We start from the raw sequence: 576,716 nt of genomic DNA, 5'->3' as shown, positions 1-576,716 counted from the left end.
AAAAATAATAACAAAATTCATCTGGAAAAACAAAAAGTCAAGAATATCAAGGGAAATAATGAAAAAAAAATGCACAGGAAGGTGAGTTAGCTGTCCCAAATCTGAAGCTCTCCTATAAAGTGGCAGTCATCAAAACTATCTGGTACTGGCTAAGAAATAGAGGGGAGGATTAATGGAATAGGCTAGGCACAGGAGACACAGTAGTAAATGATATTAGTAATGTACTGTTTGATAAACCCAAAGACTCCAGCTTCTAGGATAGGAATTCAGTATTTGACAAAAACTGCTGGGAAAACTGGAAGACAGTATGGCAGATATGAGGCATAGACCAACATCTTACACCTTATACTAAAATAAGGTCAAAATGGGTACATGATTTAGACATAAGAGGTGATACCATAGGTAAATTAGGAGAAGAAGGAATAGTTTACCTTTCAGATCTTTGGAAAGGAGAGCAGTTTATGACCAAACAAGAGATAGAGAATATTATGAAATGCAAAATGGATGATTTTGATTACATTAAATTAAAATGTTTTTGTACAAACAGAAGCAATGAATCCAAAATTAGAAGGGATGAAGAAAGCTGGGAAACAATTTTTATGGCCAGTACATCTGATATAGGCTTCATTTCTAAAATATATAGGGAACTAAATCAAATGTATAAGAATCCAAGTCATTCCCCAATTGAGAAATGGTCAAAGGATATGAACAGGCAGTTTTCTGATGAAGAAATCAAAGCTATCTATTGCCATATGAAAAAATGCTCTAAATTTCTCATGATTAGAGAGATGCAAATTAAAACAACTCTGAGGTACCACCTGACACCTATCAGATTGGCTAAAATGACAAAGAAGGAAAATAATACATGTTGGAGAAGCTGTGGAAAAATTGGAACACCAATGCATTGTTGGTGGAGCTGTGAACAGATCCAACCATTCTGGAGAGCAATTTGGAACTATGCCCAAAGGGCTATAAAGCTGTGCATACCCTTTGACCCAGCAATACCACTTTTGGGTCTTTTTCCCAAAGAGATCACGGAAAAGGGAAAAGGACCCACATGTACAAAAATATTTATAGCTGCTCTTTTGTGGTGGCAAGGAATTGGAAATTGAGATGATGCCCATCAATTGGGGAATGGCTGAACTATTGCGATGTAAGAAATGATGAGCAGGCAGATTTCAGAGAAACCTGGAAGGACTTGCATGAATTGATGATGAGTGAGATAAGCAGAATTAGGAGAACATTGTACACAGTATCAACAACATTGTGTGTTGATCAACTGTGATAGACTAGATTCTTCTCACCAATCCAATGGAACAAGAAAGTTCTGAAGGACTCATGATGGAAAAGGCTCGCCAAATCCAGAAAAAAAAAAAGGAACTGTGGAATATGGATGCTGATTGGACCATACTATTTCTTTTGTTTTTGGTGCTGTTGTTTTTCTTTTTTGAGGTTTTTCCTTTTTGCTCTGATTCTTCTTGTATAATTCTTCTTGACTAATGCAGAAATATGTTTAATGTTATTATATATGTATGTATATGTGTGTGTGTGTGTGTATATATATATATACACACACACACACCCTATATCAGATTACCTGCTGTCTAAGGGGGGGACGGAGGGGAGGGAGAAAAATTTGAAATTGGAAATCTTATCTATACAAATGTTGAAAACTAAAATTAATTAATTAATTAATTAAAATTTTAAAAAAAGAATGAGTATTGAGAAAAGACTATTAGATTTGTCAATTTAGAGATCATTAGTAACTTGGGAGGAGACAGATTTAGTTGAGTGGTGAGGTCTGAAGTCAGATTACGGAGAATTAAGAATGAAGTAAGGGGGAAAGAAAGAAGTATTTATTACAGACTTCCTTCTCTAGGATTTTAACAAAGAAAGGGAGAAGCAGTATACAGTGATAGCTAGCAGGGATGGATGGATCACATTAGGATTTTTGAAAATGAGGGAAGCAAGAGGATATTCATAGGCAGGAAGGAAGTAGCCAGCATACAGGGAGAGATTGAAGATTAGTATATATAGAGCTATAAAGGGAGAAAGATACCAGATAAGATGAGATTGAATACGACCATGTGTGCATGTAGAAAGATTAACCTTGGCAAGGAGAAAGACCACCTTTTCATGTGAAACAGGGATGAAGGAGGAGAAAGTGACTTAGGGCATCTTAATGATGTGTGATGAACATGGGAGAAGAGGGAATTCATATCTTTTCTTTTTTTTTTAGTGAGGCAATTGGGGTTAAGTGACTTGCCAAGGGTCACACAGTTAGTAAGTGTTAAGTGTCTGAGGCTGGATTTGAACTCAGGTACTCCTGACTCCAGAGCCAGTGCTCTATCCACTGCGCCACCTAGCTGCCCCGAATTCATATGGTTTCACACAATGTAGGGGTGATTACCTGGAAAAGAAATAAAGGTCGGTAGCATTGGAGTTCATAGGGAGGTTGAAGTCCTAGGGAAGTTTTGGGATTTTAAAGCAGAGGGAGAGGTAGAAAGAGAGCAAATGAACATAGAATTGGTGCATTTCGGTGGTGATGACAAGATCAAGGAAGCTGAGGTGGAGCACAAGAGTAGGTCATGGTAACTGATATCGCTGAGGACCTAGGATGTTAGGATGTTTGAGGGAGTATCAGTTACTTAGTATGAGAACAAGAGTTGGAGTTGATGATAGGAGAAAGATTGTGAGCCTCGCACTAAATTCATGGAGAAGAAAGAAGAGTATTCTGGGGGTAGGTCAGTAACTAAAGACAAACTCTTCTCTCAAGAAGCTCACAGTCTAGTGGGTAGACAACATACAAACAATAATCTACATATAAGCTATATATAGGAAAAATAGTGAATAATCGTCAGAGGGAAGGCCCTAGAATTAAGAGAGGTTTGAGAAAGCTTCCTATAGAAGCTAGGATTTTATCTGAAATTTAAAGGATGCCAGGGAGGCCAGGGAAGCCAGGAGGTGAGCATTCTAGGCATGGATGCCAGATAGTGAAAATGTTGGAGCTGAGAGATGTGTTGTATTGTTTAATAGCAAGGAGGCCAATGTTACTAGATTGGAGTACATGGTTCAGTCACTTTTCAATCACTTCCAACTTTTTGTGACCCCATTTTGGGGTTTTCTTGGCAAAGATACTGAAGTGGTTTACCATTTCTTTCTCTAGCTCATTTTACAGATGAAGAACTGAGATAAACAGGGTTAAGTGACTTCCTCAGAGTCAAATAGCTATTAAGTGTCTGAAGCTGGAATTGAACTCATGAATATGAGTCTTTCTGTTTCCAAGTACAGTGCTCTATGCACAGTGCCACCTAGCTGCTCAGTAGTACACGGAGGGATGGTATGAAGTATAAGAAAGCTGAAAAAGGTTGTTTTTTTGTTTTGTTTTGTTTTGTTTTTGCGGGGGGGAAAGGTTATAAAGGACTTTGAATGACAGAGGATTTTATATTTGATCCTATAGGTGACAGGGAGCCACTGGAGTTTATTGAGTGGGTGTGGGTGACATCATTTCATGTGTGTTTTAGGAAAATCACTGGTGGCTAAGTCAAAGGTAGAATGACATAGGGAAAGACTTGGGGCAGACACACCAATTAACAAACTATTGCAATAATCTAGGTGGCAGTGGAGAGAAGGGGGCATATACAAGAGATATTGCAAAGATGAAGTCAACTGCTTTTGGCAACAAATTGGATATGATGGGTTGACAGAAAGTGAGGAATCAGGGATGAGACCTAGGTTTTGAGCCTGAGGGATTGAGAGAATGGTGGTTCATCCTACAATAATAGAGAAGGAGAGAGAGAGAGAGAGAGAGAGAGAGAGAGAGAGAGAGAGAGAGAGAGAGAGAGAGAGAGAGAGAGAAAATAAGTTTAGTTCTGGAAATGTTGAATTTAAGATCTTTAAAGGACAGCCAGTTCAAGATATACTGGTTGGTTAGTTGTTGTCCTTTGTTCTAGAAGAGGACCAAAATAACATCACTATGTTGGGGACAAGGTACAGTGTGATTGACTGTGACTTGATCAGGCAATCAGAGTTGCACTCTTTGCAATAAAGTTTGAATGCTTGGCAGTTCAGTCTGAGAAAGAACCTTAGTCTTGCCAGGTGATCCTTAGAATCTTCCTAACACAATTCAAATAGAAGCAATTCAGTTTCTTGGCATGGCTCTGGTATACTATTCAGGTTCCACAGGCATACAACAAAGAGGTCAGTACAGTGGTTCTGTAGAACTTCAGTTTGGTAGGCAGTCTAATACCTTTTCTTTCCCACACTTTCTTTCAGAGCCTCCCAAACACTGAGCCAGCTCTGGCAATGTGTGCATCAACCTCATCATCTATGTGTACATATCTGGAGAGTATACTGTGAAGGTAAGTGGACTTATCCATAGCACTCAATATTTCTCCATTTGCTGAAAACAGTGGTTCCCAGTATGGATGATGTGGTGCTGATTGGTGTAGAACCTATATTTTCTCGGTGTTAATTGTTAGGCTAAAATTAATACAAGCAGCAGACAAAAGAATAGGCAGTTGGACATAGGGCATCAGAGAGGTTAGGGTTGTATAAGTAAACAGAAGAATCATCAGCATAGAGATGATAATTGAATCCATGGGAGATAATGAGATTACCAAGTAAAATAATATAAAGGGAGAAAGGAAGAGAATGAGTATAGAGCTTTGGGGGACACCCAGGGTTAGAGGGCATGACCTGGATAAAGAACCAGTAAAGGAGATTGAGGAACAATCAGATAAATAGAAGAACTAGGAGGGAATAGTGTACTGAAAACTTAGAGAGATAATAATATTAATGTTTGGGACAAACTGCCTCAGTTTACCTAAATAACTCGAGGAGACCACCAAGTCAAGCAGAGACAGATTTATTACATCCTCACAAGGACAGGCAAAACTCAATTACAGATTGAAGTCTTGCAAAGATAGGCCCAATCTTTTAGGTTTTTATAGTAATCTTGAGGAGGAAGGGACCTACATGTACTAGGCTGAGCTCACAATCTAACATCCAATCCTGTCTCACCCAATGTGCATGCTTAGCTCGTGATCCATGTATGGAGACATGTCCAGGAACAAAGAGGAAAAGGGGAGAGGGTGACAAGTCTGAGGAATGTCAAAGAAAGAGGGAAGCAGAAATCACTCCCTTATCTGACTGCAATTAATTCATGACAGGGACTGGGGTTCTGACACATGATGGATTCCAGATAGGCTGAAGACACAACTTTTATTAAAGGCCATAAAACTAATATGTAGCTGACAAGTGGGGAGACTGAGCAGAAGTAAAGTAAATAGTGCTAATTGGTAGAACTGACAAGTAATAAAATTACTGGGGGACTGGATATCTTCCAGATCCCATCCCCAAAGTTTACAGAACTGACCCAAGTCCATTATCTCATCAATAAAACCTAAAGGAGACAGTGAGAATTTAACAAGCAATTAACTTTTAGGCAAAGCAAGAGACTAGCTATGCTGGGGGCGGGGGGTGGGGGGGCTAGATATCTTTCAGATTCCAGTCTCAGAGTTTAATCTGACTCAAATCCATAATTATCCCACACCATTAAGAAGAGGGAGAATAAAGTTGTCATCCATCAATAAAAATCACCAAGTTGGTTTTTAAAAGAAAGAAGAGGGAGAACAAATATCTCTGATAAAGGTCTCACTTCTAAATTATATAGAGAACTGAGTCAAATTTATAAAAATCCAATTCATTCTCCAACTGATAAATGGTCAAAGGATATGAACAGGCAGTTTTCAGACAAAGAAATCAAAGCTATCTACAATCAAATGAAAAAATGCTCTAGATCACTATTCATCAGAGAAATGCAAATTAAAACAACTCTGAGGTATCACCTCACACCTATCAGAGTGGCTAATATGACAGAAAAGAAAAATGTTAGATGTTGAAGGGAATGTGGGAAAGCTGAGATGCTAATCCAATATTTGTGGAATTGTGAACTGATCCAATCATTCTGGAGAGCAATTTGGAAACATGCCCAAAGGGCTATAGAACTGTGCATACCCTTTGATCCAGCAATGCCACTGCTAGGTTTATACCCCAAAGACATCCCCCAAAAAGAGAAAGAGACCTATTTGTATGAAAATATTTCTAGCAGCTCTTTTTGTGGTAGCTAAGAATTGGACATCAAGGGAATGCCTATCAACGGGGGAATGGCTAAACAAGCTGTGGTATATGATGGTGATTGAATATTAATGACAAGCAGGATGATTTCAGAAAGTCCTGGAAAGACTTGTATGAGTTGATGTATAGTGAAGTGAGCAGACCAAGAGAACATTGTGCACAGAAACAGCAATATTATTTATAGGGTATTTTCTTTTTGGTGGGGCTATGGGGGTTAAGTGACTTGCCCAGGGTCATACAGCTAGTAAGTGTCAAGTGTCTGAGACCGGATTTGAGCTCAGGTCCTCCTGAATCCAGGGCCAGTGCTTTATCCTCTGCGCCACCTAGCTGCCCGACAGCAATATTATTTGATGAAGAGCTGTGAATGACAACTATTCTCAGCAATACAATGATCTAAGACAATCCCAAAGGACTATTGATGAAAACTACTATCCACCTCCAAAGAAAGAACTGACATTGATTGAAAACAGACTGAAGCATTTTTCACTTTCATTTTTTCCTTTTATTCAAGTTTTTTTGTATAAAATAACTAATATGGTAGTGTTTTACATAATTGCACATGTATAACCCATATCTGATTGCTTACTGCCTCCAGGAGCAGGATAGGAGGGAGGGAAGGAGGGATAAAAATTAGAACTCAAAACTATAAACAAAAATGTTTATTTATTTATTTATTTTTTTAAATAAGAGGGAGCAGCGGAGCCAAGATGGCGGAGAGGAAGCAGTAAGCTGCCTGAGCTCTCCTTCTGTTCCCTCAAAACGAACATTAAATCAAGCCTCTGGACGGATTCTGAAACTACAGAACCTGCAAAGAGACAGAGAGACACAGTCCTCCAACCAGAGATAATTTAGAAGACTTCAGGAAAAGGTCGGTCTGACTCGGGCAAAAGGGAGGCCCAGCGCAGAGCAGCAACCCAGCGCCGAGGGGGTGGGGGCAAATCAGCAGGAGCTGCGGGCCACAGCCGAACAACTGAGGCTCCCGGAACCTGGTTCAAAAATCTGGTGGCCAAGAAGGACAGTGGAAAAACTTACCTGCACCGGCCGAGAGGGCCACGAACGGCGGGATCAGACGCCGGGGTCTGGCGCCTGGCTGGCCGAGCACAATCATACAGGAAGTGCAGGGCGGGGCATCTCCACACACCATAAAGGCCTCAGAGTAAAAGCCCGGTCACACAGCACCTATACACCTGCACAAGAAGCCCAAAACAGGGACCCTGGTGTCCCCAGAGCAGACCTCAACTTAAAGAATAAATAAATAAGCTGCAATAATGAGTAAGAAGCAAAAAAGAGCCCTCTCCATTGAGAGCTTCTGTATCAATAGGGAAGAAGCCAACACAAACTCAGATGAGGACAATAGCCTCAAATTGTCTACATCTGAAGCCTCACAAGGGAAGGTGAATTGGTCGCAAGAACAAAAAGTCTTCCTGGAAGAGCTCAAAAAGGATTTTAAAAATCAATTGCAAGAGGTAGAAGAAAAAATGGGGAGAGAAATGAAAGCAAAACAAAAAAACTATGAAAAAAGAATCAGCAGCTTGGAAAAGGAAGCTGAAGAAAACAAAGCCTTAAAAAATTCATTTGGCCAAATGGAAAAAAAGCTGCATAATCTCACTGAAGAAAACAATACCTTAAAAAATTCACTTAGCCAAATGGAAAAAAAGGTGCATAATCTCACTGAAGAAAACAATGCCTTAAAAATTAAAGTGGGACAGTTGGAAGAAAAGGAATCCATGAGACACCAAGAATCAGTCAAGCAGAATAAAAAAAATGAAAAAATAGAAGAAAATGTGAAATACCTCATTGGAAAGACAACTGATCTGGAAAACAGATCGAGGAGAGACAATTTGAGAATCATTGGACTGCCTGAAAGCCATGACCAGAAAAAGAATCTAGACACCATATTCCAGGAAATTATTAAGGAGAACTGCCCTGATATCATAGAATCAGAGGATAAAATCATCATTGAAAGAATCCACCGATCACCTCCTGAAAGAGACCCCAAAAGGAAAACTCCAAGGAATATTGTAGCCAAATTCCAGAATTATCAGGTGAAGGAGAAAATACTCCAAGCAGCCAGAAAGAAGCAATTTCAATATCATGGAGCCACAGTCAGGATTGCTCAGGACCTGGCAGCTTCAACATTAAAGGACTGCAAGGCTTGGAATATGATATTCCGGAAGGCAAAGGAGATTGGATTGCAGCCGAGAATCTATTACCCAGCAAAAATGTGCATTTTCTTTCAGGGGAAAAGATGGACATTTAATGACATTGGGGACTTTCAATCTTTCCTGGTGAAAAGACCAGAACTGAATAGAAAATTTGATCTCAACATACAAGACTCAAGAGAAGTTTAAAAAGGTAAACAGAGGGGGAAAAAAAGTTACCCTATTAGGTTAAACTGTTTATATCCCTACACAGGAAGATAATACTCATAACTCTTAAGAACTGTAAATGTATTTGGGCAGAGAGAAGGACTTTATATAGAGGGTATAAATATAAATTGTCTTTGATGTGATGATACAAAAGAATTAAGGGGATAAAAAGGGAGTCTATGGGGAGGAGAGGAAAGGGGAGGTGGAATGGGATGAATTATATCATATGAAGAGGTGGAAAAAAACCTATTATAATAGAGGGAAAGAAAGGAGGGGGGAACATGGTTTCAACCCTATTCTCATTAGATTTGACTCAAAGAGGGAATAACATATACGTTCATTGGGATAAAGAAACTTAACTCATTCTTTAGGGAAACAAAAGGGGAAGGGAAAGGGGGGGACTGAGAAGGGAGGACAAAAGCAAGGGAGAAAAGGGTAAAGAAAAGAGAGGGGGGTGATAAAAAGGGAGGGCAGATTGGGGGAGGCAGGGGTAAGAAGTAAAACGTCGGTGAGGAGGAATAGGGTGAAAGAAGGGGGGAAAAGTACAAAGGGGGTAAATAGAATGGAGGGGAATAGACAGTCAGTAATAATAACTGTGAATGTGAATGGGATGAACTCTGCTATAAAACAGAAGCGAATTGCAGAGTGGATTAAAAACCAGAACCCTACAATATGCTGTTTACAAGAAACATATTTGAAGCAGAGAGATACACACAGAGTAAAGGTAAAAGGCTGGAGCAGAATATATTATGCCTCAGCTAAAGTAAAAAAGGCAGGGGTAGCAATCCTTATCTCAGACAAAGTGCAGGCAAAAATAGATCTCATTAAAAGAGATAAGGAAGGAAATTACATCTTACTTAAAGGTACTATAGATAATGAAGTAATATCAATATTGAATATGTATGCGCCAAGTGGTATAGCATCCAAGTTCTTAGAGGAGAAGTTAAATGAGTTACAAGAGGAATTAGATAGTAATACTATACTAGTGGGGGATCTGAATCTCCCCCTCTCAGAATTAGATAAATCTAGCCAAAAAATAAATAAGAAAGAAGTGAAAGAGGTGAATAGATTACTAGAAAAGTTAGACATGATAGATGTCTGGAGAAAATTGAATGGGGATAGAAAGGAATATACCTTTTTCTCAGCAGTACATGGCACATTTTCAAAAATTGACCATGTATTAGGGCACAAAAACATCATAGTCAAATGTAGAAAGGCAGAAATAGTAAATGCATCCTTCTCAGATCATGATGCAATAAAAATTACATGTAAGAAAGAGCCAGGGAAAAGTAGAATGAAAATCAATTGGAAACTAAATAATTTCATTCTAAAGAATGAATGGGCCAAACAAGAAATCATAGAAACAATCAATAACTTTATCCAAGAGAATGACAATAATGAGACAACATACCAAAATCTATGGGATGCAGCCAAAGCAGTGCTTAGGGGAAAATTTATAGCTCTAAATGCTTACATGAATAAGAAAGAGAAAGAGGAGATTAATGAATTGGGCATGCAACTTAAAAAGCTAGAAAAAGAACAAATTAGAAATCCCCAATTAGACACTAAATTAGAGATCCTGAAAATTAAAGGAGAAATCAATAAGATTGAAAGCAAAAAAACTATAGAATTAATCAATAAAACTAAGAGCTGGTTTTATGAAAAAACCAATAAAATAGATAAAATACTGGTTAATTTGATTTAAAAAAAGAAAGAAGAAAACCAAATTACCAGTATCAAAAATGAAAAGGGTGATGTTACCACCAATGAAGTGGAAATTAAAGCAATAATTAGGAAATATTTTGCCCAACTGTATGCCAATAAATTTGACAATCTAAATGAAATGGATGAATATTTACAAAAATACAAACTGCCCAGGTTAACTGAAGAGGAAATAAAATCCTTAAATAAACCCATATTAGAAAAAGAAATTGAACAAGCTATTAATGAACTCCCTAAGAAAAAATCCCCAGGGCCAGATGGGTTTACGGGTGAATTTTACCAAACATTTAAAGAACAATTAATTCCAATATTATACAAATTATTTGGAAAAATAGGTGAAGAAGGAGTTCTACCAAATTCGTTTTATGACACAAATATGGTGGTGATACCAAAACCAGGCAAAGCAAAAACAGAGAAAGAAAATTATAGACCAATTTCCCTAATGAATATTGATGCTAAAATCTTAAATAAGATATTAGCAAGGAGATTATAGCAAGTGATCACCAGGATAATACACTATGACCAGGTGGGATTTATACCAGGAATGCAGGGCTGGTTCAACATTAGGAAAACTATTAACATAATCAACCACATCAATAAGAAAACCAACCAAAATCATATGATTATCTCAATAGATGCAGAGAAAGCTTTTGACAAAGTACAACACCCATTCCTAATAAAAACACTAGAGAGTTTAGGAATAGGGGGAGCTTTCCTTAGAATAATAAACAGTATCTACCTAAAGCCATCAGCAAGTATTATATGCAATGGAGATAAATTAGAGGCCTTCCCAATAAGATCAGGGGTGAAACAGGGATGTCCATTATCACCCCTATTATTTAATATTGTCCTAGAAATGTTAGCTTTAGCAATCAGAGAAGAGAAAGGAATTAAAGGAATTAGAATAGGCAAGGAGGAAACAAAACTATCACTCTTTGCAGATGATATGATGGTATACTTAAGGAATCCTCGAGAATCAAGTCAAAAATTACTTGAAACAATTAACAACTTTAGCAAAGTAGCAGGATATAAAATAAATCCACATAAATCATCAGCATTTCTATACATGACCAACAAAGTCCAGCAGCAAGAGATAGAAAGAGAAATTCCATTTAAAGTAACGGTAGGTAATATAAAATACTTGGGAGTCTACTTGCCAAGACAAACCCAGGAACTCTATGAACACAACTACCAAACACTCTTCACACAAATCAAATCAGATCTAAATAATTGGAAAGATATCAATTGCTCATGGATAGGCAGAGCTAATATAGTAAAAATGACAATACTGCCTAAATTAATTTACTTATTCAGTGCCATACCAATCAGGCTACCTAAAAATTATTTTATACAGCTAGAAAAAATAATAACAAAATTCATCTGGAAAAACAAAAAATCAAGAATATCCAGGGAAATAATGAAAAAAAATTCACAGGAAGGTGGGTTAGCGGTACCAAACCTGGTGCTTTACTATAAAGCGGCAGTCATCAAAACTATCTGGTACTGGCTAAAAAATAGAGTGGTAGATCAATGGAATAGGCTAGGCTCAGGAAATGCAGTAGTAAATGACACTAGTAATGTAGTGTTTGATAAACCCAAAGACTCCAGCTTCTGGGATAGGAACTCAGTATTTGACAAAAACTGCTGGGAAAACTGGAAGATAGTATGGCAGAAATTAGGCTTAGACCAACATCTTACACCTTATACTAAAATAAGGTCAAAATGGATACATGATTTAGACATAAGAGGTGATACCATAGGTAAATTAGGAGAGAAAGGAATAGTGTACCTATCAGATCTTTGGAAAGGAGAACAGTTTTTGACTAAACATGAGATAGAGTATATTATAAAATGCAAAGTGGATGATTTTGATTATATTAAATTAAAAAATTTTTGTACAAACAGAAGCAATGCATCCAAAATTAGAAGGGAGGCAGAAAGCTGGGAAACAATTTTTGAGGCCAGTGCTTCTGATAAAGGCCTCATCTCTAAAATATATAGGGAATTAAATCAAATTTATAAGAATCCAAGTCATTCCCCAATTGAGAAATGGTCAAAGGATATGAACAGGCAGTTTTCTGATGAAGAAACCAAAGCTATCTATTCCCATATGAAAAAATGCTCTAAATCTCTAATGATTAGAGAGATGCAAATTAAAACAACTCTGAGGTACCACCTGAAACCTATCAGATTGGCTAAAATGACAAAAAAGGAAGATAATAAATGTTGGAGAGGCTGTGGGAAAATTGGAACACTAATGCATTGTTGGTGGAGCTGTGAGCTGATCCAACCATTCTGGAGAGCAATTTGGAATTATGCCCAAAGGGCGATAAAGCTGGGCATACCCTTTGACCCAGCAATCCCACTTTTAGGTCTTTTGCCCAAAGAAATCATGGAAGGGGGAAAGGGACCCACGTGTACAAAAATATTTATAGCTGCTCTTTATGTGGTAGCAAGGAATTGGAAGTTGAGGGGGTGCCCATCAATTGGGGAATGGCTGGACAAGTTGTGGTATATGAATACAATGGAATACTATTGTGCTGTAAGAAATGATGAGCAGGAGGAGTTCAGAGAAACCTGGAGGGTCTTGCGTGAGCTGATGATGAGTGAGATGAGCAGAACCAGAAGAACATTGTACACAGTATCATCAACATTGAGTGTTGATCTACTGTGATGGACTAGATTCTTCTCACCAATGCAATGGTACAGAAGAGTTCCAGGGAACTCATGATAGAAGAGGATCTCCAAATCCAAGAAAAAAAAAGAAAGAAAGAACTGTGGAGTATAGATGCTGATTGAACCATATTATTTCTTTTGTTTTGGGTGCTGTTGTTTTTTTTTTCTATTTTGAGGTTTTGCATCACTGCTCTGATTCTTTCTCTTGTAACAGGATTAATGCAGAAATAGGATTAATGTTATTATGTGTATATATATGTGTGTGTATATATATATATGTATATGTATAGAGATATATAGATATAACCTATATCAGATTACCTGCTGTCTAGGGGAGGGGGGAGGGAGGGGAGGGAGGGAGAAAAATCTGAAATTGTAAAGCATGTATAAACAAAAGTTGAGAACTATCTTTACATGTAACGGAAAAAATAAAATATCTCATAAAACCCAAAAAAAAAAAAAAAGAGGGAGCAAAAGTGTTGCAGCATGGCTGGGGGCCCTAACCATGGCTTAGGGGTGGAGAAGAGTGTGCAAGGCTGGGCCTGGGTGAGAGCTCAGAAAATAACAGTAAGAAGGACCTGAAGCTTGGGGCATCATTCCCCACACCTTGAGGTATGGATTATAATAATTGATTCTTTTTTTTTTTTTGCAGGGCAATGAGGGTTAAGTGACTTGCCCAAGGTCACACAGCTAGTAAGTGTCAAGTGTCTGAGTTCGGATTTGAACTCTGGTCCTCCTGAATCCAAAGCCGGTGCTTTATCCACTGCGCCACCTAGCTGCCCATAATTGATTCTTAATAATAGCTTCTAAAAACAAAAATAAATATCTATTTTAAAAAAGGAGAAAGAACCCAATCTACTATGGAAATAGAGAAGGGCTGGATTCATATTCAGAGAAAGATAGTGAAGTTAAAAAGCCACTCCTTTGTCAATGAGAAATATTAAGTGGTTACAAATCCAAAAAGAGTTCTTGGAAGAATTTTAAAAGGACATTAATAATCAAATAAGAGAGACTGAGGAAAAATTAGGGGGAGAATGAAAGCAATTCAAGAAAATCAAGAAAATTATGAAAAGAAAATCAACCAACTGGAAATAGAAAATCAAAAATTTAAGAAAGAAAATAATTCCTTGAAAACTAGAATTGGGCAAGGAAAAGCTAATGACATTATAAGACACCAAGAAATAATAAAACAAAACCAAAAGAATGAAAAAAATAGAAAAGAATGTGAAACATTCCATCAGAAAAACAAATGATATGGAGACAATGTAAAAATAGTTGGACTACCTGAAAGTTATGATCAAAAAAAGAATCTTGATACACCATTACAAGAAATTATTAAGAAAAAATGTCCTGAAGTTCTGGAACAAGAAGGTCAAGTAGAAATAGAAAAATCCACTGATCACCCCTGGGAAGAGATCTCAGGAGGAAAATTTATAGGAATAAGATAGCCAAGTTTCAAAGCTCCTGGGTCAAGGAGAAAATGTCGCAAGCAATAACAACAAAAACAAAAACAACAACAAAAACAATTTAAATATTACACAGCTACAATAAGGATTACACAAGACCTAGTAGCTACAGTGTTGAAATACCATAAGTCTTAGAACACTGTATTTTGCAGAGCAAAAGACCTGGGGTAATGACCAAGAATAACTTACCCAGAAGTATAATCCTGAATGAAAAAAAAGGACATGTAATGGATATTTAATGACTCAAAAGAATTTCAGGTATTTGTGACAGAGTAGAACTTAATGGAAAATTCAACATAGAAGATCCAGGAGAAACCTAAGGTAAACATCAGCAGATGAGACCCCTTAGTACTGGCTCAACAGTGAGAACAGCCAGCCCCAGCTAAGAGGGAAAACTGACAGCTAGAGAACCACCCACAGGACAGTGGCAACTAAGCTAAGCCATCCCAGTGCAGGGAGCAAGTCCAGAGCCATGAGGAGTCCCCAAGCCACAGAGGCCTTAGAGCAGAAAGCCAATGACCAGGCCCCTTTCCCCCAGCACAAGAAGCTTACAACAGTGGTCCCTGTGGCCCAGGAGCAGACCTCAACTTTAAAAGTAAAAAATGCTCTAAAATATGAGTAAGAAACAGGGAAGATCAAAACACAATACTGGACAATACTGTCAAAATGCCTACATGTGAAGACTCAAGGTGGAAGATGAATTGGTCTCAAGACAAAAAAGCTCTTTTTGAAGAGCTCAAAAAGGCTTTAAAAAATCAAATGGGTGTGGGGCAGCTAGGTGGCACAGTGGATAAAGCACTGGCTTGGATTCAGGAGGACCTAAGTTCAAATTCAGCCTCAGACACTTGATACTTAACTAGCTGTGTGACCCTGGGCAAGTCACTTAACCCTCATTGCCCTGCAAAAAAAAAAAAATCAAATGAGGGTGGGTAGGTGGCGCAGTGGATAAAGCACCAGCCCTGGATTCAGGAGGACCTGAGTTCAAATCTGGCCTCGCACACTTGACACTTACTAGCTATGAGACCCTAGGCAAGTCACTTAACTCTCATTGCCCTGCAAAAACAAAAACAAAACCAAACCAAAAAAATCAAATGAGAGAGGTAGAAGAAAAAAATGGGAAAAGAAATGAGAGAAATGAGAGTCACACAAGAAAATTATGAAAAAAGAGTCGACAGCTTGGAAAAGGAAGCACAAAAATTGACTGAATAAAACAATTCCTTAAAAAATACAATTGGCCAAGTGGGAAAAAAATACACTGAAAAAAATCAACTCCTTCAAAAGTAAGTTTTGTGCCCCCACCACAATTATCTTTAATCAGAGAGAGATGGCCAATTACCATCCTTTTATCAATAACCTGCTGGCCTTATTAATAAAATTATTAAATTACCCAGAAACTATGTCTCTCAGATTTGTAACTGCCATAGTAAGGAACACAATTCCATTAGAGAGCATGGGATGGTACCCCAAGTCTGCCCAGGAGATCCTATCCCCACAGGTAGATTTAGGAATAAGGAGAAAGCAGAAAGGAAACTTACCCTGTAGCTGCTGCTTTTCTGAGTTAAAACTAAATTCCTTTCTGTACTCAGCTTCAGTTAGCATGTTAAGTTTCTCCTAGAAACCTTATCAATAGAAAGAGTAGTTATTCAGCTTCTAAGATTGGTGAAGGGAACAAGGGGGTGATAAGTCAGGGCTAGGATCTTGGGGTCTAGAAAAAAAAATCTATCTTTGAGGTCCACAGACCTTCTCCTTCCCACCTTGTGCATTATTGCTCCTTAGGGAACTTTTACTACCACTCCTCTTTTGACTTTTAAGATTCCTTTGTCTCTTAAAACATTCTTGAGCAATGTGATGTCTTTTTCCACAGTAGAAACACTTTTGAAATGACTAAGGTTAGATATAACCTCCAACACAGCCTGTACAACAATTTCTTTAAGTAACTCCTGAAAGGATGGTTTGGGAGTCTATTCCTTTTCTATAATTCCTTCTTCTTCTTGGTTTTCCTTTTCCTCTATTTGTTTCCCTTCATAGATATAGAAGGCAATGCCTCTGATCTGCTCTATGGTCATTCCATGCCAACCTGGGCATCTCTTATGGAAATACATTTGTGTGTCAGGCAAAAGTTGATTAACAAAAGAGTTGAAATGATACAAGCATCTCTTGGACTAAAGGGTGTAGCATCACATACAGTTTCACACGTTTGCATAGCCTATTGTAAAAATGATTAGGATTCTCGCCCTCTTCTTTTATCATTTCCTGGAACTTATTGCAGTTTGATGAGCATGCTACACTACAAATAGTAATATCCTCATACAAAGATTGTCTGGCCTTCTGTAATCATCAGGCTTATTGGGATTCCATTGTGGATCCTGTAAAGGCCAATGGTAGATTCTTCATTCTATTGGTTTTTTTGGTTTTGGTTTTGGTTTTTTAGTGAGGCAATTGAGGTTAAATGACTTGCCCAGGGTCACACAACTAGTAAGTGTTAAGTGTCTGAGGCCGGATTTGAACTCAGGTACTCCTGACTCCAGGGCCAGTGCTCTATCCACTGCGCCATCTAGCTGCCCCCTCCTCATTCTATTGTTAGCTGCCTCTATGACTACTTGTCTTTCACGTGGGGAGAGCAAATTCACTATTTTTTTTTTTTAGTGAGGCAATTGGGGTTAAGTGACTTGCCCAGGGTCACACAGCTAGTAAGTGTTAAGTGTCTGAGACTGGATTTGAACTCAGGTACTCCTGACTCCAGGGCCCGTGTTCTATCCAATGCGCCACCTAGCTGCCCCGAGCAAATTCACTATTAAATTGGTTACATATTTCCAAGTGAGACTGTAACCCTTAAATATAGCATTAAAATGATCTATTACTTCTCCTGGATTCTCCCTCAAACCTAGGGACACTACTTCTCCAAGTGGAGAGATCAGAGGAAGAGAGAGATTTGTATCATCTAATAGAAATCATATTAGTGGAGGAGGTTTTAGATGACCCAATTGCCTTTTCTTTCTTTCTTTTTTTTTTTTTTTTTGCCCAGGGTCACACAGCTAGTAAGTGGTAAGTGTCTGAGGCCGGATTTGAACTCAGGTACTCCTGACTCCAGGGCCAGTGCTCTATCCCCTGCACCACCTAGCTGCCCCCTCAATTGCCTTTTCTTTCACTGTTTTCTCTGACTTACAGTCTCTTCAGCTATGCTGTTCTTGGTATTTATAGTTCCCATTATGTATAAAAACTCTTAAGCTGACAGGCTTAAATCTTATAGTTTAATTTCTAACTCAGTCTTTTGGAGTAGCCAAAAGTCCCCATGGAGGAGCCATGTGACATATGGGTGGGAGACCATCAATTAATCCCAGTTGAGAGAGTTGTCTGCTTTCTAAGAATTAAAGGTATGGGACATATAAGAAACAAAGAATTTCTCTCAACAGCTTTCTATGGTGGTTTCACAAAGTCATACTTGCCTATTCTATTCTATGGGAGGAAAGCCCAGGGACTTTACCTCCTTTCCTAAGGAAATTAAAGGGCATTGTCTTGCTAGCACTACTGAAAAGCTACAGCCAGAGACAAGTGGCTGCTGTTACCACCCTCTCCCCTCCTCCACTGATCTGCCACTGTAGGGGGGCAGGGGAGGTAGCGGCTTGGTTTTTACTCACAGAAGAGCACCAAAAAGAAAATCCCTTTATTGATACTACTTTCAAATCTGCCAATAAGTTTTTAACTTTCTTAAACAAATTTCAAAAGAATGCTATTTCAAGACACGTTATGAGAATTTTAGCATATAATCACAACTAACTAGCATGTGCCTTGAGAGTAAGGAGCAAATCTCATCACTCAGCCAAACCCTTCAAAGGCTGATTGACGTTTTCAGGAGGAGTTTTACAGAAATAAGAGGAAAAGGGTGGATCACAAATTAATAATTACTTATTAACATAATATTATAATATGAATTTTTCTCATATAAAAATTTATACATCTACTACTGTACTTACCTCTTGTGTACCTTATAAAGCATACACCAGAAATCAACATTTTAAAAGAATGAGATAAAGATGAAATAAGCAATATTTTACATTTAACTAGAAAGGTTGGGATCAGGTTGTGAAAAGCTTTACATGATAGAAGAATTTATATTTTAATTCTAGAGTAAATAGGGAACTACTGGAGTTTATTGAGGAGGGTGATACGGTTGGAACCATGTGAAGGATGGATTGGAGTAAAAAGAGACTTGAGGCAGGGAGATCAATGAGGAGTTCTTTCAATAGACTATGTGATAAAGGCCTGAACTAGGATAATGGTTGTTGAACCTGAAAGGAAGGAATGCTAGTGTTAAACTGTGAACTGTGAACTGTTAAACAGAAGAAACCTCAGGTCCAAAAAGGGGAGCCTGGAATGAACCAAAGTCTGATCACAGTTTATACAGATTATAAATGCATTTATTGCCTGAGATGAAAAAAGCCTGCAAGCTGAAACAGTGTCAGTATTATGACATGTTCAAAGCCCAAATGGAAAGAGTAAGATATTTATACTTTTTGAACAAAGAAAGGAAAAAAGGCAGGAATTTTGACAGATCCTAGGCAGGAAGTCAAGGGAAATGAGCGATTCTAGGTGTTGGAGCTGTGGCCCTTTGATACACAAATCAGAAGGCATTCTTGGTGATAAGCAGTCCACAGTTCAAGGCTTGAGTATAGACAAAAAGATTACGAGATGTTTCCCCAAACCATGAAACAAGATTTTTGTCTGAAAGCTCCATAACCAACAGTTAGGTGAATCTTTGAAGATAAAGGTGTCTCCTGCAGGTTCATAAAATCACCAAATGGTTCAGGGTCTGTTTCAAAACTGGTATGAGCTTAATTAGCTTTAGAGTTGCTGATTTTCTGCACATTCAGCTAAGTTTGCTCTTGGTCACCACAAAAGATTGTTGGTATTGTCAAGCCACTCTGTATCCTAGTCAGTGGGACAGCTGGGTGATACAGTGGATAGAGCACTGGCCCTGAAGCTGGGGGACATGAGTTCAAGTTTCACCTAAGAAACTTACTAGCTGAATGACCCTGGGGAAGTCACTTTTTCTCCCAGTTACATGTAAAGATAGTTCTCAACATTTCTTTATACAAGATTTCCAATTTCAGATTTTTTTCCCTCCCTACCTCCTCCCCTAGACAGCAGGTAATCTGATATAGGTTATATATATATATATATATAAAATAACATTAAACATATTTCTGCATCAGTCGTGTTATAAGAGAAAAATCAGAGCAATGAGGAAAAACCTCAAAATAGAAAAACAACAGCACCAAAACCAAAAGAAATAGTATGGTTCAATCAGCATCTATACTCCACAGTTCTTTTTTTCCCCTGGATTTGGAGATCCTCTTCCATCATGAGTCCCCTGGAACTCTTCTGTACCATTGCATTGGTGAGAAGAATCTAGTCCATCACAGTAGATCAACACACAATGTTGATGATACTGTGTACAATGTTCTTCTGGTTCTGCTCATCTCACTCATCATCATCCCATGCAAGACCCTCCAGGTTTCTCTGAACTCCTCCTGCTCATCGTTTCTTACAGCACAATAGTATTCCATTACATTCATATACCACAACTTGTCCAGCCATTCCCCAGTTGATGGGCATCCCCATAACTTCCAATTCCTTGCCACCACATAAAGAGCAGTTATAAATATTTTTGTACATGTTGGTCCTTTCCCTTTTTCATGATCTCTTTGGGGAAAAGACTGGGGAAGTCACTTAACCTCAATTTGCTTCAACATCTGGAGCCATCTCCAGTCATCCTGATGATCTTGACATTGGATCCAGATGGCTCTGGAGGAGAGAGGTTGGTGACCTTGCACAGCTCTCCCTCACTTAAATCCAATTTACTGCAATCATGACATTGGCCCAATGTCATAGTCCTCTTTGAGAATGAAGGAACACCAACACCAATCCTAGCCAGTACATTCAGTTCTCATACAGTTCTTCTGGTTAACTGAATAATTTGGGGAAAAGAAAAGGATGGGGGTAGGTGGGGCTCAAGCAAATAAAGGTATCCATTTTCTTTTTTTCCTTCCTTCCTTTTTTTTTGTTTGTGGGGCAATAAGGGTTAAGTTACTTGCCCAGGGTCACATAGCTAGAACGTGTCAAATGTCTGAGGCTGGATTTGAACTCAGGTCCTCCTGAATCCAGGGCCGTTGCCTTATCCACTGCACTACCTAGCTGCCCACAAGGTATCCATTTTCAAAATAAATCTTATACCTGCATCTCACTATAGTAACTCAGATGTAATTCAACATTAACCCAAGAAATAAAGATCTAATGTGTTCATACTGATCACATGAAAGGATTATAGACATTTGCCATAAAAGAAGAGGGACAAAGCTACACAGTAAGGGAATAATGCTTCCCTAGCTTCTTATCAATTCCAGGCAAAAGTTATATAGATGGTCAAATACATTGAGCCTTGTTTAAAGTCAGTCAGGTGGGATAGTTTCCATGCAAGAATACTGGGACAATTGAGTCAGAAGAATCCTATATCAGCTCATTCCAAGAATCATTCTCTCAACCTTTCCTTTGAGAGCTCCACCTGCAGTGCATGGATATAAAACTCCATAGGATTGCTGGCATCATCAATAATGGCTTAACAGCATTCCTCAAGGATGATACCTGGAGTTAAACTCAGAATAATAACAGTTAACAGTCCTATCAGGTCTTAAATAGCAAGTTCCAATAATCAGAGCTTCAAGTAGATTCAACTCTCAAGGACCACATATTCTAGATAACAAGTATTGACTATAATCTCACATTGGTAACTAAGAGATTCATCATGAAAAATCACATCTTGATACAACTAGTACTCATGGTAAGTGGATGCTTTTTCATCCCTAAATTCAACATTATACGAATGATTTTGCTTTAATATGTTTATTAGTAAACAATAAAAGACTTGGGATGTGAAATATAATAAACCCAAAATACGTACAGAGAACAGAGTATGTGAAACATTGCTTATAGTAAAACATGTTCAATTATTAACCCTATTCAAATGGACATAAACATAGACTACTGTTCTCAAAATCTCTTTAAACAAGGGGAACATTTTAAGGTGACTCAAGTACTTTGCATGTATTTCAAGACATACTTTACACACAGGTTCTAATCCAGATTAAATACCAAATCTAAGTAAATCAGATTGCCCATACACAAGACAGTTCATAAATTACTGCTCTTCACTAACATAACTGACTATAAAACTATGAATAAAAGAGGTTCTTGACTTTAACCTCACAACTTAATAGAATTATATCTTTTTTCACAAGTTTCTCTTATCTTTGTCCAATTATTCACATATCATTCAGAAAGAATGAGCTACTTCAGTGTTTTTATCTTACACATGACTATGTAATCATTAGGTGGCAGATGACAATTCCAAGTATTAATTTACCTAGTTGTTTGGGATATGGAATAACTATACATTTAGACTGAAAATAGTAAGATCTTAATACTTGCATTGTGCTCATATCTTCTGTGGTTCACTTGCTCTGATTATAAAAATTTTCTATAAAAGAAAAAGCAGGGACATGATTATAACAGGAACAAACTGGTTCTTTAGGCCTAGGGTACAGAATGACAACACATGCATGCAGGATGAAGCATCCTTGGCTCAGTTTGATTTCAGGTAAGAGTCACAGAATTCAAAACTCAAAACAATGTCGGTTATAGTCCCAAGAACTTTTACCTCAAATGGCAAGTTTCACTAAACACAGTTTAGGGCTAGATAACAGTTATTTTTCCTTGCATGATGTTGGGGTTTTTTTTGTTTTTTTGTTTTTTTTGTTTTTGTTTTTTGTGGGGCAACGGGGTTAAGTGACTTGCCCAGGGTCACATAACTAGTAAGTGTTAAGTGTCCGAGGCCGGATTTGAACTCAGGTACTCCTGACTCTATCCACTGCGCCACCTAGCTCCCCCACGTGATGTTGTAATTAGCAATAAAAGTTTACCAGGACTCATATACAAAAGAGATTTCACAACATTCTTCACTGGTTTTTCTTTTCTTCTCAAGTTTAAAATCATCCTAGTGTAAAGATCAATCATTAGAAATCACTCCTATATTATACACAAATTTATAAATTCTCATTAACCCAATTTCATTGTTTAGGAACTCTATAATCCAAACAAGTTCTTTTCCCAGGGCTGATGATCTTGCCCACACAGATGGTTTCCAATAACCTGGCAAGTATACAAAACAAGGGAATCTACAGGGCTCAGCCAGGTGCCCCTGCCTTGTGCATCCCATCCACCCTCAGAGCTGCTGTGTTTGACACCCCACCTCATGCAAAGTGGAATAGACTGACCCTGTTGCACCCCTTCTTACCCCAAGGTGGACTGCTCTGAATGAAGAGAACCAGTCTGCATAAGACTTTAACCTCATTATTCCTTCCTTTTAATATAACAATAAAATATGTGATAATTTATTTAATGTAACAATAAAATATATAATATTTAATATAACGATGAATATGTGAAACCATTCTATTCATATTTCTATTTGTCAGTTCTTTCTCTGGAGGTAAATAGCATCTTCCTTTATATGTCCAAGTCTTTCCATATTTTTCTAAATCAAAAAACTCATCATTTCTTATATCACAGCAGTATTTCATCACAGTCATATCCTATCTGGGAAATTGTCTATGAAAGTTTTTTCCCCCAATTTTATGCTTTCCTTGTATTGTTCAAATTCAGAATTATTTAACTAACTACTTCTATGAAAACTCTTAAAGGTTTCTGCCTAGAGAATATAGGCCATGCCCTGCCAACATCAGATCAAATTCCTTGGGACTCTTCTGCCTGGGCCAAAAATCAGGTAATTACAATTTTTTTTTTTGTGGGGCAGTGACTTGCCCAGGTTCACACAGCTAGTATAAGTCAAGTGTCTGAGGCTGGATTTGAACTCAGGTCCTCCTGAATCCAGAGCCAGTGCTTTATCTACCGTGCCACCTAGCTGCCCCTGGTAATTACAATTTAATAATATTTAGCCCAGTACACTTTAACCTAATGATAACAGGTGCGAATTCAAATGGATAAAACTTTATATGTATTTCCTAGTTTTGTTAATATAAAATTAAATATATGTCTATAGTGTGAAACTTGGTAATGTCGTTAGAAAAATAGATTCAATTTGAATATTGTCAGATTGTAAATTTGGTGTCAAGAGTATTTTATTTTATTTGGATTACAATGATGGAGAACTTTTTGTTGTTGTTTTTCTAAGATATTTGATATGGTATTAGTTCTTTTTTTTTTTTTTTTTTGTGGAGCAGTGAGGGTTAAGTGACTTGGCCAGGGTCACACAGCTAGTAAGTGTCAAGTGTCTGAGGCCAGATTTGAACTCAGATACTCCTGAATCCAGGACCAGTGCTTTATCCACTGCATCACCTAGCTGCCCCCCTGGTATTAGTTCTATAATGCGTAATCTATCAGGTTAGATTTTAAGCTGTATCTTTGCTTCTTCCTCTCATAGCAAATCTTTCTAATCAAGGCAAATTAAGCTGTGATTTTTAAAAATGATGAATCTCTTATTGTTTTCAATAAGACTAGAGTCAATATTCATTCTCAACAATATGTGAACCTTAATAATTGAATCCACTCAAAGCTACAATTGTTGGAACTTGCTATTTAAAGTTAGACCTTATGGGACTGTAATTGTTAGTATTCTGAATCTGATTCCAGGCACAATCATCAAGAAATGCCAATGCCAAATTGAGCCAATGATCCAGAATGCCAGCAACCCTATGGGACTGACATTTATGAACTATGGGTGGAGTTCTCATGAGTAGGACTGGGAGAATGGGTCTTGGCAGAAGTTGAGGTTGGATCCTCCTGACTTGATTTTTCCAGTATGACGTTTCCCCTTGAATGTAAAGTGCTCCACCTGGCTGACTCTAAGCCTGCCTATGACATTTTCTCAATAGAACTGGCTGCCTATATCACTCTAGCCTAGAATTGACATCATTAGGGGAACATTTTCCCCATACTATAGCCATCCCTATTTTCCTTTTATGCAAATAAGGCATGTGATCAGTACAAACACAATATTAAATCTTCATCTCATAGGATAATATTAGAGCACATCTGCACTACTATGAGCTATTCAGCCTAGAATTATCATTCTTTCTATGTTCTAAACAACTAAGTAGATGAGTATTTGGCCCCGTCATCTGCCTGTTACTAGTTATATATTCCTATTTAAGATAAGGTCCTTTATTATCTTACAATGGTATGGAAATAATTAGACAATGACGTAAGGATTTGTGAGACCAGGATATAATTCTATTATTTAGTGAGGTTAATATCATAAATGGTTTTTTTTCTGTGTCAAGGAAAAGAATTTCCTTGTGATTAGTTATCTTAAAAGAAGGGTAACTTGTGGTCTATCTTGTGTTGCCTTAAAGAGATATACCATTTTAGGGGCAGCTAGGTGGCACAGTGGATAAAGCACCGGCCCTGGAGTTAGGAGTACCTGAGTTCAAATCCGGCCTCAGACACTTAACTTAACACTAGTTGTGTGACCCTGGGCAAGTCACTTAACCCCAATTGCCTCACTAAAAAACAAAAACAAACAAAAAAAGAGATATACCATTTTACTCAGGATTATTCATTTGAACATGATTAGTAACTGAGCATGTTTTATTATAAATAACTTATGTACTTATATATCCCATCCCAGAACCTTTTGCTATAATTGAAGTTAATTGGCAACTTCTAAATAAATCCATTTTTGTATTAGAGGTCTTCTTACACAGAGTATTCTGTTATTAGTTCCTTAGCAGAATCTCATCCTCCTAAGGGGGGACCGGGGGGAATGATTAGCTAGAAGTAAATAACTAGAGTAAATAACAAAATAAATAGCGTGAAAATTTTGTTATGTGTGTATAACACAAGATCAGATAATTATATATGTTAAATATTAAAACCGGGTTCAGAATTTAAAAAATTTTTAGGTATTACTTGAATTTCTTAAACACTTCAACATAACAATTTGCTAACTTACATCACAAGACAATTATAGATAATAAACTGAAGGTCCTTCCCTTTCTAGGACTTGAATCCAAGGTGAAGAAGGAAACAGATGAACACCAGAAGTTAAATGATGGTAGTCAATGTCAATTTAAAAGGTACTTTTTAGCCTACATAGCTACATTGGCATTCATAACCAGAAGGGCTTATTTTACAAGTTAGTTAGGTCCTCATAGATTCTCCCTTCAGCCTTTTGCTGGCTGGTTGAAATAAGGATAGGAGCAACAAGGAGTATGAAAAATGTAAATTCTCTGGTCTAGAGGTTTCTAATTTGATGTTCTTATTAAAGCTATGAGGTTTTCACTGGCTCTCACTACCTGACCTGGCAAAGTAAACTTGAATTGTATTAAGATCTATTTTTGCAAGAGATTTTAATAGAAAAGAGGGTCTCTGTAAGTGACCTGAACTGGAGAAGCTAATCCACTAGAAGCTGCTTTGAAACCTCATCTCTTCCAGCATGCTTAAGAGGAGAGCTCTCCCGAGGACTGTATCAGGAGATGTTTCAGAAACTGGACAGCTAGCTATGTGAGATGAGATTCTGAGCTCTAAGATATGATTGACTGATAAAACAGGCAGTGGGAATAGGTTACTGAGAAAGAGACTGCCATTGTGTTTTGTAAGGCATGCTTGCCAAAAGAAATTGCCCTCAATGGCTCTTGTCAATGCTTCAGGTCAATTTCTCTCCCTTTTCCCCTCATGTTATTTTCTAACCTCATGGTTAGAAACCTTTGATGAAATGTTTGTCATATCAGTTAGTGATTCACTGAGGAGATTATGTCTCTCAAGTGAATCAAAGGGGGGAATGAGAGAAATTAATATTATGCTATTATATTAGTGTCTATTTATTAATTTGTAATCCACCCTTTTCCCTCTTAATTCCCTCTTAAACAGGTCATTCGGGGAAAAAAGAAAAAAAAAGGGGCAGCTAGGTGAGTCAGGAGGACCTGAGTTCAAATCCGGCCTCAGACACTTAACACTTACTAGCTATGTGACCCTGGGCAAGTCACTTAACCCCAATTGCCTTACCAAAAAAAAAAAAAAAAAAAAGGTCAGTTGGCCTCAGAAGGCTATGGCTCAATGATGAGATTTGCTCCTAACCCTCAAGGCACATACCCATTAATTGGGTGGGGAAACTGTCTCTCAGGGTTTTCATTCATCACATAAATATATACATATAAATAAAATTCACTGAGAAGGTTATTCAAAAAACTTTGGAGACCCCTGAGACAGAGGAGTAGAAAAGTAGAAGGGAGATTAAAGAGTGGAAGTGTGTCAAAAGGAAAATTCTTTATTTGGGCTTTCACCCTGATTAAGCAAAACTCAGGACAAAGAGAATTAAAAGGAATTTATTATAAGTATGTCATGTGTTGTTTGTTGTTGGGCTGATCACTGGAGATCATCAATGGCTTCAGGATGGGGTCAGCTTTTATTTATAACTTTCCTAGTGAAATAAAGACAATTCATATAGGTTAATGCCAGCAAAATAGATTGGGCCCTTGCATTTCAGTTCCTTCAGAATGCAGCAAGTACAGACAATTTACAGGTAGGGGTGTAAACATCACAGGTAATGTGATTGTAATGCAAAAAAGCTACAGACTTGGTTTCCCCTTTTCCAACAGAGTCTCCCCCAACAAGCATGAGTGGGAATAATGGGTCACTGAATCCACATAACCTTCACACATACACACACAGAATAATTTCCCCCCAATTACATGTTAAAACAATTTTTAAAATTTGTTTTTTAAAAAAAGTTTTGAGTTCCAAAAGCTATCCTTCCCTTCCTCCCCTCTTCCACCCTCCTTCTTCCTTCCCTCCCCCTCCCTCCGTCCTTCTCGTCCTTCCCTCTCCTCTCTCTGAGACAGTAAACAATCAGATATAGGTTATACGTGTACAATCAATCAACATAACTTTCAATAAAAGAAAGAAGAACGGATAGGTTACAAGAAAAGATTTCAGCCAACCTGGTATAATGCAAAGTATGCTGGACCCTGCAGTCACAGAGATCTGACGTGTAAACCCAGATGTGACCTGCATGACTAAGAGCAAACTTAAAAAAAAAAATCTGTAAACGAGGGATTCCTATAACAAGTACCTTACTGGGTGGTTGTAAGGAGCAAATGAGATCATGTGTGTAAAAGTGCTTGGCAAACACATAAATGTCAGCTTATGTAAGGGTGGAAGGAGAGAAGAGTGGAAGAGAGAAGTGTGAAAGCCGACTGAAAGGCAGAATAGCGATATTGCCCGAAGGCGGTCATGTGTGGTAAATATAGTTTAATTAGAGTGCTGGGGCAGGTGCATTTCTGCACGCACACATGGTGGCTGGAGGGTTTGGGAGTCAGAGGGTTTGTTGTTGGCTCTTGAAGACTAGTGAATGCTCTGTCAGCAGGGCAAGAGAAGGCACGTGGAGGTGCCAGGTAGGACTGCTTTTTCTTAGAGTAAAAGAGCGGGCTGCAGAAGTGTCAAGCTTTTTCCTGTGCCGGAGTCATTGAGTGAGGGAGCTGCAGCACCCTTATTTCACTCTCTTGCAGTCCCTTCTTAGGTTGTGGACATCTGTACAAAATCCCGAATACCCCTCCTGCCTACTACATAGGGCCAGTATCTCCCCTTCTCCTCCTCTTCCTCCTCGTTCCCCTTTCTTATCCCTTTCCTTTCTCCTCCCCGTTCTTCTCAGTCTTGTCCCCTGATTTCCCCTCCTCCCCCCGTACCCCGCGCCGCCGTCGGCCCCCCTCCCTCCAACCCTGGCTTCTTGTCTCCTCCCACCTGCCTCTGCCAGTAGCCCTAGAGCGGCCGCCTGCGGGCTCTTCAGGGAGACGAGTCTCCCTTTAGCCCCCTTCCTCACTCCCTCCCCCCTCCCTCTCTGCCTTTCTCCCATTTGTTTCCTTCCGGAAGAGAGGTGGAAGGGAGGGGGCCTGGACTGCATCATTCTGCTCTGCTGCTGCAGGGCCAGAGGAGCAGGTGGAGAGGAAAGAGGGGACGTTCGCGGACGAGTGCTGAGACCGCAGTGACGCTGCCGGGGAGAGATGGCGGCCCAGCGCCTCTGAATAAGCAGAATCCCAGCCTACCGCCCCCGCGGCCGCCGCAGCAGCCATGGTGCACCGCTGCTGACCAGCGAAGGAGGGACCAGTCCCCGAGACCAATGAACTGTGCGGCCGCTGCAACCTCTTCGCGAATTTTCTTCCTTTTATTCTCAATGTTAAATTTCCCTTCAAATATTCAGCAGCTGTAGTTGCTGCTGACAGAAAAGCTTCTAGAGACGCATTCATCCTTTAACTCTCCTTCCCCCGTTATTTTCCTTCTCCCCTCACCCTAATTCCTCTCCCCAGCCCCACCCCACCCCTTGCATCTTTTCTTCCCTCCCGCCTCCACTCACCCCCTCCCGTTTCCATCCATCACCAGAGCTATGGCTGCAGAGGAGGTATTGCAGAGCGTGGATCATTATAAGACTGAGATCGAAAGGTTGACTAAAGAGCTCACTGAAACAACCCACGAAAAGATCCAGGCTGCTGAATATGGCCTGGTGGTCCTGGAAGAGAAGCTCACCCTGAAGCAGCAGTATGATGAGCTGGAGGCTGAATACGATGGCCTTAAGCAAGAGCTAGAACAGCTGAAAGAGGTGAGTTGCCTTTTTCCTCCTCTCACCGTCTTCAAACCTGTCATTAAAGGAAATGAATAAGGGGATACACACAATGCATCGGTGGAAAGAACCTTGGCTTTGAAGTTGGGGGACCTGGGTTCAAGTTCTACCTCTGAAACTTATCTACTTGTGTGACCTTGGGCAAGGCACTTAACTTTCTGGGCCTCAGTTTCCTTATTTGCAAAATGAGGGGGTTGGATTAGTTGACCTCTGAGGTTTCTGTAAACCCTCGATCCTATAAGCTAACTCTTCATCTTAATGTGGGCACAGTTGGCCAGGTGCTATTGAAAGAATTCATTGTTTCCATGTAACAAAAAAATGTCTAAGGAAATAAGTGTATATCTGTATATTGGAAGCATGGAGGTAGGATTTGTGCGGGGAGGAGAAATTCATATTTGTATTCAAGCAGTGGAATTATATGAGAAGATTAAGGATGCTTTGTGGGTGATTAAATAAAAATTTAAAAAGCTAATGTTTCTAGCCTAGATGGCAGTAAGAATCCTCTAGGTAATTAAAAAATTTCAGTCAGGGGAAGTCACGGTTTTAATTATAAAATTAAAAATACCCTAGTAATATATCTAAATTTCCTGCTCTTTAGTCATAAGGAGAAAACACAATGATAGGACTTGGCAAAGGCTTAACATCTCTTTTGCTTCTGTCATTCCTGTTACACTGTACAAAAGGAAAACAACTCTTACTGGTGATGATGCACATGCCTTGTTTTCACCAGTGAGTGAGGCAGCACTCTTCAGTGTGGGCAAAGCTTCAAGGTAGAGATGAGGTCATTCTGCCCGGTAAAAATGGTTAAACTTCAGGACAAATGACCTGAAGAAAAGATAAATCATGAACTGGGCTGTAGCTGCGAAATGTGAAATGAGGTTATCAACTAGAAATAAGGAATTGGTAGGGATAGAGATTGGACCTACGATTTCATTTGCATAGGGAATTCCCAGATGAGGAAACTCCCTCTTAGAGCACTTGTTCAGGGTCACTTAACTTGCCCACTTGCCATACAATCATTGCTCTAGAGGGTGGGACTTGGCTCTCTCACCCACCCCACCCCCTAATCCTTTCCTTTGCCAGCTCTAGCCACACTGCCTCTCCTAAGCTATCTATAAGACCATAATATTAAATTTGGAGTATGTCTTGTTCCACTTAATATTTGGATGATTTTTGGTTTTGTTTTCAGTCCAGACCCATGGTTTCCTTGCATATGGACAACAGTCCTGCAATTTATAGGCTTAGAAAGTTGCCTGGGGACAGTGAGTGTTTCAGTCACTTGCCTAGCTTTAAGAAGTCAGCATGTGTCTGAATCGGGGCTTGAACCCAGGCGCAGCTCCAGCCATTTCTCTATCCATTTCTTTTTTGCATATTATTCTGGATTAGTTCAATAAAATGTAGCATGCTGGAGGATAACAATAAAATATCAGTCAATTTTTGATCAAGTCTTTTAAGCAGTCTTATGGTAAAATTTTTGTAGTTTAGGTTAGTCCATGCCAAAAAAAAATTTCCTGGGACTCTGGATACAGTTTTGCTACACACATATTTTGACCTAGGAAATGTCCATGTCAAATATTAATTCTTACATGTAATATATTTACATATATATTACTTATTATGCATTATACAAATATTATCTTATTTTATCCACAGCTCTGGAAGGTAGTAGCTATTATTATCCCCATTTTACAGTTAAGGAAAATGAAGCATATAGAGGTTGTGAGTGTCCAAGGTTGGATTTGAACTCAGGTCTTCCTTACACCAGACCCAGCACCCTATCCACTGTTCCACATAATTGTCACTTGGTAAATGTTTGTTGAGTTGTATTAGGAAATAAAATTTTAAACCACGAAGGCAGAACTATGAAAAACTAAGCAAATCAGTTTTTTCATTTTTAACACTGACAGAAATGAGAAAAAAGGATCACTTTAAGGGTCATTGTAAAGAGAAGCTAAACTTTAATATTTAAAAAAATGATGAATGGCTATTGTGAAAACATACTAACCCTCCTTCCCATATTCACTCTTTTAGAAATATGAAGTGATGTTATGTCAATGTTTTAACTTGAAGTCCCTATAGACTTACATGAATGGAAACCCTAAAAGTCCTTGATGTTCTATGCTAAGCAGACAATATCCTGGTCTAAAATCTTTTATAAATCCTTATCAAACTCTTCCCCTCTTTCCAACTCTTCTGTTAGTGTTGAAGGTGGAACCCTTCTCCTCATTACCCAGGCTTTTAGCTTTTGTGTTATTGTTGACTCTTCACTCACATTCACCCTACATATTCAAGTCTTGTAAGCTCTACTTTCATAAGATCTTTTGTATACATCCCCTTCTCTCTACCCAGATGCAGGTCTTCATCACCTCACTGCCTCATCTCTTCCTTACTTTGACTCATCCTTCACTCAACTGTAAAACTGGTCTTCCTAAAACACAGATCTGACCATATTACTCTCTCCTAGACCCTCATTCAGTAAACTTCATTGGGAAGGGAAGGGAAGGGAAGGGAAGGGAAGGGAAGGGAAGGGAAGGGAAGGGAAGGGAAGGGAAGGGAAGGGAAGGGAAGGGAAGGGAAGGGAAGGGAAACAAGCACCTGTATGTGCCAGGTACTGTGCTGAGTGCTTTACAAATTTTATCTCATTGGCTCCCTATAACCTCCAGGATCAAATAAAAAAATCTTTTGGGCATTTATAACCTGGCCTCTTCCTACCTTTCCAGTTTCTTCTTCATGTATCCTTTGATCCAGCGACATGGACTCCTTACTGTTTCTCGCACATAACACTACGTCTCCCAACTGTGGAGAAACTCTCTGAAACTCCTTTTCAGTGGCCATCACCTATATTTGGAATACCCTCCTTGTTCTCCCCCACCTCTTCACTTCTCTGGCTTCCCTCAAGACAACTCAGAATCTACTTTCTGCAAGAGGCCTTTCCTGGTTCCCTTCACTGTGAGTGCCTTCCCTCTGAGATTACCTTCCATTTACACTTTTGTATATCTTGCTTGCCCAGTTATTTTCAGGTTGTTTGCCCTGTTAGGATGGGAGTTCCTTGAGCGCAGAGGCTATTTTTGTCCTTTGTATCTACAGTGCCTAGCACTGTGCCTGACACATAGTAATTCTTAAATTCTTATTGATTGCCTGACTGATCAAAGGCTTAACCACTTTCTAATGGGAGATGCCTGATCAGCTCTGGAAATAATCTTCTATGTAATAATCAGTTTAAGATTTATGGTATCTTTTGATTCATTCAGTTAGTAGATATCCCTTTTGAGTTCACCTTTGGCCAGGTTAAAATAAATTTTAAAAAATCTTAGAGGGACTGGTTAAAGAGGAGATCGAACAGTTTTTGGAAAGTGATTCTTCAGGGTATTCCAAAAGTTAAATTACTAGCTTCGTTTGATGAATCAAAAACTTACCTAAAATTTGTTCCCTTGTTTAATCTTGATTATGGAATTTTGTCTTTGTTCACGAGCCCTATAAACCATGAGCAGAAAATGACTTAGGTCAGATAGATTTTCAAAAGCAGACTGGATCTCTCTTCCTTTGAATTTCTTTCTAACCAGAGATGCTTTGAATAGAATTAATAATTTTTTCTGATAGACTTCTGCCTCAAAAAGCAGAGTACTGGGGCAGCATTTATTAAATATCAGCTATGTGCTAGGCACTGTACTAAGTGCTTTAGAATTGTTGCCTCATTTGCTCTTGTGATCATATAACCATAAATTTACAATAATCATGAGGTAAACAACTGTACTAGTTCAATATTAGTTTATTTCTGTGATGTTCTTCATATCATCTTTCCTGAAAAGGATACCATTTGGATAAAGTGTGTTACTTGGGCAATTTTCATAGTTTTGCAAATAGGAGATCTGTTATTGATCGCAATATTATTTCAAAGAAAATATGGCTTTCTTCAAGTGATGTCATTTTATCACAGCTCTTAGGTTTAAGAGCACCTTGATTGATTTCTTAGTTCTTTCCAAGTACTACTCTTAAGATCGAATCAGTTATTAGGAATTTGCAAAAGAAAACATTTATTCTACCTTGCATAGCTATAGTTTATCAATGCTAATATGTAGTTTAGTCTTGGCAGGCAATTTTATTTCTGATATCAGCACACAAATATTTTCGCTGTTCTTATTGCCTTGTGTGGTAGTCTGTGTTTGACTCAGCCCAATTCCTTTAGACTTTAGTTCTGATATTGGAATAAAACAAAACAGTCAGCTCATTCACCAACCCTGTAAATTGTAAGTAGAAAATGTAGTAGGTCAGGGAGATTTCCAAAATCAAGATAGCTCTCTTTCCCTTTGGATTTATATCTCTTTAAGGAGAGATGTTTCAAATAGATTTAATAAATTTGTTTCCAAATCCTATTGATTCTACCTTTGCAGCACCTCTCCTCTGACACTGCTACTACCTTGATAAAGGCCCTCTTTACCTCATACTTGACTTCCTTGTCCCTTCTTGCTCTAGCCCATCATCCATTCTGCTATCAAAGCAATCTTCCCAAAGCACAGTTCTGACCACATCAATCTCTACTTCATAAACTCCTTTGCCTCCCTGTTACTTGAAATATCAATTATAAAATCCTATGTTTGAGTTTTAAAACCTTTCATAATCTGACCCCTTTTTACCTTTCCAGGCTCACCTCCCTTACTTCCCTTTATGTAGATTCTTGCTGTTCCTGGCATTAGGTACTTCATCTCCCCACTCCTTCCTACCTCTCCAGTCTTTTTACACTTTACTCCCATCCACATACTATATGATCAGTGACATTAATGTCTTTAATGTTCTTGACACAAGAACATTCTTGTGACATATCTCCATGTCTTGACTCTGCATTTTTTTTTAATGGCTATTCCCCATGCATAGAACTCTCTCTGTACTCATTTCTGTCTCAGCTTTTAGATTTTATCCTACCTGCTTCAAGAAGCCTTTTCTGGTTTCCCTTAATATAATTCCTTCCCTCTGTGATTATTTCTGATTTATCATATCTATCTATTTATCTACTTATTTATCTTGTTTGTATGTAGTTGTTTACATATTGTCTCTCCCATTAGATTGTGAGCTCTTTGAGGGCAGGGACTGTTTCTGCTTTTCTTTGTGACCCCAGCACTTAACACGGTGCTTGGCATGTAGTAGGCACTTAATAAAAGCTTGTTAGCACTACTCCCTTGGCCCAGGAATGCTTCTTCCAGGCCCAGTGCTTCTCTTCTCCATAAAGAAATGCATCTGGTCAACAGGTCTGGGAATGATGACTTGTCGAGGAGTCTTGGGATATCAACCAAGTATGAAGGGCACATGGGTGGTCCTTTTTTGCTGTTAGATGAACAGGAAAACATATGGCCTGAAGCCACCATGAAACTGTTTTAATCAGACTTTGGAGAGAGTTTCCTTGGCTTTTAGGAAAATCATGCCCTAACCTACGAGGTTGGGGGGGTGGTGGGGAGACCTGGCCTGAAAAGACTTGCTTACCAGTGATATCTAAATAATGTATCTGATGCATGTCAGTAATAATAGCCTGAAGAAGTAAAGAAATAGTGCAGTAGGTTAATTAAATTAAAAAAAAAAATTTTTTTCAACTTGATTTCTTTTTGGTTTGATCTAATTTCATTAATCTGTAGTCCATTGCTGTTGTTCTAGCTTAGAGAGAAAGTTTGATAGAGAACTCTTTGGACATGAAAAAAATGGATGACCTTGACATGCTCACAGTTTCTTCCTTTTATTAATTTGGATATTGTTCAAGGTCATTAATTCATAGATATGTTATTAGTGACACCTTTGATGACTAGAAAAGGGTGTGAAACCAGTTTGTCTCAATGGAGAGAGTACTGATTTAGGAATTAGATTCATTTTGACATGAACAGGTAATGTAGCATGCCTTGACCTCTTAAGATACAGAAATATGAGATGTGTGGACCTTTTTGAATTGTCTTTATAAGTTGGAATTTCCATAAAGCATCTGAAAATCAAAATCAGAAATTAGATCTAGGGTCAGCTGTGAGAAAAGTGTTTTGGAAATCATAAAGTGCTATATAAATATCAGCTCTAATAATAATCAGGAAGGTATAGGACACTGATATGTCATTGTGTTTTTTTCCTGTTCCACAAATGATATATGTATGTATGTATGCATATATGTATATGTGTATATATGTATATGCACACACAATAAGTCTTGCAATTTTGGAATGGCCTTGTTCAAATATGTAGAAAAAAGTATTTTTACATTAAGATATGATCATTTACATTAAGATACAATTAATATGTAAGTAAAAAGTTTAGGAAGTTCTTAACTCATAAATTTGCCAGAACTAAACTGGTGCTGTGGAGTTGGTGTTTATTCTGAGGAGCTCTGAGGGAAGCACATGCCCAGGACTGAGTGGGCTGTCCAGTTATACTTATGGGCCATTTATAAACTGTGGTATTCATAAGATGTCATGACTAAACTGCTGATGATCAAAGAAGAGCCATAGTTTCCATATCATTTAGTGTGTCACTGACAGCTAGAAACCTATGTAAGTGCAATTGAGTTCTACAGTTCACAGACCACTATCCTAGGTGAAAGATCTTCAATAAAAGTGATTATGTGATCTTCCTTGATTACCTAGTATAGTGTGGAATATCTCAGTCAAAATCTAGGGTTTTTTTTTTTGTTCTATGCTTCATGTAAATAGGGAACAATGGATCACTATCCTCTATATAAGAACTATATTTATAACTGAATATTTTTATTAAATATTTTATAAATTAATATTTACATTAGATTTTGCTCAACTAATAGTAACTCCCTAATAGTGGAAACATTCATCTAACAGTTGGATGCCTTTCAGGAATGTTTTAGAAAAGAATGCTGATTTGGATTCTTGGTTGAGCTGGATGACTTTTAAGGTTCTTACATTTCATGATTCAGTAAACTATATTCATTAGGAATTATTGGAAAGTGAGAATTGGTGACAACAATAATAATAGTTAACATACAACCTTCTTAATTATATATTAAAATTTTTTGTATATAGATGAAATTAATACTTTCTAGACAATCCAACATTGTTAAACAACTCCATTAGGCTAAGATATGCAATAAGATATTGAATTTAGCTTTATATTCTAGGAAGTTGTTTAATATATTTTTACAAGTCTTCTATTTCTCATTTTGATTGTTTCACTACATGCATATTTATTTATTTTGCCAACTTTTAAAAGTTTATAAAGTTTTTTTCCCCACAATTATAAATTTTTATTTTTCAGCCTTTAAAAGTTATTTTAGACAGATCCTTGAACTGGTGGTTCATAGCCATCAGCCCTTTCTACTTTTGTGCCTGTTGCATCTCCTGAAGGTTTTCCAGAGCCACCACCTTCACCATGTAGTTCCATTAGCTTTCCCAATTCAAATTTGGGCTTCTTGAGCATCTTGACTTTTCAAACAAATACATCATGGAAAGGGTAAATGGACTGGCAAGCCCTTTCTATGTCTTTTCCAATGCTGTCTGGAATTATTGACAACTTCTTTCAAGTTATTTGTCTGCACCTGCCGGGTCATGATTTCCATAATTTTCTTATGAATTTGACGGACCTTTTGGTGATGGGCATAAGAAGTCTTATGGTTGTTGTGCTTTTTGGTAAAGTATTTTTTAAAAACCTGTAGATTAGTCTAAATTTAGCAAGCGTGTTATTTTTAATTGCTCTTCTGGATATACATTCTAGCTATTTAAACATTTGGTCAAAGAAATAAATTTAGAGCTTGAGGGGATCTTTTTTCTGTTTAATTTTAATATTTTATTTTTCCCAATTACATATAAGAACAATTTTTAACCTTCATTTTTTTTACAGTTTTGAGTTCCATGTTTGAATTTCAGTTTTGAGTTCACATTCATCTTCCCCCTATCTTTGAGAAGGCAAGCAATTTGATAAAGGTTATACATGTGTTGTCATGCAAAACATATTTCCATATTAGTCATGTTGTAAAAGGAAATACAACCCCCCCCCAAGAAAAATAAAGCAAAAAAAAAGTATGCTTAGATCTGTATCCTGATTCTTTTAGTTCTTTCTCTGGAGATGGATAGCATTTTTCATCATGAGTCCTTCAGAACTGTCTTGAATTTTTGTATTGCCGAGAAAGCTAAGTCATCCACAACTGATCATCATACAGTATTTCTATTACTGTGTACAGTGTTCTGGTTTTGTTCACTTTGTATCAGTTCATTTAAGTCTTTTCAGGTTTTTCTGAAAGAATCTTGTTCATCTTTTCTTATAGCACAATAGTATTCCATGATGGACAGCTTCTCAATTTCCAGTTTGCCACCACAAAAAGTTGCTATAAATATTTTTTATACATATATGTATTTTTCCTTTCTTTTGGATCTCTTTGGGTTACAGACTATAGTGGTATTGCTGGGTCAAAGGATATGCATGGTTTTATAGCTTTTTGGACATAGTTCCAAATTGTTTCAGAATTGTTGGATCAGTTCAGTTAGAAGGGATCTTTGCTTTTCAAGGAGCATAGTCACAGCCTCTAATCTGAACTACAGGATTTAGTGACTGAATGTAAACAGTTGATGAAACACCAAATGATAGGAGGAGTCATGTGCTTCTGCTTCACTATACTGGGTCTCAGTCTAGCTCTGGTTCTGGAAAATGAAGCTGTTTATGTAATGGTGTCATAGGAAATCAGTGTTTTCCATATTATCTCTCTTTAGAATAGCCTGAGAAGCCCTAGATCTTGTGCATTTTTTTTTTATTAAGTGAAAAAAAGGTTTTAGAGCCGTGTACAACTGTAGGAATTAAAGGAAGGAAATCCCAGGCACCTTTGAATACACTAATATAAATGAACCAAACGAAGATAAACATAGGGATTTGTAGAATTCATTGGTGTTAAGGGATATACTTATGGATCCTATAGTTTTTCTATTTCTGCCTACTGACTCCTTTCCTTTCTTTAAAGGAAAGAGTATTATTTAACCAGCCTATATCAAGGTCTTTAGAAGGCAGGGGAAAAATCCCCACACTGAAATGTCATGTTTGACTGGTCTGCTTGCATCTCTAAATCTTAGAACTCTAAATAAGCCCATTTACGTTTTTGGAGAATACATAGTAGCTGGAGGAATTTCCTTAAGTAGCTTTGTTACATGGCTTTGTGTGGGTTGGCAATACAGGACTCAGAATGCTGGCTCTTATTTTTTCTTCTTAAAAACTGCAGACTAAAGTGAAATGAAATGTCACCCATTAGCAAGGCTCTCAGAATTTATTTTAAAAATACTTTTTAGCCTTTTGTCTTATAAAATATATGTACTTTATACTAAGGAGCTCTGGTTTTCATTTTTGGCAACAGTTCTAACAAATTATTGAAGCTGACCTCAGTGTGAGGTGATTGGATGGGGAAAGGATGTTAAGTTGGAGATAGTTAACTAAATGTTATCATCACAAATTATCTGCTTTGGATTTTGTGCCCAGTTTTGTTTTATTGTAGTCCAGTTTGATTTTCTCCTACTGATGTCCATTCTGTGCTCATTTAATAAAAACTAAAAGAAAAAGATGATAAGTCTGTTGGGAAAAGAGAAGCATAATATATTATCTGAAATAAAGCATAGGTAACTTTTTAATCATCTGCTATTTATGTTTTCATATCACTGACTGATCTTCATTTAGTCTGTCAATTTTAGTACAGAGATCCCTTATCTCATTGATTTGGGAACTCCCTCCAAAGTTGTAGATTGAAACACATCCATGTCTTCTCACACTGTGTAATTTTTATCCATACAAGACCTATGTAACAAACTAGGTAGGGGCCCTCCTCTAGGACTTCTGTCATCCCATGAGTACTAGTGTGTCATTTGCACTGACTGTCCACTTATACCTATCATCTCCTTTTTTTTTTTTTAGTGAGGCAGTTGGGGTTAAGTGACTTGCCCAGGGTCACACAGCTAGTAAGTGTTAAATGTCTGAGGCCGGATTTGAACTCAGGTACTCCTGACTCCAGGGCCAGTGCTCTATCCACTGTGCCACCTAGCTGTCCCTTATCATCTCCTTTTATAAGCATAGATTTTCTGGATGATTGTGTCAAGATGCCATGGTATGGTAGATAGGGGCCTGATCTTCAGGAAGATCTGGGTTCAAGACCTGCCTTTCACACATTCTAGCTATGTAACCATCACCTAACCTCTCAGTGCCTGCAAGCAATTCTCTAAGACTTAAAATTATAGGTGAATTGCTGTTTTTCTTAAGTGGAGGAAGTATTTATGCTGGGGGTTCTCCAAAGTGACTTAATCACAGTTATATACCTAAAATAAAAATTATGCTATTTCTTGTAGACAAGTTATCATTGTTAACACATATGCCACAGCTACATATGTCCATCCTATGTCTCCATTGTCCTTTGAATCTAAAATTTTGATTCTCTGGAAGTTGTGATATTCTCTACTGTATAGTATAGCATCAACAAAAGAGTACTGAGATAAAAAGATGGATTTTTGCATCAGGGAGTAAAGAGGGATCATTGAGAGCGACAAGCAGTTTCCAAAATGCAGCCTAGTATATTTTCTTTCTCCTGTTTAAGTCTGGGTTTAGACCATTGTTCCTCCGTAGTGCTTGTTCATGATAGATATAGAGATGGACTAATTTCATTGAATGGGCACTAGGCATTCTTTAATCATTCAGTATTGCTTGTTTGGACTGCTGAGCACTGTCTTTTGAAAAATTTGATATTTTATTTTCCACCAAGTACATGTAAAAACAATTGTTAACATTTAAAAAAGTTTTTGAGTTCCAAACTTTCTTCTCCTTTCTTTCCCCACCCCTCATTGAGAAGACAAGCAATTTAATATAGCTTAAACATGTGCAGTCATGCAAAACATATTTCCATATGTCATGTTGTGAAAGAAAACAACCCTTTCCCCCAGAAAAAAATAAAAGTATGCTTCAATCTGCATTCAGACTTCATCAATTCTTTCTCTGGAGGTAGATAACTTTTTTTCATCATAAGTCCTTCAGAATTATCTTAGATCATTGCATTGCTGAGAATCGCTAAGTTATTCACAGTTGATAAAGTATTGCTGTTACTATGTACTGGTTCAACCCACTTCAGTTTGCATCAGTTCATATTAAGCTTTTCCAGGCTATTCTGAGAGCATCCTGCTCATCATTTCTTATAGCATAATAGTATTTCATCACAATCATATACCACAGCTTGTTCAGCCATTCCCCAATTGATAGGCATCCCCTCAATTTCTAATTCTTTGCCACCACAAAAAGAGCAGCAATAAAAAATTTTGTTCATATAGGTCCTTTTCCTTTTTGTTTTTAACTTTTTGGAATACAGACCTAGTAGTGGTATTGCTGGGAGAAATGTTTTATAAGATCATATTATATTCCTTCGGGCATAGTTCCAAATTGTTCTCCAGAATTGTTGGAGCAGTTCACAACTCTGCTAACAGTGCATTAGCATCCCAGTTTTTCCACATCCCCTTCAATGCATGTCATTTTCCTTTTCTGTCAATCTGATAGGTGTCAGGTAATACCTCAGAGTTGTTTTCATTGACATTTCTCTAATCAATAGTGATTTAGAACCTTTTTTCATATGACTATAGATTTCTTTGTCTAAAAACTGCCTGTTCATATCCTTTTGTCATTTATTAATTGGGGAATGACCTGTATTCTTATAAATCTGACTCAGTTCTCCATGTATTTGAGAAATGAGGCCTTTATCAGAGAAACTTGCTTTAATTTTTTTACAGTTATGATTACTGTGTATTTCCCAATATCCTACTTTTTCTCATTTGTCCTACTCTCTCCTTTCACTCTGTCCATCCTCAAAAGTGTTTTGCTTCTTACTACTGAGTCTCCCAATCTGCCTTTTCTTTTATCACCTCCACCCCCTTCTCATTTTCTTCTCCTCCTACTTCCCTATGGGGTAAGCTAGATTTCTATATTCAACTGAGTGTGTGTGTTATTCCCTCTTTCAACCAAGTCTGATGAAAGTAAGGTTCAAGCACTACCTTCCACCTCCTCCATCTTCCCCTCTATTGTGAAAGCTCTTTTGTGCCTCTTTTATGTGTTATAACTTACCCTAGTCTACCCCTCCCTTCCCTCTTTTCCCAATGCTTTCCTCTTTCTCATCCCTTAATTTTATTTTTTGGAGATATCATCTTATCATATTCAACTCACACCCATGCTCTGTGTCTATGTGTACTCCTTCTAATTGCCCTAATAATGATAAAGTTCTTTGGAGTTACAAGTATCATCTCTCTATGTAATGTAAACAGTTTAACCTGATTGAATCCTTTATGATTTTTCTTTCTTGTTTACATTTTTATGTGTCTCTTGAGACTTATATTTGAAAGTCAGATTTTTGATTTAATGCTGGTCTTTTCATCAGAAATGCTTGAAAGTCCACTATTTCATTGAGTATTCATTTTAAACCCTGAAGGATCATATGCTCAGTTTTGCTGGGTAGATGATTCTCCATTGTAATCCTAGCTCCTTTGCCCCCTAGAATATCATATTCCAAGCCCTCTGATCCTTTAAAGTAAAAGTTGCTACATCTTGTATTATACTAACTATGACTCCACAGTATTTGAGTTGTTATTTCTGGATGTTTACAATATTTTCTCCTTGACCTGGGAACTCTGGAATTTGGCCAAAATATTCCTACTAAGTTTTATTTTGGCATCTCTTTCAGGAGATGATTGGTGGATTCTTTCAATTTCTATTTTACCCTCTGGCTTTAGGACATATGGGTAGTTTTCCTTGATAATTTCTTGAAAGATGTTTTCTAGACTCTCTTTTGATCATGGCTTTTGGGTTGTACAATAATTCTTTTTTTTTTTTTACGGGGCAATGGGGATTAAGTGACTTGCCCAGGGTCACACAGCTAGTAAGTGTCAAGTGTCTGAGGCCAGATTTAAACTCAGGTACTCCTGAATCCAGGGCCGGTCCTTTATCCACTGTGCCACCTAGCTGCCCTGTTTTGTTGTTTCTTGAAGTCTCATGGAGTCATTAGCTTCCACTTGTCCAATTCTAATTTTTAAGTAATTATTTTCTTCAGTGAACTTTTGTACCCTTTTTTCTTTTGGCCAATTCTACTTTTTAAGGAATTCTTTTCTTCAGTGAATTTTTGTACCTTTTTTCCCCCTGTAGCCAACTCTCCTTTTTTTTTTTTTTTGGTGGGGCAATGAGGGTTAAGTGACTTGCCCAAGGTCACACAGCTAGTAAGTGTCAAGTGTCTGAGGCTGGATTTGAATTCAGGTCCTCCTGACTCCAGGGTCAGTGCTTTATCCACTGTAGCACCTAGCTGCCCTCAATTCTACTTTTTAAAAGTAGTTCTTCTCTTCAGTGAATTTTTGGACATCTTTTTCCATTTGGCCAATTCTGTTTTGTTTTGTTTTTGGCGGGGGTGGTGGTGGGGAAGAATTAGGGTTAAGTGACTTGCCCAGGGTCACATAGCCAGTAAGTATCATGTTTCTGAGTCCAGATTTGAACTCAGGTCCTCTTGAATCCAGGGCTGGTGCTTTATCCACTGTGCCACCTAGCTACCCCCCAATTCTGTTTTTAAGCTGTCATTTTCTTTAGTATTTTTATGCCTTCTTTACTATAATTTTTTTTACCTAGCTATTACTTCTTTTCCCAATTTTTCCTTTATCTCTCTTATTTGATTTTAAAGATTTTAAAGATCCTTTTTGAGCTCTTCCAGGAATTCTGTTTGGGCCTGAGGCCAATTCACATTTTTCTTTGAGTTTGTTGTCTTTTTCTGTCACTAGAGTAACTTTCTGTGGTCAAGTTCTTTTTTGTTGTTGTTTGCTCATCTTTAACCTATTTCTTGATTTTTAGCTATATTTTAAAGTTGGATTCTGCTCCTATGTTGGAAGGGGTATTTTCAAAAGTAATTCTGCACTAATCCATTGTTGGTGGAGCTGTGAACTGATCCAACCATTCTGGAGAGCAATTTAGAATTATGCCCAAAGGGCGATAAAGCTGTGCATACCCTTTGACCCAGCAATACCACTTTTGGGCCTTTTCCCCAAAGAAATCATGGAAAGGGGAAAGGGACCCACATGTACAAAAATATTTTTAGCTGCTCTTTTTGTGGTGGCAAGGAATTGGAAGTTGAGGGGGTGCCCATCAATTGGGGAATGGCTGGACAAGTTGTGGTATATGAATACAATGGAATACTATTGTGCTGTAAGAAACGATGAGCAGGAGGAGTTCAGAGAAACCTGGAGGGTCTTGCGTGAGCTGATGATGAGTAAGATGAGCAGAACCAGAAGAACATTGTACACAGTATCATCAACATTTATCTCCCTCCCCTCCATCAGGGCAAAAAATATATTACTATACCTACTTGAGTATGTATGTTAGTCCTTCTTTGAGCCAATTCTGATGATATTAAGGTTCACTCAGTCCCCCTCCCCTCCATAAGCTTTTTTCTCGTTTCCTTCATGTGAACTACCTCTCCCCAGACCATCTCTCCCCTTCCCCCTCCCCCAGTCTATTTCTCCTACACCTCAACCTTATTTTAAGGATGTCATCATGGGTTAGTTATATGGTACAGTGGACAAAGCACCAGCCCTGGACGCAGGAGGTCCCAAGCCCAAATCTGGCCCCAGACATAAGACACACTACCCTGTCTGCCCCACAAGGAAAAAACCATAAATGCTTTACAGATATCATCCCTTCATATTCAGTTCAGACCTCTGTCCCCTATGAATTCTTTACTGACATAGTTCTTATGAATTTGAAGTATTATCTTCCCATGTAGGAATATAAACAGTTTGATCTTTTAATATCCCTCATAAAGTCTTTTTCCTGTTTACCTTTTTATGCTTCTCCAGGGTCTTGTATTTGAAAGTCAAATTTTCTATTCAGTTCAGGTCTTTTCATAACAAATGCCTGAAAGCCATCTCTCTCATTGAAATTCCATTTTTTCCTCTGAAAGATTATGCTTAGTTTTACTGGGTACATGATTTTTGGCTGTAGTCCCAGTTCCCTTGTCCTCTGGAATATCATATTCAATGCCCTCTGGTCCTTTAATGTAGAAGCTGCTAGATCTTGCTTTATCCTTATTGGAGCTCTATAGTATTTGAATTCCATTTTTCTAGCTGTTTGCAATATTTTCTCCTTGACCTGGGAGTTCTGGAATTTGGCTATAATATTCCTGGAGGTTTTCCTTTTGGGATGTCTTTCAGGAGGTGATCGGTGGATTCTTTCAATTTCTCTTTTAGCTTCTGCTTCTAGAATATCAGGGCAATTTTCCCTCACAATCTTTTGGAGGATGGTGTCTAAGCTCTTGTTTTGGTCATGGTTTTCAGGTAGTCCAATGATTTTCAAATTATCTCTCCTAGATTTATTTTCCAGGTCAGCTGCTTTTCCAAGGAGCTATTTCACATTGCCCTCTATTTTTTCATTCAATTGGATTTGCTTTACTATGCCTTGGTTTCTCACAAGGTCACTAGCTTCCATTTGTTCATTCCTAATTCTTAGGCAATTATTTTCATCAGACAGTTTTTTAATCTCCTTTTCCATTTGGCTTTTCAAACTGTTGACTTTTTTCTCATGACTCTCCTGCATCACTCTCATTTCTCTTTCCATTCTTTCCTCTTTTTCTCTTCATCTTCCTTCTCTCTCTCTCCTACTTTTTCTTCAAAGTCCCTTTTGAGAACTTCCATGGCCTGAGACCAGTTCATATTTTTCTTGGAAGCTTTGGATGTTGGAGCTTTGACCCTGTTATTATCTTCTTCTTCTGAGGTTGTATTGTGGTCTACCTTTCCTCCAAAGAAGTTTTCGATGGTCTTCTGTTTTCTCTGCCTGCTCATCCTGGCTTACTATTTCTTGGCTTTTAACTCCTTCTTAAAGTGTATCGCTGCTTCCAGGACACACTGTTCGTGCTACAGCATGGCCCAGGGGATGATTGGGCTTCTTCTCAGCCTGCTTGGCTTGTGAGTAATCACGGCCACTTTCTCTTTGACCCAGAAACAGAAGTCTGATTGAACTCTGATTCTCTATGGTAGGAAGCTTGGTGTGCTTTTGCCCCTCTCCCACTGGGCCACCACCACTCGATTTAGCCCACTGGTTCAGACCCAGGGCGCTTTGCCCCAATTTCAGCAGATACTGCTTCCACTTCACCCTGGTCTACCACCGAACCCCCTCACCAGTCTGTGATCTGAGCCTCACAAGCTGCTGGTAAGGGACTCTGACAGTCGCTTGAAGCACTGTCCCTGGCTGGGTCCGGACTGTGCGCTGAGCTGTTCAGTCTGATGAGTAGGTGATCAGAATTGCCCTCTTTTGCAGAGAAATAGTCTCACTCTGTTCTTATGTGCATTAGGCTGTTCTGGGTTTTGGGTTTTTTTGCCGCATTATTTGGGTGTGAATGGATGGGTTTATTTGGAGCTTGTGGGAGTCACAGTCTCTCCTCCGCCATTTTGGTTCTAGTCATTGTTTCTTTCTTTCTTTCTTTTTTTTTTTAGTGAGGCAATTGGGGTTAAGTCACACAGCTAGTAAGTGTTAAGTGTCTGAGGCCGGATTTGAACTCAGGTACTCCTGACTCTAGGGCCAGTGCCCTATCCACTGCACCATCTAGCTGCCCTATTCATTGTTTCTTAATAGCAGTCATGGTCCATTATATTCATGTATTACAGTTTGTTTAGCCATTCCCCAATCAATGGACATCAACTTTGTTTCCAATTTTTCTGCTACTTCAAAAAGTGCTGCTTTTAAATACTTTGCCTTATATATGTAGATTTTTGCATTATCATTGATCTCCTTTGAATTTATGCCTATTAGTGGAGCTTTTGGATCAAAGGGCATGAAGAACAGTTAGTCACTTTCTTCCCATAATTCCATATTGCTTTCTAGAATGGTTGAACTAATTTGCAACTCCACCATTAATAGGCCCATCTTCCCATAATCCCATCAACATTGACTATTCTCATCTTTTGTCATTTTTCGCCATTTGTTGGCTACTAATATCTCTTATTATTAATGATTCAGGGCATTCTTTTATATGGTTGTTAATAGTTTGTAGTTCTTTTGAGAACTGTTTATTTCTGTTGGTTATTTATCTATTGGGGAATATCTTTTTTTTTTTTTTTGATGAGGCAATTGGGGTTAAATGACTTGCCCAGGGTCACACAGGTAGTAAGTGTTAAATGTCTGAGGCCAGATTTGAACTTAGATCTTCCTGAATTCAGGGCCATTGCTTTATCCACTGCGCCACCTAGCTACCCCTTGGGGAATATCTTTTGGTCCTAACCTTTGTTAGTTGTTTATATACCAAATTCTTATCAGAGAAATTTGATGAAAAGATTTTTTCCCATTTGACTTACTTCACTTTGTATCCTAGGAATTTTAATTTCATTTGTGCAGAAGCTTTTCAGTTTCATGTAATCAAATTCATCTATTTTTATCCTTTGTAATTGTTTCTACCCCTGTTTGATTATGAATACATTTCCTACCCTCTGAAAAGATATGATCTGCTTCTCTTCTAATTTTTTTTATGGTATGATGTTTAATATTAAGATCACTTTTTTATTATTTGTGGGGCAATGAGGGTTAACTGACTTGCCCAAGGTCACACATCTAGTAAGTGTCAAATGTCTGAGGCCATATTTGAACTTAGATGCTCCTGAATCCAGGGCCAGTGCTTTATCTACTGTGCCACCTAGCTGCCTAAGATCTCATATTTTGTTTTAAATCATGTATTCACATAGAATGTATGGTGAAAAACATTGTAAGACATTGAACTAACCCTAATTTCTGCCAGATTGCTTTTCAGTTTTCACAGCAGTATTTTTTTTAACCAAATAGGAACTTCTTTCCTAAGTAATTTATTTTTTATGTTTTGCTGGATTATTGAATTCTATTCTTTCTGATTCTACCTTATCCAATCTGGTACATCAATCTACTTCTCTCTTTTTTTAAACACCAGATAATTTTGGTGACTGCTACATTATAACATAGGTTGAGGTCTTGAAGTGTTATTCTTCCTTTTTCGCTACTTCTGTTCTTATTCCCCTTGATATTCTAGATTTTTTATTTTTGCAAATAAAATTTATTTTGTTGAATTTATAAAGGAACTCTTTGATAATTTGATTATTGTAGTATAAAAATGTAAACTAACTTTTGTAGTATTGCTATTTTTATTATATTATTGTGGCTGAACTAAGAGCACTGATTATTTTTCTAGCTGTTTGTTTTTCTGTATTTAAGGAGCAATTTTTAGTTGAATCTATGCAAGTATTTTGTGTGACCCTCTGATATTTTATGCATTTTGTACTAATTTGAAATGAGATTTTCTGCTTTAGTATTGCATCTTGTATTTTGTCATTATCATGTAGATGTGTTGTTGATTTTTACAAGGTTTTTATAGCCCACAACTCTGAGCTGGTAATTGTTCCAGTTAATTTATTTGCTGATCTGCTAGGATTTATTTAGGTAAACCATCATGTTATCATCAATCAAGTATAGTTTTATTTTCTCTTTGCCTGTCTTTGCCTTTTAAATTTATTTTTCCTTATTGCTATTGCTAGCATTTCTAGAACTATATAAAATATTAGTGGGGAGAATCGGCATTCTTGCTTTTCTCCTATATTCATTATGAAAGTTTTTTTCAATTTAATTCTAAAAACCATTTCTAGAGTAACTTCTATGTGTAAGACATCATACTACGTTGTTGAGGGTGATTCAGGATTGTCATGGCCCTGCTCTCAAGTAGTTAACTGTATAGTAGAGGAAATAAGAGAATTTCACAATAGGATAATACTAGGATAATAGATTTACCTGCAAGGGACTTTTCAAAATCAACTAATCCAATTGCCTCATTTTCTAAATGAGAAAATTTAGGTAACTTGACCAGGGTCACATAGGTAGACAGCAGCAGAGCCAAGATTTGAATACAAAACTTACATGAAATCTTCAGTCAAACATGATGAAATTATAGGGCTCTTTCACTGTTGCTTCATATAAAGTAGATTGTGAAACTGTACAAGGAGACAAAGTATGAGAATTCAAAGGAGATTTCTAGACAGAAAATAACAACAAACCATAATGAAGACAATTCTTTGTCATAGTTAATTGTTCATCTGCTGTGATGTTGAGTCACTGATATAGCAGTATAGCAAAATCTCTGTTAATTCAAGGATAGATTGATTATCTTTGCCTCACTAAGTACTAAATAAATTCAGGCCATTGGATTCTGTATATGTACATTGAAGGCAAAGGAAAATGTCTGAGAAATAAAGGGGAAATAAGAATAGGGATTATAATTTCTTACATTTGCTGTGATAAACAAGTTTGGTTTAACAAATTCCCTGTAGATTCCTCATCAAGACTTATGATAATTACTTTACAGAGCCTTTGTTATCTGATATACTCTTAGAGACTATGAGGTGTTGATGAAATTAAAGAATATAATGAACAGGGGATAGTAATAAGAAGTAGAAAGGTCTTAAATGAAATGTAATGGCATGTTTATGATTCTTTTGCCTTAGGAGGAATGAAGTAGTTCTTCAGTCAAACATGATGAAATTATAGCGTAGCTGGCCAGAGGATAAATCATGCCCCTGGTGGCTTTTAAAAGACAGGATACATAGGATACTAGGGAGCTAATAAGGAGATGGTTCTGAGGAATGTGAGCTTTGACAATTGCAAGTAGAACCAGCAATGAAAGAAAAATACCCCTCACGTTTTAGGAAATGGGGATTTCTCTCTCCTCATTTCACCCATGTACCATGTTTTCTTGCTACAGAACTACTTGTTTTATCCACTGTGCCACCCAGCTGCCCCTCCACACACTGTCTTGAACTTGAATTAGCTGTTCTTCAATGGACCATACCTATATCATAGGCATCAGCCCCATTTTAGAGTTGAAGGAACTCAGAGAGGTTTTGATTTGACCATTGTCACACAGTTAGAATCATTGTCTTTAAGCCTTTACTGTGTCCATAACTGTGCTAAGACCTCAGCAAAGAAAGGCAAAGGACAATTCCTACTTTCAAGGAGCTCACAGTTGAATGAGAGAAATACCATGTAAATAATTATGTACAAAAATGATATATACAGGAAAAATTAGAGATATCAATAGCCACTAGCATGAAAGGGAATAAGGAAAGACTTTTCATATAAGATGTACTGAAGTAATCCAGGAAAGTCAGGAGGTGGAGATTGTAAAGAATTAATTGTTATTTGAGGTTTTTATGACCCCATCTTTTGGTTAGAATAAAAAAAAAATCCTTGGCGCAAGCACTGGCCTGGGGCTCCCCAAACTGCATGGTGCTCCACCCACTGGTTATAGCTGTTGCCATGGCACTGGAACCTCATGTCATCACCACTCGCTGATGCCTACATGGGCCTGGCAAAATTATAATGATTAGAAGCCTAGTGAGGGCAGTCATGTGACTGTCAGAGCGGCCAGCCAATTGGCTGGGGGATGTGTGTGGTCAGCTGGGAAGGAGGGAGGTTTTCCATTCTCAGCTGATTCCTGGGCGGTGGTGTTCAGGTTGTATAATTTCCCTTTTCCCCATTTTATTTCCTCTCCCTTGATCCTACTAATCCTGTTTGTGTTGTTTTTTTTTTTTAATCTTTTTTTTTTTTAGTAAGGCAATTGGGGTTAAGTGACTTGCCCAGGGTAACACAGCTGGTAAGTGTTAAGTGTCTGAGGCCAGATTTGAACTCAGGTACTCCTGACTCCAGGGCCGGTGCTCTATCCACTGAACCACCCAGCTGCCCCTGTTTGTGTTTTTTTAAGTTCGTTCTTGTTAAATAAATCCTGCTGTGTTTTGAGGGAAGCTGCCGCTCTCCTTCCTTGCCCCAATATTGCGGTGAACCACCTAGCTAACACTCCCCAATTAAAAATTGGTCCCTACAAGATGAAGAGGAAAGAGTATTTTAGGCATGAGAAACAGTCAATGAAAATGTCTGAAGATAGATTGTCTTGTTTTAGGAATAGTAAAAAGACCAATGTCATTGGATAGTAGAGTCATTATGCAGGGATTAATTGTAAGAAGACTGGGAAGGTAGAAAAGGCTAGGTTGTGGTGGGTTGTTTTTTTTTTTCCGTTTTGTTTTATTTATTTATTTTTTTTGCGGGGGCAATGGGGGTTAAGTGACTTGCCCAGGGTCACACAGCTAGTAAGTGTCAAGTGTCTGAGGCTGGATTTGAACTCAGGTACTCCTGAATCCAGGGCTGGTGCTTTATCCACTGTGCTATCTAGCCGCCCCCTTGTGGTGGGTTTTGAATACCAAACAGAGGATTATGTATTTGATCCTGGAGATGATAGGGAATTACATAGTGGTTACATAAATGTTTATTGTGGTTGTGTGGTCAAAACTAAACTATAGGTAGATTAATTTGACAGCTAAGTCAGAGGATGAACTGGAATGGGCAGTGACTTGTGGCAAGATCAACCAGCAGGCTGTTGCAGTATTCCAGGGTGATGTAATGAGGGCCTGTACCAGGGTGGTGGCAGTGTCTGAGGAGAGGAGTTATAAGAGAAGAGATATATGAGAATATATAAGAGATGTTATGAAGGGGAGAGAGAGAAAATAGGGTGTTGAAGATGACACCTATGCCTGGGTCATATTTGGCACCTAGCATACCTTTCTATGGGGTAGATACGTGGTGCAGTGGATAGAGCACTGGTCCTGAAGTTGGGAGAACCTGAGTTCAAATGTGACCTCTGACATTAGCTGTGTGACCCTGGGCAAGTCACTTAACCCCAATTGCTTAAAAAACCCCCACAACCCCCCCCCCCCCGGGCCATCTCCAGTCTTCCTTATGTATATCTTGCCACTGGATCCAGATGGCTCTGGAGGAGAGAGTGAGGTTGGTGACCTTGTACAGCCCTCCCTCACTTAAATCCAATTCACTGCAAGTCATGACATCACCTCCTGATGTTATGGTCTTCTTTGAGAACAGAGGACATGGGGCAGCTAGGTGGTGCAGTGGATAGAGTACCAGCCCTGGATTCAGGAGGACTTGAATTCAAATCCAGCATCAGACACTTGACACTTACTAGCTGTGTGACCCTGGGCAAGTCACTTAATCCCAATTGCTTCACCAGAAAGAAAGAGAGAAAGAGAGAAAGAAAGAAAGAAAGAAAGAGAACAGAGGAAAAACAACAACAACAATCTCTCTATAAACCTTTAGATTAACAGATAATTCTATTTTGATGAATAATTTTATACTGTTTTTTAAGTAATGGGTGTTGCATAGCTCTTTGCACCTAGTATAAGGCTTGGAGGGAGTAATAATGCAAAATAATATAATTTAAATTAAGTATATACTAACAACTTATTCCTTAATAAATAAATCTGTGATTATGTTTGTTTATTTTAGACAGTATTAATATAATCATTGTGCTTTTAATGTATTTTTGAAGGCTTCATAATTTTGATTATCTTCTTTTGTCTATTACAGATTATACAAGTAAGGACATTGAGGCAGAGTTGGTTAAGTTTTAATTTTTTCCTGAAACGTTAAGTTATTTTATCAAATGAGATAATATTTGTAAAGTGTTTAGTACAAGTGACATGTCAGTCCTCTGCTCAAAAGCTTTAAATGGCTTCATATTGTTTAATGAGTGAATCAAATCCCATATACTGGCATTCAAAACCCTTCACAATTTGGTGAAGCCAAAATTTGGTGAAGTCACTGTTTATCTAGCCTTATTTCATACTTCTTTTATCTCATATTCTGGCTCCAGTCAAGCTGAACCACTCCTGGGGGCAGCTAGGTGGCACAGTGGATAAAGCACCAGCCCTGGATTCAGGAAGACCTGAGTTCAACTATGACCTCAGACACTTGACACTTACTAGCTTTGTGACCCTGGGCAAGTCAGTTAACCCTCATTGCCTTGCAAAACAACCACCACCACCACCACCACCACCACCACAACAACCTGAACCACTCCTTATCCTTTGCATATGCCTCACTCATTTGTTCCAGTCATTCTTTTTTTAAGGTAATAAACATCTTTATTTATAGTTTTGGGTTCCAATTTTTATCCCTCCTTCCCTCCCTCCCCTACCCCCTCCTTGAGGTGGTAAGCAATCAGATAGGTTACACATGTACGATTATGTAAAACATTACCATATTAGTCATTTTGTATAAGAAACCTTGAATAAAACAAAAAAATGAAAGAAAGTGAAAAATAGCATGAAAAATAGTCTGTGTTCAGTCAATATTAGTTCTTTCTTTGAAGGTGTCTTGGATCATTGTATTGTTGAAAATAGCTAAGTCTTTCACAGTGTTCTCTTGGTTCTGCTCTCTTCACTGTACATAAATTCATAAAGTCTTTCCAGGCCTTTCTGAATTCATCCTTCTTGTCATTCCTTATAGCACAATAATATTCCATCACCATCATATACCACAGCTTGTTTAGCCATTCCCCAATTGATGGGCATTCCTTTGATTTCCAATTCTTTGCCATGGGGGCTAAGCACCAGCCCTGGACTCAGGAGGACCCGAGTTCAAATCTAGCCTTAGACACTTGACACTTACTAGCTGTGTGACCCTGGGTAAGTCACTTAACCTCCATTGCCCCGCAAAAAAAATTAAAAAATAATAAAATAAAATAAAGCTTTACATTCTACCAATTCTTAGCCACCACAAAAAGAGCTGCTATGAACATTTTTGTACAAATAGGTCTTTTTCTCTTTTTGGGGATGTCTTTGGGATATAAACCTAGCAGTGGTATTATTGGATCAAAGGGTATGCTACAGTTCTATAGCCCTTTGGGCATAGTTTCTTGTCATTATTTATATCTGAAATGTGCTCCCAAGTCATAGTTGAAATCTTACCCATCCTTCAAAATCCTGTTCAAATGATACCTTCTTCATGAAATTATTCTTTGTCCTCCCTTACAGTCAGAAATTATCCTTTTCCCCTTACATTTTTGTAGCATTTTGTACTTTTATAGCACTTTATATATTTATTTGTATATACTTATGATAATAATAATAATAAGAAGAATAAGAATAGCCATTATGGTATAATGGGTAGAAGACAAGACTTGGTATCAGGAAAACCTGAGCCCAAGTATGGCTTCTGACACACAAAAACTTTGTGACCATGGACAAATCACTTATCCTCTCAGTTCCTCTCTAAGTCTTTAAGGTTATAAGTTACAGATGATTTGCTGACCTATGTTAGTGGTGGGAATTTCTACAGAAAGGAATGTTCTACCCAAATGACACATGTCCAGGCCAGTAAGAATACCATATTATTCTGGCACTCTGTTTAGGTCTCTTTTGTATTATGATTATCTGTGTATGTGTTGTATCCCTCTAACACATTTTAACTTTCATAACAGCAGCAACTGTCCTTTTCACTTTTGTATCTCCCCCCATTGTTTAGCATGGTGCACATAGTAGGCACTTCATGTTTGTTGACTCAGATTGACTTGATCTCACAGACAATATTTAATGCAATGATCAGTTTTTTATATTGTGGGGAACATAATTACAAATATGGGGGTAAAATAATTTCAGTTTTGATTTATATTTAAATCATCCTTGTAGCTAGAACTTTATATTGTAAAGCTTTTCTTGAACAGTGATTGTCTTATATATCTTTTGTGCTCTGTGATGCTGAGGATAGAGTTAGAGATGTGTTAGGTGCTCAATATATATTTAATGATTTATCAACTTTGTAACTAGATTTTCCCCAGTGAAAGCATTCAAAGAATGTATGGCAAAATTTGCAAAGGCTTTTTGAAAATGATGGTAATAGAGAATTTGGCCTGAGTCTACTTCTAGATCTTTCTCAGATGCTTCATTTTATACTTAAGCAGCAGGACCATCTGTTCTCATGCCTAAAATGTATCACAACAGCCATCCCTTTCCATATTACTTTCTTTGGAGTATATTATTTCCTTGCCATGCTGTAATTAAGTCAGTTGGTAGGAGTTCCACACTGAAGCCAAACCTCTCTCTGCAGGATAGTGTAACTACCTTTGTGTTACATGCTGTATTATTTTGCAACAAATGATTGTTTTTCTATCAGGGTCCTGATTTATCAAGGACTATGCTTCTTTCCAAAGAGCATTATCACCTTCCTCTGAAAATAAATGGTGACTGAATCCTATCTTGAGATTTTGAAAAGCTAGAGAAATATTTCTCTTTTCCATATTTAAACAATTCTAAATGATTATAGTTCCATACAATTAATTTCTTGATTCACCAGATTCCTTTTCTTTTGCAGGAAGAAGTTTTATCCAACACAGAGAAAATTTTCAAAAATGCTAATTGGAAAAATATAATAGACATAAAATTATATGGAATTATGAGTTTTTCCCTGGGGCTTTAGAAAAGGTGTCCTTTTCTAGAATCTATATCTGTAATTAATGTCCATAAAATATAGCAGTTTGATTATCTTTCCCAATGCTAGCAATGGTAGAATGAACAATTTGAGAAGAAGAGTTTTTTCAGATCTTGGTATGTGACCAGTCCTTTTCTATGGCTTTTCTATTGTATATGCTGTATAATTAGTAACTGAATTAACTTTGAAGCCAGTAGTAAGTAACTCATTATAGGAAAACAATGCCATTGTTTAGAAAAAAGTATCCATTATTAACAAAAAGACATCTAGAGAACCTGGATAGTCTAAATTTGATTGTGTGTGTGTGTGTGTGTGTCTGTGTATGTTGGTATTTTTTTGGAAAGTGTTTATAGGAAATTATTTACAGAAACTTGTAGAAACCCAAAGACTGAAAGATGTTTTACTTCTTATTGTGCAGCTGTGGATACAACACGGTTCCTTGTATCTAGTGGGCATTTAAAAATGCTAAATTGGATTGAAGCCAAAGTCAACTGTTTTTGCCAGTAAAATGCAGACAAACAAATGAGATCATCCTGTCTATAAAGATCATCAGTTTAATTTAAAGTTTGCTGGTATGAGTCAAATCAAAATAAGTCCAAAACTAAAGAAAGTGCTCCCTTCAAAGGACCTTTTATCATTTTCTCCTTCCTTGCCCTGAAATTTTTCTCTGGCTGATTGCTTTATTCTGTCCTTACTGTAATAACAGGAAGTTTTAAAAGAAGCATCACAGGAGTAGTGGATAAAGCACTGACCCTGGATTCAGGAGGACCTGACTTCAAATCCAGCCTCAGACACTTGACACTTACTAGCAGTGTGACCCTGGGCAAGTCACTTAACCCTCATTGCCCTGCAAAAAAACAAAACCCCAAAACAAATAAAAGAAGCATCATGTTGTAGGAAATAGAAACGTGTGTGCGTGTGTGCGTGTGTGCGTGTGTGCATGTGTGTGTGTGTGTGTGTGTGTGTGTGTATAAACTAGGTTGTGGGAAATTGTTAACCTCTTGTCACAATGATAACTTTGGATTTCCATTCTTCTTGTAAAAGTGGAAGGACTTCACACATATCCCAGTTAGGTATACTGAATACAGTTTTGTGGTGTTTATTTCTTTGTGGGGGTGGAGGTAGTGAATTATTTGAAGAAACAGTTACAGAGAGATTAAATACTAGTTTTAAAAATGACAACTAAATATATTCAACACTAAGTCAGCTGGTAGGAATTCCATGTTGAAACCAAACATCTCTTTGAAGAAAAAAGAAATGAATGTAGGTTTCCTTTCCTCAAGTATTTACTGAATATTCTATTCTTGGTTCTTGGTTTCTTTACAGAAACAAAAAGCCTTGATAATTAGTGAATGCTTTATAATTAGTGAATGGCAAGAGGCTTACCTAAGGAAGTATACACAGCACTCTCTTCTTTGTTTTATAAAATCTCTTCATTTGAAGGTCTCCTCTTTCTTTCTATACCTAAAGATGTTTGAAATAAAGATTTCTTTTAGTTCTTCCCCCCTTTTTGGATGAATGGTTTTTTAGTCTCAGCCTTCTTGCTAGGAACATAAAACTTATTGATCTGCCATTGTAATTGCAATAATTTAGTTTATGATATAAGTCTTTATGAACAAAACTAGGTCTTATTTTATATATATTTTAAAAACTCCTAATTCACCCGACAAGTTGTAACCATTCAGTAATTCTTACTGATAATGTTATGGGGTTAGGACATAGGTCTAAGGTAACTTTCTTTGAGAAGACAGACGCCTTGAAGCAAGAGAGATAAGCTCATTGGGCATGGCTGTTGCCCGAGTGACGCCAGGAGGACAGAGATGGTTCAAGAGATTGGAGACACCTTTTGTCCAACTTCTCCCAGTCTACCACCAGTGGGGGACATTCCACCCTCGGGTGATCACCCCCAATAAGGGAACTTTCCACAGTCAGATGATTACCTCATCTGTCCCTCTACCATCTGTCCTGTATAGAAGCCATGACCTTTCCCCTGTTTGGGGAGATAGGTATCTCAGAAAACCAAGTCTCTGACCCATCTCCCCTTGAGAAAAGCCTAAGGACTTGTCTCTGGGTTTCCTTTCTCTCATGCCTAAATAAAACATTATTTTATTCTAATTGGATTTGTGTGCAAGAGGGTGCAATTTTTTGGGGGGCAGAGCTATGAAGGTTAAGTGACTTGCCCAGGGTCACACAGCCAATAAGTGCCAAGTGTCTGAGGCCGGATTTGGACTCAGGTCCTCCTGAATCCTGGGCCAGTGTTTTATCCACTGTGCCACCTAGCTTTCCCAACTATAATTCTTTTTTTTTTTTTTTTTTTTTTTGCAGGCAACGGGGGTAAAGTGACTTGCCCACGGTCACACAGCTAGTAAGTGTAACCACTGCGCCATCTAGCTGCCCCCAGCAACTATAATTCTTTAAAGAGGAATTCCTAAGGACTCCCCATACCAACCATTTCCCCGTGACAATTTACATGGAGAGAGTGGAATTATTTTATTTGGGACATAATTATCTGGTTAGATTATACAGGCCTACTCCTCTTCCTCCATTTCCTTCCTGTTCCCTCTCTCTCTCTCTGCCTTTTAAGCATTTGGTGGTTTTAATTTTCCAAAGTAGCTAAAATAGTATGAGAAATTCAAATGAATTCTACTTTGTAACTGACTCTATATTGTATTGATTTCATATTGTAACTGATTCTATATCTACTTAAGTCCCTTTCTATATCCTTCAGCTTTCTAAAACCATTGAACTAATAATAGTCAATAAAACTAGGAACTTGTTTTTATGAAAAAAAAGAATGAAATAGAGATAAAATAGATGAATGTGATTTTGGCCTCTGTTTTCTTTTGCAACATGACTTATATGGAAATATGGTTTGCATAGCCACACATGAATAATCTATACCAAATTGCTTGCCTTCTCAATGAGAGGGAAGGGGTGGATGGTAGGATAGAATTCAGCTTTCCCTTCTGAGTTAATTTGAAGGTGTTATCTTTAAATCCTGAAGCTAGTTTTAAGAGAATATATTGTCCTTGAACTGTCTTTGCACTATTACAGAAAATCATTATCTCCCTAACAAACTTTCTAGGTACCAGGGAGTCTACTAAGTCTGATCCTGTAGCAAAGATTACAGGTTGCAAATAGATCTCATAAATCAATCTCCATTCCTCAATGACAGAGGGAAGTAGTCACTAGCTTCACATGGGTACTAGCCCATATTCCTCAGAAAATCTAGTCATAAGGTTCTTGCTCCCATGATGGTGCTAATCCTACTACCAATCATGTTGTTCTCCTTGATCCTCTTTGTTAAGAAAAGGGGCTGCTTCTGTTCATTTTTGTCTCTGGCATATTAAAGCAACTATTGACCCACTTCGTTACTAGATTAATGTTTTGTTTTTTTTTTCCCCAAGTGAGGCAATTGGGGTTAAGTGACTTGCCCAGGGTCACACAGCTAGTAAGTGTTAAGTGTCTGAGGCCGAATTTGAACTCAGGTACTCCTGACTCCAGGGCCAGTGCTCTATCTACTGTGCCACCTAGCTGCCCCTAGATTAATGTTTTACTAGTAAAATGATAATGCTCACAATTTTGTTCTTCTGTTTACTATAATTTCAGTTGCAGTAAGTGGGTGTCAGGAGAAGAAGTGAAACAATAGTAATAGTACTAGTAAGTACTTTTGTTACTTATATAATTCAAAATGATTGAGAATACAAATTTCTAGATATAGTTAAAACAAAAGTTTACATGATAAAATTTAAATTAATTCATGCTATGATAGTTTATAAAAGACATAATAATAAGCAGCTTGATATAGTGGATGTGGAACAAATCTCATAGTCAGGAAGACCTGCCGTCATGCACAGCTTCCATCATATATCTGTGTGACTCAGGACAAGTCACTAAGGTTTTTTTTTAATTTTAAATTTTATTTATTTAAAGTTTTGAGTTACAAATTCTATCCCTCTATCATTCCCTCCCTCTCTGCCCTCCTCAAGGTTGCAAGCAATCAGTAGAGGTTATACATGTGTAATTATGTAAAACATTACCATATTAGTAATTTTACATAAAAAGACTCAAGTAAAAAAATGAGAGAAAGCAAACAGTCTGTTTTCAATCAAAATCAGTTCTTTCTCTGGAGGTGGATAGTATGCTTTGTCATTAGTCTTTTGAGGTTGTCTTGGATCATTGTATTGCTGAGGGTAGTTAAGTCATTCACAATTGCTCATAGAACAATAATGCTGTCACTGTGCACAATGTTCTCCTGGTTCTGCTCACTTCATTAAACATCAGTTCATATGAGTCTTTCCAGGTTTTTCTGGGATCATCCTGCTTGTCATTTCTTATAGCACAATAATATTCCATTACAATCATATACCACAGCTTGTTCAGTCATTCCCTAATTGATGGACATTCCTTCAATTTCCAATTCTTAGCCACCATAAAGAGTTTCTATAAATATTTTTGTACAATTTTTTCCTTTTCTCTTTTGCATAGTTACTGTTATTAACTGTTTCCCTCCATCCTATTCCCTTCCCCATGCTATTTGCTCTATTATCTATCTTCTTTCACCCTATCCCTCCTCAAAAGGGATTTGCTTCTGACTGCCCCCTCCCCCAATCTGCCCTCCCTTCTTTTATCCCTCTCTCCTTACCCCTTTACCTCCTATTTTCCTGCAGGGTTGGATAGATTAGTCTTTGAGACTATTCTGATGAGTGTAAGGTTCATTTACTGCCCTGCACCTCCCCCATATCTCCCTCCACTCCATAAACTCTTTCCTGTTTCTTTCATGTGGGATTTCACCCCATGCTACCTCTGCCCTTCCCCCTCCCCCAGTGCATTCCTCTCACCCCTCAATTTTACCCTAAAGATGTCATTGTGGGGCAGCTAGGTAACATAGTGGACAAAGAACCCACCCTGGACCCAGGAGGACCCAACCCCAAATCCAAGCTCATACACAAGACACTCACCCACTGCACATCCCAGGCATGTCACCCAACTCCAACCACCCCACAAAAAAAGATAAATAAAAAATAAATATTTTACAGATATAATCCCTTCATAATCAATTCCCACCTGTGCCTTCTGTCTAAATTTATTTCTATCATCTGCCTTAATACTGAGAAAATTCTTATGAGTTTGACATATTATTTTCCCATGTAGGAATATCAATAGTTTAACCTTTTAACATCCCTCATAATTTCCTTTTCCTATTTACCTTTTTATTCTTCCCTAGGGCCTTGTATTTGAAAGTCAAATTTTCTATTCAGTTCAGGTCTTTTCATCATGAATACCTGAAAGTCCTCTTTTTCATTAAAGTCCCATTTTTTCCTCTTGAAAGATTATACTCAGTTTTGCTGGGTAGGTGATTCTTGGTTGTAATCCTAATTCCTTTGCTCTCTGGAATATCATATTCCATGTCCTTCAGTCCTTTAATGTAGAAGTTGCTAGATCTTGTGCTATCCTGACTGGGCCTCCACAGTACTTGAATTCTTTCTTTTTGGCAACTTTCAATATTTTCTCCTTGACCTGTGAGCTCTGGAATTTGGCTATAATATTCCTAGGAGTTTTCCTTTTGGGATCTCTTTTAGGAGGTGATCGGTGAATTCTTTCAATTTCTATTTTACCTTCTGCTTCTAGAATATCAGGGCAATTTTCCCTGACAATTCCTTGGGAGATGATGTCCAAGCTCTTTCCTTGATCATGGTTTTCAGGTATTCCAATAATTTTCAAATTTTCTCTCCTGGATCTATTTTACAGGTCAGCTGTTTTTCCAAGGAGATATTTCACATTGTCCTCTTATTTTTTTACTCATTTGGATTTGCTTTATTGTGTCTTGATTTTTCATAAAGTCATTAGCTTCTCAGCAATACCACTATTGGGTATTTTCCCCAGAGAAATCATAAAAAAGGGAAAAGGACCCACGTGTACAAAAATATTTATAGTTGTTCTTTTTGTGGTGGCAAGGAATTGGAAATTGAGGGGCTGCCCATCGATTGGGGAATGGCTGAACAAGTTGTGGTATATGAACATAATGGAATTCTATAGTACTGTAAGAAACGATGAGCAGGTGGATTTCAGAGAAACCTGGAAGGACTTGCATGAACTGATGATGAGTGAGATGAGCAGAACCAGAAGAACATTGCACACAGTATCATCAACATTATGTGTTGATCAACTGTGATAGACTTGATTCTTCTCAGCAATACAGTGGTCCAAGATAGTTCCAAAGGACTCATGATGGAAAATGCTGTCCAAATCCAGAAAAAAAAAGAAAAGAACCGTGGAAAATGGATGCAGATTGAACCATACTATTTCTTTCGTTTTGGGTGCTGCTGTTTTTTTTTTTTTTTTGAGGTTTTTTCCTTTTTGTTCTGATTCTTCTCTTATAACATGACTAATGCAGAAATATGTTTAATGTTATTGTACATATATAACCTATATCAGATTACTTGCTGTCTTGGGGAGGGGGGGAGGGAGGGGAGGGAAGGAGAAAAATTTGAAACTTTTATAAAAAATTTGAAATTTTTATAAAACAAATGTTGAAAACTATCTCTACACGTAACTGGAAAATAGTAAAATACTTTTATAATTAAAAAAATAAATAAAGTCATTAGCAGTGATTTTCTTCAGAGAGCTTTTGCATTTGGCCAATTTGCTTTTTCAAGCTGTTGAATTTTTTTCATGGCCCTCCTGCATCACCCTCATTTCTCTTTCCATTTTTTCCTCTACCTCTCTAACTTTATCTTCAAAGTCCTTTTTGAGTGCCTCTATGGACTGAGACCAATTCATATTTTTCTTGGAAGCTTTGGATGTAGGAACCTTGACATTGTTATCCTCTTCTGAGGGTGCACCTTGATCTTCCTTGTCACTAAAGAAACTTTTTATGGTCCTCACCTTTCTGTGTCTGCTCATCTTGCCTGTCTTTTACTTGACTTTTAGCTCCTTCAAGTGGGGCACTGTTTCCAGGCCGCTATATCCCAAGCTTCAGAAGTCCCAGGTGGTATGATTTAAGGAGGGGCAGGTTCTTCCCTCACCTGGCCTGTTCCCTGGTCCATACATAACCTCAGGCCAACTTGCTAATTAAACAGACAGCAATACTTTGCTTTGGTTGTTAGCTCTTGATGAGCCTATGCCCCTCATACCTGGGCCATTGCTATTCAAGCCTACTTCCTGGTTCCCAGCAGAGGTAAAAAACCCAAGTTCCACCTCAGCACCAGCAGAGACCCTTGTAATGTTCCCCCCTGCCAACTGCTTAGCCCTCTTACCAGACTGTGAGCTTAGTTCCAGATGACACTGGCACTGCAGCTGATTTAGAGGCTCTGGGGAATCTCTTTCCCTGGCTTGGCCTGCCTGGGACTGGATGTGTGTCAGTGTGACTGTGGCCTTGGGCTCCACTCCTGTCTAGACACAGCAGCCCCTCTCTTGCTGACCTTCTAAGCCATCTTTGACTGGAAAATGATCTTAGCATGTTCTTTTGTGGGTTTTGCTGCTCCAGGAATTGTCTTATTGCATTATTTGGAGGTTTTTTGGAGCGACTGTATTGTGAGTTCTGAGAGCTTACTGCCTGTCCTCCACCATCTTAGTTCTGCCCTGAAAATCCTCATCACTAAGTCTTTAAATTGAAGAATAATTGTTATCCTTATTGGTAGAAGGGGACTCCTGTCTAAGAATGAGTTACATCATTGAAATCATAGGACTGGACATCACCTTCTCTGCCCACATGTGTATGTGTGTATACTTTTTTTATAATAAACAATTGATTATTCTATGGTAATGGTTAAATAATTATGGAATTATTATTAAAACACTTTTTATACATTGGGTAAGCCTACCCATGAGCTTTTTCGTTTTGTTTTTGTTTTTGTTTTTGTGGGGCAATGAAGGTTAAGTGACTTGCTGAGGGTCACACAGCTAGTAAGTGTTAGGTGTCTGAGTCCGGATTTGAACTCAGGTCCGCCTGAATTCAGGGCCTGTGCTTTATCTACTGTGCCACCTACCTGCCACCTGTGAGCTTTTGATATTTTTCCAGTTGTTGAGATCTGTCTTTATTTGTTTGAAACGTGCTTTGTAATTGTGTTCATATGATTACAGGGATTATCTTGCCAGGTAGACTCCCAAGTATTTTATATTGTCTACGGTTATTTTAAGTGGAATTTTTCTATCTCTTGCTGCTGGACTTTGTTAGTAATATATAGAATGCTAATGATTTATGTGGATTTATTTTGTATCCTGCAACTTTGCTAAAGTTGTTAAACATTTCAAGTAGTTTTAAAATTGATTCTCTAGGATTTTGTAAGTATAACATGATATCATCTGCAAAGAGTTCTAGTTTTGTTTCCTCATTGCCTATTCTAATTCCTTTAATTTCTTTCCCCTCTCTTTGCTATAGCTAACATTTCTAGTACAATATTAAATAATAGAAGCTATAATGGGCATCCTTGCTTCACCCTTGATTGTGTTGAAAAGGCTTCTAGCTTATTCCCATTATAGATAATGCTTATTAATGATTTTAGATAAATATTACTTATCATTTTAAGGTAGGCTCCATTGATTACTATGCTATAGAAATGGATGGTGTATTTTTTCAAAGGCTTCTTTTGCATCTATTGAGGAAATCATATGATTTCTGTTGGTTTTGTTATTGATATGCTCAATTCTGCTGATAGTTTTCCTAATATTAAGCCACCCCTGCCTTTCTGATATAAATCCCACCTGTTCATAGTGTATGATCCTTGTGATACATTGTTGTAATCTCTTTCCTAGTATTTTATATAAAATTTTTTGCATCAATATTAAGGAAATTGGTGTATAATTTTCTTTCTCTGTTTTGGCTCTTCCTGGTTTAGGTATCAGCACTATGTTTGTGTCATGGAAGGAATTTGATAGAACTCCATCTTCACCTATTTTTCCAAATAGTTTATATAATATTGGGATTAATTATTCTTTAAATGTATGGTAGAATTCCGTTGTGAATCCATATGATCTTGGGGATTTTCTCTTAGGGAGTTAATTGATGGCTTGTTTAATTTCTTTTTCTAAGACTGGCTAATTAAATAATTTTATTTTTTCTGTTAATCTGGGTAATTTATATTTTTGTAGATAGTCATACATTTCATTTAGATTGTCAAATTTATATGCATATTGGCATATTAATTGGGCAAAATATTTCCTACTAATTGTCTTAATTTCTGCTTCATAGGTATTGAATTGACCCCTTTCATTTTTGATACCAGTAATTTTTCTTTCCTTTTTAAATCAAATTACTAATGGTTTGTCTATTTTATTGTTTTTCTTGTAAAACCAGCTTCTAGTTTTCTTTATTTGTTCAATGGTTTTCTTACTTTCAGCTTTATTAATTTCTCCTTTGATTTTCAGGATTTCCAATTTGGTGTTTAATTGGGGTTTTTGAATTTGTTCATTTTCTAGTTTTTTTAGTTGTATGTCCAATTCATTGACCTGTTTTTTCTCTTTTTTATTGATATAAGAAGCTAGGGATATAAATTTTCCTCTAAGTACTACTTTGGCTATGAATTTTGATATAATGTTTTACTGTTGTAATTTTCTCTAGGATTTGTTCTTTGACCCACATATTTTTTTAAGGATTAGATTATTTAATTTTCAAATAATTTTTAATCTTTCCTTTATGCTGATGATTTTAGATAGGTGATACTTATTTTAATGAAAACTACTTATTCCTATGCTTTCCATGGAACAAATGCTATATTTTGTCAAAAAAATTTTTCTGAATCTATTGAGATAATCATATGATTTTTGTTGTTTTTTTATTAATATGGTTAATTATGCTGATATTTTTCCTAATATTGATCTAGTTCTTCATTCTTGCTATAAATCCCATGTGGTCATAGTGTATGTTCTCTTTATACATTGCTGTAGTCTATTTGCTCCCAGTTTATTTATTTTTTTGGAATCAATATTGATTGGGGAAATTGGTCTATAGGTTTCTTTCTCTGTTTTTGCTTCACCTGGTATAGGTATAAGCACCATATTTGTGTCATAAAAGGAATTTAGTAGGACTCCTTCTTTGCCTGTTTTTCCAAATAGTATTAGGATTAGTTTGAAAATGTTTAGTAGAATTCACTTGTGAATCCATCTGGTTCTGAGTATTTTTGCTTAGGGAATTCATTTGTGACTTGTCCAATTTCTTTTTTGGGGGGGGGGCAGGGCAATGAGAGTTAAGTGACTTGCCCAGGGTTACACAGCTAGTAAGTGTCAAGTATTTGAGGCACTGCACCACCTAGCTGCCCCCATCCAATGTCTTTTTCTAAGATGGGTAATTTAAGTATTCTGCTTCCTCTTCAATTAGTTTGGGCAATTTTTATTTTTATAAATATTCATCTATTTCATTTAGAGTATCAGATTTATTGGCATATAGTTGGGCAAAACAGTTGCTAATAATTACTTTAATTTTCTCTTCATTGGTGAATTTACCCTTTTGTTTATGGTACTGGTAATTTTGTTTTCTTTTTCTTTTTAATCAAATCAACCAATGATTTATCTATTTTATTGTGTGTGGGTTTTTTCCATAAAGCTGCCTCCTATGTTTATTTATTAGTTCAGTGGTTTTACTTTCAATTTTATTAATCTCTCTTTAGATTTTCTGGATTTCCAATTTGGTATTTAATTGAGGGTTATTATTTTTTTTCTCATTTTTAATTGCATGTCCAATTCATTGATCTGCTATTTCTCTATTTTATCAATATATTGATATATAAGATCTAGCTTATATATTTTATATCCTTGTAGAGATCTCTCTATATCCTTATATCTGTATATATATGTACATGAGAAAGATTGAGAGAGAGATGTGTTTGTGTGTGTGTGTGTGTGTGTGTGTGTGTGTGTGTGTGTGTGAGGGGGGGGGGGAGGGAGAGAGAGAGAGAGATTGAGAGATTGGTTGGTCCATTGATTCCCTCTAAATATTGCTTTGTTTGCAGCACACAACTTTTGGCATGTTGTTTCATTGTTGTTATTTTCTTTAATAAAACTATTGGTTGTTTCTATAATTTGTTCTTTGACTCACTCATTCTTTAGGATTAGATTATTTCATTTCCAATTAATTTTTCTTTGCAACAAACATTTATTTTGTTTTTTCCAGTTACATGTAAGGGTAGTTTTCAACATTTATTTTCATAAGATTTAGAGTTCCAAATTTTTCTCCCTCCCTCCCTCCCTTTCTTCCCCCCTCCACAAGACCACAACCAGGCTATATATGTACAATCCACAAGTGCTCTTTTTATCAGTTCTTTCTATGGGAGTGGATAGTACGCTTCATCATCAATCCCTTGGGATTGTCTTGGATCATTGCATTGCTGAGAGTAGTTAAGTCATTCACAATTGCTCATTGGACAGTACTGCTGTCACTATGCACAATGTTCTCCCAGTTCTGCTCACTTTGCTATACATCACTTCATGAGTCTTTCCAGGTTTTTCTGGGATCATCCTGTTTGTCATTTCCTATAGCACAATACCATTCCACTACAATCATATACCAAAGCTTCTTCAGTCATTCCTCAGGTGATGGACATTCCCTTGACTCTCAATTCTTAGCCACTACAAAGAGTTGCTATAAATATTTTTTGTACGATTTCCCCCCTTTTCTCTTTTCATGATTACTATTGTTAACAGTTTCCCTTCCATCCTATTCCCTTCCCCATGATATTTATTCTATTTTCCATCTTCTTTCATCCTATCCTTCTTCAAAAGGGATTTGCTTCTGTCTGCCCCCTCCCTCAATCTACCCTTCTTTCTTTTGCCCCTCTCTCTTTATCCCCTCCCCCTCCTATTTTCCTGCAGGGTTAGAGAGATTACTCCACCCAATTGAGTGTGCACATTATTCCTTCCTTGAGCCAATTCTGATGAGATTGAGGTCTTTGAGCCAATTCTTATGAGTGTTAGGCTCATTTACTGCCCAGATTAAATAGATTACTCTACCCAGTTGGGTGTGTGTTAATTCCTTCTTGAGGCAACTCTGATGAGTTTAAGGTCTTTGAGCCTTTTCTGATGAGTGTAAAATTCATTTACTGCCCTGCTCCTCCCCTATCTATTCCTGCACTCCATAAGTCCTTTCCTGTTTCTTTCATGTGGGATTTCATCCCATGCTACCTCTGCCCTTCCCCCTCCCCCAGTGCATTCCCCTCACCCCTCAATTTAACCCTAAAGATGTCATCATGGGGCAGCTAGGTGACACAGTGGACAAAGCATCACCCCTGGACCCAGGGGGATCCCAGCCAAAACCCAGCCTCAGACACAAGACAGTTACCCACTGCACAACCCCAAGTATGTCCCCCAACTCCAGTTTTTTATGGTTCTCTAGGGGCTTGTATTTGAAAGTCAAATTTGCCATTCAGTTCAGGTCTTTTCATCATGGATACCTGAAAGTCCTCTTTTTCATTAAAGTCCCATTTTTTCCTCTGAAAGATTATGATCAGTTTTGCTGGGTAGGTGATTTTTGGTTGTAATCCCAATTCCTTTGCCCTCTGGAATATCATATTCCATGCCCTCCAGTCCTTTAATGTAGAAGTTGCTAGATCTTGTGCTATCCTGACTGGGGCTCCATAGTACTTGAATTCTTTTTGGCAGCTTGCAATATTTTCTCCTTGACCTGTGAGCTCTGGAATTTGGCTATAATATTCCTAGGAGTTTTCCTTTGGGGATCTCTTTTACCTTCTGCTTCTAGAATATCAGGGTAATTTCCCCTGACAATTCTTGGAAGATGATGTCTAAAGTCTTTCCTTGATCATGGTTTTCAGGTGGACCAATAATTTTCTTTTCTTCTTCTTTTTTTTTTTTTTTTGCCAGGCAATGGGGGTTAAGTGACTTGCCCAGGGTCACACAGCTAGTAAGTGTCAAGTGTCTGAGGCCAGATTTGAACTCAGGTACTCCTGAATCCAGGGCTGGTGCTTTATCCACTGTGCCACCTAGCTGCCCCATGACCAATAATTTTCAAATGATCTCTCCTGGGCCTATTTTCCAGGTCAGCAGTTTTTCCCAGAAGATATTTCTCATTGCCCTCTATTTCTTATTCATTTGGATTTGCTTTATTGTGTCTTGGTTTCTCATAAAGTCATGAGTTTCCATTTGTTCAATCCTAATTCTTAGGCAATTATTTTTGTCAGAGAGCTTTTGTACCTCCTTTTCCATTTGGCCAATTTGACTTTTCAAGCTGTTGATGTTTTTCTCATGTCTTTCCTGCATCACCCTGCTTTCTCTTTCCAGTTTTTCCTCTACCTCTCTAACTTTATCTTCAAAGTCCTTTTTGAGTGCCTCTATGGCCTGAGACCAATTAATATTTTTCTTGGAAGCTTTAGATATAGGGGCTCTGACACAGACATCTTCCTCTGAGGGTGCACTTTGATGTTCCTTGTCAATGAAGAAACTTTCTATGGTCCTCACCTTTCTCTGTCTGCTCATCTTGCCTTTCTTTTACTTGACTTTTAGCTCCTTAAAGTGGGGCACTGTTTCCAGGCTACAGAATCCCAAGCTTCAGAAGTCCCAGGTGGTATGATTTAAGGAGGATCAGGTTCTTCACTCACCTGGCCTGTTCCCTGGTCTGTAGATTACCCCAGACCAACTTTCTAATCAACCAGCTTTGTGTGTTGTGGTTGTCAGCTCCGAGGAGCCTGTGCCCCTCCTCCACCTGGGCCACTGCTACTCAGGCCTACTTCCTGGTTCCCAGCAGGGGTGAAAAACCCAAGTTCTGCCTCAGCACCAGCATAGACCCCTGTAGTCTCTCCCCTGTCAAGGGCTCAGCCCTCTCACCAGACTGTGAGCTTGGTTCCAGATGACACTGACACTTCAGCTGATTCAGAGGCTCTGGGGGTCTCCTTCTCTGGTGAGGCCTTCCTGGGACTGGATCTGTGTCAGGGTGACTGTGGGGTTGGGCTCCACTCCTGTCTCAGCACAGCAGCTCCTTCCTTCTGACCTTTCAAGCCATTATTGGTTAGAAGATGATTTCAGCACATTCTTCCAATTAAATTTTAATCCTTATTTCCGTAGCCCTTTGTTGAATATATTTTTATTGCATTATGATAGGAAAAGAATGCAGTTAATATTACTGTTTTTCTGCATTTGGTTATGAGGTTTTTATATCCTAATACATGGTCAGTTTTTGTGTAGGTGCTATGTAGTACTGAAAAAAGGGTATATTCCTTTGTAATCCTACTCAGTTTTTTGCTGAGGTCTATCATATCTAACTTTTCTAAAATTCTCTTCATCTCCTTAGCTTCTTTCTTTTTCATTTTTTAAAATTGGATTTATCTTGTTCTGAGAGGGGAAAGTTAAGATCCTCCAGTAGTTGAGTTTTATTGTCTATTTCCTCCTGTAACTCATTTAACTTATCCTTTAAGAATCTGGATGCCGGGGCAGCTTGGTGGCGCAGTGGATAAGGCACCAGCCTTGGATTCAGGAGGACCTGAGTTCAAACCCAGCCTCAGACACTTACTAGCTGTGTGACCCTGGGCAAGTCACTTAACTCCCATTGCCCTGCCAAAAAAAAACACCAAAAAAACCAAAACCAAAAAAAAAAAAAAAGAATCTGGATGCTATACCATTTGGTGCATCTATGTTTAGTCATTGTGTCTGGTACATTTTAGCAAAATGTCATTTCCCTGCTTATCTCTACTTTTAAAGCAAAAGCTGCTTTGTCTGAGAACCTTTGCTTTTTTTTTCGTCAGTTGAAGCATAATAGATTCTCCTTCAATCTTTTGCCTTTACTCTGTATGTATCTTTCTGCTTTAGGTGTGTTTCTTACAAATGATTTTTGTAGGGTATTGGTTTTTAATGCACTCTGGTTAGCATTCTATTTAAAAATTTTGCATCAATATCCATCATATTTGTATTATAAAAGGAATTTGTTAGGACTCCTTTTGTTATTTTTTCCTTCAGTTTATTTAGTATTAGAATTCATTTTTCTTTAAATATTTGGTAGAATTCACTTGTAAATTCTTCTGGTGCTGGGGATTTCTTTTTTTTTTTTTTAATTTTTCTTTCTTTCTTTCTTTCTTTCTTTCTTTCTTTCTTTCTTTCTTTCTTTCTTTCTTTCTTTCTTTCTTTCTTTCTTTCTTTCTTTCTTTCTTTATGGGGCAACAGGGTTAAGTAACTTGCCCAGGGTCACACAGCTAGTAAGTGTTAAGTGTCTGAGGCCAGATTTGAACTCAGGAACTCCTGAATCCAGTGCCGGTGCTTTATCCACTGTGGCACCTAGCCGCCCCATGGGGATTTCTTAAAAAGAAAGTTCACTTATGACTTGTTAACTTTCTTTTTTCTAAGATGAGTTTTTTAAAGTATTCTGTTTCCCATTTGGTTAATCTGGGCAACTTGTATTTTTAAAAATTTTCATCCGTTTAATTTATGTTGTCAGAGTTGTGAATTCACCTTTTAAATTTTTGATAATGACAATTTGGTTTTCTTCTTTCTTTTTTAAAAATCAAAGTATTCGGGGCAGCCAGGTGGTGCAGTGGATAAGGCACTGGCCCTGGATTCAGGAGTACCTGAGTTCAAATTCGGCCTCAGACACTTACTTAGCTGTGTGACCCTGGGCAAGTCACTTAACCCCCATTGCCCTGCAAAAATTAAAAAAAAAATCAAAGTATCCAATGGCATATCTATTTCATCATTTTTTTCAAACATTAGCTCCTAGTTTTATCAGTTTATTTTCAGTTCTGTACAGGAGGAAGGCACTGTAGTTTACTATAGGATTTGTGGATTTGATCTGATGTGAACTTCAGGGTTTTGCTATAGTAGCTATGAGGGATTTGGGTGATCTTCCTATCCATGTAACCATATTAGAGAAAAGTGAATTGCCACTACTTTGTTTCAGGTCCTCATCATTTCACACCTTCATTATTGTAAGAACTTTCTTATAGGGGTTGATTCCTTCAGTTGTTTTTCCCTTCAAAGCATTTTATATTGGCTTGTCAGTTGAATCTGAAAGATATTGTGAAAAACACCTTTTAGATCATGAGTGGTATTGGAGATAGCATGTGAGCAGGTTACCAGAGAGATGCTACTTTTTTTTTTTTTTTGGTAACCACCTTGATAGTACCTCCCATAGTGCTGGGGACATTATATAGTGGGGAAAGCACTTGAATGGAAGTCAAGATCTTATACATTTAGTAATTACTTGCTTTGTTTGCTTGGGCAAGCTGACCACCTCTCTGAGCCCCAGAGTTAACCTAGGTTACTTCTCTTTAGAGTTTCTGATGGTAAATTTATTTGATCCACATGTTTTAAAAAAGACTTACTCATTAAACCATCTCCTTCCTGACAGATTATGGATATGATTTCATATCATTATTTCTTCAGTTGAGGTGATATTCACACAATCCAGTTTTTTCCAGCATTTTAATGGTTTTTCTCTTTCTAGAGCCCATTGTTATTCAGTAGCCAAGTATATGTCAAGTCTTCTGTCTTTTCTGCTTCTCAGTAATTTTCACTTAACATATACATTTTATATTTCATCTAATGTGCTTAATGACAACTATTCTTTAATCACCATAGTGTCCTAACAGCATATTTGTACGCTATTGGTAACAGCTATATACTGTAGACCATCTGGATTAATTCAAAAGCAGAACGAACAATTATTTACAAACTTCATTACCCAAGGGCATTTCAGACTGTTACTGAAAGGCAGCCATCCTTGGAGTAGCCATCTGTGAGTGGGAGCAACATCAGGCAAAATTGGCACGTAGAAAACAGTCAGCTATTATGATTTTAGATAAGAGTTTGACAAGACTGGATTTATGTAAAATCTTTTACCACTTTATCTTTCTCAAGGAGTTGTTTGAGGATTCCGAGGGACAGAGTAATACAGCCAACAGAATGCCATATGGTAGCACAGTCAGAAAACCAAGGTTCAAATGCTAACCTCTACTATTTAGCAGTGACCTTTGAAACATCATTTCACCTCCGTTGGTTTCATTGCCATTACCTATAAAATGAAGTACCTTTTAAAATGACCTCTTGAAGTCCTTCAAGCTCCATTTGTTTTTGTTTTTGTTTTTGTTTTGTTTTGTTTTGTTTTTGCAGGGCAATAAGGGTCAAGTGACTTGCCCAGGGTCACACAGCTAGCAAGTGTCAAGTGTCTGAGGCTGGATTTGAACTCAGGTCCTCCTGAATCCAAGGCCAGTGCGTTATCCACTGTGCCCCCTAGCTGCCCCCTCCATTTATTTTTAAAGAAACAATTGCTCTTAGCCCTATAGAATATAGAAATAGAAGTGTTATGCTTTTATTGCTATCAACCCCAACTACTCTGATGAAAAAAGGGAAAACACTGCTATATTTAAACTAGCTAGAAACCCTAGAAATTGATAAAGGGTCATTTGTTAGCAAGGATGTTTATCTTAGCCAAAAACACTTGACTTATTGTGACTGTTAGAAAATTCTATACAATAAAATTTTCCCTACTGCCTCATAATACTACCCTGATAGTGTCACTTAGAACAGTTATATGCCAAAATGTGATACATTTTGATAAATACTCTGAAGTACAATGTTACCCCAATAGGAAATATCCAAAAATGGTGAGCACTTGTCTTAGAATAGAAGATCTATGATTTACTAAGATGTGTGTCACCAGATGAGCATCCTTTAAAATGTATAAGATTTTGAAATGGCATTGTACTGTTTCAGCTGCTTTTAAATGGGAGTTAACTAAATTGCCTAACCTGGAATCCTGTCTTGTTTTTTAAAAATAATCAATAACAAGACTGTAATTTATCTATCAGTGACTAGACTGGTCAGTCAGATAGATACCTTATGCATTGCCAAAAGTGGCAATACCATGTCTTTCTCTGTTTAAATTTTCATTTAACAGAATTATTATTCCAGTGTCTATGTAGACTTCTATCATGATGTGCAAACAGAAGGCAAATAGCCAGGTTTTGAATGGCAGGATGAGCTCATTGCTATCAAATAGGTTCCAATTGAGATACTGAAGTACTGATGCTGATTTTGCCAGAATAAGACAGAAACAAAATTTCCCCTCTCTTTATCTGGGTACATTCATAAGTGAGTTATCCATTTCTCTGGGATGAGTTACTATTTGGAACGTAGCCATGGAAAAATATAAAAATATAATATAATTTGGGCCCAATTTCCACAATCGAGCTAATATGTTCTAGGCAACTGAAATAAATCAAAGAAGAATTGGTTCAGATAGAGATGGGACTTCTTGGGAGGTAGTATTGTTGTTTATTTTGGGAGCTTTTTGGCAAAGAAAAATCTAGTTCATGTACTTTCCTCATTATTCTAAAACAAATATTTCCTATACAATATTTGAATTCAGACTTCATATTTCCATTGGACTGGAATAAGTTACCATTATTTTATATAATTATACCTTGAATAGTTCAAATGTGAATATATGGCATTGTTTCATATGATTTATTATTCACAATAATTGGGAACCAATTGTATTTTTCTTGCAGGTATTGAGCTTGATTTAAATGAAAATAATACTTAGTACATTTCACGTTTCTTTCCAAAAAGTTTTTTGCTGGCTGTTATTTAGAGAGGCAGCTTTATATTCTTAAATAAACCAAATGGGGAATGACAAGTTGTGCCTGGGTATTGTTTATAATAACCAGGATACATTTGTATTTCATGATATCATATTTATTTTGACCAATAAGCAAAACTGCTCATAAAGCTTTCCACCAGAAAAATCCAAATATCTCGCCTAATAATTTAAATTAAACAATAAAAATCATGGTACCAGATAGAGATGTTTATTATTCACAATAAATTACTTTTAAATGGTTTGTCCTCTAGTCCTGTATCTTCAACTACCTATTAGATATTTCACATGGGATATTCCAGAAGTATCTAAACAGAACTTAACATCTTTTCCCCCAACACCCCTTCTGAACTTCCCCAGTTCTGTTATATAAGATTTTTTTTTTTTTGCAGGGCAATGGGGGTTAAGTGACTTGCCCAGGGTCACACAGCTAGTAAGTGTCAAGTGTCTGAGGCCGGATTTGAACTCAAGTATGTCTGAATCCAGGGCCGGTGCTTTATCCACTGTGCCACCTAGCTGCCCCTCCCCAGTTCTGTTGATGGCACCAAGATCTTCCCAGTCATCTAGGTTCCTGACCTCAGTGTCATACTTGACACCTCACTTTCATTCATTCCACATATCCAATGAGTTGCCAAACCTTATTATTTCTGTATGTATAATATCTCTTAATTGAATTTTTTTGGGTGGGCTGGGCAATGAGAGTTAAGTGACTTGCCCAGGGTCACACAGCTAGTAAGTGTCGAGTGTCTGAGGCGGAACCTGAATTTAGGTCCTCTTGAATCCAGGGCCCGTGCTTTATCCTCTGCGCCACCTAGCTGCCCCTAATTGAATTTCTTTATTTTCTCTCTAAGCTCACACAATTACTACTCTAGTTCAAGTTTTTACCACTTCCTACCTAGACTTTTACACTAGCCTCCTCTTTGGTCTTCCTACCTATCTTTTTTCTTCCTATCTTTTCTGGTTGCAATTCATACTCCACTCAGTTACTTAAGTGATTTTCCTAAAATAAGCCTCTCCTTCCATTGCCCAATAAACTCCAGTGACTCCTTATCACCTCCAGCATCAAATATTAGTTTCCTCTGTTTGGCATTTAAAGTCCTTTACAATCTAGCTCCTTCCTAGCTTTTCAATTTTCTTATTTTTGTTCTTTCCATATACTCTACAATCCATTGATATTAGTCTCCTTGCTGTTCCTCTCATATAATATCCCATCTCTTTTTCACTGGCCATCCCCCATGCCTGAAATCCCCTTCACTTCTGACTGTTAGCTTCCTTGGCTTCCGTCTAGATTCACTTCAAATCCCACCTTCTGCAAGAGATCTTTAGTGCTCCTCCCTCACTTCTCTGAGATTACCTTTACACTGCACATCTTGCATGAACAGAGTTATTTGCATGTTGTTTCCCCTAGTAAAATGTTTACTCTTTGAAAGCAAGGACCAGTGTTTTTGCTTTTCTTTTTTCTTCAGCCCTTAGCACAGTTCCTAAATGATTAAGTAATCACTTAATTAGACATTTATTGACTGAACAATTGGTGGTCCTATTCTGGAAACCTGAACCTGCCAGTGTGAGAGCAGATTGGAGCAAGGAAGCCGTCCCAGAGTGTTCACAAGCTCATGTAAAAGGTATGAAGCACTATAGTGTGGATAGACACCTTCCACACAAGGAAAAACTCCAAATATTGGTACTTTCTACTCAAAAATGTGTTTGTATTACTGAAAAGTAGTATAAATGTGTATCTTAGAATATATATATATTTTTGGTGAGGCAATCGGGGTTAAGTGACTAGCCCAGGGTCACACAGCTAGTAAGTGTCAAGTGTCTGAAGCTGGATTTGAACTCAGGTCCTCCTGAATCCAGGGCCAGTGCTCTATTCACTGCACCACCTAGCTGCCCCTATATCTTAGAATATTAAAGATTTATATTCATTGTTCTTGTTTAGTCATTTCAATCATGTCTGACTCTTCATTTTTGGCAGAGATACCAGAGTGGTTTGCCATTTCCTCTCCAGCTCATTTGACAGTTGAGGAAACTGAGATAAACATGGTTAAGTGACTTGCCCAGGGTCACTTGCAGCTAGTAGGTAGACACTTGTCTGAGACAAGATTTGAACTCAGAAAGATGAGTCTTCCTGACTGTAAGCCTGGTACTCTATCCATTGTGTTACCTAGCTGCCCCTTATGTCCATTAGACATACTTAAATATTAAACACTGAACTGAAAAAAAGTTTTGATAAATATTTAAACATTTTTACATTGCATCCAATATCATAAATTATAGCATCATCTTGTATATTATAAAATGTTTCATTTCTTTGTGGAAACTGGAGAATTTTAATAATATACATTAAATTTTATTTAAACCAGTAGTTCTCAGACATGATTCATATAAATATTCTTGTCATAAGCTCATTGGGGAATAGCCTTTGACAAGGATTAGAAAAATGGCCTTCAGTTTTCTAACTCACTACTGTAATAGTAGAACCTAGATTTTTTTCTTTTACTTTGTACCTTGTAAACAGTAAAATGGAGAAAGTGAGGTGATCATATATTGATTTTTAGACGCATGGTTTTTGAAAAGTTGATGTTCTGTAGGACACATAACTGATGTTTATTTGGGAACTGATATATTTAAGTCCATATCTTTGCAAATGTAGATAAAGAAATTTGAGGTCAAATATGTTTCAATATTGAGAACAATGTTGGTTTTATTTTTATTTCATACAGAGTGGTTTTTAAGAAAATGATCACCCAAACAAATTATAATATTTTATTTTTTATTTATCAAGCATTCATTTTTTTCTCTCTCATTTCCCCCCAACCACTGTAAGAAAGAAAGAAACATAGAACCCCTTGATTATATAAGCACAATTAAAGAAAATATATTTACGTATTGTCATTTAGAAACATTAATTTCTTATTCTCATATTAGTTCATTATTTCTCTTGTCATTAGATAGATAATTGGAATCATGGTTGTCCATTTAGTGAATTAGAGTTCACAGATCTTTCAAATTTGTTCATTTTTATAATACTGATGATATAGTATAAATTGTTCTGGTTATATTCACTTTATTGCATCAGTTGATACTTGTCTTTCCATGTCCTTTTGAAATAATCTTTCTTTATTTCATATAGCACAATAGCATTACATTATGGGTTAGAATATTATTGATAATGGCAATAAATTGAATTTCAGTAAAATCAGGGCTGATGCAAGCACATTCATTGTTATGTTGGTAATAATGGAAAGACAAGAAAAGGGAAATTAAGGAAATAAACATAGGTAAAGAAGAAACACAATTGTCATTTTTTTGTTTTACTTAAAGAACAATAGATGCAACTAAAAATTAACTAAAACAATAACTTTAGCAAGATTAACCTATACAGGGGCAACTAGGTGGTGCAGTGGATAAAGCACAGGTCCTGGATTCAGGAGGACCTGAGTTCAAATCTGGTCTCAGACACTTGATACTTCCTAGCTGTGTGACTCTGGGCAAATCACTTAACCCTCATTGCCCTGCAAAAAAAAAAAAGATTAAACTATACAAATCATCAGAATTTCTGTATAACACCAATAAAACCCAGCAAGAAGAGATAGAAAGGGAAATTCCATGTAAAATTCTTTAGAATGTAGAAAATACTTAGGAGGCTACCTTCTAAGGTATAAGAACTATAAAAATACAACTGCAAAACACTCTTTACAATAAAAGAGATAGAACTAAATAATTGTAGAAATATTACTTGCTAATTGATAGTTTGAGACAATATTGATAAAAATGACAATACTACCTAAATTTACTTCTTCGATGCCATACTAACCAAAATACCAAAAGATTACTTTTATAGAACTAGAAAAAAGAACAAAATTCATCTGGAGGCACAAAAGATCAAGGAAATTTTAAAAAATAAATAAAATCAATGGAAAAAATGAGAAGGAAGGGGCCTAGCATACAATATCTCAGAGTATAGTACAAAGCAATAATTCTCAAAGCAATATAGTACTGGCTAAAAAGTTAAAAAATAGAGATTGACCCAATAAACTTTGTATTCGTTCATTCAGTTAGTCAGCCACTTGTTTATTTTGTGGGTTACTTAATACTTTTATTTTGTATCTAAAAAACACTTAGGATCTGGCTAGTGGGCTCATCAGGGACTGCACCACAAGTATATGGTGCCTCACATTGACACATGGGAATAGGTGAGAACAGATCATTTTAGTCCAGTCACAAGGTTACAAAGGGTCATCTTTCAACAAAGTGCCAAGCAATCAGTTACAGACTCTGATGTTCTAACAAAGCAGTGAGAACATCATAGAGGGGTGGAAGTAATGAGGGAATTAAGCAGTATAGGCTTCTCCTAACAAAAGAAACTTACCTGGTACTTGAAATTGCCCAGTTCTTAGGACAGGAGATGATATCTACTCAGGTGACTAATGCTTACTAACTCTGGGGCTCTGCTGGCCACCAGACTTACTTGACCCAAGGGTTTCTAAAGTCCCATTCAGCAAATTTAGCCTTGCATCTGGTATAATAACAATCTTCAATGAAGAGAAACATGAAACCAAAAAGTTTTTGCACATGATCAATTAATCATTTATAATTTATAATAATTACAATATTTTATAAGCAAGGCTAGGAGTTGCCAATAACTTGAGAGTTGCCAGGGATGCATTAGGGCAGACAGAATCATCTATTATATAGTTGGTAAAGGTGTACGGTGGCATTATATTTAGCCAGACTTACAGGAGGGGATTTCCAACAATCACAATAACAGAGTTAATCAACATTCTCTGGTAAGTCCAATGTTGAGCAACCTATGACTTATGACTGACCAGGCAGAACATCTTATGACTTCAGGGATTCATTTGACCCCCTCCTCCCATCTAGGGCAAGAATTCAAGCTGTAGCCCAGAAAAATAGGGAAGTTAAACTATTAAGAAGTCAAATTACCTTATAGCCTGTAATCTTCTTTTTTATTTTTACCAGACCTTTATTTTTTTCAAATTACATGTAAAGATAGTTTTCAACATTCACTTTTGAAAGATTTTGAATTCTAATTTTTCCCCCACCCTTCCTTCTCTCCCCCATCCTGAGGCCAGCTAGCAATAGGTCATACATTACAATCATGTTAAACATATTTCCACATTAGTCATGTCGTAAGAGAAGAGTCAGAACAAAAGGAAAAACTCTACAAGAAAAAAGAAACAACAACAACAACAAAATGCAACAACAAAAATGAAAATAGTATGTTTCAATCTGCATTCAGACTCCATAGTTCTTTTTTCTTTATGAGGAGAGCATTTTCCTTCATGGTCTTTTGGCATTGTCTTGGATCATTGACTTGCTGAGAAGAGTCAAGTCTATCATACAATGTTGTTGATACTGTGTACAATGTTCTCTTGACTTTGCTCATTTCACTCAGCATCAATTCATGTCAGTCTTTCCAGGTTGTTCTGAAATCTGCCTACTTTTCATTTCTCACAGCACAATAATATTTCATTATATTCTTTACCACAACTTGTTTAGCCAATTGATGGGTACCCCTCAATTTCCATTTCTTTGCCATATAGACCGTAATCTTAAGTAGTCAAACTGTCCTTTAAATCAAACTAATTCCTAAGTACTAATTCTAGTGATTAGATAAAATTCTCAATCAATAGTTAATACAGAATAAAGTAGGGTATCAATTTTCATTTTCACACTTCCTGGTTCTTCAGTTCTGAGAATCTGATTATATTTGCTTAGGTGCTCAGATTGGCAGGGGGTATCAGTCTTCATTTACCCAGTGCAGAGACCTACCACCAGGTCTGTAATGAAAGCATCTTCAGTCTCCCCAGAATGATGATAAACCATTGACTTGGCTAGCTTGCAAACCTAGAGAGACTCAGTCATTGAGCAATTCTAGTTCACTCTGAGCAGAAGACATTTGCAGGCTTTTTCATTCACAGTCTTTTCACTGTGCTTGTGATTGGTCATTATGAGATGATTCTCTACCACCTGGATGCCTGCAAGTAGCAGTGAACTCTTTCTAAACTTTCTAATCATCCTTGTCAAAGGAATCTTCAATAGATACCACAGGATGGTCTTTGATAAAGATCTTTTATAGATCTCCAAGTGCATCAGGTGAGATGTATCTGCTGGGGTCTTCAGGAGAGCTGAAGTCCAAGTCATATTTCCAGATCAGAATAATTCTGAGGCAGCAACATCCATGTAGATCTACCTTATTGGTAGAGTTAGCCTCACCTTACCAGCATTACACCACTGGACACAGCAACTCAGAAGAAACCTTTTGAGTGCAAAGAGCAACATCAGTGATGGGGTTTCCACAGGAGTTGAAGATCTTCCTTGCCTGGATCTTAAGAATAGAAATGTTGAATTTATGGTTGGATCTTTCACCACTGGGTTGATAGAACAGAGGCTGAGTAGGCTGCAACCAAGAGAATGTTAAATCAGCTTCAATCACCTTTTTAAACAAGGAATGAGTTGTTTAAATGTATATTTAAAATGCATCTCCATGTAAATAAAATGTTAAAACATCATATGCATGGGGAGCTATTAAGGATATTACAGCAGTGTTTCACTGTATTTTTATTATTATTATTATTTTAGTGAGGCAATTGGGGTTAAGTGACTTGCCCAGGGTCACACAGCTAGTAAGTGTTAAGTGTCTGAGGCCGGATTTGAACTCAGGTACTCCTGACTCCAGGGCCTGTGCTCTATCCACTGCGCCACCTAGCTGCCCCCACTGTATTTTTTAAAATTAAAATTTTGTTTTCAGATTAGCTTTCTCTTTCTACCATGTCTCTCACCCTGCCTTCCTTCGAGAAAGCAAGAAAAACAAAACTCATTACAAATATATATAATCAAGCAAAACAAAATTCTCATTGACCATGTCTAAAAAATATATCTCAATAAGTGCTCTGAGGCACCTTTTTATCAGGAGATGGGCATCATGTTTCAAAAGTCCTAAGGACTTATAGTTGGTCATTGTATTGATCAGCTTGCCTAAGATTTAATATACATACATACACATACACATATACAAGGAAATATATGTAGGTATTTATGTGTGTGTGTATGTGTGTGTATATATATATGTATATATATATATATATATATATATGACCAGCTAAGAACCACCTTCTTACCCTTCCACCCCAATTCTCCTAGAAAAATAAAAGATATGACCAACATGCATAGCCAATTGTAACAAATTTTCACTTTGGCTATGACCTAAAAACATTTGTTTTATTCTGCATTCTGAGTCCTTCCCCTGTATCAGGAGGGGGATGGGGGGGGCTGTAGCATGTTTTATAATTACTTCTCTGAAATCCCGGTTGGTCATTATGCTAATAAGAGTTCAGCACAATAGGATTCCCTTATCCATTCCCCAATGTATGGGCACCCCTTCACATTCCCATTCTTTGTCACCTCAAAAAGAGCTATAAATATTTTTGTAGATCCTTAGAATTTGTTTTGCTTAGAACTAATCCTTCTCTTATTCTACCCTCCCTCTAATTCACCTTCCCCCTTCTTCCCTTTCCCTCATACTTCTCTGTTGAATGAGACATATTTCTATACTAGTGTATTGTGTATTTATATGTGTGTGCATTCCTTCTTTTGACCAGTTCAGATGAGAGGAAGGTTCAAGTTGGGTTGAAATTATATCTTGTTTTGGTCCCACTGACTGCCCCCTAGCCCTCACCCCACCAGCTACTAAAGTAAGTTAAAAGTAGCTAGTATAATGTAACCATAGTAGGAAGTAAAATTGCAAAAGGGAAACTAGAATTTACTTACAAACTGTCCCATACATTAAGGGAGCAAAACAGTTGCAACCGTCTCATAAATTAGAGGAGCATAGGAGCCACATAAATTAACTAAGACCACATCCTGAGACTATGTGCTAAATTAGGAGAAGCCAGCCGGGCCTTACTGTAATGGCCTTTGGTCCTGCTAACTGCCCTTGGTCTTCAGTTATCTGACATGCACAGTAAGATCAGTAGGACTAATGAAATAATCAAGCATGCTGAAAAACTAAAACCTGCACTTCAATCATTTATATCATAACTAGGTAATAGACATTTGTCCCATAGTCATGGAAAGCTCTAAGGCCCAGGTATTACCTTAGAAGCCCTATACAAATTAAATGATGAGAAATAGGACACAGGGCATCTTTATCCTGAGTAAATATATTTTCTCTATGAGGCTGCTTTTTTCAACTTCTCTCTTAAAACTATTTCTGTTTCTTCCCTAGTCCACATCCAAAAGGGGCATGCCCTTACCTGTATGACCTTTGATGTAAAGTCAAAGGTCATCACTAGAAGAATTACAATATTTAATGATTGTCTCATATCAGATTTTATTATATGAGTCAACACAATGATAATGTCTTAATTTTAAAAATTTCTCATATGAATTAGTCTTTTCAAGTACATGGAGGAGGAGGGAGAGAGGTTACATTTTTATGAATATGTCTACATTTTAAATAAGCATTAAATAAAATAAATGTATTGGACCAATTGTGCATTGTTTCTAAACCAGCACTTTGTATGTTAGCTTACACTGTGTTCAAGGGATGACCAAATTAAATATGAGCCTAGCAAAAATATTAGTTCCTTCTGAAAATAATTGAAGGTATTTGATGTAAACTTTTTGTCTATCTGTATATTTTACCCAACAATTAAATAGTCATATTCTTTGTATTTCATGATATTTTCTTTATTTAAGAGAACTTTATTTCTATGTTTCAAATTATGACATTTGTACTGCTTGTATCTAGAATATTGTCTTTCTAGATGTGTAATTTAAGATTCTAAATGTGGATTCTAATCTGTTCCCCCAGTTTTGGGGGAAACTGACTAAAATCACTGATAAAATGAGTTTAGGTTTTTAAGGGTTTATTGGAAAATAGAAAGAAAAAGATTGAGAAACAGAATTCCAACAGCCTGGCATTCCTATCTTTCCTCAAATTTCCTGTGAAGTCCTCTGCTGCCACCACCACCAAGTGAGGAACCCAAAAGCCCAAGAGCTCTCTGCACAGGCTCCCTCTCCTCCTTCCTGTCTCCTCCCAGAAAATAGGAGGCTCCTCAAGTTGATTGGCTGGTAGTCTTGATAGACAGCACCCATGAGCAAACGTCATTTCCTGACGCCAAGGAAAAGCCACAATGCCTCTGAGGCATTTTCCTCATGGTGGAGCTTTCCCACAGCAAGTCTCCAGTAGGTGGCATCATTCCAATCATTACATAGATATACCTTAGAACAATAAAAATTTGACTAACACCTGTCTTTCTTCCTTTCACAACCAAACTCCTAGAAATATCTCTCTAATTTGTTGTTTTTATTTTCTCACCTCCCACTTCTCAACCCCTTGCAATCTAGCTGTTTGCAATATCACCAATAATCTTTTTATTACTTAATGTAGTGGTCTTTTCTCAGTCCTCATGTTCCTTGCTAGTGTTTGATGTGATTGAAAACATCTTCTTCCTGGATACCCTCTCCTGCCGGAGTTGTTTTTTTTTGGGGGGGGGGCATGAGGAAAATGCCTCAGAGGCATTGTGGCTTTTCCTTGGCGTCAGGAAATGACGTTTACTCATGGGTGCTGTCTATCAAGGCTACCAGCCAATCAACTTGAGGAGCCTCCTATTTTCTGGGAGGAGACAGGAAGGAGGAAAGGGAGCCTGTGTGGAGAGCTTTGGTGCTTTTGGGTTCCTGACTTGATGGTGGTGGCGGCAGCAGAGGACTTCACAGGAAATTTGAAGAAAGATAGGAATGCCAGGCTGTTGGAATTCTGTTCTCAATCTTTTTCTTTCTATTTTTCAATAAACCCTTAAAAACCTAAACTTGTTTTATCAGTGATTTTAGTCAGTTTCCCCCAAAACTGGGGGAACAGATTAGAATCCACATTTAGAATCTTAAATTACACACCTCCAACATTTATCATTTTCCTTTTCTGTCACATTAGCCAATCTGATAGGAGTGAGGTGGTACCTCAGAGGTGTTTTAATTTGTATTTCTCTAATCAATAGTGATTTAGAGCATTTTTTCATATGACTACAAATAGCTTTGATTTCTTCATCTGAAAACTGTCTATTCATATCCTTCAAAGGATAGTCAACTATTGTGGTAAAATAATGAAATTTGGCAGAACTTAGTAGTGTTTGAATTGGGTGTGAATGAGAAACTACTAAGTACCCACTTAAGACAACTAGATTTTTAGCCACCTAGTTTAAACTTGGCCAACCCTGAGGAGTGTCCTCAGAGGCTGTGGACTGTGTCATCAACAGGGAACCAGTCTCAGCCACACTACTTGAAGGACCTCCCCTTTGGGGGAGGGAGAAAAAGGGACCCCAACAGGAAGTAACAACACACTCTCTCAGTCTCTCTCTGGCCTTGGAGGAGCATTTGGAGTGGAATAGAGACTGGCTGCTGACTCCCATAGAAATTATGGACCCCTGGTGGTGAGTTAAATCCAGCCCTTTGAATTAGCTGAGCTGAAAGTGAGTTTGGGTTTGAGACAGCCCTTGCTAGAGCCAGGGAGATTATCCATTTCCCTTTTTCCCTATTCCCTTGTCCTTGACTTTATTAATTTCACCTTTGCTGTGTATTTTATTCCCATTAAATAAAACCTGATTTGTTTGTGGAAAAGAGGCTGTTACTCTCCTTTGTTATTGGCCTGGGAAAATTACTAAAAAAGGCAGTTTGGAGGGGAGGAAACTTTGGACCTAGAGGTCCCTCATTATTTTCTGAACCCCAATATTACAGCGAGCCACCCAATTAACTCTCCCCATTTTAAATTTGACCCCTACACTATCAGTTAGGGAATGATTCATATTCTTATAAATTTGACTAATTTCTCTATTTTCCTTCCAATCTTGGTTGTGTTGGTTTTGTTTGTACAAGCCTTTTTTTATTTTGATATAATCAAAATTATCAATTTTACTTATAATGCTCTCTATCTCTTATTGGTCATAAATTTTTTCATATATCTTACAGGTAGACTCTTCCATTCTAATTTGCTTATGCTATCATGTACCCATTTTGGCCTTCTCTTTGTATATGGTGTGAGATGTTGGCCTATACTTATTTCTTGCCAAACAGCTTTCCAGTTTTCCCAGCAGTTTTTGTCAAATAATGAGTTCTTGTCCCAAAAGTTTGGATCTTTGGGTTTATCAAACACTAGATTACTATGGTCATTTCCTACTGTGTTTTGTGTACTAATTCATTTCACTGATCTACCACTCTATTTCTTAGCCAGTTACAGATTGTTTTTGATGATTACCTCTTTGTAACCCAGTTTGAGATATGATACTGGTACTGCTAGGTGCTCAGCCTTCACAAATATAAGAATTAATTAATTTGATAGTCTTCCAGTTGAATTTTGATACTATTTTTTCTAGCTTTACAAAACATTTTTGTTGTTTGATTATTATGGAACTGAACAAGTATATTAATTTAGGTAGAATTATTGATTGTATTATATTGGCTTGGCAATTAATATTTTTCCAATTGTTGATATCTGACTTTATTCCTGTGAAATGTGTTTTGTAATTGTGTTCATATAGTTCCTTATCTTGGCAGGTATATTCTTAAGTATTTTATGTTGTCTACAGTTACTTTAAATGGAATTTCTCTTTTTGTCTCTTGCTGCTGGACTTTGTTGAAATATAGAAATATAGAAATGCTGATTATTTAACTGGATTTATTTTGTATCCTGCAACTTTGTCAAAGATGTTAATTATTTCACTTAATTTTTTAGTTTATCCTCTGGGATTCTCCAAGTATACTGTCATGTCATCTGCAAAGAATGAGTTTTGTTTTCTCATTGCATATTCTAATTCCTTCAACTTCTTTTTCTTCTCTTATTGCTATAGTTAGCATTTCATTAGCTATTATTATTGTTATTATTCATTTAATTTTGAGATGATATTTTTTTTGTGGGGCAATGAGGGTTATGTGACTTGCCCAGGGTCACACAGCTAGTAAGCGTCAAGTGTCTGAGGCTGGATTTGAACTCAGGTTCTCCTGAATCCAGGGCTGGTCCTTTATCCACTGCACCACCTAGCTTCCCCTTCATTTAATTTTAATGTGTTATTTTTGTACCATATTTATATTATTAACCCATGTTCTGTTTTATGAAGCATCATTTCAGCATCAAGTGGAACTTTTCTTTATCATGAACTTGACTACTAGTGTCTTGTCATAAGGCAGTGAAGTGGTGCAGCTGGCTTTGAAATCGGAAAGGCCTGAGTTCAAACCAACTTCAGGCTCTTATTAGCTTTCTGACCTTGGGCAAGTCACTTCTGCCTCAGTTTCCTCATCTATAAAATGGGGATGATAATAGCACCTACTGCCCTCATAACTTGGGGAGTTCCAAAACTTTAAGTGCTGCATAAATGCAAGTTATTATTATTGTTCAGTGATAGAAGACATGATAACTCTACAAAAGGAAAACAGTTTTCCCTTGTAACTGGTAATTTCTTTATTTTACATTATAAATTCATATTCTTTTTTTTGCGGGGCAGTGGTGGTTTATGACTTGACAAGGATCACACAGCTAGTAAGTGTCAAGTGTCTAAGGCTGGATTTGAACCAATGTCTTCTTGAATCCAGGGCTGGTGCTTTTTCTACTAAGCCACCTAGCTGCCCCCAATAAATCCATATTCTTTATTTTTTATTTTATTTTATTTATTTATTTTTTTAGTGAGGCAATTGGGGTTAAGTGACTTGCCCAGGGTCACACAGCTAGTATGTGTTAAGTGTCTGAGGCCGGATTTGAACTCAGGTACTCCTGACTCCAGGGCCGGTGCTCTATCCACTGCGCCATCTAGCTGCCCCAAATCCATATTCTTAAGGGTGAACCTGAGACTATCAAAAGCCTTTAATTTTGTTATGACTAGACAGATTTAGAAGAGTGAGTTTTTATATCATGTATAGGAATGTTTTGCTGTTGTATAAAGTTTTTTTCCTCTCATATTTAGCCAACCTAATTCATTACCTGGAAATGATCATTATTCACGGAGTGACTCCTGAACCCAAATAAGTTTTTCTAAGTAACTGCTGCTCATAACTGGAATTTACTCATTTTGCTTTTTACTTAGGTAAGCATATAGCTTACATTTCTCTATGTAAGCTAGTGACCCATATCAAGAAATGTACTATCCTAAGGTAACATTATTATAATTCATTTTTCCTTGTTATATCTGATATGAAACTCACCATTTCAGCAGGAATAAAAAGTAATCTTTAAAATTCAACACAACAGATTCTCTGGCCAAGAAGATAATATGTCAATCCTCTTGCATTTTGTCAACATTTTTATTCCTTATGACTCACTGACCTCAGTGGGAAAGTCTGAATACTCTTTGGTTCTCATTGCTACTTTCAGATTTTCTCTCTACCACCTTAACTAAGCAGCCTCTCTTTTGAACTCAATGCAGACCCTGGTGGCTATTGACTTCCAAAATATTATCCTTCCTTCCTCTATGACTTAATTGACTAGATCATATTATTTCTCTTCTTCCTATCTCTTGCCCTCATTTTAGGGGGCTTCAAAATACATATTGATGTTTCTTCAAATATACAAACTTTCCAGGTACTCAGCCTACTCAGTTCTTATAACCTATTTCTATAGTTCAGTTCAGCCACATGCTGTTGTTGTTCAGCCATTCAGTCATGTCCAACTCTTTGTGAACCCATGGACCATAGCATTCCAAACCTTTCTGTTTTCCACTATCTTTTTTTTGGGGGGGGGTGGGCAATGAGGGTTAAGTGACTTGCTCAGGGTCACACAGCTAGTAAGTGTCAAGTGTCTGAGGCCAGGTTTGAACTCAGGTCCTCCTGAATCCAAGGTCAGTTCTTTATCCACAGCACCACCTAGCTGCCCCCTCTCCACTATCTTTTGAAGACTGTTTAAGTTCATGTTCATTGTTTCCATCATACTATCTCATCTTCTGCCATCTCCCTTTCCTTTTGCCCTTAATCTTTCCCAAAATCAAGGTATTTTCCAATAAGCCCTGTCTTTTCATTATATGGCCTAAGTATTTAAGCTTCAGCTTCAATATTTGACCTTCCAGTGAATAGTCTGAATGATTTTCTTTAAGTCTTGACTGATTTGACCTCTTTGCTGTCTAAGGGACTCTCAAAAGTCTTCTCCACCACCACAATTTCAAGGTATTGGAGTAGTTTCCCATTTATTTCTCCAAAATTACCACTATGACCTGTTTTATTGAGTTATACAAGCCCTTCCATCATAACAAGGCAGTGATCTGGGGGTGCAGGTAGGAATCAGCCACATATAGAGATAATCATATTCTTGGTTTAGCCACTATCTGTATCATCATGGTTCACAAACTCCAAAATTCCTGTAAATCCTTTATCTGATCATGATCTTTTATAATTCCATCTCTATCTGCCTTACAATGCCTAACCCTATTCCTTGTCCTCATCATGACCTCCATTCCCTCTCCACTTCTCTTATTTTCCAAACCCTACATTCTACATACCCTTCCTCATCTTAACCCTTCGTTGAAACAACTAGACTCTTCCACTATCTTTTATTCTCAAATGCCTTGCTTTCTCATTTTATTGTAGATCCTACCTTGCCAAATCCCAATCCTACATTACTCCTACCAGCTACCTCCTTTCCTCTTATTCACATGTTCTCGAACAGAACTGGAAGAAATCTTGTTCTGGGTCCATTTCAAATTTATGTTATCTAATCTCAGCTGGGCCCTTACTGCAGCAATACTAGCATTCTATTCTTTCCTAATTAATTCATGATCACTATTAGCACAGTGCCTGGCATGTAGTGGGTACTTAATAAATTCTTATTTCTATGAGAATAGTATCCCACTCTTCACAGTGGCTATTTTGAGCCTTTATACTTCACCAAAAATAATTAAGGCCACTCATCTCATCTCATTCAAACTTCTTTATCTCACCCTTCTGATGAAGAGGTAGGCTGTATGTGGGAATCAGAGTGTGAGAATATGACCTATGACTCCACAGTTGATGTAATGTACATTGAATAAATGTAAAAAGCAAAGGAAGCTCCAACTACCCCATGGGAAAATTTGTACATGACCTTGGGTATCTGTGGCACTATGCTTTTTTTTTTTTCTGTTCCTATATGATATCTGACCTGGCCTAAAGGGAGTTCAGGGATCCATTACTTTGTCCTTTTGCTGCCAAGAACCAGTCTCATGAATGAACTCCCTAAATTCCCCCTATTAACCCAATAAACCCTTGTAAATCTACATATATTTACTTTCATGCTGGTATGGCATACCCTCCTTTCTTTGGAGGGTCTGCTTCCCTACAGTTGGCATAGTATTGGAAAAATTGATGAGCAAGTCACATGGGTGGATTGTGTGATAGGAGCTGGAGTGTGAGAACATGATCTTTGACTCGATAGTCAATGTAAATTACCCTGAGGAAATGTAAACAGCAAAATATACTCCAGATATCTCATGGGAAAATTTGTACATGACCCTGGGCCATCCCTGGTCCTGTACCTTTCTTGTTCTGTTTCTATATAATAGCTGACCTGGCCTAAAGGGAATATGAAGAACCATTAGTTTGTCTTCCTGCTGCCAAGGACTGGGTAACCTGCATAAACCCCTCCAATTAACCCAAATAACCCTAATAAATCTACATATTTACTTCCATGCTGGTGTGGAATACTCTTCTTGCTTTGGTATCTCAGTATTTCCCTTGGAGGGTCTATGTGAGGAAATGGGGGTTGGGCTCCTCTCAATCTGGAAAAGGTCTGCCTCTTCTCCTTCCCTGGTTTCATACACCCCCCCCCCCCCAGTAAACAAAATCACATGATTCAGGAAAACCCTGGGCTGGTCACAATTAGATCTACTCCTGAGCTGTGTCCATGTGGGGGAGGAGTTGAAGAGTAGTCCCTGTATTACCACCCTTCCAGCCATTGCCTAAGGAATACTGTGTTCCGATTAGCTAGTTTTTGGTGCGTGGATTATAATTCATGAGTAATTGGTGAAGAAAGGGAGGGGCCAGTCAAATTAGGAGATAAAAGGGTCTTTGAGCCTCCATTTTGTTGTTCACTCCATGAGGGGTAACCCATTCTCACGAGAATGACAATAAATGAGCCTTTGACACATTACTAAGGCTGAGTTCCAGAAGTTATTGGAGTGATATTTCTCACAATTGGAGGCCCCAGTGAGATTTTATGAAGTTATGATTTGAAAGGAGTCTTTGGGCCTCCGAGTTTCAGCACTCTTTCCACAAGACTCCTTGCTAAACTATTTTTTTTTAATTAATTATTTTTTTTTCCATTACATGTAAAGATAGTTCTCAACCTTTGTTTATACAAGCTTTACAATTTCAGATTTTTCTCCCTCCCTCCCCTCCCTCCCCCCTCCCCTAGACAGCAGGTAATCTGATATAGGTTATATATATATATATATATATATATATATATATATATATATATATATATATATATATATATATATATATATATATATACACACATAATAACATTAATCCTATTTCTGCATTAGTCATGTTATAAGAGAAAAAAAATCAGAGCAATGATGGAAAACCTCAAAATAGAAAAAAAAATAACAGCATCAAAAACAAAAGAAATAGTATGGTTCATTTAGCATCTATACTCCGCAGTTCTTTTTTTTTTTTTTCCTGGATTTGGAGATCTTCTTCCATCACGAGTTCCCTGGAACTCTTCTGTGCCATTGCATTGGTGGTCCATCACAGTAGATCAACACTCAATGTTGATGTTACTGTGTACAATGTTCTTCTAGTTCTGCTCATCTCACTCATCATCAGCCCACGCAAGACCCTCCAGGTTTCTCTGAACTCCTCCTGCTCATCGTTTCTTATAGCACAATAGTATTCCATTGTATTCATATACCACAGCTTGTCCAGCCATTCTCCATTTGATGGGCACCCCCTCAACTTCCAATTCTTTGCCACCACGTAAAGAGCAGTTATAAATATTTTTGTACATGTGGGTCCCTTTCCCCCTTCCATGATCTCTTTGGGAAAAAGACCCAAAAGTGGTATTGCTGGGTCAAAAGGTATGCACAGCTTTATCGCCCTTTGGGCATAATTCCAAATTGCTCTCCAGAATGGTTGGATCAGTTCACAGCTCCACCAACAATAGATTAGTGTTCCAATTTTCCCACAGCTTCTCCAACATTTATTATTTTCCTTTTTTGTCATTTTAGCCAATCTGATAGGTGTCAGGTGGTACCTCAGAGTTGTTTTAATTTGCATCTCTCTAATCATTAGAGATTTAGAGAATTTTTTCATATGGGAATAGATAGCTTTGGTTTCTTCATCAGAAAACTGTCTATTCATATCCTTTGACCATTTCTCAATTGGGGAATGACTTGGGTTCTTATAAATTTGATTTAGTTCCCTATATATTTTAGAGATGAGGCCTTTATCAGAAGTACTGGCCTCAAAAATTGTTTCCCAGCTTTCTGCCTCCCTTCTAATTTTGGATGCATTGCTTCTGTTTGTATAAAAATTTTTTAATTTAATGTAATCAAAATCATCCACTTTTCCTTGCTAAACTATTATCAGTGGTCGAATGGAGGGCTGGAGCTCCGAGGCTGGGTGGTTCCAGAGAAGGAACTCCAGTGGTTGAATACAGATAGATTAGGTGAGCTCACAAAGGGGGTAAGGATCATCAGAGCACAGAGCCAAGCAATTAAAGTCTGTAGGTTAATTGGTTTTGTTTTGGGGGGATTATAGGAGATCCCCAAACCCTGAATTAGAAAAGTCACCAAGGACGGTGCTGAAGGAGCTGAGTGGCCTCATGAAAAGTGATCAGGAAAGAAATTGAACCCTGTTTGTACTGACAGTGAAACGGGATAGAAGAAACGGGATAAAATATTTTGGGATGAGTTTTGAATTTGAGTGGGGGGGCGTTGTGTGTTCTAAAGCCCCCTTCACCCCCCTCTTTTTGTGTGGCAGTTTCTGCTAAGGCGGAGGAGAAGGACTGAAAAAGGAAGTTTCAAGGGGATAGAAATTGTCTGAGAGTGTGTGTGAATGTGTGAAATTGTCTTATATATTCAAGTCTCTTTAAAAAATTGTAAGTTGATATAACCTATATCAGATTACCTGCTGTCTAGGGGAGGGGGGAGGGAGGGGAGGGAAGGAGAAAAATCTGAAATTGTAAAGCATGTATAAACAAAAGTTGAGAACTATCTTTACATGTAACGGAAAAAATAAAATACCTCATACATTTAAAAAAAAATTGTAAGTTTGTGTTTGGAATATTAGAAACCCATGCTGCAGCTGGATTAAGGAAGTTAGGGAAGGACAGAAAGAAATTCGCAGTTCTAACATTGTTTTGCAAACTAATTAAAACAACTATGGATAGCATGAGTTATTAAGTTAAGGAAAGGAGTGGGGGAGATTCATACAAACTAAAGTCAAGTGTCAAACTTTAAATGGGTAAGAAGCCCAGCTTGATGGCTTGGAGCCGGGCATGGAATGTGAGTGCCTAGTGGGTCACTTTTGGTATATGTACTTTGTGGTAGAATAGCTTAGGAACAGAAGGGGAAAATGTGGAATGCTTGGGGTGGATGGTTCTTGGGTGAATTGGTACTAGAATGAAATTGTCAATTGAGGTTGTATGGGATGTCAGGGGTAGTTGACATTTATTATTGCGATGCTCTATATATGTAGAGGAGAGGTGCCCAGCAGTTTTCATTGTGTTGGACATACTGTCAGAATGTGGATGAATTTAATTGATTGTGGTAGTGGTTTTCTGTAAGAAAGATAGAGAGGGGGGCAGCTAGATGGCGCAGCAGATAGAGCACCGGCCCTGGATTCAGGAGTACCTGAGTTCAAATCCGGCCTCAGACACTTAACACTTACTAGCTTTGTGACCCTGGGCAAGTCACTTAACCCCAGTTGCCTTACTAAAAAAAAAAAAAGAAAGATAGAGAGGGACAGAGAGGGCAGGAGACACATCCATAGTGGAGATGCAGGGAGAATAGTAAATGTCATGGGGTGCAGAGCACCTCAGAAGTTCTCTGGGGCACATCAAGGAACCTTCTTGAGAAGCTAAACCAGAGGACAGATAATGCCTAGAGAGATAAGTGGAACCAAATCGGACTGAGCTAGCTTCAGATTCCCACCCTTCATTCTGGTCTCCCTTGGGTATGGCTGCGGCCTTTGTGCCACCCCTCACCGAATTCCTCTAGTCACTAGCAGTGGGGGATGGTCCTCCACTCCTCACCCAATTCCCCCAGCTACCCCCAGTGGGGGATGGTCCTCCCTCACTAAAGGAACTTTTCACAGGCAGATGGTCCACCCCCATCAGTCCTCTATAAAAGTACCTTCCAGTCTCCTGTTCGAGGAGATTTGGTACCTCTGAGCCATGTGCTTTGTGCCTATCTCCCCATGAGAAGTCCAAGGATTTCTTTCATGGTTTCCCTCCCCCCACCCTTCCCTTCCCTTGCTCCTAAATAAACTATCACCTTATTCTAACTACTTTTGTGTGCAAGAGGGTGTAATTCTTTAAAGAGGAATTCCTAAGAACCCCAATTCCTAGCAAACCTGTACCCCATTTCCCCCATTACAGTAAAGATTGAGCGAGATGGATTGTAGGGAAAGGAAATTTGTGTATGGAACAATGTAGTTAAAAAGGAAGGGTCTGGGAAAGAAAAGTCTTGTTTGACTGCTTGATGAATGGAGAGCATGAATCTGGGTGAACAGGCTGAGTGGGGAGACCTGAAGAAGTTGGACCCAAAGAGGGGGTGGATAGCCAGCATCTCACAGGGAAGAAGTGAATTTGAAGAGAGGCATGCATATTGAGGTAGAGGCATGGCAAAATCAAGTGTCGTGCAATAATGATTTGTGTCTGGAGACCTAGAGTTAGCCTGAGGTGGATATATGGAGAGGTAAAGTTTGTGAAAATGTCATGACAGAATGGGACCATAGGCTGAGAGTCTTCAAGGAAGACAGTTGAAGCAAAAAGCAGGAATGATGGAAGGGAGAGGTGGATTGAGATGGAAATCAAGAGACATAATCCAAATGTGTAGGAAGGTTTACCTCTCCAGAGCGTTAATGAGAAGGTAGAAGGCAGAGATGAAGGCTGAGCATAGGTCGTGATTGAGAAATGGCTAGCTGACTGGAGAGAGTGTGGATAGGTCCAAGGCAGGGAGAAGTGATTGACTGGAGTCAGCTGAGAAGCAGGAAGGGAAAATCCAGTTGTTTGCCATTTGGCGCTGTCAGTGGAAGAAGAGAGTGGGAGACATGTTGGAGCAGAGTGCCAGGAAAATAGACAGGGCATGGAGTCAGAGATATATGAATGGACAGAATGTCATGGTGGGAGGTATGTGAATGAAGAAGCAGAAGTGCTGTTTTCTAGAAGGTGGATAGAATGAAATGAGGCTGAAGTGAGGGTAGAGGGAGTCCTTCCCATTTAGGTGAAGTTGAATGCAGGGAGTGCCTGTGGAGGGAGAGATGACCCATGGGGGGGAAGCCTAATCATAGAGAGATGACTAAATAGAGAACATGTACTTAGTGGGAGAGATGTGGGGATGCAGAGTGCATTTGCTAGTGAGATTGAGGATTGGAGAGATGGGTGATATTGAGTGAGACACAGCTGTGTAGAGGTCAGTGGTCACTGAGAGAGGAAATGCCAACATTGTATTTATCATGACACCTGAGATAATTATGGGGGTTACCATAAAAGAACAGAGAAGAAACTGAGTCGGGCTTAATCAGATGAATAGGATTGAGATGTCCATGATATCAGGCATATAGGATGGGGAATTGAAGTCAGGTGTTGAATGAGATGGCGTAACCCAGCCACCCGGTACCATGTGGAGGAAAATTAAACCAAGAAAATCCAACCTCAATGCTTGCCAATAGCCATTTTCTCGGCCTTTCCCAAAGCAGTGCAATACCTGGACTTCAAGCATGTCTCCTCTCATGTGACAGTTCAATGTCTGCTCTTGTATGTATTTCTCTTGTGATTGGATGGCATCCTGGCTAGCAGGCATCTGATAACTCAGAATGAAGGCAATTAATGTCTTAAATGATAAATCCCCATAATCCAAGTCTCATATGGATTTAAAAGTTGAGGATAATAATGATCGCAAAAAATGTGAATGTACCTTGACTCAGGATATGATATACAATTATGCAATAATTTCAAGTAATAACTTTTTTTACTAAGTATACAATTACTTTTGTGAAAAATCAGAACATATTTTAATACAAGTTAAAACACAATCTTAAAAGAATAAGAATCTCTACAAAAATAAGCCCATAGTATTGAGTTAAAAATGTAGCTGCAATAGCATAAAAAAGAAACCCTTATGTAACATTTAAACTGACTTTTTAAAATTAAATTTTTTAAAAGTCTAAGAACATTTTTTTAATATATAAAATACACAAATTACATATTATTATTTTACAAAATATGTCCCTATTTATGACAATAATAAATTTGATTACATGGATATGAAAAATTTTTTGCAAATGTTCCCCTCTTTTTTATATGCTTATCAAAAATAATACTTCTAGAATTAATTTATACTTGCCATGGCAACCAGTTTGCCAGGGAAATGCTTTATAGAATTTGATCAAATAGTTGGAAAAAACAAACAATTTAGAATATGGGAGCACAAAACTCCCAGAATTAACACTGTATTACAAAATCAAAACCATCTTTCAAAATTGGGGAGAGAGATGAATAGAACAAAATACACATGGAAGAATAAGAGACAATGAAATTCAATGGTCCACGTGTGCTGGTACTGGCTTTATGTGGGAGCAATGTATCCAAGAGTACTTCTCTCTGATTTTGATGACAGTTGTAGTTGTTAGCAATACTTGGAAAGGACCTTCCCAAGTTTTTCCGTGTTCCACTAGTCCACTGAAAATTTTTGATATATACACTGTCTCCTGGTTTCAAATCATGTAAGGAGAAGTCCAAGGGGTCAGCCTGTACTACTGCTCCTGCCTTGTGGAGTTCATGTAGTCTGGCTTGTAATTCCTGTATATAGGAAGCAACAGAGGAATCCCCCCCCACCCCCCAATGATGTATATACTGGGGAAAAAGGTTTTGCTTGGATAGGGGGATGGCCAATAAGGGAATATATGTAGTTCTCCTCTTGGCCTGCTGCGCAAACAGAATAGTGCCAAGGGTAGAATATCAGGCCACTTCAAATGAGTTTCAGTGCACAATTTGCCAGTCATGCTCTTAAGCTATTTATTCATATGTTCCACCTGGCCTGAGCTTTGTGGGTGGTCGGGTGTATGGAATTTTGGAGTAACTCCCAAGAAAGAGTAAATTTGGGATAAAACAGAATCAGTAAAATGTGTGCCTTTGTCAGAATCAATGCGGGCTGGTAGGTAAAAGTGAGGGACTATTTCTTTAAGGAGGATTTTGGCAACAAAGGCAGCTGTGGCTCGGGAACATGGAAAAGCTTCTACCCACCAAGTGAGTTGATCAACTATAACAAGACAAAACTTATAACGTCCTGCCTTAGGCATTGTAATATAATCAATTTGTAGATGCTCAAAAGGTATATATGCTAAAGGACATCCTCCATAATCTTTAGCCCTTAAAGCATGTTGATTATAAGTCTGACAGACTGAACAAGAAGCACAAACCCTAGAGGCTACATTAGTAACTCCAGGGGCAATCCAAACCCTTTGTACTGAGTCCACAATTCCTTGTGTGCCAAAATGGCCTTTTCTGTGAATAGACATACCTGATGATAGAAGCTCCAGGGGAGAATTGGCTTCCTCTCTGGAGTCACCCAGACCCTATTGACTTCTTTAGCCTTGAATTTCTTTTTCCACTTCTCTACTTCAGACTTATCATAAGTAAGAGAAATTGAAACATCATCATCAGAAGAAAGGTTAAATACATGTTCAGGGGCTTCCAAAGCAGCAAGCTTAACAGCAGCAGCAGCTCATTCATTCCCTTTTAGTTTCATTTTTTAAAATTCTGAATAGAATTTTATTTTCCAAAATATATGTAAAAACAAAATTTTAACATCAATTTTAAAAAAACTTTGTGTTCCAACTTCTCTTCCCCCCTCCATTCTCACCCCCCACCCACAAGAACTCAATCAATTCAAAATAAGTTATACATGAGTGGTGAGGAAAAATTCCCATATTAGCTAGTTGTGAGAGAAAACAGTCAAAAAACCCAAAACTTCAGATTAAGGAATTGTCGAAGAGGAAATGAAAAAAAATTTTTTTTAATGTGTTTCCATCTGTTTTCAGATACTATCAGTTTTTTTCTCTGCAGATGGGCTGCAATCTTCATAAGTCCCTCAGGGTTACATTGGATCATTGCTTTGCTGAAAACAACCACATGCTTCCCAGCAGATCACCCCCCACTATTGCTGTTATTTTGTATACAGTACATTTCACTCTGCTTCAGGTCATGTAGGTCTCTCCAGGTTTTCCCAATAGCATCCTATTCATCACAACCTCTATATAGTACCTTAAGCTTAACAGAGAATCTTCTTCACAAAAGCCCAGCAAAGTAGGTACCATACATTTTGCCATTATAATCAATCATCATAACTATTTCCCTCCATCCCACTCCCTTCACATGACATTTACTCTATCTTCTTTTTACCTATTCCTCCTCAGAGGTGCCTTACTTCTGACTATCCTCTCTCTCACTCTGCGCTCCCTTTTATCACCCTTCCTTCCTTGTCCACTTCTCTTATTTTCCTGCAGGGTTAAATAGATTGCTCCTCCCAATTGGGTATGAAAGCTATTCCCTCCATGAGCCCACTCCAATGAGATCAGGGCTAATTCTGTGTTCTAAATTTTTCTTCCTCCCTCCCTCCTCAACCCTCTCTATGAGATCAAGCAATTCCATATGTCATACTGGTGCAGTAATGCAGAACATCTTCATCTTCCTTGAAAGTGTTTTGCTTTTTACTGCTCTCTCCCCCAATCTGTCCTTTCCTCCTTCCCTTCTCCCTCCCCTTTTCTCCCTCCCCCCTCCCCCCCCCACAAAAGTATGTTACTATACCTACTTGAGTATGTATGTTAGTCCTTCTTTGAGCCAATTCTGATGATATTAAGGTTCACTCACTCCCCAACTCCTTCCCTCTCTTCTACTCTCCTCCATAAGCTTTCTTCTTGTTTCCTTCCTGTGAAATACCTCTCCCCAGACCATCTCTCCCCTTTTCCCTCCCCCAGTTTATTCCTCCTACACCTCAAACCTATTTTAATGATGTCATCATGGATTAGCTAGGTGGCACAGTGGACAAAGCACCAGCCCTGGACCCAGGAGGCCCCCCAAGCTCAAATCCAGACCCAGACATAAGACACCACCCCTCCCTGTCTGCCCTACAAAGAACAAAACATAAATGCTTTACAGATATCATCCCTTCATATTCAGTTCAGCCCTGTCTTCTGTGAATTTCTCGTGAAGAATTTTTGTTTTGTTTTGTTTTGTTTTTTGGTGAGGCAACTGGGACCAAGCAACTTGCCCAGGGTCACACAGCTATTAATTGTCAAGTATCTGAGGTCACACCTGAACTCAGGTTCTCCTGAGTCCAGGGCTGGTGCTCCATCCACTGCACCATCCAGCAGCCCCTGAATTTCTTATTGAGATAGTTCTTATGATTTCAAAGTATTATCTTCCCATGTAGGAATGTAAACCATTTGATCTTTTAATATCCCTCATGAAGTCTTTTTCCTGTTTACCTTTTTATGCTTCTCCAGGATCTTGTATTTGAAAGTCAAATTTTCTATTCAGTTCAGGTCTTTTCATCACAAATGCTTGAAAGACCTCTTTCTCATTGAAATCCCATTTTTGCCTCTGAAAAATTATACTCAGTTTTGCTGGGTATGTGATTTTTGGCTGAAGTCCCAGTTCCTTTGCCCTCTGGAATATCATATTTCATGCCCTTTGGTCCTTTAATGTAGAAGCTGCTAGATCTTGCTTTATCCTTATTGGAGCTCCACAGTATTTGTATTCCTTTTTTCTAGCTGCTTGCAGTATTTTCTCCTTGACCTGGGAGTTCTGGAATTTGGCTATAATATTCCTGGAGGTTTTCCTTTTGGGATCCCTTTCAGGAGGTAATCGGTGGATTCTTTCAATTTCTAGTTTAGCTTCTGCTTCTATAATATCAGGACAATTTTCCCTCACAATCTCTTGGAGGATGGTGTCTAAGCTTTTGTTTTGGTCATGGTTTTCAGGTAGTCCAATGATTTTCAAATTATCTCTCCTACATTTATTTTCTAGGTCAGCTGTTTTTCCAAGAAGATATTTCACACTGCCCTCTATTTTTTCATTCAATTGGATTTGCTTTACTGCGTCTTGGTTTCTCATAAGGTCACTAGCTTCCATTTGTTCAATCCTAATTCTTAGGCAGTTATTTTCATCAGACAGTTTTTTAATCTCCTTTTCCATTTGGCTTTTCAAACTGTTGATTTTTTTTCTCATGACTCTCCTGCATCACTCTCATTTCCCTTTCCATTCTTTCCTCCTTTTCTCTACATCTTCTTTCTATTTTTCCTACTTTCTCTTCAAAGTCCCTTTTGAGAGCTTCCATGGCCTGAGACCAGTTCATATTTTTCTTGGAAGCTTTGGATGTTGGAGCTTTGACCCTGTTATTATCTTCTTCTTCTGAGGTCATATTGTGGTCTACCTTACCCCCAAAGAAGTTTTCTATGGTCTTCTGCTTTCTCTGCCTACTCATCCTGGTTTACTAATTCTGGGCTTTTAACTCCTTCTTTAAGTGTGGTGCTGCTTCCAGGACACACTGTTCAAGCTACAGCGTGGCCTGGGGGATGATTGGGCTTCTTCTCAGCCTGCCTGGCCTCGCTTTCACTTGATTTAAACTCTCCTGGGGTGGGGGGGTGCTGCTTCTTGGCTCCACTCCTGTTCTCAGCTTCAGAGGGTCCCAAGTGTTTTGGGTTGGGGGGGGCAGGCTTTAATCTCACCTGGCCTGTTCTCAGGTCCGGAGATAACCTCAGGCCTATTTACTAAGAAACCAACCAGCAAAGCTTTCTGTGGTGTGGTTCTCAGCTTCCAGTGAGACTGCTCCCCTGCTCCCCTCCCCCACCTGGGTCTCCCATCGCTCAGGATTTCTTCCTGGTTGCCCACTGGGGTGGGACAGTCAAATCCTTTCCCCCAAATCCACTGGTACCCCTGCACTTACCGCCCCCAGGCCAGACATACAGTCCAACCACCCACTGGGTTCCAGAAGACGCCGGTGCTGCAGCCGATTCAGAGGCACTGGGGTAAATTCCTCTGCTGGGTGTCTGGTGTGTTGGCCCAATTGCGGGGATGGGCTTTATTCGTGGCCCAGCACAGCCCCCTGAAATCTATCTATAGCTGGAGAAAACTCTCAGCCCGTATTTTTGTGTGTTTTTCTGCCCCAAAGGTTCTTTTATTGCTATTTTTGGGGTGATTGTATCAGGAGCCCTGTGAGCTTAATGTCTTTCCTCTGTCATCTTCCATTCATTCCCTTTTGAAACAGGGTCACTTTTTCCAGTATGAGCAGGATAATGAACAGTAGCTAAGGCAGATGGGAGTTTTAAGGCAGATAGGAGATCTTTAATAAATTCTCCATTAGCAATAGCTTTGCCAGCAGAGGTTAAAAATTCCCTTTGCATCCAAAGCATGCCTATAGCATGGCACAAGCTAAACACATAGCACTTTTTCCTCTGGCTGGAGAACAGGATTGTGAGAGAAGCTGCCCAGATAGTATCATAATCAGAAACTAGAGCAGCCCCAATATAATGGGTACCCTCATGCATAAAAGAGGATCCGTCAGTATAGAAAATAAAATCAGAGTTCTCTAAGGGTGTGTCAAAAAGATCATCACGTGGTTTCTCAGCTATGTCAACTAGGGAGGTGCAGTCATGCACCTGAGAGTGGTAGGTCAGGGAGCAGTGTTGCTGGGTTAAGGACTGTACAATGCTATAAAGTGATTCTTTCATTTCCTAGTAGGGTTACTTCATATCTAGTGAGCCTTTGATCTGAAAATGCCTGTGTCCTATGACAGAGTAAGACAGCCTCAACTTCATGAGGGCATTGCACAACTAGAGGGTTACCTAATCTAGAGGGCTACCAAATCAGTGGCTTTTTCTACTAAAAGGGCTGTAGCTGCCACTGTCCTAAGGCAAGGTGATGCCCCAGCGGCTACCGAATTAAGTTGGGTGGAATAATAAGCTATTGAATGCTGGACAGATCCTAATTTTTGAGTCAGGACCTCAGAAGTCACTCCCTTCTGTTCATGTACAAAAAGAGTAAAAGACTTAAGGTAGTCTGGGAGTCCTAGTGCAAGTGCTGATAGCAATGCCCATTTTAATTCTATTATAGCTGAAAGATGTTGGGAATCCAGCTGTAAAGGTTCTGGGACAGAATTTTTGGTTAGAGATGTAAGAGGCTTAGTAATTTCACCAAAAGAGGGTATCCATTGTCTACAATATCCAGCTGCTCCCAGAATAACCCTTAGCTGCTTCTTAGTAGAGGGAGAAGAGGGTTGTTGAATAGTCTGGACATGCTTAGGAGAGATGGATCGAGTGCCAGCAGCCAAAATAAAACCCAAATGTTCCACCTGAGGTAGACTTTAGACTTATAGACCTTGTGGCCTCCCTGGTGCAGCTCTAGAAACAAATGGCAGCTGTCTTCCTGGCAAATCTCAGAATTAGGTGCAGCCAGGAGTAAGTCATATTGGACTAAGGTAGAACCTTTAAGGGTAATGGAGGTAAATCCTGATGCAAAATTTGAGAGAATAGTGTGGAATTGTCAACAAACCCCTGTGGAAGTCTGGTCCAAATCCACTGTCTATTCTTCCAGGTAAAGGCAAACAAATATTGGGAGTCCTGATGTACTGGTATTGAAAAGAAAGCAGAGCAGAGATCTACCACTGTGAAGCATGTTGCTTCACATAGGATTGAGGAAACAATAACAGCAGGGTTTGGTACTAGCGGATGTCTAGGTATAACATAGGAATTAATTGCTCACAGATCTTGTACAAAACAGTAAACAGGCTTGCCATCTGGCCCAGGCTTGGGTTTTCTAACAGACAGAATAGGGCTATTACATGGGGAATGAGGGCATGGGACAATTATACCTTGGTTTGTCAAAGCCTCAATTATAGGAGAAATTCCCTCAATGGCTTCTCTAGAAAGGGGGTATTGTGGAATGGATGGTGCTCGGCCACCTTTGGTCTTAATAATAACAGGCACAGCAGATTTAAGGAGACCTACGTCAGTAGAGGAGGAAGCCCATAGGCACTCAAGAATATCAGAAGGGATTTCAAATGTATTTTCTACTGTTTCTTGAGTGTTTGACATCAAAATTGGCAGTAAGTGAGGAGTATTCTCTGGCACTTCCAGGGAAATGCCACCATCTGGAGAACAAGATATGTTTGCTCTAAGTTTACAAAGGAGATCATGACCTAATAGGTTTGCAGGAGAGGTAGGCATAAGTAGGAATGAATGTTCTACTGTTAATTGGCCCAGATTCACTATTGCAAGGGGTTAATTTTGCAACAGATTGGGCTTTTCCTGGGCCCACTACATTTAGAGATCCAATAGGTATACATTCAGGGTCAGGTTTGCTCACTAGGACTGATCTTGAGGCTCCTGTATCTAATAAACAATCATAATAAGTATCTCCAACCCTAAGGGTTACATGGGATTCATTACTTTGGGGAGGGGAATGGACTGGCACAAGAGGGCTAAAAATTTCAGGGTCTAGAAAGGTAAAATCTTCAGATTCTACTGTCCTTTCCCCCCCAATACACCATCTATATCTCTATATCTCTCTGATCTGTACCCCTTTCAGAGAGCCTGTAACATTTCATTCTGTTCACCTATATCTCTCTGAAAAGGTCTGTTTTGCCTCCGTCTGTCTGTACCCCCCTGAAAAGATCTGTCTCTATTTTGGTTCCGCCTCTCTGTACTCCTCTGAGAGAAATTAAATCTATTTTGGTTCTGCCTCTCTGTATTCCTCTCACTGAAACTATATCTGTTTTGGTTCTGTTCTCTTTTCATAATCCTACAAAATCACATAAAGTGTCCTTGTTTATTGCAGTAATGGCAAAATTTAGGGGGTTGATAATGATTTCTACCTGCCCAACTTTGCTGCCTTGGTATTTCCTGTACTGGAGCTAAAATGCCTTGTCTGTTCCTTTCTTCCCTCTCATTTCCTTCATAAATATATGTTGCTATTTCTTTAAGACTGTCAGGACTCAAACTACTCCAGCCTGGACACTGCCTTTCAAAATATTTCCTTATTTCTGTTAAGGACTGGTGTATAAAATGGAACAGATAATATGGGCATCTCTAGCATCTAATGGGTCTAGTCTAGCATATTGTCTGACCTAGCATATTGTCTGTTATGTATAACCTGTCATAGAATCTATTAGGTCTCTCATCAGGTCTCTGTATCTATAAATTTTTGCCAGTTATCAGTGTTTCTAGCACAAGATTCCATTACCTTCAACAATGTTTCCCTTGCATTCTTCAACATATCAAAATGCCCAGGGATATTGGGGTCCCAGTCAGGGTCTTGTACAGGCCATCCAATGTCAACTTTTCCTGTTTCTTCCAAGGTGTTCGCTGAAGCTATTATATCAGCTCTTTCCCCTGAAGATATCATTTCCGTGAGATCATTAACATCATTCCAAGTGGGCTGATATCCTTTGAAAATTGCCCTTAACTGGCTGATAACTGCTGTGGGATCCTCATCAAATTTAGGAATTTCTCATTTCCATAAACTTAAATCTTTGGGGCCAAAAGGTATATAGCACCTGAGCTTCACTACAATATCCCTTTTATCTTGAATGGGAATCTTTTGAAGAAGGAGGATTTTTATCCTCTGTCTTCTCTACACATGAATTTTCTCTTTTTTCCTTTTTTCTTTCCTTGGTTGATGTTTCAGCCTGAAAGACAGGCTTACATTCAAGTTCAGACTCAGATTCCTCCTCTTTTTCTCCCTTTTTGGTCAATTCCTTACTTGCTACATTCCAGAGGTTCTAATAAGTTAAATCTTTGGGGGACTCAAAGTACAGGATCATTTTTAGAGTTTTCAGTGTTAAGTGATCAAAAGATCCATTCTTTAACCATTTGTTTTCCAGTAAGCTAAAATATTTTTTATGCCACATAAAACACAGTTTGCCTTGCTTTTGTCATGCCTGGCTGAATTGGTAGCTTATAAGAGTCCCATGCTGTGATTATTTTCTCAAGGAGGGAGCCCAGAATTGTGTGGTATGTACTATTGTCAATCCCCTTCTTGTAATTCAAAAATTTCCTCACAAAGAAAAGTAAGAATAAAAATAAAAATAGGAATAGAACATTCAAATTCATAAGGACCAAGCATAAACATGAGGTCAGGCCTGGCCTGTGTGAATAACCAGGAAAGGAAGCTTAAAGCTAAAACTCCAGAGGATGTTAAGACTCCAAAGGCCCCAATCCATTGTGAAACATAAAAGGGAGAGACAGTTGGAAATAGGAGGCTAAAATGAGAAAAAGAGTACTTAAGAGCTGAAGTATAAGTATATACTTAGCAGCTAATTTAAAACTTTAAGGGACAACACATGGGAAATAGGGGGAAAATCCTTACCCAATGGAAGATGAGAAGATTTCAGGGTTCAGCTTTCTTCTTGTGTTCGCCAAACTGTAAGGTCCAAAATTCTAGCTGTGATGTCTAAAATCTAATGAGTGTTCACCTTAAATCAGAAGCTTTAGCAAGAGGTTAGCCCTTTAAGTATTTATTAAAGTGTATTAGAAGTTAGTGGAGAGAGAGAGAGAGAGAGAGAGAGAGAGAGAGAGAGAGAGAGAGAGAGAGAGAGAGAGGTAAAATAGCCTTCATCTAGCTACCACAGGTGGCAGACTTCATTTCTTGATGCCAATCTGACCTTTGAAACCTCCAGAGGTCACCTCATGCTTTCTCCACATGGTAGAGCTTCCTTGCAATATCTTTCTTACCAGGATGGTAGCGCTTTCATTCTTACATCTGTCTGTAGAGCATGTCCTATAATACAAACATGGTTTATTATGGACAACTTATTTGACATGTACTGTTTTGAAATTAATTGCTTAAGTGTACTACAACTGAAATTAACTTCTATGTAAGTGCATTTGTGATCATTTTTTTATAAAGGTATTCTGTAACCTAAGTTTAATGTGAGGATTAGATCTTAAACAATTGAGTAAGAGTTTTTGAAGAATTGTTGGTCAAATTGATATTGATCACACACACACACACACACACACACACACACACACATATATATACACATACATACATATATATATACACACACACACACACACACACAAAATTTAGAAAGATTTAAGAGTTCTGCTTTCTGTGGTATTTTGAAACATTTAAATTATAGCCTGCAGGTATCAAGGTAACGGTAACCTTTGGGTCTGTTGTTAATAATGTTTGTTAAAGATAGAATTGGATAAAGCTATAAACAATATGGGAGGGGCACTCATGTTATAATTTTATTGAGATTTTAATAGGACCTGAGGAGTAAATCTACTGGAGACAAGATGTCTTCCAGACTGCCCCAAGGAAAGTGGTTCCAGAGACTGGACACCTATTTGGGACATCTGAGATCCATGATGACCTTGCTAACTGAATGGATACTGGTGGCAGGGGGTGTTACAGAAATTACAAAGAGACTTGATACTAGTTAATTCTGTTGGTCATGCTGTACATGGTATTTCTGAATAACTGACTATAACTAGCAAAATGGCTTGGGAAAACAGGATGGCCCTTCATATGATGTTAGCAGAGAAAGGGTGTGTGTGTCATGCTAGGCAGCCAATGAGCCAGTAATCAAAAATAAAGAGGAAGGACTGTGAGGAAATGGGGGTTGGGTTTCTCTCAATCTGGAAAAGGTCTGCCTCTCCTCCCCACCCCCAGCAAACAAAGTCACATGATTCAGGGAAACCCTAGGCTGGTCACAGTTAGATCTGTTCCTGAACTGTGTCCATGTGTGTGTGTGTGTGGGGGGGGGAGTTGAAGAGTTGTCCCTGAATTGCCCCCACCCCCACCCCGTCCCCCAATTAGCTAAGGAATACTGCATTCCGATTAGGTAGATTTTGGTGAGTGGATTGTAATCCATGAGTAATTGGTGAAGAAGGGGAGGGGCCCATTGCATTAGGAGATAAAAAGGCTTGCGAACTTCCATGTTGTTGTTCACTCCATGAGGGGTAACCCATTCTTGTGAGAATGACAATAAATGAGCCTTTGACACATCACCAACACTGAGTTCCAAAAGTTATTGGAGGGGCAGCTAGATGGCGCAGTGGATAGAGCACTGGCCCTGGAGTCAGGAGGACCTGAGTTCAAATCTGGCCTCAGACACTTAACTAGCTGTGTGACCCTGGGCAAGTCACTTAACCCCAATTGCCTCCCTAAAAAAAATACAAAAAAACAGAAGTTATTGGAGTGATATTTCTCACAGTCTACTACTCTATAATCAGTTTAATTAAGATAGAATTGATCTTATGTCCTTAGAGAGCCCTTTCTCCTTCCCAAGGCCAACTCCTTTACATGCATCTTTGATGCTATCTCCTCCTATCTTCTAAAGAAGATTACTCTCTTTTTCATCCCTACTTTCTCATCAATTTCCCTCTTTCTACTGGCATCTTTCCTACTGCCTACAAACATGCCTGTGTCTGCCCTATCCTTAAATAAATGAATTAAATTAAATTAAATTAATTCACTCCTCAAGTTCTTTTTTGATCCTTTTACTGGTTCCTATTTTTAACTCTCTGTGGTACAGTGGAAAGAACATTGGCCCTGGAGTTAGAGGATCTTAGGTTCAAGTCCTACCTCTGGTGCTTACCTGTGTGACTGTAGGCAAATCACTTAACTCCCTAGGCCTGAATTTTCTTATTTGTTAAATCAGAGATCTGAATTAGATGGCCTCTGAGATTCCATGATCATAGAAACACACACACAGTCATGCACATGATGGATGATCTTCATGACACATCTAGTGCCTCCTTGAATGAGAACTCTCTGTCTTCACTTTTTTCTTTCTTCCCAACCTAGAAGACTTCAGCCCATGATAGTTCCTATCCCTGTTTATACAGCTCTTGCTGAACTGTGATAATGGTCTGAATAAAGGCTATACTTCTCTAGTCATTCTTGTAGAAAAACAGGGTGTGGCCTACAACTTTTCTTAACAGGATTGTGAGGAAAGCACTTTAAGAATCATAAAGCTCGGGGCAGCTAGATGGCGCAGTGGTTAAAGCACCGGCCCTGGATTCAGGGGTACCTGAGTTCAAATCCAGCCTCAGACACTTGACACTTACTAGCTGTGTGACCATGGGCAAATCACTTAACCCCCATTGCCTAAAAAAAAAAAAAAAAAAAGAATCATAAAGCTCTCTAAATAAAAGAAGTGAGGATAAAAAATAAAGATCTTTATATGATTTGAAACAAATTGAACACCAGTATGAGCACATTTCAGACTGTGATGTTAGAGTTCAAAAAAATGGTGGCCTTAAAAAAAAGTTTTTAAAAAATGGTGGCCTTATTGTCCTTGGTGATAAAAACAGTTTATTATAAAAATTTTTGTATATCCTTTCCACTTTTCTTGTTTGTTGGCCTAGTTCCATTTTCATTCATAAGTTTAAAAAATTGTTTTGATGACAAACATTTTTAATATGATAATTTTCTATAATGATTTTTTACTTATTATTTATTACTTTACTTTTTATGTCATTATTTTGGGCTCTATTATTGTTTTCCTTTCAAAGAGATCTCATTTTAAGGGTGTGACCATGGGCGTAATAGAGGCAGTTCATACCAGCTATATTGTTAAATTTTGTGTGTTAACACAAATCAGCAGAGGCTACAAATAAGGCTTTGATTTATTGTTTTATTGATTGTCTAGACTTGAAGTAATGGAGGAAATGTTATTGATGAAGATTACACTTAAAAGTACATCTGATGCAGGTTTGTTTTTTCTGGAGAGCTGGTTGTTAAACATTTACCAGTATACTTCAGATGTGACCTATATGCCAGGGCACAGTAAGACCAATATATATCATGTTTCTCTTTTAATCAAGATTTCCCCAAAATAAATTTCCTCATTAAAAACTAGTGAATGCCCAAAGGGCTATCAAACTGTGTATACCCTTTGATCCAGCAATACCACTGCTAATTTTATATCTCAGATATCCCCCAAAAGAGAAAAAGATCTATTTGTACAAAAATATTTATAACACCTCTTTTTGTGGTGTCTAAGAATTGGAAAACAAAGGAATGTCCATCAATTGGGGAATGACTAAACAAGCTGTGGTATATGATGGTGATGGAATATTATTGTGCTATAAGAAATGACAAGAAGGATGATTTCAGAAAGGCCTGGAAAGACTTGTATGAACTGATGTATAGTGAAGTGAGCAGAACCAAAAGAACATTGTGCACAGAGACAGCAATATTGTTTGATAAATAACTGTGAATGACTTAACTATTCTCAGCAATACAATGATCCAAGACAATCCCAAAGGACTAATGATGAAACATACTATCTACCTCCACAGAAAGAACTTATATTGATTGAACACAGACTGAAGCATGCTATTTTTCACTTTCTTTCACTTTTTTCTTTTATTCAAGTTTTCTTATACAAAATTACTAATATGGTAATGTTTTACATAATTGCATATGTATAACCTATATCTGATTGCTTACCACCTCAGGATGGGGAGAGGTGGGATGGGGTGGAGGGATAAAATTTGGAATTCAAAACTTTAAATAAAAGTATTTATTATTTTAAAAAAAACAACCCAAAACCTAGTGGTGTACAAGAGCATTTCTTCAATGTTTGTTAATGCTATAGGATTCTGCTAATTAGATCTGTGCAATATTCCTTCTCTCTACCTCCTACCTAACACTACCACTGTGTCCACTCTGATAATTACCTTTATCTTGGATTAATATAATAATCCCTTAACAAGTCTTCCTAGAGTCATTCTCTCCCTCCTACAGATCATCCTAAAAATCAGAGCCAAAATAGTCTTATTAACATACAGAGTATGTTACTCCACTACTCAAAACCCAAGCTCATTGCCTACTGAGTAGAGACTGAAACTCCTTAACTGTGTTTTATGGCATCCTACCTCTGCAGGTTCATCTCATATGCCTGTAGGGCACATGCATATAATTCAAACTAGACTTTGCTGCTGCCTAAACATGCCCAACATTTTCTCTCCTCTAAACCCCTTTTCACACTGGTATCTATGACCCTTTGATTGGGAGAAGACGACCTGGGTTTCAATCCTAGTTTTATCTTTGTGATCTTGGGCAAATCTTTATTCCTCTCTGAGCCTTCATCTTTTTTTTTTTTTTAAGTGAGGCAATTGGGGTTAAGTGACTTGCCCAGGGTCACATAGCTAGTAAGTGTTAAGTGTCTGAGGATGGATTTGAACTCAGGTACTCCTGACTCCAGGGCCGGTGCTCTATCCACTGCGCCATCTAGCTGCCCCCTTCATCTTTTTTTATGATGGAAATTGACTTCCAAGATCTAGTCTGGTGATTCATGAAACCATCCCCCAGAGAACATATATTCAGATCCTGTTTCAGATGTTAGCAACCTAAGTAATTATGGGTAAGTTTCTTTCAAATCTTGTTTTTAATGCCTGTCTCCTATAGAAAAAACAGATCAGAGAAATTATTTTCATAATGTCTCCTACAGGAAAAACCAGATCAGAGACCGTCAGGAAAAACATAGTACCAATTTATTTGTCCCAAGAACAAACCAAAAAATCAAAACAAAACAAACAAAAAAGAACAAACAAGCATGAATCATGTGGAGACCCCTTCCAAAGGAGCTCAAAGACTCCCTCTTTCTGAGGGTATATAAGGTTTCTTTGCTCACTGGTTACAGGGTGTTATCAGTTTCATTAGCATGACACAAATCAACCTAAAAGCAAATACTATGGGATGTAATGCAAATCAGTTTAACAATTTATAACATGTATGTAGGAAATATCAATCAGTTTGATAGTTCAACTTAACAGAAACACTATGATAAGATTATATGATTCCCCAAAAGGGGTTTGGCAAGAAGGATGCCCAGATGTTTTTACAAGATAAGGACTTACTATCTTGAGAAAAAAGTCAGCAGATAGGGAATTATCAGCTAGCTATCTGGGTTCAGTTTGAAGTTCAAAGGGCATTTTGCTCCTATTAATTCAGGGTTTCATAAAATCCTTTTGGATAATAAGACAACTCCATCAAATCCAGGTGGTCTATACATTCATCATAACATTACTTAACCTCACTGGTGTGAGTTTTAAAATTGGATATAAGATCATTAAACTTCCCCTTTAACTTTTTCCCTTATATATCTCCCAGACCAGTAAGAAAAGAAGCCTCTGAGCTTTAATCAGAGAGGCATTAGCTTTTATTGTTTGGGCAACAAACAAGTGATACTGATTAGGGAAATAGGAAAGTAGAAATACAAATGAATAGTCTTAGATCTAAGCTTAGTCTATATTCTTTATAAAACTCACCGAATCCCAAAACTGCCTCTCAGACTGAGAACCAGAGTCAAACGCATGCCACCACTGAGAACCAGAGCTGATCACCAGAATGTGCCATCACCGCTAAACTCAGAAGCCAGAGTGTGCGAGTCAAGCCCGAACTTCCATTTTACTACTCAGTTTTAAGCTGGCATCCCGGAAGTATGGTGTGCTCGGCCACGCTCTCCCGGGCAGCAGCAGGCGCACGGCTGTTCATCACGGTCTCCTCCCCAAAAGGGCGGTCCTTCAAAAACTGGCAGTCCTTCAAAAACCATTTCAGTAGTATGCATTCAACTCTTAAATTTCAGTTAAAACTTCCATTTTTTTTTTACCACATTCCTCCCTTTGTTTCATTTGAAAAACGAATGAGTTTGCTCAATGAAACACTGGACTTCAGTGTTCTCATCCATAAAACAAGGGGATTAAACTATTTGCCACTAAGGGCTTTTCTAGTTCTAGATCCTATCATGTGATAACTGAAAAGTATCCCCTTAAGTCTATATATGATCCTACAAAATTTTTTCTCAAATCATATCCCATCTGTGAAACCCTCCCTTGTGATCTCAAAGGGAAGTTATCTTTCCCTCACCTTACCTCACTGCAGGACTTAGCTCTTAATCACTTGTCTTATTATGTTTTGCTGTTTATACATTTATTACATTTTTACCATGTCTTCTTGTGAATTTTTCATAAAAAAGACGAGAGACCAAAATAACTAGAAGCCTTCCTTTTGTTATTTTAATATTTTGTAGATGCCAGGTACAACACCAGGTCTATAGAAATGCTGTAGATCTTTGTATTACATTTTTTTTTTTTTCGGGGCAATGGGGGTTAAGTGACTTGCCCAGGGTCACACAGCTAGTAAGTGTCTGAGGCCGGATTTGAACTCAGGTACTCCTGAATCCAGGGCTGGTGCTTTATCCACTGCGCCACCTAGCTGCCTCCTTTGTATTACATTTATCTTGGTACATGTTCTATCACTTGTATTAGATTGGAAGCTCTTTGAGGATAGAGATTTTACTTTCTTTATCTTTGTATCTCTCCCATCATTCATCACAGTGAATTATATATAGTAGATATTGAATAATAAATGAATGAATGGCATATTTTATTGTTTATATATATATTTTGTTTCTTCAGGCATTTGGACAGTCATTTTCCATCCATCGCAAAGTCGCTGAGGATGGAGAGACTCGTGAAGAAACTCTCCTGCAGGAGTCTGCTTCCAAGGAGGCCTACTACTTGGGGAAGATTCTGGAAATGCAGAATGAATTGAAGCAGAGCAGGACTGTGGTCACCAACATTCAAGCAGAGAATGAGAGACTCACAGCTATTGTTCAGGATCTGAAAGAGGTAAACAAAAGAAATGAACCCTCAGAAATTAATTTGGAGATATGAAAGAAAAATTGAAGTTGCTTTAAGCAAGGCAGCTGTATGCATTGCTAATGATTTTCCCAACTTTTAGTGCTATAACTATGGATGTGGTTAAACTGAGGAGACTTGGATCAGATACTACAAGTTGTTATAAATCAAGGAGGGGAGCAACAATATTCATAATGTGTGGTGATTAGGTTAAGTCATAAATGGAGGATTAAGTGCAGCAAAATGAAGGATTAGGAAACTAGGGGTCTTCATCACTTAACTGGGAGAGGATATTCACATCACCTGCTATCTGATAATGAAGAAGCTCCTGTACAATCAGGAAGGGAACTGGGACATGGAAAACAGATCAGGAGAAGAAAGAGGGTTTGGGCCAGGGGAGACCTAATTAGGAGTTTGAGGTAAGAAAAAGAAGGTTGCTTATATGCTGATGGGGTTCTAAAAAAAATAAATCTTTGCATCTGCTTCTACAAGATATAGACCATTAAGCTATAATATTTATCTGTAAGTGTTCAAAGAGCTTTCACATGAGAGATTAGCCTTCTTTCTTTTTCTTTTCTTTTTTTTTGCAAGATCCTAGAGCACAGATTTACAATGAAAGGATGGAAATTACTGAGTGAGAGAGATTCAGGTTTGATGAAAGGAAGTATTTCCTAACAATTAAAGCTATGCAAAAGTGAATTTGGGTGGTCAGTCAGTGAACTAGAATTTATTAATCACCCACTATGTGTTACACTGTGTTAAGTTCTGGTTTATAAAGAAAAGCAAAAAAACAGTTCCTGCTTTCAAAGGATTCACAGTTTAATGGAGAAAACAATATGCAAATAGCTACATACAACAAGATAGATACAGGATAAATTGGAAACAAACAACAGAAGGAAGGCATTAAGATTAAGGAGGATTGGAAAAAGCTTCTTGCCTTTTCTCTAGAGGTCTTAAAAAAAACCTGTATGACAACTTTTTGGTGAACTAGATGGATGCTAAGGTCCCTTTCGATTCCTGAGATTGAAAGGTCAAATATACTATACTTTTTTTGGTTAACATTCTTTGTTTAATGATGTTTGTCATGTTTAGTTGAATAATGCATATCTTACTGCATTTGAATATGAAAATATTTTGGCTTCAAAGAGAGACCCTGTCTTTGCCAGTCTGCCTGTTACCATGTGGAAGATGCTCAGAATCTAAGTAGAACTTTGTTCCATCATGTTCATGGAAGTTTAATTAATTGATAAGCTATATAATTTGCATACATTGAAAAGTTAATGATTTTATTCAGAGGTGTGTTGGTAAATGTTTAACAATAGGCTTGTCAAGAAAAAATATATACATGTGAAACTTTTAAGTTTAATTTGCATCATTAACATTTTCTTCATAACTTTCTTAAATCTAGACAAATCAATAAAGCATTAAACTAAGCTATGATTTGTAGTATTTGTTAATTTTTGAGGTATAAATGTGCTCACACTGAAAATTTAACAGTTGGCTCTTACAGACTGGTTAGGAAAGCTCCAATCCCACCCCGATTTCGTGGTTTTGCTGTATGAATCACACTGTAATTTGTTTTGTTTTGTTTTTTTAACTTGGAAGCTTGAAGGAAATGTAATTTTCCAAGGTAAGAAGACCAGTGATATTTCTTAAGAGAATCAAAGTTCTGTTTGCTTTGTATATCTGTTAAGCTGTGGGATCCATTTAAACTACTTACTGTATTATGACAGTTGAAAAAGGAGAAATTGTGAAGCATTGATTTTTCTTTGTTTTGTTTGTTTGTTTTTGTTGTTGTTGTTGTTTGGTTTTGGTTTTTTTGGGTTTTTTGCGGGGCAATTGGGGTTAAGTGACTTGCCCAGGGTCACAAAGCTAGGTAAGTGTCAAGTGTCCGAGGCCGGATTTGAAATCAGGTCCTCCTGAATCCAGGGCTGATGCTCTATCCACTGTACCACCTAGCTGCCTCAAAGCAGTGATTTTTCTTAAAGGAGTAGAGTTGCTTTCTTATGAGTTCAAGTAAACAGACAATTGGTAAAAAGCTACTATACAGAAGGCATTATGTTAGAGATGGAAAATCCCACCCTCCACTCCCAAAAATGAGTGGATCTTACTGGCCAAGAGCTTGCAATCTAATAGAAATGTGCAGCAAATAATTCCTTTTTTTTTTTTTTTTGGTGGGGCAATGAGGGTGAAGTGAATTGCCCAGGTTCACTCAGCTAGTTAGTGTCAAGTGTCTGAGGTTGGATTAGAACTCGGGTCCTCCTGAATCCAGGGCCAGTGCTTTACCCACTGTACCACCTAGCTGCCACCCCCAAATAATAATTTTTTTAAAGTTTTTATTAATTATTTTACATCTTCATAGTTCCCCCAGTAACTCTCTCCTTTCCCAAGAGTCATCCCATGGAACAATTAATAATTTTTAAATACTTAAAACAAAGAAAGAAAAAGAAGCAGAACATATCAGCACAATCAATGAATAGAAAAAGTCCCCAATCCTGTGAAATGTGCAACAACTATAAATTTCCCACCTCCATGAAGAGGTAGGCTGGGAATATCCTCTCATACCCCTTCTTTTGAGTCATGCTTGATCTTTATAATTTTATTGCATTTACTATAATTTTTTGTATGTTCATTCTATTTACATGATAGTCATGTGTTTATTGTTTTCTTGGCTGATTATTTCACTCTGTGAAATAATTCATGTAGCTCTTTCCATAGTTCTCTATCATATATGTCATTTCTTCTCATAGTATCTCATCATATATGTCATTTCTTTTTTTAAAAAATTTAAAATATATTCTTTATTTTTAAGATCCCTTAAAAACTTTTTTTGAGTTCCAAATTCTTCCCCCCATAATCTCCCCCATCCATTGAGAAGGCAAGAAATATGATAAAAATTGTATCTGTGTGTCATACAAAACATATTTCCATATTAGGTGTGATGCAAAAAAGAAAAAAGAAAAATTCTATTTCAATTTGTACTTAAAGTTCATAATTTCTCTGTCCAGAGATGGATAACATTTTTCTTCTTGGCGCAATTGCCTTCAATCATTGTGTTGCTCAGAATAGCTAAGTCTCATATTACAGGTGATCATCATTATAATATTGTTGTTACTATGTACAATGATCTCCTGGTTCTGCTCACTTCACTCTGCGTCAATTTATATAGGTTTTCCTAGGTTTTTTTTTTTTTTAAACCAAACACCTCATCATTTCTTATAGCACAATAATCTTCTATCACAATCATATACCACAACTTGTTCAGCCACTACTCAATTAATAGGTACTCCTTCAATTTCCAAGTTTTTGCTACTACACAAAAAGAACTGTAATAGGGGGATTTTTTTGGGGGGGGGGGTCAGCCCCAGGGTCACACAGCTAGTAAGTGTTAAGTGTCTGAGGCCGGATTTTGAACTCAGGTCCTCCTGAATCCAAAGCCAGTGCTCTATCCACTGCACCACCTAGCTGCCCCCAAAAAGAACTATAATAAATATATTTGTACATATGGGTTCTTTTCCTTTTCCTTTGATCTCTCTAAGATACAAATTTAGTAATGGTATTGCTGGGCCAAAGGGTATACAGAGTTTGATAGCCCTTTAGGCAAATATGCCAAGTTACTCTCCAGAATGTTTGGATACAATGTGGAAAATGTTCCTATTTTTCCACATCCCCTCCAACATTTGTAGTTTTCCTTTTCTGTCATGTTAGCCAAGTTGATAGGTGTGAGGTCATATCTCTGGGTTGTTTTAATTTTAATTTCTCTAATAAATATTAATTTAGAACATTTTTCATATAATTATAGGTAGCTTTGATTTTTTTCTTTCAAAAACTCCCTGGTCATATCTTTTGACCTTTTATCAATTAGGGAATGATGCTTATTGTTATAACTTTGACTCAGTTTCCTACATGTTTGAGAAATGTCAGAGAAACTTACTAGGAATATTTTTTATCAGAGAACCTTGCTGTAAAAATTATTTCTCAGTTTTCTGCTTTTCTTCTAATCTTGGCTGCTTTGGATTTGTTTGTGCAAAAGCTTTTATTTTAATGTAATCAAAATTATCCATGTTACATCCTGTAATTCTCTCTATCTCTTGTTTGGTCATAAGTTTTTCCTTCATCAATAGATATAACAGGTAAACTATCCACATTCCCCTAATTTGCTTATGGCATCTCCCTTTATGTCTAAATCATGTACCCCTTTTGACCTTATCTTAGTAATTGTTTCCGATTTATCCTTTATGTAGCTTTCATTGAATATATTTGTTTGCATTTTGTCTCTCCATTAGATTGTAAGCTCCTTGAGGGCTTGAGTTATCTTTTGCCTCTTTTTGTATCCTAAATGCTTAGCACAATGCCTGGCACATAGTAGGCATTTAGTAAATATTTATTGATTAACTGATTGAGTTCTGTGTGTTGTTCTTAGGGCATATCCCACGTTGAAGTTCACAGTAAGCAGGTCTTTATCCTCATACTATGATCCTATATTCCTTATGCATCCTCAAAGCAGAGAAATGGTCTATAGTATGACTTCCATATCCATTACCATCACTTTATTAATATTTTTAAATACCATAGTGGACTTTTTATATCACTAAATAGATTTCTTTGGAAATTATAGGACTTTTGAGCATCTTTAAAAATTGAGGTTATTTTAAATAAAACCCATGGTGGTTGTACTTGGCCTGTGTACTGTAAAGGTTTTGAGGTTTGCAAGGCATAATAAACACACTCACACTTCTAAAGTTACAAGAACTTTATTAATTATAGGATAGCGAGTTAGACAAGGACAATAAGTTTCAGAAGCATAGAAACAGAGAAACAAAGACACAATAACAATTCCGATTACAACTACAATAATGAAAGACATACATCACCAAATCAGGAAAGCACCAACATTGGATTTCTATCTGGGGAATCCCGGTTCACAGCTTCCAGAGTCCTGACTGGGAAAAGTCCCAGGCAGAGCATTCTCTCCATGGGTGAGATTCCAAAGACCACTTTCCCAATGAAGACTTATGTACAGTTTTAAACAAAGAAGACATTAAGTCAACTGCTTGCTTGACCAGCAGAGATGTTATCTTCCTTCCTCGAGGGCTGGCGAAGCCCATGAGATAGGAAGAACATCCTGCTTTGACCAGAACACATTTATGTGTTTTCCAACTTCTGCAAAAGTTCTCTTTTGTTCCAAGGAAGTAGGCCAGACTTTTGAGGAAATAAACAAACTTATCAATCATCCTGATTGATTCAAAAAACAAAAGGGTTCCAGCAAGTCTATCTATAGTCTCATGAACAGGGAAGACCTTCCTGATTTCATAATTAGCCCTTCAGCCTGTTAGAATACTGATTTTTTCCCCAAGTGTGGTTTCTGTAAAAGAGAGAGCCTAGGGCCAGTTTTCACCAACGAACAACACCTCTAGTAGTCTGACCAGCAAATCCTCCCACTACCTATATACTAGTACAGACTAATACTCCCCTTAACTGGATGAGTTCTTGTTTTTCTGAGAATATAAAGACAGGGCATGTTCCCTTATGCCCATACCTAAGAGGTAGACTCAGAAGCAGACACATGTGTACAGACACATACACTCAACAATAGAATTTTGGGGGGTACCTCAGGAACTGAAGGAGGAGAATTTTTACCTCACAGTTCCATGATATCCTAGCTCTGAACTATCTTATCTCAGCTGATCATTAATGCAATAGGCATTTCTGCTTCTGGTTCTCATATATGAATGAGAACGCATGTGTTAAGCACTAAATATGTGCTAGATACTGTGTTAGGTGCTGGGGATATAAAGCACGCAAATAAGAAAGTTCCTGCTTTCAAGGAGCTTATATTCTAGTAGGGAAAGTCAATACATCAAAGGGTTCTAGAGTTGGAAATCCAGAATGTTTGTGTTTGGGGGCAGCTAGGTGGCACAGTGGATAAAGCACTGGCCCTGGATTCAGGAGTACCTGAGTTCAAATCCAGCCTCAGACACTTGACACTTATTGGTTGTGTGACCCTGGGCAAGTCACTTAACCCCCATTGCCCCACAAAAAATCAAACAAACAAACAGAATGTTTGTGTTTGTGTGTGTGTGTATGTGTGTGTGTGTGCGTGCATTTTGAGTTCCTTGAGAAAAGGGACTGTTTTTTGTATCTCCAGTGATACCATAGTGCCTGATACATGGTAGGCACTTAATAAATATTTGTTGACTGACTTTATGTATATATAAACATATTTACTCACATGTATATATGTATATACATCCGCATAAAATTGCAGTTGCACATGATATTTACATGTAACCTTGCCTCCTGTTGTCGCTAAAAATCCTAAGAATCACTGCATGATTAACAACATACATGATTAAATACAGATAATTAAACATGGTCTGAGGTAAAAGTATAAAGCACAGAACAATAAAGGGACAGCAACTGCTGAAATGTGGTACTAGCTTTATTTCCTAAGTGGAGATTATGCCTCCTCAGGCTCTTTATACTTAATAGCTGACTCTGATCATTTTAATTACATGGTAGGTCTGGCTTTTGCTGAGCACATAGATATATTAGTTCCTGTTAGACCTCTGTATCCAGGAGCTTAAGGAGAGTTCTGTGTTAGCCATGACATGCTTATGTTTTTCCTATGAACTAAGTGAAAGATCAAACTTAGTTTCTTACATATTCTGACACATACAATTTATTAGCTCTTCAGAAATAAAGCCACATTTATCAAATAATTCACAGGTTTAATATCCTCGGTTTTTATTTTCGTATACAGGCTCAGGTTGAATCTCATCTAACAGTGTCAAAAGAAGCTGTCATTAATCAATGTATGAGTTAGGTCGTGCCAGACAGAATAATTAATTACAATGAAACTGAGTTTTAAGATAGTCTGAAGTGCCTGTATTATTGTGAAAACTAGTGTGGTATTAGTGGTTTTATTAAACTTCCCTTGAGTTTTCCACGTTTTCCTTTTTCAGAGGGTGGTACGAGGGTGGGAAGTCGAGACATGTACTTTTAGTCTAGGGAACTCCCAGGGAAATAACTCCCTCCATCAAGTCAGATTAGCAACTTGTTTGTAATTTGTAGTCTTAGAGTAGTGGTTCCTAATACTTTATGTTGTGTGACCCCCTTTCAATAAAAATAGTTTAAACTTCTGGGGTAATTTAATATACTACTCATGATATTCTTTTAGATATATTCATTAAGTGCTTTCTGTAACTTTTGTTATCAGAGAAATGTCTCCTCTCTGAGTTCATGTCGGGGTAACTGCTGCCAAATAAATACCACAATTTAGAAATTATAGAGGTAAAAACCTAGGTATTATTATTATGCTCAAGATAGGTTCAGGCCTCAGAGAAATCCTGAACAACTATGAGAATTATGATAAGCCTGTTTACAGGCAAAATTACATCAGGGAAATGCAATCTTTACATTTCTCTCAAACCATAAAAGTTAAAGAGAATATAGATCCATAATATTATACTTTCTTCAGTGTCATAAAAACTGAACAAACCAGGCAGCTAGGTGGCACAGTGAATAGAGCTCTGGCCCTGGAGCCAGGAGGACCTGAGTTCAAATCCGGCCTCAGACACTTAACACTTACTAGCTGTGTGACCCTGGGCAAGTCACTTAACCCCAATTGCCTCACCAAAAAACAAAAAACAAAAAAACTGAACAAACCTAAACAGACTTATAATCTCATACATCCCCTAAGGAAACAAATTTCATCAAACAAACTCTATAGGTAAACTAAGTCAGATTTATAGATTAAACTATATTTAAAGGATTCACAATAGGCTGATTGAGGAGGATAATTTATATGTAGCCAAGGAGTCTAGGAAAGTTGAGATTCTTCTGTTGTTTTTTTATCTGAGGAATGTTTAAGGTCTTATGTAAATGTTTACATCCCCTGGGACACCTTTTAGTCAGGTGAGGTTAATATTAAGACAGACTTTAACTAAAGATTGAAAGAGGAATGTAGCTGTCTTGATAAAAATTCCCATGACACTACTCTTGCCCCCCAAAGCTTCAGATAAAAATATGCATTACATAATTATAGTGATAAAATATTAACTTTTATTCTATCTGTAATTTTGAAAACTCAATATAAAATTATAAAAATAATGAAAATATTTAGAAATATTTTATGCAGGATATTCTATAAGAATTAAAATAAACAATAATATAAGATCTCAAATGCTTAATATTACCTGAGAAACTTCATATTAAATTTTTTTTATTTTACAAATTTTTTTGAATACAAATTACATTTTTGATGAAAAAAGTAACAGCTTGGAATATGTTTAACATAATATAATAATCACATAGAAATTTCATTTTTATGTTGTTAATGTCCTTTTTTTATTTGAACAAAGGTTGATAATATTTAGCTCAACACCAAACAGTCTTAAATCTGGTTCCACATTGAATTTATTTTAGGATTTTGATTTAAAACAATAATAAAGTAAAAATATTCCCTCACACAAATATGTCTTAGAAAAGGGTAAGAGAATTTTGTAGAATCTCTTGCTGAGAGATGCAAATTGATTTTTTTGTTTTGAGCCACCTAACCAACTGACAAAAATTAATAGCTTATTGCAAAATTAAAATATTTACTTTCTACACGCTAATGAACAGAGATGTATTAAATAATTAATGCCTAATTGCATGTACTGCTTCATTTTAAATAATTTTATATGTAAACTAACTTTTGTAAGGAGAGACTCCCTTTAGACATGACTTTGTTCTCTTCTCTCAGGGACCACACACTCACACAAACTCAATTGAATGACTTACCAGTGCTGCCAACCAGTGTATTTGTAAATACACCAGATTGAAGAATAGTAATATTATCAGAAGATATATTTAAATGGGAAAATAGTCTTAATATTAAATTTAGGGTCAAAGAATAATTTCTTTCCACAGAGTATTTGTGATGGCTTGAAATGCACATTTCCAGGGATCATGGTTTTCTATCAACCTGATATTTGCATTGCAACATCTGTAAAATCTGGATCATGTGATTACATAGCTAAGGAGGTACACATACAGAGTAACAGAGGGGAAATGAGGATATGTGCATGAGTATGACCATCCATTGGGGATTGGTTTGTGTATGGATGTTGAACCATTGTGGCACTTTGGAAGTAATTTAATAGGTTGAGACACTACAAGGACACATTGTCAGATGTGGTCAGAGTTTGATATAATCACTGCATAAACACTAAAATCATCATATGCATGATCAAGACTATTTGGGATTCACTGCAGAAACAAAACTTATAATGCTTCAAACATGTACAAGCTTGCTTTCACTGATGAAAAATATTTCAAACATAATTGGCCAATTATTTACTTCTTAGGGCACTATAAAAATTTACCATCATGGCAAGACTCCCAAGTTGTTGTCGTTTATCCTTCATTCTCAAAGAAGACCATGAAATTGGGGTAATATCATGACTTGCAGTGAATTGGATTTAAGTGAGGCAGAGCTGTGCAAGGTCACCAACCACACTCTCCCCTCCAGAGCCATCTGGGTCCAGTAGCAAAGATATACATCAGGATGACTGGAAATGGCCCAGGATGATTAAAGCAATTGGGATTAAGTGCCTTGCCCAGGGTCACACAGCTATTAAGTGTCTGAGATGAGATTTTAATTCAGGTCCTTCCAACTTTTGGGCCAGTGCTGTATCTACTGTGCCACCTAGTTGCCCCAGCAGATTCCCAAGGAATCTGAAAAAAAAACACTAAATGGAAGGAAGCCACGGTCTTAAAGATTGTGATGGTCTGTGAAAGTTTCAAGATTGCTTTTAACATGAATGCTCAGCTATTAACCTAACTTTTGTGAAGAAAAATGCAAATGTTCATTCCCCAGGGTACTGAGGTTAAGTATTTTCCCACTGAACCTGGTTATACATATAGTATTTGTCAGAGGTAGGATGTGAACTTTGATTTTCCTGATTTCAAGGCCAGACCTTTATCCACTTGATCATGCTTACTTTGAACCTTCCTAACTCTTTCCCAAAGGAAAACAAAGCTTCATTATTACTATAGAACTAAGATCTATGAATATATTGCCAACAATTAGATCTTATGTTTTGATCATCATGGCCTTTTACAAATTAAAATAGAGGTTTCACTTACTCAATAGGGTTCACTAAGTTCTAGGATCACTAATACCCACCTTTCTATGGTATACTCACCAATATACCACTCTTCCTGTTTGGTGATTGTCAGCAGTGCTGAGGAAGAGGGCACTGAGCCACTCCAAGGTCAGACAGTGTTATCACCCTCTTATTGTGATGAGTAAATCCACTATTAAGCTTCGGACTAAGAGAAATGCCAATGAGTTGACTAATGCTCTAAATGTGTACGTGCAGATTCTCATATGTTACTACAAAATTTCAGCCTCTATAGCATTATAAGAAAAGAACAAAATAAAGATCTAGGAGTTTTTATATTTCTTATATTTTATTTCATTTCTAGTTTTCTCTTTTGGGGGTTAGAAAATACCTTTTTACAAATAGATTCTAGTAAATCAATTGGTTTGTGTCTGAATGTGTTTGGGTAAATATTTAAGCCCCTTTTCCCTCCCTGTTCATCTCCTCATAGAAAAAGGATTTGTAGATCTATAGAACCTGAGGTGTATTGGGCCTGGAACTGACTTCTAAAATATCTCTGGCTCCATTACCCTATGGTCTGCTACATGTTAATGAAGCTTTAAAAAAAGAGGTTTTTTATTGATGTGTTTTGTTTTACCATTACCAGCATTTTTAGGTTACCCACATTCCCTGAGAGGTTTGTTGTAACAAAGTGAGATAATTAAGTAAAACTAATAATTTAGTACCTCATCTGAAAGTATATGCAACAGTTGAATGCTAGAGTACCACAACCCCAAAACACCTCTTTTAAAAAAATATTAACAGAATTGTTTTCATTCCCTGCCATCCTTCACCATATTAAAAAAAAATCATGCAATGAATATTCATAGTCAAGCAAAACAAATTCCCCCAGTGGCTGTATACAAAAATAGTTTCCCCCCTAAATCCATTACTTCTCTGTTATTGATAGCATATTTCATTCTAGGCCCTTTGGAATCATAGATGGTCATTGTATTGATCATAGTTCCTATAGTTTTCAAAGTTGTCTTTAAAATTTTGTTGTTATTGTATAAATTATTCTTCTCTTCATTTCATTTTTGGTTTTAGTTTTTGGTTTTTTGGTGAGGCAGTTGGGGTTAAGTGACTTGCCCAGGGTCACACAGCTAGTAAGTGTTAAGTGTCTGAGGACGGATTTGAACTCAGGTCCTTCTGAATCCAGGGCTGGTGCTCTATCCACTGTGCCACCTAGCTGCCCTTCTTCATTTCATTCTTTATCAACTTATAAAAGTCTTTAAAATTGTTCATTTTTATAATATTGATGTAATGATATAAATTGCTTGTATGGTTCTATTTACTTTATTCCATATCAGTATATTTTATGTCTATTTTCATTCATCTATTGCCTCATTTCTTACAGATCAATAATATTTCATTATATTTATATCCCACACTTTGTCTAGCTATTCCCCAACTGATAGACATCCCTGTAGTTTCCAGGTTGTTGTTTACTAAAAGAACTGCTATAAGTATTTTTGTATTTATAGGACCATTTCCTCTTTCTTTTATATCTTTTGGGTATAGGCATAATGAAGCTATCTATACCTGAGTCAAAATGGGCATAACTTTTTAATAACTTTTATAACTTTTTTGTGTATAATTCCAAACTGCTTTCCAGAATGGTTGTGCCAGTTCATGGATCCACTAAGAGTTCATCAGTATGCCTATTTTCCCACAGCTTCTTCAACATTTATCAGTTTCCTTTTTGTCATCTTTGTCAATTTCATGGGTGTGAGGTAGAATCTCAGAATCATTTTAATTTGCATTTATAAAATTAGTAGCAATTTTATTCATATAGCTCTGGATAGTCTGTTCCTTTGAAAACTTCCATTAATATCCGTAGACCAGTTATCAGTTGAACAGTGGCTCTTATTCTTATAAATGTGAACCAGTTTCTTATATATATTTCAGAAATTAGACCTTTATCAGAGAAGCTTGATGCAAATTTTCCCCCCAGTAAATTATTTACCTATAATCTTAGCTATTAGATTTATATGGGCAAAACCTTTATTTAGTCGCGTGCTCAATTAATTGATCTGTTTTTTCTCCCTTTTATCGTTTTAAATATTTAAAGATAGAAATTTGCCCCTAAGTACTTTGGCTACATCCATAAATTTTAGTATGTTGTCTCATTGTCATTATCTTTAATGAAATTACTGATTGTTTCTATGATTTATTCTTTGATCCATTCATTTTTTTTTTTTTAGTGAGGCAATTGGGGTTAAGTGATTTGCCCAGGGTCACACAGCTAGTAAGTGTTAAGTGTCTGAGGCCAGATTTGAACCCAGGTACTCCTGACTCCAGGGCTGGTGCTTTATCCACTGCACCACCTAGCTGCCCCGATCCATTAATTTTTAAGATTATATTATTTAGTTTCCAATTAATTTGTAATCTATGCTTCAAAGGCCCTTTATTGAATATAATTTGGTTGCCTTATGATCAGAAAAAGATGCTGTCAATATTTTTGTTTTTCCATATTTGTATGTAAGGTTTTTATGATGTAATACATAGTAAATATTTATGAGGGTATTATGTACAGTTGAAAAATAAAGATACTCTTTCTATTCCCATTCAATATTTCCCAGATGTCTATCATATCTAACTTTACAAAAATTCTCTTCATTCCCTTAACATATTTCTTGTTTATTCTTAGATTTATCCAGGACTGAGAAGGGATAGATTGAGGTATATTGAATTATTATAGTTTTACTATTCCCCCTGTAACTCATTTAACTTTTCCTTTAAGAATTTGGATCCTATGCCATTTGGTGCAGATATGTTCAATATTAATATAAATTTATTGTCTGTGGTACCTTTTAGCAAAATGTAATTTTCCATGAATATCTCTTTTAATTAGACCTCTTTTTGCTTTTTCTCTGAGATTATAATTGTTACCCTCCCCCCCCTTATTGGCCAGTTCTCACCTTCCCCAACTCAATTATATTTGCCAAAAAAATGTTAATAACAACAAATGAAACAAAAGAAATTGTAATTCCTGCTGAGTTTAGGTTAGATGAAGAGATAAAGAGCAAGAGTAGGATCTGCTTGTAGAGTACTAGTGCTACCATTCTCTCTCTGTCTTTGTAATGTGGGGGTAAAAGGCAGTTAAAAGGAATATGATTGAGATAGAAATACTAGGGTTTGATGAAGGGAAAAACACACCTAACATTTATAACCATGAATGTGAACTGGATGAACTGATCCATTAGATGAAAGATAATGGATTAGAAAGCAGAATCAAGCAATGTGTTTATAAAAACACATGAAATATAAAATATACACACAAAACTAAATTGAAGGGATGGAGTAAAATATACTCTGATGCAAAAAGTAATAAAATATCCAAAGCATTATTGTTTTTAACTACAGTTAAACTAAATTATCATAACCAAAAAAAGAAAACTGAGTATTCATAGCAGATAGAAAGAAAATAAAGGAAACTTTAAAATAACCAACTCTACTAAAAATAAATGATAAAATGCTCTGCCAACTTAACCAAGTGAATACAATTAATCGATCTCAGCCATAGGCTTCAGTCTAATTTAATCCACCAGAAATAGGCTTTACATTAACAATGAAAAGCTAGTAGAATCAGAGTAACATTGTACAAGAAGAAGGTTTGGATAGACTAAGGAAACTTGATTACTCTCTAGGAGTCATCTACAAATTATTAAATGAGTTAAGAAAAGACTCATATCAAGAGGTTGGAGCATGATGTTCAAGTAAAACCCCTGAAGAGGAATTCCCTTGGCCTCAGTCTTCTTATTTCACCTTGCCCACTTCTTACATCCCAACTTTTATCTGGAGGAAGACCTTGTGAGTTGCAAAGAGTCCAGAGAAGGTTGTACCTTTCATATTCTGATCAGTGACTTAACAGGATCACATGACAGCTGTGTCTGTAATAGGAATGTGAAATTTAAAATTCTAAATGTGGGTTCTAATCTGTCCCCCCAGTTAGGGGGACAGTGTCACTGATAAATGAGTTTAGGTTTTTTTAAGGGTTTATTGAAAGATTGTAAAAGAAAGAGAAAGATTGAGAACAGATTTCCTATAACCTGGCAATCCTAACCTTCCTAAACTCCCACTTCTGAAGTCATCTGCCACCACGCCAGTCCCTCGCACCAAAAAGAGGCAGAGCTCTCTCGCCAGCATCTGCTTCCTCCTTCCTTTTCCCCTCCCAGACATGGGAGGTTCTTCAAGCTGATTGGCTAGTGTCATTCAAATTCATTGGTTCACTGGACCCAAAGGTGGTCTTGATGCAAAGTTCAAAGTTTTTAGCTTCTGAGAACAATTACTTTCTTAAGTACCCTTAAGTACCAGCCAGATCTGTTTACACTCTAGTTAACTGGAAGTAAGCCAGTAATCCAGTCAGCAGTCAGTCGCCTTATCCAATTCAATCAGTTTAAATCAGTCTCCAGGCAGGCCCCTGAGTATCTGCTAAATTTCATCTATGACATTCCATTATCTTGACACAGGAACTATGAATAGATTAGATGTAGATTTCCAACTCCACAAATAGCTCAGAAAAAATACTATATCATGCCCGTGAAGAATGTCTTGAGCATTCTACTAATGGGAGAAAAGTACTTTCAGCAGCTAAGAACTATGAGTTACTCTTTGCCACATGTGTTCTCAAAGCTTGAGACTACTTTCCCCTGAACTCTTTATGTATTTAAGGGAGAATTTGTGAGTTGCAGACTTTTATGGGGATTTTAAAAAACCAACTATTCTGATTAGACCACCTTTGTAAAATACCCTTTTAAAAAACTACTTAAGGCTAACTGACCAAAATCATTCTCAATTTTTATATAATCTTGGGGGAGAGGCACAATGATGCCTAAGCTACAGCATTAGAGAATCACCTGTTGACTTATCTGTGAGAGTGGGAATTAAGATAAGGATTCTTAGAGCTTATGTAAGATATATTAGGAACTATTCTGTCCAATTATATGGCCACAAAACTGATAACTTAAGTGAAATGGATGGATAGTTTTAAAATATAAGGTACTCAGGATAATATTATAAGATATTAGCAAAAATAAAATATTAGCAGATTTGATGACGTAAGAGGCAAATTAACTGAGTGGGAGGGATTTTTAGTTTGTTTTATTTTGGGCAGAGTTAGATTTAAATTTCATTTTTTTCTTTCTTTCTTTTTTTTTTAGTGAGGCAATTGGGGTTAAGTGACTTGCCCAGGGTCACAGAGCTAGTAAGTGTTAAGTGTCTGAGACTGGATTTGAACTCAGGTACTCCTGACTCCAGGGCCAGTGCTCTATCCACTGCGCCACCTAGTTGCCCCTAGATTTAAATTTCTAATTATAAACTTCAAAAATGAAACGATATTCTAATAGTTTAGCCTCATCTAAAATAATGGTGCAATAATTATAACAATGAAAGCAAGTAGAGCAGAGTGAATATAGAACTAGACTTGAAATCAGGAGACTTAGGTGCAACTTCACCTGAAACTCTAATAGCTGTGTAATCATAGACCAATCCTGTAATTTTCAGATTCTCATTTTTGTAGTGGATAAAAGATGAAATGACTGAGGAAACAAAGATTCAAGCTTTGAAGCATTTTGATTTATTAGGCGATGTATGCCAATTGCTCAACAAACTGGGACCAGGTCTCCTCCAATTAGGCCTGGACCCTGAATACAGGGAGAAATAGACTTTTATACATTAAAAACAATTAATTAAAAGAAAACCACCAGGATACAAATTAGGTAATGTGATTTCTAATTTAGAGGAAACATTAGGGACTTTCCTAGTTGAGAGGGGAAGAGCAAACAGATACAATTCCCTAAAATCAGGAAAGGATGTGTCCCACTCCCCCTTTTCCAAGTGTCTATTCAGTTTAAGGAATATGGGGAAAATAACTGATTGATCAGTATGGGGCCAGTTTTCATGTAAGTCTTCCCTGGTTTTTCTGAAATCCACCTCGTCATTTTTTTTTTTTTTTTAGTGAGGCAATTGGGGTTAAGTGACTTGCCCAGGGTCACACAGCTAGTAAGTGTTAAGTGTCTGAGGCCAGATTTGAACCCAGATACTCCTGACTCCAGGGCTGGTGCTCTATCCACTGCGCCACCTAGCTGCCCCCACCTCGTCATTTTTTTATAGGACAATAGTATTCCATTACATTCATATATCACAACTGGTTCAGCTATCAAACACAAGGCTCAGGATTAACCAGGTGGATAAATTTCCTATTCAGAAAAGAAATAGCGCAATAAGGAAACTGAGGCAAGAGGATCCTATTTTAGGCTATGCCAAAGCTGTCCTCTCAACTTTTTCTCCAGGGATAGACATTCACCTATTGCAATTCTCTGACTGCAGCATGTCACTTTCTAATATTGGCTTCATGACAAGTCAGACAACCATGCCTGTAATCAAAACTCAAAACAATAGTAAATTATAGTCTTGAGTTTTTTATTTCAAATAGAAAAATTTCACTTACCATAGCCTAGAGCTTGAATATTATTAATCTCATGTTTCCCTAACGGTTACATGAGAAATAAGACAATTTGTATTTATGACCAATGCTTAGCTCTTTGTAAGAATAATTTCATTCATTGTAGTTGTATCCCTAGAGTCAACACGGTGCCTGACTTGTAGTAGTAAGTGTAAGCATTTAAATACTTGTTAGTTTATCATTAAGGATACTATTACATTTATTGGAGGTGGAGAATTCAAGTGCTGGATATATAATATTCTATTTTATTATTTTATTTTTTGATATATAATATTTTAAAACAAAAATAATCTATAAATGATATAATACTGACTTTGGGGAATGATTGATGATGCATTTTTTGTAGATTATTCAAAGACAATAATTTCTGACTTTTAATGAGCTAATTCATTAAAAACAGTCTTTGATAGGTAAACGTAGACTTTCCTACATATATGCCTTCTTTGAAAATAAGTAGAAAAGCTGTATATTAAACTATGTAAATTAGATGTCACCAAAGAATCAAGGATAGCCTACTTGTCATTGACTTATCATTCAATATTTATTAAGTACCTACTATGTGCAAGGCATTATGCTAGTCCTTTTACAAGGAAGACAGTCCCTGCCTTCAAAGTTTACAATCTAGTGGGGAAGATGCTATGTACACAAATATATACAAAGCAGGTTATTTACAAAATAAATTGGAAATAATTAAGAAAAGGAAGGCACTAAACTTCCAGCAAAAGATGGGATTTTATTTGGGACTTAAAGGAAGCCAGGAAAGTTAGTAGGCAAAGTTGAGGAGGGGAAACAATATAGGCATGGTAGATAACCAGAGAAAATGCTGAGAACCAAGACATAGAGTGTGTTATTTTGGAACAGCCAGAGAGCCATTGTCTTTGGATATAAAGAATGGGAACATGATTTTACTTAGGCATTAATTCAATAGAAATATAAAATATAATACTAATATCTAACAAACAGCTATAGAGGATTTGGCAGTTTAAAAAATCACTTGACATATATTATCTTATTTGAGTCACATGTCAACCCATGGGATAAAGATCATACTTTTTGCAGGAGAGTTAGGGTGCCTGAAGCCTAACAAGGTTATGTGACTTGGGATCCAGGAATTAAACCCAGATCTTGACTCTTTACCTAATGCATTTTCTACTCTGGCACCGGCTACTAGTCAAGGCTTTGAAGTTATCCTGCATATGTTATTACCAGATACAGAGACATAAAACTTCTTCAGCAGAATATTTGTGAATCGTATTAAACACACCTGAGATTTCCTTTTTACTGCTGTTGGTGCTTAATATATAATAGAGTCTATAATAAAATATATTTTCTTAAGTTTTAACCCCCAAACTTCATGTAAACATCTCTCATTTCCTAGAGTCTTTTTTTTTTTTTTTTGGTAAGGCAATTGGAGTTAAGTGACTTGCCCAGGGTCACACAGCTAGTAAGTGTTGAGTGTCTGAGGCTGAATTTGAACTCAGGTCCTCCTGAATCCAGGGCCACTGTGTCACCTAGCTGCCCCCTAGAGTCATTTTTATAACAGAATTCTAAAACTCTAATTGAAATTCTGGTCAGGAAAAATGACATCACTATCTTTTGTATACAATGAAAGGCCTTTTTATGAGACTCAGTTCAATATAAAGGCAATTGTTTTCATTGAGAACTAGGAGTAACCCTGTCTATGTGAATTGTATTCCATAGTACATTCAACTGTATGGTCCTCGAGGCAGAAGCTATCACACTCTTTTTTTGTTGTTGTTAATAAAAGTATTTTATTATTTTCTAGTTACATATAAGGATAATTTTCAACATTTGTTTTCATAGAATTTTTAGTTCCAAATTTTTCTCCCACCCTCCCTTCTCTCCCTCCTCCCCAAGGCAGGAAACAATCTGATATAGGTTACATGTGTGCTTTCACATTAAATATATTTCTGAATTGGTCATATTGTGAAAGAAGAATCAGAGCACAAGGGAAAAACCTCAGAAAAGAAGGAAAAAACCAATAGCCCCAAAGTAGAAACAGTATGGTTCATCTTCATTCATAATCCACAGTTCTTTTTTTTCTGGATGTTGAGAACATTGTCTATCATGAAGTTATTTGAAATTGTTTTGGATAGTTGCACTGCTAAAAAGAGTCAAGTTTTTTCACCATGGTTCATCACACAATGTTGCTGTTAACTGTGTACAGTGTTCTCATGGTTCTGCTCCTCTCAGTCAGCATCAGTTCATGTAAGTCCTTCCAGGTTTCCCTGAACTCCTCCTGCTCATCATTTCTTTTCACATTGATTTTTTTTTTTTTAGTGAGGCAATTGTGGTTAAGTGACTTGCCCAAGGTCACACAGCTAGTAAGTGTTAAGTGTCTGAGACCGGATTTGAACTCAGGTACTCCTTATTTCAGGGCCGGTGCTCTATCCACTGCACCACCTAGCTGCCCCCACATTGATTTTTTAAAACTTTGTGTTCTAAATTTTCTTCCTCCCTTCCTCCTTGACCCTCTCTATGAAATCAAGCAATTCAATATGTCATACATGTGCAGTTATGCAAAACATCTTCACATTAGGTTGTGAAAGTAAATAGACAAAATTCCTTTAGAAAGAGGAAATAACAAATACAATTACACTTCAGTCTATATTCAGGTACCATCAGTTCTTCCTCTGTTGATGGTTTGCATTTTTCATACATCCTTCTGATATCATCCTGCTCATCATTTCTTTCACAGTTACTATTGCTAACTGTATTACCCTCCATCTTATTCCCTCCCCTTGATATTTACTCTATTTTCTATCTTACTTTACCCTATCCCTCCTCAAAAAGTATTTTGCTTTTTACTTCCCCCTACCCTAATCTGCCCTTCCTTCCTTCGCCTCCCCCAACCCTCATATCCTTCCCCTCCCACTTTCCCTCAAGGAAAAATATATTATTATACCCACTTGAGTGTGTATGTTATTCCCTCTTTGAGCCAGCTCTGATGAGAGTAAGGTTCCCCTGCTCCTTCCCCATCTTCCCCTCCATTCCATAAGCTTCTTCTTGTTTCTTTTATGTGAGCTACTTTTACTCAGTCCACCTCTCCCTTTCCCTTTCTTCCTGTGTATTCCTCTTACCCCTTAACGTTTTTTTAAAGATGTCGTCATGGGTCAGCTACGTGACACAGTGGACAGAGCACCAGCCCTGAACCCAGGAGGCCCCTATAGTACTAAAGTGCCTGGAGGAAAGAGAGGGCAGAGATAGGGACCTTAACAGCCTTGCTATTCCCATGGATATGTTTGACAATGCAGGTTCAAGACAACTATAAAGTACTTGTTTTACTGTCCTCCAAAATGGTGCGGAAAGGGGCCAATAGAGTACTATTGGGGGAATTCCAATGAACTTTTTGAGTGTTTTTTGTTTCTATATGTTCACAGGCTCCTTTGAGTTCTTTATATCATATATATTTTTTTAATGTGACTGTCCCATATCCAATAACAATACTATACATTGAATATTTATGCAGGAATTGGGACCATGTTATCTACACTTGGGAAAGTTATGCCTATACTTTATTGAGGATGTTTTCCTGGATTAAATTTGAGAGTTGGAGGCAAAAGCCAGAGAAAGACACCCTCTTGGAGGTTAGCCCTCTAAAACAAACCTAAGCCATGTGAGCCAATTGTCTATTAAGGGGTTCTAGAGACAAGTGACATATATATATTCCCCTTATGTAGGCCATGTATTGGTATTGTCACCACTTCCTCTCTGGGCTAATTCACTTACCACAATCTGCCCTCATACCAGAAGACCTTGGTTTCTCAAAGAGGTACCACCACCACTAGGTTAAAACTCAGACTTGCTCAGGCTCCTTTGGGTAACCCTGTTATAGAAGGAATATAATCTTAATACTTACCTCTGTATTTCCTGAGCCTGCACTGGTTTAGTTCCCATCTACATGAAATCAGTCATAATGATTTACATCATTAACTTTTAAATATAAAACATTTACTTAGGGCAGCTAGGTGGCGCAGTGGATAGAGCACAGGCCCTGGATTCAGCAGGACCTGAGTTCAAATCCGACCTCAGACACTTAACACTTACTAGCTATGTGACCCTGGGCAAGTCACTTAACCCCAATTGCCTCACCAAAAAACAAAACAAAACAAATTTACTTAAAGATATGGCAAAAGTAAGAATAATCATAGCATCACAGTCACTCAATATAAAGTGAGTACAGTAATAATCAATACATAAGAGTCCACACATTACTTAACATGACTTATACTCTCTCACCAATACAATGCAGTGCCTGTGGGGAAGAGTGGTCAAACAGTAACCTAACATGTGCAAGGAAAATCCACAGACTTGGGGAAAATCAGTTTTTTACTACAAACCTTAATGTTCCTAATTCCTTCAGGAAAAATCTGCACCACACAAAACGACTTTGTTAGTTGTTCCATTTCTGGGCCTCACTACTACTGCTGGGCAAATCAGCTCCTCTGCTGTTCTTGAACTAATAATGAAGCAATGACAAGAATTTTTGGCTTACATTATCCTTATGAGGGCACTGAGAAAGTGGTATGCTACTATAGTGACAAGATGTTCTCTTTAAGCTAGAAAACTGTAGAGCTCCTCAAATTGGCTTTCTTTGCCATGCAGATAAGCCCAACCAGCTCTTCACTCAGTAGAATTCTATTTTTTCCAGTGAATTCTGCCTTTGCTTATAGAACATTACCTGTAGAGCCTGTCTCTTTTCTTCAATTTTCCCCTCTCAAACTGGAGGAGAGTCAGCAGAGTAACCAAACTTCTCTGAGAAACTTCACCTCTTAGGTGCTCCTAACAGGCAATAATTGAAACTGAAACAGAGTTCACCTCTCTTCCATTGTGCAGGCTCCGAGGCATTTTGTCAACCAATTCACAAAGCAGTACTTGTCTTCCTCTTGGCAGCCTCCCAAGGATAGCATCTAAAGATTTTCTGTGAGCTTACTACTTCCACTGGCATCTTCTTAATTCCTTTCCAGCCATATTCTTATCTGCTCTTCTGTTGCTGATGGGTTTTCCCCTTCCTCTAATGGCTCAAATCAAAACACCTTGGTGATTAGTATTTCCCCTTTATGGTAAAACTCATGAAATAAAAATGTTGTTAGTATGAAACCAGTGGTCTTTATTTAATCTTCCTATAGTTTACAAAAACTTATTTGATTTACTACTTTGTGAGTTTTTAATATCTCAAACTCTACAAAAGAGTCACATGTAAATTACTGAGGGAAAAACTGTGTCCAATATCTAGGGGTAGTTCTTTCCAGGCCTCCTCTGGTGGTTTTATTTTTTTCAAAAATGGATTTTTATCAGTTTTTCACACAAAAATTCTTTCTGCCCATTTCAGATGCCAAATTTTCACATACAAAAAGGCCAATACCGTCTGTTCTTTACAAACTGATTTCATTCTTTTTTCTTTACATAAATTTTTTTCTGCCCCAAATTGCTCACAAAGGAGCAACACTTTGGCGTTACTAAGAACAAATATGTATTTGTATATAGATACATGTATGTATGCACATCTCCATACAGTTATTTAAAAATAACTTTATAGTTACAAACAATGATTGATAACCTCTTCATTTTTTTTTTTGGTGGGGCAATGGGGGTTAAGTGACTTGCCCAGGGTCACACAGCTAGTAAGTGTCAAGTGTCTGAGACCAGATTTTTTTTTTTTTTTTTAGTGAGGCAATTGGGGTTAAGTAACTTGCTCAGGGTCACACAGCTAGTAAGTGTTAAGTGTCTGAGGCTGGATTTGAGCTCAGGTACTCCTGACTCCAGGGCCGGTGCTCTATCCACTGTGCCACCTAGCCGCCCCTGAGACCAGATTTGAACTCAGGTCTTCCTGAATCCAGGGCCAGTGCTTTATCCACTGTGCCACCTAGCTGCCCCATTTATTTTTTAAATGTAAATCATATTTTATTTTTTCTAATTACTTGTAAAGATAGTTTTCAACATTCATTTTTATAAGATTTTGAGTTCCAAAATCTTTTCTCTTCTTTCCCCCCTCCCCAAGATGGCAAATAGTCTGATATAGGTTATACATGAGCAATCATGTAACACATATTTCCACATTAGGCATGTTGTAAAAGAAGAAACATATAAAAGGGAAAAAACACAAAAAAGAATAAAGTGAAAAAATTATGCTTTGATCTGCATTCAAAGTCCATCCATTCTCCTCAATTTCTGATCCTTTGCCACACATAAAAAGCTGATATAAATATTTTTGTACATGTAGGTCCTTTTCCCTTTTTTATGATCTCTTTGAGATACAGACCTATTAATGTTTATTGTTGGATCAAAGGGTATGCACAGTTTGCCCTTTGGGCATAGTTCTAAATTGATCTCCAGAATGGTTGGATCAATTCACAACTTCACCAACAATGCATCAGTGTCCCAATTTTCCTACATCAGAATCTAGGATAAGGGAAACAACACTAGCAGGACAATGCCATTTAACTGGGAGAGGTTTTATAGATTACTTTTGGCTTATTTAACCTGAGTACACAGGGAACTTAAATTTTCTTCCTAATTTTATCTCCAGTTTTCTGATTTATTTTAGGTATTTATTTTGGTAAAATATCTGGGCAAAAGATATTTTAAAATTTTTCTTTACAAATAGCATAATGGGGAAAGGTCTAAGAAAAAAATCTAAGAAAATACATGAATTACTGATTATAAGAAAACATTTTTAGTTACTTTCCCTTTGCAGAGAAAATTACAAAATCTATTATAAAATGGAGAAAGGATATTTCTCTTTAAGTTATTACTTATTCAGGTTTCCTTTCTAGGAGTTGTCAAAGACAAAACCACAGTGTCTATAAACTTTTTTTAAAAAAACATTTTTAAAAGACCATTTCTCACATTTATTAATTTTTTTTACTTCCTGAGATGCTGTCTTACCATTCAGGCCATCAGAGGAAAGATATCACATTCAACCTATGGGTTTTTTGTTTTTTTCTTCTTCAATTTTCAGAACAATGAAGTGTTAGAGCTACAGAGAATAAGAATGAAGGATGAAATCCGAGAATACAAGTTTCGAGAAACTCGCCTACTTCAGGACTACACTGAATTGGAAGAGGAAAATATTACTTTACAGAAGCTGGTGTCCACACTGAAACAGAACCAGGTAGGATTTTTATAAAGGTTTTATTTGTAACAGTCCAGATGAAAGTATACCTTCTGTATACTGCTTAGTAACTGACGTTTTCCTATCTCAATAAGTAGTTTCTCAAATTTTGCCATTATTTTTCTCTCCTAAAGTTAATGAACCTTTGTTAATGTTCTCTTCCTGCCTCATCATGGGAGCACAAAGCTCTGGTAGGCCCCGCCAAGTAAGAAGGTCTTCAAGCGCAGTCTTGGTGACAAACTGTGATATTTGAGGACCAGACTATTTAAGTTCAGAAAGGTTATCACTGGAAGGATAACCACCAATCGATGTATTTTTCTGGCCATACCAAAACATGAAAACTTAGAGAGGATGCATTCTATATATGTAGAGAGAACCCTGATGAATCATAGATTTTTTTTTTTTTAGTCTTTTGATGTATTAAAGAATCAAATTTAACAAAACTCCTTTTCCCTATAAAATTTATAACAATATTGTTATTATTGCTATTATTTTTTAACTGAAATAGTATGCTTTCATAGATTATTGTGTAGACAAAAGATGCCACAGTTTGGAGTTTCAGTCTATGTTATTGTAGTTTAGAACTAAAAAGTTTCTGTTTGTTGAAGAAAGCTTAGCATAAGCACTAGGAGTAGACACTAAATTTTGCTGCAAACTTGTTTCTTCAAACATTTGGAATTATTTCAGCCCATTAAAAAAGGTACCAGGGTATATGGTTAAGAAAGTTAAAAATGGGGGCAGCTAGGTGGCGCAGTGGATGAAGCACTGGCCCTGGAGTCAGGAGTACCTGAGTTCAAATCCGGCCTCAGACACTTAACACTTGCTAGCTGTGTGACCCTGGGCAAGTCACTTAACCCCAATTGCCTCACTAAAAAAAAAAAAAAAGAAAGTTAAAATGTCTTTCCTTGTTATTAAAATTATTCTGATTTGTAGAATTCTTTGAGATCTCAAAAAGAACAGAATTTAGGCAGAAGTCAAGATCAGAGCCATTAAGAAGAAAAGTGCCTGTTTTCCTCTATCAAAAGAAATTGTCTTCCTCATTTCTAGCTTGGCTGAGATTTCAACTAATATGCACATATGTTAATATAATTTCTCTTTCTAAAAAATCTTAGAAAATGATGTTTTTGATATGTTTATTTTGTTGGATTAACAATGAGAGCTCTCTCTTTGAAGATGTAATTTATGCAAATGCTTATTAATATTTGTAATTCTTGAAGGAGGATGACAAAAGTAGTAAGATTGTTGGGACTCACCACTTAGCTGATGCCAGGCTAAATGTTGTTTCTGCTTCCCTTTCCAAAGGAGAAAACTGAGAAAGAGGCTGACCTCACCCCACCCTTCAACAACCCACCAACAAAATACTGTCTTTTAACTATAGATACATCCCCATTGATTTTTAAGAATTTAAAGTTGGAAGACAAGTGAGAATGGACCATGTTGAGTTAATGATGAAGAGGTGATTGAATAATTTCAGTTCATAAATAGAGTCCTGACAGCATTCGTTGTTTATCCTATGCCACTTAAATCATTGAATGTATATAGCTCTATATGTGCATTGAGGAATGGTTGCATTTTATGCTTACGTTTTTAGCATTTCTCATAAACCTCTAGGAGTCAAAAATAATAAATTCTCTTCCCACCCTCCTTATGAAACACAAATAGGACTTAAAGCAAATTTACTACACTCCATTGGAAACACTCATGTTACCAAAGCAGTCTCTTACTGATGATTTGGATTTTAAATGACCATTAATTTCTGAAAAATCTAAATCCTTGGTGATAGATTGCAGTTGGCAATGTGAGTGTTTCCAATGGACTGCAGTTAATTGAAGGTACACCTGCAGCCTTCTTCCATTGGGTATTATTGGATAGACTTTAATTTCCCTTGGGGGTTAATTAGGGCCAGTTTAAGTCATCCTGGAAAGACTGCTATGATTTCCTAAGAGTATTTGTTAACTAGGATGTTTTGTTTATTTGGCGATTTGTAGTAACCATTGCATGATTATTTCTGTTTCACTCTTCTTCTTTTAACAGTAATTAAAATATGGGAAACAGACAATTCATCTGAAATAAATGAAAATGGAAATAGTTGTGTCATTCAGTCATTTCAGTTATGTCCAACTCTTTGTGACCCCATTTGGGGTTTTCTTGGCAAAGATATTGGAGTATATTGCTATTTCCTTTTCCACTGCATTTTACAGATGAGGAAATGAAGACAAACAAGGTCAAGTGACTTGGGCTGAGTCTTCAAGACTCTAAGCCTGGCATTCTAGCCTCTGTGCCACCTAGCTATTCTGAAACAGCTACACTTGTCTTTAACTTGACTTGCCCAGGGTCACACAGCTAGTAAGTGTCAAGTGTCTGAGGCCAGATTTGAACTCAGGTACTTCTGAATCCAGGGCCACTGCTTTATCCACTGCACCACCTAGCTGCCCCCTCACTTTTATTTCTAAGGCATCATATGATAATTGCCCCCAAATCAGGGTCTAATTAATTATTTCATCATTATTTGCCAAAATGTTTCAATGGGGGCATTCTAGCTTATTCTTTGATAAGCAGGCATAATTATACATGTTGTAAAAATGAGATAATACCAGTACATTGTTTCTCATCAGCACTTGTATCTATCAAAAATTTCCTTTATGATCAAAATATGTTAGTAATGAAAAATCAAGTTACCACATTAAAATGTAGCTCTTGAAAAATGAAGAGGCAATTTCTGCCCCCCCAAATTCCCAATAACTTAGCTATTCATTGATTAGGTGTTAAATATTTACTCCACAATGAGTAATTTATATTCAAAATCCATTTGAAACAAACACAAAAAAACCCCACCAACAACTCTGAATATAAGGGTTAGTTCTGATTAACTTTTCATTTTTCAGTTTCAATATATGTTCTAATACATGTGTTTCTAACACAGAAACAAATTAGAAACAAATTTCAATTCTTCAACCCTATTTCATTAGTTGCTAATTTAATTCTATTTGTCATAAATAGAATGAGGATTAGTTCAACAGGGATATAAGCAGCTACCAGTATATTGTGATTAAAACAGCAATTGAAATGTAGCTCTGTCCTAAAATATTTTCCTTTGTGTGTGACATGAATGTCCCAAGATTTGCTGTCTACGGCATTAAAGACCCCTCTTAAAAGAAAAAACCGTAACATTTTTTTTCCTGGGAATTTTGGGTAAGAGGTTGATTTAAGATTAAGGGTAGTTGGGGAAGAATTTTGTTTAAATAAGGAAAAGGAGGCAAAAAAAACCTGAAAACAGAAGTGGGAAGATCTGGGTTTTAAGTCTTTGAAGAAGCAAGTCAGTGACAATGACATTCAGGCTCTTCCTCTTCCAGTTCAACCTACTACAGATTATAGGAGTAGGCCTCTAATCATTTCAGCAAAACTAATCCATGATTTGTTCTGTCTAGGGTTAATGACCATCAAAGGTCCATTCAGATTACTTTAGCATGACTTATTAGACTTAATAGTTAGTACATGAGTATTTTGATAAAACAAGAGAGCCAAGTTTTTATAGGTCTCTGGACTGGAATGTGGGAATTAAAGATACTCAGCATAGGACACTTAGCAGAGCAAAATGGTAAGGATTTCTGAACTTCCAGGGACCTAAAATAAGGATCAGGAAAGGTCCAAACAAATTTTAGGTATTTAACATTTTGTCATGGTGGGTCTAAATCGAGTGCAGAACTTTTTTTTTTTTTTTAAGTGAGGCAATTGGGGTTAAGTGACTTGCCAAGGGTCACACAGCTAGTAAGTGTTAAGTGTCTGAGGCCGGATTTGAACTCAGGTACTCCTGACTCCAGGGCTGGTGCTCTATCCACTGCGCCATCTAGCTTCCCCAGTGCAGAACTATTAATGACATTCAAGAAACTTTTTAGAACCTTAGGACCATAACAAGGACTCTATCCCATACTATCAATTTTAGCACCACTTCAACATGGCTGAAGTTTCTTTTGCAACAAAATTTTCTACACATCTCCTACACCTAAATTGATATCTCTGCTAATCCCACAATCTAACAATAAATAGATCATCTTACTCCACTGGTTTAGTCCTTTTTCTAGCTTCTGCCCTGTCAGCCTATTCAGGTCTCCATTTTAGTCTAAGGTATAAAAGCTGAGGCTGTATCACTCTTAAAGGAATTTTTAAAATTAAAAAAAAGATCTCTAATATGAATTTGTCCTCTTAAGCTCCATCTGCCATCCTAAATATGGTCTCTTTTGAATAGGTTTTCAACTTGCCAGTCTCTGCATGAACAGACCCTGCTACACTGCTATCATCAGTCTTTACTTAGGCCTGATATTCTTGTAACATTTTATACTACTACCACCAATCACAGAAGTTTCTGCCTGATGAGAAATTATAGTTTATCTGAAGAGAGGAAGTTTTGTATAGGCTCTTGATAATAAGACAAAGTACATTGTCTCCCTAATCGGCATACATGCAGTGTAAGTATAGGGATGTAGGGATAGGAATAGATATATAAGGAGAAAGGGGATCAACTACTATTCATGGCTTATAGTGAGGTCTATGTTCTTATGACTCATAGAAAGAAAAAGAAAAAACAGCCCCGTAACTGAACCCCTGAAACTTGCTAGGTTTTCTGAGAAGCTCTCCATTTAAGTCTTCAGATACGTGAAGAAATATCCCTGTTGCTTCCTGCAGGTTTATCCAGGGGTGTGGGGCTCTTGAGGACTTCTTTAATGCAGCACTAAGAATATACTTCTGTGCCCTGCATCATGATTTACTCATTTATTCAGCAAACACTTAATAAGTGCCTTCTATGTGCAAAAGACTATGTTAGGGACTTAAGGAGTTTACATACAGGACAAAAAAAGACAGCTACAGAAATACTTAAAACCTAAAATAGATTGTCGTAAATACAGGAGAGAAAACAAAATATTGTGGGTGTTCCTAGGAAGTGAAGATAGGTCTACTAGGGTTCTGAAAGAAATGGGGATTTGGATTCCCTAGTGTTCCTTAGCAAGGATTCATGGAGCTCCTTGTAGCTCAGGGGTAAGGATGAAAATGGGATCCTCCTTCAGCCTCTGAGAGATAAAGACATGGGACCCTTATTTATATGTCATTCTGGGGCTTTCCTCAGTCTCAAAAAGCTTCATTCTGGTTAGGTAGTTAGAGTTTTGTAGATATTTCCATGGTATCATCGCTTCTGTACTATACTGATCAAATTATCCAATTAGATACTTTCCCAAAAGAATCAGTACCCATCAGATCCAGATTCCACTTTTTTATAAGTAATACATAGTAATAAAAAGTCTTACTTATATAAGAGCTACTTATGCTCCCATTTTTCTTAGCTCAAACCAATCCAGTCCAGGAAAGCATTATGTACTTACTATAGAAAGTCAAAATTAATTTTTTTTAAAAAAGGTCCCTGCTTTTGAGGAACTAAAGCTCTACTAGGTCAACTAACCTCAGTCTACTATGGAAATCTGGCAAACAGGGTTCTTTAATATCAAATCATAGAGTACCACAGAAAATTGAAAAAATGTCTGCCAGTTCATCTAAAGAGGGAAATACTGCTCAACCTCTATCAATAGCACTAATTTATACATAGGTTTAAATAATTGACTTATAGTCATGTTACTTATATGTCTAAATTCTTTTTAAGAAAAACAATTTAATGTAAAACTTCAGAGGAAAGGTTATGGCATTCAGTTATATACTTGGAAAGGCTTTTAAGTATGTAGGGCTTACAGAATTCTTAAAGTTTTAATGAATGTTTTTTTGTTCTTTCTAATTTAGGTGGAATATGAAGGCTTAAAACATGAAATTAAACGATTTGAGGAAGAGATGGTATTGTTAAATAGCCAGCTAGAAGATGCCATCCGGTTGAAAGAAATTGCTGAGCGCCAACTAGAAGAAGTCTTGGAGACTTTAAAAAATGAAAGAGAACAAAAGAACAACCTGAGGAAGGAACTCTCCCAGTATATTAATCTCAATGAAAGCGTATATAATAATCATATCAATATCTCAGTAGATGGACAAAAATTTGCAGAAGATATAAGTGAACCAAACAATGATGACAAAATGAATGGACACATCCATGGGCCACTTGTGAAATTGAATGGAGATTACCGGACTCCAGGAAGGAAAGGAGAAACTCTACACCCGGTCTCTGACTTATTCAGTGAGCTTAACATTTCAGAAATGCAGAAACTGAAGCAGCAACTTATGCAGGTAATAAATTTTGGTAGTTTGTTGGAAAGTTTAAAAAATCTATTCAGGGAGAATTATTCAGGGTGAGTTTTATACAGAATATAGACTAAGCTTAGACTTAAGACTATTTGTTTTGTATTTCTACTTTCCTATCCCTCTAATCAACATCACCTGGTAACTACCACACAATAAAGCTCTAACTAGAAAACCAGAAGCTTCTTCCATTTACTAGTCTGGGAGATAAATTAAGGGAAAGGTTAAAAAGGGGAGATTTATGATCTAATATCCAATTTTAAATCTCACAAGTAAAGTATATATTAAAGCAGAATTTCTTTCCAAGAGGAGTTTCTTGTTCATCTTCTAATTTCTACTTGATAGTATTCTAATTTTTTTTGTGAAATAAAAGGAGATTTATTAGGAGAGAGAAATATGGCTGGGGAACAGATCACCTTGGTTACTGTTCCTGGTAGTATTCTAATTTAATAAGTTTCTACTTTGCTAAAGAGCTGTAAGAACTGCATATAAATGAAGGGACACGGCAAAAAGAGCAAAATGGAAAAAGATAAAATTAGCTAAAGACCCAGTGCTAAAGGAAAAAGAGCCAATGAGGTCTGCTCTATTAAGTGCTATTGGTAAGACGAAGGAATAAATAATTTTCTCCTATGCAAATTGAGTAAAAGTACCAAAGGCATGCCTATAATGTTAGAGAGAGTGAAGGATCAATTTTAGACAGAATTCCATTTTAGCAAACACCATTAATAGGACATCATACAGTATATAATTAGGACATTTTCATGTTCAATCCAATAGCTTACTTATCCTGACATTACTGTGGGAATGTAAATATAACAAATTCTACTATTTGAAAAATGCTGCATTAATGAATGTATTAAGAAATCTACTTAATGAAAATGTTTAAGGATTTCAGCAATTATGTAGTTAGTGCCTACCACATTCAAAGCACTGTTACATACTGAGAGAAATACAAATATGATAATGATATTAATCTTCAATTACAAAAGAAATCATTTTATCCACTTGCACATTATCCATAGAGAATTAACTATAAAAGACTTGTCCTTGGGCCATTTCTATCAGAAACTCATCAAAAAAGATGAGAAAAACTAAATAAAAGTTTGCAAAGGACCTCGCAGAATTATTTCCTTTGACAATCAGCACAATACTATAAGGTATCTCTTAACTCCTGTGTTTTCATTTTAAAGTTTTTACTAAATTCTGGTCTTTTCATCTGGAATGCTAAGAAGTCCTCTACTTCATTAAAAATCCATTTCCTCACCCCACCCAGTCCAATTCCCCTGGCTAAGTTATTCTTGGTTGTAAACATTTTTTTGCCTTTAGGAATATTGTATTCTAAGCTTTCTTCTTTAAAGAATTCTTAAAGTTTTAATGTTCAAACTTGATTGTATCTCTCTTCAGTACTTGAACCCTTTCTTTCTATACACTTGCAATATATGTTTTTTAAGTAGAAGTTCTGGATTTTGGCTATAATGTTCCTGGGAATTTTCATTTTAGATTTTTTTTTTGGGTGGTAGATTGTTTCTAATTTCACTTTGCCTTCTAGTTCTAATAGTTCTGGGAGAATTTCATTCATGATTTCTTAAAAAACATTGTAGCTATGCTTTTATGGTCAAAGTTTTCAGGAAATCAGATGATTCTTAGGATCAAATGTAAAATGCTTTAGAAACTTTAAAGCACTGTATAAATGATAGCTCTTCTCTTCTTCTTCCTTATCATCATCATCACCACCTCCCCTTGTTTTCCAGATCTGTTGTTTTTGACAGGAGATATTTTTACATTTTGTGATATTTTTCAGTGTTGATTTTATTCTAATATTTCATGTTATTTTGTGGAGTCATTGATCTATATTAGGTCCAAACTAATTTTTGGATGGTATGTTATTTGAGAAAAGCTGCAACTCCTATTAATGTATTTCTTCTCCTTCTGAGTCTTTACTCTAGAACTTTTATTTCCTTTCCCATTCTTTTCTCCAGAGCTCTCATTTTAGTTAGATTAGAATTTTTAAAAACTCTTGCCTCATATCTTCTAGGAATTCAATAGAGCTTATGACAAGTCTTTTATTTGTGATTTTGCTTGTTGATAATGTGTGCTTATCCTCTAATATGAAATTTGTCTCCTAAGCATCCCTGGTTCTATAATATTTCTTTATCATCAGAGCTTGCTTTTATACACACACATGTATACATACATGTATGTATGTATATATGTATGTATACATATACATATATATACACATAAATACATATGTATATATGTGACCCAGGGTCACACAGCTAGTAAATGTCAAGTGTCTGAGTCCAGATTTGAACTCAGGTCCTCCTGACTCCAGGGTCGGTGCTCTATCCACTGTACCACCTAGTTCCCCCTTGCTTATATATTTTTAAAATTTTCCCAGCCTTACTTCTTTTTGTTAAGGCTAAAATTCTAGCTAGTCTGTCTAAAATATTTAATGAGTGGTCGCCAATAAATTATAAGCTTTAGCAAGAGTTAGACTTTTAAGCATTTATTAAGGAGAATAAGAATTTGGTAAAGAGAGAGAGAAAGGTCTAGATTCCTATCTATTAAAGGGAGAGCGCATTTCTAGCTCCCTTCTCCGCCAGAGTCCAGAGGAAAGAGAGCGAGACTGAGCGCCAGTCTCTTCCTTCCTCCTCCCACTAGTCCGCGTCACTTCCTGACTCCTGGTCTTGCCCTCAAAGACCTTCCCTTCATGGGCAGAACTCTTCTACAGTAAGTATCCAGCAGGTGGCGTTATTCCAATCGTTACAGTCCCCCCTGTTGTTCCTCAAGAAACAAAATGTTTCCTTGACGGAACAGTAAAAAGAATATAATAACTATTGCTAACTAATAATATGTGAACAACAATATAGAAAAGGAAGAGAGGAAAGTTTTGTCCAGAGGGGCGATTTTTTTTTTGTCCTCATGAACCGACGCTTTGACATTAGTCTTGCAAAGGGAGGGCCTCTGCAGAGAATACATGTTACAGATGGTGTATATTATAACAGAAAGAGAAAAAAAACAACAAAAACAACAAATCAAAACTGTTCATTTAAAGTCTCTGAAAGTCTTTTCTCAGATGTCCTCTAGGTGTAGTCGTGGAATGGAAGTCTTTTCAGGGGTTGATGTGTGGATGCTGGTAATCAGCCAGGAAAATTTCCTACAAAATTGAGCTTAACACAACTTTAAAATAGCTTTGTCAATAATCAAATCAAACAATGAAAGTTCTCAAAAACATGTCTAAGGGAATTCAGAATCTTAGTTGTTACACATGAAACATATAATAAAACAAAAATTGAAACATTCTTTAAAATTATAATCTTACTATAGTCCCCCCTTATGGAGGGTAATTGAGAAGACAATTGCTGCGATATTAATTTTTAAAAATAATTTTTATCTTTGTTTCATCACTTTTTGCATCATCTGCCTAATTATCCTCATGCCATTATGAGAAATTAGAAAATCTAATATAATTGGTAACAGGTGTCAAGGCCAAATTCAACACTGTTATTTATCATGACACCTGAGATAATTATGGGGGTTACCATAAAAGAACAGAGAAATGATGGGATATGAGCATTCCCACACTTGAGCAATATGTACTGCCCATACAGTATGCCAGGCTTAAAATAGGTGGATGGAATATATGTCCATGCCACCGAACATATTGGAAGAAACTGAGTCAGACTTAATCAGATGCATGGGATTGAGATGTCCATGGCATCAGGCATATAGGAAGGAGCATAGAAGCCAGGTGTAGAAGTGAGATGGGTGGGATGAATACTTCCAGCCATCTGTACAATATTGTGGGGAAAAATAAAATAAAATATTAAACCAAGAGAATCCAACCTCAACATTTGTCAAAAGCCGTTCCCTCGGCCATACCTTAACTTCGTGCATGTCTCCCCTCATGTAACAGTTCAATGTCTGCTCTTTGCATGTATTCCTCTTGTGATTGGATGGCATCTTGGCCAACTGGCATCTGATAACTCAGAATAAAGGCAATTAATGTCTTAAATGATAAGTTCCCATAATCCAAGTCTCATATGGATTTAAAAATTGAGGATAATAAATGATTGCAAAAAATGTGAATACATCTTGACTCAGAACACAATATATAATTATGCAACAATTTCAAATAATACCCCTTTTTTTACTTAGTATACAATTACTTTTGTGAAAAATCAGAACATATTTGAATACAAGTTAAAGCACAACACAATCTCAAAGACAACTTTTACAAATGTTCCTCTCTTTTTTTTTTTTTGGAATATGCTTATCAAAAATAATACTTCTAGAATCAATTTACACTTGCCATGGCAAACAATTTGCCAGGGAAATGCTTTAAAGAGTTTGATCGAATAATCAGTTGAGAAAAAATAACAAAAACAAACAACTCAGAATATGGGAGCACAATACTCCTAGAATTAACATTGTATTATGAAATCAAAACCATGTTTCAAAATTAGATAGATGAATGAATAGAAGAAAATACACGTGGAACAATAAAAGACAGTGAAATCCAAACTAAGGAAATCTAAATGAGCATGAACTTAATATTAATAAGAGTACTATAAAATATAAACTTGATCACATGACTATAAAAAGCTTTTACAAATATTCTCCTTGTTTTAAAAACTAAGTATGACACAATCTCAAAAGCATTAAAATCTCTATAAAAATAAACCCATACCATTAATTTCAAAATGTATATTTAATAGCACAGAAATCCTATGTAACCTCTGAACTGACATTAATAATCTGAGTGAACTCAGAACACTCTTGATTCCGATATCTAAAATCCCCAATACTCATATCAATACCTTGCTGCTTACTTCTACATTTCTGTAAAATATATACCCTTCCATGGCAAAAGAAGCAGAGTCTTGAACTATGTTGATTGTCATTCTTATTCAGCTTAAGTTTTTCTTCTTTAACCCCTCTATATTGTCTGTCGGGCTTTTCACCATACAAATGCTTTATAAGATTACTAATTAAAGACAAAAGCAGGTTAGCAAAATTATGAACAAAACGAGCATATCTGGAATTTAAAGAGTTTTCTAAGATTGTCTCAAAAGCACAGCCAGGCCGGGGAAGGGCTGAGCCTGAAGCTGCAAATGCAGGTAGAAAAAGTTGAGCATGCGCATCAGATCTCTGGACTTCCCAGGCAGGGGAAGCAATGGGCTTGGCCATAGGAGGAGTAGAGGGTGGGGTCTGGAGAGGAGGGGAGGGACCAGAGCAATTTGAATCAGACTTGATTTTGAACTCAGGCCTGGATTCCTCTTCCCCCACTTTGCCTCCAGGTGCTAGGGGATTAAAAGCTTCTAGAGGGTGGGTCATTGCCTCCAGGCATGCAAAATTAAAGCAACAATTACTGTTAGAACTGGGAAAAGCTGCGGGAATCTCTTCAGGTTTCTCTGAAAAAGCATGGTTGGGAGAGGGAGAGATATTTCCTTGTGTGAGTAAGTTGCTGGCTCTTTTAACAAAAATAAAAAGAAAAATAGAAAATCCACAAAAACAAAGCATTAACATGATCTTATCTCCCATTTGTCTGGTTAAACAGACTAAAATCAAAAATAGGATAATTAGGGAGTTTAAAAGGTCCATTCGAAAAAATTTAAAGGAAAACACAGCCAGTACACCAGTACTTAGCAGTTAAAGGGAGAGGGAGGGGAAATTTCTTACCCAACCAGTAGATCAGAAGAAGACTGAGGGTTAGCTTTCCTCTTCGTGGTCAGCCATCTGTTAAGGGCTAAAATTCTAGCTAGTCTGTCTAAAATATTTAATGAGTGGTCGCCAATAAATTATAAGCTTTAGCAAGAGTTAGACTTTTAAGCATTTATTAAGGAGAATAAGAATTTGGTAAAGAGAGAGAGAAAGGTCTAGATTCCTATCTATTAAAGGGAGAGCGCATTTCTAGCTCCCTTCTCCGCCAGAGTCCAGAGGAAAGAGAGCGAGACTGAGCGCCAGTCTCTTCCTTCCTCCTCCCACTAGTCCGCGTCACTTCCTGACTCCTGGTCTTGCCCTCAAAGACCTTCCCTTCATGGGCAGAACTCTTCTACAGTAAGTATCCAGCAGGTGGCGTTATTCCAATCGTTACATTTTGTTCCTTTTTTAAGTATTTTATTTTTCCCCAGTTACATGTAAAGACAATTTTTAGCATTCATTTTAAAAAAGTTTTTTTCTTTATTTAGTATTTATTTCCCCCCAATTACATATAAAAAGAATTTTAACATGCATTTTTAAAATTTTCAATTCTTAGTTATCTCCCTCCCTCCTGCTCCCACCTTTGAGCAGTTTGATATAGGTTATACATGTTTAGTCATGCAAAAAATTTACATATTAGTCATGTTGTGGAAAAAAAAACCTCAAGAAAAAATAAAGTTTAAAAAAATTATGCTTCAATCTGTATTCAGACACCCTCAGTTCTTTCCCTAGAAATGGGTAACATTTTTTATCATAAGTCCTTCGGAGTGTTATTGGATCATTGTATTGCTGAGACTAGTTTAGCATTCATTTTTTTTTCATGAGGCAGTGAGGGTTAAGTGACTTGTCCAGGGTCACACAACTAGTAAGTGTCAAGTGTCTGAGGCTGGATTTGAACTCAGGTCCTTCCGAATCCAGGGCCAGTGCTTTATCCACTGCGTCACCTAGCTGCCCCCTTAGCATTCACTTTTACAAGATTTTGAGTTCCATATTTTTCTTCTTTCCTCCTTCCCCTTTCCTCTTCCTAAAATGGTAGGCAATTTGATATAGGTTATACATGTGCTATCATGTAAAACATATTTCCATATTAGTCACAGTTATGAAAGAAGGAACAGATCAAAAAGGAAAAAAACAAGAATAAAGTAAGTGAAAAAATTATGCTTTGATCTGCATTCAGAGTCCATCTGTTCTTTATCTGGATGTGGATAGCATTTTCTTTCATGAGTCCTTTGTACTTGTCTTGGATCATTGTGTTGCTGAGAAGAGCCAAGTCATTCATTTGATCATCATACAATGTTGCTGATACTGTGTACAATGTTTTCCTGGTTTGGTGCACTTCACTTTGCATCGGTTCATACAAGTGTTTCCAGGTTTTTCTGAAATCTGTCTGCATATCATTTCTTATTGCACAATTATATTACATTATAACCAACATTATAACAGCTTGTTCGGCCATTCCCCAATTGATGAGCATGCCCTCAATTTCCAGTATCTTGCCACCACGAAAAGGCCAGCTTCACTTCTTGAATTGAGGCTTTTTGCTCTGATTAGGGTCTACGTATGTCTGTAAAGAATGGTGGGCTTTCTCTGGTAGTGATCTGAATTATTTGTGGTCTGGGCAATAAACTCTGTGTTTTTCAAAGCCCCTAGGAGTGACAGTACTAGGGAAGTTTGCCTTGGGACAGTCTCTGTGAAAAGGTCTGAAGAGTTTAAGAGATATTCATTGGAGCCCCAGTTTGAGATTAAAGCAACATTGATGTAGGCCATAGGTCTCCATGGTTAAACTTTGATCTGAGTTCCTAAATTCCTGCCCCAGCACACAGCTTTAGGCTCTTAAATTTTCTTGACTTGCCCTTGTTCCTTGTGCAGAAAGGCTTCTGTGTACCAAACTCCTGGATCAGGTTTTGTTTTTGTTTTGTTTTAAAATTTTTTCATTAAAAACACTAGAGAGCATAGGAATAAATGAAGCTTACCTTAAAGTGATATGTAATATTTATCTAAAACCATCAGCAAGCATTCTTTGTAATGAGGATAAGCTAGAAGCCTTCCCAATAAATCAAGGTTGAAGAGAGGTTGCCCATTATCACCTCTATAATTTAATATTGTAATAGAAATGTTGGCTATAGCAATGAGAAGAAAAAGAAATTAATTAGAATCGGTAATGAGGAAACAAAACTATCACTGCAGATGATATGATGTTAAACTTAGAAAATTCTAGAGAATCAAGTAAAAAGCTACTTGAAATTATTAACAACTTTAGCAAAGTTTCAGGATACAAAATAAACCCACATAAATCATCAGCATTTCTATCCAGCAACAACAGAAATTCCATTTAAAATAACCATACACAATATAAAATACCTGAGAGTCTACCTGCCAAGACAAACCCAGGAACTATATGACCAAAACTATAAAACACTTTTCATACAAATAAACAGTTGGAAAAATATTCATTGCTCATGGGTAGGCCAAGCCAATATAGTAAAAATGACAATCCTAAGTAAATGAATTTATTTAGTGCTACACCAATCAAACTATCAAAAAATCTTTTATAGATCTAGTAAAATAATAACAAAGAACAAAAAATTCAAGGATATTAATGGAATCAATGCAGTACCAGATCTCAAACTGTATTATAAAGCAGTTGTTATTAAAACAATCTGGTACTGTCTAAGAAATAGGTGGATCAGTGGAATAGAATGGGTACAAATTATACTATAGTAAATGATAATAGTATCTAGTATAGGATAAACCCAAAGATACAAGCTTTTGGAACAAAAACTCATTATTTCACAAAAACTGCTGGGAAAACTGGAAAAATGGTATTGTAGAAACTAGGTATAAACCAACATCTCACACCATATACTAAAATAAGGTCAAAATGGGTACATGATTTATACATAAATACCATAAGGAAATTAAGAGAGCATGGAATAGTTTATCTGTCAGATTTATGGACAGAGGAAGAATTTATGACCAAAGAAGATACAGGGAGCAATATAAAATTTTAAAGCTTTTCAACAAGCAAAATTAATGTAACCGAGATTATAAAGGAAGCAGAAAACTAGAAGAGAATTTTTGAAACAATTATCTCTAATAAAGGCCTCATTTCTCAAATATATAAAGAACTTAGTCAAATTTACAAAAATACAAGTCATTCCCCAGTTGATAAATGATCAAAGGATATGAAGAGGCAATTTTCAGACAAAGAAATCAAAGCTCTGTAGTCATATGAAAAAATGTTCTGGATCACTATTGATCAGAGAATGCAAATTAAAACAACTCTGAGATATCTCCTCACATCTATCAGAGTGACAAATATAGCAAAAAAGGAAAATGTTGGATGTTGGAGATATGATGTAGGAAAACTATGATGCTAATCCACTGTTGGTGGAGTTGTAAAGGGATCCAACCATTCTGGAGAGCAATTTGGAATTATGCCCAAAGGGCTATCAATCAGACTGTGCATATCCTTGGATCCAGCAATACCAATACTAGGTTTATATCCCAAAGACATCCCCAAAAAGAGAAAAAAAGACCTATTTGTACAAAAATATTTAAAGCAGCTCTTTTTGTGGTGGCTAAGACTTAGAAATAAAAAGAACGCCCATCAGTTGGAGAATGGCTGAACAAGCTGTGGTATATGATTTTTTTTTTTTTTAGTAAGGCAATTGGGGTTAAGTGACTTGCCCAGGGTCACACAGCTAGTAAGTGTCAAGGGTCTGAGGCCGGATTTGAACTCAGGTACTCCTGAATCCAGGGCCAGTGCTCTATCCACTGAGCCATCTAGCTGCCCCCGGTATATGATTTTAATGGAATATTATTGTGCTATAAGAAATGACAGGCTCTCTTACTATCTCTCTAAATACCTTGAATTTCATCTCTTTTAGTCATTTTCATTCTCTTTTTTTAACCCCAAAATCCTTAACTAGAACAAAAAAATATGTAGAATCTATTTATTTTCACTGTCATTGTTATTATTATCCTCTCCTCCTCTTTGCCTCTTCTCTTTTTTCTGATATAGATTTTTTGAAAATCCACAAGTTTAGATTTCTTTGTCAGTCTCAGCTCATTCTGAGCTTTAACATTCTTGACTCTGTTCTTACAGAATCATACTATACTCTTGTATTAGTCATCTGTTACTGCCCATATTTTCATCTTTTGTTAATGCTTTAAAAATTCAAGCTGTTTAATGAATCCTTTATCTATATATTCTCTTTTCCTTCTCATCAGAATTGCTTCTCTTTGTGTCTTCAGAATTTCTTTAGTCCTTCCCTTCCCCTGTGAGCAGATATTCCTTTTAGTATGTTAGCTCATGGAATCCTACATAACCTCTCTCTGAACTCTTTGAAACCTGCTCTCCCTAGACATAGAGCACCTGTTGGATAATAGCCAACTTCTTTATCCTCTATCACAGATTCTAAGCAGGAGTAGCCACTTTACTCCCAAGGTTCTTATCATTTCTACTTCAGCAACCATTCTTTATTAGCAAGAATCAGAGCTATAATAAAAGTTCTCCATGGTCTTTTAAAAAATGAAATTTTCCTTAAGGCATCCTATGCAAGTCACTACAAAATTCTCAGTTCATTTTTCTTTCTTTTTTAGTAATCTTGTTCATTTTCAAGTCAAATTATTCATAGCTACCAGCCTTTAAGGGTGATAGCAACAAGGTACATCCTCCTTGTTCTTATTCTGTAAGGAGAGGTCAGGTAGTATAGTGGAAAGGGTCAAATATAATTCAAGTCTCCTTTTATTGCTTCTGTGACCTCAGTCAAGTCACAATGCCTCTTGGAGCTTCAGTTTCTTCATCTGTAAGTTAGAAATTTCATAGGATTTTAGAGCTGGAAGGGAGATAACCTAGTTTAGTACTTTTATTTTATAAATAAGGAAGTCTAGACCCAGAGAAGTCAAATGACTTGCCCAAGGTTTTACAAACAGGAAATAGCAGGGTAAGGATTCAAACCTGGGTAATTTTGCTCCAGATGCATTGCTGTATTTTATTGAACTACATCCTATTTTAACAACAACCTGTCCCAGATATGTACATTAACCATGATTACTTTACTATAAATTAATTTCTTCCATTTAGATTTTTCTGTTTAGCTGATATACTGTTGGTAAGTTTGATGTGTTATTCACAGACCTTTCTAAAACATCAGATGATTTACAAAGCCTCTTTTAAAAATAAACAAATCAATTAGCATAATCCTTTATTCCTAAAGAGAAATTTCTCAGGGAATTGGTGAATTTTTTATTTTTGAGCCCTTTCAGGGTTGATTCCCTCCAACAAGACAATAATTGAGATCACAGCAATTATCAAGCACTCTAATAATTTTAAAATGAAAAAAATAGTTGTGACTAGAAAACTAACTCAATTTATTAAAGACATTAAAAAGTTACCTCTAAAAGCTTGTGTTGTATTCTTTTCTTTTAGTAAAGTCCTTTTTTAACTTTCATGTACTCCAATCCCTATATGTAATTTGAAAAAAAAAATGCCTTTTGGAAAATGATTAATATCAGAGTGAAGATTGTATTACACATAAGTGAGAAGAAAAAAGAATGTCAGCAAATTTAAAGTTCATCTATTCTTTAATTGTTATTAGTTGTATCAAGGCACAAATGAAACAGCCTAAACTGAAACTTTAACATCAATAACATAGGTATACAAAAGCCAATCTTTGGGCTCCTGCCTTTGGTACCCTCATTACCTCATGGAAAAAGAAAACTGTCCCACTGAATGTGATTACTAATCAAGCAATTGCAGTTAGATATAATGGGCTAGAAACACTAGAAAAAAGATGAAACAGAACAGTAATTTTTTCTTCTCTAGTAAATTGATCTTTTCTTAAATCGCTGCTGAAATAATATGAAAGTTTATTTTCATGTTTCATACTGTACCATAGATCACTGGTTTCTAATCTGAAGGTGGAGGACCCTGTGGGGGTGAGTGGGGCACAGAACTATTGTATCTCATTAAATGTATTTAAATGAAATTTAATTTAAATTAAATTAAATCTCACTAAATGTATTAAGTATATCTCTAAATATTTTATATAATGCATAAACAAACCTAACTTCTGTATTAATATTTAAAATGTATACAGATGCTATTGTGATTAATACGAATAATACAAATGCATTTAAAAATTTTTACCAATGAGGGTCTAAGTTCAGGGACCATGGGAACTCTGACAACTATATTATATTAGAAAAAATAATTTTATTAACTCAGTAGAAAAGGTCAGGGAGAACTTATTATGCTTTTAACATCAATAAGAGGCTCCAAAAGTATCCTTGCAGAGAGGGCTAACTGTATGGAGCACTTCCATAATTGTAGATTTTATTTGGGTAAAAGAATCAGCAAAGGAGACTGGGGAGCTATCAGAGAGGTAGGAGAGACAGCCAGGAAAGAAGAAATAGAATTTAGAACTAGTGCTGGAGAAGGTAGCTGGATATGCAATGTTGTCAAGTCTCAGTGAAGGTTAATAGATGAGAAGAATGTGGGAAGAGATCCAGGATCTCACTAGGGAACAGATTCCAAAGAGCACTAAGATTGGAGTCCATCGAGCATGGGGTAGGGTAGGAAGGAGGAAGGTATAAAAGCATAGGAAGAAGAGGTAACTAAGGGAACTTCCCTGACCAGGTTCAAGCAGTGATCAGTACATGCCTAAATGATACAGTGAGTTTATATTTATAAAGTACTTTGCAAACCTTAAAGTACTATATGAATTCTAAGTATCACCATCATCATCATGATGATGCCTAAAATCATGAGACCTTTTGTTCAATTTGTCTATTTAGAAATAAACTCTTCAGCAAAATTCCATTAGCTACGAAACCTTGCCGAATTCATAATTACTTTTTATTATATATTTTCCTCAGTCAGCAAATATTAATAGTAAACTACTATCTTGTGAGGGTATTTGGATTTTTTTATGTTCAAAAGGAGTCCTCATACTGAAAAAAAAAAAAGTTCGGAAATGGCTAAGCAGAATTAAAGTCAGAAAAATGCTAGGTGTAGCCATTAGCAAATTGCTTCTCTTCTTTGGGTTTCATATTCCTTATTTGTAAGCTGAAAGAATTGACAAGATTATGCCAAAAGTACCTTCCATTTCTCATATTTGTAACTGTCAATGAAACAAAATGTTTGACAGGGATATAAGGAAACAGCAATTTTTTTTTTTGCTTTAATTAAACACCCAAAACTTTCCCCTTTCCATCTTAGATGCTAGATATCCTTGAAAATAAAATTTCCATTCTTAAATATTCTCTTTTGTTTCTTTTTTCACAGCTTCCATAACTGCTTGACTGAGGTGGAATCTGATCAAATAATTTTTATAAAGCTCTACTCATAGATATCAAAATTGCTCTTTTTTTTTTTTTGCAAAAGAGTCTTGAATTTAAAATAGGTCCATTTCTTATAGAAATGTACAAGGTAGTCATAAAAAGACAAAAATTATTAAGATAAAAACCACAGACATGCAAAGTAATATAGAGGGGAAAAAGAGAATCACAACAATATGCATACTATGAGTACACAGATGAAGAAAGTACAGCAACAAAATCTTTTAAGCACACAGGAAAGATTAGCTGTTAAGGGAATATATTAAAACAGGAAACAGTAAAAATGATATTGTTATTTTTGTTTTTAATAAAAATGATAAGCTTAGATTTTATGTTTTTGGTATTTACTTGATTGTTATTAAGTTTATAATATTTAAGAAAAAGACAATAAATTGATCACTGATTATTGTTCAGTCGTTTTCAGTTTATCTAACTCTTCATGTTTCCATTTGGGGTTTTCTTAGCAGAGATGCTGGAGTAGTTTGTCATTTCCTTTCCAGCTCATTTTACAGATGAGGAAAAAAGAGACAAACAGGGTTAAGTGACTTGCCCAGGGTGATACAGTCAGTAAGTATCTAAGGGCAGTTTTGAATTCAGGAAAATGGATCTTCCTGACTCCAGGCCAGGTGCTCTATTGAGTGTGCTATCTACCTGCCCCACCAAATTGATAATATATGTTTAATTTTATTTTTTAATATAATTTGATCAATTTAATTTGATTCCCTTAAAGGCAGTCTATTTCCTATCTACTAGAATCATAGGATTTAGAGCTGAAAGAGCCCTTTTCCCCCTCTAACCCCCAAAAGATCTAGTTTGATCCCCTCATTAGATATGAATGAGGAAATGGAGACTCAGATTAAGTGCCCAAATCACAGAGTATAGGTAGTATAAGGAATATAATCATTGAATAAATCAATCAAATCACCCCACTCCTTTTAAAGTAAATGATAAGATTCTACATCATAATACATTTGTTATGTGAGAGCACACCTCAGTTGTTGACTTGGTATAGAAAAAGCCTGAATAAAGTATTGGTCACAGCCTGTGGAGTCTACATTAAACCATTAGCCTAGTTAGAAGCAGAGGTTTGAGTGAGCAGCAACTCAGGAGGAGGGAGAATTCCAGTCAAATCGCTAGGAAGAAATCCTCTTGCCTAAGCCTCTACTTCCCTCTAGAGGAAGGATCTTGCAGACTTTGATAGTTACAGAGTATTTGGACTTTTCCATCAGTGCCCTAGTAGCACCCCAAGACTAGCAGCAGCTGACATCATTGTCTGGCTTGACAAGAACAAATGGAACATGATGAAAAGGAAGATGCAAGACTTTTCAAAAAGCCCAGCTAAAAGCTATGGGGAACTAAGGAAGAACATCTTAATGTCTTCTGCAAAATGACATCCAAGAGTTCTGAGTTAACCATTTGCTACATGTGCTATTTTTAAAAACATAAGTTCTTTTTTAAAAAACATAATATATTTTTAGCCCAATTACATGAAAAACAATTTTTAACACACAGACATGGAGCTAATACCTAAATCAGGGACAGTGAAAACAGAGAAAGACCAATTCCCCTAATGAATATTGATGCAAAAATTTAAATAAAATATGAGCAAGGAGATTACAGCAATGTATCACAAGGATCATACAGTCTACATCTCAGGAAGCCTTCCTAATAAGATCAAGGGTAAAGCAAGGATGCTCATTGTTACCACACCTGATTTTATTGGGAAGGCTTCTAACCCCATTATAGATAATCCTTTTTAATGGTTTTAGATATATACTACTTTCCATTTTAAGGAAAGCTACATTTATTCCTCACTAGTGTTTTTAAAACTTTTGCCTCTGGGGCAGCTAGGTGGCGCAGTGGATAAAGCACTGGCTCTGGATTCAGGAGTACCTGAGTATCTGGCCTCAGACACTTGACACTTACTAGCTGTGTGACCCTGGGCAAGTCACTTAACCCTCATTGCCCAGCAAAAAACCAAACCAAAACAAAACAAAAAAACCTTTTGCCTCACATCTAGGAATTCAGTAGAGCTTTTGAAAAATATCTTATTTGTGTCATAAAAGGAATTTGGTAGAACTTCTTTGCTATTTTTTTCAAATAGTTTATATAATATTGAGATGAATTGTCCTTTAAATGTTTGGTAGAATTCACTTGCAAATCCATCTAGCTCTGGGGATTTTTTTCTTTCTTTTAAAAAATTTATTTATTTATTTAGAATTTTCACCAAGTTACATGTAAAAAAAAAAACACAAATTTTTTCACATGGATTGTGTTCCAAATTTTCTCCCTCCCTCCCTCCTCACCCCTCCCTAAGAAATCAAGCAATTCAATATAAGTCATACATGTGCACTCATGCAAAACATTAGTCAGGTTGTGAAAGAAAACAGACAAAATAACTTTAGAAAGAGGAACTAACAAATAAAATTATACTTGAATCTGTATTCAGATACCATCAGTTCTTCCTCTGTTGATGGTTTGCATTTTTTATATGTGCTTCTGATAGCATTCTGCTCATCATTTCTTTCACAGTTACTATTGCTAACTATATTACCCTCCATCCTATTCCTTCCCCTTGTTATTTACTCTATTTTCTATCTTCTTTAACCCTATCCCTCCTCAAAAGTGTTTTGCTTTTTACTGTCCCCTACCGCAATCTGTCCTTCCTTCACCTCTCCCCCCTTATCCCCTTCCCCTCCCACTTTCCCTCAGGGCAAAATATATTACTATACCCACTTGAGTGTGTATGTTTTTCCCTCTTTGAGCAAGTTCTGATGAGAGTGAGGCTCACTCACTCCCCTGCTCCTTCCCCGTCTTCCCCTCCCCTCCATAAGCTTTTTCTTGTTTCTTTCATGTGAACTACTTTTCCTCAGTCCACCTCTCCCTTTCCCTTTCTTCCAGTGCATTCCTCTTACCCTATAACTTTATTTTAAAGATGTCATCATGATCAGTTAGGTGGCACAGTGGACACAGCACCAGCCCTGGACCCAGGAGGCCCCAAGCCCAAATCCAGCTCCAGACGTAAGCCACCCCACCCTGCCTGCCCAACAAAAAACAAGGATAAACAAAAAATAAATGTTTTATAGATATAGCCCATCATATTCAATTCACACCTGCACCCACTGTCTAAGTATATTTCTTTCAGCTGCCCTAATACTGAGAAAGTTCTTATGAGTTGGAAGTATTATCTTCCCATATAGGAATGTAAACAGTTTAACCTTTTAATATCCCTCATGATTTTTTTTCCTGTTTACCTTTTTATGCTTCTCTAGAGTCTTGTATTTGAAAGTCAAATTTTCTATTCAGTTCAGGTCTTTTCATCATGAATGCCTGAAAGTCCTCTTTTTCATTGAAGTCCCATTTTTTTCTCCTGAAAGATTATTTTTTCTTTTCTTTTCTTTTTCTTTCTTTCTTTCTTTTTTTTTTTTGCAGGGCAATAAGGGTTAAGTGACTTGCCCAGGGTCACACAGCTAGTAAGTATCAAGTGTCTGAGGTCGGATTTGAACTCAAGTCCTCCCGAATCCAGGGCTGGTGCTTTATCTTCTGCACCACCTAACTGCCCCTCTCCTGAAATATTATACTCAGTTTTGCTGGGTAGGTAATTTTTGGTTGTAATCTCAGTTCCTTTGCCCTCCGGAGTATCATATTCCATGCCCTCTAATCCTTTAATGTAGAGGTTGCTAGATCTTGTGCTATCCCAACTGTAGTTCCACAGTATTTTAATTCCTTTTTCTAGCTGCTTGCAATATTTTCTCTTTGACCTGAGAGCTCCGGAATTTGGCTATAATATTCCCGGGAGTTTTCCTTTTGGGATCTCTTTCTAGAGGTGATTGGTGGATTCTTTCAATTTCTATTTTACATTCTACTTCTAGAATATCAGGACAATTTTTCCTGACAATTTCTTGGAAGATGATGTCTAAGCTCTTTCCTTGATCATGGTTTTCAGATATTCCAGTAATTTTCAAATTGTCTCTCCTGAATCTATTTTCCAGGGTGATATTTCATATTGCCCTCTATTATTTTATTAATTTGGATTTGCTTTATTGTGTCTTGATTTCTCATAAAGTCACTAGCTTCTATTTGCTCTATCCTATTATTATTGGGGGGGGCAATTGGGGTTAAGTGACTTGCCCAGGGTCACACAGCTAGTAAGTGTTAAGTGTCTGAGGCCGGATTTGAACTCAGGTCCTCCTGACTCCAGGGTCAGTGTTCTATCCACTGCACCACCTAGCTGCCCCTATTTGCTCTGTCCTAATTCTTAAGCAATGATTTTCTTTAGAGAGTTTATGTACCTCCTTTTCCATTTGGCCAATTTGTCTTTTCAAGCTGTTGACTTTTTTTTTCCATGACCTTCCTGCATCATTCTTATTTCTTTTTCCATTTTTTCATTTACCTCTCTTACTTTTCCCTCTACCTCTCTTACTTTATCTTCAAAGTCCTTTTTGAGCATTTCCATGGCCTGAGACCAATTCATATTTTTCTTGGAAGCTTTGGATGTAGCAGCTTTGACTTTGTTATTATCTTCTTCTGAGGGTGTATTTTGATCTATCTTGCCACCAAAGAAACTTTCAATCTTCTGCTGCTTTCTCTGCCTGCTCATCTTGACCACCTATTTCTTGGCTTTTAACTCCTTCTTGACATGTAGCGCTGCTTCTAGGATGTACTATTCCAAGCTACAAGGGGTCCCAGGTGGTACAATGAGCCTTGTTCTCAGCCTGCCTAGCCTGTAAGTAACCACGGGCCAGCTTTCTCTTTAACATGGAAGCAGAAATCTCATTGAAATCTGATTCTCTATGGTTGAAAGCTTGGCATGCCTGTGCCCCTCCCCAACTGGGCCTCAGCCACTCAACTCTGCTTCCTGGGCAATGTGCTCTGCCACTGCTCCTGCAGAGACCCTCACTATTTCCCACTGGGGGAACTGCTTCAAAAGAAGTCACTGACACTGAAGATTACAAGGCTCCAGAGGCATGGTCTGCCTTGGGCTGGATCTGCACTGCACACAGAGCTCCTCTATCACCCTGTACAGCAGCCATCTTTGGCTGGAAAACAGTTTCACTCTGTTCTTTTGTGGGTTTTGCTGCTCCAGGAGATGTCTTATGGATTTTGTTTTTTTTGAGGTATGTGGATGGATTTGTTGGGAGCACAGAGAGTCATAGCCTGTCCTCCACCATCTTGGCTCTGCCCCCAGGTCTAGTCTTAATGCACCAGCATTTTTTCCTAGGAAACTCATTGATGGCTTGTTCAATTTCTTTTTCTAAGATAAAGTATTCTATTTCCCTTTTGGGGAATTTATAATTTGTAATTTATGATTTTGTAAATACTCATCTATTTCACTTAGATTGTCAGATTTATTGACATATAATTGGGCAAAATAGCTCCTAATAATTGCTTCAATTTGATCTTCATTGGTGGTGAATTCACCCTTTTCATTTTTGATACTGGTAGTTTGTTTTTCTTCTTTCCTTTTAAAAAATCAAATTAGCCAATGGTTTATCTATTTGATTTGCTGTGTTGTTTTTTTTTTTTTTCATAAAAATAGCTTCTAGTTTAATTTATTAACTCAATGGTTTTCTTATTTTTAATTTTATTAATCTCTCCTTTGATTTTTAGGTTTTTCAATCTGGTGTTTAATTGAGTATTTTTAATTTGTTCTTTTTCTATTTTTTTTAGTTTATGCCCAATTCATTGATCTGCTCTTTATTTTACTGATATAAGCATTCAGATATCAAATTTCCCCTAAGTATTGCTTTGTATGCATCCCATGAATAATTACAAATAAAGAAAACTAAAGGGGACTGCCCCCTTTAGTTTTTGATCAATGCACCACTCAATTTCTTTTCTCTCTTTTCATTCCCTTTACATTGTTAGTCATAAGTATCTGTAATGTTATTGCTTCATTTAAGGAAACTATGTTTCTTAATGAAGCACTGGAGCAGGGGTGGGGGGGGGAGGTCTGTAAGACCAACCCCCAAAGGCCCTAGCTTGAGGGGCTTGATTGGGACTGATTGGATTGACTGAGATTGACTGACTTTGCTGATTAACTCACTTAAAGTTAATTCAATTGAAGCCATACCTGCCTGGTCCTCAGGAGGGTGGGTTCTCAGAGACTGGATTCTGACCTCAACATAGGACCACCCTCAAGTCCAGTGAACCAATGGATTTTGGTGATGCTATCCAATTAGCTGAAGCAGTGTGGAAGGACTGCCTCTCCTTGGGATGCAGAGAAAGCTTCCGTTCTCAGTTTGTCTCTCGAACAGGGTGATGGTGGAGAAATTGAGGAAGAACCAGGCAAGGCTGGAAGGCTAAGCTAGATAGGCCTCTTTTTAACTTTCTGACCAAGGGGTTCTCTTTTTTCTAATAAATGCTTAATGCCCCAAAACTAGTGTTAACACTTCTAATTTATAAGTAAGCCCTAGCTAGCTTTTCCTACACTTGGGACAGGAATAAGGTGACCACACATTTAATTTTAACCATTATTTTCTTACATTTGGTACGCTATTTCACTCTTTTAAGAAATTATTGATTGGGGGCGGCTAGGTGGCGTAGTGGATAAAGCACCGGCCCTCGATTCAGGAGTACCTGAGTTCAAATCTAGCCTCAGACACTTGACACTTACTAGCTGTGTGACCCTGGGAAAGTCACTTAACCCCCATTGCCCCGCAAAAAAAAACAAAAACAAAAACAAAAAAAGAAATTATTGATTGTGTCTATGATTAGTTCTTTGACCCACTTATTCTTTAGGATTAGATTATTTAGTTTACAATTTTGTTTTAGCTATATTTCCATGGTCCTTTATGGAATGGAATTTTTATTGCATTGTGATCTGAAAATGATGCATTTAATATTTCTGGTTTTCTGCATTTCTTTCTTTCTTTTTTTGTAAGTGCTCATGAATGCTAACTTTAATCTTCAGTCCCACAAGACTAACTTTATAGTCCTGAAATGTGCAACTCATTGCAGCTCTAGAGCATGTATTCTATCTATCTATGTATTCTATCCAGTATTCCACTGACTTGAGATTCAGTGTGCTTTCCATGCAATACTTTTCTTCTCTCCACAATATCACACTCAATAATTACTTAATAATGTGAATGCTTTTAAAAATTAAAATTTATTGCAATTAAAAGTAAGTTACAAATGTATTCTACATTAAGTTTCTCTAGAAAAACAATCTACTATGTGCTAAAAAAAATCTCTCCTCCATAACTCCTTCATTCTAAACACAATGAGTAAAATCTAAAATCCCAGTGAGGACTATGATACAGGAGATACAATTTATGTCTTTAGACTGAAGAAAATCAAGTTATCCCAGCAAATCCCATTTGTATCTTAAAACGCAAACCTGCTTTTGTGACTGGAGCTGAAAACAGTTATATAGCATGTATGGTGATTATAATCTTTAAAGTTCTTTGCAGATATTAATGAAAAGGACAATACATCATGGGTAGTTTAAGAATCTATTCTCTAAGGTTAGATTACTGTTTTAAGGATTCTACAGCATCTAAATGCAAATGTAATATTCAGTACTTCATAGCTCTATCTCAGAATAGATCATCTTTATTTCATTTTGTTTGGCCATTATCAAGGCTATCTGAAAACATTGTTTGCAGAATCCACTCCTTATCCTCTATTATATGTGTAAGTCCCAATAAATTTAGACCAAAAATTTATTTTAGAAATAGAAGGTTCCAATGTTATATATCTAAACTGGGAGCCAGAACCAGAGTTTCAGCCCAACCCATTTGAGGACCAGAATCCCAGTAACCAACAATTACCATCTCTTATACAAAGTTTAACCTCTTTTATTAATTTTATTTATTTTGCAATTAAAAAATTTTTTTGTGGAGCAATGGGGGTTAAATGACTTGCCCAGGGTCACACAGCTAGTAAGTGTCAAGTGTCTGAGGCCGGATTTGAACTTGGGTACTCCTGAATCCAGGGCTGGCGCTTTATCCACTGCACCACCTAGCCGCCCCCACAATTTTTATCTTGTAGATTTTCATCATACCTACAAGCCTCTTTTTTATGTAAGGCTCTATTAAAAACAAAGGGCAATATGATTGATCAGTTTTACCAGTCAAAGAATTTGAGTTTTTTGATATTGAATTCACTTGGCTTCATCTGCAGAAAAATAAAAATTCTGAAATGTCTACAGTTGTGATTGTAGAAAGTATCAGATGTCTCTTCCAACTCTCAAATTCTGTGATTATGTGTATTAATCAAGAGTGGAGCTCCAGCATGCTAAGTGATAAAGTTCTAAATTATTTAGGAATGTATCTGAATCTTATAAATATGGCTGAATCTTTTTATCACTGCAAATAATTAGCCAGTAGTGTTACTGGATCTAGGATCAAATTGCATCTCAGAGACTTAGGGTGATAGGTTCATAGAATCAGAGCTGAAAGGGCCCTGAGAGCCCATCTAATCCAACCTCTTCATTTTACAAAGAAACTGAAGCTAAAGGAATTATAGTACTGGATGTTTGGAGGTTCTTTGTGTCTTGGAGAAAGAGTGGGGCAGGAAGAGGAGAAAGGTAGAGGAGGAAAAAGAGAGAGGCAGAGAGAGAGAGATAGATGGACTCCATCCTGAGAAACAGGTGGAGTGGTATTCCATCCCCCACCACACACTTGTATCCAGAAAGACAGAGAACAGTTGTATGAGATGTGGCTTTTCTATTGTGGACTGAATGCAGTTTGAGTGAGACAGCCCTTCAAAAACATTCCCTTTCCCCTTGAACCCAAGCAGATAAAAAAGGCACTGCCTGATTACTCCGGCCATACAGACAGATCAGTTCCCCTCCCTATTGAGTGTCCTGTTCACTTTCCCCTTTATGTTCTGGTCCATTATTCTTGATACATAAAATTATTTTATCATGCTAGCCTCAGTTATTTGGTTATTTTGAGAAAGCTGGAAGTGGGGAATGTAGAACTGGTTTGGGAAAATGTAATTAAGCATCTACTTTTGAGCTCTGTAAAAAAGCCAGGAGCCAGGGGGACATAGTTATTAAGCAATGGGCTCCCCCAGGGAATTTACCAATCCTGTGAGCCTGGATGCCACTGATTTTTAAATCAGCCCAAGATTGTAATCAGAAAAGGTATATAAAGACCAGAGAGTAATTAATTTGGGGTTTTGTTTTTTGTTTTTGTTTTTTGGAGAGGCAATTGGAGTTAAGTGACTTGCCTAGGATCACACAGCTTGTAAGTGTGAAGTGTCTGAGGCTGGATTTGAACTCAGATCCTCCTGACTCCAGGGCTAGTGCTCTATCCACTGTGCTACCTAGCTGCCCCAAGTAATTATTTTTTTTACCGAGATTCCCCCTGGACAAACTATATATATATATATATATATATATATATATATATATATATATATATATATATATATATATATATACATATATATATATATATATACATATATATATATATATATTTATTATTCCTTAATAATCTCAGTAGCCAATGAGAAAAAAAAGCCATAGAGGAAAAGGATTGTGTTGTATCAGCTTTCCTCAGTTTCTTTACCCTTAGTAATTAACCCATGTGGCACATATAGGGAGTTCTCCCACCTTCCTGGCAGTGTGTACAAAATGCTACAAATAAATATATGCTACAGAGTATTATCAGGTCTTCTTTACAATTGAGGAGAAAGCCTCTAAAAGGTTAAGTGACTTGGACAAGGTCACACAATGAATATACTAACTATGGATAATAAATGTAAATCACAAAGAAACTTAGTATTTTTCCCAATGTCACACAGCCCGCTAATGGCAATTTTAGGGCTAAAAGCTAGGTTTTCCGATTCTCACTTTCAATGTCTTTTCCTCTAAGACTCTTGTAACGATTGGAATGATGCCCCCTGCTGGAGACTTACTGTAGGAAAGCTCCAACATGAGGAGAGGGCCTCTGAGGGCAGGACCATGAGTCTTTTCTTTGGTGTCAGGAAGTAACGTTTGCTTGTGGAAGGAAGAAGGGGGTGGCTGGCGCTCTGACTCTCTCTCTTTTGTGTGGACTGGCGGAGAGTGGAGCTGGGAATGCTCTCTCCCTTTAACAGATAGATGAATCTAGGCCTTTCTCTCTCTTTACCAAATTCTTATTCTCCTTAATAAATGCTTAAAAGTCTAACTCTTGCTAAAGCTTATAATTTATTGGTGACCACTCATTAGATATTTTAGACAGTATAGCTAGAATTTTAGCCTTTACACTCTATTCTCCTAATCTCACTCCCTGGGGCTAGGAAGGACCCTAGCTATATTTCACCTCACTCATGACTGAACTTTTTTTCTCCAGACTTTTTCTTCTCATCACCTACTCCCCTCATCACCCCTCTCTCCAGTTTCCCTATATATGTTGTCTTACAGGAATAAAGAGATAGTAATCCAAATGTACACTGCTCTCATCAGGTGTCAGTCATCCTGTAGTATTGTGTTTATTTCTGAGCACTACAATTCAAGAAGGACATTGATAAGATAATGTCTAGAGAAGAGCAACCAGGATTTGAGAGGCTTTGAGTCCATAAAATATGAAGATGGGTTGAAGAACTGAGCACAGTTAGCCTGGAGAATAGGAGGCTCAAGGGAAACATAATAGTTGTCTTCAAGTATTTGGAGGGCTATTATATGGAGGAAGTACTAAACTTGTTTCATTTTATATGAGAGGACAGAACCAGGAGGAAGGATGGAAAGTTCAGAGGCAAATTTAGGTTTGATGTTAGGAAAAACTTCCTAATAATTGGAGTTTTTCAAAAGTGGAATAATTTCCTTTGAGAAGCAGTACGTACTTTCTTCTTAGAGATCTTCAATTATGGGGCAGCTAGATGACACAGTGGATAGAGCACCAGCCCTGAGTTCGAATCCAACCTCAGACACTTGACACTTACTAGCTGTGTGACCCTGGACAAGTTACTTAACCCTCATTGCCCTGCAACCCCCCCCCCAAAAAAAACCAAAAAACCAAAAAACAACAAGAGATCTTCAAGCAGATGGTAGACAACCACTTAGTCAATATGTTATAATGAGTATTCCTTTAGTGTGTGGGTTGGCCTAGATGGCCACTATATTTTATAGTAATATTTAATTTATTTAATGTTACTTCAGAATCCTAAAACCATAATGTCCTTCGATGGAAAATATTATTGCTAAATAGTTATGCTAGTCCTTGGTCCTTTCTAAATAAAATCAGGTCAGGGTAATTTACAAGTTCAGTCATGCTCAAACTGAAATTTCAATAGAGAGAAAACTTTATTGTTTTGTTTTTTAAATTTTGGACTTAACAATAACAAAAAAAGAGCATTTCTGCATACAAAAGAAATTAGGAAAAGAAGATTGTACACAAAACCCCTAATCTCTGTTAAGTACAGCTTACATTTTTTCTTAATTATATGATAAATTCAGCATGTAACTTTCAAAGTCCTCCTGCTAATCTATGTTTTCTTCTGTTCTTATTTATGCATTTAAAACAAATGTTTTAATGACCCTCTTTTTATTTTTTCCTTTCTTTTTCTTTTTTGCTAATCCCCTTCAATAACCATGTTTCCTTCCTAACTCCCTCTCTGCCCCCCCCCCTTTTTTGGAGGAAAGCACAGAAAAACAAAACCATTGTAACAAATATATATATATACAAACAAAACAAATTCCCCAAATGGCCATGCTCAAAAATTTATGTCTCATTCTTCATCATGAGTCTCAGCTAAGTAGGTACAGTCATGCAAAGGCTCTCCTAAGAATTGGCAAGTCAGGAAGCAATGTTGCTGGGTTAAGAACTGTACAGTGCTCTAAAGTGATTTTCTCATTTCTTAGCAGGGTTACTTCATACCTAGTGAGCCTTTGATCTGAAAAAGCCTGCGTCCTATGATGCAGTAAGAGAGCCTCAACTTCATGAAGGCACTGTACAATTGGAGGGTTACCTAAGACCGGATCAGAGGCTTTATCTATCAGGAGGGCAGTGGCAGCCATGGTCTGCAAGCAGGGTAGAGCTCCAACAGCTACAGAGTCAAGTTGAGTAGAATAATAGGCTATTGGGCACTGGGCAGGTCCTAATTTTTCACAACCATGAATGTGAACGGGATAAACTCTCCCATGAAACAGAAGCAGATAACAGAATGGAATAAAACTAGAATCCTACAATATGCTGTTTACAATAAACACATTTTCTAGGTGAAGGCAAACAAGTATTGGCAGTCTTGGTGTACTGGTATTAAAAAGAAAGCGGAACAGAGATCTACTACTGTGAAGCATATTGCCTCACACAGGATTGAAGAAATGATAGTAGCAAGGTTGGGCACTATTGGATGTCTAGGTATAACATAAGAATTACTCGCTTGCAGATCTTATACAATACAATAAACAGGTTTGCCATCTGGCCCAGGCTTTGGCTTCTTAACTGGCAAAATGGGAGTATTTTACAGGGAATGATGGCATGGGACAATAATATCTTGGTTATTCAAAGCCTCAATTATAGGTACAATTCCTTCAATGGCTTCCCAAGATAAGATATTGTAGAATGGATGGTGGTGGGCCATCTTTGGTCTTAATAGTAATAGGCACAGCAGATTTAAGGATATCTACATCAGAATAGGAAGAAGCCCACAGGGACTCAGGAATATCAGAAGGGATGTCAAATGTATCCCTCACTGTTTCCTGAGTGTCTGAGATCAAAATTGGCAGCAAATGGACAGTGTCCTCTGGAAATTCCAGGGAGATGCCACCATCTGGAGAACAAGATATGGTTGCTCTAAGTTTACCAAAAAAAGGTCACAACCTAATAGATTTGCAGGAGAGTTGGGCATAAGTAGAAATGAATGTTCTACTGTTAATGGGCCCATAGATACCATGCAAGGGGTTAATTTGGCAACTGTTTGATTTTTCCCTGAGACCCCAACTACATTTAGAAATTCAATAGATGTACATTCAGGGTCAGGTTTGCTCACTAGGACTGATATTGAGGCTCCTGTATCTAATAAACAATCATAATAAGTGTCCCCAACCCTAATGATTACATGGGATTCATTATTCTGGGGAGGTGAATGGACTGGCACAAGAGAGCTAAAGATCTTGGGGTCTGGAAAGGTAATGTCTTCAGATTCCACCATCCATTCCCCTCCTTTACACCATCAGTCCTCTGTATCTCTCTGAAAAGATCTATAACTGTTTTGGTGCTGCCCCTCTGTACCTCTCTGAGAGGGTCTATAATTGTTTTGATTCTGTCCCCTGAAGGGGTTTCTCATCTGTCCAAATTCCCTTTGCATAATCCTACAGTACCATATCTTGTGTCCCTGTCCATTATAGTAATAGCAAAATCCAGGGTGTTGATAGCAATTCTCAACTGCCTCACCTTGCTACCTCGTGGTTTCCTGTAATGGAGCTGTTCCTTTCTTCCCTCTCATTTCCTTCATAAATATATGTTGCTGTTTCTTTAATTCTGTTAGTACTCAGGGCATTCCAACCTGGACACTGCCTTTCAAAATATTTCCATATTTCTAGCAAGGACTGGTGAACAAACTGATTAGAAATAAAATGTGCGTCTCGAGAATCTAATAGGTCTAATCTAGTAGATTGTTTGGCACTCTTACACAATCTATCATAGAATCTATTAAGTATTTCATTAGGTTCCTGAATGGTATCTGTAAATTTTTGCCAGTTATCAGTCTTGCTAGCACAGAATTCCATTGCCTTTTACAATGTTTCCCTTGCTTCCTGCAATGTATCAAAATGGTCAGGGATATTGGGAACCCAGTGAGGGTCTTCTAAAGGCCATTGAATAGTAGCTTTTCCTGATGTTTCTAAGGAGTTCGCTGCAACTTTATATCAACTCTTTCCCCTGGGGATATCATTTCCATGAGATCAGTAACATCACCCTAAGTGGACTGATATCCTCTGAAAATTGCCCTAAACTGACTGATAACTGTTGTGGGATCCTCATCAAATTTAGGAATATCTCATTTCCATGAACTCCAATCTTTGGGCCCAAAAGGTGTGTATTGTCTGAACTCTAGTACAGCACCATTTCGACCATGGGTAATGATCTCTTGAAGGGGAAGAATTTTGGGTTTTTCTGTCTCCTTTAAAGGTGAATTTTCTTTTGCTGTTGGCACAGAGTTTTCTTCTGTGGTTGGCATAGAGAAAATAGGGGGGGAGGGGATAGAAGTTGGATCATTTGGCGTTTTAGCCTAAGAAACAGACTCGGATTAGAACTTGGGATCAGATTCCCCTTTTCTTGTATCCCCTTGGGTCAGCTCCTTGCTCACTATATTCCAGAGATCCCAATAAATTAAATCTTTGGGGGAATTAAAGTACATGATTAATTGCAAATCTCTCAATGGTTTTGGATATAATATTCCTAGGAGTTTTCTTTTCGGGATCTCTTTCAGGAGGTGACTGGTGGATTCAGTCAATTTCTATTTTACCTTCTGCTTCTAGACTATCAGGGCAATTTTCCCTGACAATTTCTTGGAAGATGATGTCTAAGCTCTTTCCTTGATCATGGTTTTCAAGTAGACCAATCATTTTCAAATTATCTCTCCTAGATCTATTTTCCAGCTCAGCAGTTTTTCCAAGAAGATATTTCACATTGCCCTCTATTTTTTTTATTCATTTGGATTTGCTTTATTGTGTCTTGGTTTCTCATAAAGTCACTAGCTTCCATTTGTTCAGTCCTAATTCTTAGGCAATTATGTTCATCAGAGAGCTTCTATATTCCTTTTTCCATTTGGCTTTTCAAGCTGTTGACTTTTTTCTCAAGTCTTTCCTGCCTTACTCTCATTTCTCTTTCCATTTTTTCTTCTACCTCTCTAACTTTATCTTCAAAGTCCTTTTTGAGCACCTCTATGGCCTGAGACCAATTCATATTTTTCTTGGAAGCTTTAGATATAGGGGCCCTGATGTTGCAATCCTCCTCGATCTTCCTTGTCACTAAAGAAACTTTCTATAGTCCTAACCTTTGTCTGCTCATCTTGCCTTTCTTTTACTTGACTTTTAGCTCCTTAAAGTAGGACACCGTTTCAAGGCTGCACTATCACAAGCTTCAGGGGGTTCCAGGTGGTATGATTTAAGGAGGGGCAGTTTCTTCACTCACCTGGCCTGTTCCCTGGTTGTAGATGACACCAGGCCAACTTGCTAATCAACCAGCTTTGTGTGTTGTGGTTGTCAGCTCTGAGGAGCCTGTGCCCCTCCCCAGCCTGGGCCATTGCTACTCAAGCCTACCTCCTAGTTCCCAGCAGGGGTGAAAAACCCAAGTTCTGCCTCAGCACCACCATAGACCCCTGTAATCTCCCCCCTGCCAAGGGCTCAGTCCTCTCACCAGATTGTGAGCTTAGTTCCAGAAGACACTGTTGCTTCAACTGATTTAGACACTCTGGGCGTCTCCTTCTCTGGTGAGGCCTTCCTGGGACTGGATCTTTGTCAGTGTAACTGTGGGGGTTGGGCTCCACTCATTTCTTGGCACAGCAGCTCCCTCCTTCAGACCTTCCAAGCCGTCTTTGGTTGGAAAGAGATCTCAGCGTGTTCTCCTGTGGATTTTGCTGCTCCAGGAATTGTCCTATGTCATAATTTGGAGGTTTTTTGGAGGGATCTCCAGACTTCTCTGTATTCCAAGGTGTTAATTAGAATGAAATAGAAGGTTATCAAGACATCAAGAAAGGGCATCTCTGAAAGCTTTGTTCCCACCAGAGGACCTGTTCTCTGGGCTCTGACATCAGCATGACTGCTGCAAACCTCTCAATGTTAGGAGATCAATAAACTAAAATATTTGTCATGTCACTTAAAACACATTTTGATAAGTTTTCTTTTTTTTCATGCCTGGCTGAATCAGTAGCTTATACAAATTCCATGCTGTGAATATCCTTTCTATGGAAGACCCCTGTATTATATGGTAGGGTTTGGTATTTTTAGTCCTCTCATTGTAATTCAAAATATACCTTTCTAAAATACAAAGATAAGTAAAATAAAAATATTAAATTCATAAAAACAATTTGCAGCTAAAGCAAAAAGATAAATAGAATTAAAAATCAAAATAGAAATTCCACAAAAAATAAGGACTTAACATGATCTTATCTCCTGTTTGTCTGATTAAGGTACTTAGGGGGTTGAACAAATCCATTTGAAAATTTAAAGGGACAGGCACATAAAAATAGGGGAAAATGGGAGAAATGTCTTACCCAACTTCTTTTGCAGTGAAGATCAGAAGATTGAGGGGTTTAGCACCCCACTTTGTGGTTGCCAACTGTGACTAGTAAAACTAAATGTGTGGTTGCCTTATTCCTGTCCCTAGTGTAGGGAAAACTAGCTAGGCTTTACTTATAAGTTAGAAGCTTTAGCACCAGTTTGGGGGCATTAAGCATTTATTAGAAGAAAGAGAGAACACCTGGGTCAGAAAGCCAAGAAAAACCTATCTAGCCTAGTGTCCTCAATTCTCCCACCACCAGCTTGTCTGAAAAAACAACTGTGAGAGCAAACTCTTCCTGCATCCCTGGAAAAGGCAGTCCTTACAGACTGCTTCAAGCTAATTGGCTAGCATCACCCAAATCCATTGATTCACTGGACTTGAGGGTGGTCCCATGTTGAGGTGAGCTGAGAACAATACCCTCTTCAGAGTTAGACATGTGTGGCTTCAATTGAATTAACTTTAAGTGGGTTAATCAGCAAAGTCACTCGCTCTCAGTCAATCCAACCAGTCCAAATCAATCTGGGGTATTGGCAAAAGCCCATTATTTTCTTACATCAGGAAGTGAGTAGCAAGCATTATCATTTATCTTTTGTAATCTTGGTTGGTCATCTCACTGAACACAAATTCTTAAGTCTTTCAAAGTTGTTTTCTTTACAATGGTACTATTACTGTAGACATTTTTCTCTGGGTTCCCAAGTTTCTTAGAAAACACGGGGGGCAAGTTTTTAAAAAGCAAATATCATTCATGGGATTGTAGATTTAGATCTAGAATGAACTTTTAATATGAGTTCGTCCAACTCATTTAAGAGAGGTTTAAAAAATTGAAGGCACCTACGACATTGGTAATAAGTAGCAAAGTCGAGATTTGGCCCCTTTGTTCCTTGATCTTTTGATACTTAATCTTATGGTCTTCCCACTACAATAGACTGCCTCTCTTATATATCCCAATTGTATTATGATTTGTAAAAAAAAGAAGAAGAAGAAGAAGAAGAAGAAGAAGAAGAAAGAAAGAAAAGAAAAGAAAATTAAAAGCAATTATAGTACCTTAATGGCTTTACCATTTTAGGAATCTTAGTCCCATTATGATTACATAATGTATAGCATAATTCTGTACCAATGTTAATGTAAATGGAGAAAGGATTTTAAGTTGGTGTTACAAGGTATGGCAAAAAATGCTAACTTAAGTTGGAATATTGGCAGCATATTCTTTGCTGTTGTTTTGGGAAACCTTTGAATATTTGAGTATAAATGCATGAAATCCATCACTTAGGGTTTTCTATTTAAAGCATTAATAGATTGTCTTTTGTTGTTACAGGTAGAGCGAGAAAAAGCTATTCTTCTGGCCAATCTTCAAGAGTCCCAAACTCAATTGGAACACACAAAGGGGGCACTGACAGAACAGCATGAACGAGTTCATAAACTCACAGAACATGTCAATGCAATGAGGGGCCTACAGAGCAACAAAGAGCTAAAGGCAGAGCTGGATTGTGAGAAGGGCAGGGACTCTGGGGAACAAGCCCATGACTATGAAGTTGATATCAATGGCTTAGAGATTCTTGAATGCAAATATAAGGTTGCTGTTACAGAAGTAATTGACCTGAAAGCTGAAATTAAGGCCTTGAAAGAGAAATATAATAAGTATGTAGAAAACTACACAGAAGAGAAGGCCAAGTATGAGAGCAGGATCCAAATGTATGATGAGCAGGTGACAAATCTAGAGAAAACTACAAAGGAAAGTGGTGAGAAAATGGTCCATATAGAAAAGGAGTTGCAAAAGATGACAAGTATAGCCAACGAAAACCATAATACCCTTAACACAGCCCAAGATGAGCTTGTGACATTTAGTGAAGAGTTAGCTCAACTTTACCACCATGTTTGTCTATGTAATAATGAGACTCCCAATAGGGTCATGTTGGACTATTATAGGCAAAGCAGAGTAACCCGCAGTGGAAGCCTGAAAGGGCCTGATGATCCCAGGGGACTTCTGTCACCACGGCTCACCAGGAGGAGTATGGTATCACCAGTAGAAACAAGGACCCAATCAGAATTGGTTTTGAAAGAAAACACAGAGGCCAGCAAAGAACAAAGTCCAACCAAAACACCAACAATCTCTCCTGTCATTACTGCCCCTCCTTCATCTCCAGTGTCAGACACCAGTGATATTCGAAAAGAACCAATGAATATCTACAACCTGAATGCCATTATTAGGGACCAAATCAAACATCTACAGAAAGCAGTGGACCGGTCATTACAACTGTCACGTCAACGGGCAGCTGCACGAGAGCTGGCACCAATGATAGATAAAGACAAGGAAGCCTTAATGGAAGAGATTCTGAAATTAAAGTCACTGCTGAGCACAAAACGGGAGCAGATAGCCACCTTGAGGGCAGTGTTAAAAGCCAACAAACAGGTAATATTTTGTATTACTAGAAATAAATCACTCAACAAGCATTTATTAAGTATGCCAAGCACTTTGCTGAGCAATGGAGATACAAAGAAAAAAACAGTCCTTGCACTTCTAGTGGTGGAGATAACATATAAATATGCATGTATGTATGTACTATGTATATGTGGACATTTGAGATTTATATTAAGTAGATGGAATACAACCTAGAAAAGTCTCCTGCAAAAGTTGGGATGTAAGTTGAGTCTTGAAGGAAACCAAGAATTCTAAGTAGAAGTGAAAAGGAAAGCATTCAGGCATGGAGAGCAGTTAGTGCAAAGGTATGGAGATAGGAGATAGAGGATCATGTATGAAAAACATTAAGTTAGTATGATTGGAACATAGAGGACATATAGGAGAGTAACATACAAGAAGACTGAAATAGTTAGAAGGGCCTATATTATGAAGATCTTATAATGTCTGAAAAAGGAACTTATATAGAGTTAATAGAGAGTCACTTTAGCAATTGTGTGGAAGATGAATTGGAATGGAGAGGATTGAGATAAGAAGATAAACTACAAGGCTAATAGTTTAGGTGAGAGATGATGAGGTCCTCAATTAGTATGGTGACCATATGTAGAAACAAGATTTAGTACCTTATTAGATATATGGGATAAGTAGGAGAAGGAGTTGAAATGACACTGAGTCTGTGAATTTAGGTAACTAGGAGGATGGTGGTACCCTCAGCAGCACTGGAAAAGTTGGGAAGAGAGGGAAAGATAATGAGTTTTGTTTTGAACACCTTAAGTTTAAGATACCTTATAAGACCTTCAGTTCAAAATGTCCAGTATGGAGTTAAAAGATTTGCTGACTTAGTTGAATACTACCTAGAACTAATTTGTAGAAAATTGTATTTTAAAGATCTTATTGACTTTCTTTACATAATAAAGTGTTTTGTCTATATCTATGCACATCTTTTTTATTTTTTATTTTACTCTTACTTCTGAATGCAACCCATCAGGAAAGCTCTTTGGAATCAAAATGCTCAAGCATCACCAAGAATGGCTTAAGTCAAACTAGAGAGTCTAACTCTGCATAGCATGATGCTTTCAATCAGTCTGAAATGAAACTGAGATGAAACCTACCATGAAACTGCAGGGAAACAGTAGGAAAAATCAATATAACTCCAAATCTCTTCCTATATAGGTCTTTTCAACATAGCTTTAGTATGTCTAATGTCTGGCACATACTAAGTCCTTGGTTAATATTTTTGCTATATAAAATATTCCAAATTAAAAGGAAATCAGACATGCATATTACAAAGTTAATTAGCATTAATTAACTCTCTGCTTTCTTTGTTAATTAAATGCATCTAGGTGGATAGCCTAGAGTCAGGAAAAATTCATCTTCCTGAGTTCCAATGTGGCCTCAAACACTAGTTGTGTGACCCTAGGCACTTCACTTAACCCTGTTTGCCTCGGTTTCTCATCTGTAAAATGAGCTGGAAAAGGAAATGGCAAACCACTCCAGTATCTCTTCCAAGAAAACACCAAATACGTCATGAAGAGTTGGACAAAACTGAAAACAACTGAATTGAACTTAACTTCTTTGTTCTCTTTAAAACACAAATTACATGCATAATTTATCTTTCTGTACCTAGTCTTTCCCTTCCCTGAATCATTTTCTCCATAGTTACCCAAATGACATTCCTAAAATATGGGTTTGGCTGTTAGTGCTTACTCTGGAAGCTTCAGTGTCTCCCTACTGCCTTTAGAATAAAATACAAACCCCTCTGTTAGGGATTTCAAGTCTTTTATCACTTAGCTATAGCCCATCTTTCCAGGGTAATTACATATTACTTCTCTTCATGCATTCTATCCTCCAGCCTAATTGGCCTATTTACTATTCCCCATATGTAATATATATTATACACAGTCCTTCATACATAGAATGAACTGCTGCCTTCTTTTAAAGCTCAATTCAAGTGTCGCCTCCTTCAAGGTACTATAAGGATGGATAGTAGATAGAAAACCAGTCTCAAACTGGGAAGACCTGAATCCATACTGATTGTGTGATCTCCTGGTCAGATCACTTAACCTGTCAGTGCTCTGGGCAAGGGGCTTCTTAAACTTTTTCCACTCATGACCCCTTTTTGCCTGAGAAATTTTAATGCAACCCTGAGTATATAGATAAATAAAATAGGCATACAAATAAAACATTTACTGCCAAATTTTTCACTATGCCTACATTCAGTTATGTAACCTCCATATGGGGTCATGACCCACAGTTTAAGAAACTTTGCCCTAGGTGACTGTCTAAGACTATAACTTATAGAAAAGGTACTGACCTGCAGTAGCAGAGAAAATTCCTTATTTGAGAGTTCCCTATATCAGTGAAATAATAGATTCCATCAACTCCCTATTTATAGATAAAGGTAAAGGAAATAACAAGAAATAACTTTATCTCTGTCTAGATTAGATAAAATAAGAGAAGAAATCAAGGAGAAAAACTGAGAAAAGTTAAAGAATCTAAGGTCACTGAAAATATTTACTTAATGCAAACTCCAGAAATTATACCTAATGATGAAATGGATAATAAAAACAATATTGATGTCTCAAGTGATTTTTTAAAAAGTAGAAGAGTATACTTAGACTAGAATTTCAAAAAGCCTTTTTGAGTTTGATGGCTACCTACAAACTAGCAAACAAATTATTCCAAAAAGCTAATTTTAAAAAATTGATATTTGTTATAGTCATCATGAATACATTCTTTCTGAATATTTGGCAGAATGTATAAAAACTATTCAGGATATGTTTACAACAATATATGTGACAGTTTCAGGGTAAGCTAAGAAAGAATACTTCAGTGACAGGTATCAAACACTACTTATGGCAAAAACCAATTTGAGATAGCCATTGAAAATGCACGGAAAGGCAATGGAAAATTGCAGCAATTGTGCTATAGAAAACTGAAAAAATTATATCACCCACTTAAAGGCAATAACAACAAAAGAATATGCAGAATGGAAGTAGGAAAACACAGATATGTCAGAATTCTGTATTACTTTAATCCATAATTGTAAGCAAAAGCCAAAACACTAAAATTGATTTTAGGAATTAAAGCAGCACAAATAACAAAATAAGCAATTCAACATCAATCAAAAACTTTATTTATTTTTTTTAGTGAGGCAATTGGGGTTAAGTGACTTGCCCAGGGTCACACAGCTAGGAAGCGTTAAGTGTCTGAGGCCGGATTTGAACTCAGGTACTCCTGACTCCAGGGCCGGTTCTCTATCCACTGCGCCACCTAGCCGCCACAATCAAAAACTTTATTAAGAGAAAGAAGGAAATTATGGGCTTAAAGACAACTCCTCAAGAAGTAAGATATGGAAAATTTATGATTATTTGTATGATTACAATGTGTCCAATGCAACAAAATTGCAAGTTCTGTCAAGTACAAAATAGAAAGCTTATAAATTCAATGCTGTAATTGAGAGAACTGTTGCATGAAGGGAGGTGACTGAAACTAGAAGGTAGGAAGGCCAGATAAGATCCCTAATTATTGATTTAGAGTAGCAGATTAATCATTAGCAAACAGTTTTACTAGATCCCTCTCAGAATTAAGCCTGAGCCCCAGCTCTCTCTCTCTCTCTCTCTCTCTCTCTCTCTCTCTCTTTTTGGTGAGGCAATTGGGGTTAAGTGACTTGCCCAGGGTCATACAGCTAGTAAGTGTCAAGTGTCTGGGGCCAGATTTGAACTCAGGTCCTTCTGAATCCAGGGCTGGTGCTTTATCCACTGTGCCACCTAGCTGCCCCTGATCCCCAGCTTTCTTAAGAAAAGGCATTGCATATCTGCTACCAAAAGATAAGAACCTCAATGACCTTTCCAAATATATACCAGTTATGTGTGTATTCTATACAAAGCATTTGCACTTTTATCATATATATATATACATACAAGAAAATAGTATATTGACTAAGGAGCAGATAGGGTATATCAAAAAAGTCCCGGAGTATATTACATCATCATTTCAGTAATTGATCATAATACCCTATAGTACTATAATATTTGTATTGTTTTTATTGATTAATTGCAAAGCTGTTTACTCAGTTCCATTCTCATGTGCTACAAATATACCCCCAAAAATCTGTAGTGAGAACATTAGGATATTGGTATCCACATGAAAAACTACCCTCTTTTTAATATCAGTATAATATGTTGTAAACTATTGATATAAAACATGGCATTTTGGGGGGGGGGAATATTTTAAGGCTATCATGGTTCTGCCTAGCTTTATAGCCATTTTCCTGATTCCTAAATAGAACTAAGTATGGCTGCCAAGTTAAAGAGGGAGCCAAACCAAACCTTTTATTTGTCACTTGATGGATAACATTGTACTATATAGCTCCACCAAAAGGAAGGAAAAAAAAACACATATTAAGTAGTTATTTTATATCATTGAATCTTTTTCTAATAATAAGAAAACGTCATTTGGATTCAGGAAATGTACAATTAATATACACCAAAGATAAAGACCGAAGGTTTAAAGTTTGAATTTGGTGGTGAAATTGAACAAATGGATGAAGACAATGTCTAGAAATCCCTTGTTGTTGCCTAGGGAAGATAAATTAAAACTGTAGTTGAGTATGTTAGATTTCCTAGCATCGTAAAATCAAAGCTGAATGCAAAGAATACATTTAAAGTAATTAATGCTGGGGCGGATAGGTGGCACAGTGGATAGAGCACCGACCCTGGATTCAGGAGTACCTGAGATCAAATCCGGCCTCAGACACTTAACACTTACTAGCTGTGTGACCCTGGGCAAGTCACTTAACCCCAATTGCCTCACTAAAAAATAAAATAAAATAAAATAAAATAAAATAATAAATCTAAAGTAATGCTTATAAAATGCCACTCAATGTATACCTTTGGAACAATAAAATGAACCATGATTATTTGGTACTAACAAAAATTCATAAAATATAAATGAAATACAGGGTTCATCACTTTAAGGCAGCTATAGAAATGTTAATACTTCATCATTTCAAAGATGGAAGAGAATTCAAAGACATTCTGAAAATATATGATTAACAGATCACAAACATACATAGATGCACACATCATTTCTCCAGGAAATGGTAAAGGCTGATGACAGGTACTCACATGTAACAAAATGCTTTACCTTTAGAAGGAACCTACAAAACAGATGACATCCAGCACTGGGATTGGAAGGTCCCTCATGCTTGACATCCATGTGAATTTGGCCAACAATATGTTGTAATAAGTGTCAAATACATGTTATTTAGATTCATGGAAATGAGTTTATGATAGCACTTTAAGACCAAGTCATTTCCACTAGAAATTATAGAAGTTATTTTTAAGGAGCCTAGACTTAGTGATCAATGCAGATCATACAAGGAAATGGTAGAAAGCATGCAACATATTGCTATAGGCTGAAAACATTTATTACCTATCAAAAACTTAGCAAGACTCCAAATAAGGACTTCAATATATCCTTGAGAACTCAACCAATAAATTGTAACAGAACCTGAGCATTAAAATAAACTTGAAATGTTGCCCACTAATCCATAAAAACTGAAGAACAGTACTTTAATGGAGGTGACCCAGGGATACACTGGAACTAGCTGATTATTAAATTTTCAATGGGAGCATTTACATCTCAGAAATTGGCAAACACTAAAAAATCAGCACATGATTTATTGTTTTGTTGATTGGGCAAACTGTTCTCCCCACAAAATCCTGGCTCTGTTTTAGTAGGTTCCTTGAGCTAGGAATGTTTGGGGTTCTTTTTTTTAATTTTTAAAAGTAAAGTTTTATTGTATTTGGTAATGTAAAAACCATTATAAAATGCTACCAAAAGATAAGAACCTCAGTGAAACCCAGGTCACACCTTATTTGGTCCTCAGGTCATAGTTTGCTGAGCCCTAGTACAAGGACTTAAGAAAGTGATAGAGAAAATGTTAATAATGAAGATGAAATTTTAAAATGTGTTGTTCATACTTTTTGTTTTTGTTTTTTTGCGGGGCAATGGGGGTTAAGTGACTTGCCCAGGGTCACACAGCTAGTAAGTGTCAAGTGTCTGAGGCCGGATTTGAACTCAGGTACTCCTGACTCTAGGGCCAGTGCTCTATCCACTGCGCCACCTAGCTGCCCCTTGATATTACATCTTAAACTCCCAAATATGAGCTTAGAATAGAAGCAAGCAGTTTGAAATCAATAGAGCTTGCTTCTTATGAAATTTCAAAATGCTGAATTGGAATCAGAAGTTTAGAGCTAAAAGAAATCATCTAGTTCAACTCTTTATTTTATCATTGAGGAAGCTAAGGATAATCAAGGTTGAATGCCGTGTCAAAAGACCGCATGATTTGGAGCTGGGCTTAGAACTCAGGTTTCCTGACTTCTAGTCTATTTTCTACAACACGGCTATTCATACACTAAATACACACAGACCTTAAAAGAAATATGTTGTCAAAAACTTATATAAGCATGTATTGTAAGATACCAATGTACTGTCTTTAGTTAATTTCTAATTTGTTAAATACAAAAGTAAATATAAATGCTAACACTTACTAAGTTCTAGCTAACTAGATAATTAAAAAATCAGTCTATCAATTAAAAATACATAGCAAACACTATGGGATAAACCGTGGGGGGAAAAAGGTAAAATAGTCCTTGCCTTTAAGGAACTTATATTCTAATGGAGACAACACCAAATAAAGAAAGAAAATTAATTTCTTCTTATTATAATTTCCCCTGTTTCAGACAGCTGAAGTGGCACTAGCTAATCTGAAGAATAAATATGAAAATGAAAAAACGATGGTGACCGAAACCATGACGAAACTCAGAAATGAACTGAAGGCTTTGAAAGAAGATGCAGCAACTTTTTCATCCTTACGTGCCATGTTCGCAACCAGGTAAGGATTACTAGGTTCCAGATTCAAAAGAGATGCTCATCTATGTTTTGGTCAGTAAACAAATATTTATTAAACATTTACTATGTGTAAAGCATTATATAAAGCAATTGGGATATAAAGAAAAAGCAAAAAGTGCCCTTGCTTACTTTCTAAATGAGGGAAACAAGATAGATGATAGATAGATAGATAGATAGATAGATAGATAGATAGATAGATAGATAGATAGATAGATAGATGGATGGATGCAGTTATAGATTTAGATCTATATCAGTATATATAAGATAAGATAAAGACTAGATGAGAGGTAATCTTAAAGAGTATGGCACTAATAGTTTGGAGGACACAGAAAGGCCTCCTAGAAGAGGTTAACACTTAAGTTGAGTCTTAAAAGAAGCAAGGGATTCTAAGAGTCAGAGAAGTACAGGGAGGGAGAGCATTCCTAGCATGGGAAAACAGCTAGTACAAAAGCAGTAGCATGTAGGACTATGGGAAAAGTAAAGAATTTCCAGCTTATGGAGAGTTTTAAATTACTAACAACAGAATATTTAATCCTGAGTAATAAAATACAGGAGTAATAAGGAGTCCCTGGAATGGACTAAGCTGAGGTGTAGACCTATACTTTAGCAACATCACTTGGGCAATTTTGTGAAGGATGGATTGGAATGGGAAGAGACAACAGGGAGACTGATTGCAATAGTCAAAAACTTTGCATTTGTCAAGGTAAGAGGCAATGAGTGCTGGAACTAGAGTAGTGGCTGTGTGGTACAAAGAAGGGTACATATAGATATTGTAGAAAACAAAATTACCATAGTTGGCAAATGATTTTATATGCAGAATGAGTAAGAGAGGGGATTTGAAGATAACACCAAGGTTGTAACCCCTTGTGTCTGGGAAGATTGTGTGTGTGTGTGTGTGTGTGTGTGTGTGTGTGTGTGTGTGTTGACCTTAGTATGCAGAAGAGTCACCTCATCATCAGAAGCTGGAGTTGAGATAGTAAGGAGGAAGTGTCAGATAAGGAGTAGAAAAGATGGAGTCTCAGCAAATGGCCTCAGTTTTGAGAAACAAAGAAAAAGTTGTAGTCCTCAGCCAAGAATGTAGTGTGAGAGGTTTGAGGAGAGAGAAAAAAAGTACTGGATACATTTTCTCTCATACCTCCAACTCAATGGTTGCATTGGTAGAGTTGATCTATTCTTTGTACCTTGTTGCAATTTTTTCTTCTTTAAGATTAATGCTATTCATCACAAAACTGAGATTCTCATGGCTTTTTATCCATCCATCCTCAGGACATTCTCCTTCCTTGATCAATGTTTTCATTGTCTGGCTCACAATCTTTCTCTTCATATACCCTGACTTTCCTGTTTTTTCACTGATTCAATTCCCATGATCTATTCCTCCACTCCACCTCAACTACACACAGAAATGTTCGTACCTTTGAATTGCTATCTCCCACAAATGTTTCACTTCCTTGTTTACTTGTTGTTCGCTTTCCCAATCCTGACTCTGGTGAATCAACTCAACTCTGCAACTATCTTCCATCCTCAATGCCCTCTTGTCCTATCAGCAATCATACCTTCCCAATATTGGATTATTCCTACTATGCCCTTCCCTCTATCCTATTCACATATTGTAGGACAAAGCTAAAGAAAATGATAAAATTGTGCTGACTGAATTCACCACATATGTATACGTACTAATCTCAAATGGGTCCTTGCTACCACAAAGTAGAGTCCCTAATTGATTCACTCTCTCACTATCCTCTGTAACTGTTCCAAACCTTGCATCTCCTCAAGCCTTCCATGACACTAACTCCCTGCCTCCCTCCCAGCTGCTTTGCTTGAGAGAGAGAGAGAGAGAGACAGAGAAAATGAGAGAGATCTAGGAAATTTCTTCCATCTCTAGTATATCATGCCTTTGTGCCAGCCTTTTGTTATTCCCAAGCTCCTCTTCTAGTTTGGCCATCTGTGTTATACTCCAGTTTGAATTTTGCTTCTGTTTCTGCCTCTGTTGATCTTTACCAAAGTATACTCCACCACACTACTCTCCACTGGCTTCTGGATTTCTTCATATGACAACATTTCTTTTTTATACAATTCCTCTCATAGTCCTGTCCTTTTGCCCTTCATACTTTCTCATAGGTCTCACTCCAGTAAACTTCACTCATGAGTTCAAATTCTCCTCCTCACATTGGGATTTTAGCTCACTTTTCTTGTTACCCACACATGCATTTATGTATAGACACACAAAGCTTTGGTTGTTATTGCTGGAAATATTGACACATTTCTTGGATTTGTCTCTGGGGCATCTATGCTATTATTTTTCTTCCTAAATTGTAGCTCTCCTTACTTTTCCGAAGGTCTCTTTGATTGATTCATAGAGTTTCATAAAGTTGCGAAAGATACTTTAAGGTTTGACTAGTGAACTAAGATATATAAAATGAAGGATTCTTGGGGCAGCTAGGTGGCAGAGTGGATAGAACACTGGTCCTGGAGTCAGGAGGACCTGAATTCAAATCCGGCCTCAGACACTTGACACTTAGTAGCTGTGTGACCCTGGGCAAGTCACTTAACCCCAATTGCCTCACCAAAAAAAAAAAAAAAAGATTCTTTAATATTGAGTAGTCCATCACCTTAGTATTCTGGAATAGTAAAATAAGATGTTGTTCAGTATAGTAGAAAAAAATACTAAATTTGAAGTCAAAGCACATGGATTTAAATCTTGGATCTTTTACGACCTGGGTTTTTTATCCTCTCTGGGCCTCAAGTTTCTTCATTTGTAAAATGAAGGAGTTAAGCTAAATTATCTATGTATCTCTAAGCCTAAGAAGTCAGAATATTACAGCTTCTTTTCTCCTGTCTTGGTTTCAGACATACCTGACCCTTTTCTTAATTCTGTAACTTCCATCTGGATTTTTGCAAGGCTATCTCCCATGCCTACAAAGTCTTTTAAAAAAGTTTTTGTGGATATCTTCTTTTTCTTAAATCATCTTAATTATTCCAAATATCTCTCCTCCTCTTAGAGAGATATATAACAAAAAGTATTTTTTAAAGAAAGGGAAAAAGCCCAACTGATGAATACTTTGAAAAATTCCCTAAAATATGTTCAATATGTAAGACCTGTGGATCGTCAAACCTCATGAAGGGATGACTTGGAGATGTGCTCTTATATCTTTTCTTTCAAGTGCTTGATCTATGTAATTTTATTATATTCACTTTTGATTTGTGTGTGTGTGTATGTGTAGTTGATTTTGTGGTAGTTGTATATGTTGTTTTCTTGGCTCTGCTTATTTCAGTCTGCATCAATTCTTACAGATCCTTTTATGCTTCTCTGTATTCATTACCTAAATAATTTCTTATAGCACAGCAATATTCTATTACATTCATGTGGCACAATTTCTTTAGCCATTCCCCAGTTGATGAACATCTGATTTGTTTCCAGTTTTTTACTCTTACAAAAAGTGCTGCTATAAATATTTTAGTGTATATGGAAACTTTCTTCTTATTAACAGCTTCCTTTGGGTATAATCCCAATAATGGGTCAGAGGATATGGACATTTTAGTCACTTTGTTTACATAATTCCAAATCTTTGCAAAATGTACTAATTCACAGCTCCACCAACAATGCCTTAATTTTCTTATCATTCTACAACCCCTCCAACATTTAATATTGCCATTTTATGTCATCTTTATAAATTTTCAGGGAGTGAGATGAAACTTCAGCATTTAAAATTTTTTATTTCTCATTATTAGTGATTTGGAGTGATCCTTCTCATGGTTATGAATACTTTGCAATTCTTTTAAGAACAATTTGTTAAATATTCTTTTATCGGGGGCGGCTAGGTGGCGCAGTGGATAAAGCACCGGCCCTGGATACAGGAGTACCTGAGTTCAAATCCGGCCTCAGACACTTGACACTTACTAGCTGTGTGACCTTGGGCAAGTCACTTAACCCCCATTGCCCTGCAAAAAACCAAAAAACCAACCCCCCCAAAAATATTCTTTTACCACTTATCTACTGGGGAATGGTGATTAGTCTTATATAATTATTTATTAATTGTTTATCTATATTGGATGACAAACCCTTATAAAAGAAGTTTGTGATAAAGATTTTTTCCCATTTGACCACATCTCTTCATTTTTTGAGGAATGTTAATTTTGTCTGTGCAAAAGGTTTTCAGTTTCACATAATCAAAGTTATTTATTTTATTTTTTGTAATTGCCTCTGTCTTTGATTAAGAACACATCAAAAAAAAAAAAAGAACACATCTTCTTCCCATGGCTGAGGTATGTGATGTGTTTCTTTCCTAAATTTTTTTTATAGTAAGATCTTTAACATGAAGGTTGGGTATCCATTTAGAATGGGTTGTGGAACGTGATGCAAGAGGTTGGGCTATGCCTAATTTCTGACAGAATACTTTCCAGTTTTTATCAAATAAGGAGTTTTTCCTGGTTAATTTATATTTTCTACTTTATAAAAAACAGTTATTGAATCCTTTTGTTTCTGATTCTCTCTTACCCAGTCTGTTCCATTAATTTATCTCTTTGTTCTTTAACCAACATCAGATGGCTTTTGTGACTGCTGTTTTATAATATTTTGAGCTCTGGAAGTGTTATTTCCCCTTTACCCATACTTTTTTTCATCATTTCCCTTAATATTCTAGTTATTATAAAGTATCTCCTTGTTAATTTGATTGAAATAGCATTAAAAGTGTAAATTAATTTTGGTAGTATTATCATTTTTATTGTATGGGTATGACCTAGCCATGAATTATCAATATTCCTGCAGTCATTTCAGGTGTTCTTGTTTTCTTTAAGGAACACTCTCTAATTGAATCTATACATATTTTTTTTGCATACTTTGATCAATTAATCCCCAGACATTTTATGCATTCTGAGTTATTTAGAATAAAATTTCTCATTCTATTATTCCTTCCTGTGTTTTGTTATTATTATATAGAAATGGTGTTGCCTTTTGAATATTGATTTCGTGGTCTTCAATTTTGCTGAAGCTATTAAATTTTCAATTAGCATCCTTGCTTACTCCCATAGGATTTTCAAATTATATCATCATATTGTCATGAGCAAGGGAGAGTTTTATCTCCTCTTTTTGTTGTTGTTGTTTTTTGTTTTTGTGGGGCAGTGACTTTCCCAAGGTCACACAGCTAGTAAGTGTCAAGTGTCTGAGGCTGGGAATTTAACTCAGGTCCTCCTGAATCCAGGGCCAGTGCTTTAACCACTGTGCCACCTAGCTGCCCCTTATCTCCTCTTTCAAAAGGAGGAGCAAGTAGTGAGGGGAACTGCTAATCTAGCCTTGATTCTTGCCAATAAGGAGGGACTGGTTGCTGAAATAGAAATGATAGTGAACACTCCATCTTAGAATTTGTAATAGACATGGGAAGTTAAGTTGGGCGTAACCTTCCATAAACACCAAATATGGACATAACTATTTCAGAGAAAGGATAGTTAAGATTCCATGGACTAAAATTCTAAAAGAGAAGTGAGCCAAAGGGATTTGTTTACTGCATTTATTTACTCTTCTGTATTTCGCTTGTTTGGAGTGTTCAAGGAGCAAGTTCTGGTTTTCTTTGTAAAAATGCTTCAAATGCTGCTTTATTATTGGCCCATCTTTTCTCATTTATGGTTAAGCTCAGATTTTCAAGGTAGGTCACCTTGGGCAGCATCCTGAGCTCCATTGCTCTTCGGAACACATTATTCCATTTCTTCCTATGTTTTCTGGTAAGTATAGAATGGTCTTGCATTATTCAAATTTCATTTCTTTTGTATTTCAGTCTTTTCTCCTGATCATTTGCAGAACTTGTTATTTCTGAATGAATTGTTAAATTTAACTAATATTGTTAAATTTAAAACCACTTTCTTCTGAAGGTAACTATGAATTCTTTCAATTTGTATTTCATTTTCTATATTCAGAAGTTCTGGTCAATGCTTTTATATTATTTTCTGCAATATATTGTTAAGGTTTTTTATTCTGTAAGTTTTTTCCTGGGAGACCAAGGTTTTTGTTTCTCACTATCCTATCTATGAGATCATTATGTCTTGCTTGTAATAGTGAGCATATTTTCTTTTAATATTATGGTTTTTTACTTCTCTTCTTGATTGTCCTTTTTCTGTATATTTGCATTCCCAATCTGCCATTCTCTCTTTTGTTTCTTTGGTGAGATTTATCATTGCAGATTCTAATTTGTCTCTGCTGTCCATTTTTTTTTTTTACTGAATGGGCCATGTATTTTACTTTTATAACTCTCATTTCTCATTTAAACCACTCAGGAACAGTGTTTCATGATTCTAAGTTCTCCTAGAATTCCTAAAATTGACTTCAATAATCAACATTTTTAGAAAGAAAACCAGGACACCCCAAACAAGAGAAATATATAAAAGCAATTAAATGCAGTAAATAAATCCCTCTAGCTAACTTCCCTTTTAGAATTTTAGTCCATGGAATTCTAATTATCCTATCTCTGAAATAGTTGTGCCTATATATAGTGATTATGGAATATTATGCCCAATTTAACTCCCCACATCTATTGGGAATTCTAAGATGAAGTGGTCCTATGTCTTATCAATAGTTTTGTGTTTTGTATTATTTATTCATCTATGCTTGAACTTGTTTACTAAATCTGGGGGGTCATATTTCCTTCTATTAATATTTTTTCTTTTATTTGTTTATATTCAAGGTCTTTGGGTTTTCTTCTTCCTGAAATCTTTGGTAATTTCAGTCTTTTTTTTTCTCCTGATTTTCCCTACACTTTCTGATTCTGTCCCCTTTGATGGTTGTTTTCTTGGGGACTGATTATCAAAGGGTCTCAGCTTTTTCCCATGCTGAGAAATTTACAGTTTATGAGTTTGGGTTTCTACTCCAAGTGACTTTTGGGGACAGATTGACCCCAGCTGGAAGTTGAGCTCTTTCCCTCAGGCTTAGTGAAATGGTACACAGTACCTCTCCCAACCTTTCCCCCTCCCCATAATGTTCTGACCCAGTCCCTCTGTTTCTCAGTTCTCTAGGCCAGAACTGGCAGTTCAGAGAGCTGCCACACTGATACTGTGAGGTTATCCTCTCCAGCACCAGTGGTTCAGAACTTTGCAGTTTTGGTGCTATGGGGTTGTCTGCTGTAGTGCTGGCAGCTCCCAGCATGCTTCTGCTCCTGAAGGGAGCATGGTACTATGCTGCAAGGCAAATTTTTGCATTCTGGAGCCAGAATCCCTATGGCACCAGAAAGAGGAGGGAGGAGGGACCAAGATGTGAGGTTGAGTTTTGTTGTCAGCCATCAAGTCCTTGGGTCTGCTAGTGTGGCCTTGCATCAGAGGAGGAATAAGAGAGGTGCTGAGTGATCTTAGTGTCATTGAGTGTCATATCAGGGTTTTTTTTAAACCTTTAAAAAATTCTGTGTCTTAAATCATAAATCTAAGATCACCCAAGTAATAAGAATCAAATATGAGATTTGAACTCAAATCCTATGACTCAGGAACCAATGCTTTTTGTACCATACCATGCTGCTTCCCATTGTGTTTCTCCTTTTCAGAAGCATCTTGATATCACAAGACAAAAAAACAACCTTTACGTGTCACATGCATCCATCAGTGCCTAGGGAAAGGAAATAAGAAAGAAGCTAGGACTTATTATGTAAGGCATCTTGCATGACAAAATCCAGCCTTGGATTACATGAATGTACCCATAGGCATAGAGTAAGCCACAAAGTATAGAACAAGCCAAAGATATTGATTGGGCATCAAAACTAATATGCCTTTTTTTTCAATTTCAAGTTAGTAAATCCATTTTTGTGAAGCCATCTGTGCCCTAGCTGCTTTCTACATAAAATGTCCATTCAAGCCTACAAGACAATGTTATCAAGAATCATTTATAAGTAGAATAAGTAGTATCAGAAAAATAAATGCATATTTCCAGCTTAGACATGAAAAAGGAGAAAAGATAACACACAACAGTTCTTTTTGTTAAAAAACATGTACAGGGTGGGCCAAAAGTCATGAAATCACAAAGGGGTTTCAATATTTAATAACTCCTTTCAGTATTTATTCTGCAACAACATAGCATCATATACAGTATATATAGGATATATATATATAAAAAAAGAAAAATGATTTTCAAATAATTACTAAGACATCATTCCCCTTTGTTTTTTTTTTCTTTTTTTGTTTTTGTTTTTTTTTTTTAGTGAGGCAATTGGGGTTAAGTGACTTGCCCAGGGTCACACAGCTAGTAAGTGTTAAGTGTCTGAGGCCGGATTTGAACTCAGGTACTCCTGAATCCAGGGCCCGTGCTTTATCCACTGCGCCACCTAGCCGCCCCCCATCATTCCCCTTTGTAACTTTTGGCCTATCCTGTACTTTCAGGCTCTTAGATTTATCAAGCAAGGTCCAAATATACTGCCCATTGTCATCTTTGATCAAACTTTTCTCATGAACACAGTTCTCTTTTGACTTCAGATGTGATGAATATGTCACCCAGTTGGATGAAATGCAAAGACAGTTAGCAGCTGCAGAAGATGAGAAGAAGACACTAAATTCACTCTTACGGATGGCCATTCAGCAAAAACTCGCCCTGACCCAGCGACTGGAAGATTTAGAGTTTGACCACGAGCAGTCCAGGCGAAGCAAAGGCAAGCTTGGAAAGAGCAAGATCGGCAGCCCTAAAGTAAGTGGGGAGGCATCAGCCACCGTGCCCACCATAGACACTTTCTTCCTGCATAGTCAGGGCCCACAGCCACCAAACATACTGGTCAGCAGTGGCACTCAGAGGAAAAGGTATGCATGCCATGATCTTTACAGTATGGTGCAGTGGCCAAATTTAAGTTAAAGCTATTCAAAGCAGCAAATATTTTCTTGTTAGGGGAGGAAAGGGATAGGAAATAAGAAGGTGGGTGGATATTGGGTAATCTAAGTGAGAAAAACCTCCTGACTACTGTGTTTCTACATTTCTCCTTTGGCTAATCATAACATAATTTTTAACTGTGTCTTGTCAGTTTTTTCTTTTTTTGGTTGCTTTGTGTTTGCATGAATGTAACTTCCCTCCCCAAAAAGAGTTTTAAAATGAGAGAAATAGCTATTACTCTCATAAATAAAGAAATGTGGGGCTCTAGATGTGTTGAAACCCCAAAGGCAAAATGCACAATAACTGAGCTACTTGGCTGTTTTCTTTTCTTTGAGCAAGCATATGAACTTGTTCTTTTTGAAAACTCTTGTTCATATTGCTAAAAATGGCTGGCTAAAAGAGAATGTCTGTATCTAGTTAAAATGTAATAGTATTCAAGTAGTACATTTTTATTTACGTGGTGAATTTTTCACCAAAGAAATTTAATTATACATTACTTAGTGACTGGAATGTGTGACCAGAGAGTCTTGAATGTATATTTTCAGTCACTGTAAAAAAAATTCATTTTAGGGGTCATCAATAAACAGTCAAATACTAGGAGACCCAACCTGACTAACTTGAAATAAATCTCTTCTTTGACCCAGAAGAGCTTACAAAACATGGTTGTGTCCTTCACTGGAAACCAAAGAAGTTAGCAAAACTACTTGTTTTTCATGTTTGACAAATTAAATCACAATGAAAATTATGTTGTCACTCATAAGGTATTGAAAGGTAATTAAAGTAAAACTCTTTTGTTTTTCTATATGTATTTTTCTTGGATCTCCTGCAAGACAATTTTCACTTCCCTTTGTGATCAGAACCATCCCAGGACTTCAGGGGCTTTCTACCAACAGCATTTATTAAGAGTCCCCCCTGATCCCACCTCCACAGAATCATTTCTTCTGAGGGGCCCCCCTTCCCTGAATGAATTCATCCAAGGGTACCGGCTCAGCAAGGAAAAAAGGTAACTGTTGGCACCACCAGGTAAACATTTTTTTCCTTGGGTGCATGTGATACAAATGATTAGTTAAATAGGCTAATTTCTCCTCCCAACCAAATATGCCCACTTCCACACATGCTCTGACTTAGATAAATCTTGAATCTCTCACCTTCAAAAGGACTACTTCATTGTAGTTTTATGTTCCCTTTGTTTTACACATTGCCATAAGAGAACTTCTAGAAGTTCTAGAAGCTATTTTTAATAGCTGAGGGTAGGAAATTATAGTTGGGAGAAAAGGTGTGTGTAAAAGGTGTGTCTTTTGCCACAGAGCAGAGTTGGTCATAGACACCATGTAGGATACATCACTAGATGCCTTGGGTAGTTTGGTAGCTAATGAGATATTATTTTTGTGAAAATTCAATAATAGGATGCATCTAATGAAAAGGGTTTTTTTTTGCTCCATATCCTTTCGTATTGAATCAAAACTTTTCCTCAAATGCAGAACAAAAATCAAACTAAAATTCTAGAAAGCCCATTTACTCTCAAGGCCACCTGGTTTGGCACAATGCTCTTCCCTTGGAAGCCCTAAAAACTTTTTTCAAAGGCAAAGTCATTATTTTATTTAAAGCTACTAAAATACTCATAGATAACTTTAAATTTCTTCCTTTTTGAATTTACTTTATCACTAAGAAGAGCTCTAAACAAGAAAACATGAATGAAAGCAATACTTCCCAGAATCTGGGGAAATGAATAATAGAGACATATTTTAAAGGGTATATATTAAATATAAATAAAATCAAATACTTGATAAGATGTCACTTTCTGATATCATAAAGCTAAATCATTGATATTACCTTTCATAGTCATTGTATAGGAGAACAAGAGCTAGATTTGGAATCAGAGAAGTTGGGTACAAATCTGAGTTCTACCACTTACTACTTCTGTGACCTTGGGCAAGTCACTTCCCCTCTCTAAATCCAGTTTTCTCTTCTGTCAAATTAGGGGATTAAATTAGATGAACTCTAAGTCAATTTCTATTTCTAAATTTTTGGTCCTATGATGTCATTAATGTATAGTCCATCTAGTGGGAAAAAAGAAATATGATGTACCTAAAATAATGAAAACATTGCTCTATTATACAACAAAAACTGATTCAGATTTCCTAGGAAAATGAAACTCATGCATGAAGTATTACTTTCAAATGGCAACTTGAGCATTCTATATACCTTAAATGGGAAACTAATGAAAAGATTAAAAGAATATTATAGGATCATAAACTTCCGTACATTTTTTTTTTTGCTTAGTGAGGCAGTTGGGGTTAAGAGACTTGCCCAGGGTTACACAGCTAGTAAGTATTAAGTGTCTGAGGCCAGATTTGAACTCAGGTACTCCTGACTCCAGGGCCGGTGTTCTATCCACTGTGCCACCTAGCTGCCCCCATACAAATTTATAAATAGAATCTAAGGAGATGGAAGGGACACCAGATGCCATTAAATCCTGAATAAATTCATACCTGAATAAAACCCTCCCCTCCCCCCACAATAAACCTTATTAATGGCAATCAAGCCACTCCTTCTGGTGAGGGAAAATTTACTCTGAAGGCATTTCATTCAACACAACAAATCATTAAAAAGTTTTTCCTTACATCAGGCTAAAATCTGCTTCTGTATAACTTCCATCTATCTTTCCTAGTCCTGCCTTCTGGGTCCAGCAGAACAGGTCTAATCCCTCTTCCACATGACAGCCTTTCCCCTTCAAGTTTTCTTCTTCAAACTACAAACTCCCAGTTTCTTCAGCTGATCTTCATGTGGCATGATCTTGAGGCTCCTTACCATCCTAGTTATCCTCCTCTTGATGCTCACCTGCTTATCCATCCTAAACTGTGGTAGCCAGAACTTGCCATACTCCAGATATGATCTATTGAGCATGAGGTAAACCAGGACTGAGCAAAGTATGTGTACTTTCCTTCCTGTCCTGAAAGTTAAGCCTTTCTTTATATAATTTAATAGAACATACATATTTTGGAAGCCATATCATACTGCTGATTTCTAGTAAGCTTATAGTAAGTACCTAGATATTTTTCTGTCAAACTGCTATGTAGCTATAACTCCCTCATCTTGTACTTGTGATGTTGGTTTCCTAAAGCCAAGATTTTATGTTTATTTCTATTACATTTTATTCTATTAGACTTAGCTCAGCTTTGTAGCCTATTAAGCTCTCCTTTTGAATCTGACTCTGTCATATAATATATAGCCAGAACTATAAGGTACCTCAGAGACTCTTTATTCTACCCTTATTTTACATATGAGGGAAACTGTGAGCCATCCCCCCTTGTACACCATCTGCAAGTTTAATAGGTATATCTTCTGTGCTTTTAGCACCATTTCTCTGGGGTACTTCACTCTGTTAGCAAGGTGATGTCTCTGCTTTTTAGTATGCTGTCCAGATTTGCCATAGCTTTCCTTCCAAGGAGCAAGCATCTTTAATTTTATTGTCTGCAGTGACCTTTTACATATACAATAAATATAGAAAAACAAATATGCACAGTAACCTCTAGTTTGATAAACCCAAAAATCACAGCTATTGGATCAAGAACTCACTATTCCACAAAAACTGTTTGGAAAAATGGAAAGTAGCTTGGCTAGATATAAACCAATATTTCACACTGGATACCAGCAAAATTTAGACATAAAAAGGTGATATCATGAGCAAATTAGTGTATTGTGGAAGAAATTACCTGTCAAAGTTATGGATCAAAAAAGAGATTGAGAGATTCACAGGAAGTTAAATGGATAATTTTGATTACATAAAATTTAAAAGTTTGCACAAATAAAACCAGTATAGCTAAAATTAGAAGAAAAGCAGGAAACTAGGGGAACACTCTTTGCAGCAAGTTTCTGTGCTAAAGGTATATTTCTAAGATGTAGACAGATTTATAAGAATAGAATCTATTCTCCAGCTGATAAATATATTACCCAGAATATAAATATGCAGAGAAAGAAATCTAAATTATCAATAGACATATTAAAATGTTCTAAATCACAAATAATTAACAAAATGCAAATTAAAGCAACTCCAAAGTACCACCTTACAAACATTAGATTCACTAAGATGATAAAAAAAAGAAAATGACATTCTGGAGTGGATGTGGGAAAACAGGTACACTAATGTAGTTTTATAGATCTGTGAACTATTTGGTCCAACCATTCTGGAAAACAATTTGGAATGATGCCCAATGACTATTAAACTGTCCTCTTTGACACAGTAATACAGCTACTAGGTCTGTATCTCAAAGAGATCAAAGAAAGAGGAAAAGGACACCTAAGTTCAAAAATATTTATGGTAATTCTTTTTGTGATAGCAAAAACCTGGAAGCTGTGGGAATGTCCACCAATTGGGTAATGACTGAACAAATTATGGCATATAAACCTGATGGAGTATGTTATCCCATAAAGAATGATAAAAGGCATGGTTTTAGAAAAACCTGAGAAGACTTTTATGAACTTATGTAACATGATGTGAGCAGAGCCAAGAAACCAATTTCTACAATAAGAGTACAATAAATTTGTACTGTTAAGATAATCAATTTGGAAAGATTAAGGAACTTTTATTAACAAAATGACCATCCACACTTCCAAAGGGCTCATGATAAAACATGCTAAATACTGATGAACTTAGAGTGCATATTGAAGCATATTTTCTTTTTTTTTTCTTTCTTTTTTGGACATCACTAATGTGGTCATTTGTTTAGTTTCACTTTATGTAATTGTAATGAGTTTTGTTTTTCTTGCCTTTTCAGTGGGTTGGGGAGGAGAGTTCAGAACTGAAAACAGAATGTTTTAAAAGGGAGGGGGTTGCTATAAATATTATAAATATATTAGGACCTTTCTCTTTTTCTTTAATCTCCTTGGAGTATATGCATGGTAGTGGCATCTCTCTTACATTATGGACATTTTGGTCACTTTCTTAACATAATTCCAAATGGCTTTTTTCAGTTGTTAGACCAACTGATAGCTCCACCAACGGTGGATCAATATATCTATCTTACCATAACCCTCCAACACTATTACCATCTTTTAGCCAATTTGCTAGAAATGAGGTGAAACCACAGAATTATTCTGATTTTCATTTCTTTTATTATGAGTGATATGGAGAAATTTTCATATAAATGTTAATATTTTCTAATTGTTCTTTTGAGAACTGTTATGTATATTTATAAGTTATATGATATATGTGTGTGTTAGTTCCTTATATATAACTTGGATATCAGTTTCCTTATTATATTAATTTTTTAATGCAAAAGTACATTTAGTGTAAATTATTTTATATTTTGTGATTATCTCCTTTTTGGGGGGGAAGATATTACTCCCTTAGCCATAATTGTGAAAGATACCTGATCTAGTTTTCATTTAATTATTTTTGATATTAAGATTGAGGACCCATTTTGAGCTTGTTATTGTATATGGTGTAAATTATGCTTGTCTTAACTCTGATTTCTTTCAAACTACTTTCTACTTTTCCCCTATTTTCTTATAAAATGGGGAGTTGTTTTTTTTCTTGGATTTATAAAATACTGAATTCTTTAGTTAAATTGCTTCTGATTCTTCCTTATTTCTCTAGTCTGTTTCATTGATCTACTTTTCTAGGTTTTGATCAGTACCAAATAGTTTTTGATGATTATTGCTTTATCATGTACTTTGAGATCTGAAAGTCCTATTCCCATTACGTTTTTTAAAATTTTCATTGACATCATAGATGTTTTGTTCCTCCAAACAAATTTTGCTATTATTCTTATAGCTATATAAAATATTTCCTTGGTAACTGGTATTGAAAATTAAATATAGTTTTCGTATCCATCCTCTTACAAGATAATAAACAGGTCAGAGACATCAATAATATCTCCTACAATTTGTCCACCCAGATCAGAGAAGGCTATTTCTGCCTCTCCTACCAGAAGTAGGTACCTCACAGAAACCAGATCAGAGAATGGATAGGAAAAACATAATAACAATTTATTTTGTCCCAAGAAGAAAGAAACCATGATCATGTGAAGACCCTTCCCAAAAGGGCTCAGGGATTCCCTCTTTCTGAGAGTATATAAGGGGTTTTTTTGTCCATGGGTTACAGTTTCTTTCAAGTTAGAAACACTTTGTGTATAGACCTGTTGAAGGAATTAATTATATGCGGACCAGTTTATCTAAATTTGATGATGATAATCACTGAAAAGATAGTCACCAAGTGATAAGATTGGTTTTTTGGTTTTTTGGTTTTTTGCAAGGCAGTGAGGGTTAAGTGACTTGCCCAAGGTCACACAGCTAGTAAGTGTCAAGTGTCTGAGACCGGATTTAAACTCAAGTCCTCCTGAATCCAGGGCTGGTGCTTTATCCACTGTGCCACCTAGCTACCCCCAGTGATAAGGTTTTTGACCAAAACTCATAAAACTACTAATAAATGATCTGTATCATTACACCTATGATTACCTACACTAAGAATACTTCAGATTCTTAAAAGAAATTATCCATGCACACACATACACAAATGAAAACATCTATATTTAACCGTGAAATATCTGTATGAATTGTCTTTAACTTTTCATGCACTTCTTTATTTTAAATTCCTTGTTCACACATCAGTTACTTTTTGGTTGCCTCTTGTCTTTGATCCCCTTCATCTTCAAACCTGTTTTGCTGGTCAAAGTATTAACATGAAATTCTGGGCATGAAAAGTCACCAAACATCATGTTTCATGAAATTGATGATTAACATTCAATTATGTCCCAGATTTCATAATTGCTGAACTATTACTTTTAAAGGCTTTCATTTTAATTATTTTTGCAAATTCCTTTTATGTATCCTGTGATTCACCACATCAGACCTGAATAAGATGTCTAATGTGCAAAATTCCCTCAAAATTATCCTTTGTGTTCTATTAGATTTTCATTGTAATATCTTCAGCCGGCATGAAAAGAAATACCTAAGATTAATATCCTCCCAATATCTTTTATCCTTTCTGTGCATATCTCCTTTTTCCTCTCTATTGTTATATGTACCTTCTACCCCTATGATGACTGAGAGAATAGTCAATAAAATCAACCTTCTCTAGTTCTGATCCACAAAAAAAATGGTCAGCAACCTTAGGAACAGGAAGCATTTTTTACAGCTGCATATATTTAGAAAAATCAGGGTAGATATGAAAACAAGACGAAGAATTTACTAACTAGTGAGGATATAGAGTTTATTAGTTAGTTAATTCATTATACTGGTCAAGTACCGCTCCTAGTAACAATACTAATATAGCCTAGATATCAAATGTTTTCTTAAAATACTATAGTGTAATGTTAGGCACAATTTTTTTATGCCTTTGCCTAAGATGGTATCCTATAAAACAAAAACAGAAAACTTTTCTTCTGAAAACCTGGACTTTGAGGGTAAAAAGAAAATTAATCCATGGCCAAACAAAAACAACAACCAATTTGATATAGTTGGATGTTGAGTTCCTGGACAAGAAAAGAAGGGAATACCTTTAAAAAGATCTTTACATTTTAATCACTATATATAACAAATGCTTTAAATATACTTCAGCTCCATATTATAGTCAATTCAAGAAGGAAAAAAACAAATAGTTTAGAGGGGAAAGGTAAGGATAAACATATTAATAAACAGAAAAATGCACATAAAAAAGAGAAGCTAGTCTTGTTTATGGAAAAACACAATTTCACAGATTCAGAGATAGAGCAAGAGAAAAGGAAAGAGAGAAAGATAATGGTAGGAAGTAGAGAGATCAAAATGATGCAATTTGATCTATTCCAAGTATTGATTTGCAAAGCAGTTTCTGTATACTAGCCTTTTGTGTATTCTTTTCCGTATTACAGATAAGAAAGCTGAGGAACTGAGAAGTTAAGTAATTTGCACATGATCCTACAACTAGTAATTGCCTAACACAAGATTTGAAACCAATTCACTAAACCATATTGCCTCTCAATGCTTTCTGGAGCTCTTTAAGGTTTTCAGAGCACTTTACATACATTATTTTATTTGACTTTCACAAAAGGCATTGTTACTCAAATGAGGTATATAATATTCAGAAAGCTTAAATAACTTGCTCATTGTCACACAGCAAATAAATATTAGAGAACTTAGAATCTGTCTCCCTAAATTCTAAGTCCATTTCTCTTTCCACTGAAATTACTTTCTATAGGAAATACAATTCCTTGCAAAGTTAAGCATTTTCCATAATCTGAATATATTGCAGAAGTATAAGTTTAAAAATCTTCCCCTTTCAAATTACCTTCATAGTTATTTACATGTTGTCTGCTCCATTTGAATCTATGCTCCTTGAAGGCAAGGACTGTATTATTATTATTATTATTATTATTATTATGCCTTTCTTTATATTTCTAGTTCTGATTAGCACAGTGCCATAGTAAATGCTTAATAAATGCTAGTTGACTGACTGGTAAAAATCCAACATGCCCTTTGCATCTTTACAGCAAAATTATAGAATGTTAGAAGTAGAAGCAACCTAAGAGATGATCTAATCCAGTGGTGTGAAACCCAAATAGAAATGGGTCACTAAATGGTATATGAGGATCCCTGCTGGTGGCATATTGACTTTAGAAAATCACATATTAACATTATCTATGTTCTGTTGTATTTTTTTAAAAAAAAACTATTTCTCCCACTTTAATGGCCATGGCATGTTTGACATATCTAGTCCAATTCATTCATTTTGTAGAAGGAAAGGAGAGAACCCCAAAAGATTATGATTTACCCAAGGTCTGCCTATGGGTAGAACTGATATTCAAACCCAGGTCATTTGACACCAAATCCACTACTCTTTCCTGTGGGGGCCAAATTTAATATGTAGAGAGTTCATTGGGTGGCTCGCCTTAATATTGAGGTTCAGAAAATAACGAGGGATCTCTAGATCCAAAACTTCCTCCCCTCCAAACTGCCTTTTTTGATATTTATCCCAGGTCAATAAGAAATGAGCTTAACAGCCTCTTTTACACAAACAAATCAGGTTTTATTAATGGGAATAAAATACACAGCAAAGTTGAAATTAATAAAGTCAAAGACAAGGGAATAGGGGGAAAAAAATGGATAATCCCCCTAACTATAACAAAAAGCCTATATAATCCCCAAACTCGCTTCCAGCTCAGCTAATTTCAAAGAGCCAGCTTACTAACTCACCGCCTGGGGTCCATAGCTTCAATAAGAAAACAGCTATGCAGCCAGGGCCCAGTGGAGAAACTGCCAGGAAAAACCTCTCTCTCTTCAGCTCCCGCCAGCTCACCCAACCGGAAAGAGACTGACACCAGAAAGAGACTGAGCTCCTCTCAGCAAGCGTTTACTCTCCCTCCCCCAAAAGGGGAGGTCCTTCAAACTGCCTGTAGAGAGTGGTTTCTCCTGCTGACATTGGCAGCATATGTCACTCAGGACAGGCCAGGTGTGGCCCATCCCAATCAGTCTGCCAAATTCCATTATTTTACCACATTCCCTAATTGGAGGAACATATTCTTCTGAAGTATCTGAGTTCTTTTGTTTCTTTTGTTGGTTTTCTCCCATAATAGGAACAATCAGGAAATAGTCCAAATATCCAAAGCATCATATCTCAGAATATTTTATACCTAAAAAATTCTGTTTAGTTTGTGCATCTGGTGGTGTAGTAGACAGTAGAGTGCTGGGCCTGGAACCAGGAAGATCTGAGTTCAAATCCAGCCTCAGACACTTACTAGCTATGTGATGTTGGGTGAGTCACTTAATCTGTTTGCATCAGTTTCCTCAATTATAGAATGAGGATAATAATAGCATGTAACCTGCCAGGGTTGTTGTAAGGACCAAATGAGATAAAATTTGTAAAAATTGTACTTAGAACAGTGCTGGCACATAGTAGATACTACTTAAATGCTTATTCTTTTTCCTTGCCTTTTAAGATCTAAATCTATGAGGAAGAAAGGTTTTTAATATCCCATTTACTTAGACATTCTTAGAGATGAAAGAGATCTTAGAGATAATCCACCCAAACTTCAACTGAAGCATGTGTCCTCTCTGTGACATTCCTGATTTATGACCATCTAGCCTACACTTCAAGGCTTCCAGTGATGAGGAACTCACTTCTTTATCATAATTTTCTTTAAATTACTGCTTGTTTTTTAAACATGGTCAGTATTTGTTTTTCTTGACTATGCATATTTGTTACAAATGCTTTTTTCCCATTTTTTTTCTAATGGGGAGAGTAGGAGGGAGAGAAAATAGATTTTTGTTTATTTAAAAAACTAATTAAAAGTCCTGCTTTTAGGATTTTATATGGGAGGGAAAGTAAATCATACCCTACAACAAAGCCCTAATAAAGGTGTAACTAGGGGCTTTGCTCCAGAGCACCAAAATTCAGAAAGTGTACAATTTTAACACATGTACACCTTTCAGCAGCATAGAAATACATCATTATTAACTTAATAACTTAGCATGTAGTTTTCAAGAATAATTAAATTGGAATCTACCAGATTCTATGAGTTGTTAATAAATCCATCTATGACATAATAAAAAAAATTCCCCTTCCTGCTCAGCTGAATTTCTCTACTTCATTTTTATTTTTTTCAATTCATGAATTACAAAGTTAGCTTGGGGGTAAATGTTGTGCTGCTTGCTCCTTGGAATCAAAATTGAGTTACTTTAATTCCCTGCCTTAGAAAGACAGAAATGACCTCATAGAAAAATAATCACACTAGAAAAACTTTTCTTTTTTAATCTTTTCCATTTATATACAACTTTGGTTCAAAATACAAATTTAAATATTTGAAATTATATTAGCTGTTTTATATTTTACTTGTTTTGTCATTAATTTCTAACAAAAATAAAGTTGAGTTACAGTCCAGGAATTGAAGCAAACATCCAGAATATTTGCTGCAAGTTTGTATTTTTTCCCCGTCTTAAGCATTTTACTTCCTCTTATCACTCATTTAAAGAGGTTTGGCATTTATGTGATACCTCTTTAATCATTGAAATATGATTTTATTACTTTTTTTGCAAAAATAACTTTTTTGTGTTTTGTTTTTAAACAACTCAATTCGTAAATTGTTTTAGTGTCATGTATACTCTGCTTTAGTTGGTCTTTGGGTAGGATGAAGTGTAATAGAGTATAAAATACCTCCTGGATTGGAAGTCACAAAACCTGGGGTTGAATATTTGTCTTGCCAGTTATTGCCTATGACATATATGACCTTAGGAAAATCATTTCTCTGAGCCTCACTATCATCATGGTAAAATGGAGATAATATACATAATCTTGCAAGAATCTAAAAGTTAGAAGACATATCAAAAGCCATCTTTTCCAACTTGTAAAAAAAAAATGTCTGTTACATCCCCCATAAGTGATCACCTAGGTGAGCTTAAAGAATGCTAGTCATAGTTGTGCTACCTATCTTACAGGGTTGTTAAGGGGATCAAATCAGATAATTTATGTAAAATGAAAAATGCTTAATAAATGTAAGCTTATTATTATTATTATTATTATTATTATTATTATTATTATTATTGAATTCTTGAAAAGCAAATGTTATGGCAGATAGAAATCTGACCTGGAAATAAGCAAGAAGTAGGTTCAAGTCCTAGTTGTGATGTGTATTGACCATGTGATTCTGAACAAGGAATTTGAGTTCTGAAGCCATGGAGCAAGGGCTGTACATTGGTAGAGAGAGTTTCCTCACCCTTAGTTTCCCATAGCAATGAAGCCATAGGTTTGGTTAAAGAAATTCTTCACTACACTATTAACTCTTATTAAGGTATCATATAGGTTTAAAAGTAATGTGGCATAATATGGTAGTGTCAAACTCAAATAGAAACTTAAATAAACATATATAAGAATACTTCTAGGATGCATATTGACTTAGAAAAACACATATTAATATCATCTATTATATTTTCATTTATTTAATAAATGTTTCTAATTGCATTTTAATTTGGTTCTGGCTGCACTTGGAAGTGTTGTGGGTGATATGGTATAGCCTGTTTGAAATTTCTTTTATAATGAATAGAAAACAAGCTTCAGAGGTCAGGAAGTATTGTTGTTCAGTTGTTTAGTTGTGTCTGACTCTTCATGACCCCATGCCAGACCTTTATATCCTCCGCTATTTCTCAAAGCTTGTCCAAGTTCATGTTCATTGTTTCCTTGGCACTATCTATTCATCTCATCCTCTGTCATCCTCTTTTCCTTTTGCCTTCAATCTTTCCCAACATCAGGGTCTTTTCTAATGAATCTTCTTATGTGGCCAAAGTATTTCAGCTTTAGCTTCAACATTTGACCTTCCAGTGAATAGTCTGAATTAATTTCTTTAAGTATTGGCTGATTTGATCTCCTTGCTGTCCAAGGTACTCTCCCTGTCTTTGGGGGGGGGGGGAAGCAATGAGGGTTAAGTGACTTGCCCAGGGTCACAGAGCTAGTAAGTGTCAAGTGTCTGAGGCTAGACTTGAACTCAGGTCCTCCTGAATCCAGAGCCAGTGCTTTATCCACTGCACCACCTTGCTGCCCCCCAGGGGACTTTCAAAAGTCTTCTTCAGCACCACACTTTGAGACCATTGATTCTGCAGTGCTCAGCTTTGCTTATAATAAAACTCTCACATTGCTACTGCAAAAACCATAGTTTTGATATATGAACCTTGTTGGCAAGGTAGTGTCTCTGCTTTTTAGTGTGCTGTCCAGATTTGCCATAGCCCTCCTTTCATTGAGCAAGCACCTTTTAATTTCATGGCTGCAGTCAGCATATACAGTAAATTTTGAGCCTAAGAATATAAAATATGGCGTTGCTTCTATTTCTCCTTCCTCTATTTGCCAGTAAATAATGGAGCTAGTTGCCAAGATCTTAGTTTTTTTGATGCTCAGCTTCAAGCCAGCTTTTACATTGTCCTTTTTCACCCTCATCAACAGACTTCTTAATTCCTCTTCACTTTCTGTTATCAGAATATATCATTTCTATATCTAAGATAGTTGATATTTCTCCTAGCAACTTTAATTCTGGCTTTCAATTCATCTAGCCTGATATTTCATGCAATGTACATTACATATAAGTTAAATAAATAAGGTGACAATATATAACCATGTCATACTCCTTTTCCAATCTTAAACCAATCAGTTGTTCCATGTTCAGTTCTAACTGTTGCTTCTTGGTCTGCATATAGGTTTCTTAGGAGGCAAGTAAGATGATCTAGTACTCCCATCTCTTTGTTTTGATCCACAGTCAAAGGTTTTAGTGTAGTCAATGAAGCAGAGGTAGATGTTTTTCTGGAATTCTATTGTTTTCTCCATAATCCAATGAATGTTACCAATTTGGTCTCTAGTTTTATTCTCCCTCTTTGAAAACCACCCTCCTCTTCTGGTAATACTTGGTTCGCATATTGCTAAAGCCTTACTTGGAGAATCTTAAGCATTACCTTGGTGGTGTGTGAAATGAGTGCAATTGTTTGGTTATTTGCCCTTCTTTAGGATTGGGACATATACTGATCTTTTCCAATCTAGTATCCACTGTTCAGTTGTCCAAATTTGCTGACATATTGAATGCAGCACTTTAACAGCAACATCTTATAGGATTTTAAATACCACATCTGGAATTCCATCACTTCCTTATTGTTCACAGTGCTTCCTAAGGCCCACTTGACTTCATTCTCCAGGATGTCTAGCTCTAGATCAGTAACCACACCATTGTGGTTATCAGTAATGTTTAGATCTTTCTCATATAGTTTTGTCTATTCTTGCCACCTCTTCTTAATCTCTTTTTCTGTTGTCACTACCATTTTTTTTATCATGTCCTTAAAACATTCCCTTAGCATCTCTAATTTTCTTGAAGATATCTTATCTTTTCCATCATATTGTTTTCTTCTATTTTTTTTTTCATTGCTCTTTAAGAAAACCTTCTTATCTCTCCTTGCTATTCTCTGGAATTCTGCATTCTTTTGATTGTATCTTTATCTTTCTCCTTTACCTTTTGCTTTCCTTCTTTCCTCAGCTATTTGTAAAGCCTCATTTTAGATAGCCGTTTTGCTTTCCTGCTCTTCATTTTCTTTGGGATTTTGTTGTTGTTGTTGTTGTTGTTGCTGCTGCTGCTTTTTGTACAATATTGTGAATCTCTGTCCATAGTTCTTCAGGCACTCTACCAGATCTAATCCCTTAAATCTAGTCATTACCTTCACTTCATATTCATAAGGGATGTCATTTAGGTCATACCTATGTAGTCTGATAGTTTTCTCTACTTTCTTTGATTTGTCTGAATTTTGAAATAAGAAGCTCATGTTAGATCCAAGTTTTAACTGAATGTATAGAGCTTCTCCACCTTTGGCTGCAAAGTATATAATTAATCTGATTTCTATATTGACCATCTGTTGATATCCATGTGTAGAGTCACCTTTTGGATTGTCAAAAAAGAGTGTTTGCTGTGACCACTGAGTTATCTTGACAAAACTCTATTAGTCTTTGCCCCACTTCATTTTGTATTTGAAGGCCAAACTTGCCTGTTATTCCAATTAGCTTTTGATTTCCTACATTAGCTTTCCAATCTCCTATGATGAATGTGACTTCTCTTTTTGGTGTTATTTCTAGAAGGTGTTGTAGGTTTTCATAGAACTGATCAACTTTGGCCTCTTTAGCATCCATGGTTGGAGCATAGAGTAATATTACTGTGATGTTGAATGTTTCACTTTGGCTTCAAACAGATATCATTCTGTCATTTTTGAGATTATACCCTAGTACTGCTTTTCTCACTCTTTCATTGACTATAAGGGCTACTCTATTTCTTCTTCTTCTTTTTTTTGTTTTTATAAGATTTCTAATTTCAAATTTTTCTCCCTCCCTCCCCACCTCCCCAAGACAGCAGTCAATCTGATATAGGTTATATATGTGTACATACTCTATTTCTTCTAAGAGATTCTTCCCCATAGTAGTATATGTAATGATAGCCTGAATTGAATTCACTTATTCCTGTCCATTTAAGTTCACTAGCACCCAAGATATGAATGTTTAATCTTTCCATCTCCTGTTTGACCACATCTAGCTTACCTTGGTTCATAGATCTTATATTGCAGGTGTCTAGGTAATATTGATCTTTATGATATTGGATTTTTTTTTTCAATCACCATACACCTCCACAGCTTACCTTCCTTTGGCTTTGGCCCAGCTGTTTCATTAGTACTGGAGCTACTTGTAATTGTCCTCAACTTTTCCCAATAGTGTATTGGACACTTTCAGGGCTGAGGGGCTCATCTTCCAATGTCATCTCTTTTATCATTTTAATATTGTCCATAGGGTTTTCTTGGCAAAGATTCTGGAGTGATTTGCCATATCCTTCTTCAGTGGATCACCTTTTGTTAGAACTCTCCACTACGACCTATCCATCTTGGGCAACCCTGCATAGCAAAGCTCATAATTTCATTGAGCTATGCAAGCTCCCCACCATGACAAGGCAGTGATCCAGAAGGACCTGGGTTCAAGCTCCATTTTATTGGCCGAGAAAACCTTATGAGTCATTTAATGTCTCAGGGCCCCAGGCAACTCTCTAAGACCCAGAAGATTCAGAGAAGATGAAAAAAAGCATAATGGTTTCAATTCTGCCAGGAAAAGATAGAGGAAGTTGAGCATTGGGAGTTCCTGACAATGAAATCACAAGCAAAAAGTATGTTTTAAAGTTGCATTCTTATTATCTAGATATTCTCTAACAAATTATGGGTCATAATTTCTCAAACTACATGATAACTGATTTAGTTTCCTTCTCAGTGTTTTCAGAATTGTAAAAATATTCCTTTTTTAAGCCTGATATGTCTTAAGCAATGTTTGAAATATCATAACAGTTTTAAAAAAACATAGCTTATTGAGGTAATTTTGGGGTAAACTTGAAAGGTAGCTTTTCATTTTTCTTTCAAAGTGAATTCTTATATTTTTTTATTAGTCCTCCCTCCCAATACTAGAAAAGATAAAGATGTACTGAATAAGTCATTTCAGTAACCATACTTTATGGCCTACTTAATACAATTAGAAAACAGGCTCTGTCCAACAACAAATAACACTTAATCTGAGAAATCAGATATTTACATTTGTGCCAAAGTTTTATCTAACATAATGAAATTATTAATATGGCATTTGCAAATTTTAAGAAGCTTGGAGCTTAAAACTTAAGCTGAGCAAATCGTAATTCATAACCAAGATTATACAATTTAGTTACTGAAGAGGTCAAAATAAAAAAAAAAAACCTCTGCTAGGATTATATGCATTATATTGATATAGTGAAAATTTGTTTTGGGAGGTAAATATATTGACTGTTTTACTTCATTTTTATGCTTCTGATTTTTAAATTTAAGCCCTTTAAATAAAATGGTATTTGTTACCTTTTAAGCATCATTTATCCTATTAATTATTTAAACATTTCTGTTTCCCTTAATGTTTTTAGGACATGGGTTGAAATGGAGTGCCTTATTTAAATCACATTGCAGAATTATCAAATAATAAAATATTAATACATGGCAATCAGAAATTATTATGACAAACTAGCAGGAAAAAATAAAGTGATAGCCACAGAACTAAAGAAGAGGCAATATTATTTTGTTATATTTTTCTATGTTTCATTTGGGGAAAAGGAGGAATTGAGTTAATCAATATGATGAATGCACTCCAAAAAAAGAGGATTTCTAGGGGGCAGCTAGGTGGCACAGTGGATAGAGCACCGGCCCTGAAGTCAGGAGTACCTGCGTTCAAATCCGGCCTCAGACACTTAACACTTACTAGCTGTGTGACCCTGGGAAAGTCACTTAACCCCAATTGCCTCACTAAAAAACAAAAAACAAAAAACAAAAAAAAAAAAAGAGGATTTCTAGCAGAGAATACATAAGGCTGGGACAAATAAATGTAGCTACAGAAGTCCTAGAATAGAGAATGCAGGTTGTGGGATGGCCAACCTCCCACCAAAGAACATCAAAACATATTTGTGGGTCTAGAAAAGTGAAAGGTCCACTAGGGGAAGGCCGTAGTCTGATCTAAATTTTGTATCTCCCCTAGAAGCCAGTGAAGTGCTCTAACATACACTTAATAATAAATGTTTGTTAAATGAATGACATTGACATTCCCCAAAGTATTGCTGCCTAGGGAAGAAGGAAAGAGCTCCTGGTCATTCTGAAGCTTCCCCTCAAAGGGCCAGACATCCAGGCATTCCCTGTGCCCCTTTGTCTAATTTCCCTATAGTTTTTTGAAGGGCTTAAAAAATGCACATGAACACACAGAGAACATTAATAGAAAAGTATTCTAGCTACAGTAATACACTTAGTGTCAACAAGTTGTTTCTTCTCTCAACAAAGGGATGAATAGGTAAAGGGAAGAATAGAATAGGCTTGGAAGAGGCTCTTCTCTCCTACCTAAGGAATTTCTCAGCCTAAGATGGATAAAAATCATTTTTTCCTTGAAACCCTACCATAGGATTTAGAGCTAAAGGAAAACTTAGAAACTAATTGAACTTCCTCATTTTGCAGATGAGAAAACCAATATAATCACAGGTCCAGTACCTTTCCTTACCCCTATCTAGGTGCTAAACTCAAATATTTTTTGGTGCTTAAGAGTGTAATGATCTTCTACATTTTGAGACACTGGGACAAAGCCCCAATCTCACCCTAGTTATAATTCTGCCCAAAAGATTAAGTGATTTGTTAAATCAAGTAGTAAGTAGAGTCGTAAGCAACAGGCTTAGAATTGAAACCATCTTCTAATTATAGAGCCCCAGGTCTTTCAGCTATAGAAAATCTAAAATTCTACATAATACCTTGGATTCTATATAATGTATGAAGTACATTCTTTAGTATGCTTCAGGCAGAATAACTTGCCATTTAACATAGAATGAGCTTTTGACTATAAAAATTACTATCAAGACTAATATAAGTATATTATGACTATCATAAACAGATAATGCAAAGCAGAATAGAGGCATGGTCCATGATAAATTCATTCAGTGCACAAACAATTTAGCTTACTTCTGTCATGGGGAAAATAGGATAGGGGGTTTGGGAAGGGGATAGGGCTTTGGGATAGGGATAGGGGCTTGTGGTCCTAAGGAATTCCTTTTTAAAGAATTATACCCTCTTGCACACAAAAGCAGTTAGAATAAGATAGTAATTTATTTAGTAACAGGGGAAGGGAAGGGAAGGGAAATCATGAAAGAAATCCTTGGACTTCTCATGGGGAGAAAGGCATGGCGGAATGTGGCTCTGAGATACCAATCTCCTCGAGCAGGAGACTGACAGGTACTTTTATAGAGGACTGATGGGGGTGACCATCTGACTGTGGAAAGTTCTTTTAGTGAGGGAGGACCATACCCCACTGGTGGTGGCTGGAGGAGTTGGATGAGGGGTGGCTGCAGATCTCTCAAGCCATCTCCTCAGGACACAAAGGCAGCAGCAACACCTATTCTTATCCCTCCAGGGTTGAGGGAGACTAGAATGAAGGGTAGAGGTCCAGGAGCTAGCTCAGTCTGATCTGGTTCCACTTTATCTCTTTAGGTGTGTCTGTCCTTTGGTTTAGCTTCTCAAGGAGAAGGTTCCTTAATGTACCCCCCAGAGAACTTCTGGGGTGCTCTGGGCCCATAACACTCCCATCAGATGAGTTTTAAATTTATAAAGAAAAATACCATACCCAGAGTTGAATTATAACTGCTACTTACTACCTCGTGTGTATGTAAACTGAAGCAAACACTGGCCTTTGTACGGCCAGTTGAGATTTAAATCCCCTTCTTCCTAAAAGGGAAGGAAACCAGAGAAAGACAATATCTGTGAAATTAAAGAAAGGTTTTATTAAGGAGGGAAGAAAATTTAACATGCTACATGGGTGCTATCCAGCCTATGCTAAATAGGATGCATGTAACAGATTACAGGGGATTATATATAGTTTAAAGAAAGGCAGGTGAGGAATTTGGAGGGAAAGGTGGGCTATATTAAAATGAAGGTCTATATTAGACCACCCCCAGCCTTGGGCTATCAATTCAATGAATGTTTACCTTTTTCAATGGGTGGGCTTGAGTGACACTTCCCTGAATGGGAGAGGCCTTCCTATTTAGCTAAATGGATCAGTGTCCACCAAAGCATGAGTAGAACACAATGAGCTTCCACACTCTAGATTCCTTGCAAGCTTGGTATGGGTCTGACAAAGATGAAAGTGGGGGGAGTAGAGTCAGGACTTTCAAAGAAGGGAGAAAACTGAATCTCCCCAAAATATTAGTTATTAAATATCTTTTCTCACATTTAAAATGAGGAAGTTTGATGTTCTATGATTCTTGGCAGCATTTCTTACTATTTCCTTTTTTTACTCTAGTCTCTGATTAAGAAGTAGCTCTTCTGCTAATCAAGGCCATGCTCTTTACTTGTACCCTTGATCCCAACAACAGATTGTTCTCATTATCATACCTTCTTTCTTTCTAATTTTCAATCTCTCCTATTTCCTTTAAAAAAAAAACCTCTCACTAGATCCTACCATCACTACTAGTTATTATCCTATATTTTTCTTCCCCTTAGTAGTCAAACTCCTTGAAAAAGCAATGCCTACACTTCCTTTCTTGGAAAACTTCAGATTGCCTGCTTCACTCTCGCTCTCATACACACACACACACACACACACACACACACACCAAATTTCAATACTGATCAGTTCAGAAACTTTAACTTATTCTGTTTTTTCATAACTTGGCTACTTTGCCCCTCTTTATAAAGCCTGTTAGGCTTTAATCCTAAATAGTCACTATAATGGTTTCCAACATAGTGTGGACACCAGATCAGCTTTAGTCCTACTGCAGCTCAGAACTCTGGAATGCAAGCAATCCATGAGCCTCAGGCAGCAGCAGAGACTATAGGTGTGCCCCAACCACATTCAGCCCAATGATCTCTTAAGTACCAAATATAATGTTTTCTTATTCTTTATACTTCCTGAATTCTCTCTCTTTTCTGGGTTTTTGCTACACCATTCTTTCCTAGTTCTCCTCATCACTTACCTACTAACTGGAAGTATACCCCCAAAGCACTGTTGTGTGCTTTTTTTCTTTTCTTTTCTCTCTCACTTGGTAACCTCATTAGCTTCCATGAGGAATTATCATCTTTGGAGCAGCTAGGTGGTGCAGTGGATAAAGCAATGGCCCTGGATTCAGGAGGACCTGAGTTCAAATCTGGTCTCAGACACTTGACACTTATTAGCTGTGTGACCCTGGGCAAGTCAACCCCAATTGCCTCACAAACAAACAAACAAACAAAAAACAAGGAATTATCATCTTCTAGGTGACTCCTAGATATAAATAACCACCCTTAATCTCTCTGCTGAGCTTTAGTCCCACATCACAAATAGGTTATTGGGCATTTTAAGCTGACTTTCCCATAGGCAGAGCAAACCTAATATGTACAAAAGAGAATAAATAGTTTTTTGGGTTTTCCCCCCAAAACCCACTGGCTCTTCCAAGTGCCCATTTTTCTGTCAAGGACAACATCACCTCAGTCACTCAGGTTCATATACTTGATGCTAGCTTGGACTCTTTACTTTCATTTACACCATATGTCCAATCACTTGCCAAATTTTACTGTTTCTATAGCCACAACATCTCTCTTGCATGTTCCATTTTCTTCACTCACATAGCCTTCATCCTAATTCAGACTGTCATCACCACTCACCTGGACTATTGCTTTATAATTGGTGTACCTGAATCTTTATTCCTTAGTCTAATCCATGCTCCATATAGCCTCCAAAGTGATTTTCCTGAAGCATAGGTCACCCTACATCACACCATTACTCAATAAACTTCAGTCACTCTCTCTTCCAGGATGAAATCTCTTTGGCACTTTCACCTTTCTAGTCTTATAAATTATTCCCCATGACATGTTCTACAGGTGAGCCATACTGGCCTACTTGCTGTTCCTCACATCAATCATTCCATCTTCTATGTCTTTACCTTTACACTAACTCTCACTCTTCACCTATACCTCTTGGAACCCCTGACTTCCTTCAAGGTTCAGCTCAAGTGCTATCTTCTACATGAAGCCTTTCCTAATCCCTTCAGCTGCCAATGCCTGCCCTCCCCAAACTACCTTGTATTAATGTTGTATGTATTCCTTATATATTTCCTATCTAGACATTAGAATAAAACCTCCTTGAGGACAGGATCTTTTTCAAATTTGTCTTTTAATCCAGAGTTTAGCACAGTGTTGTCGGTCAGTTGTTTTTCAGTCATGTCTGACTCTTCATGATTCCATTTGGAGTTTTCTTGGCAAAGATACTGGAATGGTTTCTCATTTTTCCTTCTCCAGATCATTTTACAAATGAGGAAACAGAGCCAAACAGAGATAAGTGACTTGCCCAGGGTCATACAACTAGTAAGTGTCTGAGGATGGATTTGAACTCAGGAAGCTGAATCTTCCTAATTCTAGGCCCAGTGCTCTATCCACTCTACCACCTAGCTGCCCAATGCCTAGTACATAATAGACACTTAACAAATGTTTGTTGATTGATTGATCCAATCTATCACATAAGTGATAACACCTAACTAGGGGGTCCTAATGGGACTCAGAGACAGAGAGGGATGTGCAGAGACATAGAGAAAACACAGTGGTTTGTTAGATTACTATTGTAAATCATAAGAATGTGTTTTTGTCAGTCAGCCAATAATCTTGAGTTTCCTGTGTCTGATCAGCAAAGTACCAGAGGGCATGCCTGTACTACATGGGGAGGTACTCCCTAGATGCTTTGATCATGCCTTGTAATATTATCAAGTTGATTGGAAGATTCATTTATCTGCCTTACATATGTTACCTCCAATGGCAATTAAATGTGGGCTTTTTAAAATAAAAAAGAACTAATAATCTGCTAAATTAACTCATCACATAAATTACATATGTATATTGTTAAAACACTAATACCAGACTCTGGTGTCCCTCTGTAGAAATAAATCTCACACAGCCATTTCTTTTAGTCATCTATTCACTTTGTAAATCCATGCTAGCTCAGTTATTTATTTTAGTTGTTTCCCCCTCCATTATAATATTGCTGGAAAGGTTTTTTCTTTCAATTTGATATTATACTTTCTGAACTTTATTCTTTTTCCCTGTTACTATGAAGAATATTTTGAATGACTTCATTCTTTCTACTCTAGTACTTAAATCATCCAATAAATGCAACATTCACAGATTGATAGAGTCACAATATGAACTTACTTTGAGTTCAAAAGCCATGTTGGGTTTGGCATTAGTCTTTTCTAAAGGACAGAGACCTTTTAAGTTTAGGGATATTTCAGCTGCTTCTTTGTCATTTGACTGAACAGCTACTTTTTCAGATTATCTGTTTTTCAATTTCACAAGCTTTGAAACCAGAATTTAGCACCTACTTTCTCCTTGAAACAATTTTTAGAGCTAGAAAAGTAGACTGGGTTGTCTTAAAAGCAGTGCTGTGCTAGTAAATGTTTTAACTTTCATGCTTTCCTTAAAAAAGACACCTTTAAGTTTAATATTAATTATTAAATCTTTATCACTTTTTAAGTCTAGAAAATCAATCAAATGATAAATTAATCCCAGATTCATAGGGTTTGCTGATTTTCAACATGTAAATTCTTAAATTGAAAGTTTAACAATTGACTTTTGCAAGCTGGTACAAGCTAGCTCTCGCACAACACTGCAAGAATCATTTAAATTATATGAATTCTATAATTTAAAAACTAGCTTTGAAGAAGTTTATCTAATAGGATAAATATTATGCTATTAATAAATTTTAAATTTATCTAAGAGTACTAAATATTGATTGAAGGAAAAAGATAGAGTACAATTGTCATTTTGCTCAAATTCATTCACATTTTGGAATATCTGGAGTGAAAGACAGATGACAATAGATCTTGAACATTTCTGGTTTCCTTGCTACAAAGAGTTGTGGAAAATGACTTCTGGGAATCACAACAATTCCTTATATTAAGTGTACCTTTTGATGCCTTGGACAACCAACTGATTCTTTTCAAGTTTTTACAATGCTAATACTCTGTTTTAAGCATTAGAAAATGTTTACACAGTTGAATTACTCCATCAAATTCATCTCCAACCTCACATTTTGAAATTATGCTAGAGAATGTTCAATGATTAATTGAGAACCTAGAATATGAGAGTTAAAGAAACCTTAGTGATTTGAAGCTCTATTTCCTACAAAATAGTTCCTAGGTCCCTGTACATTTTCTGTGAGCAAACATACCTTGCATGCCTATTGTTCTTTACTCTCAGCCTCAGCTCATAAGGACTTTTTTAGTTTCAAGCATCAATTTATAGACAGTGACATATTATATGAACCCAAGAGAGCCAGTTAAGCCAATACATTTTTCTGTTTTAATGATCTAGTACAGCAAAAGCATAGCAAAAAAGGCAAATTGTATATGAATATAGTACTGTCTTTATGCAGTAGATATGCTCCTGTATGGTCTTACAAAAATCAAATTTCATTAAATCCTATTTTTAATGCATCCATATGACTGTTATTGTAAATGCTTTCATAAAATAAAGAATCCTTTTGTAAGTAATCACCCCTTATTTTTTCTTTTTATTAATGATAAAAATCAGGTTTGTTTATAATGAGGTACATGTAGTTTAATTTGATTATGAGGACATAAGCTTTTAAAAAGTTGTAAAGACACTTTGGAGTAGTTTTTTGCCTCAGGATTTTTTTAATATGTAGATTAAGTTATAAGTGTTTTTTTTTTATTTAAAAAAATACACGCAAGAGAGTAAGGGGAGAGAAAGGTAGGAGAGGGAGGACTTCCTTAACCTAATTTTCAAATAGTTACCAGGTCTGTTTTCAGTGAAGTGATACCCCAAAACTCCACTCATTTTTAGTGTTGTTTTTCAAGTATATATACAATGATGATTTAGTTGTCAAAAAGCAAATCAAACACTTCTCATTTATACTTTATACAAAACATTCTCATTTATATTTTGGGTACACTTGTCTAATTTGTCTTTGCGTTTTCATTTTTGATTCATTATTGACCTTTTAATCTCTTTCATTTCTATCTGGTGATATATTAATCCTGACATTTCAAAAGGAACATCTGGTCTTCATCTGATACACTCAATTGATTATTTAATCAGAAAAGCAGACTTCATATATCCTTTTGATTTAAGCATGTGCCAGCTGGGTTACATTGTCCTTAAGAAAGTCATTTCTAACTGAAGATTATTGTTGGAAAACAATTGAACTGCTTCTGAAACACTGGCAGAAAAATATACTTTTCCCTCTTAGTGCCACTGTCAATAGTATTTCATTCTTTTCTCTTTTTTTCTTTCAAGTCTTTATAAACCACAGTTGTGATGGATTAATTGTGTACATTCATGCAAGTTAATATTTTTGAATATTATTTGTTTAAGTATTGTGAAGTAGAGAATTGATTGCAGATTTTTAACATTTCTTTTTTATAAGATTTGAAGTAAAAGAGTTTGTTTCATGAACACTGATTTGGATTTGACCAGTTCATCACATGATGTTTCTTAGGAAAAAGCAAACTTAGAAGTTGTATGGAAATTCCCAAGTTTAGCTTGCAAACATTGAGAAGTCAAGAAGATGTTTTATGTTTCTTAGAATGTATTATTCTTCAATTCCATGATGTTCAATATATTTTTGGTTCTTTTGATCAGCATATCTTTGGTTACCGGCCTTATTAAGGCAAATGGCATGTTTTCATTCAGAAATGTGTCATTAGTTTTTTTTTTCTTCTTCTGCAGGATACATTTCAAAAAATGCCTTTGCATTAATGTAATAAAATCCTTGTGTAAAACACAAGGAGACTCTTGAGAATGTGTATCACTAATCCTATCTTTATCATTTTTGGAAAGGTTATTACAACTTCTTGAATGGTGGGTTCTTTTAATCAGCAAGATAATAAAAATATTCTGTAGCATGTTAATTATCATTAAATACTGGTGCAAGGCTGAGGCAAAAAAAGGGTCTGTTGGTATAATTTGGTAGGTTACTTTTGGAAAGCTGGAAATTTTGCTTTATTCTTATCAACAGTTTCACAGAAACTAACAAATTAATCAGTATGCATGACATACTTGAAAAAGACAAGACAATAGACATCAAGCTTTTGCATATAAAATGTTACAGGCTTTAAAAAATAAGTTTTGTTTCTGAGCTTCAATGTACTTTAAATTTGTTTCCTAGAGCTAAAAAATTATAATTTTTCTTATTCTTAATATTTCTTACCTGCTGGTATCATTGCTAACCCAGTCAATTTAATGTAAATGTTCATATCTCAATATTTTCTTATTCCTATTTTTCTTTATAATTTTTAAAAAAGAAACAATTTAATGTGTATCTAGAAATGGCTTGGGACTATTTGAATATCTTAGTATACTAATTAATACTGCAAAGAGAATATTTTTTCATCTCTCCATTAACTTCTGTTCATTTACTAACTCAATATTAAGCATTTGTATAGATTTAGTGAGGAATTATTCTATGTTCATGACATTTCATACAATATTAATATAAATAATAATGAAAAAGTATCTGAACCAAAAAATAAAAGTAGTACATTGGTAAGAAAATGATAATTAGTTATTTTTGTTACTATTATAGATTAAAATATTTCTGTGTCTTTTTCATTACTATATATAACTTTGTCACATAGGCCTAAAATAGAAATAGACTAGGATGTCAAAAATAGAAGGGACCTTAGAGTTTATCTAGTCCATTTTCTTCCTTTGGTAGATAAGTAGTGTGAGACCTAGAGATATAAAATGACTGCTTTAGAGCACACAATCAATCCTAAGAAAAAGAGATAACATACATCAAAAGATATATATGCCAAGGAATATCTCAGAGATAATATACATAACATGTGTTCTTGAGTTCCTGATCTTGTCATTACATTTAATTGTAAAGCTAAATTAACATTTTAATTTTTTGAAATAGTTTTTCTCCCTTGTTGCTAGCATATATTTCCATGAAAATGAGTAGGCTCATAAATAGAGAATAGGCCATTCTCTAAACTAGATCTGTATGCAAAAATGTTACATCAATGGAAACCTAGTCATTAGGTACATTAAAAGAAATTAATTAAATTAAAATTAAGTGAAGATAAGGAAATTTCCAACTGGGCTCAGGCAAAACTAAATCACCAAATGCCACAATGTGATCCAACACTAATAATACAAATTAAAGTTTCTGCAAGTGAATTGTTCTCATTATTGGCTTATGATCTCAGGTGGACTTATGACATGTGGGGAAGTGTGCTTGGTCCTGTGTTATGAAAGATCATAAGAAGTATAAGATAGTCCTTCTCGAGGATAATATGTAGTCTAATTAGATAAAACACATATGAAAATTTACCACACAAGATAGCTATGAGTGTTGTATGCATGAAGTACCATAGGAGTTTGATGAAAAGAAAGATTATTTCCAGTTGAGGTAGTGTTCAAGTGAATGAGTGTCTAAATTAACATATATGCATATAGTAAGGCAAAGGAGTTACAGAAGAAAACAACGGAAGGGGTTCATAGAAAATCATGAAGAAGTTTTGCTGAAAAAATATTGCAATATTTCATTCTCCTGGATTATTGGGACTTTAGCTTGAAAACTCTGTCTTTGTACCTGATATACAAATAGAACCAAAGACTGGCACTAGTACACTATTAACAAGGTATGTTAATTCCTGTTTTTTTTTTTAACTCTTTACAACTTTGTGCTTTTTCACTCTTCAAACCTCACCCAATATAATGCACATTCTTTCTCCTTAAATAAGCAAGTTTCAAGTTAATGATTACCTTATTGTCTCAATTTCTTCTACTTTTATTTTATTTTTTCTACACCTGTCTAAAATACCTGCTTCTGGAAAAGGAAGCCTGTGCCAGAATTTGGGAACAAGTGTTCCTTTATCTTTAAGAATTGTCCTTTTTTTTTGCATCTTTTCCCTTTTAAGTTCCTTTTTGAATTATGCTTCAATGGATCCATGATTTCGTCAATGCGAGTGATCACATACTGTGCCTAGATTTTATCAAAACATTTGGTAAATTATCTCATGATATTCTTGTGGAAAAAGTATATGGGAATTAGGATTCAGATCTAGTTTGACCTGTGGGTTAAAAAGTAATAATAATAATTTCAAGTAAACTTAGAAGGAGATATATAGTGGAACATCAGAATCCCATGGATGTGTTTTTTATTCTGGATTTTTAAAATATATTTTCATTAATCGGATAAAGGCAATGTACCTTATCAGATTTGAAAATGGTCCAAAACAGGGCAGCTAGGTGGCACAGTGGATAGAGCACCGGCCCTAGATTCAGGAGGACCTGAGTTCAAATCCGGCCTCAGACACACATTTACTAGCTGTGTGACCCTGGACAAGTCACTTAACCCCAATTGCCTCACCAAAAAAAAAAAAAGAAAAGAAAAGAAAATGGTACAAAACTAGAAGGAATAGTTAACATAATAGGAAGCACAATAACGATCCAAAAAGAACTGACAACCAAAATATTGGGCTGAATCTAATATGATGAAATTTAATAGGGACAAATGCAAAGTACAAAAGAGTTAAAAACATAATTCATAAGTATATGTTGGGAAAAGTGTGATTAGGGAACAAGTTTGTCAGAAAAAAGATCTGGATGATTTAGTAGACTCCATATGAGACAGTGATGTAATATTACAATTAACGACCACACTTGGAATATTGGGTTCATTTCTGGGTACAGAAGTTTGGGCAGGCTTTTGATAGGATGAAGAATGTCCATAGAAGAGAGACCAGAATAGTGGAGGTCCTTGAGAATGCCACATGAGAAGAAGGAACTGAAGAGGTTTAGTCTGGAGAAGAATTTTAGCTGTCTTCAGGTATTAGAAGGACTTTCCTTTGAAGGAGAAATCGAACTGTTTGGTCCCAATGGGCAGAACAAGGAGCATTGGGTGGATGTTGCATAGATATACATTGAGCTTTGTTGCTAGGAATACCTTCTGAGCAATGGGAACTATCCAGAAGTAAAATGGGCTGCCTTGGGAAATGAGGGAGAAGGGATTAGCAGTTACGTAACACCTACTATGTGCCAGGCACCGTGTTAAATACTTTACAAACAGTATTTCATTTGATCCTCAGTAACAGCCCTATAAGATAGATGCCATTATTATCCTCATATTTTCCCATGAGAAAACTGAGGCAATTAATGGTTAAATGACTCACCCAGGCACAGAACCTCTTCAGAGGCTCAATTTGAATAAGATTTGAACAGGGTATATTAATTCCTGGGTTTTTTGGACTCTTTAAAATTATGTGCTTTTTTTACTCTTCAGACCTTGCAAATATAATGCACATTCTTTCTGCTAAAATAAGCAAGTTTCAAGATAATAATTATCTTCTTATCTCCATTTCTGCTACTTTTTTGTTTGTTTTGTTTCATTTTGTTTTTTCCACACTTTTATAAAATACCTGCTTCTGGGAAAAGAAGCCTGTGCCAAAATTTGGGGACAATTTTTTCTACATCTTTAAGAATTTTCCTTTTTTCCCCACATCTTATCCCTTTTACTTCCTTCTAGAATTATACTTCAATAGATCCATGATCTCATTAATGTGAGTGATCAAATAGTGTACCTAGCCAGGCCCATTGCTTTATCCACTGTGCCACCTACCTGCCCAGGATAGTGGGCTCTTCATCATCTGAGGTATTGGAGCAGAGGCTAGATAATATATGTTCAGTATCCTGTTGTGTAGATTATTTATTAGAGGATGAGCTGGACTAGATAGCTGCTGGGGTTCTTTCCAACTCTGACATTCTGTGATCTTCTTCCATTGTAGATCTTCACACCAAACCCATCCACACCTTCTCTTCCTGTGTTGAGAATCTACCAAAATCACTGGAAGTCTTCTCCTGTTCATTTAATGATGCTTATATAAATGTTGGGAGGTATAAGTCCTGCAATAAATGATAGTTTCTTGAAACCCTCAAATTTCAGTTTTCAGAAATAATTTGGTAAGAAATCAAACTGTATTAGACTTTTAGAGATTAAGTAATCATAGTGGGACACATGAAAGCAATTTTAGTCCCCACTCTTGAGCAGTAGAAACTGTTTCTGAAGGTACAAACTGTTCTTGAGAGCTCATTCTGCCTTCCTGTATCACCCTTTTATCTTCTTTCTTACCATTCCCTTCTTTTTTTTTTTTCGCCTAACTCCTTAAAGCACCAAAGAAGAGAGATAGTTCATGATATGGGGAGAGGAAGAAGGAGCAGTCTTCTACTCTCTGCCTTTAGTTTCACTTTAAGAGATAGTTGTGAAAATTATAGTTTTCTCAGAAACATAAAGATAGAAGTTACTGATTTCTGTTCTTCCTAGGCTATCAAGAACTCTTGTACGTCCTCCTTTTTTTTTAACAATCCCTTGAACCATCGACTTAATGATGTTTTCACAATAACACAGAATGCTGTGTTCTGGCACACATGGTCTTCACTAGTCAGTCTTATTTGTGTACATATATATGGTTTTCCTATTTCACATGCATTGACAGTTTAAATGTACATTTTATATCAGATTAGGAAAAATTTTAACCAGTAAAACCATATTTTCAACTTTAAAAAACTTGACTTATTTTAGAATACATTCAGGTCCCAATTAGTTCAGAAAATGGATCCTGAAACATAGTTTCCATTGGGCTGGAACAAATGACCATATTTTACATAATTATAACTTCTAATAGTATGAATTCAAATACATGGTACCATATTCAGAGCCTGAATCTTTATCCATGCTGACAAGATAGTATGTTGTACTGCATGTAATAAGATGATATGTATAGATATCAATTTACAATATCTTTCATTTACACATAAATGCAAAAATTTGTATTTGGCTTTTTAAAAAATCAATATTACAAAAACATTTAGAAAATTCAAAAACAAATCAGTGTTATATGTACAGGTTAGAGGAGGTATAGTTAGATGATAGTTATACTAGAAAACAAAGAACTAGCAGTTGTAGAGGACTGCCAGCCCAATATGAGTCAACAGTGTAAAAAGCTTCATTAAGAAAGAGACAGCATCCAGGATTAATGAGGTGAAAATCCCAATTTACTCTGCCCTGGTCAGACCACATCTGCAGAGAATTTTGTTCAGTTCTGGGTACTACATTTTAGGAAAGACATTAATAAACTGGAGGGTGTCTTGAGGAAAATAAGCAAAACACTTAAGAGCTTTGAGGTTGTTTAATGTAAGGATTAGTTAAAGGAACAAGGAATGTTTAACCTAGAGAAGACTGGGAAAGAAAGGGTAGAATAATATCTCTGTCTTCAAGTATTTGTATAGCTAAGGCTATCGTGTTGAAGAATTGAACTTATTTTGCTTGATGACAGAGATCTAGAACTAGATGGTATCTCAGAGGCCATCCAGTTCAACCCCCTCATTTTACAGATGAGGAAATGATGCTATTAAGGTTAAATGATTTGCTTTCAGTCACATAAGCAAGTGTCTGAGGGAGGCCCTCTAATTTCAGAGGTTTCATAGAAACAAATTTAGGCTTGATGTAAAGAAAACTTCTAAGCAGCCCTATCCAAAAGTAAAATGGGCTTCTTGGAAGGTAGTAGGTTTTTTCTCATTATTAGAAGTCTTCAGACAAAAGCTAGATGACCACTTGTTGGGTAAGTTGTAGGGAGGATGCTTATTCATGTATTGTTGGAATAGATGACTTCTGATGTCAGAGGATCGTAGATTTAGAGCTGGAAGGAGCCTAAGAAGTCATCTAGTCTAATCCATTTTGTTTTCAGATGAAGAAATCGCATTCCAAATGAATAAAATTTGCCCAAGATCCCACAGGCATGAAATTGCAGAGACATGAACCCAGATCCTCTCTCTTCAAATCCAATGTTCTAGTCACATGTTATCTTTGCCAACTTTGAGATTCTGCTGGACTCGGTATGAATTTACATAGCTGGTTATTATTAGAAAGGTAGAAGATACAGCCCCAGACTTTAGTTCACATTCTTGCTCTCACACATGCTGCCCTGGTCAAATGGCTTGACTTCTTAGTACTGAGGTAACTAACTGTCCAAGACTAAAAGAAACAACAGAACTGTTCTTCATTCAGAGAGAAAGTTTCCTACTTTGGGAGCTCCCTACATCCATGAAATCATGTCCCCAAAAAAATAATAAAACAAAAAAAGCATGATTACCTTAAATTTTTTATCCAAAAGGGCATAAAAGGAGAAAATAGATTTTATCCTCAGGAAAATTTATAAATAAAATCTATTCAAAAGTAGGCCATTCACAAAAAACAAAGCAAAAGAAAAAATGTCTACCTCATTCTTCTGGGCAACATAACAAAAATAAATTAAAGTGAGACTATAATAAATAATAAATTCACAGAATTACCCCTAAATTTTATAGTCAGTTGTCTTAGCCTCACTATGTTGGTATTTATGACATCTTGTATTTATTGAGTCATATTTTATTGTAGCTGGTAGAAAGCAGATCATATTTTCCTTTATTGCCAATAAAACAGGCTATTTGAGTAAGAGTTTCATGGAATTTCTGCACCTTGGTAAGGTTACTATGAATCCAAAGTCTAGTAAGCTTTGCAGTTTCAGGACTAGCTCTAAGTCATTGATCCTGTCCTTTGATTTTAATTCACACTGACCAAACCAAAAGGAACTGGGTTTCTAGAAAATCTAGAATATACCTAGTATTTGGAACATCAGTGTACAAGATAATCCTACCAGGAGTGTAAATCTATTCAGGAGATGAGATTATAGATCAGAAGATACTAGATGAGCATAGAATTAGAGCATGTCTTTTCTAGGGATATTTCCAAATAACTAGGACTAAACACCTACAATCAAAACAACCCCCCCACCCTACACTTCATGCTGGAGAATCACTGACACATTATTACTCTCCAAATCAGACTCCATATAGACTTCATAAAACATGTGTCATAATTGTCTTACCTGATGATGGAATTGTTTTAATCAATTAGTATAGTTTATCTTGGCAGCTAGCTGGCACAATGCCGGGCCTGAAATCAAAAGAACTTACCTTCCTGAGTTAAAATCTGGCCTTAGACACTTACTTAGTTGTGTGACCCTGGCCAAGTCACTTAACTCTATTTGCCTCAGTTTCCTAATCTGTAAAATGAGCTGGAGAAGGAAATGGCAAACCACTACAATATCTTTGCCAAGAAAACCCTAAATAGGGTCATGAAGAGTTAGATACAACTGAAACAACTGAATAACAACATAGTTTATCTTGTTTTAGTTGTCTCAGGTCATGGATAAAATTTTTAAATATACTATGGTATCAGGGGTAGTGGCGCAGTGGATAAAGCACGGGCCCTGGATTCAGGAGTACCTGAGTTCAAATCTGGCCTCGGACACTTGACACTTACTAGCTGTGTGACCCTGGGCAAGTCACTTAACCCTCATTGCCCCACCAAAAATATATATATATACTATATTATCATAAACAACACATTAATATATGTACTCTAATGCTGTGTTGCCTTCTGTAAAAATTTCCACAATAACATTCTGTAATTTCTCATCTGCTTTATATTAAATCTTATAAATGTTATAATTATAATGTGACATTTTAAGACCATTTCTCTAAATTCTTGAGGGATGCCATATGCACTGACTTTAGAGGCTACAATATTTGTCATCAGATATCAATGGAATGCTAAAATACTTAAATCTCATTACATCTGTGTATATTAATCTTAATAGTCCATACTCATACCATTTGACTCTAAAATTTCTCAAGTTTGTGTTTTTATAGAGCGATATAAGCTATATAGCTAGTAAACATTTTTATTAATACTTTGAAGATATGCTTGACAAATTTTTAGTTGGCTAAAAACTGGTTGGGGGAGGTGGCTAGGTGGCGCAGTGGATAAAGCACCGGCCCTGGATTCAGGAGTTCCTGAGTTCAAATCCTGCCTCAGACACTTGACAGTTACTAGCTGTGTGACCTTGGGCAAATCACTTAACCCCCATTGCCCCGCCAAACAAAACAAAACAAAACTGGTTGGGATAGCTAATACATTGGATGACAAGTAAAAACCCCAAAATATCTTTAAAAGATAGAAACTAATCTTGGACTTAATCTAATAAGATTACATATGTATTTGTATTAAATTTTAAGTGCACTTAGGTTCAAGAAATCAACCTCACAAGTATGTCTTTGATATCAGGAAAAACTTACTAACAATTATTGCTGCCTAGCAGTGGAGTGGTCTTCCCTGAGAGGTGGTGAGTTCTCTTGCCTGAGAAGTCTTAATGCAGACTCTAGACAAGCCATTTTGTAGATGTTATAGGGGAAAGTCCTTTCATGTATAAATTGGACTAGATAAACACTGATGTCCCTTTCAACTCTCAAATTGTGTGATTCTGAATGTTTTCTCCATGTGTCTTTCAAAATATCTTTACAAGCTCTTTTAAAGAATAGAATTAATACTCAGTCTCTCCTAGAACCACAAGGAAAGGTTCCTTTCCCCTTACTTTCCCCCTCCTTAACTTGAGGGCCAGCTTTCCAGACTCCATTGGCCCTGCCATTTGGAAAGAGCAACACGATTGCTCACACCCCCTGTATGAGATGGGAATCAGCCATTCCAGTTCTTCTGGCTAGACTCCTAGCATTGTCATTTGACTACTAACATCCGAAGAACCCCTGAGCCTTGCCACCCACTCTTCAGTTGCACCCTTAATAAGTCTATATGTTTCCATTCACCCTATAGTTATTGTCTAACCATGCTTTCCTTACTTTATACTTGAAATACTGATTTTTTTAAAAAAGCTAAACATTAGATACAACCTAACCTCCTAACTTGTCAGTTATTAATTAACACATACCCATCAATTAGAGGTCTGAAAGAAGCAAAATTGGTTTATACTAAAATATGTCAAGATATTAATAATAAAAAGTTGAAAATGTGGTTTTCTTGACTGAAATTTTTCTTGAAATACTATGCATATATCTTTTCATCTTTGCATTCCCACTGCCTAACAAAGTAACCTTGCTTATAGTAGATACTTAACTGGTATCTCTTATATTAAAGTGGCTAGAATTTTCTTTATTTCTTTTCTTTTTTATTTCTTTATTTATTTGCAGGGCAATGAGGGTTAAGTGACTTGCCCAGGTACACACAGCTAGTAAGTGTCAAGTGTCTGAGGTCGGATTTGAACTCAGGTCCTTCTGAATCCAGGGCCGGAGCTTTATCCACTGGGCCATCCAACTGCCCCTTAGAATTTTCTATAAAGAAATGAACATATAAAGGTCCCAAATAGGTACATGTTTCAAGTACTTATATATAACTACTATCAGAACTATTTTTGACAGTCTTGAGTAGGCATGTATTTAATTATTGTTTTTCAAAATCTTTACCAAATTAGCCATTTTATATATGAAAGTATATTTTTACATCAGTAATTTCAAAGGAGAGAATAGGTAGAGCTGCGATAGAGTAAGGAAAAATGTCGAATTCTTAATTATTAAAAAAAAATAGCTTCTTTCACTTCTGCTCCCCCAGTACCCAAACAGGATGAATTGGACAATACAGCTGACCATAACTAGCAATTCCAGTGCTTCATCAAGTAAATCAAAGTGTGCCCCAGGGAAGAAGCCCAAAAACCTTAAGACAATTTCTGTTCTGTTGGTTGTCCAGATGGAACTTAGTGAAAGAACCTGAGCCTTGGAACACAAGGACCTTTGGGGTAAAGCAATCATTTCCCCATATTGGTGGGGTAGTGGAAGATAAGGCTTATCCTATTGAGGCCACTGTTGAAGAAAAGCTCAGAATGCTTCCTATTTGAATGCATTATTCTTGCTAGTTACAAGCTAAGTTCAATTGTTTCTTCTACCTGTTAAAGGACTGTCAGTATCCTCTAGATTTTTATCACCATCGGGCAAAGCCAGAGTCACACTGTTCTAGTAATGACTTTGGCAACTAATATCATTTCCAAGGTTCCCAAATCAGTCTTACTTTTGAGGAAACAGGATAATATAGGACAATGTCAACTATTTTTGCAAAATAACTGAAGAGGCAAAATGCTAAAGTAAATAAATAGAGCAAGTCTCAGAGTCAAGATGATCTGGGTTCAAAGACCCACCTCTGATATGTACTGGCTGTCTGATCTTGGGCTAGTTATTTAATGACTAAAGGGAATAGTTTCATTCTGGACCATTTCCAGTGCCCTAACTCTACCCACATGCAAAAGAGAAATAGCTATCAACCAACCAATTAATCAACAAGCATTTCATCAGCCCTTACCATAGCTCTGCTAAGAGCTGGGGATACAAAAAAAGGCGTGGGGGGGGGCAGTTCCTACCTTCGAGGGACTTACATTCTAGTGGGCATTGTCATTTACTGGAAAATCTTCATTTCATTTTAAAACAGTTTAGTTAAGTTGCACTATGTTCTGGGTATAGGGTAAGGATAAAAATTGCAACAAATTTATTTCAGACAACAAAACCTAAAAGTGTATGCCAAACGACATAGTTCAGAAGTTCAAGATACAACTGACTTTCATGGCCATAAACAGTCAGCCAGCTTGGTTCCATGTGGAGTATCCATAGCAAGTCATGCTTTCAGATTTATTGAAGTTATCCATGGTATTCTGTTTAATTACTTGGCTTCTTAGATATTGTAATCTATTTAGAGATTTTGATGATTATGCTTGTGCTCACAAATCAAGTCAATTTAGGACTATAGGCTTAGTGTTGGAAGGTTCCTTAGCAATCTTTTTTTTTTCTTTTTTAGTGAGGCAGTTGGGGTTAAGTGACTTGCCCAGGGTCACACAGCTAGTAAGTGTTAAGTGTCTGAGGCCAGATTTGAACTCAGGTCCTCCTGACTCCAGGGCCGGTGCTCTATCCACTGCGCCACCTAGCTGCCCCTCCTTAGTGATCTTAATAGTTGTATTGTTTGAAATCTTGAGGGGAAACCTGTCTCTGTTCTAAGTTATTGGGGAATTTAGCTGGGGTTTCTAATATATTGCTACTTATAAATTAGAGGCTATTGCACCAGTTTTGGCAGCAAGCATTTTTTTTTTTTTTAGTGAGGCAATTGGGGTTAAGTGACTTGCCCAGGGTCACACAGCTAGTAAATGTTAAGTGTCTGAGGCCAGATTTGAATTCAGGTACTCCTGACTCCAGGGCTGGTGCTCTATCCACTGTGCCACCTAGCTGCCCCAAGCATTTATTATTAAATCATATTAAATGTTAGTAAAGAGTTGACTGCATTTAAGGCAAACCGAAAGCCCCCGACATCATAGAGCACATGGCTCCCAAGTTCAGAGGTCCTACATTAGAGCTAGAGAGAGAAGAGGGGACATGTGGCTGCCTCCTTCGGCATCCCAGCCCAGGAGAATGTAAGCCCCTTGAGGACCAGAGGAGAGGCGGCCCTTACACACTGTTCAAAGCTAATTGGCTAGCATCATTCAATTCTATTGGTTGACGGGACCTGAGGGTGGTCTGTATCAAAATGAGCAGTACTGGGCTGAGCTCAAGGTCTGAGCTTTGCTCTGAGGGCAAAGGTTTTCATGTAGGTCTGGTTTCTATTGTCTACTGAGTTAATCTGATCTCTAATGCACCTTTGGGGATGGCTCTGAGAAACCAGCCCCAGTTCCTGAGTCACTGGATCTTCCCCAAAACCCATTATTAATAATTATTTTCTCACATAGCCTGGTTCCCTTTTTTATTAGTTGGGGAAACTGAGGCTGAAAGGTTAAATGAATTGCCCAAAGTTGATTTTCACAGGAGTTCTGTACTTCAATGATATCACAAGAGCTCACCCTCTCACTTCCTTCCAAATAAAGCTGATCAGAGCTAGTTTATTAAATTGACATTGCCTTATTATGATCCTTGGGCATTTAGGTGGTACAGTGGATAGAGTGCCAGGCCTAGAATTAAGAAGACCTAGTTTAAATCTGGCCTCATATACTAGCTTTGTGACCCTGAGCAAGTCAAATAACCCTGTTTTCCTCAGTTTCCTCATCTGTAAAATGAGCTGGAGATGGAAATGGCAAAACATTCCATTATCTTTTCCAAAAAAAAAAAAAAACCAAATGCAGTTATGAAGAGTCAAACATGACCAAAATAACAGCAAAACTTATTGTCCTCAAAAATTCAGTCATCTGCTTTCTCTTATTCTTCTGACTACTACATCTTAATTTCCAAAAAATTTTATATTGATATCAAGTTCTGCCAAGCTGGAAAGGCTTCCAGTATGAACTTTGTTAAGGACTGAGAGGTTTAGCACTGGTAAGTTGTCTTCCAGGTGGTAAATTTGGAAGACACGGCAACCCATGAAACTTATAAAAATTCAAAGTGGCCCTCAATTCTCTGTGACCCCTTTTGCTTCTCTAATGATAGCAGCAGAATACTGGAATAGGTGGCAAAGGCTACATTAATTTAATTGCTGATAGTCTAAATTGTAAGATGTTTATCCAATAACCAGTGAATTGCTACTGGAGGAAGCAAGCCTCCTACAGTGATACTCTCATTATATGCAAAACCAGAAGACATAAAGAAACTATAACTAAATGGAAGGATATCTCATAGGCTTTCTTTGGAAAAGCAAATAAAAGTGTATATAGTACCACTGAATCTCAGAGTTGGAAAGGATCCCAGAAGACATCTAGTCCAATTTGTACTTAAACAAGACTCTACCCTCCCACATACTCAAGTATTCGTCAAGTTTACTCTTGAAGATGTCCTGTTATGGAGAATCTACTACCTCCTGAAACAGCTTATTCTATTTTTAAATAGCTCTAATTGTTAGGAAGTTTTACTCTTTCTTAGGCTAACATCTTCATCTTTACAAATTCTACCCATTTGGTTGTTTAGGTCCCTGATAGCCCTTCTATCTATATTTGGAAGACAGCCATCATATTCCTCGTAAGTCTTCTGTTCTCCAGGATCCACATCTCTACTTCCTTCAGTTTATTGCTATATCACATAGTTTCCTCTGAACATGATCCACTCTGTCAGTGTTATTGTTGTTCAGTCATGTCCAACTCTTTGTGACCCTGTGGATCATAGCATCCAGTCCCTTCTGACTATCTCTTGAAGTCTGTCCAAGTTCATATTCATTGTTTCCATGACACTCTCTATCTTATCCTCTTCCATCCACTTTTCCTTTTGCTCTCAATATTTCTCAACATCAGGGTCTTTTCCAATGCCTTCTTTTTAAAAAATTATTTCATTTTTTGTTTTGGGTTTTTTTGTTTGGTTTTGGGTTTTTGGGTTTTTTTGCAGGGCAACAGGGGTTAAGTGACTTGCCCAGGGTCACACAGCTAGTAAGTATTAAGTGTCTGAGACCAAATTTGAACTCAGGTTTTCCTGAATCCAGGGCCAGTGCTTTTCCACTGTGCCACCTAGCTGCCCCCTATTTCATTTTTAATTTATGGAATAAAATGTCTTCTCGTTACATAGTCAAAGTTTTAAAGCTTCAGCTTCAGTGAACAGCCTGAATTAATTTAAGTATTGACTGATTTGGTCTCCTTGCTGTCCAAGGGACTCTCAAGTCTTCTCCAGAACCACAGTTTGAACTGATTCTGCAGTGTTCAACTTTGCTTATAGTCTAACTCTCACATTGCTACTGGAAAAAGAATGTGGCTTTGACTATGTGGACCTTTGTTGGCAAGGTAATGTCTCTGCCATCCAAACTTGCCATAGCTTTCCTTCCAAAGAGCAAGTGTACTTAATACAATGTGGTGTTCATAACTGAAGCCCAATATTCTAGTTATGATATGACCCAGAGCAGAGAACAGAACTGCCATCACTTTCATTTTGGGCACTATATTTCTGTTAGTGACACTTCAAAATGCTTTAGCTTTTTAGTTGTGATGTTATATTGTTGATTCATATTGAGCATGCAGTCCACCAAAACCTCCAGATCTTTTTCATAAAAAGTTGTGTCTAGTCATATACATTCCATCATATACTTGTGCATTTGATTTTTTTAATGTGAACATAGTACTTTACATGTATCCTTATAGAATTTCATTTAATTAGATTCAATAACCTGTAGTGCTATTTTTTAGAACTGTGATTTTTAAAAATTTGGACACCTGCTGAAAGACAGATACATAAATAGAAAGATGTTTATGTACATATCTCTCTTTAAACAACTTAAATTTTTCTTCCTTACCAAAATTGTTTATGACATCAAAATTTCATTCTTGAGAATTTTTCTTCAGCCAGTTTACCCAGAAAAATTTAAGTAATGAAACTTATTCTTTCTTTGAACTCTTTCAAATCCGTTGTCTAAAAATCTACAGTGTATACCAAACTATGAACAGGTTTTCCCTTCTCATCTATCATGAATTCTACAATGACAAAAAGTTATTTCCTTTCAATCATTTCTACTATCATTTCTAGTTCTACATCCTGTAGTTTATTATTTTTCTGAATCAGGGCCAGGCACTGTGCTGGGGAGACCAAAAAATTAAAAAAAGACCCTGCTTTCAAACTCTCAAATAGCTCATAGAATAATGGGAGAGGCAACATGCAAACAACTATGTAGAAACAAGATACACACAGAATAAATTGTAAATAACCTCAAAGGGAAGGTGCTAATATTAAAAGGCCTGGAAAAGGCTTCTTGAAGAAGCTGGGACTTTAGTTGAGACTTGAAGAAAACCAGAGAACTGGAAGTAAAGAGACAATTTCAGGCATGGGAGTCAGCCAGTGAAAATTCCTGGAGTAAAGAGATAGAATGTCATGTGTGAGAAAATGTAAGGAGACTAGTGATCTGGTCCTATGATCTGAATCATAGAGTGTATCTATGGAGAGGAGTAATGTGCAAGAAAACTAAAAAGGTGAAAAAGGGTCAGGTTATGATGGGCTTTAAAAGCCAAAAAGGGGATTTTATATTTTATCCTGAAGGAGATAAGAAACCACTGGAATTTAATGAATAGTGGAATACCATGTTCATATTTGCACTTTAGAAAGATGAGTTTGACAATTCAGTGGAGAATGGACTGGAGGTGAAGAGATTTGAAGCAAGGAGAACAACTAGCAGACTATTGTAATAGTCTAGACATGGGATGATAAGTGCATGTACCAGAGTGATGATGGCATCAGAAGGGGGCATATACAAGAGATGTTGCAAAGGTGGAAATGATAGGTTCTGTAACTTATTTGATATGGAGAGAGGGAGGTAGCAGAAAGAGTTTCAGCATTTCCTTTTATTAATTCCTCCACCTTTTGAAGAATGAAATTAACCCTAAGGCAAGTCAGAAACTTTAGTTGGTTAGCTTTAAGGGAGAGACAGAGACAGACACACAGATAGAAATCTCCATTACCTGTCCAAATAGTTGAAGATCCCCATCACTACTATATCATTTGTCATTGTTCAATGTGGTCTGTAGACTACATTAATTAATAATATTAATTCTGATTCTCCCTACATTTTTTCTTACCCAATTAATCAATAATCACTTATTAAGTACCTAGTATGTATCAGATATTGGATTCACTAAGACAAACATGAAACAATCCCTGAAGTATCTTACATTGAGGTAAACAACATTTACCCAAACAAATAAAAAAATCTGTACAATATAAACATAAAGCAGTTTTAATGCAGGAAACACTAGCAGCTGGAGGACTAGGAAAACATATATGAGGAGGTAGCCCTTGAGCTCAGCTTTGGAGGATCCTAGGGATCCTAAGAAGCAAAAGAGTAATGGAAAGTGAATAGCAGGCCAAAGGTACAGTATGAGAGACAGATAATATAATATTGTATATAAGGAACAGCAAGTGGACAAGTTTGGCCAAAATACAAAGTACTTAAAGGAGAATTAATGATTAATGAGCCTGGAAAGCTAAACTGGAATCAGATTTTGTATTTGTCCTAAAGGCAATAGGGAACCACTGTAATTTTTGGAGAAGGGGCATGGCATGTGTCATTTAGGATTAAGCTGACAGTTATGTGATTTGAGATGGAAGAGGGACTTAAGACAGATGAGACATGCTCTTCCCCCTACCCCCACTCCCATTCACACTGGTTCTTAGACTTCCTTACATGAGAACATTACTTTGCTACTTCACCAACCCTCTTATCTATTCTGTTCCTTTTGAATAAGGAATATTATTCTATAGCCATTTCCTAGTCATAAATAATATCCCACCAATCTTCAGAGATACCAAAGAGATTAAATTTAACTCCTTGTGTTAAAATTTCTAGTTCACTTCATTATGCATTCTTTTGGAATTTGTACATTTGTAGAGGTCTGTGGTAATGAATTTTATTACTTACTCTTCTTATTGTCGCCTATAAATTACCAGTCAGCTCAATTGTTATAATTCTCCTTATGTTATAATTGTTACTCTCCATGGTTTCTATCTTAATGGATATATGTGAGGATTTCTCCCCTATCCCTCCATGTATTGTTTAAAGCTTTCTATAAATAGATTTTCAAATCTTAGGAAAAATATATTTTTACTATCCCATTAGGTCTACTACATCCCTGGCCATGAATCCATCTCTAGAAGAGATGCCCTGGTCCAGAAATTTTGATTCTATTATCAAATACCAGATGCTCACTTTTTAAATTTACATTTTTTTAAAAAAGAAGCCCCTACTTTGAGTTGGTAGTACCACATTTTTCCCAAGGCCTTCAGCTTTTTTCCCAAGACTTTGTAGTCCCTAAATAATTCTTTCTAGATTCCTTCAGGTAGTATTATTTGTCCCCTTGTGAATCACATTAAGTGATTAGTGATTGTCAGGTTTGAGAAGTGTCAGGAGGCTTTTCATCATGTAAAGATATGTAGCCCAGGAAGATAGAATGATCTCCTTACTGTTCATGTACAGTTAACACATGGCCACTTTAATACTTTTCCATAAAGAAAGATTGCCCACCACAACTTTCATTTCTTGACTGACCTCATTTTCCTCTACTCTATATGGGATGGCCTCTCTCCTTTTGGCAGCCATCAATCCATATACTTATACCAGAGAGCATGAGAAGCTACTCCTACTTCTATCATATATTGCAAAAATCTCAAGTTTATTAAAAGCTCCAAAAGTTCACTGGTCCGTTTTCTTCCATTCTCATCTGTGTAACATTATCACACTATATAACATAGATTAAGATCTCTCTTTATAACTTCAGATAATATTATATTATTAATATGTTATATTATTATAATATTCTATTCTTTCAAATAGAGTAGTTTGCCCTACAGGTCTGACTGTCTCGCCTGTAAGCCATCCAACTTCAGCTTGCTACTCAACTAATTTTTAGATATTTAAGTTATTAATCCTGAGCTCTAAAATGACTGGGGACTATGGTGGATAATTTATTTCTTGTTAAGACTTTGTTAATAACTTCTAATTAATTAATGGTCTAGCTCAAGGCCATACTACACTTCATTAAATGTTACTCAGTGAGCTAGAGAAAGCTCCTTTCCCACCAGTTATTACTCTTATGTTTTCCATATTTTTAAATATGGAAAATATTAACATTATTCAATATATAATTTATTAACAAATGAAAGCAATAATAAACACGTACACAACTATTTATAATACTACTTTAACTAATGTCATTGCCAGAATCACTTCAAACCCTTAAAGTATCAGTAGTTAACTCCTCTTCATTTGTCCAGAAACTCTTTCCTAGTCACCCCATATTACAATTTTTCCTCAAGATTTGTTCTTCATTTTCTTTTTAGCAGTGATAAGAAAACTTCTTTTCATTTTTCTCAAGCTTTTTACAGAACACACTTTATAAGCTTTATTTTATGTGATTTTCTCAGAAAATGACACTTGGTAGCTCTCATAAGAAAGAAGTCCAACCTTATATTCTTTCATGTAGATTGTTCATAGACCCAAACAGATAACAGATTTAAACATACATCATCTCCTGACTTCATAGGAAAAGGCACACATCATTCAAATACTTCATAGATCCTTATGGATCACAGATAAACACACACTCTTTCCAGACTCTATAATAGAGATGCTTCATGTCAAGATATTTCTCAGGAGGCAGCTAGGTGGCACAGTGGATAGAGCACAGGTACTGGAGTCAGGAGGACCTGAGTTCAAATCTGGCCTCAGGCACTTGAAACTTACTAGCTGTGTGACCCTGAGCAACTTTACCCCAATTGCCTCACATGCTCGAAAAAAATAAGATATTTCTCAACTGTTGCTCCCAAGTGCAAACAGCAACTGTTCTTTCACCAATTTTATCTTTTTTTTTCCAGTTACATGTAAGGGTATTTTTCAACATTCATTTTCATAAGATTTAGAGTTCCAAATTTTTCTTCCTCCCTCCCTCCCTTTCCTCCCCCTTCCACAAGACCACAACCAGGTTATATATGTACAATCCACAAGTGCTCTTTTTATCAGTTCTTTCTATGGGGTGGATAGTAAGCTTCCTCATTAGTCTCTTGGGATTGTCTTGGATCATTGCATGGCTGAAAGTAGTTAAGTCATTCACAATTGCTCATTGAACAATGCTGTTATTATTCACAATGTCCTCCCAGCTCTGCTCACTTCACTATACATCAGTTCCATGAGTCTTTCCAGGTTTTTCTGGGATCATCCTGTTTGTCATTTCCTATAGCACAACACCATTCCACCACAATCATATACCACAGTTTGTTCCATCATTCCTCAATTGATGGACATTCCCTTGATTCTCAATTCTTAGCCACCACAAAGAGTTGCTATAAACATTTTTATACAGTTTTTCTCCCTTTTCTCTTTTTCATGATTACTATTGTTAACTGTTTCCTTTCTATCCTATTCCCTTCCCCATGATATTTATTCTATTATCCATCTTCTTTCATCCTATCCCTCTTCAAAAGGGATTTGCTTCTGTCTGTCCCCTCCCCCACTCTTCCCTTTCTTCTTTTGCCCCTCTCTCTTTATCCCCTTTCCCTCCTATTTCCCTGGAGGGTTAGAGAGATTACTCCAATTGAATGTGTATGTTATTCCCTCCTTGAGTCAATTCTGATGAGTGTTAGGCTCATTTACTGCCCAAATTAAATAGATTACTCCACCCAATTTGGTGTGTGTGTTAATCCCTCCTTGAGACAACTCTGATGACTTTAAGGTCTTTGAGCTTTTTCTGCTGAGTGTAAAATTCATTTACTGCCCTGCTCCTCCCCCATCTATTCCCCCACTCCATAAGCCCTTTCCTGTTTCTTTCAGGTAGGATTTCACCTCTGCCCTTCCCCCTCACCCCTCAATTTAACCCTAAAGATGTCATCATGGGGCAGCTAGGTGACACAGTGGACAAAGCATCCCTCCTGGACCCAGGGGGATCCCAGCCAAAACCTGGCCTCAGACACAAGACCCACTGCTCAACCCCAGGTATGTCCCCCAACTCCAATTTTTTATGGTCCTCTAGGGTCTTGTATTTGAAAGTCAAATTTGCCATTCAGTTCAGGTCTTTTCATCATGAATGCCTGAAACTCCTCTTTTTCGTTAAAGTCCCATTTTTTCCTCTGAAAGATTATGCGCAATTTTGCTGGGTAGGTGATTCTTGGTTGTAATCCCAACTCCTTTGCCCTCTGGAATATCATATTCCATGCCCTCTGGTACTTTAATGGAGAAGCTGCTAGATCTTGTGATATCCTGACTGGGGCTCCACAGTACTTGAATTCTTTCTTTTTGGCAGCTTGCAATATTTTCTCCTTGACCTGAGAGCTCTGGAATTTGGCTATAATATTCCTAGGAGTTTGCCTTTTTTGGATCTCTTTTAGGAGGTGATTGGTGGATTCTTTCAATTTCTATTTTATCCTCTGCTTTTAGAATATCAGGACAATTTTCCCTGACAGTTTCTTGGAAGATGATGTCTAAGCTCTTTCCTTGATCATGGTTTTCAGGTAGACCAATCATTTTCAAATTATCTCTCCTGGACCTATTTTCCAGGTCAGCAGTTTTTCCCAGAAGATATTTCACATTGCCCTCTGTTTTTTAATTCATTTGGATTTGCTTTATTGTGTCTTGGTTTCTCATAAAGTCACTGGCTTCCATTTGTTCAATCCTCATTCTTAGGCAATTATTTTTGTCAGAGAGCTTTTGTACCTCCTTTTCCATTTGGCCAATTTGACTTTTCAAACTGTTGACTTTTTTCTCATGTCTTTCCTGCATCACCCTCCTTTCTCTTTCCAGTTTTTCCTCTACCTCTCTAACTTTATCTTCAAAGTCCTTTTTGAGTGCCTCTATGGCCTGAGACCAATTCATATTTTTCTTGGAAGCTTTAGATATAGGGGCCCTGATGTTGACATCTTCCTCTGAGGGTGCACCTTGTCAATGAAGAAACTTTCTATAGTCCTCACCTTTCTCTGTCTGCTCATTTTGCCTTTCTTTTACTTGACTTTTAGCTCCTTCAAGTGGGGCACTGTTTTCAGGCTGCAGTATCTCAAGCTTCAGAAGTCCCAGGTGCTATGATTTAAGGAGAATCAGGTTCTTCCCTCACCTGGCCTGTTCCCTGGTCTGTAGATGACCCCAGACCAACTTTCTAATCAACCAGCTTTGTGTGTTGTGGTTGTCAGCTCCAAGGAGCCTGTGCCCCTCCCCAACCTGGACCATTGCTACTCAAGCCTTCCTCCTGGTTCTCAGCAGGGGTGAGCACCAGCATAGACCCTTGTAATCTCCCCCCTACCAAGGGCTCAGCCCTCTCACCAGACTGTGAGCTTAGTTCCAGAAGACACTGGCGCTGCAGCTGATTCAGAGGCTCTGGGGGTCTCCTTCTCTGGTGAGGCCTTCCTGGGACTGGATCTGTGTCAGGTTGACTGTGGGGTTGGGCTCAACTCCTGTCTTAGCACAACAGCTCCCCCCCTTCTGACTTTCCAAGCTGTTCTTGGTTAGAAGATGATTTCAGCACATTCTTCTGTGGGTTTTACTGCTCCAGGCATTGTCCTTTGGCATTATTTGGATGTTTTTTGAAGCAATCGTGTCAAGAGTTTGAGAGCTCACTGCCTTTCCTCCACCATCTTTGGCCTCAAAGCCTTTTCTGGGTCACCAATTTTCTCTTAGCTCTTAATGTTAAAATAATATCTGAGCTCTTATTGAGACAGCAGCTGTCTCTATGAGATATGCATTTAAAAAAAGGGTTACACCTATTTTCCTTTTGAAGCACTTCTATTCTTCAATAACAAGAGCCAGGAAACCAGGTCTTTGTCCCAGGATGCTAGGCCTGAAGTTAGGAAGACTTATCTTTATGAGTTCAAAACTGGCCTCAGATACTTACTAGCTGTGTGGCCCTGGGCAGGTCACATAACCCTGTTTGCCTCAGTTCCTCATCTATAAAATGAACTGGAGAAAGAAATAGTAAACCATTCTAGTATCTTTGCCAAGAAAACACCACTGAGAGTCGTGATGAGTCAGGATGACAACAACCAACAACAACCTGATTATAAAAGGGGATTAGAGCACTAGCAGTACTTCTGCAACTTAACAGCAACAGAACTTAGCACTAGTTAGCAAGAATAACTAGTTAAAGTAGGATACAATTAAATCAGTTCCTTCCTCAACCTCTTCCCCCTTCCTTTCCTGCAAAGCGTCACCAAAAGCAACCTACAGTCAGTGTCCGGGAGTCTTTAACTCCCTTCTGCCCTATGAAGCAACATCCTCCTTCAACTGAAACACACCATTAATGCCCTTTGCCCCAGGTTCAGTTTCCAATGTTTGTCCTGGGAACAAAGACCCTTACTTATGGCCCTGCCTTCAAGAGAGGTTTAATTCTTTCTGCATGACTCTAAAGGAGAGTAAAGCTGATGACTTTGCACAGCCCTGCCTCACTTAAGTCCCGTTTATTTGCAAGTCAAGACATCAACCCTCCTGATGTCATTGATCCTCTTTGAGAACAAAGGACGAACAACAACTTCTGAGTGGTAATAGGTGCCCCACTGGGGACCCAACTGGCCAGTTCCAGTTGGGCAATGCTGCTATTTCCTCCCTCCTCCTTCTCCTCTTCCTTCTCCTTTTCTTCCTTCTTCCTCTGTCCACATGGGGAGTCATACCCTTACATGTTGGTGTTCTGTCCACATGTAAACAAGGGTTTGAGGGCTAGACTTTTTTTCTTCCCTACTTATTTACTTTATCATTTTTTTAAAAACTGGGACAATTAACCCTTTTGTCTCAAGTAGTTTTCATGTATAATTTCTTAAAATATAGCTCTGATAAACCAGGCTTTGATAAAGCCCATTGGGATTCAAATGGAGCTACTTGACTATGCCTTGACTAAACCCTAGTCACTCTGGATCTCACTAATTGGCCAATAATAGGTCCTAGCCCAAGCCTCACTTCCAATTGTTTCTGTTTTGGCCAGAAACTCTGAGGATCTTCCCCTCCCAGAGTGACTCTTTTGTGAAGTCAAACTAGGCCATCTTTTGCCTCCATTCTTACCTAGCCTTTAATTACTGAATAGGGGGCAACTAGGTGACACAGTGGATGGGGCACTGGCCCTGAATTCAGGAGGACCTGAGTTCAAATCCAGCCTCAGACACTGGATACTTACTACCTGTGTGACCCTGGGCAAGTCACTTAACCCCAATTGCCTCACTAAAAAAAAAAAAATTTACTGAATGGGTCTTGTCTAAGACAGAGTCCTGGGAGAGAGTCCTGTCTTCCTGACCTATTTCTTGCCACTGGATTTACATAAGTCTAGAAGAGAAAGTGAGGCTGATGACTTTGCACAGCTGTGCAAACCCAACTCACTTGCATGACATTACCCTCCTGATATCATTGGTCCTCTTTGAGAATGAAGGATAAACAACAGCAAGGAGACCAAGCTGCATTTTGTCATGTGTAGTGGGTTTTTTGGGGGTTTTTTGGCACTAGTAAAACCACAAACATAGCATAATCTCAGTATGTCATAGGAAAATTCCTTTTGTTGTCCAAACTTTCTGAAACCAAGATCTACCAATTTCCCTTATTATTGATGACAGATTTCATAGCTAATTCTCATGGCTAACCACTACAGTAAACCTCTTTGTCACTCATGCTCACTGTGCTCTCTTGCTCACAGCTCCCGAGTGAAGCTTTATGTATAGAAATTTTTTCCTGCATAATCCCTTCAACTTTCTTGCTTATTCTCAGATGTTTAGGCTTCTTGATCACCTATACTAAAATTAGAAAATTCCTGGTAATACCTTAGCATAAATTAAATTTGCCCTATTGTCTGTAAAAAGGTCTTCCATATAAATTTAACTTTGAACTGCCTCTTTTTTTAACTTTTTTTTACATTTTTTATTCACACACTAATCACACACTTTGATCTTTTCTTACCTACTTCTTGCCCTTTTGCTGTGAGATTTTTCTGTAAATATTATTATTATTATTATTTTAAAAGGGAACTTATTTTAAACCTTTAATAAATACTGAAATTTTATCTTAAAATTAAATTTATCGGGGGCGGCTAGGTGGCACAGTGGATAAAGCACCGGCCCTGGATTCAGGAGTTCCTGAGTTCAAATCCGGCCTCAGACACTTGACACTTACTGGCTGTGTGACCCTGGGCAAGTCACTTAACCCCCATTGCCCAGCAAAAAAAAAATAATAATAATAATTTAAAAAATTAAATTTATCCATGATAATAGTAGTTTACATTTATGTTTTTGAAAATTAAATATAGTTTTTATTTGCCTGTCTCCTACAATTTTTTTCCATACCTATCCTTCCTACCAAAACAAAAAACAAAAACAGATCACAGAACATGTCTAAAAATGAGATCAGAGACAGAGAGGAAAAAACATAATACCAGTTTATTTGTCCCAAGAAGAAAGAAAAATGATCATGTGGGGACCCCCTTCTTTAAAAGGAGCTCAGAGACTCCCTCTTTCTGAGGGTATATAAAGTTTTTTTGTTGTTGTTGTTATTGTTGTTGTTGTTTACTGGTTACAGGCTGTTGTCAGTTTCATTAGCATGATATAAATCAACCCAAAAGTAAATACTATAACAAGAATAGGTGTAATGCAAAGCAGTTTTAATAATTTTAGTTATAACAAGTATGGAGGAAATACGATAAGATTACAGGATTCCAAAAGGGAGTTTGGCAAGAATGAGGATGCCCAGACGTCCCCATAAGATAGGTACTTACTATCCTGAGGAAAGAAGTCACCAGGTAGGGACTTTTATCTGCTAGCTAAATGGGTTCAGTTTAGAGTTCAGTTGAAGGACATTTTGCTCCTATTAACCCAAGGTTTCATAAAAAATATTTTTGAATAATAAAGTACCTCCATCAAATACAGGTGATCCATACATTCATATTAACAATATAAAGCTTTATGTTTAAAAAATTCTTTATGTACATTGTCTCATTTAATCTTCACCATAACCTTGTGAGATAGAGTATAACTATTATTACAGCATTTATGTTTTACAGAAAAGGAAACAGGGTTAGAGAGATTAAGTGACTAGCTCATGGTCACACAGTTAGGAAGTGGCAAATTCAAGATTAACACTCCCATCTTCTGACCCCAAATCCGGTGTTTTTCCCCTATGCCAAAACCTTCTTTTTTCCTTTCTCTCTTCCAAGACACTTACATCCTTCATTCCCACTTGTGTCCCTTGTTTTTTCTCTTATCTTAGATTGGAAATTGAAAGCATATATTATTTGGTCTACAACTTTCATCAGTGATCAGATTTGAGGGCTCTGAAACATGAAAGGTATAATCCAAATAATTATACAGGGATTTACAGAGCTATGCAAGTTAAAAGACTTTACCATAATATTAATTTTAATAGATGTTAGAGAGCTGAGTATTTTAGAATTCATAAGATTACTAGTTCATAAGATTTGATACTAAAATTAACCTGAGTTCCTGTGGTCCAACTCCCTCATTTTAATTAAGAGGATGGGAAGGATGCTGCTGAGAAAGGTTAAATGACTTGCCCACCACATGCTGGGATCAGATAAGTTCCTAGAGATTTGGTGAATGGGGGGTAGGGAAGGATGGTGAGACCCTACTTGTTCCCTGATTTGTATCTGAGAGTTTCTGGCTTTGTGAAGTTTCTTTTCCCCCTATATTTAGTTGACTTTTCTAACATCAGCAGAAATAACTTTACTCCTTTAAAGTTGTTTTACCACATTTGTCTGAATAAACTGGGGCAGCCAAATTTCATTTTGTTCAATGAATTAAAATTTAATAAGCATTTATAGAATACATAGGATCAAAACATTCTGCTGAGAGTGTTACAAAAACAAATCAAATACAATTCTGGCCCTAGAAGAGCTAACTATATAGTTAGGAAGAAGAAAACAGGACATGTATAGAAATAAGGCAGTCAAGGTTGAAATGCTTTGAATGGCAGTTAAAGGATACTTTTCTTTTTATATTGTACTCCACATCCAAGTACCATAATGACCATTCCATATTAATCATGCTTCTAACCCCTTTCTTAAAGCCATTCATTGATGGCATAGTAGAGAAAATATCACTAGATTTGGAGTCAGGACCTGGGTTTGAATCCTTGTTCAGTTGCTTGATACCTCTAGGCATTTGAGAAGTCACTCAGGTTCTTTTAAGTTTCAAATGTCTCATCTATAAAATTAAGTTATTTGTACTACATGATCACTATGGGTCCTTCCAGTTCTAGAGCCTATGAGAATGTTTGTTATTCTGATTGCATACAATCAGAATTTTTTTAGCAAACAGTAGTTACATTTACAAGGAATAGGGTCCTAGGAATAAATGAAGTAATTGAATTAATTCTATATTGAATTAGAAAAAGTTAAGACCCTTGGGTTTTTAAACTAATATTTCAAGAAACTTCTACAGAGTAATATATTGCTAGTAAGCATATAATAATGGACTTGGGAAAAGACTTAATACTGATAAATAGACTTTGGGGGGTAAAATTTTAGTATTAATCAGTATTAAAAATTTAAAATTCCAGAGCCATCAATTGTTTTAGCTATTTTTACTTATAAAAATAACTGCTGTCCTTTTCATTTGAAATGTTAAAAAAAAGCTAACAAGATTTCTATCAGATTAGAACTCAAGCACACATTGATTCCTCACTAAATCTCATCAGCTGCTTACTACTTAATGCTGTTACTAACACCTTGCTCTGTCATCTCTTTGTATATATGTCTAATTTATCAGTTTCTTATAGATTGTCAGCAGCCTGCTGCCTCCCTATCGCCACAATGCTCACAACTAACCAGGAGGCGAGACTGCCAGACTGTCAGGTAACGTTTAGAGAAGTTTTCTTATTCCATTTAGTTGCATTTCAGAGCCATGCTCCACTGAACCATAACTTTACCATAAACTTCCATATTTTTTTTGTATTTTCCTGCAATATTTACTCAAGCAGGAGCTCAGTAAACACTAACTGAGAGAAACATGATCTAGACAAGAAGAAGAATGGGGATTTCAAAGGAATTTGAGAACTGCAGAATAGCAGCTGCAGTCACTGGGTGGCAGAATAACACATGACCAGGTGTCATAGAAAACCATTCTTATTTCATCAGGTTACATGATTCCACAGAAGCTTTTGTATCACTTCTATACTGAACCTTTATCTTCTTCATCTATAAAAATATCAATGCTACAGATTTTAACATGTTTGTTATTTTTTGTGTTAGGAATATACTTCCCATGAAAACAAAGATATATAAATAATGTGACTTCTGTGACAGTTCTTTAAATGTTTTGCTTCTAGTTTGAGTTCTGCTCTTTCTTATCCATAAGACCTGAAAATTGATATAACAACAGTAGATCTAGACACTAACATTTAACTTAGGACTTTTTCATTAACTTTTTTTTTCATTAACTTGTAAACAATGTTGATAAACTTTCAACCAGGGGCATGCTACTCAATGTTTAACAACCAGATTGAGGGGTGGGGAGTGGAGAATGTTCCGGTGGAACATTTTTAAGTTTAATCTGCATTAATAATATTTTCTCTATCACTATCTATAACTATTCAGCATTCAGCATTTGCCAATTTCAGAGGTATAAATATCACATTGAAAATCTAACAACAAGCTCTCTTGAGCTGGTAAGAGCTGTCTCTAGTATATCTCATATTTCCAACCTATGGGTCAAAGATCCAATTGTTATAACTATGGAGGAAAGCACTCTAGAAATTTAAGAGGAAGAAAATTAATCTACTGTCCCTATGTTATTTGTCAGAATCAAAATGGAAAAATGGAACTCACTTAAATAAAATAACTATCTAGGAAAGAATCAAGAAAAGATAGAATTAAGGATTGGGTAAGGTAAGGGGAAACAAATAAAACTAAATTTAAACAAACCTTTTCTCACTATAAACTGGAAGTCTAGTTTGGAAGATGAAGTTGCAACAGCGAGCAGGACAGAAAAATGGCAAAGATAAGGATGAGGACCCATGGTCTGTCTCAAGGTGTTCAAAGATGAGGGACTTAGTTCTTCCTGGGCAGCTAACCTATGTTTGACCCTTATAGCCTGGCTTCTAATCCTGCATCTGTCAGTTTTCAGCTATATGACCTTGAGCAGATCATTTAATTTTCACTCAGCCTCAGTTTCCTCAGTTTCACATATTATGTAATAATTATAAACAGCTTTTATATTATGCTTTAAGGTTTGCAAAATGCTTTAAAAATATTATCTCATTTTATCCTCACAACAACCATGAGTTATCTCCATATTATTATCTCCATTTTATAAGTGAGGAAACTAAGATAGATAGTGGTCAAATAACTTGCCCGGACTCATACAACCAGCTGGTAGAGTCTGAGGCAGGATTTTAACCCAGTATTCCTGATTCCAGCTCCATCATTCTATCCACTACATCATGTCTCTAATATAGTCATAAAGGTTGTTGTAAGGCTCAAAAGAAATAATGCAATTAAAAAAAAACTTAATAGAAAGAAGAGTATGAGAAATTTATAAAAGATGAGACTGAGTGACAAAAAAGACTGTCCTCGGGGAGCAAAATAGCTTATATAAGAATGATTTTTCAGACATCCTACAGGTATCCTATAAACAAATTTGGAGTAGTTTCCATATTGGTGATTGCTTGGCAGAGTGCTTTAGGTACCAAAATCAAAGTTGTTTTTGAATACTTTTGTGTATTCACATTACCAAACTAAACAAGGTAGAGGATATCATCCTTCTAAGTAAAAAAGACTTCTACAGATCTATCCTCACAACCAGATTTTTTTAGTAGTCAAATGAATTATTCAGATGTCTTTGGATCCATCAGATAAATGAGTCCTTACAAGAATTTCCTTAATATAGCTAAATACCAATAAATAAAAAGGGATGACTTTGAAGAGATAAGAGGAAGAAGGTAAGATAAGGAAAGATTTTGTTCTTGTTGTTGCTGTGCATACTTTGCTTCCTTTCTTAGGACTCTCTCAAGGGACCCAGGGTTTGGGGGCATGCTTTAAGTAGAATCAACCCCAAATGGGTCATGATGAGTTGGACTCAACTGAAAAACAACACAAGACTCCAAAGTAAAATTTCCATGGCTGTTAGAGAAAATTATGTAAACAACATCAATTTGCCTGATCTTAAGATTTAAATATGGGATTTGTGCTAAATTTATTTATTTAAATCATGATGTGTCATTCTGCCTTGCACAGTGTACATATTTCTTATTGCTCCTCTGTTCTGTTCTGTGTTTCATTTTCAGTACTAATGTCATTCTCCCAGAAGAGCAGCCGCATTCCAGCTCTCAGTGTGCCCCTCTCAACTGTCTCTCTCAGCCTCCTTATCCCTAGTCTTCATCTTCAACAGAAGAAAAAACAGAATGGAATTTGTACAGCCATTATGCAGGCTACTCCCCAGAATTCAGCAGGCTTTTCTGCCTACTTGGTAATGTGCAAAAATGATTTATTTCTACACTAATGGAAATGGAAAGAAGGTTGAGAAGTATACCACAAGCACAGAAGCCAGTCTGACAGGACATTTGATGGTTTCTCTGATTGCATACATAGTTAGATAAAGAATGTTCAGTGATATGAACTTTAAAAAGAAAAAGAAAATTCTGTTTCCAGATACTTTACTTTATCTCGGAAATCAGAGGTACTTAAGTCAATATAAAATATATGCTAGAAAAATCACAACATCCTATCTTCCTCATTCAGCCACAGAATTCTGATTCAGATTTTTTTTTTCGGTCAATGGTATTTATTTATTTTTATTTTATTTTATTTACACCACAATTTATGTTAGTAAAATGTAAACCAGTTGTATTTAATGTTTATGTTTAAATAAGCAAAATTAGCTGAATTAAGTTTGATTTTAATTATTTTAAATTGGCCTGAATTCGGCCATTTTAATTGCACAAAATAAAAAATGTGGTTCATTGGAATGTTCATGTTAATTTTGTATTTGCACTGGTTGTGTTTATGCACTTATTTTCTAATTATTCATTAGCTTCTTATTTTATTATAGTTTTCCAGTGAAAAGCAGTTATTGAATCTAAGAAAGCTCTTAATTATTATCATTTATTTTTATTCAACTATTTGATTACACGCTTTTTTTTAGGATTTCAGACAAGTAGATGATCTGGTGCTGTTCCATTTTTATGTAACTCATGGAAGAATGCTAAACAACTTGAAGTAAAATCATGTGTTTGTTTCATTTTCTTTTTTTTCCCCAAAAGTCAAGGTCCCAGTATGAGTCTTTACCTGTGAAAAGATTACAAGTACAGATGGCAAAACATACATGTATAAAAACATCTTTTAAAAAAAAATAGTTCACTTAGGGCTAAAGGTTTGGGGTAAAGTTGGTGATCTTTTTATCTGCAAAACTTCCTTGCCAAAAAAAATAAATATTAAACCTTAGTGCATTGTCAGCTTATGACAAATACTCAGGTGCCTATGATACACAGATTATCTTGTGACAGTCCAGTGTTCCTAGCTAAGTTACAGATTCTTTTACAAAACATCCTAGGGTATAATTTAAAACAGTGAATTTACGTGATAAGTCAAAAATACCTGACTTTATTTTGCACAATAACCTGACAGACAAGGAAAATAACTAGCTGACCTGTAGAGTCTAACAATCTTGGACTCCTCATTCACCTTTTAAGTGCTACCCATTAATTGCTCTTAGCCCTAATTCCTTGCTCTTAGTCAGGTGGCCTTAATTTGTTTAGAGAAAAAAGGGTTTAATATTTTCATGTGACAGTATCCATGACTTTTCTTCAAATGCCACACTAAAAATAGTCCACATTTTTCATAGGATCATAGATTTAGAGATGAAAGGTACTTTTGAGATCATCTAATCCAACTCCCTCATTTTACACATGGAGAAGAAGTCAGGTGACTAGCCCATATGCACACAACTAGTACATGCCACAGGCAGGTCGGGAATCTCCTGACCTTGGCCTAATAGTATAGTGTCATTGACAACAGAGGTCAAATAAAAATCATTCAGGAATTTAAGTTCAATGGTTATTAAATTCTAAGGTATAAAGTACAGTTTTTTCCCAGAAATGTGCACCTGTCACATGCCAGTTAAGAAGCAGCAACCATTATTTCCAAAACAATTAATGAATTTACCTACATGTGTGGCAGGTGTAACAATGTCACTTACCAAATGCAACTTGAGGTGAATGGTGAGATTCTGCACCAAAACAAAGATTAAGGTTTCGGTTCAAAGAAAATTAGAAAACAAATCTTCACCAAAGTGTGACCAACTGAAACACAACAGCTTTTTGCTCTGCTTCTCAATGCATTTCCAAGCTGTTCCTGAAGATTTTTCTTATCTCATTTTACCATGGCCACCTGGTACCATGTAGATACAGTGTGTACATTTTTTTGGGGGGTGAGGCAATTGGGGTTAAGTGACTTGCCCAGGGTCACACAGCTAGTAAGTGTTAAGTGTCTAAGTCCGGATTTGAACTCAGGTCCTCCTGAATCCAGGGCCAGTGCTCTATCTACTATGCCATCTAGCTGCCCCTAGTGTGTACATTTTTATTACAGGTGAGTCAGCATTTTTTTAATGGAAGCATGATCATGCTGTTTGGACCTGGGATGTAATATAGCTGCTACAAAGTTTTGTTTTTTTTTAAATAAACACTCTTGTGCCTGAGGAAAGATTTGCCTTTAAAAAGGACCTCAGAACAGCTTCCTAGATTTCCTCATTATTCTCCTTGATGGTACTGGGAATACAGCGGGAAATAATGTTCTAAAATTACATGTGAACATGTGTCAACAATGCTTTGTTGCATATCTGGATACCTGGACTGGACTTATGACCCAGTGAAAAACCAGTAGAAAATACAAAAAAAATTTCTTCCCTCTAATTCAGATAAAAGTATCATCTCTATCTATAGCATATATGTTGATATTAAAAGTTTTTGTTTTAAATTATCAAAAAAATTGCTTTTACTTATTTTATCTAAAACTTGCTAGCATATGAAAACTTAGAAATTAATATATATGATTCCACACAAAAGCAGTTGGTATTTATAAAATCATAAGATCTTAACCATCATCTAGTACTGCTCCTCTTTATAGCTGATGATACAGGCCCAGAGATTTTGCAAAACTTGTCCAAATGAACCACAACACTAAAAAGAGCCAGCATCAGAATTGAAAATAAGCTTTAAAATTGTAAAACTGGTTACAAAACAGCCTGAGCCTCAGTAAGGGCAAGGATAAGGTAACAGACTTGAAAACTAAAAAATAACACACAGCAACAAAAAAATAAAAAAGCATTGACTAAGTAAACAAAAAAAATATTTAGAGGTTGCAATAGCTAAAGATGCTATAGCTTTGTCGTTGTTTTAGGGAAGCATAATAGCAGTGTCCATTAACAGGTGTGGATGTTACAGGAAGGATAATCAGATATTGTTCACTTAATGAACTACCAACTCTTTCAGTTGAGTTGGTTCTAGGCTCCACAGTCAAGAGTATTGCTCAGGATGCTGAAAAAACTAAGATCACTAAATATTGAGAAAATACTTAAGGAAGATTAAAAGAATGGGGATAGTTTGGCTAAGTAGAAGAGAAGGGAAAATCTTCAAAGAGAGGAAGAGTTTTGTCCCTCATGACTGAGAACAGAAGAAGAAAAAACAAGAGAATTAAAGATTTAGGTTAGCTAAAAGAAATACTTTTCAAATAAATATTACATTAAAATGGATTATTATGGAAGTTTATGGAATCTCCTGTAGAGTTGAGGCATGGTTGTTTGGTATTGTTTCAGTACCTTAATTCAGGGTATTATGCCTTAAAATATCATAGCTCTAATATTCCATAAGCACACAATTCTATGAAAATCTAAAAGAAAAATATTTTAAATTCTCCAATTGGACATAAGAACACATAATAACCTTAGAAAATAAGTCAAGTCTTAGCATTTTCCAGTGTACCTAGCAAGAATTTGCTTTTTGAAAAGCAAAAGAAAAGTTAGTTTCTTTCTATCAAGCAATACTCCCATACTATCTTTTTGTAACTGTTCATACCACTGAAATTAATAGGCAAAAACCAACATGATTATCAGAGGACAATAAAACAAATATACTCAGTCATACTTAGAAAATCAATGGTGAACATTCCCCTACAAAAACTTTTCAAATCTGTCAATTTCAGAAAAAGTAGTTTGAGCCTACAGCTGTCTGGATGTAAATACTTTTACTCTTTTCCATGTGTTGGAAAAGTCACTCATTTCCAAAAATGAATTTAACCTTGGCCACATAAGGACAATGATGAACATCTGAATCAAATGACTTGCTGAAGAAAGAAAGAAAAAGGAAGGAAGGAAGGAAGGAAGGAAGGAAGGAAGGAAGGAAGGAAGGAAGGAAGGAAGGAAGGAAGGAAGGAAGGAAGGAAGGAAGGAAGGAAGGAAGGAAGGAAAAAAGAAACTTATAAAGTATGAGGAAGAGGAGCAAATAAAGGAAAATGTAGCTTCTACTAGAGAATGAATGTTAATTTCTATGTTTGACTATATAACTACATAAGAAACAGTGTCTTTCAGAAAGACTTATCAGGTGTAAAAACCTTTTCTGGATTTTGAATCAGTTGAACTATATGCTAGTGCAACATTTTGTACCCATAAACATATTATTAACTGTTAATATGAAGTAGGATTCAATTTGAAGGAAATTTTTAGGAGAAGAAAACAATGTTTTGGCTGTTGTTTATAAACATAGGACATTTTAGACTAAATTGCTATGCTTAAAGATGTTTGAAAAGAAATGGGGGGGGACACTTCTTCAGAAAGCTGATAACTTAGAGTTGATAGCATAAATACTGCTAACAGAGTCCTCAGTTCCCTTTTTTTTTTTTCAAACAAATGTTCACTGGTCATTTTATGTCCATGACAAATTCATCTATTTCACAAAATGCTATCTGCAAGGGACCTTTAAAAAAAAGAGATGGGGACACTGAAACCTGAAGAGGTGAAGTCAACTGATAATTTACTTTTGAAGCCTGATCATGTTAACATCTAAAACATTATAGCTGCCATTTATCTAGACTTTCTTTCCCTATTACACATAGTAGTATATTTAGTGTTCAAAAATATTTCCCCATTGATGATTTGTCCTTATTTATATTCTATTGAAAAAGAAATTTTAAAAACACCCTAGCTTAAAGGCACAGGTACATATAAATATGCAATGTTAAAAGTTTGCATGAGATTTTTTTTGTCATGTAAGTTTTTTCATAATCATCCTATAAATGCTTTAGAATTCGCATTTCTCCTGTATTAGGAATGTGATACATGTACTTGTTCCCCTTTACACAGAGAAATGCATGGCTTTAATCTTCAGTTCATTTTAAACTTCTTTACTATGGAATTATTTAAAATTTACCTATTAAAACTGAAGACTAGATAAACTTCTGGGCCAAATCACTTTTTGTGTGATTGGTATTTATTTGCTGGCTGCTAACACATTGATTTTTTAATTAACTTTTTTAAGAATTATCTGTTAATCATTGTTTCATAATGGAAACATTAGAAAGTTAAGATAATAGTCCTCTCTGTGAAGGTATGACTTTTTAAAGCAATGGTTACATGTAAACATTTGACACCACAAAAGGAAAATTAAGGAAATGTTAAAAATCAAATGGCCAATCTTCCAAAATAACTATCATATGTTTATTGGCAGTTATTTTTTAAAAAACAAAAATAATTCTCCTCTTTTGGTTTCCAGTTATGATTGCAAAACAGTCTTCTGGGGAAATAAATTACCTTTGAAGTATTGCCACAAATTTAAAACATTATTTGACTGTTAGTCAATTTGTTGAGCCTTTGAAAATTAGTTTTATGACATTTTATAATTGATTATGTTTTTATTTGCATGCTACATATCTAATAAACCATTCAGGATTCTGATATTATCTTTCTTTATAGTATTAACAATGGTGCAATTTGTGGCAAACTTTGATTTCTGTCTTGTACAATTATTGCTTTAATGCATTAACTTTTCATTGAAAATTTGTTATTTTGCTCATTCAGAGTTAAATGATGTAGAACTTTTTCTAGATGGTAATAATCCCATGTACCGACTGATTTCAAAACTTATATCAAAAACTCTTCTTGTTTTGCAAATCATTTTAAAACCCAAATGTCAAATGAACTTTGTTGTCAAATATGTATGGATTTGTTTTAAAATATATTTTTTTCATGCAAATTTATCATCCCTTTCTTTTAACTGTGGACAATCCTAGATGAATGTCTTGTGAAAGATTCATACAATATGTGCTTGTATTTGTGTAGTTCATGCATTGAAATGGTTGAAAAGCCACTCTAGAGCTAAGAAAATAACAGGAAGTTAATTATATTGATTCTTACCTCTTTGTTTCTGTTACCAGTTGAATGCAGTGTAACATATAGATAGCTCTTCCAACAGTAAATAAACTGGTTATCTTTTGTTCATTTCATCTGTGTTACCTTTTTATCACCTTAAGCAAATTCTCCTAATGAGTCCTTTTTTTGGTCTTCACTATTTTGAAATGCAGATTAATTTCTACAAGTTGAGAATTATACAGATCAAGAATCTGATTTTTTTATTAATTCAGTATTTATTAACGTTTGAACTCTAAGTAACTAAAAAATCAATGTTTTGCCTTAACCAATTCCTATTATGTGACATTAGATAGTAGCTATTGCTTTCTGCACAATTCCACCTGTGCCATTTTCCACCAAAACAATATGGATGACCATAAGGTGGTTTAGGATCATATTTTGGAGCTGGGAGAGATCTTAGATTATCTGGTCCAATTTCTCCCTCCTCCCATTTTATGAATAAAGAAATTGAGGCCCACAGAGACAAAATGACTTGTCCAACATTGTATAGGTAGTAAGTAGCAGAGCCAAGATTTTAACCCACATTCTTTGATCCTAAATCTTGCATTTACCATGTTGCTGTTGACGTCTAAATTTGACAATAGGGCTGACGGGAGATTAGAAAGAGAGTATAGACAAGCCAAACATGTGACTATTTGGCATTTAATGGATGTCTGACCTAATTTCTACTCAATTCCTTGAGAGGAGACAGAATAATAATTGTATTCCAAGATTCCACTGGCATTCAGTGATGCCTTCCTGTCAGTTCCAGTTTCTTGTGCCTAGAAGGCATTGGGTAAACAGATGATACAAAAAGATACACAGGGATATGTGTCTATCTGCTAGCTAGATTCACTGGGGTGAGTGAATAGAATCCAATTTGGAGAGGAGTTTAGATCATCTGGTTTAATCTGTACCTGAATTGCAATCCTTTCTACAATATTACCCAGAATTGGTCATTCACTGGATGCATTCCAACATCCAGCATCCACTGGAAGACATTTCATCATAGGAAACTCAGGACCTCCTGAAATAGCATTTTAGGACAATTCTTTAAGGAAATTTTTCCTCATATGGAGTCTAAATCTTGGTCTCTGCAAATTTCATCCATTGTTGCTGTAGGTTTGTCTTTTAGAGCTGTGCAAATACATGCAAAACAAATCTTATTCTTCTTCCATTTGACAGATATTCATAGGTGAAGAGAGCTATCCTGACCTCCCTAAATCTTCTCCTCTCCAGTCTAAATATCCCCATTTCTTTTAATTGATTCTCAAAGCATTTGATTTCTAGTGCACTCATTACACCAGTTTAGTCCTCTAGATAATGTGGTAGCCTGCCAATGTCATTCCTAAAATGTACCCCAAATTTCAATTCAACCAACAATTATTAAGTGCCTGCTGTGTGAGGCTATCAGGAGATACAGATGACAACTGTGTCCTAGCCCATGGAGCCCCCATTTATGGTGGTGGGGGAGAGAAAGTGGAAAAGATAGCTACAAATGAATGTGATACATGTTAAACTATGACAGGGTCAAAGAAAAGTCAGACAGTAATCATTTGAACCACCAGGTTCAGGACTAATTTTGTTGGACCTTTCATTTCTCCTAACACTGAGACAGACAGAATAAAGGCTTAAGTGATTATAGTAAAGATGAGAAGTAGAAACCTCTGACTAGACCATATTCTAAAACCACTGGCTTTATGTGGAATACCTAATCAGGATCTTAGTTTACTACCTAAAGTTTTATTGGTATGTGAATTTTTTCTTGCATGTAACAAGAATATGGCAAGAGGAAAATTTAGGTTCAGGGAAATGTTTCTAGTTGCTAAATTAAACTGATCTTCAGTTTCTAAGAGAACAGTTTCTGAGAACATTCTACTCATGGTGGGGGCGCAGGGGGGGGGGCGAGTTAATACACCCTTGGCCTTTGCAGTGCCCATTGTAGGATACATAATTTGTCAAGGTATATCAGGTAACTATTTGATGATGATGTCACGTATTAGAAGTGCTAGGAGTACCTGATCTAGCTCCTCCAAAAGTCTGCATTATGTACAACAAAATAAGATCCCTATATTTGGATGAAAGATGAAATTACATATTATTCATTATTAACTATTGTTGAAACTTATTACAGAAAATTGTAAACCTACAATTTTAAAAACACAATCATTCAGTTTTATACAAATCTTAATATATGTAACATTAGATTCCCTTAGTACTGAGCATCCATAAGTTATTGCTCCCTTCTACTTTTGTGTCTTTGTGCTTCAACTGCCTATCAGGAACTAGAATTTGACAATTCCTTTAAAAGACAGCAAAGCGGGGGCGGCTAGGTGGCGCAGTGGATAAAGCACTGGCCCTGGATTCAAGGAGTACCTGAGTTCAAATCCAGCCTAAGACACTTGACACTTACTAGCTGTATGACCCTGGGCAAGTCACTTAACCCCCATTGCCCCGCAAAAACAAACAAAAAACAAAGAAACAAAAAAAACCTTAATGGGAAAGAAACAGATTATACAACTAAAAAGACAGCAAAGGAAAAGATTCTAAGTATCATCAGAGGAGTCACTTTGCCTACCTCTGCTTTCTTTTCTGAATCTTTTACAACAACACAATGAATTTTAAGCCACAATTGAAGTGGGGTAAGCTTGCCTAATCGAAGAGTAGCCAAATCAAAGATGCTGGCATGTCATCTTCAGTGAGCATAGATATTCACCAAAGGAGCCACTGTGTTTCTTTAAAACATTAACCAACAAGTATAAAGACATGTACCAAAGATATGAAAGGCTTTCATGTACATGATCCAAAATGAAATTGATATCTGGCAGTTATCCAATTAACTTAATAAATCCTGGTTAGTTAACCAAGCTCATACTCTGAGAGCTTAATTATCTGATTTGGCTATTTGTACTGTTCTAATTAACCAGATAATTTCTGTATCTCCACTTCATTTTGGATAAAGTCTTGAAATATGTAATCTTTTTTGAATTCATAATAATAATAATAACTAACATTTATATAGCACCTAATATATGCCAGGTGCTGTGTTAAGTGCTTTAAAAATCTTATCTCATTTGATCTTCACAACAACTTGGAGAGGTAGGTATTATTATTCCCCATTGACATATGAGGAAACTGAGGCAAACAGAGTCAAGTCACTTGCCTAGGGTCACACAGCTAGTAAATGTCTCAGACTGATTTGAACTCAGATCTTTCTGACTCCAGGTTCACACTTCCTAACTGCCTATTCATGGAGGAAAAGTAAAAATTCTCTTGTATTCTTTCTATTAATGGCAGTAAATAGTTGATAGTATTAAGCAGACAAGGAATATACAAGGTGTTCCCAAAGTCTTAGTGCAGTTTTAAGCTATTAAAACTCAACTAAAAACCATTTTCCACTAGGGAACAGGCCTATTCTTGTGAGAATGTAAATAAAGGTTTTAAAAAAAAAAAACTCAACTAAAGATTCATTTAAACTTTAAAGCTTTATGTAAATAAAGCTTAAAAACTTTTAACTAAATCTTTAAACTTTAATACCTTAAGAACCACACTAATACTTTTGGGACATCCTGTATAGTACTTTATCTCTGAGGGCATTCCCTCTATACTAATAAAGATTATAACCCTTCTGTAAATTAGGGAACAATCTTTATAAGCTACTATGGCCAAAAAGTTTATTACCTAGAGAGGCCTACTTTCTGTTGATGGGCCTCTCTGAATTTAGCAAGTGTAAGACTGACAGATAAACTATCTTCTATTTGATACATCCCTAGTTCAACAGGACCTAACAGGACTAGCACTGTGCTGACATTGTTTAAGAATCTAAGATTATTGATACGCCATAATGAGACATGGCTTTAGGAGTAAACAGAGACAAAATAACCCAAAGGTATTTAGTTTTGAAAGAAAGAAAATCCAATTTTTTAATGAAAAAGTCAAAATAGTCTTTGATGAAAACAAATGCCATTTTTTTTTTTGGTGAGGCACTGAGGGTTAAGTGACTTGCCCAGGGTCACGCAGCTAGTAAGTGTCAAGTGTCTGAGGCTGGATTTGAACGCAGGTCCTCCTGAATCCAGGGCCAGTACTTTATCCACTGCATCACCTAGCTGCCCCCACCATTTCTTTATAGATGAACAGAAAGGCACATACATGTAACATGTGAAAAGATTATGTCCTACAAATGAACCATCAATCCCCATCCCCTTTGTCCTGTTACTACTGGGCTCTAAGGCCCAGTCAAACTGTTGTTTGAGCCCTACCCCTTCTTCCTACTGGAAATCTTTTCTGCTAGATGAAAATGTTTCAGTTATTTAAACTCAAACTCCCTGTGAACCAAAACATTTAAATTAGATTAAGGAAAACAAATATCAATATTTTAAAAACTGAGTTGACATAAACCTCTAACTCTAAGCATACACTCAGGTTAACCATACGTTTCAGTCTTTTGAGAAAAAACAAACAAAAAAACCCCTCACTGGAGTTCTAATGGGGTCCTTCTAGTAGGAGGCAGTATGATAAATGTAAGGGTGTCAAACTCAAGTAGAAACAGGTCCCTGTGGGAAGCATATTAACTTACAAAACCACAAATTAACATTATGTTTTGCATTTTTATTTAATTTGTTAAATATTTCCCAATTACATTTTAATCTGATTTGTTCCACACTCAAGAGTTTTGCCTTCACAGGCCATGAATTTGAAACCTCTGGTAAAGTGGATAGAATCTGGAATCAGAAATATCTCGATTCAAATCCTGCCTCAGAAATGTTCTAAATGTATGAACCTGGGCAGGTCATTTGGACTCTCTTGCTCACAGTTTCCTCATCCGTTAAATGAGAGAGTTGGATAAGATGACCTCCAAAGTCCCCTCCACCTATGATTCAATGGGCTTAGCACATGCAGTAGTGTGAACAGTGGGTAGATAGGAATTAAGATTTGTCACAGATACTAGTACCAGCTAAGTGATTTGTCTCAAAGCAGCTCACTGTGCATGCAGACAGCTGAGGGATCTGAGGAAACTTGGCTCCTGTTGCAGTCTTCATCGATGATACCTGATCAAAAACTTAATGTTACACCTGACCAGTCCTGGATAGAAATGACTCCTGCTTATAACCAGTAGCTACATCAATTAACATTTTTTTTGCAGGAGGGGAGGGATAAGGTAAAAAAAACAAAAAAGCAAAAAAAACCCCTACTTTCCCTCCACCCCCAGTCCTGTCTACAATTCCTGTTTTCTATTTCAAAGTCCTTCATATGCTGCCTTCATGGTGGCTTTGTAAGTCATTCAATCCAGTTCAAGTCCATGTAGAGGTACATTATCAATCTTGTTGTTCTATCTACACCTAGCTAGATATTCACATTACCCATAAACATTTCATGATACTGAACTCCACCTATATTCATGCAATCTCTCCAAATTATAAGTACCCTGGGATGTCCATATATAAAATGAGCATATATAAAGCAGGATAATATCACAGATAACTATCACAACTAAATAGTACAGTGCACTTGTAGGTACATAATGCATTAGATTTACATTCAGCAATCATGAGCATGTACAGAAATGGAATACATGGCACCTGTATGTGTTTATAAAACATTAAATATACATATAAAATACACATACAAAATTGGACACTATAGACCAAACATATAGGTCATATAAAATACATAAATGATAGCATCTCATAGGTGATAAGGTTTAATCACATGGGTGATATGCATTGAAATAATAGATGTAAACATAGCAAAGAAAAATAATCCAGCAAGAATTATTCTATATAGCAAATATATAGATCATATACAATAGTCGCAGCAAACAAACAGAAATGCATCCCCATAGATTGCATATTAACTTGGAAAACCATAAATTAACATTATGTATGTTGTGTTATATTTTAATTTTGTTAAACATTTCCCAATTACATTTGAATCTGGTTTGGGCATCAAGTTTAACACCTTCAATATATGATACAATGTCATGTTGTAATTACGTGCAAAGCACATATTACAAGCACTCTAATAATGAGTATCATGGGACAACATGGGTAACCACTTTGTCCATTACACCCTGACCATCATAAATGTAACCCTTGGCTGAAAGGGCCAATTTTGTATGGGATTATATCCTTCCTGATGGAGATTTATTACTCAGTGCCCCACACCTGTGATGGGTGGGTAGCATTGTTGAGAGGAGCGGGGAAGAAAGACCCTGGGCTCTTCTGGTTTTCAGCTTTAAGAGAGAAGCATTCCAACCTTTTCCCACCTGACTGAAGGGAAAGAAAGACTCTGGGAAGAAGATGGCATGTAGAATTTTGATCATGTCCTCATTCTCAGATTGCTGTACTAGGGAATTTATCCTTGGCTGAGATATGGGAGTATCTCTTGACTGAGCTGAGTTACTCCCAGTGGGAGGACTCATTTATTTTGTGGTATGTATTCTCCTATATAGGCTTTCTCTGATTTCTGTTTGCTATCACTTTAAGTAAATAAGTTAATTTGCTATTTGCTAGGTATATTCATTGTGGAGCTGGCATTTGATGGGGAGTCAAGCCTTGGAAATATAGCTTTGGGGCACTTGTTTCCTGTTAAGAGCTAATGACTAGGAGTATAGCTTGAAACTAAAATTCCCCTATACTCATCAAAGTAATCAAAATTTCCCTTGGAGAAGGGTGAGGTGGGGAGACACTAGAGGTGCTTATTCTTTCCTCTGTATGAGGCAAAACTAAGACAGCCACACTGCATAAGTTAATTTATTCGCTGGTCAACTAATCCTAGAACTTCTGCATGATCTTCTGTCAGCTCTGCATCTATGGTATCCTTAGACATCTTCAACTGCAGTCCCAATCCTGAGTTTGTTGATAGCTCAGGTCCACATTCATCCTCAGACCCACCAAGATAGAATCTCAATTCTGAAGTTATGGATCATTCAGCTTGGCTGTTACTATCTTCAGGATCTGTGTTCCTTAAAGCACTCTACAAGCATATTAGGCAGGAAAGAGGCAGCCTCTAGACTGTCCTTATTTGAGCAAGGGGTCTCCTATGAGTCAAGTCAATTAACTTACCTAATCCTCTGTTGGATCTCATGGTTTCTTACTTATACGAATTACAGAAAAAAACCCCACAAAAGTCATCCACTAAATTCTGGACCATTGCAAGTCATCCTGACTTATATCTTGCCACTGGACTTTGATGACTCTGGAAGAAAGAATGAGTCTGAAGGCTTTGCGCAAATCTGCAGGAAAGACATGAGAAAAAAGTCAATAGCTTGAAAAGTCAAATGGAAAAGGATGTACAAAAGCTCTCTGACAAAAATAATTGCCTAAGAATTAGGATTGAACAAATGGAAGACAGTGACTTTATGAGAAACCAAGACACAATAAAGCAAATCTGAATGAATAAAAAAATAGAGGGCAATGTGAAATATCTTCTGGGAAAAACTGCTGACCTGGAAAATAGGTCCAGGAGAGATAATTTGAAAATGATTGGTCTACCTGAAAACCATGATCAAGGAAAGAGCTTAGACACCATCTTCCAAGATATTCTCAGGGAAAATTGCCCTGAAATTCTAGAAGAAGAAGCTAAAATAGAAATTGAAAAAAATAATCAAGCTGTGATTTGCAGCCTATTTCTGATGTGTAAATGCTCACACTGAAAATTTAACAACTGATTTTTGTGAGTCAGTTTCAGCTGGCTCTAGCACACCCTGATAGTAGACCATTTTTTCAGCTTAGAGATATACCTGTTATGAATCTTCATTTCTCCAAGAACAAATAAATAGGTAAACATGGCTATCACCTATACATTATCAGGTATGTGGTAAATCCTGTGGCATCATTCTTGGTGACATGCACTATGAATGACACATGTTGACTATTTTGAGCTTTCTACTCAAATCACAAGATAATGAACTACTTAACAAAGTAGGGCATCCTCTTTGAGTTGTTAAACTGTTTTATCAGTGTTATCTCATCTTCTGCCTCTGAAAAACAGCAAGCAGTAGTTAGGAGAGCAGTCATAATATCATAGAATGCCAAGGCTGTCATTTAAATATTTCCTTTTATAGATGCCATAAGTAAGACCCAGAAAAGTTAAGGGAGTTTATTAAAGTTGCACTGGGAATAATGACTGAATGGGATCTAGGTTTTTGACTCCCAATTTCTATGTTCTTTACACCACTTCACTCTGCCTCTTTTGTGACCACAAACCAGAACAAGTCTGATTCATTTGGAAACTGAACTCATGACTTCTTTGTCCCCACACTGTAATAAAATGTGTAACAAAGAAAATATCAAACAACAACGTAAATTGAAGTTGTTCGATCCATTGTCGAACAATCCAAAGATCTGTCAATCCTAAACCCCCTGAAATCCAATCACCATTGTCCTATCACCAATTATCAGTAGGTAAAGCTCAATCTTGGATTACTCCCAACATCCATTCTAGCTGCTGGATACTAATGAAGAAAGTCTGGACCCTTACTGCTACACACCAATCTTTTTTACTCTTTCCTAGTTGATTTTTCCCCTTTTTTTCTGATTGACTTTCTAACACATTCTCCAAGACAGCTATTCCTAAACTCATCTCTCACTAAACCACTACCATCCCTCTCTTTCAACAGGGTAAAACCCTGCCTTCTTTCTATGTAGATTCCTTCTAACTGCCCTAATAATGATTTCTCTTTCACATTTACTTTTTTATGCTTCTCTTGAGACTTATGTTCAAATGTCAGATTTTCTCTTCAGTTCTTGTCTTTTCGTCAGGAATGCTTGAAAGTGCTCTATTTCATTAAATTTCCATTTTTCCCCCTGAAGAATTATACTCAGTTTTGCTGGCTAGGTTATCCTTTGTTATAATCGTAGAGTCTTTGCCTTTCAGAATATCATATTCCAAGCCCTCCACCCCTTTAATGTAGAAGCTGCTAAATCTTGTGTGAACCTCACTGTGGCTCCAGTATATCTGAAAATAATGGAGAGAGGCAGGCAGAGACCAGATGGCATAATAGAGGTAGCAACCCAGTCTAACTCTCCAATATTCCTCTTCAAATAACTTTAAAATAATGCCTCAAATTGAATTCTGGAGCAGCAGAATCAACAAAAGGTTGGGATGGGACATTTTTTCCTGCCTAAGACAACTTAGGAGGTCAATAAGAGAGGTCTGTGACATCTGGAGCACACACAACAATAGCCACAATACTGGCAGCAGCAACTTTAAACTTATCAACCTGGAAATAGCAAGGTGGTCAGGCAACTGGTCAGAAAGAGATTATAGAGGACCCTTTGCTGACACTGGGTGCAGGGTCTGATGTTGTTCGACAACTCTCTTGCGTAAACCTAGTTCTGGGTCACAATTCTAGACCATAGACAGGAATACTTTTGGTCAGTTGTAAGTGGCCCTGGTCACAGTTCTAAGGCAGAGAAGAGTGCTAGAGCTCACAGCTACAGTAGAAAAGGGGCCCTCTCTCAGAGGATAGACCAGGAAAGCAGTGACTGCACCTCTCCCTGGATCATAGTTTCTTTTTGGATGCTTACAATATTTTCTCCTTTATGTGGGAACTCTAGAATTTGGTTGGAAGTTTTCATTTTGGAATCTTTTTCAGGAGGTAATCAATAGATTCTTTAAATGTATATTTTAGCCTTTGGTTCTAAAATGTCAAGGCAGTTTTACTTTATAATTTCATGATATCTGATGTCTAGGTTCTTTTGGTTTTTGATCATGGCTTTCAGGTAGTCCAATAATTCTTTTTTTTTTTTTTGGCTGGGCAGTGAGGGTTAAGTGATTTGCCCAGGGTCACACAGCTAGTAAGTGTCAAGTGTCCGAGGCTGGATTTGAACTCAGGTACTCCACTGACTCCTTCCATAAAGCCTAAAAATATGCCACTATCTCCCCATCCTTAAAAATCCTTCCGTTGATCCTACCACTTCTTCAAACCACCATCCTTTATGTTTTCTTCTTTTTTATGCCAAATTCCTTGGAAAAACTTTCCAGGGAGCCAAGATGGTGGAGAAAAAGAAATGAGCTCTCAAACTCATGACACGATTGCTTCAAAAAACATCCAAATAATGCCAAAGGACAATGCCTGGAGCAGTAAAACCCACAGAAGAATGTGCTGAAATCATCTTCTAACCAAGAACAGCTTGGAAAGTCAGAAGGGGGAGAGCTGTTGTGCTGAGACAGGAGTTGAGCCCAACCCCACAGTCACCCTGACACAGATCCAGTCCCAGGAAGGCCTCACCAGAGAAGGAGACCCCCAGAGCCTCTGAATCAGCTGCAGCGCCAGTGTCTTCTGGAACTAAGCTCACAATCTGGTGAGAGGACTGAGCTCTTGGTAGGGGGGAGATAACAGGGATCTATGGTGGTGCTGAGGCAGAACTTGGATTTTTCACCCCTCCTGGGAACTAGGAGGTAGGCTTGAGTAGCAATGGCCCAGGTTGGGGAGGGGCACAGGCTCCTTGGAGCTGACAACCACAACACACAAAGCTGGTTGATTAGAAAGTTGGTCTGGGGTCATCTACAGACCAGGGAACAGGCCAGGTGAGGGAAGAACCTAATTCTCCTTAAATCATACCACCTGGGACTTCTGAAGCTTGAGATACTGCAGCCTGAAAACAGTGCCCCACTTGAAGGAGCTAAAAGTCAAGTAAAAGAAAGGCAAAATGAGCAGACAGAGAAAGGTGAGGACTATAGAAAGTTTCTTCATTGACAAGGAACATCAAGGTGCACCCTCAGAGGAAGATGTCAACATCAGGGCCCCTATATCTAAAGCTTCCAAGAAGAATATGAATTGGTCTCAGGCCATAGAGGCACTCAAAAAGGACTTTGAAGATAAAGTTAGAGAGGTAGAGGAAAAACTGGAAAGAGAAAGGAGGGTGATGCAGGAAAGACATGAGAAAAAAGTCAACAGTTTGAAAAGTCAAATTGGCCAAATGGAAAAGGAGGTACAAAAGCTCTCTGACAAAAATAATTGCCTAAGAATGAGGATTGAACAAATGGAAGCCAGTGACTTTATGAGAAACCAAGACACAATAAAGCAAATCCAAATGAATTAAAAAACAGAGGGCAATGTGAAATATCTTCTGGGAAAAACTGCTGACCTGGAAAATAGGTCCAGGAGAGATAATTTGAAAATGATTGGTCTACCTGAAAACCATGATCAAGGAAAGAGCTTAGACATCATCTTCCAAGAAACTGTCAGGAAAATTGTCCTGATATTCTAAAAGCAGAGGGTAAAATAGAAATTGAAAGAATCCACCAATCACCTCCTAAAAGAGATCCAAAAAAGGCAAACTCCTAGGAATATTATAGCCAAATTCCAGAGCTCTCAGGTCAAGGAGAAAATATTGCAAGCTGCCAAAAAGAAAGAATTCAAGTACTGTGGAGCCCCAGTCAGGATATCACAAGATCTAGCAGCTTCTCCATTAAAGTACCAGAGGGCATGGAATATGATATTCCAGAGGGCAAAGGAGTTGGGATTACAACCAAGAATCACCTACCCAGCAAAATTGCGCATAATCTTTCAGAGGAAAAAATGGGACTTTAATGAAAAAGAGGAGTTTCAGGCATTCATGATGAAAAGATCTGAATGGCAAATTTGACTTTCAAATACAAGACCCTAGAGGACCATAAAAAATTGGAGTTGGGGGACATACCTGGGGTTGAGCAGTGGGTCTTGTGTCTGAGGCCAGGTTTTGGCTGGGATCCCCCTGGGTCCAGGAGGGATGCTTTGTCCACTGTGTCACCTAGCTGCCCCATGATGACATCTTTAGGGTTAAATTGAGGGGTGAGGGGGAAGGGCAGAGGTGAAATCCTACCTGAAAGAAACAGGAAAGGGGAATAGATGGGGGAGGAGCAGGGCAGTAAATGAATTTTACACTTATCAGAAAAGGCTCAAAGATCTTAAAGTCATCAGAGTTGTCTCAAGGAGGGATTAACACACACACCAAATTGGGTGGAGTAATCTATTTAATTTGGGCAGTAAATGAGCCTAACACTCATCAGAATTGGCTCAAGGAGGGAATAACATACACATTCAATTGGAGTAATCTCTCTAACCCTCCAGGGAAATAGGAGGGAAAGGGGATAAAGAGAGAGGGGCAAAAGAAGGGAGGGCACATTGGGGAGGGGACAGACAGAAGCAAATCCCTTTTGAAGAGGGATAGGATGAAAGAAGATGGATAATAGAATAAATATCATGGGGAAGGGAATAGGATAGAAGGGAAACAGTTAACAATAGTAATCATGAAAAAGAGAAAAGGGAGAAAAACTGTATAAAAAATATTTATAGCAACTCTTTGTGGTGGCTAAGAATTGAGAATCAAGGGAATGTCCATCAATTGAGGAATGATGGAACAAACTGTGGTATATGATTGTGGTGGAATGGTGTTGTGCTATAGGAAATGACAAATAGGATGATCCCAGAAAAACCTGGAAAGATTCATGGAACTGATGTATAGTAAAGTGAGCAGAACTGGGAGGACATTGTGCATAGTGACAGCAGTATTGTTCAGTGAGCAATTGTGAATGACTTAACTACTCTCACCAATGAAATGATCCAAGACAATCCCAAGGGACTGATGATGAAGCTTACCATGCACCTCCATAGAAAGAACTGATAAAAAGAGCACTTGTGGATTGTACATATATAACCTGGTTGTGGTCTTGTGGAGCGGGGAGAGAAAGGGAGAGAGGGAGGAAGAAAAATTTGGAACTCTAAATCTTACGAAAATGAATGTTGAAAAATACCCTTACATGTAACTGGAAAAAATAAAATAAATGTTTGTTGCTTTAACATTTTTTTAAATAATTAAAAAATTTTAAATCTAATGCCCTTTCTCAGTTCTTACTGTTAACCTTTTTGTGACATTATTATCTCTTGGTTTTCCTCCCACTTGTATTTTCTCTATCCTTTGCTGAATTATCATTATGTTTCATTCATTTTCCTCAGGCCCCCTCTTGCTCTCTCCTAAGTACTGTTTTCTTCTTTATGTTCTCCCCTTGGTAAGCTCATCAGATCCCAATATTTCAGATATCTTCCCCCCACAGGTGATTCAAATCTATACCTCTCTCTTGAGCTTGAACCCTATTTCACCAACTGCCAACTGAACATATGTACCCAAAAGATCAAGAGGGGTCTCAAAGTCAACATATCTAAAATAGAATTCATTTATCTTTCCCCCTAAATTCCTCTTTTCCCAAACTTTCCCATTTCTGTTGAGAGTACCACCATCCTTCCAATCACCAAGGTTTGAAATTGTATTCTCCTATTAGATTGTTAAAACTCTATGAAGAGGGGGCAGCTAGGTGGCGCAGTGGATAGAGCACTGGCCCTGGATTCAGGAGGTACCTGAGTTCAAATCCGGCCTCAGACACTTGACACTTACTAGCTGTGTGACCCTGGGCAAGTCACTTAACCCCAATTGCCTCACTAAAAAATAAACAAAACAAAAAAAAAAAACAAAAAAAAAACTCTATGAAGAAAGGAGAAAGAGGCACTCACTATAACCTGCCTTACCTGAGAGGTGTAGCTTCCCAGAGATAGACTACTACCACAAAGCTACATTCAAATACTCTAAGGATCACAAGGGTAAGCATTTTGAGAAGAAATACCTCCCACCCTTACTCACCACTCCAGCTCTTGAGACCTTATTGTATGTATTTACTATTTACACCACCAGCTACTTACAAGGTAATACATTCATATAGTAAATGATATTTACTCAACTACCCATTCACAATAATGACATTTTAAAATATTAGACTAACATTTATTTAACAGTATAGCAAAAGAAATAATATTTTAAAAGTCATATTAAGGCAAATACATAAATAATAAAATACATCACAAGAGTCCCTTCAGAGCCTTAATGTCTTCAAAGGGTATTTAGATAGATAAAATCAGAGTAAGGAGGTAGATTGGTTCTGATCTGAGGGTTTGAAAAAGAGAAATAAAAGCAAGGGTAAAAGTAATACAGTAGAAAGGAGGAAGGAGGGGAGTAGAACTTGCTATTTCTCATAATTGGGGCATGTGGAGGAAGGGGTAGGGGCATTGGGCATTAGGTGAATCGTATCTCAAACACAAAGGCAGGCTGTTGGTGTAAAACTACATCAAACTCAAGAAACAAGTGTGTGGGGGAAGGAACAGTTAAGGAGGGGGAATTAAGAGGAAGGATAATACCCAGGGAATGAAGAGCCAAAAGCAAAATGAGGGCGGTTGCCTTAGATTGTTTCTAATATGACTGGAGAATAGCTGACTAAATTGTGGTATGTGACTATATGTCATGGAATATTATTGTGTTCTAAGATATGACAAAAGAGACCATTTCAAAGAGTCTTATGTAGTATAAGTTTATGCAGCATGAAGTGAACAATATACACAGAGACAACGAAAGCATTGTTAAGACAAAACACTTAAGAACTTGATCGATAGTCTCTGAGGTACGTATGATGAAATGTGTTACCCACTTCCTGAAAGAGAGGTGATGAACTCGAGGTGCAGAAAGAGACATGGTTTTTGGACATGGCCAGTATGTTGGTTCATCTTGCTTAACTATGCTTATTTGTTATAAAAGGTTTCTTTCTTTCTCTTGATTAATGGAGGAGTGAAGGAAGAAGGAAGGCTAGCAATAATGATATCCTCCCCCTCCTTCTCCCTGAAAAGAGGGGCATTGAAAACATTATTTAAAATGCACAGAAGAGAACAGGAAGTTCCAAAAGAAACACAGACAAGTAGGGCTATTATGAAAGTATTGTGTAGAATTTGTTAGAGGCTTTTTTCCCCTCAAGAGCAAGCTATATGAAATGGAAATTCATCATTTCATAAATATTCTTCTTTTTGTGTTCTGCTGTGTTTATAGAGATGTTCTCTTTTTTTTTGGAGTTTTAGTTCATAATAAAAACAAATTTCAAAGTAGCTAGGATTTGTTAAATCTTTTACTAATAAAAAAACTATAGCAATATAGGACTCCTTGACTATGGTTACTTTTGTAACATATTTAGTATAAAACCACTAAATAGTTTCTGTAAATTAGTATTAGCTACATAAATTTCCTTTCAGTAAATACAAAACATAGTACCCCCTGGTTCATTCTTTCCAACTCCCAACTTCCAAAATGGCAGGTTGGATCCCCAGAGGGCAGCTTACAACTTCTCCTTTCTGGATTCCAGGGGCAACTTGAATCTCTGTTCTAATATGTTCCATTATCAGCCATACTTAACTCTTAGAAAGAGGCTCATGGGGCAGCTAGGTGGCACAGTGGATAAAGCACCAGCCCTGGATTCAGGAGGACCTGAGTTCAAATCTGACTTCAGACACTTGACACTTACTAGCTATGTGACCCTGGGCAAGTCACTTAACCCCAATTGCCCCACCAAAAAAAAAAAAAAAGAAAGAAAAAGAAAAGAAAAGAAAAGAAAAGGAAAGAAGAAAAAAAGAAAGAAGCTCACAACCTAGGCATCATTCTCAACTCCTCACTTTTTCTACCCCTCTTCTCTATATAACCAATCTCTTTCCAAAGCTATTGATTCTACCATGACAGCATCTCTTGGATACACTTCCTTCTCACCTCTGGCACTGCCACTTACCCTGGTCCAAGTCCTTATCACCTTATGGCTGCACTATTGCAATAGCATTCTGGTTGGCCTCCCTAATTCATGTCTCTCCCTACTTCAGCCCATCCTCCATTCAACTATCAAAGTGATTTTCCTAAAATGTAGGTATGACCTTGTCATCCCAGGATCAAATTTTTTAAAATCCTGTGTTTGGTCCTGATGGGGCAGTGTTAGGTGGTACAGTGGATAAAGTACTGGCCTGGGATTCAGGAGTACCTGAGTTCAAATCTGGCCTCAGACACTTGACGCTTACTAACTGTGTGACCCTGGACAAGTCACTTAATCCTCATTGCCAGCAAAAAAAAATCCCATGTTTGGTTTTTAAAGCCCTTTGTAACCTAGACCCCTCCTACATTGCCAGTCTTCTTACTCCTTAATCCCCTCCACAGATATATTCTGTGATCCAATGTGGCCTTCTTGCTATTTCTTTTTTTAGTGGTATTACTAGGTCAAAGAGTTTTCCTCTGCTATCCTATTATTCAATCCAATAGGTATGAGGTAGTACCCCAAACTTGTTTTGACTTGCATCTTTCTAATCAATAGTGAGTTAGAGCATTTTTTATGACTATATATAGCTTTGATTATTTCATTTGAAAATTGTTCATATCTTTTGATTACTTATCAGTTGGGGAATGGCTCTTATTTTAATAAATTTGACTCAGTTCTCTATGTATTTGAGAAATGAGGCTTTTAGCAGACAAACACTTCAAAAACTTTTCAGTTACTATTGCTAACTGTATTTCCCTCCATCCTATTCCCTCCCCATGACATTTATTCTATTACCTATCTCCTTTCAACCTGCCCCTCATCAAAAGTGTTTTGCCTCTGACTACCCCCTCCCCCAGTCTTCCCTCCCTTCTATCACATAAACCCCTTCCTATTTTCTTGCAGAATAAGATATATTTCTATACCCCTCTTTGAGCCAGTTCTGATGAGAGTAAGTTTCACTCACTCCCCAGCACTCCCCCATCTTCCCCTCCACTGTATAAGCCCTTTTTTTTCTCTGTAATGTTTAAAATCTAAACATGTGGTCACCTTAAATGAGAAGCTTTAGCACCAGTCTTTGGGCATTAAGCATTTATTAAAGTATACTAGGTATTAGTAAAAAGGAAAACATGTGTAGTTCAGAAAGTTAAGAAAAGGTCTATATAGCCTAGAGTTCCAGCCTGATCTGCTTCTTCCTCAAGTCCTCCACCAAGAGCCTGCTTCAACCACAAACTGCCCTAGCAAACTGAGTGTGGAAGCTTTTTATAGGTCAGGAGAAGAGGTGGTCCTTACATACTGCTTCAAGCTGATTGGTTAGCATCATCCAAATCCATTGGTTCACTGGACTTGGAGGTGGTCTCATGTTGAATTCAAAGCCCTTAGCTTCTGAAGACAATACCCTCTTAAGGGCTGGCCAGGTGTGGTTACAATCTAATTAACTTTAAGTAGGCTAATCAAAAAAGTCAATCACTCTCACTTAATTCAATCTGTTTAGATTAATCTCCAGGTGGGCCTTTGAGTATCTGCCAAATCCCATTATTTTCTCACATTTCTTTTATGTGATGTTACCCCATTCCACCTCTCCCTTCCCCTTTCTCCCAGTGCATTCCTTTCTTACCCCTTAATTTTATTTTTTAAAAGATACCATCCCTTTTGCTTATCCCTGTTTTTTGAGGGGCAGGCAGGTTGGGATGGCTTATGTCTAAGGCCAGATTTGGGCTTGGGGTCTCCTGGGTACAAGGCTGGTGCTTTTTCCACTGTGCCACCTAGCTAAGCCATGATGATATCTTTTTTATTATTCATAACATTTTAAAAAATAAAAGTATTTTATTGTTTTCCAGTTACATGTAGAGATAGTTTTCAACATTTGTTTATATAAGACTTCCAATTTCAAATTTTTCTCCCTCCCTCCCCTCCCTCCCCCCTCCCCCCTCCCCTAGACAGCAGATAATCTGATATAGATTTTATATATATATATATATGTATATATATATATATATCATAACATTAAACATATTTCTGTATTAGTCATGAAAAGAACCAGAGCAATAAGGAAAAAGATCAAAATAGAAAAACAACGCACCAAAAACACAAGAAATAGTATGGTTCAATCAGCATCCATATTCCACAGTTCTTTTTTTCTTCTTCTGGATTTGGAGAGCCTTTTCCATCATGAGTCCTTTGGAACTTTCTTGTACAGTTGTATTGATGAGAAGAATCTAGTCAATAACAGTTGATCAACACATAATGTTGATACTGTGTATAATGTTCTTCTGGTTCTGCTCATCTCACTCATCACCATGATGAGATCTTTAAAATAAAGTTAAGGAGTAAGAGGAATGCACTGGAAGAAAGGGAAAGGGAGAGGTAGACTGGGGAAAAGTAGCTCACATGAAAGAAACAAGAAAAAGCTTATGGAGGGGAGGGAAAGAGGGAGAAGGAGTGGGGGAGTGGCTCAAAGAGGCAATAACATACATACTCAAGTGGGTATAGTAATATATTTTGCCCTGAGGGAAAGCAGGAGGGGTAGGAGATAAGGGGGAGAGGGGGAGGAAGGAAGGACAGATTGGGGGAGGAAGCAGTAAAAAGCAAAACACTTTTGAGGAAGGTGAAGATGTTCTGCATAACTGCACATGTATGACTTATATTGAATTGCTGGATTTCATAGGGAGTGTTGAGGAGGAAGAGAAGAAGAAAATTTAGAACACAGAATTAGCTCAAAGACTTTAATCTCATCAAAGCTGGCTCAAGGAGGGAATAACATATACACCCAATTGTGAGGAGTAATCTATTTAACCATACGGGAAAGTAGGAGGGGAAGAGGATAAGAAGGGAAGGGTGAAAGAAGGGAGGGCAGAGCAGGGGAGGGGGCAGTCAAAAGCAAAACAGTTTTGGGGAATAATAGGGTAAAAGAAGATAGAAAATAGACTAAATATCATGGGAAGGGAATAGGATGGAGGTAAATAGTTATGATGACTGGTTATAATGGCAAAACATATGGTACCTACTTTGCTGGGCTATTGTGAAGAAAATTCTTTATCAAGTTTGAGGTACTATATAAAAGTTATGATGAACAGGATGTTATCAGAAAAACCTGGAAAGACAAACATGAACTGAAGCAGAGTGAAATGTACTATATATAAAAGAACAGCAATAGTGTAAGATAATCTGCTGGAAAGGACATGATTATTTTCAGCAATGCAATAATTCAATACGACTCTGAAGGACTTATGAAAATTGCAGTCCATCTACAGAGAAAGAACTGATGGTATCTGAAAACAGATTGGAGCATAATTTTTTTGATAGTTCCTTAATCTGAAGTTTTGTTTTTGTCTATTTTCTCTCACAACCTGGCTAATGTGGACATGTTTTCCATGACTACTCATGTATAACTTATATTGAATTGCTTGAATTCTTGGGGGTGGGGATGGGAAGGGAGGGAGGAAGAGAAGTTGGAACACAAAGTTTTTTTAAAAATTGATGCCAAAATTGGTTTTTACATATAATTTGGAAAATAAAATTCTAAACAGAAAAAAAAGAAAAAAGGAAAATTAAATAAAGATATCATCCCTTCATATTCAACTCCCACTTGTGCCCTCCATCCAGGTGCCATAATAATGAGAAAGTTCTTATGAGTTACAAGTATCATCTTCCCATATAGAAATGTAAACAGTTTAGCCTTTTAATATCCTTTGTGATTTCTTTTTCCTGTTTACCTTTTTTATGCTTCTCTTGAATCTTGTAGTTAAAGATGCAAGTTTTCTATTCAGCTCAGATCTTTTCATCAAGAATGCCGGAAAGTCCTCTCTTTCATTGAATTCCCATTTTCCCCCAGTTTTTCTGGGTAGGTGATTCTTGGTTGCAATCCCAATTCCTTTGCCCTCCAAAATATTATATTCCAAGACCTCTGATCCTTTAATGTAAAAGCTGCTAAATCTTGTGTTATCATGAGTGTGATTCCACAATACTTGAATTGTTTCTTTCTGGCTGCCTGCCATACTTTCTCCTTCACCTGGGAGCTCTGGAATTTGGCTATAATATTCCTTGGAGTTTTCATTTTGGGATCTCTTTCAGGAGGTGATCAGTGTATTCTTTCAATTTCTAGTTTACCTTTTGCTTCTAGAATATCAGGGCAATTTTCCCTTACAATTTCTTGGAAGATGATGTCTAGGCTCTTTTTCTTTTGATCATGGCTTTCAGGTAGTCCAGATGATCTCTTCCATCTTCCAGGTCAGTTGTTTTTTCAATGAGATATTTCACATTGCCTTCTATTTTTTCATTCTTTTGGTTTTGCTTTATTGTTTCTTGATTTCTCATAAAGTGATTAGCTTCCATTGGCTCAAACCTAATTTTTTTTTGTTTGTTTTCTTTTGTTTCTTTGGGGTTTTTTGGTGAGGCATTTGGGGTTAAGTGACTTGCCCAGGGTTACACAGCTAGTAAGTGTTAAGTGTCTGAGGCCAGATTTGAACTCAGGTCCTCCTGACTCCAGGGCCCATGCTCCACTATGCCACCTAGCTGCCCCTCGATCCTAATTTTTAAGGAATTATTTTCTTCAGAGAGCTTTTGTACCTCCTTTTCTGTTTGGCTACTTTGGCTTTTCAAAGCATTCTTTTCCTCATTGGATTTTTGTACCTCTTTTACTATTTGGCCTAGTCTGGTTTTTAAGCTGTTATTTTCTTCAGTATCTTTTTTTGTGTGTTTTCCTTTGCCAAGCTGTTGCCTTTTTTCCATGATTTTCTTGCATCACTCTCATTTCTCTTTCCATTTTTTCCTCTACCTCTCTTACTTTATTTTCAAAGTCCTTTTTGAGTGCTTCTATGGCCTGAGGCCAATTCATATTTTTCATGGAAGCTTTGGATGTAGGAGCTTTGACTTTGTTATCTTCTTCTTGAGGGTGTATTTTAATCTTCTTTGACACCATAGAAACTTTCTATAGTCAGAATTTTTTTCTGTTTGCTCATTTCTCCAGCCTATTTCTTGACTTTAAGTCTTTGTTAAAGTGGGGGCACTGCTTCCAGGGTGAAGGGCACACTGTCTCAAGCTTCAGGGGGGTATGTGCACCAGTTTTCATAGATATTTCTAGGAATTTGTACATTTTTAGTTCTTCCAAGGTGGTATGAATTACTACTCTCCTGGCCTATGCTCTGGTCTGTAAGCCACCACAGGCCTACTTTTCTACCCTGGAACTATGAAGAGAATCCTGCTTCACTGTGTCTGTGAGCTCTGGTGTGCTTGTGCTCCTCCCCAACCTGGGACTACCACCTAAGACTGTGACCCTGTAATGATTGAAATGATGCCACCTGCTGGATACTTACTGTAGGAAAGCTCCACTATGAGGAGAAGGTCTCTGAGGGCAAGACCATGCATCTTTTCTTTGGCTTCAGCAAGTGATGTTTGCTTGTGGGAGGAAGAAGGCTGAGGCTGGTGCTCTGACTCTCTCTCTTTTCTGAGGACTCTGGTGGAAAAGGGAGCTAGAAATGTGCTCTCCCTTTAATAGATAGATGAATCTAGGCCTTTCTCTTTCTCTTCACCAAATTCTTATTCTCCTTAATAAATGCTTAAAAGTCTAACTCTTGGGCAGCTAGGTGGTGCAGTGGATAGAGCACCAGCCCTGGAGTCAGGAGTATCTGAGTTCAAATTCGGCCTCAGACACTTAACACTTACTAGTTGTGTGACCCTGGGCAAGTCACTTAACCCCAATTGCCTCACTTAAAAAAAAAAGTCTAACTCTTGCTAAAGCTTATAATTTATTGGTGACCACTCATTAGATATTTTAGACAGTATAGCTAGAATTTTACCCCTTACACCCTGATCTGAGTGTGAGCAAAACAACAGAGTCCTGCCTCAGTGCCAGCAAAGAGATCCTTGTAATCTCCATCTGTTGACTAAGAATTCCAGAAGCAGCTGTTGATGCTGTTGATTCAGAGGCTCCCAAGGCCTGCTCCTGGTTTGCCAAGACTGGGGCTGGGCCTGCGCTGGTGCAGCCTGCACTGGACTGTTTTCCATTCTTACCTGGGTGGGACAGACCTTTCCTATCAACCTTCTAAATTGTCCCTGGCTGGAAAATTATTTCACCTTGTCTCTTTGTGAATTCTGCTGCTCCAGGAATTGTCTTATGGCATTATTTGAAGGTATTTGAAGCAGTCTTGGGGAGAGCTCAGGCAAGTCACTGCCTTTCCTCCACCATCTTCCTCCTTGCTGTTTCTTACATAAAACCCTCCATCTCCCATCTCAGTGCATTTTCATTGGTTGTCTCATACAAACTGAGATTATCTCCTTCCACATCTCAACCTCTTGGCTTTCCTGGCTTCCTTTAAGTTTCAACTAAAATCCTACCTTCTGCAAGAAGCTTTTCCCATTTCCTCTTTCCTTTTTCTTTTTTGAGGACCAATGAGGGTTAGGTGACTTGACCAGGGTCACACAGCTAGTAAGTGTCAAGTGTCTGAGGCTGGATTTGAACTCAGGCCCTCCTGAATCCAGGGCTGTGCTTTATCCACTGCACCAACTAGCTGCCTCTTCCTACTTCCTCTTAATGCCAGTGCCTTCCCTCTGTGATTATCTTCAATTTATCACATATGCATAATTCTTACATATTCTTTTTAAAATTTTTTTGACTATTATTATTTTATTTTTTAGTTATTTATTTTTTGTGCCACCATTTATTTTATTTTATTATTATTATTATTTTTAAGGTTTTTTTTAAGTATTTTATTATTTTCCAGTTACATATAAGGATAGTTTTCAACATTTGTTTTCTTTTTTTTTTTAGCAACAAACATTTATTTTATTTTTTCCAGTTACATGTAAGGATGGTTTTCAACATTCATTTTCATAAGATTTAGAGTTTCAAATTTTTCTCCCTCCCTCCCTTTCCTCCCTCCCCCCCCCCCACAAGATTGCAACCAGGTTATATATGTACAATCCACAAGTGTTTTTTTTTTTTTTTAAAGTGAGGCAATTGGGGTTAAGTGACTTGCCCAGGGTCACACAGCTAGTACGTGTTAAGTGTCTGAGGCCTACAAGTGTTCTTTTTATCAGTTCTTTCTATGGGGGTGCATAGTAAGCTTCCTCATTAGTTCCTTGGGATTGTCTTGGATCATTGCATTGCTGAGAGTAGTTAAGTCATTCACAATTGCTCATTGAACAATACTGCTGTCATTATGCACAATGTCCTCCCAGCTCTGCTCACTTCACTATACATTGATGTTCATTAGTCTTTCCAGGTTTTTCTGGGATCATCCTGTTTGTCATTTCCTGTAGCACAGGACCATTCCACTACAATCATATAGCACAGCTTTTTCCATCATTCCTCAATTGATGGACATTCCCTTGATTCTCAATTCTTAGCTTCTACCAAGAGTTGCTATAAATATTTTTTTGTACAATTTTCCCCCTTTTCTCTTTTTCATGATTACTATTGTTAACTGTTTCCCTTCCATCCTATTCCCTTCCCCATGATATTTATTCTATTATCCATCTTCTTTCATCCTATCCCTCTTCAAAAGGGATTTGCTTCTGTCTGTCCCCTCCCCCACTCTTCCCTTCCTTCTTTTGCTCTTTATCCTCTTCCTCTCCTATTTTCCTGTAGGGTTAGAGAGATTAATTCACCCAATTGAGTGTGTACATTATTCCCTCCTTGAGCCAATTCTAATGAGATTGAGGTCTTTGAGCCAATTCTGATGAGTGTTAGGCTCATTTACTGCCCAGATTAAATAGATTACTCCACCCAATTGGGTGTGTGTGTTAATCCCTCCTTGAGACAACTCTGATGAGTTTAAGGTCTTTGAGCCTTTCCTGATGAGTGTAAAATTCATTTACTGCCCTGCTCCTCCCCCATCTCTTCCCCCACTCCATAAGCCTTTTCCTGTTACTTTCATGTAGGATTTCACCTCTGCCTTTCCCCCTCCCCCAGTGTATTCCCTTCACCCCTCAATTTAACCCTAAAGATGTCATCACCTAGCTAGGTAACACAGTGGACAAAGCATCACCCCTGGACTCAGGGGGATCCCAGCCAAAATCCAGCCTCAGACACAAGACAGTCACCCACTGCATGACCCCAGGTATGTCCCCCAGCTCCAATTTTTTATGGTTCTTTAGGGTCTTGTATTTGAAAGTCAAATTTGCCACTCAGTTCAGGTCTTTTCATCACAAATATATGAAAGTCTTCTTTTTCATTAAAGTCCCATTTTTTTCTGCCGAAAGATTATGCTGAATTTTTCTGGGTAGGTGATTCTTGGTTGTAATCCCATTTCCTTTGTCCTCTGAAATATCATATTCCATGCCCTCCGGTCCCTTAATGTAGAAGCTGCTAGATCTTGACCTTCCAAGTCATTCTTGGTTAGAAGATGATTTCAGCACATTCTTCTGTGAGTTTTGCTGCTCTGGGCATTTTCCTATGGCATTATTTGGATTTTTTTTGAGTGATTGTGTTATGAGTTTGAGAGCTCACTGCCTTTCCTCCACCATCTTGGCTCCACTCCGGAAGTTTCTAAGTCATATATATTCTTTTTTTTTTTTTTTTTTTTGCGAGACAATGGGGGTTAAGTGACTTGCCCAGGGTCACACAGCTAGTAAGTGTCAAGTGTCTGAGGCCGGATTTGAACTCAGGTACTCCTGAATCCAGGGCCGGTGCTTTATCCACTTCGCCACCTAGCTGCCCCAGTCATATATATTCTTAAGGGAAGGGACTATTTTTGTCTTTTTTTTTTTTTTGTATAGCCAGTGCTTATCACAGTGTCTGGAGTACAGTAAGTACTTACAAAATGCTTTATGACGTGACTTACTAAGAATAGTTGATACAAAAATATTCCCCCCAAAGTCTAGGGTACATTGTCCCACAGTGGAGGCTCAAAATTGTAGCACTTCTGTGATAAGTTTTATGTGTAGGAAAATTTATCTCCTGATTACTGAGATTCTTTTCTTCATTCCTGGAACCATCATGAAGTCTCCCTACGGTGTAGCTCCCTTTTCTGTTCTGAGGGTCATCGCTCTTTTAGACACCAAGAGCTACCTGTCCTCATTGCCTATGTAGCTCCCAAATGTTTGGGTTTCTTTTTCTTTTTACGAAAACATAGGCTTCTTGCCTTATTTGTGACATGAATACAGATAGCATCTCTAATCCATAGGAAAAGGTTGGTCTACTGAACTAAAAACTAAAGTAATCAATCCAAAGTGCTTAGTCCCTTTGAGGGAGCTCCATGCCTTTTTGAGCCTTTTCTGAGTTCATTGAACCTACTTGTCCTGGTGAAGAGTGAATTAGGAACTCCGTTTAGATTATTCCCCCTAAAACTCTTAGCTCCTGGTTCATTAACTTGATCATTTCCAATTACCTGCTCCTCCACCCACTTTAGTTGTACACAAATATAGTCAGATTCTTGATCTTGCCATTTTACAGATGAGGAAACATATTGGACTCATTCAATATATATAGGTCTCCCTATTTCACCCAGGCTAGATGTGGAGTAGCCCCTCATAGCCCTATCCATTTTTTTAAAATTTATTTATTTATTTATTTTGCAGTGCAGTGAGGGTTAAGTGATTTGCCCAGGGTCACACAGATAGTAAGTGTCAAGTGTCTGAGGTCAGATTTGAACTCAGGTCCTCCTGAATCCAGGGCCAGTGCTTTATCCACTTAGCTGCCCACCCCCCACCCCATCCAATTTCTAATCTGCATGTAAGCTTTGACCTATCTCATTTCAGACCTAAGCTGGTTTGTCCCTCATTAGAACACCTGGTGACCCCCTTACTCCAGGTGGTTCATCATATTAGTATTGAATTTAGTACAGATACCTGATCAGTTTTAGCCCTACTGCAGCTTAGAACTCTCAACCTCAATAGCTTCAATTTCCCCAGTAGCAAGCAATCTCAGGTGTATGAATCCAATGATGTTTTTCAAACTTAGAATTTTATCCCACTTTTTGAGTCACTAGGAAACATTTTACTCATTGCATCCATATACAGTTAGTTTCTATATGTCAACTCCTAATGTGACTGCACAAAGTAAGCATGATACATGCCTTTAAATTATTTCAGTGACATTTATATAAACTTCCAATCAATGACAACAATTAAAAAATAAATAACAAGTAACAGATATGAAATTTATTCACTTTGTTATGAAAAACCCATGAGAATAAAATTAGAATAATAGTTTAACAAAAATCAAAATGAAATGGAATCAACAGTAAAGTTTTTATCCATGTTAAAGTCTTTCTTCAATGCCCAAGGTCAAGAAGTATTTTAATTATTTTTTAGGGAGTTGTAATTTTCATATTCTCTCATATTTATATTTGCCTAATTGATAGCAGACTTATTTCATTATTTTAAAAGATGTGTGATTTCATTGATATAAAAATTCCCCTACTGACATAGATCACAACCCCTCTAATCTTTGGGAGAGTCTTTATGAGCCTTCTATTAATGGGACTCTCAACCAAAATAGCCTTGGAGTATGTTTGGGAGTCTGGCCAGGAGTAACTCAGGCCAGTATGGTAGCTCAGGCTTGGTATTAGATACTTGTATACCAAAATTTTTAACTATTGTTGAAAACTATTATTGAACCTTCCTTTTTAAAGAGGGAGTTTCCTCAGCAATAGCATGGAAAGCATGTGATTCATTTGGATAGAGCTCCCTTTCTTCCATGTTCACTGTGATGGTGTTCCTGGTCAGAAAAGTTGGTTGTCACATTAATGGGAAGTCTATCAAACTTGAAAACACTGCTTACAACTCATGATAGAAAATGTTCTCAACATCCAGAAAAAAGAACTGTGAATTATGAATGCAGATTGAACCGTACTGTTTCTACTTTTGGACTATTTTTTTCCTTCTTTTTTGAGGTTTTTCCCTTGTGCTCTGATTCTTCTTTTATAAGATGACTAATGTAGAAATATGTTTAATGTGATTGTACATATACAACCTATGTCAGACTGCTTTCCGTCTTGGGGAAGAGGGAGGGAAGGGAGGGTGGGAGAAAAAAAAATTTGGAACTAAAAGTCCTGTGAAAACAAATGTTGAAAACTTTCCTTATATGCAACAGGAAAATAATAAAATACTTCTTTAAAAAAGGATACTAGTTTGTTGGACTGTATGTTGGAATATTTTAGATGATTGGAAAGCTGGCCCTTGAACCACTTAAGGCTTGAAGATCATTTCATCATCTTGAAAAAAAAACTAGCTTAAGTGACAAGGACCTTCCAATATTACCTCTGTGAGCCATTTCCCTGAGGTTTTTGAAGCCCCCTTAGTGGGCTGGGCAATTCCTAACAGAGGATGGAATGAAGAAAGGCTGGAGACAGCCAATCACATGTATGTCAAATCTAGTTCCTCCTAGTTGAGTAAGTTTTCTTGGAGGCCAGGTCCAAGAAACTGCTTCAGTGAAGATCCCTTCTTCTTTCTAATGTGCCCCCCTCATCATCATGGAGACAGCTTTCTAGCTGGTCAGGAGTGGTCAGGAGCATGAGGATGAATGAAGCTATTGTTTCAAGAGTATATTCCAGCCTTGGAATCAGGAGTACCTGGGTTCAAATCTGGTCTCAGACACTTAACACTTACTAGCTGTGTGACCCTGGGCAAGTCACTTAACCCCAATTGCCTCACTAAAAAAAAAAAAAAAGGAAAAAAAAAGAGTATATTCCAGCTTTTGACTCCTCCAATGGCTCATCCTTTCCTACTTGTCAATTATGGGATTGACCACTTGGTACTATACTGGAATTAATGTAAATGCCTTATCAGTTCCTTGATAAAGTAGTCAAAGGATGGGCCTGTATGCTTTGTTGCCAATAATGGTTCTTGTATCACTGCTAGTATTGGTAACTATGTCATTGTCAATGCTGGTACTCTTGTTGATGCCTTTTTTGATGGTCATGCTACCTTTACTCTTGCTGCCTATATTTATTCCTGTATAGCTGACCCTTCCACTTCCTATAAGCTCAGATGTGGTACCTTTGCTTGTTACTAGACTTATGAACAACTTGGTAAATAAAGAACATGAGGACGTCCCAACTGAGGAATATGAGCTCTCCAAAAGCTGAAGAGTCTGAAAAGCATTTAAGAGCATCGAAAGGCATTTCCTTAGACTATATGAAAGTGAACCTCAATAACCTGCTCTGGACTATATCTGGAATTATCTGAGTTCTTCTCTAAAACTTAACTGAGAGGGTTGGTTTCGAAATTTCCTTAAGACTGATCTCCTACCTTTTGTCCTTCATATGGTCATCAGTGTAATGGTGGACAACAATGCCCTCAGGAAGCAATACTTTTTTTCAAGTCTCTGCCCAACATTATGGTAGTAGGAGTGAAAGTTGAAGTAAACCTGGGGAAGAATAGTGAAGGTATTCTGAATTCCTTTCCAGATGAAGGCAAATTGTTATTGACTGGCCTTAGCCACAGGAATGAAGAAGAAGCATTAGTGAGATCTACAATACCACACTACTCACTTATGGTGTGTCTGGGCTGCTAGTTCACCACATTGATGAGGTCAGTAATGGCTATAGCAATTGGTGTGACAACTTTGTTGTACTCTACTGTATACTTCCAAGTATCACTTGCCTTCTTCATTAACCATACAAGGTTGTTGTAAGAGGAACTAGTAGACTAAAGTACTTTGGCCTCTTTTATCTCCATTACTAGGGAGGAAATAGAGTTTTAAGCCTCCCAGGACCTGATTTTCTGGTTTTGATTACACAGGCTGGCTCAGGAAAACCCAAGGGGTTTCCATTTAGTCTTATCCACAGTCATTGGCATATTACTGCATTATAATGTGAGGATGGAAAATGTTATTGCTTTTTCTATATGTAGCATAACTGCCTCCTCCCCTTCCCAATGCCCCTTAAGTAATCTCTGCAAATTGTACTCATTCTAGCAGGTTGGGTCATCAAAGGGGTGACTGCTTGGGCTTTATGAGGTACAATGGAAGGCACTTGGCAACTCTTTAACTGTGGGCTTCAGTGTCCTTTTTCTTTCCCAGGAACTGTCCTCCCAAAGTTCATTGATGGTCATGGCATCTGTATTGGACTAGTATCCGTTGCTGGTCTTGCTGCTTTGCACTGTGTCTCCTCAGCTGGGTCAGGTTGCCTCTCTAAGATCTGGGTCATTACACAGCCGGGGTAATGCTGTGTTTTTTTAGGAATGCCTGAGATACTTGGCCCAGGATGCACCAAAGACCCTTGGTGGGGTTCTGAGAGATTTCCCTCTTCAAGGGAGCAGGTGGCAGTACAGACAGTTATACAGCCCCTGTTCAACCAAGTTCTGAGATCTTTGACTACCTTTCTTGGTTTCAGGAGCTGGGTCAAGCCTTCAGCAAGAGACCTCACTCTAATTCTATCTCTATAGGTTTCCCAGTTTTTATTTCTAAATTCTCCTGTTGGTCTTAATCTTGGCTTCATTTGGTCCATTAATTCATCTCTGGGCAGTTGCTTTCTTAAGTATTTTTCATATGGAAGTTTCATATTTGTTTTTGCCTCATTTTGTTTTTGTCAATCAGCAAAATTACCAGGCTCAACCTTACATTTATATCCCCAGAATTTATGACTGTGCATAGAATGTAGTAAAACACTTGTGGATTGATAGAAGTTCCCTTAAGTGCCTTACAAAGGCAATGACTCCTAAGAGATCATGGAATCTATTCTTACAATACCCTCATCATGACTGACTCCCACCATAATGGTGACTTACATGGAAGTTCTTCCACCTACCTCCATTTCAGCAAAGTTGTCCTTTTACTTTGTGGTCTGTCCCAAAACTCCTGGTGGAAATTAGGGTATCTTGGTGGACTTGTTGGGAAATCTCTGGCATGAGTGTGTGAATGCTTGTACTAACTAATTAAATATGCTAGAGCATCCCTTTTTTTCCCCTTTTTTAAAAAAAAACATTTTTATTTAAAGTTTTGAGTTCCAAATTCTATCCCTCCTTCTCTCCTTCCCCTAACTCCTCCCTGAGGTGGTAAGCAATCAGATATAGGTTATACATGTGCAATTATGTAAAACATTTCCATATTAGTCATTTTGTACAAGAAGATTTGAAGAAAAAAATGAAAGAAAGAAGGTGAAAAACAGTTTGTGTTCAATCAGTATCAGTTCTTTCTTTGGAGGTGGTCCTTTGGGATTGTCTTAGATCATTGTGTTGCTGAGAATAGCTAGAGCTTCCCTTTCTCACAGGGGAACCAGAGAATGGAGTAGCACAACAACCAGCCAATCAAGAGGATGTTTGAAGCCCAAGGCTGCTTGAAATACCAGTGATCCTTTGGGAGTAAACATTAGCTGAACTCAGAGATGCCTGTAACTGCTGAAACCAGTCTTGACCTGCTCAGAGAGAAAAGCAAACATCTTGGCTCCTGACTTATCTAAGGGGAAGCAGACATCTTGGTTTCTGATTTATTTTATCAGATTTATTTTATTTACAGATATCTTCTCCCTAGACCCCCACTTCCCCACCAACCTCCCAATTCATTGTGTTTCTCCTTTAATCCTGACTTAGCCATATATAAATATGTCATCCTTTCCAACTCCCCTCTGAGTAAACGTGAACCTTATTTCATAGCTACAGCTTGCAAGCTGCTTCTTTTCAGGCAATAAATGCATTTACAATCTTTGTACACTGTAATCAGAATCTGGTTCATTCCAAGTTCCCCTTTTGGACCTGATGATTCTTCCATTTTAAGAGTTCACAGGGGGGCAGCTAGATGGCGCAGTGGTAAAGCACCGGCCCTGGATTCAGGAGTACCTGAGTTCAAATCCGGCCTCAGACACTTGACACTTACTAGCTGTGTGACCCTGGCAAGTCACTTAACCCTCATTGCCCTGTAAAAAAAAACAAACCCCAAAAAAGAGTTCACAGGACAGATCCAACCATTCTGGAGAGTAATTTGGAATTATGTCCATAGGGCTATACAACTGTGCATACCCTTGGATCCAGCAATACCACTGCTAGGTTTATATCCCAAAGACATCTCAAAAAAGAGAAAAAGACCTATTTGTACAAAAATATTCATAGCAGCCCTTTTTGTGATGGCTAAGAATTAGAAATCAAAGGAATGCCCATTGGAGAATGGCTAAACAAGCTGTGGTATATGATGGTGATGGAATATTATTGTGCTATAAGAAATGACAAGCAGGATAATTTCAGGAAGTCCTGGAAAGACTTAAATGAATTTATGGACCCCAGCTTCTGGAATAGGAATTCAGTATTTGACAAAAACTGCTGGGAAAACTGGAAGATAGTAAGGCAGAAATTAGAAGGTCAAAATGGGTACATGATTTAGACATAAGAGGTGATACCATAGGTATATTAGGAGAAGGAATAGTCTACCTTTCAGATCTTTGGAAAGGAGAGAAGTTTATGACCAAACAAGAGATAGAGAATATTATGAAATGCAAAATGGATGATTTTGATTACATTAAATTAAAAAGGTTTTGTACAAACAGAAGCAATCCATCCAAAATTGGAAGGGATGCAGAAAGCTGGGAAACTATTTTTATGGCCAGTACTTCTGATAAAGGCCTCATTTCTAAAATATATAGGGAACTAAATCAAATTTATAAGACTCCAAGTCATTCCCCAATTGAGAAATGGTCAAAGGATATGAACAGGCGGTTTTCTGATGAAGAAATCAAAGCTATCTATTGCTATATGAAAAAAATGCTCTAAATCATTATTGATTAGAGAGAGGCAAATAAAAACAACTCTGAGGTACCACCTGACACCTATCAGATTGGCTAAAATGACAAAAAAGGAAAATAATAAATGTTGGAGAAGCTGTGGAAAAATTGGAACACTAATTAATTGTTGGTAGAGCTGTGAACTGATCCAACCATTCTGGAGAGCAATTTGGAATTATGCCCAAAGGGCTATAAAGCTGTGCATACCCTTTAACCCAGCAATACCACTTTTGGGTCTTTTATCCAAAGAGATCATAAAAAAGGGAAAAGGACCCACATGTACAAAAATATTTATAGCTGCTCTTTTCGTGGTGGCAAGGAATTGGAAATTGAGGGGATGTCCATCAGTTGGGGAATGGCTGAACAAGTTGTGGTATATGAATGTAATGGAATTCTATTGTGCTGTAAGAAATGATGAGCAGGAGGAGTTCAGAGAAACCTGGAAGGACTTGCATGAACTGGTGATGAGTGAGATGAGCAGAACCAGAAGAACATTATATAGAGTATCATACAGAGTGTCATCATCGTTGTGTGTTGATCAACTGTGATGGACTAGATTCTTCTCACCAATCCAATGGTACAGGGGGCTATTCCAGGGGACTCGTGATGGAAAGGGCTCTCCAAATCCAGAAAAAAAAAAAAAAGGAACTGTGGAATATGGATGCTGAATGGACCATACTGTTTATTTTGTTTTTGGTGCTGTTGGTTTTCTGTTTTGAGGCTTTTCCTTTTTCTCTGATTCTTCTCTTGTAACATGACTAGTGCAGAAATATGTTTAATGTTATTGTGTATATATAACCTATATCAGATTACCTGCTGTCTAGGGGAGGGGGGGAAGCAGGGTAGGGAGGGAGAAAAATTTGAATTGGAAATCTTATATAAACAAATGTTGAAAACTATTTCTACATGTAACTGGAAAATAATAAAATACTTTTATTTTAAAATAAAATCACTGCAAAAAAAATTAAATGAACTGATGTATAGTGAAGTGAGCAGAACCAGGAGAACATTGTATACAGTGACAGCAATATTGTTTGATGAAGAACTGTGCACAACAACTATTCTTATCAATACAGTGATCCAAGACAACCCCAAAGGACTAATGCTGAAGCATCCTAATCCACTTCTAAAGAAAAAACTGATATTGATTGAACACAGACTGAAGCATACTATTTTTCACTTTTTTTTTCCATTTTTTTCTTTTGTCTTCTTATACAAAATGACCAATATGGTAATGTTTTACATAATTGCACAATATATGTAACCACCTCAAGGAGGAGTGAGGGGAAGGAGGGAAGAAAGAATAGAATTTGGAACTCAAAACTTTAAATAAAAAATGCTTATTATTAATTTTTTTAAAAGAGTTCACAGGGGTTTTTATTTTAACAGGTGCAATATGGTTGATGGTGTCCAGCAGACCCTTATACATTTGGCAATTCCGGCCCCCCCCCCTTTCCAGCCTACCATGATTTGGGCACATGGCCTCTGTTAGAGTCCTATGGTTAGAACATCAGAGTTCACCTCACAGGAAATCATATCAGATGTCCCCCAAATTTGGATACAGGAACTTGGATAGCTTGGGACTTGCAAGAAACTTTAGATGGCACGTACTGCCCTGATTCTGGATGTACTACAGTTTTACTAGCACTCCCATAGGCTGGTGATTGACCTTATCAACCTTGAAGCTAAATCCCACGATCCTTAAGGGAAGGGGTATTATCAACCTGGGCCCACCACCAAGTTGGGTGGTGGGTCTTGACTATCATTTTTGGAGACAGTTAACTCTGGTTGTACCAGCATCTAGCTTGTATGGTCTAACAATACAACAAAGTTGTGGTATTGTGGTAGGGAAGGCCCTTGGCTAAAGCTGATACCACTTAGGTGGGGCTCCACCTAGAAGATGAAATTTCATTGGTCCTTGTGCTGGCATGTCATAGGGTAGAGGACTGTGTTGAGGTGAGTAGAAGCCGGTCCAACAAACTAATCTCTTTTTGTTTTCTCATTCCCTCTCAGGAAATCATCTGCAAAGAGAATACACTTTTACTGGGGCAGGTATATGCAATCACCTTTCTTAGCCACCTAAAAAGGGACAAAGGTATCTGACTTTAACTGACTTTGCAAAAGTGAGTCTTTTGTGACAAGCCAATGGGACTCTGCAAGAGAACTTTCACATTCACCCCAGTGAACCACATGCTTAACAATCATCATCATTATTTAATGTTAATAACAATAGCATATGCATATATATTTTATATATATACACGAATATATGTTGTTTTTAAGTTTGCAAAGCACTTTCTATTTTATCTTCACAACAGCCCTGGGTGGAAGGTGCTATTATTATACACATTGAAGTAGAAACTGTGGGAAAGGGTGCTGGGACACTGTGCCCTGTGGCAGTGGAGGTAGCAGGTGAAGCTTTAAAGAGGAAGCCTAAAAGCAGTTACCACAAATACAGACAGCTGCAACTGCTGCAGAAGACATTCAGAATCAGTCAGTGGAGACAGCAGAGTGCTAAATAAGCGCTAGTTTATGACGGTATAAACAAATTAGTTTAAGAAAACACTCCAAAGTCCAGTTTCTTTGACTTCAGAGACATATGCTCTTTGCTCTGTTATCTTCCCTCTGTGATTATTTTCAATTTATCCTGTCTATACCTTGCTTGTACACAGTTACTTACATGCCACATATATCCCATTAAACTGTGAACTCCTTGAGAGGAGAAACTATCTTTTGCCTTTTTTATATCTTCAGTACTTAGCACTGTGCCTGGTATACAGTAGGTGCATAATAAAAGCCAGTTATTGTGTAAAAAATAAAAGAAAGAAAGAAAAGAAAGAAAATACTCCAAATAATGGGCAGTATTAGCCCTATAAATATGCCATGGAGGGACGACAAGTTTGTTCAATACAGTGGTGCCTCAGTTAGCAAATCATTTGAGAACAAATCTTTTTAAAAGGCAGGCCTGCATTAAGTACTGGGGTTTAAGGCAAGTTTGAGTCTCCTCAGTGCTCTAGGACAATTATCTTGCTGGAAGACCAAGAAGAAAGGCTTATAATCTTTGTGCTCCAATTTCAGTGTGTGCTAGTGAGTCTGAAGTCAGATAAATTCAACCCTTGAAAACTGATGTATTTTAATTTAACTTCTACTACAGCTTGTGAAGAGTTCATGAGCAAAGCTTTTGGATTTACTGGGGATTCTGAAAGAGAAAACTGGAGAGGCTTGGTTAATATGAAAAACTAAAAAGCAGCCCCAAATATTCCTTCTAGCTATGATGAGATTCCAATAAAATTGCAAACAACTAAAAGAGAAAGGTGACGGGAAAATGTTAAAGATTTTATTTTTTATTCTATTTCAATCTTTAAGTAATTTCTTTTAAAATATCCCAGTGAAAAAAATGGAGTGGGGAGAACAAGATGTAGTTATTTTAAAGGGATGATTTTCACGCAATAAATCAATTGAATGATTAAAAAGAGCCAAGCTTAAAACATAATTTTAAAAAGGGAGCCCTTTAATAATTTGTGCAACATTCATTCCTTAAGTCCCTGGGCACCATTTATATTCGAAAAGGATCCATACGTTATATTTCTTTTTTATCCTGGATCTCTACAGCTGTTCCACAAGGAGTTGTTTCAATATGGTCTGCAATCCCTTTAAGCTCTAGATCTAAGATCTTAAAGGTTGCTTTGGAACAGGTGAGAAGCTTATAGGTGAGCTGCCTGCTTCTAATTGGGCAAATGGGTAATACTGAGGCGGGGCTAGGCATGTGAAGAGGAAGAACCTGAGTTACTGGCTCTGGAACCTGCTTGCAGCTTCTAGAGTTCCTGGCTCCAGGGTAAGCAGCACTTTGGAAATATTCAAATAGGCCGGATCCTTTGTCTTCCGTTGGCTGGCTGCTCACTGTTTCCGAAAAAAAGAGGGAAAGGTAGCAAGTGTGTAAAAGGAGACTGGGGAGATCTGCCCTGTGGCAGTGGAGGACGCAAGTGAGCTTTAACGCTGTAGCGTGGAAGCAAGCTCCCAAACTGCGGCAGTTGCAGCTGCTGCAGAAGGAATTCAGAGCCAAAGTCGGGTTGCGGCAGCGCGTCTCTGCTCCGGAGCGTCCTGTACGCTCCCACGGACGAAGAAAAGAGGGAGGGAAGAAAGGAGTGTACAGATAAGGCAGGGAATGCAGAGAACTGGACCCGAAGCCGGAGCTCGGAGGACCGGCGCTTATCTGTAGTAGTGTGCGTTATGAGATTAAACAGCCCCCATAGCCGGCAAGAAAGTAAAGGAGGTCCCAATCTGTAGAGAGTTGGGATGGCAGCATGTAGCCAGAGACTCGGGTAGGGGCACAGAAGAGAAAGACCAAGGAAAGGAGAGCGAGCCCCAACTGGAGCAAGATGAACGCGGAAGGCAGCACTAACTTCAGGCGGATGGCAATTCGGCGGAAGTCCAACCAGTCCTGCCTCTTGCCCGGGACCCCCCGCCCCTGGAGCCGGCCCACCGCCCTCTCAAGGCCGCCTGATTCGGCCGACTCCAAGAACGTGCCCAAGGACGCAACAGGTAAGCTTCGCCCTCTGCCACCGGCTCTGGGTCGACCTTTTTTCCTAGTCCCATGCTGGGGTGTTGGGATGGGGGTGGGGATGGAGACGGTGAACCTTATGCTTTTTCTGTGTCTTTGCGTGCGCTGGGGGCGGCCTCCTTGCTTCCATACCTATCCCAAGCTTTTTGGCCTTTCCCGCAAAGGACCTTGAAGAGAACACTGCCCCAACGCCTCCGCGGGAAGGTCATTTAGAAATTCCAGCCCGGAAGTATGCTGTGTAACTTGGTGGGGGGGGGGGGCAGAGTTTAGTGAAAACGTAATGTGATGGAGGAGAACAGAGCCTTTTTCTAGGTCTGGGCCTTGGTGTTGGGTGACAGTGGGCAGGGTGTTTCTGATGATTCTTCTCACTTTGATCTTTTGGTCCCTGTTATCTTGTCCAGTAAATGGGCAGCCTGTGGAATGGGATTCCAAGAGTTAGAACTGAAAGGGACCCAAGGTACCATCAAGTTCACCCCCCCCTTATTTTACAGGATGAGAAAACTGAGAATCTGAGGAGATGAAATGACTTACCCAAGGTCACACAGGTAGAGCAATTCATAGATCCAGGATTTGCCTTTGATTTGGAAAAAAAAATTCTGATAATTTCATGACTTTTTTTTTTAACCATATCATTTTGGGCTTCTTATTCCCATTAGAGCCTGCATTTGGAGTGCTGGTTTTGCTGATTAATTCTTTGAGGAATTTTCATGTACTACAACAGTTTTTATTTCCCTTAAAAATCATTGTTAAAATTTGGCCTTTTGATTTGAAAGCCTATAGTGGTAGAGGTGAGATATCCCTGTAGAAACAATTTTATAGGGCAACCTCTTGTTTCAGGAAAACAACATTGATAAATTTAGCAAATCTGTTGTAACATGGTAAGATAAAAGTTGGAGACTTTAATTTTCCTCTTCGTTTTCATCTTCTAGTCTTTGTCCTGAATTTATAGTCCAGAGAAGACACAACAGTAGAAAATATTAGTATGTGAAAACACAAACAAGAAAAAGATTAAGGAGCTATATATGGCATTTTCTGTTTCTGTAAAATGAGCAGTTTGGACTAGGTGATTTTTCTGGGTCTGATCTTATGATACTATGATGATGAAGGGCAACCAGGTGGCTTAGTGCATAGAGTGCTGGGTCTGGGAGTCAGGAAGACTCATCTTCATGAGTTCAAATCTGGCCTCAGATACTTACTAGCTGTGTGACCCTGGGTAAAGTTACTTAACCCTGCTTACCTCGGTTTCCTCATCTGTAAAATGGGCTGAAGAAGGAAATGGCAAACCATTCTAGTAACTTTGCCAAGAAAACCTCAAATGGAGTCAGACACAACTGAACAAAACAAAAATGATGGTGAAGACTAGAACAGATTTTAGTCTTTTCCATCCCCAGCACCTGTGCTCTTCCCTCTTCTCCCCTCTCCTCTCTCCTCCCTTTCCCCTTCTCCCTCCCTTCCTCCTCCCCCTTGCCCCCCCTCCCTCTCCTCATACCTTGTGGTTGTTAAATATACTATGTATTCTTAGAAGCATATCACTCCTGTGTCCCCTCCAACATTGAGTTTCTGCTACAGGACCACCACTGTATTCTTTCATACTTTTACATTCTTTCATATCTCTGTCCAATCTGTCTTGTTGTAAAACTTCCCTGGTTATCTTTCTTGTTTTAGGGGTATGCTATTGAGTGGGATGGGAGTACACCCACTGACCCCTGTAATAGAGACTCGAGGAGAAAGGAGGCCAAAGCATTGATTTATTTCTTTCGAAAGAAAGGTGTACCACACTCACTGGGACAACCAGGAGGTGTGACACACCGGGATTAGAAATCAAGCAGTTTTTATACTTTTTACAGACATCTAATTTGAGCAAAATGTGGTAATTGGGTTCAGCCATAAATCATTCTCCTGGAATGTTAGCGATTACTTATTTTGCAACATTTTCAGTTTCTGCAACAACTTTATCATGTCTACGTAATGTCTCAGTGCAGACTCTTTGAAACAGTTTTTAAGTTGATATGCCTATATTTAGAAAGGGGGGATAGTAGCTTCCCATTATTGCCTCTCTCTAGAAAAAAATAGAGGGAGAGAAATAGGGGGCTGTAAAGGACTTTAAGACTTTGAGATCAGATCACTAGGCCGAAGGGGGGGCACTTTCCATCTCAGTGGAGGGTCATATCCATATGTCCCTCTCACTATGACCCCCAAACTCCACCAATCAGGATTTATTGTATTTATATTTTAAAACCCCATGTATTTCTTTCTTTCTTTTTTTTTTTTTAGTGAGGCAGTTGGGGTTAAGTGACTTGCCCGGGGTCACACAGCTAGTAAGTGTCAAGTGTCTGAGGCAGAATTTGAACTCAGGTCCTCATGACTCCAGGGCCGGTGCTCTATCCACTGCGGCACCTAGCTGCCCCAAATCCCATATATTTCATGGCCAAATTAGTTTAAGAAAGTATGGTCTAGGGGGCAGCTAGGTGGCGCAATGGATAAAGCACTGGCCCTGGATTCAGGAGGACCTGAGTTCAAATTTGGCCTCAGTCACTTGACACTTACTAGCTGTGTGACCCTGGGCAAGTCACTTAACTCTCATTGCCCTGCAAAAAAACAAAAAAAACAAAAAAAAAAAAGAAAAAAGAAAGTATGGTCTAAATAATTTCACTAAACTAAGCTTAGCTTTAGGGGTCTTGGGAAGTACAAATAAAATTTTATTTTTCAATGTTTTCAGCTGCTGAACATTGACAAAATAAGGAAGTCAGCACCCAATAGTAGATAGAATCAGGAACTAAATTTCCACTAATTTTAGAAGCTTCTTGGTTTGTCCATAATAATCTGTCTTGACAACAGTCACATCCATAGCAGATAAGTCTAAAACTAGGGCTGAATGCTTTTCAAAAATTTTTATGGTTTTTCCTTTGGAAGCTGCACTATCAAGAGAGACAGTTGCCTTCTTTGAGATGTGTGCATTGGAAGGAATAAGTTGATTTACAAATACTTGTGGTTCTTGAGAGGTTGCTTCCTTTAGTAGGTTATCATGGTATTTCTCATAGAGCCAGTGTCCTCCCCAGGATCTGTAGGCAGGCACCATAATATAGTTTTCTTCCAGGGAGTTGAGGCCTGCCTCTGGCACATGCAGGCTTTGTGACTCTAGGCAAGTTACTTAACCTGTCAGGATCCTAGTAAATTGGATAGCAGTTGTTGATAGGTGCTTCCTCACCTTAAATTCACTATACCAGAGAACTCACAGCATCTCTTCACTCCCCGGTTGCCCATATTATAACTTGTTCAGACATTGTCTTTGAATATATAGGCTGTTTCCAATACTTTTTGCTGTTATAAATAAAGCAGCTATGAATATTTTTGTATGTATGACTTTTTTTCTTTTCCATGATGTTTTTTGTTAAAATAATAAACATTTTTATTTAAAGTTTTGAGTTCCAAATTTTATCCCTCCTTCCTTCCCTCCTCTCATCCCTCCCTGAGGTGGTAGGCAATCAAATATAAGGTTGTGGGGACCAATTTTTAATTGGGGAGTGTTAGCTAAGCAGCTCGCCTCAATATTGGGGCAAGGAAGGAGACAGCCTCCCTCAAAACAGAGCAGGATTTATTTAACAAGAACAAACTTAAAAAAACACAAACAAGATCAGTAGGATGAAGGAAAAGGGAAATTATACAACCTGAAAAACACTACCACCCAGGAATCAGCTAAGAACACACAGCAGCATCCTGTCGCCTTCCAGCTTCAAGCTAGAATGGCGACTTCCCAGCAGACCCCAAGCTGACCACACACAGCCCCCAGCCAATTGGCTGGCCACTCTGACAGTCACATGACTGCCCTTACTAGGCTTCCAATCATTATAATTTTGCCAGGCCCATGTAGGCGTCTGCGAGTGGTGATGACGTGAGGTGCCAGCACCATGCAGTTTGCGGACCCCCAGGCCAGTGCCTGTGCCAAGGTTTTTTTTTAATTCTAGCCAAAAGATGGGGTCATAAAAACCTCAAATAACAATTAATTCTTCACAAGGTATACATGTACAATTATGTATATTAGTAATTTTGCATAAGAAAACTTGAATAAAAGAAAATAATGAAAGAAAGTGAAAAGTAGCATGCTTTGTTCTGTGTTCAATCAATATCAGTTCTTTCTTTGGAAGTGGATAGATATGCTTCATCATTAGTCCTTTGGGATTATCTTGGATCACTGTATTGCTGAGAATAGTTGTCATTCACAGTTCTTCATCAAATAGTATTGCTGTCTCTGTGTACAATGTTCTCCTGGTTCTGCTCACTTCACTATACCATCAGTTCATATGAGTCTTTCCAGGATTTTCTGAAACCATCCCGCTTGTCATTTCTTATAGCACAATAATATTCCATCACCATCATATACCACAGCTTGTTTAGCCGTTCCCCAATTCATGGGCATTCCTTTGATTTCCAATTCTTAGCCACCAGAAAAAAAAGCTGCTATGAATATTTTTGTACAAATAGGTCTTTTTCTCTTTTCTGAGATGTCTTTGGGATATAAACCTAGCAGTGGTGTTGCTGGATCAAAGGATATACACAGTTTTATGCATGATGTTCTTTAGAATATAGTTCCAGCAATGAATTACTGGGGAGGAACAGAGTATAAGCTTTGTGATTCTTTTTTGTGTGTGTGTGTGTGAGGCAATTGGGGTTAAGTGACTTGACCAGGGTCACACAGCTAGTAAGTGTTAAGTGTCTGAGGCCAGATTTGAACTCAGGCCCTCCTGAATCCAGGGCCAGTGCTCTATCTACTATGCCATCTTGCTGCCCCCCCCCTTTTTTGTGATTCTTATTGTATATAGCTGGATTACTCTCCAAAAAAGTTTGCACAATTCATTTGATGATCCCACCCATGGTGCCCTTTTCCCATCAAAACTGTATTTATTATTTTGGGGGATAACTTTTGCCAATTTAATGGGTGTGAGTTCTGATTTTGTGGTCTTGGCTTCAATTTTTCTGATTTAAGGAATTTGAATATCATTTTGCATATTAATTTGTTTTTCCTCAGTTAAAAATTATCTGTTCATGATGTTGGAGAGTGTTTTGTAGATATGTACAGTTCCTTATAGCGTCTCGATATCAGAATTTTATCTTATGTTTGCTGAAAATATCTTTCCTGAGCTCTTTGTATGTCTTGGGAAATTCTTTTGTCTTTGTGTAACAATCGAATCTTTCCCTTTTGTTCTCAATAATTTCTTTTATTGTTTGATAAAAATGTTTATGCTTCATAGCTGATACAAATATTAATTTTTTTACTTCTAGTTTTTAGATAATTAATTCAGTTAGCAGAGTGGCTGCTATAGTAGGAGCTTGCTTAATAAATGTTTATTGATTGATTGAGTTGCAGTCTAATATAATATGTCAATTTAAAATTTTTCTACTATATGCTTATCCAGTTTTCCTGTTTTTATGGAATTCCATTCCCCAGGGTGTTTTTGGGAGGAGGAAGTTTGGGGGGAAGATGGTAAATTTTGTTTTCACCCTGTTGCTTTTTAGAAACTTTTAGGATATCTGTTTGAAATATCTAACAGACACTTGGTGGTAGGTGTCTGGAGATTGGGAGTGATATTGGGAATGGAAATATAGATCTAGGAGTCATCAGCATTGAGATGATAAATCCATGGGAGCTAAAGAAGTCACTAAATGAGAGTGTAGAGTAGCAGTTATCAAACTTTTATCTCAGGACCCTGTTATCCTCTTAAAAATTATTGAGCACCCCAAAGAGCTTTTGTTTATGTGAGTTATATCTATTGATATTTACCATATTGGAAATTAAAACTGATAAATTTTAAAAAATATGTATTCATTAAAATAATAAACTATTATAGGGTAACATAAATAACATTTTTCATGAAAAAACTATTTTCTAAAACAAAAATTAGTGAGAAAAATTATATTGTTTTATATTTTTGCAAATTTCTTTAATGTCTGGCTTAATAGAAGACATATTTAGAATTTATTAGTGTGGGGGGCAGCTAGGTGGTGCAGTGGATAAAGCGCCGGCCCTGGCTGGATTCAGGAGGACCTGAGTTCAAATCTGGCCTCAGACACGTAACACTTACTAGCTGTGTGACCCTGGGCAAGTCACTTAATCCTCATTGCCCAGCAAACACACACACACACACACACACACACAAGAATTGATTAGAGTGTGTTAATTCCTGTTAAGAATCGATTGTATTAGTCCAGAGAAAAGATATCAAACTAAACTAGAGAGGTGGTAACAGTGATTAAAAGGGGGTCAGATAAAAAAAGATAAATAAAAGGGGGGTCAGATACAAGAGTTATAGGCAGAATCAACAGGGCTTGGTGGTCTTATGACATATTAAAGAGAAATGATTGAGAGTTATCAAAGATGATAGTACAGTTTTCCTCACAACCACTGTTTGATAGATGGGGTTGGAGGTTTTACAGATAAAGGAACTGGTGATTCTGTTGCTTATCTGTAGGCACACAAGTAATATTTGAATCCACATCTCTCCTGATTTTATCTTGAGCACCTTTTCCACAAAACCATATTGCCTAGATGTCTTTGAGGTTTTGAGCATAGTAATAAGAAGGATGATGGTATCATTTACAGAATTAGTGAAGATGGGAAGAGGAGCAGGTCATGGGGAAAAATAATTTGTTTGATTGATGTGTAGTTATTTAGTAGGTAGGAATTAGAGTTGGAGATTTAGGAGTCATTGTCAAGAAGTGATATTTTATACTGTGAAAGTAGATGAGAACTCCAAAGAAGAAAGTGAAAGTATTTCTTTGAATTCCCATTTATCATTTTCTCTCTCTCTCTCTCTCTCTCTCTCTCTCTCTCTCTCTCTCTCTCTCGGCATCATTCTCTGAGTACCATTCCGGGGTAGCTAGGTGGCACAGTGGATAGAGCACCAGCCTTGGAGTCAGGAAGACCTGAGTTCAAACCTGGCCTCAGACACGTAACACTTACTAGCTGTGTGACCCTGGGCAAGTCACTTAACCCCAATTGCCTCACCAAAAAAAAAAAAAGAGTACCATTGCGTATCAGTGTCTCAATTGTTTCTCTTGTTTCTGTTATGTCTATCTGTGTATGTGTATATAAACTCTATTTGTATAATTTGAGAGTGTATGTATATTTATATAATAATACCCCCTCTAGGGCTACTCAGCCTCACAGATTGGGTCCCCAGAGGGTGGCTGCTATTCTCAGTTTCTAGGGGTAACTAACATGAATCTTATTGTCATTTCTATTAATTAGCCAATAGGCTTAATTAGGTTTTAGTAGTGGTATTTACTAGGATGCTATAGCAAGAATAGTTGGCACAAAACATGAATCCCAAAAGTCTGTATGCACTCTCCCATTGTACACACAAGCATGGAAAGAATAGCTTCAAACAGTAGAGTAATAGTGAGGTACATTGTGTAGGGAGGTGGCTAGATGGTGCAGTGGGTAGAATGTTGGGCTTGTAGTTAAGAATACCCTAATTCAAATCCTACCACACATACCTGCAAGTGATCCTGCATAGGTCAGTTAACCTCTCTGTGCCTCAGTTTTCTCTTACTCAAAATAAGAGGGTTGGTCTTACCAGTCTCTAAGGTCCATTCTAACTCTCTATAGATGATCCTTCAATTCTAAAGATGTGGCAAAAAGGTAACACAATTCTTGGTACTGGAAGTCGGGGGGGGGGGGTTGTGTTGTTTTTTGTTTTTTTTTACATTTTTATTTAAAGTTTTGAATTCCAAATTCTTTTCCTCCCTCCCTGAGGTGGTAAACAATCAGATATAGGTTATGCATGTACAATTATGTAAAACATTTACATATTAGTCATTTTGAACAAGAAGACTTGAAAAGAAAGAATGTGAAAAATAACATGCTTCAGTCTGTATTCAATCAATATCAGTTCTTTCTCTGAAAGTGGATCATTGTATTGCTAAATCACTCACAGTTCTTCATTGAACAGTATTACTGTTACTGGCACAACATTCTCCTGGTTCTGTTCACTTTACTTTTCATCAGTTTGTGTAAGTCTTTCTAGGATTTTCTTGGAAGACTGTTCCTGAGACCATAGCTCATACCCCTCTTTGCCATGAGGGGTTACACTCTACAAAACTACTTCCCCCCTTGGGTAACTTTCTTTGTAATATTGTATGCTTTCCATGTGTCTCCTTATACAAAGGGTCTATCTACCTTCAGCATGTCTCTCTGCTTATGGCAGAGTGCATTATGTCCTGCTAGTCAAGTCTTTTTCAATGATATAGTCAATAAGAGGGAGAGGGAGAAAAATCTTTTGATTCAAAGGCCAAAACCTTTTGTACATTCTGGCGGGGGGGACATTTATATTTATGGGGTAAAGAAAATATTTCCATTAGCAGACTGTTAAAGAGTTACCTTTGACTTAAAGCTTTAGGTTTTTAATTAAAAGTCTAGAAAAATGATATTTAATTTTTTTTATTTAGAAGAGGACTTCTTAACTTTTTGTGTCAAGGCCTCCCTTGACAATCTTTCAAAAGATTTCTAGAACTCTCTTCAGAATCATGTTTTTACATGCATAAAATAAAATATGTAGGATTACAGAGGATACCAATTATATTGAAATACAGTTTTCCACATGTTAAAAAAGCAAGTTCAAAGATTCCCCTGGACTTTACATATGGATTCTTAGTTAAGAGCCCTTTATCTTGAATATCAGCTGGTTTTCTTTTGATATTCTTTTGAAATAGACAATGGTACTTTTTGTTCCTGAATAATTTTTATCCCTTTAAAAACAATCTTTTTTCTATTATAATAATATTATAATCTATTTTCTTAAAAGTGCTAGGTGTCAGTGAGTTGAACTTACTCTAAATAAGTTGTGAATGATTTCAAAGATAATTATATTCTAATAACCGTATTTCCTTCCTAAGGTCTTAGGAAGTATTGGGGTAGATCTGACACCAACATCCTGTTGAGGTTTGATGTTGGGATGAAATGAAGCACTTAGATGTCAGGTGACAGAAGAAGGTTCACCAGGTCTTAACACAGGTAACAAGGATACATGATTGTTGGCTTCTGTAGGTGCGGCCATTGGGTTTCTGTGTGGAAATATTTCTGGTCAGTAGGGTGGGGTATGATGTTTCTCATGGTTCTCAGATATCCACCAAATCAGAGGAGCCCAAACCCCACAATGATGGGACTTTTATGACCCTGGGTAAAGTCAAGTCAGCAAATATTTATTAAATACATGCTATATGGTAGGCACTGTGATATATCACCTAAGGTGACCAGGAAGCCTCATGAACATGGCCAGAGGCCACTAAGAAGCTGTATCAAGAGAGGCACAGCTTGAGCTTTACCCCATTCCTCATCAAGCCCTAGCTTTGTAACCTTTCCCTAACATGTATAGGGGTGTGTGTGTGTGTGTGACCCTGGTAGATACTGGAGAGCAGGAGGACCATAATAGAGTAGTATCATGAAATACCAGAGAGGAGTATATCTAGGAGGAGTGATCAACAGTGTGAGAGCCTGTAGATAGGCCAAGAAGCATGAAGCTGTTAGATTTAACAAATAAGAAATACTTTAGAGAGAGCCATTTGATTTGAATGGTGAGATCAGAAGCCAGGTTGCAAAAGGATTGGAAATGGAGGTGCGTGGCTTTCTCAAGGAATTTGGCCAAGAAGAGGGGAAGATATCAGGTGTGAGTGGGAATGATTGGATGAAGTGAAGACTTTTTAAGGATGGGGGGACATATGTATTTGTAGGTATCAAGGAAGGAACCAGTAGATAGGGAAAGATTGAATATTAGATAAAGTCAGAATGATGGGGGGAGGACAGTCTACTGGAAGAGACATCAGGTGGTAAGATGAAATATATAGATATTGCAGTTTGTCTTAGTAATAAGAAAGCAATAGATGGAAAAATAAAAAGATGTCTATATTATAAGAAAGGAGGAGAAGAGGGAGGTCTTTGAAGGGCCTCAGTTTTTTAAGGTGAAATATGAGGTGGAGATTGAGCTGAGAGTGTGGGGGAAGGGGATACCATGATATTGGGGCAGGCCTGACTCAGGCCCATCCCTTGTCAGTAAAAGGTTCTATTTTGGAATGAAATGAGACATGTGTAGGCCATTCAGCAGTTAACATTCAGAGATGTTCTTAGCCCTAATATAGAAAAGATACTTATGACCCTCTCCATATGGAAAAAACATCTGTTCCCTAGGTAGGGTGTGATGTTTCATGTGGTCTTGGGAGGTCCTGATTGCACATAGGTGGGCCTTTTTATGTCCTGCATGACTAGGAAGACCAGAAAGTTATGTTAATAGGGCCAGCAGCTGCATTAAGGTAGCTGCAGTGTGAACCTTAGCCCCCTGGGCCAATCAAGATGTAGGGACAGTTTTGTTGCCTTGTAGGGGGAATATTGGGACAGAGGGGTTTGGAATAGAGGGAAGGAGGAGGAAATATTTGTACAGTGGAACTATCGAACATAGAAAGCCTTAAGAAGGGATGAAAAGTTTTGGAATAGGTACTGTAGTAAGTGGGATATGGAAGGTTAAGAAGGTATAAAGGGATTATCTTGCAGTGGTGAGGCCCCATTGAGATTACTGTAGTATAAATTCATAGTATACCTGTAATGGAGGTTGGGTACTACCCTGACTGGTTTCCTGTTATTTTCGGTTTGGTGCTGGAACAAAATGAAACACTCCTAGGTCATTTGCCATTTAGTACAAGGAAGTTTACATAGCTGTGACATTGAAAAGGTATTTAACAAGGATACTTTAGCACTTAGTTTGTGTAGACATGGCCACCTAGATGCCATATGGAAATGTGTCTGGTCAGCAGGGCAGGGACTCGTGTGATCTCAGGATACTCAGTAGCCTGCATAGGTTTTTTTATGACCTTATGTCACCACATCAGTATAGCCAGAGTTCACCTGGAACTTGCTTCAAGGAAGGCATAGCTTTGGCTCCCTGGGCCAATCAAATTGTGAAAAGAGATTTGTTGCCTTTCAGGGAAAAAATAGCCTAACCCACAAGTGTGTTGGATGGGGCACCATGGTAGATAGTGACCTATTGTGGTTCCAACCACTGTGATTTTTCTATGGCTCCATTCAGCAGCATATGAATAGAAATGAAGGAGGTAGATGGTGAGAATAATCCAAAGTTGGGGTTTGATGGGCATGATTGGCAGTAGGGAAAAGGAGCAAAGAATTTGTATGTAAAAATAGTATAGGATTGAACTGATTTACCAAGGAGTCTAGTTAGGCAAGGGAGGAGATTGTAGCTTGTGCAAGGATGATAGCCTGGGAAAGAAGAGAAGAATAGAGGGAATGGAAATCACAGTGAGGATGAAGAATAGGGTTAGCGGTTGTGAGGCATGAGGAAATATAGAATGAAAAAAATGTGATTGGTAAAGGGATTTCAAAGATCATGAACACAGAAGGAGAACACTTGTGGGTGATGGAAAGATTAAAAGTTATGATGGGGGGGGGGCAATGAGGGTTAAGTGACTTGCCCAGGGTCACACAGCTAGTATGTGTCAAGTGTGTGAGGCCAGATTTGAACTCGGGTCCTTCTGAATCCATGGCCGGTGTTTAATCCACTGCACCACCTAGCTGCCCCTAATTATGATCATCTTTATATGAAGTTTAGGTGGAATAAAAGAGTAGGTCACAGGATTTAAATAGGTTGGGGAATTGGGAAGTTTAGGGAGAATCAGTGTGTGTGGTGAAGTACTTGTTTGTGGTAGAAAGGATGACTGTGAGCCAGGATTGAATTCATTGAGAATGACCTAGAAAAAGATAGGTAATGGCCACCAGGATCTTGACTGGATGGTACATTTGGGTAACCTGAACTACAGGAAGAGAGATTGCTGAATGACAGTGATAAAGAGAGTGTGTGTGGACATGTTAATGGGGAATGAGGAGTATTTCCAACCTTTATCTGGAACCATGGGAATTTGAAAGTGCAGCCAGTGCTAGAAAGGGGCCCAGGAATACAGTGCCATTAGGTGGAAGATATCTTAGTGAGTACAAGGGGATGAAAGGAGTGAGAAAGGAAAAGGCAAAGCTTTTCCTTAACCTAGAGAAAGTAAATTTGTTAATTAGCACCTTGTACTATTTCATATTTTTATTGAAGATTTGTATAAGGACATGGCAAATGGGAGAAGACAGAGCCAGGAAGGATCATTGTTAATCATACTGAATGACAGGATTCCAAAATATCTTGACAGACTAGAACAAGTCTAATAGTGAAATTTTAAAGGGACAATTGTCCAGTATACATTTGGATGAAAAATTTTGGACTTTGTGGCAATATTATTAGTCTCAGTATTATTTACTGACTCAGTGAGTCATAATGACTCAATAGTAACTTAAATTTATTTAATATGAGTCAGCAGTATGATCTGGTGACCAAGAATGTTAATGTGCTTTCTAGGCTTTATTAAAATGTACTTTGCTCTTTTCATTGAAGAGGTAGAGGGAATATGGGTGTGGAATATTGCATATGTTGTCAGATATGGTTGGCTTTGCTGAAGTATTTAAATATTTGTTACAAGGGAAGGATCTCTGGTGGGGGTAAAAGGAGATATTTGGAAATGAATGAAATGTTCTAAAAGCAAATTGCATCAAAAATTTTAACAAATAAAATGCCAACTTAAAATGAATTCTTCCAAGTAGATAAATTCTTTTGTGCTTGAAAAGGACCAAAATGATGTCACTATGTTGGGGTCAGGGTCTAGTGTGTCTGACTGTGACTAATCAAACCAATGTGAGCTTGGGAGGTTCTTCCATAGATTAGTCACAAATAGTCCATGTGAACATTTGGAGTGGAGATGACTCTAAATTTGTAGCTCTCACATTTCTTTTGAACTATTGCAATTCTACTTGACACAGAAAACACAGCACCATCTTTGGTATAGGCAAGCCATGCCGAGTGGTCCTGTGCCAGTGTTTTCCTAAGACAAATCAATTGGAAGTGATTCAGTTTCTGGGCATGTGGCTGATATACTGTCTAGGTTTCACAGGCACAATGGCTCTGTAGACCTTCAGTTTGGTAGTCAGTCTATCTAATACCTCTTTTCTCTAACCCTTTCTTTTGGAGCCTTTCAAACACTGAGTTAGTTCTGGCAATGTATGTATCAACCTTATCATCCTTGTGTACATCCCTGGAAAGTATACTGCTAAGGTAAGTGAACTTATTCACAGCATCCAAAATTTGTCCATTTACTATAAACCAGTGGTTTCACACATGGATGGTGTGGTGCTGGCTAGTGGAGAATCTGTGCTTTTTTTGGTATTAATTGTTAGGCCAGAATTAGCACAAGGAGTAGAGAACTGATCCATATTTTGTTGTATCCTTTAGCCTCCGGCTGCATTGAGGATACAATCATTTGCAAATAAAAAGTCACATACCAACTCTCCCTTCATTTTAGTCTTGACTTGTAGACTTTTCAAGTTAAATAATTTACCATCAGTGTAGTAGCTGACCTTGATGTCATGTTCATCTTCATTGAAGGCTTCTGACAACATTGCTGAAAATATCATGCTAAAAAACAAAAAAAAGCATAGGAGCAAGCCTGCTTCAGAACTCCAGTGGTGACTGGGAAAGCTCAAGAACATTGTCCATTATCCAGAACCAAGGCATTCATGCCGTCATGAAACTAACATACAGTACTGATGAACTTTTTTGGGCAACCACATTTTGCCATGATTACATGCCCTCATAACTGATGGTATCATAGGCCTTGATCAGATTGATGAATATTGCATACAGACTGCTGTTCTGCTCCTGGCATTTCTCCTGGACTTGGTAGGCAGCAAACAGCATATTGACTGTTCCTCAATCCTTTCCAAAGCTACCTTGGCTTTCTTTTTTTCTTTCTTTCTTTGTTTTTTTTTTTTTGCAGGCAACGGGGGTTAAGTGACTTGCCCAGGATCACACAGCTAGTAAGTGCCAAGTGTCTGAGGCTGGATTTGAACTCAGGTACTCCTGAATCCAGGGCCGGTGCTTAACCACTGCGCCATCTAGCGGCCCTGCTACCTTGGCTTTCAAGAAGATGACCATCTGATTCTAGGTGAAGGATTAGCCAATTAAGTAGGACTCTGGCAAGAAGCTTGCCAGCAATGTGAAGAGAACCTTCCTGTAATTGTCACAGGACAATCTCTTTCCTTTTCCTTTATAGAGATGGACAGAGGAGGCATCCTTGAAGTCCTAAAGGGATAACCTCCTTTTGCCATATAACCTGAAAAATTACAGTCAGCTTTTGAATGAGCAGTGATCTGCTTACTTTGTAAATCTCAGCTGAAAAAAAGGGAAAAAAAAAAATTTAAAACATTAAAAAAAAAAATCTCCGCTGGAATAGAATCAGTACCAGGTGCTTTGCTACATGAGGGGAGCCTAATGGCATTCAGAATTTCTTCAGTTGGAAGTTTGGCTAGAGAGAGCTTGGCTTTAACCTGAGGTATGCATTCAGTGGCTTGAGCATTGATGGTGATGATCTCTTTGTTTTTTATAAAGTATTTTTTTTTCCTGTTACATGTAAAGATAGTTCTCAACTTTTGTTTATACAAGTATTCCAATTTCAGATTTTTCTCCCTCCCTCCCCACTCCCCTAGACAGCAGGTCATCTGACATAGGTTTTATATATATACATACACATAATAACATTAAACTTATTTCTGCACTAGTCACGTTATAAGAGAAAAATCAGAGCAATGATGAAAAACCTCAAAATAGAAAAACAGCAGCACCAAAAACAAAAGAAATAGCATGGTTCATTCAGCATCTATACTCCACAGTTCTTTTTTTTTTTTTTTCCTGGATTTGGAGATCCTCTTCTATCATGAGTTCCCTGGAACTCTTCTGTGCCATTGCATTGGTGAGAAGAATATAGTCCATCACAGTAGATCAACACTCAATGTTGATGTTACTGTGTACAATGTTCTTCTGGTTCTGCTCATCTCACTCATCATAAGCCCACGCAAGACCCTCCAGGTTTCTCTGAACTCCTCCTGCTCATCATTTCTTACAGCACAATAGTATTCCATTGTATTCATATACCACAACTTGTCCAGCCATTCCCCAATTGATGGGCATCCTCTCAACTTCCAATTCCTTGCCACCACATAAAGAACAGCTATAAATATTTTTGTACATGTGGGTCCCTTTCCCCTTTCCATGATTTCTTTGGGAAAAAGACCCAAAAGTGGTATTGCTGGGTCAAAGGGTATGCACAGCTTTATAGCCCTTTGGGCATAATTCCAAATTGCTCTCCAGAATGGTTAGATCTGTTCACAGCTCCACCAACAATGCATTAGTGTTACAATTTTCCCACAGCTTCTCTAACATTTATTATTTTCCTTTTTTTGTCATTTTAGCCAATCTGATAGGTGTCAGGTGGTACCTCAGAGTTGTTTTAATTTGCATCTCTCTAATCATGAGAAATTTAGAGCATTTTTTCATATGGGAATAGATAGCTTTGGTTTCTTCATCAGAAAACTGCCTATTCATATCCTTTGACCATTTCTCAATTGGGGAATGACTTGGAGTCTTATAAATTTGATTTAGTTCCCTATATATTTTAGAAATGAGGCCTTTATCAGAAGTACTGGCCATAAAAATAGTTTCCCAGCTTTCTGCCTCCCTTCTAATTTTGGATGCATTGCTTCTGTTTGTACAAAAATTTTTCAATTTAATGTTATCAAAATCATCCATTTTGCATTTTATAATATACTCTATCTCTTGTTTGGTCATAAACTGTTTTCCTTTCCAAAGATCTGATAGGTAAGCTATTCCTTCCTCTCCTAATATACCTATGGTATCACCTCTTATGTCTAAATCATGTATCCATTTTTACCTTACTTTAGTACAAGGTATCAGATGTTGGTCTATGCCTAATTTCTGCCATGCTATCTTCCAGTTTTCCCAGCAGTTTTTGTCAAATACTGAGTTCCTATCCCAGAAGCGGAAGTCTTTGGGTTTATCAAACACTACATTACTAGTGTCATTTACTACTGCATTTCCTGTGCCTAGCCTATTCCATTGATCCTCCACTCTATTTCTTAGCCAGTACCAGATAGTTTTGATGACTGCTACTTTATAGTAAAGCTCCAGGTTTGGTACTGCTAACCCACCTTCCTGTGAATTTTTTTTTTCATTATTTCCCTGGATATTCTTGATTTTTTGTTTTTCCAGATGAATTTTGTTATTATTTTTTCTAGCTCTATAAAATAATTTTTAGGTAGTCTGATTGGTATGGCACTGAATAAGTAAATTAATATAGGTAGGATTGTCATTTTTATCATATTAGCTCTGCCTATCCATGAGCAATGGATATCTTTCCAATTATTTAGATCTGATTTGATTTGTGTGAAGAGTGTTTGGTAGTTGTGTTCATAGAGTTCCTGGGTTTGTCTTGGCAAGTAGACTCCCAAGTGTTTTATATTATCTACTGTTACTTTAAATGGAATTTCTCTTTCTGTCTCTTGCTGCTGGATTTTGTTGGTCATGTATAGAAATGCTGATGATTTATGTGGATTTATTTTATATCCTGCTACTTTGCTGAAGTTGTTAATTGTTTCAAGTAATTTTTGAGTTGATTCTCTAGGATTCTTTAAGTATACTATCATATTATCTGCAAAGAGTGATAGTTTTGTTTCCTCCTTGCTTATTCTAATTCCTTTAATTCCTTTTTCTTCTCTGATTGCTAAAGCTAACATTTCTAGGACAATATTAAATAATAGGGGTGATAATGGGCATCCCTGTTTCACCCCTGATCAATAAGATCAATAAGAGGAAGGCCTCTAATTTATTTCCATTGCATATAATACTTGCTGATGGTTTTAGGTAGATACTGTTTATTATTTTAAGGAAAGCTCCACCTGTTCCTAAACTCTCTAGTGTTTTTATTAGGAATGGGTGCTGTGTTTTGTCAAAAGCTTTCTCTGCATCTATTGAGATAATCATATGATTTTGGTTGGTTTTCTTATTGATGTGGTTGATTATGTTAATAGTTTTCCTACTGTTGAACCAGCCCTGCATTCCTGGTATAAATCCCACCTGGTCATAGTGTATTATCCTGGTGATCACTTGCTGTAATCTCCTTGCTAATATCTTATTTAAGATTTTAGCATCAATATTCATAAGGGAAATTGGTCTATAATGTTCTTTCTCTGTTTTTGCTTTGCCTGGTTTTGATATCACCACCATATTTGTGTCATAAAATGAATTTGGTAGAACTCCTTCACTTATTTTTCCAAATAATTTGTATAATATTGGAATTAATTGTTCTTTAAATGTTTGGTAAAATTCACCTGTAAACCCATCTGGCCCTGGGGATTTTTTCTTAGGGAGTTCATTAATGGCTTGTTCAATTTCTTTTTTTAATATGGGTTTATTTAAGGATTTTATTTCCTCTTCAGTTAACCTGGGCAGTGTGTATTTTTGTAAATATTCATCCATTTCATTTAGATTGTCAAATTTATTGGCATACAGTTGGGCAAAATAATTCCTAATTATTGATTTAATTTCCACTTCATTGGTGGTAATGTTAAGGGCTAAAATTCTAGCTCGTCTGTCTAAAATATCTAATGAGTGGTCGCCAATAAATTATAAGCTTTAGCAAGAGTTACGTTTTTAAGCATTTATTAAGGAGAATAAAAATTTGGTAAAGAGAGAGAGAAAGGCCTAGATTCCTATCTATTAAAGGGGGAACGCATTTCTAGCTCCCTTCTCTGCCAGAGTCCTCAGGAAAGAACCCGAGACCAAGCCCCAGTCTCTTCCTTCTTCCTCCCACTAGCCAGCATCACTTTCTGATGCCAAAGAAAAGACTCCTGGTCTTGCCCTCAAAGACCTTCGCTTCATGGGTGGAACTCTTCTACAGTGTCTCCAGCAGGTGGCGTCATTCCAATCATTACAGTAACATCACCCTTTTCATTTTTGATACTGGTAATTTGGTTTTCTTCTTTCTTTTTTTTAATCAAATTAACCAATATTTTATCAATTTTATTGTTTTTTTCATGAAACCAGCTCTTAGTTTTATTGATTAATTCTATAGGTTTTTTTTGCTTTCAGTCTTATTAATTTCTCCTTTAATTTTCAGGATCTCTAGTTTAGTATCTAATTGGGGATTTCTAATTTGCTCTTTTTCTAGCTTTTTAAGTTGTATGCCCAGTTCATTAATCTCCTCTTTCTCTTTTTTATTCACATAAGCATTTAGAGCTATAAATTTTCCCCTAAGCACTGCTTTGGCTGCATCCCATAGATTTTGGTATGTTGTCTCATTATTGTCATTCTCTTGCATATAATTATTGATTGTTTCTATGATTTGTTGTTTGGCCTATTCATTCTTTAGAATGAAATTATTTAGTTTCCAATTGATTTTCATTCTACTTTTCCCTGGCTCTTTTTTTTTTTTGTTTTTGGTTTTTTTTTGTTGTTTTTGTTTTTTTGCGGGGCAATGGGGGTTAAGTGACTTGCCCAGGGTCACACAGCTAGTAAGTGTCAAGTGTCTGAGGCTGGATTTGAATTCAGGAACTCCTGAATCCAGGGCCGGTGCTTTATCCACTGCGCCACCTAGCCACCCCCATCCCTGGCTCTTTCTTACATGTAATTTTTATTGCATCATGATCTGAGAAGGATGCATTTACTATTTCTGCCTTTCTACATTTGACTATGATGTTTTTGTGCCCTAATACATGGTCAGTTTTTGAAAATGTGCCATGTACTGCTGAGAAAAAGGTATATTCCTTTCTATTCCCATTCAGTTTTCTCCAGACATCTATCATGTCTAACTTTTCTGGTAATCTATTCACCTCTTTCACTTCTTTCTTATTTATTTTTTGGCTAGATTTATCTTATTCTGAGAGGAGGAGATTCAGATCCCCCACTAGTATAGTATTGCTCTCTAATTCCTCTTGTAACTCATTTAACTTCTCCTCTAAGAACTTGGATGCTATACCACTTGGCGCATACATATTTAATATTGGTATTACTTCATTATCTATAGTACCTTTTAGCAAGATGTAATTTCCTTCCTTATCTCTTTTAATGAGATCTGTTTTTGCCTGCGTTTTGTCTGAGATAAGGATTGCTACCCCTGCATTTTTTACTTTAAGCTGAAGCATAATATATTCTGCTCCAGCCTTTTACCTTTACTCTGTGTGTATCTCTCTGCCTCAAATGTGTTTCTTGTAAACAGCATATTGTAGGATTCTGGTTTTTAATCCACTCTGCAATTCGCTTCCGTTTTATAGCAGAGTTCATCCCATTCACATTCACAGTTATTATTACTGACTGTCTATTCCCCTCCATTCTATTTACCCCCTTTATACTTTTCCCCCCTTCTTTCACCCTATTCCTCCTCACCGATGTTTTACTTCTTACCCCTGCCTCCCCCAATCTGCCCTCCCTTTTTATCACCCCCCTCTCTTTTCTTTACCCTTTTCTCCCTTGCTTTTGTCCTCCCTTCTATCAGTCCCCCCCTTTCCCTTCCCCTTTTGCTTCCCTAAAGAATGAGCTGTTTCTTTATCCCAATGAACATATATGTTATTCCCTCTTTGAATCAAATCTAATGAGAGTAGGGTTGAAACAACATTCACCCCTCCTTTCTTTCCCTGTATTGTAATAGGGTTTTTTTTCACCTCTTCATATGATATAATTCATCCCATTCCACCTCCCCTTTCCTCTCCTCCCCATAGACTCCCTTTTTAACCCCTTAATTTTTTTTGTATCATCACATCAAAGACAATTTATATTTATACCCTCCGTGTAAAGTCCGTCTCTTTACCCAAATACATTTACAGTTCTTAAGAGTTATGAGTATTATCTTCCCTTGTAGGGATATAAACAGTTTAACCTAATTGAGTAACCTTTTTTTTTTTCCCCTCTGTTTACCTTTTTAAACTTCTCTTGAGTCTTGTATGTTAAGATCAAATTTTCTATTCAGTTCTGGTCTTTTCATCAGGAAAGATTGAAAGTCCCCAATGTCATTAAATGTCCATCTTTTCCCCTGAAAGAGAATGCACATTTTTGTTGGGTAATGGATTCTTGGCTGCAATCCAAGATCCTTTGCCTTCTGGAATATCATATTCCAAGCCTTGTGGTTCTTCAATGTTGAAGCTGCCAGGTCCTGAGCAATCCTGACTGTGGCTCCATGATATTTAAATTGCTTCTTTCTGGCTGCTTGGAGTATTTTCTCCTTCACCTGATAATTCTGGAATTTGGCTACAATATTCCTTGGAGTTTTCCTTTTGGGGTCTCTTTCAGGAGGTAATCGGAGGATTCTTTCAATGATGATTTTATCCTCTGATTCTATGATATCAGGGCAGTTCTCCTTAATAATTTCCTGGAATATGGTGTCTAGATTCTTTTTCTGGTCATGGCTTTCAGGCAGTCCAATGGTTCTCAAATTGTCTCTCTTCGATCTGTTTTCCAGATCAGTTGTCTTTCCAATGAGGTATTTCACATTTTCTTCTATTTTTTTCATTCTTTTTATTCTGCTTGACTGATTCCTGGTGTCTCATGGATTCCTTATCTTCCAGCTGTCCAATTTTAATTTTTAAGGCATTGTTTTCTTCAGTGAGATTATGCACCTTTTTTCCATTTGGCCAAATGAATTTTTTAAGGCACTGTTTTCTTCAGTGAGATTATGCACCTTTTTTTCCATTTGGCCAGATGAATTTTTAAGGCATTGTTTTCTTCAGTGAGATTATGCACCTTTTTTTCCATTTGGCCAGATGAATTTTTAAGGCATTGTTTTCTTCAGTGAAATTATGCTCTTTTTTTCATTTGGCCAGTCAATCTTTGTGCTTCCTTTTCCAAGCTGCTGATTCTTTTTTCATAGTTTTCTTGTTTTGCTTTCATTTCTTTCCCCATTTTTTCTTCTACCTCTCTCAATTGATTTTTAAAATCCTTTTTGAGCTCTTCCAGGAAGACTTCTTGTTCTTGAGACCAATTCACCTTCCCTCGTGAGGCTTCACATGTAGGCAATTTGAGGGTATTGTTCTCATCTGAGTTTGTGTTGGCTTCTTCTGTATTGATACAGAAGCTCTCAATGGAGAGGGCTCTTTTTTGCTTCTTACTCATTATTGCAGCTTATTTATTTATTTAAGTTGGGGTCTGCTCTGGGGGCACCAGGATCCCTGTTTTGGGCTTCTTGGGCAGGGGTATAGGTGCTGTGTGACTGGCTTTTTACTCTGAGGCCTTTATGGTGTGCGCAGTTCGCCCCCCTGCACTTCCTGTCTGAGTGCGCTCGGTCAGGCACCTGATCCCGCCTGTTCGTGGCCCTACAGCTGGCAACTTGCCCTCTGGTATAGGTAGATTTTTCCACTGTCCTTCTTGGCCACCACATTTTTGAGCCAGGTTCCAGGGGCCTCAGTTGTTCGTCTGTGGCCCACAGCTCCTGCTGACTTGCCCTGACCCCCTCGGCGCTGGGCCTCCCTTTTGCCCGAGTCAGACCAACCTTTTCCTGAAGTCTTCTAAATTATCTCTGGTTGGAAGACTGTGTCTCTCTGTCTCTTTGCAGGTTCTGTAGTTTCAGAATCCGTCCAGAGGCTTGATTTAATGTCCTTTTTGGGGGAACAGAAGGAGAGCTCAGGCAGCTTGCTGCTTTCTCTCCACCATCTTGGCTCTGCCCCCGTGATGATCTCTTAATAACACTATGAAGTGTGCAGCCCACCTGTCCAGGATCATGTCCTTATCATTAATCAGTGTGGCTCCATCAGTACTGAGTATTTGAGATGCACAGGTCTTTGGCCTATAAATAGCCTTCGGGGTATCATAAAAGCACTTTGGATTGCTATCAATCAAAACGGAATTTCTTCTGCCTTCTTACTGAGCCAAGAATCCTGCATGTCTTTAAACTTTGCTTGCATTTTACTTTTGATGGAGTTAAATACTGCCTTCTTGGAGACAGAATGAACCATCCTTCTGGTTAAACCCTGTGGAGTTCTTGTTTTTCATTTAGCAACTTCTGAATTTCCCCATCATTTTCATGAAACCAATTTTGATGTTTGCGAGTATTCTGGCTCAGATGAGTAAAAGCAGTCCTGTATACCAAACTTCTGAAAGTTGCCTACTCCTATTCTCCTTCACTGTTGTCAACTGTGTGTCAGTTCAGCTTTCCCTCCAAGTTCCCTCCAACTGTTTCTGCTTGAAGAAGCACTCTATTCTTTTGACTTTAAGTCTTCTGGTAGCTTTCTTGCCTTGCCTTTTGTTGAATGAGACTATCAGTTCAGCACTGAGTCACACATCTGCCATTGTCATTCTCATATGCTATCTGTCCCTTCTTCTTACAATGACATAGTCTATTAAATGCCAGTGTTTGCTGTGAGGGTACATCCATGAAGTTTTATTGTATAAACAGAAGACAGTCTTGATGATGAGAAGGTTAAGAAAAAGACAAGTCTTCTGTTATTAAGTGACTGCTTCTTTTGCTGTTTCCAACTCCATTCCTTCTAAGGACTCCTTCCATATCTCGTACTCTGTGCCTACTCTTGCATTAAAGTCATCCAGAATTATAAGCTTGTCCTCTTTTGGCACAGTGATGATGAGGGTGTATGGGTCATAATAAAATTTTTCTTTGACTTTATCAAGGATTGTCATGGTGGGACCATATGCACTGATGATGGTGGTGTGGTGCTTTCCTGTGTGTAATTTAAAATTCTAAATATGGGTTCTAATCTGTCCCCCCAGTTTTGGGGGGAAACTGACCAAAACCACTGATAAACAAGTTTAGGTTTTTTAAGGGTTTATTGAAAGATAGTAAAAGAAAGAGAAAGATTGAGAACAGATTTCCTATAACCTGGCAATCCTAATCTTCCCTAGCTCCCACTTCTGAAGTCCTCTGCCACCATGCCAATCTCTCAAAGCCAAAGAGACAGGAGCCAGTCCCCAGTGTCCACTTCCTGCTTCATCTTCCCCTCCCAGAAATGGGAGATTTTTCAAGTTGATTCGCTAGTGTCATTCAAATTCATTAAGTACCCTTAAGTACCAGCCAGATGTGCTTAACTAGAAGTCAGCCAGTAATCCATTTAGCAGTCAGTCCCCTTATCCAATTCAGTCAGTTTAAATTAATCTCCAGGTGGGCTCCTGAGTATCTGCTAAATCTCATCTATCACATTCCATTATCTTGACACACCTGCAAGTAACAATCACATTGCCATTCACTACTTTTGGGAGACATCCAAGCTTGTTTACTAAATTATTTTAGATTTTGAAACCTGTGGTAGCTTCATAGTGCTCCTTATCAATGTGGCCACTCCAGAAACCAGCCTTATGCCTGCTGAGTTCTCTCATGTTATCCAGAAGTGTGTGCAAATTCCATATACCGATGGTGAATGGATTCATCTTTGCAAAACTTTTTGTATATTTGTGTGTGTGTGTGTGTGTTTTAACTTCAGAGTAGGATCCCTGCCTGCTGTAGTAAGCAGGCCAGGGTTAGGGTAGGTGAAGCAGACAGTATTTAGGGCTTCTTTTCTAACCCCTTTCTAACACCAGAAGTGTGTGGTACAGTCAGTCCTTCAAAAAGGCTGCTCAGACACCCAGGGGACTCCCGAATCCCACTGCTGCATCATTCCAGTGAGAAGATAATCCTTTGACCTGGGCCTCCTGTGTGCAAGATTATGACTATTGTATATTCTCTCTCTCTCTCTCTTTTTTTTTTTTTAGTGAGGCAATTGGGGTTAAGTGACTTGCCCAGGGTCACACAGCTAGTAAGTGTTAAGATGATTCGTGGTGGTTCAGGTTGCATTGGATGACCTTGGTGTCTTTAATGTCTGACCAAGCTCTAAGTGTTCCCACAGCCCCAGTTTCAGCCACCTTCATGGCTACTGGAACAAATTGTTTTCATCTGTCTATTCTGCTAGAGGATATCTTCATATCCTTGGGGTGGACATTCCCTCCCTCCCCAACTTACTGATGGGTTTGAGACCTGTCAGTTTACCCTCTGCTTGTTTGTTGAAATAGTTTACTGGTGTGTGGCTACTACCAATGTGACAGCTTTTTGGAGCCATAGGTGATAGTTGGGTGACCAGTTGGACACCAAAGGTGGAAGCAGCCCTGAAAAGGGCTCAGCAGCCCTGACAGCAGAGGAGCTAATCTTTCCTGTACATCCCAACTACACAAACTACTCAAATATTACATTCTTGTCATGATAAACAATGCCAATGTTGACAGATACTTCATGTTTCTTTAAGAATGTGATTGTAAAATTGTCATTACTGCATGGATCTAAGACAAAGTACACTGTAGATACCAAATATAGTCTAGCAAATGGTGATTTCTTGCTTTTGTAATCTTCTTATACTAGCAAGCATAAAAATCCTATCATCCTAAGGGCAGCTGGGTGGCACAGTGGATAAAGCACCGGCCCTGGATTCAGAAGGACCTGAGTTCAAATCCACTTAAAGTCACTTAACCCTCATTACCCCACCAAAAAAAAAGAAAAGAAAGCTAGTTTTTAATGTAGGCAATATTCTGTCCTTATCGTATCTTCCATCTCTGCTGGAAGGGAGTATGTCTTATTAACTGTTCTCTGGAACCATTATTGGTTTTTCAGTTGTTTAGGGTTAAGGTTCCTTTTAGTGTGCAATTAATTTACATGACTGTAGTCATTTGTAATATTCTTTTGGTTCTGCTTATTTCATTATGAAGCAGTTCACAGAAATCTCATCCATCTTGGTTCTTCATATATTATAATTTCTTACTGCACATTAATCCTACTAATAAGCTGTGACTCACTCTACCATTTCACAATTACAGGCATTGACTGTTTCCAGTTCTTTGCCACCACAAAGGGCTGTTATGAATGTTTTGGTAGCTGTTGGACTTTGCTGATTTTTAAATAATGGGATCACAGGGTCAAATGATGTTTTATAACCTGTTCTTGATGTAATCACTTATTAAATTATTTATGTGGGGAAAAAAATTCTATCATCCTGAAATACCATTTCATCATTTTTAGCGTGAGAGATTTCAGTCTTCCTTAATCAGAGTGCTGGCTATTTATCCCACTTGTTTCTAGAATACAATAAGATCCTCTTACAAATATGTCTCCCAGTTCCATAGGTGGCTAATCCTCATGATGTTTAATGGATGTATACATACTAATACTTGGAGTATCTTTCCCACTACATTATTGATAATATACCTGAGGTCTTATATGAACTTTATTCTTGTCTTTTCCCTAACGGGATGCTAAATTTTATTAATTTGGAATTCACAATAAATCAGACTTATCAGCCACATTAGAGCAACTTTGCTGTAGATTATTTAACTTATATTAAAGTAAAATAAATAAGGGTAAGAACAAGAGGAGAAAAGGAGAACCTAGAGAATTTTTAAAGTGCTTAAATAAATTAATTTAGAATCATTTGTTGTGGACATACTGGCTGTGTGGAATGGATTGTCTATGAAAAAAGTCTTGTTAAATTCACTTAGTTGAGATGGAGAATGTTTGGGTCACTTTACAGCTCCACCAACAGTAAAGGATTCAGCAGTAACAGCTGTTTATGCTCATATCATTGCATGTACTAAGTGACTGGCATTCACCAGGCTCTGTGCTAAACACTGTACAGACCTCATCAGTTGATTGTTCTAGCTACCCTGCAAGGCAGGTGCTGTCATGAACCCTGTTTTATAGTTGAAGAAACTGAAGCAGACAGAATCTGAGGCCAAATTTGAACTCAAGTTTTCCTGATTCCAGGCCCAGTGTTCTATTCACTGCACCACACATTTAGAAAGTATGTTGTTTAGAACAAAAATGATTGTTACAAATTAAGTAAAATTTGAAATTCTTTGGTTTTATCTTTTTAAGATGCTGTTGGAAGGCAATGCTACTTCTTAAAAGAAAGTTTCATTTCCTATCCTACTCTTTTATTTCAGTTGTATTCATTTTTCATTCATTTATTTATTCCAAATTTTGACTTCCAGACTCTCTTCCTCCCATCTCTCCCACCCCTTGTTGAGAATGCAAGCAGTTTGATAAGATTATATAGAAAACAGAGACAAAAAAATCCCAAGAAAAATAAAGAAAAAACATCTTTTTTTTTTTAGTGAGGCAATTGGGGTTAAGTGACTTGCCCAGGGTCACACAGCTAGTAAGTGTTAAGTGTCTGAGGCCAAATTTGAACTCAGGTACTCCTGACTCCAGGGCTGGTGCTCTATCCACTGCACCACCTAGCTGCCCCCCAAAAACATGTTTTATCTGGCTTTCTATGGAGATGGACAGGACCTTTTTTCATAAGTCCTTAAGAACTGTCTTGGCTCGTTGTATTGCTGAGAATAGCTGTTATTCACTGTAGATACAATATTGCTGTTACTGTGTACATTGTTCTCCTGGTTCTCTCATTTCACTTTGCTTCAGTTCATGAAAAACTTTCTAGGGTTTTTTCTGAAAGCATCTTGCTCTCTCACAGCCCCTTCAACATTGCTCTTTTTCTGTTTCTGTCATATTAGCCCATCTGATAGGTGTGTGGTGGTAGCTCAGAATTGTTTTCATTTGCATTTCTCTTAGCAATAGCAATGTTAGAGCATTTTTTCAGATGACTACAGATAGCTTTGGTTATTTTTTCTGAAAACTGCCCATTCATATCCTTTGACCATTTATAAATTGAGGAATGGCTTTTATTTCTATAAATTTGACTCAGTTTTCTGTATATTTGAGAAATGAGGTCTTTATCAGAGAAACTTGCTGTTGGGGCAGCTAGCTGTCGCAGTGGGTAAAGCACGGGCCCTGGATTCAGGAGGACCTGAGTTCAAATGCAGCCTTGGACACTTGACACTTCTAGCTGTGTAACCCTGGGCAAGTCACTTAACCCTCATTGCACCAGGGGAGAGAAGAAAAAAAAAGAAACTTGCTATAAATTTTTTTTTCACAGTAATGATTACCAACTGTGTATTTTCCTCCATCCTATTTTCCCCTGCTTATCCTACTCTCTCTTTCTCCTTTCACCCTGTCCATTCTCAAAAGTGTTTTGCTTCTGACTTTTACCTCCCTCCAATCTACCCTTCTATCAACAACCCCACCATCTTCTTCTTATTCCCTTTACCTTCTACTTTCCTGTATAGTAAGACAGAATTCTACACCCAACTAGGTGTGTATGTTGTTCCCTCTTTGAGTCAATTCCAATGAGGTTAAAGTTCATGTGATCATCTCCCTCCCTTACCCTATCTTCCCCTTCACTTTAAAATTTCCTTTGGGTGTCTTTTATGTTAAATGATTTACCCCATTCTACCTTACCTTTCCCCTTCTCCCAGTGCATTCTTCTTTTTCACCTCTTAATTTAATTTTACTTTTTAGATAATTATCCCTTCATATCACACCTGTTCTTTCTGTCTAGGCACACTCCTTACAACTGCCCTAATAATGAAAAAAATTTTAGGAGTGCCAGTATCATTTTCCCATGTAAGAATGTAAACAATTTAACTTACTGAATCCCTTATGATTTCCCTTACCTTTTTGTGCTTTTTTTGAGTCCTGTATTTGAAAGTCAAATTTTGTTTTCAGCTCTGGTCTTTTCATAGGAAATGCTTGAAAATGTTCTGTTTCATTGAATATCCATTCCCCCTCTTGTCTCCCCTGCCTCCCCCTCCACCCCACCCCCCGCCGCCCCGAAGGGGTTTATACTCAGTTTTTCTGGGTAGGTGATTCTTGGTTGTAATCCTAGCTCTTGCCCTATGGAATATCATATTCCAGGCCCTCTGATCCTTTAATGTAGAAACTGCTAAGTCTTGTATTATTCTGACTGTGGTTCCATGACACTTGAATTGTTTCTTTTTGGCTGTTTGCAGTATTTTCTTCTTGACCTGAGAGCTCTGGAATTTGGCTATGATATTCCTGGGAGTTTGCATTTTAGAATGATCTCTCCTGGATCTATTTTCCAGGTCAGTTTTTTTTACATTGTCTTCTATTTTTTCATTCTTTTGATTTTTGTTTTTCTGATTCTTGATATCTCATAAAATTTGCGTCCACTTGTCCAGTTCTACCTTTGTATCTCTTTTTCCATTTGGCTAATTTTACTTTTTATGGAGTTTTTTTTTCCTAGTGGATTTTTGTACTTTTTTCCATTTAGCCAATTCTGCTTTTCAAAGCACTCTTCTCTTTATTGTTGTTGTTGTTTTGTTTTGGGATGTGTGTGTGTGTGTGTGTGTGTGTGTGTGTGTGTGTATGTGATTCTTTTACCATTTGGTGTCTTCTGTTTTTTAAGGTATTGTTTTCTTTGGTACTTTTTGTGCCTCCTTTACCAAGCTGTTGACTCTTTTTTTCATGATTTTCTTGAATCATTCTCATTTCTCTTTCCAATTATTTCTCTACCTCTCTTGATTTTAAAAATCCTTTCTGAGTTCTTCCCTGGCCTAGGACTAATTTTTATTTTTATTTGAGGCTTTGGATGTAGGAGTTTTGACTTTGTTGTCTTCTTCTGAGTTTGTGTTTTGATCTTCCCTGTCACCTTAGTAACTTTCTAGAGTCAAGATCTTTTTCTGCTGTTTGCTCATTTTCCAGCCTATTTCTTGACTTTTAACTCTGTGCTGAAGTGGAGCTCTGCTTCTGGAGTTGAGGGCACACTGTCCCAAGCTTCAGGTTTTTTGTGCAGGTATTTTCAGAAGTAATTCTGGGGACCTGTAAGTTTTTGGCTTTTCCAAGTAGGGAGAGGTATGCTTACTACTCTCTTATACTGTGCACTGGTCTGTGAGCAACCATAAGTATTCTTTCCTCCTGCCCTGGAACTATGACCAGGATCTGCTAGTGGAACTAAGACCCTTCATCTCCTTGGGACTAAGACCCAGGACTGTGTCCCAGATCCAAGTATGGTCAATGAAATAGAGTCCTGCCCCTGATGTAATTTCCCTCTGGCCAGTTGTATGACCCCCTTACCATCTGTAGGCTGAAAGGTCTGAAAACTGCCACTGTCACCTCAGATTCCATCACCCCTAAGGCCTGTTCCTGGTTTGCTGGGGCCTGGCCTGTGCTCCACTCTCCACCCTCATCTTGGTGCAACAGACCTTTCCTGCCGACCTAAGTTGTCTTGGGCTAGAAAACTCTTTCACTTTGTCCTCAGGTGCATTCTGTTGCTCTAGAATTTTAGGCTTTATTCAAAGGTATCTGGAGGGGTTTGGGGGAGAGCTCAGGTGAGTCCCTGCCTTTTCTCTACCATCTTGGCTCTGTCTCCTTCTTCCTAATAAATATCAATAAATATTAATAAATAATCAATAAAGATTGATCTGCATATTAGGTCAGTCTAGTCTGGTACCTTGGGTTCAAGATTGGAATAAAGTAAGATACCTATGGAATATTTAGTAGTTAATAAGAGATTTACTTAGCCAGAGTAAATGAAGTTGTCAACTCTAAAAACAAATGACCAGTCAGAGGTTTTGCAACCGCTTGTTAACTGAATTTTGGGAAGGGAGATTTACATGTTACCAAGGTAACCAAGAAAACTTAAACATAAACACTATGCTAGAAAAGGCCAGAGCAATACAATAATGATCATCAATATTAACTAACATTGTCTCCTTGTATCTTAGTAACCCACTCCCAATGTTGATTTAATCAGCACATCTTGAGTCTCATTTCTCATGTGGTCATCCCATCCCTTGATATCTTAGACATTCTAGACTAGGCTTCACTTGACAGCTCTGAAGGGATCTCTGCTTCTCTGGGTCCAAATCGAGAGGTTCCTGGATAATTCAGGTTTCCCATATTACAACTAGAGGGGAAACAAAAACAAATGTACCTGAGCCAAGAAGTCAAGAGACTTTGTTTTCAGAGTTGGCAAAGGATATTAAGTGCAAGTAAATTATTTTCACCAAGGATACAGCCTTGATAGAATTGAGTAACACTTCCCTACTTCTCTGTTGCCCATGATGACCCCTGGTTAGAAGCAGGAAGGAATATTAGGAGTTCCTCATGTCCCTTACCCTTTTGGTACTCAGCCAAGAAACATGAGCTTTAGTCCCCTTAGCCCATTAAATCTTGGGGACAGTTTCAGTACCTTTTTTTTTGGTGGGGCAATGAGGGTTAAGTGACTTGCCCAGGGTCACAGAGCTAGTAAGTGTCAAGTGTCTGAGACCAGATTTGAACTCAGGTCTTCCTGAATCCAAGGCCGGTGCTTTATCCACTGTGCCACCTAGCTGCCCATAAAATGTTTATTCTTTTTTTTTTCTTTTTCTTGATTTATCTTTGAAGTAAATACCTCTTTGTAATTTTAAATTTTAATTTTTTAAAAAAGTTTTTTGTGGGGCAGTGAGGGTTAAGTGACTTGCCCAGGGTCACACAGCTAGTGTCAAGTGTCTGAGGTCAGAGTTGAACTCAGGTCGTCCTGAATCCAGGGCCAGTGCTTTATCCACTGTGCCACCTAGCTGCCCCCTCTGGTGCCTTTTAAAGGAAAAACTAGCTTACTCTGTGTCCGGTAAAGCTTTAGGAAATTTTGCTCTTCCTTTGTGATAGGGCTTTAAGATCCTTCAGGTTTTCCTCCTTCCTATTTGGCTAATGTTTCTCAGTCTCCTTTGCTGGGTCATCCACCATGCATCTCTCCCAATGAGCTTCCTTTCCTCCCAATAATGAATGTATACCAAGGCATTATCTTGGACCTGGCTTATCTCTATCATCCAGGCTGCCACAATAGCTCCCATGGATTCTTACAGATTTATATCTAGCCTTAAGTTTTTGCCTAATCAACAAGTGCTTACTGGGCATCTTCAATAGGATATCTTGTAGTATCTCACATCCCACACATTCAAAGTAGAATTCATTGCCTCTATCTCACCTTCAGGTTTTTGAAGGTGATACCATTCTCCTTCCAGTCACCCAGGTTTGAAACCTCAGAGTCCTCTTTAACTCTTCAGTCTTCCTCCCTCCTATACATAAATCAGTTGCCAAATCTTTTTGGTCCTATTTCCATAGCATCACTCACATCAATCTCTTTTCTCCACTTACGAGGCCATCCCTCTAGTTTAGGTCCTTGTCACTTCTTACCTGAGCATTGGAGCAACCTCCTAATTGTCATCCCTACCTCCATTCTTCTCTCTCTCAAATTTATTTTCCTTAAAGTTGATGAATTGATATGCCTGAAGCTCAGCTTTAAGAATCCCATTTATGCCCAATACATTCCAGCCAAATTGACCTACTCACTGTTATTCTCTGTATGTAGCATACCATCCCTGCTTCTCTGCCTTTCTTTGCAAAGGCTTTTCCCCTTTCGTGCCTTGAATAACTGTCCTTCCTCACATTTTTCTTTGGAAACTTTTATCTCCCTTTAAGTCTTAACTCAAGAGTTGCCTCCTTCAAAGGCATTTATTTTGTATATATTTTGTTTTAACTACTGTGCGTGTTTTGCCTCCTCCTCACCCCTCAATAGAAGGTGATGCCCTTGAGGGCAAAGGCTGTTCTATTCTTGTATTCTCAGTTCTTTCCAAGTGCCTTGCATATATATTAAACACTTAATAAAAGCTTATTTAATTAATTAAGCCATCTACTAAGGAGCAACAATGTATATGGTGGTAAGGGGAGACCCCACACTGAAATAATGAATTTTGGGACATGCTGAAGTTACCTGTAGCATTTGGATTTTAGCATACATTTAAAAAGTATTATTACTGTTATCTTTTACCTTCTCAGAACTGGTTACTTATGATTGGAAAAGTTAATGGTTCTCAGTAGCATTAATTATTTAATTGGCACTGAAACTTATTTCTCTATTTAGATCGTCTTTTCAGCACATTAGCCTCTTTTTCCTCTTTTCTCCTTGATTCTTTTGGTATTTTATGTGGAAAATGTCCACATAGAAATGAGAGAGATTCCTTTCACTGTTACTTGTGACCATAATGAAGACCTGAAATCAGATAAGGTAATTCACAGAAAAGGACAAAGTGCTTTAATCTATTTTTAGACACTAGGTGGCAGCATGTTCCTGATTACAGAATGATGAAAGCTGTTAGAAAATTTAGATTTTATACTAGTTGTCTTTGTCAACAGGCAATCAATCACAAGTTCATGAAATGTACATGAAAACTGGGTTTATTACAAGAGAAATGAACATGCATGTGGAACCCAAAGAGTCCATAATCCATACAGAAGTTTGCATTTTTATAACAGCAGGACAAAGGAAGGAGGAAGAAACACAAATCTCCACCTAAAGGGGCCATGGCCTGGGGGGAGGTGCAGTAAAGGTGGGAAAAGCACAACATCACTCCCCACCCAAAAAAGGGAGGACCAAGGCAATGGCAAAAGCAGAATTCTTTTCCCTTGGAAACTGCTAGACTATAAAAATGGGATGGTTTGCTTATCTACCAGGTCCCAGCTGCACAAGCAGTTTCTTAGCCTAGCCCAGACTGACTGACACCAATCTTGACTCCCAAGGAAATACAGGGAGGCCAGTTTGGGATGCAAAGAACAAATTATGTCATTTGGAGGGGGCAGGGATGAGAGGGGCAGTGGGTTTTGTCCTCGACACATTCAGAGCTTCCTTACATGCTCTGGGTCCAGTGTTTCTGGAAAATACGGCAACTCAAAAAGACAAGTTCAAGTGACCCCTTCTGGACTTTATTCTCTGTAAAATGGAGACATTTGCCTTTTTCTATATAGACACAAGTGTTATAGTGGAAAATGGGGTACGGGTTGGGTTAGGGGTTGGGGTTCTTAGGAATTCCTCTTTAAAGAATTACACCCTCTTGCACACAAAAGCAGTTAGAATAAGATGGTAGTTTATTTAGGGGGGAAGGGAAGGGATGGGGCAGGGGAGGGAAACCATGAAAGAAATCCTTGGACTTTTCATGGGGAGATAGGTATGGAACAAAGCACATGGCTCTGTGGTACCAATCTCCTCGAGCAGGAGACTGGCAGGTACTTTTATAGAGGACTGATGGGGGGAAGGGGTGACCATTTGACTGTGGAAAGTTCTTTTAGTGAGGGAGGACCATCCCCCACTGGTAGTGACTAGAAGAATTAGGTGAGGAGTGGCTTCTTATCTCTCAAGCCATCTCTCTCTTCAGGACACAAAGGCTGCAGCCACACCCAAAGTTATCTCCCCAGGGGGTAAGGGAGATCTGAATGAAGGGTGGAGGTCCCGAAGCTAGCTCAGTCCAATCTGGTTCCACTTATCTCTCTAGGTGTATCTGTCCTCCGGTTTAGTTTCTCAAGGACAAGATTCCTTGATGTGCCCCAGAGAACTTCTGGGGTACTCTGGGCCCCATGAAATTAGGGAACATAATAAGATGTTTTGCAAGTGTTCTAAGATCTTAGAGTAAAATTGTTTTATGTAGAATTCATCAGAGATATTTACAGATTACCAGGAATATACAATAATTACAATATAAATGGAAATAATCATACACACACACAAATGAATGTAACAAAATTATAAAGAATCAGGCATGACTCAAATGAAAAGACAGTGGAAGACACCATTAACCAACCCCTTCATGAAGGTGGGAGGCCCACACATGTTACACACTGAACATTTTTGGACTTTTTCAATGTATCAATACATTGTGCCTATTTTTTTTTTCCTCTAAAAATATTATCTGTTATATGGGATGGCTTGGGGCTGAGATGATACTGCAGATAATTCTGATGTAAGAAACAAAAGATATCAATAAAAACCTATTTTAAGCAAAAGAAAAAAAAATTGTAATGAAGGGAGACCAGTAAGGAGGCACTGAATAGGCATGTGGAAATCAGATGGTAAGGACAATTCTGAAAAATTGTTTGAATCATTTCAGGAAATAATCCTGAAAGTTGAACCACCAATTATTCTAGCCTATAAAACCAGAACCTCCTCTACAAGACATGTTTCTTAAGACTTCTCCCCCCTGGAAAGTAGCACTACTCTCTTGTCTTCTCATGATGAAAGATCCCTCTGGTCCAAAGGCACATTCCCTCCATTTCATCACTCTTCTCCCAGCTCAAGGGCTTTCCAGAACTCCCCATGCCTACTAGGCCTTCCCTCTACCTTTTCTCAATACTCTTTTTTTCTTTTCTTTTCTTTTCTTTTCTTTTTTTTTGGTGGGGCAATGGGGGGTTAAGTGACTTGCCCAGGGTCACACAACTAGTGAGTGTCAAGTGTCTGAGGCCGGATTTGAACTCAGGTACTCCTGCATCCAGGGCCAGTGCTCTATCCCCTGTGCCACCTAGCTGCCCCCTCTCAATACTCTTTTAACTGTCAATCTTCTCACATTAGAATGCAAGTTCCTTGAGGACAGGGGCTGTCTTTTGTTTTTGCTTGTATTTCCATTTCTAGCACTACTGATTTGCTTATTGACTATCCTTGCAGAATATCCTTTTCCTGCTATGGCTAAGTAAATCTCCCTTTTAACTGTTGTAAGTGTCTCAATTTTGTTCCAGTATTGAATTTAAAACTACCAGGGGAATGACCTGCGGTAGGCCCTGAACAGTATAATTGGTGAAATGCTGCAGGAAAGAAACATATTAGGCTTTCTGAAGTACAAAGTGCTTTAAAGGTGAACCCAGATTGGCCTTAATGCATCTAGTTGTGCTTTTGGTTAATGGCTGTGGTTACTTATCTGCCTGTGGCCATTCAGCAAGGAGAAACCTATGTAAGTATGCTGTGTCCTTAAGAATTGTACTTTGAACATAATTACGGTAAAGAGTCTTTTAAACCCTCTCGCTTTGTTGGGCCTTTTGGCTTGGTATTTAAGACTACTTTAAATTCTAGTAGGGGATTGCCTCAGAACTAAGCTTACATCCAAAGCAGCCAAAGGAATTGAATTTGGGGAGACTGAATAGAATTTTATCCTCACTAAAAAGGTCATATTCAGACAAATGAATAGACTTCAATACCAGGCTCTCCAACAGAGCTACAAAGTGGTCATCCAGCCTTTGCTTAAAGACCTTCAGTGATGATGAGGGAATCCCCTATATCCTGAGGCAGCCCATCCCATTTTGGGATACCTCTAATTTAAAGTTTTTCCTTCAATCAAACAGAAATCCACTTCTCTGTAACTTCTACTCATGACTAGTTTTATTCTCTAAGGTCAAGAAGAACAAACCTAATACAATTCTTTTCCCAAACACCTTTCAGACACAGGAAAATATTTACCACCACCTGGTAAGCCTCTCCAAACTTGGAAATATACTCTTCATTCTGAAGAAAGTTTCTTTTATTTAATTTTTCAAAAGCTTTTCCTGCATCTTTTGAAATACTCATGATTTTTGTTATTTTTGTTACAGTTTTCCTAGTATTGAACTAGCCCTGCATTACTATTATAAATTAATATATGATCTTTGTGAAATTGTTGTAATGTTCTAGTATTTTTTTTTTGTATCAGTATTCATTAGGAAAATTGGTTAGTAGTTTTCTTTCTCTGTTCTGATTGTTCCTGATTTAGGTATCAAGATTATATTTGTGTCATAAAAGGAATTTGGTAGGATTTTTTCCTTAGTACTTTACATATGTGGTAGAATTCACTTCTAAATTCATCTGCATCTGGAGTTTTCTTTTTTTTTTTTTTTCAGCAACAAACATTTTATTTTCCATTTACATGTAAGGATAGTTCTCAACATTCATTTTCATAAGATTTAGAGTTCCAAATTTTTCTCCCTCCCTTTCCTCCCATGGAGTTTTCTTAAGTTCATTTATGGCTTGTTAAATTTCATTTTTTAGAAGAGTTATTTAAGTATTCTATTTTGCATTCTGTTAACATGGGCATTTTATATTTTTGTAAATATTCGTCCATTTTATTTAGAATTCTACTTTGTTTTTTGGTGTAGTAGTACCTGGAGAGTTTTCTTACATAATTTTTTGAAATACAAAGTCTTTTTTGGAGTGTGGGGTGGGGGTTCGTGACTTTCTAGTAGACCACTGATTCTTGTTGTTGTTGTTGTTTTTTTAGTGAGGCAATTGGGGTTAAGTGACTTGCCCAGGGTCACACAGCTAGTAAGTGTTAAGTGTCCAAGGCCAGATTTGAACTCAGGTACTCCTGACTCCAGGGCCAGTGCTCTATCCACTGTGCCACCTAGCTGCCCCTGATTCTTAAATTGACTCTCTTCTATCTATCTACTTTTCAGGTCAGTTCTTTTTCCTTCTGTTTTTTTTGGTCTTTTGATTTTTGTTTTTTATTATTTTTGATGTTTCATGGAATCATTAGTTTCCATTTGGCCAATTCTAATTTTCAAGGACTTATTTCTTCATTAGTTTTATACCTCTTTTACCAAGATGTCAGTTCACTTTACATATCTTTCTTGCATGACTCTCGTATCTTTTTTCATTTTTCCCTTTACCTCTCTTATTTTGTTTCTAAATTTTTTTTTTCTCTTGACTCTGTTGAACTCTTCTAGGTATTCATGTTGGAAGGTGTGAGCTCTGAAAATTTGTCATCTAGATTTGAGTCTATCAGTTGGGTTTCAGTAGACTGCTGTTGGTCTCATTTACTGTTAGCCCATTTGGAGGTTTTGTAAATTTAGAGTTGCTGAATTGCTGGTTCCCCTTTTTTTCTGGTTACTTCTATTCTGCTTATTCCTCTGCAGGCTAGACACATTACAACTATGTTTCTGGGCTCAGACCCACACAACTGCCTTTCCAGAAGTTGTTCTGCCTAGAGTGCTCAGTTCAGGAGACCCTTGTCAGTGTTCCAAAAGAAGACAAGCTTATAATTCCTGGTGACTTTAGTCCTAGAGTCCAGACATGGCAGGGAGTCCCTGTGAGGAATAGAGTTGGAAATAGCAACAGCAGTGGTCACTTACTATTGAAGACTTGTGTTTCTCATGACCTTATTATCACCAACACTGTCTTGTGTTTACCTAAATGCAATAAAACTTCATGGATACAAGCATTGAAATTTAATTGGCTATGTTATTGTAAGGAGAAGAGACAGACAGGGTGTGAGAGTGACAAAGGCAAGGTGTGGTGCAGAGTGCTGGACTGATCCTGTCCAAGCTAAATATTCTCATTTGGCCTTGGGGGCAAGGTAGAATGACTACTAGAAGACTTCATGTCAACAGATTAGAGAACATCTCTGAGAGGGCACAGTTTGTTGCTAATTTGGAGGGAAAGTTGAGCTAACACATTGTTGGCAACAGTGAAACAGAATAGGAGTAGAAAACTTTCAGAGATTTGGTATACAGGACTGCTTTTACTCATTGGGGCTGGAATACTCACAAACATCAAGATAGGTGTCATGAAAATGATGGGGAAATTCAGAAGCTGCTTAATGAAAAATGAGAATTCCACAGGGTTTAACCAGGAAGATAGTTCATCTGTGTCTAAGAAGGCTGTATTTAACTCCATCAGAAGTAAAGTGCAAGCACAACTTGGAGAGATGCAAGATTCTTGGCTCAGTAAGAAGACTGATGAAATTCAGTTTTATGCTGATAACAGTCCAAAGTGCTTTTATGATACCCTGAAGGCTATTTTTAGGCCAAAAACATATGGTGTATTTCAACTACTCAGTGCTGATAGAACCACATTGATAATGAAGTAGATGTACATATTGCCAGAGCTACAGTGTTTTGGAGTCTCCAAGGTAAATTGTGGGACAGAAGAGGAATTGGACTGACTACTAAACTGAAGGTCTGCAGAGCTGTTGTGCTGACCTCATTGTTATATGCCTGTGAAATCTGGACAGTATACCAGCACTATACCAGGAAACTGAATTGCTTTCATTTGAATTGTCTTAGGAAGAGTCTGAAGATCACCTGGCAGGATACCCTAAGATACCAGACATTGAGATCCTGTCTTAAACTGAACTTCCAAGTATTCAAACTCTACTGCAGAGAGGGCAAGCTCTGATGGCCTGGCCACGTTGTTTGAATGCCAAACATATGCTTGCCTAAAATACTATTTTATGGAGAACTCCGTATGGAGTACACAAAGCAGGCACAGCACTAACATGGTGGTCAGAAAAAAAGATACAAGGATACTCTCAAGGTCTCTCTAAAAAACTTAGGAATTGATTGTATGACATGGGAGACAGGACTGCCCAGCATGGTGTAAGGACCAAATTTTAATTGGGTGGCTCACCATAATATTGGGGTTCAGAAAATAATGAGAGACCTCTAGGTCCAAAGTGTCCTCCCTTCCAAAATGCCTTTTTTTAGTTATTTCTCCCAGACTGATGAGAAAGGAGGTTAACGGCCTCTTTTCTACAAACAAATCCAGTTTTATTAAAGGGAACAAAATTTACAACACAGGTGAAGTTAATAAAGCCAGGGACAAAGAGGAAGAGAAAACAAATAAGCTCCCTGGCTCTAGCAAAGGTTGACCCCAAACTTGCTTGCTGCTCAGCTAGCTCAAAGAGCTGGCTTCACTTCCACTCACCACCTGGGGTCCTTAGTTTTTCAATGAGAGTCAGCTACACAGTCCCTCTCTGTTTCACTCTGAAGCTTTCTCACCCCAGAATGAATCTCTTCCCTTCCTAGTTCCTCTCTCCCTCCCCCAAAGGGGAGGTCCTTCAAGCTGATTGGTTGAGAGTGGTTTCTTGCTGAAGTCAGTAGTACACCAGGGCTGGCCAGGTTTGGCCTCCATCCAATCATCTCCAAGTAGGTACCCAGTCAGTTTCTCATTCTCACCCAATTCAAACAATACCAAATCAATCAGGTGGAGCCCCTGGGGGTCTGCCAAATTCCATTATTTTATCACAATGGCATGCCCTCATCAAGAGAAGGTGCCATTGCTCTATGAGCAAATCAGAATTGAAGTAGCTCAAAAGAAAGGTGAGAAGTGTATATTTAGAGACTCCACCTCCAGTGTTCCCACGGACTATTTGTGCCCATACTGTGGTAGAGCATTCCAAGCTCATTGGTTTGATCAGCCACAGTCAGACATACTGTCATTTTGGTCCTCTTCGAGAATGAAGGACAATAACCAACCAGCTCAGCTAAGGCCTAGTTGACTTGTGACCACTCTTTTCCTTTCCTGTTAAAAAGTAACAGAGTTGCCAAATGATATCTGTTCTGCACCCATTGCTAGTTCAGACATCCCCTGGAATATCTTTTTACCGTGGTGCTCTCAACTCCCTTTCTTTCTCTGGGTGGCAGAATGTTCCTGCTGCCACCATGCAGTCCTAGCCACCTCCTACCACAGTATCTGCATACTTCTCTGTGTGTTTTCTTTCCTAAGCTGCCCTGAGATAGAATGTTAATGTCTGTGACTTTTTCTTGACTTTCTTGATCAGAATTTTGTCTAGTGCACTTTCTAGGTTATTGTGGAGGATTGGTTTGGCAGAAATGTTTCCTCTCCCTTCACTATCTTGATTCTTCCCTTCTTGTACTATATTTATATGCTTGCAAAAGGAAAAAAGAAAATTCTAACTTTAGGGTTCTCTAGTGCTATTTTTAAATCATTTCAAGATTTGTTAACATGATGTGAATTATTATTGATTTAAGGACTGGCGGGAATTGAGAATGATCTTTACAAATAAAGAATGAGAATATGAGCAGGTAAAAATTTTAGCAAATCTTAAAACAGATACTGTAGCACTTATACCTGTCATTGGCTACAATATTATGAGACTACTGAATGTAGAATGAGATGGTGAACATTTTTAGGTGATAGAATATTGTATGAGCTAAAAGGTTTGGTTGATCTATTGTTGAATTATAGAATCCATCCAAGAGGTTATCATATAGTTTCAGTAATGATTATCACCAGTCTTTATGTCTTCAGCAATTAAAAAAAAGTATTCTTGATTTGTCATTTTTTGCTTACAAGGAATCAGCCTTTCACTCTAAAGTTTGCCTTCTGTCTGCTCTTCTAGAGCTATCAAGAAAGGCACTTATCTTCCAGTTTCCATAGCAACATTTGTTTTAAGCCAGTGGGAAGGTAAAAAAAAAAATGAACAAATTAACAGGCTTAACTGCTAAGGGATATGGTCTTTTTCCTTTGGCCCTTTTGGTTATTTAGGTACTACTGCCTCCCAACTCATCACTGATAACTAAAGCCAAGTTATTAATGTCATTTCAAGAAAAGAAGACATGCCATAGAATTAACTATAAAAGATTAGAGTGATTGAAAAAATCAAAATACCTGAGTTTCTATAAGGTGAATGAGACTTTACAGGATTCACAGGTTATAGAAATGTAGAGAAAGCCAAAGCTTTGCCCTCTTTTTTGGGGGAGGTGGTAAGCTTCGCCCTCTTAAAAACTTATAATTTAACTAAAAAAAAAACAAACCAAACGAACCAAAAAACCAGAAAAACAGCTTATAAAAAAGATACATACACTTCCTAGGGAAGTGATTGGACAGTAAGAATAAGCAGTAGCAGCTGTGATAGAGTGGAAAGAATGCTGGATTTAACATCAAAAGACCACTTATTGACCTTATGACATTCATGTTATTGGTTTTTAAAAGTTGTCTGGCCACTTGTCATATGCTGTGGAGGAATTTTTATTCAGGTACAGGTTCAGGTATAGAAGAGATGATGGATTTGTGTTCTTAATGTTAAAAGGAATACTCTTGTAGTGCAGATCTCAGGTCTACCAGAGAGAGAGAGAGAGAGAGAGAGAGAGAGAGAGAGAGAGAGTGTGAGTGAGAGAGAGAGAGTGAGAGTGTGTGTGTGTGTGTGTGTGTGTGTGTGTGTGTATATATTTATATTTCTTGGGGTGGACTGATGGTTCATTGAGAAGGTGAGCCCTCCACTATACCTAAAAGGTTAGCCATTTTGTAGAGCATATGAAAAAAACATTTACTATCCCATTTCAGGTTAGAGTTTATGGGGGTGGCTATAATAGAAGCTGATTATTTCCTGTTTTAGCTATATCTGAAATTGTATTATCTACCACCATTATAAACCATGAGTCCTCTTGTGAATGGACCCACTTACTTCAAGACCTTGTACCAGGTAGTAATTTACAATGCAACAAACCATACTTCTGGGGTAGGTAGAAGACTAGACATTTTCTATGATTTTCATGACTTCAGAACCTTAAAAACAAATTATGTCCAAGCAATAAAGCAATTTCAGCCATCTCCACTCTCTAGGACACCAAAAATGTAATTAATGATCTAACATCAGAGAAGGCTACTCACTAGCTATAACAGACTGGCAGCAGGGCTGCACAAGTCCTAAAACAACGTAATTGTACCCTGTTCCACCTTCTAAAAGTGCCTCAGAAATCTAAAATGCAGAAACTTGCTTAGGCTGCAAAAGCTGTGGCAGCCCAGCAGTGCTCTGTGCCACAGCAGAATTCAGTCAGGGAACTGAAGAACAGAAGGCCCTGGGAAAGGACATGTGTGTGATTGTGGAGTATGCCACTAATCCTGAGGGACCAAACCCTACATCCAGCTAGAGCCAATTCTATTCCTCCAGAAGCCAATTAGGACAGAAACTGAAAAAGTAAACCATGAATTTTGCTGTGTGGGAGGAGTCTGAGATGGCTTTGATATCCATCTGCCATGGAAACCACACTTAAAGGAGAAGTCAGAAAGTCAGTAATAGAGGCTTGTAAGAAAAAAGAACTGAAATCATCCAAGATCTCAAGAGGAAGATAATTCAGTTAACAACCTTGAGCATTAGCAGATAAATCAATGGGGTTGGTTATTAATAACAAAACAATGTGACCTTCAGATCAAATGAAAAAGTTCAGACTTCTATGGAAAAAATATTGCAAGACAAAAAGAAAACAATTAATACCTGATGAGGTAGAAGACCCTGTGGATTACCAAAAAAGTATGGAACTACAGCAGGATGTTACTGAATGGTTTAAAAGAAAAATAAGAATTTTGAGGGCAGAATTTACAGTGTTTGTAAGTAGAAATAATAAATAGAATAAATATCATCAAAGAAACAATAGAAAATAGCTGATTGGCAATAAAAATACATGAAATTGAATGAAAATCTATAAGAGAAGCAGAAAGCAACAACACTAAAAGAAAGCATGCTCTCCACAGGAACAAAACATTGATGTTATAGAGACAGTTTAAGGATTATAGGTCTCCTAAAAGAATATGACAAGTTTAAAAAATCTAAACATCATAATGCAAGAGATAAGAGAAAACTGCTCAGAATTTCTAAGTACAGAAATCAAAGCTATCTATAGTCATATGAAAAAAATGCTCTAAATCACTATTGATCAGAGAAATACAAATTAGAACAACTCTAAGGTACCACCTTACACCCATCAGAGTGACAAATATAACCAAAAAGGAAAGTGTTGGATGTTGGAGGGGATGTGATATAGTAATCCACTATTGGAGTGAGCCAACTGACCAACTATTCTGGAGAGCAATTTGGAACTATGCTCAAAAGGCTATAACAACTGTGCATACCTTTTTTTTTTTTTAACCATTGTAACTGTTCTTTATTTTTAGCATTTTTACTTATGAAGACATACAGCCTATGAGGCAGACAACTCCAAAGAAAAAAGAAACAAAAACAATACAAAGAAAAATATTTTCCCCACAAAGTCTATCCATCTTTCTAATATCAATATTTTTGTCAGGGATACTACAATCATTTTATTGGTGCAGGCTTAAAATATTGAAACCATCCTTAAACATCAGTGTTCTTCTTAAATCCTAGATCTGGAATCCACAATCTTATCACCTTCATCTTTTAGAATTTATAACTTATTGTTGTGGTATATGAATGTAGTGGAATTCTATTGTGCTGTAAGAAACAATGAGCAGGAGGACTTCAGAGAAACCGGAAAGGACTTGCATGAACTGATGATGAGTGAGATGAGCAGAACCAGAAGAACATTATACACAGTATCATCAACATTATGTGTTGATCAACTGTGATAGACTAGATTTTTCTCACCAATCCAATGGTACAAGAAAGTGCCAAAGGACTCATGGACTCATGATGGAAGAGGCTCTCCAAATCCAGGGTGGGGGGTGGGGGGGACTGTGGAATATGGATGCTGATTGGACATACTATTTCTTTTGTTTTGGGTGCTATTGTTTTTCCTTTTTGCTCTGATTCTTCTCATAACATAACCAATGCAGATTAACTGCTGTCTAGGGGAGGGAGAAAAATTTGAAATTGGAAATCTTATATAAACAAATGTTGAAAACTATCTCTACATGTAACTGGAAAATAATAAAATACTTTTATTTTTTAAAAAAGGATTTATAACTTATTTAAGGATTCAGCAATGTGCCACATCCTATTGATTGACTTTCTGAATTCCCTAAGTCTTTAGTACTGTCCCCATACTCCTGAAATTAAAATGTAAATTATTATTAATTTATTTCCTTATGTGCATACCCTTTTTAAAAAAATAAACTTTTTTTTTATAGTTCAAATTTTATCCCTCCTTTTCCTCACCTTCCCCCTCCCTGAGGTGGTAAGCAATCAGATGTGGGTTATATATGTACAATTATGTAAAACATTACCATATTAGTCATTTTGTATAAGAATATTTGAATAAAAGAAAAAATGAAAAAGTGAAAAATAGCATGCTTTAGTCTATAGTCAATATCAGTTCTTTCTTTGGAGGTAGATAGTATGCTTCATCATTAGTCCTTTGGGATTCACAGTTCTTTATCAAATAGTATTGCTGTCCCTGTGTACAATGTTCTCCTGGTTCTGCTCACTTCACTATACATTAGTTCATATGAGTTTTTCCAGGATTTTCTGAAATCATCCTGCTTGTCATTTCTTATAGCACATTCCCCAGTTGATGGGCATTCCTTTGATTTCCAATTTTTAACAACCACAAAAAGAGCTGCTTGTAAGTATCTTTGTGCAAATAGGTCTTTTTCTCTTTTTGGGGATGTCTTTGGGATATAAACCTAGCAGTAGTATTGGGTATGCACAGTTCTGTAGCCCTTTGGGCATAGTTCCAGTATATAGAAGTTAGTTGTTACAGGTTTGTATTTTCTGAACCTTTTTGTGACTATAAACATGAAGCCTGCTGTAGATTATCAGAAGCCTTTTTATTTCCTTTTCATACTTTCCTCAAACACTTTATTATGTGTTTGTTATTTTCATAAAGATCTTATGGACATGGTAAAATGGGCATATGGGTTGGTAGTAATTGCCATTTCCTCAGTGTCCCTTTTTGCAGTATTAAGACTTAGAGCTAGGGGCAGCTAGGTGGTGCAGTGGATAGAGCACTAGCCCTGTATTCAGGAGGACCTGAGTTCAAATCCAGCCTCAGACACTTGATACTTACTAGCTGTGTGATCCTGGGCAAGTCACTTAACCCTCATTGCCCTACCAAAAAAAAAAAAGAAAGAAAGAAAGAAAAAAAGAGCTGGAATGAACATTAGAGATTATCTAGTCCAACTTTTAATTTTACAAATGAGGAAACTGAGGCCCAGAGATCCAAGTTGACGTGTCCAAAGTCACACAGGTTATAAATGTCAAAGCTAAGATTTGAACTAGATCATCTTACTCCAAAGCCCAGTGTTCTTTGCATTCTACTAACATCTGTGATGTTTTTTTCATCAAGCATGTCAGCTCCTCTTTCAGATATCTTGAGAAATTATTTTGAAGTTCCTTGAGGATAGGTAAAATACCTATTTAGAGATGAGAAATCTGAAATACAAAATGTTTAAGTGACAGCCAAATCCAAGCAATTTTCTGGTTTCCATTCTAGCACAGTGCTGTACATTTAGTAGGAGCTCAGTTAATGGTTTTTTGATTTGTTGATTATTTGTTTTTCTACCTCAGAAGTCTTTGTTTCCTCCATTTTAAATGATTCTATGTCCTTTATTCATACATTATGTGCTTATCTGCTGTAGCAGAACACTGTACTAAACAATGTGGGGAAGAGAACAGAAAACAAATAGAATGTAGAACCTTTTGTTGAGTTTTTCTGTAGGGACTAGAATGAATCAACATTTTAAAATTATTATCAATAACTTAATTTTTTAAAAAAAACCTTTATTTATCATTCTTTCCCCCTATCCAGCAATCCATTTCTTGAAATAAAGATATTTTCAAAAGAGAAAAAAAACAATTCAGCAGAACCAGCCAGCTCATCAGTAGAGTCTCCCACCTCTCTTAAAAAGGGGAGGGAGGTTCATTTTATCATCAGTTTTCCAAAGTCACACCATTTGCATTGTTCTAAACAGTGTATATATTTTTCTGATTCTGCTTACTACTTAATTCTGTTCAAAGAAAAAAGTAACTATACTACATAGGAAACCACTTATAATTTCCTTTTTGTAGTAGGATTTTTGTCTTAAATAAAAACCTAATAATGCCAAAACGTTATGAGTATCACATTAAAGGGTCAATTTATTTAGTAAATACATTTATATTTCCTCAGCTATTTTTAGAGTAAATAGATTAGGCTTAATTTTTAAGTGTAAAGTATATTGCTATTTCTACACATAAAAAGTCGTATCACATTTTGACTGTTATCAACATCACTGGATAGAGATGAGCTGTAAGTATTCAGACAAAAGTTTCAAAGATTAATACTCACCAGTCATTTCTCTTAAGTATTTATTTTCACTCAGTACATTAGCAATATGCTTAAAAAAAAGTTAATACATTTTTTGTTGAGAAAGTCTGTGTAGGCCCAAACCTTAGGAAGAAACAGCATAAGTGAAGAAGCCTTGGAGCTTGGCCTTAAACTATGCCCCCCCCCCCCTTTCCCCTCAGGCCCCATGGTGGTTTTGTTGTTTGTTTGTATTCTGGTGGGGCAATGAGTGACTTACCCAGGGTCACACAGCTAGTAAATGTCAAGTGTCTGAGTTCAGATTTGAACTCAGGTTCTCCTGAATCCAGGGCCACTGCCCTATCCACTGTACCACCTAGCTGAGCCCCTCACCCCTCCCATATTGTTTTGTCCACTTTTGGATTCACTAGCCTATGCCTTAGCTATAGTTCTACTATTTGACAATCAGAGTGAAAACATCTGGTTAGGAACAGTTAAGAGCCCTGTGTTTTTTTAAATTATTGGGGCTAGGCTGGGCTTTCTAAAATTATTGTGGCGCGCATATATATATATGTATGTATAGATATATATATGTATAGATATATGTGAGTGTATGTGTGGCTATTTATATAATAATGGCTATTGCACCCATTTTGACAGTAAGCATTTATTATTAATTTATATTAAATATTAGTAAAGTATTGACCTTGTGGCATTTAACACAAGCAGGAGGGAAGCCCTATCAACATGTCTCACAGAGAGAAAGCACAAGCAGGGTTCAGAATCCCTACATTACCTACTCTGTCCTAAGAGGAGAGCAAGAACCAAGAGACAGCAATCTGAGCCAAGAATGTGATCCAAGATGGTGATGACATGATAGAGGCTTTTATCCTCTTTTGATATCAAAACCTCATTCAATTTCATTGGTTGACATGACTTGAGGGTGGTCCAAATTAAAATAAGCTCTACAGGATGACATCATGATGTAATGACTTAATGGAAAGGACACTGTGAAAAGGATGAAGTCCAGTTTTAGGTGTGCTCTAATCCCATCAGCTCTGTTTAGCTAGACAAAAGAATCTATCTCCATCTCTATTGTACCCTTAGGCTGGTCCCCAAACCAGCTAAAGTTCCTAAGAACTGGACTTTCTTGGGTGAGGGGGAGAGAGGGCTAAAATCGATCTGGGTTCTCCCAAGAAAACTCATTATTAATAATTATTTTCTCACAGCCCTTTGAATTGAGACAGTTCCTTGGTTTAGGGTGGTGAGAATGACCCTGAGCTACTACAGTGCTTTTAAGTTGCCCCAGCCGGGGAAAAAAGCAATACACAGCCTGTGCCAAAAGCAGTTGTTAGAATGGCTGATGAATTGAAAGTAACATTATTTTTAAGGTTTTTTTGTTTGTTTGTTTGTTTTTGCAGGGTAATAAGGGTTATGTGACTTGCCCAGGCTCACACAGCTAGTAAGTGTCAAGTGTCTAAGGCCGGATTTGAACTCGGGTACTCCTGAATCCAGGGCCGGTGCTTTATCCACTGCGCCATCTAGCTGCCCCTCTTTTTAAGTTTAGAAAAACCTTGTTTGCTTCAGACACTTTGGACTCACTTTGGGTTCAATATTTGATAAATTGAACATTAGGAGAAAGGTGCTTTATGTGCATTTCCTTAAATCTTGATCTAAGTGGGCATGCCATATAAATAAGTAATAATGGGGATTAATTTTTGTACTGAACTCTTTTAATATTATAAAATCTAATTTCAGTAAACTCTTATTGCAAGAAGCAGCCTGAGTAGTGGATACAGAGCTTGGGTAGAGATCCTGCTTTGGAGTGGGGAATACCAGTGAGACAAATGAAAAACCCAAGAGATAGAGTTTCTGGGTAATTAAAGATCAATTTATTTAATTAGACTATCTGATAATAAATTGATGGTCAGTGGTTTCTCTCAGTAACCAAACACTTCATGGAGACATTGAATGCCTTAAATATTTTTTGAAAGGGAATGGCCCTGATAGGAGAAATCAGTGATGATTGGTGAATAATTAATGAGGACGTAGACTTTTAAATGGGGAGGTGGGCTGAAAGCTTTCAGCTCCTCCAGCTATGAATGTGGTTTGATCATGAGACTCATTCACCTTTAGTGGTCTGGACAAAGGAATCCATCTCTACCCATACCACTCTGGTTGGTTTTCTCCTTCATGAGCAGAGTTACCTTAAACTCTTAAAGAGAAGTGCAAGGGCATGGGCTTAATGCTTTGGGGCTGGAATTTACCTAGATTAGATTCTGTTTACACTCTAACAGAAGTAAGGTCTCCCAGTTGGATGGGGTACTGCCATCTAAGAGCATGTGTCCCGAAAATTAGGCCAGTCCCTATCTGTCAACCTTGACTTTCAGAGACTGACTGACCTACAAGGGCTGGATCAAGAAGAGGAAATAAAAAGCCTGGATCCTAATTAATAATTGGTTGTTAATATAATATAAAATAATCACTTCTCTCATTTGGGTTCAAGACTGGCCTGTGATACATATTGGTTGAGTAAACTCTAAACAAGTCACTTAACTTTTGTGTAACTCTTTAGGATTTATCTAAGTTATAGATGGGTTGTATCATGTCTTCTTGTAGAGAGGTATCTCAAACAGGGAAATCCTTACACTGACAAAATCATGATAATAATGTTTTGCTTCAGTTTACCCAAATAACTCAAGGAGACCACCAAGTCAAGCAGAGGCAGATTTATTACATTCTCATGAGAATAGGCGACCCCATGACCCCATTGCAAGGGCTGAGGAGCACAGTAATGGGCTCATGATTTGGGTTTTTATAGAGAATTTAAGGTGGGGGGTCCCCTTGTGCACAGGGTGAGCTCACAATCTGACATACAATTCTGTCTCACCCAGGGTGCCTGTTCAGCTCGTGATCGGGGTATGAATGCATGCTCAGCTATGTCCAAGAGCTGGGGGGAAAGAGGAGGGGGAAAAGGTCAAACCAAGGGAGGGGGAAAGGATGAAACCACTCCACCCAGGGGAAGAAGGGAGTGATGGTACCAGGAGCTGGTATCAGGGGCTGGGGCTTAGGAATGTAAAAGGGGAGGTAGTATCTGGGTGGGGTTTGAGCTAGCGAGAGACATCTCCTGCCTGGTCATGAGGTGTGTTGTAGCAACAGCATAACCAGGACTGGGGGTTTGGAATGTAGGCAGAGGCGGGGCAAGGGGTACCTGGATACATCAGGTTTAGTAAGGCAAAATACATGATTTCTGTTGTTAGCAATGGAATAAAACATGAACAGAATAATCTGACTATAACAGGGACTGGGGGCTGGCTACTTTCTAGACCCCGTCCTCAGAACCTGAACTGACTCAAGTCCACCTATCCCATACAATAACAATAGCTAATATTTTTCAGTGGGTTTTTCAGTGACCCCATTGTGACTCGTTGAGACCCTATTTGGGATTTTCTTGCCAAATACTGGGAATGTTTGCCATTTCCTTCTCTAGCTCATTTTATAGAGGAAAAAACTGAGGCAAACAGGATTAAGTGAACTTGCCCAGGGTCACACAGCTTGTTAAGTGTCAAAGGTCAGATTTAAACATGGAAGATGAGTTTTCCTGATTCCAGGCTCAGAACTCTGTCCACTGTGCCGCTTGACAATCTTGTCTAATATTTGTAACATAGTGCCCATTATGTGTTAGGCACTGTGCTAAAGTACTTTATGATTATTGTTTCATTTGATCCTCATAACTCTGGTAGGTATGAGCTATTATTTTCTCTGTTTTATAGATGAGGAAACAGAGGCAAACAGAAGTTAGGTAATTTGTCAAGGTGATGTGGGATGGAATTTGGGATCAAATTGATTGTGTGTTGTCCCAAAAGAATTACAAGACTCAGTGACTCAGTTTCCTAAGTTTTATTGCAATACCGTGGGTGATCACAGGGAAAGAACCAGAATATTGGGAAGGTATCTCTTGAATAAGGAAAGACAGTTATATTTATAGTATAGATAAATTGATTATCAGTCTCATTACAATAATCTCTACCTTGGGGAGATACAGTGGAGGGCCTGTCCTTCTCATTATAATATTCTCTACCTTGGAGTGTTTCAGGGGAGGGCTTATCTTAATTTGGAGTTCCTGGGGTCCTAAGCCAACCCCCAAGGTGGGTACCTTTTTTCAGTGGAGGTGTGTTTTGGGGGTTTACACGTCATAAGGTGAAGCTGGGGACAAATTTGGCCTTTTCTGCGCATGTCTCTGTCTGATTCCCATGACTAGTTTCAAAATATAATAATTTTTCTTTAGAATTTCTATAGGTTGTCTTTTTCCTTTATTGTTATTTTGACCTGACTCATTCTGGTCCGTTATGGATGTTGATCACTATGGGTACAAGAACCTAACATAAGTTATCTATTAACTGGGATCTGACTCCCTTTTGGAGCTAATATTTGAATTAGAGCTTGGATCTTAACCTTTTTTTTTTTTTTTCCACCTCCTACATCAAAGGGTTACACAGCTACTAAGTGTCAGAGGCTGTATTTGAATTCAGATTTTCTGGACCTCAGGCCCTGCATGCTCTCCATTACACCAACTAGCATTACCAGAGACTTTCAGAATAAGGGAATATATGAAGGAGGAGAAGGGACAGAGATAAATGAAACATAGTGTCTGACCTAGAGACATCTTACAGTATTTCCAGGCTCTTATAATTGTATTATATTTATTAAATATAGATAATTATCTAGAAAATGTTAATTTTGTTCTCATTTAGCTAGAAGCCTGTTTTTTTCTGATTATAAGTGCATAATACTTTAAGCCAGGATAGTGTAGTGGAAAGGTAGGGGAGAGGGAAAAGATACATTCAGAATTGGATGAGTGTAAAAACAGAAGGCATCATTTTATTTTTTTTTTTTGGAAGAGACAGAATTTTTTTTACCTGGAGTTTTTTGGGGACTTTGGTCAAATTCATCTTGATTTTTTAAAAAGTAATAAAGATTTGTATTTATGGTTTTGTGTTCCAAATTTTATCCCTTCTTCCCTCCCTCCTCTCATCCTCCCTGAGGCTGCAAGCAATCAGATATGGCTTATATATGTACAATTATATAAAACATTACCATATTAGTCATTTTTACAAGAAAACGAATAAAAGAAAAAAATGAAAGAAAGTAAAAATAGCATGCTTCTGTCTGTGTTCAATCAATATCAATTCCTTAGAGGAGGATAGTATGTTTTATCATTAGTCCATTGGGATTGTCTTAGATCATTGTATTGCTGAGAATAGTTATTTATCAAACAATTTGCTGTCTCTGTGCACAATGTTCTTTTGGTTTTGCTCACTTCACTATACATCAGTTCATACAAGTCTTTCCAGGCCTTTCTGAAATCATCCTGCTTGTCATTTCTTATGGCACAATAAAATTACATCACCATCATATACCACAGCTTGTTTAGCCATTCCCCAATTGATAGGCATTCCTTTGATTTCCAATTCTTAGCCACCAGAAAAAGAGCTGTTATAAATAATTTTGTACAAACACATCTTTTTCTCTTTTGGGGATGCCTTTGGAATATAAACCTAGCAGTGGTATTGCTGGATCAAAAAGTAGAAGGTATTATTTTTTTAAAGTTCTGGATTTTTAAAATTAGGAATATCAGAGATAAAATCTGAATTCTGACAATTGAGCAAATCACATTACCTCCCTGAGCCTCATCTGCAAAATGGGGATAATATACTTAGCAGATTGTTCTGAATCAATTGTTTTGTAAACCTCTAAGTACCAAGTAAATGTGAGATCAGCAGCAGCAGCATTCCAAAACTTCAGGCAAAGTAGCTAGGATGAATATATAGTTTCTCTCTCTGTCTCTCTCTCTGTCTTTCTCTCTGTCTCTCCCTCCCCTCTCTCTCCTCTCTCCCTCTCTCTCACACACACACACACTCACACACACTCACACCCTCACCCACATCTCAAGCTATGATCACTTAATAAAGATACTTATTGATAATTGTTCAAAAAAGGTTGGGGTAGGGAGTTTTCTCCTTGGTAAAACTTTGATTTAAAAATTATTTCAGACAATTATACATGTTAGAGAGTCTTTTACCCCCAAACCACAAGTTATTAAAAGAGAAGATTAGGTCTTTTAAAGAATATTAGCTTAAATCCTGCATCCTGGAAACAATACCCAATTTGACTGCTTTTGGAAACCTAAATTGGCCTATTTATTCATTTATTCAACAAGCTGGTTGCTGAGAATACAAAAACAGTATTCTTAGCCATTGAGGAGTTTAAGTTCTATATGGTTTGGGGATAGGGAGATAATCTAGATAAGACAACTAAGTGGCTGGGTTATCTGCCTGAGCTAGAATAAATGAGCAGTAGCCGGTTTGCATCAAAGGGACAAAAAATGCAAATTAATTTGGGGGCTGTGGCATCTTGCGATTGTTAAATTTTCATGAAATTTGTGAAATGATTTGTGAATAGTCATTATTAAAAATTAAATTAGGGGGTACCTAGGTGGCACAATGGATAAAGCACTGGCCCTGGATTCAGGAGGACCTGAGTTCAAAGCTGGCCTCAGACACTTGACACTTACAGCTGTGTGACTCTGGGCAAGTCACTTAACCCTCATTGCCCCCCCCCATTAAATTATATAAACAAAATTAAATAAAAAATATTCAGCACGTCAAAAAAATACATTTTGCTATTTTCCATGTTCCTGAGGTTATTTACAATTATTTTATATATAGGGTGGAAATACTTTATAATGATGTACTGATGCATATCTTTGAAATTGTTCTTGGTGGGAATATTTACATCCTCTCCTCCCCCCACCCCAAAATTGGAAGATGCTACAAATCAGAGCTTAATTTATTGTTTTGCTTATTTCCTAGACTTAAAGCAATGGAGAAAATATTAACAATGCAGATTAAACTTAAAAGTGAGCTATATCTCATCTTAAAGGTGAGGCTATGTTGTGAATAAGTGATATTTATATGGTGCTTATTATGAAAACAATTGTGGAAATAATCTTTCAGTATTCAAAAACTGTTATAGCAAAGAAGTTATTCACATCATTGATAAATGAGTGAAGTTCTTACAGATCAAATCATAGTTGAATTACAACCATATTCAAGAGTTTGGCAATGCTAAACATAAATCAAAACATTCTGTGAAAATCAATTGGCTGTGGAATTTATAATAAAGAGCATTTATATTTTATTATTTATAAATTGCATGCTGTGTGCATAAACCTATGGAAGTGTGTATACACACACACACACACACACACACACACACACACACACACACACTCTTTGAGAATTGGTTATTAAATAATTACCAGCATACCCCTGGTCATTTGGGAATGATATCATTGGAAAGGGATGTCATATGAAGTTTTCCTTTACGGCAGTATTTATGCTTTTAAAGTTCTTTCCAGACAAACTATACTTTGAAAATTATTGAACAGTAAGGAAAATTGATTTGGTTATTATTGGTGAGGCAATTGGGGTTAAGTGACTTGCCCAGGGTCACACAGCTAGGGTTATTATTTAATATATACTCAAATGATTGACTTGATAGTCTCTTGTTTGTTTACTTGGTTAACCTCACTTATCCCAGAAGCACAGAATTTTAGAGGTGAACCAATAATAATAGCATTTCTAGAATGCTTTAATATTTACAAAGCATTTTACAAATGTGAGGGAAAAATCCATCCTCTTCTCAATAGTTCTTGGGAACTCAGCAGTGAGGTGACAAAGGCTCTTTATTTCCTTCTCATGAGGAGGAGGTACTCTAGTGTGCAGCTAGTGGGTACCCAGAAGTGGGGCTCACAGGCCATGTTTTTTACCCTAGTACCTAACTCGAACGGACCCTCCCCTCTTTCATCACTGGTCTGATTACTCAAGGGTTATACAATCTACGCACAAAAACTAGCTGATCTGAATGCAGTATTCCCACCCCTCTTCCTTGTATGGGCATAACTCAGGGGTGGACCTTATACTTCCTTATATGGACACAACTCTGGAGCAGGCCTTATTGAGACCAGGACTCCTTGAACCATGTGATTGTGTTAACCTGAGTGGGGAAGGGAATCTGAGACCTTTGTCCTACAAACAGGTCAGGAGGAATATGACTGACTGTTATATCCACATTGAGAGGAGACAACTACCCATTTTCTCACAACAAACATCTTATTTTATCTTCATGATGACTCTGAGAGGAAAGTGCTACTTATTATTCACAATTTACGAGAAAACAGATGCAGACAAAAGTTAAATTATTTTCCCAGGGTCAAACAGCTAGTGAGTGTCTAAGGGCTCCTTTGAACTTGGATCTTCTTTACTCCAGGTTCAGTAGTCTCTTATCTCTTTAAGAGGAGAGAAACAGACTCAGTGAAGTTACATAACTTGTCACAAAGCTAGTGGTAGAACTGTGTCAGTCTCTTTCTACTGTGTCATAGTTCCTTTGTGTCATGTTGGTTTGGCAAAAACCACGTGAAAATATTCAAGTACCTTATTTTGGAAATGGAATGGATTTTACAAACTCTTTTCTGCAACGAGGTTGTTATAGAGTCAGGAAAAAAAGAAAGGGAAACAGCTGAGTGGTGGAGTAGTAATTGCACACACACACACACACACACAAAGTGTTAATGTGATCTTATTTTTTCATGGAGGAGCATAGTGTGTTTGACTTTTTCAACTACATCTGGAATGTAATGTTCCATTTGCGAGTTATATTGTAGTAACAAGCTGGGGTATCTAGCATGGTGAGAGATCTTGTTGTTGTTCATTTGTTTCAGTCATGTCCCACTTTTTACGACCCCATTTGAGGTTTTCTTGGCAAAGATACTGCAGTGGTTTGTCTTTTCCTTCTCTAGCTCATTTTAAAGTTAAGAAACTGAGACAAACAGGGTTAAGGGACTTGCCCAGGGTCACACAGCTATTAAGTGTCTGAGGTCAGATTTGAACTCAGGAAGATGTCTTCCTGATTCAAAGCCCAGTGCTCTATCTGCAGTGCCACCTTAGTGTATTTGAGGTACCTTCAGACCCTGCCATATGAGGATTGATTGAAGGAACTGGGGAGGAAAGTTTAACCTGAAAAACAGTAGACTTGGGAAGGGGAACAGAACATGATGTAAGTATTTAAACAATTTTGAAAGGTTTATATTTATCCTTTTTATCTCCAAGAGCAGAAATAGGAGCATTGTTGGAAATTGAAAAGAGTTAGGTTTCACTTGAATCTAGGGAGAAATAATTTCTTACCATTAACAGCTATCCAAAAATGGAATGGGGTGCTTGAGGTGCTGGTGGAGCCCCTTTGCTAGCACCTTTTGAACTAAGACTGGATGACCAACTTTTGGGGATGTTGTAGAGTTTTCTTTAGTCAAGTACAAATTGAATTAAGAGTGCCTCTAAGGTTCCTTGATTATTGGTTTCTGTATATGTTCTCTTCAAAACAGTTGATGCACTTTGCCATTCTTTTCTTTTCTTTTTTTTTTTTTTAAGTGAGGCAATTGGGGTTAAGCAACTTGCCCAGGGTCACACAGCTAGTAAGTATTAAGTGTCTGAGGCAGGATTTGAACTCAGGTACTCCTGACTCCAGGGCCGGTGCTCTATCCACTGCGCCACCTAGCCACCCCTGCCATTATTTTCTTAACAGACATTTCTTAGTTGATAAATGTGTTTTAACTCTCCATTTAAAAATACTTTAAAAATAATTATTCATTATTTCATAACTGTGGTCATAATCATAACCATGTTTCCAGTAAAAAAAAAACTTTCTTCATGTTTAATTTTGATCATTTGGCATTGAACTACTAGAGACAGAAGAGAGGGAAATTTAGCACTCTGCTGAAGGGGACACTGTGTACAATTTTGCAACCAGTTTTGTTTCAATGGTATGGAGTTGGGGGTGGGGCCTGGAGGAAGATAGATTGAAGTTAATTGAACTGACAGTTTACTACCTTTAGGAATATGCCCAACCCTGAAAAGAGGTTTATGGAGAACTTTTTGTTTTCAAGAGCCTCTGTTTATTTTCTTTTAGATAAATTTAAATTTAATACTCTGGGAATGAACAAAAATAATTGTTTTACAACTTAATTTTAATATTAAGGCTAGAATGATTTTCTAACACTTATTTTAAACAGTATTTTTGTGGTAGAGGAAATTTTCAAATAGGCTTATGTCTTCTTTTCTTAATATTGAACTATTAACTTTCTTCCTTTTCTGCTAACTTCTAGAAAGGCTAAACTGCTGTCCATCACATTGTATAAGAAAAGGGAAGAAAAGTGGATTTGAATCCTGAAGACAAAAAGCAGATACTTGGGGCTATGCAAAAGTGATTATATTAGAAGTGAACCTAAAAGGATTCCAGGGACATCTGTCATTCAGAATTTTTTGTTTGCAGCTGTTTTGAGATTGGAAATAGTGGAAGAAACAGATGGCAGCAAAAATAGCCTTTCCTTTTGTTCATTTACCCATAACATCCATTAGGTTAGCTCACTTGCATTTGTAAAGGGCTTTCTAAATTTGTTAAACATTCTTCCTGGGGAAGATTTTAAAGAATTAACACAGTAATACATTCTGTCTTGTAGACTAGAGACCAGTAGATCAGTTTACCTTAGGGTATTAACCTTCCTTTTTTTTAGTTTACTATGTGTTATAAAGTTATCATGATATTAAGTTGTTAGATAAAAATGTATTAAGTTCCCACTTTGGGCCAGGCACTGTGCTATTTGTTACTACTGTTTGAGTCTTTTTCTAAACAGAATATACATACATCTATATAAGTGCTGAGATGGGGGAGAAGAGCATTAATTTTTCTTTTGCTGTGTTTTAATTTCACTGTTTAATTTTTGACTATCTCTAAAATGTTTTTAGTTATACAGTTCCTACTCTATTCCCCCTTGTCAATTGTCATTTGTTTCTCTCCACTTTGCCCATGCATATTCCTTTATTTCTTCTCCTTTCATTCTCATTACTCTATGGTGATACAGGTTCAAGGATGGGGCCATATTTATGGTGGAAGAGATCAGAATTGTAGGGGGATGATTCTTTTTTTTTTTAAATTAATAAAGTATTTTTTTTCCTATTACATGTAAAGACAGTTCTCAACTTTTGTTTATACAAGCTTTCCTATTTCAGATTTTTCTCCCTCCCTCCCCCATCCCCTAGACAGCAGGTAATCTGATATAGGTTTTTATATATATATATATGTATGTATATGTATATATGCATATATATACATACATATATATACATATATATGCATGTATGTATGTGTATACACACACATAATAACATTAATACTATTTCTATATTAGTCATGTTGTAAGAGCAAAAATTGGAGCAATGATGAAAAACCTCAAAATAGAAAAAAACAACAGCACCAAAAACAAAAGAAATAGTATGGTTCATTCAGCATCTATACTCCACAGTTCTTTTTTTTTTTTCCCTTGGATTTGGAGATCCTCTTCTATCATGAGTTCCCTGGAACTCTTCTGTACCATTGCATTGGTGAGAAGAATATAGTCCATCACAGTAGATCAGCACTCGATGTTGATGATACTGTGTACAACGTTCTTCTGGTTCTGCTCATCTCACCCATCATCAGCCCATGCAAGACCCTCCAGGTTTCTCTGAACTCTTCCTGCTCATCATTTCTTACAGCACAATAGTATTCCATTGTATTCATATACCACAACTTGTCTAGCCATTCCCCAATTGATGGGCATCCCCTCAACTTCCAATTCCTTGCCACCACATAAAGAGCAGCTATAAATATTTTTGTACATGTGGGTCCTTTTCCCCTTTCCATGATTTCTTTGGGATAAAGACCCAAAAGTGGTATTGCTGGGTCAAAGGGTATGCACAGCTTTATAGCCCTTTGGGCATAATTCCAAATTGCTCTCCAGAATGGTTGGATCAGTTCACAGCTCCACCAACAATGCATTAGTGTTACAATTTTCCCACAGCTTCTCTAACATTTATTATTTTCCTTTTTTTGTCATTTTAGCCAATCTGATAGGTGTCAGGTGGTACCTCAGAGTTGTTTTAATTTGCATCTCTTTAATCATGAGAAATTTAGAGCATTTTTTCATATGGGAATAGATAGCTTTGGTTTCTTCATCAGAAAACTGCCTATTCATATCCTTTGACCATTTCTCAATTGGGGAATGACTTGGAGTCTTATAAATTTGATTTAGTTCCCTATATATTTTAGAAATGAGGCCTTTATCAGAAGTATTAGCCACAAAAATTGTTTCCCAGCTTTCTGCTTCCCTTCTAATTTTGGATGCATTGCTTCTGTTTGTACAAAAATTTTTTTAATTTAATGTAATCAAAATCATCCATTATACATTTTATAATATACTCTATCTCTTGTTTGGTCATAAACTGTTTTCCTTTCCAAAGATCTGATAGGTAAGCTATTCCTTCTTCTCCTAATATACCTATGGTATCACCTCTTATGTCTAAATCATGTACCCATTTTTACCTTATTTTAGTACAAGGTATAAGATGTTGGTCTATGCCTAATTTCTGCCATACTATGTTCCAGTTTTCCCAGCAGTTTTTGCCAAATACTGAGTTCCTATCCCAGAAGCTGGAGTCTTTGGGTTTATAAAACACTAGTAATGTAGTGTCATTTACTATTGTATTTCCTGTGCCTAGCCTATTCCATTCATCTACTACTCTAATTTTTAGCCAGTACCAGATAGTTTTGATGACTGCCACTTTACAGTAAAGCTCCAGGTTTGGTACCGCTAACCCACCTTCCTGTGAATTTTTTTTTTCATTATTTCCCTGGATATCCTTGATTTTTTGTTTTTCCAGATGAATTTTGTTATTATTTTTTCTAGCTCTATAAAATAATTTTTAGGTAGTCTGATTGGTATGGCACTGAATAAGTAAATTAATATAGGTAGGATTGTCATTTTTATCATATTAGCTCTGCCTATCCATGAGCAATGGATATCTTTCCAATTATTTAGATCTGATTTGATTTGTGTGGAGTGTTTTGTAGTTGTTCATAGAGTTCCTGGGTTTGTCTTGGCAAGTAGACTCCCAAGTATTTTATATTATCTACTGTTACTTTAAATGGAATTTCTCTTTCTATCTCTTGCTGCTGGACTTTGTTGGTCATGTATAGAAATGCTGATGATTTATGTGGATTTATTTTATATCCTGCTACTTTGCTGAAGTTGTTAATTGTTTCAAGTAATTTTTGAGTTGATTCTCTAGGATTCTTTAAGTATGCCATCATATCATCTGCAAAGAGTGATAGTTTTGTTTCCTCCTTGCCTATTCTAATTCCTTTAATTCCTTTGTCTTCTCTGATTGTTAAAGCTAACATTTCTAGGACAATATTAAATAATAGGGGTGATAATGGGCATCCCTGTTTCACCCCTGATCAATAAGATCAATAAGAGGAAGGCCTCTAATTTATTTCCATTGCATATAATACTTGCTGATGGTTTTAGGTAGATACTGTTTATTATTTTAAGGAAAGCTCCACCTGTTCCTAAACTCTCTAGTGTTTTTATTAGGAATGGGTGCTGTGTTTTGTCAAAAGCTTTCTCTGCATCTATTGAGATAATCATATGATTTTGGTTGGTTTTCTTATTGATGTGGTTGATTATGTTAATAGTTTTCCTACTGTTGAACCAGCCCTGCATTCCTGGTATAAATCCCACCTGGTCATAGTGTATTATCCTGGTGATCACTTGCTGTAATCTCCTTGCTAATATCTTATTTAAGATTTTAGCATCAATATTCATAAGGGAAATTGGTCTATAATGTTCTTTCTCTGTTTTTGCTTTGCCTGGTTTTGATATCACCACCATATTTGTGTCATAAAATGAATTTGGTAGAACTCCTTCACTTATTTTTCCAAATAATTTGTATAATATTGGAATTAATTGTTCTTTAAATGTTTGGTAAAATTCACCTGTAAACCCATCTGGCCCTGGGGATTTTTTCTTAGGGAGTTCATTAATGGCTTGTTCAATTTCTTTTTCTAATATGGGTTTATTTATAGGGGGATGATTCTTATTGTTCTCTTCTCCATGTCAAACCATGGTTTAAACTTTTTCTGACACATTATTGTTACTGATAGTAATTTTAAAAAAGAAACCACTTTACAAACACCTGTGCTCTAAATTATAATTGCAGTGACTTTATTATACATGAAACCAGAGTTTGCCAGTGTTTAGATATTGGCCATCCTCTCATCTCCCTGCCAGTCTTTAAACCGCAGTGTTATATATGGCACTCACAACTGCAGTTTCTCTTTGTCTACCTGATTGTTTTAATTATTTGCTTATATGATCTTCAGAGTAGTCCTTGAAAGGACATCTAATACCAAGAAAGGTTAAAATAGATATATGATTTACACATAAAGGATGATACCATGGGCAAATTAGAAGAGCATGTAATAATTTACCTGTCAGATCTATGGATGAGGGAAGAATTTATGACCAAATGAGAGAGAGCGAGCATTATAAGATGTAAAATGTATAATTTTGATTATTTTAAATTAAAAAGGTTTTGCACAAACAAAACCAATGCAGCCAAGATTAGAAGAAAAGCAGAAAACTGGGAAACAATTTTCACAGCAAGTGTCTCTGATAAAGGCTTCATTTCTGAAATATATAGGGAAATGATTCAAAATTATAAGAATACAATTGATATGTCATGAAAGGGTACAAACAGCTTTCATTTCTTCATCTGAAAACTATCTATAGTCATGAAAAGGTGCTCTAAACCACTATTAATTAGAGAAATGCTGATTAAAAAAACTCTGAGGTACCACCTCACATCTATAGATTGGCTAAAATAACAGAAAAGGAAAATGTTGGACATTGGAGGGGACGTGGGAAAACTGGGATACTAATGCACTGTTGTAGAGTTGTGAACTAATCCAGCCATTCAGGAGAATAATTTGGAACTATATCCAAAGGGTTATAAAACTGTATACCATTTGATTCAGCAATACCACTATGAGGTAATATCCCAAAGAGATTTTAAAAAGCAGGGGTGGAGGGGTGAGTACTATATGTGTACAAATATTTCTAGTGGCTCTCTCTGTGGTGGCAAAGAACTAGAAACTAAGGGAATGCCCATCAATTGGGGAATGACAGAACAAATTGTGGTATATGATTGTAATGGAATACTATTGTGCTATAAGAAATGACATACAGGATGCTTTCAGAAAAAACCGGAAAGATTTATATGAATTGATGCAAAGTGAAGTGAGCAGAACCAGGAGACCATTATACATAGTAACAACAATATTGCATGGTGATCAGCTGTGAATGACTTAGCTATTCTCAGCAACACAGTGATCCAAGACAATTCCAGAGGATTCCTGATGAAAAATGCTATTCATCTTCAGAGAAAATCTGCAGTCTGAATGCAGATTGAAGCATGATATTTTCACCTTTTTGATTTTTTTATGTTTTTTTTAGTCTGTTTTTTTTTTTTCAGAGTATGACTAGTATGGAAAGATATTCTGCATGATTGCACATATATAACCTATATCAAATTACTGTCTCAGAGAGGGAGGAGGGTAAGGGAAGAAGGGAAAAAATTTGGAACTTAAAATTTTTTAAAATGAATGTTAAAAATTGTTTTTACATGAAATTTGGAAAAATAAAGTATTATTAAAATGCTAAACTTCCAGTCCCTTTTGCCCCCCACTCCTGCCCCCCTTGCCCCACCGAGACATCTCTATTCTCTATTCACAGCCACAACTATGGCAAAACTGTTGAAGATGTATACTTAGGTATTTTATAGGTTTCCATAATCTTCCATGTACTTAATTCTAATGTTTTAGAATACATTGTAAGAAAGTTATTTAAATTTGCTACTGTGCAATTTAAACTATTTTTCTATATTCTGCCTTCCTGGAAATTTGACCAGTCTCATTCCCAAGTCTTTCCCATCTTTAAAAACATCACTGGACCTTATGATCCTCTCAAGCTGTCATCCTTTACCTCTTTCTTTCTCAATCAGACTCCCAGAAAAAGTATTTATACTCACTGCCAACACTTCTTCTTTCCTACTCATTTTTCAACCCTTTGCAACTGGCTTTTATCATCATTAGTTTGCTGAATTTTTTCTCTTCAGAGTAACCAGTAATCTCATAATGGATAAATTTTACATTGTTTTTTTTCCCCCAGACCTCATCCTTATTACTATTTATAGCACTTAAGAGCATTGACAATTGACTCCAACTCAGAATCTGAGTTTTTTCTAACACTATGCCTTCCTGGTTCTCTTACCGGTCTGACTCTTCCTTCTAGTCTCATTTGCTGGATCATCATCCATAACATGCCCTCTAACTGTGGGATATTTGATAGGGCTCTGTTCTGAGCCCTCTCTTCTTCTCTGTTTCCTCAACTCTCCCTGAATGTAATAATCACATTAATGTGTAACTCCTAAGTTTACATATTTAGCCCTAAGCCTTTCTTCTGAATTTCCATGCTGTATCACCAGCTACCAATTGGACATTCAAAACTGAATGTTCTGTACACATCTCAAATTTAATGCATCCAAAACAGAGCTTCTTATATTTCTTCCCTAAAACACCTCACTACCAGTCTTCCCTATTACTGTCCAATCATCTAGATTCTTACCCTTAGTCTCTTCCACCACTCCTCCCTCATCCTCTGATATTACCTCCCACTTATACTATATATGTCTTGTATATAATTAGTTATTTGCATGTTGTCTCCCCCATTGCAATGTGAGCTTCTCGAGGGCACATACCATAAGTGATAAATAAATGTTTTTTGACTGAATGACCCCACATAGCTAATCATTTGCCAAAATTTGTTATTTTTATCTCTACAACATTTCTCTTTTGCACCCTCTTTTCTCTACCCACCCACCTGCATGGCTATTGCCATATTTTAGGTCCTTAGTACTTCTTCCTTGGTCTATTTTGTAACAGACATTTTGTCTGTTTCAGTTCTTTCCACAGTACAGTCCTTTTTCTACATAGCTTCCAAAGTGCTTTTTCCAAAGCATAGGTCTGCCCATATCACTCCCTTAATCAGTAAACTCTAGTGAGTCCTTGCTATCTCTCCATGCAAATATACTAACATTTGAAGCCCTTCACAATTTGACTCAACCTAATGTTCCAGCCCTATTGCATCTCAATTCTCCTTATACTCAACCTCATACCTAGTCTAGTACTTCATTTTCTTTCTCTTTGTCTTTATACTCACCATCTCACATGCTTGGCATGCACTCCTCACCCTCACCTTTGCCTCTTTTAATCCCTACTTTCCTTCGAGACAGTTCATGAACTACCTTTTTATAAGAAGTCTTTCCTGATTCTCAAGCTACTAATCTTATGTCTCCCCCCACCAAATCACCTTGTATATATTTTGCATATATCAAAGGCTCATAAATTTAGAGATAGAAGGGATCTTTGAAGTTAATTGAGTCCAGTCTTCTCATTTTAAAGATAAGGAAACTGAGGTAAAGAGAGATGAAGTGACTTGCTATGGTCACACAGTAAGTATCTGAGGTGTGATTTGAACCCAGGTATTCCTCACTCCAAGGCTCTAGAAAAGGTGCCCTGAAAACAGTTGGCTCCATTCAACCCAGGCCAGCTTACCTCAGTAGGTGGGGATCCCACCCTGTGGTCAAAACACAAAAAAAGTACAAAAACTTTTGCAAAAAATTATTCCAATCACCACCTGTGCATGTAAAGTGCACATGCTTCTGGATAGCACAAAGCCCAGTACACCTAAAAGACAAATAGCTCTTGTTGCAAGAGAATTCAGCAGAATTCATTCCAAAAGCAGCCCTGAGTGAAACAAAGCTGGCAAATGACAGGCAACTTACCATAGTCAGAGCTGGATACACATTTTTCTGGAGTGGCCACAGTGAAGAGGAACACCATGAATCTGGTGTAGGTTTTGCAATTAAAACTAATCTAGTCAACAAGCTTCCATGTCTGCTAAAAGGAGTGAATGACAAGCTCGTGAAAATGTGATGGCCACTTGTAGTAAAGCATCATGCCACCATCAGTCATCAGTGTGTACTCTACCGCCATGATGAACCTTGATGAGGTCAAAGAAAATTGTTAGAATTGGTAAGACTTCTTTAAAGGTAGATAGGAAGGAGACAATAGAAAGGAGGAAAGTGAATATACATGAGAGAGAAGGGTTGATTATAACAATAAATGGTACAAACTAATATAAATGTGACTATATAGCCAAGAATACTTTTGATTTGTAGAAAGAGATATGGCAGCTGACCTTAGTGATTATAAATGTATAGTATCTAATTTTGTATGTGAGTTTGATGAAACTTACTAAAGCCCTTTGTGAGATTTAAAATTGGATACAAGAGCATTAAACTCGCTTTTAACCTTTCCCTTATTTATCTCCCAGACCAGTAAGTGGAAGAAGCCTCTGATCTTTAGTTAGAGCTTTTATTGTTTGGAAATTACAAGGTGATGTTGATTAGAAAGATAGGAAAGGGGGCAGCTAGATGGCGCAGTGGATAGAGCACCGGCCCTGGAGTCAGGAGTACCTGAGTTCAAATCCGGCCTCAGACACTTAACACTTACTAGCTGTGTGACTCTGGGCAAGTCACTTAACCCCAATTGCCTCACTTAAAAAAAAAAAAAAGATAGGAAAGTAGAAATACAATATTCCGTATAGAACTCACCAAAAACCCAAGGACACCTCTGAGGCTGAGAACCGAGTCAAGCACGTGTTGTTATGGAGAACCGGGCCGAGTCAAACCTGAGTCAGCGTCTGTGTGTGCAGCGCAACCAGCGGACAAGGAGAGTGGGGAAAAAAGACCTCACTTCCGTTCTCTCTTTGCCTTTTAAGCTCACACCCCGGAAGTGGAGTCCCTAGCAGACGGAGGTAGAGTGCTTAGCAGATGCATGGCCGTTCCGGTCTCCTCCCCTAAAGGGTGGTCCTTCAGTTTTCGCTAACCGACAGTTAAAAACTTTCACTTTTTACCACATTCCCCCCTTTGCTTCCTCAAGAAACGGAACGTTTCCTTGATGGAACAGTAAAAAATAACAGAATATAATAACTATTGCTAACTAATAATATGTTAACAACAATATAAAAAAGGAAGAGAGGAAAGTTTTGTCCAGAGGGTCAGTTTTTTGTCCTCATGAACTGACGCTTTGACATTAGTCTTGCAAAGGGAGGGCCTCTGCAGAGGGTACATGTTACAGATGGTATATAACAGAAAGGAGATAGTAAAAACTAACAAAACAAAACAGTTCATATAAAGTCTCTGAGTTCTCTTGTCTTCTTGAAGTGGTAAGATGTCATCAGGAGGAAACTGGATTCTGGTCTGGTAAACTGGATTCTGGTCTGGAAAAACTGGATTCTGGACTCTGGTCTGGAAAGCTGGATTCTCTTTTTTAACTGTTTGAATTGCTGCATTTTTACTAAACCTTAGCATAGCATTGTCAATGATCAAATTAATAAATTCCATTACACCTTCCTGTTTCAGAAGACCTTGTAAAACTGGAGAAACAAATGAATCTGAAAGGGAAAAGCAATTTAGGAAGTTGACAAAGAGAAAGTGGAACAACTTCAAAAAGGACTTCTCAGTACTCAGTTGAATCAGAGTTCTAATATAAAAATATTACTTCACCCAAAACAGTAGTATGAGCCTGGTCACACTAATGAACTTCTTCCCTTTGAAGCAGGAGCGTGGCTTATACAAGGTGACTGAAAGGTTTTAGTGTGGTTTTAGCTTTAATATCCTAAAACTGCACTAATACCTTTGGGACACCCTGTGTAATTGGTAAATATTTGGCTTGAGTAGTATTCTCTTATGTCTGTTATAGTCAGAAGAGAGATGGTACTAGGCTCCTCTGATTTGTGTGTTTTTTAACACCAAATTTTAGTTTTAACAAAAAATCATTGTAGATTTTTTTTGTTATACCTTATATAACTATGGGAGTAAACTGAATCAATCACCTTACCCCATTTAAAGCAACTAATAAGTTGGTCTAATCCTAATACCTTTATTAGGTAAGAACATATATATTGAGTAAAAAACAGTGAAAGATATTAAGCTAGATGGGAAAATTCCTTAATCAATTTGGAAGCCATGAGAGATATTGTATGAAATGAAATGATGTTAAATAGGAAATGTATTGGGATAGGCTGAAGAGACTCAGTAACATCCTCTGAGTCCTGGATAAAATAGAAAGCAATTTCAAAACCCAGCATTTGAGTTTAAAGATTTTTAGTTAAACCTAGAGTTTGAGTGTAAAATATTTGAATCTGGAGCATCCCCAGTGGTGGAAGCAAGCTTCAGCCAAGTCCTTGAAAAGGAATTTCTTGGTGGGGGCTAAGGTGAGTAATGGTTGGAAGGAAATAAAGTGTCTGTTTTTTCCAACTCCCACTCCTGGGTGACCATAAGAACTTAAAAGATCAGATTTTGGATTTCCCATTGGTGTCCTAGCAATATTCCCTAAACAGCAGCATCTGACAGCAATATCTATGTTGGCAGCTGAGGACAAGCTAGGAAGCTTCAGGACTCTAGAAGGACTCCAGTAGAAAACTACATTTCATACCTAATGGGAACTTCATGAGTACCATACAAAGGGGAGAAAATGATTTCCACCCAGGACCTGTAAGTTACCCTTTAGACACATGTACTCTCTAAACGTGAGCCCACTTCCCCCGAACTCTGTATATACTTGTGGGAGAGAGGGGGGAGATATTTGTACTAACTAACTAGAAGAACTAACTATTCTATATTTTCCTTAGTAGAGACTCATTTCTCAAAGCTAGTTAAGTCTTGCTGGCCAAATGAGATCAGCTGATAATGTTGGAAGCATGCCTGTAGATATTCATAGTACTAGAAAAAACACCCCTGATCAAGAGTAGTCAGCTGTCTTCTGCCTTCAGAGGACAGAGGCTATCAGGGTTCTAAAAGGAAGTTTAGTTAGTAGCCTGAGAGCATGTGCATGAAAAGATCTTGCATGAAAAATAGTCAGAGGACCTGGTTTGGAATTTGGGCTCTACCGTTTAACCAAATGTGTTAACCTGTCTGTACCTCATTACCTTCATCTATAAAATGGGACTTAGTAATATTAATTAATTTGTATGGCACTTTAAAGTTTGGAAAATATTTTGCTACATAGTTGTTTAAGGTCCCTTCTAGCTGTAAATCCTCTGATCATGACTAACCGCATCCACATCATTAGTATTTTTTCCTCAAAACTCCATTCTTACCCCCAGGTTTCTAGATATTTCACTTCAATTTGAAATATCTTAATTGAATTTAGAAATGTTTCACTTGCATATTTCCTTTGAGCTGCGCCACTGCTAAAAGCACTATTATGAAACGTACTTCCTATTTTTTAGTTCTTTTTATGTGGTGAATTCAAGATGCAGCTTTACTTGGTATCTAACTCAAGAATGCCTGTAGTTTTTTTTTCTACAAATTTGACTCTAAATAATTTGTCTCCTGGTGGAAAGTAATTCAATTTCATTAAGAAGGAATAAAGACAACATTGGACATTATTTGGAAGGAATAATCCATGGGAGGATGTAAGTATTTTGTGTTGTCTTACAGTCTCTAGCTCTATAATGTCTTAGTGCCAATTCCTAAGAGTACATGATATCTCATTTTTTAAATGAAGTGATATTTGTGTCAAGAGAAATTAGTTGTCAATAATTTTTTTAAAAGATACAATATTTTATATACGGTTAGTTTGATAAATTACTATTGGGGAAAATGTCTACAAAAGATTTTTTTTCCAGCATAAAATGTGTGTATTTAAGATGGAGGCATTTCTTGGTAAGCGTTCACTAAGTCTTCAGCAAGATTCACCTTATATACTTAATCTGATTTTCTCCCTTTTGCCTGCCTTCCTTCCATTCAGCTACAGTAGATAAAAGTCATTGGTTAAATCTTTTGCTAATTGCGTTTTACTTTTGTGTAGGACATACTACAGTTTTTTTTAATATGCTATTATTTACTTTTGAAAAAAATGGTAAGGGGCAGCTAGGTGGCATAGTGGATAAAGCACTGGTCCTGGATTCAGTAGTACCTGAATTCAAATCTGGCCTCAGACACTTGACACTTAACTAGCTGTGTGACCCTGGGCAAGTCACTTAACCCTCATTGCCCTGCCCCAAAAACAAACAAAAATGGTAAAGCCCTGTAAAATTATACTTCATGATTTATTCTACTTTGAAGTTTAAAAATAAATATATAGTTCTATTTTAATAGTGCATTCCTATATTTATTTTCATTTTAATTATTGTTTTGATCTCATAATAATTTCCTAAGTTTGGCAAGAATGGGTTTTACAAGTTTATTGTTAGAGCTTCATAATTATGTGATGAAATTAAGCAATTTCACTAAATGCTTGATTAAAATTACATTAATAATTTGGGGTTTTTTGGTGGGGCAATGAGGGTTAAGTGACTTGCCCAGGGTCACACAAGCTAATAAGTGTCAAGTGTCTGAGGCTGGATTTGAACTTAGGTCCTCCTGAATCCAGGGCCCGTGCTTTATCCACTGCACCACCTAGCTGCCCTCATTAATAGTTTTAACAAATGTAGATTTAGTTTAACTTTGGTAACAAAAAATATGAAAACAAAAACAAGGCATTGAAGAATGTTATAGTCTCTGATTTGTATTTTTGAAATCAGAACAAGATACTGAGACTTATGCACCTTCTCTGCCTCTTATAGTCTTGAAGAGTTGCCTAGAACACCGAGTGGTTATGTGACTTGGCCAGGGTCACACAGTAGCAAGTTAAATTGATCCCTGTTGCTGAAGCCAGCTTTCTTTCCATCATACCTTGTTGCTTCTCTTTACTGTGCGTGGGACCCTATAATAATGGCAGGAACATGTTTATAATCAAATCAGCTGATTTGTGTAAAACACTTTGCAAACCTTAAAGTGTTATAGAGATGTTACCTTTTATTGTTGTTGTTGTTATATTGTCTATATCAATCTTAGTTTTTTAAAAAGACTAACAAGAGGGGCAGCTAGGTGGTGCAGTGGATAAAGCACTGGCCCTGGATTCAGGAGTACCTGAGTTCAAATCTGGCCTCTGACACTTGACATGTAGTAGCTGTGTGACCCTGGGCAAGTCACTTAACCCCCATTGCCCAGCAAAAAAAAAACCAAAAGACTAACAAGTCTATCAAAGAACACTTTGATAGTAGAGTTACTTTATAGATGGCAAATCCAAAGTTTTCTCCAGATCAGTAAAATGGGCACGGGAAAGAAAATAGGATTGTAGGAAGATCTAATTATTTGTTATGGTTACATCCTTAAAGGACATGGCATCATTAATAGTGGGGTAAACTTTCAACTCCTTTTTACTTGAAGTCCATAGCTATCATTCTTTTCTGGTGCAAAGGATTATACTCTTTAAAGTTGCTTTTTCCCTTGGGTAGCCATCTCTTTGTATCTGCCTGTGTCTGTGGTTGTTTTTGGTGTGTCCTCTGGATGCACTGTCTCTTACTGTTCAGTGTCTCCGATAACTTGGTCAATGTGGGGTAGGGGAATGAGTATAGCATTTCCTCTTGGCTCATTCCCAGCCTCCCCTCTGCTCACCTTTGGTATAGAAATAAAAGCTTCCTCTAGGCACTGTTGAGTTCTTCACTAGTTGACCAACTGCTTTACTGTGCTCATAAATGGGTCAAAGCACCTCTCATGTGCCAGGTACTGTGCTAAGCTCTGGAGATACAAAGAAAGACAAAACCTGTCCCAGCTCTCACAGTCTACTGGACTGGCTGCTATTTTATCCATAGGCCCAGAGGTGACCCTCTTAGCCAATCCCATTGCTTTCTTTCTTGACCCAATCAAAGAAATTCACACTGAAGCAAAGACATCATTTTCTTTACACATTTAAAACTTTCTACTTATTGTTTGAAGTAAAGGCTTGGCGAGTATTGTGTGAGAAACCTAACCATTACTTTTTAAATATGAGAAGAGCACCTGCTAGGGTCAGAAGACCTGGATTTGAATTTTAGTTCTGCTGCTTATTAGTGGTGAGAATTTTGACAAATCATTTTACTATTCTGAGCCTTAGTTTTTTGGTGTTGTTTTTTTTAAAGTAAGGTCATTCAGTTAGTCAATCAGTATTAGTAATTTAAGTACTTAATATGTTCCAAGCTCTATAGTAAAATCTGCAGATACAAAGAAAGAGAAATATTATCCCTGCCTTCTAAAGCTTACATTCTAACAGGGGAGGCAACATGGAAATAAATAAATAATACAGAGTAGGCCAAAAGTCATGATGTTTTAATACGTTTTTGAAAATTATTTTTTCTTTATTTTTTGCCATTTATGAGATTTGATTTTTCACATGTAATGTAAATTCATTTCCTATATATAGTATATGTGATGCTATGGTATTGCAAATTAAAAACAAAAAATAAATTAAATTAAACCCCATCATGACTTTTGGCGCACCTTGTACATTTAAGATATATCCTGAGTACCTTGAAGGTAATCTGAGAGGGGAACAAATAGCTAATGAAACTTGGAAGGGACTTAAGCAGAACGTAGGATTTGAGCTTAGTCTTGAAGGAAGCCAGGGAAACTGAGGTGATGGGGTAGAGCATTGCAGGTCCTTGCAGGTCCTTGCAGGGTGGAGCAGCCAGTGCAAGGGAATGGAGACTATAGATAAGAGTTTCACAGGAACAGGAAGTAGGCCAATGTATCTAGCTTATAGAATATGTGGAGGAGAGCAAAGTGTATGAAGATTGGAAAGGTTGGAAGGGAGCAGGTTCTGAAGAATTTTCAGTTCCACACAAAGGAGTTTATACTTGATGCAGAACATGATAGCCAGTTGAGCTCATTGGGGTTAGGAAAGAGGGGGTTATTACATGGTCAAACATTGCAGCTGAGTGCAGGATAGATCAGAGTTAAAAGAGACTGGGCAGGGGTGGGGGGCAGCTAGGTGGCACAGTGGATAAAGCACTGGCCTTGGATTCAGCAGGACCTGAGTTCAAATGTGGCCTCAGACACTTGACACTAGCTGTGTGACCCTGGGCAAGTCACTTAACCCCAATTGCTTCACCTAAAAAATAAGAGACTTGGGACAGGGATACTGTTTAGAAGGTGATTAGAAATAGTACAGGTGAGAACTGATGGGGATTTGAATTAGGGTGGTGGCTGTTTGAGTGGAGAGAAGGAGGTCTATATAAGATATGTTGTGAAAGTACAAGCAATAAGATTTGCCAGTGAGCTAGATATATGGGGTGGGTGAAAGGCAGGAGTGGAGGATTTCATTGAAGTGTTAAGACTGGATACGATGGCAGTGTCCTCAACAATGAGAGAAAAATTTGGATGACAGAAGGGTTTTGAGGGAAATAAATCTGGGATTCTTCCAGGAGATGGGGGGAAGGAGGGAGTGGGGGTAGGGGCAGGCATGGCATGAATGAAGATACAACAAAATAGACTGAGAAGGAGTGGTTGGACAACACCATGAAAAATTAGAGAAAAGTATCCAGGAAGAGAAGGTGATAAACAGTGTCATGTCAGAGAAGTCAAGAACTATCAGGATTGGGGGGGGGGTTATATATATATATACACACACACACACACACACACACACACACACACACACACACATATACACACATACATATACATTTATATGCAAATAAGTGATGACTTTGGAGAGCATAATTTCATTAAGTGATTAAGTCAGGAGACAGTCTAGAGAAACGTGAGAGGAAAGGAAGTAGAAGCACCAGTGGTAGTAGATGGCCTTTTTAAGGTTAGACACAAAAGGGAGGAGAAATAGAGCATGCTAGCTAGCAAGATGTTTGGATCAAGAGAGACATGGGAATGTTTATAGATGTCAGGGAAGGAACCAATAAATAGGGAGAGATTGAAGAGAGTCGGGGCAGTCTGCTGGAGAATTAAGGTAGGAGATGGGATTGAGGTACATATTAGAGGGACTAGTTTGGAGAGAAGGGCCACCTTCATATGAAAGTGGAGTAAAGGAGGAGGTAATGAGGGAAGATTCTGGAATCATATGAGATGGTCAGAAGTGGTAACTCTTAGTGAATGACCTCAGCTTTTTTTGTGACATGTGAGGCAAGCTCTTCAGTTGAGAAGATGTGGGGAAGTGGTGCCATGTGAGGCATGAGAAGGGACCAGCGAATTTGGAACTACCACTGTGGAAAGTGTGGGATATCAAACTGATTGAGGAATAGAATGTTTACCTTGCTGCAGTGATCCCAACATGACAGTGGTAGATTTAGTAATTGAATTTAAAGTTCTTTTCTTTTCTTGTTTTTTATTAAATAATGAACATTTTTATTTAAAGTTTTGAGTTCCAAATTTTATCCCTCCTCTCCTCCTTCCCTGAGGCAGTAAGCAATCAAATATAGGTTATCCATGTGCAGTTACATAAAACATTACCATATTAGTCATTTGTATAAGAATACTTGAATAAAATGAAAGAAAATGAAAAATAGCATGCTTGTCTATGTTCAATCATTATCAGTTTTTTCTCTGGAGGTGGATAGTATACTTCATCATTAGTCCTATGGGATTGTCTTGCATTATTGTATTGCTGAGAATAGTTGTCATTCACAGTTCTTCATCAAACAATATTGCTGTCTCTGCAAAGTTCTCTTAGTTCTGCTCTCTTCACTATACATCAATTCATAGTAGTCTTTCCAGGCCTTTCTGAAATCATCCAGCTTGTCATTTCTTATAGCACAATAATATTCCATCACCATCATATACCACAGCTTGTTTAGCCATTCCTCAATTGATAGGCATTCCTTTAATTTCCACTTCTTAGCCACCATAAAAAGAGCTGCTCTCTGGGGCAGCTAGGTGGCGCAGTGGATAAAGCACTGGCCTTGGATTCAGGAGGACCTGAGTTCAAATCCAGCCTCAGACACTTGACACTTAACTAGCTGTGTGACCCTGGGCAAGTCACTGAACCCTCATTGCCCTTAAAAAAAAAAAAAAAGAGCTGCTCTGAATATTTTTCTCTTTCCTGAGATGTCTTTAGGATATAAATGGGTTTCATACTTTCAATTTCGTTAATCTCTCCTTTGATTTTCAGGATTTCCAATTTGGTGTCTAGTTGGGGATTTTTAATTTGTTCATTTTCTATATATTTTTTTTTGTTTGTTGTTGCATGTCCAATGCATTGATCAAATTTCCCCCTAGGTACTGCTTTAGCTACATCCCATAAATTATGTTATGTTGTATCATCATTGTCATTTGTTCTTTGACCCACTTATTTTAGGATCAAATTATTTAATTTCCAATTGATTTTTAATTTCTTTTTCAGTTGTCCATTATTGAATGCAGTTTTTATTGCATTATGATCTGAAAAGGATGTGTTTACTATTTCTGCTTTTCTGCATCTGACTGTAAGGTTTTTATACCCTAAAAAATTGGTCAGTTTTTGTGTAGGTATTCCTTTCTATTCCCATTCAATTTTCTCCAGAGATGCATCAAATCTAAATTTTCCAGAATTTTATTTACTTCCTTAACTTCTTTCTTATTGCTTTTTTGGTTAGATTTATCCAGTTCTGAGAGGAGAAAGTTATGGTTCCCCACTAGTATAGTTTTATTATCTATTTCCTCCTGTAACTCATTTGGCTTCTCCTTCAAAAGTTTAGATGCTATACCATTTGGTGCATATATGTTAAGTATTGATATGACTTCCTTCTTTATCTCTTTTAATTAGATCTATTTTTGATTTTGCTTTAGCTGAAGCATAATAAATTGTGTTCAAGCCCCTTATGTTTACCCTGTCAGTATGTCTCTGCTTCAAATGTGTTTTTCGTAAACAACATATTGGGGACAGCTAGGTGACACAGTGGATAAAGCACTGGCCTTGAATTCAGGAGGACCTGAGTTCAAAGCTGGCCTCAGACACTTGACACTAGCTGTGCGACCCTGGGCAAGTCACTTAACCCTGATTGCCCCACACACAAAAAAAAAGAAAAGAAAAAGAAAAAGAACAACAAAAAAACCCCCAAGCAACATATTGTAGAATTTTGGTTTTTAATCCATTCTGCTATCCACTTCCATTTAATGGATAAGTTCATCCCATTCACATTTATAGTTATAATGACTGTTTATTTCCCTCCATGCTATTTTCACCTGTTTATCTCCCCTACTCTTTCCTTCCTCAGAAGCGTTTTACTTCTCATCACCACCTTCCCTAATATCCCTTCCCTTGTATCATTCTCCCCTCCCCATCCCTTTTTTACTTCCTTATAAGGTAAGATAGATTTCTATATTCAACTGAGTATGTATGTTATTCCCTCTTTGAGCCAACTTTGATGAGAGTAAGGTTTAATCTTTGCCTGCTACCACCACAGCTGTCTCCCCTTCCATTATAATAGTTCTTTCATGACTCTTTTTTGTGGGATAATTTACCTCATTCAGTTTACCCCTTCCTTCCATGCAATTTTTTTCTTACCCCTTTATTTTATTTTTTTGGTGTGTTGTCCTATCAATGTCACCATATAACCACATCCTCTGTCTACATATACTCCTTCTAATTGATCTTATAATAAAATTGTTCAGACTTACAAATATTTTCTTGTCATGTAGAGAAATAAACATTTTGACCTTATTGAATTTCTTACATTTTTTCTTTCTTTTTTCCTTTTTACCTTTTATATTTCCCTTGAGTCTTGTATTTGAAGGTCAAGTTTTTTATTCAACTTGACTTTTAATCAAAAATGCTTGAAAGTCCTCTATTTCATTAAATGTCCATTTTCCCCCCTGAAAGATTATATTCAATTTTTCTGGGTTGGTGATTCTTGGTTGTAAACCTCATTTCTTTGGCTTCCAGCATATTACATTTTTTTTTTTTTTTAGTGAGGCAATTGGGGTTAAGTGACTTGCCCAGGGTCACACAGCTAGTGAGTGTTAAGTGTCTGAGGCCGGATTGAACTCAGGTACTCCTGACTCCAGGGCCAGTGCTCTATCCACTGCGCCATCTAGCTGCCCCCCATTATATTACATTCTAAGCCCTCTGGTTCTTTAATGTGGAAGCTGCCAAATCCTGTGTAATTCTGACTGTAACTCTACAATATTTGAATTGTTTCTTTTTGGTTGCTCACAATACTTTCTCCTTCATCTGTGAGCTTTGAAATTTGGCTATGATATGCCTTGGAGTTTTCATTTTGGAATCTCTTTCAGGTGGTGATTGATGATTCTTTCAATATTTATTTTGCCCTCTGGTTCTAATATATCATGGCAATTTTCTTTGATAATTTCTTAAAAGATACTATCCAGGCCCTTTTTTATTTTTTATTTTTGGTGGTTATGGCTTTCAGGTAGTCTAATAATTCTTTTGTTTTGTTTTGTTTGTGTTTTGGGTGGGGCAATGAGGGTTAAGCGACTTGCCCAGGGTCACACAGCTAGTAAGTATCAAGTGTTTGAGGCTGGATTTGAACTCGGGTCCTCCTGAATCCAGGGCTAGTGCTTTATCCACTGTACCACCTAGCTGCCCCTAGTCTAATAATTCTTATATTATCTCTCCTAAATCTATTTTCTAACTCAATTGTTTCTCCAATGAGAAATTTCACATTTTCTATTTTTATTTACTTTTTAAATTTTGTTTTATTGTATTTTTATATCTCATAGGGTCATTGGTTTACATTTGTTCAATTCTAATTTTTTTCTTTTTTCTTTTTTTTTGCAAGGCAATGGGGGTTAAGTGACTTTCAGGTAGTCTAATAATTATTTTGTTTTGTTTTTGTTTTGGGCGGGGCAATGAGGGTTAAGTGACTTGCCCAGGGTCACACAGCTAGTAAGTGTCAAGTGTCCGAGGCTGGATTTGAACTCAGGTACTCCTGAATCCAGGGCTGGTGCTTTATCCACTGTGCTATCTAGCCGCCCCCTCAATTCTAATTTTTAAAGAATGATTTTCCATTTAGCTAATTCTGTTTTTTAGGGAGTTATTTTCCTCAGCAAAGTTTTGTATATGTTTCCGCATGCTACTGATTCTTTTTTCATGATTCTCTTGCATTACCCTCATTTTTTTTTCCCATTTTTTCTTCTACTTCTCCAATTTGCCTTCTAAATTCCTTTTTAAGCTCTTCCAGGAATTCTTTTTTGGGTCTGAGATCAATTTACATTTTTCTTTGAAACTTCACCTCTATCCATTTGATACTATTGTCCTCCTCTAAGTTTATGCTTTGATCTTCCCTTTCAGTGTAGTAACTAACTTTCAATAGTTAAACTTTTTTTTTGTTCATTTTTATGCCTTTTTTGGTGACTTGGTGTTTTTATGAGAAAGTTGGGCTTTATTCCTGCACTGTCCCATGTTTTTGTGTTGAGGCTTTGGGTCTTACAGGTAGCTTTCACTGGGCATCAGACTGTAGCCACTTGCTTTCTCTACAGAGTAAGCTTCCCTTCTGACTGGTATTGGGCGGTGGTTCTTTCCTTTTTGCCTCTCTTAGCTGTGGGCTGGCCTTCTCCAGGCATTGGATTGCTAAAGTTAACAAAGTCTTTCTGGTGGCTGGCCTTGGAGAAGTGATCTTGTTGCTGGTGTCCCCCAGGGGTGGTGCTCTATTGCTGAGTTGCTCTGTTGGCAAGGCCTTTCTGTTAGGCCCTGGAGGAATAATTTTGTTTCTAATCTGCCCAAGTGTGGTGGCCCTGCTACTGGGTTGCTGTGGTAACAGGGTCACTCTGCTATCAAATGCTGGAGGAGTAATTTTGTTGCACATTTACCTGCTGCTGTTTTGCTTTAGAAAAAGAGTCTCTCTGCTGCTGGACCTCTTCTTAGGTGGGGCTTCACTACTGGTCAGCAGTGGGGTCAAGGCCTCTCTGGTGGTCTGTGCAAGGTGTGGGGTACCTGGTGAGGGGCCCTACTATGCTGCCTAGACTGCTCACTTTCCTAGGGGGCTGCTGGTTTGCAGGAGGGCAGAGCCTCATTGATGATTTGCCCCAGACTCAGAGCCCTGCTTCAGGCTTCCTGCTGCTGCTGCTCTTGCACCTCACTTCCCTCCCACCCAGGCAAGACAAACGTTTTCTGCTGGACTGGTAAGCTGCTTTCCTGCTCCTGGAATGATTCAGAGGCAGTTTTCTATTGGTTTGGAGGGGAAATTTGGGAGTGCTCCAGAGGGCTCCTTCCTCACTCTGCCATCTTGGCACCAGAAGTCCTTTAAGTTTTTTTCTAAAGCAGTCTCTAAATGGTAGGCATCTCATTCAAAAAGATGTAGGTTGATGGGTATTTTGTGACTTGGATGCACATTTTGTCTGTGAATTAATGTAAATAATTTTCTAATTAACACTTGGGCATGAAACAATAGCCAAAATTATTGGCTCTTTGAGTACAACTGATGTGGGCTGAAATTTGGGGTCAAATTGATCATGAGTCATCCCAAAAGAATTAAAAGACTCAGTGACTCAGTTTTCCAAGTTTTATTGAAATACTGTAGGTGACCACAGGGAGAGAACCAAAATAGTGGAAAGGTATCTCTCAAATAAGGAAAGGAAAGACAGTTATATTTATAGTATGGATAAATTAATTAAAAGTCTCATTATAATATTCTCCACCTTTGGGTGTTACAGGGGAGGGCTTATCCTAATTTGGAATTCCTGGGGTCCTAAGCCAACCCCCAAGGTGGGCACCTTTTTCTGTGGTGGTGTGTTTTTGTGGTTTATATGTCATAAGGTGAATCTGGGGAGAAATTTGGCCTTTTCTGCACATGTGTCTTTCTGATTCCCATGGCTAGTGTCAAAATATCTCCATTTTGGGGCAGCTAGGTGGCTCAGTGGATAGAGCACCGGTCCTGGAGTCAGGAGTACCTGAGTTCAAATCCGGCCTCAGACACATAACACTTACTAGCTGTGTGACCCTGGGCAAGTCACTTAACCCCAATTGCCTCATTAAAAAAAAAATCTCCATTTTTCATTAGAATTTCTATACCCCTGTCTTATGTTTTATTGTTATTTGACCTGACCCTTTATGGTCCTGTTATGGGTACTGATTTCCGTGGGTAAGAGAACCTAGCATAAGTTATCCACTAACTGAGGTCTGAATCCCTTTTGGAGCTAATATCTGAATTAAAGCTTGGGTCTTAGGTTTTTCTATTAACCCTTTTTTTACCTCCTACATCACAACTCCATTATAAATTTGGCAAATCGCATGGAGTGAGAAGACCTTAGTTATTGTTCAATTGTTTTCAGTCATGTTCAACTCTTCATGACCACATTTTAGGTTTTCTTGGCAAAGACACTGGAGTGGTTTGTCATTTCCTTCTCCAGCTTATTTTATGGATGAGGAAACTGATTTTATCCATTTTATGAATGTGGCAAACAGGGCTAAGTGACTTGCCTAGGGTCACACAACTAGTATGTGCCTCAGACACTTAATAGCTGTTTGACCCAGAGCAAGTCATTTAAACTCTCTCAGCTGCATTTTTTTCATCCTTAAATTGAAGATCATAATAATGGTACTTATCTCACAACATTGTTGTGAGGACCAAATGAGACAATTTATGTAAAATATTTTGTAAACCTTAAAGTGCTATATAAATGCTAGATATTATAATTACTATTATAAGTATTTGTCAGTTAGTAATAATTATAAATGTTTGTCAGTGAAAATGAAATTCAAATATGTATAAACATGGTCAAGTTGGGGGCAGTGCCTGTTGAATCTTAACCTGTTACTGTCATTCATTGTGGTCTCCTGAGATAGATCAGTTTGTTATCCCTCTACTTGTTTTATTGGAATGTCAAGTGTGTAAACTCTAAGTTAAACAATGTCTCTGTGGCAATTAAAAGGACCATGATGACTTTCATATTTCTCAATAACACTCATTTTGATAACTACAATGTAACAAAGCTGGTTTCCAAAACATCCTGCAAATTTATTTTAAAAATAAAATTAAAATAGATATTATCAACTGGAAATGTCAAGAGTTAATTTAGAATAAAAATATTTAATTTTTAAAATAAAATGACATGCTATTTATTTAAAATAAGGACATGATATATCTTTAATAATGGGTAGATACATTACCAATGTGACTAATGATGGGTAACTATATTGCAATATGAAAATCTACTGTCACAGAGTAAGAGGGAATGTTTTGTAAACCAATTTAGGTGAAACATAGAATGCATTAAAGGGAGTAATGTGAAATAAAGCAGAAGGGTAGTTTGGGTCCGAGGTTTTAAGCTAGCTAGTGACATGGGCAGACCTGTGCCTTAGGAATGTTATTTTGTATGGAATGTATTTTAGAGGGAAGATGTGAAAGATATACAAATAGAATCTACAGAACATGGCACCCAATTAGGGAGGATGAAGAACTGGGTTGGGGTGAAAAAGGCAAAGGAAAAAAAATGGTATCTTTATTTTCTCTTGGATTCATTCTACAAAAATGTAATAGTATTTACTGTTCTGCCAAAGGATGTTGGGAATCCACTTCCATTAAGTCATTTGCTTCTATTTTCTCAATTCTAATTTTTAAGCAATGATTTTCTTCAGATAGTTTTTGTACTTCCTTTTCCGTTTGGCCAATTTGGCTTTTCAAGGTGTTGACTTTTTTTCATGACCCTCCTTCATCACTCTCATTTCTCTATTTTTTCTTTTACCTCTCTTACTTTTCCCTCTACCTCATTTTTTTTCTTTTCTTTTCTTTCTTTCTTTCTTCCTTTCTTTTTTTTTTTTTTTTTTGGTGGGGCAGTGAGGGTTAAGTGAGTTGCCCAGGGTCACACAGCTGGTAAGTGTCAAGTGTCTGATGCCGGATTTGAACTCAGGTCCTCCTGAGTCCAGGGCTGGTGCTTTATCCACTGCACCACCTAGCTGCTCCCCTCCTCTACCTCTCTTACTTTATCTTCAAAGTCCCTTTTGAGCGCTTCTCCACCAGCTTTCTATGGAGATGGATAGGACCTTTCATCATAAGTCAAGCCCTTCAGAATTGTCTTGGATTATTGTATTGCTGAGAATAGCTGTTGTTCACTGTAGATCATTATACGATATTACTGTTAGTCTGTACAATGTTCATCTTGTTCTACTCATTTCACTTTACATCAATTCATGTAAGTCTTCCCAGGTTTTTTCTGAGAGCATCCTGCTCCTTTCTTCTTCTTTTTTTTTTTTTGGTTAGGCAATTAGGATTAAGTGACTTGCCTAGGGTCACACAGCTAGTAAGTGTTAGGTGTCTGAGGCTGGATTTGAACTCAGGTCCTCCTGACTTCAGGGCCGGTGCTCTATCCACTGTGCCACCTAGCTGCCCCTCTTCTCCTTTCTTAAAGCACAATAGTATTCCATCACAATCATATAGAACAGGGGCAGCTAGATGGCGCAGTGGATAGAGCACCGGCCCTGGAATTAGGAGTACCTGAGTTCAAATCTGGCCTCAGACACTTAACTAGCTGTGTGACCCTGGGCAAGTCACTTAACCCCAAATTGCCTCACTAAAAACAAAACAAAACAAAACAAAACAAAACAAAACAAAAAAACAATCATATAGAACAACTTGTTCAGCCATTCCCCAATTGATGCATATCCCCTCAATTTCCAATTCCTTGTTACCCTTAAAAGAGCTGCTATAAATACTTCTGTACATATAGGCCTTTTTCCTTTTTTTTTTTTTTAATCTCTTTGGGAAATAGCTAGAAGTGGTATTGCTTGGTCAAAGGGAATGCATGGTTTTATAGCCCTTTGGGCTTACTTTAAATGATTCTCCAGAATGGTTGGATCAGTTCACAACCCCAGCAATAAATAGTACATTAGTGTACTATTTTTTCATATCCCCTCTAGCACTTATCATTTTCCCTTTCTGTCTTGTTAGCCAATTTGATAGGTTTGTGGTGGTAGCTTAGAGTTGTTTTCATTAGCATTTCTCTAATCAATAGTGATTTAGAGCATTTTTTCCATGATTGTCGATAGCTTTGATTACTTTGAAAACTGCCTATTCATCTTAACCTCATCAGAGCGGACTCAAGGAGGGAATAACATACATACCCAATTGGGAGGAGTAATCTATTTAACCCTACAGAAAAGTAGGAGGGGAAGAGGATAAGGAGGGAAGTGTGAATGAAGGGAGGGTAGAGTGGGAGAGGGGTCAGTCAGTAGCAAAACACTTTTGAGGAAGAATAGGGCAAAATAAGATAGAAAATAGAGTAAATATCATTGGAAGGGAATAGGATGGAGGGAAATAGTTATGATGATTGATTACAATGGCAAAATGTATGGTACCTACTCTGCTGGGCTATTGTGAAGAAAATTCTTTATCAAGTTTAAGGTACTATATAAAAGTTATGATGAACAGGATGCTATCAGAAAAACCTGGAAAGACCCACATGAACTGAGGCAGAGAGAAATGTACTGTATATGAAATAACAGCAATAGTGTAAGATGATCTGCTGGGAAGCACGTGGTTATTTTCAGCAAGGCAATGATCAGATATAACTCTGAAGGACTTATGAAAATTGCAATACACCTACAGAGAAAGAACTGATGGTATCTGAAAACAGACTGAAACACTTTTTTTTGGGGGGGGGAGGGGGACAACTCCTTAATCTGAAGTCTTGTTTTTATCTCTTTTCTTTCACAACCTAGCTAATGTAGAGATGTTTTCCATGACTACTCATGTATAACTTACATTGAATTGCTTGAGTTCTTGAGGTGGGGGGTGGGAAAGGAAGGAGGAAGAGAAGTTGGAATACAAAGTTTTAAAAAATTGATATCAACATTTGCTTTTACATGTAATTTGGAAAACAAAATTCTAAACAAAACAAAAAAGAAAATGGCCTATTTATATCCTTTGACCATTTATCAGTTGAAGAATGTCTCTTATTTCTTTTTCTTTCTTTTTTTTTTTTTTTGGTAGGGCAATGAGGGTTAAGTGACTTGCCCAGGGTCACACAGCTAGTAAGTGTCAAGTGTCTAAGGTTGGATTTGAACTCAGATCCTCCTGAGTCCAGGGCTGGTGCTTTATCCACTGTTCCACATAGCTGCTCCCAAATGTCTCTTATTTCTATAAATTTAACTCAGTTTTATATATATTTAAGAAATGAGGTCATCATCAGAGGACATTGCTGAAAAATTTTTTTCACAGTAATGATTACCAACTATGTATTTACCTCCATCCTATTTTACCACTATTTATCCTATTCTCTCTCCTTTTGCCCTGCACATTCTCAAAAGTGTTTTATTTCCCTCAGACTGCCCTCCCTTCTATCACCTGTCTCCCCTTCTCTTATTCCCTTCCTCTCGTACTTCTGTGTAATGATAAGATAGATGTCTATAAGCAACTGAGTATGCATGTTATTTCTTTGAGCCAATTCCAATGTTAATAAGGTTTGCATACTCCTCTCTTCCCCATTCCACCCTCCACTATAAAATTTCTTTTGGGACTTTTTTATATTAGATGATTTACTCCATTCAACTGTAACGATTGGAATAACGCCACCTGCTGGAGACTTACTGTAGAAGAGTTCCGCCCATGAAGGGAAGGTCTTTGAGGGCAACACCAGGAGTCTTTTCTTTGGCATCAGGAAGTGATGCAGGCTAGTGAGAGGAAGAAGGAAGAGACTGGCGCTCGCTCTTACTCTCTTTCCTTTGGACTCTGGTGGAGAGCGGAGCTAGAAATGTGCTCTCCCTTTAATAGATAGGAATCTAGGCCTTTCTCTCTCTTTACCAAATTCTTATTCTCATTAATAAATGCTTAAAAGTCTAACTCTTGCTAAAGCTTATAATTTATTGGCGACCACTCATTAGATATTTTAGACAGTTTAGCTAGAATTTTAGCCCTTAACACTACCTTTCCTTTTTCCCTTTCTCCCAGTGCAATATTCTTTTTCAGTTCTTAATTCTATTTTTCTTATAATCATATTATCATATTCAACTCAAACCTGTGCTTTCTATGTATATTCCTTCCAACTTCCCTAATAATCGGAAAGTTTTTAGGATTTACAAGTATCATTTTCTCATGCAGAAATGTAAGCAGTTTAACTTATTGAATCGTTTATGATTTCTCCTTCCTGTTTACCTTTTTATGCTTCCCTTTCCATTTGGAGATGGGGGACATGTTTTATTCCTGTTTCTGTTTTCAATTCCTTTGGAATTATCATTATACTTTCACAGAATTCTTTCCAGGTTGCTCTGAAACCATCGCCTTCCTCATTTTTTCAGTGTAATAGTATTCTTTTTTTTTTTTTTTTTAGTGAGGCAATTGGGGTTAAGTGACTTGCCCAGGGTCACACAACTAGTAAGTGTTAAGTGTCTGAGGCTGGATTTGAACTCAGGTACTCCTGAATCCAGGGCCGGTGCTTTATCCACTGCGCCACCTAGCCGCCCCGTAATAGTATTCTAATACATTCATATGCCATAATTTCTTTAGCTGTTCTCCAACTGATAGTCACTCCCCTAGTTGCCAGTTCTTTGCTACCACAAAAAGAGAGGTTGTAAATATTTTTGTGCCTGTGGCTCTTTTTCCTTTCCTTTGATGCCTTTGGAGGCATAGTGGTATCTCTGAGTAAAAGTTTATGTACAGCTTTTTTGGGGATTTTTTTTTTGCAGGGCAGTGGGGGTTAAGTGACTTGCCCAGGGTCACATAGCTAATAAGTGTCAAGTGTCTGAGGCCAGATTTGAGCTCAGGTCCCCCTGAATCCAGGGCCGGTGCTTTATCCACTGTGCCACCTAGCTGCCCCAGTTTATGTACAGCTTAATCACTTTTTGGGCATAATGATTAAAATTACTTCAAATAATGAGTCCTGTCCTTAAATGATAGTGTACAGCAATGTTGTAAAACTGAAGTAGAAATGGATCCCTGATGACCACATATTAACTTAGAAAACCAGAAATTAGCATTATCTATGTTATATGATATTTTTATTTATTTTGTTAAACATTTCCCAATTACATTTTAATCTGGTTTAGCTTGTACTTGGTAGTTTCACATGCTGAGAGTTTGACTCCTCTGGTTTACAGATTAGTAATTACTTAATTCATTAGATTAATATTGTTCCACTGACTTGGTCACAGAACACTTCCAGTCTGAAGTATATTTACAGAACCCCTAAATGATTTCAGATTATGGTATACATTTAGAGCCTGTATTACAAAGGGATGAGGAAGCACATTACATCCTTTAAAATACTTTATTAAGTATAAGAAATGATCACCTTTACATAGTTTTACATTTGGTACTTTAGAACCTAACTTCTTAAACTTTGGGTCATGACCCCATATGGGATCACATGACTGAATGTGGAGGTCATGAGAAATTTGGCAACTCTAAAAGGTTATGTATACCATTTTCTATATCTGTATACCTAGGGTCACATAAAAATTTACCTGGAAAAAGGGGTTCATGAGTAGAAAAAGTTTAAGAAACTCTGCTTTAGAAGAGAAAATAATACTAATATTAAAACTTTTTCATGGATTCCCTGATCACATTGTGAAAAGCTTCACTACAAGTAGGTATAGGAATAAACTTAACAAAAAAGTTTGGAGCCACTTCCAATTAAAAATCAGTCAAAATGGGGGTAGCTAGGTGGCACAGTGGATAAAGAACCGGCCCTGGACTCAGGAGGACCCGAGGTCAAATCTGGCCTCAGACACTTGACACTTACTAGCTGTGTGACCCTGGGCAAGTCACTTAACCCTCATAGCCCTGCCCCCCATCAGTCAAAAATGAAGATTATTAAGCATCTCTGAAATTATAATGTAACTTCCTAGGAAAATGTTCAATTTGTGAAAAATCAATCATTCTTTGAATAGGTTGTAGATCCAATTTACATTTTATGTTGTATCCTGATCTCCTTGTCCTAATTAAAAGAAATCTAAAAGCACTATGATGACTATATTGTTTTTTAATGGGTCTCTCCTTTGCCTTGCAGTAATCTCCTTGACTTAAGTTTTAAAGTGTACTATATGTTGTGAAGTTTTTAGACATTATAAAAATTAATTATAGTGTAAACTTTCAGCTCCTTACTCTTGCAATAATTTCTTCTTTCTCCTCCTATGTCCACTCTTATACAGCTTAATTTTTTTCCCTTGTCTATTGGCTCCTCATCTGTGTCCAGCCATGCTCAATTTCCAGCAACCATCCCATTTCTCTCTTCATTAGTGCTGTACTTTCTTGAAAAGGTCTCCTGAAGGTTGTACTTCTTCCCATTTAGTTTCTCAGCCTCATACAATTTGACTCCTGTTCCTACAATTCAACTTAACTAACATCTTTCAAGGGTGACCTTTACCAGCAACCTCATTACCAAATATGATGGCTTGTTTTTCCTCCCAGTTTGCAACTTCTTTATTTTCCTTCTCTATTTAACACTACTCACTTCCTCCTACTTGGTTAGTCTTTCCTTCCTTGGCATCAGAAACACCACCAGTTTTCTTTATCTTTCCCTGGCACTTGAACTTTCCAACATTTTAAGGTGATTGCTCCCCAGAGTTTCTGCACTTGGCTCTTCATATACCCTTCTTTGGCAATCTCATTCTTACAGCTTCAAAACCCACCTATTGCTCTGGTACTGACCTCCCTTCTGATCTTCTGATTTGCATCATACTAGTATCTAAAATCCATCATATCTAAAATTTAGCACATTATATTTCCTTTTAAACTCGTTCATCTTTCTAATTTCACTGTTTCTCTCTGGGGCACCAGTGAGTTTCTTATGCTTGAAACATTGCTGTTATCTTTGACTCTCGCTTCTTCCACACCTCTCATATCCAGTTAGTTATACAGCTCTGTGATTTCTACCTTTGCAACATCTCACATTTTTCCCTTAACTTTTGTTCCCACTGCTACCACTGTAGTTTGAGTCCTTATTATCATCTGCTGTAGATAGTTACAATAGTTAAGGCTCCTCACCTACTTTCTCATCACTACAATCTGTCCCTCATATCCTTTACAAGGATATTCTTCTTCTTGGTCAAATCTGTTCCTGAAGTATAGACATTATCCTCAGTGGCTCCCTGTTGCCTCCCAATTAAAGTTCAAACTCCTTTTCTTAGCATTTGAGCCCCTCTGAATCTAGCAGCAACTTCATTTTCCAGTCTGCTTTCCTACTTCCTCTTTACATGTCTCCTAGTTCATACTGTGCTTTGTGCCTTATTGCCTCTGCTCATGTTCTTCCTTATACCCACAATCTCTCTTCCTTCTTTTTGCTTGTTGAATTCCTGTCCTTTAAAGTGGAACTCAAATGCTACTTCCTCCAGGAAGCATTCCTTGGTGCCTCTTCCCCACCCTCACCCTTGGCCTCACATTGTACTTAGCTTTATATATTTCTTTAACACACTCGATTATGTTCTATAATTATGTATTATAGATATCTTTATATACATTTTTCTCCCTACTAAGCTGTAAACTGCAAGAAAGCCAGGAGTATTAGTATGGCATGAGGAAGAGAATGTTGACTTGGAGTTAGAATTGAGTTTGAACCCTCGCTCTGACATTTAGTAATTATGTGACCATGGGCAAAGTTGCTTCATCTCTTTGAGCCTCAGTTTCTTCATATATAAAATGGAATTAAATAATGTATGCATTGGGGGTAGCTAGGTGGCACAATGGATAAAGTACCAGCCCTGGATTCAGGAGGACCTGAGTTCAAATCCAACCTCAGACACTTGACACTTACTAGCTGTGTGACCCTGGGCAAGTCATGTAACCCCCATTGCCCCACAAAAAAAAAGAAAGGAAAAAATAATGTATGCATTGCCTGCCTTATGAAGTAGTTTTAATGAAAATGTTTACTTTAAGCACTATATATTGCTATAGTAACTGATCCCTAATAAATGTCAGTTGAATTAAGCCAGTTTAAGGTAGATGAAATTTCAATAGTTTAGATTTTACTGTTTCACAGAACATGATGTGTAATCTATATAAGATTAATACCTTTCACTTAAGAATTAATTGTTATTTGAGGTTTTTATGCCTCGGTGAGCACTGGCCTGGGGCTCTGCAAACCGCAAGGTGCTCCACCCACTGGTTGTAGCCGTTGCCAGGGCTCTGGCACCCACTCAATGACGCCTACATGGGCCTGGCAAAATTATAATGATTGGAAGCCTAGTGAGGGCAGTTATGTGACTGTCAGAGCGGACATCCCATTGGCTGGGACTGTGTGGGGTGTTTCTAGGTTTGGGGGAGGAGAATTGGGCATTCTAGGTGGAAGCTGGAAAGTGACAGGCGTTCTGCTGTGTATTTTCAGCTGATTCCTGGGCGGTGGTATTTTTCAGGTATTATAATTTACCTTTCCCCATTTTTATTTCTTTTCCCTTGATCCTACTGATCCTGTTTGTGTTGGTTTTTTTTAAGTTCGTTCTTGTTAAAATAAATCTTGTTCTGTTTTGAGGGAGGCTGCCGGTTTCCTTCCTTGCCCCAATATTGCGGCGAGCCACTTAGCTAGCACTCCCCAATTAAAAATTGGTCCCCACAAAACATAGCATGGTAGAGTGTTGAAATTGGACTCAGGAAGACCTAAGTTCAAATCCTTCCTTGGACACTTAGAAACTATACCCCTGGGCAAAACACTTAATAATTTCTCTCTACTTTGATGTCCTTGCCTGTAAAATGGGGAAAATAATAATATTGCTAATTTTATCAGGCATCAAAAGATATAATTCATAAAGCACTTGTTAAGGGCTAAAATTCTAGCTAAACTGTCTAAAATATCTAATGAGTGGTCGCCAATAAATTATAAGCTTTAGCAAGAGTTAAACTTTTAAGCATTTATTAAGGAGAATAAGAATTTGGTAAAGAGAGAGAAAAAGGCCTAGATTCCTATCTATTAAAGGGAGAGCACATTTCTAGCTCCGCTCTCCACCAGAGTCCAAAAGAAAAAGCGCGAGACTGAGCGCCAGTCTCTTCCTTCCTCCTCCCACTAGTCCGCGTCACTTCCTGACTCCTGAAGAAAAGACTCCTGGTCTTGCCCTCAAAGACCTTCGCTTCATGGGCAGAACTCTTCTACAGTTAGTATCCAGCAGGTGGCGTTATTCCAATCGTTACAGTCCCCCCTGTTGTTCCTCAAGAAACAAAATGTTTCCTTGATGGAACAGTAAAAAGAATATAATAACTATTGCTAACTAATAATATGTGAACAACAATATAGAAAAGGAAGAGAGGAAAGTTTTGTCCAGAGGGGCGATTTTTTTTTTGTCCTCATGAACCGACGCTTTGACATTAGTCTTGCAAAGGGAGGGCCTCTGCAGAGAGTACATGTTACAGATGGTGTATATTATAACAGAAAGAGAAAAAAACAACAAAAACAACAAATCAAAACTGTTCATTTAAAGTCTCTGAAAGTCTTTTCTCAGATGTCCTCTAGGTGTAGTCGTGGAATGGAAGTCTTTTCAGGGGTTGATGTGTGGATGCTGGTAATCAGCCAGGAAAATTTCCTACAAAATTGAGCTTAACACAACTTTAAAATAGCTTTGTCAATAATCAAATCAAACAATGAAAGTTCTCAAAAACATGTCTAAGGGAATTCAGAATCTTGGTTGTTACACATGAAACATATAATAAAACAAAAATTGAACCATTCTTTAAAATTATAATATTACTATAGTCCCCCCTTATGGAGGGTATTTGAGAAGACAATTGCTGCGATATTAATTTTTAAAAATAATTTTTATCTTTGTTTCATCACTTTTTGCATCATCTGCCTAATTATCCTCATGCCATTATGAGAAATTAGAAAATCTAATATAATTGGTAACAGGTGTCAAGGCCAAATTCAACACTGTTATTTATCATGACACCTGAGATAATTATGGGGGTTACCATAAAAGAACAGAGAAATGATGGGATATGAGCATTCCCACACTTGAGCAATATATACTGCCCATACAGTATGCCAGGCTTAAAATAGGTGGATGGAATATATGTCCATGCCACCAAACATATTGGAGGAAACTGAGTCAGACTTAATCAGATGCATGGGATTGAGATGTCCATGGCATCAGGCATATAGGAGGGGGCATAGAAGCCAGGTGTAGAAGTGAGATGGGTGGGATGAATACTTCCAGCCATCTGTACAATATTGTGGGGAAAAATAAAATAAAATATTAAACCAAGAGAATCCAACCTCAACATTAGTCAAAAGCCGTTCCCTCGGCCATACCTTGACTTCATGCATGTCTCCCCTCATGTGACAGTTCAGTGTCTGCTCTTGCATATATTTCTCTTGTGATTGGATGGCATCTTGGCCAACTGGCATCTGATAACTCAGAATAAAGGCAATTAATGTCTTAAATGATAAATTCCCATAATCCAAGTCTCATATGGATTTAAAAATTGAGGATAATAAATGATTGCAAAAAATGTGAATACATCTTGACTCAGAACACAATATATAATTATGCAACAATTTCAAATAATACCCCTTTTTTTTTAACTTAGTATACAATTACTTTTTTGAAAAATCTGAACATATTTAAATACAAGTTAAAGCACAACACAATCTCAAAGAAAACTTTTACAAATGTTCCCCTCTTTTTTTTTTTTTTTTGGAATATGCTTATCAAAAATAATACTTCTAGAATCAATTTACACTTGCCATGGCAAACAATTTGCCAGGGAAATGCTTTAAAGAGTTTGATCAAATAATCAGTTGAGAAAAAATAACAAAAACAAACAACTCAGAATATGGGAGCACAATACTCCTAGAATTAACATTGTATAATAAAATCAAAACCATCTTGCAATGTTTCAAAATTAGATAGACAAATGAATAGAAGAAAATACACATGGAACAATAAAATACAGTGAAATTCAAACTAAGGAAATCTAAATGAATATGAACTTAATATCAATAAGAGTATTATAAAATATAAACTTGATCACATGACTATAAAAAGCTTTTACAAATATTCTCCTTGTTTTAGAAACTAAGTATAAGACACAATCTCAAAAGCATGAAAATCTCTATGAAAATAAACCCATACCATTAATTTCAAAATGTATATATAATAGCACAGAAATCCTATGTAACCTCTGAACTGATACTATTACTCTGAGTGAATTCAGAACACTTTTGATTCCGATATCTAAAATCCCCAATACTCATATCAATACCTTGCTGCTTACTTCTACATTTCTGTAAAATATATACCCTTCCATGGCAAAAGAAGCAGAGTCTTGAACTATGTTGATTGTCATTCTTATTCAGCTTAAGTTTTTCTTCTTTAACCCCTCTATATTGTCTGTCGGGCTTTTCACCATACAAATGCTTTATAAGATTACTAATTAAAGACAAAAGCAGGTTAGCAAAATTATGAACAAAACGAGCATATCTGGAATTTAAAGAGTTTTCTAAGATTGTCTCAAAAGCACAGCCAGGCCGGGGAAGGGCTGAGCCTGAAGCTGCAAATGCAGGTAGAAAAAGTTGAGCATGCGCATCAGATCTCTGGACTTCCCAGGCAGGGGAAGCTATGGGCTTGGCCATGGGAGGAGTAGAGGGTGGAGTCTGGAGAGGAGGGGAGGGACCAGAGCAATTTGAATCAGACTTGATTTTGAACTCAGGCCTGGATTCCTCTTCCCCCACTTTGCCTCCAGGAGCTAGGGGATTAAAAGCTTCTAGAGGGTGGGTCATTGCCTCCAGGCATGCAAAATTAAAGCAACAATTACTGTTAGAACTGGGAAAAGCTGCGGGAATCTCTTCAGGTTTCTCTGAAAAAGCATGGTTGGGAGAGGGAGAGATATTTCCTTGTGTGAGTAAGTTGCTGGCTCTTTTAACAAAAATAAAAAGAAAAATAGAAAATCCACAAAAACAAAGCATTAACATGATCTTATCTCCCATTTGTCTGGTTAAACAGACTAAAATCAAAAATAGGGTAATTAGGGAGTTTAAAAGGTCCATTCGAAAAAATTTAAAGGGAAAACACAGCCAGTACGCCAGTACTTGGCAGTTAAAGGGAGAGGGTAGAGAAAATGCCTTACCCAACCAGAAGATCAGAAGACAGGTTTAGCTTTCCTCTTCGTGGTCAGCCATCTGTTAAGGGCTAAAATTCTAGCTAAACTGTCTAAAATATCTAATGAGTGGTCGCCAATAAATTATAAGCTTTAGCAAGAGTTAAACTTTTAAGCATTTATTAAGGAGAATAAGAATTTGGTAAAGAGAGAGAAAAAGGCCTAGATTCCTATCTATTAAAGGGAGAGCACATTTCTAGCTCCGCTCTCCACCAGAGTCCAAAAGAAAAAGCGCGAGACTGAGCGCCAGTCTCTTCCTTCCTCCTCCCACTAGTCCGCGTCACTTCCTGACTCCTGAAGAAAAGACTCCTGGTCTTGCCCTCAAAGACCTTCGCTTCATGGGCAGAACTCTTCTACAGTTAGTATCCAGCAGGTGGCGTTATTCCAATCGTTACACACTGTATAGAAGGGTAGCTCGGTGGCACAGTAGGTAAAGCACCGGCCCTAGATTCAGGAGGACCTGAGTTCAAATCTGGCCTCAGACACTTGACATTTACTAGCTGTGTGACCCTGGGCAAGTCACTTAATCCTCATTGCCCCCCCAAAAATAAAATAAAATAAAGCACTGTATAATCCTTAAGGTGCCACTTAAATGCTAACTATTATACAGGCTGTTTTATCATTGTCTACATAGGCATACTTCATTTTATTATGCTTCACAAATGTTATGTTTTTTACAAATTGAAGATTTGTGGTGAGTTTGTGGCACCATTTTTTCCAATAACATGTGTTCATGTTGTGGCCCTATGTCACATTTTGGTAATTCTTATAACATTTTAAACTTTTTCATTACTATTATATGTTAAGGTGATCTTTGATGGTGCTATTGTAATTGTTATAGAGCACTATGAACCATGCCCATATAAGATGAACTTGATAAATATTGTGCATGTTCTCACTGCTCTACCAACAGCTTGTTCTCATCTTTCTCCTTCTCTTCAGACCTCCCTATTCCCTAAGACATAGCAATATTGAAATTAGGTCAGTTAATAACCCCACAGTGGCATCAAAGTATTCAAATGAAAGGAAGGGTTAATTAGTGTCAAACTTCATTTTTGTCTTATTTTAAGAAATTACCACAGCCACCCAAACCTTGAGCAATCACCACCCTAATCAGTCAGCAGCCATCAACATTGATGAAAGACCCTCCATCAGCAAAAAAGATTACAATTCACAGAATTCTCAGATGATGGTTAACATTTTTAAAAAATAAAGTATTTTTAATTAAGGCAAGTACATTTTTAAAAAGATAATACTATTGTATACTTAATAGATGACAATTATAGTATAAACATAACTTTTATGTGCACTGGGAAACCAAAAAATTCATGTGACTTGCTTTATTGCAATTTTCACTTTATTGTGATGGTCTGGCACCAAACCCCAAATATCTCCAAAGTATGCCTGTATACTATATATAAACAGTTCAAGATAGGACTTTAAGAATTTTAAAAGATTAATTAATTTTAAAATATTAGAAATAAATAAGAGGGATTTCTATTTATTTACCTGAGTTAAGCAAGTCAGCTAAAGCAGAAAAGGGAAATTTCAGGTAAAATTGTTTTCTAACAAGAGTGAACATACACATATTTATGCAAAGAAAACTTTCTGTAACAGAAACTGGAATTTATCATGTAGGGCCTGGTACAAGGGATATTGAGTGACATTATGGGTGGTTCCTGTAACCACTATTTCATTAAAGATTCAGAAACATTGTTCAAATGCAAGATTTTCTTACAACTCTCCCATAATAGTAGAGTATAAAACAAGGGACTGGAGTGATGTAGTATAGGTATGTTTATTTTTTAATTACTTAATAGCTAGTTAGCATTTCTATAACCATTTATGATTTGCAAAATGTTTTATCCTCACAACAACCTTGGAAAGTAAGGTGCTATTATTATTCCCATTGTATAGATGAGGGAACAGGAAAATATAGATGGCTCAGTAGTTAGTGTGCCCATTATTCCCTTTCCTATATCTAGGGGAGAAAAGAGCTAACAAGTGCTAAGTTTGTAATTTCAGAAATCAGTCTTCAGACAAATATTAATATTGTGTAAATATTAGCACTATTTCAGACAAGCAATTATGGTGTTTTGAATTTAAATGAAAGCCATTTGCTTTAGATACCAAGCATGAGGTTGTGGCAAAGGTCAATTTACACTTGATGTTAAGAAAAACTTCCTAACAATTAGAGCTGTCCAAAAGTGGAATGACTTGCCTTGATGGATTCCTCCTCCTTGAAAGACTTCAAGTGAAAGCTGGATACCACTTGTTAGACATGTTATAGGTAGGGCATCCTTTGTGTATGAGTTAGGCTGCTCAGATCCCTTCTAAATTTCAAATTCTTTTTGTTTCATAGCTGGACTTGTATTCTTTTCTTATATAGAAACCCAACAGAAGTGTCTAAAAGTTGACTGACACTCTCTCAAAGAAAAGATCCTGTTTTATAATTAGTAGTATTTTAATAATGAACTAAATTTACTTCTTCAGTTACAATATATTCAAGTTGGGTTTTTTATATTAATAAAATCATATCCACATTATAGACAATTTCTTAGTTGACAAACTGTGTTCTAAATGTTTATTTGAAAATAAGTTGTTGAAGTCTTGACACAATTACTCCAAAAAAACTCCAAACACAGCCATAAGACAACTCCTGGAGCATCAGAACCCACAAAAAGATGGGCTGAGATTATTTTTCAGCCAAAGACAGCTTAGAAGTTTGGCAGGAGGAGGCTGGGAGTAGAGTCCAACCCTATGGTCATGCTGACACAGATCCAGCCCCAGGAAGGCTGTGCCAGAGAAATCCCTGAGCTTCTGAATCAGCTGCAGCATTGGCATCTTCTGGAACTAAGCTCAGTCTGGTGAGAGGGCTGAATGGCTGGCTGGGGGCACAGGGGGAGAAAGGGAGGGAATACAGGGGTGTCTGCAGGAGCAGAGGAGGAGGAATTCAGTTGTCTTACCCCTGTAGGGAACCAGGAAGAAATCTTGAGCTTCAGAGGACCAGTTAAGGGAGGGGCACAGGCTCACACAGCACACACAGTTTTGTTGCCTGGTTAATTAGCAATTTGGCTTGGGGTTATTTACAGACCAGAGCATAGGCCAGGTGAGTGAAGAACCTGCCCCTCCTTAAATCTTACCACCTGGGACCCCTTGAAGCTTGTGACAGGGCAGCCTGGGAGCAGTGCCCCACATTAAGAAGGAGCTAAAAGTCAAGTAAAAGATGGGCAAAGATGAGCAGGCAGAGAAAGTTGCAAACCATAGAAAGTTTCTTTAGTGACAAGGAAGATCGAGGTGCACCCTGAGAAGAGGATAGCAACATCAGGGCTCCTACATCCAAAGCTTCCAAGAAAAATATGAATTGGTCTCAAGCCATAGAAGCACTCAAAAAGGACTGAAGATAAAGTAAGAGAGGTAGAGGAAAAACTGGAAAGAGAAATGAGAGTGATGCAGGAGGGCCATGAAAAAAAGTCAACAGCTTGAAAAGCCAAATGGAAAGGGAGATACAAAAGCTCTCTGAAGAAAATAATTGCCTAAGAATTGGGATTGAACAAATGGAAGCTAGTGACTTTATGAGAATCCAAGACACAATAAAGCAAATCCAAATGAATAAAAAAATAGAGGACAGTGTGAAATATCTTCTTGGGAAAACTGCTGACCTGGAAAATAGATCCAGGGGAGATTTTTTTTTTTCCAAAAGCATTTCCCCCCCCCCCCAATTACATGTAAAGGTAGTTTTCAACATTCATTTTTATAAGATTTAGAGTTCCAAATTTTTCTCCCTTCCTTTACTCCCCCTCTACAAAGCAACAACCAATCTGATATAGGTTATATATGTACAGTCCACAAGTATGCTTCTTTTTTAGTCTGTGTTCAATCAATATCAGTTCTTTCTCTGGAGGTGGATAGTATCCTTCGTCATTAGCCCTTTGGGATTGTCTTGGATCATTGTATTGCTGAGAGTAGTTAAGTCATTCACAGTTGCTCATAGAACAATACTGCTGGCACTGTGCACAATTTCCTCCTGGTTCTGCTCACTTCACTATACATCAGTTCATATGAGTCTTTCCAGGTTTTTCTGAAATTATCCTGCTTGTCATTTCTTATAGCACAATAATATTCCACTACAATCATATACCACAGCTTGTTCAGTCAATCCCCAATTGATGGACATTCCTTTCATTTCCCATTCTTAGCCACCACAAGGAGTTGCTATAAGTATCTTTTGTATAATTTCACCCCATTTCTCTTTCACAATTATTATTTTTAACTCTTTTCCTCCATCCTATTCCCTTCTCCATGATATTTACTCTATTATTTATCTTCTTTCACCCTGTTCCTCCTCAAAAGGGATTTGCTTCTGTCTGTCACCTCCCCAATCTGCCTTCCCTTCTTTTGCCCCTCCCTATCCCCTTTCCCTTCTATTTCCCGGCAGGGTTAGAGAGATTACTCCACCCAATTGAGTGTGTATGTTATACCCTCCTTGGGCCAGTTCTGATAAGATTAAGGTCTTTAATCCTATTCTGATGAGTGTAAAGTTCATTTACTGCCCTGCTCCTCTCCCACGTCTCCCCCCCCCCCAACTCCATAAGCCTGTAAAGAATTAATTGCTATTTGAGGTTTTTATGACACCATCTTTTGGCTAGAATTAAAAAGAAAACCAAAAAAACCTCAGTGTGCACTGGTCTGGGGCTCTGCAAACCACCCACTGGTTGTAGCTGTTGCCATGGCACTGGCACCTCACGTCATCACCACTCACTGACGCCTACATGGGCCTGGCAAAATTATAAGGATTGGAAGCCTAGTGAGGGCAGTCATGTGACTGTCAGAGAGGCCAGCCAATTGGCTGGGGGCTGTATGGGGTGTGCTGGGAAGAAGGGAGCTTTTCCAGCATTCTGGCTGGAAGCTGGAAGCTGGAAGGCGACAGGAGAGCTGCTGTGTATTCTTAGCTGATTCCGGGAGGTAGTATTATTCAGGTTGTATAATTTCCCTTTCCCCATTTTATTTCCTTTACTTTAATCCTACTGATCCTGTTTGTGTTTTTTTAAGTTCGTTTTTGTTAAATAAATCCTGCTCCGTTTTGAGGGAGGCTGCCGGTCTCCTTCCTTGCTCCAATATTGTGGCGAGCCGCTTAGCTAACACTCCCCAATTAAAAATTGGTCCCCACAAGCCCTTTCTTGTTTCTTTCATGTGGAATTTCACCCCGTTCTACCTCTCCCCTTCTCCCTTCCCCAGTGCATTACTCTCACCCCTCAATCTTACCCTAAAAATGTCATCATGAGGCAGCTAGGTGACAAAGTGGGCAAAACTTCCACCCTGGACCCAGGAGGACCCGAGCCCAAATCTGGCCTCAAACACAAGGCATTCACCCACTGCATGACCCCAGGCATATCACCCAACTCCAACCACCCCACAAAAAGATAAAAAATAAATACTTTGCAGATATCATCCCTTCATAATCATTTACCACCTGTGCCCTCTGTCTAAATTTATGTCTAACATCTGCCCTAATACTGAGAAAGTTCTTATGAGTTAGAAGTATCATCTTCCCATGGAGGAATGTAAATAGTTTAACCTTTTAACATCCCTCCTAATTTCTTTTTCCTGTTTACCTTTTAATGGTTCTCTATGGTCTTGTATTTGAAAGTTAAATTTTCCATTTAGTTCAGGTCTTTTCATTCACAAATACCTGAAAGTCCTCTTTTTCATTGAAGCAGTTTTTCTTCTTAATTTTGCTGGATACGTGATTCTGGTTGTAATCCCAATTCCTTTGCTCTCTGGAATATCATATTTCATGCCCTTCTATTCTTTAATGTAGAAGCTTCTAGATCTTGTGCTATCCTGACTGGGGATCCACAGTACTTGAATTCTTTTTTTTTGGCAGCTTGCAATATTTTCTCCTTGACCTGGGATTTCTGAAATTTGGCTATAATATTCCTGGGAGTTTTCTTTTTGGGATCTCTTTCAGGAGGTGATTGGTGGACTCTTTCAATTTCTATTTTACCTTCTGCTTCTAGAATATCAGGGCAATTTTCCCTGACTATTTTCCAGGAGAGAGAATTTGAAAATTATTGAACTACCTGAAAATCATGATCAAAAAAGAACTTAGACATGATCTTCTAAGAGATTGTCAGGGAAAATTGCCCTGATATTCTAGAAGCAGAAGGTAAAATACAAATTGAAAGTCCACTAGTCTCCTCCTGAAAGAGATCCTCAAATGAAAACTCCCAGGAATATTATAGCCAAATTCCAGAGCTCCCAGGTCAAGGAGGAAATATTGCAAGCAGCCAAAAAGAAACGATTCAAATACTGTGGAGCCACGGTAAGAATAGCACAGGATCTAGCAGCTTCTACATTAAAGGATCAGAGGGCATGGAATATGATATTCCAGAGGGCAAAGGAACTGGGATTATAACCAAGTATCACCTACTCGGCAAAACTATGTATAATCTTCAGGGGAAAAAATGTGACTTTAATGAAAAAGAGGACTTTCAGGTATTTGTTGTTGTTGTTTTTTGGTGAGGCAATTGGGGTTAAGTGACTTGCTTAGGGTCACACAGCTAGCAATTGTTAAGTGTCTGAGGCCGGATTTGAACTCAGGTCCTCCTGAATCCAGGGCTGGTGTTCTATCCACTGCACCACTTAGCTGCCCCTCTTTCAGGTATTTGTGATGAAAAGACCTGAACTGAATGGAAAATTTGATTTTCAAATGCAAGACCTTAGAGAAGCATAAAAAGGTAAACAGGAAAAAGAAATCATGAGAGATGTTAAAAGGTTAAACTGTTTACATTCCTACATAGAAAAATGATATGTCTAAATCATAAGAACTTTCTGAGTATTAAGGCAGATGATAGGAATAAATTTAGACAGAGGGCATGGGTGGTAATTGATTATGAAGGGATGATACCTGTATAGCATTTATTTGGGGGGGTGCCAGTGAATGTCTTGTGTCTGAGGCCAGATTTGGGCTCAGGTCCTCCTGGGTCCAGGGCAGGTGCTTAGTCACCTAGCTGCCCCATGTTGACATCTTTAGGGTAAAATTGAGGGGGGAGAGGAATGCATTGGGGGAGGGAAAAGGGGAGAGGTATAATGTGGAGAAATCTCACATGAAAGAAGCAGGAAAGGGCTTATGGAGTTGGGGGAGAGATGTAGGAGGAGTGAGGAAGTGAATGAGCCTTACACTCATCAGAATTGGCTCAAATACCTTAATCTCATCCGAGTTGGCTCAAGGAGGGAATAATATACACACTCAATTAGGTGGAGTAATCTGTGTAACCCTGTAGGAAAGAAGGAGGAGAAGGGGATAAGGAGGGAGGGGTGAAAGAAGGGAGGGCAGATTGGGGTAGGGGGCAGACAGAAGCAAAAATCTTTTGAGGAGGGATAAGGTAAAAGAAGATAGAAAATAGAGGAAATATGGGAAGAGAATTCGAAGAAAGGAAACAGTTAACTAATGATTATGAAAAAAATTTTTGAAGCAGAGGCAAGAGTAATGTAAGATATTGATGATAATGATGGATTGATGAATTGATGAGGATTGAGGATTAACTGATAATAAGGATTGAATGATGATGAGGAGGATTGAATAAAGATGATTGAAAATGGTGAGGATTGACTAAGGATGGTGATGAGGATTGATGGATGATGAATGTTTGATGATGGCAAAACTGTGCTGTTGTGAAGAAAATTCTTTGTCAAGTTTAAGGTACTATACAAAAGTTATTATTGTTGTGGCAATAATCAACCTCATGGGTTTATTGTAAGGAAATCTCTCTTTAAAGTACTATATAGGGGGCAGCTAGATGGCGTAGTGGATAGAGCACCAGCCCTGGAGTCAGGAGTACCTGAGTTCAAATCCGGCCTCAGACACTTAACACTTACTAGCTGTGTGACCCTGGGCAAGTCACTTAACCCCAATTGCCTCACTTTAAAAAAAAGTACTATATAAATATAGTTTAGTATTAAAAAAATATTATGAGCAAGAATACTACCAGAAACACCTGGAGGGACCTGCATGAGCTGATGCAAAGTGAAATCTGCTGTATACAAAATAACAGTAATATTGCGAAGATGATCTGCTGTGAATGACTTGGTTATTTCCAGCAAGGCAGTGATCCAAGATAACTCTGAAGGACTTATGAAAATTGCAGTCCATCTATAGAGAGAGCTGTTAGTATCTGAAAACACATTGAAGCATAATTTTTTTCATAGTTTCTTAATCTGAAGTTTTGGTTTTGTCTGCTTTCCTTCACAACCTGGCTAATGTGGAAATGTTTTGCATGACTACTCATATATAACTTATATTGGATCTCTTGAGTTCTTGGTGGGGGAAAGGGATGGGGAGGAGGGGGGAAGAGAAGTTGGAACACAAAGTTTTAAAAATTGATGTCAAAATTTGTTTTTACATGTACTTTGGAAAACAAAATTCTAAAGAGAAAAACAAAAAAGCAAAACCAAAGAGCATATAAGCCATGAGCCAACAGTTACAGGGATCTTTGGCATTCCAGAGTGCCACTGACCTATTTTATTACAATTATTAATAAGATTACTAATTACCAAGGGAAAAAAAAGAAACTAAGTTGTTGGGGGCAGCTAGGTGGCACAGTGGATAAAACACTACCCCTGGATTCAGGAGGACCTGAGTTCAAATCCAGCTTCAGACACTTGACACTTACCTAGCTTTGTGATTCTGGGCAAGTCACTTAATCTTCATTGTACTGCAGAGAGAGAGAGAAAGAGAGAAGAAAGATTTTGATTTTCAGCTAAGATGGCCACATCAAGTCCAACTCCCATGTATTCACTACAATGATGTTACCAGCTCTGCAAAAGTAATTACTATTAGGACCCACCCTTTGCAGAAATCCCTGGCTTCTGGTTTAATTTCCTGGTCGATCAATTTAGGTTTTAGCCTTGAATCCTTCTGTTTATTTTTCCTTTGCATTTGATTTTAGAAATCATAGGGAGCTACTAGATTTGATTGAACATGAAAATGAAATGATCTAACTTATGGTTTAATTATATAATTTGACAGCTCTGTGGAGGATAGATTAGAAATGGGAGAAACTTGAAGCAGGGAGCCCAATTAGGAGCCTATTGCTTTAGTTCAGGTGATAAGGGCTGGAACTGGCATAGTGGTTGTGACTGGCAAGAAGGCAATAGAGTTTAAAAATGTGGGGACAAAATAGCCTAAACTTGGCAGTTGATTAGCTATAAAGGGATGGAGGAGATTAAGGAATTGTGGATGACTTTAAGGTAACATACTGGGTAGCCAGTGGTCAACACTGTCAAAAGCTATTGAAAGGGGAGAAGATTCTGGGAATATGTCTCTCCCAAATCCCCCCACAAATAATTTTAAATAATATCTTAAAGTGAATTGTAGAGTCACAGAAATAATGAAAAGTTGTAGTAAAGTTATCCAACCTAAGACAACTTAGGAGGAGGTTGGGGAAGCCCTGGAGTGGTGGGCTGGCCTGGTTATAGTGCAGATACCTCTGGGTAGATACTGCTGAATCAACAAACAAGTCCTAGGGGAAGCTGTGTAGGAAGTATCCTCAGCTTCTCATGCTTTTGCCCTATGGAGAGTGTGGGGGTCAGGAGGCTGAACAGGGGGAAATTGCAGGCCTCTGTCTTGGCTGTCACTAGGCATGGGGTACAGTTGTGCTGACCAGACATGGCCCAGGCTGTGGCAGTGGGTAAGGGAGAGTAAGTACATGTGGTTGTCATGGTCACAGAGAGGTGGAAGTCCTGCTGGCTACGCTTATTTACCGGAAAGCAGAGTCCCTGGTTTGTGTTCAAGGGCAGAGGGATAAGGTGAAGCTTGTAACCATAGGAGAGACCATAGGGAATAAGAGCATTTGTAGTGACAGTTTGCTAGGGGCCTGGGTCAAGGCTAAGGGACAGAGAGGATTACCTGAGGTCAGCCCCCCTAGATAGAGTTTAGAAAACAATAGCAAGAAAAACCTGAAGCCTGAGACATTATCTGCTACACCTCAGGTCTAGAGCCTGATTCTAACATAACGTTAACAGAAAAGAAATAAGCCACTAAAATGAGTAAGCAAAATAGAAAGAACCTGACCATAAATAGCTACTACTATGATGATAAAGATCAGGGTTTAAAAGAAGAAGAATGAAGTCAAAACAGCTTCTTTTGAAGCTTCAAAGAAAAATGTAGAATGGTCACAAGCTGAAAAGAGCTTAAAAAGGACTTTAAAAGTTAAATGAGGGGCAGCTAGGTGGATCAGTGGATAGAGCACTGGCCCGGGAGTCAGGAGTACCTGAGTTCAAATCTGGCCTCAGACACTTAACACTTACTAGCTGTGTGACCCTGGGCAAGTCACTTAACCCCAATTGCTTCACTAAAAACAAACAAACAAAGTTAAATGAGAGAAGTTGAGGAAAAATTAAGGACAAAATTAAAGTAACAAGAAAATAAAGAAAATTATGAAGCCAAACAATTGGAAAAAGAGATCTGAAGACTTATATAAGAAAAGAACTCCTTAAAATTGGGCAAGGGGAAGCTTTGTAAAAACACCAAGAAATAATAAAACTAAATCAAAAAAGTGAAAAATTAGGAGAATGTGAAATATCTCATTACAAAAACAACTGACCTGGAAAATACATTGAATACAGTATAAGAAATGTTGGTCTGCCTGAAGTTATGATGAAAAAAAAAGATTCTAGATAGTATATTTAAAGAAATCATTAAGGAAAATTGCCATGGAGTTTTAGAACTGGAGGGTAAAATTAAAATTGAAAAAATCCACCCATTACCACCTAAAAGAGATCCCAGGATGAAAAATCACAGCAACAATACAGTTAAGTTTCAAAGCTCTCAAATAAAGGAGAAAATACTATAAGCAACTAGAAAGAAATAATTTAAACATCGTGGTTCTACAGTGAGGATAACCTAATACTTAGAAGCTCCTACAAAAGACCTAAGGGCATGGAACATGATGTTCACAACAGCAAAGTTGCTGGGTTTGCAATTAAGAATAACTTACTCAGCAAAGCTGCGTGTTATTCTGCAAGGAAAAAGTAGTTATTTAATGAAATAAAGGATTTTCAGGTATTCTTAAAGAAAAGTCCAGAAATAAACAGAAAATTTGACCTATAAGAATCAGGATGATTCAAGATGATAAACACAAAAGGCTAATTATAAGGGACTTTATAAGGTCAAGCTGTTTACTTTTTATATGAGAAAATGTTATCTGTAACTCTTAAGAGTGTTATCATTACTAAGGTAATTTGACAGAGCATATATACATAAAAGACTTGGTTGAGTTAAGTATGACGGGGATGGTCCTTAAATAAAATTGGGTAAGGAGAGGTAAAATGGAGCAATTATCTCATATGAACAAGGTATAACTAGAAGAATTGTTAAAGTGGAGGGCAGGAGTGGGTGGAGAGCTGGTAGTGTGCTAGAACCTTATTCTCATCCTAACTGGGTTAAAGAGGAAGTAACATACGTTTAGAAGGGTATTAGATAGAAATTTAGAGAGAAATAGGAGGGCAAGGGGATAGGGTAAGGGAGAGACTCTTAGAAGGGTGTGCAGATCAAAGAGGAGTACAAGGAGAGAAGATAAAGGAAGGATTCTTAGAAGGGGTGTGGATTCTGGAGGCTGTGGTCAGAAGTAAATTAGACCAGGGGGTGGAGCCAAGATGGTAGAGGAAAGGCAGTAACTTCTCAGAGCTCCCCACATGATCACGAAAAAACCCCTCCAAATAATGCCATGAGACAATTCCTGGAACAGCAGAACCCATAAAAGGACAGCTTGAGATCATTTTCTAGCCAAAGACGGCTTAGAAGGTCAGCAGGAAAGGTCTGTTTTACTGGGGTGAGAGCAAAGTACAGCCCTACTGCTGTATGTGCAGATTCAGCCGCAGGCTGCACCACAGAAAAAGACCCCTGGAGCCTCTGAATCTGCTGCAATGGTGGCTTCTGGAACTAAGCTCACGGTCTGGTGAGAGGACTGAGAAGCTGGCTAGGAGAGATTATAGGGATCTCTGTTGGTGCTAAAGCAGAACTTGGTTGTTTTGCCTGTGTTTGGAATCAGGAAGCAGTCTTAAGTGGTGGGCCCAGGTGGGAGAGGGGCACAGGCTCACCTCAAGCTTGCTACCACAGTGAAACAGATTTTTTTGTTTCCAAGTTAAAAAGCAAGTAGGGAGGGCAGCTAGGTGGCGCAGTGGATAGAGCACCGGCCCTGGAGTCAGGAGTACCTGGGTTCAAATCCGGCCTCAGACACTTAACACTTACTAGCTGTGTGATCCTGGGCAAGTCACTTAACCCCAATTGCCTCACTAAAAAAACAAAACAAAACAAAACAAAAAAAGCAAGTAGGTCTGGGGTTATTTACAGACCATAGCACTGGACAGGTGAGAGCACAACATGCCTCTCCTTAAATCATACCACATGGGACCCCCTGAAGTTTGAGACAGTGTGTCTTAGAAGCAGTGTTCCACTTTAAGAAGGAGTTAAAAGTCAAGATATAGGCTAGCAAAATGAACAGATAGAAAAAAATGTGGACCACAGAAAGTTTCTTTAGTGACAAGGAAGATCAAAATACACCCTCAGAAGTAGATAACAAAGTCAAAGCTCCTACATCCAAAGCTTCCAAGAAAAATATGAATTGGTCTCAGGCCATTGAAGTGCTCAAAAAGTACTTTGAAGATAAAGAGAGGTAGAGGGAAAATTAAGAGAGGTAGAAGAAAAAATGGAAAGAGAAATGAGAATGATGTGGTAAAGTTACGGGGGGAAAAAAGTCAACAGCTTGAAAAGCCAAATGGAAAAGCTCTCTTAAGAAAATAATTGCTTAAGAATTAGGGAAGCTAATGACTTTTTTTTTTTTTTTTTGGTGAGGCAGTTGGGGTTAAGTGACTTGCCCAGGGTCACACAGCTAGTAAATGTCAAGGGTCTGAGGCTGGATTTGAACTCAGGTTCTCCTGAATCCAGGACCGGTGCTTTATCCACTATGTTACCTAGCTGCCCCCAAGCTAATGACTTTATGAGAAATCAAGACACAATAAAACAAATCCAAATGATTAAAAAAAATAGAGGGAAATATCTCCTTGGAAAAAGAGCTGACCTGGAAAATAGATCCAGGAGAGATAATTTGAAAATTATTGGACTACCTGAATACCATGATCAAAAAAAGAGCTTAGACATCATCTTCCAAGAGATTGTCAGGGAAAATTGCCCTAATGTTCAGAAGGTAAAATAGAAATTGAAATTGAAAGAATCCACCAATCACTTCCTGAAAGAGATCCCAAAAGGAAAACTCCCAATAATATAGCCAAATTCCAGAGCTCCCAGGTCAAGGAGAAATTATTGCAAGCTGCCAGAAAGAAATAATTCAAGTACTGTGGAGCCACAGTCAGGATAACACAAGATCTGACAGCCTTTACATTAAAGGATCAGAGGGCATGGAATATCATATTCCAGTGGGCAGAGGAATTGGGATTACAACCAAGAATCACCTATCCAGCAAAACTGTGTATAATCTTTCAGAGGAAAAAAAATGGGACTTCAGTGAAAAAGAGGACTTTCAGGTATTCGTGATGAAAAGACCTGAACAGGATAGAAAATTTGACGTTCAAATACAAGACCCTAGAGAACCATAAAAAGGTAAACAGGAAAATGAAATCATGAAGGAGGTTAAAAGGTTAAACTGTTTACATTCCTACTTGGGAAGATGATACTTTTAACTCATAAGAACTTTCTCAGTATTGGGGCAGCTGAAAGGAATAAATTTAGAAAACATAGGTGGGAATTGATTATGAAGGGATGATATCTGTAAAGGATTTTTTGTTTATCTTTTTTTTTTTTTTGCGGGGCAGTTAGGGTCGGGTTGCATGCTCAGGGTCGAGCAAGCAGCTGGTGAGTGTCTTGTGTCTGAGGCCCAATTTGGACTGGGGTCCTCCTGGATCCAGGGTGGGTGCTTTATCCACTGTGTCACCTAACTGTCCTATGATGACATCTTTAAAATTAAATTAAGGTGGGGCAGCTAGGTGATGAAGTGGATAGAGCACCGGCCCTGGTGTCAGGAGGACCTGAGTTCAAATCCAGCCTTAGACACTTGACACTTATTAGCTGTGTGACCCTAGGCAAGTCACTTAACTCCAATTACCTCACAGACACAAAAATTAAATTAAGGGGTGAGAGAATTGCACTGGGAGAAAAGGAAAGGGAGAGGCAGAATGGAATAAAGTATCTCACATAAAAGAAGCAAGAAAAAGCTAATGTAGTGGAGGGGAAGATGGGGAGGAGTGGGGGAGTGAATGAGCCTTACTCTCATCAGAATTGACTCAAAGAAGGAATAACATACACACTCAAGTGGGTATAGTAATGTATCTTGTCCTGAGGAGAAGTGGGAGGGAAAGGGGATAAGGGGGAGAATTGAAGGAAGGGAGGACAGATTGGGGAAGGGGCAGTCAGAAGCAAAACACTTGAGGAGGGAAAGGGTAAAAGAAGATAGAAAATAGAGTTAATATCATGGGGAGCGAATAGGATGGAGGGAAACACAGTAGTAACTGGGAAAAACGTTTGAAGCAGAAGCAAGCACAATGTAAGACAAGGAGGATGATGATGGTACTTGCTGAGCTATTGTGAAGAAAACTCTTTGCAAGATATAAGGTACTGTATAAATGTTATTGTTGTTGCAACCTCACGGCTGTTTTGCAAGGAAATATCCTTCTAAAGTACTATATAAATGTAGTTTACTATTAAAAAAATAAAGGTGAGCAGGATGCTCTCAAAAAAACCTGGGAAGACTTACATGAGCTGAAGAAGTGAAATGTACTGTATTTAAAATAACAGCAATATTGTAAGATGATCTGCTGCTAATGACTTAGTTATTTTCAGCAATGCAATGATCTAAGACGACTGTGAAGGACTTAGGAAAAATGCAACCATCCACAGAGAAAGAACTGATGGTATCTGAATACAGATGGATGTATATTTTGTTGTTGTTGTTGTTAGCAGACAAAAAACTTTAGAAAAAAGAACTATGTTTTGCATCACTGCACATGTATAAAATATTGAATTGCTTGAGTTCTTAAGGGGGGGGATAGGGAAGATGGAAGAGAATTTGGAACAAAGTTTCAAAAATCAGCGTTACAATTTGTTTTTACATGTAAGGTGGGGAAAATTATAAATAAATAAATAAATGAGTAAATTAGCAGATAGATGGATAGAAATAATTAGACCTCTGAATAGGGATAGGGTAAAAAGAGAGGGAGATAAGGATTAACAGTGAGGGAAGATAGAGTGGAAAGGAATATACAAAAAGTAATTATAACTTTGAATTATGAATGGGATGAACTCACCCACCAAATGGAAACAGCAGAATAGATTAAAAACCAGAACCCAGTAATGTTTTGTTTATGAGAAGCACATTTAAAAATGAGAGAGATACACAGTAAAAATAAATTGCCGGTGTAGAATTTATTATACTTCAACTGATGCAATAGGGGTAGCAATCATGATCTTAAAATTAAAGCCAAAATGCATTTAACTAAAAGAGATAAAGAGGGAAACTACATTATTTTAAAGGGCATCATAGATAATAAATTAATATCAGTACTAAACCTCTGTGCACCAAATGCTATAGCATCCAAAAATTAAAAGGAAAAGCTAAGTAAATTACAGGTGGAAATAGATAACAAAATGATAAGAGGGGGGACTTCAACCTTCTCCTTTCAGAACTAGAAACTTCTGAAAAATAAATAAGAAAGTCAAGGAGATAAATAAAATCTTAGGTAAGCTAGATATGAAAGATATCTAGAGAGAATTGCATGGGAATAGAAAGGAATATACCTTTTTCTCAGCAGTACATGGTTGAGGAAAGTGTAAAAACAATAAGTGTAGAAAGAATAATTAGGTTGAAGACCATAGCAAGAAGTAGGAAGGGGCAGTATCTCTGGCATTGGGGATGAGAGGTGAGGAACTGTTGCATGGAATGGGGATAATAAAGAAGAGGCTGTATTTGAATCAGTGAAGTGAGAGTAAGAGAGATGATAAGAAGAGACAATGAATTTTCCTTCCTCGTCTTTCCCTTTCTTTGATTGCTCCTTCCTATTAACTGTATTAGGAAAATGGAATTTGGTGGAGGAGAGAAGAGGAAGAAATAAGAATTCATGCCGATCTTCCTCTTATCTCCTTTCTCTATGAACTTGACATATAGGCTTTGGGTATATATAGATGGAAAAAGGAGCCAAGAGTATAGCAACTCTGTTATAATTTTATTAAATACAAGCAAAATGGGTTATTATCTCTGTGCCATTTTCTATATCTTTTAGTAGAGTGCTTGATGCATAAGCAGTATTTCATTTTTTTAATACTAAATATCCAAATGGAATCCTTCAAGAGGTCATGGATTGGGGCAGCTAGGTGGAGCAGTGGATAGAACACCGGCCCTGGAGTCTGGAGTACCTGAGTTCAAATCTGGCCTCAGACACTTGGCACTTACTAGCTGTGTGACCCTGGGCAAGTCACTTAACCCCAATTGCCTCATTAAAAAAATTTTTTTAAATGCTGTAAAAAAGAGGTCATGGGTTCTTTATCCCTGGAAACCAGAAGAAGAAGAGGAAGAGGAGGAAGAAGAAGAAGAAGACCATTACCATCATCATAAGTAGCATGTATATGGTACTTTAAGGTAGTAAAGAGCTTTATAAATTACTTTAGCAGTGTTGTTAAAGAGGGTTTTAGGAATAGGAAGGATTGATTGAACTCTGAGACCCTTTCCAACTATGTGGTTCTGTAAATCTGGATGAAGGTCAGCACCTTTGTTTTCATCTTATCAATCTCTCATGTTTTTCCTACACAGAACCAGTTAGTACTAATATTCCATTCCATTAGAATCAGTTCTGGCTTGACAGGATATAAAAGCAAAGCCACTGAATGAGTAACAGGTTTTTTGTTTTGTTTTGTTTTTTGGGTTTTTTGCGGGGCAATGGGGGTCAAGTGACTTACCCAGGGTCACACAGCTAGTAAGTGCCAAGTGTCTGAGGCCGGATTTGAACTTGGGTACTCCTGAATCCAGGGCCAGCACTCCATCCACTGCGCCACCTAGCTGCCCCTAACAGGTTTTTTTTTTAAAGGGATCGATAGTATATCGTTTGGCTTGCTGGCCCTCAGTGGACCTTTTGCCTCACTATTTCAGTAGACTTGCTAGCATGTTCATTTAGTTCATCGAACTAAATGTTCCATTTTCTGTTTCATCTTCTCCTGCTTGTTCTCCCATGTCCTCTCCTAGGATGGCTTTCATGGCACTTACATGGTAGTTTCCACCTAGACCAGCTTACTGAATGTCACAGATGCAGCCATATCAGAAGAAACATCTATTCAAATAGTGTATGTAGACAATTGTACCTACTCAATGGGGTAATACAAAACTTATCAGTTCCTCTTCTTGAAAATTTAAAACCTTTGACCTTCTTTCAAAGTCATCTCCCCACACTCTGCTGTGGTAGTTGTTTTTTTTTTTAATTCAAGCGTAGAACTTTGCATTTATTCTTATTAAACTTCATCTTAAAAAAATTTTAAAACCTCATCTTATTGTGACCTATTCTAGCTTGTCAGGATCTTTTTTGTATCCCAATTGTATTATCTAATGTGTTAGTAGCTACTTTCCCAGCATTTGTTGGTTACTAATGTCATGAGCAATCTGTTTATACTTTTGTCTGTAATGATCAACAAAAATGCTACACATAACACGGCCAAGGACAAATATCTAAGTTATACCACTAGAGAACTCTCAGCAGATGATAAAATATCAGGCCTTAGTTATTTTCCCACCAACAATATTTCGTGAGATTTTTGTGGTATATAAGTTCTAACTAGTACTTTTAAACTACCATCCCTTTTATAACTTCCAGTATTATTGCTGTAAGTAGGTGCCAAGTTAGAACTAATATCAGAACATGGAAAATTCTATCTGGACCAGAATAAGGGTCTTGATGAAATGTTAATTAGCCTTCTTGAGAAATTAATCTGATTCCATTTGTCATGTATTTGAAGCTTCATTAATTTATAGTTCTACCCAGTGATTTTTCTTTCTTCCTAATTTGAAAAACTGAATACCTTAGTATTTACTAATTAATATTCCTAATTGGTATGACTCAGTCTCACTTGTAATTGGTGGTTCTCTGGTGTATCTCACTTTAAGCCATTTTACCATTCTAAAAGATTTTCTGGCTCCTGGGTCAATGTACAACAACACACATTCATCCTTAGACAAAGCAGTTGTTCCACTGCTGAATCAGCATTTAACTTTCATTGATTAAAAAATAGATTAAACACAGCAGAAGACCTACTTAGAAAGTCACAAAGATGAAGTTTCCAAGTCTCATTAGCCCAAGAAAAGTTAATAAATGTAGTTAAAATATGAATATGTAAATGTTTTCTTCATAACCTATTTAGCAAAAATGGGTTTAACTTGATTTTAAAACTTTAATTTTGGAAACAAAATTCTGTTCTTTAATATTTATGGTTTGGGTTTCTGATTCAATATACCCGGGAATCTGTAATTTCATCAATGTGAGTTGATCACTTAATTATTTCAAATCACAGCACAATCATATCTTTTTATCCTATATTAACACAGGATCATAGGTTTAAAGCTAGAAAGTATCTGATTTATCTACATCTAGAGATCAGCCTTCTCATTTTACAGATGAGAAAACTGAGGCCTAGAAAGGTCATCTTGACCAGTGTTCTTTCATAAAGCCCCCAAAAGAGGATGTAATGAAAAGAATTATTGTCATTAAATCGAAAGAAAGTTTAAAAAGTTCCAAAAACCTGCCATAATTGATAAATACAATATTTTTGCTGGTTGGTTGTTGGACAGTGACTCCATGACAGTTTAGATATATGAAATCATTTAAAGTGACTGTTAGGATTAACACATAATTATGTTTATGCAGAAATTTTTTAAAAAGAGAGGTGATTTATTTTTTATCTGTCAAGTTCATTTTTTGTGATCTGCCTCAGTGAGCACTGTGCCATTCTATTTGAAATACTAGGACTTTGTACTAGAGGAGTTTGTACCACTGAAAAGGTTTTGGTTGTGCTGCATTGCCCTGTTTAAATGGTAAAACACCTGCTAGGCAAGCATAGTTCTTATGAGTGCCTGGCTATATGTGCCTGTGTTTAAGGATTTACAGGACTGAAGTACAAAGAGCCATTGTTACCCAATAAGCAGTAGTCACACAATTCTACCAATAGCCTCAGGAGGGCTGGTTACCATGGAATCCACCATCTGTTCACTCCCCACTGGAATGTGATTATCCTTGCTGTGTTGGGAACTGGGAAAAGCAGGGTATAGTGTGCTGTGTGAAATTATCTGCAATGGTGTGTGTTAATGAAAGGTTCATTTTGGCTCACTGGAAGAACAAATGAACGGATTTTTACCTCATTTCTTTGTGATTCCCAACCAAGAGGAGTAAATGCAGCTTTTATAAGGCAAGTAGCAGAGGCATAACATATCTAGATTTTTACTATATTGTTGGATAGACACTGTTCTAGCAATGCTTTAAGTCAACAAGCTTAGGGGACGGGAAGATTCCTCTTTATTGTTAATTTTAAGGGGATAGAAAATGTTTGAATGTTTATGTTTATATCTATACTGTGCATTAGATTTAGTTTTGATTATTGGTTGTTTTTCAACCCTTAGAAAATGTCTGACTAAGTCAAGACAAGCATTGTTGCCCAGTTTCAGTTAAGATAATTTTCTTTGAAGGAGCTTAACTGTTTTTTATACTTTATAAAAGGTTTCATTAAATAGAAATGGTATATTAAGAATCCACAGGCTTTTCTCTCTTGCTTGACTGATTTTTTTGGTTTTAGCTTCTATTTTGAAATGTGCTATTTATGCAGTTTTATTTTGCAATGCTTTTGCACAAGTTTCAGAGGTCTGAGCATGTGGAAACAATGTGACAGTGCTGTAACGGCAACCAGAAAGGCTTTCAGATAAAGGAAGAGGAAAATTAGGAAGATTTGTTTCTATTTCAAGGGCTTCTTTTGTTTTTATGTCTCAACAGCCCTTTAAAATGTGTTTTATATTGTAGGAGGCAGTAGGAGATTTGGGTTTAACAAATGGATGACTAACATTTTTCTGTGCTGTTAAGGCTGTTGGTGGATTTAACAAGGGGCTTTTATGCCCCTCGTAAAGCAGCATTGTATCTTTTCCCACAAAAAGATGCCCTTGAAATAGAATGATGATAATAATAATGCATATTTTTAAAATGCTCCACGGAAAGTGTATATTTCTTGCCTCTACATTGTTTCTTTCCTTTAAACATAGTTCCAAGGGCATCTGTGTCTTACTGAGTCTGCCATTTTTATGTGGATAGTATAGGGAAGGTGGTAAAGGAACTGTTTGCTTATTGCAACCTTAGTCTCCCTAATTGTATTGGTCTTCTGTCATCTTGTGAACTCCTGTCATTAGGCCAGTGATTACAGAAGAACCCATGTACAAATAAGCCTCCATTTTGTGAATTTTTAAAACAAATCTCAAAATTTGTCAGGAATCTAATAAAATGCTTGCATGCTTCCAAAAACAGATCTTGGGACAGAACTTCTAGCTGTTCATTCTTGGCATTTATTATTTCATAGATTTTGAAGAAAAAAAATCCATTAAAGGCAGCATGGTAATCTACATAGAGTTATTTGAAGGTTTTTTTGTACAGGCAAAACAAAATAAGGTGTTATGGTACCATTAAAGGTTAGAGCTCCCTTTAGGATACCCCTTTGAAATAAATAAGAATTGGATCATCAGAGAAAACCTACTTCTTTGTCATTGCACCTCAGTGCCCTCTAAAAAATAATTAAAGTTTTTCATTTACTACTCAATGGGAAAGCCAAGATAAACTATAAATTCAGAGTATTCTCAAACATGTGACTACTCATATTTTCTATTCTTTGTCTTCTAAGTGTTGAAAAGCCGGTGAGGACAGGGTGTGATTTTAATATGGAGGTGTCCTCTAGATTCTGAGAGAGGATACAGTGGAACTGGGAAGTGGCTATTTGTGACGTAATTATGTCTAATTAATTTGTAGTCTCTAAGCCCTCCAAATATTGATGTTAGGGTTTTTGGTTTTTTCCCTCTTACTCGTTACTGAGTGATCTTAAAGACCATTATAGGATTAGTAATTTCATTTTTAAAATGGGTTTTCAGGTCATATAGTCATCACAGTTAATTATATGGGCAGTGACTCTTGATTATATATCTTCTTGTGAGTCTCTTAATATGTTGCTGATTTTAATCTTGAGTCTCACTAAGTAATAAAGCTAAGATGTTGAAAATAGTTGATATTCATCAACTGTAAACTCAAAATTTTGTTTAACCTTTGCATTTAATTTGAGGGGAGGTTGGAGTAGCTTCAGTGGTATAGTGGCCCTTCCTGCACTTCCTCTTATAGTTTCTGGAACCATTGTGGAGGTTGCTAGTGAGGGACAAGACTGCACAATGGCACAGTATGTATGCATCCCAATTTTAATAAGGTGATTGGGTCCATTAATACTTATTTTGACAATTAACATTTCATTGATATAGTCTATAAAAGTTAATATTATCTTATCAGAAGAAGACAATGGGGGCAGCTAGGTGGTGCAGTGGATAGAGCACTGGCCCTGGATTCAGGAGGACCTAAGTTCAAATCGTACCTCAGGGGGCAGCCTAGATGGCTCAGTGGATAAAGCACGGGCCCTGGATTCAGGAGGTCCTGAGTTCAAATTTGGCCTCAGACACTTGACAGTTACTAGCTGTGTGACCTTGGGCAAGTCACTTAACCCTCATTGCCCTGCCAAAAAAAGTGTACTGCCATATATACAGCTTCCTCCAATAATATAAATATAAGATAAATTGAACCTTTATGCCCTATAATGAAGAGTTGCTCTCTGAACCTCAGTTTCCTTGTCTGAAAAATAAGGGTTTGATGGTTGGGGATGGGGGCCAGTAAGATGATCTCAAGGTTCTTTCCAATTCTAAAATGATTTAACTGTGATCATGTCTTTTAAAAAAAAAATTATTGGGGCAGCTAGGTGGCGCAGTGGATAGAGCACCGGCCCTGGAGTCAGGAGTACCTGAGTTCAAATCCTGTCTCAGACACTTGGACACTTACTAGCTGTGTGACCCTGGGCAAGTCACTTAACCCCCATTGCCTCACAAAAAAAAAAAAGAAATTAAAAAAAAATTATTTGGTATATATTTATATATGTACTTGTTTCTGTGTTTGAGTTTGTTTCCTCAGAGTAAGAATTGTTTTATTCTTTAAATTTATCTCCAACACCTAGCATGATGCCTGGCATACCGAAGGTACTTAATAAAAGCTTATTGGTTGATTGTTCAGTATTAGTTGAATGAAAATGTATCCCCAGTACTATCCCTCAGTAATCCAATCAGAATACATTTTATCTGACAAGTTTTATTGTTCTTACTAAATAATTTAATATGAATATTTACAATTAATCTTTAGTAATTCAAGTTCTAAGTTAATTATAAAAATATTGTCTGTGATTCAAGTCCTTAAGAGTCTCAAATAAACCCAGCAGTTGTTCAGCATAAACAGTCAATTCTTTCTGCTTTTTTCCTTTGACACATTATTTTGGAATGCTTTCCAACATGACTTGAGCCTGATGCATTTAGTCAACTAGGCTTCAGAGCTCGTAAGAGATTAACTTTTATTATGTTCCCCCCCATTTCTGGATATGTTCTAAAGTAAGAAAGGTGTGGACCAAATTTATAGACTACCTTTTAGTGGTGTTACTTGCTTTAGGGGATTAAAGTCGGTAATCTTCATTTTTAGAAGTTGAGGTCAATTTACAAATGTATTTTCAGAGCTGACAGAATACTAGGAGTATGAATGTGGGAGGCAAACCTGCTGACAGTGTTGTTGCTCATGCTCATATATTTGCAAGTTGCTGGTTTTAGATTCTGCTTGCATTTTTCATGTCATTTAAAAAGGAAAATGTTTAAGCTTTCCTTCCTTTGCCTTTTCTCACAATCCTGTTTTGCTATAGCTTTTGAAATAGCTTGATTCCATGTGGCAATGACATTCTGTGTAATCAAACTTAATATCTAAATATAACTTTGAATAGTCTTTTAAATGTACAAGACATTGCAAGAACTATGTGAAAACTGTAATTAGTTAAGCATTTATCAAGTGCTTATTAAAGTGCTTAATGTCAGGCATTGTGCTAAGTTGTGGGGATATGCAAGGTAAAGCAAAAATAATCCTGGATACCATACAAAATATATTCTAAATACATGGGAAGTAATCTCATAAGGGGAAAGGAAGCAAAGGGAATAGGCATTTATAAAGCACCTACTATGTTTCAGGTTTTGTGTTAAGCACTTTAGATATATCTCATTTAATCCTTACAACAATTCTGGTAAGTGCTATCATTACCCCCAATTTACAGTTGAAAAAACTGAGGAAACAGAAGTTAAATGACTTGTTCAGGCTCAATCAGCTCAGACACATGTCTGATATTTGAACTCAGGTTTTCCTGACTCCAGACCTAGAGTTCTGTCCACTGCTAAGGCACTAGCAGTCGGGGAAAACTGGGAAAAGCTTCCTGCAGAAGGTGGAATTTGACCTGATCTTGAAGCCAGGGAAACTAGGAAATGTGACTGAAGAGGGAGAGCATTCCAGCCATGAGGACAACCAGTTGAGAGAGAGAGAGAGAAGGGGTGTGTGTGTGTGTGTGTGTGTGTGTGTGTGTGTGTGTGTGTAAAACAGCAAGTGGACCAATGTAATTGTATTGTGGTGTTTGAGTAATGGTGACAATGGTAGTCACTTTACAGTAAAGAGAGAAGAGTTAGAACAAACCTTCTTAAACTGGGTTGTGTCCCCATGTGGGGTTGCATAAGAATGTGGGGGGTGATGGAAAATTTGGCAACAGTAAAAAGTCATGTATACCTATTTTATGTACCTAAATACCCAGGGTTTCCTAAAAATTCCTCAGGCAAAAAGGGGTCAGGAGTGGAAAAAGTTTAAGAAGCCCTGGGTTAGATGACTAACTGAATTTGGGGAAATGTATATACTCCTTTATCTATAAAATATAGCTAATAATATGCTGCCTATCTCAGAGTTATAAAGTGTTTTGTAAATCTTTGAGTACTAGTAAAATTAATTTATATTATCATGTGTGATTTATTCAGCTGTCAGAACTGATGAATTGTATGATCTTTTAAAAATTACAGTGATTTCTTAAATGGGGTAATGTCAGTATCTCAATGAATAAGATCCTTGGGTTAGATATCTTAAGTCCTGTGCACTTACTAGCTGTGTGACCCTGGGCAAGTCACTTAACCCTCATTGCCCCACCCCCGCCAAAAAAGTAACTTAAAAAAAAAGTCGTCCTATGCCTGGCACTTAACTAGTTAAAAAAAACTTGGATAAATCACTTAATTTCTCTGAGCCTCAGTTTCCTCATTTGTTAAAAAAAATAATATACTACCTCAGGATTGTTATGAGGAAAGCATTTTGTAAGCTTTAAAGTGCTACAGAAATATGAGTTATTTGTTATTAAGGAACATACTGCTCCACTGTGGCAATCTTCCATTCCCATTGGCTCTTTTTCTTTCTGAATTCCCACTGTTTTGGAGGCATATGAGCACATTTAGCTACTTTTTAAGAAAAAATAAAAGTTTTGTTAATTTGTATGTTTTTTTTTCCTTCATTACATTCATTTCTAGGTATCTTGACCCCATCTCTAGAATTGAACCTTTCCCTTGTAACAACAAAGGAAAAGAAACATTTAAACAAAAATAACCAGTTGAATGACAGTGTAGGCAACATTATGCCCTTATAATCTTTGACATCTGCTAAAAAGAGGGAAATAATGTTGCATTATCTGGGACCAAGATAGTTTATTACAATTGTTCAGAGTTTGACTTCCTTTTTCTTTACCTTTTTTTTTCATTTACTTTATGGTAGTCGTTTATATTCTAATGGGTTTGCTTATCATTTTTGTATCATCTCACAAATCTTTCCATTTTTTCTGGATTCATCATATTTGTTCTCTTTACCACACATTAATATTATGTTATATGAAAGTGTCCCAGTTCATCTCTTTTCCAGTTTTTTGCTAACCCTAGAAGGTATCATAGGGAATATTTTGGTATATGTCGCGTATATTTTATATATTCTTAGAAATGTTTCAAAGAGCTCAAACCATGAAGCAAGATGTTTAACTTTTGTGTTGCATTATTAGCTTTCCATACAGTTACTATCACTAAGTGATAGCTTCATTTTTTTCACAATTGCTTATATCTTTTTTACCTCTTTGGGGGTAGACTTGGTTTAATGAAATTAGAAAGTTGGATGAGAAAGGATTGTGGTTTCATTTACATACATACATTTAACCTCACTGGTTTGTTTTCCATATCTAGTTATTTTTTGTTAAGGCTGGGCATTGATAATTTAATCAATTTTATCAGTTTAGATAAGGGGGTTCCTAATTTGGAGTCTGTGAACTTGCTTTATAAGAAGATTTCAACTATATTTCAATATAATTGGTTTCCTTTGTATTCTATTTTTTGCATTTAAAAATATTATTCCAAATAAAGGTTGAAAAGCTTTACCAGGCTGCCAAAAAAATTGTATGTCAAAAAAGAGGTTAAGCTCCCCTGTTCTGATGCTTTCACCTCCTAGCAATGTCTCCAGAACAGCAGTGCCTGAAATGAGAGCTGGAAATAAACCAGATACACTAAAGGAAGGCAACTTCAAGACTCTATGGTGAGCCTAACAGAAAATTACACTGTACTTAAGAGATTCTTCATAAGGCTCCCACAAATGGCCCTCCAGAGACCAGAAGCTATAATTTACCTCTCTGCCATGCACATTCTAAACTTGAGCCCACTTTTCTCTAAACTCTGTGTATTCTTGTGATATAGTATGTCTAAAACTTGGAAGGAATGTTTTATGCAAATTATTCTGATTCTACCACCTTAGTAAATGCTTATTTCTAAAAGTAATTTGTCTGGCTGGCTAATTTGTGTCCATTTTTAGTCAGTGGAAAAGTATACTAGTGGGAACTCATACCTTAAGAAAGATAGCCTCAACCCTTCAGTTTTACCTGTAAAACACTGAGGGAAGAAGTAGCTAACCATCCTCTAGGATTTAAGAAAGTGAGCCTAGAGCCTGTGCTTCATTGTCATAGAAATTTAGGTGGAAGAAAATCATCTAAACCACCATTTTAATGTCTCAGAGAGAGAGAGCTCTAATCTTGGAGTCAAAATGATATGGCTTGAATTTTGCCCCTGACATTTACTAGCCGTGTGACCATTGGGCAGTCAACTTACCTCTCTCAGTTTCTATTCCGTCACATGTGAAAGATGGTAATAATAATACCTTATAGGTATATTGTGAGTATCCAATGAGGTAATTAACATAAAGTACTTTGCAAACTTTACATTTCTATACAAATGTCAGCTATTAACTGAGACATAGAATAGTTAAGAGCCTAGTTTAAGGCTTTCCAGCTGGTCATGGGCAGAAGTAAGACTACATCCCAGATCTCTCCCAGTCTTCTATAATTTTCAATATATCTGGAAATATATCATCTATTATAGAAAACTACGCTGCCAGATACTTTCAAATTAGTCAGTCTGCCATTGGAACTCTGTAATACTCTTATAATTATTCCAGACTAGGCTTTTCATGGTTAGTGCTGTTATTTCAAGATTTAATCCTGGATAGTTTCTATTTTACCAGATCAGATTTTGATGGCATAACATAAGAGGCATAAGCCTTGAAAGCCTAAACCACTCTTGTTTTTTAGACTACTCGATACCATGGCAGATCTACCTTGGTAGGGTTCCTTAGCTTCAGCCATTGCATTCTAAGTATTATAGTACTCTTCTTAGTAGTTGGTATTCTCAAAAAATTAAATTAAATTAAAATAAAAAGGTAAAAAGTATTCTCTCCCTCATACCTACGCCCCCTTTTTTACCAGTTCAAATTTCCCTTTCCCTTCAAGACTCTGGCCAGTGAACAGAGCCAAGGTGGCAGAGAAAAGGCAGCAACTGGATGGAACTCTTCCCCAATTCCCCCCAATTACCTTTATACCTTTTTTTTTTTTTTTTTTTGGTGAGGCAATTGGGGTTAAGTGACTTGCCCAGGGTCACACAGCTAGTAAGTGTCAAGTGTCAGGTCAGATTTGAACTTGGGTCCTCCTGAATCCAGGGCCGGTGCTCTATCCACTGCGCCACCTAGCTGCCCCCCAATTACCTTTAAATAATGCCATAAAACAATTCTTGGAGCACCAGAACCCACAAAAGGATGGGGGTAGGGTAGGGAATAACTTTCCAGCCAAAAACAACTTAGAAGGTCTGCAGGAAAGCTCTTTTGCACCTGGATAAGAGTGGAGCACAGTCCAGTACAGATTGTGCCAGCACAGACTGGGCCCCAGGAAACAAGGAGTAGGCCTTTGGAGCCACTGAATCAGCAACAGCCGTAACTGCTTTTGGAATTCTCAGCCCACAGATAGTAAGGGGATCAAACAACTGGTCAGAAAGGTATTATAGGATTTCTTTGCTAGCACTAAGGCAAGACTCTATTGCTTTGCCCATACTTGGATCTAGGTCACAGTCCTGGTTGGCAATCCCAGAGCAAAGAGGTACAGTAGCACACCGGAACTTGTAGCCACAGTGGAGCTGGGGACCCTTGTCACAGTTCCATGGCAGAAAAGAGTGCTTGTGGTTTCTCACAGACCAGAACACAGTCCAGGAGAGTAGTAAACACACCTCTCCTTAGATCATACCACCTTGGAAGAACTGAAAACTTATAGAAGCATCTCTGAAAATAGCTGCACAAAACCCCTGAAGCTTGGGACAGTTCCCCTTCCACTCCAGAAGCAGAGCCTTACTTTAACAAAGAGTTAAAAGTCAAGAAATAGGCTGGGAAAATGATCAAAGAACAGAAAAAAATTCTGACCATAGAAAGTTACTATGGTGACAAGGAATATAAATATACACCTTCAGAAGAAGAAAACAGAGTAAAAACTCCTACATCCAAAGCCTCTAAGAAAAATATAAATTGGTCTCAAAAAGGATTTAGAAAATCAAGTAAGAGAGGTAAAGGAAAAACTAGGAAGAGAAATGAGAGTGATACAAGAAAATAATGAAAAATGAGTGAACAACTTGGTAAAGGAGACCAAAAAACAGCAACAACAACAACCCTCAAGAAAATAATACCTTAAAAAGCAGACTAGGATAAATGATAAAAGAGATACAAGAAACCAACAAGGAGAACAGTGCCTTGCAATTCCTGTGATCTAGGAGAATGAAAACTAATTACCTGAAATAAAAATTCTGTCCAACTATCTACATATGACAACCCTAAGGCTTCATTTTAGGATTTTAATACCAGAGATTTAAAGGGACCTTTAGAATCCATTAAGTTCAACCTTCTTTTACAGATGATGAAACCAAGTCATAGAAATTCAAGTAACTTACCTAAGTTATTGTGTTTAGGTACTTTTGGAGATTTGAACTCTGTTCTTTCTGATTCAAGTACTCTATCTACTGCACTATGTCGTCTCTTATGGTCATCTACATTGTTTCTGCTCTTTTTAGCAGAATTTTCCTTAGCTGTAGGTAGTTTCTTGTACTTTAGGAGCCGATAACTCATAAAACCACTACTGTTCCTTCAAAAGAATTAATTAGTTCATTCAATCAATCAACCACCTATTTTCTTCTATTCTTTTTTTTTCTTTTTTCTTTTTTCTTTTTTCTTTTTTTGGTGAGGCAGTTGGGGTTAAGTGACTTGCCCAGGGTCACACAGCTAGTAAGTGTTAAGTGTCTGAGGCCAGATTTGAACTCAGATACTCCTGAATCCAGGGTCGGTGCTCTATCTACTGCGCCACCTAGCTGCCCCCTATTTTCTCTTAGAATTGGTATCTGAGATGCAAATGAACAACTCTGAGGTATCATTTCACATCTATCAGTGGCAAATATAACAAAAACAGAAAATTTTGCATGTTGGAGGGGATGTGGGAAATCTGGGATGCTAATCTATTGTTGATAGAGTTGTGAAAAGATGCATCCATTCTGGAGAGTAATTTGGAATTATGCCCAAAGGGCTATAGAACTGTGCATACCCTTGGATCCAGAAATACCACTGCTAGGTTTATATCCCAAAGACATCCCCCAAAAGAGAAAAATATGTATTTGTACAAAAATATTTATAGCAGCTCTTTTTGTGGTGGCTAAGAAGTGGAAATCAAAGGAATGCCCATCAACGGGGGAATGTTTAAACAAACTGTGGTATATGATGGTGATGGAATATTATTGTGCTATAAGAAATGACAAGTAGGGGGCAGCTAGGTGGCACAGTGGATAAAGCACTGACCCTGGATTCAGGAGGACCTGAGTTCAAATCTGGCCTCAGACACTTGACACTTACTAGCTGTGTGACCCTGGGTAAGTCACTTAACACTCATTGCTCCACAAGAAAGAAAAAAAGGAAGGAAGGAAGGAGAAAAAAGAAAAAAAAAAAGAAATGACAAGTAGGATACTTCAGAAAGGCCTTAGAAAGACTTGTATGAACGAATGTATAGTGAAGTGAAGTGAGCAGAACCAAGAGAACATTGTGCACAGACAGCAGTACTGTTTGATAAAGAACTGTGAATGACTCAGCGATACAGTGACTTGCAACATCACTACCCTATCAGTTTTCTGGTCACCAATGGGCTTTCTGACCCTTTTGGGAGTTTTACTTTGCAGTCTTCTGTTCTACTGCTTTACAACACTAAACTCAGTACTTGTCAATACTTGTTTCTAGCTCACCTGATTATGTTGTGAGGCATGAGAAGTTTGTTTGCCTACACTGGTGCTGGTCTCTTTTTGGAGACCCCTTTCCTGTTGGTTTTCAGGCTGACTTTTTGTGCAGTTTTGAGGTAGAAGTCACTCATTATACTTTCTTATTGAATTTCTTTATCATTCTTTGGATTGATATACAATTCAGGTTTTTGTTTGAGATAGCAGACATCTTGGTTGGTAGTCACTTCAATGACAATTTTAGAAGAAGGATCAGAAAAATGAAAATTATGAAAGAGATTAAAGGGAGAGAAGATTGCCCCAAGTCACTTAAAATAATGGAAATGTAAATCAAAATGACTGAGATTTTTGTCATACCTAAAAAAGTGGCAAAAATGGACATAAAATGAGAATAACAAGTATTATAGAGGTTGTAGACATATATCATTGTTGGAGCTATGTATATGTATCCATATATTCTAGAAAGTAATTTGAAATTATGTGAAGAAAGTGACAAAAAATTCCATACTCTTTTCACACAGATTTATTTATCAGCCAGATAATTTGCCAAGAAAGTCAGAGAAAGGTCCAAAATACACCAAAGTGTTCATAGCAATACTTTTTTGTAGTAGCAAAAAATTGGAAGCAGTTGTCCATCAATTGGGAAATAGCTAAACAAATTCTGGTACATGAATGTACTTTCCTTTAAAAAACTATGAATATGAAGCATACTTGGAAACCTATGAAGACATGTAAACTAATAGAAAGTTAAGTAAGCAGAACCAGAAAACAATATGCAAAATGAAATGATTACAATAGTGTAAAAGGAACAACAGTAATGAAAATAGTAATAATAATAGCTAGCATTTGTATAGCCTTGTTCCATTAATCCATGTGCCAAAGTTCTATTAGCAGTGTGCTAAGTGCTTTGCAAATATTATCTTATTTGAACCTCACAACAACACTGGGAGGTAGTTTCTATTTTCCTCACTTTAAGAAATTGAAGAAATTGAGGCAAACAGAAGTTTGTGTCTTGCCCAGGATTACATACGGCTAGTAAGTGAGGCAGATTTAAGGCCAGATTTGAACTCAAGTCTTCCTGAGTACATGCCCAGTGCTCTATCCCAGTGCCCCAGAGTATAGCATTCTTAAACCAGGCAAAATGGTGTTACTCAGAAGCCAAGTCTAATAGGCCTAATAGAGGAAGCAGGATTCTAGTATTTAGAGGAACTCTAAATCTCTGAGATAGTCTCAGTCTATTTGTGAAGAGATAGGAGCCCTTCTGTACTAATACAGATTTTTCCTTTACAATTTTACTAGCACCCCATACACTGGCCAGCAATTACTTTAGAAAGAAATCATCCGGGGGCAGCTAGGTGGCACAGTAGATAGAGCATTGGCCCTGGATTCAGGAGTACCTGAGATCAAATCCAGCCTCAGACACTTAACAACTACTAGCTGTGTGAGTGACCCTGGGCAAGTCACTTAACCCCAATTGCCTCACCAAAAAAACCCCACAAAAACCCAACAACAAACAAAAACAAAGAAAAAACAAAACAAAACAAACAAAAAAGAAATTGTCCTCATATTTCAGGAACTACACCCAGAGTTCCCCCTATACCTTCTCTATGGCACACCCCCATTCTCTAAATGCCTCTTTTCACTGAGAGTAGTAATTGCCCATGTCACAATGGTCCTGAGCTCCAGCACAGATTTTTATCAATTAGCCCACACCTATAGAGTTGTATGGCAGGGGGAGACCTATAACTAAAGTCAGAAGCCATTCTGGTAGTGGAGCTCCGTCCAGAAAGAGGGATCTAATTGCTTCCGACACAAGTTGGTCTTTGGGCTTGGTATGCCACGTGGGGGCACATAAATCCAATCTGTCAAACTTATTTCCTTTAGGAATTTCCTCCCTTGCAAATTCTCATGGGGAACTGGCTGTGATAGGAATTCATATTTATGATTTGTGGTCCAAATAACTCATTGGAACTCCCTTAAAAAAAGACAAGGGGCAGTTCCCCTCTGGCAGCTCTAATAAATTTAGCTAACTCTATAGCAGTAAATCTTCACATAGCTTCCCGAGCCTGTGGAACTCCTCTGTAGAGAGCCTCTCAGCATTGGCTCAACTCCTCAAGGAGCCATTGCTTCATTGACTCATCAGGTTTGTCTGAACTTCTCCTGCAACTTACCCAGTTCCTTGCTGTAGAATACTTGCCCACCCCTCCCCCCACCCCTGCTCCCTTGGGGGAAAGAATTATCTTTCTTCCAGGAACAGTAATAAGACAAAATTTTAGGGCTCCTCATGATTGGAAGTTCCCCATGTCCTCACTTTTGCTCTTGTGTCATGGTTCTCATCTCACTAGGATATAACAGAAATATATCCTCTGGGTAAAAGATACAGCCTGACAGTCCCTGCCCTTCTCTAGAGAAATCATTTCACTTGCATGACCACACAGTTCTGTTGGATGCTCTAAGGCATTCATCAGATGATCCCTAGATGCTAAGATCTGGTTCTAATTCCAGAATATGCTGGGCCAGTTCACTTGCAGTCTCAAGCTTGTGGTTTAACTTCTGCAGCATGGCTACTACCAGGAAATGAATGCTGGATTTGGTGCTTTCTTTACACTCTTGGGCACTCTTGTCCAGCACTTACTGAGCAACTAACTCCATGTGAATGGAAACCTGATCCTTGCTTCATTGATCAGACTCCTTATATGTGAAACAAAGGGTCCTTGAGACCTGATACTACTTTCTACTATTGGCCGTTTGATCACAACTCAACCATGATGTAGCCAAAAGGCCATATCATTTTATCCTAGTCACTGCTTATATCAGATGTCAAGGTGGGGCCTAATGCCAGTATTATATCCAGGTTTTCATTTGGGGATGAAATAAGGCAATCACAAGTCACCGAACAGTTAACAAAAGTTTTATTTTGCCCCAACATAGCAAGAATATGTAATAAATATACTGTGGCACTTAGCTTCTATAGACATGGCTCCCTCTTGTCTCCATATGGAAACATTTGATCAGCAGGTGACTCAAATATCCATCAAAGTGGAGAGTCTCCAAATTCATCCCAATGGGACATTTTATTCCCTAAAGTAACTGGAAACCTGTGTCAAGGGAGGTAGGGGCCAACCAAGTACTGGGGATAGCTTTGTTACATTTTAGGAAAAACTAATCCTGTTGTATCTCTGTTCCTGAAGAGGGGGAATTCTTATGGATACTGGTCCTCTCACACCTTCTTTGCAGAGGAATTATATACAGAAATAGATAGCAGATACATTTAAAAAATATACGAGCAAGAGATAAGGGCTTTAATCAGAGATAAAGAGGTAATTCTAGTTTTGCTTTCATTACATACGTACCCCAAATCCAACCTGCCCACAATTTAAAATCAATTAATCAGTTCAATAACATGGTACACACTCTGTTTTTGTTGTAAGAAGATAACAGACATATAAGAAGAAAAGATCCTTGCCCTTAGAAATGTAAAATCAAACAGAGGATACTGAAAATATGTACATGAAAAATACTAAGTGCTTTCCTATGGGTGAAGGTTAAGATTTCTACCTCCACTCATTATAAGGCCTAGAGAGCTGGATTGAATAAATTCATTAAAAATGTAAACTAAATATAAAAAGACCTTAATAAATTTGAGAGGAATGAAATATTTTGACCATTGAATAAAAACAGGTGATACCACATAGGAAATATATTGTAATTGTTTGAAAGAATCACATACACCTTTCTGGGACTTCATATAAAACATCCAGCCATTTCAGAATTGCTAGCAGCAGACCAGTTTAATGATGAAGGCACTTCAGTTGAGCCTCTGGGAAAAAATGACTTGTGGGGGAAGGAGTAGGTAAGGAGAGTTTCTTTTTCCTCACTTCCCCCAAAAGATCAGGGGAGTTTGAAAGATAATAAATTCCATCAGAATTCCCACCATTGGCCAGAGTTAGTAACAGTCCACTGGAAAAGGTAGCAGTGCCCAGAGGTATCTCGAAGTGACCAAGCAGAGGCAATTGGTAGTACAGTGGATAGAGTGCTGCGCTTGGAGTCAGGAACAATTGAGTACAAATCTGGCTTCAAACACTTAGGAATTGTATGACTATGAAAATCACTTAAAGTCTGTTTGCCTTAGTTTCCACAACTATAAAAATGGGATAATAACAGCAGCTAACTTCTAGGGTTATTGTGAGGATCAAATGAAATATTTGTAAAGTTCTTATCCCAGTGCCTGGCACCTAGTTGTTGTTAGTTCTTCATTTTTGAAGACCACCAATGACTTCATAGTGTTGGAGTCAAGGTACAGTGTATTTAAGCTGTGGCTAAGCAGTCTAATATTAATTTGGAAGCTACTACCACAGATCGGGCACAAGTGGTATGTTAGGACATTTAGGATTCAAGTGGCTCTGGATTTGTGCAGCTTATACCTTCTTTGTGCTTCTACAGTTGTGCTTTACTTATGGAATACAGTGCCTTCTTTGATATGGGCATTCCATGGTGGGCAGTCCTGTGCCCAGTTTCCCGTGTTTCACAGTCATTTTTAATATATGAAATAAAAGAAGTAGTTCTATAACATAGTAGAATAATAGATAAAAAGATTACACACTAAACTGCAAATCTATTATGTACTACTTGGTATTATTTTAAAATATGTAATAAATTTATCATGTAAATTCCCCTACACAAATATTTGCATATAAAAGTAAAATCATTGTATGCATATTTATATTTATCAGTTCTTTCTCTGGATGTGGATAGTGTCTTCCTTCACATGTCCTTTGTAGTTAATTTGGGTATTTATAATAGGCAGTAGTTGCTCCAAGTTGTTTGTTGAACAGTTTTGCTATCACCATATACAACATCCTCTTGGTTTTGCTCATTTTGCTCTTTGTTATTTCATGCAACTCTTTGCATGTTTTTCTACAATCAAAGAGCTCATCATTTCTTATAGCATGATAGTATTCCATCACAATCATATACCAAAACTTGTTCAGCCATTCCCCAGTTGATGGGTATACCTGCAATTTCCAGTTATTTTCCACCACAAAAAGAGCTACTGTATATGTTTTAGAACATATAGGTTCTTTTCCTTTTTCCCTAATCATCTTTGGAAATAGACCTAGTAGTATTATTGCTGAATCAAAGGGTATAGACAGTTTATTTCAGATTCCTCTACAAAATGGTTAGATCAATTTACATTTCTACCAATTAATATTCCGATTTTTCCACATCCCCTCCAACATTTATCACTTTCCCCTTCAATCATTTTAGCCAATCTGATAGGTATAAAATGATATCTCAAGGTTGTTTTAATTTGTATTTCTCTAATCAGTAATGATTTAGGGCATTTTTATACAACAATAAATTGTTTTGACTTCTTCATAAGAAAAGTGCCTGTTCTTTCTTAGCAGATATCCTTTCCTAAAATCTAATTGAAGTCTTGATGACTGAAATTAATGGAAATCACACTCTTGGAATGGTCCTAGAACTCAGCTCCTTAAGGTTTCTATGACCCTGAGAAAAGAAGTAGTCAGCAACTTTATTGGGGTCCTAGTCTGCTGCTAGACAGTGTAAGTGCAGTTTGGGAGAATTAGCTCCAAATAAGGTTCTACACTTTTACAGAAACATAAACAAGTACTAAATAATTTAGTATATATTCTCTACAGAAGTTCTAAGTGAATATAAGTGGTAAGAAAAGAGTCTATTTGTGATAGCTGTGATACAAGAACATAAAAATCATAGTGTTGAAATTATATGCTTTCATTCTAATTTTCCCTTCTCTGTAAAAGCCATCTCTGTACATTTTACATTATGCAATTGAGTCATCAACAGGTAGGAAAGTACAACAGTCTTCTAAATGATTGTCTTGTTATAATATTTGGTGATGAGTTTCAAATTGCCCATGGACATGATCCTGTAATCAATATGGATTTTAATTTTGAATTTTTAAGATTTTGTATGTCTTCACTGTTTAATCTGTACCAAATTAAGTCAAGACATATTTATTACAGTTCTACTATGTGCTAGACCCTGCACAAAGTATTGGTGAAATGAAGAAAGGCAAAAAAAAGTCTGCTCTCAAGGAACTCACTGTCTAATGGGAGAGATAATGTGCAAACAACTCTGTGCAAGCAAGATATAGACAGGATAAATTGGAAATGAATGGAGGAAAAGACACTCACATCAAAGGGCACTGAGAAAGGCTTGTTGTCAAAGATGAGATTTTAACTGGGACTTGAAGGAAGTCAGGAGTTAGAGAGGAGGAAGGAGAAAATTCCAGACTTGGAGGATGGCCAGTTCAAATGCTCAGTCATTTGATGAATGAAAAACCTGAGAAAGACAGAGGATTTCTGGGTAATAACCAATTTCTTAATTATGCTAGTTTCTGGGTAATAATATCTTAATTAGGCTAAATAATCAATAAATTGATGGTCAGTGGTTTCTCTCATAAAACCGGAGTCAAAACCATGGAGAGTCTGAAGTCAATATACTTTTAGAAAAAAGGGGTGCCCCTGACAAGTGAAAATCATCCTGATTGCTAGATATTTAATGAGAAGTTGGGCTAAAGTTCTTCAGCTCTTCTTGCTGAGACCATGATTTATCTATTCATGAAACTCAGCTACTCCAGAAATCTGAACAGGGCAATCAATCCATCTTCACCCAGCCCACTCTAGTTGGCTTTCTCCTTCATGAGCTGGGGTCTTACTAATTTCTAATGAAGGGTTACCAGGAGAGGAGCTCATTTCCTCAGGGCAAGAACCCACCTAGACTGAATTCTATTTACACTCTAAACAGAAGCAAGGTCTCCTAGTTGGGTGGGGTCCAGGCCAAGATGGAGGAGCATGTTCCCTGAGGGTTAGGGACATCTCATCAATAAGCCATGTCTTGTATTTCAGCAACTGAACTGAACTGACCTTCTACCTGGGCTGGGCCCTAAATGAGGAAATAAAAAGCCTTTATTTTAATAATGGGTTATTAACATAATAAAAAATAAGTTTCAGTAAGGAGATGGAATATCTTGTGGGAGGAACAGCAAAGAAGCCACTGAAGTCCAGAGTATGTAAGAAAAGAGTAAGGTGTGCTATAAGGACATAGAAAGGAAAAAAGGTCACAGGTTTTGAAGAGCATTAAAAGCCAAACAGAGGTTATTTGATTCTGGAGGCAATAGAGACTGACTGTAATTTATTGACTGAGACAAGTGTGATCTTTTAAGACAAAACCAATCAAATTTAGTATACCTTTATTAAATACTTGCTGTGTGTGCTAAACACCAGGGGAGACATATGGTTGAGATAAAATACTATGTTTCTATTCATAATGAGACAAATATTTGGTAAGCACATTTATAGCTCCATGGACAAGCACTGTGTTTAACTGCTTTGGTTAATCAGTAAGCATTTATTAAGTACTATGCACTGTCTTTGGATACAAAGAAAACCAAAAAACAATTTTGTCTAGCAAAAATAGTCCCTCTCCTCAAGAAGCTTACATTTAAAAAAGGGAGGGTAGTCATTGAGGTAGTAATCGAACCTGTGATTTCAGTGATAAAGGGAACTCACTTGGAAACCCTCTCTACCAACATAGTTCTTAGTTTTGCTTTTATTTAGCAAAATGAATGTCAAAGGATGCAGTGGAAGGGGTGGGTACACTTGGATTAGGTGATGGATAGGATTGGGGGAGGGTGATAGGATCACTGAGCATGAGGAGATGGCAGTAGACAGTTTTACTTGGCCATTCCTTAATAATCAAAGATAGGGAAAAAAACGGGAGAAGTCTTAGAGATAATAGTAAATAGCAAATGGGAAGAGAAGCTTACAGTCTTCAAATGATTTTGCATAGAGTTCCTGGGTCATAAGCCAACCCCCAAGGTGGGTACCTTTTTCAGTGGAGGTGTGTTTTGGGGGTTTACATGTCATGAGGTGAATCTGGGGACAAATTTGGCCTTTTCTGTGCATGTCTCTTTCTGATTCCCATGCTTAGTTTCAAAACATCTTCATTTATCATTTATTCCTAGTTTGAGTTTCTATAGCCTATCAATTTTGTCATTGTTATAGTCTTAGGCCTTCATGGCCTAGCTCCCTCTGTTCCCCTTACGGGTATTGATTACTGTGAGTAAGAGAACTTAGCATCCTGACTTGTAAGTTATCCATTAACTGGAGTCTGAATCCCTTTTAGAGCTCATATCTGAATTAGAGCTTGGGTCTTAGGTTTTTCTATTAATTCTTTTTTCACCTCCTACATCAAGTTGAGCTGGCTTGGGTCTATTCCTATATAGTTCCTACTATAGGAATGTTAGTTATTATTACTGAGTTATTATAAATGAGCTGAATGTACAAAGATTGCCTTATAACAATTCTAAGTACCACTGCCTTATTAAGGAAGATAAGGGACTCCTAGATTACTTTGTTAGAAGGGAGGAATGACAGTAGTTGAGTCTCCGTAGACTACTAATAATGGTGGTATATCCTCACTTGCAACCCATTTATATAGAGATCTGTTTTATATTTGGCTTATTTTGTTTTTTTTTTTGTTTGTTTTGTTTTTTGGTGGGGCAATGGGGGTTAAGTGACTTGCCCAGGGTCACACAGCTAGTAAGTGTTAAGTGTCTGAGGCCGGATTTGAACTCAGGTACTCCTGAATCCAGGGCCGGTGCTTTATCCACTGCGCCACCTAGCTGCCCCCTATATTTGGCTTATTTTGATTTTATTTTGGGGTATGGACTATGACAAGGAAAAGAAAATGCCAAAGACATAATAAATAGCAGCAAAGTTGGGAAAGGAAATAATTTTGGATTAGAGCAAACTTTTAGTAACAGATAATTGGAATGCAGTCACAATTTATATCTATATATCTTTCTAATCTATCTAATAGTTGCTGAATCTGTGATTTCATTGGCAAGTCAACACCTTCTCAACACTTAACTGCCCAGAACACTATGTGTTAGAGGCATGCTTAAGCTCATATCTTTCTGGCTCCACTGTGGCCTTTTTCCCCACTATACCAGTTTCTTTTTGTGTATGTATATGAGAAAAAAAGTCAGAATGAAATGATATTGGTCTAGCTCTCCTGTTTTTCAGATGAGTTAACTAATGTTCTAAGAAACAATATGATTTGCTTAAGGTCACACAGTGACAGAGTTACAATTAAAATCAAAGTCTGTTCACTCCCAACTGAGTGCTCTTTCTCCCATATCATGTTTTACTCTCTAAGGATTATCTATTTTATTGAGAAATATTTAAGAGGAATACTAAAAATGACAATTTGGGTGCAGTACCCTTAGTTTGTGGCAAAATTTTACAAAATTCTCACAAAATATGTAACAAGATTATCATACTTTTATACATAGGGAAACAGAGGCCAGAAAGATTTGTGATTTTCTTGGATTTACCAAGCAAATGCATAATGGAGTTTGATTTTTAGCCCAGGACCACAAGAGTTTCATAATGGTCTATGATCTTACCCATCCTAAAAATATTTTTTGTGGTGCTTAATGTGTCTACTTTGATTCAACAACAAATTAAGCACCTACTACGAGCAAGGCACCATGCCATGTTCTGGACATATATAAGTATTTCATATCAGTGAAAGGAACTAGCAGGGGAATTCTCTCCAACAATGAAAGATGTCACCTACTCTCTAACTTAGAAAATGAAGTACTAGGAACTTGCCTGAGATAAATGGCAGTCGAAAGTCTTGCCTTTGATCACAAAACTTCTAGGTCTTTGAGGTTCCTACCTCCTCATTCCATGTACTTCATACCATGTAGCTATTTCTAAAACCCCATGCTGTCTCCAGGCACTGGAGATTTCTGTAAATAGTAAATAGCAAATGGGAAGAGAAGGCACAAAAAATGCCTAGACAGAAGTGGGAAAATGGACCTTTCAGGAGCCTACGTTATAGCTTTTGTTGAAAATTATTATAAAAGAATTGGTTACATTTATTGATGTAGAATGTTATACACGGGGACAGCTAGGTGGCGCAGTGAATAAAGTACTGGCCCTGGAGTCGGGAGGACCTGAGTTCAAATCTATCTTGAGACACTTGATACTTACTAGCTGTGTGACCCTGGGCAAGTCACTTAACCCCAATTGCCTTACCAAAAAAAAAAAAGATAAATTAGGAAGGGGATAAAGGGATCATTTTTTCTTTCCATCACTCTATAGGAGATGGTGGTATGTTACTTATGGAAGTAAGAAAAGACTCTGCTAACAAGCTTGAAAAGGTCCTGCTTTTAAAATATAGATCTTGGGGGCAGCTAGGTGGCACAGTGGATAAAGCACTGGCTTTGGATTCAGGACAACCTGAGTTCAAATCCAGTTTCAGACACTTGACACTTACTAACTGTGTGACCCTGGGCAAGTCACTTAACCCCCATTGCCCTGCAAAAAAACCAAAAACAAACCAAAAAATATATAGATCTTCATAAATCAATACTAATGAAAGCCAATTTGATCAATATTCAACATCTATTTAACAAAGATTAGTCATTTGTTTTATACAGAGCATCTGCTATGTTCTAAGGAAGATAAAAAAGTTTAGATACAGAGCTCTCATAAAGTTTACAATGCAGTAGAGAATAAGACACACAATTTAGTTATTTAAAGATACCACATACTTCAAAAATTCCTATCATGTTCCTTTGATCAGCATACATGTTTTCCACATATTGTTGTTATAATTGTATATTGTAATGAGAAATTGGTTAGCATAGATGTTACAAGGATACAGGAAAATGAGGTGTGCTGAAAAAGAAAGTCATAAAAAAAAAAAAGTGAGATCCAGCATTGGCGAAAAGGAAAGATTTCCCCATTTTAGCTGTGAGGATTCTGATTCTCTATTCAGTCCATTCAACACACATTTATTAAGTAGAATATAGCTCTTATAAAGTACGGTCCCTGCTGTCCTTGTGATACTTACAGTCAGGTGGACAAAACACAATATTGGGAGATGCCAAAAACAAAACAAACAAACAAACAAAAAATTGTGCCAGGGACAGATAAAAATAGTAGTGAAGTTTTTCATGTTAATTTCTTAAGACATTCTCAAATAGTTAAGACATTAGTCAGTTATAAACCGGCATTTTACCAAACACATTTCTAGTGCATTTCAAGGTTAGAAAAGTATATTTTGTTGTATACAGTAATGAAGAGTCTCTTTTCCTTTTCTTGTCTCAGAAAAAACTGGGACTTCCCTCTTCCAGGGAGTGTGGCACAATATGCATGGGGTTGTCTGAAGAGCAAGTTCAGCAGTTACTTAAGGCACTAAATACTTGTCTGAGCTGTTGTCTGATCTGATGTCTACCAGTTTTTGAAGAAAGTACAATGATTCTGTCACATGGACTTTAAAACTTTAAAGCCAGTTTTTTTTTCCCAGAGGATTAAAGTAATTATTATTAGCATATGTAAATAATGGCTTCTGATTAAGTTAAATGCTGGTAAAGGTAAACAAATTTCTTGTTTAAGTTTTTCTGATTTGATTTGTTTATGACATAGCTTGTTCCTCAGTGGCAGAATTTATGTAATAGACATTTGTTAAAGAAGCCAAATACTACATATAAGTGTTTTGTTGTGGTCCCAGAGTAGCTTAAAAATGTATTGTACATTGTGGTTTTAGATTTCACCCAAGGGAGTCTGCTGGGTAGTAAAAGATGGAAAGACGTTATTGTTCCAGAACTTGATTAGTTTGTTTTTTAAAATTTTCTGTTACTGACTCCTCTACCTTTTAAAAACTGTTTAGTAGAAAAATTGTCAATGTTTGGTTTTTATGTTTCTGGTTTGAAATTATAGAAGAGGGGGCAGCTAGGTGTTGTAGTGGATAAAGCACTGGCCCTGGATTCAGGAGGACATGAGTTCAAATGTGGCCTCAGACACTGTTTTTGTGGAGGACAGTTATCTATTTTTGATAATCACTTAACCCAATCTCACTTACACATTCCCATTTCAAGAGATAATGAGGAGGTTTGAAACCTCTCAGGTCAAAGACCACACTTGCTGTTTAGTTATTGCCAGTGCACTTAGTATTGTGATTTACCCACAGCAGATAGTCCCTCTCAAAAACAACTACACAGGAGGCAGCAAGGTGGCACAGTGGATAAAGCACAGGCCCTGGATTCAGGAGGACCTGAGTTCAAATCTGACCTCAGACACTTGACACTTACTAGCTGTGTGACCCTGGGCAAGTCACTTAACCCTCATTGCCCTGCAAAAAAAAAAAAAAAAGAGAGAGAGAAAGAAATGATAGAAGAAATTTCAGGTTTGTAATGCTGCTGCACTGTTCACTGAAAACACTGTTACCTGAATTTTTTCCAAACAAATTTTGAGAGTAAGTGAATACTAATTGCTCTTTACTTTTAAAAATGTGAACATAAAGCTATGCCTTTGTTTTTTATGTGCTTAATTATAATTTTAAAATACTTTGGGTTAAAAACCAATCAGTTATTTTATTCTTTTAAATAATAAAAATAATGAAAATGGTGGAAATTTAAGGTTTAAAATTTTTTTCTATTATATGATATATTCCACTTTGGAATTATTCTGAAATTTTTTTCTAAGAGCAAAGAACAAAACAAATTCATCGTTTTTCACTTTAAAGCTTTGTTGGTCCTGAGAATTTTTCAGCTTGTGCTTATATGAAAACAAAAATTATATATTTTAATAAGAGAATTTTTTTTCCTTGAGCAATCATGAACTTTGTGAAAAATAAAATCATCAAAATTAAGGCTTCTTTCCGTCATTTTTGCTGCTATACTACATTAAGTTTATGAATTAGTAGAGACAACTAAAGGTGTGTGGTTGTTTTGTTGTTGTTGTTGTTTTTCGGGGCAATGGGGGGTTAAGTGACTTGCCCAGGGTCACACAGCTAGTAAGTGTCAAGTGTCTGAGGTCAGATTTGAACTCAGGTCCTCCTGAATCCAGGGCCTGTGCTTTATCCACTGTGCCACCTTGCTGCCTCCTGTGTAGTTGTTTTTGAGAGGGACTATCTGCTGTGGGTAAATCACAATACTAAGTGCACTGGCAATAACTAAACAGCAAGTGTGATCTTTGACCTGAGAGGTTTCAAACCTCCTCATTATCTCTTGAAATGGGAATGTGTAAGTGAGATTGGGTTAAGTGATTATCAAAAATAGATAACTGTCCTCCACAAAAACAGAAACAGAATGAGATACTGTCCAGCAAGACAAGCACTCATTTTTATTCTTATCAGCAACCAATTACACACATTGCATGAAAACCTCTCAGAAGAAGTTCAACCCAGACTTGGGGAAAGAGAGTATTTAAGCAGTTGAAAAGGGAGGTTGTGCAGTCCCTGGATCAGTCAGGTCCAGACTGATTAACTCTGTGCTTCCTGGTTTGCAAGAAGATGCTCTTAATTCCCTTTGTACAATGCAAATCAGAAAGCAATGTGATAGGGGATGTGAAGATGGAAGTCTCTGGAAATTTTGCTGATATCTCTTAGAGGGTCCATGAAACTCCCAATGGCCCAGGAATGTCAGGGTGGGCAAGATAGAAAGTCTCTAGCAAATGATGATGTCTCTGGAAGGACCATAAATTCCCAAAATCTCAGGAGAAACCTGCTTGGTTTGTGCTTTTATTGTCCTTAGGAATAGATAACTGTCACTACGAAGGACCTTTAATATATTAGACCTGGTTTCCATACAGTTCCTCTGGAAAATAAGGGAATTCTAATAAATTTTGTACATCGTTTAAAATAAAGAAAAAAGTGTTAAAGGGCACATGAAATTTAACGATAGCTGGTTCCTACTGTGTTTATTATAGCTGAGATAAACCATTTTGTGTCATTAGTTTCACGTTTCTGTGAATATTGTAAACCCCAAGAAATATGTATACTAAGCATAATGGCTTAAGCTGGAAGTTACCATCACATCTAGAATTTTCTACTTGGTTGTATTACTTAGTTGACTATCCTTGATAGTGGCAAGAACTGGGTATGGAGCATAGTGAGATAGTTAATTTTCTTGTGACCTTGGGGTGATGGAGAAAAAGTCCAGACTACTATCACTACTTTTCAAAGGCCTTAAAAACCCAATGGTGGTACAGAGGCAGAAATCTTTATTGCTGAGAAGTTTACAAAGTGGTCTCTATATCCTGATGCTCTTTACCAAAAGCTTGATTATATTTGGATTAGTCAAGGTTTTTCTGAAGAACTGTTCATAATTCACGATACAGGGACCGGATTGAAATTTCTTTTCTGGTCCTTGATACCTAGTGTTTAGATTAAATCTGCAATGGATAATATCCCCCTCCTCACTACTTTCTGGATGGATTCATTGGTTCAACAGTCTATTCTCTTGATACTTTCCTATCCATTAAAGGGTAGATTTCTAGTTAACTGACTGTTAACCATGCTTCATGAAAGCATGTTTAGTCAATGTTTAATCAAAGCCATAACTAGACTGGTCTAATTAAACTTTCCCCTTGTACCTTGACCTATGCCTCCTCCCCATATCCCAGGGGTCAAAATTACTATTTATGACTAGTCAAAGTCATAACTAGGTTAGTTAAAAAGATGTTTTAGATGATAGTTTTTGTGTGTGGCCTAATCCCTTCCCCTAACCCCCCTCCCCCCCAGACTGTATTTGTGACTAATTGCCTAACAGGTTATTTTAGTTTCTGTTCTGTGGGAAGTGTAATGCTTTCCAAAAAAGGATTTTAATAAAGAAAAGGGTTTGGCAAAGGGCTGAAGGAACTTATCTTAGGTAGAATTGCCGGGCAGGGGGAGCTCTTCCCAGGAGAACATGAGGTTTCTATGTTGCTGAAAAGACTGGCTCTTGCTAGAGCAGAGTGTTGGGATGGGGAGCTTGGTATATATGGTGAAGGAAGAATATATGCCCCAGGATGAGGTCATCTTCCCTTAGAATGGAGCCTGAATGGAGAGGAGCTCACCTGTGGTGCAGTTATTGTCGAGGGGAGTTGGGAGAAGGATGGATGTCTGCTTTTAGACAGTGCTGTCAGGGCTGTGTGAATTTGGTACTCTAGGACTTTGCCCTGGTCTCCCTGCACTAGTTATGGTCCTGTGTTAAATCTTTAGTGAGATAAACACACATTTATTAAACATCTACTAAGTGCCAGGCATTCTGCAAAGCACAAAAATAGAAATAAGACTATCTCTATCCTGAAGGAACATCCATTCTACTAGGGGCAGAGTGTGTGTGTGGGGGGCAGAGTGTGTGTGTGTGTGTACGAGATCGATCCATAATATAATAAACTGGCCACTAACAAGTTCGGGAATTGGGAAAGGGCTCTTGAAGGTGGTGGCATTTGAAGGAGCTAGGGGAAAGAATTATAGGTATGAAGCACAGCCTGTGAAAAGGCATGGCTACTGGAGATGGAATATGGTCTATGCCTGTGTAACTGGCAGTTATGTATAAGCATCTTGTAAAGACAGGCTTTAAATGCCAAAGAGAGAAGTGGCAACAATTAAGCAAGAGCCCTACAGTCTGAGGTCTCTCGGGGAAAGAAACAACAGCTCTATTTACAGAGGAGCACATGCCTAATTAGACTCCTGTTTACCTCAAGTGTTGTTTTTCTTTGAATAACTAATGTCCAAAGGTTCTATTCATCCAGAAGTAATTGGGAGTTGGGAGTACAAAGGGAATGAGTTTCATTCCCTTTTATCCAAAGTCTTAAAACCTTTAGGTTTTATGGGTCCAACAGGCTTCTGAACTTTTGTCCATCACAGGAACTAGATAGACTTAATATCAAGTCTAAATTGATCCAGCCTCCCTGAAAGCTAGGACTTCTCTATAGTTGCCTGGGGATCTTACTTATGATGTAAAACTACAAAGGGACCCAACACGATGGCTGTATCTTCTGGGGGGCAAATTTTGATCTTTTGAATACACATCCTTCTTCCTGCTCTTCTGTTTCCCAAGCCAATGGAAGGGCAGGAGAGAATGACTTGGGGGAGGCATCATCCAGATGTGACTGTTGATACTTGAGTCTTCTAGAAAAGCATGTTGTGTTCAGAAAGCCTGAGTAGCCAAGTGTTGATTGATGTAGAACAAATTATCCTCCTTCTCTGGCCCCTACTTTGAACAATTTGATCTTTTTCCTCTTTCTTTGATTTCTTTGAAGGTTTAGGTCTATGAATGAGATAGCTGGGTTAAAGGGTGTGTGCACAATTTGATAAATTTCTGGGCATAATACGAAATTGATTTCCAAATGACTGGGCCATCTTATAGCTCCATTACCAGTACAGTGGTATGCCTGTTTTCCCATAGATTTGTCAACATTATCATTTTCCTGTTTGAACATCTTTTCCAGTCTAATAGGTATGAGGTTGAATTTCAAAGATGTGTTAATTTGTATTTTTCTAATTACTAGTCATTTAGAGCATTTCCATATGATTGTTGTTAGCTTGGATTTCTTTCTTTGAAAACTATCATATCCTTGACAATTTATCTATTGGAGAATAACTTAATCTTATAATTTGAATCAATTCCTTATGTATCTTGGACTAAAGTGAAGGAACAGTTGGTGCATGATTTTTTGTTTGCAGATGATTGTGTACTCAATGTAGCTTCTGGAGTTAATATGCAAAATATATGTATCAATTTTCTGCTGTTTGGGTTAATTTTGGCCTGACAATTAACACCAAGAAAACACAGGTTCTCCACCAACCTCATTATTCGTACGTGGAACCATCAATTGCAGCAAATGAAGAAGTTTTTAAGTTCACTTACCTTGGCAATATACTTTTCAGGGATGTAAACATTGATAATGAAATCGATGCATACATTGCCTTAACTAATTTAGTATTAAGAGGCTCCAGAGGAAAGTGTGGGAGAGAAGACCAGACTGAAAGTCTACAGAACTGTTGTGCTGACCACATCGTTGTATGTCTATGAAACCTGGACCATGCCCTGCCAGGAAACTGAATTGCTTCCATTTGAGTTGTCTTTGAAAGATTTTGAAGATGACCTGGCAGGATAATATACTAGACACTGATGTCCTCTCTTGAACTAAACTGCCAAGCATTCAAACTCTACTGCAAAGAGTGCAACTCTGATAGGCTGGCCACATTGTTTGAATGCCAAACATACAACTGCCTAAAAGACTATGTTATGGAGAACTCACAGAAGGCAAGCGCTCACATGGTGGTCAGAAAAAGTGATATAAGGACACTTTCAAGGTCTCTGAAGAATTTTGGAATTGATTGCGTGACATGGGAGAACTGGCAAAGGACCACCCAGCATGGCATACCCTTATCAAAGACAGTGCTGTGTTTTGTGAGCAAAGCAGAATTGCAGTAGCTCAAAAGAAACGTGAGATGCACACATTTAGAGAATCCATTCCAAATGTTCACGTGGACTATTTGTGCCCAACTTGTGGTAGAGCCTTCTGAGGTCTCCCTCCCACCCCCCACCCCCAGTTCTCTCTAATCCATCATCAATTCAGCCACTAAAGTGATTTTCCTAAAATCTGATCCTACCCTCCTACTCAATAAACGAGTTTTTCTATACAAAATGCTCTGTTTGGTATTCAAAGCCCTTCATAGCCCAGTTCCCTCCTATGTCTTATACTTTACTTCCTACATGTACTCTTGGATGTAGTGACACTGGCTTCCTGGCCATTCCACAAAGAACAAAGATCTCTTGGCTCCTTGCTTTTTCTCTGGCTTTCTCCCATGCCTGAATGCTCTCCCTCCTCATCTCTGATAACAGGCTTCTGTGGCTGCCTTTAAGTTCCAGCTCCCAATCCCTCTTAACTCTTTTCCTGTATATAGCTTATTTTGTATATATTTGTATGTTGTCTACCTTATTAGATTGTGAGCTCCTTGAGGGCAGGGCCTGTTTTCTGCTTTTTTTTGTATTCCCAGCCTTTAGCATAGTTCCTGGTTAACTTTTACTACATTATATCTGTTTCTGCAAAAGCCTTTTCATTTTATTGAATAAAAATAATTCTCATTTATTTAGTAATAAACTTGTCTCTAAGCAAGCAATGAGGAAAGCAACTGAAGCATAGGGAGAAGCAGAAGACATTTATATAGGCATAGTAAGTAAAGTAAGCAGGAGCAAGAAAAGGAAAGGAGGACAAGATCTACTTGAATAATAGGTATACTTATTTCCCCCATCTTTAGCCCCATCAAATGAGGGCATAACATAATAACAACAATAATAAATGAGGTTTGAAGGATATTTGAGTTACAGTCATAGTGTGTGCTGATAAATGTTAGACTGAACTGATAAACTTTAAACTATTATTAATTAGAACTTGGACTTTTATTGGCATTTAATCTATCTAAATGGCTTAATGTAAGACTCCCAGAGGACAAAGAGGAATAAATATAAGGTTTTCTGGAACATCTCTATGTTTTTTTTAGAACAAGGTATCCAATCAGCAAATGTCAGTACAATTTGCAAGGCATCAAGATCACCATACTTCATTAAACTTAAAAAAAAAAATCACCACTATTATTGCATCTGGGCTCTGGCCGCTCCTAAGGGAATTTGGCTGTTTCAGAGGTGTGAATAAACTTGTGTCAACAGTGGCCTTGACTAATTTTCCTTAACTAATAGAGTAAAGCACAGTTCTTTAATATTATACAGTCTATTCTGTGGAACCATGCTTAATGACAGAAAAAGAAACCTAGAGGATAATGACTATAAATTGGGGAAGTTTCCAAGAAATAAAAATGTGGCGTGCTATGTATAATTCAGCAGGCCACATGCAGTCTACTGAGCCTGTCTGTCTTTAATCTGAATACATCCTATCTACCTATCTTTATTTCTTTTTTTAAAAAAAATTATATTTTACTATTTTTTCCTAATTACATGTAAAACTATTTTTAATTTTTTAAAAAATTAAGTTCCCTGATAGTTAAATAATTACTATAGATGCAAGTTTTGGGTAAGCTTATTATCAATTTAGCAATTTCTACTAGTAAGGGATTGATCGATCAAGTGTCTCCTTAGCTTATCATGGTCCCTAGACAGTGCATGTGGTTCCCCAGAGCTAGCATATGGTCCCAAGGAGACAACATGGCTACCTGTCCAGGTTTTTTACCCCTTAAGGGGCAGGTCGTTATACATCAATCAAATCTAATTGGTTAGCATTTTTCAAATATGACTTGAAGGTCCGCTATATTAAAATGAAGTCCAAGGATGACATCAGAGAAAGGAAGGCAAGACCCACGCTAGAGCTGATCAGAACAAAATCTAATCAATAAAGTCCTTGGTCTATCTAGACACAAGAATCTGTCTCTACCTAGGCTTTTTTTGTGAGCTTAGGGTAGGGTAGGTTTGACCATAGATAAGATTTGGTGAAGTTATTCAAGGAGAATTCAACTTTTTGAGGGGGGGGGGGAGAAAGAAGAAAGAAATCCCTGGGTCCCCCAAGATATTGATTATTAATAATTTCTCACAATTCAAAATTCTCTCCCTCCCTCCCCTCACCCCTTCTTGAGATGGTAAGCAATTAGATATAGGTTATACATGTACAATTATGCAAACCTTTACATATTAGTCATGCTGTGAAAGAAAACACAGATCAAAAATAAAACATGACCCCAAAAAATAGAGGAAGTGAAAAATAATATGCTTTAATTTGCATTCAGACTCCTATCAGTTCTTTCTCTGAAAGTGGATAGCATTTTGTATCACGAATCCTTTAGAATTATATTGGATCATTGTATTGCTGAGAATAGCTTAGTCATTCAGTTTATTGTTGTCACTGTGTACAATGTTCACCTGGTTCTGCTCACTTCACTTTGTATCAGTTCATGTAAGTCATTCCCAGTTATTCTGAAATCATCCTGTTTGTCATTTCTTTCTTTTTCTTTTCTTTTCTTTTTTTTTTTGGCAACAAACATTTATTTTATTTTTTCCAGTCACATGTAAGGGTAGTTTTCAACATTTATTTTCATAAGATTTAGAGTTTTGTCATTTCTTATAGCACAATAATCTTCCATTACAATCATAGACCACAACTTGTTTAGCCATTCCTCAGTTGATGGACATCCACTCAATTTCCAATTCTTTGCTGCCACAAAAAGAGTTGTTATAAATACTTTTATACCAGTAGGTCTATTCTTTAAAAAAACCAAAAAACAAAAAACCTCTCTGGGATACAGACCTAGTAGTGATATTACTTGGTCAAAGGGTTTTATACTCTTTGACCATAGCTCCAAATTGCTCTCCAGAATGGTTAGATCAGTTCACAACTCTGCCAACAATGCATTAGTGTCCCAGTTTTCCCACGTCCCCTCCAACATTCATCATATTCCTCTTCTGTCACGTTAGCCAATCTAATAGGTGTGAGGTGGCACCTCAGAGTTGTTTTCATTGGCATTTCCCTAATCAATAGTGATTTAGAGTATTTTTTCATATGACTATAGATAGCTTTGATTTCTGTCTGAAAATTGCTTGTTCATATCCTCTGACCATTTATCAATTAGGGAATGACTTGTATTATAAATGTGACTCAGTTCCCTATAAATTTGAGAAATGAGGCCTTTATCAGAGATACTTGCTATAAAAAAATTTCCCTCAGCTTTCTGCTTTCCTTCTAATCTTGGATGCATTTTTAAAAATTTAATATAATCAAAATTATCCATTTTACATTTTATAATGCTCTTTATCTCCTGTTTTGTCCCAAATTCTTTCCTTCTCCATAGATCTGATAGGTAAACTATTCCATCCCCCCTTAACTTGCTTATGGTATCACCTTTATGTATAAATCATGTACCCATTTTGTATCTAGTTTCTGCAAAATGATTTTCTAGTTTTCCCAGTAGTTTTTGTCAGATGGTGAGTTTTTATCCCAAAAGCTTGAGTCTTTGGGAATATCAAACATTAGATTACTGTGGTCATGTACTACTGTGTATTGTATAACTTATTTATTACACTGATCCACCTCTCTATTTCTTAGCCAATGCCAGATTGTTTTGATGATTAATGCTTTATAATATAGTTTGAGATATGGTATGGCTAGGCTACCTTCTTTCACATTTATATTCATTACTTCCCTTGATAGTATTGACCTTTTATTCTTTCAGATGAATTTTGGTATTTTTTCTAGCTCTATAAAATAATGTTTTGGTCATTTCATTGGCATGGCACTGAATAAGTAAATTAATTTAAGTTTTATTGTCATTTTTGTTATTATTGGCTTGGCCTTTTCATGAGCAAATGATATTTTTTCCAGTTCTTTAGATCTGACTTTATTTGTGTAAAAAATGTTTTGTAATCAGATTCATATAGTTCCCAGGTTTGTCTTGTCAGGTAGACTCCTAAGTATTTTATATTGTCTACAGTTATTTTAAATGAAATTTCTTTCTTTATCTCTTGCTGCTACACTTTTTTGATAATATATGGAAATGTTTATGATTTATGTGGGCTTATTTCATATCTTGCAACTTTGCTAAAGTTGTTAATTATTTCAACTACTTTTTAAGGTGATTCTCTAGAATGTTCTGTCCTTATTTCAAATTATCCTCCTTCATACATTTTGTATTCCAGTCAGGTCTTCCTGACTGTACCTTCCTGACTGCAAGTCTATCCTCTGTACCACCAAGCCATCACTTATAAGTATACATACAAATGTGTGTATACATATATATGTAATTTCCCAATTTTACACAGAGAGAGAGAGAGAGAGAGAGAGAGAGAGAGAGAGAGAGAGAGAGTGAGAGAGAGAGTGAGTGTTAGTTGTGTGTGTGTAGAGATGGGGACTGGACCTGTGATTTCATTTGTATTTTCCCAGATGATAAATGAGGAATCTCCTACCAAAGTAGATTGGCATCTTCTTTATGACTTTAGAATCTGAGAGCTTCCTGAGGACCCTGAGAGGCTAACTGCCTTGCTCCAGGTTACATAGCCAGTATATGTCTTATGGAAGAATTGACCACAGTTTTCCTGTCTCTCAAGCCAACTCTATCTACTATGCCACATTGCCTCTTTCTTTCTGTATTTTTATACACATACTCTGTACACCTACCCACCCACATCCATGCATACACACATATACATACACACAATATACACATACATTTGGAGGCAGCTAGGTGGCACAGTGAATAGAGTGCTGGGCCTGGAGTCAGGACAAACTGATTTCAAATCCGGCCTCATGCATTTCTAGATGTGTGACCCTGTGTAAATCATTTAACCCCGTTTGCCTCAGTTTCCTCATCTATAAAATGATCCAGGGAAGGAAATGACAAATCATTCTAGTATTTCTGCTAAATCATTCTAGTATTTTGGGGGTCATCAAAAGTCAGATAGGACTAAAACAACTGAGAAAAGAAACACCAACACATTATATGTGTGTGCGTATAATGTCTATATTTGGATTCTTGAACATGTGCTCATGCATAATGATTCTTTATGTTTGTGTTTTGTTCATTTTTGCTTCCAGAGAAGTCAGAGTAGGTGTTGAAAGTACTTATGAACCAACCTTCTAAGTCAATTTCTTCTCATGGAAGTCCCCTGAGAGAATGCCAAGACACATTGGTGTGTTGATTAGAATAGAACAGGTGTTCATCTTCATCTTTTTTATCTTAATTCAAATCAATAAACATGCATTAAACACCTAAAAACAAAAAAACACAATCTAGTGCAGTGGAAAGAGTACCAGGTTTGGAGTCAGAGACTTGGATCTGAATCCTGGTTTTGCCACTTCCTTCTGTAATGGGGGGAATGGGATACGGGTTGGGGTAGGGGTTGGGGTCCTTAGGAATTCCTCTTTAAAGAATTACACCCTCTTGCACACAAAAAGTAGTTAGAATAAGGTGGTAATTTATTTAGGAGCCAGGGAAGGGAAGGGTGGGGGGAGGGAGGAGGGAAACCATGAAAGAAATCCTTGGACTTATCATGGGGAGATAGGCACAAAGCACATGGCTTAGAGGTACCAAATCTCCTCGAACAGGAGACTGGAAGATACTTTTATAGAGGCCTGATGGGGGTTGACCATCTGCCTGTGAAAAGTTCCTTTAGTGAGGGAGGACCATCCCCCACTGGTAGTGACCAGAGGAATTCAGGGTGAGGGGTGGCTCTCTCTTCAGGACACAAAGGTCGCAGCCACACCCAAGGGAGACCAGAATGAAGGGTGGGAATCGAAGCTAGCTCAGTCTGATTTGGTTCTGCTTATCTCTCTAGGCATTATCTGTCCTCTGGTTTAGTTTCTCAAGGAGAAGGTTCCTTGATGTGCCCCAGAGAACTTCTGGGGTGCTCTGTACCCCATGACACTTCCTTTGTGATTAAACAAACCACAGGACCACTGTGCCTGTCAATTTCCTTATGTAAAAGAAGGTTGGATTAGATCAAATGAAACCAGATTCCAAGTGGCATATGGACTTAAATTAACATAATCTATGTTGTATATTTATTTTGTTAAAACATTTCTCTGTTTTATTCTGGTTCTGGCTGGGAGTTTGATACCTCCTAATTAGGTCATCTCTAAAGTCTCTTCCAGATTGTATACAATGTTCTCTGATTCAAGGTTGTTATAAGAGGTCATGTAGTACAATAAAAAAGAGTTCTGATCTGGAGTTGAGAATTTGCTTCAAATCCTTCTGCTCTCTGTTATTCCTTGTATAATGGTAGGCAGTTCAATTAACATCTGTAAAATGAAGAGGTGAGACTGTATGGCCTCAAAGTTCCTTCCAGATCCATAGCTAAGATCCTGTGTGAATTATAAAATGCACTTTGTTCTTCAAAACTAAGGTAATGCAGTGTCAGTTCTTTATATCCACACATGAATCAAAAACTCTGCATTCATGTATAACCTAAATCTGATTGCTTGCTGCCTCAGGGAGTGGTGAGTGGAGGGAGGAAAAGAGGGATAGAATTTGGAAGTGAAAACTTTAAATAAAAATGTTTATTAAAAAAAAAAAGAAAAAGAAAAACCTGTGCATTATGAAGCAGTGATATTCCTTAGAACACCAAGTGTTTAGAAACTTTTTTAAAGATGAAAAGTGACTCTTATCAGCAACATGTGCAAAGTTCATCAGAAATTTCTTAGAAATATGCTCTTAGGAAGCTGCGTTGTAGATCCTAGTTTTCATGGACTCAGAATAGTAGAATTGACTAGAGAATTCTATTATTCTTTTTGCCACCTCTGGTACAAGAAAGGAGTATAGAATTACTGAGTATATTACCAAAGAAGAAGAAAACAAACTTTTCCTGCTTTGGAATGTAATCATTACTCTTTCTGGTGGGGGAAAATACCAAAACTATACAAATTCTAGTTTTTAGTTTTTGAAAGTGACATATTTTCTTGTCTTATGAGTGTTGAATATTTTCAGTCTATAATATTTACTGCCTGGCTGATCTCTATAACTTCTGGCCTTTCCATGCCCTTTGGGAAAATTCTTTCATATGGGTCTTACCTTATGGGAACTATCTCAATTTTTCTATTTGAATTTCCATTGCTTAGCAAGTGCTTGGTACATAGAAAATACTTAACTAATGGTATTTTTTTTTTAGAATTTGAAAGGAACAATCAAGAATTTTTTTTTATTACAAACCTATATAATTGGGAGAATGGTAGTGTCTTCCACATGGGTGTGGCCCACATTCTGAATTTCTTCTCATTTACCCCCACTAGCAGGTCTAGAACTCTTAAGAGGTGGATTAGCATCATAGGGTTTATGATTCAAACTCTCTTAGTCCTATGTAAATAACCACTGTAGTTTCTCAGTTACACAAAATCAGTCACATGACACCATTAGTTTTGAAACATAAAATATATACTAAATGATAAAGATAATAGCAGAAATTATTATAACTTCATAGTTATTCAACCTAAAGCAAATTCAGTAATAAAAATATTATAGTCCACACATAAATTTGGGTCATACTCTTCCACCAATGGGGGATAATAGGAACACATTTACAGAAACTTAGCCAGAAAGTACATGAATGAGAATAACTTATGTGATTGCAGCAGTTTACTATTTTAGATTGCAGGTCTTGATGTCTGTGGTTGTGGACAAATCCAGCCAACTTTACATTCCACGGGATTGTGTCATTCAGTCATCTAATATTATAGAGCTTCACAGCAAAGCACCTCTGGTTGGCTCTCTAATACAAACAAGCCCAGCCAGCTTTTAATTTAACAGGCTACTCTATTGTCCCATCAGCCTATGTTTATAGCAAAGAAGCTTTAAAGCCCATCTTTCCACTTCCACTTTTCTTTTCCAAAGCAAAGTGGTGAGAAAAGAGTAATCTCTTTCTCAAACTCTAGATGGTTGTAAAGAACTTTAAATAACCTATCCAAAAGTGATGCTTCTTCTCGAATCAGGTTTACCAGGTACAACAGCTGACTGCTTCTGCTGGTGTCTTTTCATACAATTTCCAGTGCTTTCTTTCCTGGTCCTATTGCCTCCTTTCTGTCACTGCCTCTCATGGCATCAAATCAATCCTCCTTGTAGGAAATGACTCTTCTTTCTCTAATCACTCAAAACTCATTAAATCCTTCTTTCAGTTATAAAACCCACAATCTTTCTATAGTTGTAAATATTTATTTGATTTGCCAACTTATGAGTTTTAACCTCCCTAAAAGCAGTTGCATGTAAAAGAGGTGGGGAAAGGAAAACAACTCTCCTGCTCAATAATTCTCTGTAACTTGGTTGTGGTGATGTGTCAAAGGCTCATTTATTGTCATACTCATGAGAATGGTCACCCAGTGTGCAAATGGTGGGTGCAAAGAATGGGGGCTTGCAGGCCCCATTTTAACCTAGTCCCTAATGCAAATGGAACCTCCCCTTTTTCATCACTGGTCAATTACTCAAGGGTTACAATCTATAAGCAAAAACTAGCTAACCAGAACACAGTATTCCTAACCTTAATTTCCATAATGATTCTTTGGGTTCTTGGCCAATAAGGGAGGTGACACAGGGACATTTCTTCAGTCTTCCCTTATGTGGACACAGCCCAGGAGAGGACCTAATTGAGACCAGCTCAGGGCTCCTTGAACTATGTGATCTTGTTTCCTGGTCCTCAAACAGGACCAGAAGTGTGTACTTTGAATGGTGACTGTTATATCCTATTTCCTCACAGTGGGGAAAAAACAATCCATTGTCTGTTATTTCTCTACCTTAATAGTTCCTCTCATTTCAATCTGGTCCTCCAAGTGACCTGTACCACTTATATTTGGTTTTATTTTTAATTTTTAAATGATTTCATTAATATCTTTTGGTTTTTCTTTACCTAAATTTTGTTTCCTTCTCTTTCTTCTCTCCCAGAGAACCATCCTTTATCATGATGAATGCCTTTCTTATTTTAAAGGGAAAACTGTGTTTCTTCAGTTGTATTTTAAAATAGGGCTTTTTTCGCACATCATTATTTTTCTGTCTTTCTCAGTAAACAATCTGTTCATCTTCAAAAGAGGTAGTACATTACATCCTTTGCAAGTTGATTTAATCCTTTCTTTCTAGTATTCAATTTCTGCCCTCAAAGTATTTTTTCACCCTTTCAAGAAACAACTCTGAACCAAAGGACTTCTTTATGTAACCTACATACAGAAAGGGAATTTGGGTGGAAGGGTAGGTTTGTGTGGTAGAGGAGATGATATATACACCTGACAGTTAGTAATGTAGTTTTAGAGTTTAGAAAAAAGGTTAGAGTGATATATTTAGAAGTCATCATATAGAGTTTACAGTTGAACCTTTGGAAATAGATGAAATCTCAAAGAGAAGAGAAAATGGCTCAGGAACTTCTGTTCATGGGGGAAATTAATGTCTAACTGAATGATGGGAGATTGCTGATGAACTAACAAAGGATACTATGTAACTATATTTTTCATTGTTACTTGTGTCATGGGGGAAAAGGTGGGGGTCCTTAGGTATTCCTCTATAAAGAATTCCACTCTCAAACACAGTCCAGGTAGAATTAAAATGGTCTTTTATTTGGTACTAGAGAAAGCGACTAAGGGGTAAGTCAAAGACTTCACCCCTGGGAGAATTGAGGGAGATCTAGGAACCAGAGTTATAAATGCAAGGACCACAACACAAAACACGTATGATTTACAAACAGACCAAGAGGCAACAGGGACCCTAATATAGAATAAATCTAAGAGTTCCATGAAAAACTGGATGAAGCAAACCATTTTAAACAGTTTCAGCCATCCAGGTAAACTCTGTACTGGAGCTCAACCTTCAGGAGGTGTTCTGAACCATATAGACCCCATTTCAGTCCAGGACCACATTTGCCAGAGAGTTCCAGCACTCTTCCAATTCTTGTAACCAAATGCAGTAGAATCAGAAATTTATTCTATTACCAATGTTAAATTTGTAAGCATAGCTTCATGTTCAAGTTACCCAACAAAAGGAATAGTGAGGGCAGCAGTTTTCCAGACCCACCAAAGAAAATTATCCCAGGTTCCTCTTCTGACTCTAGTATGAGAAGAGACAGTAGTATTCTTACTCCGGAATCCAAATAGTCCAAAGTAACTAACATATGGGCTTAAGCCCTTGGTAGTTAACACTAAAGATTTATAATCTCCTCCTTGGTATAGAAAGGGGAAATACCTTGGGGCATAGTAGGGTACAAGGGGACTAGGGCTAAGGGGGACAAGTGAATGGACCTGGCAACTAATCTAGCAGCAAGGTCTTCCCTGTGATTCCCATGTACTTATGTACTGCCCTTGGCAGTATATAAGAGATCTGACTGGGCAGATTTATGATAAAACCTAAAATGCATAGCTATGTTTCCTAGTTACCATCCTTCCTCTCATCTGAATAGGGAGGTATTTCACTTTCTTCTAAACTAAAACGATACCCAGTTAATTTAACCTTATCATACTGATGTATGTAATGGGCTAAAATTCTAGCTAGTCTGTCTAAAATATCTAATGAGTGGTCGCCAATAAATTATAAGCTTTAGCAAGAGTTAGACTTTTAAGCATTTATTAAGGAGAATAAGAATTAGGTGAAGAGAAAGAGAAAGGCCTAGATTCATCTATCTATTAAAGGGAGAGCACATTTCTAGCTCCCTTATCCACCAGAGTCCTCACGAAAGAGAGTGAGAGAGCCAGCCTCGCCCCCTCTTCCTCGCACAAGCAAATGTCACTTCCTGACGCCAAAGAAAAACTGCATGGCCTTGCCCTCAGAGGCCTTCTCCCCATGGTGGAGCTTTCCTACAGTAAGTGTCCAGCAGGTGGCATCATTCCAATCGTTATAGAACTCAGTGAGCCAAAAGGAGCCTACCTTGGAATGAGTCCGAAATTGTCCTCTCAGTTTTTTCCCAAATACACAGGTTCCCTCTTGTGGCACATTCCCTCTTGTGGCATTGATTTGTAGCATTCTCTCCAGTACTTGGATTACTGGCTTAACCATCCAAACAATTATACCTGAATTCAAAATTCAAAACAATATTACAAATTACTGTCCTAGAATATTTTATCTACTCTCATGAAATTACGATGAGCAAAAAAGAATTACCAGGACACACACACATGTTGCTTTCCTTCCTTCTTCTCAGGTTTAAATTTTATCTTGGTGTAAAGATGAATCATTAGAAATTACTTCTGTATAATAAGAAACCTTATAAATCCTCAGCTCTTTTCTGGCAAGTTTACAAATTTTAAAAAGTCTACAAGGCGGGGCAGCTAGGTGGTACAGTGGATAAAGCACCGGCCCTGGAGTCAGGAGGACCTGAGTTCAAATCCAGTCTCAGACACTTAACACTTACTAGCTGTGTGACCCTGGGCAAGTCACTTAACCCCAATTGCCTCACTTAAAAAAAAAAAAGTCTACAAGGTCTTTTTCTGTGTAATGATTTACCAGCTTCCAGTGCTTTCCTCTGTCTTAGAGGAAACAAGAACCATACCTGGTTTTGTTAAAAACCATCAATTGCTTTTCCAATTTTAACACACATACACCAATTTAAAAGTAACTTTAAAACTTAGCAGTATTCCAACAGCATTTTAGTTTTCCAATCAAACTCAATTACTCTTTGGTTTCTTCCAGAATTCACAAACCTTAAAGTGGCAGGTGAGCACTTAAAGTGGAAGTGCACCTTAAATATACTCCCCCTCTTTTTTTAATCAAGATTCCAAATTCTTTGAATAGTCAGTAAAAATGGCACCGTTTTCTTTCTATCTGCTTTTACCAATTATTTAAAAATCTCTAGACAGTTTCTTAAGATTTTCTAAACATTCTCTCACCCACCACTCTGCTCTGGTGCTGCACAGCCAGCCAGCCAGCACCTAAGAGGGAGGAGGTGAGAGGGCAGTGGCATAGCAACCAATCACACTTGACTAGAGACAATTTTTCATTAAAACTTTTACACATTACAAATAGTTCCTGATTTTTAACCATTCTACTACAACAGATTTCAAAGTAGCAGCATTTTCAAACCAGCTTTTATAATGTTCATCTAAGGCTATGAATGCCTGGCAAAGAATTAACATTTCAACTTAAGTAAAACACACACCTGTAAAGCTATCCAGAAGTCAGACTTCCCTTCCCCCACCTTCAGAGCCTGGGCACCACTCTGAAAGGCTACAGAGGTACAACCAAAAATTCCCCACAGATTGTACAACACAGTTACAACATTTGACAGACATAAATGCAGGAGACAACAAGCAGACTAGCGGCTGCATACAGACAAACAGCCATAAAATATTACTTCTTCCTGACCAGCCCACTCTGGTAGGGGCTAATCGGGAGGTCTGTTACCTTAAATCTTTCTTTTTGCAAATAAGTTTTTTGTCTCTTTTCACCCATGTCCAGTGTTTTCCCTTTTTTCCAAATTTTTAAGGATATACCCGAGATGTCATGCAGAATGCTTTCTCTCCCTGTCCCTTTAAGGTGGGTTGGGCTAAGACCATACCTGAGAAAAATCCTACCTCAGACCTTGGGGGCCCACTTAATGTGACTGAGGTTTCTGAGGCAACAGAGGATAAAAACACAAAGCATACTCTGTCCTGGAGAACCCAAGAACCAAATGAGAGGGTGCTGTAGCCAGATAGTAGTGCTATAAAACACCACCCATTTTCTTTTCCAGGTCAGTGCAATCACACTTGTCCCAATTTTTCAAAATGCACCCCAAAACTACCTTAACTTCCTGACCCATCCATAACCTCCCAAAGGTTACCGACACCGTACCTGCGTCCACATGGGTGTCCATTAATTAACCCCAAAGAACCCGATCCAGGGTATCCCCTAGACTGCTGGGTCTTGCAACAGGGCAATTCCCTTTTTTCTTTCTCAGAAAAAAAGGCGAAATCCCTTAGGGCAAATCACTTGATCCCGGATCAATGAGAAATACCCCTGCTCCATTTGGCAAGCCGGCCTCCCAAATGAGCCAAAACCTGAGTGCAAGAGTTAAAGGCAGACCCCAGACTTACCTTAACAAGATCTCACCCCGCTGCTTTCAAAAAAAAATAAGAAAAAGAGTTTGAGTTTGGGACTTAAATATCCTCACCAAATGATGTGAGCTGGAATTTGGGGTCAAATTGATCGTGAATTGTCCCAAAAGAATTACAAGACTCAGTGACTCAGTTTCCCAAGTTTTACTGCAATACCGTGAGTGAACACATGGAGAGAACCAGAATAGTGGAAAGGTATCTCTTGAATAGTGAAAGGAAAGACAGTTATATTTATAGTATAGATAAATTGATTATCATTCATTATAATAATCTCCACCTTTGGGAGGCACAGGGGAGGGCTTATCCTAATTTGGAGTTCCTGGGAGTCCTAAGCCAACCCCCAAGGTGGGTACCTTTTTCTGTGGAGGTGTGTTTTGGGGGTTTACATGTCATAAAGTGAATCTGGGGACAAATTTGGCCTTTTCTGCGCATGTCTCTTTCTGATTCCCATGCTTAGTTTCAAAACATCTTCATTTATCATTTATTCCTAGTTTGAGTTTCTATAGCCTGTCAATTTTGTCATTGTTATAGTCTTAGGCCTTCATGGCCTAGCTCCCTCTATTCCCGTTACAGGTACTGATTACTGTGGGTAAGAGAACTTAGCATCCTGATTTATAAGTTATCCATTAACTGGAGTCTGAATCCCTCTTAGAGCTCATATCTGAATTAGAGCTTGGGTCTTGGGTTTTTCTATTAACCCCTTTTTTCACCTCCTACATCATAAACACTTTTTCATTATGGAGGAGTTTAAATGTTTTTTGTTTTTTTTCCACTTAGTATCCAATGTTTTTTCATTCTTTGCAAGTGCAACTTTATCTCCTTTTATGGATTTGTTTTGTGAATATATATTTATACCGTTAATAAAATTGTTGTTTCTGAACCAATACCAAAAATTAACTTTTTATGATAGGCTCCAAAAATGTTTGGAATTCTACTTGTGATTTTTAAAAATTAAAACAAAATCCATTCTATATGTCAACATGAAATGAAGACTGCCAAATTGGCAAAAACTAGGCTCTTTAATGGGGACAAGGGAATTGCAATTTGGGGTCACCACGGAGTACCAGGGTGCTAGTGTACCTAGCAGGGGCAGAGGAGGGCAGAGTTAAATAAATTTTAACCTGGAAGTAGTTTCACAGAGGCACAACCTCTAGAAGTTATGAAGTTGTTTTGCATAACAACTGAAAGTCCATAGAGAAGGTCATGGAGGCTGCTTGGAAAGGGTATCATCTGATCAGAAAAGCAGGCTCAGGCTCCAGGTGCAACAACTGGGAAACTGATTTGGACCTGCCCCAGTCCTGGGATCAGTTGGGATCAAAGTCAGTTAGCCCCTTCTGATGTCTTCATTTAACATTCTTTTCAAAAACTGTTTTCAATAGTCTTCTTTTAACCAGTTTTGATCACCCTCAGGTAATTTCTAGCTCTAGGATCAGGCAAGGGCAGCTGTTAAATTGAATATTCCTCCCTCTTGGTCAAGACAAATTCCATAGCCTACCAACGGAGGCATTGAAGGGTTCCATGGACTGCTGGACCTTGGTCCTAAAGGCTGAGGATAATTTAAGGTGAAGGTTAGGAAGGCCAGGGACTTAAGCATCTGCACAGCTGGCTCCAGGTTGGTGGCCAAGCTAAAGATATAAAACTCAAAGTCATGAATTTCCTTGTTCTTCCCACTATCCCAAGCTCCCTTCCCATACAAGTAACTGGGAGATTAGGTGATATCTGGGAGGATTGTCTTTTAGGAAATTAAAATTCTATTGTACACAATCACAGAGACTTGGAAAAAATAAGAATGTGTGGGCTCTGTCTGGCATTTGGCACTTTATATTTTCCGTGAAAATATTTGAATGATTTGGCAACACTCTTACTGTTATATAAACATAATAAAAATTATCTTGTTTCATCTATGTGACAATGAATGGCAGCAAAATATACATATAATTTCTCTGGGTAGTAAATCTACAACCAGTTTCTCAAAAGGAACAGATGATTGTATGTTTTTACATATTGTCAAAAATTGGTTTTATTGCCTGTCTCTTACAGGAAAAAAAACCCAACAGATCAGAGAAATCAATTTTATAATGTCTCCTACCATTTGTTTCCATACCTGTATGGGAAAAACAAAAACAGATTAGAGAACATAATGTCTCCTACAGGAAAAACCAGATCAGAGACAGACAGGAAAAACATAGTGCCAATTTATTTGTCCCAAGAACAAGCAGACTCGTTGAATCATGCAGAGACCCCTTCCAAAGAAGGAGCTCAAAGACTCCCTCTTTCTGAGGGTATATAAGGTTTTTTTGTTCAGTGGTTACAGGGTGTTATTAGTTTCATTGGCATGATATAAATCAACCCAAAAGCAAATATTGTAACAAGAATAGATGTAATGCAAAGCAGTTTTAACAATTTCAGTTCTGGGGGCAACACTGGCCCTGAATTCAGGAGGACCCAAGTTCAAATCTGGCTTCAGACACTTGACACTTACTAGCTGTGTGACTTTGGGCAAGTCACTTAACCCTCATTGCCCCACAAAAACCAAAAAACAATTTCAGTTCTAACAAGTATGTAGGAAATACAGAAACACTATGATAAGATTACATGATTCCAAAAAAGGAGTTTGGTAAGGATGAGGATGTCCCTACAAGATAAGGACTTATGTCCTGGGGAAAGAAGTCACCAGATAGGGACTTTTATCTGCTAGCTATCTGAGTTCAGTTTGGAGTTCAGTCGAAGGGCATTTTGCTCCTATTAATCCAAGGTTTTATAAAATACTTATTAACAATATATATGTGTGTGTATGTGCATGTGTATATGTGTGTATACATATACATATACATATACATATACATATACATATACATATACATATATGGAAATGGACACACACACACACACCTACACCCACAGTACCTTACATGTGCTTGATTTTAAATAGTGTGGCACTCAGTGAAGAACTTACTGACCCATGCTGTCAGCAACAACAGGCTTAAAGTTTTAATACTGATTGAAATGTTTTGATGGCCTTTAAATTATTTGGCATTGGTGCATAGTACAATGGTGAAAGATAAATTTAATTAGCCACCTTAATATAGTTAAACTAATTAAATAATAATATATGTACATACTATTATGTATATATTAAAAGAATAATATGCTTTTAGCAACATCTTTTTACATTTTCATTAGAAATTAATTGTAACAGTAAATTATCAGGAATACATACTACATGGGCTGCTTATAAGTAATTCAGTATTAGGGAAAGTTCAGAGGGTAGCTGGAAAAAAAATAAAGATAAAAGATACCCCATTAAGGTTGAATCTGACATAAGTCACACTTGGTATGAAAACGCAATTTGCCTAAAATACCATAAAAAATACAAAAGTTAAAAACGGAATATGTTACTAAAGTTCTTCAACCCAGCAATGAGACAAAATAATATTAATTGAATGAAAAAGGTCTAAATAGTAAGCACTAAATAGTAATAAAACAAATTCTATTTTGAATACCTATTATGAAACAAAACAATCTTCCCACACATGTTTTTCTGCCATTCTAAGAACAGAACCCAAGGTGCTTAATCTGTAGTACTCTTCTGTACCTATTACTTAAAAATTTGTTTTTAATAAAAGATGTGTTTTACTGAAGTGCTTGCTCAAGGACATATCAATGAAAAAAATGTCAACTAAATATACAGAGCCATCATAATATTTGAATGCAGAGAGCATGAAAACTCAAAATGTATGTCATCTCATTAATTGCTCAAGTCATTCCTGCCTCTGGAGGATTGAGATGCTTCTTAAGGATCTAATAACAGCACCCTTTTTAAGTAGGTGACTTCTATGATTACAAATGACACAAAAGATGCTTATTTACTGTGGTGATGTGTCTGAAGAGAGTAAGTAAATAATTCCAGGTTGTATTAAACGAGCTGTCTATATTAAAATATGTTCAGTTACTAACCATGCTCAAATGAACTGGATATTACACCCACATAGACCACTGCTCTCTTGTGCAATTTGCTTACATTTCAGAGTATGCTCTAGATATGTATTAATCCCACATTAAATAATGTTACCCTGAAATGTAATAAAAACAATTAATATAACAAAATTAAGGTCTTTAATTGGGGCAGAGGAGTTATAACTCATGGTATTGCATTGCAAATGCTAAGAATACCCTAAGATGAGAACTGAGGACAGGGTTTATATGGGATACAGGAACAGAGAGACATATGAGATTGCCTTTGGGAAGATTAAGTTTTTCACAGTTCCAGACAGGGTCATTTGCACAACAAACAAATTCTGGAAGAAACCTTAGGAATCTCAGAAAAAGGAGAGGTTTTTTGTGGGAGTGGGGGAGGGCCCCCCCCTTCTATAATTCAATCAGAAGCCAGAATACTATGTTGGGTCAGCCCCAGGCAGTTCATTGGCCTGTGAATGAAACCTGGTGGAGTTCATCTAGTTAGTTCTCAGTCAATTGTATTTGTCAATAATAAACCTAAGTAGGGGGCAGCTAGGTGGCACAGTGGATTGAGCACTGGCCCTGGATTCAGGAGGACTTGAGTTCAAATTTGATCTCAGGCACTTGACACTTACTAGCTGTGTGACCTTGGGCAAGTCACTTAACCCTCATTGCCCCTCAAAAAAATAATAATAATAAACCTAACTAAAAAAATTGGAATTCCCATAGCACTGGATATTCTATAAATTATTCTGGTTTAAAAAAAACAAATACATGCTCTCATGAATATTTATTGTACTCTATTGTGAATTAGCTAGGTAGGGCCTGAGATCTCATATCTAGACATGCTCCCAACTAGCTTCCCTAAATTATTCTGTTTTAAGGTTAATCCTTTACTTTAAAACAAAACCAGAGCTGTTTTGGATTTAATTATGAATATGTGTGTGTGTGTTTTCTGGACCCACAAACTCTTACATCATTGTTTTATTATTTCTACAATATTTTGAAAAATCTAAGGACCGTATACATGAATATATAACTATAAACAGGCAGATAACAAGGTCAAATACTCATTTTCCTTAGTTGTTATGGGTATGGGATCTCAGATTGAAAGCTACAGATACTTACTTTAAGATAGTCCTGAGGTATTGCAACTACTATTAAATGAAGAAGGACTTGCCCTGTTTTTTTTTGCTATGACAGGTAAAAGCAGGTCGGAACCACTATAGGCCAAAGCCCAGAACAATGAAAACATCCTTAGTTCTGAGAACTACAAAATTTACTGAGAACTGATTCCCCACCCAGTCCCCTTTTCCCAGACAAATGAATTGCCTGGGGCTGACCAGTCTTTGTCATTTCCAGACTCTTATGGATCTCCCCCTCCCAAACAAACTATCCCCTCCCAAAGATTTCCAAACTTACTTCCTGGACTTTAAGTTATTATGTATATGTATGTATTATATTATTATATAATACATATATAATATAATACATGTATTATATTATATATATTAAGTATATGTATGTATTATGTATTCATTTACATTAAATAGTTTCTGTCTGTGAGAAACTTACTTTTCCCAAGGATAGTTTCCTAGCTCCCTCTGTTCTTTTACCTCATAAAAACCCTATCCTTGGTTCCCATCTTTGGGTATTCCTAGTTTCCCAACTTTGCCATACCAAGAGCTAAAGTTCCTCTGCCCCATTAAAGACCTTATTTTCTCCTATATTGATTGTTTCCTTAATTACTAGGTTAACAGTTCCAATTGATTTCAGGTGAGAAAGATGACCATATACTGTAAGAATATTTTAAATTGACTTGCTGGGCCTAATTTGGGGGACTAATCTATGGAGGACTAATCTGGGGACTTTTGACTCACTGGCTATCTGACTGCTATTAATTTAATGTGGACCGTTTATAAAGTTCCACCACACCGCCCCACTCCCAAATTGATAAGCAAAATATTAAGAAGCCGCTTAAACTAAATAAAGCAGAGTTTATTTATGAGATACTATTTAAAATTAAGAATACAGGGAAATAAAATGTACAACCTGACTGCATTGTGGTGCATCACTTTCCACTGCGTCTCTTTCCCACCTACTGCACCTGGAACTTCTTTAATACAGCAAGGGCCTTAGCGGCCTCTTGCCTTAGGGCACTCAGGTCCTTTATTCTAACCCCAGCCTCTTTCACTTTGTAAATCCCTCTGCTTCTAACTTTCCTCTCCTTACTGCCACCACTGAACCCCTGTGTTTCTCTCTCACCAACCTTCTGTCTGTCTGCTCTGTCAGTCTGCCCTTCGGCCTCTCTTTTCTCTGCTTCTAGTCCTTTAGCCTTCTCCTGCGTCCTTGTAGCCCCATCTTTCTGTCTTCTCCAACCTTTCTAATCTCATCAGCAGCCTCCAGTCCTCCTGTCAGCCTCCCTGAGTCTAACCCCCAAGTCTGTCTGTCTGTCTGTCTGTCTGTCTGTCTGTCTGTCTCTGTCTGTCTGTCTCTCTGTCTCTCTGTCTCTCTGTCTCTCTCTGTCTCTCTCTCTCTCTCTCTCTCTATATATATATATATATATATATAATCTTTTTTTCTCCACTCAAATCTCGGGGCTTTTTGCACCCACACACCAACCAAACTAATCTGCCAGCCAGGGCTCTGATGCTCGAGCATCACGTGCCTCAGCATAGGCTACACCAGAGCCCAGCCTGGACCAGTCCAGGATCTCTCGGATAGCTCCGCTCAGGTTGGAGGGAGCTGGGGGGCTTTTTTCTCCCAGCTGTCTGACCTGGCATCTCGTACAGCCCACGGGGCTTTTTGGCTCAGCTGAAGCAGAGGGGGAGGGGCACCAGCACCTCCCACACAGAAGAGACCCTGAGGGTCTAAGGCTTTCTAATCTCAGCCCAAAGGTAGGGTCCCCAAATCAAAATAAATTTCCACAATACCACAGCCAGGCTCAAAATTAACCAGGTAGAAAGTGTGGAGTATTAAAATATCATTTTTATATCTTCCTGTCTCCTACAAACAGATGGGAGAAATAATCTTTATCTCTCCTATAAAATTAATAAACAGATAAAAGAAATTATAATTATCTTCTACAAAAAATAAAAACAGATCAGAGACATGTCTGCTACAGAACAAAACCAGACCAGAGACAGACAGAAAAACAGTATCAATTTAATATTTTGTCCCAAGAAGAAAGAAATAGCACATGATCATGTGAAGACTTCCCTAAGAGAGAAGCTCAAAGCTCCTCTTCTTTCTAAGGGTTTTAAAGTTTCTTGGCTCACAGGTTACAGAATAATTTCATTGGCAGGATATAGATCAACCCATTACAAATGCAAATCAGTTAAACAATACAAATAAGTTTAACAGCTCAACTTAAAGCAGATGCTATGGATAGATAGGTGCAAACAGGAACAGGTATTATCAGAGACAAGGAGGTCTCTCTTTACTTCCTGGGGAAAGAAGATAGTGAATGGGAATTACTATTACGGGCAAGAGTGTCAGCTCCTCCTTAGAACAATGCTTTGTTAACATACATAACTTTTCAAGAAACAAAACAAGTTGGGGTTTGAACTCCAGGTTCATGTGGGGATCATTTCGAGTACCCCAAGGTGAGCTCAGTTCCCATTAAGTGCAGGCCCCGTTCCAAGCCCTGCTTTGGCTCAAGTCCCAGGGGCCCTGGTTTCTCAGGGCTTTGTATGCTGGGTAGCCCCCCACCAGAAAGTCTGAGCAACAAGGTTTGAAACTAAACCCACTCTCTGTCCCCAGGACTCTGAGAAGAGTCTGTCAAAATATTAAAATATAAGGGGGCAGCTAGATGGCGCAGTGGTTAAGCTCCGGCCCTGGATTCAGGAGTACCTGAATTCAAATCCGGCCTCAGACACTTGACACTTACTGGCTGTGTGGCCGTGGGCAAGTCACTTTACCCCCATTGCCTGCAAAAAAATATATATATATATATTAAAAAAAATATTAAAATATAGCTTTTGTATCTGCCTGCCTCCTACAAACAGATCAGAGAAATAATGTTTAATCTCTCCTACAAATTAATAAACAGATCAGAGAAATTACAACATCTTATATCTCCTACAATGAACCAGATGAGAGAACATGATATATCTGCTTGTCTCCTACAAACAGATCAGAGAAATAATGTTTAATTTCTTCTACAAATCAGAGACAGACAGAAAAAACATACCTATCCTCCTATGAAAACAGAGACAGACAGAAAAAAACAAATAGCAATTTAATATTTTATTGTATAACAATTGAAGTGATGCCACCTGCTGGAGAGTTACTGTAGGAAAGTTCTGCCATGAGGAGAAGGCGTCTGAGGGCAAGCCATGTGGCTTGGGAGGTCAGTTCCTTGGCATCAGGAAGTGACATTTGATGTTTCTGGGTTAGACAGGAGGTTTGTGGGACGAAGAAGGTGTGGTTCGTTCTCTCTCTCTCTCTCTCTCTCTCTCTCTGTCTCTCTCTGTCTCTCTCTCTCTCTCTCTCTCTCTCTCTCTCTCTCTCTCTCTCATCCGGACCTCATGAGGAGGGGAGCTAGAAATGCTGCCTCCCTGAGATAGATAGCTGTAGGCATCTAGGCCTCTTTCTCACTCTTCACCAAATTCTTATTCTCCTTAATAGATCCTTAAAAGTCTAAACTCTTGCTAAAGCTTATAATTTATTGGCGACCAATCATTAGATATTTTAGATGGTATAGCTAGATAACAACTATTCAATTGTCCCAAGAAGAAAGATAACAAAAAACATGATCATGTGGAGACTTCCCTCCTAAGAGAGAAGCTCAGAGGACTCCCCATTCATTTCTGAGGGTTGAGAACTACAAAATTTACTGAGAATTGATTCCCCACCCAGTCCCCTCTTTCCCAGACAAATGAATTGCTTGGGCCGGCTGACTTTGTTATTTCCAGACTTATGGACCTTCCCCCAAGCAACTTATCCCCTCCCAATGTTCCCCACCTGAGTCCCTGGACTTTGTTATTATGTAAAAAGAGTCCACCTACATTAAGTAGTTTCTATTCAGAGTCAGTAGCCTATACTTAACTTAGGAGCAGTTCTATTATTTCTTTTGTCAAAGGTTCATTTACATTAAGTAGCTGTATGTCACTCTGAAGCAATCTTTTGGTTCCCTTTTTGTTCTGTTACCCCATAAAAACCCTGTCCTCTGTTCCCATCTTTGGGTATTCCTAGCTTCTGAGCTTTGCCATACCACGAGCTATAGTTCCTCTGCCCCGATTAAAGACCTTATTTCTCCTGTATTGATTGTTTCCTTAATTTCCAGGTTTACAGGGCATATAAGGTTTTAGTCCACTGATTACAGGGCATTGTCATGTTGATAGTAGGATACAGAAATCCACCCAGAAACAAAAAGCAGTTTAACAATTTCAGTTAAAATAAATATGGAGGAAATACAGAAGCATCATGATAAGACCACAGGATTCCAAAAAAGGGTTTGGCAAGGATGAGGATGCCCAGATGTTATCATGAGATAGGGACTTGCTATCCTGAGGGAAAAGTAGTCACTAGGTAGGGTCTTTGATCTGCTAGCTATCTGGGTTCAGGTTTGAAGGTCAGTTGAAGGACATTTTGCTCCTATTAATCCTCTTAAGCCAGAGTTTCATAAAACTCCCCTTGGATAATAAGGTACCTCCATCAAATCCAGGTGATCCATATATTCATATTAACAGGTCCAATATGGTCTTTTCTCTCATATAAAAACCTTTTGGACAATAAGGCAGCTTCATCAAATCCAGGTGATCTATACATTCATCATAATACTTCTAATATTTCCCTTTCTTACATATATCAAACTGATGTAAAAAAGCAGTTATTAGAATTTAATAAAGGTTCTAACTATTTAAAGCAAAAATATATTTCTGACTGTAGTCTATTAAGACTAAGTTGAGGGGCAGCTAGGCGGCGCAGTGGATAAAGCGTCGGCCCTGGATTCAGGAGGACCTGAGTTCAAATCCAACTTCAGACACTTGACACTTACTAAGCTGTGTGACCCTGGGCAAGTCACTTAACCCTCATTGCCCTGCAAAAAAAAAAAAAAGAAAAGAAAAGAAAAGACTAAGTTGATTAAAGATATAATGTCAGTACAGACTGTTCCAGATATAACTTCATAATTCACAATAAACAGTATTATACTAAACAGATTCCTACTTAATCCCCCCTCTCATCAAGGAATGTTTGTAATGGGGAAGGGGATTCAGTTTCCTAAATGAAACAATGCACAAATTCACAGAGCTGCACAATTTTTATAAACAATAGTCAAATCATTTCAGACAAAACTTCCTCTTTACTACAGGCAAACCTGGAAGTTTCCATTCTCTTAAATTGCAGTACTAATGAATTTTAATAATTTTCAAACAATTTCTTTTCTCAGCAGTTCAGCTCATAATCTAGCAACATCCAGATTAGAAGAGAACCTGCATTCCTAACAGCATATGCATAATATCAAACAATATGGATTTGAAACTTGAAACAAAACCAAGTACCATTCAGATGACCTCATTTCAGTTGAATGCATACCCAAATTATCTTACATAGAAAACCCCATGTGGCTTTAAAAATACAACAAAACAAATTTTGGTTTAATTTGCTTCTTTTCATCAAGATTCACAATACAAACATGCACTTAATTTTTTATTAACAATACTAGTGATGTGGGCTAGAATTTGGGGTCAAATTGATCGTGAGTCATCCCAAAAGAATTACAAGACTCAGTGACTCAGTTTCCCAAGTTTTATTGCAATACTGTGGGTGACCACAGGGAGAGAACCAGACTATTGGAAAGGTATTTCTCCAATAAGGAAAGGGAAGGCCTGTCCTCATTATAATATTCTCCACCTAGGGGTGTTACAAGGGAGGGCTTATCCTAATTTGGAGTTCCTGGGGGTCTTAAGCCAACCCCCAAGGTGGGTACATTTTACAGTGGAGGTGTGTTTTGGGGGTTTACATGTCATAAAGTGAATCTGGGGACAAATTTGGCCTTTTCTGGGCATGTCTCTTTCTGATTCCCATGGCTAGTTTCAAAATATAATCATTTTTCTTTTGAATTTCTATAGCCATGTCATTTTGTCTAAGGACATCATGGCCTCTCTCCCTCTGTTCCTGTTGTGGATACTGATCACTGTGAGTACAAGAACCTAGTATAAGTTATCCATTAACTGGGGTCTGACTCCCTTTTGGAGCTAATATCTGAATTAAAGCTTGGCTCTTAGGTTTTTCTATTAACCCTTTTTTGCTTCCCACTAGGAAATACATATATAGCTTTACCAATTTAGTTTCATAATCATTATTATGTTAGCTTATGTTATAAGTCATTGCTGTTAAAATTCGTTACTCTAAGATAGCATTTGGAGGAATTTTAAAAAAATTTAAATCTAAATTTTTTTCTTTTGAATTTGATATGGTGGGAAATGGGGTGCGGGTTTAGGTAGGGGTTGGGGTTGGGGTTCTTAGGAATTCCTCTTTAAAGAATTACACCCTCTTGCACACAAAAGTAGTTAGAATAAGGTGGTAGTTTATTTAGGAGCAACGGAAGGGAAGGGTGGGGGGAGGGAAACCATGAAAGAAATCCTTGGACTTCTCATGGGGAGATTGGCATAAAGCACATGGCTCAGAGGTACCAAATCTCCTTGAACAGGAGACTGGAAGGTACTTTTATAGAGGACTGATGGGGGTGGACCATCTGCCTGTGAAAAGTTCCTTTAGTGAGGAAGGACCATCCCCCGCTGGCAGTGACTGGAGAAATTGGGTGAGGGGTGACTACGGATCCCTCTTCAGGACACAAAGGCCGCAGCCACACCCAAATTTATCTCCACAGGATAAGGGAGACCAGAATGAAGGGTAGGAATCCCAAACTAGCTCAGTCCGATTTGGTTCAGCTTATCTGTCCTCTGGTTTAGTTTCTCAAGGAGAAGGTTCCTTGATGTGTCCCAGAGAACTTCTGGGGTGCTCTGCACCCCATGACAAATTAATCAAAAAACTAAAGAGTTTGCTCTGATGCTGGTTTGGCAGGTCCCATTGCTAGCCCTAGAGTTTAGAGTTTTCATAAAAAGAGTTCATACAATGAATGGGACACTGAAAACCACAATAGCCAATATTTACATAGTACTTGATGTATAATGTGGGCAAGGCTTGAGGTTAAGTACTCTTTATAAACTAGAGCTTCTTACAAACCATCCTGAAAGGTGGGTGGGCTGGACTACTAGATCTTTAACCTTGCTTGTAGCACTAAGAAATCAAAGCGTACAGAATCTTTTTCTTTTGTAATTTCTAGCACTCAACTAAAAGAAAAACATTATAAATATCTCTGGCACGTCTAAATTAAGTTTCAAATATTTAACATTGTTGTTTTAAAAATTGAATCTAGGGGCAGCTAGGTGGCACAGTGAATAGAGCACTGGCCTTGGAGTCAGGAGTACCTGAGTTCAAATCCGGCCTCAGACACTTAACACTTACTAGCCGCGTGACCCTGGGCAAGTCACTTAACCCCAATTGCCTCACTAAAAAAAAAAAGAATTACACCCTCTTGCACACAAATCCAGTAGAATAAGATCGTAGTTTATTTAGGGGCTGGGGAAGGAAAACCAAGAGAGAAATCCTTGGACCTCTTCTCATAGGGAGAAAGGCATGGCCCAGAGTGTGGCTCTGAGATACCAATCTCCTGGAGCAGGAGACAGGCAGATACTTTTATAAAGGACTGATGGGGGTGATCATCTGACTGTGGAAAGTTCCCTTAGTGAGGGAGGACTATCCCCCACTGGTGGTGGCTGGAGGAGTTGGGAGAGGGGTGGCTGCAGATCTCTCAAGCCATCTCTCTCCTCAGGACACAAAGGCAGCAGCCACACCCAAATTTATCTCCCCAAGGGTGAGGGAGACTAGAATGAAGGGTGGGGGTCCCAGAGCTAGGATCCAGTTCCACTTATCTCTTTGGGTGTGTCTGTCCTTTGGATTAGTTTCTCAAGGAGAAAGTTCTTTGATGTACCCCAGAGGACTTCTGGGGTGCTCTGGGCCCATAACACTTCTATTTATTAGTTTTTCTCTGGATGCAGATAGCATCTTTTTTCCTATATCCTTTATAGGTAATTTGGGCATGTATAATAGTCAAAATAACTTATTTGTTCAAAGTCATTCTTTTCTTTTGCAGGGCAGTGGGGGTTAAGTGACTTGCCCAGGGTCACACAGCTAGTAAGTGTCAAAGTGTCTGAGGCCAGATTTGAACCCAAGTCCTCCTGAATCCAGGGCCAGTGCTTTATCCACTGTACCACCTAGCTAACCCCAAAGTCATTCTTAAAACAATATTGCTATTTACTAATGTTCTCTTGGTTCTGCTGATTTCATTCTTCATTATTCCAGTCTTTCCATGTTTTTCTAAAATCATTGAGCTCATTATTTCTTATAGCACAGTAGTATTCTATCATAATCATATACACAATTTGTTCAGCCATTCAAGTGTCTGAGGCCAGATTTGAACTCAGGTCCTCCTGAATCCAGGGCCAGTGCTTTATCCACTGTACCACCTAGCTAACCCCAAAGTCATTCTTTTTTTTTTTTTAGTGAGGCAATTGGGGTTAAGTGACTTGCCCAGGGTCACACAGCTAGTGAGTATTAAGTGTCTGAGGCTGGATTTGAACTCAGGTACTCCTGACTCCAGGGCCGGTGCTCTATCCACTGCGCTAGCTAGCTGCCCCCCAAAGTCATTCTTAAAACAATATTGCTATTACTAATGTTCTCTTGGTTCTGCTGATTTCATTCTTCATTATTCCAGTCTTTCCATGTTTTTCTAAAATCATTGAGCTCATTATTTCTTATAGCACAGTAGTATTCTATCATAATCATATACACAATTTGTTCAGCCATTCCCCAACTGATGGACATCCCTGAAATTTCCAATTCTTTGCCACCACAAAGAGAGCTGTTATAAACATTTTAATTTTCTTTTTTTAAAATAATAAATAAAATTTTATCCCTTCTTGCTTCCCTTCCCATCCCATCCCTAAGGTGTCAAGCATTCAGATATAGGCCTATAAACATTTTAGAAGATATAGTTTCTTTTCCTTTTTCCCTAATTGGAAATAGACCAAGTAGTGGTATTGCTGGGTCAAAGGGTTTAATTTAGATAGTTTAATAACTCATTGGGCATAATTCCAGACTGCTCTCCAAAATTGATGGATCGGTTAATGATTCCACTGACAATGAATTAGTAGTGTCCCATTTTTTCCACACACCCTCCAACATTTGTCACTTTGCCTTTCTATCATTTTCATCAATCGGATAGGTGTGAAGTGATATCTCAAGGTTTGTAAAATTTGCATTTCTCTAATCAACAACTAGAGCATTATTTTTCATATGACTATCAACTCTTGATTTTTTCATCAGAAAACTGCCTTTTCATATACTTTGACCATTCATCAATTGGGGAATGGCTTGTATTCTTAGAGATTTGACAAAGTTCTTCATATATTTTTGATATGAGACCTTTATCGATAAAATATCTATAAATTCTCCCCCCAATTTTTTGCTTTCCTTCTTGTCACAGGGAAATAGGTTGGGGGTGGGGGGAGGTCCTTAGGTATTCCTCTTTAAAGAATTAAACCTCTGGAACATAATCCCATTAGAATAAAATGGTCTTTTATTTGGGTGATTAGAGAAAGTGACCAAGAGAGGAGTCAAAGACCTCATCTCAAGGGGAGAGGAGTTGGCTTAGAGACAACATAATTCTCTTGAGTCACTTTCCTCCTCCACCTGGAAGGAGGCCAAAGCTTTTATAGTGGATGGATGATGGGAGAACAGATACGGTGACCACCTGATTATGAAAAGTTCACTTTGGGAGTGAGGAAAGCTTCCTGAGAGTCCGGGGGATTTTATTTTGGAATGATAGTCCTGACCTCTGGAGTTATACTCTGTCTCCTAGCTTTCTTGCTGTAGAATTTAATCTCCCCCTACTTCTTAGGTGTGTCCATCCTGACAGCTAGTTGGCCAGTTTAAACTTTAATAGTCCAAACCCCCATGTCACTTCTGATTTTGGCTACATTTGTTTTATTTCTATAAAACCTTTTTAATTTAATGTAATCAAAATTGTCCATGTTACACCCAGCTTTGCTCTCTGTCTCTTGTTTATTCATAAGTTATTCACCTATCCATCCATATATCTGATAGGTAATATGTTCTATTTTGTAAAATCTCTATGTCTAGATTATGTATCCATTTTGATCTTATCTTGGTAAATGGTGTAAGATATTGCTCTATGCCCAGTTTCTGCTATACTGCTTTCTAGTTTTCCCAATAATTTTTCCCAAATAATGAATTCATATTCCAAAATCTTACATTTTACACTTAACAAATACAAGGTTATTATGTTTATTTGTTACTGTAAATTATGTCTGTTCCATTGGTCTACCTTTCTATTTCTTAGCCGGAAGCAAATAGTTTTGATAATTACTGAATATAGTTTAAGATTTGATATTGCTAAACCTCCTTTTACATTTTTTTCATTCTTTGATATATTCTTGACTTCGTTTTTCAAAATGAATTTTGTTACTCTTTTTTTCTTATTCAGTAAAAATGTTTTGGTAATTTAATTGGGATAGCACTGAATACATAAATCAGTGTGGGTAAAATTGTCGTTTCTATTGTATTGGCCCTGCCTATCCATAAACAATTAATATTTATACAGTTATTTAAATCTGATTTTGTTTGTATAAAAAGTTTTTTATAATTTTGTTTATATAGTTCCTGGGTTTGTTTTGTCAGGTGTACTTCCAGGTATTTTATAATGTCTAGAGTAATTTTAAATAATTAAATTAAATAATATGACCTTAATCCACATTACAGATTGGTAAACTGAGATAACTTTTTTTTAAGATGACACAATTAAGAAATTTTCAGATCCATGAATTTTTAAAAACTTTGTCTTAATGTCAAATAGTACAATAAATTCTGACTTATTAAAAGATTATTGTTTTATGTAAAACATTACCATATTGGTCATTTTGTACAAGAAAACTTGAAGAAAAAATGAAAGAAAGTGAAAAATAGCATTCTTCAGGCTGTGTTCCATCAATATAAATTCTTTCTTTGGAGCTGGATAGTATGTTTCATCATTGGTTCTTGGGGATTATCTTGGATCATTGTATTCTTGAGAATAGTTAAGTCTTTCACAGTTCTTCATCAAACAATATTGCTGTATTTGTGCTGTCTTTGCACAATGTTCTCTTGGTTCTGTTCACTTCACTATATATGAGTTCATACAAGTTTTTCCAGGTCCTTCTGAAATCATCCTGCTTGTCATTTCTTATAGCAGAGTAATATTCCATCACCATCATATACACAATTTGTTAAGCTATTCCCCAAATCATGAGCATTCCTTTGATTTCTAATTCTTAGCCACCTCAAAAAAAAAGCTATTAAAAGCTTATCATTAGGAAAGACATTCACTTAAAATGATACCAGAATTAATTGAATTAGACCTAGATCCATTTCCCAAATGGCATCACACAGAGTCTCAAGTTACAATGTCAGTTATTTAGTATTATGTTTTACAAACCATTCTCTATTTGTTTTATAATCAATCGGCAATTGTTATTACTGAAGTTTCTATAGTTTCACGCAACTTTCACACTTGAAGCCCAAATTTCCCTCAAACCTTTCTTTTAACATCTGTTCTTATGTATACATCTCTCCTGAAGTCTGAAAATCCACATCTTATTTATTCCAATAGTATTTCAGACTATTCTCTAATATTTACTTTTTTTAATTCCTATACTGTTGTTGAGTAATCAACCAGTTATAATTCTGTTATTTCCTAAGAGTTGGAAACACCAAAATCTTATAAGATGTTCTTAGCCATTACAAAAACCTTAACAGCTTACAAAAACTTGGTCTCTTCAAATAATAAGTTCTGGTATATTATTCAGAGAAGTAACAAAAAGCAAATATATTATACAATATAATATAATATAAATATAATATCCAAATATATTCCATATAAATTTCTTTTTAAAATTTTTCTTTTTATGGGCAAGAATGGAGTGGACCCAAAGTTTCCCATGAGTCTTTTAACAAACCCTTGATTAAAGAACCAAGAATCAACTAAAAAGAGTTGGGAGTTCAGGAAATTTGAGAAACTCAATAACCCACCACTGAACCACTGAGTCAAATCCAGCCTGGAATACAAGGGGCACCTGGCATCAAAGTCAAAAACAGCAGCTGGGAAGGTAGGAGTCTTCAAATCATGACATGAGATATGTCCACCTGAAATAAAAAAGAATCCCAAAGTAGCAAAAACTAGGCTCTTTAATGGGGGGGGCATAATTTAAAAAAATTAATTGCTATTGTTATATATACAAGTTTGTCATAATCTCAGTAGAGAAAGCAGGGAGAGTGTTTCAGCAAGCCAGTTAGTGTGAGCAAGAGAAAAGCCTTAGAATACCCAGTAAACCTCAAAATACCTCAAAGATCCTGAAGACCTTGAAGAACCTTATGGTGTCTTTCAAGGGGTTTTATCCTCTGTTGATAGAAGTGAGTCATTATACATTGATCAAAGCCAATTGGTTAGCATCATTCAATTCCATTGATTGACATGACTTTAAGGTGGTCTACCTAAGAACAAACTCTACAGATGACATCAGAGAAAATAATGTAAAAGATCCTCACTAAAGTTGTTAATGCTAAGTCTGTTCTAGACAAAAGAACCTATCTCCATTCCTTTTGTTCTCTTGGGTCTATCCCAAATGAGATTTGATAAGGTTTCTCTAGGAGAGCTGGACTTTCTGGAGTGGAGGGAGAGAAAGGATTGAGTAAGTGATCTCAGGAGCCCCCAAGAAATCCATTTTTAATAATTATTTTCTCTCAAGGGCAATTTGAGGTCACCACACAGCACCAGGCTACTGGAAAGCCCACAAGGGGCAAAGGGCAGCAGAGTTAAATATATTTTAACAGGGAGGTAGTTTTATAGGAGGCACAGCCTCTAAAATCTGTTAGGTAAGTTGTTTTGCATAACAACTAAAAGTCCATAGAGAAAATTGGAACACTGATGCATTGCTGGTAGAGTTGTGAACAGATCCAACCATTCTGGAGAGCCATTTGGAACCCTGGGGCTTGGGAGTTGTACGTGCCCTTTGATCCAGCAGTACCACTACTATATAACAACAAGATCATAAAAAAGGGAAAATTTATAGCAGCTCTTTTTGTGGTGGCAAAGAATTGGAAATTGAGAGGATGCCTATTGATTGGGGAATGAATGGCTAAACAAGTTGTGGCGTATGAGTGTAATGAAATGCTGTTGTGCTGTAAGAAATGAAGAGCAGGTAGATTTCAGAAAGACATGGAAAGACTTACATGAATTGATGCTGAGTGAAATGAGCAAAACAAAGAGAACATTGTACACAGTATCAACAACATTGTGTAATGATCAACTTTGATAGACTTGACTCTTCTCAGCAATGCAGTGATCCAAGACAATGCCAAAGGATTCATGATAGAAAATGCTCTCCACATCCAGAAAAAGAATTATGGAGTCTGAATGCAGGTTGAAGCATACTATTTTCACTTTTGTTGTTGATTTTTTTGTTCATTTCTTCTTTTTTGTGTTTTTTCTTTTGTTCTGATTCTTCTCTTACAGCATGACTAATGTGGAAATATGTTTAACATGATTGTAATATATAACCTATATCAGATTGTTTGCTGGCTTTGGGATGGAGGAGGGAAGGGAGGGTGGGAGAAAAATATGAAACTCAAAAATCTTACAAAAATCAATGTTGACAGTGGTAAAGCACCAGCCCTGGATTCAGGGGTACCTGAGTTCAAATCTGGCCTCAGACACTTGACACTAGCTGTGTGACCCTGGGCAAGTCACTTAACCCTCATTGCCCTGGGGGGGAAAAAAGATCCCCCCCCAAAATCAGTGTTGAAGGCTATCTTTACATGTAATTGGGGAAAAAAAACTATTAAAATAACGGGGGGTGGGGGGGGAGGGAGTCCATAGAGAAGGCCAGGGAGGCTGCAGGAGTGTCATCTGGTCAGCATAGCAGGCTCAGGCTCCAAGTGCCTTTGTTTCCAAGCAAAACTAGTTTGGACCTGCCCCAAGTCCTAGGTTGAGTTGGGATCAAAGTCAGGTAGCCCCTTCTGATTTCTTTATTCTTTTTAAAAACTGTTTTCAGTAGTCTTCTTTTAACTGTTTTTGATCATTAGGAAATTTCTAGCTCTAGGTGTCAGCAGCTGCATTCAAACACCATTCATCTGTTATTTCTCATCTTTTTCTCAGACCTGCTATTCAGAACATCTGGGTCTTAGCATTTAAAATAATTTATATTCTTTATATCATATGTGCAATCTTTACTTTCATTGAATAGTGTGTGAAACTATCTGCTCGTTTGGTGGAAGAGAATAATATATGGAAGCAGTATTCAAAAATTAAGGTATTGTTCAGGAATTACTCTATTTTAGTATCTTCCTGCTGTAACCGCCTATATAGGCTGGGTATTTTGAAAGCTGTTGGAAACCTAAGAAAGTAAAGCTTTTATATGGATTAGTATCTTAGAAGCTGACTTATCCCATGCAATCTTCTGTTGTCTGACACATTTTATACCAATTGCATAGTGTCCTTTAGTGTTTCATTTTTCTTTAATTTTCATTTAGCATAGAATATTAGAATATTTTTTGAGATCTTCAGAACATTTGGGTCATTAATATGGGATGAAATCTTTATGAAGAAAATTCTTTATAAAGGACAGTATATATGAGATGTTTCTCTAAGTTCTGTGAACTGTTATGTCCTAATAATTCAACATCAAATTCTTGGGTTTCTCTACTGTCAGACTGAACTTCTTGTCCTGCAGAGGCCAGAGGCAAACAGAGCAGGCAAGAGCAACTGTGCAGAGACTAAGACAGAAGTTTATTTTCTGTGAGGGAAATGACTTATAAGCAAGAAGAGGAATTAGACATATGGAGAAAATAATTATTAAAAATGGATTTCTTGGAGGCCCCTGAGATCACTTACTCAATCCTTTCTCTCCCCCCACTCCAGAAAGTCCAGCTCTCCTAGAGAAACTTTATCAAATCTCATCTGGGATAGACCCAAGAGAACAAAAGGAATTGGAGATAGGTTCTCATATTAGACACCCTCCATCCTTCCCCCACCCCCACCACAGTGGAGGAACCTGAGGCACTCGGGGCAAATCTCAATAGTTGGCTAAGCAGTGAGCTGTACAGTGACGGGCAACGGCAACAATGAGAAAAGTTTGATTCATAGTTGGGAACTATCCATGAATGGAACATGGATACAGCAGGTGCTTATCTGAGCTCAGAGAACACTTGGTGCTAGTCAAAGCAATACAGTAATTATATGAAACAATTCTGGGATTTCGCTGTGGCTGAGATCATCCAGAGGTTGAGTGCAAAGGATTGTTGTTATGCCAGGTCACAGCTTGCTTGTTGGACCTTAGTTCTGGAAAAGAGGGTGTCTGTAATTAATATCTTGACACTAGCATGACTACATGACTATTTTTTTTGGTTGGAACCAAAGAAAAGTACTATAGGAATGTGGTATGTTGCTGAAATGAATTATAATCCATTTTTTCTATATTTCTTCAGGCAGCAGTTCCTGTCCAAAGATCATTATAGTTTCATCTCCTTGCCCATCAAGGAAGACTGACACACCAGCTAATCAGAATGTATGTGATGAGGCTCAGGGAATAAATGGAAAAACACCAATTAAAGTGTCCCCATATTCAGCTGCAAGTCCAAAGCCACAAGGTAAGTTCACATGTGGACTGCACTTTGGTTTGGTAAGTTTGTTTTGTTTTGAGATCTGAACCTATTATTCCATTAATGTACATAACTCCCGGTGAAGTAACTCCCTCTGCTGTTGTAAAGTGGAAACTTATCTACAACTTATAGTCTTTTTTTTTTTCCAGTAGTCTTTATTTTCCCCAATTATATGTAAAGAACATTTTTACCATTAATTTTTTATATAAAATTTTGCATTTCAAATTTACTCCCTTTCTAGTTCTTAGCAAGCACAAAAAGGGCTGCTACAAATATTTTAGTATTTGGTAGGCCTTTTCCCTTTTTTATAATCTCTTTGGGAAATAAACCTAGTTGTAGTATTGTTAGATGAAAGGGCATACAATTTGATTGCACTTTCAGCATAATTCCAGATTGCTCTCCAGAATGTTTGGATCAGGGGCTAGAACCAAGATGGTAGAGAAAAGGCAGCAACTGGCCTGAACTCTACTCCAAACCCCTTCAAATACCTTTAAATAATGCCATAAGACCATTTCTGGAGCAGCAGAACCTATAAAGGGAGAAGGTGAGATAATTTTCAAGCCAAAGACAATTTAAAAGGTCGGCAGGAAAGGTTTGTTATAGAGTGAAGTGTAGATCAGCACAGCCTGAGCCAGCAGACTGGGCTTCACAAACCAGGAGCAGGCTTTAGGAGGCACTGAATCAGCATCAGCTGAAACTGCTTCTAGAACTCTCAGCCCACAGATAGTAAGGTAGTCAAACAGCTGGTCAGAAGATTACATATTGGATATAGGACAGGATGTGGGAAAGCTGGGACTCTAATCCACTGTTGGTGAAGTTGTGAAAAGATCCAACCATTCTGGAAAGCAATTTGAAACCTTGCCCAAAGGGCTATCACACTGTGCATACCCTTGGATCCAGCAGTACCACTGCTAGGTTTATATCCCAAAGACATCTCAAAAAAAGAGAAAAAGACCTATTTGTACAAAATTATTCATAGCAACTCTTTTTGTGGTGACTAAGAATTGGAAATGAAAGGAATGCCCATCATTTGGGGAATGGCTAAACAAGCTGTGGTATATGATGGTGATGGAATATTATTCTGCTGTAAGAAATGACAAGCAGGATGATTTCAGAAAGGCCTGGAAAGACTTATATGAACTGATATACAGTGAAATGAGCAGAACCAAGAGAACATTGTGCAGAGACAGCAATATCGTTTGATGAAGAATTGTGAATGACTTAACTATTCTCAACAATGCAATGATCTAAGAAAATCCCAAAGGACTAATGACAACATACTATCTACCTCCAAAGAAGGAACTGATACTGATTGAACAGACTGAAGCATGCTATTTTTCACTTTCATTTTTTTTTATACAAAATGATTAATATAGCAAGGTTTTACATAATTGCACACATATAACCTATATCTGATTGTTTACCACCTCAGGGAGGAGAGAGGGGAGAGAAGTAAGGAGGGTGTTTATTAAAAGTATAATAATCCAAATTAAATTTTAGTTTTCCTTTATGGTAGGCTATAATAATTAAAACTCATCAATAATCTATACAGGTAGCTTGGCCATCTAATCTCTTACATAAGAAGTAAAAAGGTGATAGTATGATGTGAAAAGAGGCACACAGCTATAGGCAAAAGAGGACACTGGATGTAGTCAGAAAACATGGGTTCATATTCTTGGTCTAGCACTAGCTATATGGGCAAGTCTTCAACTATAAAATGATGCTCATAGTACATCAGGATTTTTCTGAATAAAATGATACACAAATAAGAGCTAATGGTATGATAATCCTTTAACCTAAATTATGATTTAGTAAACCTCATTGTTTCTTTCCTTTTTTGTGTTTACTGTCTGAAATGATATATTACCATGGAATTGTAAATGCTAGCAATTGCAAGGTAAAAGGATAATCTACAAATTGGCAATAATAAAGTACATTTTATCGTAATAAAATATCTAGCAATTATAAAATGCTTTAAGGTTTGCAAATGCTTTACAGGTTTTCTTATTTTATCCTCACAACAGCTTTGCAAGGTAGGTGTAAAATCCCTATCTTACAGACAAGGAAACTGAGACTGAGCATCTCACATGAAAGAGGGTTTATATTTATTCTGCTGGGCCCTAGAGGGAAAATTAGGTGCAATTAGCAAAAGCTACAGAAAGGCAGATTTAGGCTTGGCATATCCCAAAGTGAATTGGTACGGTGCTTTTGGAGATAGTAACTTCTCACCAATAGGAAGTCTTAAAACAAATCCTTACTAAACATTTGTTAGGAATATTGTAAAAGGGATTCAAAGAGGACCAAAATGACATCACTATGTTAGATTCAGCTTATTTTGTGTCTAAATGGCTGATCAGACCAATACGGGCTCAGAATGCTCTACCACAGGTCAGGCACAAATAATCCGTGTGAACATTGTACATCTGGCATTTCTTTTGAGCTACTTCAATTTTGTTTTGCTCATAAAGCACAGGACCTTCTCTGATAAGGGCCCACCATGCTGGGCTGTCCTGTGCCAGTGTCTCCTATGTAATGCAATGAGTTCCAAAGTTTTTGAGACCTTGAACGTGTCTTTATATCTATTTTTCTGACCACTTGAATGCTTGTATAAGAAAAAAGATGACTAATAATGGACTTTTTGGGGACACAGGGACACCCACCCACCCCCACCTCCACTCAAGGGCTTTGCTCAGGAACCTTACTTGATCTCTTTTAAAGCCAGCCCAGAGTCAGTAGAAATGGAAATCTGACTCTGAGTAGAGATTATGATCATACCTATCTGAAAGCCTTTCCTCTCAGAGGGTCTGTCTTTCACTCGACCCTGAGCTCAGCCCAGTACTGCTCATTTTCATATGGACCACACCCACAGGTCTTGTCAACCAATGGAATTGAATGATGTTAGCCAATTAACTTGGATCACTGTGTAAAAGCCACCTCCATCAGAAGAGGAAAAAAAGATGGAGGTCAGGAGGTGAATGCCATTCTGAAGCAGACTGGACCACAGGAGGCTTATACTCCCTCTCTCTTCTTTGGGGAAACCCCTGGGGGAACCAGCCACAAGTCTCATCTCTCTTGCTCTCTATCTAGCTAATGTAGGGCTTCTGAGCTCTACTTTGGAGCCATGTGCTCTCTCCCTCTTTATGATGCTGGGGGTTTTTGGCTTGTGTTAAATTTGGTCAACTCTTTATTGACATTTAAGATGATTTAATAAATGCTTAATGCTGAAAACTGGTGCAATAGCCATTAATTTATAAGTAGCAATATATTAGGAACCCCAGCTAAATTCCCCAATAACTTTGAACAGAGACAAGCTTTCCCCCAATATTTCAAATGACACACTTGCCTTTTGTGAATTCTCTAAAAAACAGTCTTTTAGACAAATGTATGTTGCATTCAAACAACATGGCCAGCCCAACGGAGTTGCACTCTCTGCAGTAGAGTTTGGATGCTTGGCAGTTTAGTACAAGAGAGGACCTCTGTATCTGGTACCTTATCTTGCCAGGTGATCTTCAGAATCTTCTTAAGACAATTCAAATGGAAGTAATTCATTTTTCTGGCATGGCACTGGTATATTGTCAAGGTTTTCACAGATATACAATAATGAGAAACCAAGACACTATAAAGCAAATCCAAATGGATAAAAAAAATAGAGGGCAATGTGAAATATCTTCTTGGAAAAACTGCTGACCTGGAAAATAGGTCCAGGAGAGATCATTTGAAAATGATTGGTCTACCTGAAAACCATGATTAAGGAAAGTCATCTTCCAAGATATTCTTAGGGAAAATTGCCCTGAAATTCTAGAAGCAGAAGCTAAAATATAAAATGAAAGAATCCACCAATCACCTCCAGAAAGAGATCCCAAAAGGAAAACTCCTAGGAATATTATAGCCAAATTCCAGAGCTCTCAGGTCAAGGAGAAAATATTGCAAGCTGCCAAAAAGAAAGAATTCAAGTTCTGTGGAACCCCAGTCAGGATAGCAAAAGATCTACCAGCTTCCACATTAAAGGACCAGAGGGCATGGAATATGATATTCCAGAGGGCAAAGGAATTGAGATTACAACCAAGAATCACCTACTCAGCAAAACTGATCCTAATCTTTCAGAGGAAAAAAAATGGGACTTCAATGAAAAAGAGGAATTTCAGGTATTTGTGATGAAAAGACCTGAACTGAATGGCAAATTTGACTTTCAAATACAAGACCCTAGAGAAGCATAAAAAATTGGAGTTGGGGGACATACCTGGGGTCATGCAGTGGGTGACTGTCTTGTGTCTGAGGCCAGATTTTGGATGGGATCCCCCTGGGTTCAGGGTGGATGCTTTGTCCACTGTGTCACCTAGCTGCCCCATGATGACATCTTTAGTGTTGAATTGAGGGGTAAGGGGAATGCACTTGGGGGAGGGGGAAGGGCAGAGGTGAAATTCTACATGAAAGAAACAGGAAAAGGCTTATGGAGTGGGAGAAGAGATGGGGGAGGAGCAGGGCAGTAAATTAATTTTACACTCATCAGAAAAGGCTCAAAGACCTCAGTCTTATCAGAATTAGCTCTAGGAGGGAATAACATACACACTCAATTAGGTGGAGTGATCTCTCTAACCCCGCAGGGAAATAGGAGGGAAAGGGGATAAAGAGAGAGGGGCAAAAGCAGGAAGGGCAGATTGGGAGAGGGGACAGACAGAAGCAAATCCCTTTTGAAGAGGGATAGGATGAAAGAAGATGGATAATAGAATAAATATCATGGAAGGGAAAACAATTAACATTAGTAATCATGAAAAAGAGAAAAGGGGGGAAATTGTACAAAAAATATTTACAGCAATTCTTTGTGGTGGCTAAGAATTGAGAATCGAGGGAATGCCCATCAATTGAGGAATGACAGAAGAAGCTGTGGTATATGATTGTGGTGGAATGGTCTTGTGTTATAGGAAATGACAAACAGGATGATCCCAGAAAAACCTGGAAAGACTCATGAATTGATGTAGCAGAGCTGGGAGGACATTGTGCATAGTGACAGCAGTATTGCTCAATGAGCAATTGTGAATGACTTAACTTACTCAGCAATGCAATGATCCAAGACAATCCCAAGGGACTAATGATGAAACTTACTATCCACCCCATAGAAAGAACTGATAAAAAGAGCACTTGTGGATTGTACATATATAACCTGGTTGCTCTCTTGTGGAGGGGGGAGGAAAGGGAGGGAGAAAAATTTGGAACTCTAAATCTTATGAAAATGAATGTCGAAAACTACTCTATTTTGGGGTGGGGGGAGGGGTTTGCAGGGCAGCGAGGGTTAAGTGACTTGCCCAAGGTCACACAGCTAGTAAGTGTCAAGTGTCTGAAGCCATATTTGAACTCGGGTACTTCTGAATCCAGGGCCGGTGCTTTATCCACTGTGCCACCTAGCTGCCCCTTGAAAACTACTCTTACATGTAACTGGAAAAAATAAAATAAATGTTTGTTGCTAAAAGAAAAAGAAAGAGATTCCCTGTGATTGTTACAGGACAGTCTACTTTTTTTACCTTTATAGAGATGGACAATGGATGCACCCTTAAACTACTGGGGGATAACCTACTCTTACCATATAACCCAGAACATTTCAGTCAGCTTTTATATGAACAATGGACCCCTCCATCTTGTAAATCTTACCTGGAATATAATCAGCACCAGGTGCTTTACCACAGCCTAATGATATTCAAAACCTCTTTTTCAGTTGGGAATTTGTCTAGAGCTACAGTTGACTTCAACCTGAAGTAAATAGTCAGTGGCTTCAGCATTGATGATAAGGGTCTCCAGGTCTTTATAAAATTTTTCTTTGACATCATCAGGGTTTGTCATGGTGGAGCATAGCCACTAATGGTGGTGGCATAACATTTTCCTGTGGGTGGCAATCTCATTGTCATGAGCCTTTTGGTAGACATACAACCTTGTTGACTATATTCATTTTGATGGCAAAACCTACACTAGATTCACAGCACTCTCCTTCACTGTGGCTACTCCAGAAAAATGTGTATCCAGCTCTACTTTAGTAAGCTGACCTTGGATGTGATCCTGCTGAGTTCTCTCTCAAAAAGAGCTGTTCTTTCAGCTCTGCTGGATTTTGTGTTGTCAGTAAGTGTGCGCACATTCCATATGTTGGTGGTGAGTGGAATCATCTTTGCAGAAGTTTTTGTACATTTTTTGGGTGATTCAACTGCATGGTGGGATCCCCATCTGCCATAGTAATCAGGCCAGGGTTCAGTAAGCAGATAATTTTTAGGGCACTTTTTCTTTTCTTTTTTGTAAATAATAAACATTTTTATTTATACTTTTGAGTTCTAAATTTCATCCCTCCTCCTCACCTTCCCCTCTCTCTCCTTGAGATGGTAAGAAATCATATATAGGTTATACATGTGTAATTATGTAAAACATTTCCATATTAGTCATTTTGTATAAGAAAACTTGAATAAAAGAAAAAATGAAAGTGAAAAATAGCATGCCTCTGTTCAATCAATATCAGTTCCTTCTTTGGAAGTGGATAGTATGCTTTGTCATTAGTCCTTTGGGATTTTCTTAGATCATTGCATTGTTGAGAATAGTTAAGTCATTCACAATTCTTCATCAAACAATATTGCTGTCTCTGCACAATGTTCTCTTGGTTCTGCTTGCTTCATCAGGTCATACACGTCTTTTCAGGCCATTCTGAAATCATCTTGCTTGTCATTCCTTATAGCACAATAATATTCCATCACCATAATATACCACAGCTTGTTTAGCCATTCCCCAAATGATGGGCATTCCTTTCATTTCCAATTCTTAGTCACCACAAAAGAGCTGCTATGAATATTTTTATACAAATAGGTCTTTTTCTTTTTTTTGAGATATCTTTGCAGGGCAGCTAGGTGGCACAGTTGTTAGAGCACTGGCCCTGGATTCAGGAGGACCTGAGTTCAAATCCGGCCTCAGACACTTAACATTTACTAGCTGTGTGACCCTGGGCAAGTCACTTAACCCCAATTACCTCACATACAAGAGAGAGAGAGAGAGAGAGAGAGATGGAGATGTGTTTGGGATATAAACCTAGCAGCCAAGGGTATGCACAATTTGATAGCCCTTTGGGCAGGGTTCCAAATGGCTCTCCAGAATGGTTGGATCTTTTCACAACTTCACCAACAGTGGGTTATCATAGGGCATTTTTTCTAGCTTCTTCCTCACACTAGGAGGTGAGCAGTGAGCAGGTTCCTTAAAAGACTGCTCAAATACTCATGAGGCTGCCCAATCCCGCTGATGCTTTGAGTGAGATGACCCCATAGCATGGGCTATCTCTTCTGTGTGAGGGGTTGTTACTATACCTCCCAGTGTATCCACACCTGCTGCTTTGTCACCTGTCTCTTGCCATATGACTTTGAGGTAGGTAAAATGGTAGGGGGATGTCTTTTTTTTTTTTTTTTAAAGTGAGGCAGTTGGGGTTAAGTGACTTGCCCAGGGTCACACAGGTAGTAAGTGTTAAGTGTCTGAGGCCAGATTTGAACTCAGGTAGTCCTGGCTCCAGGGCTGGTGCTCTATCCACTGTGCCACCTAGCTGCCCTGGGGGATGTCTTTTGACTTGTACTTAAATTGGATTTAAGTGAGGCAGAGTTGCACAAAGTTGTCAGCTTCACTCTCCCAGAGTCATTACAGTCCAGTGGCAGTTCAGAGTCAAGATGACTGGTGGTGCCTCGAGATGCAATGGATGACCTTGGCATCTTCGATGTCTAACCAAGCTCTAAGTGCTCCACCACAACTTGCTTTGGCTGCCTTCATGGCCACTGAAACAACTTGTTCTCATCCACTCTTTCTGCTGGGGGGATGTCTTCACATGCTTGGAGTAGAGACCTGTCTAACTCACTAACAGATTTGAGACCTCTTGGTTACCCTCAACCTGGTTTAGCCTGTCTGCTGAAATGGTTTACTGGGGTATGGCTGCTATGCATGCTACAGCTTCTTGCAGTCACAGGTGAGAGTTAGGTAGATCAGGTAGAAACCAGAGATGGAAAGTAGCTAGTCTTCCCTGAACACACCCTACAGCCCTTTTGTTTAAGCACAGTTGCTCTAGGTGGCATCTTAGCTCCCATCATGCTAAGAGTCTGTGAATACAGGGGCGGCTAGGTGGCACAGTGGATAAAGCACCGGCCCTGGATTCAGGAGGACCTGAGTTCAAATCTGGCCTCAGACACTTGACACTTACTAGCTGTGTGACCCTGGGCAAGTCACTTAACCCCCATTGCCCGCCAAAAAAAAAAAAAAGAATGATGAGCAGAGGGATTTCAGAAAAACCTGGAAAGACTTACATGAATTGATGCTGAGTGAAATGAGCAGAACCAAGAGAACATTGTACACAGTATCAACAACATTGTGAGATGATCAACTGTGATAGACTTAACTTTTTTTTTTAAGTGAGGCAATTAGGGTTAAGTGACTTGCCCAGGGTCACACAGCTAGTAAGCGTTAAGTGTCTGAGGCTGGATTTGAACTCAGGTACTCCTGACTCCAGGGCCAGTGCTCTATCCACTGTGCCACCTAGCTGCCCCTTAACTCTTAATACAAGACAATGCCAAAAGACTTATGGTGGAAAATGCCCTCCACATCCCAGAAAAAGAACTGTGGAATCTGAATACAGATAGAAGCATACCATTTTCACTTTTGTTGTTGCTTTTTTGTTATTGTTCTTGTTTATTCTTTCTTGTGTTTTTTTTCTTTTTGTTCTATTCCTTCTCTTACAACATGACTAATGTAGAAATATGTTTAACATGATTGTAATATATGACCTATGTCAGATTGCTTGTTGGCCTTGGGATGGGGGAGGGAAGTGAGGGTGGAAGAAAAACTTGGAGCTCAAAAAAATATCTTTACATGTAATTGGAAGAAAAATTAAAAATAAAATTATTTTTTAAGTAGTGACCTAGAGCATTTTTCATATAGTTATAGAGAGCCTTGATTTTTTTGTTTGAAAACTGTTTGTTTATATCCTTTGACAATTCATCAATTGGGGAATGACTTGTATTTTTATAAAATTGACTCAGTTCTCTACATATTTGAGAATTGAGGCCTTTATCAGCGATACTTATTTCAAAAATTCTTTCTGCTTCCCTTATAACATTGGTTACATTAGTTTTGTTTGTGCAATACCTTTTCTGTTTGTTTGTGGGGTGTTTTTTTTTGTTGTTTTTTTTTGGTGAGGCAATTGGGGTTAAGTGATTTGCCCAGGGTCACACATCCAGTAAGTGTTAAGTGTCTGAGGCCAGATTTGAACTCAGGTTCTCCTGACTCCTGGGCCGGTGCTTTATCCACTGTGCCACCTAGCTGCCCCTATCCTTTGTTCTTGAAAAGGACCATGACATGCCCCATGCAATACCTTTTTAATTTTATATAATGAAAATTATTTATTTTACATTTGTATTGCTCTCTGTAACTTCTTTGTTCCCTAAATTCTTCCTCTTTCCATAAATCTAATAGATAAACTATTCCATGCTCTCTTAATTTGCTTATGGTTTCACCCTTTATGTGTAAATCACTCACATGACTTCTTACATACAGAAGAATGATATTTACACTACTTGGCCATAGTGTAGTGGTAGGGGGTAGAAAGGAGGTCTGAGATAAATTGTTGGAAATTTAAAGAGGAGATTTAGGCTTGATAGAATGAAAAAATTTAATAAAATTAGAGTTATGTAAAAGCTGACTAGACTGCCTCAAGAGGTATACTTTGGAAATCTTCAAAAAAGATTGTACACTTGTGAGGATATTGTAGAAGGGATTTTGGTCAGAGATGGGTTAAAATGGATGTCATGCAAGAAACTTCCCACTGTTTTTGGACTGTGTGATAAGGTAGCCTAGGACTGTTCAAATGTGGCCTCAGACACTATCTGTGTGACCCTGGCCAAATCATTTAACCTCTGTTTGCATTAATCTACTGGAGAAGGAAATGTCAAACCACTTCATTATCTGTTCCAAGAAAACTTCATGGACAGTATGGTATACAAGGTCCTGAAAAGTTGGATATGACTGAATGACTGAACAAACAAAACACCTGATTGTATTACCTTATTTTTTGGTTACCATAATGACATGCTGTTGTCTCAGTTTTAAGCTTTCAATATATTAAAACCCCAGGTTTTATCCATATTGTTTTCTAGCAACACCTTTTTTATTCTGACCTTTTAGAATTAATCTACAAATCATGCATTTTAGGTTCCTTTAAAAAACACACTTATTAACAATTATCTATTTTCTATCCCTCACACCTACCCTCCCACCCACTAATAAAAGAAAAAGAAAACCAAAACATAACTCCTCTACAAAGATCTAAGAGATTCACCAGACCAAATCTTTTTCAAGAAAAAAATCACAGTCATTTTTCCAGCCTATATCAGAATAAAGAAACAGAGATGTCTGTGTATATTGGTAATGGTGCCTGACTAGGCTCAGGACTGAAAGAGACTATGTAGCACATAGGAAGCACCAGGGCAGAAAAATGTCCCAGGGGGTTCCTGAACTAGTGAGGGCTGTGGGAATGAGTGCCATCTCTCATCTGGCAAGTCTGTCATTCACTAACCAATTCCAGGTAACAGATTCAGGGTGGACTGAGGACAATATCCATACTAAGGGATGGCAGAAAGTGGTTACAGTCTGGGGGCCTTAGCTAAGGGATGGCAGAAAATAGTTACAGTCTGGGGGCCTTGGCTATGTGATAAGTGAGGAATAAGTTTAGAAGCAAACAGTTGCTCTGCGGCTTTGATCCTAGGAGCAGAGCAGGGACTCAGTTTTAGCCTCTAGTCTAGGATGAAGCCTGCAGTCAAATAGCCAGGACAGGAATCCCAGACCAAAGGAGAGGCTGCCATCCAATCACTCTGAACCTGCAGAGCCTCCCAGCTGGTGCTTGATGTTTGAGTTTTTTAAGTTACCTTTTGAAAGGCCAGTAAAAATTACTATTTTCTTCTGAAAGTCCAGGAATCTTTAAACTGTCTCTATACAGTGTGTCTTTTAGATCAATGAGCTTTGGTTATTATAGAGATCCTTTTAATGTTAGTAATCTTTGCTTCACTTCAGTGTATTTGTAGTCCCATTCTTTTCTCTCTTTAATATTGCAAGACAAAGGTTATAGAAACACCTGATGAAACAGAGGAGCCTGTTCCTAAGAGAGCACGGAACTGCAATAAGATGTTCCAGAAAGGTTCAAGAGTGAAATTAGAATCTTGAAGGAGAACAAATAGAATTTATGGCCTGCTCATCAAAAATCAGCAGGATAAAAATTTGACTCCTTTGTGACAAATTTCTCCAAAGAAGCAAAGGAGAAAACAGAATGGGAATCCAGCCTTTGGCTGGAATTTATTCCCTATTTACCTCCACCTCTTGAAGTTTTAACTTCCTTCAGGACTCAGGTCATGTTCCCTACTATTTTAATCCTTTCCTGATTCCCCCAATTTTTGGTGCTATCTCCTTCAAATTATCTTGTATTTAATTATTGTATGTTGAGACTGCGTTATGTCTTTGTATTATGAATGTTATGGGAGTATTATGGGCCCCAGTTACCCCAGAAGTTGTCTGGGGAGGTCAAGGAACTTTTTCCTTGAAACCCCAGGAGTTTTCCATTGAGATCAAGGAACCTTCTCCTCAACCAAAGGACAGACACACCCAAAAGAGATAAGTAGCACCAGATTGAAACTGAGCTAGCCCAAGGACCACCACCCTGCATTCCAGTCCTCCTCACCCCATGGATGAGGTAATCCTGGCTATACCAGGAGGGGACAACGAAACTGCCCACCAGCAGACTTCTTGCTACCCACCAGGACAGAGTTGCCACCCATCACCAGATTGCCCATGACCCATCATCAAACTACCTCAACCTACTTCTAACCCATCACCCAATAAGGGACATTTTACCCATGCCATCTTAGCCCTATAAAAGAGCGCTCCCTAGGCTAGTTGGGGAGGAGAGTGTTTTAAACCTTCCTCCCAACCAGTTTCTCTTGTACCCCAATAAACCTGTTCTTTTATTCCTAAATAGGACTTGCGTGAGAGTGTAATTCTTTACAGAGGAATCCTAAGGACCCACGTACTTTCCCCCCATATCATATACATATAAACTTGTATTATATGCAAGTATTTATATATAGTAGGCAGTTAAATATTTGTTGAATTTAATGATATAGGACTATAAGTATTATTATGCCTATTTTACAAAGGAGGTAGCTGCCCAATACCTCACATTCCCAACAACAGACTTCCATGCACAAACCAATCCAAATCCTGCTTATTAACTTCTGAATTCAGAAAAGGTCATATATATTGTAGGTGGAATGACTGTGGACAACAGTAATGAAAATTCTATACTTATTGTATAGATCCATAAGAATGAAACTTAAATCTATAGTACTGTATTTTGAATAAATTAAAATCTACAAAGACACTTAAAATTATTAATGGACATCTCCATTAACAGAGAGTAGAAAAATAGAGTAGAAGTTCAACTTTAAAGTCCATTCATCAAGGTCCAACACAAATGAGAAGGCAAACACTAATGTTTGAAAAAGCTAGTTTCTCATTCTTTGTCCTTTGATTCACTGCTGTCTTCCTTAAAGAACAAGTCTTTGAAATTGTGCAATTCTTTTATTTTTTCCTACAGTGCCTCCAAAACCATTACATCTGCAGAATTCACCTTCATCCAATACATACCAGATACCCAAGCATAAAGCTTTACCTACTATAAAACCAAGAATGGAGGAAGTTAAGTCTTCCCCTGCTTTTATCTCAAAAGAAAAACCCAGTAAGGTATCAGATCTCATCAGTCACTTTGAAGGAGGCAGGTAAGTAATTTGTATTTGAAAGAAAAGGGGAGGAAAGAAGAAATCTGATATTTAAAAAGATGTTACATGCATGTATTTACAAATCTAACAAAATTATCATGCCATTAGGCGATACAGACCTGTAGAAGTAGGAAATTATGGAGGTTTTGTTGTTGTTGTTTTATTACTTACAGCATATTGCCCATCTGTAGTACATTGGAATCACTTATAACTGAGTTTATAATGTGAGTAATACAATTATGTGCTACTAAAATAGATCTGTTTTTGGTATTTAGCAGGGTTTCAATTTATGACTTTCTCATAGGTAGTCTGTGTAGGTGTCAGTCATATAAGCTACACCAAGTTCCCACACTCTCAGAGTCCTGTTCATTCTCTCCAGATTCTAAGACAATCAAGGTATATGTTCTGATAAAGGCTGATAAATTACTTCAGTTATAATATATCTTAGTGTTACTAAAATTAAAAACATCTTTTACATAACTATAAAATATTAAATAAGCTGGAGTAACTCCTTTCTTTATAAACTTGTATTTATGTTGCTCCTTCTATGTCAACCCCTTAATCTACTTGGTTTAAACAATGTGGCTATCTACTTTATCAACAATATAACAAATAATAAAACAAAGATTATAAATAGCTATTTACAATGTATCAACCATCACGATGGTGGCTAAAATCTCTTAAGAACTCTCTTCATGTTGTTTTTTCATGAAATATGAGTCCAGCTTTTACTCCTCTCAGAAAATGCCTCTTCAGACTTTTTCTCATGAACAGTTATTAAATCTTTCTGGAAAATTTTCTTTGTCCTTATCACTCTGCTTCACCTACTCTCTCTCTCTCCATTTATCCTAATTCACAGATTTCAGAATAATAGTTAAACTATAATTACCCAAAGAGTTCTTTCCTTCATAAAGAGATATGGTAATGTTACTAGTGGAAAAGGCTGTTAAATCCAAATTTACACATCAGAAATATTTTTGTGTGTTAAAAAAAAAGGTTCCTTCAAAATTTCAAGCAAAGCAATTTCTACTGTTTTTTTAATCAAGATTTAGTTTTATTCAATTAATTGAAATTTGCCTTTTCTCACACCCATCCATTTGAGAAAGAAAGGGGGGAAAAACACAACCTTGTAATGAATATGCTCATCAAGCAAAACAAATTGCCACATTAGCCAAATCCCTTTCCTCTCTAAACTTCAATCTGCATTCTGAGTCCATCACTTCTCCATCATGAGGTGGGGAACACATTTTGTCATGAGTCTTCTGGAATCATAGTTGGTCACTTTGTTGCTCAGAGTTCTTAAATCATTCAAAGTTTTTTTTTTTTTTAATAACTGTAATGATTGGAATGACGCCACCTACTGGAGACTTACGATAGAAAAGCTCCACCATGAAGGAAGGTCTTTGAGGGCAAGACCATGCGTCTTTTCTTTGGTGTCAGGAAGTGTCCTTTCCTGGTGGGAGGAGGAAGGGGGAACCAGGTGCTCTGCCTCTCTCTTTTTTCCTGAGGACACTGGTGGAGAAGGGAGCTAGAAATGCGCGCTCCCTTTAATAGATAGGAACCTAGGCCTTTTCTTCTCTCTTTACCAAATTCTTATTCTCCTTAATAAACGCTAAAAAGCCTAACTCTTGCTAAAGCTTATAATTTATTGGCGACCACTCATTAGATATTTTAGACAGACTAACTAGAATTTTAGCCTTAACATAATATTGTTATTGTATAAATTGTTCTGATTCTGTCCACTTCACTCTATCTCAGTTAATGTAAGTCTTCCTAGGTTTTTCTGAAACCATCCTTTTCATAATTTCCTACAGTACAATAGTGTTCCATCACATTCATATAGCATAAACTTGTTCAAGACATTCCCCTTCAGTTTCTCTTTCTTGGTGACCAAAAAAAAAAAAAAGAAGCTATATGTATGGGTTCTTTTCCTCTCTATTTGATCTCTTTGGGGTAGAGACCTAGTAGTAATATTGCTGAGTAAAAGTGCAATGCATGATTTTAAAACTTTGGGGGCATAGTTCCCATTTGCTTTCCAGAATATCTAGATCAGTTCACAGCTCCACCAGAAGTAGTGCATTTATGTATCTGTTTTCCTTCAGGTAGGGGAACACAATTGTCTTTTTTTCCTTTTTTGTTAATTTTGACAATCTGATGGATATGAGGTAGTACCTCAGAGCTATTTCAATTCGCATTTTTCTAATTATTAGTCACAAAACATTTTTTAATGTGGCTTTTGGTAGTTTGTATTTTTTTCCTTATAAAACAGTCTGTATCTTTTGACTTGCTAAATTGGGGTATGGCTTTTCTTTTTTTGTAAAATTTTTATTTTAAATTTAAATACAAAATGTGAAAGAAAAAATGGCCATGTACACAGCAGAACATAGGACAGGATTCAATATAAAATAGTAATTACCATTTCAAGAAAACCTATATAATAAATACTACACATTTTGTTTTTCAAACCCACCCAGTTTTTCTTTGCTTCCTTGTTGGTTTTTTGTTTTCTTTAGTTTACTTTTTACTTTACTATTTTTCCTCCTGCCTCCCTACCCTAAAGAAGGCTACAATAAACTATATATACACACACATACACATATACACATGAGCATGCGCACACACACACACAATTATATATGTGTGTATGTACGTGTGTGGATATCTATGTGTGTACATATACATATATGTGTGTGAACATGTGTTTATATGTACATGTATGCATGTGTATAAACACACATATGCATATACCTAGATATTCATATATATATACACACTCATACATATGTAAGACAATAGTGTACTTATTTCCACTCATTATCTGTTTCTCTGAAGGTAGATAGTATCTTCCTTCACAAGTCCAAGTCTTTCCATGCCTTTCCAAGTCAACCACCTCATCATCTTATACACACCACAGCAATATTCTAACCTTTTCACATCCTAAAAGATTGTCCATGAAAGTTTTTTTCCCAATTTTCTTCATTCTTTTTGTTCTTGGGTACATAGGTTTTATTTATACAAGAAAATTTTAATTTAAAATAATCAAAATTGGCAGCCAGGTGACACAGTGGATAAAGCACTGGCCCTGAATTCAGGAGTACCTCAGACACTTGACATTTACTAACTGTGTGGCCCTGGGCAAGTCACTTAACCCCCATTGCCCCACCAAAAAAAAAAATAATCCATTTTATACTTGAAAAATCCCCTCACTTTATAATATAGTTTAAGGGGCTTTTCTTATTATAAATTTAAATGCATTCCCAATGTATATTAGAAATGAGGCTGTTATCAGAGAAATTTATTACAAAGATTTTATTCCATTTGCTTTTTTCTCTTATTTTCATCACATTGGTTTTATTTGCACAAAAAATTTTTTAAATGTATATAAGAAAAATTGCCTCTTTTACTTTATCTTATCCCCTTTTTCCTGTGTTTGTTCATGAATTCTTTCCCCTCCATGGATCTGAAAGGGAATTTTTTCCTTGCTTCTCTAAGCTTTTTTATGAAAACATCTTTTATTTCTAAGTCATGTTTCCACTTATAGCTTCTTTTGGTATATATTGTGAGATGATGGTCCCTAACAGTCTATTAGATTATGAGTACCTTGAGGGCAGGAACTGTCTTTTATTCCCAGAGCTTAGCAAAGAGTAAAAAGAGTTGTGCCATATACCACAACTTATTCATCCATTCCTCAATTGATGGACATCCATCAATTATTTGCCAATTCAAAAAGAGCTGCTATAAATATTTTTGTACAAATAGGTCCTTTTCATTTTTCTTTGGTCTTTTGGGGATACAAACCTAGTAGTGGTATTGCTGGATCAAAGGATATGCAGAGTTTAATAGCACTTTGGGCATAATTCCAAATTGTTCTCCAGAATGGTTGAACTACTTCACAATTCCACCAACAATGCATTAGTGTACTATTTTTTTATATCCCCTCTAGCATTTATCAGTTTCCTTTTCTATCTTATTAGTCAATCTGATAGGTGTGAAGTGGTATCTCAGTTGTTTAAATTTGCATTTCTCTAATCATTAGTGATTTAGAGCATTTTTTCATGTGACTATAGATAGTTTTAATATCTTAATCTGAAAACTTCCTGTTCATATCCTTTGACCATCAGTGGGGGAATGGCTTCTGGTTTTTTTTTTTAATTTTATTTTTTTTCCTTTTTTTTTTCACTCTTAGAATAGAATTTTATGTGGCTTCTGTTTTTATAACTTAGATTCAGTTCCCCATATATTTAAGAAATGAGAGAATTCTGGGAAGATGATGGAGTAGGTCAGAAAATTCCAAGCTCCCCAAATTTCCCCCACTAAAATGACAGAACATCTCTTCAAATTACATGTAGAGGGGCAGCTAGATGATGCAGTGGATAGAGCACTGGCCCTGGAGTCAGGAGTACCTGAATTCAAATCTGGCCTCAGACACTTAACACTTACTGGATGTGTGACCCTGGGCAAGTCAGTTAACCCCAACTGCCTCACTAAAAAAAAAAAAATTACATGTAGAGTGGCAGAAATAATTAGAAGTTGGGGTAAAATAGTGATCCTCCTAAGACAACTTGAGAGGACCTCAGGAAAGACCTGACTTCCAGGTTCAGAAATTCTGCCCCAGTGAAGAGTAAACACCTCTAGGCAGACTGCACTAAAACAACTAATGACAAGCCCCTGTAGCTGGGTTGGGTCTCAGGAACTTGCACCATCAATGTGGGGGTTGGACAGTTGAGCAAAAGATTAAAGCACCCTAGGCTGTTGTAGAATTCCAACCCCAAGTATGCTGACCAGATATGTCCAGCACTGCAGCTGTGGGTGAGTGAGCAAACATCTGTAAGTGCGGCACCTTAGGGACAGAGACCCTTCTGGCTATAGGCCCTTGCAGGAGAGTAGAGTCCTTGGTTTCAGCTCCAGGACAGAGGAGGAACTGAAGTTTGCAGCCCCAGGGGGACCACAGAGAGCAAGAGCAATTGCAAGACTTTGTGGCTCAGGGTCCTACATGTACTTTGGGGGTGGAGAGAAGTGGCCAAGGTTGGGCTCCTGAATAGAGTTCAGAAATAAAAGTAAGAAAAACCTGAGACCTGAGACACCATTCCCCACACCCTGAGAGTAGAACCAATTACAATAAGCTGCTTAAAAAAAAATAAAAAAATAAAAATGAGTAAGCAAAGGAGAAGGAATGTGACCATAGACAACTACTATGAGGATAAAGATCTGGGTTCATATTCAGAAGAAGATAGTGAAGTTTAAAAAGCCATCTTAATTCTTTATTTTTTGGTGGGTTTTTTTTGTGTGTGTGCGTGGGTCAATGAGGGTTAAGTGACTTAAGCCATCTTACTTCAAAGAGAAACATCAAATGGTCACAATCCCAAAAAGAGTTCTTGGAAGAACTTTAAAAGGATTTCAAAAATCAAATAAGAGAAACGAAGGAAAATTTAGGAAAAAATATGAGTAATCCAAGAAAATTATGAAGAGAAAATCAACCAATTGGAAAAAGAGATCCAAAAGCTTAAGAAAATAACTCCTTGGGGGCAGCTAGGTGGCGCAGTGGATAAAACACCGGCCCTGGAGTCAGGAGTACCTGGGTTCAAATCTGGCCTCAGACACTTAACACTTACTAACTGTGTGACCCTGGGCAAGTCACTTAACCCCAATTGCCTCACTAAAAAAAAAGAAAGAAAATAACTCCTTGAAAACTAGAATATAAGACAACAAGAAATAAAACAAAATGAAAAAAATGAAAAAATAGAAGAGAATGTGAAACATCTTATTAGAAAAACAATGGATTTAGAGCAAGGAGATTGTGTCAAGGAGAGACAGTATAAAAATTCTTGGACTACATGAAAGTTATAACAATAAAAAGCCTTGATACAATATTATGAGAAATTAAGGAAAAATGCTCTGAAGTTTTAGAATGAAAGAGAAATAGAAAAAAATACACCAATTCACTACCTGAAAGAGATCTCAGGATGAAAATTTACAGGAATATCATAGTCAAGTGTTTCTTGTTTGTTTGTTTGTTTGTTTTTTTAGTGAGGCGATTGGGGTTAAGTGACTTGCCCAGGGTCACACAGCTAGTAAGTGTTAAGTGTCTGAGGCCGGATTTGAACTCAGGTATTCCTGACTCCAGGGCCGGTGCTCTATCTACTGCGCCACCTAGCTGCCCCTCATAGTCAAGTTTAAAGCTCCCAGTTTAAAAAGCAAATACTGTAAACAACAACAACAAATAATTTAAATACCATGGAGCTTACAGTCAGGTTCACACAAGACCTAAAAGCTTCTACATTAAAAGACCCCAGAGCAAAAGAGCTGGGTCGTGACTAAAAATAATTTACCTAGCAAAGTTGAGTATAACCCTGAACAACACCAAAGAGAACATTCAATGAACTGAAAGACTCTTAGGTATTTGTGACAAAAAGACCAGAACTCAATGGAAAATTTGACATATAAGTGCTATATTTTTGAAATGCTTGTTTTGTTCCATGAATTGAAAATAAAACAAGTTTTTAAAAAATTAAAGATTCAGGAGAAACATATGGCAAACATTAAAGAACAATTATGAGACTTAAGGTCAAACTGTTTGCTTATATGTAAAAATAGTATCAGCACTCTTATTATCAGTACTCCTAAGACTGTCATCATAACTTGTAGTTTGAAAGAAAGACTTGTGTTGAGCTAAGTTTGGTTGATCCTAAAAAATAAAACTGGGTAAGGAGAGGTAAAAAGGAGCAATTATCTCATATAAATGAGGCATGAAAGGAAGACTGATAGCAAGTGAGGCTGGAAAACTGATAATCCTGGAACCTAACACTCATTGGAACTGAGTTAAAGAGAGAATAACATATACATCTAGAATATAAAAATTTTCTAAATTTATAAAGAAGATGAGGGGATAGAATAAGGGAGGGAGTTTTAGAAGGGTATATAGAAGAACAATTTGGAGAGTGAGAGTAGAGGATAAGTGAGAGACTCTTAGAGGGGTGAGTAGATTTAAGGTAGAGGGTGGGGGTAGATACTAAGGGAAGGAACTCTTAAAGGGGTAGGGAGATTAATGAATAGGAGGGCAATATAAGTAAACAAGGTGAGAAGGATCAATAGTGAGGAAAAATAAGATGGAGAGAAATACACAACTAGCGATTATAATTTTGAATGTGAATGGGATGAATTTACCCACAAAACAGAAAAGCATAGCAAAAGACATTAAAAATCAGAATCCAACAATACATTGTTTACAAAAAACAATTAAAAATTAAAGATACAGATATTTAAAATAAAGGACCAGAGTAAAGTTAATTATGCTTCAGCTGATGTAGAAAAAAAGCAGGATAACAATCATGATCTCAGACAAAGTTATAGCTAAAATAGACTTAATTAAAAGAGATAAACAGAGAAAGTATGCTATATGTCACCAATATTATTCAATATTGTTTTTAAAATGCTAGCAATAGCAATAAGAAAAAGAAATTGAAGGAGTCAGAATATGAAATAAGGTAATAAACTATCTCATTTTGCAGACAATATAATGATATGTTTGGAAAAATCATAAAGATTCAACAAAAAATTAGTTGAAACAATTTTAGCAAAGTAATAGGATGCAAAATAAACACACATAAATCATTAGCATTTTTATAAATCAACAACAAAACCCTACAAGAAGAGATAGCAAGCAATACCCTATTTAAAATAAATGTAGACAGTATAAAATACCTGACAGCATACCTGTCAAAACAGAGCCAGGAAGTACATGAGCATAATTATAAAACTCTCTTTATACAAATAAAGTCATATTTAAATAATTGGAGTAACTTTAATTGTTCATAATAAAAACGATAATTTTACCTAATTTTTTATATTTATTCAATGACATCCCAATAATATTACTAAAATATATGTGTTTTACTGAGTTAGGAAAAATAATAACATTAATTCGAAAGGACAAAAGGTCAAGAATTTCTAAGAAACTAATGAAAAAAATGTAAAAGGAGGTTCAGCAGTATCAGAGGTCAAACTATATTATAAGGCAATAAATATCAAAATTATCTGGCATTGGCTAAGAAACATTGCCCTCTTTTTCATTCATTTGGATTTTCTTTATTGTGTCTTGGTTTCTTATAAAGTCACTAGCTTCCATTTGTTCAATCCTAATTCTTAGGCAATTATTTTCTTCAGAGAATTTCCTTTTCCATTTGGCTTTTCAAGCTGTTGACTTTTTTCTCATGACTTTCCTGCATCACTCTCATTTCTCTTTCCATTTTTTCCTCTACCTCTCTTACTTTATCTTCAAAGTCCTTTTTGAGTGCCTCTATGGCCTGAGATCAATTCATATTTTTCTTGGAAGCCTTGGATGTAGGAGCCCTGTTGTTGCCATCCTTCCCTGAGGATATACCTTGATCCTCTCTGTCACCAAAGAAACTTTCTATGGTTCACAAATTTCTCTGCTTGCTCATCTTGCCCAGCTTTTACTTGACTCCCAACTCCTTCTTAATGTGGGGCCCTGCTTCCAGACTATACTGTCCCAAGCCTCAGGGGGTCCCAGGTGATACAACTCAAGGAGGAGCAGGTTCTTCACTCACCGGGCCTATGCTCTGGTCCAGGCCAACTTGCTAATTAACCAGGCAACAAAATTTTGTTTTCTATGGTGGTGAGCTCCAACAAGCCTGCACCCCTCCCTTACCTGGGCCTCCACCACTCAAGATTTCTTCCTGGTTCCCTGGTAATGTAGGACAGCTGAATTCCTCCTCAGTTCCACAGACACCCCTGTATTCCCCGCCCCCCAACCCCCTGTCCAGTGGTTCAGCCCTCTCACCGGACCATGAGCTTAGTTCCAGAAGATACCAGTGCTACAACTGGTTCAGAGGTTCAGGGGTAAGTTTCTCTAGTGCAGCATGCCTAGAGCTGGATCTGTGTTGGCATGACCATGGGGTTGGACTCCACTTCCAACCCAGCACAGGAGTCCCCTCCTGCCGAACTTCTAAGCTGCCCTTGGCTGGAAAATAATCTCAGCTTGTCTTTTTGTGGGTTCTGCTGCTCCAAGGAGTTTTCTTATGACTGTGTTTGGAGTTTTTTGGAGTGATTGTTTCAGGAGTTCTGAGCATTTAATGCCTTTCCTCCACCATCTTTGGTGATCTGGCTAAGAAATAGAAAGGTAGATTAGGGGAACAGAGTAGACAAATTATATATAGTAGTAAAGGATTATAGTAACCTTGTGTCTGACAAATGTAAAAATTTATGTTTGGGGGATAAGAGTTCCTTATTTGGTAAAAATTGTTGGGAAGGGGGCAGCTAGGTGGCGCAGTGGATAGAGCACCGGCCCTGGAGTCAGGAGTACCTGAGTTCAAATCCGGCCTCAGACACTTAACACACACTTACTAGCTGTGTGACCCTGGGCAAGTCACTTAACCCCAATTGCCTCACTAAAAAAAAAAAAAAATTGTTGGGAAAGCTGGAAAGCAGTTTGAAAGAAATAGGACCTAGTCCAATATCTTAAACCATAAACCAAGATAAGGTCAAAATGGATACATGACCTAAATATAAAGGAGAAGATATCACAAGAATAGTAGAAGAACATGGGAAATATTCTCTATCAGATCCACAGATAGGAAAAAAATTTATGAATAAATGAGATAGCATTGTGAGGTGTAAAATGGATTATTTTTATTATGTTCAATTAAAAAATTATTATACAAATAAAATCAGTATAGCCAAGACAGGAAGAAAAGTAGAAAGTTGGAAAAGAAATTTTCATAAGTGGTCTCTTAGATGAAGGTGTCATTTCTCAAATATTTAAAAAACTATCAAATTTATAAGAATATGAGTTATTTACCAATTGATAAAGTCAAAGGATATGAACAGGAAATTTTTTATGAAGAAATCAAAACTTTATATAGTCATAAAATATTCTAAATCAATATTGATGAGAAAAATACAAATTATTTTGTATTTATAACTTTGAGATGTTATCTTGTACCTATCCAGTTAGGTAAAATGATAGATGTTCTTTAATTGGGGAATGGCTGAATAAGTTGTGGTATGTAATTGTCATGGAATACCACTGTGCTATAAGAAATTATGAGCTAGTTGATTTTAGAAAAACATGGAAATACTTGGACCTATGAAGGGAGATGCTATCCACCTCCAGAGAAAGAACTCATAATTAGAAGCATGTACTGTATGGTTATAGACATACATACATACATACACACATATAATATATATATGTATACACATATATCTCTGTGTCTTTGTGTTTATGTATATAGATATATAGATGCATATATTTGTGTTTTATTTTATTTTATTTTTTTGCAGGGCAGTGAGGGTTAAGTGACTTGCCCAGGGTCACACAGCTAGTAAGTGTCCTCCTGACTCCAGGGCCGGTGCTCTATCCACTGTGCCACCTAGCTGCCCCTCTATGATCTCTTTCTAACCAGTGCTGCCACTGTTACTTTTGCCTTCAAGTGTCTCAGCTATTGTTGCTAGTGTATGCACTCTGGGCCAGTCCATGCCACAGATCTCTTATGATAACTTCCTAGGTTTTGTTGGCCTAGAAAATATTTAATGCTTTCCTGCTCCAGAATTTGATCTCATGAATTATTTTATTATTGTTTGGAGGTGAATATTAGCAGAGTTTGGCTGGGTTGCTGCCCCATTCCTTCTTCTTTACTCTGCCCTCAATTCTTTTTTTTAATGTAATATACATTTTAATTTATAGTTTGGGTTCCCAATTTTTATCCCTTCTTCCCTCCCTCCCTCCCTTGCCCCTTCCCTGAGGCGTCAAGCAATCAGATATGTCTGCCCTCAATTCTATAGTTATTTCAAATGGAATTTCTCCTAGAGGTAATAACATACACACTCACTTGGATACAGAAATCTATCTTACCCTATAAGGAAGTAAAAAGGAATGGGAATAATAGAAGAGGGAAGAGGTACTGATAAAAGAAAGGGTAGATTGAGAAAAACAATGATCAGAAGTAAAACACTTTTGAGGAGGAAAATGTTGGACTTATAGGGGATAAACAAGGGAAAAATCACATGGAGACTGAAATATAAAACTATCATTTTATAAATGTGAATGGCATGGACTCAACCATAAAATGAAAGGAGATAACAGAATTAATTAAAAACCAGAATCCTACAGTGTGTTGTTTATAAGAAACACATTTGAGGGCAGTTAGGTGGCGCAGTGGATAGAGTACCAGCTGTGGAGTCAGGAGTACCTGAGTTCAAATCCGGCTTCAGACACTTAACACACCCTTACTAGCTGTGTGACCCTGGGCAAGTCATTTAACCCCAATTGCCTCACTAAAAAAAAAAAAAAAAAGAAACACATTTGAAGCAGAGAGATACACACAGGGTAAAGGTCAGAGGCTAGAGCAGAATTTATTATGCTTCACCTAAAGCAAAGAAAGCGGGGGTTGCTACCAGCATCTCAGACAAAGCAAAAGCAAACAGTTTCCTTCCTTATCTCTTTTAATTAGATCTATCTTACTGAAAGATACCATCAACAGTAAAGTCATATGAACACTATACGTAGATGTACCAAATGATAGAGTCCTAAATTTTTGAAGAAGTTGAATGAGTTACAGGAAGAAATAGACAAGCTATACTAGTGGGGAACCTCAACTTTCCCCTTTCAGAACTAGGTAAATCTAACCAAAAATAAACAAGAAAAAAGTTAAAGAGGTGAATAAAATTCTGGAAAGGATATGATAGATCTCTGGAGAAAAATGAATGGAAATAGAAAATATATACCTTTTTCTCAGCAGTACAGGGCACCTACAGAAAAACTGACTATGTTGTAAAAACCTCACAACCATATGCAGAAAAGCAGAATGAATAAATTTATCCTTTTTAAAGGGCCATGGAGAGATTAAAAATTATGGAAATTAAATAATCTAATCCTAAAAAATAAGTGCATCAAAAAATTAATAGAGAAAATCAATAATTTTAATAAAGAAAATGAGAACAATGAGACAACATACCAAAATTTATAGGATGCAGCCAAAGCAGTACTTAGGGGAAAATGTATATATCTAATTGCTCACATCAATAAAATAGAGAAAAGGCAGATCAATGAATTGGGCATGCAACTAAAAAACTAGAAAATGGAACAAATTAAAAATATCCAATTAAAACTGGAAATCCTCAAAAATCAAAGGAGAGATTAATAAAATTGAAAGTAAGAAAAACCATTGAACTAAACTAGAAGCTGGTTTTATGAAAAAAACTAATAAAATAGATAAACCATTAGTTAATTTGATTTTTAAAAAGAAAGAACAACACCAAATTGCTAATATAAAAAATGAAAGGAGTGAACTCACCACCAATGAAGAGGAAATTAACATAATTGTTAGGAACTATTTAAGAAAAATTTTAGGAGTTATTTTGCCAAATTATATTCCAATAAATTTGACAATCTAAATGAAGTGTATGAATATCTCCAAAAATATAAATTACTCATATTAATAGAAGGAATAAAATACTTGCCAATCATAAAAACAGAAATTGAACAAGCCATCAATGAACTTCCTAAGAAAAAATCCTGAGGACCAGATGGATTCACAAGTGAATTCTACCAAACATTTCAAGAACATATACTCTCAATACTATGTAATACTATATAGGGAAAATAGGTGAAGAAGGAATCCTACCAAATTCCTCTTATGAAACAAATATGCTAATATCCAAACTAGGAAGAGCTAAGAGAAAATTATAGACCAATTTCCCTAATGAATATTGATGTAAAAAAATTTAATTAGAATACTAGCAAAGAGATCACAGCAATATATCACAAGGATCATACACTATGACAAGGTGGGGTTTATACCAGGAATGCAGGACTAGTTGAATATTAGGAAAACTATCAGCATAATTGACCATATCAATAACAAAAGTAAGAAAAATCATATGGTTATCTCAATAGATGCAGAGAAAGCTTTTGACAAAATACAGCACTTTTGACACTAGAGAGTATAGGAATAAATGGAGTTTACCCTTAAGTGATAACTAATATTTGTCTAAAACCATCAGCCATTATTATCTGTAATGGTGATAAGTTAGAAGCCTTCCTAATATAATCAGGAATGAAACAAGTATGCCTATTATCACCTTAATTATTTAATATTGTACTAGAAATGTTAGCTATAACAATAAATTAAAGGAATTACTAATATAAGCAATGAGGAAATAAAACTGGAATTCTTTGTAGATATGATATTATGCTTAGAAAATCTTAGAGAATCAACTAAAAAACTATTTGAAATTATTAACAACTTTAGGAAACTTGCAGGATAAAAAACAAACCCATTTCTATATATTATCTACAAAGTCCAGCAACAACAAATAGAGAAATTCCACTTAAAATAACTGTAGCCAATATAAAATACTTGAGAGTCTGCTTGCCTAGATAAACCCAAGAACTATGTGAACACGACTATAAAACACTTCTCACAGATAAAGTTAGATCTAAACAATTGGAAAGATATTAATTGTCCATGGGTGGACTTAGCCAATGTAATAGAAATCACAATCATACCTAAATCGATCTATTTATGTAGTGCAATACCATTTAAACTTTCAAAAAGTTATTTTATAAATTTAGAAAAATAATAACAAAATTCATCTTGAAGAACAAAAGCTCAAGGATATAAAGGAAATCAATGAAAAAATGTGAAAGTTGTCTAGCAGTACCAGAGCAGAAACTAATAATATAAAGTGATAATTATCAAAACAATCTAGTACTGGCTAAGAAAATGTAAAATAGATCATTTTGATTCTATAAAATTAAAAAGCTTTTTCAGAAACAAAACCAATGAAACCAAAATTATAAGAAAAGTAGAAAAGTGGGAAAGAGTTTTTGCAGCAACTATCTCTGATAAAGGCCTTATTCCTCAAATATATAGAGAACTGAGTCAAATTTATAAAACTAGAAGTCATTCCCCAGTTGATAAAGTCAAAGGATATGAACAGGCAGTTTTCAGACAAAGAAATAAAAGCTATCTATAATCCTATGAAAAAATGCTCTAGATCACTATTGATCAGAGAAATGTAAATTAAAATAACTTTGAGGTACCACGTCACACCTATCAGAGTGGCTAGTATGACAAAAAAAGAAAATGTTGTATGTTGGAGAGGTGGGAAAATTGGGACACTTATCCATTGTTGGTGGAGTTGTGAACTATTCCAACCACTCTGGAGAGCAATTTCACTGCTAGGTTTATATCCCAAACACTTCCAAAGAAAGAGAAAAGAACCTATTTATATAAAAATATTTATAGCTGCTCTTTTTGTGGTGGCTAAGTATTAGAAATCAAAGGGATACCCATCAATTAGAGAATGGCTAAACAATTTGTGGGACATGATTGTAATGGAATATTATTGTGTTATAAGAAATGATAAGCAGAATGATTTCAGAAAAACCCATAAAGACTTACATGAACTGATATATAGTGAAGTGATAAGAACCAGAACATTGCATACAGTAAAAATAATATTCTTTGATGAAGAACTGTGAATGACTTAGCTATTCTCAACAATATAATAATCTAAGACAGTTGCAAAGGACTAATACTATCATAACCATGACTATATCCACCTCCAGAGAAAGAACTGATATTGTTTGAATACAGACTGAAGCATGCTATTTTTCACTTTCATTTTTTTCTTTTATTCAAGTCTACAAAATGACTAATGTGTAAATGTTTTACATAATTGAACCTGTATTCCCTATATCTGATTGCTTATCATCTCAGAGAGGGGAAAACAGAGGGGAGGGAGGGATAAAATTTGGAAATCAAAACTTTAAATAAAAATATTAAAAAATTGAAAATAAAATTCTAAAATGTTGTAGCATGGAATTGTTTTCTATCTCTGTGAGTGCTTGTGTGCATTGATTTCTCTAAGAATCTGTATGTGTCACTGTGTTTTGGGAGGAAGAGAAAAGAATTTCTTGCTGTTAGAAGTTATATCTTGTTCTTTGAACATTTGTTCTTCTGTGTGATTTTGGCTATGGTGTTCCTGGAAATTTTCATTTTGTTGTTTTCTTTAGGCATGGATTATTTCTATTTCCACTTTGCTCTCTGATTCTAAGAGACCCAGGCAGTTTTCTTTCATGATTTCTTGAATATAATTCCTAGACTCTTAACTTTTTGATAGGTCAGTTTGTTTTGATAAATATTTCTTGTGCTTTTTTCTATTTTTAAAGTCTTTTACTTTGTTTATTATTTCTTATTGTTTCACAGATTCATTAACTACTATTTGGTCCATTTTCCAGAATTTTGTTCCTTAGGCAAAGTTTTAAAATTCTTGTTTCCAAGCTCTGTCCATTTCTTTGTTCCACAGTTCCCAATTTTTTCCAATTGTTTCTTCTTGTGCTCTCCTTTAATCTATATAATTGTTTTTAGCTTAAAAAATTTTTTTTCTTCATCCTTTCCAGGAATTCTATTTGAACTTGTAGCCAAGCTTTGTTTTTCTTTGAGTCTTTATTTGTAGATTTTTGTAATCATTTTCTTCTGAGTTTGTATTTGTGTCACTAAAGGAGCTAGAGAAGGAAATGATATTGTATTTGACTAAAGCAAAACAAAACAAAACAAATGATTTCACAAAGAGTCGATCATTACTAAGCATCTGAACACTACCACCACAATAACTTTTTATGGTGGGATTCTTTTTTGTTTATTTGCTTGCTCATGTTTCCAGCCTTTCTTCCTGACTTTTGACTCTGTATTAAGATTAGGGTCCAGGTCAGGGTCAGAGTCAGAGCCACACAACTTTGGGAATTTCCTCCACCCTCAGTACACAATCATAGTCATTCCTAAAATGTAGCACTAAGTCAGAGTATAGTGAAACGATCATTTTATTTACTGTCAAGCCAATATTTCTATTAATTTATCCTAAGGATACATTAATTTTTTTGGCTGCCACATCACAGTTCTGATTCATGGGGTATGAAAACCCTACAAAGTTTTCACATAAACTACTTTATACGTGTATTACTTCTTCTTGAGCTGTTGAATTTTTTTTTTAAGGAGTTCAGTCAATTTTTGTGATTCCTTTCCAGTCTGTTAACTCTTTTTTCATAATTTTCTTGTGTAACTCATATCTCTCATTTGTTTTCCCTTTTTTTCTTCTACCTCTCTTATTTGATTTTTGAAATCCTTTTTGAGCTCTTCCTTTTTATTTTTTTGGGGGGGGGGTGGGGCAATGAGGGTTAAGTGACTTGTCTAGGGTCACACAGCTAGTAAGTGTTAAGTGTCTGAGGCCACATTTGAACTCGGGTCCTCCTGAATCCAGGGCTGGTGCTTTATCCACTGTGCCACCTCGCTGCCCCTTTTTTGAGCTCTTCCAAGAAGGTTTTTTGGTCTTGAGAGCAATTTATCTTCCCCCTCTGAGCTGTGCTCTCCTTTTGCCCAAGTGAGACTGACCTTTCCTGAAGTCTTCTAAATTATTTCAAGTTGGAAGATTGTGTCTCTGTCTTTTTATAGGTTCTGTAGTTCCAGAATTCATTTAGAGGCTTGATTTGATGTTGTTTTTTGAGGGAAATTGGGGAGAGCTCAGGCAACTTCCTGGCTTCCCTCCACCATCTTGGCTTCACCCTCCTGAGCTGTTAATTTTTTTACCCAATTGTAGTGCTTTATATTTATTCATATTTAATTGTATTATTCTACTTTTAGAGGCAGCTAGGTGATGTAGTGATAAAGACTTGGGCTTGGACATAGGAATACCTGATTTCAATTCCTGGGAAAGTCACTTTAACCTCTGTCTGCCTCAATTTCCTCAAGTAAAAAATGGGGATAATAATGGCATCTACCTCATAGGGTTGTTTGAGGACCAAATTAAATATTTATAAAGTTCTTTGCAAAGTGCCTGGCATACAGCAGACACTTAGTAAATGCTTGTTTCCTTTTCTTTTCCCCATTTAGCCCACTCTTCTTTTTTTTTTTTTTAGTGAGGCAGTTGGGGTTAAGTGACTTGCCCAGGGTCACACAGCTAGTAAGTGTCAAGTGTCTGAGGCCGGATTTGAACTCAGGTACTCCTGACTCCAGGGCCGGTGCTCTATCCACTGCGCCACTTAGCTGCCCCTAGCCCACTCTTCTATATTATCATGGCCATTTACAGATTCATTAAGTGAATTAATGACTTCATGCAAGATATTGTTTAAAAAAAAAAGATTCAAGGGGCAGCTAGGTGGCGCAGTGGATAAAGCACCGGCCCTGAATTCAGGAGTTCCTGAGTTCAAATCCGGCCTCAGACACTTGACACTTAGTAGCTGTGTGACCCTGGGCAAGTCACTTAACCCCCATTGCCCCACCAAAAAAAAAAAAAAAGATTCAAAAGACAGTGCTAGTAACAGAAAACATCATATATAATTGTTCTAATTATCTCTCCAGAAGCCAGCATTGATGCATCAACCTCTATTTGGTCAGCCTAATCATAGCTCACAAATCCACCTAAGTATAACATCATCCAGTTCATATCTCTTTATCTTGTCTGTAGGGAAATCATGCAAGATATTGTCAGATAACTTGCTGAATTCCAGATATAGTATGAATTCAACATTTCCTTTACCTGGTTGGAGGGGATGTGAGAAAACTGGGGTGAATCCACTTGATGTGGGATGGAAATTGGGGGTCAAATTGATTGTGAGTCTTCCCAAAAGAATTACAAGACTCAGTGACTCATTTTCCCAAGTTTTGTTTCAATACTGTGGGGTCTGACTCCCTTTTAGAACTAGTATCTGAATTAGAGCTTGGGTCTTGGGTTTTTCTATTAACCCTTTTTTCATCTCCTACATCACACTGTTGGCCAAGTTGTGAAAAGATCCAACCATTCTGGAGAGCAATTTTCACTGCTAGGTTTATATCCCCAAACGAGAAAAAGACCTATTTGTACAAAAATATTTGTAGCAGCTCTTTTTGTGGTGGCTAGGAATTGGAAATCAAAGGAATGCTCATTAGTTGGGGAATGACTAAACGATCTGTGGTATATGATGGTGATGGGATATTATTGTGCCATAAGAAATGACAAGCAGGATGATTTGAGAAAGACCTGGAAAGACTTGTGTGAATTGATGTATAGTGAAGTGAGCAGAACTAAGAGAATGTTGTACACAGAGACAGCAATCTTGTTTGGTGAAGAACTGTGGATGACTTTATTCTCAGCATTCCCAAAGGACTATTGATGAAACATACTATCCACCTCCAAAGAAAGAATTTATACTGATTGAGCACAGACTGATGCATACTATTTTTCACTTTCATTTTTTTCTTTTATTCAAGTTTTCTTATACAAAATTATTAATATGGTAATGTTTTACATAATTGCACATGTATAGCCCACATCTCATTGCTTACCACCTCAGGGAGGGGTCAGGTATGGGAGGGAAGGAGGAATAAAATTTGGAACTCAAACCTATACATAAAAAAATCATAAAAATTAAAAAAAACCTGATAATCCATTGCAAATAATGGCCACAGATGGAAAAGCCGTTTTGTTTTTGTTTTGTTTTTTAAAGTTTGAGTTTCCCGTAAATTAAAGAATTGCAGAATGGAACTAAGCCAGTGAAATAAACCTGAGTCAATGACCAGCGAACCAAAAAAAAAAGCCATTTCCTTTATCTAACATACCCCCTCCCTTCAATTCATAAACACCCCCTGGATATTGTGGCAGACCTGTGATTATCAGTGTGGGTTATACTTTCACCTGTGCAAAATGAATCCTTTCAATGCCGCCCTAGCATTGTATCATTCTTGACCATTAAATTTATATTTCTAAAAGTTATAATGTGATTCATAGCACCACCTACCACTGCCCCTTTTTTAATACTTCAAAATCAGGACTGTTCAGATATCCTAGGGGCCATTTTGTATTTTTATCCAATTAATTGGTTACTGTGGACAAAAAAATTAATTGCTTGGTGCCCAACCTTCCTATGAGGAACCTTACCTCTCAGAGAGTAAAAAAAGAAGTCTGTCACTATTTCATCTTGTGGAAGCTACAAGAACTTACACTGCATTAGTGTAACCTTCATTAATTTCAAGTCACCTCTTCAACATAATGAGGTATCAAGATTAGAACTTTTGGACATAGTCATGTGTATTTGTGAATGTTTATACATATTGAATATATTAATATTGAATGTATGAGTATATGTGTGTATGTATATATGTGTGTAGAGAGTGTTTTAGCACATTCTTTGAAGTAGGAACTTTCTCTAAAAACTTTAGTTGTATTAGGTGAATGTTTTTTGAAGTAAACATAAACATAAAAGAGTTGTTTGAGCACCTTACTAAATGAGAAACTGACACTTCCTATTTACATGTGTTTTGTTGTATGAATTTTAGCTTTTTAATGGGATCATGGAAGCTAAAAATAGTACAATGTAGTGTTTGTTGGAGGAGGTGAGCCAGGCCCTGTGTTACCAAAGAGAGTTGAAAAGAAAGAACCAATTTCCCAACAAAACTTCATGCATCATTCTTAGACTATTTGATTCAAGATATCTTTAATCATTTAACATTGTTGTTTCCTTTGTATTTTGTATTTTTTTTTTTTTTTGCGGGGCAGTGAGGGCTAAGTGACTTGCCCAGGGTCACACAGCTAGGAAATGCAAGTATCTGAGGTCGGATTTGAACTCAGGTCCTCCTGAATCCAGGGTCAGTGCTTTACCACTGCACCACCTAGCTGCCCCCCTTTGTATTTTTTTTTAAGTGAGGCAATTGGGGTTAAGTGACTTGCCCAGGGTCACACAGCTAGTAAGTGTTAATTAAGTGTCTGAGGTCAGATTTGAACTCAGGTACTCCTGACTCCAGGGCTGGTGCTCTATCCACTGCGCCACCTAGCTGCCCCCCTTTGTATTTTTTTAAGTAGCTAGGGCGTAGACCTGGGATCAGGAAGATTTCAATTCAAATCCAATCTCAGATACTTAATAGTTATGTGAGTCTAGGCAAGTCACTTAAAACTTTGTCTCAGTTTCATCATCTGTAAAATAAATAGGGGTTACAAATAGCACCTATCTTCCAGAATTGTGGTCAAATGAAAGTGTTTTGTAATGTAAAGTGTTCTTAAAACCTTATAGCAGTATATAAATGTTAGTTGCTGCTGTTGTTGATGTGTGTGTGTGTGTGTATATATATATATATATGTTGAAGTAAGTTAGGGAATTTATTTTTTAAACTATGCCTGTTTCTTACAAAACAGATGGTACAGGTTTTTTTTTGTTTTGTTTTTTTTTTTGCAGGCAATGGGGGTTAAGTGACTTGCCCAGGGTCACACAGCTAGTAAGTGTCAAGTGTCTGAGGCTGGATTTGAACTCAGGTACTCTTGAATTCAGGGCCGGTGCCTTAACCACTGCGCCATCTAGCTGCCCCGATGGTACAGTTTTAATGGTTTTAATGGATTGAACCACAAGATGTGGCTATTTTTTCTCCAGTAGATCAGAAAGGCTACTAATTTGAAACTCAGTGAGGCAGCAGTGTTATATGTTTCCTGCCCATGAGAAGCAGTATGGTATAGTACAAAGACTTGGAAGTCAAAAGACTTGAAGTAGATTCTACCACTTGTCAACCAAACTGAACCAGTGTCTAACCTGTGGATGGCTGAAGCCAAACAGCAGGCTAGAGACAGGAGTCAAGAATCAAACAGAAGTTTCAGAGTGAGAAACAGCTTACAAGCAGGGACACATGTGCTGAGGCCCTGCCTCTAGCTGTAAAACCCACTTTAGTGTGGGGAAATCTCAATACTAATACAAGTGACACAGTGAGCTGTAGTCCTGACAATGAGGGGTAACAGCAACAGTAAGACGATTTTGATTCATAGCAAGACTTCATGACCAGAATATGGGCTCTTTGAGTTTATTGCTTGTCTGAACTCAGAACAAGTGCTGGTGCTGGTCAAAGCAATACATTTATTATGTGATTTTGCCAGAGGATAAGTGCAAAGGATTGTTGTTATGCCACGATCAGGGCACAGCTTGCTTCCTGGGCCTTAACTCTGGAAACTAGGGTGTCTCCTAATATCTTGACACACTTAAGCAAGGTCCTCTGATAGCTAGGACCAACTACTTATCCTCACATGAATACTTGTTCTGCCTTCTTCTGAGGTTTATATTGAGAATCAAATTATTTGCATTTCAGATGTTAAAACCTGCCTGAGCTTACAATAGACTTGATTAACTCAGGGTCCTGTCAAACAGTAAAGAATATTTAAATCCTTTTGGACATATCTTTAGTTGTAGGCAATTATGGCTCTTTGGGCAGGAAACTAACATGAAAATTATTCCCTCTGCCAATATCTCAGTTTACCCAAAAAGAACACTATATTGGTGAGTTGGTAAATCAGTCAATAAACTTTTTTAAAGGGATTATAATGTCCCAGGCCCTGAGCTTTGAGGATAACACACACACACACACACACACACACACACACACACACACACACACACAAAGGCTCCTAGGCTAATAAGAGAGAAGACATGCAAACTATTATGTAGAAACAGGATAAATTGGAAGCACTGAACAGAGGGAAACCACTAGACTTAAGAGAGATGAGAAAAGGTTTTCTGTTTCAGCTGTGATTTGAAGGAAGCTAGGAAAATCAGAAATAAGATGAGGAAGAGCATTCTAGTTCTGGCAGACAGCCAGAAAAATGCCCAGTGGTCAGCCAGGTCCTGTGCTACCATTAGGAGTTCTGTAAGAAGTATCAACCTCCCATCATACTGCAGAGCTGCCTAAATCATGCAGAATTATTTTTAAAATACTATGTTAATGTATTGTTATGATAGTAATCATTACAGGAGGCAGGCCACCCTCAACCCAGAACACAGAAATATCTCCCCCCAAACCTGATGTAGTCTTAGCACTTGGACTAGAGGAACCTTGGAATAACAGATAAGAGAGAAGCTAGTTTGGTTTGAATTTCTGGGAAATGCCTAAGAGCCTATATAGAATCCCAGACCTGCTCCTCCACACCACCTATGAATGTAGTTTTGAGATAAATCCAGAGCCTTCTAGGATGAGCTAGACCTCCTTAGGGTATGATAATGAGTAGAATAGATGAACAACTGTGGCCAGGCTAGTCTGTTCCTACTGATATTTGTTTGGAGTACATGCCTGTAAGAAGTCACGGTCCATCTGCATGAAACTTTCTCTATTTGCTATTGATTGAAGGGGGGGGGGAGTCCCTATTTAAATAAATCACATTTATTCATGCATACCCTAATTTTTACCACAAACATACAAGTAATTCCTTTTTCATTACTGCTACAAACATAGCTGTTGCTTAGCACCATTTCTACCTCCACCCACTAGCCATGGTTCTTTTTTCCCATTTCTCCTATTTCGAACATTAGTCCTAAGCAAATATCGTCTCATCTATATCACTAAATCTCTGGCTCCCTCCTCATTCACTCACTCCCTTTATCTCTTTGTTTTCACATCCCCTAGTTACTCTTCCCAGTCCCCATCCAATTAGGTCCATGTACCAGTTTCTCATCTCTTGATTTTCTTTAGACCTCCCTAAATCCTGCCCCTTCTAGAGCTCAATTCCAGGTCACTAGAACCACCACTAGTGGTTTGAATTGTGACACTTAAAAAGTTTGAGAAATAATTTCTTGGTAATTAATCATTTTATTGATCATGTTAACATATAATTAATAAAAGGGGTCAGTGACACACTCAAATGCCAGTGATCCCTCATGATTATATGCCCTTGGAAGATTGGGTGTTCCTAAGGGTGGCAGTCCACTCTGATTGGTTAACAGTAAGGAAAAGAATTAATATGAGCAGTGGACCTGTTCTAATGAAGTGCTCTGTGATGTGACTTTGATCACGTCATTTACTTTTATTTATTTATCTCATTATCAGCAATGTCTTTTAGATGCTGGCTTGGTCTAGTAAAGAATAAGGTTTCAGAAAAAATCAAATCCAGTGCATCTCTAATATTAACAATTAGTTTTTCAATAATAATTTCTCTCAGAAGTTGGGGACTTTACTGCCAGAAGTAGAAAACATTTTCTTGACATAGTAAGAGTTGACATTTGCATAGTACTGTAGAATTGTCAATGCATCTTCTCATAGAAACATGTGCTGCAACATGATGCTTGGAATATGGACCCTTAATAAATGTTGAATTTTATTGGGAAATTCTATAGTACAGTATTACATTCAACGATATTTTAGGTTAAATGGGTTTTGTAGGCTGGCCTACAACTGTCATGTATAATGTTTCTGATGGGAGAATGCATTCTGAGTTCCAAAGTGGCTCAAAAAGAAACTTCTAGAGGGGGCAGCTGGGTGGCATAGTGGATAAAGAACTGGCCCTGGATTCAAGAGGACCTGAGTTCAAATCTTCAGACAGCTTCAGACACTTGACACTTACTAGCTGTGAGACCCTGGGCAAGTCACTTAACCCTCATTGTCCAGGAAAAAAAAAAAAAAAAGAAAGAAACTTCTAGGACACAATATTGGAGAGTTGGGGTCTGACTGATTTGTTCGATAAAGTCCCAAAGTAAAAAACAGTATCTTTTCTAATAACTTTTATACTTAAACCTTGTACATTTTTTTTCTCATTTAGATTTCATTTCACTAGGAGATTTCACTAATTAGAACAGGAATTTATAACTCGAAGAAATGGTTCATAGTTCATTGTTAGAATTATTATGGACTGGGAAGTTTACGTGTTTAAGTAGGGTAGAGGCTTTGGTACTCTCTATAAGTTTTCTCTAACTAATGCTTCTGAGATTGGAAAGAACAAAAAAAAGGTTTTCATGAAGCAAGATTGCAAATATCCATTTTTAACTAAAACAAGCATTTATTTGTGCTAGAATTTTTCCATTCCCAAGTTTTCATGCTTCCTCTTTATTCTCTTTTAGCTCATCATCCAATTCTACTGATTTGAAGAAAGAACCTTCTGTTAGTCAAACTGTTTCTAGAGCTCAAGGAAGACATGGGTTGATAGCAGTCCTTCCGCCAAAACTCCTATCTCAGCATCCACTACAGAAAAAGGAAATTGATACAGGTGAAACTCAGGATGTACAGAAACATACAGCCAACGGTGTGATTGGAGCACAAAAACAGATGGAATGTGAAGACAACGACCTCCCCACTGTTAGACCTGATGCTTCTAATCAAACTTTGGAACTGGACATTTATAATAACTTAGCAAATGGAGAAAATGACAAGATAGCAACCAATTCCTCTTTACCCACAACAAATATCTGTAGAGGAAGTACTGTAAATAGTTGTTGCAGGACTTCAAGTAGGAACCCCTTGCTTTTGTTGGAAAAAGAACACATGGAAACAAAAGCCACTCTGGAAGAGCAAAAAGATGAAGAAAATTCACTTGAACTTGAGAAGCAGAATCTATCCATAGAAACCAAGGTAATTAGCATTATAGACATGGGGAATATCATACCAAAGAAGACTCTGGTAGTATCTACTTTGATTCCAAAAGCCAGTTCAGATGGGCTTTGCTGCCTGAAACTACAAAGAAAATATGATTGTATGGCCTAGATGTTGATTTGATATGTTATGCTTATTGAATACCCACTGTCTGTGCAATAAGCACTTAGGATTTATATGGTTTCTTCTCTCAAAGAATTTATAATCCAATTTATAATATTCATGAAAAAATGAAATATCACTTGCAAAGTTATGTTACCCCAAATATCTGATTATGGAAATATTCAAGGGACCCAGTAGACAAACTGTGGTTACTACTAGGTCTCTAATATCTTTGTCTTAATGTTCTAATTAATATTAGACTCTACTCATGTTCAATTCCAATGCCTCCTACCATCAAAGTAATCCATATGGGTTATGAGGATTAGAGGCATACAAGCCAGATTCAAACTGAAAGTTTATACAAAAACTGAAAAGGCTTTGTTTGTGGACTTCATAATGAATTATACCTCTGCAATCTGAGGACCAGGCTAGCTAAGTTCAGGAAGAGCTGTCAATAGGTTGGTCATGGGATTTTTGCACATAGTAATTAATTAACTTGGTCTAATAAAGCATAGAAGGGTTTAAATACAGGCATACCTTGGAGACATTGTAGGTTCAGTTCTAGATACTGCAGTAAAGCACAGTAAAGCAAGTCACACAAATCTTTGGTTTCCCAGTGTATATAAAAGTTATGTTTAAATTATATTGTAGTCTATTAAGTGTTCAGTAGTAATGCCTAAAAAAATAATGTATATGCTTTAATGAAAAATACTTTATTGCTAAAATATATGTCATCATCTTTAGCAAGTCATAGTCTTTTTTTTTTTTTTTTTCGGGGCACACAGCTAGTAAGTGTCAAGTGTCTGAGGTCAGATTTGAACTCAGGTACTCCTGAATCCAGGGCCCATGCTTTATCCACTGTGCCACCTAGCCGCCCCTCATAGTCTTTTTTCTATTGGAGAGTCTTGCCTTGATGCTGATAGCTGCCGATGAATCAGGGTGATGGTTGCTGAAGGTTGGAGTGGCTGTGGCAATTTCTTAAAATAAGACAATAACTTAAAAGGCCAACGTAGAGTTATTAACTGCCTAATTTCAGTATTGTTGTGTCTCTGGCCCTAGGAGAAGGAGAGAGAAGGGAGAATGGCCAGTGGGTGGAGCAGTGAGAGCACATACAACATTTATCAGTTCAATTCACCATCTTATCTGAGTGTAGTTCATGGTGCCCCAAAACAATTGCTATAGTAATAACAAATATCACTGATCACAGATTACCATACAGATATAATAATAATGAAAAAGTTTGAAATATTGTGAGAATTAACAAAACATAACACAGAGACATAAAATGAGCACATGCTGTTAGAAAAATGGCACTGATAGATGCAAGGGTTTCCACAAACCTTCAATTTTTAAAACAAACAAAAACCAACTGTGAAATGCAATAAAGTAAAAGGCAATAAAACAAGGTATGCCTGTATTTGTCAGCGAAAATATTTACACTGAAGAAATAACAAATCCTTGAAATATTCTCGTGTGTATGTGTCCAGCCTTTTAATGTATCATAAAATCTTAGAACTGGAAGGAACCTAAGGGACATTGTGATACAATGAAAAGAGTGCTATATTTGAAGTCAGAGGAACTGAGATCCAATCCAGGCTCTTCTATTTAACTACTTGCAAGTCACTTAACCTTGTTGGGACTCACTCTAGATTAGACTAGACTAGGGGGTCCTTAATCTGGGGTTAGAATTTCAATTATGAATATTGGAAACAAGTATTATTCTGAGAAAGGGTCCATAGGCTTCACCATACTGTCACTGGGGTCCAGGACACAAAAAAGTTTAAGAACCCTTTTCTGGACTAAACAACTGATAAAAGTCCCTTCCAGGTCTGAAGCGACCCACGTTTCAAATCTGGGGAATGAAAAAGGGGACAGAAGGCAAGATGAAGGACAGGAGGCAGATATTCTTCCAGTTTAGCAATTCTCTTATAGTAAAACAAAGCATGAATTCGTGAGAACATTTTTGAATAACAAAACCACTCATCAAATTATAATTGACAGTTACAGCACATTCCCAAGAATGGTTGCAAGATATTGAGACCACCTGGCCTTCTTGTTTAACCTTACTGCCCATGAGAACTTTTCCTCTTAGCATTTTGTTATGTCGTCTTCTTTTACTCCCTTTTCCTTGATTATCAGAACTAGGTTTGGCCTAGTGCCTGGAACACTTTAACCCTTCCTCCTCAAGCCTAAAGGTTTGGGCATAACACCAGGGAGAGGGGAACTTCAGAAAAGGCCTCTGGCCCTCTGAGTTCTCTACATCTCCCCCTTTTGTTTTTGTTATAAGGAAAGGTTATGCCTGGGAGGGGAACTTCAGAGGAAGCCTCTGGCCCTCTAAGTTCTCTACACAGGTCTATGACTTTAGTGATGTAGTTTATACCTTTACAAATGAAGGAACAGCCCTTCATTCATTAATGGAACTTACCCAATGGAATTAAGGAACTTACCCAATTTTGACTAGAACTTTAGACAGTAAAGAAATAACTAGAACTATAGTTACTTAAATTCAGTATTATTTCTTTTATATCATACTGCCCAGGATCAAATAGCTAGCCAGTAACTTTGATGCAGTTTAATGATAGGTACCAAATATCTTAATAGCGTGTAAACTCAAAGTTTTAAGTTGGATTGTAAGAAGTTGTAAAACCTCACTCACCATGCTCCATCTATCCATAGAACAAGGGATTTGTTTTTATAAGATTTTGAGTTCCAAATTTTTCTTCCTCTCTTCTCCCCAAAACAGAAAGCAATTTGATATAATCATGTAAAACATATTTCTGCATTAGTCATGTTGTGAAAGAAGAATCAGAACAAAAGGGGAAACCTCAAAAAAGAGTAGAAATAGTATAGTTCAATCTGCATTCAAGATTTCACAGTTCTTTTTCCTGGATGTAGAAAGCATCTTCCATCCTTTGGAATTGTCTTGGGTCATTGCACTGCTGAGAAGAACCAAGTATATCACAGTTGATCATTGCACAATGTAGCTGTTACTGTGTACAATGTTCTCTTGGTTCTGCTCACTTCACTCAGCATCAGTTCACTTAAGTCTGAAATCTGCCTGCTCATCATTTCTTATAGCACAATAGTATTCCATTCCATTCATATACCACAACTTGTTCAGCCATTCCTCAAGTGATGGACATTCCCTTGATTTCTACCACAAAGAAAGCTGCTATAAATATTTTTGTACATGTGGGTCCTTTTCCCTTTTTTATGATCTCTTTGGAATACAGGCCTAATAGTGGTATTACTGGTTCAAAAGGTAAAGGGCATAGTTTCAAATTGCTCTCCAGAATGGCTGGATCAGTTTACAACTCCACCAACAATGCATTAGTGTTCTAATTTTTTCACAGCTTCTCCAACATTTATTATTTTCCTTTTTTGTCATATTAGCCAATCTAATAGGTGTCAGGTGGTACCTCAGAGTTGTTTTAATTTACATTTCTCTAATCAGTAGTGATTTAGAGCATTTTTTCACATGGCAATAGATAGCTTTGATTTCTTCATCAGAAAACTACCTGTTCATATCCTTTGACCATTTCTCAATTGGGGAATGACTTGGATTCTTATACATTTGATTTAGTTCCCTATATATTTTAGAAATGAGGCCTTTATCAGAAGTACTGGCTATAAAAATTGTTTCCCAGCTTTTTGCCTCCATTCTAATTTTGGATGCACTGCTTCTGTTTGTACAAAACCTTTTTAATTTAATGTAATCAAAACTATCCATTTTGCATTTCATAATATTCTCTATCTCTTGTTTGGTCATAAACTGTTCTCCTTTCCAGAGATCTGAAAGGTAAACTATTCCTTCCTCTCCTAATTTAGCTATGGTATCTCCTTTTATGTCTAAATCATGTACATTTTGACTGATAGGTCATATTCTTGATGAAGTCAAAAACAAACAAAAGACAAAATAGACTACCAAATTTACAATTTTCTTCTAGTTCTTGAAGTTCTCTGGAATTAATTTTTATACTGATTTATGCAAGAAAACCTTAAATGGGTAAAGTTTTAAATAAGGAAATGTGTGGGTGAAAGTGAGTCACCCATTAAAATAAAAAGCTTTAAAGAGGATTATCGGGGCAGCTAGGTGGCGTAGTGGATAGAGCACTGACCTTGGATTCAGGAGGACCTGAGTTCAAATCCAACCTCAGACACTTAACACTTATTAGCTGTGTGACCCTGGGCAAGTCACTTAACCCCAATTGCCTCACCAAAAAAAAAGAGGATTAGCAAAGTAAATTTTACATTTTGACCTAGCAGTGAATTTTAGTTCATTTCCTACTTAGATTGATATTAAACTGAGAAATCATGAAGTGCCTTGGCTAATGGATTTGCCCTTTCATTTGCTGTTAATAGTGTTGAAAGAAAATGTTATTAAATCCCTAAACCTAAACATATTAAAGGACCATTATTAAGATCATTAAGTGGGGGCAGCAATGTCCTAATGGGGTGGGGGAATGGAATATATGTGTGTGTGTGTATGTATGGTATATGAATGTAATGGAATACTATTGTGCTAATATGTATGTATGTATGTGTGTATGCATACACACATACATACATATATAAATAAAATTAACTACATTTCTTGAAAACAAATAGAAACAAATATACACTAATCAAGATCTTACAAAAGCAAAAAAAAATCCAACAAGTAAAGTTATCTTAATAATTGTAAAGTCCTATATTATATAAAACATTGTCATTATAATGCCACTTAATGATCTTTTTTTTTTTTAGTGAGGCAATTGGGGTTAAGTGACTTGCCAAGGGTCACACAGCTAGTAAGTGTTAAGTGTCTGAGGCCTTATTTGAACTCAGGTCCTCCTGACTCCAGGGTCAGTGCTCTATCCACTGCGCCACCTAGCTTCCCCAGACCTTGGCCTTTTTAAGCTAAGGTGTTTCTCAGGTCTCAGTTTGTCTGAAGAGACACCCTTAAAGTTAATAAAGAAATGAAGCATCTTTCCAGGCCTTTCTGAAATCATCCTGCTTGTCATTTCTTTTCTTTTCTTTTCTTTTTGGTTTATTTGTTTGTTTATTTTTGTTTTGTTTTGTTTTATTTTGGAGGGGCAGTGAGGGTTAAGTGACTTGCCCAGGGTCACACAGCTAGTAAGTGTCAAGTGTCTGAGGCTGGATTTGAACTCAGGTACTCCTGAATCCAAGGCCAGTGCTTTATCCACTGTGCCACCTAGCTGCCCCTGCTTGTCATTTCTTATGGCACAATGATATTCCATCACCACTGTATACTGCAGCTTGTTTAGCCATTCCCCAATTGATGGGCTTTCTTTTGATTCCCAGTTGTTGGCCACCACAAAAAGAGTTTCTAAGCAGTTTTCTATGGCTGAAATTTCAAAGAAGGTGCCAACCTGCACTGGCAGAAGGAGTCTCTCTACTCCTAGCATAGATAATTAATTAGCTGCATGTTCAGACTTGATATTGTTGTTTTCGAGTCATTTCAGTCATTTCCTACTTTCTGTGATCCTATTTGGTGTCTTTGTGCAAAGATACTGGAATGGTTCACCATTTCCTTCTTTAGTTCATTTTACAGATGAGACAAAAGGGTTGTGTGGTCACATAGCTAGTGTCTGAGGTCAGACTTGAACTCAGATCTTCCTGACTCCAGACCCAGTACTTCCACTAGGCCACCTAGCTGCCTTGACTTGATATTGGATAGCAAAGCTTAATGTATTAAGTTCGTTGAGAAAAGGACTATTTTGACTGAATGTGTATCCTCTGCACTTAGCATGATGCCTTGTATCTCTTAGGACCACTGTTAGGTGCCTATTAAAATCCTTGTTGAATTGAATTCTCAAAAGTATAGCCTTAATGTGTGTGTATGAATTTTGATCTTTAAAGGAAATTCAAATGAGACCCTTTATCTGAAGAAGAGGAATTAGAAGTTCCTATGTCTGAGAACATTTGTGGTTCTAGTCCTGACAAAATAGATAGGTTTTTTTTAAAGCAATAAACTTTTATTTAAAGTTTTGAGTTCCAAATTCTATTTCTCCCCTCTCCCCTCCCTGAGGCAGTAAGCAATCAAATATGGGTTATACATGTGCAATTATGTTGTCTTCTTCTTCTTCTTCTTCTTCTTCTTCTTCTTCTTCTTCCTTCTTCTTCTTCTTCTTCTTCTTCCTCCTTCTTCTTCCTCCTTCTTCTTCTTCCTCCTTCTTCTTCCTTCTTCTGGGGGGGTGAGGCAATTGGGGTTAAGTGACTTGCCCAGGGTCACACAGCTAGTGTCAAGTGTCTGAGGCCAGATTTGAACTTGGGTTCTCCTGAATCCAAGACCAGTGTTTTATCCACGGCACCACCTAGCTGCCTCTTACATGTGCAATTATGTAAAACATTACCATATTAGTAATTTTGTACAAGAAAACTCAAATAAAAGGAAATAATGAAAGGTAAAAAAAATGAGGCAAAGAATGTCCTCTTTTATGTGGATGGGGGGAGGAGGGGGATTGGTAGGGATTATCTCTCTGAGGGGGAAACACTCAGGGTTTCTGGCCAAAACAGAAACAATTGCTATTTACATTCTGAGCTATGAAGAGCCCAAACAATAGCCAAATGAGGTTTGGAATGGAACCTGTTGTTGGCCAATCAATGAGAGCCAGAGTGATTTGGGTTTAAGGCAAGGTTCTCTACCATTTGGGAGGGGAGGAGAAATGGTAACCAATATGATCCATTGCTCAATAGCACTTGGGGAAGCTTGCTTTTCCCCTATCAATGCCTTCATGTAGGATACTCTTCATTTGTGTACAAATGGCTATAATGAAGATTTTGTCTAGCTGAGAAAGTAGTCACACAGATGTTCCCTCTGTTTCTTCTTTTCTGAGTTAGGAAAGTCTGGGGTGTTGTTTTTTTTTCTATGTCTTTATATATCAATCACTTATATATCATATATTTCCAGCATATGCGATGTGTGTATATAAATTTTATGTATGTACACACATATTTAATCTAATCTGACTTTTCTAGACTTTGTTCCGTTTAGGAGATAGAAATGGTTATAGCTCCCCTGTATCTGGGATCTAAGTGTGATGGTTACAATGTCCTTGTTGGATAAGAGTTTGTTAAAAAATGTTTTTTGCAAATATTTTTTCTTTTCATCTGTTTGCTACCCTTCCAATTTTATCATTAAATTCTTTTGGGGTAACTTAGCTATTTTTCCAAAATAGCTTTCTTATTGACCTTTCTTTAAACTAGCTTTACCCTTAACTGATGTTCTCTGTTTTATGAAACACTATATTATCTTTCATCATAGGATTTTCCAAAAGAGTTTATATTCTAAACCACTGCTGCCTTTGGCTTTGATTGCTCTCTACTTGAAAAGTAAGTCAGCTGTTTGCTGCCTAAGGTACTTTCTGGGCTCTTCTGTTTTCTTATAGAAGCAATTTATTCTGTTTAAACTGATTTATAAAATTATTATAAATTGGTATTTACATCATTTTTGTTGTCTATTTCTTTATTAATTATCATAGAATCACAGATTATTAGAGTTGGAAAGCACACCAATAACCATTTGGTCCAACCTATACCTGAAAAAAAAAATCAAATGTAATTTGTCTGACAAGTGATCATTCACCCTCTCTGCTTAAAGACCTCCAGTGAGGGGAGGAACCACTACCTCCTAAGGCAACACTTTCCACTTCTGAACAGCTCTAATAGAAGTTTCTACCAATGTCAAGCCTAAAATTGCCTCTTTGCAATATATGTGTGTGTATTTATTTGTATATATATAATACATCTTCTATATATGTATGCATATATGTGTGTATGTATATACATAAACATACACATATATACATACATCTATATGTCTCTTGATTCTACCCTTTGGGGTCAAAATAACAAGTCTAGGGGCAGCTAGGCGGTGCAGTGGATAAAACACCAGCTCTGGATTCAGGAGGACCTGAGTTCAAATCCGGCCTCAGACACTTGACACTTACTAGCTGTGTGACCCTTGGCAAGTCACTTAACCCCAATTGCCTCATCAAAAAAAAGAACAAGTCTAATTCCTGTTCCACATGATACTCCATTCAAGAACTTGACATCTATCATGCTGACCTCCTCCCTATTCTCACTGAGTCTTCTCACCGCAAAAAATCCCTGTTTCCTTCAACCAGTCCTCATGACATAGGCTCAGGGTTCTTCACCATCCTTGATGGACTTCCTCTAGACAACTCTATTTCCATCTTATCAATGTCCTTCTTAAACTGTGCTTTCCAGAACTGAACATGATTTTCCAGATATGGTGTGACAGAGTCCAGAGGGAACAGAACTTTCTCATTCCAGGTAACATCTTTTAATGTAGCCTACAATCATATTAGCTTTTTTGACCGACACATAACATTGCTAACTTAACCTTACATTCTACAAAAACCCTCTGTTATTTTCATATAAATTACTATCTAATAATGCCATCATTATACCATACTTGTGAACTGAAGTGCAAGATTTTAATTCATCTATTGAACTTTCATCTTAAATTGATTCCCACCCCTAGCTTGTTAGCATCTTTTTGGATCCTGACTCCATCATCCAACATTTTAGCTTGTGATGAATGAAAAACTCAAGAAACAAAATTTCCGGGTAATTAATAATTTATTAATTAAGGTAGTTAATAATAAATTGATGGTCAGTGGTAACCAAAACCATTGAGACACTGAATGCTTTAAATACCTTTGGAAAAGGTGGTGCCTCTGACAGGTAAAAATCAACCCTGATTCAGGAACAATTAATGAAGAGATGTGCTAAAAGTCTTCAGCTCCTCTTGCAGAGAATATGACAATCATGAGACTCATCTGCCTCCAGCAATCTGGGCAGAGAAATCCCTCTGTACCCAAATCATTCTGATTGGTTTTCTCCTTTATGATCTGGGTCACCCTAAACTCCAATAGAGGGGTACAAGGGCATGGACTCATTGCTTTGGGGCAGGAATTCACCTAGATTAGTTTCTGTTTACACGCCAAACAGAAGCAAGGTCTCCTAGTTGGGTGAGGTCCAGCCCAAGATCAAGGAGCATGGGGGCAGCTAGGTGGCGCAGTGGATGGAGCACTGGCCCTGGATTCAGGAGGACCTGAGTTCAAATCTGGCCTCGGACACTTAACACTTACTAGCTGTGTGACCCTGGGCAAGTCACTTGACCCCAATTGCCTCACACCCAAAAAAAAAAAAAAAAAAGGAAAGATCAAGGAGCATGGTCCCCAAGGATTAGGGCAGTACTTCAGAAGGACATTAGTCATGTCCTTCAGAGACTGACTGACTTACCTATGGCAGCTGGTCCCTGAATGAGGAATAATATTTTCTCTCATATCCCCCTGTGAGTCTTTTGAGAGAGGCAGTCTCTTCAATGAACTGATATGACAAATGCTTTATCAAGGGCTTTTTAACTATGGGGATTGTCACAGGGGAAATTGGTGATAGTGTGGGGGTCCTTATGTATTCCTCTTTAAAGAATTACATCCTCTTACACACAAATCCAGTTAAAGTAAAATAATCTTTTATTTAGGTGCTAGAGAAAGTAAAGAAGAAAGATAAACTCTAGAGGGGAGAAAATGGTTTAGAGACATGATTCTCTGAAACGCATTTCTCCTCAAACAAAAGAAAGGCAAAAGTTTTTATAGACTGGATGGGGTGACCACCTGACAATGGAAAGTTCCCTTTGCCGATGGGGAAAGCTTGAGTGAAGGGTGGTGGTCCGGACTTGTGGAGTTGTCTGTCTCTTGGCTCTATCAGGCAGCAGCCACGCCTAATGGATTTATCTCCCTTACTTCTCAAAGTGTGTTCACCCTTCAGATTAGCTGGCCAGTTTAAACTTTAATAGTCTCAAATTCCTTGATATATCCCAACCCCATAACAGGGATTATGGTGGGAAACAATGTGCAGGGAAGAGTGAGAGAGTGATTTATGCATTCACAAAGTCCTTCATTAGCCCTTGCTTTTCTATAGTTGGGATCACAGAGCAGCTTGCTTTGAAGTAGATTCTTTGGGAGACTTGGTCTGAGATCTTATTTTTTTGTATCTTAGAGCTGAAGACTAGGGAAAACAAGCTGTTATCACACTCCCCAGAAACGTAGTTTGCTTTTTACTTCAGGGAAACACCAAAAGAAAAAAATCCTCTGATTTTACTTTTAGATCTGTACATTTTTATAAATTGGGTGGGGGGGACGTCCTCTGTGTCTAAATTGTGACCACAATCCAAAGACCAAAGTGTCATTTGTTTGTTTTTCTCTTTACTTTTGCTCTTTAATTTTTTTTTTTTTTTAGTGAGGCAATTGGGGTTAAGTGACTTGCCCAGGGTCACACAGCTAGTAAGTGTTAAGTGTCTGAGGCCGGATTTGAACTCAGGTACTCCTGACTCCAGGGCCGGTGCTCTATCCACTGCGCCACCTAGCCGCCCCTGCTCTTTAAATTTTAATAGATAACAGAACAGAAGGAGAGCTTTCAGGCAAAATCTTATTGCTCTGGCTCTTTCTGGCCTCACCTTCCTTCTCAGCTCTGGGCCCAATGCATTTGAAGCAAATGGACGCTAATCTTGCAAATCATACTGAGACAAAAAGACACAGATACAAATGAAAATGTACAGTCTTGGTGACCAGAAATTAAAGTTTAGATAAAATTACCTTTTATCAGTTGCACCACTTTTTGTGTGTGTGTGTGTGTGTGTGTGAGGCAATGAGGGTTAAGTGACTTGCCCAGGACCATACAGCTAGTAAATGTCAAGTGTCTGAGGCTGGATTTGAACTCAGGTCTTCCTGAATCCAGGGCCAGTGCTTTATCTACTGTGCCACCTAGCTGCCCCTACAACACTTCTTTTTTTTTTTTTTTTTAGTGAGGCAATTGGGGTTAAGTGACTTGCCCAGGGTCACACAGCTAGTAAGTGTTAAGAGTCTGAGGCCGGATTTGAACTCAGGTACTCCTGACTCCAGGGCCGGTGCTCTATCTACTGTGCCACCTAGCTGCCCCCATCCCTACAGCACTTCTTAATAAAAATACCTAATTACTTCCCGGCTTAAGGAAATCCTTTACACATAGATTAATCTGACAAGAGACCTACTATATGATACGTATCCCCAAAGAACTGACAAGAAGGATAATTTAGAAATTCTCCCACAGCACAATGGCCCAGATTTCCTTTTTTTTTTTTTTTTTTTGTGAGGCAATTGGGGTTAAGTGACTTTCCCAGGGTCACACAGCTAGTGAGTGTTATGTGTCTGAGGCTGGATTTGAACTCAGGTACTCCTGACTTCAGGGCCCGTGCTCCATCCACTGTGCCACCTAGCTGCCCCCTCAGATTTCCTTTTTTGAAACCATATTCCTACAAAAATTTGGGGTTCACTGCAAGCAGTTGGGAGATTTATAGACTGAAGACCAAAATACCCAAATTTTCCAGGCAGTCCTAGACTGTGCACAGGTTTTCCCTTTATCTCTACTTAGTCTACTTCAGGAGACCTCTTTTTTTTTTTTTTTTTGTGAGGCAATTGGGGTTAAGTGGCTTGCCAAGGGTCACACAGCTAGTAAGTGTCAGGTGACTGAGGCCGGATTTGAACTCAGGTCCTCCTGAATCCAGGGCTGGTGCTCTATCCACTGCACCACCTAGCTTCCCCCCAGACCTCTTTCAATAGAAGGCACTCTCTTGATGCAACTCCCCCACTGCAACCCTCATAAGCATGGGCTCATTGCTTTGGGGCAGGAATTCACCTAGATTAAGTTCTGTTTATACTCTAAAAAGAAGCAAGGTCTCATAGTTAGGGAGGATCCTGCCCAGGATAGAGGAGGAGCATGTTCCAGGAAGATTAGGGCAATCTCATTCTACCTCATGAGGCTATTGCCTGAATGAGAGAATGAAAGGCTGAGGTCTTAATAATAAGTTATTAATATAATAGAAGATAATTTCAAGCTATCTTTCCCAGCTTTGGGTCATCTTTAAATGTTGATGAACATGTCACAGATCCTTTTATCCAAGTCTGATAAAAATGATTATCTAGCAAAAGAAAAAAAAAAGATTGAGCTTTTGTGCCTTTACATTCATCAAGGAAATAAATTGCTGGATGAGGTGGTTTCTAGGCTTTCTGAAGTTCATTATGGCTATTTCTTTTCAGTTAAACACCTTAGAGAATGGTGGTATTCTGGATCAATGTCTTTTATTCATTCCTCCCCTCCCCCCCCTTTTTTTTTTGGCAAAAGCATGTTTAAATACTTTGGGTTGCAGTTATTTTAATCATATTCCATATCTTCTCATTTTTTAATCTTTTAATTTAATATTGATTTGGACTTCTACTTTAAGAAGTCTGACTATATATAAACAAGTGATTTAGAAAGGATCCCTGTATCAGTGACATATTATTTCCTCTCTTTTAAGTTATAAACAGTTTCTTCTTTGCCTCCTTTTCCTCTTCCTCTTCCTTCTTTTTTGTTATCTTTTTTGGTGTCCAGTTCATTGCAATCTTCTTGTGGAAGTATCTGGAACTTCTGGTTAAGATGGTGACATGAAAGGTCCTAGTTGAATGTAGCTTAAAAAAAATAATAGTAACAGCTAACATTATATGTAGTATTTTAAGGTTTGTAAAGCACTATATATGTTGTTTCATTTAATCTTCATGATAACTATGTGAAATAACCACTGCTATTAATTATCCTCATTTCATGGATGAGGAAGCTTAGGATAAGAGAAGCTAAGTAACTTGCCCATTATAAGATGGCCCGTTAAGTTCCTGAGGCAGCATTTGAACTCATGTCTTCCTGGATGCACATTTCTACTCTATCCTCTACGCATTCTGGCTGCCTAAGAAACCCCTGCAAAAATTGTAAAGGTTGCCAAATGAAGCATTGATTAGTAAAACCCAGTAAGTTCCCCTATTCAGTTTCAGACTCTCCAAGAAGGCCAGAAGCCTGAGAAGACTGAGCAGGAATGCACCAGGGCCCCTGAGCAAAGTGACATCTGCTGTCATTGTAATCTTCAGCCCAGCAGATTGTTCCACCCAGTAACTCACTGCAGACAGCCCAAGGTCAGAAAGCAAATGGGAACCTTAAACAGGACATGACACCTCTGGCTTCCTCCTCAAGGACAGGTGAAAGGGCTGAAAGTGTTGCTACTGGAAGGCAGCATAATGCCCAACTGTCCCCTGACTGAATGATATCCTTGGTGTGTTCTCCCAGACAAGAAGAACTGAACAGGCAGGAGAACCAAACATTCAGGAAAGTAACAGAGAAAGGAATTCGTTATCACCTAAATACCTAATACCTCCTTTGACCTTGGTATCTCCAGTTTGGGGGATGCTGCTACAGACAACAGCTGTACCTCTGGGGAAGAGCAGAGCAAAGGTCAGGGCCTTTGGAAGAAGCACAGGGTGGGCAGCTAGGTGGCACAGTGGATAAAGCACCAACTCTGGATTCAGGAGGACCTGATTTCAAATCCGGCCTCAGAGACTTGACAGTTACTAGCTGTGTGACCCTGGGCAAGTCACTTAACCCTCATTGCCCCACCAAAAAAAAAAGGGGAAGGGGGGGGAAGAAGCACAGGGCAACCAGAGATGATTTTTCACTTGAGCTTCCAAGTCTAGAAAGAAAGAATAAAAGAAGGAAAATGAAAACCAAAAACATTATGAGGTTTATCAATTGTTGAATATTTCTCTAAGGGAGAGGAAGAGGTAAATAAATCCCTGGAGTGTATGGATACCAACCTTCTGCAAGTCTGGGCAGTCCTACAGGCAGCATATATGGAAGTCCAGAGGCTACTTGTGCTAAAGAAACTCACAGAATACATATTCTACTAGGATTACAAGAAACTCATGAACCTTCTGAGCAGACAGAACAGGTTCCCTGCAGGCCTTCTTGTGAATGAAAGAGCACATTGCAGACAGCTGCTGATCCCTCCTCCTTTGTCTAGTTGCTTTTTTTTTCTCCCCCGTCCCATATAGTACCATCGACCCCTGGAGTGCCGTTCCAAGTGTGCACACTGACTGCTTTCCAGGTTCCTGGGAGTATCACATGCCTTCCTCTAGACTCTTCAGTGCAGATTCAACAAGAGCCCATGTCTCCTGAGCAAGAAAGGGTGAATGCTGTGTTACAGGATTCTAATGGCAGTGCTTCTGAGGAATTTTTACAAATGAATTGTATGTGTCAGCTTTTTTCTTGAAGGTTTGTTGGACAGATCTGGCACAGGACTTTCCACAATGCAATAAAAGCTATATTCAATAAAGAGCCTTTGTTGAAAGGATTAAAAATTTAGATGCTAACTTTAATCCTAAAGAATTCATAGATCAAAGGATAAATCATAGGAAAAAATAGAAAATGTCACCAAGGAAAATGAGAAGAGTGCCATACCAGCAACGTTTGGGATTTAGCCATAGTAGTACCGAGGGGGAAATGTGTAGTCGCTAAATATTTTCAGAACACTTTCAGAAACAAAGGGGCAAAAAATGCATCCATGCAATGGCTCTTTAACTTAACTAGAAAACCAGGAAATTAAGAAACCTGAATTAACTCCAAAAGTAGAAATTCTGAAAATCCAGAAGAGATTTTCAAAATCAAAAGAAAAAGCAATAATACATGATTTGATAAATACAACTAGAAGGTGACTTCTTTGTTGAAACAATAAAATTCATATTCTAATAAGAATTTTTAAAAAGAGGACAACAAAATGAATTAAAACATCACTTCTCTCAAACATTAAAGCATATTCAAGTGACCCTGGGCAAGTCACTTAACCCCCATTGCCCCGCAAAAAAAAAAAAAAAAGCATATTCAATTCAGTTATTAAATGAACTATTTGTAAAAATAGGAAAAGAAGGGATCCTACCAAATTTCACATCATAGAGATATGATCTTGATACCTAAGCAAGGAAGACACCAATCAAAAAAAAAAAAAGAAAGAAAACTATAGAACAATATTTCTAGTGAATATCAACACAAAAATTTGACATAATTTATTTGTAAAGAGGCTACAGCAGCATACCTAAAAAGTATGACCAGTAGCATTGACCAGTATGAATGACCATGTAGGATTATAATAGGAATGCAGGGTTGGGTCAGTATTCGAAAACTGTAAACATAATACATCACATTATTATTTTTTTTAACAAATTTTTTTTTTGTGGGGCAATGGGGGTTAAGTGACTTGCCCAGGGTCACACAGCTAGTAATTGTCAAGTGTCTGAGTCTGGATTTGAACTCAGGTCCTCCTGACTCCAGGGCCAGTGCTTTATCCACTGCGCCAGCTAGCTGCCCCATTAGGTCACATTATTAACAAAAACAATGAAAGAGAATTGAGAATACAAAGACCTGGAATAGGGCAAGGTTGTGGCACTCAACTAAGCCTCTGAGGGAAAGAGGTAGGCATCTAGCTAGAGCTAGACTTGAAGTAGAGACAAGCTGTGAAATGTTAATTGCCTGGGCCTAGAAAACTTTGAGATTTAGCCACTGGGGACAGCACAAAGGGGAAGGAATCAGAAAGTGAAAATAGGGGAAAATAAGGAAAAAAACTGAAAATACCAAAGATCTAAGGAAGAAAATTCATTTAAAGACATTAAATGTAAGCAGCTAAACCAACTGAGAAGATAATAATAGAAGGAAATATGGATACCAGATCAGCTAAACAAGTTCAAACATCTATGAATAAATATTTCAATATAAAAGAAAATTAGTTAACACCAGATAAGGTAGAAGACCCTGTTGATTCCTGAAGAGAAAACAGAACCACAGCAAGATGTTTTTGATGTGTTTAAAAGAGAAATACCAATTGTGCACAGTAGAAATAATAGGCAGATTATAAAATTTTGAGTCCGTGGTGACAAGTCTCACCAAAGAAACAAAAGAAAGAATAATTGATTGGAAATGCAAATGCATAGAAGTGAAAAATAATCTGGAAGAATAGGAAAATCATCAGTTGGAAGATGTAAATAATTGTGACATTTTAGTGTCTTTCTGTATGGACATGTGGGAGAGATCTGCTAAGACTCAGAACTTTGTGAGGTTAGGTCTTTTTTTTTTTTTTTTTGGTGAGGCAATTGGGGTTAAGTGACTTGCCTAGGGTCACATAGCTAATAAGTGTAAAGTGTCTGAGGCCGGATTTGAACTCAGGTCCTCCTGAATCCAGGGCCAGTGCTCTATCCACTGTGCCACCTAGCTGCCCTGAGGTTAGGTCTGAAAAGAATAAAAAGTAGGGAAGAAGGGCATTGCAGACTAGAGAAATTACATGATCAATATTTGGAGGTAGGCCTGTATATGGCAAGTTTGGGGAACTAAATATAGATGAGGTTGGATAGAACAGAGGGTTAATAAATGTCTATTGGATTTAATTCATATAAAAGAGTAATGGAAAATAATGTTGGTGAGGTAAGTAAAGGCTCTGTTGATGAGAGCCTTGAATACCAGACTAAGAAGTTTGAGTTTTGTTTGGTTGGGAGTAGGAAGCCACTGAAGGTAATTGAGCAGTGATGTGTACAAAGCACTGATTAGGAATATAATTCTGGGGGCAATGTAATTAAGAGGGAAGATATTGGAGATAGAGAAACAAGTCAAGAGTTATTTCATTTTATTGCTACTTTATCAAATTTTAATATACATTAAAAACTAAATTTCATAATAGTTTATAATTTTATATACAATCTTTTTTGTTCTTTTTATATTGAAATGTTTATGTTTAATAATTGTTAAGTTCATATAAAAAGAAAAAAATTACTTGCAACGTCTCAAGCATGAAATGATAAAGGCCTAGTTTAAGATAATGGCATTAAGAAAAAGTTCAGATTTCAGAAACATTGTGGGTTTTTTGTTTTTTGTTTTGTTTTGTTTTGCAGGGCAATGAGGGTTAAGTGACTTGCCCAGGGTCACACAGCTAACAAGTGTTAAGTGTCAGAGGCTGGATTTGAACTCAGGTCCTCCTGAATCCAGGGCCTGTGCTTTATCCACTGCGCCACCTAGCTGCCCCCAGAAACATTGTTAAGGAAAAATTAGCTGAACTTAGTGACTAATTAGATGGAGGACAAAAAGGGGAAGTCAAAGAGTATTCTCAGTTTTCAAGCCTGGGTAACGGAGAAAATGATGGGAGCAATAACAAAAATAGGGAATTCTTTGGGAAGAAATTGGCTTGTTGGTTTGGGGGTAAAGAAGATAACTTTGGTTTTAGACTTAATTGAATTTAGACCTATTAGTGGCAATATATGTAGGACTGAAGCTTAGGAAGAGACTAGAGATATTAGCTATGTATGGACTTACATATGTGTATGTAGGTATATATCATAACTAGAATGTATAAAATACTTTAAATTTGCAAAGCACTTTATGTTATCACATCTGATCCTCATGAGAACCCTGTGTGGTAGACACTATTATTATTCCATTTTACACATGATGAAACTGAAGCACAGAGAGGTTAAGTAGCTTGGCCAGGGTTGTATAGCTTTAAAAGAGACAAGTATCTGAGGCAAAATTTGAATTGCTCCTCACAACCTTTCTCCTTCCTACCTTTCCTGTCTACTCATGCTTTATTTTTCTCTGCATACTGTAAGATCCAGTAATACTTTCTATTCCTCCCATCTCATGTACCTTCTTACTGGTTCTCTTATATACCTAGAATATTCTACCTCCTCACCTCTATTTCTGACTTCTTTCAACACTTAGCTTAGACCTCATCTTTTGTAAGAGGCCTTCCAAATCCAGCACTCTTGCCTCTCTACCACTTATCTATGGGATGGGATTGTTTTCTCCAACTGAGTTGTAAATTGGTCAGCCCAGAATGGTATCACAAGATGTTAATGAGGTGTTATGTTGATGATAGATGAATCCATGCCCTGATCCTTTTATCAGGTGCAAACACCTTTCTGATTTAAGAAAGTAAGCCAATTCAATAGGCTGAAAAAAATAAATTAGCCACATATCTGGAAACCTAAAATATCTAAAGCCCTGAGACAATTAAGGCTCTCAACAGTGAGAGCTGCAGGGGATAGTGAGGAAATTTCTGCCCTTCCTTCCCCATCAGCCATATAATTTTAAAGGGAAGCTCATAAAACAAAGATCAGACACGTTCTAGTCAGACACAAATAGAGAAAAACTTCCAGGAAAAAAAAATAGCTCTAAGAACCATGACCACTGATAATAGAGCTGTGAAGAGGAACAGGTCCCAAAAATTCATCGTAAAGACTTTACAAAGAAATCAAAGCTATCTATAATCATATGAAAAATTGCTCTAGGTCACTATTGATCAGGGAAATGCAAATTAAAACAACTCAGAGGTATCACCTCACACCTATCAGAGTGGCAAAGATAACAAAAATGGAAAATATTGGATGTTGGAGGGGATGTGGGAAAGCTGGAATGCTAATCCACTATTGGTTGAGTTGTGAAAAGATACAACCAATCTGGAGAGCAATTTGGAACTATGCCCAAAGGGCTATAGAACTGTGCATACCCTTTGATCCAACAATATTATTGCTAGGTTTATATCCCAAAGAGAACCCAAAGAGAGAAAGACCTATTTGTACAAAAATATTTATGGCAGCTCCTTTTGTGGTAGATAAGAATTGGAAATCAAAGGAATGCCAATCAATTGGGAAATGGCTAAACAAGCTGTGGCTTATGATGGTGAGGGAATATTATTGTGCTATGAGAAATGACAATCAGGATGATTTCAGAAAGACCTGGAAAGACTTGTATGAATTGATGTATAGTGAAGTGAGCAGAACGAAGAGAACATTGTGCACAGAGATAGCAATATTGGTTTGTTTTTTTTTGGGGGGGGGGGCAATGGGGGTTAAGTGACTTGCCCAGGGTCACAGCTAGTAAATGTCAAGTGTCTGAGGCCGAATTTGAATTCAGGTACTCCTGAATCCAAGGCCAGTGCTTTATCCACTGCACCACCTAGCTGCCCCCCAGCAATATTGTTTAATGAAGAACTGTGAATGACTTAACTATTCTCAACAATACAATGATCCAAGACAATACCAAAGGACTATTGATGAAACATACTATCCAGCTCCAAAGAAAGAACTGGTGTTGATTGAACACAGACTGAAGCATGCTATTTTTCACTTTCTTTCATTTTTCTCTTTTATTCAAGTATTCTTATACAAAATGACTAATATGGTTTTATATAATTGTACATTTATAACCCTAATCTGATTGCTTACTGCCTCAGGGAGGGATAAGGGAGCGAGGGAAGGAGGGATAAAAAAATAGAACCCAAAACTATAAATAAAAATGTTTATTACTTAAAAATTAAAAAAACACAATGAATGAAACAAGTTTATGAACCACCTCCACCCTCCCCCCCCACCACCACCAAAAAAAGAAAGACTTTACAGAGAGAGAAAGGACCTCCAGGCCCTGTAGTATAAGAAATTGTGAGTTGTTTTTACCATGTGTGCCTCACTGTCATTGTATTCTTAAGTTTGAGTCCATTCTTCCCATGGGCACTATGTATATATGTGAGAGCATGTACTCCTTCTAAGATGTTTTGTAACTACTGTTCTTCTTTTGCCATTTGCTAAGAGCTAATTGTCTATTTGCCCATTGTTAATGGGAAGCACATTGATAAGGGGCCCGTTGAGACTAAAGTGTTTTGAGTATAGACTCACAGGTTTACTCCTAGAACCTGAGGTAAAAGCTACCCTTAAAGGACCCAAACTAAAGTTGAAGGAATATCCTGAAGGGGTGTGTGTGTCTGTGTGTACACATACACATATATACACACATGTGTCTATATTTTTATATACTTGTGTGAGTATACATATGTGAATATGTAGGTACATGTGTGTATATATTGTACATATACATACATACACACAAATAAATTTGGAAGCCTTCCTTATAGAGGTGATAGTTTAAGTTATAGAGTTAGAAGAACTGTGAGAGAGAGAAAATGTAGGATGAGGGAGGCTTGGGATTGAGACTTCAAATATTCCCTCATTTACGGAGTCAGGAAGGAAAAATTAATAGCCATTGATGGAGACAAAGAAATGGTGGCATCAAAAATAAGAATCAGGACATGTCATTAAAACCAGGTGTTACCTCTTTGTTTGACTTTAGTCAGATTTCTGATCAAATTTTCCTTGATGGTTAAAAAGAATTTGATGGACAGCTAAGAAATAGCCAATTTTTTTATGGAATAGTCAGTTTTCTTGATTATTCAATGAGAAAAAAAATAATGTTTAAACATATATTTTCCTTACTGATCTATGTTTTAGGAGACAGATGAACAGAAACTTCACAAAATTGCCACTGAACTCTTACTTACAGAAAGAGCCTATGTTAATCGACTTGACCTTTTAGACAAGGTAATATTTTCCTTTTCAGGAAAAAAATTTTTTTGTTATCTATGTTATTTATGTTATTTGATATTGTAATTAATGTAAAATTTAGAATATTATGGGTTTTTTTTAGAAAAAGAGTAAAGTTTCCAAATATTTAATTACTAATAATTTTGTCAAGTAAATGTTTAAAAACTATCTGCTTTTTTTTGTGTGGACTTGCTAGGTTTAAATATTTCTTCTTGACAGACATAGAATCAATAAGCTCCTCTAGCTTATCATAGCACAACAAACAACATTGTAAACTGTTTACTTCAGTTCTTTCAACCAATCTGTGGCAGTAGGTGGAGGAACCAAAATTTTAACTAAAGACCACTACTTTAGTTGAAAGATCCAAAAGAGAAAGGACAAGTCAGGGTAGTATAAGAGATAGAAAGTGTGTGCCTATGTGTACAAACACATAAGAATCAGTACCCACTAAGATCTCTAGGAGACTGAAGGAAGCAACTGCCAGGTTGAAGCAAAATGAAGCCCAGGGAAATAATCTTCAGAGGCCAAGTAAGAAGAATCTCCATCTATTCACACAGTAAGAATGTCAACAGGCCCATAACCAGATCAAGGCCATGCACACTTACATACAGTACTACATTCACAATTTTTATTTGTTGGACATTTACTGCTTTTTGCCAACCTTTCCCCTTTCTACCTTAACTGTCTTCTCATATTTTACTCTTTTCTATGTACTCTAAGATCCAGTGATATTTGCTATTCCTCCTGTCTCTTTACCTTCTTACTGGCCTTCTCATATACCTAGAATCCTCTTACCCTTGATATTCCTGGCTTTTTTCAAAACTTAGTTTAGACCTTACCTTTTGTATGAGACCTTCCTCATTCTTTTTCCCAATCCCCCAAACACTTGAGTCAGGTTTTCTAAAGTTATCTTCCATCTGATCTACTTTTATACCTATTAATTTATGTTTTCTTCCCCATTAGTATATTATCTTCTTAAAGGCAGGAACTGTTTTTGCATTTTTCCTCTTCTTTGTATCCTTAGCATATAGCACTGAGGCTGTCACATGGTAACCATTTAATAAATGTTTGTTGCTTAATTGATTTTTTTCTTAGCTATATTAATGAGCCTGATTTCTTGCTCTTTGCTTATTTTATTGAATTTTTTTTTCATCTGTTCTGCTAGTACCTATCATTCAAGATTTTTGCCATACATTTCCCTTTCTTTGAACTTGAAATCCTTAATTGCTATGTTCTCCAAATGGTACCAGTCTGTTGGAGTCCCTTAAGTCATCATTTTTGGTCTCCCTAGAAAATGCAGAGAAAGTTAATTTACATATTTAGCAACCATCTGGACACTTGTCAATGAATAGATCTCCTGTCTGTATTCATCATAATAAGTATTTAGGAGATGCAATGACCTTAGTGAAGTACATCAAAGATTGTTCATTTTTAAAATAGTTATTAGCTGTATTTATGTAGAAATATTATATTGCTATATTATTATTACATTGGAAAAGTTTGTAGTAAGTTCCATATTAGGGCTTATAGTGTGCTGTCGGAAATGTGAGTGGAAAAAGACCCATAAATACAGTTAGTTCAACAAAGTTCCCACTATGTACAAGGTACTGTTTTAAGACCAAGGTAGCTTAAGTGATTGCCCAATGTCAGTCAGATGTTTAGTCATTGATAACAGGTTAGAAATCAGATCTTCTCACTACCAATCATGGGCTCTCCCCATTTTACTACACTAAAGTATGTACTCCTAAACCCAAAATCATAATTAATTCCTTTAATCATGTTTTAAGGGTTTTTTTAAGCATGCAAAAATGCTTATTCTGCTCTTTTGCTTCAGATATTTTATTGCAAACTATTGGAAGAAGCTAATCGAGGCTCATTTCCAGCAGAGATGGTGAACAAGATATTTTCTAATATTTCATCAATAAATGCATTCCACAGTAAATTCCTTTTGCCAGAACTGGAGAAACGAATGCAAGAATGGTAAGAAAAAACAATTTTTAAATGATGGGTCTAAGTGATGAGAGAACTGCCATATTAGTAAGACATTGTTTTCATCACCAAACCACAAAAACCCAAACCAGGTCATCCTTCAACAAACTGTGTGTGTGTGTGTATATATATATTTTTTGGGGGGCGGTGAGGCAATTGGGGTTAAGTGACTTGCCTAGGGTCACACAGCTAGTAAGTGTCAAGTGTCTGAGGCCAGATTTGAACTCAGATCCTCCTGAATCCAAGGTCGGTGCTTTATCCACTGCATCACCTAGCTGTCTCCCAAACTGTGTATATTTTATGTAGCAAGGTTCTAGGGTCTGCCAGCCTTATTTATTTATAGGTCAGCTTCTCAGCCTGCCACTTGATTCATTCCCATATTTAATTATCTCAAATTTTAGAGTTATCTAGGAGTATGTTTGCATTTTTCCTTATTAATAAAATTTCAGCAAATATTTCAAGTCACTTAAAATCAGACTTCCAACTCAGTTCAGTAAAGCTAGAGAAACCTCTTTCTACATTAACAGTTGCTCATATCTCTACCCTGAATCTCCTAGAAGAGATTAGATGTGTTATTCATAATCAATCATATCACAAAACCATCTGTAATTCTTTATACTTTTTTTAATTGCAAAGAAAAAAAAATCAAACCAAGTCACCTGAAAGCATCACTGTTAATTGCTTTTTTTCTTACTTTTGAAAACCCAGCCCCAACACTTAACCTCCAGGGTTAAGAAACCTCAAGATTCCCAGATGTCTCTTCCTAGTAATTCTCTTCAACCTCCCTAAAGAATAACTGTCAAAGTAATTCTGTAAAGAAGGGAGCCAACTCCACCTTCTGGTTCTTTCAGTGTCCATTAGGCATCTATTACCTCTCTCACCATTTCTATTACCGCTCTTAACAGTTTCTCTTCTGATTCATAAGTTTCTCTTTATAATGTCTTTCCATAGAATAAGTTTTAAAATCTTTAGAACAATAAGTGTTGCCTATTCTTTGTTTTTGTCTTTTTCCATAGTTTATATCATAGAGCCTTTGAATCAGAGTTGTGTTAGTAAATGTTTAACAATCTCCACCCCCCCCCAAAAAGGAATATACATGACACACTTTTAAGTTACATCTTCATTATTAATATTTTTTCATTACTTTGTTAAGTTATAAATAATTAACAAAACAATAAATCAAACCCTGATCTGTAGGGATTGCTGAAGGAAAAGAGAAGGGAACAAGAATTTACACAGTGCCTACCATGTGTCAGGCACTGTGCTAATGACACTCTTTAACAAAAAATGTAACAATTTAAATTTAACCATTGAAGTGAGCTTGTCCTAGCTGGCTCCAGCATTCTCCTGCTTATGGCTCAGCAGTAAAAATACAAACTGCACTTGATGCCATAGAGAGTTATAAGCACCTCACAGACTGGCAGTTACAATTGTTACTCCTGACTCCTATGATCTTTTTTTTTTTTTTTTTTTTTTGGTGAGGCAATTGGGATTATGTGACTTGCCTAGGGTCACACAGCTAGTAAGTATTAAGTGTCTGAGGCCGGATTTGAACTCAGGTCCTCCTGACTCCAGGGCCAGTGCTCTATCCACTGTGCCACCTAGCTGCCCCTGACTCCTATGATCTTAAAGAGACAGTAATAGTGTCTATAACATTTGTAGGAGGGATCTTTGAAATAAGGGGTTACAGATATGTATTTTTACCCAGAAATTACTGGTAAATAACATAATGCATTTGTCGCCTAGCAAATTGTCATTTTAGTATCTATTGAAGGTGCTGCTGCCTCTATTCTCCAACTACTTTTAGATGAGAAGACACAAAGCTGATAGGGATTTTAAGCTCAGAAGGATACCTTTACACCTTTGACTCCTTAAAATACCTCGACAATGTATGACCTGGGAGCACATCACTTTCTACTTACTGAGGTTCAATGGTTTTGATATGGAGAAGTAAAGGATGACTTCTTACAATTTTGTTAATTTGCCCAAACTATAAGAAAACTTAATATTCCGTTTACTGCTTTGTTCCTCAGGGAAACCACTCCTAGAATTGGAGACATCCTACAGAAGTTGGCTCCTTTCCTCAAAATGTATGGAGAATATGTGAAAGGCTTTGATAATGCAATGGAATTAGTTAAAACCATGACTGAACGGATAGCCCAATTTAAATCAGTAATTGAAGAAATTCAGGTAATAGGGTTGTCAAGTATATAAATATTTTTCTTTATTATAGTGGACTGTTTTTAACAAATGGAAGATCCTTTTCAGCTATACAATTTTATGAGCCTTTTTCCATTCCCTGAAGGATGTGAGGTCCAAAATTGTCCAATCTGCAAGAAAAATCACTGAGGTAGAGCTCCAAGCCGATAGCACTTTATTAAAGGGTCCATGGCTTCCTCTAATGAAGTGGACCTCAGATCTTCCTCATGATCTGAGATGCCTCCTTTCCCCAGGTTCTACAAGAGGCAAGAATACAGAATCTGATTGGTTGAAAGACCTTGGTTTTGACCCTCCAGGAGGGCCAGAAATGATGTATCTGCATGAGTGGTCACAAAATGGGCAAGGCAAGTGTCATCTCTTCTAAGTGGTCATAAGATGGTCACCTGCTCATGCTGGACAAGACAGGGTGGTCTGGAGAGTCGAAACAAATTGGGGAACTGTCCATATCACACCACCAATGCTAGGCTTGGACATGGAATATGAGCAAAACAGGATGGAGATATCTTTGTCAGCATTCTTCTGGTTGTGCAAGTGCACTTCATAAGTGGTGAATGTTGGATCAAAATTTGAGGCCTACTATAAAGGCCTACTGTAAGAATCTATTTTATCTAATTATTGCTACATAATTTATGTAAAATATGTATTAATACATGTTTATTCTTGTGCTATTAGATGACTGACTAAATGCATATTGCTAGATAAGTGTTTAACTAATAATTGCTAATAATCACTACCCTTATGTAATCACACTTAACTGATTAATACTGATTGGAATGGAGTAGGGATCCAGATGAATCATTTCTCAAAGGTAGCTCTTAAAAATAAAAGAAAATGCTTTCCATAATCTATTTTGTAGCAAAGAAAGTTAATTTTTCCCCATTCCTTTATAAACTTTCATAGTGTTTCCTCATCAGTCTGTCAGCAAATATTTATTGAGTTTCTATATGCCAGACACTATATTCAGTTGATCTCTTCCTGGCCTCTAGTCTACAGATTAATTTATCAAAATGACAAAATGGAACATTTAAATCTTATATGGTTTACACAGAACTGGTGTTCATAACATTATTTTTGGTCACTTCAGATAGACTATAAATATCTTGAGGACAGAGATGATTTGTTTTTGCATTTGTATTTTTAGTTTTTACTGATTAATTGTGCAATGTGCTATTCTTTCCTCTTTTACCAAACTTGTACTGTATTATAACTACCATAATTTCCATTTGATACTTTTTTCTTTGATCAAATATGTTAAAAAATTTAAGACAAACCTACTTTCTGGCCTGTCTGTAATTCTCAGCATAATGTATGTAAAAGTGTTTGTAAGCTTTAAAGTGCTATATAAATGTAATATTGTTACTGATAACTATAAAATGGGTTTAATATATCCTTTGATTCTTCAGTGGATCTATGATGTTATTGATGTGGGATCTCTTCCCATCTATTCATGATGACAGTTATGGATCTTCTACAAGAGTGTCCATTCAATATAGGAGGAAGGGAAGTGAATGGGTTGATTATTTTTGTTACTTTCTCGTTTTTGTTTTTGTTAATACTGAGGTCTATGATTTTTTTTTCCCATCAATTTGGTGTCTTTCCTGAGAACTTTGTCTAGTCTAGGTTCTCATCACATCTCTTTTTCCCCCTACAGTGCTATTCCTACCTGTAACACAATAGCACTGCAAATAGAATATAATCCAAAAGAAACTACCATCACTAATAGAGAATAAATTTTCTTATACAAATATTGACAGATAATTTTCATTCTTTCTCTTCCTTCTAGTTTTATTCTTAACAACCATAGAGTGTTCTTAGTTGGGGCTTTGTTCGAGGTTTCTATAAAATTGTTTTTCCTTCCACTGTTTTTTGTTTCATAAGGCAACACTGTGCATAAATGTCTCCTATTCTCCTGAAGATTTTACAAACAAATTTGTATATGGTCTTTTTTTTTTTTTGGCCATAGGTAAGAAAGAAGGGAAACCTTGGATATAAATATTTTTTAAGTCTTATTCCATGTCCCAAAAAGTATTTTGTTAATGAATAGATGAATGAAAAAACACTTATTAAATTCTTACTATGTACAAAGCACTTTGCTAAGTGCTGGGAATACTTAAAAATATAAGATAGTTTTTTCTCAAGTTCATATTATAAAAGGGGAGACTATATATACATATATATATATAAAACAATGCATGTATTGAATATGTTTGTATGTATGTGTGTACACACACACACACACACACACACACACACACACACACGAATTTTAGCTGCTAATTGGAAGGAAAAGCCCTGTGCTGGTCCAATGTAAATTCTGAAAAGCAGATTGTAATGTATCTTTAATGTTATTTCCACTGATAAAGCCATATCCATTTCTGGCATTGAAACTTTTGATAGTGCCAAAAGACTGGTGGAGTGAACCCTGTTTTCTGGGTCTTTGGTAGCTATGACTGCTGATGAGGCATGTGCTACAGTTCTTGAAGAAGCAATTGCCAGGTGGAATCTTTATAAGCTTTGCTGGAGAGATTAGGTTGGTAGCAGGACTGGTACTCTAGGAGACACTGCCCTTCCCTGGGGCTCTTGGAACCTGAACTCTGTCTCCTTTGGAGTCTGAGGAGAGGTGATAGTCAAAGTGATGGAACTGATTTGACTTGCCTGGAACATGCCACTTCCTGTCTCTCCCTCAGCTCACCTTTGTAGGAAAAAGGTTGTTTATTTTGTTTTTTATTAATTTTTTTTTACTTTTCCTAAAATGGATCTCTTGAATTGTTCATTTTTACTTGGTTTATATTCACCTGACTTTACTTGTGTGCACTGAAACTCCTTTCTGCTTTACTTTACAAAAACCACTGTGAATATCAACCACATCCTTATGTATATCCTAGAGCAATTTAGAATGCCTTCTCTTGCTGACTGTATTACACATTTCTACTAACCAGAAATAACAGTTTGGCTTAATAGAATATACACAAAGTAATATAAGAATTCTTGATATAATTTAGTGTAATGATCCCAAGTTTTTTTTTTTGTTTTTTGTTTTTTGAACTTACAAAAAACACATTTTATTCCAAGTTTTTAATTAAATCTTTTGTACCTTTTAAACTTTTTTTAAAAAATTTCTACTAAAAGTGAAGAAATAAATTTAAAACATTTATTGGGATTCAGAGGAGCAAATCCTATCACCTCCCCTTATTTACCTGACTGACTTTGGGCAAATTATTTAAATCACTTTGTTCCTCAGTTCCCTCAATTGTATAATGAGAAGATTGAACTAAATAATTTCTAAAATCCTTCCTAGTCCATTAGCTTAAGACCTCCTATTTTGTTCATATGGTTATATGAAAACTTTGGGATTACCTCAGGGAAGCCTTTTTTCTTTATTGCTGACTACTGACTGGGGGAAAAAAAGATATTGTCAACATAGCTCCTCCTTAAAGAAAGGGTAATAAATGTTCATCTTTTAGTTTCCAGGAAGGATAAAATATCTGATAAATGTCTTGTCAAATGAATTGTATAATCAGATATGACAATACAAGCATTGAGAAAATGGTTTAAGTTTAAAAGCAATGACATTTAGAGTAATGATAAAATTGTTTCTGCTCAATTCAACAACATGGTATACTAGAAACCTCATTGATGAGATGTTCCTTGATAAAAAAAACTCTGGAAAATAATTTAATGATTTGCCTTTACCAAGCCTTTGAGCTGAGATAGTGAAATGGTTAACAGTCACCAGGAATTCTAATGTTAAAAATTCCACCTTGTCTTGCCTGCTGTCTTATTGTTGTTGCTCCAAATAAAAAACCATGGTGACTTATTTTAGATTAAATGAATAGGAAAAAAAACAACAGTGTTTTCTTTAAAGTATCTTTTCTGTCTCCAGAAACAAAAGATCTGTGGGAGTTTAACACTGCAGCATCACATGCTAGAACCTGTACAGCGAATCCCCCGATATGAGATGCTCCTTAAAGACTATCTAAGGAAACTGCCACCTGATTCCCTAGATTGGAATGATGCTAAAAGTAAGTAACTATCTTTTTAGATGGTAGGATAAGCCCAATTTAACAGGAGACAGTAGCCTCCAATATATAACATTTAGATAGCAGAGAACAGGATCAATGGAAATTATTTCATCAAAACTTGAATTGGCATATGATTTTTTCCTAGGATCATAAGCTTCAGAAGAGGAAAAACCATACTGTTTGTACTGATTTCATACTTTGTAGATAGCTATAAATCTTAAAGTGAGAGCCCTGCCCAAAAAAGTATTCCACCCACACTCTCATTTTAAAAGAACTGATTATTAGAATTTGATTCTCAATTAAATAAAGCCTTCATGTATGACTTAGATCCTAAATTTCTAACTTTTATATACTAGTCAGCAATGCAACATTATGAGGAGGAACAAAACATTTATTTGCTTTTCTGATTTTCTTTCTATATAGAATCACTTGAAATTATCTCTACTGCAGCAAGCCATTCGAATAGTGCAATACGGAAAATGGTAGGTGGTTTTGAGAGGAGAAAGCCTGATTAGTGAATTACTTGTATTTTAGCCATCTATACAGGTTTAACCCTGCAAAAGTAACTGTTTATCAGACAAATAGAAAAACTTGCCCAGGGTCACACAGCTATTTGATGCCGGATTTGAACTCAGGTTCTCCTGAATCCAGGGCTGGTGCTTTATCCACTGTGCCACCTACCTGCCTCCAATTACCTTATTTTTTAATATGGGGAAACTGAGGCCCTGGGAGGTTAAATTACTTGCACCTAGTGTACTTTTCCACTGTACCAAACCAACTCTCCCCAGTCCTCCCAAGGTTTACTTTTGGATTTTTGTTGTTTTTTGTTTGTTTGTTTATTGTTGAATGAAGTAATTGGTACTATATTTCTCAGCCTTATATTTCACTAAAAATATTCCTGAGTTATTTGAATACCAACTAAACTGTGATTTTTTTTAAGCTTTCATTTGTTCTTTGAATTCACTAGGAAAATCTTAAAAAACTGTTAGAGGTTTATGAAATGTTGGGAGAAGAGGAAGACATTGTTAATCCCTCAAATGAACTCATACGTGAAGGACAGATCCTTAAGCTTGCTGCTCGAAACACATCAGCTCAGGAACGTTATCTTTTCCTGGTGAGTATCATGATATTTACTTAGCATTGAGGAGCACCAAAATTCTCAAGCATATTTTGGGAAATTAGAATTCTTGCTTGCAAAAATATATATATTAATACATTCTTTGTACTACATTTTGGGAAAATCAAGTGGTCTAAATAAGTGCTTTCCTAGGAAATTGGAGTGTATGCCCTTGTCAAAGAAACTTTACCAAAACTTTGCTTTGTTTTATCTTTTTTTATGCAAATCTTTCTAAAATGAATTATTTGCTTCCTTCTTTAACAGTATACTGAAAATAATTTAACCTTTACTTGAGGTTTCATTCTTATAATTATAAATATCAGTTATATGTATGGGCTGCCTTCTGACTTTGGCTTTAATGATTGTGTAAAATATTTTGAATTTTAAATTCTCTATTTTGTCTTTTATGATCTCATCTATCTAGACAATGGTCTAGCTATGAATTTTTTCTACCCAAAATTATATATATTTAAGTTTTTAATGCATTTGAATTTGTGATAGAATGTGTTAAGTTTAATCTATGAACCTATTTTTCACCAAAATTCATCTGAATTTCCCTAATATTTCTTTTCAAATAAAGACTCCTTTCTCCCCTAGTTTGTGATCTTGAGTTTATCAAATGCTAGACTTTTACATAACTTCTTTCTTTCTTCCTTCCTTTCTTTTTTTTTTTTTTTTTTGGCAGGGCAATGAGGGTTAAGTGTGACTTGCTCAGGGTCACACAGCTAGTAAGTGTCAAGTGTCTGAGGCCGGATTTGAGCTCAGGTCCTCCTGACTCCAGGGCCAGTGCTTTATCCACTGTGCCACCTCATTCATTTATTTCTAAATCTTATTTAGCTGATCTGTTCCATTGACTTATTTTTTTGACAATTACTGGTTTCTTAGTTTGAGATGTAGTAGTCTGAGTCTACTTTCCCTTCCTTTCCAGCTTTAGCTCCATATCTTTGTTATTTTGGGCCATATATAGTTATAGCATAGGCCAGTCCATTAATTCCTGCTTAGCATTAGATTAAAAGAAGACACTCATCGATCATGAAATGCAATAAAAACAACTTAGGATAAAGAAGGACAAGTTAGGAAGGATGTCATTTAAGTAAAACAACTCCTCTCTGCTTCTTCCTTTACTGTGGCACTTATCAGGGCTATGGAAATTATGTTCAAACCTCCAGCATTGACTCACCATTGTTGTTCACTTGTTTCCAGCTCTTTGTGACTCCATGCAACATAGTGTCCATAAGGGTTTTCTTGGCAAAGATACAGGAGTGGTTTACCATTTTTTTCCTTTAGTAGATTAAAGAAAACAGAGGTTAAGTGACTTGCCCAGGACTTACAGTCAGTAAGTGTCTGAGACCATACTGGAATACAGGTCTTCTTAACTCCTGGCCCAGAACTTTATCCACCAAGCCACCTAGCTGCCTCCTAGGCAACCAAAGATTAAGTGACTTGCCCAAGGTCATACAGCTAGTAAATGACTGAGGCCAGATTTGAAATCAGGTCTTCCTGACTCCAGGAGCAACACTCTATCCACTGAGCAATCTAACCACCTAATTCACCGTTGGCTAATAAGCATTTTGTGCCTTAGATGCCAATGAAGCCAAACTGATAATCCCAATAATGGTCTTTCTATCATATATCCTTATAGGGAAATTTGATAAGCCTACATAAAATAGCTGTTACTTCTACGACACCTTGATCAGGGACCTTTGATTTCATTGATATTCCTGAATGAGGTGAAGTCTCAGATAGTCGATGCATTTTGTTATTTTAAATGGAATTTCCCTAGCTCTTCTTTTGTTACTAATATACCATTAGACATAATTTGGGGAGACATTATTTTATATCAGACACTGTGCAAAGCACTTTACAATTTCCCTTTAAATTTTTTCAAATGGACCTTTTAAACTCCCTAATTACCCTATTTTTGAGTTTAGTCTGTTTAACCAGACAAATGGAGGATAAGATCATGTTAATGCTTTGTTTTTGTGGATTTTCTATTTTTCTTTTTATTTTTGTTAGAAGAGCCAGCAACTTACTCACACAAGGAAATATCTCCCCCTCTCCCAACCATGCTTTTTCAGAGAAACCTGAAGAGATTCCCGCAGCTTTTCCCAGTTCTAACACTAATTGTTGCTTTAATTTTGCATGCCTGGAGGCAATGACCCACCCTCTAGAAGCTTTTAATCCCCTAGCACCTGGAGGCAAAGTGGGGGAAGAGGAATCCAGGCCTGAGTTCAAAATCAAGTCTGATTCAAATTGCTCTGGTCCCTCCCCTCCTCTCCAAACCCCACCCTCTACTCCTCCTATGGCCAAGCCCATAGCTTCCCCTGCCTGGGAAGTCCAGAGATCTGATGCGCATGCTCAGCTTTCTCTACCTACATTTGCAGCTTCAGGTTCAGCCCTTCCCCGGCCTGGCTGTGCTTTTGAGACAATCTTAGAAAACTCTTTAAATTCCAGATATGCTCGTTTTGTTCATAATTTTGCTAACCTGCTTTTGTCTTTAATTAGTAATCTTATAAAGCATTTGTATGGTGAAAAGACTGACAGAAAATATAGAGGGGTTAAAGAAGAAAAACTTAAGCTGAATGAGAATGACAATCATCACCATAGTTCAAGACTCCGCTTCTTTTGCCATGGAAGGGTATATATTTTACAGAAATGTAGAAGTAAGCAGCAAGGTATTGATATGAGTATTGGGGATTTTAGATATCGGAATCAAAGGTGTTCTGAATTCACTCAGAGTATTAATATCAGTTCAGAGGTTACATAGGATTTCTATGCTATTACATATACATTTTGAAATTAATGGTATGGGTTTATTTTCATAGAGATTTTCATGCTTTTGAGATTGTGTTTTTATATTTAGTTTTTAAAACAAGGAGAATATTTGTAAAAGCTTTTTATAGTCATGTGATCAAGTTTATATTTTATAATACTCTTATTAATATTAAGTTCACATTCATTTAGACTTCCTTAGTTTGAATTTCATTGTCTTTTATTGTTCCATGTGTATTTTCTTCTATTCATTTGTCTATCTAATTTTGAAACATTGCAAGATGGTTTTGATTTTATTATACAATGTTAATTCTAGGAGTATTGTGCTCCCCATATTCTGAGTTGTTTGTTTTTGTTATTTTTTCTCAACTGATTATTTGATCAAACTCTTTAAAGCATTTCCCTGGCAAATTGGTTGCCATGGCAAGTGTAAATTGATTCTAGAAGTATTATTTTTGATAAGCATATTCCCAAAAAAAAAAAAAAAAAGAGGGGAACATTTGTAAAAGTTTTCTATTTTCAAAAAAAAAAAAGTTTTCTTTAGGATTGTGTTGTGCTTTAACTTGTATTTAAATATGTTCAGATTTTTCACAAAAGTAATTGAATACTAAGTAAAAAAAGGTATTATTTGAAAATTGTTGCATAATTATATATTATATTCTGAGTCAAGATGTATTCACATTTTTTGCAATCATTTATTATCCTCAATTTTTAAAATCCATATGAGACTTGGATTATGGGAACTTATCATTTAAGACATTAATTGCCTTTATTCTGAGTTATCAGATGCCAGTTGGCCAAGATGCCATCCAATCACAAGAGGAATACATGCAAAGAGCAGACATTGAACTGTTACATGAGGGGAGACATGCACGAAGTTAAGGTATGGCCGAGGGAACGGCTTTTGACAAATGTTGAGGTTGGATTCTCTTGGTTTAATATTTTATTTTATTTTTCCCCACAATATTGTACAGATGGCTGGAAGTATTGATTCCCACCCATCTCACTCACCTAGCTTCTATGCTCCCTCCTATATGCCTGATGCCATGGACATCTCAATCCCATGCATCTGTTAAGTCTGACTCAGTTTCCTCCAATATGTTCGGTGGGCATGGACATATATTCCATCCACCTATTTTAAGCCTTTTGTGAATGATGGCACAAGCAGTATACCTTCAAAAACTGTATAGTAGCCTGGCATACTGTATGGGCAGTACATATTGCTCAAGTGTGGGAATGCTCATATCCCATCATTTCTCTGTTCTTTTATGGTAACCCCCATAATTATCTCAGGTGTCATGATAAATAACAGTGTTGAATTTGGCCTTGACATCTGTTACTAATTATATTAGATTTTAAAATTTCTCATAATGGCATGAGGATAATTAGGCAGATGATGCAAAAAGTGATGAAACAGATAAAAATTATTTTTAATAATTAATATTGCAGCAATTGTCTTCTCAATTACCCTCCATAAGGGGGGGACTATAGTAATATTATAATTTAAAGAATGTTTCAATTTTTGTTTTATTATATGTTTCATGTGTAACAACTAAGATTCTGTATTCCCTTAGACATGTTTTTGAGAACTTCATTGTTTGATTTTATTATTGACAAAGCTATTTTAAAGTTGTGTTAAGCTCAATTTTGTAGGAAATTTTCCTGGCTGATTACCAGCATCCATACCTCAACCCCTGAAAAGACTTCCATTCCATGACTACACCTAGAGGACATCTGAGAAAAGACTTTCAGAGACTTTAAATGAACAGTTTTGATTTGTTTGTTTTTGTTGGTTTTTTTCTCTTTCTGTTATAATATACACCATCTGTAACATGTATTCTCTGCAGAGGCCCTCCCTTTGCAAGACCAATGTCAAAGCGTCGGTTCATGAGGACAAAAAAAAAAAATCGCCCCTCTGGACAAAACTTTCCTCTCTTCCTTTTTCTATATTGTTGTTCACATATTATTAGTTAGCAATAGTTATTATATTGTTTTTACTGTTCCGTCAAGGAAACATTTTGTTTCTTGAGGAACAACAGGGGGGACTGTAACGATTGGAATGACGCCACCTGCTGGATACTTACTGTAGAAGAGTTCTGCCCATGAAGCGAAGGTCTTTTGAGGGCAAGACCAGGAGTCAGGAAGTGGACACAGGCTAGTGGGAGGAGGAAGGAAGAGACTGGCGCTCAGTCTCGCGCGCTCTTTCCTCTGGACTCTGGTGGAGAAGGGAGCTAGAAATGTGCTCTCCCTTTAATAGATAGGAATCTAGGCCTTTCTCTCTCTCTTTACCAAATTCTTATTCTCCTTAATAAATGCTTAAAAGGTCTAACTCTTGCTAAAGCTTATAATTTATTGGTGACCACTCATTAGATATTTTAGACAGACTAGCTAGAATTTTAGCCCTTAACACAGTTATCTCATTTTATTCTTACAATAACACTGGGAGGTAGGTGCTATGTTGAAAGACAGAGGTTAAGAAATAGGGTGGAGCCAAGATGGCAGAGGAAAGGCAGTGACTTCTTGGAGGTCTCCCCTGAAACCCATCCAGATTCCTTCAGATAATGCCATAGGACAATTCCTGGAGCAGCAGAACCCACAAAAGGATGGGGTGAGATCATTTTCCAGCCAAAGATGTCTGAGAAGGTCATCAGGAAAGGTCTTTTGTGCTGGGGTGAGAATGGAGCACAGCCCCACAGCCATGACAACACAGATCCAGCTCCAGGGCAGGCCACCACACAGATCCAGCCCCAAGCAGGCTGCTCTAGATGAGCCTCTTGGCTGCTGCTGCTTCTGAAATTCAGCCCACAGATGGTGAGGGGGCCGAGCAGTTGGCTAGGGGGAGATTACAGGAGTTTCTGCTGGTGCCGAGGTGGGACTCTCTTGTTTTGCCCACACTCAGACCCAGGAAGCAGTCAGGCAGCAGCCCAGGCGGGGGAGGGGCATGGAGCTTGGAGCCACAGTGAAACAGGGAGGAGTTAAAATGAGCAGACAGAAAAAAAAATGCAGACCCTAGAAAGTTTCTTTAGTAACAAGGAAGATCAAAATATACCCTCAGAGGAAGATAGCAAAGTCAAAGCTCCTACATCCAAAGCTTCCAAGAAAAATATGAATTGGTCTCAGGCCATAAGAAGCATTCAAAAAGAACTTTGAAAGACAGAGGTTAGGTGACTTGCCCAGGGTAATATAGCTAATAGTGTCTGAAGCCAGATTTGAACTTAAGAATTCCTGACTCCATACTTGTCACTCTGTCTTACCCTTCAGCTAACTGCCTATTTATTTTTAAATTTATTTTTTAATTTCTCTACTGTTATTGCCATAGGGTATATTTTCTAGCAGTGAAAGAATAACAAAGATAGGAATTCTAAGACTCCACTATGTTTCAAATAATGCGTGTGTTCTTAGTTTTATATACATTTAAGGAAAGTCATGCTTTTATGCTTTTAACTTGTTTTAAAAACTTTTAAACTTGTTTTCCTGGGGAGGGTGGGGTAGTGGTAGAGAAAAGGCAGTGAACTCACCTGAGCTCTTCCAAATTCCCCTCCCAATAACTTCAAATAATACCTCAAAACAAATTCTGGAGCAGCAAAACACACAAAAGGATGGGGCGAAACAATTTCCCAGCCCAAGACAACTTAGAAGGTTAGCAAGAAAGGTCTATTGTGAACTGAGTCAAATTTATAAAAATAAACAGTAACTCCAGGATTGATAAATAGTCAAAGGATATGAATGGGCAGTTTTCAAACAAAGAGATCAATCTATCCATAGTCATATGAAAAAATGCTCTAAGTCATTATCAATCAGAGGAATGCAAATTTAAAACAAACTCCTGAGGTATCATGTCACACCTATGAGAGTGGCAAATATAACCACAAAGGAAAATATTTGGATATTGGGAGGGGATGTGGGGAAAACTGGGATGCTAATCCACTGTTGGTGGAGTTGTGAAGGGATCCAACCAGTCCTGGAGAGCTATTTGTAACTGAGCCCAGGGGGCTATAGAACTGTGAATACCTTTTTTTTGGGGGGGGGGTGAGGCAAATTTGGATTTACGTGACTTGCCCAAGGTCACACACCTAGTAACTGTCAAGTGTCTGAGGCCTTATTTGAACTCAGGTTCTCCTGACTCCAGGGCGGTGTTCATCCACTGCACCACCTAGCTGCCCTTGTGCATACCCTTTGATCCAGCAATACCACTGCTAGGTTTATATCCCACAGAAATCTCAAAAAAAAAAAAAAAGACCTATTTGTACAAAAATATTTATAGCAACTCTTTTTGTGGCGGCTAAGAATTGGAAATCAAAGGAATGCCCATCAATTGTGGAATGGCTAAACAAGCTGTGGTATATGATGGTGATGGGAATATCATTGTGCTAAAGAAATCACAAGTAGGATGCTTTCAGAAAGGCCTGAAAAACTCGTATGAATTATTGTATAGTGAAGTAAGCACATGATAACATGCACGGTGACAGCAATATTGTTCAGTGTAGAACTGTGAATGACTTAAGGACTATTGATGAAAACATACTATTCACCTCCAAAGAAAGAACTGATATTCATTGAACAGACTGAACATGCTATTTTTCACTTTCTTTTTTTTAATTAATAAAGTATATTATTTTTTTTCCTGTTACATGTAAAGATAGTTCTCAACTTTTGTTTATACAAAGCTTTCCAATTTCAAATTTTTCTCCCTCCTTCCCCTCCCCCCCTCCTCTAGACAGCAGGTAATCTGATATAGATTTTATATATATATATATATATATATATATATATATATATATATATATATGTGTGTGTGTGTGTATATATAACACCACACACACACACACACATATAATAACATTAAACATATTTCTGCATTAGTCCATGTTATAAGAGAAAAATCAGAGCAATGACGAAAAACCTCAAAATAGAAAAAACTACAGCACCAAAAACAAAAGAAATAGTATGGTTCATTCAGCATCTATACTCCACAGTTCTTTTTTTTTCCCCTGGATTTGGAGATCCTCTTCTATCATGAGTTCCCTGGAACTCTTCTGTACCATTGCATTGTGAGAAGAATATAGTCCATCACAGTAGATCAACACTCAATGTTGATGATACTGTGTACAATGTTCTTCTGGTTCTGCTCATCTCACTCATCATCAGCCCATGCAGACCCTCCAGGTTTCTCTGAACTCCTCCTGCTATCGTTTTTACAACACAATAGTATTCCATTACATTCATATACCACAACTTGTCAGCCATTCCCCCAATTGAATGGGCATCCCCTCAACTTCCAATTCCTTGCCACCACATAAAGAGCAGCTCATAAATATTTTTGTACATGTGGTCCCTTTCCCCTTTCCATGATTTCTTTGGGATAAAGACCCCAAAAGTGGTATTGCTGGGTCAAAGGGTATGCACAGCTTTATAGCCCTTTGGGCATAATTCCAAATTGCTCTCCAGAATGGTGATCAGTTCACAGCTCACCAAACAATGCATTAGTGTTCCAATTTTTCCACAACTTCTCCAAACATTTATTATTTCCTTTTTTGTCATTTTAGCCAATCTGATAGGTGGTCAGGTGGTACCTCAGAGTTGTTTTAATTTGCATCTCTCTAATCATTAGAGATTTATGAGCATTTTTTCATATGGAATAGATAGCTTTGGTTTCTTCATCAGAAAACTGCCTGTTCATATCCTTTGACCATTCTCAATTGGGGATATTTTTTCACTTTCTTTTCCTTTTATTCAAGGTTTCTTATACAAAATTACTAATATGGTAATGTTTTATATAATTACACATATATAACCTATATTGCTTACTGCCTCCAGGGAGGGGGAGGGATAGAATTTGGAACTCAAAACTTTAATTTAAAATGTTTATTATTATTTAAAAGAACTAAAAAATAAAAGATCATCTTCTACATATCTAAAAATGTTTTTTGGTTTTTTTTTTTTTTACAAGAAAGAAAGAAAGGTCTGTTGACACCAAGGTAAGAGTGGAGCTCAGACTGCACCAGCCCAGGCCAACCCCCAGCAAAACTGGCACTGGGCCTTGGGTGTAACTGAATTCCAGAGCTTTCACCCCACAGATGCTAGAGGGTCAGACAGCTGGTCTGAAGGAGATACAGCGGTCCCTTTGCTGGCACCAGGAGCAAGAGTTTTTTTGTTGTGTTATCCATACTCAGATGCAGGTCTCCATCCTGGGTGACAGTCCCAGGGTAAGGAGGAGCACTAGCACACTATAGCATGTGGCCACAGGATTGCAGGGACCTAGTCACAGTTCCAAGATGGAAAAGACAGCTTGAGGTTGCTCATAGACCAGAGCACAGATCAGGAGAGTAGTAAACACACCTCTCCTTATTTCATATCACCTTGGAAAAAACTGAAAGCTTACAAACTCAGAACTAGTTCTGGAAATAGCTGCAAAAATCCCAGAATCTTGGAATAGTGTGCCTACCACAACTAGAAGCAGAGCCAGTTTAATATGAAGCTGAAAAATAGTCTAGAAAAGTGAGCAAACACCACAAAAGCTGCTAACCATTGAAAGTTATTATGGTGCAGGAAGATCAAAACAGAAAACTCAGAAGACAACAAAAATGTGGATGCTTTCAGGACCAAAAAGAATTTCTGGAAGAGCTCAAAAAAAGATTAAAAAAATCAAATAATAGTGGTAGAGGAAAAGTTGGAGAAAAGAAATTACAGTGATAGAAAGAAAATCACGAAAAAAGTCAACAACTTGGTAAAGGAGCCACCAAAAAAAAATAGGAAAATAACACCTTAAACAAAATAGGCCAAATGGTTAAAAGAGGCACAAAAATCCAATGGAGAGAAAAATGCCTAAAGAACCAAATGGAAAAAGATGTACAAAAATTACTGAATAAAAGAAACTACTTAACATGTGGCAGTTGGCCAAAAGGAGGAGGTACAAAAACTCACTGGAGAAACTCTTTAAAAATTTAGAATTGTAAAGTAGAAGCTAATGACTCCACAAGATATCAAGAAACGATTAAAACAAAATCAAAAGAATGATAAAAGGAAAAAATAAGATTATCTCATTGGAAAAAACAACAGAGAGATAATTTAAGAATTATTGGATTGAAAGCCATGATCAACAAAATAGCCTAGACATTATCTTTCAAGAAATTATCAAAGACAAACTGTCCTGATATCCGAAATCCAGAGGGTAAATAGAAATAGAAAAGAATCATTGTTCCCAAAATGAAAACTCCCAGGAATAATATAGCCAAATTCCACAACTCCCACATCAAGGAGAAATATCATAAGCAGCCAGAAAGAAACAATTTAAATATTGAAGAGCACAGTCAGGGTAACATAAGATTTAACAGGATCAGAGGATTAGAATATTGATACTCCAAAGGGCAAAGGAGCAAGGATTACAACCAACAATCATCTACCCAGCAAAACTGAGTATTCAGGGGGAAAAAAAGACATTCAGTGAAAGAGGACTTTCTGGCATTCTTGATGAAAAGATCAGAGTCAAACAGAAAATTTGACTTTCAAATATAAGATTCAAGAGAAGCATAAAGAGATAAACAGGAAAAGAGAAATTATAAGAGATTTGATAAGGTAAAATTGTTTACATTTCTATGTGGAAGATGATACTTGTAACTCCTAAAAACTTTATCATAATTAAGGCGATTAGGAATATACAAGACAGAGGGTACAGTGTGAATTGACTATGATGGATGATATCTAATAAAACCAAATTATGAGGTGAGAAAGAAGAATATACTGGAAGAAGTGGAAAGGAAAGAGGTAGTATGGGGTAAATTATCTCATAAAAGAGACATGAAAGGGGGCGGCTAGGTGGCGCAGTGGATAAAGCACTGGCCCTGAATTCAGGAGTACCTGAGTTCAAATCCAGTCTCAGATACTTGACACTTACTAGCTGTGTGACCCTGGGCAAGTCACTTTACCCCCATTACCCCGCAAAAAAAAAAAAAAAAAAAAAGAGAGACATGAAAGAGCTTTTACAGTAGAGGAGAAGATGGGAGAGGTGGCAGACGATGCTCGAACCTTATTCTCATCGAAATTGGCTTAAAGGGAGGCAGCTAGGTGGTGCAGTGAATAAAGCACTGGCCCTGGATTCAGGAGTACTTGAGTTCAAATCTGGCCTCAGACACTTGACACTTACTAGCTGTGTGACCCTGGGCAAGTCACTTAACCCCTGTTGCCCCACAAAAACAAAACAAAACAAAACCCAAATAAATTGGCTTAAAGAAGAAATAATATACACACTCATTTGTGTACAGACATATATCTTACCCTACAGAAAAACAGGAGGGAAGGGGATAAGAGAAGGGGGATGGTATTGATATAAGTGAGGACAGATCAAGGAAAGTGGTAATCCGGAACAAAATACTTTTGAGGATGGACAGGATAAAAGGAGGGAGAGTAGGATAAATGGAAAGTGGGTGGAGGGAAATACTGTAATAATAATAATAATAACAATAATAACTGTAAAAAGAATTTATAGCAAGTGTCTCTGATAAGGTTCATTTTTTAAATATATAGAGAACTGAGTTAGCTCTTTAAAAATGAGCTATTCACCAAGTGACATGGTAAAAAAATATGAACAGGCAGTTTTCAGACAAAGCAATCAAAGTTATCAATAGCTATATGAGAAATTGTTCTAAATCACTATTGATTAAAGAAATGCAAATTAAAATAACTCTCCTATCAGATTAGCTAATATGACAGAAAAAGAAAAACAAACTGTTGGAGGGAATGTGAGGAAATTGAAACACCACTGCACTGTTGTGGAATTGTGAACTAATTTAACCCATTCTAGAGAGCAATTTGGAACTATGCCACAAGAGCTAAAACCTGCATACCCTTTGACCCTAGCAATACTAGGTTCTGTATCCTAAAGAGATATAAATAAACAAACAAATCAATTAGTTAAATAATTGGGGGGGAGCACCTAAATGCACAAAAATATTTATAGCAGCTCAGGACCAGTGGTGGCAAAGAATTGGAAATTGAAGAGATGCCCATCAGTTGGGGAATGACTGACCAAGTTATAGTATATGATTGTAATGGTATTCTGTTGTGCTATTATAAGAAATTATAAACAGGTAAAATCTGGAAAGACTTACATGAACTGATGCAAGGTGAAGCCAATAGAACCAGTGAAACAGTATACACAATAATAGCAATATTGTATGATGTTCAGCAGTAGATGTACAGCTTTCTCAGCCATACGATGATCTAAGACAATCCTGGAGGACTTGTGATGACAAATCCATCTCCAGAGAAAGAACTGATGGATTCTGAATACAGTCTGAATGGAGTCTGAAAGTATGCAAAACATACTTTTAAAAAACTTTCTTCATTTGTATTGTTGGGGGATTTTTTTGGTCTCTTTTTTTTTTCAGAACATGACTAATATGGAAATATGCTTTGCATGACTGCACATGTATAAACTATATCAAATTGCTTATCTTCTCAATGAGGGGCTATAGATGGGAGGGAGAGGATTTGGAACTCAAAATGTTTAAAATTAATGTTGAGAATTGTTTTGACGTGCAATTGGGGAAAAAATTAAATAACTGAAAATTTTAAAGGCTATCCTTGAGTCCAATATTTTGTTTTAATGACTTTTTCTGTAGTTCTTGATATAATCATATAATTTTTATTGGTAATATTAATTGTAGTTATAGTTTTCCAAATATCAGATAACATCCCCTGTATTCTTGTAGACTTCTAACTATTCATAATGAATAATTTTTTACAATAGTGCTTTTGTATTTACATTTATGTTTTTAAGATTGCTTTTTAATTTATATCTTCCTCTTTATTAAACAGCCAGCTATTATTATCAAGATATAAATGTCCTTCCATTAATACTTTCTTCACGCAATGTGTATCCTCTCTGTTCCACTCATAATTTGCTTTCTTCTTCTTCTTTTTTTTTTAAGTGAGGCAATTGGGGTTAAGTGACTTGCCCAGGGTCACACAGATAAGTGTCTGAGGCCGGATTTGAACTCAAGTACTCCTGACTCCAGGGGCCAGTGCTCTATCCACTGCACCACTAGCTGCCACCAATTTGCTTCTTCTAATCTGCTGTGGACTGGGAAGTAGATAATCAAGTTATTAAAAATTTTATCTTTTAAGTTTATGGTATGGATTTTTCCTGGTCTTCAGCTATGATAACTAGGGTTTTCATGTATAAATGAGATGTTATTAGATGGTAAAAGATGGTAATCTTTTATCAAGAACATATGTTAACATAGTGACTCCAATTAGGATAAAAGTGGGTATTGTAAAGCCTTTGGTATGTTAGTATATTAGGATTTTACTACAGTTCTTGTTAATGTGTTCTATTCTCCTTATTTGAGTTTGATTATCACGGTCTCTTAGAATATCTGTTTCCTTCAAGTTCTGCTCAAGTGCTCCTTCTACATGAAGCCTTTTTGGTACCTCAAGCTTCTAGGACCCTCTTTTCCATTCAAACTGACCTACTACCTGCCCCCATGTACACAATATTCTCTTCTACTAACGTGGGTTTCACAAGTGACCGCCCTTATTTGGAATGCATTCTTTCTTCACTTCTGCCTTGTAAAATCCCTAACTTCCTTCAGATCCTGGCTTAGGTGCCACTTACTACACAATACTTTTTAGATTTATGTGTTCTACCCATGCCTTCCTCATCCCCAATTATTAGTTCTTTTTCTCTCTTGAAATTACATTACTTTGTATATATTTTATATTTATTAATTCAGTTCAATTAAGTATCTAATATATATTGGGTACTATACTAGGTACTAGGGATATAGAGACAAAAAAAATGAAATATAGTCCCTAGTCTCAAGGAGCTTAATTCTATTAGCACAGATAGTATGTACATATATAAGAATATTCAAAATAAATATCAATTGAGGAGGATACTAGAAAAAAGCTGGAAAGGTAGGTTAGGACCAGGTCGTGAAGGCACTTTTTCAACCTTTGTATCAAATCTATGATAAGAGTCTGATGGTCAGGGATCAAACAATTCTCAAAAGAATTGAAGCTATTAACAACCATTTGAATTTTCCATATAACAATAATAAGAGAAAAGCAAATTAGAACAACTCTGAGTTTTCATTTCACCTAGAAAATTGGCAAAGGACAAAATATAGAAATAAGCAGTATTGGAGGAATTACAGAAGGATGAGCATACTAATATACTGTTGAAGGACCTGTAAGTTGGTCCCACTATTCTGGAAAGCATTTTGGAGTTTTGCTGAGAACATGACTAAAATCTCCATACCCAAACTTTCCATTACTAGGCCCAAAAAGGTCAATGGGGGAAAAAAGAGCCTCATGTATATCATTGTATTTATAGTTTCACTTTTTTGGGTAGCAAAGAACTAAAAACTGATACAGAGTGAAGTAAGCAGTACTAGGAAAACAATATCCACAGAAACTAAAACAGGGCAAACAGAGCAACATCAAAACATTTGAAACTAAAGGCTGTGACATGGCTAATATGGAAATATGTTTTACATGATTTCACATGTATAATTGATGTTATACTGCTTGGGCTCTTCAGTGGGCAGGGGAGGGGCAGAAGGGGAAGGAGAGAATTAGGAACTTAAAATTTTTTTTAAATAGAATTATAAATAAATTTTTAAAATGGAAACTAAATACTGTGGATTATGGCCAAGTTTGGTCTCAAGAAGACTTTTTCAATGTATTTTGTATACTTTTTTTTCTTTTTTAAATTCTTCATTATAAGTGAAGTGATTGCTCTGTGGAAGGGAAAAGAAGAAGGATATATATAGGTTATATAAAATCAAAAATATCAATTAAAATTTCATTTTTTAAAAAGCTTATTAGAATTAGAATAGGCTAGGTTATGAACAGAGTGAAGGCCCTGAACTTGGTAATGGCCAATGGGAATGGAGAGACGAGAAATAGATGCTAGAGGAAGTAAGGAGGTAAATATATTAAGACTTAGCAACGGAATGACTTATTTGAGAGATGGTGGGCTCCCCTTCCTAGGAAGTCTTCACTTTGTTTCTTTGCAAGTTTTATCTATTGCTCCTGATTCTGACCTCTAGGGGCAAACAGAACAAGTTTCATTCTTTCACATGACAACTCTTCATAGGGGTTCCCTCTCAGAGTTTTCTTTTACTCATGTTAAATGTCCCCAGGTCTTTCATTTAATCCTCATGAGACATGGCCTCAAAGAGGCCATGAATGCAAGAGAGAGGTAGAATCCATAGAACTAATGGATTCTAATTATGTAAGAGGTGGGGGAAAGAACCTAACTATATTAAAAGGTGAAGGAAAGGAAAGATTATAATAGTGATACTGAAGTTTTGTTACTGAGAGAAAGATGGGACATTTCCAAAGGCTTAAGTCATATTTAGTGAGTTTGTCCGTGTGTAAAATAACACATTCCCTGAGGGTTATTGCCCAAGTATGGGTTTTTAAATCGTACTGGAATTAATACTACATTTTTACTTCTTTGTTTCTCTGCACTTCACCTTTTTTACAGTTCAAACAACATGTTACTCTACTGTGTGCCAAAATTCAGCTTGGTGGGATCTAAATTCTCAGTTCGAACATAGAGTTGGCATTGATGGGATGAAAATTGTAGAAACCCACAATGAAGAATACCCCACACACATTTCAGATTTCTGGAAAAGAACGAACACTGGAACTACAGGCCAGGTAAGTGAAACTATTCTTTTTTTGGCAAAGGTCAAAAAGAAACTGCATAAATCATGAACTTGAGTGAAGAAAGTATTTCCCAAGCACATTCTATAAGATCTTTTGGGAGTATCCTGGAATGCCTCTGGGAAATTCACCAGATTGAGAAGTTATTTAAAGAATAACAAATATAGGGGATATACTAGGCAATAAACTTAAAGCAACTTTGTAGACATATTCCTAAAGAAAGAAGCAAAAGAGGCTTAAAGAATGACATGATAATGTTACATGGTTGGAAACGTAAAGAAATTCACACTGTAGGACATGATGAGAGAAAAATTTAACATAATTCAGATGAATCTGTAAATCTTAGTCAAGAAGCAAATAGATCAGTACTACAAATATAAAATACATAGTTAACACATTACCAAAGGAAGATTATGATTGTAAGAATTGGGGTCGGGGCAGCTAGATGGTGCAGTGGATAAAGCACTGGCCCTGGATTCAGGAGTACCTGAGTTCAAATCCGGCCTCAGACACTTAACACTTACTAGCTGTGTGACCCTGGGCAAGTCACTTAACCCCAATTGCCTCGCCAAAAACATAAAAAATTTTAAAAATTAAAAAAAAAAAAGAATTGAGGTCAAAGATGAGTAATGTTCTGTCCCACCTAGAAGAAAAAAAGTTAGTGTTTACTCTATGATTTTGAGTGTATTAGTATATCTTACTCTATTTAATAAGGGCTTCCAAAAAGGTATTCTCTCAGTTGGCTACATTTATTGTATTTTCACATTTTGGAAACAAAGAAGTAAATCTTCCTTCTCTAATTTTAAATGTAGGTATTTGGGTTTTCCTTGGGTATCAACTTTGTGCTGAAATTCTTTGTTTTCTTTCTTTTTGTGGGGCAATGAGGGTTAAGTGACTTGCCCAGGGTTACACAGCTAGTAAGTGTCAAGTGTCTGAGGCCACATTTGAACTCAGGTCCTCCTGAATCCAGGGCCGGTGTTCTATCCACTGCACCACCTAGCTGCCCCCTGAAATTCTTTGTTTTCATTGGGTATTCATCTGTAATAAAAAGTACAAAATTAAAACATTTTTAGAGATATAAAATTGGTAACTTCTGAAAAGGCTTTTTAAAAATGGATATTTTTGCCTCACCCAGAGCAGACTTGAATTTAAAATGACCTTCTAATGCAGGTGTTTTCTGGCATCTCAGCAATTAGAATAAGATGGATATGAACTGACACATATAGAATTCAAAAATAGCAAAATTTTCATCTCTTCATGTTGGTCTTGGCATGTGACTTAGCAACAAAATGTTATTATATTATTATCAACAAAGGAAATATTATATAGAGCTCCCTAAAATACCTGTGTAAATAAACTGTGGTTTTATTTTGTGTTTTCATTGAGGATTTTTAAAAATAAATGTTCTTGAGTTGGTTGGAACTTTATCATTCCCAGTGGTGGATAGCCACCTATCCAATGCAAAGAGTCTTTTAATGGATCATGGGTTCATAGATTTAGAGCTGGCAGGAACCCAAGAAATCAGTTATCATCTAGTCTGAGCTTCCTTCGTTTATAGATAATTGACTAGAGGTCCTTTGAATGAATTGCCCTGATAGGAAATAACAGCTAGGATTTGAACCAAGTCCTCCAACTGCAAATCAAGTGCCTTATCCACTATACCACAACACCCCTTGAGGTTCCTGCTATGATACCACTCAGGAGAGATTATCTGATGGCGATTTCATTTTATGGCAGTGCAGTTGTATAAACCAGACTTAAATTCACTGTACAGTCTTCTTATCACCCCAGGGCTGTACATACTGTCAACAGTCAATCACAGCATCATGAGACTTATATAAAAACCAGGTTTATTACAAGAAAAATTAACATGCATGGGAACCCAGTGGATTTGAAGTTTTTACAGAAGTTTATGTTTTTATAATAGCAGAACAAAGGGAGGTGGGGATACCAAGAAGGTGCATAACCTGGGAGGGGGAACAGTGCAACAGAGCTTCAGGACATGGGGAGGGGCAGAGTGATGACAAAAGCCTCGTTCTTTTCCCTGGAGGGTCTCCTTATCTGCAGAGACCCCAGCAACACAAGCATATTCCAGTCTTAATGCAGACTAACTAGAACCCATCTTGCCTCCCAAAGACACACAGGGAGTCCAACTTGAGGTACAACAACAAATTATGTCAGCTCAGGGGGAGCTTTGTCCTTGGCACATTCAGGGCCTTCTACATGCTCCAAGTCCAGTGTTTTGGAAACTATGGTAACTTAAAAAGACAAGTTCAGGGGCAGCTAAGTGGCGCAGTGGATAGAGCACCAGCCCTGGAGTCAGGAGGACCTGAGTTCAAATCCGGCCTCAGACACTTAACACTTACTAGCTGTGTGACCCTGGGCAAGTCGCTTAACCCCAATTGCCTCACTAAAAAAAAAAAAAAAAAGACAAGTTCAAGGGATCTCCTTAACAGACCTTAACAATGCTAAGTAAGTGAATAGGTTGATGTTCTTTTAAAATTTTTCTTTGTTGAATTGCCAAGAAATATGTTAAATTTTTATGATGACTCTTTGCCATGCATTACTAAATTTTCTGGAAATTTTCTAATAACATTAAAGTATTCTAATAAACCTAGTTGCAATAACCAGTTGTAACTCATTTATATTTTCTGAATTTATTTTAAACTTTGCCAATTTATTTTTTAGTTCAGAACAAGACAAAGAAGAATGGATCAAGGTAAACATAATTCCTATCTTCATTTTGACTTATCATATTCTCTTTATGTTTAGATATACATATTTAACAATTTTATATGTGATATCTATTGGAAACAATTCATTTAATGGAATGGGGAGGGGATTTCTGTACTAGACTTTGTTGTTAATATGTTTTCATCTGTTTTGCATGATATTCTTTGATGTCCATTTTGAAATTTTTACATTTTTAGGCACTTCAGAATACTATAGAAGCTTTCCATCAAAGGCATGAAACCTTCAGAAATGCTATAGCAAAAGATAATGACATGCACTTGGAGGTTTCTGTAAGTTCTTAACATAATTTTTTTTTTTTTTGCTTTTTTTGTTCTTGCAAAGGGCTAGCTTCATATACTTTCTTTGGATTCCTAGGCCATTGGAATTACAAAGTAAAGTCTTGTTTTGGTTTGGTTGGGTTTTTTTTTTTTTTAGCAAATTTTTTTCTTATACAATGTCAGAACAGGCTTTTTAGTCAGGATCTCATTTTGTTTTTTTAACTGAGTGACCTTCTATTACATTTTTTTTAGCTGAAGTCTTTAGGATATCTCTTTACATAGGATTTCAGAACTGTGGTGTGACTAGTGCAGCAGTGTTGTTAATGGAACTGTCCTTTGGAAAGAGATCATTATTTTCTGTAACTAAAATATTGCACAATTGGGTTCCTTGGCTTTTTAGACTGCTGAGCTTGGGAAAAGGGCCCCAAGATGGATTCGAGACAATGAAGTAACAATGTGTATGAAATGCAAAGAGTCTTTTAATGCATTGACAAGGAGAAGGCATCATTGCCGAGCATGTGGACATGTAAGTACCAATTTATGCCCTGATAATCATCTCATTCCTAAAGCCGGGTTAGCAGACACTGGTTGTATGAAATAATTGACACACACAGCTAGGTGGAACTTTGAGAGATCATATATATTTTTGTAGTTTTTCATTGAACCACAAGGCCTGATTATTTTAAAGCCTGTAGGTATTAAACCAGTCCTTAAGTCAGGAGATGTTTGTGTTTATAATAGATCATTGACAAGAGAACTTCTTTTTTTAGTAACACTCGAAAACATGTCTTCTGTGATTCAAAGATCATCAAAACTTTTTCTTCTGAAAGAATTCCTTTTCTGGTTGTTGTTGTTTTTTTTTTTTAAGTGGGTATGCTATTATCATTGATATAGAACTTTTTCTGGACTATGATTTTTTCAAGTTTTTTTTTTTCTAGTCGTGCCAGATATAGTTATAATTCAACAAACTCTTGTCATATGCAGTATTTCACTTTCTTTTGATATATTGTCAATATAACAAACATATTTCTCTGCTTTCATCTGTCTTTTTTCTCTATTGAATCTGTCTTTTTAAAAGCCAATTAGAGGGGCAGCTAGATGGTGCAGTGGATAGAGCACCAGCCCTGGAGTTAGGAGTACCTGAGTTCAAATCTGGCCTCATACACTTAACACTTACTAGCTGTGTGACCCTGGGGAAGTCACTTAACCCCAGTTGCCTCACTAAAATAAATAAATAAATGTAATTGGGGAAAAAAGAGAAAAAAAATTTTAAAAAGTCAATTAGAGAGGGACAGCTAGGTGGTGTAAGGGGCTAAAATTCTAGGTATGATGTCTAAAATCTAATGAGTGGTCGCCTTAAATTAGAAAACGTATAGCACCAATCTTTAGGCATTAAGTATTTATTAAAGTATATTAGGGGCAGCTAGATGGCGCAGTGGTTAAAGCACCAGCCCTGGATTCAGGAGTACCTGAGTTCAAATCCAGCCTCAGACACTTGACACTTACTAGCTGTGTGACCCTGGACAAGTCACTTAACCCCCATTGCCTGCAAAAAAAAAAGAGTATATTAGGTGTTAGTAAAGAGAAACACGTGGATAAAGAATTAGATCTGCCTGCTCTCCCTAATCTGCCTCCCCTGCCGCCGAGCCAAAGTCTCCAACCCCCAAGGCTCCAAGCTTCATCAGCTTCTCCCCAAAGCTTCCTGAGAAACCGGAAACAGGGCCGTCCATACACACAGCTCCAAGCTAATTGGCTGGTAGCTCTGATTGACAGGTCCCACAGGTGGTTCTATAGATGTAACTTTTGGATGCCAGGTAACTTCCGAATGCTAAAGTCAGATGGTTTCTAAATCACATGCTTTCTCCTCATGGCAGAGCTTCCCTGCAATGTCTTACAGCAGGGGCTGTCATTCCAATTCTCACAGTGGTGCAGTGGATAAAGCACCAGCCTTGGATTCAGAAGGACCCGAGTTCAAATCTGGCCTCAGACACTTGACACTTACTAGCTGTGTGACCTTGGGCAAGTCACTTAACCCTCATTGCCCAGACCAAAAAAAAAAAAAGCCAATTAGAAATTTATGATCATAGGTGAAACAGGTTGGTTTACAGTTTATATTTTTGTGACTTAAAACATTTCCAGTTTAGTTTTTCACTTAAGGAATTGCAAATGCATGGTATAGTCTAATTACTCCAAAGTGACTTTGCTTCTGATTTTCTTGGCAATTAAATTCTGCTAATCATTCCAGTGTTAAGGCAAATCAAACTCTTCTTATAAATGAAATACTGCTTTTTATCAAAAGTAACCTATTTGGAAAATACCTGGCAAGCAATTAGAGGTTCCTGGACAGATACATAATGGGTTCACAGAATTCTATAGAGAATTGGAGCAATTAAACTTTTGTCAATAGACTGAGTTCCAGGTGTGTGATTGTGCTACAACTAAAGTAAGAAAAACATTTCTGTTTTTAAAAAATTTTTACAAAATGGGCCACTCTCCCTTGTTTTCAGAGCATACTGGGTCCTCTCCTTTTCAGATCAGCCAGTGAGGTTGAAAATGGCTTAGTCCAAGACTGAATTAAGTGACTTTTAGCTGTTAAAGAAAAAGTTATACTGGCATAGTTTTATGTTTGCGATGTACAAGTTTGTTATAAAGACACATGCACACATACTTCTTAGTGTGTTTAATTTTGTTGTGCAGTCATTTCAGTTGTTCTCAACTCTTCATTATCCCATTTAGGGTTTTCTTGGCAAAGATACTAAAGTGTTTAGCCATTTCCTTCTCCAGTTCATTTTATAGATGGGGAGAATGAAAGAGGATTAAGTGACTTGCCCAGGGTCACACAGCTAGTGTCTGAGGCCAAATTTGAACTCAAAAACATAAGTCATCCAGCACTCTATCCATTGTACCACCTAGCTGTCTAGAGTGCTTAAATATGGTTTGCCTTTCCCCTAAATGGTCTGATTCTATAAACCTAAACGATGCATCATTAAAAATGGAAGCACTCCAAAAAACCTCTTAGAGATTTCACAAGGCCTTTTCCCTCAATTAATAGAAATCCAGTAATTCAGAGATGACTAGTACTGTGCCTTCCTGGCATCTGTTTAAATGTTGCAATCCTACATGTGTTTCCATTTAACTGTTGAAGGAAAACTTATTAATATTGTATTTTCATTGTAGGCACAAGTCTTTGAAACACAAATTCTTATTAAATTACCATTATTCTAAATTCAAATATGGTTCTGAGAGATATGTTCAAAGTCATGAGTGGATTCTGTCAGTTTGGACATTTCTCTCTCAAGGCAAGCAATATTTGAATTTAGGATAATAGTAAATTAATAAAAGTTGTTTCTACCAGACTGGTGTCAACAATGCAGAATACAGTATCAATAATCATTCTTTCATGAAGACACTCTACTGGGTGGCACATGAAAAGTAAGATTTGGTCCTTTCTGTCAAACTTTACTATCTAATACAGGTGAGAGACAGATAAGGTACGATAGTGTAAAAAGGGACAAAATACCATAAGAGAAAAACAAACCAAGTGCCATGGAAATACAGAGAAAAGTCACTTCTTTCTGGCTAGACCAATTTGTGAAGAAAATTGCATTTATGGGAGGAAAGGCAGTGAGCTCTCGAACTCATGACGCAATCGCTCAAAAAAACATCCAAATAATGCCATAGGAAAATGTCTGGAGCAGCAAACCTCACAGAAGAATGTGCTGAAATCATCTGCTAACCAAGAACGGCTTGGAAGATCAGAAGGAGGGAGCTGCTGTGCTGATACAGGAGTTGAGCCCAACCGCACAGTCACTTTGACACAGATCCAGTCCCAGGAAGGCTCACCAGAGAGGGAGACCCCCAGAGCCTCTGAATCAGCTGAAGCACCAGTGTTGTCTGGAACTAAGCTCAGTCTGGTGAGAGGGCTGAGCCCTGGGCATGGGGGAGACTACAGGGGTCTATGCTGGTACTGAGGCAGAACTTGGATTTTTCACCCCTGCTGAGAACCAGGAGGTAGACTTAGTAGCAGTGGCCCAGGTTGGGGAGGGGCACAGGCTCCTCAGAGCTAACAACCACAACACACAAAACTGGTTGATTAGCCAGTTGGCCTGGGGTCATCTAGGACCAGGGAACAGGCCAGGCGAGTGAAGAACCTGATCTTCCTTAAATCATACCACCTGGAACTTCTTAAGCTTGAGTTACTGCAGCCTGGAAACAGTGTCCCACTTTAAGGAGCTAAAAGTCAAGTAAAAGAAAGGCAAGGGGCAGCTAGGTGGCACAGTGGATAAAGCACCGGCCCTGGATTCAGGAGTACCTGAGTTAAAATCCGGACTCAGACACTTGACACTTAACTGTGTGACCCTAGGCAAGTCACTTAACCCCCATTGCCCGGCAAAAAAAAAAGAAAAGAAAGGCAAGATGAGCAGACAGAGAAAGGTGAGGACCATAGAAAGTTTCTTCAGTAACAAGGAAGACCAAGGGGCACCCTCAGAGGAAGATGTGAACATCAGGGCCCCTATATCTAAAGCTTTCAAGAAAAATATGATTTGGTCTCAGGTCACAGAGGTGCTCAAAAAGGACTTTGAAGATAAAGTTAGAGAGGTAGAGGAAAAAATGGAAAGAGAAATGAGGGTGATGCAGGAAAGACACAAGAAAAAAGTCAACAGCTTGAAAAGCCCAATGGAAAAGCTCTCTGATGAAAATAATTGCCAAAAATGAGGATTGAACAAATGGAAGCCAATGACTTTATGAGAAACCAAGACACAATAAAGCAAATCCAAATGAATAAAAAAAAATAGAGAGCAATGTGAAATATCTTCTGGGGAAAACTGCTGACCTGGAAAATAGGTCCAGGAGAGATCATTTGAAAATTATTGGTCTACCTGAAAACCATGATCAAGGAAAGAGCTCAGACATCATCTTCCAAGATATTCTATGGGGAAATTGCCCTGAAATTCTAGAAGAAGAAGCTAAAATAGAAATTGAAAGAATCCACTGATCACCTCCAGAAAGAGATCCCAAAAGGAAAACTCCTAGGAATATTATAGCCAAATTCCAGAGCTCTCAGGTCAAGGAGAAAATATTGCAAGCTGCCAAAAAGAAAGAATTCAAGTACTGTGGAGCCCCAATCAGGATAACATGAGATCTAGCAGCTTCTACATTAAAGGACCAGAAGGCATGGAATAATATGATATTCCAGAGGGCAAAGGAATTGGGATTACAACCAAGAATCACCTACCCAGCAAAACTCAGTATAATCTTTCAGAGGAAAAAATGGGACTTTAATGAAAAAGAGGACTTTCATATATTTGTGATGAAAAGACCTGAATTGAATGGCAAATTTGACTTTCAAATACAAGACCCTAGAGAACTATAAAAAATTGGACTAGCTGTGTGACCCTGGGCAAGTCACTTAACCCCCATTGCCCCACCAAAAAAAAAAAAGAAAGAAAGAAAGAAAGAAAAATTGGAGTTGGAGGACATGCCTGGGGTCGTACATGGGTGGCTGTCCTGTGTCTGAGGCCAGATTTTGGCTGGGATCCCCCTGGGTCCAGGGGTGGTGCTTTGTCCACTGTATCACCTAGCTGCCCCATGATGACATCTTTAGGGTTAAATTGAGGGGGTGAGGGGAATGCACTGGGAAGGGGGAAGGGCAGAGGTGAAATCCTACATGAAAGAAACAGGAAAAGGCTATGGAGTGGGGGGAAGAGATGGGAGAGGAACAGGGCAGTAGATGAATTTACACTCATCAGAAAAGGCTCAAAGACATTTAATTCATCAGAGTTGCCTCAAGGAGGGACTAACACACACACACCCAACTGGGTGGAGTAATCTGTTTAATCTGGGCAGTAAAGAGCCTAACACTCATCAAATTGACTCAAAGACCTCAATCTCATTAGAATTGGCCTCAAGGAAGGAATAATGTACACAGTCAATTGGGTGGAGTAATCTCTCTAAAATAGGAGGGGAAGGGGATAAAGAGAGAGGGGCAAAAGAAAGAAGGGCAGAGTGGGGGAGGGGACAGACAGAAGCAAATCCCTTTTGAAGAGGGATAGGATGAAAGAGGGATAATAGAATAAATATTATGGGGAAGGGAATAGGGTGGAAGGGAAACAGTTAATAATAGTAATGAAAAAGAGAAAAGGGGGAAAATTGTACAAAAAATATTTATAGCAACTCTTTGTAGAGGCTAAGAATTGAGAATCAAGGGAATGTCCATCATTTAAGGAATGATGGAAGAAGCTGTGCTATATGATTGTGGTGGAATGACAAACAGGATGATCCCAGAAAACTTGGAGAAAGGACTAATGAACATTGATGTAAAGTGAAGTGAGCAGAGCTGGGAGGACATTGTGCATAATGACATTGTGAGTTTTAAAATTGGATATTAGATCATAAATCTCCCCTACTTAACCTTTCCCTTAATTTATCTCCCAGACTAGTAAATGAAGAAGCTTTTGGTTTTCTAGATAGACCTTTTTATTTATTGTTATGGTAGTCACAAGGTGCTGTTGATTAGAAGGATAGGAAAGTAGAAACACAATACAAATCGTCTTAAGTCTAAGGCTTAGTCTATAATCCTTATAAAAACTCACCAAACCGAAAAGGCCACCTTTGGAGAGAGACCGTCTGTGCCGCGCCGTCAGGAGTCCCCCAAGCAGGCAAAGCCCCACTTCCGTTCTCTCCACCCGGAAGTCGAGTCCCCGCAGGCAGTCTGACGTGTGCAGCAGGTGGACTGTTCGTCTCCTCCCCAAAAGGGTGGTCCTTCAAAACTGGCGTCTTTCAGTTATCCTAACAACTGGTAAAAACTTTCATATTTTATTTACCACATTTTCCCCCTTTGCTTCCTCTAGAACGGAATTGTGAGATTCAAATTGATTTAATATCAGCAAAGTGCTTTGCATACCTTAAGTGAATATTTAAATCCTTGTTATTACAATTTATACTTTTTTTTTACAGGGCAATGTGGGTTAAGTGACTTGCCCAGGGTCACCACAGATAGTATCAATTGTCTGAGGCTGGATTTGAACTCAGATCTTCTGAATCCAGGGTCAGTGCTTTATCCACTGCACAACCTAGCTGCCCCCTAGGCAGTTGGTGGGAGACAGCCCCATCTGGAGCACAAGATATGGTTGCTCTAAGCTTGCAAAGGAGATCACGACACTAATAATATTTACAGGGCATCAGGGCATGAGTAAGAACGAATGTCTCCAACTGTTAAGGGCCCCATAGTACCATGGGAGGATTCAATTTTGCCACATCTCTGGCTCTTTCCTGAGACTCCCATTACATTCAAAAATCCTACAGGTCTACACCCAGCATCTGGTTTGCTTACTAATACTGATTTAGAGGCTCCTGTGTCTAGCAGACAATCATAATAAGTCTCCCCCACTTTTAGGGTGACACGTGGTTCTTTACTCTGGGGAGGTAAATGGGACTGGTACAAGGGCATTCAAAAAATCTGGATCTGGGAATATATGGCTTTCATTATCTATGTTCCATTCCTCCCCAAGACCCTGTCAATCCTGTGCCCTCCTCTGAGAGGGACCTTGGTCACCATTATTCATGACACTTGAGATAATTATGGGGGGTTACCATAAAAGAACAGAGAATGATGGGATATGAGCATTCCCACACTAAATAGAAAATCCACAAAAACAAAGCATTAACATGATCTTATCCCCCATTTGTCTGCTAAACAGACTAAAATCAAAAATCGGGTAATTAGGGAGTTTAAAAGGTCCATTGAAAAAATTTAAAGGGAAATACAACAGCAGTACGCCAGTACTTAGCAGTTAAAAGGAGAGGGTAGGGGAAATTTCTTACCACCCAGAAGATCAGAAGATGAGGTTTAGCTTTCCTCTTCGTGGTCAGCCATCTGTTAAGGGCTAAAATTCTAGCTAGTCTGTCTAAAATATATAATGAGTGGTCGCCAATAAATTATAAGCTTTAGCAAGAGTTAGACTTTTAAGCATTTATTAAGGAGAATAAGAATTAGGTAAGAGAGAGAGAAAAGGCCTCTAGATTCCTATGTATTAAGGGAGAGCACATTTCTAGCTCTGCTCTCCACCAGAGTCCAAAGGAAAGAGACCGAGTCTGATCACCAGTCTCTTCCTTCCTCCTCCCACTAGCCCGCGTCACTTCCTGACGCCAAAGAAAAGACTCCTGGTCTTGCCCTCAAAGACCTTCCCTTCATGGGCGGAACTCTTCTACAGTAAGTCTCCAGCAGGTGGCGTCATTCCAATCGTTACAGCATGAAAATAAAATGGAATTTTTTAAAATTAATAAAGTATTTTTTTCCCGTTACATGTAAAGATAGTTCTCAACTTTTGTTTATACAAGCTTTCCAATTTCAGATTTTTCTCCCTTCCTCCCCTCCCTCCCCTCTGCCCTAGACAACAGGTAATCTGATATAGGTAATAACATTAATCCTATTTCTGCATTAGTCATCTTATAAGAGAAAAATCAGAGCAATGATGGAAAAAACCTCAAAATAGAAAAAACAATAGCACCAAAACAAAAGCATCTATACTCCACATTTCTTTTTTTTTTTCCTGGCTTTGGAGATCCTCTTCTATCATGAGTTCCCTGGAACTCTTCTGTACCATTGCATTGGTGAGAAGAATATAGTCCATCACAGTAGATCAATACTCAATGTTGATGATACTGTGTACAGTGGTTTTCTGGTTCTGCTCATCTCACTCATCATAAGCCCATGCAAGACCCTCCAGGTTTCTCTGAACTCCTCCTGCTCATCATTTCTTACAGCACAATAGTATTCCATTGTATTCATATACCACAACTTGTCCAGCCATTCCCCCCGTTGATGGGCATCCCCTCAACTTCCAATTCCTTGCCACCACATAAAGAACAGCTATAAAATATTTTTGTGCATGTGGGTCCCTTTCCCCTTTAAATGGAATTTTTTTTTTAAAGTAGATATTTAGATTAAGAATAGAAAGAGGGACATTCTGGGAAGAAGGTGGAGTAGGTCAGAAATTCCCAGGCTCTCCAGATTTCCTCCACAGACAGAAAATCTCCATGAAATGAATATAGAACAGCAAAAATAAAGTGGTAAAGCAGTTGTCCTCCTAAGATAACTTGAGAGAGCAATTGTGAATGACTTAACTACAGTAAGGGCTAAAATACTAGCTAGTCAGTCTAAAATATCTAATGAGTGGTCACCAATAATTATAAGCTTTAGCTCGAGTTAGACTTTTAAGCATTTATTAAGGAGAATAAGATTTGGTAAAGAGAGAGAGAAAGGCCTAGATTCATCTATCTATGAAAGGGAGAGAGCACATTTCTAGCTCTGCTCTCCACCAGAGTCCAAAGGAAAAGAAAAAGAGACAGAGCGCCGGCTCCCCTTCCTCCTCCCACAGCAAACTTCACTTCCTGACGTCAAAGAAAAGACGCATGGTCTTGCCCTCAAAGACCTTCCTTTCATGGCGGAGCTTTTCTACAGTAAGTCTCCAGCAGGTGGCGGCATTCCGATCATTACACTACTCTCAGCAATGCTATGATCCAAGACAATCCCAAGGGTCTAATGAGGAAGCTTCCTATCCACCCCCATAGAAAGAACTGATACAAAACATACTTGTGGATTGTACATATGTAACCTGGTTGCAGTCTTGTGGAGGGGGAGGAAAGGGAAGGAGGGAGGGAGAAAAATTTGGAACTCTAAATTTTATGAAAATGAATGTTGAAAACTACCCTTACATGTAACTGGAAAAAATAAAATAAATGTTTGTTGTGAGAGAAAGAGAGAGAGAGAGAGAGAGAGAGAGAGAGAGAGAGAGAGAGCAGAAGAGAGAGAGACGAGAGGACGAGAGAGAGAGAGAGCAGAAAATTGCAGTTATATTGTACCTTGAAATATGGGTCAAATTTCAAAAAATGACATAGGAAGGGGACAGTGAGGATAGGATAGAACAATGAGCATTCTAAGAAAAGGGCAACTTTAGCAAAAGGAGGAAGTATGATAGTTCAGGGTATTCCACAAATATCTAATGGTCCAATCTGACTAGGTAGAAAGGAGCAGTATGTTGGAGAGTAGAAGAAGGTTCAGTAGGTATCTTAGGGACCAGATAATTGAGGCCCTTAAATATCCTTTTATGGGATTTAGGTTTTGTTCTATAGGTATTGTAGGGTCCTGATGACCTGAGGTGTAAATTAGGGAGGTGATATTTGAAGTCATGTGACTTTGTTAGCACCAAGGCAGGAAGGGTTTAAAGAGGAAAAAGTGATATTCTACATCTTTATGGAAGGTAGATGTAAAAGGTAAAAGATAACAAAGATGACCTATTAAAGACAGAAAAGAGGTCAGAGAGATAGAAGAATGAAGGGAGTAAATATCATAAAGGATAGAATTTCAAGAAAGAAGTCAGCTTGGGGCAGCTAGGTGCACAGTGAATAGAGCACAGGCCCTGGAGTCAGGAGGACCTGAGTTCAAATCTGGCCTCAGACACTTAACATTTACCAGCTGTGTGACCCTGGGCAAGTCACTTAACCCAAATTGCCTCACCAAAAAGAAAGAAGAAGAAATGGTCAGCTGGAAGTGACATAATTTTTGAGAGCACTGATGGACCAGTTCCTAAGATATCTGAAAGACAAGAGACTGATTGTTGGGGGAAAAAAATCAGACAATATTGCTATTTTTAAAGGCTATCAGAAGGTTAATAGTAGCTAACAGCATATATGCTTGAGAATGATTTACATATGTATTATGGGTATCCTTGATGAAGAACACCAGCAGGCTTTCCCAAACAATAATCTGTAGCAACCCTATACATTTGGCAGCGAGGATACAAAAAATACAACTTCCCACTATTTATTAATTATATATATGCTTTCTCTCTGGAGCTAATTTTCCATCACCCTACTCATAATGGCAGTCTGGAAACTTGCAGAGGAAGCTGTCTATTTCTCCCTCAGTTATGTAGGGTAACCCTGAAGCACTGGGGAAGTTTCTGATACTGCCATTCATATACCCCCATCTGGCTAATAGAACCCTAATTAACACTAGAAGGATTTTTACTAAACAGGTATAGCAAGGGACCATTGTTACATGAACATTCCCTCAAACTAGAGCTATACCTCTCTCTCTGCATTAGAGAAGGTTCCTGGGATAGAATATGGTTACACTTAGCTCATATAGCTAAAGGGTAAACTTATAGTCCTTGGATACTAGAAGTCCATCTCTCTTTGTGGAGTTCCCACTAGGTGGATCTTTGGTGTTTCTCTCTTCTGAGCTCTTAGGATCAGTGCTGTGATGTTTTAAAAGGTTCAAGAGACATAGTTTCTGAGTAATTTCATCATTTTGTTAATAAGGCTAGAGGTTATTAATAAGGAATGGTCATTTGGCCATTTGGTCTTAGACCAAAGACAGTCTTGGCAAGCTCACAGTTTATATACCCTTCCAATGAGGGGTTTGATGTCACCCATCTTCCTGTCACCCTTGGACAGACCAGACCTTTCCCAGATATACCAGATGGCTTCCAGTGTTGGCCTATCTAGACAAAGGATCTGTCTCACCCAAGCTTGAATAGAACACAGTGGGCTTCCCCACCCCTAGCTTAAATTCCTTGCAAGGTTGGGTGGTGTCTGACCAAAATGGAGGAGAATCAGTGCATCTCACTGTCAGTAATATCCTTCAAGAAAAACTGAGCTTTTTAAAATGAGGAATTTAGAAAGAGGAGAGCCTCTGAATTTTCCCCCAACATATTGGTTATTAATAATCATTTGTCCTTACAGAGACCAGAAGCTATCATTCCTTCTCTGTTTCTAGTTTATCCTCAGTGTGTCTCAGCTTCCCAATTAAGACATTATCATTAGTCATTGCTATCATTCTTGGTAGACAGAACTATTACCAGTCTTCTGACCTTTTGAAGTTAAACAAGGTTGTCATATGGTCAGTGGAAATTGGCAGAAGGATAGAAAACTCTATCCTCCTTCCCAAGGATAATTCCCTTGATCACCACTGGACTCACTGCTGCTGAAATGCCGTATACTTGACTTGGCTTGCTGAGAGTTGTACCTGATTCCCCTTCACCCAAACTCAAATATTCTTGTTCAGCATGATTGATTATCATCCAATGATCAATAAATATCACTTCTTCCAAATTGATTAAGAACTTTTTACACTAATTTGCATTTTTTGATTGATTTCATTACAGCTATGCAGGCCTTTCATGGTTACATTAATTGGGATGAGGTTCAAAACCCTGACCTTTATTATTTTTAAAAAAACCACTTTTTTTAATTCTGTAGAACAATTTTTAATCTTAAAGGCTACCAAGGTGTCTCCCATGCATGTGTTAAGAACATGCCAGATTTCTGGCTAGATATAACAACAGAACTTTTAAAAATAATTTTCTGATCCTTGGTCTAAGAGATAGCCAAATGACCACTCCTTTTGTTAAAATAATAAATGATTAAATTACCCAGGGGAAAAAAAATAAATTCTCTGATTATCAGTATCAACTAAGGTGTACAATAGGGAAACATAAATTTAACACAAATGTTTAGCGGACTGCAATCAGAAATGGAATTCTTTGTGGTAATAAGGCCCTCCTCCGCATGTTCCTGTCTGTGGATAGAGTTCTATTAATTGTTACAAAGCCTATAATACTATGCAGCCACTACAATTTGGCTTAATAGTCTAAACAAGGAAAACCAGCTGGGGTGAAGAAAACCTATCGTCCATTTCCATATATTAACTGTGATATAGTTAGATAACAGTCATTGCAGATAATCAGTGAGCTAGGTGCATAATTGAACAGGAGAGGGTAGACTGGATTACTTTGCAGAAACTAGGTAACACTTTCTTTTTCTTTCTTTCTTTTTTTTCTTTTCTTTTCTGTTAAGTGTCTGAGGCAGGATTTGAACTCAGGTCCTCCTGACTCCAGGGCCAGTGCTCTATCCACAGCACCACCTAGCTGCCCCGCTAGGTAGCACTTTCAATAACACTGACCTGCTTCTTGAAATAAAAACCTGTCTTTTGAAAAAAAAAACCGTATTCTTCTGTATAGCTAAGATTCTATGAAAACACCATAGTGTCCAAAGAATCAAAATTTCAAGTGAATGTGGAAAGACATACGATAGGCTGAAAAAGGCAACCGCCCCTAGTGTACAATAATAGCTGACATATGTATATTAAATTTTTGCAAAATACTTTATATATACTGTTTCATTTTATCTTCACCACAATCCTGTGAAGTAGGTATTACAGAAAATATTATCCCCATTTCATAGGGTAAGGGGCTAAAATCCTAGCTATACTATCTAAAATATCTAATGAGTGGTCGCCAATAAATTATAAGCTTTAATAAGAGTTAGACTTTTAAGCATTTATTAAGGAGAATAAGAATTTGGTGAAGAAAGAGAGAAAGAGGCTAGATTCAGCTATCTATCTCAGGAAGCCCGCATTTCTGCTCCACTCTCCACGAGAGTCCTGACAAAGAGAGAGAGCCAGCCTCGCCCCTTCTTCCTCCCATAAGCCTCCTGTGAAACTGGGAACATCCCATCCATATGCACACTGTGGTAAAAAAAAGTCTGGGATAAAGTCTGGGAGATAAATTAAGGGAAAGGTTAAGTAGGGGAGATTTATGATCTAATATTTATCTTTTTATCTCACAACACACAGCTCCAAGCTAACTGGCTGGTAGCTTTGATAGACAGTACCACGAGCAAACGTCACTTCCTGACGCCAAGGAAAAGCCGCATGGCTTGCCCTCAGACGCCTTCTCCTCATGGCCAGAGCTTCCTACAGTAATTCTCCAGCAGGGGGTGTCACTCCAATCGATTACAGTCCCCCCACACTTTGTTTCTTCGAGGAACATGGAGTGTTTCCTAGACTATAATACCCCTATGCTAACAAACAATATGTTAATAACAATATAGAAAAGAGGAAAGTTTGTCCAGAGGGGCGGTCCCTCATGAACCGGTGGCTTTGGACACTGCCTGGAGCGGGAGGGCCTCTGCGAGAATAATATTACAAATGGTGTACATATCGGGGTGGCTAGGTGGCTCAGTAGATAAAGCACCGGCCTGGATTCAGGAGTACCCTGAGTTCAAATCCAGTCTCAGACACTTGAAACTTAGCTGTGTGACCCTAAGCAAGTCACTTAACCCCCCATTGCCCCACAAAAAACAAAAACAAAAACAAAAACACAAATGGTGTACATAACAACAGAAGGGGAGAAAAAAACCAACAAAACAAAACTGTTCAATTAAAGTCTTTGAAAGTCTTTTCTTCTTGGAGTGGTGGGATGTCCTCAGGAAAACTGGACTCTGCCAAGACAACCTCCAAACCTTTATGCTATTCTGTCCCAGGCCTTCCTACATTTAATTCCAGCTTTACTCTCTGCACTCCTAAAAGCAATTTGGGACCATTATCCAAAAAATACATCTATTACTCTACTGCTATTTCTGGGCGCTGTTTAATTCCTCCTCTCTTCTAGGCTACATGGTTCTTTGGAGGTCATCGTGATATACTAATTCAAGCTTCTGTGTGTGTGTGTGTGTGTGTGTGTGTGTGCAGTTTTTCAGTTGTGTCCAATTCTTTGTGACCCCATTTGGAGTTTTCTTGGCAAATAGCAAACATTTCCATCTCCAGCTCATTTTTCAGATGAGGAAACTAAGACAAAAGAAGGTTAAGTGACTTGCCAAAGTCACATAGCTAATAAGTGTCTGGGGCAGATTTGAACTTAGGAAAATGAGTCTTCCTGACTCCAGGCCCGGGACTCTATCCAGTGTGCCAACTAGTTGCCTAAGCTCTGGTTCTTTCCATCTCCTTTCTGTGTCTGCTCTTCCACCCTTTTTTTTTTTTTTTTTTTTTTTTTTTTTTTTTTTTGCGGGGCAATGAGGGCTAAGCTGACTTGTCCAGGGTCAAACAGCTAGTAAGTGTCAAGTGTCAGAGACTGGATTTGAACTCAGGTCCTCCTGAATCCAGGGCCAATGCTCTATCCACTGCTCACCTAGCTGCCCCTCCTGCTCTCCATTTTAAAGTCAAGTCCACAGTGTGGTCAGGTATAAGGACTAGTCATGACTCCATCGATTCCTCCTCTGGTGTCAATGAGTATTTTTCTACCTTGTATAGGAAGGCCATGTTCAGTACTAGAACAAGGCTTCATATGGGTGGCATTGAATACTCAGGGATATATGGACTATACCAAGTGTATTCATGAATATTGATTGATTATAATCAATTTTCATTAAACAAAATATTTTACAGTCAACTCATGTATAATGTAAAAAAGATATCCAACCAATGCTCACCTTTTTCAAGAAGTGTTCAATATAGCAGAATTCTAGTGCAGCAATGAATTTTATTGACCTGTTGAAGTCAATTATAATAGGATTGTGTACAGGAGACCCTAGTTGTCATGTTATCTTTAATTTTGAAGACATTTAGTTAAAGAACAGAATTTTACTTTAGCTGTAATTACAAGTCCACCATGAAAAGTTCTTTCAAATTTACTCCATCAATCTGCTTAGCATATAGTCAGTGCCTTAATAAATGCTTGTCGACTGACTGGCATGTCATATTTTTTTCAAGCAAGAATGTTTATGGAGTGTTTAAGAAAACTATGTGGTACATTTCTTTCTTCTGTCTATATACCAAGCTTTAGTTTTGACTAAACTTTTTTGTGAGGTAGCTTAAACATTAGAATGACACTTAAAACCTCTTCTTAGAGTCTGTTTATTTTCCTGCACTACAGCCAAGCTAAAATATAACACAGAATGTTAAATTTATCACTGAATGTTTACAAAGGAGGCTGACTTTGTCCTGACACAGAAAGAATTTGTAATACCAAACACGATGGGACTTGGCTTCTCTGGACATGGTCCATCTTGTCTACATCTAGTAAATGTGTTTGGTCAGTCGGGGTTTGGTGACTCCTCAGGTCTTAGGCACCCACCAAGTCTGAGAGGCCCACACTCTGAATGACTCGGACTTTTTATTACTCCTAAACCAAGACGCTATGTCAGGGAAACAGGGCCCTAAAGGAAGTTTGTTAGGAAAATCCTGGTCCTATCACAATAGCCACCTGATAATGCCAGGCAAAAACTGCCTTTCAGGAAATATATATAATTCTATTTCTGGGTATATGGGATGTTCAAGGGGACTAGCACCTCTGGTATGAGAGCTTGCTGAGGCTTTTTCAAGGTTTCTGAATCTACCTTGGGTTGTCTATGTTTCACTCAACTCTCAGCTGTGGCTCCAAGAAGCTGGAGCATGTGCAGCAGCCACATCTCAATAAAACTGCATGGGCTAAACCAGGTGAGCGTAGACAGGCCTGATAACCATCAGTGAGTTAGGGGGGTGTCTACCTCAAAGCACGTGAAGACATCTTCAGCAGATATGGGCAGATGAGAACAGTTTGTTCCAATGGCCACAGAGGTAGCTGAAGCAGTCACTGTGGAGTGCTTAGAGCTTGGTCAGACATTGAAACACCAAGGTCATCTACTACATCCCATGTCATTGTCAGTCATCATAACTCTTGTTTTGCCATTAGACTTCATTGATTCTGAAAGAGGAAGTGAGGGCTGATAACTCTGCCTTATTAAATCCAATTCATGTGCAGTCAAGACATCACCCTTTGATGTCATTGGTTTTCTGAAAATGACGGATGAACAACAAGATCCATTATTGAAGTAATAGGATTTGTGATATTTTTCTTATCAACAGTAAGAGAAGCAATATTTTTACTTGTAGTAAGCACTTTTAATATATTAATCTATCTCTCTTTAGGTTAGATGAACTTTCTTTGAGAAAATAGTCACATAAAAACATAATCTTTCACAATATGTAACAAAACCAGTTGGGTTTTCAACACAGTATTTGTTTATTTACATTTTTCTTAGCTGTAATGGAATTCTCCTTAAGAAATAGCAGTAGTCTGTGAATATGATTGCTATTCCTTTCTTTCCTTGTTTTTAAGGTGGTCTGTTGGAAATGTTCTGACTATAAAGCTCAACTTGATATGATGGTGGCAAATGGAACAAAGTTTGTAAAGACTGCTATCAAATAATAACTGGATGCACAGACAGTGAAGAAAAGAAAAGGAAAGGAATCTTAGAGGTATGATGAAAAAATAGGAGTTTCATCCTTGTATATTAGTTAAACTTTTTCATGACAGCCAATCTGGATTCAAGAAGATCTAAGTTCAAATATAGCCTAACACATTTACCAAGTTGTGTGATCCTGGGCTAGTCCTCTGTCTGCCTCAGCTTCCTCAACTATAAAATGAGATTGTAATAATATCTCACCAGGATTGTTGTGGAGGATCAAATGAGATCATATTTGTCAAGTTTTTGGCACAGAGCAAGTGCTTAATAAATACTTGTTTTCTCCTCTCCCTTCTCAGTCATATCTACTTTACCAAAGCAGCATATATGACATCACATATACAGAGCAATCTTTTTTAATGTCCATATTAGTCATGTTGAAGAAGAAAACACACCTTCTCCCCCTAAGAAAAATAAAATTTAAAAGCATGCATCAATTTCCATTCTGAACTCACACGTTCTCTCTGGAGATGGGTAGCATTTTTGCATCATTGGACCCTTTAGAATTGTCTCAGATCACTGTCTTGCTCAGAGTAGCTAATTCTTTCATAGCTGATCATCTTTACAATGCTATTGTCATCTACGTACAATGTCCTCTTGTGTCTGCTCACTTCACTTAGGAAAAGAAATGATTATACAAACCCCATTGGCTCTGCTCTATCATACTATTAACCAACGAAAATGAGAGGAAAGTAGCAATAGCAACTACTGTGTCAGACACACAGTTATTTCAACAATTTGTCTCTGTAAGGAATAGAACCCAAGAAAGATTAGAGTAAGAAAATGATGAGATTATTAGCTTGTGTTCCAAGTTCTGATGAGTCACTAAGTTGTCTCATGTCTAACTAGATTTATATCTTGCTGCCACATTTCAATATACTGATCTTGTAAGAAATCAGTTATTCATCATCTTGTTTTGACTGGATTTGTCCAGCAGACTTGTTATTCTTATAAGGCCTTGAACTTCCTGTTTTTTGGAATACTGGGCAAAAGGAAGACATATAATTTTAAAAATTGTTAAAGGGGGGGAAGTGTTATTAAGTTCATATAAGTCTTCCCTGGTTTTCTGAAACTATCCTGTTTGTGTTTCCTTCTAGCACAATAGTATTCCTCACAATCATGTACTACAACTTGTTCAGCCATTCCTCAGTTGATTGGCAACCCCTCAATTTCCAATTCTATGCCACCACAAAGAGAACTGCTATAATATTTTTGTACAAATAGATACTTTTCCCTTTTCCTTGATCTCTTTGGGATATAGAGCTAGTAGTGGTATTGTTAGGTCAAAGGGATATTTACAGTTTTATAGATGAGCATAGTTCCAAATTATTCTCCAGAATGATTGGACTAGTTTACAACTCCTCCAACAGTGCATTAGTGTCCCAACTTTTCTACATCCCCTCTAGCATTTCTCATTTTCCTTTTCCGTCATGTTAGCCAATCTGATAGGTATAAGGTGGTATCTCAGAGTTGTTTTAATTTTCATTTCTTTATTTTGTTTTTTTTTGTTTTGTTTTTTGTTTTTGTTTTTGTTTTTTGTTTTTAGTGAGGCAATTGGGGTTAAGTGACTTGCCCAGGGTCACACAGCTAGTAAGTGTTAAGTGTCTGAGGTCGGATTTGAACTCAGGTACTCCTGACTCCAGGGCCGGTGCTCTATCCATTGCGCCATCTAGCTGCCCCATTTCTTTAATCAGTAGTGATTTAGAGTATTTTTTTCATGTGACTTTTGACCATTTATCAATTGAGGAGTGGCTCATATGTTTATATATTTGATTTAGTTCTCTATGTATGAGAAATGACGCCTTTATCAGAGATACTTACTATAAAATTTGTGGTTATTGATATGGCCAATTATGCTTCTAGGTATCATAATATTGAACCAGGTTCACATTCCATATTGTGATATATTGCTTTGCAGTGTTATATTTGACTACAAATGTTATTTGTAGAAAAGATGAAGTGTTTGAACTACTAAAAATGCTTACCATTTCCCATCAATTCTATTTAGGAAATACAGGATGGTGTAGAAAATAGAGTGCTAGACCTGAAGTCAGGAAGATTTGAGTTCAGATTCTACCACTCTTGTGTGACCATGAACAAGTCATTTAATTTCTCTGAGGCTCATGTAGCACTTTAAGACACTTAACTACTAAATTATAGATATATGTCAATGGAAAGAGTCCATTCTAACCTAATCACAAATCCTTGCCTTTTTGAAGCATATTTGGATATTTTAAAAGAATTATGTTCATTTAGGTATAGGTATAGAGATGTTTTGAATTTTCATTAATTCATTAGCAATGTATTTTGTAAATTACTAATTTCTTTTTTTTTAATTACTAATTTTCTAAAGATTTTGTTTCTTATTTTATAAGTTGTTTATCTGACTTAGTGTCTTTATCTATACTTAAAGGATAATATGTCTCTATCTCCTTTTGTTGTATTTGCTAAATATTCACAGATTGAATCAGCAGAGGTTTCTGGAAACAGTGTCATATGCAGTTTTCTTCAGTATATGGAAAAGTCCAAGCCCTGGCAAAAAGCTTGGTGTGTGATCCCTAAACAAGAAGCTCTTGTACTCTACATGTATGGTGCCCCACAGGTACATCACAATAACTGCCTTCTATTGAGCATACTGGTGAGGACAAGGAAGGTAATTCTAGGATCCCACAATCCCTTCTCTGTAAAATGGAGAATTCAAAAACTTAAGATTTGGCTCACTAAAATTACAGGTATTCATGATTTATAACCAAAGTTCCAATTTTTTTTAATTCTAAAATTTTTGGTTCTTTTTTATTTCCTTTATAGATTTTTCTGTCCCTTTTATTAATAAGATTTTCCTATTTTTATCTTTTCTTCTGTTTAATGAGTTTGAAACAGTTTGAGTTTAATTTGGGATTAGAGTAGGGCAGTAAGAGAAGTTTAGCAAAGGGGGCATTAAGGAAAATAATTATGGTCCCTTTAGATGTAAAGATAAATGTACCTAAATGTAAATAAATTTACTTTAGATATAAAAATAAATCTTCACCAAATTGAACATATGAAATTTAGAGGGAGAGGACATTTAAATAAATCTAGCTTAACAACATTAAATAACAGCCATTGAGAAGAAAGCACAGGTATGTTTTGACCTACTATGGAAAGTCACAACCTCTTGACTGCTAGATGCTAAATTTCTAGATATGAGAAGTCCACACATGCATTAATTTCCATCAAAAACAGAAATGTAGGGCAGCTAGGTGGCGCAGTGGATAAAGCACCGGCCCTGGATTCAGGAGTACCTGAGTTCAAATCCGGCCTCAGACACTTGACACATACTAGTTGTGTGACCCTGGGCAAGTCACTTAACCCCCACTGCCCCACAAAAACAAAACAAAACAAAAAACAAACAAAACCAAAACAAACAAAAAAAAAACCAGAAATGTAGATTTAAAAAAAATTTGAAGGAGTATTTAAAAATATACGTGTAAAATGTATCTGTAATATTAAAATGCTTTCATGAGGTGAGATCAACTAAAATAGTAGAATAGAGGAAGCAGGAAGCTCAGCTTTTCCCACAACTACTGGAACAGAGATCTAAGAAAACAGACAGATAGAGTGATGATTGAGAGATCTGAGGAGAAATCATAGTAGGATTATCTTTCCAGCCCAAGATCACAAGTCTGACCCACTGGCAAGTGACCAGAATAGGAACTGTGAAACAAAGATGGGCCAAGATCAATGTATCAATTTCTGGGGCACCAAACAGGTGCAGTGTGTCTCAGAACAAATTGCATACCCAGACCCATGTCTAAGTCAGCAAGTAATAAGGATCTCCAAAAGGGGCCAAATTAAGTCCCAGAGCTCTAAACAGGAGCCAGCAGTGTAGCAAAGGGCAACCCAAAGTGCATTATTGACTTTTGTTGGCCTGGGTGAAGGGCAAGAGAAGGTCTCCCAGAGGAGCCCAATCCAAGACTCATCAGACTGAAGTCTTCCAGAGCAAATCACAAATTCTTCCCCAGGTCCAGCCAGTAATTCAATCACTCTGAGCCTGCTGAGTCTGATAGAGGCTGAGGCAAACCACTGCTTACTGGAGCACTGCTCAGGGACAAGTCTGTAGCTGCCTTGCCTAGACATGAACCAGGGTCTGGAACCCAAAAAACCCAGGAGGGAAGCCATTAAACCATGCTCTTGATCTGACAACAAAGGGCTCACTGAAAGGCTGCAGCTTCCCATCTCAAACAGCTCCTCTTATTCTGCAAGCACACTACTTAATACCCAAAGAATATAGTGACAGGACCCCAGATAAGAGAGGCCAAGATCATTCAAGGCCATGACAGTTCTGCTAGAAGTTCACTGAGCCTGATTCTAATACATAGTCCCAAAACAAGAAGTAAAGAAGCTGGAAGAATGAATAAACAACAACAAGAGATAAAGCACTAACTCCTAACAGAATATATCCAAAATACCTACAATAAAGTCTCTAAGAAAACACAACTTGATCCAAGATAAATTAGAATTCCTAGAAGAAGTGAAGCAAGAGTGGGTTTTCTTAAGTTTAAAAATTATATTATAAATGAAATTAGTGTGATAGAGGAAAGAACTAGGGGAAATGATAGCTTTGAAGAAAGACTAAAAAGAGAATTAATAGCTTAGCACAAGAGGCACAAAACTTTATCAAAGTAACAAAGTCATTGAAAATAGAACAAACAAAATAGAAGTTAATGACTCATGAGACAATAAGAATGTGAAAAAAAGTCAAAAGATGGGGGAAAAAGAAGAAGATGTAAGATGTCTCATCTTTTATTTAAAAAACTGACCTGGGAAACAGGTAGAGATAATTTAAGAATCATTGGATGAGCACATATATGTCCATCAACTGGGGAACAGCTAAACAGATTATAATACATGAATATGATGGAATATTACTGTGCCACCGAAACAATGAAATTATGAATATAGAGAATTTGGAAAAGTTTATATGTTCTGATGCTGAACTGAGTAAGCAGAGCCAAGAAAACTACTGTCTGTCTGTCTGTAGACTAAAGCCACATAAATGTAAAGAAAAACTATAAGATAAATTTTGAAAAAATGTTTTAAAAAAGGATGTTTTCAAAGAAGTGATATGAGAAGACATCCCCACTTCTCTTTGCAGAGGTGAGAGATCCATAAGTGTAATACAGGCTTTTTCAATGTATCTAGAGTTTTGCTTTTTTTCTTTTTCCTTTTAAAAATATTGGATACTCTCTGCAAGGGAGAGGGGAAAGATACTGGGAAAAAATTTGGGTGACATAAAAAACAAAATTTACTGATAACAATTTATTTTTTGTTTTGTTTTGTTTTTGTTTTTGTTTTTTTAGTGAGGCAACTGGGGCCAAGTGACTTGCCCAGGGTCACACAGCTAGTTAAGTATCAAGTGTCTGAGGCCGGATCTGAACTCAGGAACTCCTGACTCCAGGGCCGGTACTCTATCCACTGCGCCATCTAGCTGCCCCTGATAACAATTTATTTTTAAAATGGGGAGAAAATTATTGGACTACCTGAAAGCCATGACCTAGATATCACAAGCCTAGATATCACATTTCAAGAAATCATGAAAGAAAGCTACTAACCTTATCTTGGAGTGGATTTTTTATCCATTACTCTTCTCCTGAAAGAAACCCCCATTAGGAGTATTATAGACAAAATACAGAGCTTCCAAGTCAAAGAAAAATACTGTAAACTGCCAAAAAGAAAGAGTTTGAGTATGTAGGAACCACATTCAGGATCACACAAGATTTAGCAGCCACCACTTTCAAGGAGTGGAGAGTTTGGATTATGATACTCCAGAAGGCAAAAGACTTAGGTTGGGGGCAGCTAGGCAGTTCAGGGGATAAAGCACAGGCCCTGGATTCAGAAGGATCTGAGTTCAAATCTGGACTCAGACACTTGACACTTGCTAGCTGTGTGACCCTGGCCAAGTCACTTAACCCTCATTGCCCCACAAAAAATAAATAAATAAAAAGACTTAGGTTTACAACTAAGAATAACTTACACAGCAAAATTGAATATAATCAATCATATGGGGGGAAATGGACCTTTATGAAATTGAAGCATTCCTGATGAAAAGATTAGAGTTGGGTATAAATTTTAAAATATAAACATGGGGATAAAGAAAAATGTAGAAGTGAAATATATCAAGCAATCTGAAGTGACTTTATAAAGATAAAGTGCTTATGGGAATGGCTAAATGAGCTGTGGTATATTATTTTGATGGAATATTATTGTGCTATAAGAAATGACAAACAGGATGATTTCAGAAAGACCTGGAAAGACTTAAATGAATTGATGTATAATGAAGTAAGAAGAACCAAAAGAACATTGAGCATGACAGCTATATTGTTCGATGAAGAACTGTGAATGACTTAACTATTCTCAGTAATATAGTGATCCAAGACAATCCCAAAGGACTAATCCAAAGAAGGAACTGATATGGATTGAACACAGACTGAAGCATGTTATTTTTTTACTTTATTTTTTTCTTTTATTCAAGTTTCCTTATACAAAATAACTAATAACTAATTTGCATAATCGCATGCATATAATCTATATCTGAACACTTACTGCCTCAGGGAGGGGGGGAGAGGAAGGAAAAGAAAGATAGAATTTGGAACTCAGAGCTTTAAATAAAAATCTTTATTATTATTTAATAAAAGATAAAGTGCTTATATTCAATGGAAGGGATGAAACAAGTGTACCTTCAGAGGTCTAATGTCATCAGGGGACATAGAAAACAGAAGACCTTGAAGCTATTTTGTAATTTTTTGATGGTTTTTTAAAAAAATTTTTTTTAGGTAAAGGCATGGGTAAATAAAATACCAGAAGATAAAAAGGAAGGAGTGGGTGGGGGAGAGATTTATTATCTCATATAATTGGGTTCTGCTAGTAGAAGTGTATACACTTCATTTTGTCATTAAAACCTCATTTCATCTGAACTCATTAAAGGAGGATAAAACACTGATAGACATACAAAGTTTGGTTTAGAAATGTATTGAACTCAACAGGGGAAAAGGAGGGAACAGAAAGGGTGGAAATGGACAATAAGAAGGGTAGGTTTAGGGGCAGCTAGGTGGCGCAGTGGATAGAGCACCAGCCCTGGAGTCAGGAGTACCTGGGTTCAAATCCGGCCTCAGATGCTTAACACTTACTAGCTGTGTGACCCTGGGCAAGTCACTTAACCCCAATTGCCTCACCAAAAAAAAAAAAGGAAGGGTAGGTTTAGGGAGAGAACTTGAAAGGAAAAAAAAAAGAGTAAGAACCTAAAATTCATGTTTGCATGAATGAAAAGGAGTAAGGGGGGGACAGAAGCTGGTTGCTTTAAGTCCACTGATGTGGACTATGTTCCTGCTCCATGACCCTCTCCTTCTTTATAAAGAAGGAACAGGAAACAAAGAGAGAAAGAAGTTAAGAAAATAACACAGGAGGGGCAGCTAGGTGGCACAGTGGATAAAGCACCAGCTCTGGATTCAGGAAGACCTGAGTTCAAATGTGGCCTCAGACACTTGACACTTACTAGCTGTGCGATCCTGGGAAAGTCACTTAACCCTCATTGCCCCACAAAAAAGAAAGAAAGAAGGAAAGAAAACAACACAGGGAAATACAAAATGAATTATTATAACTTAATGGAAATGAGATGAACTTGCACATAAAATGGAAGAGGATAGTAAAATGGTTTAGAAATTATAATCCAACAATATGGTGTTCATAAGAAACACAATTCAATCATAAAGATTCATAAAACCTACTATACTTTAACTGAATTAAAAAAGGTAAAGAGATCATGATCTCAGACAAGGCAACAGTAAAAATAGATTTATGTAAGAGATAAACAGGCAAATTTCATTTTGTTGAATGGCACCATAGACAATTTCAGTACTTAATTATACATAGCATCCAAATAGAGGACAAACTTAGTGAATACAGTGTTTGACCCTTAGTAAATCGACCAACAACAGCAATAAAAACAAGAAAGGAGTTAAAGACCTGAATAGAATTTTAGGAATATTAAATCTGATAGATCTCTGGCAGTTATTGAATGAGTATAGCAATGAGCATCTGTACACACACACACACACACCTATACATGTTACATATAGATGTATGGGATATGTGTGTGTGTGTGGTCTTAATGGCATCTTTACAAAAATTGACAAAGCAGCAAGGCATAAAACCTCCAAAACAAATGCAGAAAAACAAAAATATTAAACACATCCCTTATTGACCATAATGCAATAATAATTATAGTCAATAAAGTGCCACTGAAGATTTAAAAATTAATTGGAGATTCAATTAGTCAATAAACATTAAATGCATACAATATGCCAGGCACTGTATTAAGTGCTGGAGATTATTTCTTTTTCTTTTTTTTTTTTAATGGTTAATCTTTTATTGGAGGGAACAAACATTATACCATATCTCAGGTAAACCAATTTAGGGGCTCAGGGGCTCAACTGGGCGGGTACCAGCTTGTAATGTGTTCCATAGTTAGGGCAATGCTGTGTCTCGCCTTTGTGAAGCCAGAACCAGATGATTGCACTGTTGTCCTCTTCACAGACACAGCCCACTATTCGCTTGTCAGTGATGGAAGGGACCAGGTTTGGCTCCTCCTTAGTCCTTGGAGCTGCCTTTGGGGCCAACATATTGTAGGGATCCAAATCATTCCTTGCAGCCATCATAATCTCTCTCTCCAAACCAGTAGCCTGCTCTTCATCAGAAGGGATGCCTCCTCCACTCGCCATGGAGCGAGCGGCAGCCTGAGCCAGGCCACAGGCCCTCAAGACCTAGACCACCAGTGCCCCGGAGCCCCACAGTAACCTTGAAGCCTGGAGATACTTTCTAATGGAGGAGACAAGCAAATAAACTTGTTCAAACAAGCTATATTCAGTATATACAGAGAATAATTAACAAAGGGAAGGCACTCAAATTAAAAGGCATTGGGAAATGCTTCCTATAGAAGATGGTATTTTAATTGGGATTTAAAGGAAGCCAGAAGACAGAGATCAGAAGGGAAAGCAGACATGGGGAAAGCCAGAGAAAATGCCCAACCTGAGAGATGGAGTGGCTTATTCATGGAACATAAGGACAGTGTCACTAACAGTACATAGTGGGGTATAAGATAGGAAGGGGATAGACTATGAAGGGCTTTGAGTGCCAATTAGAGGACTGTGTAATTGATCTTGGAGATAATAGGAAGCTACTGGAATATATTGAGTAAGGGGATGCCATAATTGAACTATCAGAAAAATCACTTTGGTAGCTGAATGGAGTTGAAGACCTATCAGCAGGCTATTGCAGTAGTTCAAGTAAGAGGTGATGAGGGCCTGCACCAGAGTGGTGCAGTATCAGGAGGAGAAGGGGGTATATTTGACAAATTTTGCAAATGTAAAGTTGACAGTTCTTGGCTATAGATGACATGTGGTGTGGGGTGAGTGAGAAATAGTGAGGAGTTAAGGATGACACCTAGGTTGTAAGCTTGAAGTTTTGGGAGGATGCTATTGCCCTCTACAGTAATAAAGAAGGTAGGAGTAGAGGGAGAGTTTAGAAGAAACGATAATGAATTCTGTTTTGGGCATGTTAAGTTTAAGATGTTTACTGGAGGGGCAGCTAGATGGCGCAGTGGATAGAGCACTAGCCCTGGAGTCAGGAGTACCTGAGTTCAAATCCGGCCTCAGACACTTAACACTTACTAGCTGTGTGACCCTGGGCAAGTCACTTAACCCCAATTGCCTCACTAAAAAAAAAGGATGTTTACTGGATAATCCATTTTAAGATGTCTGAAAGGCAGTTGAAGATATGAGATTAGAGGTCAGGAGAGAGGTTAGGGGAAGATAAGTAGATTTGAGAATCATCCTAGAGATGGTAATTAAATTCATGGGAGCTGAATAGATCACCAAATGAAGTAGTATAGATGGAGAAGAGAAGAGGGCCTTGGGGCATCTTCTGTTAGAGAGCATGACCTAAATAAAGATCCCACAAAGGAGACAGAATGCATAGTGCAATAAACATGTAGGAGAAAAACAAGGGCGTTCCAAAAAACTAGAGAGAATGAGATGGAAATGATTAACAGTGTCAACATATCCATATTAACAGAACAAGAAATAGATAATTTAAGTAACCCAGTTTTAGAAAAAGAAAGTGAACAAACCATAAATGAACTTCCAAAGAAGAAAAATCTTAAGACAATATAATATGCATTTTCAAGTGAATTCTATCAAACATTCTAAGTGATTAATTCTAATATTATATAAAATGTTAGGAAAATAGAAGTCATCTTAATAAATTCTTTTTATGATGCCTACTCTTTTCTCTTTATTACCTTGTTTGGTGATTTTCATTAGCTCCTATGTTTTCAATTACCATTTCTGTGCAGATGTTTCTCAGATCTAAATATCTGACCCTAAACTTCACCTGAGTACTAGTCCCATATCAACAATTGATTTTGAATACTTCAAAATCAGTATTCCAATAGGCATCTTTAAATTTACATCAGTTCATACAAGTCTTCCCAGGTTTCTCAAATTATTCCATTTTAAAATTCTTATGGGGGCAGCTAGATGGCACAGTGGTAAAGCACCGGCCCTGGATTCAGGAGTACCTGAGTTCAAATCCGGCCTCAGACACTTGACACTTACTAGCTGTGTGACCCTGGGCAAGTCACTTAACCCTCATTGCCCCGAAAAAAAAAAAATTCTTATGGCATAATACTATTCCATTATATTCATATGTCATATTTATTTAGCCATTCCCTGTTTCTCTTTCTTCAGCACTTACAAAAAGAACTGATATCTGTAGATATAGATATGTGTGTATATACATACATATATTTATTAAAAAACAAATATTGGATCCTTTACCTGTTTCTTGATCTTTTTGGGTCATAGGCTTTGGGGGGGCGGGGTTAATGAGGGTTAAGTGACTTGCCCAAGGTCACACAGCTAGTTAAGTGTCAAGTGTCTGAGACCAGATTTGAACTCAGGTCCTCCTGAATCCAGGGCTGGTGCTTTATCCACTGCACCACCTAGCTGCCCCCCAATTCATAGGCTTAATAGTGGTTCTACAAGGGTAAGTAGTTTTATCAATTTTTTAAAGCATGGTTTCAAATTTCTTTGAGAATAGCTGGACCAAATCACAGCTCTAACAACAGTTACAGAGTATTTAAAGGATTATCAATATGTATGTATATTGAAGTCCCCTAGTGTGAGAGTAGGAGAGAGACTGTGAACCAGGCACTAAATTAATGAGGAAGGAAGAGAGATTACTGAGAGATGGTGGCAAAGGTATACCCAAAAGTGTATATACTTATACATATTTTACATGTCCTTATATATTAAATATATACATTGCATTTTCTTCTTTGTCATATTCTCTTCTAAATCATAATGGCATTTTTTTCTTAGGATGTCCGAGCTCAAGCAACCATTCCACTCCTAGGCTACACAGTGGATGACACACCCAGGAGTGCTGATCTCCCTCACAGTTTCAAACTGACCCAGTCTAAGTCTGTGCACAGCTTTTCTGCAGACAGTGAGGAATTGAAACAGAAATGGTTGAAAATCATCCACTTAGCTGTCAAAGGTGAGACACCAGAGTATTCAAATGAACTACAAGTCACCATAAATGATCATCCTGGACTAACAAGGAAACCAGAGTGCTGAGTTACAGTTGTCCTGTTGTTGGGGGGAGGGTGGCTTTGGGGTAAGGGTGGGGAGATGGGAGGGCAGCCATGTGAAGAAGAAAATGAAGAAAAAAAACCCAGAAAATAAGGTTCCCCAACAATCCTACACCTTTTAGCACTTTATGTTGAAAAAACAGGTTCATAAGCAAATTTTGGGGTGGAAGGGAAGGGATGCAGTAAGAACAAACTATTTTCCTAAATGTATCATTCATGAAGTTGCTGTACAGTCATTTCATTGATAATTGTTTAATGTAAACAATGAAACATCTTTAAGAACTCTGCCTTGAAGAAAATGGCATTTTATTCTCTTGTTGTTAGGTTAAAATGTGCCACAAATTCTTTGTTGTATTCTTTGCTCATGTAGGATTTGTGACAACTTGAAAAATATACCTCCATATTGCCAAAATAGATATGTAGTGAAAAATACAGGGTTAGTTTAGTTTAATGCATTCACTTTATTGAAGTTAGTATCTAAAGCTATTTACACATGTTGTGTATGTTATAATGTATTTTCTTATAGAAAAAAATCAAAAAGACAAATTACATTGACTTTTAGAATTTCAATTTACCAAGAATAAAAAGCTAATTGTTTTTCTTTTTTAAAAATGTATTATTCAAATAAGGAAAAGAAGGAAGTATAACCATTTATGTATTCATAATATCAAACAGACCGTACTTTGACTTCATGGCTTTAGGATCATATTTGTCTATTATTTATATATATATTTTTTAAAAGCATGTTTTATCTTGGAATTAAGCAAAGTATTCTAAAGAATGTTTTGACAATTTATGTTTAATTAGTTGATACTTAATGGTCTTGATATTTTTGTAAGCTTAACAAAAATACCAATTTATATAGCATGTAACAAATTAGTGAATTCCAACTCTATTTTAAGAATATTAATTTTTCTTTATGTTCTGTGCCTATTTAAAACAGTGCCTCTATTTGAAGGTGCTAATAATACATATTTAAATATAGGATGTAGATTGAATTAGTAATGTTTTTGTCTTCATTATATTGAGATAAGATAAATTACCGTTTTGATCACTGGGACACAGCATTTAGAACATTTCATTTTTATAATCATATGAATGTTGAAGTAAGTAATAACATCAGTTATTTGTAAGGATTCTCTTTCCTTTTGCTGATAACTGAAAACATTCTCTCTATGGGAAACCTTACTGATCTAGGACTTGGGGATGCTACTTGATAAACTTTTTCTTTGTAGAAAAAATTTTCAATTTTTCATGTATTTTCTATAGGCACATTTAAATATAGAATATATAATGCACATATGTTATGTGTGTGTGTATATATATATGTATATATATGTGTGTGTGTGTATATATATATATATATATATATTCATCCCATCTCAATCTGCTATTTAGTAAGCACCTACTATGTATAAATCACTATATGTGTGGTAGCACAATTTCACTTGAATTTCCTAGTATTGTTAAATAAGTTTTAGACAACTAGTACAGTTTCAGTTGTCAGGAAAAGTACAATTTTTTAATATTAAAACCTATGTTAAAATATGTCCATGAAAACATTTCTTGCCAAAATTTATAAAATTCTTTTTTCTGAGATCAATATTTCAAAAAAAACCCACTTCATTTTGGAAAAGATTTTATTTTAGTTTACAGATTTGGGGAAAGTTAGAAAGGGATATGAAACAATCTTTTGGTGGCTCTTTTTTTACTGGGGATTTTAATTTTTAAGTCATGCCTCTGCTTAGACACTGCCTTTTATTATGTTGTTCTTGTTATTAAAATGATATTACCTTCTCAAGTTGAGCTATTTCTCAAGTTATATTTATTACTTTGATTTTCTATTTATTCCTAATATGTGACTGCTATAGACTCAGGCCTTCCTGGACTGAATATAACCATAGAGGTTTACAAATGAAGAAAATGACAAAACCTTTACTCAAAAATTTTAGACTGGTTGATCTGGAAGTCAGACCCATTTTAATAGGACATTTAACATATCCTGTGTATTCTCCAAAAAGGAGCAGTCAAATATTATGATTTGGAAAACAAGTGTGTCAGTTTTGTTTTATTGTTTTTCCTTTCTACTTGGAATACAAACCAGCCATGAAAATAAAATAATCAAAGCCAAAAAACATCACAGTAGACCCTCAAACCCTCTACAAATCAGAGAGCAAACTTAAGAGAAATTTGATATTGCCTTTTTCTGTTTTTCGGGGACAAGGATGTGCTTGATACGAACAGTAAGCCATTTTTACTGCTGATGGATGTTTGCCTAGAATGGTTCTAAGGGGAAGGAGGATGGTATGTGTGGGTCCCTGAAGATCCTGGATGACTTTTGATAAGTGTTTAAAAGGTATCTTCATCATTTCCTCCAAAGACAAAACAAAAAACCCACCTGTCATGACACTTTCTGATTCAATACATTGGTAGTAAGAAAAATAAAACATCTTTTTAAAAAATAGCATATTGTAATATGCTACAGATGAAAAAAGTATGATGCTATTTTCATTTTTTATAAATCAAAAGTGACCCTACAAAAGACCTTGTGTGATAAGAATTACTTCTTTCTCCTTCCTCTTTCTTTACAAAGGAAAGCACCATTATTTGTTTCTTCTTTTAGGAAAGAATACATTAATTATCTTATTTGATCAATGAAACTGAGCTATTTTAAATAGCTATGTAAGTGAAAGCCCTACAGATGTCTTTCATTTTAAGTACTATTGATGACTTCTGGTGTTTATTAGAAACTAACAGTGATAAATGGCTATCCTTTTAGAACCAGTCTCCTGTCTCAGGCTTAAGAAAATCCTTTCTTTTTCTTGTTGCTTTCTAAATCATCTCTGTCTTGTAAGTCCATCATCCCCCAGAAACAAAACAAAACAAAAAAGACAGTTCATCTAATCTACTCTTCACAACATTAAACATTCCAGTTTGGGTTTTTGTTTGCTTGTTTTTTGTACTTTTGGTTTTCTTCTTGAGATATACTTGAAATTTTAACCATTGTAAATAGTGCACATTTTTATATCCAGCTTTTTAACAGCTTACTCATGAACATTCCAGCCATCATTTTCATGGCACCACAATGAGGATACCACAGGTATGGTTTGTAAACATTCTCATTCTTCAGAGTAGGCACTTACAGTGAAGACTTGAATATGAAGGTATCTGCCCAAAAGGAGTGTGTATATCTCCTTTCTCTCTTGAGCTTTTAGAGCTAATGCTGCACTTCAGATTACTGTTTTTATATTCTATTAATGAAATAAATTATTTAAACAATTTAAAGGATATGGACAATTAAATACTGTATTATTTAAAATATACTACTATTTGTAATCATATTTCTTAATTTGAAAGTTAGAGTGGGGAAAACATGTAAACTTCTTATAGAAGCAAAGTATTAAAAAAAATCTTATCTGCCCCTAAATAGATTACTTCAAAAATACATATAAGGTGATAAAGAATGCTTGTTTTATTTACGTATTTTAAAGAAACTAGATTTTCTGGTACTGCAGGGTTGTTGCAAAATCATTGATGCCTTCTGAAAAACTTTTCAATGTTAAAATAATTCTGCCAATACAATATTCTATTGTTTTCTTGCTGGGGGGGTGTTAATGTTAATATGTTCAGCTCCTTCTATTCTGTTTATTCTCAGCTTGCTCTGTGGCAGATTAGTCTTCGTGAATTTTTTTATAGTGTTCCTGTCTAGATTTTACCTTATGTTAGGGGAAAGGCAGGACTGAAGATAAGCATTTAGGTGGAGGCCCTGGTTTCTATAAAAATCCTTACTACATAACACTGAAGAAAATAAATGGAAAACAAGTTGTTACATGAGGTGTGTTCATGACATTAACAGATCTGAAATTATATTTTATATATATTCATAGTCGATTAAAATGAATTAAGAGAATGTCTTAAAATTCTTTCCTAATTTTTTTGTTCTTCATTAATATATTCATATTAATATATTCAAATTAGGAAGGCTTATCTGTTCTTATCCTAGGGTCTTTTGTAACATGCTTTATGGATAGCAGTCTGTCATGTTTCTCCTTCATTCTTGCCCCATATCTATATCTATAGAATCACTTAATAAACTCAAATTAATTTTTATCTTTAAGAGCAATGTTTATATCAATTATACACTAAGATAAGTCTGTTTTTAAAATACCTTATGTGGGGGCAGCTAGGTGGCTCAGTGGATTCAGGAAGACCTGAGTTCAAATATGGCCTCAGACACTTGACACTTATTAGCTGTGTGACCCTGGGCAAGTCACTCAACCCTCACTGCCCTGCAAAAAACAAAAAACAAACAAAAAAAAACCCCAAGAAAACAAAATAAAATTCCTTATGTGAATTTATTTTTGTGTGTTTAATTATTTGTATACTATCTTTCACAGATGAAAATTGAATTATTTACCATGGGAACATTTCTTTCCCACTGTTAAACATTCTACATAATTGTTTACATAGATTTTAAAAATAAATCATTCTTGTGTAGTCACTTCATATCTATACTGTCAATATGATTTTGCACTCTAACAAGGTGGTGGGAGAGAATAGGGAGACAGAGAGATAAGAATATGGACAAGGAGAAAAGTGCTTATCCCAAGATAAAAGCTATCTTTATCTTTATATTGTTTCTAAGAAATCTGGGTCAGTGGAGATTACACAAAGTAGAAAAGTAGAAAAATGTAAATATGTATATTTACAAAAGGACCAAAGTCTGGGTGCATCAGTATGCAAATTCTTCACACTCACACACACACACACACACACACACACACACACACACACACACACACACACACACATACACACTCACTCACTTTCCACCAGGTGTCATCTTTTCATCCTGTTTGTTGTTGTTGATGTTTTCCTACAGAATTTCACCCCTTTAGGACATTCTACTCAACTTACTGTGGTGGAAGTCAGCTAACATCATTTGCATTATTTTCCTTGACTAAAGATTTGGTAACATAAAACAATCTCACAAACTCTCTCATTCACTTGCTTTCTCTTACCTCATGCACAAGACGGCAGTTTCTATGAAATAGTTTTTATTTGTCGACAGATAATAATTGTAGTCTTGTTTGTAAAATGTAAAATTGGCAAATGCCACTACTGCATCATTTAAATAATGATACCAAAAATACTTATTTGGGGATGGGAAGAATCAGAATCCTTCATCTGCAAAGGATCATTTACTATGAAGGAATCATAACTATCATACACATTATATGAGCATTAAAAATGTATAATTTGGGGACCACTATTTGTTGTCAAAACAATCATGTCTTACCTTTTTACCAAATTAGCGTTTCATGCTGTGTGTGATATTCTTGAAAAGGTATGTTCTCAAAATTCCACATTTAATTCAAATGTTTAAAAGTGCATGTGAAAAATAAATTTTAAGATCTATGAATGTAAAATACTGGCAAATATTGTATATAATTTGTAACATATGTATATTTGGTCATAAAGGATGATAATTAGAAACATTGTAAAATTAAGCACTTTAATTCCTGTTCAATATTGAAAATTGTATCCTGTAAATAAAGTCATCATTAAATCACTATTTCTGAGTATAATGTAATTTCAATCTTGATTTTATGGTTTTTAAAAATTGTTTCCCCATAGTATGTATAGGTGTTTTTCATTATTCATATACAAAATTTTTAGCAAAACTGAGTGTTTTCTGTAAACACCATTGCCTCCAGTCCCTTCTTCACAGCAAGTATCTGAGAATGGAGATCCAGGTTTTAGTGTTGTATACTTTGTGGGGTTCCTGGGCTTCCACAATATGTATTTATCTAAAACGCAGCAACTTTTCTGGAGGATTTTCTACTGAAGCCTTAGCAATTTTAGGTATACATTCTAAAATTTAAATGAGATTATAGTATACAGTACAGTGACTTTCAGGATGATTCCATGAGTAGGTAAGACACATTTTTGATTATCAGGCTTTTTAGAGATATATTAACTTCTTCAGGCCATAGGATGCTAATTATTAATTTACTGTTTGATAGCTGTACCTAAATAGAATCACATAGGATAAGCATTATACTTGACTATCATCCGGTGGTATTTGACACTGGCAATATAACTTGTTTAGCATACCTAAAGGGAATTTTCTTTAGTTCTATTTCCAAAGTATGAATGTATTTGACAATATTTGTGATATGACCAATGTTTACCTCTCACATAGGTGATGTTTATTTAGTCTAATGAAAACTCATTTTTACATTGCCAGGATAATCTTATTAGTACATAGATCTATTTAGTACATGGATTTTTTTTTTGGGGGGTGGCATAATGAGTATTAAGTGACTTGCCCAGGTTTATACAGCTAGTGTCAAGGTTAGATTTGAACTCAGGTCCTCCTGAATCCAGGGCCGGTGCTTTATCCACTGTGCCACCTAGCTGCCCCACATGGATTATTTGTTAAAATTTATTTAGTATTTTATTTTTCCCCAATTACATGTAAAAATATTTTTTAACATTCATTTTGTTTTGTTTTGTTTTGTTTTGTTTTGGTGAGGCAATTGGGATTAAGTGACTTGCCCAGAGTCACACAGCTAGTAAGTATTAAGTGTCTGAGGCCGGATTTGAACTCAGATACTCCTGATTCCAGGGCCAGTGGTCTATCCACTGCGCCACCTAGCTGTCCCTTTAACATTCATTTTTAAAACTTTGAGTTACAAGTTTTCTCCTTTTCTCCCTCCATTCCCCCCCACCTCATTGAAAAGGCAAGCAATTCAATATAAGTTATACATATCATGCAAAAACATTTCCATATTTATCCTGTTGTAAAAGAAAACAGACAAAAAAACTCAAGAAAAATAAAGTTTTAAAAAGTATATTTCAATCTGTTTCAGTTTTTCTTCAGATCCTTACAAGGTAATTTCAATCAGATGCTTCCTTTTTTGCATTTCTCCTTCCTGTTTCTTTCTCCAAATATACATATATGTATGTGTATATACACACACACACTTGAACTCTTTCTAAACGCTTATATGGAGGATGGAAGTATTGTTGGAAATGAGGGAGAAGCTTCTTTTTCAAACAATTTTTTTTCAATCAGCAAAAATTCATATAATTGCAAATAAATGGAAAACAAAACTCCTATTACTAACATGTATAGTTAAGAAAGAAAAATTTCCACATTGGCCATATCCAAATGCCTATTCTTATATATGTACATGTATATTGCTAAAGATACCTTTCTCTATACACACACATATATGCATGGGTATATGTACACATATAGGGAGAGATGCATATCTCTATACATACACATTTTTGTGTATTTATATACACATATATGTGTATGTATATACATATAGGAATGAAGGAAGAAATTTTGGAAAAGAAATTGAATAAGCCATTAAGGAGCTCCCTAAGAAAAGATCCCCAGGAGTAGATAGATTCACATGTGAATTCTACCAAAATTTAAAGAACTATTAATTCTAATACTATGTAAACTATTTGGAAAAATAGGCAAAGAAGGAATCCTACCAAATTTCTTTTGAAACACAAATACAGTGCTGATACACAAACCAAGAAGAGCAAAAACAGAAAGAAAACTATAGAACAATTTCCCTAATAAATGTTGATGCAAAAATTTTACATAAAATACAGCAATACATCATGAAGATTATACACTATGACCAGATGGGATTTATACCAAAAACACAGGGCTAATTCACTAGTAGGAAAACCATCAGCATAAATAACTATTTCTGGATAAAGCACCAGCCCTGGATTCAGAAGGACCTGAGTTCAAATCTGGCATCAGATACTTAGGCTTCTTCCATTTACTAGTCTGGGAGATAAATAAGGGAAACAGTTAAAAGGGGAGGTTAATGCTCTAGTATCCAATTTTAAATCTCACACTAGCTGTGTGACCCTGGGCAAGTCACTTAACCCTCATTGCCCCGCAAAAAAAAAAAAAAAGAACAGGAAAAGAACTTTTTTGTACATTGTATCATGGCAAAGAATTGGAAATTGAGAAAATGTC

General features: G+C 37.2%; 2 protein-coding genes and 1 pseudogene across 6 annotated transcripts; 2 read left to right on the top strand and 1 right to left on the bottom strand.

Moving 5' to 3' along the window:
• Positions 1 to 28,821: 28,821 nt before the first annotated feature.
• BICD1 (BICD cargo adaptor 1) lies at positions 28,822 to 247,867 on the top strand. Of its 5 annotated transcripts, XR_006353267.1 has the most exons (10): positions 28,822 to 29,036; positions 110,536 to 110,748; positions 134,354 to 134,506; positions 140,291 to 140,725; positions 171,263 to 172,357; positions 179,113 to 179,264; positions 187,721 to 187,928; positions 188,936 to 189,128; positions 239,158 to 239,233; positions 241,663 to 241,681. XR_006353267.1 is itself a non-coding variant. In XM_043966785.1 (9 exons), exons 1-8 carry the CDS (start codon positions 28,824 to 28,826, stop codon positions 239,203 to 239,205), a joined length of 2,517 nt encoding a protein of 838 aa, XP_043822720.1. In that variant the 5' UTR covers positions 28,822 to 28,823; the 3' UTR covers positions 239,206 to 239,233; positions 241,663 to 247,867. The 5 variants fall into 5 exon arrangements, 3 of the variants coding, with proteins under 3 accessions (XP_043822720.1, XP_043822719.1, XP_043822721.1); XR_006353266.1 differs by lacking the exon at positions 241,663 to 241,681 and having other exon boundaries at positions 187,721 to 188,038; XM_043966785.1 differs by lacking the exon at positions 188,936 to 189,128 and having other exon boundaries at positions 241,663 to 247,867.
• A 35,053-nt stretch (positions 247,868 to 282,920) lies between these two features.
• FGD4 (FYVE, RhoGEF and PH domain containing 4) lies at positions 282,921 to 574,256 on the top strand. Its single transcript, XM_043967474.1, is given in 20 exon segments — positions 282,921 to 283,558; positions 454,376 to 454,537; positions 467,190 to 467,370; positions 491,228 to 491,735; positions 512,048 to 512,137; positions 513,975 to 514,120; positions 516,163 to 516,319; positions 520,233 to 520,371; positions 520,795 to 520,853; positions 521,339 to 521,491; positions 536,761 to 536,823; positions 536,825 to 536,875; positions 536,877 to 536,929; positions 539,624 to 539,654; positions 539,866 to 539,958; positions 540,347 to 540,472; positions 556,887 to 556,923; positions 556,926 to 557,026; positions 559,475 to 559,615; positions 568,428 to 574,256. Coding segments are annotated over 20 exon segments (2,712 nt in total). The 5' UTR covers positions 282,921 to 283,395; the 3' UTR covers positions 568,686 to 574,256.
• On the bottom strand, positions 565,470 to 567,390 carry LOC122727958 (annotated as a pseudogene).
• Positions 574,257 to 576,716: the final 2,460 nt, after the last annotated feature.

The sequence above is a fragment of the Dromiciops gliroides genome, chromosome 5 (assembly GCF_019393635.1).
Source record: "Dromiciops gliroides isolate mDroGli1 chromosome 5, mDroGli1.pri, whole genome shotgun sequence".
In the NCBI taxonomy this organism is placed as follows: domain Eukaryota; kingdom Metazoa; phylum Chordata; class Mammalia; order Microbiotheria; family Microbiotheriidae; genus Dromiciops; species Dromiciops gliroides.
This window is presented reverse-complemented; position numbering and strand designations above follow the sequence as displayed.

Coding starts and splice junctions, on each gene's coding strand:
- BICD1 (XM_043966784.1), top strand. CDS start 28,824: ATGGCTGCAGAGGAGGTATTGCAGAGCGTGGATCATTATAAGACTGAG. Junction 29,037..110,535: donor AGCTAGAACAGCTGAAAGAG/GTGAGTTGCCTT, acceptor TTGTTTCTTCAG/GCATTTGGACAGTCATTTTC. Junction 140,726..171,262: donor TGAAGCAGCAACTTATGCAG/GTAATAAATTTT, acceptor TTGTTGTTACAG/GTAGAGCGAGAAAAAGCTAT.